This window comes from Cetorhinus maximus, chromosome 8, assembly GCF_964194155.1.
Source record: "Cetorhinus maximus chromosome 8, sCetMax3.hap1.1, whole genome shotgun sequence".
In the NCBI taxonomy this organism is placed as follows: domain Eukaryota; kingdom Metazoa; phylum Chordata; class Chondrichthyes; order Lamniformes; family Cetorhinidae; genus Cetorhinus; species Cetorhinus maximus.
In genome coordinates, this window is record NC_135886.1 from 126,867,209 (window position 1) to 127,389,217 (window position 522,009).

Consider the following 522,009-nt stretch of genomic DNA (forward strand, 5'->3'; position numbering starts at 1 on the left):
TTATCTGTACATAACCAAGGAATATTGTGCAAGAAGGCTTTGCTTCCCAAGGGAAGCCATCCATAACCTGTGCTGCATGGTGCAAGGACATTTGCAGAATGCTTTAGTACATTACTGCACTTCCACTGGCTGCCAATGCTATCAACACTCTGAAATTATTTTTGTTCTGGGATTCTTCCAGGCTGCTTTGGGGTTATATTTCTCTCAGTCAGCAAACAATTGCTGCATAAGGCTGACAGCTAATACTTTATTTTCTCACACAGACAAACTCATCACCTTCTGAAATGATGATAGGTATTAACATGAGAGGGTGGAGGAACGCTTCTGAGTAGCAAGATTTCCTAAAATTCAAGGGGCCATTGATCAAACCCATATGGTCGTGCAAGCATTCTTCATTGACTCAATAGTCATCATCAATAGGAAAGGATATTCCTCCCTCAATGTCCAGTTAACGTTTGATCATAGGTGAAAAAAACCATAATGGGAGTTATGTACAGGCCTCTGAACAGTAGTCAGGATGTGGGGCACAGGATACACCAGGAGATAGAAAAGGCGTGTAAGAAAGGCAAGGTTACAGTGATCATGGGGGATTTCAATATGCAGGTAGACTGGGAAAATCAGGTTGGTAGTGGATCCCAAGAAAAGGAATTTGTGGAATGTCTACGAGATGGCTTTTTGGAGCAGCTTGTGGTGGAGCCCACTAGGGAACAGGCAATTCTAGATTTAGTGATGTGTAATGAGGCAGATTTGATAAGGGAGCTTAAGGTGAAGGAACCCTTAAGAGGAAGTGACCATAATATGATAGAATTTACCCTGCAATCTGAGAGGAAAAAGCTGGAATCAGATGTAACAGTATTACAGTTGAATAAAGGCAACTACAGAGGCATGAGGGAGGAGCTGGCCAGAATTGACTGGGAGATGAGCCTAGCAGGAAAGACAGTGGAACAGCAATGGCAGGAGTTTCTGGGAGTAATTTGGGAAACACAGCAAAAATTCATCCCTAGGAAGAAGAAGCATACTAAAGGGAGGACGAGGCAACCATGGCTGACAAGAGAAGTCAGGGACAGCATAAAAGCTAAAGAGAAAGCATACAATGCGGCGAAGAGCAATGGGAAACCAGGGGATTGGGAAGCCTACAAAGACCAACAGAGGACAACTAAAAAAGAAATAAGGAGGGAGAAGATTAAATATGAGGGTAAACTAACCAGTAATATAAAACAAGATTGCAAGAGTTTTTTTAGATATATAAAGGGTAAGAGAGAGGCAAAAGTGGACATTGGACTGCTGGAAAATGACGCTGGAGAAGTAGTAGTGGGGAACAAAGAAATGGCGGAGGAACTGAATAGGTACTTTGCGTCAGTCTTCACGGTGGAAGACACGAGTAATATCCCCAGTTCAAGTTCAAGAGAGTCGGGGGGCAGAGGTGAGTATGGTGGCCATTACCAAGGAGAAGGTGCTAGGAAAACTGAAAGGTCTGAAGGTGGATAAATCACCTGCACCAGATGGATTACACCCCAGAGTTCTGAAGGAGATAGCTGAAGAGGTAGTGGAGGTGTTAGTGGTGATCTTTCAGGAATCACTCAAGTCAGGGAGGGTCCCAGAGGACTGGAAAATCGCTAATGTAACCCCCTGTTTAAGAAGGGAGTGAGGCAAAAGACGGGAAATTACAGGCCGATTAGCCTGACCTCAGTCGTTGGTAAGATTTTAGAGTCCATTATTAAGGATGAGATTTCAGAATATTTGGAAATGCATGGTAAAATAGGGCAAAGTCAGCATGGTTTCATCAAGGGGAGGTCATGCCTGACAAATCTGCTAGAATTCTTTGAGGAGGTAACAAGTAGGTTAGACAAAGGAGAGCCAATGGATGTTATCTACTTGGACTTCCAGAAGGCCTTTGACAAGGTGCCGCACAGGAGGCTGCTCAGAAAGATAAGAGCCCATGGTGTTAGAGGAAAGGTACTAGCATGGATAGAAGATTGGCTGTCTGGCAGGAGGCAGAGAGTGGGGATAAGGGGGTCCTTCTCAGGACGGCGGCCGGTGACTAGTGGAGTACCGCAGGGGTCAGTGTTGGGACCACAACTTTTCACTTTATACATCAATGATCTAGGTGAAGGAACTGAGGGCATCCTGGCGAAGTTTGCAGATGATACAAAGATAGGTGGAGGGGCAGGTAGTATTGAGGAGGTGGGGAGGCTGCAGAAGGATTTGGACAGGTTAGGAGAATGGGCAAAGAAGTGGCAGATGGAATACAATGTGGGGAAGTGTGAGGTCATGCACTTTGGTAGGAAGAATAGAGGCATAGACTATTTTCTAAATGGGGAGAGAATTCAGAAATCTGGAGTACAAAGGGTCTTGGGAGTCCTAGTTCAGGATTCTCTTAAGGTTAACTTGCAGGTTGAGTCGGTAGTTAGGAGGGCAAATGCAATGTTGGCATTTATTTCGAGAGCACTAGAATATAAAAGCAGGGATGTGCTGCTGAGGCTTTATAAGGCTCTAGTCAGACCACATTTAGAATATTGTGAGCAATTTTGGGCCCCGTATCTTAGGAAGGATGTTCTGGCCCTGGAGAGGGTCCAGAGGAGGTTCACGAGAACGATCCCAGGAATGAAGGGTTGAACATATGAGGAACGTTTGAGGACTCTGGGTCTATACTCGATGGAGTTTTGAAGGATGAGGGGGCATCTGATTGAAACTTACAGAATACTGAAAGGCCTGGATAGAATGGACGTGGGAAAGATGTTTCCATTAGTAGGAGAGACTAGGACCCGAGGGCACAGCCTCAGAGTAAAGGGAAGACCTTTTAGAATAGAGATGAGGAGAAACTTCTTTAGCCAGAGAGTGGTGAATCTATGGAATTCATTGCCACAGAAGGCTGTGGAGGCCAGGTCATTGAGTGTATTTAAGATCGAGATAGATAGGTTCTTGATTGGTAAGGGGATCAAAGGTTACGGGGAGAAGGCGGGAAAATGGGGTTGAGAAACTTATCAGCCATGATTGAATGGTGGAGCGGACTCGATGGGCCGAATGGCCTAATTTCTGCTCCTATGTCTTATGGTCTTATCATTAACACCTATATGTATGTGCTTGCTTACCAGGGGGGTCATGGCATAATATATTGCAGCATTGCAAACTGCCTGGACACTTCCAAAATCAAGGGGAAAAATTCAGCTGGCTTATGTTATGTCTGTAAGACTTATGTGAATCCCTCCTGAGGTAAGAAGCAAAGAGATTCTTTCTGTTGTACAATCCAACATTAGTGCCTAGGATTGAGGTGCTGTGCTGCATGCTCCACAACTTGGCTCTAGAAACGGGCTTCCCCCGCAGGAGATAAACACACAGGAAATTTACTACACAGATGGAGAGCACTCGGTCCATCATCTATGCCGACTGATCGCTATCCAGCCTAATGCCACTTTCTAGCTCTTGGTCCATTGACCCTCTTGGTTATGGCGCTTCAGTGCATATCCAAGTATTTTTAAATGTTTTGCAGGTTTCTGCCACTGCCATCCTATCAGGCAGTGAGATACAGACTCCCACTACCCTCTGGGTGAAAGACATTCTCCTCAACTCCCCTCTAATCCTTCTCCCAATTACTTTAAAAGTGGAAAGTAACCAAATATAGGTAAGAAGCTGAACAGCAGTAGCAATAGCAAGAGCGAGAGGTTTCTGAAGCGAGCTCTGTAGCAGCAGCAGTCAGATCCATTTGCGACAGTCTCATTGTGGGCATATCCTGAAAACAAGCCCTATCACTACTGAAGAGCACAATTCTATACTGTCCCTCTGTTTTCCAATGCCAATCCATTCCCATTGTCTTTTGACACCCAACAATCACTCAAAAAGAAAAGAACTTGTAATTATATAGTGCCTTTAACATAGCGAAATGTTCCCAGGCACATCACAGGAGCATTATCAAACAAAATTTGACACCGAGCCACATAAAGGGGGTATTAAGGCCAGTGACTCAAACTTCATCAAAGAGGTAGGTTTCAAGGGGCCTCTTAAAGAAGAAAAGAGAAGAAGATAGGCAGAGAGCTTTTTGGAGGGAATTCCAGAGCTGAAGGCATGGCTACCAATGATGCAGCAAGTAAAATCGGGACTCTCAAGAGACCCGAATTGGAGCAGCACAGATATAGAAACATAGAAACTAGGAGCAGGAGTAGGCCATTTGGCCTCTTGAGCCTGCTCCACCAGTCATTATGATCATGGCTGATCATCCAACTCAATAGCCTGCTCCTGCTTTCTCCCCATATCCTTTGATTCCTTTCGCCCCAAGAGCGATATCTAACTCCTTCTTGAAAACATACAATGTTTTGGCCTCAACTACTTTCTGTGGTAGCAAATTCCACAGGCTCACCACTCTCTGGGTAAAGACATTTCTCCTCATCTCAGTCCTAAATGGTCTACCCCATGATAGAGTTCATGAGAGTTCATGGTCTGAAGTTGTTGAACTCAATATTCAGTCCAGAAGGCTGTAAAGTGCCTAATCGGAAGATGAGGTGCTGTTCCTCCGGTTTACGTTGAGCTTCACTGGAACATTGCAGCAGGCCAAGGACGGACATGTGGGCATGAGAGCAGGGTGGTGTGTTGAAATGGCAAGCGACAGGAAGGTTTGGGTCATGCTTGTGGACAAAGCGGTTACCCAGTCTGCGTTTGGTCTCTCCAATGTAGTAGAGACTGCATTGAGAGCAGCGTATGCAGTAAACCAAATTGAGGGGAGTGCAAGTGAAATGCTGCTTCACTTGAAAAGATTGTTTGGGCCCTTGGATGGTGAGGAGAGGGGAAGTAAAGGGGCAGGTGTTGCACCTTCTGCGATTGCATGGGAAGGTACCATGGGAGAGGGTTGAGGTGTTGGGGGTGATCTGGGAGTGGATCCGGGTGTCCCGGAGGGAGCAGTACCTACGGAATGCCAGAAGTGGGGATGAAGGGAAGATATGTTTTGTGGTGGCATCATGCTGGAGTTGGCAGAAATGGCGGAGGATGATTCTTTGAATGCGGAGGCTGGTGGAGTGAAAAGAGAGGACAAGGGGAACCCTATCATAGTTTTGGGACAGAGAAGAAGGTGTGGGGGCAGAGGTGCGGGAGACGGGTCGGACACAGCAAGCATGACCCAGACCTTCCTGTCACTTGCCATTTCAACACCCCATCCTGGTCTCATGCCCACATGTCCATCCTTGGCCTGCTACAATGTTCCAGTGAAGCTCAACGCAAACTGGAGGAACAGCACCTCATCTTCCGATTAGGCACTTTACAGCCTTCTGGACTTAACATTGAGTTCAACAACTTCAGACCATGAACTCTCTCCTCCATCCTCACCCTTTTTGATCCCCTTTTCTCAATATTCATTTTTATTTTTTATTTTTTCCACTTATTATTAAAATTTATTTCCATTTTTATTCATTGTTTTAACCCCAGCTTTTAGCCTATTTTCGATCTTTTTTCCCACCACGGTCTCCTCACCCCCCCGGCCTCCACCCCACCCCCACTCTCCCCCCCACCCCCTCCACCCACTAAGGCCATCTGTCACTTGTTCATGTTGTTCTTTCCAGAGTGCTTACTCTGGCCTGGCTGTTATCACATTCTGCTTTCTACTCTTAATGTCACATTAGCACCTCCTTTAGCCAGTACCACCACCATTAACACCCCTTTGACCTTTTGTTTATGACATCTTTTGCAATCTCTCCTTTGCCTCCACCTATCACTGGCCCTCTATCCAGCTTCACCTGTTCCACCCCACCTTAAACAGTATATATTTCACCACATTTTTACTTCCCTTTGGCTTTGAAGGAGAATCATACGGACTCGAAACGTTAACTGTCTTTCTCTCCACAGATGCTGTCAGACCTGCTGAGCTTTTCCAGCATTTTTTGTTTTTGTTTCAGATTTCCAGCATTCGCAGCATTTTGCCTTTATCTTACTGGAAAAGAGCATCTCTGATTGGCTGCCCCAAATATCCACCCAACCCAACCCCACCCATCTTGCTGGAGGTTGGATGAGAACGACAAAGGCTACCTGCTGCCATCATTGTGCCAATTTGGGAGGAGATGGCATTGGGATTTTCCAGACAGCAGACAGGCACCCCCACCATATTTTTTTTTAGATTATTCAATTCATGGGATGTGGGTGGCTCGGCTATCATTTATTAACCATCCCTAATTGCTCTTGTTCATTCCTGTGGGTCTAGAGTCACAGGTAGGCCAGACCAGGTAAGGGCAGCAGATTTCCTTCCATAAAGGGACATTAGTGAACCAGATGGGTTTTTACAACAATCAACAATGGTTTCATAGGGCTGAATTTTTCCATCGGCGAGAAGGGGGCCCGCTTGCTGATGTGAAAATGACGCGAGATGATGTCGGGGGGATCTCCCAGCATCATCCCACCCCATTTAAATCTTCAGGAAGGCGGGGGCACAGTGCGATCAGCTGTCCGCCCGCCGACCTGTCAATGGCCAATTGAGGCCATTGACAGGATAATTAGAACAATTAAAGGACCTACCTGTCCAACCTTAAGGCTGACGGGCAGGCCAGGAGCCCTGGCGGGAACTAGAGAAAACATGAAACCTCATCCACCGGCGGGATGAGGTTTCATGTTGGTTTTTAAAAAGTTTAATAAAGTTTTTGTGCAAGTTATTAACATGTCCCATCTCGTGTGACATTGTCACATGAGGGGGACATGTTAATGATTTTTTTATTTTTCTATTTTTAAACTTGGAAAACCTTTCAGCGATCTCCCTGAGGCACCACTTAGCCTCAGGGAGATGTGCGCTCTTTCGTGCGCATGCGCGAAAGAGCGCACTCTCGCATTTGGGGAATTCCACCCCCCACCCCGGCCTGCACAGGAAGTGCATAGCGTTTCCTGTCAGGCGTCACGCTGGGTGGGCCTTAATTGGCCCGCCCACTTAAAATGGTGGCAGGGCCCGTTTCAGCGGCGGCGATCGGCTGCCCGCCCACCGCCGGGTTGGTCGGGCCCGCCCGCCCGTCAAGGGCAAAATTCAGCCCATGGTTATCATTAATTCCAAATTTTTATTGAATTCAAAATCTAACATCTGCTGTAGCAGGATTCAAACCCATGTCCCCAAAGCATTATCCTGAGTCTCTGGATTATTAGCTTAGTGACAACACCACTATGCCATCACCCCCAATGAGGCTGGTGCCTATCATTTAACTGGAAGTAGCTTCCTGGTGCAGGCCAGGGGCCATTGACAACCTCCTCTCTATCACTCCAACGTGGGCCCGGTGGATGCACCGGCACAGCTGCTGCCACAGGCCATCCTGTGGAGGGGATTCCCCGCCCCCCCCCCGGCAACGATGACCTGACAGCTGTGGCCACGCTTTGATTTTTAATTTTTCACCATGTTGCTGAGAGCGCCTCCATTTTGTAGCACTCTCATGGTCTCCTGCCTGCCTCAGCAGCGCTTACCTCTCCAGGTAGGGCTGCTGAACAGAAATTGCTAAGGGCCCTCTTGTTGGGCTTCCTGCTTCCATGTCCACCCACTGGCTCTCAGAACTCTCAGAGCTTGCTTCAGTTCCCCGCCCGAAATTGAGCCCCATGTCTGGAGAGCGACTCAATCCACAAGATTCCGCTCAAGAATACAGAAACATGAAGGCTATTTTTGGGCAGGATATGCAATATAATTAGATGGCGGCGGACAGAGTATGCTAAGTCAAAGTTGAAAATCCCAGACATGACTCAAAGGTGAGGAGCAGGTCAGGTTTTTGTCTGTCTATTTGCCCCTTTAACTGACGGCATCCCTTTAAATTGGACATGAAAGCACTTTTTCTTTCCCATCACTACTCCACTCTTCAGATTTAAACTTGAAGTAATCTTTCCACATAGCTCACCCCTTTTAAAATTGGCACTAATTTTGTTCTGGGTTTCTGGAACTCTTTCTAATCTGTCACCAAGAAGTCATTCTTTACTTAGGCTGATAAACTGTGCATCATATGTGCAATATTTTACATTTATCAGTATTAAATTTACATTGAATTTACACCCCAGAAACAGCCAAACATGCAGCCTAACTGGTTTGTGATCATGTTTACATTCAACATGAGCCTATTCCTATCTAACCCTATCAGCATTACCATCTACTCCTTTCCTTCTCACATATTTAATTTGCTACTTATCTGTCAAATTCCACAGTTGAAATGAATTCTTTAGCAGATCTTAAACTGCATTCTCTGTCTCCACTGCTCTCCCTACTTCAGTATAATCAGCATATTTCACAATGCTACAGCTATCTTTGAGATCTAGGTCATTTATGCAGATTGGAAACAACAGAAGTCCAAGGGCTAACCCCTGCAGGGCTCCACTCAACACTGTCCCCAGTCTAACAGTGCATCTTGCAATTATATCTTCCTATCCCTGCTCCATCCTGTATCCCCGTGGATTTTAGTTTAATTGGAGGCCTATCTTGTGTAACCTTAACCAAAGATTTCTGACAGTTATGTGCAGTGTCACTCAAATTTATATGTAATGTTTTCAAAGAAGAAAGGTTTATCATGCTGAATCATTCTGCTCTAAATCTATGCTTTTAAAAAAAAATACATGAGGTGTGAGCATTGTTGACAAGGCCGGCATTCATTGCCCATCCCTACTTGCCCTTGAGAAGGCGGTAGTGAGCTGCCTTCTTGATTACAACTTAGTGGTTTGTTTTTGGTCATTTCAAAGGGCAGTTCAGAGTCAACTGTATTTCTGTGGGTCTGGATTCACATTTCAGCCAGACTGGGTAAGGGGCAGCAGATTTCCCTCCCTAGAGGATATTAGTGAACCCAATGGGTTTTTATAACAAACCAGTAATTTCATGGTTATCATTATAGATATTAGTTTTTTTTTTAAATTCAAGATTCTTATGTGATGAGCTGAATTTAAATTCCTGAGTTGCTGTAGTGAGATTTCAAGACTCAGATCATTAGCCCAGGCCCCTGGATTATTATGCTACCACACCCCGAATTGATTACTGATTTTATTAAAGCATGGACACTACTTCAGCCCACCCTTTAGAAAAGATTGCAAACATTTACCTGTATTTGATATCAGGCCAATAAACCTTTGTTGATAGTGGGACTCCTTCAAATGGTAAGGTAGGAATGAAAATGAGAAAACATTAAAATGCAAAATGATACTATCAAACGATTAAAAGCCCAACAATGCACTGAGCTAAATGCAGGAAATGTGAACAGAAGAGGTAAGATAATAGTAGCTCACTCTCTCATGAGATGCTCACCTTTAAGAAAATCACTGAAGACGAAGGAGCAAGTGTTAAGTGTCCAAAGTGATTTTATATTAGTATTCAGTGAATTCACTGCAATACTGGAGTAAACCGTTGAAAATACAGGGGAGAGAAACCTTGGCATATTTGCATTAGATTTTCACATCTTGAATGAAGGTTTAAGCCTCCACTGAGGTCAATGTAACTTAACAGGAAAACAAGAACTGATTTCAGTACCCTGATTTCTCTCCAAATTTTCCAGGCTTCCTGTGCTGGGGGAGATGGTGGCATGGTGGCATTGAAACTGGACTGGTTAACCTAAAGACCCAGGGTAATCCGCTGGGGGACCTGAGTTCAAATCCCACCATAGCAGAGGACATAAAAAAAACCTGGATGATGATCTGATGACCATGGAACCATTGCTGATTGTTGCAAGATGGTGCATGAATGTCCTTTAGGGAAGGAAATCTGCTGTCCTTACCTGTCTTAGCCTATATGTAACTCCAGGCCACAGTGGTTGCCTCTCAAATGCCCTCTGAAAAAGGGCAATTAGGGATGGGCAATAAATGCTGGCCCAGTCAGCAATACCCACATACCATGAACCAATAAAACAAAATGAACCATAGAATAGTATAGTACAGAAGGAAGCCATTCAGCCCATTGAGCTTGTGCCAATTCTTTCAAAGAACAATCCAGTTAGCCCAACTCTTTTCCCATACCTCTACAAATTGTTTCACTTCAGGTACTTATTCAATTCCCTTTTGAAGGTTACTATTGAATCTGTATCCACCACTGTCTTGCCTATGTCACGGTGCTTAAGCCAAGCGGGTAGCAGTAGAAAGTTGAGTAGGCTCTCCTGTGTGCTCCCACCCATCTACTGGCTCATATTACCAATCTGGGTGTCACTTCTACTGAACATAACCCCAGTTGGAGTTGGTGTAATGAAGTAAAATAATCACACAGAAGAGATGACATATGCTGCATTTCCCATCATGACTGTTAAAGCAATGCTCAGTGTAAGAAGCATTTATATGCGCAAGAGAATGGAAACTCCACAGGGCTTTTTGAGAAGTAGAAATGTGGCAGGACAGGACCTCTGCCCATTGCTTTGTGCTGCTATTGACCAAATCATAGGGACAGGGTCACATAAATACTTAGGACAAGTGCCTGCAACATAGATGCTCACCCCACTGAGGAGGGGGAGCACGGAATGGTAACCTGTAGTTCAGAAAGGAAACTGAGGCCTAGGTCAGGCCAAAGCTGCCCCGAAAATGTTCCTTCATGGAACGGAGGGACAATTTGATTAAGATAATTGACTACTTAGGCTTTGTTTTGTTCTTGGGGTCTTCACAATGCAATCTAAGCCTGCTTTCAGCAGATGCAAGTCCTACCGGGCCTATCAAGGGACAACTCAATGGACATGATCCAAAAGTGCTGAATAACACTAATGGCAATGTGCAGAATGTCTGCATGTCCCAGGGCAATTGTGGGGCATTTCCAGTGGGTTGGAAAGATGTTCAATGCAGGTTCTACACCAAATTGTAACCCCTCCCTGGCTCAGTTCCACCCACCCTCCCTCCCAAGGTAGTAGAATTTGCAGGTATTTACAATTGGTTGGGCAAACAGAGAGACTTTTTAAAACATGAACTGCTGGGACAGCATTTTACTGTGGGGCAATCAATTTACACTCCTTGAATAGTACCTTGTGCATGACATGTCAGAGATCAGGTGCTTTCCATACCTCCAAGAAGGATGGCCCTTTTCAGCTGCTGTAGGCACCAGGTGTGACAGGAAATTTTCCAGCTGGCCTCCTTGACACAGGTGAAAACTCCGTCAGAAATCCCATCTGTATTTATTAAGATCAGACTGTGCCTGGAAAAATTGGTGGCAGAGCTGTTACAGGGAAATGTTTAGGTGACTATATCTAGAACTTCTAACATTCTTCATCAATAGGTAGTTCTGGAGTTTCAGCAGCCTGAATTGCTCTGATTACCAATGACTGCCTATCACCCCTGTGCTCACTGACCTACATTGGCTCCTGGTCAAGCAATATCTTGACTTTAAAATGTTCATTCTTGTTTTCAAATTCCTCTATGGCCTCCCTATCTCTGTAACCTCCAGCAGCACCCCAACTGGGGAGGTGGTGGTGTAGTGGTGTTGTCAGTGGGCTAGTATTCCAGAGACCCAGGGTAATGCTCTGGGGCCCTGGGTTTGAATTCTACCACAGCAAATGGTGAAATTTGAATCCAATAAAAATGTGGAGTTAAAAGCCTGATGATGATGACCATGAAACCATTGCTGATTATTGTAAAAACCCATCTGGTTCACTAATGCCCTTTTAGGGAAGGAAATCTGCTGTGTTTACCTGGCCTACATGTGACTCTAGACCCAAAGTAGCGTGGCAAGGTAGGTGAACAAACCTTGAAGCCCTGAGCAAAGTGCAGCTCGTGTACACGTCAGTTATGTGCTGTTGTGAAAAATGTCAACATGTCTTCCTGCTGACGTGGGTGGACAATCCAGCGGGTGGCGGGGGGGATGAGTCCATTGGGCTGGCCTTATAATGATATGCTGATGTATTACAATGAGGTTCCCAATGCAGGTGGCGGGAAATGCAGCCCACCATCGACAGGCTGAGCGGACGATCGGAAACTGGCTTCATGCCATCATGAAACCAATCGCGCCATATTGTCTTCTCACACGATGTCGGAGGGTACGGAAAATCCCGGCCATTGTTTTTTGAGTGCATTGCTGTTTTCATCCTGACTGTAACTTGCCTCACTGAACAGAGGTTCCTCAGTTAGGAGGTGTGGAGCTGCAGCAGCAACTTCCCAGTTTCTGCAAACTAGTCAAGACAGGCACCAAGCCCAAAACATCTGAACCCATGATTGCATAACCACCTTCTAGTCAATCACTTCCAGCAAATGTCAGGTCAGGTCAGGTCAAGGCAAATGTATGGGGATAGTAGCATAGCGGTAATGTTACCTAGCAGGTTAGAGGTCTGGATAAATGTTCCAGCGACATGAGTTTAAAACCCACAATGGATGCTGCCGGGTGGAAGTGGAATTTAAATGTAATTAATGAATAAATGTGGAATAGAATGTTAGTCTTATTAATAATGATCATGAAACTACTGAATTGTCATTAAAGATCCATCTGCTGTCCTTACTTGGTCTGTCCTCCATATGATTCCAGACCCACAGCAACGTGTTTGACACTTAACTGCCCTGTGAAATTGTGTAGCAAGCCACTCGATTGTAGGTGGTTCACCACCACCTGCTCCAGGGCAATGAAGGACAAGCAATGAATGGTGCCCTTACCAATGATGCTCACATCCCAAGAATGATTTTTAAAAAGCTATAATGGACATCTGGCTTCAACAGAGTGGCAGGAGCTATGCAGAACAACTCACATGACTGCATGCCCAGGCCAATGGCCCAGAACAATCTCATGCATCATGAACTGCTTAATCCAAATTCAAATAAAGGGGCTCTGGCAGAAAGAGATGTACAAGCCAACAGGTGCTGTGCAAAGGATTAGACTGGACGTTTCCTCTTTTAACCTCAAATCCATAGAACTACCTGAGACTAGATTTTATATAAGCTGAAGGAAGCACTTTTGTTACTTTACCAGAACTCAAACTATGAAGGAGCATTTATTGGACATAAAACCCTGTCTGCCACAAGCTTAATCTGCTTTGAAGCTTTATTATCATCGAGAAAGCCAAGCCTAAAGTATTTGTTGATCCTCAGCACAGTCTCAAAAAGTGTTATCCAAGCTTAAATGAGCACCTGCCAGAAAATACAGCGTACTGTTGTAATGTTGGACACGTCTCAACCCTTCACTGTCTTGAAATCATTAGACCGCTGGTCTGACATCTAGCACTGGATGAGCAGAAATTTCCTTCAATTAAATACTGGGAAGACCAAAGCCATTATCTGCTGTCTCCGCCACATACTTCATTCAATCGCCATTGACTCCATCCCTCTTCCTGGCAACTGTTTCTTTATTTATTCTTTCATGGGGTGTGGGCATCACTGGCAAAGCCAGCATTTGTTGCCAATCCCTAATCACCCTTGAACTGAGGGACTTGCTAGGTCATTTCAGAGGGCAGATAAGAGTCAACCACATTGCTGTGGTTCTGGAGTCACATCTGGAGACCAGGCCAGGTAAGTTTAGCAGATTTTCTTCCCTAAAGGGCATTAGTGAACCACATGGATTTTTATGATAATTAATGATAGTTGTCATGGTCAAGACTAGCTTTAAATTCCAGACTTTTAAATTGAATTTAAATTCCACCAACTGCCATGGTGGGATTTGAACACCTGTCCTTGGATTCTGGATTACTAGTCCAGCGACATTATCATCACCACCTACTTGAATCAGGTGGTTCATGACCTTGGTGTCATGCTTAACTCCAAGATAAGTTTCCAACTATCTACCTGCGACATCACTAAGGCCGCCTATTTCCACCTCTGTAACATCATCTGACTCATCCCCTACCTCAGTTCATCTGCTGCTGAAACCTTCACCCTTACCCTTTTTACCTCTAGATTTGATTATTCCAACAAACTCCTGGTGGGTCTTTCACTTCCTACCCTCTGTAAAAATGAAGCCATCCAAATTCTGCCCATGTCCTTACTCTCACCAGATTGTGTTCATCCATCAGCCCTATGCACACTCACCTAGATTGGCTCCTGGTCAAGCAACACCTTGTTTTCAAAGTTCTCATCATTGTTTTCAGATCCCCCCATGATCTTGCTCGCTCCTATTCCTCCATCCCTACATCCCTCCAAGATATCCTCCAATTCTAGGCTCTTGACAAATTTGAGTTTAAGCTTCACTATTGGTGACCATGCCTTCAACTGCCAAGACCCTAAGCCTCTCCACCTCTCTCTTCTTTTCAGATACTTCTTAAAACGTTCCTCTTTGACCAAGATTTTGGTCATCTGTGCAAAGATCTTCTTTGTGTAGTTTGGTGTCAAACTTTGATCGATAATGCTCCTGTGAAGCACCTTGGGATGTTTTACTACGTTAAAGATGTTACATAATTACAGGTTGTTCTCGTTCTCTGTCAGATTCTTCCATTTGCAACATGCCCGCTATGCTCTTTCCACAACTGGTGCCAAGGTTTAGGAGTCTTTCCTACTGAGCTTTGATAATATAATTTTCAATTTCTTCAGCAGCTTAAGAGGTATGTTTTAAGCAGAGTCTTAAAGGAGGAGTGTGAGGTGGGGAAGGGAAAAAGTTCGAAGGGCTTCCAGAGCAGGTGCCCCCAAGTCCGAAAAGCAACCTTTCACTACTACTCTATTCTTCTTGTTCTTTAGACAAATTTGTATCCACCCTGCTACTGTCCTCTTAATTCCGTGGGCTTTAATTTTGCTTACCAGTCTTTGATGTACTACTATGTTAAGCGCCACTTGATAATTCATATATATAAAACCAACCCTGCTACTCTTACAAACCTTCTCAGATACTTCATCAAAGAGCTCAATCAAGGTAAAGATGATTTAAATTTCATTTATTAGCCCATACTTTTCCAAATGCCAATTCGTTTTATCCCGAGTTATTCATTTTAAATGTTTCCCCACCTCCGTCTTTATGCAGACTGGCTTATAATTTCCAGATTTATCCATCCCACCTTTTTGAACAGGGGCACAGAAATGGGCAATGCACAGGAGACCAGATTTTGAAAGTGAGAATTTTAAAATCATGGTTTTGGTGGACTGGGAGTCAATCCAGGGCAGTGAGGGCATGGTTGAAGTGTGAATGGGACTTGGCACAAGTTGGGATATGGACAGCAGAGTTTTAAATAAGCTCAATAATGGAGGGTGATAGATGGGAGAGCAGCCAGGAGACCATGCAGTAGTTGAATCTGGAGGTACCAAAAGTACAAATGAGGGCTTCAGCAGCAGGTGAGTTAAGGTATTGTTGAAGACAGGGGATTTTATGTAGGCAAAGGAAGATAGTCTTTGTAATGGAGAGGATCCCCACACAGAAGCTCAATTTGGGGTCAAATGGGATGCCAGGGTTGAAAATAGTTCAGCCTAAGACAGTGGCCAGAGAAGGTGATGATTAGGGAACAGAGCTTGTAGCTGGGGTTGAACACAATGGCGTCAGTCTTTTCAATGTTTAAATGGAGAATATTCTGGTTCATCCAGGACTGGATATCAGACAAACAGTTTGACAGGACAGAGGCACTGGATGGGGTTTAAGAGAGGTGGTGGTGAGATAGAGCTGGGTATCATCAGTGTGTGTGTGGAATCTGACACTGTGCCTTTGGATAATGTCACCAAGGGATAGCATGTAGATGAAAAAGAAGAAGGGACCTAGAATAAACGCTTGGGGGAACTCCAAAGGTAATGCTGTGGGAGCAAGAAGCCATTGCAGGAGATTCTCTTAAAATCTGTTTTGTCATCTCCTCTGCTCCTTGAATGGAAAGCAAGACTCACAACCATCTTATCTGAGTTGCCTAACTTTAAATGATTATAGCCTTATTCACAATGCACACAACCTATTTTCCTGATCTAAAACCACCTCTCAGTTTCTTTTATATGATGTTTTTTATTAACCTTAACTATGTTTTAAGTTATTGAGCAAAAAGAATCCAGCAGTTTGAAGTTGCAACACATAAAAAGACTCACCTTTTCTGAACTCCGTGTGCCACTTGTGATGACTTATTTCTCCCAGTTCCAAACATTGCTGCTGTCTTATATGAGTGAACTATTGGGAAAAATGACAGCATTGAGTTCACTTCAGGTAAATGGCTGACTCCTTCTGTTGCCAAACCCACCAGTCACTTGCACTTTGATAGAGCGGGAGGGGTGGGGGTGGGGGAGGGTGGGGGCGGTGGAGGGGAGTTGAAAGAGGAAAGAATGGATTCTTTTCTTCCCCCGCTTTCTCTTCCTCAACCTTTCTACTTTCCTGAGGGCATCAACTGATGTGAAACATGGTCCCAATGGCAGCCCTCCAAGTCTCTCAGGCAAATACCCATTCATCACTGTAAGTGTTGGCAGGCTAGTCACAGAGTGGAGGCAGGATCATACACAATTTTGCTATCCTCAGCTAACACACATGGTTTCCAGCAACAGTCACTACATAGCAATCAGGAACAAATTTCCTGATTGATCTTTCTTTTCTTAGCCTGGGGACTCTGGGCAAAAAGTATTGTACCTCTATCTCTGCCCTGCCTGAGAACGATTAACTGGTTAGACAGCAGGAATTGTCAGTGGGTTCTTTCTGCTTTCCATCATTCAATTCCACACTGCAGAGATTATTTGTCCTATTAACTTATCAGAGAAACTTGAGTTGCGATTAACCATTTGAGGACCAAAGGGCTTTACTGCTTTCCAAATAACAAATGTCATCACCACTGGCTTTTGCGTTGAAGCAATATCCTGCAGCAACAGAAACCTGAACATGACAAAAGAAAAGGAGAGCAACACTTAGCCCATGTTGAACATGCCTTTATTTATGGTACACTCCGAAGAAAATAGAAATTCTTATTGTGTATATCTGGACATGGTGCAGAACTGCGAACGCACTCCTTAAAGGACCATTCTATCTCAATCCCAGAAACAATTGTTTACAGTAATGAAATCACAAAACCATGATTTGAAATCACACACTGTGGAATAAATCACATTGGTAAGCTCCCTGGGTCGATACGTCCACTGCTCCCAGCAGGATAGGGATCGCACCTGGGATCTTCCTGGTCCCTTTGGCTCAGTTCCACACAGGGTAGGGCATGTGCCTGCAGTACCACGATAGGTGCACTTTCCCCCTCTCCTCCCGCCCATTCCTCCACTCCCCACTCTCACCAGCCCACAACAATCTTCCAGCTGTCTAGGACAGAACAGAAAAAACAAAGTGCTACATTTAGAAAATATCCTTATCAATTTTTTTTGAAATGATGAATTCACTGACTACACTTATGATGGGATGAAGCTTTAAATGGGGAGGTAGAAAAGAACCTAAGAAGAAATTATCTGTGTGGACAGAAGTGAGAATCACTGGCTTCTCACCCCCACCTTCCAAAAAGGACTAGGATCTAAAATGTAGAAGCATAAGTAAAATGTAGAAGCAGACACTTCCCTTTACCTACACACATCTGTATACTGTTGTCAAGGTAGTAATAGGACACCACTACAAGTTGATGTGTGCATGGAATTTTCCCAAGGTTTGCTTGGGGGTGATGGTGGTGGTGGTTGGTGGTGGGGAGGGGGGTGCGGTAGGAAGGGTGGAGGGCAGTGGTGGGGGAACAAAGCCTCTATTTTTGGAAGTGTTATTTATGGTTAGTTACTCACTCAGGGGATTAAATAAGTTGGGGAGATCTGTAACAGTGAAAATTGTACATTGTACATTGTCCATTGGAACAGGTTTGATGGGTAGTATGGCGAAATCATTTCTCATTCATTCCTTCAATATATTTGGCAATTTCTGCACGAGTGTGCCCTTTTTTGTTCCTAGTTTTGTACACATTGGTTGATCTTTGGGTGAATTTTTGTGCTCATCAGTGCGAGGGATGTTAGTGCCTGACAAAGGAATACTTTGTTTTTGATACCAATGCCACCATCAAGCATTCGGAGCAAGGTCTAGCATGACCAGATGCAAGGGAGAATTCCCATCACCCCTGTCCCAACAATGCACCTTAACCCCAATATTAGCACAGCACCAATACAAGCTTTTCATTTCCCACACCAGTTATCTTTTTGGTCTCTGCAAGCGCGGTGGACAATTTAGAGTCAAATTATGGCAGTTTTCCTTCGCCAGTCTCTAGAAAAGAATTAGTGAAGAAATAACAGTGGCCTTGCAACACTAGGAGCTGCATTAAGACTATTCAAACTGAATTCACTGAGGGCCCTTGAAGCCAGCAAACAGAGATAATGAATGTGCCATCAAACTGAGCTGGATTCAAACCCAGGTTCCAGAGATGAAAAAGTGCTGATCAATCCATTGCTTCATTGAATCTCTTTATCTGGGCTAAAATTTTATCATTAACACTGGTCAATGGATATTTGACCGTGTTTTCCCACAAATTCTGCAAAGTGAGACATTTGTTTAAAGACCAGGAATAACATTGACATAACAATGCTTGGCTACTTTAAATTGCTCCCTCCCCACTGGTAGAACTGAGAACTGGCAGAACTGAATGGAGCTGATTCAGGTAACAAACAGGCAATCGTGGAACTTGAAGCTGAAACCTTAGTGTCATGAACTAAGTGATTATATTATGTTACTTTCCAGTGAAGCACCCTTCATAATAACTTGCGATAATTCTTTCATATACAACAACAACTTGCATATAAGTAGTGCCTTTAACACAGCAAAACAGTTCATAGAGGCGTAATCAAAAAAAAAAGGATGCTGAGTAATGAAGGAAATATTAGGAACGGTGATCAGAAGCTTAGCCTAAGAAATGGGTTTTAAGGAAGGTGTTAGAGATCCAGGAGGAAGCGGAACAACAGATGCATCTAGTAGAGAATTCCGAGTGTGGGCCTTATGCTGTGGTGGGACCGAGGTGCATAAAAGGCCAGAGAGAGGCCTGGGTGAGATGTTGTGGTGGAGGGAGGGGGTGATGGGGAAGCTGAGGCTGCAGTGAAATACAAAAGTGAGGGGCGAAGCCATGAATGGATTTAGGCATGACTATGCGAATTTTAATTTTGAGGTGTTGGAGGATCAAAAGCTAAAGTAGAACAATGATTTGAAGGATAATAGGTGAGCAGGGCTTGGTGCAGGATGATGCGGGCAGGAGTTTAGATGTGATCAAATTTACAGAGGGAGGATGGCATCAGAGGCCCACATTCGGAATATTCATGTTTGCAGGTCACAAAGACATGGCTATGGATTTAAGCAACAGGTGGGCTCAGGTTGAAATGGAGATTGATGTTGTTCAGTTTGCAGGAATAGATTGCAAGATCATAGGAAATAGCAGCAGGAGATCATTCAGCCCATCAAGCCTCTTCGCCATTCAATAAATGAATACAATGGTTTCAGTCTTGCTAATATTTAACCAGAGAAAACTGACACCTATCTAAGACTGGGTGTTGTTCAAGCTGCTGACAACACAGAGGTTGTGGAAGGGATCAAGTGAGCAGGTGGACAGGCAGAGCTGGGTGTTGTCAGTCTATGTGTGAAAGGAGATCCCATGCTTGTGGATGGGATTGCTAAGAGGCAACCTGTAACCAGGAAGGATGAGGGAGGGATAATTAGACTTTTGTGGGAGTTTAGAGGTGTTGGAGGGACAGGACAAGTAGCAATTTCTGAAGATGATCTGGCTACTATTGGATAGGCAAGTGTGGAATTAAACAAGATAACGTTAGAGATTTTGACTGAGAAATGGTAAAAGAAACCATTTTTGACAAAATAACTATCAACTTGTCTTCTTATGTTATATTCCATTTTTAAATTACCCCTGTAGTTACAAAATCCTAAAATTGAAAGACTGCAAAAAGGCTGAAAATATGTCTGTACAAAGGTTGTGTGCAGCCTGCTTCTGGGTCAGGGCACACATTGTTTACATTTAAATATACTTTATTACACCCAACTGGAAACCCAGTTCTCTTTTTGTGCCTCACTAACCCAAACACTAATGCTTTATGTGTAACTTTGAGATTATAATATCTTGCAGGCCGAGAAATACTTTAATACTAGCACCGAAAGGGGGTAAAGGGCTATGGATGCAAAGGCTATCGATTAGCACAGTTTAGAAACATTGGGCTGGTTACTTTGGATAAAGGGTGAAAACAAGTGCTACGTGAGTGCTATGCCTGTTTAATTATCTGGTTTTAGCCTGCAAATTGGGGTTTAATTACTGATTATCATGATTTAAGTGTGTGTGGAGACACTAAAACAGACACCTTAAACACTGACTAGGAGCAATTTTCTTGGGATGGTACATATAGCCTTTTTCCTCCTCACACTTCCAGTGAAGGTGTGGAGTGTACTGCCTGACACACATCAGGGAATCTCAGGATGGCTCAAGGGCTGAGGGAGAGGGTTCACAGATTCTCAGAGGAGGCATTGGAGGTCCTGGTGGAGTAGGTACAGTGGAGGAAAGATGTACCATGAAGGAAGCAGCTAATGCGACATGTGTGGGAGGAGAGCGTAGAGGAGCTCACCGCTGTAAGCCCTGCCCCCATGCCGGACCAAGTGCTGCAAAAACTTGAACCATTTGACACAAGTGGTCAAGGTAAGATCCCCTCTCACAATTACGCTTCTCAATAACTGCAACGCCACCATTTCAACCATAACACACTCCATCCATCATCTAACTATACACTGACATTCACATAACCCACACAACTGCATCCTTCACTGACACTACGCACACCTCTGACAGCTTTTATATATTTATTTGAATATTGCTGAAAAGAGAGACATGTTGCCAAAGTTTTTCGTCTTGTACTCATCAGGACAAATGCAAGAATGCCAAATTTCAAATAATCACTACAATTTATACTACAGAGAAAAGGGTGCTGGTCGGTTGGCAAGTTAACTTTGATTGACTGAGGCATTGCCATAGAGAAAGCAATGGTGAATTATAGGTTCCCCAAACTCCCGGGTAATTAAAAAAATGTGCAAGGCTTAAACATATTCCTTTTTTTGCAGAGAATGGGTCCCTGCCTATGAATGCATGTTGCTTCTAGTAAGCATAAATGAGTCACGTTACGATTTCGACTGCCTGTGACACAATTGAGTAATGCTGTGTATGGATTTCTGCACTGGTGTGATGTCAGATGTGTAGGTCGTATGTCCCAGTGATTGGCTGATTGAATCAATCCTTTGGGTGTTCGTAATAGACAGCGTGTACACTATATTCAACCAGTCCACGCTTGCAAGACCCAAAACAAAATGCCCACTATTAGATGTAAATCTGTGATTGGGGAGCACTTGCTGAACAATCCTGAGTGCACTAATAGCTACACCAACAACCAATTTAAGACAATCAGTCAAGGTCATAACGTGGCTCATTTATGCTTGCTAGAGGTGACACACATTCATGAGACGTGGGCTTCGTTGATAAGGCCAGGATTTATTGCCACCCCTAACTGTCCTTGGGTAGGTGGTGGTAAGCTGCCTGCTACAGTTCATCTGATCTAGCTACACCCTACAGCTCTGTTAAGGAGGGAGTTCCGGGTTTTTGACCCAGTAACAGTGAAGGAATAGTGATAAAGTTTCAAGCCAGGATGGTGTCTGACTTAAAGGCCAACTTGCAGGTGGCTGTGCTCCCATGTGTCTGCTGCCTTTGTCTTTGTAGGTGGTAGAGGTTGCGGGTTTGAAAGGTGTTCTCAAAGGAGCCTTGGTGAGTTTCTGCAGTGCATGTTTTATATGGTACACACTGCTGCCATTGTGCAATGGTTATGGAGGGAATGAATGGCGAATAGGGTGCCGAGCAAATGGGCTGCTTTGTCTTGGATGGTGTCAAGCTTCTTTAGTGTTCTTGGAGCTGCACTCATCCAGACAAATGGAGAGTATTCCATCACACTCCGGATTTTTGCCTTGTAGATGGTGGACAGGCTTTGAGGAATCAGGAGGTGAGTTACTCTCTGCAGAATTCCCAGCCTCTGACCTGCTGTTGTAGCCGCAGTATTTATATGGCTGGCCCAGCTCAGTTTCTGGTCAATGGTAACCCCCAGAATGTTGACGGTGTGGTATTCAGTAATGGTGATGCTGTTGAATGTCAAAGAGAGATGGTTAGATTCTCTCTTGTTGGATAAGATCATTGCCTGGTGCAAATATTACTTACAATTTATCAGCCCAAGCCTGGGAGTTGTCCAGGTCTTGTTGCAGGTGGGCACAGACTGCTTCAGTACCCGAGGAGTTGCTATTGATGGCAACAGCCAGTCTCTTTTGATCGTCAGATTATGCAGCACGTAGCCTGTCACCATGAATCTGGAGCCCTTCTCAATCTCCTGTCCCACTTTCCTTCAGCAGTTGATGACACTCTGCTAGGTCTCATCTCTTCCTCCCATTCCTACTCCAGATCAAAGGGCACCCCTAGAATTATCCCCATGCCCAACCACTCCCTTTTCCCAGTGGCTCCTATAAGATCTCCAAAAAGGTACAGTAACACAGCACTCACTCTCTCCAGCTGAAGAGCTCAGACAGTGTCACAAAGTGCATCAGAAAGTCTCCTGATATGTGTCAAAAGTCCTCTGCAGTGTAGTCAGTCAATCTCAATCAACAAAGAAACAGTGAAAACTGAGCATAGCTTTAAGTAGCACTAAAAATCCTTAGCAATGATATATATACTCCTGCTCAGCAGGCCACTGTTAGCAGAGGGTGCTAATTGCAGTGCAAGCCAGAAAAATTGTGTGCACCCTCTTTTATGAGTGTTAGGACTCAGTTTAGTTGGTAATTGAAGGCTGAATTAACCTTGAGGCAGCCATTCCTAATGTGTGCTTAAACTCCTTTACCATGATGGCATCTTGCTCTAAATGTGGACCAACCAGGCATTGTGGCTCAAGACCCCACCATGGAAAGACTTTTGTGCCTAAACAATGGATGCTACAGTGGGGACAATAGTTCCCTTGCAGTGAAATTAGATTGGAAAAGGGCAGGGTAGGGAGGGGTGGGGTGTGTGGAGATGAAAGTGGGGGAAGGAGTAAGTTGAATCCAGATGGCTTCAGTGGACAAATCTTCTACCATGGCATCCTATGGAACTTTGGTATTGGCTGTGAATTTATGTAACATCTAATTTTTAATAAATCAACAAGTGTTTTTGACTTTGTGTTTGACTCATTTTATTCAGGCAGAGGATTGCAACCTTCGTCCATATACTGAAACAAAAACTCATTCCTAACATCTGTCCCACTCAACTGGACAATGGAAATAGACCTTGGGAAAGGATGGGGTAGTTGACTGTATTAAAGATTGCAGAGAGATGAAGGATGAATAGCGGACCATGGTCACATTCTCAGATGATGCTATTTGCCATGATGGTTATGGCCATTTCAGTGCTATGGCAGGAGTGGAAATGATATATCCTCAATCACTATCATGGCCAACTATGACCATCTCCTTGTATCCCTCATTACCCAAATCTACCCTCTGAAGTCACTTCCTTCAGAACCTGTGTTTAGGAAAAAAACTCTCTGCTGAGTCACCTGCAGTGGCACTTTCAAACTCCCAGCTGCCTGGTCTATGATCCTCCATTCACCACAATACTCCCACAGTTGCTAACTTGCTTAACCACCTGTTCACCTTCATTGTCAGTGCGTCAAAATCCTGGAGCTCCCTACCTAACAGCATTGTGGGTATAACTTAACCACATGGACTACAGTGGTTCAAGAAGGTCGCTCACCACCATCATCTCAGGGGCAACAATGGATATGCAATAATTGCTGGCCTTGCTAGTGATGTCCCTATTCAGAGAACTAACAAAATAATTCATTTTAAAGAATGCCATTGTCCCCAGCAAAGCCTTTACTCTCTCTTGTCATAGTCATTCTCCCAGTGTGACTTCCATCTTCAAGCCTCCAAGCCTAAGGGGTCCAGACTTGTGCATATCTAGTACACAACTGATTTAGGTTTTCAGCCCTCATCTGACCTGGCTGGATAACATGAAGTGCTATAGGAATAGAGAAATCATGGATGATAGCAATGACAAACATCGGCTGTGAATATAGGCTGGAGAGTTTATCTGAAGGGAAATATTTAGGGAAGCTAGTACTGTAGTTAATTTAGAGGACAGAGGTCAAGTGGTGCTGAAATGGATGTTAAAATCACCCAAAGATGTGGAATTGCTCAGTGGAAAGGCTTTGGCAGCTAAGGAGGATGGATATATCAGTGAGGAACTTGGTGTTAAAGGACGAATGATAATTTTGAGGATGTTAAAGGAGAAGGGAAAGATAACATAGCATGAAGGGTTTGAAGCAGGAGAAAGTACTGGAGGAGTAGGGAAGATACCAAGGCAGGAATTGATGATGTGAGTTAAACCACCACTGTTGTGGTTTGGGTAGGGCAGGTGATGGAATGTATAGGGTGATGGCGCAGGGGAGTGTTTGGTAAGCGTAAAGTGTTGTTTCCCATTAGTTAAGTTTCAGTTAAAGCTGAGATGTCAATGCAGTCATCCAAAATAAGGTTGTTAACTGACATAACGTTTATTGAACCACTGCCAGAGTCTAAGGGGGTAGTGGTGGTCAGGTTGCGAGGGATAGAGAGAATGATGGAGATGTTAACTCCCATGGGGCATGCTGGATGCAAGGTTGATGAGAGAGGAGGATGGAAGTTGGAGGTGCTGCCCATAAAGAGTCAACAATACATGAGAGGCATGGAGAGGGGACGTGGGCTGATTCAGGAGTGACGCACGACTGGGATAACAGCAAGAAAGGAAGAAGGCAGGTAAGGATGGGGTGGAAGTACCAAGGAGGGGAGAGATAAAAAAAGTGGCACAGCTGGATGACAAGAAGAGCGGGAGTCAGGAAACAAGGGTCTGAGAAGGGCCCAAGATGAACAAAGGGAGATAGAACAAATCTTCATCTTTGAAAGAAGGCATTCCTCATATTATGCACCATGTATCTGAAACCCATTTTCTCCACCCTTGTGCTGCTCTACTAAAATTGAGTGTACAATGGTGCCTGACTTGAGTGCATATATTGTTACTCACCTAATCCAGTTGGGTTTAGGCACCAGTTTAATGGCATGAAAGGTCTCTCCTAAAACAAGGCACATGAGTTTATTCCATGCTATGGAAACAGTAACAACATTTCTCATAGCTACAGAACACTGAGCCCATACCCCAGGAGATCATTACTAAGAATCTGGTCCCGGTCTCCGCTTCCATTTGTAGTGCTAATGGCACAAAAAAAAATCAAGTGGTTTACATCCTAAACACAATTATATAAATTGATCTGCTTTGACATATCTTACTGTTTTTATTGCAGAAAAGCAAAAATTGAACCTGCACCTCCCAAATAATATAACAACATTATTCTGGCATTGCAAGACTTTTAATTCTAGATTTCACTTGGAATCTATTCTTGATGGTGACTGGTCTACATTTGGCTGTGGTCACTATTGTAAACTCCTTCAATGTGAATGATATCAAATTTAAGTTAAGTGGGGAGAAAAATCTATTTCTTTTGGATGACATTCTCTGGTTTCCAAGGTGAGGAAGGAGACAATTTCCTATTTTGGCACCCGGAGTGAGCATCTGGTACCCCCACACCAGGTACTTCTGTGACAACTCTTAACCTCGTAGAATTTTCAGTGTAGCATTTCATTTTCCGCACCAAACATCCTTGAGGCTTTGTTGAGTGAGATTGACAATTTATGAGCAATTTTTTGCTGTAGGCCCACACATTCTAAAAAACTGGGCTGAGGTTGTTATAACGGTTGCCAATGAACAGGAGTCAACTGACAGCATTATGTTGGACTGAAGATGCTAACTCTAGCCCACTAACATCATTGACTGTTATGTGATATTTCTAACCCCTTCTACTCTTTTTAACTTTGGTGGTGTCCTGCACAAAGGGCCTTGGCCCTTCATCTTATACTCTTAATAATTAAAATAACTATTTAAATTCCTTGAATCTTGGCACTCAAATTTCAGAGATTGGTGAAAGTAGGGGGGTGAGGGCAGAGTGGATTCTCAGGTTCTCAAGAATCGAATACACGGCTATAAAGGACAGTTTAACTGAAAGTGTTATTATAAAATCTTCTTAAGTTTTTGCCCTTATTATCTATGATTATTTTTGTTTACAAAAGTGAATATCTGTCTTTGAACGTTTTACTAGGCTGCTGCCAAGTTGCTTTTTGCTATGCAGTGCATCTGGCGATGCATGCTGTAAGACATACTCATGGGAATCTTAGATCTCCATATGTAATGGTTAGGCATCTAACCTGTACTGATACAAGAATTCCATGTGTCAGCATTAGGTTCTTACTAGCATCGATAGAATACACATATCTACCACTTGGCCACCATAAAAGGGACCCAAAACATCTGATGATTTTGTTTTAAATTCTCCCATAGTCTCCCCACCTTCTCTCTCTACCAACCCCATTTCTTTCTCATAATACTCATATCATTAGCAACAAGGTTACAAGCTACCTCCAAGGCTACCATCACCTGTTTAATTCCTACACCATCAAGCAGATGGTTCATATATTTGAGTTAGGTAGCCCTGATATCCATGCCAAGTAGCCTGCTGAGAATTGAGGAAGCACATTGCATATACATTGGTAAGCAGGAGGGTGCATTAACTGTTTGCTCTACCGAACTTCCAACCATATCATTTTAGAGTAAGTGCCTACCTATCCTGCAACTGAGATGTTCACAGTCACTTTGCTGGTGTTCCTCACAACAATGGGTAACAAATCTCAACTAGTTGTTTAACATTAAGATGGCAGACCAGTGTTGGTTTGATGTGAGGAGAAACATTACCAGGGTTGCTTGGGCAAGTAAACTATTCAGGGATTTAGACACCTATCCAACTCTCTGATACAAGCAAAACATACTTGGTTCAAGCACAGGATTATTGCTATCTGTCCCTGGGACAACTAAGTCATGTTCATAGGAATAGACACCACAAAGAACTCGATGAAGACTACTATGTTAGAGATTAGCTTGATTAACCGAGAAGGCAAAAGAAAACATCCTGTGATGAAATTGTTCAGTGCGTTTATACATCTGAAACCTTCCTAGTTACATGTGGAACAGATTGAATTTACAGGATCCGTCTGTTTTTAGTATCTGTCCCAGAGACAGCTATGCTTTTCCCAAATTATTTTTAGCCTTTTTTTGTATCAGTAGCCTGACTCTGTAGAGTAACATTTTAAACCATCTATCCTTATCAGAGCAGATAAGCATTTCTGGACCTGCCACGGCCAGATTTTATTTTTTCTCAGCCTTGCTGCACACTGTTATGCATGGCTGCCTGCAGCCCAGCTCTTCTTTTGGTTGGTCTTCTGAAAACCCTTTGAGCTTCTTTGCTGCTCGGTACCATGGCCCTGTACGAACTGTTGAAAAGAAAAGAAAGTAAGAAGACATCTTTTTCTACTCTTCACTTGCGGAACTGTCGTCCAATGCGCTCACTGTCTCCATGCCGACTCTGCTATTGTTCTGAAAACCAGTAAATGTCACCACAGTGTGTAGAAGAATTAATACCAAAACACACAGCTTAAGTCTGCTGTTGCACAGTCGAGATGCTGCTGAGACGGGCAGTGAAGATTTATGATGCAACATGGAGTCCATGGATTTGGTAGATACATTATAACCTTTGTCCCAGGATAGATCACAGGTGTTCCATCTGACGTCACAGCATTCTGGCTCTGCATTGGTTAAATGGTTTTCTAGTAGCCCTGTTGCACAAAAAGGAAAGGACTAGATCAGAAATAATACGGAACCATCCCTTATCCAAAAACCCCTTGCACACAGCACCCTTCAGACCCTGAGAGGGACAGAGCCAAGAAGGCTCTACTAGGACCTGTTGGGTTCTCAAGCCAGCTGCTGCTGTAGGAATGTTCACCAGGCACCTTTTGGCCATCAGAAAGCATTTTTAAAAATGTATTCATGGGATGGGACGTCACTGGTTAGGCCAGCATTTGTTGCCCATCCCTAATTGTTCAGGGTTAACCACATTGTGGGGCTGGAGTCACATGTAGGCCAGACCAGGTGAGAACATCAGATTTCCTTCCCTAAAGGATGTTAATGAACCAGATGGGGTTTTTTTTTATGACAATCAACAATGATTTCATGGTCATCATTAGGCATATAACTCCAGATATTTATTGAATTCAAATTCCACCCTGGGTCTGGGTTACCAGCCCAGTGTCAATACCACTATGCCACCACCTGCCCATGGGAACAGCCAAGGCTAGTGGCCATTATTGCAGCAGCAGCTGGCTTTTTGTCCCTAAGGCTAGGTGAGGTGGCTAATGGCAGATGCCTGTAATAGGTGGAAGATTCTGGTGTAGTGGTAATGTCCCTGAACTAGTAGGCCAGGGCCCAACTAATACTCTGGGGACACCAGTTCAAATCCCACCATAGCAGCTTGTGGAGTTTAAATTAAATTGAATTTAAACTAATTCTGGTAATAGTGACCATGACGACTATCATTAATTATCATAAAAACTCATCTGATTCACTAATGCCCTTCAGGGAAGGGAATCTGCCATCCTGATCTGGCTTGGCCTGCATGTGACAGCAGATTGACCCACAGCAATGCAGTTGATTCTTAACTGCTCTCTGAAATGCCCTAGGAAACCACTCAGTTCAAGGGCAACTAGGGATGGGGAACAGATAGCAAATATGATTCCCATCTTGAAAATAGGAATGAAGGATGAACCATCAAATATAGACCTGTGAAGCTTACTTATATTGTTGGGTAAGTGTCAGCAAATATTTTGAGGGTTAATGTAAGGAAGCACCCTGAGAAGTGTGAACGAATATGAGGCAGTCAGCATGGTTATAGGACTGGGAGGTGACCTTTGAGGAAATAACAAGCCAAGTAGAAATGGGAGAAACAGAATGTAATCTATCTGAATTGCAGGAGCCATTGGACACCATTGCTTATCAAAGGCTTTTACTTAAAGCTAAATTGCATGGGGGCAGACGAGAATGTATTAAAATGGATTAACAAATGTTTGGTTGGTGAGATGCAATGCATGGGTGGGTCTCCAGTTGGCAGCCAGTTACCAGTGGAGTGCCACAAGTTTCAACGTTGGTTCTGCTTATGTTTATAATTTTTACAAATGATGTACAGGAAGGATTCATGCCCAAAGCCTCAGTTGTACACAAGAGTAAAAATGTTATCTCCTTTTTGGGTTTAAGATGCTTTCCTTTAAAGTAGGCCAACAAATATTGGACTGGTGCACCATGGAGCAGTAGGACTCTAGGTTGAAAGGTGTATGGCATGTTCTTAATGCTACTGAAGACTGGGGAAAGTTTTGAGATGAAAATGGGCCAGGCAGTGATTTGAAGGGAAAGCAATTTGAGAGAATCTTGTGCATTATTTGGTAGCTTGATTCAGATTTTGTTCCTTGGCTTCTATGCATGGGAATGCCATACAACCTAAGGAAAAAGTAAATAATGGGAGGAAAACTAAAAAAAGTAGCAAAAATAAATTAAGAAAATTGCTTTATGCTGCTGTGGTTGATAGAAAAGAGACTCACCAACTGTTTTGTTCAGCTGTTCTAAAAGAATATTCCGTTCATAGGATATCGTGCTACTGACTCAAATGCGTCATTCAATAATTAAATGCACTCGAGTATCACAGCAATGATATGACTCTTTGGTGATAGTTGTGGTCAATGTCTTACAGAATGATGAGTTAATATCATGCAGATGGTATCATGGCTCGTTCAGATCTAATCTAAAATAAATATTGTATGTATATTTTAGTTGAAGCATATGCAAGTTAATTCCTCAGTGAATGACATATCTGTGTGCCGAAACTGCAGTTTGCACCCACAGACTGATACAATCATAACAGATGAATTATTACTAACATCTGTTGATTACACAATAGATATATCAGAAGCTATTACAGGACAGTAATCTAATCAGAAACAGAATTACCTGGAAAAACTCAGCAGGTCTGGCAGCATCGGCGGAGAAGAAATCAGTTAACGTTTCGAGCCTTCATGGCCCTTCGCCAGTTCTGCCGAAGGGCCATGAAGGCTCGAAACGTTAACTGATTTCTTCTCCGCCGATGCTGCCAGACCTGCTGAGTTTTTCCAGGTAATTCTGTTTTTGTTTTGGATTTCCAGCATCCGCGGTAGCTTTTAGCTTTTTGTTTTTACCTATAGTAATCTAATCAGGTTTGTAGACCACTCAAAATTGAACAGAGCTCATGTGGTTTAAAGAAATAACTTAGATTTATAAAGTGCTTTGTATAGTGCCAAAGTGTGTTGCACACCTAAAGATTACCTCCATTGAAGTTCAGTATCTATTAGCAAATGCAGCAATCAGTTTTAACACAAACAGCAAATAAGCACCTGCTCTGTTGTTGGTTTTGGTTGAATGTCAACATGCTGGAAGAATTCCCTACCCATCTTCAAGTGGTGCCATTGGATCCTATGCATCGATATGAGGAGGCTGAAGGAGTTTCATTTTAACATCTTGTCTGACAGATAACACCTCCAACGATGGATTATCAACCAACTAGGTCAAATGCGCTTGCCTGCAGTGGTAACTCACAATGTTATCACTCAGAAGCCAGAGTGCTACCGGCTGAGCGAGGTTGACAACTGATAGCTAATAATCATCATTTAAACATTGTGACAAGTTAAAAGCCTTTAACTCACATTGCAGTAATGGGAAAAACTTTGCCGTTCACCCTCAAAAGTTGGAGTTGTATAGAACCTTGGTGAGCCGGAGTACTGTGTGCAATTACGGTCACCACATTATAGGAAGGATGTGAATGCACTGGAGGGGATGCAGAGGAGATTCACCAGGATATTGCCTGGGATGAAACATTTAAGTTATGAAGAGAGGTTGGATAGACTTGGGTTGTTTTCATTGGAGCAGAGAAGACTGAGGGGCGACCTGATCGAGGTATACAAGATTATGAGGGGCATGGACAGGGTGGATAAGGAGCAGCTGTTTCCCTTCGTTGAAGGGTCAGTCATGAGGGGACATAAGTTCAAGGTGAGGGGCAGGAGGTTTAGGGGGGAGGTGAGGAAAAACTTTTTTACCCAGAGGGTGGTGACGGTCTGGAATGCACTGCCTGGGAGGGTGGCGGAGGCGGGTTGCCTCACATCCTTTAAAAAGTACCTGGATGAGCACTTGGCACGTCATAACATTCAAGGCTATGGGCCAAGTGCTGGTAAATGGGATTAGATAGGTAGGTCAGGTGTTTCTCACATGTCGGTGCGGACTCGATGGGCCGAAGGACCTCTTCTGCACTGTGTGATTCTGTGATCTGTGACTGAGTGCACCTCATAGAGGAATATAAAATGTAAATGGTATAGAATAAGGGAATCTAGAAGGATTATGGTATTGGAGTGCAGGTTTAGCCAAAGGAAAATTTAAGATTGATGCCAGGACTGAACAGAAAGAGTGATCGATGGATGGAACAGATTTCCTGGGTAGGAGACAAACCTTTGTGCAACCATTTAAGAAACATTAGCTGCAGTGCTGGAGGAGCTGTAGGCTCCTTCCATGCAGATAAGCAAAAATGGGCTGTTTCTTCTTCCCCCATATCTAGCCTGTGATTTCTTATCACAGATAATGCAAAGTTCCAAAGGGACTACTGGGTCAAAAGTGAACACAGTCTCACTATTTTATACTTCCTGCGAACATAGTGTGGCCTAATTTCTGGACCTTGCCTTTTGACTGTTTCACCCAAAAGAAACACAAATGCCAAGGATTGGGGAATTAGGGTGAGTGGAAAGCTGAGGATATTGCAATCAACTCTTTGGACTAATCTGGGAATTTGAAGCAAATTCAGGAAAAACGTCTTGCACAAAGAGATGAGAATGTTAAGCACACAGCCCTGGAAGGCAACAGATGCAAAATCAATTAACGTGTTTAAAAAGGGAATAAAGGTATTAAATGGACATTGGGCAAAGGCAGGAAAATGGGATGTCCAACAAAAATGGTAGGGCAGGTTCATTGGGCCAAATGTAAACGAGAGGAAGGAGTTGGATCTACTGGGTGTTCACTGTTTTCTCTTGCTGAAGGGAGAAAAACATGACCAGGAACATCTGCAAGTAACGTGAGGAGGAAGGGAAACACCGGATTGAATCCAACTTCAAAATAAAACCAAACAGAATTTAAATATGCCCCTTTTCCCGGTAAGGGTGTTGTTACATTCTATCCATGCACAGCATCTTCAACTCATTAGAAAAAATCCAGTGTACCCTGGGTATAAACACAGCTGTTAACAGTTTAAAGACTAGGGTGAGATTTGTTACATGAAAACTAGAAAAGCAAGTTTAAATCTGTTTACTTAAAACAAATTATGAAAGAGTACTGAAAATGATTGTTCGAGTGTATAGTGTTTCCTTCAACTTGGTGCCAGAATAAATACATGGGGCTAATTGTTGTTTTTTTTACAAAATGGGCTGTGGGTTTGTGCCTGTAACACATGGAGGGAGAGAGTGGAAAATAATCAGATGGAGATTCATCCCCAGGATGCAGCTGCTCACCTAATGTTTGGTGGTTTAGAATGGTAGCAGATCACTGCTACTTCAGGTGAGTGGGCCAAGAAAATGATGTGGAAACGAGAGGGAAATTTAACATTGTGAATAACTATACTGCTGTGAAAAATACGTCTATTCTTCTCCCTCCATTTTCTTTCTGTTTTCTCACCATTCTCACAGCTCTTTGTGTGAAGAGTTTCCCCCCCTGAATTTGCTTCTTCTAATTAAACTCAAATGTGAGTAAAGAGCCAGATTTAGTTAGCAGCTCAATGGCCTGTCAGCATTTAACTAATAGTGATCATAACATGATGGAGTTCAACATAGTATTTGAAAGGAAGAGACCCGAAACAGCCACTAAATTCTAGATTTAGGTAAGGATGACTTCAATGGGATGAGACAGAGGAAGTTCATAATAAACTGGGCAAATCTGTTCATGGGTAAAATGACAGATGATCAGTGGGAGGTGTTCAAAAAAGAATTTGATGTGATACAGAGCATGTTTATACCCCTAAAGGGCAAGAGCTCCACTTGTCAAAAAAACAGCCATAGATGACGAAAGAGGTGAGATAACATAAAACTAAAAGAGAAAGCATACAAAAATTGCAAAAAATATAGCACCGATCCAGACGAATGGGAAAAATACAAAGAAGAGCAAAGGTACCAAAAGAGCTACAAAAAGAGAGTATGAAAGGAAACTTGCAAGGGATAACAAAATCAACTCAAAAATTGTTTAGAATTTTGTTAGGAAAAAGAGGGTGGTCAGGAGCAAAGTGAACCCCTTGATAACTGATCATGGCAATATTGTCAATGAAAATAAGGAAATAGCTGACACATAGAACAGACATTTGCTATCGGTATTTACAATTGGAGAAGAGAATAGCATGCCGGACATCCCAAGGAAACTAATATTGAATCAGAGGCAGTGACTCACCAAAATTAATATAGATAAATAATGGCATGAAAGAGTGAAACATCCCAGGATCAGATGCTTTCCATCCCAGAATTTTGAAAGGAAGTAGGTGAGAACATTGCAGATGCCCTAACTATAATCTTCCAAAGTTTTCTCGATTTGGGAACTGTTCCTTTATACTGGGAAATTGTACATGTCACTCCGCTATTTGAGAAAGATGAAAGGGGGGTACCAGGGTATTATAGGCCAGTAAGCCGAACATCTGTTGTGAGAGTCCATAATTGAGAATAGAGGGTCTGAGCACCTTGAAATTTTCAACTGAAATAAGACAGGAGGTATGTATTTGTAAATGGTAGGTCATTGCTGACTTCCAATTCATTGAAGATTTGTTAATTTTGCATTATTGCGTGAATGTATGTGAGATGTCTGTCTCATCACTTAGTGAATTGTGCACATCAAAATTTCCTGGAATGTTTTGCCGTAACTGCAGTGTAAGAGCAGAGATGCACAAGTTTCCTTCCAAAGAAATTCACGCACATGGTTTTATTCCAAAACATCACTATATAAGAGTTTCCTTGATTGCTTCATAGCTCCTAAGTTATGTCTGCCAACACCCCACCTGGCCGATTAATGTAGGTCTCTTTGAAACAAAGGATTTCTTTGTTTCTACATTTTGTTTCTACATTCTACACAAGATTCCTACATTTATGCCCATTCAGAACGGCTGTAAATTTGCACCTAAAATTGTAGGCACAACAAAATATGAAGTGATTGGGTGGAATTGTACCAGATTCGCATTAAGTGTGGTAGTGGGTAAGTAAAACGACTTTGAGTGGAACCTAGATCTAGAGTAGGCTGAGGTTCACAATCTGGTGGTCACAACACGGACACATGTCCACATCAGCAGGTTCGTGTGAGCTCCCCAGCACCCAGAGGACTGCTGGGGAGGAGGCATCTGTGAGGTCTGAGTCAGATGACAAGCCTCTGGATTCGGCCTTCCAACTCATCATGGGGAGTCAGCAGAAGGCGGGGAACATCACACAGAGCTGTTGGAAGCCCTCACAGAGTGGCAAGCGATTCAGAGGAGTGCGTCTGCCTGCTCTCTGATGAAGTGCTGCCCACATGTGTGTGTATGGAGGTCTCCATGGGGAGGATGGTTGACGCCATGGAGACCCTAGTCCAGCAGAATGTGGAGATATCTGCAGACCTGCACTCCATCGCGGAAACCATGGGTGAGTTCCTGTAGTGGCAACGCGAGAGGGAAACGGGGCACCTCGGTGTTGCTCCAGGTGCCCCTACCCCTCAAGGAGTCAGGCTGGGGCCTCCAGGCACCCGAAGGGAGGTTGAGTGGCAGCTGGACACCTCTGGGTCATCCACTAAGGAATCTCAGAGGCTGTCCTCTCCCAACAAGTCCCCTTTGCCTGTGGGCCCCTCAACCTCGTCCACTGTGACCACAGAGGGAGAAGCTGGCCAATGTGTGATTCTAGAGGAAGAGGTGTGTGTGTGGCAGGGCCTTTCGAAGCCTTGTGCAGGTACTCGCCCATGCATGTGGATCCTTCATGTATCACACTCATCTCAAAGTCCTGAGCATTTTGAACGCTGCCTGTTGGGGTTTGCTTTCAGTTGTCCATCTGAGCTGACCTGACCTGCATCTCCGCCCACCCAATGGTCACACTCCCATGCAGCACCTGATCTCACCACCATGACTCTTGTTTCACTTTCTATTTGGACAGCATGGTGGTGATTCGGTATTTTGTGCGCTCCCCCGTCTTTTCCCCTCCCCTAGTCACCCATTTCCTTTCCCCCATCACAGTTGACCCCCTCCCACCTCCCCTCCATGACCTACCAGCCACAATCCTTTTCCTTCGGGGATGTCCAGGTGAACGTGCACATTCCCTTCCTTCATAAAATCCCACCCCCATCCACCTCCCCGACCTCCTCCTTTCCTTTCCCAGGGTCCGTGTCTACCTCTGAGTCCCCACCAGCCACCCTTGCCGTCCCTTCTAATGCCAACATCGAACCCTCACCCTCCCACCCTACTGTCCCACTCTGCCCTCGGTCATTCTCACCATTCCCTCATACCCACCCTCAGTTCGCTCTCCAGGAGGTACTCATGGACCCATCAGACCCCGCCCTTGCACATTCCCCTGGACATCCCCCCCTCCGGACCCCTTCCCCTTGAAATCCCTTCCCCCTTCCAGGCCCCTTCCCCCCTCTGGACCCCTTCCCTCTCAGAACCCCTTCTCCTCTCCGCACAGCTACGCCCACCCCCAGTGAACACCTTCACCCCGGAAGCCCTCCCCCAGACTCCCCCCCACTTAGTCCTTCCCCCTACCTGACTCCCTCAAACACCCTTACTTCTTCTACCACCCTCCCAACTCCTTCCTCCAGCCTTACCTCTTCTTGCAGCTTCACATCTTCCTCCAGCCTTACTCCTTCCCACTTCCTGACTCCCTCAGACACCCTCACTTTTTCCTCCAGCTTCACTCACCCTTCCTGACTCCTTCCTCCACCCTTACTTCTTCCTCCAACTTTACTCCTTCCCCACACTCCTTCCTCCCCCCCGGACTCCCTCCCCTCTCCATACTCCTTCCTCCCCCTGGACTCTCTCCCCTCTCCGCACTCCTTCTTCTCCCGTACTCCTTCATCTCTCCTCACTTGTCCCCCCTCTCCGAACTCCTTTCCTTGCACCTTCCACCCCCTTTGCACCTACCTCCCAGTTCCCATCTACTCCCCCATTACCCCCTCCTCCCCTTCTACTCCCTCCCCCCTCCCAACCTGACCTCCCTGACCCCTTCAATCCCCACCCCCTCAACCTTACTCCCCCAACACCTTCAATCCCCGCTTCCCAACCTCACCCCTCTGACACATTCATTCCCCCCTCCCAAACTCACCCCCGCCCCCCCCGACACCTCTTCCTCTCTGAGTCAATCCTAGACCTTCCTCTCCCACCCCTGCTTCACAGCAAAGCCATGTCCATGAGAATCCACCCAGCATGCCATGGATGTTCCTCCAGGATCCCGTTGCTGTCGGGTTCCAGCATCTTCTGCTCCTCGGATGTGCGCGATGAGAGCCAGGCCCTGGCGGTAAGTCCCGACTTTTGCGCATCACAGTTGTCAAGACGTGTCTACACCGGTGTGTTTTCTCGCCAATGTGGGCGGACGATCCAGCTGGTGTTGGGGGGGCGCGGATGAGTCCGGTAGGCTGACCTTATAATGAAATGCTAATCTATTACAATGAGGTTCCTGACGTCCGATGGCCAGGATTGCAGCCCGCCATTGATGGGCTGAGCGGACGATCGCAAGCTGGTTTCACGGCGACGTGGAACCGATTTTTGGCCTTCTCACCATATTGTCGCCCGACGCCAGCGAGCACGGAAAATCCCGGCCATCGTTTCTGATGCCTGATGGCGATTTTAAAAAATTTTGTTTTTTAATTTCTCCTCCCTCAGACTTGCACTGTAATTTCATACCTTTGAGTACTTATTGATGACATAAAAATAATTCTACATCAAAGGAAGAAAGCTTCTACAATTGCATTTTTTGTAAACATGTGTGCTTAATGTGCACAAATGATGGACTGGTGCCCTGAAACTTTACTTTTCATAATGTCAAGGAAAAGGATCAGTGACCTAAGGACAAGGATTAAGATGATTGGCAAAAGAACTGGAGCAGGAAATGATGAGAACGTTTTATACTCAAACTGTTATGATCTGAAGTTCACCGCCTGAAAGGTTGGTGGAAGCAGATTCCACAGCGACTTTCCAAAGGGAACTGGATAAACATTTGAACAGGGAACAAAAACGGGCAGAAATATTTGAAAAAAGCAGGGGAGTGGCCCTAATTGGATAACTCCTTCAAAGAGCCAACAGAGGCACAATGGGTTGAGTGGTCTCCTTCTGTGCTTCTTGACTCTATGACTTTCCAATCTATAAGATAAAGAGGGCTATACGGAAGGACATTGGTGTATGTTCTGCACTTTTCTCAGGCCTAGATAATTTAGGCTGATTTCCACTTATATATGCTGTTTTTTTTTCCAAAAAGTTATATAAGATTTAAGACATTTTGGTACAGATTGCCATTGGCAGGATTGGAGTACAAATGGGTTTAAATTTCAGGATAATTTTTTGCATAAAGTGCAATCCAGGGAACTATTAGCAGAATCATCAAGGTTAGCAATGCCAGTGAGGCTTGGCGTACCTTCAGCACAATACGATACGCAACCAGGAAAAATCAGGGTGAGGCTTGTTCCTTTTCAGTCAGAATTTAAGTGATCTGCCATTACTGCGTTAGTGAGACTACACCCTTTACACATTGGCCACAACTCTATTGCTCGAGAAAGTGCAGCATGGAATACGGTGATGAGACCATCAGAACCCAATTTTCCTAATTTCAATAGGAGGAAGGAAAGGAATGTCTTCCTGTTGGCTCAGGAGATGAACGCAGTGAACCACCTAAGTTTGGGCCGGAATTTTCAGGCCCCGTTGGTGCCAGGCTTCCTCGCGGGCGGTGGGGGAGGGAGGACAATATGCCGAGAAGGCCGAAAACCGGTTTCACGCCATCTTGAAACCAGTTTGCGGTCGGCTGTTCCACCTGTCAATGGCAGGCTGTGTTTTCTGCTGCCGCACCTCGGGGGACATCATTTTAATAAAATTGCATCTTGTTATAAGCTCTGTTCGCCGGAATCATCCCCTTCAAATTTGCCGTCCACATCAGGGTGACTTCAGAACGGCATGTTTCATGAACGCCTTTAAAAGGTGTGCACCTGGTGACCTGAACTTTGAGGGGGACTCGGAGGTGAATGTTCTTAACCTTGCACAGTGCTCGCGAGCTCTCTCAAGATGAAGGGGCAGCTGAAGATCCACAGTGAGCCGTCGCTGGTCAGCTAGACCCAGGATCTATAACCTGTCATTCCTGCAGATGACCGAGAACCAGTGATGCTGAGGACTGCGCGTGCCTAGGGAGCTGGTCAGTCACACATTCCACCTACCGCAGCATTTGGTGCCACGGGGACATGGAGGACATGTGTTGCCAATGGCACTGAAAGTGACCGCAGCGCTCAATTTTTACACCAATGGCTCCTTCCAGGGCTGCACAGGTAACCTGTGCGGGATCTCACAAGCCTCCATGCACAAGTGCATCCAGGAGGTCACGGACACCATCTTCTTGAAGGCACAGGACTTTGTGCATTTCGGCCGGGACCAGGAAAGCCAGGATGCAAGAGTGCTGGGATTTGAACAGATCTCAGGTTTTCCACAGGTTCAGTGTGCCATTGACTGCACTCACATGGCACTTAGATCTCCATGGCAACAAGCAGTCAACTATGTCAACCTGAAGGGCTTCTACTTGCTGAATGTTCAGCTGGTGTGCGACCACCACAAACCCATTCTGCAGGTCTGCACATAATTTCCAGGGAGTGTCCACGACTCCTACATCCTTAGCAGGACTAAGGCCCCTGACATCTTCCAGGGTCCAGAGAGGCTGCAGGGTTGGCTCCTTGGGGACAAGGGAGATTTGTAGAGGATGTGGCTGATGATGCTTGTGCGGCGGCCTCAAACTGCAGCAGAGCGACGGTATAATGAGGCTCATACTGTGGCCCGGACTTTGCTGGAGCAAATGATAGACATTTTGAAAATAAGGTTCTGGTGCTTCGACAGGTCTGGTGGAGCACAGCAATACAGTCCCCAGAGGGTGTCACGCATCATCATCACTTGCTGCGTGCTCCAAAATGCGGTGCTGCAAGAGGGGGGGGAGGAAAAGGCTGAGGAGGAGATGGAGGAGTTGCATGTATCCTCTGATGAGGAGGATGTCGAAGGGATGAAGATGATGAGGTCCTTGAAGGCGAGGATGTCAGCGATGAGGCCATCGCACTGGCCAGATGAGTAAGGTGTGTTCGGGAGGCCCTCATAGCCACAAGATTCATGGAGAATGATGACAAGGTACAGTGAGGACAATCCTGACATCTTCACCTTGCATCTGTGAACATTTGACTCCTGTGTGGCTGATGGCAGTGTACATACCCTCAGTGTTCAGGCTCATGTTACGGAGATGCAGCAGAGGCCCTAATTGTCACTAGATTCCAGGAGAATGATGACAACATGCAGGGAAGACACTCCATAGACCTTCACATAGCCTCTGTGAATGTCTGACTCCTGTCTGACTGAGGGCAGCTCTTTTGCACTCTGTGATTAGGGTCATATCATGGAGAGGCAGGCTCCTCTGACTTGGACTGAGCAGATTCCTGGCCTCCAGCAGTCCTCCGAGTGCCAGAAACCTGCTGCCACCTGCTGTGGATCAGATAGTGTGATGTGCTCACCAGATTGTGGCCCAAGGCTACCCTAGAATGAGGTCCCTTCAAGGTATGTGTCTCTGCGCTGGTGAAGAATGTGGGTGAGCGCTGTGATGGGTCTTCAATTAGGGTGTCATCAGATTCTTCTTCTGAGGTGTCTTTGGGGCTTGAGTTGAGAACCTAGCTTGTGGGCCTCCTTGGCTGCTTCCCAGATTTCACTGCGAAAGCCAGGAGAGATAATTAGTGCATGACAGGGGACTGTGGAACAGGGGATCTTTCTCACAGCATGGTTGTTGTACTGCTGGATCCTCACTTGGCTGAGCACTGCCAACCTCACTGTCAGCACAGGAACGGTCCAGATCATCGCCGGCCAGCTGGATGGCTCTGTTTTCAAAGTCTGTGACGACCTTGATGTCGGGCATTCCTCCACCAGTCTGCAACCTCTCCCTTTTGTTGTGCGCCAGCTTGTCCTGAGTGAAGACAGATGGAGAGAGTGTAAGCAGGAGGCCTGCCAGGCCAGATGAGAAGGATATCTGGGCATATGTGGGTGGTGAGTAGTGCAATGGACGAGATGAGGACATGATCCACAGGGCCTTCATCCACAGATGAAGCTGTGCGTGAGAGAGTGGATGGTGATGTCCCTTGAACTGGCAGCGAGTGAGATCCTTGTGGATGTGTGATGGGTTTGTGAGTGCGTGAGTTGAGAGTGATGAGAAAAGTGACTTACTCTGGTGGAATGGAGGAGATCTTTCACCCTCTTTCAGCACTGCGTGGCTGCCATCTTTTGCAGGGCTGACCAACGCTGGCACCACCTCCCACGCTGGAATTGTCACCTTGCTTGCTGGCCCTTCACCCACAGTGGGGATAAAGCAGTTCACGGTGGGCCTCCCCTATGTCCAATAGGCACCTGAGGGAGGCATTGCCAAATTTGGGGGCAGCATGTCTCCTCCCTTTGGCAGCCATGACCTTGCAGCAGCTTCCGATCCCTTCGAGAGTGCTAACTGTGTGCAGGGGCGCCCTTTAAATATGGCACCTGGATTACTGAAGGCCTGAGGTGACAGTGGGGCGGGCGAATCAGGAGCTGTCCGCCAGCGATCTGGCGTGTTTCCTGGGAATGCATTATTAATGAGGTGGGACCCACTGGGAATGGAATGATGCGGCGCGAAAACCAGCCATTGCGGCCAGCAGGTAAAACGTCCTTTTCCCCGCCCGCTACCGCACTTTGTGCAAACCTTGGATGATTCCGCCCTCAGAACTTAGTAGTTTCAGTCAATTAAATGAAGCTGGAATAGTATGAGCAACGGTAACCATAAACTACTGATTGTCAAACCACCCCAACTAATGGAAGCTGGTCTGGCCTCTATGTAACTCCATATATATCACTGTGATCAACTCTTATCTGCCCTCTGAATTGACCCAGCAGCCCACTCAGCTGCATCCAAAAAAAAACTGCTCGTACGGTGGGAGTACCTTCAGCAAGTGGACTGCTCGGTTCAAGTAGACAGCTTACCCCAACCTTCTCACAGGCGGTGGGGAATGGGAAATAGCTGGCCTTGTTAGTGATGCCAACAACCCGTGAATGAATTAAAAAAAAGGAATGGCCCAATGTTAGCCTTTGGTATGTGCTGCGCTAGCTGAATGGAAGGGTTGGGGACTTTAAAGTTCCTTGGTCAGGGAAGGAAAATGAGTTAATATTATCGCTTCAGGTCACTCTGAGCTAACCAGCACTGACTGTCCAGGTTCACATGTGATAAGTTACAGAAAGGCGGCCAGTGCTCTTGTAACTTTGCCCTATGAGTCATCTGTCAAAAAGTGGAGAAAAAAGCTGTAGAGAAAAAAATTTCTTGCAAATAGATATTAACACATCAAAAACAGTGAGAAAAGCTGCTGAATCAAGGGTATGTATATTTTCAAATTACCTTCTCGAGTTTCCTGATCTTAAAACAGTACATTGCAGGATCATGGGATTTTTGTTTCCCTTTATTCATTCATTCGCTGTGGCATCACTGGCAAAGCCAGCATTTGTCCCTCAGCCCTCGGGCGGAATCGTCCGTGCCCGCTGGTGTCGGGCGTGTTTGGTGGCATGAGCGGACCATATGGCGAGACGACCAAAAATCGGTTTTACAATCGCCCGCTCAGCCCGTTGATGGTGGGCCGCGTTTCCCACCATCGGACGTCGGGAACCTCATTGTAATACATCAGAATATCATTATAAGGCCAGCCCACCAGACTCATCGTTCCCCCCCCCTCCACCCCCGACTGGATCATCCGCACACTTTGGTGTAATTTCATGCCGATGTGTTTCACAACAGCATATAAAAGGCGTGCACTTGATGGGCTGCACTTTGAGGGGAACCAGGAGGTGAGTGCACAGTAACGTTGTAGAATGTTTACGATGGACGCCTGTTGGACTTCAAGGTTGGGGCGCGTTGGGGGCAAAGGCTGCCTTGCGATTGAGGGGACGTGCGGGGTGTACAAAGCTGTCCTGTGGTTGAAGGTAGCACACAAGCACACGCAGGATGGAGGGGATGGGCTTGGGAAGTGGCCACGCATTATGGACACCCTGTATGAGGTGACCATTCCTCTGCAGCTGAGACAGTTCAGGTGCAGCCACATTGATATGATTGGAGTCGAGCTTCTAGCTTATCTGCCCACTCAAGCAACGCTGAGGCAACAAAGTGCCACCAAGTGCTCCAAAGCTTTTCATCCCTTGGGCACAGACTGCAAACCAATGAGCATTTTAGTAGACTTCAGAACAGTTGGGCGACTGCACACATTGTACAATCTCCTTGCTAAAGCTTAACATGGAGCAGTCACTATTGAGGTGCTCACAGCCCCTTGCAATGTCATCATCCCGGTTTGTACCAGTCTCCCCCATGGTTGAAGCTAACAGTGCAGCCTTGCAGTGTGGGTTAGGAGAATGCCTGCGCCTGAGCTGAGAGCACAGTATGCAGTCCAATGGGCAAAGCTGCCGCCAATCGGTCAGGTGGACTGGGTGGGGTTTTGGGCAGCCATGCAGTGCACTAATCTCTGGCCATCCAAGTGGTGGCCAGCACTCTCAGCATGCATTAAGGGGCATTCAGACTTAACCAAGAGAGGTTCTTAGTATACCCAGGCTAACCCACACGTCTCTCTCTTTCATCCTGCAGGAGGAGTACATCAGCAGCATGGAGACTGGTGAACTAGCTGTGTGCCTCGTGACTCACAGAAAGTGAAGACAACAGAGGAGAGAGTGACTGAGGTGCCTGGCTGTGCAGAGGGAGGAGCAGCAACCTCAGGAAGAAGGGGTGGCTGGGGCTCCTGCACATGCTGCCAAAGAGCCACAGAAAGCTGTCTCAGGTCAGTGTCCAGGTAGACCCAGGGTCTAGAGATGCCACCTTTCATTCCTGCAGATGACTGAGAACCAGTGCCACCAAACACTGTGCATGTCTAGGGAACTGGTCAGTCACATCTACCACCTACTGCAGGATTTGGTGCCATGGGAACATGAAGGGCCTCCGCTGCCAGTGGCCATGAATGTGACTGCGGTGCTCAATCTGTATGCCATGGCTCCTTTCAGGGCTCCACAGGTGACCACTGTGGGATATCACAAGCCTCCACCCACAACTGCATCCATGAGGTCATGGATGCTATCTTCGCAAAGGCACACAACTTTGTGTATTTCGCCCAGGACCAGGAGATCCAGGGTGCAAGAGCGATGGGATTTGCTAACAGGTGTAGGGTGCCATCGACTGCACTCACATGGCGCTCAGATCTCTGTCACATCACATGGTTAACTTTGTCAATCACATTCGCTGAATGTGCAGCTGATATGCGACCACCACAAATGCATCCTGTAGGCCTGAGCACAATTTCCAGGGTGTGTGCAAGGCTCCTACATTCTTAATTGGTCGCAGATCCCTTATGTCTTCCAGGGTTCACAGAGGCTGCAGGGGTGGCTCCTCGGGGACAAGGGCTACCGGCAGAGGATGTGGCTGATGACACCCGTGCAGCGGCCTCAGACTGCAGTAGAGCGAAGGTCTAGACGATGCTCACACTGCAACTTGCAACTTGGTGGAGCAGACCATCACGATGCTGAAAATGAGTTTCCGGTGCATGGACCGGTCTTGTGGGGCCCTGCAATACAGTCCACAGAGGGTGTCACGCATCATCATTGCCAGCTGTGCCCTTTACAACCTGGTGCTGCGAAAGGGAGAGAAGCTGGCTGAGGACGAGATGCAGAAGCTGGAGGTCTCCTCTGATGAGGAGGACGCCAATGTGGATGAGCGTGAGGAGGTCCTTGAAGGCAACGATGATGGCAATGAGGCCCTCGGACTGCCCAGACGAGGCAGGCATGCTCCAGAGGCCCTCATAGCTGCTAGATTTGTGGAGGATGATGACAACATGCAGTGAGGAGACACCATAAGATCCTCACATTGCATCTGTGAATGTTTGACACAAGTCTGGCTTATGGTAACGCACATACCCTCTGTGATAATGCTCCTGTGACACCTGCCTTTATCTTGTGCTGAAAGGTTTCACATCTGAGTGACAAGAACACTGCTCATCAGAACAAGGAGCCATAGGCAGGGGGACATTCTTGGGAGTTTATTGACAATAGTAAACAATATGTACAAGTGATTAACACTCGTGCCGAGGCTGTGCAATTACATCTTCCTAACTTCCCTAACCCTGCCGCTACATCTTGGTGCTTCCCGGACATCCACAGCGAAGATAAAAGCAGCTTGCTGACTGTGACGCCCTGTCTGTGATGACCCTGACGAGTGTCCTCTGAAGGGCCAAGATCTGGAGTGCCCGGCCTGCTTTCGGGGACCTTCTGTGTGGCGGTGGCACCTTCCTCGAGCTGTGGAGGTCGAGCTGCTGGGGTCACAGAGTGAGTGGATTTGGATGGGCCGGACACTTCCGGAATCACCTGGGTGAATGGCCCCAGGGTATGCACCCGTTGACTCCCCTCCCTATGGGTGCCCAATGGCCCCTGGCTAACTCCTTGAGGAGCAGGGGTAGCTGGAGTGAGATCGGGCTGCCCCACACCCCTCTTAAGTACACACTGCTGGAGACCAGCGTCAGCGATGGAGCTCAGCCTGTGCAGCAGTGTAGGAGCGACGTCCTGGACCAAGGTCTCCATGGTGATTGCCATCCTATCAGTGTTGGCCTTGGTGCATTGGCATGGCGGCGCTATCACCTCAGCCTGAAGGCGGATGGACTCAGATGGGTCTTTACAAAAATCAATGGTAGTTTCATGGCTACTATTACTAGCTTTCCATTCCAGATTTATTATTAGCCTGGGCCTCTGGGTTACTAGTTCTGTGACATTACCACTACACCACTATTTCCCCCTTTCTGCCCTCCCCCATCTCTGGCAAGCAGGAATCGGGGCAACTCCCATTCAGTATTGTGATTAGAAGGAATGGTATGTATATGTCATTTTGTAGAAATCAACTGACTCCCAAGTGAGCAGTTCTTTACCCCAGTGAATCGCACATTTTATCCATCTGGCTTTCCAAATAGGTGGAATGCACGGAGGCAAATTATACCTTCCCATCAAGCGTGATTGATCCAAGTGGCCAGATTTAATTCAGTGGCCAATCTCTATGTGAAGCTACGTCACATCAGCAGGCAGACTGACTTATTTTCCTGCTGATGTACCTTTTGCAATTTCTATCGGAGTTACGAGGTAGCAGACAAGAATAGGAACCCTGGCTGATTTGTCCAACTCCAAGTCCAGGATCAGCTGAAGCCAAATCTGGCTTCTAATCTGTCATTCTGAGGTCAGTGAACATAACGTAACCTGGAACCTTGTTGTAGGCTTCAGTCCCAGAACAGGTTGTGCAGGTGTCTACTGGATAATCAGGAAGTTCATCAGACATGAATTGCACAGTTTTGGAGAGAACCTCATCCTCTGATGATCTGTTTCTGCTTAGGAAGACCTAAACTGGTGGAAGTTAAATTCAATAGAGAGCAGAATTTAGTTAAAGTGAATTCTGACTTGGGTCCATTTGGTTTTACACCCAGAGAACCTACTGATATTTGCTTGACTTACAGCATGGTGTCTGTTATTTATTAGTGACAACGACAAGCTATGTGTTGGATCATTTTCTCCCCTTTCCTCCTCCCCTGTACACATAGAGTCCTGCTGGGGTACACCGCCACATAATCCCTTTGTGACTTTGCCCAGGTGGCCATTCTCCAGGCGATGGACAGCGCAGAATTTTACTGGCCCCCCCCCACGTGGCAGGCTGGGAGGTGGAGGGGCCATTAAAGTAGTGGGGAGCCGTGCTGGGATGGTTCCCAACGCTGATCCAATTTCCAAGTGGTTGGGGAGGGGGAGGGGGCGGTGGGGGGTGAAATGCGCATCAGCTGCCTGCTCCAAGGAGGCTGACAGCCAACTGGGGCCTCAGACATTTTGCCACCACCTGGGGAAACTACCAGATTAATGGAGGCAGCCACCCTGCAACAGCCTGGTGGGGGTGGGGGCGGGGGATGGGAGGGGCGGGGTGCCATCTGAGCCAGATGCTCGAATGCCCAGAGAGTGAGCCGCGGGCAGGGAAGGCAGCCCCCATGGCCCCAGCAATCTCCTTGGAGTACTTTCCCCTCCGATTCTTGATCCCCTGAATTTTTAAAAACCATTTTTTTTTTTTGGATTTGCCTGTTGGAGGCTCGTGGTGTCCTGCTGCCCTCAGCAGTGACGATCTCTCTCGGTGGCACTGCTGAGCCTTCAGGGCTGCTGGCCCTGTGACAGAGCTGGCTGAATCAGGAGTCCGCCTGTTGCCCTAAAGTGGATATTGGGTCACCAGCTAGCAGACCGTCTGGGTTAAATCACCAAACCCAGTCCCGCTGCCAGCCAGTGCGGGCTCGAGACTCACCTTTCACCCCAACATCGGGCCCCCAAAACCCGGTGTAAAATTCAGGCCTTAGTCTTCGTACATACTGGCATCAGAGCTGCATGCATAAATTATCCTTAACCAATATCCACACCCATTCACTTTCCTGGAGGGACCATTGAATAGCAATCAAAAGAAGGATTAATGACTGAGGTCAATGGAGCAACCCTACAGACCATAGGTCAGATCTACTATGTCAACAGCGAAGGAACTGGTCTCGTGGTGTTTTTGTTTGACATATGGAATGCTGAGTTTCCTACCAAGGCTTTAATAAAGGAATATAATGGGATAGTAAATTCAGTTAATTGGTGAACTAGGGATCCTCATACCACCGGTCTGCAGGAGGGCAGAGTTTTAAAAAATGAGCCACTTCGAGAATGATCCTGTCTACTTGCTCCATCCATTTGGGCAAGGTGAACATCTGCCTTTCCAAAAGGAACATAAGAACATGAGAAATAGGAGCAGGAGCCGGCTATTTAGCCCATCAAGCCTGTTCCACCATTCAACTAAATCTGATTGTTACCTGAACTCCACATTCTCGCCTTCCCTGCATAACATTTTACTCACTTGTAGATCAATAATCTGTCTAACTCAGCTTTCAAAATATTCAATGACCCAGCCTCAAGTGCTCTCTGGGGCAGTGAATTCCAAAGATTAACCACCCTCTGAGAGAAGAAATTCCTCCTCGTCTGGAACTGTGCCCACTAGCTCTAGATATCCCCCATGTGGGGAAATATCCTTTCTGCATCTGCGCTGTCAAGCCCCCTCCGAATCTTATATCTTTCAATGAGGTCATCTCTCATTCTTCTAAACTCCAATGAGTACAAGCCCAACCTGCTCAATCTTTCCTCATAAGACAACCCCTTCATCCCAAGGTTCAATGTAGTGGCTTCTTTGAACTGCCTCCAATTCAAGTGTATCCTCCTTAAATAAGGAGATCAAAACTGTTCGCCGTACTCAGGTGTGGTCTCACCAATGGCCTGTACACTTGTAACAAGACTTCCCTCCTTTTATATTCGATTCCCCTTGCAATAAAGGCCAACGTTCTATTTGCCTTCCTAATTAATTACTGTACCTGCATGTGAACATTGTGTGATTCATGTAGGAGGACATAAAGATCCCTCTGTACCGTACATTCTGCAGTCTCTCTCGATTTAAATAATATTCTGTTTTTTTACTCTTCCCATCAAAGTGGCAACCTCACATTTTCCCACATTATACTCCATCTGCCAAAATTTTGCCCACTCACTTTACCCATCTATATCCCTTTGCAGACACCTGGGCCAGAATTTTTCCCTCGTTGGGCAGGCTCAGCAGGAGCGGGCAGGGGCGGTCGGGAAGCCAATCGCTGCCCGCGATTGGCTCCACTCCGTGATTTCAGGCGGGTGGGCCAATTAAGGCCCGCCCTGCGTGGATTGTGAGTGGCAGCGCTGAGCGCTACCTGTGTGGGTGGGTTGAAGAGGGAGAGCAGGCCTGGGGCGCAGTTCGCGCATGCGCACGAAAGAGCGCTTCAATCTCCCTGAGGCACGGAGCTGCCTCAGGGAGATCAAAGCGCTTTTTACAAAAATTAATACAATAAAAATTTAATGAAACACGTCCCCTCATGTGACACAGTCATATGAGATGGGACACGTTTTTAAATTCAAAATAAAGTTTTTATTTAATTTGTATTAGCTTTAAGAAACCTCATCCTACTCTTGGATGAGGTTTCTTAAAAAATGTAAAGTCCGCTTGGCCTTTTCGCCTGCCCGCCAACCGTAAGGTTGGATGGGCAATGTAAAGTTCACGTTAATTTTCTTGTTAATGGCCTTAATAAGCCTTTTAATTATCGGCAGGTGCGCAGCTGACTCCGGTGCGCGCCCCCCCCCCGAATGAGAAATCGTGCGAGTGCGCGATGACGTTGGGACGCACGCCCTACATCATCGTGCGTCATATTATGCTCGGGCGTGTTGGGCATGCACCGGCATGCCGAAGGTAAAATTCCCGCCTTAGTGTTTTCTGCACAACTTGCTTTTCTACCTATCTTTGTATAGTGGACGCCTTTCTGTTAAAGACAGAGCATGGGTGTGAGCCGAGAGACTGCATGACAGCCTTTCTTTGTTTCCACTGAAGTTACAAATATGGATTTTGGCTACAGCATCCCTAGACTTGGTCACACTCTCCAAAATAGACTGCACAGTGCTAGTGCCATGTGATAGAACATTACACTGGCCAGATGCGGACTCCTCCATACTTGCAGCCATGCTGGTGAAACTCCTTGGCCAGTCTTCAAGTACCTCATACAACTGTCTGTGTGAGGGAAGCAGCTTTCTTCTCATTACTGGGTCCCCAAACTTTGCAGATCTGGGAGAGGACCTTGAAGTCTAGTGAGGTGTCTTCTGGGCTGTTGCAGCCATCACTGCTCTGATGGACTAATGCCAAGAACATTGCCAGGTGCAGACCTCTCTACCTCACTCCCTAATGCAGTTGCAGTGCTAATGTCTGTGCCTGGAAGTGATTGGGCATATGTGATGGTTTCTATGCAGCAGTACATTGGATTGACAGAGGATTGACAAGTTGGGTCTCATTTCTCTTGAAAAAAGAAGGCTGAGGAGGGACCTAAGAGAGGTATTTAGAATGATGAAATAATTTGATAGGGTGGATACATGGAGAATGTTTCATCTTGTGGGGAACAGCATAACTAGAGATCATTTATATAAGAAGGTCACCAAGAAATCCAACAGGGAATTTAGAAGAAACTTCTTCATCCAAAGAGTGGTAAGAATGTGGAACTCGCTGCCATAGGGAGCGGTCGAAGCAAATAGTATGGATGTATTTAAATGGAAACTAGACAAGCATGTGAGGGACAATGGAATAGATGGCTACAATGATAGATTTAGATGAGAAAAGATGGAGGAGACTTGAGTGGAGCATAAATGTTGGTTGGCCTGGAGTGGTTGGAGTGAATAGCCTGTCTCTGTGCCATATATCCTATGTAAAACTATGTAGAGGACCCTCTTCCTTGGATGTGTGTTTTGCATCACAAAAAAGTTTAATGCAACCGAGGTGGCTGAATCTGTGTTTTCCCAATGATTAATGAAAGGGTACAAGTAATTGTCAGAGACACCCTTTTCAGAGAAATCTCCAGCCTCAAAGTTATGGCAGGCTCCCAGATTTCTATGGTTTCCTGCTCCAGTCCAGTGAAGGTCTTGAGACCTTGGGTGGTCATCCCCTTGACTTACTGCTCTGGGCCACTTTGTCCTGCAGAAATCGGGGGCAGGGGATAGCAAACAGCTGCTGAGAGTGCAGATGTGTGGACTTTGTGCTGGTAGTGCACATGCTGAGGTGGAGCAGATGGAATCGGGCTGAGGAGTAGTTAAATGGGATGCAAGTGTATGGAGTGTGAAGTGAGGGATGAGGCCTGAGAGAAGTTAGTGATTGTACATTGGCTGGCGAGTCATATGAATACTAGTGGCTACAGTATTTTCAAGTGAGCAAAGAAAAGATTATTGTCTGTTTGCAATGAACTGAGAGATGGTGTGCTGGGTGATGAGTGAAGTGATGCAGAAAGGGAACTGTTGAGAGTGTTGGGAGATGGGTTGAAGAAATTCTGCCATGTGTTGTAGGTAGAGGGATATAGGAAGCGCAGGATTCACCCTTGCTTCTCTCGTAAGGCCATTAAGAAAGAAAGAATTGCATTTATTTTACATCTTCCATGACCTCAGGACATCGCAAAGCTCTTTACAGCCAATGAAGTAATCTTTGAAGTCTAGTCACTGTTGTAATGTTGGAACCAAGGCAGACAATTTATACACAGCAAGTTCCCAGAAACAGGAATGTGATAATGAGCAGGTAATCTGTTTTGTCATGTTGTTTGAGGGATAAATATAAGCCAGGAAAAACTCACTTGTTCTGCTTCAAAATAATGCCATGGGATCTTTTACATCCACCTGAGGTGGCAGCTGAGGCTTCAGTTTAACAACTCATCCGAAAGATGGCACTGCCGATAGTGCAGCACTCCTTCAGTACTGCACTGGAGTGTCAACCTAGATCTTTGTGCTCAAGCCCTAGAGTAGGGCTTAAAGCCACAACCTTCTGGTTCAGAGGCAAGAGTGAGCCATGACTGGCACCAATTGGGGAATACCCTCTATTATATCTAGTTCTGGGGGGAGTGGGGGTAGCACTTCTGGAGCTGACAACCTTTGAAATCTCTCTCCATGCCTGGCAGACAGAGTGTTTGGTAGCCCTCCTGGGAGTGCTTTGGAAAGGAGTTTGCTCTTCGGTCTCAACTCTTTGCTAAGCACCTCTAGGGAGATTTCTGAAAATTTGATGATTTGTCTACAACTCATTTCCAAGCACTTTAGAAAGAAAAGATGCCCAAAGGGAATGCAATTTCTTTTGTAAGAGTACATATTCCATGAACGGATGGGGCAGATATAGAGGAACAAATCTGCACAGCAATGACAGAAAGGTGCAATAACCATACAGTAGAGTTAATGGGGGACTTTAATTATCCTAATATTGGCTGGGATCGTAACAGTGTAAAGGCAGAAGGGGAAAGAGTTTCTAAAGTTGTTCAGCAGAATTTTCTAGAGCAGTATGTTTCCCGCTCAACATGAAAGGAGGCATTGCTGGATCTGGCTCTGGAGAATTAAGTGAGTCAAGTGGATCAAGTGTCAATGGGGAAACTTTTAGGGAACAGTGATCATAGTATCATAAGGTTAAGGTTAGCTATGGAAAAGGGCAAGGAACAAACTAAAGTAAAACGATTAATTGAGGAGGGCCATTTTCAGTGGGGTGAGAACGGATCTGGTAAATTGGAATTAAAGATTGGCAGGCAAAACTGTAGAAGAATGGGCTGCCTTTAAAGAGGAGATGGCTTGGGTACAGTCAAGGTGTATTCCCAAGAAGGAAAAAAAGTAGGGCAAGCAAAATCAAAGCTTCTTGGATGGGGAAAGACATGGAGAGCAAAGTGAAGCAGAGAAAGAATGCATATGACAGATGTTAGGTTGATAATAAAGTGAGAGCCAGGCTGAATGTAGAAAGCTTAAAGAGGAAGTGAAAAAAGAAATGAGAGGTATAGTGACAGAATGAGAAGAAGCTGGCAGCTAACAGAAAAGGGAATCTAAAAGTCTTCTACAGGCATATAAAAATTAAAAGGGTGGTAAGAGGAGGGGTGGGGCAAATTAGGGGCCAAAAAATTGGATCTTTGCATGGAAGCAGAGATACTAAATGAGTACTCTACATCTACCTTTTCCAAGGAAGTAGATGCTGCCAAGTGGAGGTAGTTGAGAAATTGGATGGCTAAAAATTGATAAAGAGGTGTTAAAAAGGCGGGCTGTATTTAGAGTTGATAAGTCACCAGGACCAGAGGGGGACATCCAAGGATACTAAGGGAAATAAGGGTGGAAATAGCTGAGGCACTGGCCATAATCTTCCAATCCTCCCTAGATACAGGTGTGTTTTCAGACAACTAGAGGATTGCAACTACATCCTTGTTCAGAAAAGGGTGTAAGGATAGACCCAGCAATGACAAGCCAGTCAGTTTAACTTTAGTGGTGGCAATGTTTTGAGAAACTTTAATCTAGAACAAAATTAACAATCACTTGGACAAGTGTGGATTAATTAAGAAAAACCAGCATGGATTTGCTAACAGAAAATCATATTTAACCAACTTGATTGAGTTTATTTGATGAGGCAACAGAGATGGTTGATGAGGATAGATTGGAGAAGTAGGGGCGGTTCTCCTAAGAGAAGAGAACATTGAGAGGAGATTTGCTAAATGTATTCGAAATCATGATGGATTTGGGCAGAGCAGTTGGGGAGAAACTGGTTCCATTGGCAGAACTGTTGAGAACCTGAGATCATTGATTTAAGGTGAAAGGCAAAAGAACCAACAGAGACATGAGGAAAAACCTTTTTATGCAACAAGTGGTTTCACTGCCTGAGAGTGGTGGAGGCAGATTCAGTCATGGCTTTCAAAAGGGAACTGGGTAAGCACCTGAAGAGGAAAAAAATTGCAGAGCTACGAGGGAAAGGGTTGGGTACTGGAACTAACTAACATGCTCTTGCAGAGAGTTGGGTCAAGAACGGGCCGAATAGCCTACTTCTGTGTTGTAATCATTCTATGGTTCAATTCCTGTTTTGAATAGGACTCTAGTTGACCCAGTCCTGGAGGTTGGTGGAGTTTCTTGTCAGGTCAGTTCATTCAATGGGAAACTCACTAGTGAATCCTCAAAGCTGAAATCCTCCTAGTCAGTTCATAACTGAAGCCAGCGAGTTTTAAGCGGAAATGAAAACTCGCCCACCAAAACTGACTCTAAGTCGAAATCGGAGTAAGACAGACAGTAGCAAGAGGAACAGAAATAGAGACAAAGAGAGAACATGATGTTGCAAACATTAAGTAGTAACATCGGACCAACAAAATTCCCCATAAGCACACAAGATTGAACTCTGTTTTTGGCATGTTCCATCGGCGCCCTTGGATACTGGAAAATATATAAGTGCGCAAACAAAAAAACCCACAAAAAATAGCGGAGGAAAAACTGAATGAGATATGGCGGCACAGAGGAATGATTAAATGTGTTGCTATTCTACACAAACTGGTTTGAAACCTGAGTGACTCACAGCTGACAGACCCAAGTTATGCTGGCAAATCTATATTGTTTCCTGGCTTGTTTCTCCCTTTGCTTTCCTTTCCAAAGTCCTTGAATGTATTGGCATCCAAAAGTAGCTGGGAAGTGACAAAACCAACAGTACTTTCTAGCTTCATATTAAGGCACTAAAACAGTGTTTGTTTAAAATACACAGGCCTTCTAAAGGGGGAAAACATATGCCGAGATCTTGGTCTCACTTATTGTCAGAAGTTGGTTCCAGGGTTTGTTTTTAATGATAGCAGCTACCGCCTGAGGTGTCTTATAACAAACAATTTAAATCGGCATGCTCTCAATCCACTTAGCTGGGGAAAAGCCGGGGACTGGGACTAATTAATAGCTCTTCCAAAGTTATGGCACAGGCATGAAGGGTCAAATGGCCTCCGTTGATGCTGATTCACTCTATGATTCTGTATTTCTGGGCTGCCATGGGATCCAGGGCAGAGACAAGTGTAATCATGCACCAGTTTTATCTGTGAATACCAGAATATACTTGAGATTATTGTAGGTTGTGTGTTGTAAACTATCTCAGCTCACAAACTGAAATGATGGTCCTGGGCTTGGATCTCTGATTAAAGGAACCGATTTCTGTAAAGTTGTATGGAAAACCTTTTGAAACATTTCAACCTTCAAAGTATCTTTAATCCTTCCAACAGGTCTGAAAGGAAAAATTATAGAATGAACTGAAGATAAAGTATAATTTTCTTTTACCCACCATCGGTAATTTCTAAATTTGTCACATATGTTAAATATGCCTTGTTGTACTTTAGGAGCATCTGTCCCAAAATTAAAGTGATGGAACATTGGGTATACCTGCAGCTTAAGTTATGATGAGCACTTTTTATTATCTTCACAGTGACTGTATTTATTTGAATCCCTGCCAGGTTTTCCTTTGTTGCGGGGAGTTGGGGGGCTATGCCTGTTTATTTGAAGCTGCTGGTCAGTTTTCTCTACATTTCTAGTTTGGCACTGTGCTAATGTACACCACAAAACCAAATATTTTAATAGTAAGATTGGGCTTTTAAAATTTGCCGAGAACAAATTAGAGGAATCAAAACTTAATTTGTTTTCTCTTTCAATTTAGAAACTAAAGAAAATTCTGACCTTGCTTGGATTTTTAAAAGCAATCCAAATCCTGATTTGCTCCACTTGCCTACTGTGGCAATAATTCAGTAATGAGCGTTGTTAGAATTGAATCAGCTATTTCTTTCCGTCGGAATGCTATGTACTGTTAAGCTACACCATTGAAGTGGAGTGAGAACACATGCACACGATTAACCCAGTTTTGGAAGCGAAGACTGCCAATAAAAAGCCTTGAACCAGCGTAATTGTCATTATTTTTGTTCCATGTGGGAATAGGATTTGAAAAAGATGTTTTCAGTGCCATCCCATTAACACAGTCTGGTGTAATATTGTGTTATGCACAAAGCTTCTAGGCTTGATCCCTTTTCATCTGGAGCTTTTTTTAAACTCTTTCATGCGATGAGTGCACCGCTGGCAAGGCCAGCATTTGTGGCCCATCCCCACTTGCCCTTGAACTGTGTGGCTCGCTAGGCCATTTCAAAGAGCAATTAAGAGTCAACCACATTGCAGTGGGTTTGGAGTCACATGTAGCCCAGACCGGGCAAGAGTGGCAGATTTCCTTCCCTAAAGGGGACGAATGAACCAGATGGGTTCTTACAACAATCGATGGTAGTTGTCAAAGTCGCCATCACTAAGACCAGCTTTATATTCCAGAATTATTGAATCCAAATTCCACCAGCTGCTATAGTGAGATATGACCCCATATCCCCACAGCATTAGTCTGGGCCTCTGGATTATTAGTCCCGTGACATTACCACCATGCCTCCCTTAAGTGAGTGAGCAGATCCCAACCAGGATAGTAGCTGGAGTGCTATAATTGGCTGTAGCACCTCATGTTGGACAGCGGAAATATCAACCAGGTTCTGCTGACCAGTTGAAAAGTGTGCTGTGTGTGAAAATCAGAGGGCGATAAGGTCAGAGCCGCAATGCACTGTCTCCCAACTCAAATTGCCCGCTGACACTCAATGCTCAACCTCACCCATGAAGGGTGGCCATTTGGCTGAGGTAGTATATTACTGGCAACTAAGGGAACCAGAACTCAACATAAATCACCAGCCTTAGGAAAGAAAATTAGGAAAAACAAAGTTTTGTTAAGAAGAAAATTCAACCGCTGAGAAGAGATTCCTCAGTGACCATTTGCCATCAGCATGCAATGTCACACTGGTTGTCAAGGACTGAAATTACACAGGAAATCTACAAGCTTGCTGAGTTCTAAATCAATGGGTTTCACACATCAAAGTGGCAGTTGTGTAGAAGAGTGGTCAATCCTCTCCCAATTAAGAACAATGATGTAAAATATCTATCGTTGCTTTTGAGATTTGCAATTGAGATAGGACCAAATCTCGCAGAAAACCTCCTCTTTTTCACCACATGAAGCGGTTTTCCAGTGTTAGCACAGTGGGGATATTGCAAAACACTGCAACAATGCAAAGCCAAAACACAGCGGATGCTGGAAATCGGAAATAAAAACAGAAAATGCTAGAAATACTCAGCAAGTCAGGCAACATTTGTGGAGACAGAATGACACTTCATCAGCACTGAAGAAGGATAGAATTGTAATAAGTTTTGAGCAAGTGAAAAGTGGGGGGACGGTAGGGGGAATGGGGAGTGGTGAGGGGAAGGAGGAGAGAGAACAAAAGGGAAGGTCTGTGATAGGGCGGAGGGTAGGAGAGGAATGTAAGAAACAGGAGTAGGCTATTCAGCTCTTCGAGGCTGCTGCGCCATTCAATTAGATCTTGGCTGATCGCCTACTTGAATGCCACTTTCCCACACTATCACCATATCCCTTGATGTCATTAATCTCAGAAATTCATCGATTTTTTTTCCTTGAACATGCTTAATGATTGAGCTTCCACAGTCCTCTGGGGTAGAGAATTCCAAAGGTTCACCACCCTCTGAGTGAAGAAATTCCTCCTCATCTCAGTCTTAAATGGCCCACCCCTTATTCAGAGTCTAAATAGCAAAAGGTTTTGTGACAATAGGTAAAATAAAGAAACAAAAGATGGTGTCCAGATAGGGCGTGAGTCTGAAGGCTGAAGAGCAGCCAGCTGAATGCAAAGTGAACAAATAAAGAAACTAGACAAAATGAAGGCAGAGGTTTTGACTAAAATTGTTGAACTTGATGTTGAGTTCGAAACTGTTAAGTGCCCAGTTGGAAGATGAGGTCGACCACTTTGCAGAACACCTCTGTTCAGCACTGTGGGTGAACCTACACCACATGGACTGCAGCAGTTCAAGAAGGCAGCTCACCACCACCTTCTCAAGGGCAATTAGGAATGGGCAATAAATGCTGGCCTAGCCAGCGACATGCACATCCTGTGAAAGGGTTAAAAAAAAGTACTTTGGGGAGGGAATCCTCAGTTGCGGTAAAAGGAAGACGTATCAGAAGCGCTTGTACCCTCAAGCTTTTGTGTTGGGCTTCATTGGAACACTGTCGCAGGTCTGCTACACCCAGTCTGCATTGGATCTCCCCAGTTTAGAGGAGACCATGTTCTGAACAGTGAATACAGCGTGCTAAATTGAAAGAAGCGTAAGTAAATCGCTGTTTCACCAGGGAAGAGTGCTTGGGGCCTTGGATGGTGAGAAGAGAGGAGGTAAAAGGGCAGGTGTTGCATCTCCTGCACTTGCATGGAATGATGCCATAGGAAAGGGAGCATATGCTGGGGTTGCTGAGGAGTGGATCACAGAGCCATGAGAGAAATGTCCGCTTGGAATGCTGAACGGGAAGGGAAGGGAAACATATGTTTGGTGGTGGCATCATGCTGGAGATGGCGGAAATGGCAGAGGGTGATTCTTTTAAAGCAGAGGCTGGTGGGGTGGAGGTTGAGGACAAGGGGAACCCTGTCATGGTTGGGGGAGGAAAAGGGAGGAGTGAATGCAGAAGTTTGTGAAATATAACGGACATGGTGGAGGGCCCTGTTTATGGGCTGATAAGTGGCATGTAACATTTGTGCTACACAAATGCCAGGCAATGACCATTGTCAACAAGAGAGAATCTGAGCATATCCCCTTGACAGACAACGCCATTGTCATCAATTAATTCCCCAGTATCAACATCCTGGGGTTATTAATGACCAGAAAGGCGCAAGTCAGGAATGTGTTGGAATATTTCCACTTGCCTGAATGATTGCAGCTCCAACAATACTCAAGACCAGGGCAAAACAGATCGCTCGATTGGTACTGCATCCACCCCTTAAAAATTCACTCCCTCCAATGCTGACACACAGTGGCAGCAGTGTGTACCATCTACAAGGTTCTTTCGACAGTACCTTCGAAACCTGTGACCTCTACCACCTAGAAAGACAAGGACAGCAGACACATGGGAACATCACTAGCTGCAAGTCCCCCTCCAAACCGCACACCATCCTGATTTGGAACTATATCGCCGTTCCTTCACTGTCGCTGGGTCAAAATCCTGGACCTCCCTTCCTAACAACACTGTGGGTGTTCCTACACCACATGGACTACAGCGGTTCAAGAAGGCAGCTCACCAACACCTTCTCAAGGGCAATTAATGATGGGCAACAAATGCTGGCCTAGCCAGTGACATGCACATCCTGTGAAACGGTTAAAAAAAAGCACTTTGGGGAGGGAATCCTCGGTTGAGGTAAAAGGAAGCGCTTGCATCGAAGGGTGCATCATCTGAACAGACGTAACAGAGATGGAGGAAGTGGGAGAATGGAATAGAGTCCTTACTGGAAGCGGCTGAGAGGAGGTGTAGTCAAGGTAGCAGTTGGAATCCGTGGGCTTGTAGTGAATATTGGTTGATAGCCTGTCCCCAGAAATGGAGACGGAGAAGTCAAGGAAGGGAAGAGTCAGAGATGGACCATGTGAAGGTGACAGAAGGGTTGAAATTGGAAACAAAGTCAATGAAATTTCCCCGTTCATGGTGTGAGCAGGAAGTGGCACCCATAGTCATCAATGTATAGGAAAAAGAGATGATGGAGGGGGCATGTGTAATGCAGAAATGTTCCATATTTTTCATTAAAAAACCAAGCATAGCTAGGACCTGCAGGTGTCCATAGCAATACCTTTTACGTGCAGCAAGTGAGTAGAGTTGAGAGAGAAGCTGTTCAATGTGAGAACAAGTTCAGCAAGCAGAGCAGAGTGCTAGTGGGATCACAGAGTTGTAGTACCTCATTCTTTAAGTGTCAAGATTCTGGCAGAACTTCATACTGAACACACGGGAGTAGTTAGCATGAAATACATAACCAGAAGTTTTGTGTACTGGCCTGGCCTAGATGATGATCTAGAATCATTGGTTAGCAAATATGCCTTTTGTCAAAATTGCAGAGTAAACCGCCAAAAACTCCTTCACAACGATGGTCATGGGTGAATCAAACATTTCAAAGAGTGTGGAAGGACTTTGTGAAAAGGAAAACAAAAGACTGCAACTGGAATTGTACCAAGCGAGGGAGGAAGACTTAAACAACGTGGTAGCTAATTAGGAAAAGGTAACTCATCAGGAATGTAAAGAGGCTGTTTATAAACTCGCTGAGATAATAAACCACAAAGACATAAATGCGGATCAAAAGAAAGCAAATTAAACAGAGGTCTGAAAAAAAGAAACAAGATCTTCTGAACTGAACTGAACCCAGGCAGATCAAACCTGACCCTACACCAACATTTGTGAGATTAGGAAGAATTTGCAAGTTGTTAGACTCGATTCTTAGATATAGTGTAAAGAAGAAAAATATTCAGTTGTTATTTTGCCAAGTGTGCATTTTTTTTCATTCATGAGGTGTGGGCATCGCTGGCTGGGCCAGCAATCATTGCCCATCCCTAGTTGCCCTTGAGGAGGTGGTGGTGAGCTGCCTTCTTGAACTGCTGCAGCGCATGTGGGGTAAGTACACCCACAGTGCTGTTAGGGAGGGAGTTCCAGAATTTTGACAGAGCATATTCTCAAATATTTGATTGCTTTTAAAGCTGTATAGTTAATGTAAGATTAAATCGTTTTATTTTTAAAAAAACTTTTTTTTAAAAGGGGGCAGCAGTATAGTATATTCATATGTTATGAGCATGCTCAGTGTGTGATGATGTAATTAAACATGTGATCTGACCATCTTGGTGTCTGTCTCTCTTACAGGTTCCTCCTAACATATAGCATACATCTACACCATTATAGCTTCGATTTTGTATCCTATGCTTGTCTCTATCAGTATTCTATAATAAAGTACAGCCTTACAAATTCTGCCCTAAGTGTAATATTTAGCTCTTTGTGGGTGTAGCATTCAATGCACTGATAGGTCTGGGTCTCTGTTCAGTTTTCAATCTTAAGCTGCAATGAGCAGGGGAGGGAGCAGTTCCATCTGTGTGTGTTCTCCTGCTTTCTCTCGGAGGAGAGATGGAGAAAGTAAGAGAAATAAAACAACTGCAGTAGATGCAAACCCCACAGAGAGGTGGGTTGCAAAGTAATAGTGAGAAGATAAAACAGAGAAAGGAATAGGATAGTGAAAAATATATATTCATGCTGCTTTCATGTTTCGCTAAAGGGAATGGTATTGGCTTATTTTCATAGCCCTGCTAATGACAGCCATGTTTTCAGTGCCTCTTCACATCACTATGAGATTGGGAAATGTTGGACTCCACACACACTGTTCAAACTGTGTATGGCACAGCTCACCAGCATCCCACTGTGATTTTTAATGATTGAAAACAGCTGACAAGATACTAAGTACTGCAAAAGCCAAAAGTAGCTGAAAGTGTTGAAACTTTGCAGCAACAGTGCCACTTTTTCAATACTAAACATCGCCTAATAAATTTTTTACAAGCCTATACTCCATGATACATCAGCAACCCAGATCAAAAATGCGGTACAAATAAAATATAAAAAATTCTCAACACATTTCCACTCCCCACTTGTGCGACTAAGTGTGACCCTAGAGATCACGGGTTCCGTTGCCATAACTACAATTTGGTGGGAGTTCCATCTGCTGACCAGTATCGGCCTTGATTGCATTTGAATTTCTGGGGTCAGAGCATAAAGTTTTCTGGACACCTGTGCCATTTGTGATGGAGCTGGGGTGTCCCATGGCAGCAGCCGGGGTGAACTTCAGCAGCACTATGTCACTATGTTGGGGTCAAACGACCATCTTAAAAGATATCTGTCTTCTTCAACGCAATCAGTCACTCTGCAGTCAGTGAAGCTACAGACCTCAGCCATTCATTCTTCTTAATTGCAAACAACGACCGGTTAGGAGACATTTAGAGAGCTTGCATTTATATAGTGCCTTGTCAATTCTCCCCAAACATATCAAAATACTCCAATGTAATTAATTGGTTTTTCAGGTCCAGTCAACAGTCGTCCAACAACTGGGAAACAGTCGCTGACGGCCATGACCTCTGCAGGCTGACTATTGGGAAGGGCAATGGAAGAGGTGAGCAGAAACAAGAAGCTCAGCTGGCCGAGAAGAGGGCCCAGGGAAAACAGAGGCCAGTGAACCATGCACCTTCTCAGCCCCACCGTCTTCCTCTGCAGCAAATGCAACAGAGACCGCGCCAGGGTGGGGCTCCTGAGCGTGCACAGCAGGTGCTGCTTAACATGGAGGTGATCACCAATCCATTTACCAGCTAAGCCATTTGGGAAGCTTTTTTTAAAAAATAAAATATTGCACAAGTTACCAGAGCGGAGAACAGAGACAAACTGGTGTGGGTCAGTCCTCTGTGGAGGGATACTAGGATAATATCTTACTGCCAAGCCCCTTTTCATGAATGCAGGATTCCTCTGTGGATGAATCTCAAGTGCCTGAGATCTTCCGGCTTTAAAGATTCGATTCTGTGATCCTGGGGAAAATGGTTTCATGAGCACTGAAGACACTTGCACAACTGCAATGGAGGGTTGACTGCTGGATTTACTACAGCAAGCTAAAGCTAATAACTTACGCGTGCTTGATGTGCACACTTGAACCTTACACAGGGAGTGAAATGAGGGATGATCCGCTGAAACCAGAGCTCTTAAAGAGTTGCTCGTCAAAACTAAAGCAGTAAAGGCACTAAAGTGGTCAAAGCAGTTTTCAAAGGTCTTATGAGGCAGGTATAGATCAAAGAGGGCAAAGGTTGCAATATGAAGGCATGAATGCCAATTGTGGGCATACAGCAGAGTGGACCTGCCTTTAGAATTAGATGCCCAGCGAAGGTGGTGAAGCATCCACACAAGAATCAGCAAAACAGCATCAGTTTCCAGTGGCTCCACACGGTTTGGAAATCCAATACCATTAACATGGCCATGAATCTGCAACTCTACCTGTCCATACTAGTACCAACCACAGTCTATGCCAACAACACATGGAAGAGAACAACAAAGGTACGTATGTTGAATGTCTTTCACCCCCATAAGACCCTGGGCATCACATGGAGAGACAGCATCACCAATGACGAGTGTGACAGAGGACTGGTCAGAGGCACCTGCAGGACAATGTGACGGATAGATGACTAATGGCAGGACACGTCCTTTGCCTTCCGGACACATGCTCCACCAGAGTGACAGTGGAGTGGGCCCCACCAGGTGGAAGGAGAAGATGGGGCTAGCTAAAGAAGACCTGGCAAAATACATTTAAGGAGGATCTTCAAGAGTGGGGGACACCATCTTGGCTGGAATGAAAGAGATTGTGATGGAGCAGGGCTGGTGGTGAAGTCTTACTGCCTATTGTCCCATATGGGACTGAAGGCACTAAGCCTTAATTAAGTCTAAGAAGGGGGCATTGCGTTGCTTGAGGTGTGGGCAAGGAGGCTTGACTGTTTGGCGCAACAGTGCACTCTGTCCAGCGAGTACTTGACAGAAGGTAACAGACAGACCGAGTACCTGGAAATAGATGCGGAAAACAGCACACATGCTCCCATTACAAATGGACCTACAGAGGAAAAAACAAACCAGGATAAATAAATGCTGAATAACACTAGGGGCAGCATTTTACCCCCATTGGTGGGGAAGTGCAGGAGCAGGTGACGGCAGGCGACCTTCCGATCGGCGCCCTCGGTCGAAGTGGGGGGGAGCGCAGCCATTTTACGTGTGGAGGCCAATTAAGGCCTGCCCAGTGTGATGTCCGCCAGGAAGCGCTATGTACTCCCTGTGTGGGCGGGGGAAGGGAGAGGGGGGGGTGGATTTCCTCAGCCAGGAATGTGCTCTTTTGCACGTGCAGGTGAAAGAGTGCACAGGTCTCCCTGAGGCAAAGTGCTGCCTCAGGGAGATCGGCTCTGATTTAAAACTTATAATAAACATGTTTGAATTTTTTCCCCGCCATGTCCCCTCATGTGACACTGTCACATGAGTTGGGACATGGCCATAACTTTTATTTAAACATTTAATGAAAATTTAAATACCCTCATGGAACCTCATCCCGCCCGTGGATGAGGTCTCATGCTTTTTCTGAAGCCCGCCTGGGCTCCCGGCCTGCCCGCCAACCCTAAGGCTAGACGGGCAGGTCCATCAATGAGGTTAATTCGTTTTTATTGGCTTTAACAGGCCGTTGACAGTTCGGCGGACGTGCAGCCGATTCAGCTGCACGCCCGCCGAACTGAAAATGCGTCGGCGAGCGGGCCCCACCCCTGTCCGCCGACTGGAAAAACCTGCCCTAGGTACTTTTGCATTACTGAAACTCATGTGGAAAACGGGCACGATTGTACCAGCTCAGAAAAACACAGAAGAATTGCAGTGGAGAAGACCCGCTCTTTCAGCCCAGGGACCTGCAGAACCCTTGCTGTTGTTGGGGTCATTTGAATTTTTTTAAAAAATGCTTTTTTTTCCTGCATGCAATGTGTTTAGAGAAATTTTAATCGGTTATGCATGGCTCCATAATACAAAGCTGCCCATTAATCACCATTAATTCCACACAAGGGCAACATCTACAATGCTTCCTGTCAGTCTGTCTGAGAGTGACATTTACGGACACATTTGGCCATCCCTCTGCAACTTAGCTAAGACTGCCTCAGATGTTTTTTTTTGGAGGAGTGGTGTGGAATGATTAATTCTTTCAACGTGTATTAATGGTAGCAGTTAGGTGCAGAAAGCAGCAAAGTCTTCAACCTACCTCACCTAAACCTCTGTGCATGTACGAAACTGATTGTGTTCTGTGTATTTGTGGCTTAGTTGGGTGCATGTGCTGGCGCCATGAAATGCGCACGTGCGGTCACTGTGTCCTGTGTGTGTGTGTGTGTGTGTGGGGACTCTCTTCCCAGGAGTGACAATGGGGTGATTGTTGTCCATAGTCAGTGAGCCTGAGGCCAGCTGCAGCCCATGTCTACAGCAGCCCCAGGGGCCCCAGCTAGTTCATGAGTCCACAGTCATAGCCTGCAGCTCAGAGTCCTTGCTGCAATTAAAACCCAAGATTAACAAAGATGGAAAATTTTAATAGTAATATAAATAAGGTGACCAGCAGATTTTCAAAAGTCAAAACTGGAACACGTTGAAAAGCCTTGGGAAGGTGGGATTCAGTGATGATTGACATGCTGGATGACCAATGGCAGGTGTCTGGGGGAGGGGCAGTTGTCATGTGATGACATCTCCCAGAATATGTCCAGCCAGAGTTGGCAAACCCATTAAGATAACCAATTATTGAAGACAGTAGTTACGAATCAAAGGGCTTTTGTTTCAATGACATTTCTACCAGATTTTCTTAGAAAAAGGCTTTGTTGGCCAGAAGATCCCAGAATCCTCTATTCTGCTCCGTCTCAACTGTGCAATGCACAATGGTAAGATCAATCTCTATTTAAAAGTCTTGCTTATTTTCATTTGCACACTGGGTTCTAACAATAGATGTTTTCAGGCAGAAACTGGAATTTTAAGCTAGCAAATGTACCTCAAGTTTGGAGATTTTGTTAGCACCCAGAGCACACAAGCAGGAAAGCAGGCAATCTTTCAATGAGAAGTTTGGTTGAACTTGCCTGCCAACTTCCTCAGCACTGATTGGTGATTTACCGCTGAGCGTCGTCCGACTACCTTATCAAGTGCAGCCTGTGGTTGGCAGACATTGCTGTCAATCTTCTGTCATCATCCAGAGGCTGATACCCTCCCAGCTTCGGATGCCAGTGAGAAGGACTTCAGTGCAAATGGGAGCCTCCCAGTTCAGGTGCTTAACAGTGGGTGGCATTCCGATTCCCAGGGTGCAGCGCAGTGCTAGAGGGGGATTCCTATGGGTTTGTTGACAGTAAGTGGAACACGAGGGGGTGGGGGTGGGGGGGGGTTTAAAGAGGAGGGGACTCAGGGGAGCTGAAAACCGGGACATTTGAGCAATTTGGAGAAAATTGTTGGGACGTGGGACGTTTAGTGAAAAAAAGAGACTGTCCCAGCAAAACCGGGACACCTGGTCACCCCAAATATTTATCCCGCTTCATTTTAAATTGTTTGATGGCCCCACTCAATCTAGGTTTATTTCACCAGATCCTAAGGGCCAGGCATAATGAAATGATTCTGAACCAAAGCAGATCAGGAGGTCCCTGTTTAAATCCTTGACCCTATCTAATTTTAACGGGGGGGGGTGGGCAGGAACTGAATATAGGGAACAGAATCAATGCACTGATGCCTGCTAGAAAGCACATGTGAGCTAGCACAGAAAATGCTGGAAAATACTCAGCAGGTCAAGGCAGCAGAGAGAGGAACTTTATGTTAATCATGTTTTCTTCAAAGCCATAGCTCAGTCGGTAGCACTCTTGCTGCTAAGTTATAAGGTTAAGGGTTCAAGTCCCGCTCTGGGGCTTGAGTGCAAAAATCAATGCTGGTGCAGTACTGAGGGACTGCTGTGCTGTTGGAGGTGTCTTTCAGATGAAACGTTTAACTGGGGCCCATCTGCATACTTGGGTGGATACAGAAGATCCCATGGCACTATTTTGAAGAAGTGCAGTTAGTTATCCCCAGTGTCCTGGCCAATGTTTATCCCTCAATCAACATCACAAAAACAGATTATCAGGTAATTTTCACATTGCTGTTTGTGGGAGTTTGCTGTGAGTTATTGGCTGCTGTGTTTCTACATCACAACAGTGAATACACTTCGCTGGCTGTGAAGTGCTTTGAAGTGGTTGCGAAAGGCACTACATAAATGCAAGTCTTTCTTCATCCTCCTCACAGTTGCTGCCTGACCTGCTGAGTATTTCCATTAAAAAATATAAAAACAAAAAGCTACTGCGGATGCTGGAAATCCAAAACAAAAACAGAATTACCTGGAAAAACTCAGCAGGTCTGGCAGCATCGGTGGAGAAGAAAAGTATTTCCATTGTTGCCTGTGTTTATTTCACATTTCCAGCATCCACAGTATAATGCTCTTTTTAGTGCCTTTGAGTGTTGTGTGAGGAACAGGATCAGGTTCAACTATGACTGAATCACATTCTGTCATTCACTGTCTAGGCGCAGAAAGAGATTGAAGATGGTGGGAGAAGAAACTTGGAAGATGTTTTTGAGAATTTCGCAAACATAGAGCTTGAGTCACAATTGTCTTAACCACATAGAACAGTATTGGATCTGTACCTGTGCAGATGAAGCTTGGCAACCCGCCATAGATTAGGTCTTCGTTGTCTGGTAGAATAAACGGACATCGAGCCTGGACTTCCAGGCAGTATTGCTTACAAGGAATCCTGCGAGGACACAGAAGCTGTGTGGCTTTGAAATACTCCGAGCACAGCCATGCTTTGTAGGCTGCCTAAAAAAACAAGGGAGGGGAGATTTGGGTTGGGGGTTAGAGGTTAGAGAAAAAAAAAACACATTTAACAGGAGTCTACAAATATCCTGGCATCTGGACAGTTTAATGCAATTCATTTAAAAGTATTTACGTTGAACTATTAAGCTATCAGTAAGTCAAGCATGGCGTTCCACTATGCCCTCTATTTCCCCTTATTTTCCAAAACCGGATCCAATTTCCCCACCTGGCATTACATCCAAGACCAGTAAAGTATGCCAGTTCCTCAAACACAGTTATGACTTGACAGAATCACTTGATCTATGCTTACATTTCAGTGGTTTCCAAAAATAAATTTCCAAGTGTTTTTGATAATCATAACCAGCAAGAGAAATTGATTGACTTTGGATCTCAAACCTGAAACTCAGTGTGATAAATGAAGTTTCTTTTTTTTGTGTTGATAGAGAACATTCCTCTTTTGGAAGCATTTTATTCCCCTGTCTTAGATTATCTGAGCTCTGGAGTAGAGGCAGAAGAATGCCCTTCTCCCAGAACTCCACCAATGCGGCTCTGAAATTGGGGAGAGGGAAAGTGACCCATGCTTGCTCTTACTTTGCAGTTTCCTTCCCTTTCTCTCTCCTTCCCTGTGGAGATGTGTATCACTTTACAGCCTCATTGTTTCACCACAGTTCCCAGTGACTGGACCTTATCCACCGCAATCCAGATATTATGGAAGACAATTTTCAACTCCAATGTAAATCTGGTGGGCAGCAGGCAGGAAGCCCACTAGCCCCACCAGTCGACACCGATGGGAGGTCTGAACCATTTTCATGCTCCTCTTGGCCCTATGTGCATCCTATAGAAAACTTACCTTTGCTGTTTCTAGAGCAGCTTCTGTGATCCCTTTAAGAACTGCTGGTTAGATTGCTCTACATCCAGCGCCAATGTGTAGGGCGGGCATGGTCTGCCCATGGTGTGTGATAATTGTGTTGAAGTCCCGCAGCCAGATTAGGACCCGATTTAAATATACGAACAAGGCTGTTTTAGGCAGAAGTGCTAATCATCCAGTTTGAGACCACTTAAAATTCAAATTAGGCAATTGGCGGTCGGAGGATTTTTATTGTCTGCCTATCGCCTCATCTTTCAGTGTGATTGGGCAGCCGGCAAATAAAATTACCCCCTGTATATTTGATGAGACTATCTTTTGCAGGGATTATGGGTGGAATCAGATTGGCCATGATCTCTGGTCAGATTGAACGGCAGAGCAGAATCGATGGGCCAAAGGGCCTACTTCTGCTCCTATATCTTATGGTCCCACATTTGCATGAACTGCTGTCGTGGGTGGGAGAAAAGACTTTTTACTCGCAATGGTGGCTTTTCACGCTTTTTGCGTCCCAATCCCACCGCATTAATCACGCATTCCCGGGAAACACGCCGTGTCACTGGTGGGGCAGTTCTCATTCGCCCGCCCCACTGTTACATCAGGCCTTCAGGAAACTGGGTGCCATGTTTCAAGGCTGCCCCTGCACAGAGCTAGTGCTCTTCAAAGGATAGGAAGCTGCTGAGAACTGATGGCTGCCAAAGGGAGGAAGCATACTGCCCCCTGATATAGCGATCCCTCCCTCGAGCGCCTACTGGATGCAGCGGAGTTCCGCCGCGATGTCCTCTAGCCCCACTCTGGGCAAAGGCCATCAAGCAAGGTCACCAATCCAGCATGGGAGGCGGTGGCAGTGGTGGTCAGCGTCAATGCCCTGCAGAAGAGGACAGCCACCTAGTGCAGGAAGAGGATGAATGATCGCCTTCAATCTGTCAGGGTAAGTCATCCTTCCCATTACTCTCAACTCACACACTCACAAACCCATCACACATCCACAGGGATCTCACACCTCAAGGGGCAGCGCCATTAACTTTCACATACACCGTCGCATCTCCATCAGGCTCATATCCTCTCGAGCTTAAGCCCTCATCCTGTCCATGGCTCCGCTCACCACACAAACATTCCATGCAGTACCATGTGTCCTGCTCACACTCTCTCCATCTATTTTCATGCAGGAGAAGCTGGTTCACAGCTGCAGGGAGAGGTCCCAGATGGGGGGTGGAGTGGCCCACATTAGGCTCCTCACTCGCTTTGAGGTGCATGCCATTGTGCTGAATGGTGAAAATGTGGACCATGCCTGCAGTGATGGTGAGGTTGACAGTGAACACCTATCTGAGGACCCTGCACCACATCATCCCTCTTTCAACATCATCCCTCTCTCATAGCAACTGTGAATGCTCTCTCTCCTCTTTTGACTCTGCTGCCTGCACTAATTATCTCTACTTTGGTTCACAGGGAGCTCTGCCAAGTGACTGACACCCTCAGCCAGCCAGTCCCTCAGCTCCCTCCAGGTCCTCACCTCCATCCAAGAGGACATCTCCTCCATTGAAGAGCTGGAAATAAGCAGCCTGGAAGACCCATCACAGTGCTTACCCACACCCTCCATCAGTGCAGAGACACACACCTCGGTGGGACCTAGATCTAGAGCAGGCTCGGGTTCACAATCTGGTGGTCACTGCATGGGCATGTGTCTGCAGCAGGAGGAGGCAGGTTCAGCTGAGCTCCCCAGCGCTCAGAGGGCTGCTGAGGAAGAGGCATCTGTGAGGTCCAAGTCAGATGAAGAGCCTCTGGATTCGGCCTTCCAACTCACTCTGGAGAGTCAGCAGAAAGCGGGGGAACATCACGCAGAGCTATTGAAAGCCCTCAACAGAGTGGCATGCAAGTCGGAGGAGTGCATCTGCCTGCTCTCTGATGAAGTGTGCCCATATGTGCGCATATGAAGGTCTCCATGGGAAGGACGGTGGACACCATGGAAACCCAGGTCTAGCAGAACCCGGGGATGTGTGTAGACCTGTACTCCATCGAGGTAGCCATGGGTGAGTTCCTGCAATGGCAACGCGAGAGGGAAACATGTCACCTCGACATCCCTCCAGGTGCTTCCCTCCCCTCAAGGAGTCAAGCCAGGGCCCTTGGGCACCCAAAGGGAGGAGAAGTGGCAGCTGGACACTCCTGGGTAATCCATTTAGAGATCCCAGAGGCTGCCTGCTCTCTCTGACCCCCTCAACCTCTGTCACCACAGAGGAAACAGCTGGCCCACAAAAGGACAGCCAAAGCAAGCTGGGGCCCCTAAGGACTCGGCTCTCTAGAGGACCCATGGCAAAGTCATCAGGGTCAACAGGGTCAACCATTGTACAGGCTGTCTCCTCCCCTGTGCAGATGTCAGGGCAGCACCTAGAAGAAGTGGTAGACCCAGAAAAGTTAAGAATTTCTGATCACAACTGGTTGCACGGGTGAACACAATTTGTCACTTTATAATCTGAAAATATATTCACTTTCACTGAATAATGTGTAATGGCGTCTTTCAGCTTCACTGACAGGCTTTGTGAGTCCTCCCACTGCATCCTCCCACCCCCACACCGCCACCACTAGCAGTTCAGCTGCACGCAGCCAGCCCATGAGTGATCCTGGAAGGAGAAGTGTGTGTGGGCAGGGCCTTTCAGAGCCTCGTGTAAGCATTCTCCCACACACGCGGATCCTTTCTCTATCACACTCATCTCACTGTCCCGAGCATTTTCAATGCTTGCCTGCTGGGGTTCGCTTTCAGTTGTCCATCTGAGCTGACCTGCATCTCTGTCTACCCAATGATCACACTCCCATGCAGCACCTGTTCCCTCCCAACACGAGGCTCCTTTCACTTTCGATTTTGCAAGATAGTACTGATGAAGTTTGTCTTTAGCTCCCCCGTCTTTCCCCCACCCGATCACCCATGTTCTTTCCCCATCACTGTTAACCCCCCAGCATCACCTTCCACCTCCCCTCTGTCACCTGCGAGCCAGAACTCTATCCTTTCCAGCATGTCCAGGTGAACGTGTCCCTTCCCTACTTTCCTAAGAATCCCGCCCCCAACCACATTGACCTCCTCGACCTCCTCCTCCCCACCTCCAGGGTCCGTGTCTGCCTCCGAGTCCCCATCAACCATCCTCGCTGACCCTTCTATCACTACCATTGCACCCTCACCCTTCCAAGCTACGGGCTCATTCTGCCCTCTCTCATTCTCACCATTCCCTCCTACCATGCTCACCCTCATTTCGGTCCCGATGAGGCAGTCACCGACCCCATAGGCTCCACCCTTGCATATTCACCTAGACATTCCCCCGCTATTCCTCCTCCACACTTACTCCTTCCTCACCCTGGACTCCTTCCTCCCCTGGACTTCTTCCTCCCCCCTGGACTCCTTCCTCCCCCTGGACTCCTACCTCCCCCTGGACTCCTGCCCTCCTCCGAACTCCTCCCTCCACATGAGGTCCTTCCCCCTCCAAACCTCTTCCCCAAACTGAACCCCTTCCCCTCCTGAACCCCTTCCCTCCTCCCTTACGCCTTCCTGCCCCCTTATACCTACCTCCCCAGTGGCCACATTCTCCTCTGTTACACCCTCTTCCCCTGTACTTCCACCCCCCTCCCAAACTCACCACCCCAACAACATCGATTCCCTCCTCCCAACCCCATTCCCCCCACCAACATCCCCCTCCAAACCGGTACACCTTCCTCTCCCAGTCAAACCTAGACCTTCCTCTCCACCCCCTCGACAATCAACAATAGAAGATCATGGCCAAGACACTGATGTCCCGAAGCAGACCCTCAATGCTGACCTTCCACCTTCTGTAAGCTGCTTCGCGGCAGAGCCACGTCCATCAGAACCCACCCAGCATGTGATGCGTGTGTTCCTCCAGGTTCCAGTTGCTGTAGGGGCTCTACCACCTTCTGCTACCCGGATGTCAGCCATGTGAGCAAGGCCCTGACGGTAAGACCTGACTTCTGCACGTCACACGTGTCAAGATGCGTTCTGCACCGGAGTGTTTTCCCGCCGATGTGGGTGGTAAATTTGATGTCGGGGGATGATTCCAGTGAGCATGGTTTATGATCTGATGCAGATGTATTAAAATGAAGCTCCCGGTATCCGGCGGCCCACCATTTACGGCTGGAGCGGACCATCGCAAACTGGTTTCACAATGTCCGCCCCATGTGACTTTGAATGAGTATTCCCATTATAGTAGAAAGTACACTGTACACATCCTGCTTTGGCTATTGCTTTGCCAGATGGAATTTGAAGATACAGATCTAAACTTTTACAGCATTTATGTAAGAGCATGGAAAAGTATAAAACCAAAATTAAGAACAGATAAATATCGCATGCAAATCAGAACTTTCCTTCACAGAAATTATAAGGTATCTATTTGTTCCCTCCAAAACCTTTACCAGGAGAGTCTTGAGAATTTTGTAAGTTCAACTCACAACAGTTCGCTAAACACTCAATCATCAGTTCCGACATCCTTCCATATATGAAAGATGATGGACATGCAGCAACCAAATCCACTTCAGATGGGGTGTCTTCAAGTGGTGCACCTTTGCTGATGGCTGAAGAGGCCAATCCTTGAGATAGGTTCTGCCTCGAGGGCCGCACATGAACCTACCGAGTGTCGTTGTGGGTTCTAATTTTCGGTGTTACCGTCTGTTGCGAAGCCGCTGTAACCACTGGTCATCGTGGTAGCGCATGCCGGCCCACAGGAGGTGTCGCTATTTTGCTATGTTGCCAGCTAGTGACACCCAGGTTCCTTAATCAATGTCTAGGGCCTTCATGTTACATTTTCAAGCATCCTTGAAGCAGAGCCTTGGGCGCCCCTCTGGTCATCTGGTTCTGGCTGCCTCTTCCATCCTGTCCACGTACCCAAGCCAACGAAGCCGCCTACTGGATAAATGTTAACCAACTTGGGAGCTCTGCCTTTGAAAGGACTGTCGCATTTATGGTTTTGATCCTGCCAGGATATACCTATAATGTGCCACAGACAGCAAAGATGGACATTGTGGAGATTCTTTTCTTGATAGCTATGTGTCCATGGGCAGAATGTTACGACAGCGGGATTTTACGTTCCCGCTGTCGTCAATGGCATTTATAACGGCCCACCGCATTTTACAGCCCTGTCCCCGCTAAACCGGGGCCGCAAAATTCTGCCCCATGTTTCACAGCCACTCAGCAAGAAGCTGAGAACAGAGGAGGTCTTGTAAACCTGTAAGGCTCAGCTTGATGTTATTCATGTGTCAAGGTGGTAGATCCTTTCCCAATGCACAGATCAAGTCCTACATCAAGGGACACCCGCTTCCAGCAGGTGTTATTTAGTGTGATCAGGGGCAGAGATGCAACATCTTATGCTTATAGTCAATCATCAGTTGCTTCCTGACTTCATGGAAGCTGACTCACCCCTGGATTCAGCCCAGTTTCCTAGCAGATTTTTCCATAAACAGTAAATGGTCTCCACTTTCATAGAATCACAGAATGTTTGCAACCCAGAAGGAGGCCATGCAGCCCATCGTGTTGTGTCTGTGCTGACTCTCTGCAAGAGCAACTCACATGGCCTTGCTCCCCTGCCTTCTCCCTGTAGCCATGAAACTTGTTTCTCTTCAGATAATTATCCAATTCCCTTTTGAAAGCCTTGATTGAGTCTGCCTCCACCACACTCTTGGACAGTGCATTCCAGGTCCTCACCACTCGCAATGAGAAAAGGCTTTTCCTCATGTCACCGTTCCTTCTTTTGCCAATCACCTCAAATCGGTGTCCTCTGGTCCTTGACCTTTCTGCAAAGGGAACAATCTCTCTCCATCTGTTTTGTCCCGATCCCTCATGATTTTGAACACCTCTATCAAATCTCCTCTTAATTCTCCCTTCTCTAAGGAGAACACCCCTCACTGCTCCACGTAACTGAAATTCCTCATCCCTGGGACTATTCTCATGAATCTTTTCTATACCCTCTCTACTGCCTTCACATCCTTCTAAAATCGCATTTCTTAAGATGCCTGCAGTTATCAAATTATATGCAATATACCACAAAAACAGTAATGTATATCAATGAATTGTTTGTCAGGAAGCAACTAGGTAAAAGAGCTGGCATATAGTTGTGATTGCAACTGGTCTAAATGTTTACATAGCTCTAGCCAACAACTAAACATGTGCAGATGCATTTTCCATGCTAATCATAATTTTGCACTTTAAATCATTAATCTGTTTCAATTCGAAGGACAAAGTACAGTCCTCTGGTTCTCTAGGCTGAGGTGGATGCTGTTAATCATTTTGGAGTTTACAAAGGTAGGCACCACTTCATCTTTATTGTTAAAATTTATGAACAGTGGAAAATATTCCCCACACAGTTTAGAAAATTATGCCACACTTATCAATACCCATTTAATCGGTTAGCATTGTTATGGCCTAACTACCGTGTATCTTAAAGATTCTGGGGTGGCTAGATTCACCAGAGATGGAGTGGTTCATTGCTCTCTGCAGCCACAACTAAGTTCCACAAAAAGAGGCCACAATTATTATCTTAGAGTCCAAGATAAATGGTTGATTCTGAAAGAAGGAGAGGAGAAAGATGACCTAAGGCTCGGTAATGTTCATTTGAAAATTTTCTTTGACATGAGCAGCAGAAATGCTGGTAAGATAATCCGTTCTGATAAGTGCATTCAACATGACCCCTTCCATCTGTCCATCTGACATTTGCTGAAGGGCCTTTGATAAGATTCTTCTATCCTTGGTAGAAAAAAGTATTTAATGCAATATTAGTGGATTTACCAAATCTGTTATAAAAAGCCTGTAGATGATAGGCAACCAGCTTAAGTGATATCCCATTGAATAGACCGTGATTTTGAGGTTTGGATGTAAGAGATTATTCTGGAGATAACTTGCAGGCTTCACAAATCTGGAGAGAAACTGAAGGTTAAAGGAAACTCGGAAAGCTAGTGCATTAACTTGTTTCTTTCACTATCCCTATTCATGGAAAAGAGGAAGCTCAGATGGTTGCCACATTCTAGTTTGTGTTCCAGAGTTTTGAACATTTAGCCTTGATGACATTTTATTTTAATGTAGGTGCTTTATTTTGTGGCGAGAGTCGTCCTTGCTAAACAGGTTGAAAACAGGTCAAGGCCCCTGTGCAGTCAACCTTCTCTGCTGCGGACTCAGTACAAACCCCTAATGCACTTGTGCAGAGATACAAACAGTGCTGCACTTTACCGGTGAGTGTCCCCTCTGCAGACTAAGTGGCGGACTAATCAACTTAAGCTCAGCAAATGAGGAGGCTAATGCTTGGCTTCGTGGATTTGCATTCACTCAATAAATATATATTAAGGCCCAGTGAGATTTGTCTGATGGAATGGAATCAATTCTGGGGGCTGAGGTGCAGAGCCAACGGCTTATGCTGGGGAATATTTTGCACAGCTGGAAAGAAAAAAAAAAGGACTTGCATTTATATAGCACCTTCCATGACCTAAGGATATCCTAAAGTGCTTAACAACCAATTGAGTACTTTTGGCATGTAGTCACCTTTGTAATATAGGAAGGAGGTGTCAGCTGTGGCTCAGTTCATAGCACCCTCGCCTTTGAATCAGAGGGTTGTGGGTTCATGTCCCACTCCCGGAAAACCAAGAACTGTGATTGTACTCGAAAGAGTTGCAATCTGTGACTGTTGATAACTCGAAAGAGTTTGTAATATAGGAAACATAGCAGATAATTGTGCATATTAAAGTCCCACAAACAGCAATGAGATAATGATCAGAAAACGTGTTTAGCGAGTTTGGAAATTAAAAGGTAGTTTATTAGAGAGAGTTTTCAAACTAGGGAGAGGCTGGGAGGGTCCTTGGAAAATATTAGGCTAGTTTAATGACTCTGTATGCAAAGGGAAGCGGACATATCTAGTCCTCTGAAATTAGTCCGCTCCACTAAATTAAAAAAACATTTCATTTGAGTTATGTTGATTTGTATCATTTTCAACCGTTAAATGTCTTCAATGCTGTTTCATTTACATTGCTCAGGAAATGCATCAATGCTTACTGCAAAACTAATCTATAGTAATAAATGCTGGCCTAGCCAGTGACGCCCACATCCCATCAGTGAATGTTAAAAAAAATTCTCTTGAAATTTGAGTTCTCCAGTATTTCCTGTATTTCATCTCTCTTGTACTGTCACAGCCACTGTATGTAAGATCATGAACCCCCATAATATCGTTCACCCATCATGAGAACTGTCAAAATGACAAGTAGGCACTCTCATTAGCAAACTAAAGCACAAATGTGAGAAATGTATTGGTGAAAATAGTTGCTTCCTGTGGGGCCTGCCCTTTCTTTCCACAGTGCCTCTTCTTGGTGACAATATGTTGATCATTTTCCCAGGTGCTACCCTAGTGGGAGAAGGAAGTGGGGTGCTAGCTGTTGGCTTTCCCTTAGGATTTTCTGGGATGCGTAGGGCTAGTTACATTCTTAAACAGGATTGGGAAGATGTCTCGAAAACTGTGGCACTTGTGCTGTGTTGATGGCTGCTTAATCCGGCTTTTCTTCTGGCTCTGCATTTGTCCTTCGGATTGGTAGCTGCAAGACATGGATGGTAACTCATCCTGAGAGACACCTCCTTTTATCCATGCCTCATGTTGCCAAGCATTCCTCCTGCATTTGTAGGTATCTGTGAGCTAGGTGACAGACCACAGAGTTGCTGCGAGTTATGGAAGCCCTGTGTCAGTGTCCCATGCAGAATATCCCTCAAAATTAATTAAGGACCTATTCACTGAGATCTTAGCATCAGTTAAGTTGCCCTTAAAGCTCAACAGTTGTGCTTAGAAAATGTGTTAGGTGAACACCTGCTCCAGGATGATCTGCTGCTCTGACATGCAGTCAAGTATATGTGTACGTATACAGGCAATGGTACGTATACATGCTAGCCGTCATGCCATCTCAAAGGGCTCAATAAGTTAATATTCAGCAGGCAACCTCTTTTTGTAGCCAGGTCCTGGATGGTATCAGCAGCTGAAGGCAGATTGGAGCTGGTGACCAGTTCTAGTCTCTGCTCCTTTTCATCCAGCATTCCTATTTTAACTCTTCCACTGCAGTGGCTACTCCTGGTTACAGGTGGAGTGAATGATCCAACACGGTGTGAAGTGGATGAACCCTCTACTCCTGCCCCTGTGACTTCTCAGACAGCCCTATGGAAGCACAAAGAGGAAAAGCACATCTTGGAACCTGCAAATCCCACCTTGGAACACATTAGCCCTCGGGTTGACGTTGTGGCGGTGGTTACGTTGTCTATTGGCAGGGACTACGGAAGAATGGGTTTTAGCCTCCAGATTCAGGTCTGTCACCTGCATGAATTTCTCCAATGGACTCCATTGGAGTGGTTGGCGCAATATAGCCATGGTGGGATTTTCTAGACTTATCAAGGGCTTGCGATCTGATGTTTTCAGCATCTTCCTTTCTTCCTGTGGCCGTTCTTTGCCAAAAATTTTAAATCAATTGATAAAATTCTGTAGGCTTCCTGAAGTCTGCCAGAGCTATGGGAATTGGCAATTAAAAGTTTCAAAACAAGAGTGCAAAAACATGCAGCATGTAGGTGGATATTAGGGGAATTTTAAAAAAATTCATTCACGGGATGTGGGCTTCGCTGGCTGGGCCAGCATTTATTGCCCACCCCTAATTGCCCTTGAGAAGGTGGTGGTGAGCTGCCTTCTTGAACCGCTGCAGTCCATGTGGTGTAGGTACACCCACGGTGCTGTTCGGAAGGGTGTTCCAGGATTTTGACCCAGCGACAGTGAAGGAACGGCGATATACTTACGAGTCAGGATGGTGAGTGACTTGGAGGGGAGCTTCATTGTATCATGGTGTAGTAATCTGATGTGTAATATACCTTTAAGAGAAATGTTGTAATGGGAGATCACGTGATCTTAATACCCAATAGCAGAGTAGTGCGGGTTACCTCTCTGTGTCTGTAGTCTTGAGCTAGTCACTGATGAGTAAAGACAGAGTTTTATACTGAGAGCTGGTGTGTAGCTGCTGAGTTTAGTTTGTAAATAAACAGCGTGTGTTATACTAACAACGATCTCCTGGGGGAGAATTTTCCCCATGTCGGGCGGGTCAAGTGGGAGCGGGAGCGGGCGTGGACCTGATTGTTGCCTGCGATTGGGTCCGTGCCATCATTTAACATGGGCGGGCCAATTAGGTCCCGCCCAGCGTAATGTGCAACTCCCAAGGATAGCGGGAGTGACCAGGTGGCGGCAGGAGTGCACTGACCACCGGGTCCAGTGGTGACCCAGCGGCCTGTTTAAATGATGTGCTGGCAGCCTTTGCAAGGCTGCTCACAATGGCAGGTAGAAGGGCTCACCAGAGGGCTTCTGGTGAGCAGGCCAGGCCGGAGGGTAGGGCAGCCGGGCAGGCCAGGCCGGAGGGTAGGGCAGTGGAGCAGGCCAGGCCGGAGGGTAGGGCAGTGGAGCAGGCCAGGCCGGAGGGTAGGGCAGTGGAGCAGGCCAGGCCGGAGGGTAGGGCAGTGGGGCAGGCCAGGCCGGAGGGTAGGGCAGTGGAGCAGGCCAGGCCGGAGGGTAGGGCAGTGGAGCAGGCCAGGCCGGAGGGTAGGGCAGTGGAGCAGGCCAGGCCGGAGGGTAGGGCAGCGGAGCAGGCCAGGCCGGAGGGTAGGGCAGTGGAGCAGGCCAGGCCGGAGGGTAGGCCATCGGGGCGGGCCAGGCCGGAGGGTTGGGCAGTGGGGCAGGCCAGGCCAGAGGGTAGGGCAGTGGGGCAGGCCAGGCTGGAGGGTAGGGCAGTGGGGCAGGCCAGGCCGGAGGGTAGGGCAGTGGGACAGGCCAGGCCGGAGGGTAGGGCAGTGGAGCAGGCCAGGCCGGAGGGTAGGGCAGTGGGGCAGTGTGCCCCTCATTTTTTGGATGAGTGCCTAGCTGCCCTCCTGGAGGAGGTGGCAGTGCGACGGGAGGTCCTGCTTTTGAGGGACGGGAGGCAGAGGCTCATCCACCTGACCAAACGCGTGAGGGAGGAGGTGGCAGAGACAGTGAGCTCCCATGATGTGGTGCGACGCATGTGGGTCCAGCGCCTCAAGAGATTGAACGACCTCCTGTGCTTGGGAAGGGTGAGTACCATGTTGGCAGAGGTCACTTATTGCAGCCGGCAGCCTTTCCCCCCAAGGCACCTCCCCGCCATCACCCCCCTCAACAACTCTGAGTGCGGTTCAGCATTGAATCCTTCATGGCATGTTTCCCTCACTAGGTGGGCCAGGAGAGATTGCCCATGCCTAGTTCAGCCTGAAAGGGTAGTGCTGAGATGGCTTCTGCACCCGCAGCATGTGTGACACTGACACCCAGGGTATAGATTTGGAGGCAAACTCAAGGATCTGCACCTAGGCATAGTGCTGGAACTGCAGAGCATGTCAAAGTCAGGGTGCTACCATGCTGGGAGGTGGTGGGGCACCAATCCATCTGCTGGCCTTTGTGTTCACATGCTTGTGCCTCCTTGCTTAGCAAGGTTAGACTGTGTGGTGCCAAATGCGATGGAGGCAGCACTTGGGCAAGGGGGGGATCAGCCCTGGCTTCTTTGTGTGAGTATGCGGTAGTTGTGGGGGGATGAAGCACTGGAGCCCTGCAATGTCCCACTCTGGTTGGGTTGGCAGGGATGCGATGGGACTCCAGGTACAGGCTGGACTAATCAATGCTCTTCTCTCCTTTTCAGGAGAAGACTGCGCACAATTCCGCTGAGTGGATGAGGACTGGTGGAGGCCAGGCCCAGTTGATAATCTTGACATCTTTTGAGCAGCAGGCCATGGATCTGGAGAAGCGCCATATGCCCAGGTCCACCGGTGGCGGTGAGGGTGGGGTGCCACGAGGTATGTTTGCCGAGCACAGAGGTCACCATGTGTGTCCCAGCAGCCATGGCTCTGCCAAATGTTCACTGATTGAAGTTTGCAACATGGGTTGGCCATTGATTATGGAAGGATGAGTGCATAATGATCTGGGGGACAGGGATGCACATTGACATTGTCTCCACTTTAACTAATCAAATGTCCTTTTTTTTTCTTTCAGCATCACCGGAGCAGGGCCGGGAGGAACAGGCAGAGGGACCATCTCTCACACTGAGGGTCCTGAACATTTCGACTCACCAGCGCTACACCATCTCTGCCAGGCAGGCACCAGCGCAGATACTAACACCTCGGTGGGAATTAGATCATCGGCTGGGGCACAGCGGTAAGGGCACTTCACTCTCGCTTGAGGTGTGTGCAGAGACGGAGAGTGCCCATGGCGCCGGCAGTCGGAGGACTGCAGGGGATCAGGCACATGCTCAGTCGGTAGCTGATGATGTGCCTCTGGAGTCGTCCATGAGGCAGCAAAAGCTGGAAGGGCAGCAGGGTATCCGGGAGGATCTGGCGGAGATACATGAGGCAATGCGTGGCATGGTGCCCGTGCTGGAGGAGTCCACGCGGAGCATCACCGATGCAATGAACCTCATGGCCAAGCGCCATGCTTCCTCTATGCATAGAGTGGCGACTCTAATGGAGAGGCTCCTCCAGGAGACCAATCAGGGCCTCCTGGGGTTACGCTCGGACCTGCAAGCCCTCACAATGGCATTGACCTCAGCTGGTCAGTGCCAGTGTGAGAGATGGTTTGGGCACCAAGTATCCCAGCTCAGTGCCCATCCATCTACGGTGAGCAGTGAGGTCCGAAACGACCTCACATCGGCGCAGCAGCTGCCTGTCGTCTCTGCGGGCACCTCTCAGGGCATTCCAGATGAGGGCAGCAGCTCCTCTGCCCCTCTGCCAGTGACCGTGGCATCCGATAAGGCTGGGGCGACGGGGGAGATGCCAGCTGTGGAACTGGCCGCTCCCTCCCAGGCAGAGCCATCAAATGCTCCATGGGCCAGAGGACGGCCGCCAAGGTCATCAAGGCCAACAGGACAGCACAGTGAGTAGGCTGCCTCAGATGCCAGTGCCAGCGATGGGGCAGCACCTAGACGTAGCACACATAAGCGTAAATTTAAGGCACCTTAGGTACACCATGGGTTTCTCACTGGTGATTTATGTTGCCCCACTATTAGTTCATGACCACTTGATGTGTTGTGCAACACCTTCGTATTTTTTTTTCTGAACTTCATTTTGTTACATCATTAAATTTTGATATGTGAGCATGGCCCAGGGTGATTCCTTACTTCTGCAGGTGGACGGGAGCCAATGATGAACGATTTGTTTGACATTGAGCTCTATTGACAAGGCCCTTAGTTAATGTTGCTATCCAGGCAGATTATGCACTCAGGTATCGAGTATGGAGCCTGCAGCCCTGGCGTGTGTTGGAGGTCCATCTGTGGTGGGCTAGCTGAAGCTTTGTTGGATTAAAGCCTCCCAGGTGTCCCTGCCTCCCTGGTGTATGCTCGGGTCAGCATCTATCTCCTCAGTGTTCTCCTGATTGTGCTCGTCCTCGGACTCACTGCTGGACTCACCGTGTGCAGTCGGAGCAACTGCATCTACATCTTCTTTGTCCACTGCGTCCCTGCTTTCCAGCACAAGATTGTGGAGAGCGCAGCATGCAACCACTATCAGCAACACATGATCTGGGGCTACTGGAGTGCGCCCCCTGAGCGGTCCAGGTATCGGAAGTGCATCTTGAGAGGACTGATGGTTCTCTCCACCACAGCCCTTGTGGAGGTGTGGCAACTATTGTACCGCTGCTCAGTTTCTGTTCTTGGATGATGGAGAGGTGTCATGAGCCACTTTTTGAGGGGATAACCCTTGTCACCCAGCAGCCATCCATCCAGCCGGGCTGGAGCACTGAAGAGCCTCGGCACCTGGGAGTGTCTGAGGATGTAGGTGTTGTGGGAGCTGCCTGGGTACCTTGCACAGACTTGTAGAATCTGCATCCTGTGATCACACACTATCTGCACGTTCATGGAGTGGAAGCCCTTCCTGTTGACGAAGGCACCGGGCTCACCTGCTGGTGCCTTGATAGCCACATGTGTGCAGTCTATTGCACCCTGGACACGGGGGAAGCCAGCAATGGCTGCAAAGCCTTTGGCTCACTGTGTCTGGCTGGCCTCATCCTGGTATTGGGTGAAGGTCAATGCACGCCTGAACAGAGCGTCTGTCACCTGCTTGACACAAGTGTGGACAGCTGATTGGGAGACTCGGCTAAGATCACCCACTGACCCCTGGAAAGAGCTGGAGGCATAGAAGTTGAGGGCAGCTGTGACCTTCAGCGCCACTGGCATGGGGTGCCCACTCACACAGTTAGTGCAGATCTCAGGGCCAATCATCTGACAGATGGAGGTGACTGTCTCCCTTGAGAGACGGAGCCTCCTTCGGCACCGCACCTCAGATATATTGAGGTACCTGCTTCACCGCCTGTAAACTCTGGCAGCAGGATAGTGGCGTCTTCTGCGGCCCCGTCCACCTTGGACTTCCTGTTGGCCCTGTGCCCCTTGTGCCTGCGCCTGTCCTCCCAAAGGTGGCTCCCTGGAGGTCGAATGTGGACTCCTGGCCACCTCCACTTCTGGCCCTACCTTCCTCATCAGAGGAGGTGCCTCCAGTGGAGAGCACAACTCCCATTCCCAGGCTAAGGGAAGGCTTCGTGAAACCTGCAGGCCCCAAAAATGATTTTTACTGTAGAGTCCTGACCTGAAGGCTGTTACTCCTGTCCAAGCAGCTGTGAAGAGCTCACACAGGCAAGTGTCAGTAACTTTCACAATTAAATATCTAACAGATGCCACTCACAACCCCACTCACCCCTCTTATCCCGCCCGTTAATGAGGTTTGTACAAATGTGTCCTACCCACCTGCCCATTGCACCCATGTGACCTCCTGTAGATCGCACGGGCCCCGAAAAATAGCAGACAATTGCTGCCTCAGGGGCCTTAACTACATGATTAATTAATGGCGGGCGCACATCGGAGAACATTGCGTGGCCACCCACCTAAATATCGCGATGGCGCGCAGTGACATCGGGACCCTCGCCTGATGTCACCGCGCGTCATTTTACGCGTCGGTGTGCGGGGCCCGCTCCTGCACGCTAACAGGAAAATTCTGGCCCTGATGTTCTCAGCCTCCTACCAACTTGGACATCCCGAAACAAGGGTGCAACCCGGATCCTTTAGCCCGAACAAACCTAAGGACATGGGATCGAACACATTGTGGCACGACCCAGCAGTAGGAGGTATACACAGAAGATGACAAAATGCAGGCGTTTAGGTTATATTCTGCTCACACTTGAAACAGCAAATGTAAGGAAGCAGCATACTATTTAAAAGCAAAAAACTGCGGATGCTGGAAATCCAAAACAAAAACAAAAATATCTGGAAAAACTCAGCAGGTCTGGCAGCATCTGCGGAGAGGAGCACAGTTAACATTTCGAGTCCGTATGACTCTTCACCAGAACTAAGTAAAGAATGTGCTAATTAAGGGTAGAAAGCAGGACAAGCAAGGTACAGATAGCCCTAGTGGGGGTGGGGTGGGGTGAAGGAATCGAAAAAGGCTAAAAGGTAGAGATAAAACAATGGATGGAAATACATTTAAAAATAATGGAAATAGGTGGGAAAAGAAAAATCTATATAAATTATTGGAAAAAAAGCGGGGGGGGGATTGGAAAGGGGGCGGGGATGGAGGAGAGAGTGCATAATCTAAAATTGTTGAACTCAATATTCAGTCCGGAAGGCTGTAAAGTGCCTAGTCGGAAGATGAGGTGCTGTTCCTCCAGTTTACGTTGAGCTTCACTGGAACATTGCAGGAAGCCAAGGACGGACATGTGGGCATGAGAGCAGGGTGGAGTGTTGAAATGGCCAGCGACAGGCACATTCTTTAGATAATATCACCACCTTCAACACCTCTTTGTTCTTTTGTCTGTGACATCTTTTGGTTATCTCCACCTATCACTGACCCTCTATCCAGCTCCATTTGTCCCACCCTCCCCTTAAACCAGCTTATATTTCACCTCTCTTCTATTTTTACTTAGTTCTGTTGAAGGGGTCATTCGGACTCGAAACGTTAACTGTGCTCCTCTCTGCAGATGCTGCCAGACCTGCTGAGTTTTTCCAGCATACTATTTAGTTGAGCGAAGGAAGGTTTGTGTTGCAGGCATGCCATTTCAGACACTGTAAAGTACAGCAATCAGTTACCGTGGCAAACCTCTCAAGGTGTTCAAGTCGTTTTTCACCTGCAGGGGTGGTCTCTTTATTGTGGAGTCTGCATTGACCTGCTTCGTGACCTTTGCTCTGACTCCAGCTTGTTGGGGAGAACGGCCCCACACCGAAACATAGCCTGCCTCCTTGCTGGCTTCTTCCTCAGCACGGCTTTAATGGTGTTAGGAGCACATTTACTCTGGCGCATTTCGCATCTCTGAAGCAAAGAGGGGATCTTCCCAGAAAAAGACCTTCGCAATGGGAGGATAGGGAGGGAAAGCTTGAAGCAGGAAGCAATGTTCCCTTTAAAATTTAGTTTTTCTGCATGGCCTGTTGTTTTTGCCCGTGGGCGATCCCTTTAATTTTTGTTTGTGCGGTTGGATGCCGGCATTATTTATCAAAGAAAAAAACCTAGGCCGTTTTCGGCTGCTGCACAGCCGTGTACCCATGCAGCTTAGCAGGAACATTGGCAGGGAGGCCCAAGGTTTCCTTCTAATATCTGGAGGCGTGCCTCCAGCTCTGTCTTCCACACAAGGAACTCTTCACCACCTTTTCTGGGCCTCCTCCAGCCATGCTCCTGCTTACTGCCAATTTTCAATGGCTTGGTTCGGCGTGATGCATGATTGCCTGGATTGGCAGTTAAAATTTCATTGGGTCTTAATTGTGTCATAGGACCCTGGCATTAAGCATTAATAAGGCCCTGTCTGCCTGCAGTGGGTAAAACTGAAAAGCTGGCAGTTAAAATAGTGGGAGGCAGAAGCCCGGCAGGAGCAGAGAACAAAGTACACGACCGCCATTTTAACCACTTGCCTGCTATATTCTCACGGGGTGGTTAAAATTAGACCTGAAGTGTAGAATTCTGTAGCATTAAAGACTGAAGGAAGGGTTAATGGAGGGGTTTGGAGGGGTTAAAATGTATAAAGTTTAAGACATCCAGGTTGGCAAAACCCCCCCCCCGTCTTCTTGGATTTCATCATAACAGGGAAGGGATAGAACTATCGATACAGAAATATATTCTCAGTGCAGCTAATGTGAAGCACTGTATAGTTTGATGGCTCTATTCCCAACGGAGTGAAGAATGGAGTGAGATAGAGCTGTGGCCCAGCCCCCACTACCATGCCCACTGGCACCTTCTCCATGCTCCTGACCTTTGCCTTCCCTGCAGATACGGAAGGAGTTTACCTGCATACTAGGTCAGATGGCAAGCTGCACAATCTATTAAGACGCAAAGCGAAGAGAAAAACACATTGGCCAGAATTTCCCGCTCCCATTGGGGGCGGGCGTGAGTGGACAATATAGCGAGAAGGCCAAAGATTGATTTTACGCCACCGTGAAACCAGTTTGTGATTACCCGCTCCACTCATCAATGGCAGACAACGTTTCCTGCTGCCGCGTGTCGGGAACCTAGGCTCGAATTTTTCCCGCGTAGGGCGGGCTCGGCGGGAGCGGGCGGAGGTGGTTGCGGAGTCGACCACCGCACGCGATCAGCTCTGCACCGCCATTTTACACGGGTGGGCCAATCAAGCTGAGCGCTACCTGTGCGGGTGGAGGGGGAGGAGGGAGAGCTGGGTCCAACCCCCGTTCGCACATACGTGTGAAAGACCGCTTCAATCTCCCTGAGGCTCGGAGCTGCCTCAGGGAGATTGAAGCGCTTTTGAAAAAAATAAATGAATGTAATAAAAATGAATGAAATATGTCCCCTCATGTGACTTGAGATGGGACATGATTTTATTTTTCAAGAAAACTTTTTATTTAATTCGTAAAAGCTTCAGGAAGCCTCATCCCGCTCGTGGACGGGGTTTCCTAAAAAACGTAAAGGCCGCTTGGCCTTTACGCCCTCCCGCCAACCTCAAGCGTAAACTTGAAATTAATTGCTCTGTTAATGGCCTTAATAGGCCTATCAGTTATTGGCAGACGCGCACCAGGATTGGCGCCGAAACATCGCGAGATAGTGCGGTGACGTTGGGACACGTGCCCGGCGTCATCGCGCGTCGTTTTACATGCTGGCATGTCGGGCTGACTCCGCACGCCGACTGTAAAATCCTGGCCCTAATTTCAATACTTCAGCATCTCATTTTAAGCCCTGCTCGCCGGAGTCATCCAGGGAACTTGGCGTGATTGTCACAACTGGCGAGCTGCACTTCACTCGGGACTTTGAGGTTTGTTTGCCTACCTTGCTTCGGGCAGCACTCGCGGGCATCAGCGCCAGACTTCGCTGGCAGCACCACGTCATTTTTAGTCAGGCTCACAGGCAGGTCTCTACCTACCAGACCAGCCATAAGGTGTGGATGGCTTTACAACGGCTGCAGGGCCATGACTTTCTTGGGGAAGGGGAAGAAGTGGCCTCAGGCAAGGGAAGAGGCTGCAGGGCGTGAGCTGTACCGGGGAAAGAGGGTATCCTAGGGTGTGTGTGAGGGCACATGTAGATCTGTGCAAGTGGCCTCAAGATGGTGAGGGCTGAGGAGGCAGTCTGCAGAGGAGATGAGACCAGATGGAGATGTGAGGGTGTGTGTAAGAGGTTGAGTGGTGATGCCCCTTGAGCTGGCAATGAGTGAGATGCCAGTGAATATGAACATACGAATTAAGAGCAGGAGTAGGCCACTTGGCCTCTCAAGCCTGCTCCGCTATTCAATAAGGTCATGGCTGATCTGTTTTTAACCTCATATTCCTGCCTATCCCCAATAAGCTTTCATCCCCTTACTTATCAAGAATATATGTACCTCTGCCTTAAAGATATTCAAGGACTCTGCATCAACTACCTTTTGAGGAGGAGAATTCCAAAGTCAAGAATGTGTGATGGTCTTGTGAGTGTGTGAGTTTAGAGCGATGAGATGGCTGCCTTACCCTGGCGGCATGGATGAGATCATTCATCCTCTATCTGCATTGGATGACCAACCTCTTCTGTGCAGCATTGGCACTGATCACCAATGCCATCGCCTATCAAGCCAGACTGGTGAGATTGTTGGACCTCCTGCGGCCAAAGCAGGGGTGGAGGACATCCCGGCAGGCCTCCAAAAAGCATTCCAGTGACGGGTCACTGATGTTCTTGGCTTTCAGGGCCATGTCTTCAGTGTAGCAGTCTTGGACTGTAAGCATCGAGAACTGTGTGCGATGCTGCAGTTTAGACATTGCACCTGGAGTGAGGAAACGATGAGGTAACGGCGTGCTGGGATTTTCAGAGGCTTCCCGCCAATGATATGGCATGTTTCCTCTGGCTGCATGATCATAGAGGCAGGAAGGGGACAATACGGCGCGAAAACCCGCTGTTGCTACCGCACTTAGTGCAACTCTGGGATGATTCCGCCCATTGTATCCTGATCAGAGAATTCCTCTACACTAGTAGTCCACATGGAAACCCGGCTGCAAAGATTCAAGGACAGTCTGCCCCATGCCTATAACCTGTTCTCCCTGAATGTAAGCATCAATAAAATGATAGTCATGAGATAAGGTCCATCTCCGCCCTGATCACACTAAATACCACCTTGCTGGATGTGGTTACCAAATTTTGCTACTTTGAGTCCATGGTGGCAGATAGTCTGTCGTTTATTGCAGAACTTGATACATACAGAGGGAAGGCAGCTACCACCAGCTCATGAAGCACACGTGCACTAACATCAAGCTGACCCTTAGGGCCAAGCTGGTGGTTTATAAGACCTGTGTTCTCAGCACCTTGTTGTGAAACATGGACGACTTACAGCTACCAAGAAAAGAAGTTCAACAATTCCCATCCTCGCTGTCTGTGATGCATTATTTTATTTATCCCCTTCTATCTCTTTCCTCATCCCTCTCTCTACAGGCAACTCCCATCGCCATCTGAGCAGCCAACACTCACAATCAATCTCAGCCTATTGCTCAAGCCTCAGAGTCATCCTCCACAAGTGGTGTCCTTCCTTTCCACACAAGCCATTACAAACATTCATACCTCTCTGCTTCCTCTTCTTGCAGAAGAGAGCGCACAACTTGACTAGAGGCAGGGAACCGGAGCAGAGTGTGATCCTCCAGTGACAGGCTTCTTATCGGCCTCCAGTAATGTGTGCCCGCCTGCCCCATTGGGAATGAGGTCTTGTTCCAGGAGGCTGCAGATGTCAACAATGACCTGCTCTGAAAGCCTGGTTCTCCCTATGCACTGGTGCTCAGGAGAGCTGACCCTCTGCCTGGAGAACCTGTTTCAGGAGTCTTGCCTCCTTCCAGTTGGACCTTGATGCCCATGCCATCTGCCCTGTAGAGGGGCAGGTAGCTGAGGAGAAAGCACCTGTTGCTGCTGCTGGTGTTGCTCCTGTTTTTGTTGGAGCAGTTGGCGGTGGTATGGTCACTGTTCTTGTCCCCAGTAGCGGTGGAAGGTGGAGCTGCATATGCTGCTCCCACGATGTGCTGAAGGCTGGCAGCAGGAAAGTGCGGCTAAAGGTGAGTGAACTGCTAGCCTGGTGAAGTAAGTGCCTTTCAAAAATTTGGCAATCACCTGTCAAGCAGTGATAGCACTCTCTGACCATGGCTGGAGCTCTTCAGTTTCACTGATCAAAGCCTTCCCAGCCTGTCAGTTTCACTAAAGAAGCTCTTCTCACTGTGCACTCACCTCAGTGTGGCAGCCGGGTGCTGTTGGGAAAGAAGGAATTTTGTAGTTAAAAGGCTCCCAATTTTCCTTTTCAACCTCCCAGTTGCTTTCTATCAGACACATGGACGTTCCATGCAGAACTTGGAACCCATTCCCAGAAAAGCTGGAAGAGGGCAGGATGACGCCAGGACATCATTTTTCAGGACTCTCCCACGCTGCACCCACCTGAACCTGGCTCTACCTGGCTGGGAAAACCCTGTCCAATGTGACGCATAAGCCACAATTTCACTTCCGGGCGGCAGAAGCTACAAATATATTAAGCAAATCCATCGCTGAACCGGACTGATCAGCATGTAGCTCCACATTTTCTTTCAGCTCCATAATATCATCCATTTCCACCTATGCTTGTGCTCATTGACCAACATTGGTGCCAGTCCACCATTGCCTCAATTTTAAAATTCTCATCTTCATGTTTTAAATCCCTGCATGAACTTGCTCCTCTCTATCTCTGTAACCTCCTCCAGCCTTATAATCTTCCAAAAATCTCTGTATTCCTCTAATTAATGTTTCTTATGTATCAAGCCACTTTCTTTGTCCCAACCTACTGGCAGCTCTGCCTTCTGCTATCCATGCCCTTCCCAAACCTTTCAGCCTCTCTAGCGCTCTCTCCTGCTTTAAGATGCTGTTTAAAACCTAAAATGAAAGCAAAATACTGCAAATGTTGGAAATCTGAAATAGGAACAGAATGTGCTGGAAATACTCAGCAGATCTGGCAGCATCTTTGGAGTTTCCATTGCATGTGTTCTGATGATACAACTTTGCACAACAGTGCTTCTGATAGGTCTTCCATTTTCCTTAACTGAGAATTCCCCCCCACTGTGGTTGATAGGTCCCTCAACTGTGTCAGACCCCCATTTCCTGCCCTTATCTTCCCACCCGGAACCGTGATAAGGCTTTCCTTGTCCTATAACTTCCCAGTCCACCACTTCCACATTCAAAGGATCATCCTCTACCAATCATGCCACCTTCAGCATGATGCCACCACTAAACACATCTCCCCCTTCCCTCCCCTGTCAACATTCCGAAGGAACCATTCCCTCTGCGACAACTGGTCCATCCCTCAATCGCCCCCAGCACCTCATCCCCTTCCCATGGCACCTATCCATGCAATCGCAGGAGGTGTAATGCCTGCACCTTTTACCTCCTCCTTCCTCACTGACCCAGGCCCCAAATACTCCCTCCAGATGAAGCAGCAATTTACTTACAATTCTTTCAATTTAGGGGGAGACGGTGGCGTAGTAGTAATGTCACTGGACTAGTAATCCAGAGGCCCAGGCTAATATTCTGGGGTCAAGGGTTCAAATTCCACCATGGCAGCTGGTGCCATTTGAATTCAATCGATAATCTGGAATTGAAAAGCTAGTCTCAGTAATGGTGACCATGAAACCATTGTCGCAAAAACTTATCTGGTTCACTAATGTCCTTTAGGGAAGGAAACCTGCTGACCTTACCTGGTCTGGCCTACATGTGACTCCAGGTCCACAGCAATGTGGTTGAATCTTAACTGCCCTCTGCAATGGTGTGGCAAGCCACTCAGTTGAAGGACAATTAGGGATGAGTAAGAAATGCTGGCCTTGCCATCAAGGCCCACATCCGATAAAACAATAAAGGAAAAATAAGTCTACTGTATTTGCTACTCCCAGTGCAGTCTCCTCTACATTGGGGAGAGACCAAACACAGATTGGATGACTGTTTTGTGGAATACCTCCTATCAGTCCACAAGCATGACCCCGAGCTTCCGGTTGCTTTCCATCTTAATTGTCTTGCTCTCATGCTCACATTTCTGTCCTCGGCCTGCTGCAGTGTTCCTGTGGAACCCAACGCAAGCGTGAGGAACAACCCCTCATCTTCGATTAGGTACTTTGCACTCTTCTGGACTCAACCTTAAGTTCAACAATTTCAGACCACGAACTCTGCCCTCCATTCTGATTCTTTTTCTTGCCATGTGATGGTCTGAATCTTGTTTTGCATCTTTTTGCTTGTGGACAGAGTTGTTCATTCTTCTGCATTCGCACTCACTTTGGACAATTGCTTTGTTTCTTTACTACAACCATTACCACTGCCTTTGTTTGCCTTTTGTTCCATGACATCTTGATCACTTAAGCTCTTCTGCCCTCTACCCTATCCCAGATCTTCTGCTTTTTCTTCACCTCCCTCCTGTCAACAGCACAAAACTCGTAACATTTCTACTTCCCTTCAGTTCTGAAGAGTCATGTTTGACTCAAAATGTTAACTCTGTTTCTCTCTGCACAGATGCTACCAGATCTGCTTGAGTATTTCCAGCACTTTCTGTTTTTATTTCTGTTTAAAACTTACTTCTTTGACCAAGCTTTTCATCACCTGTCCTAATGTTTCTTTCTTTGTCACAATGTAATTTTTTTGTCTGTTAATGCTTCTTTTTATTGTGATGGGATGGTTTACTAGATTAATTGTGTAATATAAATGCAGTTTGTTGTAATTTAAAATAAAACAAGTGAAAAAACTAAAGATAACATGCTATGCTGTAAACTGTTCTTATATTGCTGCTTTCACATTGAATTTAATCCCCCCAAAAATGGTGGGTTGAGGTTGACTGTAATGTTGACCTTCAAATATTTCAAATCCAACCCCAAGCTGCCTCCAAACCACTCACTTCTGGGTCTAAGAGTGGTAGGACAAAGGGCTGGCAGTCAACATACTCCCAGGAGGCAGGTTGGCCACTTAACTGTTTTAATGGCGCTGTCGGCCTCAGACTTAACCTGCTTTGCAGGATTAATCTTGATTTGTTGGGTTTCCCACTCCTTTGTAAAAACGTCAGCTGAATGGAGAAGACGAGTCTTTACAGCACTGCTTGTAGTCCAAGAGGAACAGGTGTGCTTTCCCCATGCACCCTCCGCAAGCCGACTTTCGTGCCCCCCCCCACCCCCCCCATCAGACCTACCCCTCTCCCACCATGTGTACTATGGTCTCCTGGAGTCAGGGATTGGACATCAGAGTTGGCCCCATCCCCGCTGTCAGGGATTGGATGACACCTCCATGCTGGAATCAGAACCCCCATCTTTGCTCTGGGTGTCCTGGCCACCCCAAGCCCTCACTAGCAGCAGCTCCCCACCTAGGGTTGTGGACTGCTTTGGGGTGTTCCCCTCATCCTGTCAATCAAGCTGATGTCCAAGCGGGGCTCCTGGCAAATAAAAAATACACGTTCAGGACAAATTCTGTCCTGGAACTCTGCATCCCCGCTCACCGCCCCCTAAGTACACAGCCTGTTGAGATTGAAGCCAGTGTACCTAGTATAAAATCTGCAGTCGTTCTGTTGCTGCTTTTGATAATGCTCTCTCTGACAGTCATTCTTCCAACCAGTAACATTGTTAAAGGCTTCAGCAAGGCTTCAGATATATATATCTATCTCCATATTAAACGTCCTGCCTCTCGTGCGCACTTCCTTTTTCTTTGTTTTTTTTACTTATTTTTCTCACACTTCAGTTTTTTCACACTTCAGTTGTCACACTTCAGGCATCAAACTTTCGGATGTCATGTGACTCAATAGAAGCAATGTCCCAGGAGCATGCTGGTAAATAAATCATTAGAAATCATGTCATTTATTGCACTCCTGCCACAGTATGTTTTGCACACCAACTACTTGAATTTATATAGCGCCTTTAAGATAATAAAACATCCCAGGTTACTTCACAGAAGTGTTCAAGGCCAAAGCCTGACCTGCGGAAATATTAGGGCCGATGACCAAAAGGTTGGTCAAAAAGTAGGTTTTACGGAGCATCTTAAAGGAGGAGTGAGCGATAGAGAGGTGGAGAGGTTTGGGGAGGGAATTCCCAGAACTTAGGCCCCAGGCACCTGAAATCCCTGCAAATTTCTGACAGCTGAGCAAATTCAATTAAACTAGCACTTCCAGGCTTAGCATGGCCTGCTCGAGTCTTTCTTTGGAGATCCTCTAGGTCCTAGAGACGAGAGAACAGACACCTGAAAATAACCGCTGTGTGACTCAGCAGTGGAACCAACTCCTGCATCTGCAAGGAATTATAAACAGGCCAAACTCCAAGAAAATGTTGAATCTTTGAACTGAGGCGAATTGGCATCTTCAGGATGATTTGCAGTTCAGAGAAGCAGACAGAATCCAGAGTGTCGCAGTCAAAGAATGGGTTGGGGGGCGAGATGGGGGTAACCTCAATCAAGTTCGCTCAGGGTGAAAATCATGGGATCAGATCAACTGCCCGCTTTACATCCTGCCTGATTTTGCTTCTTACTGACTTCTGCAGGAAGTTTATAAAAGCAAACAATAGCACTTTAAAAATAATCTGCTAAATGTGGCAATCACATGGTTTCCCATTTGGAAGAATCCTCCAGAGAAGCACTGAAGTCAAAACATAATCTTAACTGTCTACCAGGCAAAATTTCTGCTGTTTTGAGCCAGGTAACAGTTCCTTAAATAGGGAGCTGAAGTGAGAAAATGAATAGCTTGACAGCTGAAATAGATTGCAGCGGCTGAGGCAATCCCAGAATTAGGATCCAGGTAGTTAGTGCAGCTACAAACCAGCTCCATTAAAATTAAATAGGAACTTGTAAATGTTCTGCAACAGCTTTCCCATGAGGAATCCCTGGAAGAGAATCCGATACCTGAAAGTGGTGGGATATGAATTATTATTGCACTCCCGCAGTTGCTGTGGCTTCTACAATCCTGGCCTGATTTAGCTGGTTGACACTTTTAATGCACATGTTGGGATTCTATGAGGTATGTGGGACTCCATGTGCCATTTTAAGAGAGTGCTAAGGGAGAGTGCACACTGTGCGCACTCTGCAGTATCACATGGAGCTCCAGCCAGAAAGGAGCCCAAAAGTAGGTTTACCTGTGCTTTTAGAAGGCCAGGGTGAGCGGGAGATTGGACCATCACTGCACCCAGCCCTGCCCTGCGCCCTTCCCCCATGGACCAACCTTGTGCCAGCCTACAGATCGGACAAGTCTCCCAGTATTAGGGTGTCAGCTGTGGCTCACTGGGTAGCCCTCCTATCTCTTAGTCAGAAGGTTATGTGGGTTTGGGTCCCACTCCAGAGACTGGAGCACCTAAACTGAGCTTACACTTCAGCGCAGCACTGAGGGAGTGCTGCACTGATGGTGCCATCCTTTGGATGAGACATTAGTTCGAGGTCACGTCTGCCCTCTCAGGTGGATGTAAAAGATCTAATGGCATTATTTCAGAAGAAGAGCTAGGGAGTTATCTCTGATGTCCTGGCCAATATTTATTCCTCAACCAACATTGCTAAAAATAGACTATCTGGTCATTGTTATTTTGCTGGCTATGGGACCTTGGTGTGCACAAATTGGCTCTCACCTTTCCTACATTACAACAGTGACTACACTTCAAATGTACTTTATTGGCTGTGAAGTGCTTTGGAGGGCCATGAGATAGATATCTTTATGGGTTGGATTGCAAGTCTTGAGGAGTGCGAATTCCTTACAGACATCCCTGAATTTTATTAAAGTGATTTGGGGGACTGTGAGTTTCAGATAGCTCAATAAACTTTTCATATTATTAAGTAAGATCACAGCTGATGATGTGTATATGTCACCACACCGACTGAGCACTAGACTAGGGAAAATGAGTGCTAGGCTGATGCTTGACAAGGTCACTGTGTCTGATTATCAACGCTTCAATTTTTCAGGGAATAGTCACTGGGAAATCGAGAGCGCATGAACCAGTATTTTATTCTCTGACACACTCCTGCTGGCAAATTGTAAAATTTCCCTTATTAGCTGAAAACCTTATTTACTCATCATTCTTAGCACGAAGAAATAAACACGACATCCCAGGTAACCTTAATGAAGTAACCAGGAGACCAGGGAAGAACCCTCCTGCACCTCTTTGAAATGGTGCTGTGGGATCTTTTACGCCAGGGCCTTGGTTTAATGTCTCATTCAAGAGACAGCACCGCCAGCCAACAGTGCAGCACTTCCTCAGTCCTGTACTAAAGTGGCAGCCTAGATTTTATGTTCAAATCTCTGGAGTGGAACTACAAGATTAACTGTATGGGATTTAGAACAAACTGCAGGAGAAACTCTACATGACGAACTGTGATGCCGTGGAATTCATTTCTAGGGTTAGTGGTTCAGGCAGAATTTGTGACAATATTCAAGATTAGAATGGATGGGTAGGTGAAAGTAAGTGGGGATAATGGGATGAATGGGAACGGGATGAGTCATAGTGAAGAGGTCTTTTCACTTGCATTGGAGGGTAAGCACTGACATGGACTTTATGGGCTCTTTCCCTGTAGTAATTTCAATGGGAACAACTGAAAACTGTGGGCAGAATGTTGTCCTTGATGGGCGGGCGGGCCCCACCAGCTTGGCAGCAAGTGGGCAGCTGATCACTGCCGCCGAAATGGGCCCTGCCGCCATTTTGAGTGGGAGGGCCACCTGACAGGAAGCACTATGCGCTTCCTGTGCGGGGTGGGGGGGGAAGGGATTTTTAAAAAACATACACAAAACCTCATCCCGCCAGTGGATGAGGTTTCATGTATTATCAGAAGCCCGCTGGGTCTCCTGGCCTGTCCGCCAGCCTTAAGGTTGGACGGGCAGGGCCTTTAATTGGCTTAATTATCCTGTCAATGGCCTCAATTGGCCATTGACAGGTCGGGGGCGGACAGCTGATATGGTTGTGCCCCCGCCTTCCTGAAAATTTAAATGGGGCGGGATGACATCATCCCGCATCATTTTGGTGTCGGCGAGCAGGCCCCGCCCCCACCTCACCGACTGAAAAATTCTGGCCTATCAGTGGGATAAAATAGAGAAAGCATGTGCAACTTGGTGATCTAACCATGGAAAGATTTTTATTTTCCTTCAGGGAGTATAACTGTGAGGAACCAAGATAATTTCTGTTATCAGGACTCTTAAGTTACCAAGGAAGAATAAGGGAGTTTTCTTTTGCAAAAGGAATTTGAAGATGACCGGACAAAGCTCTTGAGATCATGAACTGAATTGGTGAAGTTGATCCAGGCAAATTTATCACCGTGACAAGGGGTTCAAATATCAAAGATCACGAATTCAAAATTAGACAGTTTGAAGAAAGATGGTAAAACTGGATCCATCATTTTTTTTAAACAAGGGGTAGTAAACTTGTGGAATAAGTTAGCAGGGAAGCTGTTAGAGGCAATTAGACACATTTCTGAATGAGAATGGATGGAGGAGTATGGGGAGAAGGTGGGTAACTTTTTTTTAATGGGATGTGGGTGTCACTGGCTGGGCCAGCATTTATTGCCCATCCCTAGTTGCCCTTGAGAAGGTGGTGGTGAGCTGCCTTCTTAAACCGCTGCAGTCCATGTGGTGTAGGCACACCCACAGTGCTGTTAGGAAGGGAGTTCCAGGTTTTTGACCCAGCGACAGTGAAGGACCGGTGATATATTTCCAAGTCAGGATGGTGAGTGACTTGGAGGGGAACTTCCAGGTGGTGGTGTTCCCATCTATCTGCTGCCCTTGTTCTTCTAGGTGGTAGTGGTCATGGGTTTGGAAGGTGCAGTTGAAGGAGCCTTGGTAAATTCCTGCAGTGCATCTTGTAGATGGTACACACTGCTGCTACTGTGCATCGGTGGTGGAGGGTGTGAATGTTTGTGGATGTGGTGCCAATCAACCGACCGCTTTGTTCTGGATGGTGTCCAGCTTTTTCAGTGTTGTAGGAGCTGCATTCATCCAGGCAAGTGGGGAGTATTCCATCACACTCCTGACTTGTGCCTTGTAGATGGTGGACAGGCTTTGGGGAGTCAGGAGGTAAGTTACTCATTGCACGATTCCTAGCCTCTGACCTGCCCTTGTAGCCACAGTATTTATATGGCTAGTCCAGTTCAGTTTCTGGTTAATGGTAACCCCCAGGATGTTGATAGTGGGGGATTCAGTGATAGTAATGCCATTGAACTTCAAGAGGCAATGGTTGGATTCTCTCTTGTTGGAGATGATCATTGCCTGACACTTGTGTGGCGCGAATGTTACTTGCCACTTGTCAGCCCAAGCTTGGATATTGTTCAGGTCTTGCCGCATTTGTACATGGACTGCTTCAGTATCTGAGGAGTTGCAAATGGTGCTGAACACTGTGCAATCATCAGTTGTCGTTTCCAGTGCCTAGGTCGATGTCGGGTGGTCTATCCAGTTTCACCCAACAAGAAGGATTAGGGACTTCAAATTGAATAGTTCCCATGTTCTTCTTGAGTTTAAAATGGATCTGACACCAAAGTGGAGTTAGAAAGATTCTCGAAGAATTGCATCAGGAAGATATTGTACTTCAGAAATGCAATGCATGCAATTTTTATCTCTAGATATAAGTCAAAAAGTATAAACAACATGCGTTTACAAAGTGCTTCACAGAGCTGTAATCAAATAGTGAACACAAAACTGGAGGAAATCTTAAGAGGGGTGGCAGATAAGGGAATTTAAAGTCAGTTAATTAAACAAATCTGGAATGAAAAGCCAATATCCATAATGGTGGCCCATGAAACTACCAAATTGTTTTAAAACCCAGCTCATTCACTTTATGTAGGAAATCTGCTAAATTACCCAAATTGACCTACATGTTACCCGAAAACCACAAAAATGTAGTTGACTCTTAAATGCCCTCAGAAATGGCCTAGCAACTCAGTCAAATATATTTAACTTCTATGAAAATGTCTAATAAGAATAAAACTGGAGGGACTATCAGGCATTGCCGAGGCACCGGACACAACATAGGCACACCATGCTCAGTTGATCTGGCAAAGTCCTCTTCATGAACATCTGGGGACTTGTGCCAACATTGGGACAGACATCCCACAGGCTACATATGAACAAGGAGCAGGAGTAGGCCATTCAGCCCCTCGAGCTTGCTTTGCCATTTAATAAGATCATGGCTGATCTGATAGTAACCTGAAATCTGCATCCCGCCTACCCCCGATAACCTATTGCCCCCTTGCTTACCAAGAATCTATCCACCTCTGCCTTAAAAATATTCAAAAACTCCGCTTCCGCCGCCTTTTCAGGAAGAGTTCCAAAGACTCATGATCCTCTGAGTGATAAAATTCCTCTTAATTAAATGGGCGACCCCTTATTTTTAAATAGTGACCCCTAGTTTCTAGATTTTTCCACAAGAGGAAACATCCTTTCCACATCCACACTCTCAAGACCCCTCAGGATCCTATATCTTTCAGTCAAGTCGCCTCTTACTCTTCTAAACTCCAGCAGATACAAGCCTAGCCTGTCCAACCGTTCCTCGTAAGACAACCCACCCATTCCAGATATTAGTCTGGTAAACCTTCTCTGAACTACTCTGCACAGTCTGTTAACAAAACAGAGGCATGGTAGGGACCCTCAGCTCCATGGAATGCTTGTTTTTGTGAGGACTTCATGCACTTCTTGTATCTTGGACAATCACATTGCAAGAAATGTTGTCAACTGCAGCAGCTCGAGCTCCAGGTTTCGGAGCTTGAGTAGCATCTGGTGTCTCTAAGGTGCATCCATGAGGTTGAAAGCTCTGCGAATAGCATGTTTATGGATGTTGTCACCCCACAGCTTGAGGGAGGAAATGGCTGACCACACAACAGTCAAAAAGGACCTGGCCCATAGTGCAGGAGCTCCCTGAGCGCACCTCAGTCTCCAACCAGTATTCAGTTCAACAGGGGTGGTGGTTGGGGTGGGGGGGTGGCGGGGGGATGGTTGGGGGGCAGGGTTGGTGGGGGGATGCAGGAGGAAAATTGGAAAAGCAATAGTAATAGGGGATTTGATAGTTAGGGGAACAGAAAAGTGTTTCTGCGGCTACAGACCATGAATCTAGGACGGTATGTTGTCTCCATGGTGCTGTGGTCAAAGGTATACTGAGCGGCTACAGAATGCTCTGTGGGAGGTGGAAGTACATGGGAGGGGATGTTGCCAGTGGATGGTGAGTGGCTGTGGTTGTGGTTCATATTGCTAACTTGGAAATAAACTAGTAAGCAAGGCCTCAAACGTAGTAATCCAAATAGGAGGCTAAAGCAGATGTACGTGTGGCTGAACCGATGGTGCAGGATGGAGGGCTTTAGATTCCTGGGACACTGGGACTAGTTCTGGGAGAGTGGAGCTGTACAAGCCAGTGGGGTTGCACCTGAACAGAGCTGGGACCAATGTCCCTGTGGGCAGTTTGCTAGTGTTATTGAGAAGGGTTTGGGCTAATTTGGCAGGGAAATGGGAACTAGCATTAGAGAGGAAAAACTACATACACAAATAATTGGGGGAGACAGATAGTATGAGAATGAAAAATAGTAAAGCATCGGGTGGGGTCAGAGTAAGAAGAAATGCAATAAGACCTAAGTTGGGTTGACTGTGCATGCATGGAGTGTGGTAAATAAGGTAGGGGAGCTGCAGTTGCTGGTAGCCATGTAGGAATATGATATGGTAATAACGGAGATCTGGTTCAAAAAGGGGAAGCACTGGGTACTAAATATTCCTGGATATAAGGTGTTTAGGAAAGATAGGGAAGGAAAGAAAGTAAGAGGGGTGGCAGTATTGACTAAGGATAATATTATTGTGTTGGAGAGAGCGATATCCTAAAGGGGTCAAGGACAGAATCTATTTGGTTACAGCTAACAAACTGTAGAGGTATCATTGCATTGCAGTTGAATTCTATAAGCCAACAATTAGTGGGAATGATATAGAGGGACAGACCTGCAAGGAAATTACAGAGAGGTGCAAGAATTATAGGATAGTTATAATGGGGGTCTTTAATTATCCTATTGCAGATCACTATAGTAATACTTTAAAGAGAAGAGAGGAGAGGACTTTCTAAATTGTGTTCAGAAGAATTTTCTACATCGGTGTGTTTCCAATCCAAAGAGGAAGGAGGCAATACTGGATCTGGTTCTGGGGAATGAGGTGGGGACAAATGGATCACCTGCCAGTAGGGGAGCATTAAGTGGACAGCGATCATAGTATCATAAGGTTTAGGTTGGCTATGGAAAATGAAAAGGGGCAATCCAGAGTAAAAATAATTAATTGGGAGAGAGCCATTTTTTAATGGGGTGAGAACAGGATGTGGCCCAAGTACAATGGAATGAAAGATTGACATGAAAAACTATAATTGAATAACGGGCTGCCTTTAAATAGGGGATCGTTCATGTACAGTCATTCCCAAGAAGGGGAAAGGTAAAATAAACAAAGCCAGAGGTCCCTGGATGATGAAAGAGGTAGAGAGTGAGATGAAGCAGAAAATGGGTGCAAGTAGCAGATCTCAGATTGATAACACAAGTGAGAACCAGGCTAAATATAGAACATTGAGAGGGAGAGGGAAAAAATGAAATAAGAGTAGCAAAGAGAGGGTATGAGAAGAGACTGGAAGCCAACATAAAAGGGAACCAAAAGTGTTCTATAGGCGTATAAAGAGTAATAAGGCGTTAAAAGGAGCATCTCAGACTACGGACCATAAAGGAGATTTATGCATGGTGGCAGAGGGCATAGCTAAGATACTGAATGACTATTTTGGATCTGTCATTAGGCAGAAGATGCTGCCCAGGTCATGGTGAAAGGGTTGAGACACTGGATGGGCTAAAAATTGATGAAGAGGAGGTATTAGATAGACTGACTGTGCTTAAAGTTGATAAGTCGCCAGGATCGGATACTGAAGGAAGTAAGGGTAGAAATTAAAGCAGCACTGACTATAATCTTCCAATCCTCCTTGGATAGAGGGCTATTGCTAAATGGCTGGAGAATTGCAAATTTTACAGACTTGTTCAAAAAAGGGTGGGAAAGCTTTTAGATACGATAACCTGGGCCAAAATTAACAGCCAGTTGGACAAATGTGGATTAATAAAGGAGAACCAGCATGGATTTGTTAGGGGCAAATTGTGTTTTTTGATGAAGTAACAGGGAGGGTTGATGAGGCTAATATATTTAGCGTGGTGTACATGGACTTCCAAAAGGCGTTTGATTAAGTGCCATACATCAGACTTGTCAGCAAAGTTGAAGCCCATAGAATAGAAGGGACAGTGGCAGCATAGATACAAAATTGGCTGAATGATAGGAAACAAAGAGTATTGGTGAACGGTCGTTTTTCAGATTGGAGGCTTGAGAGTGTGGTGGAGGCAGATTCAATCATGGCTTTCAAAAAGGAATTGGATAATTATTTAAAGAAAAAAAGTTTGTAGGGCCACAGGGAAAAGGAAGGGAAGTGGGACTAGCTGAGTTGTTCTCGCGGAGAGCTGGCACAGACATGGAAGGCCGAATGGCCTCCTTCTGTGCAGAAACTATCCATTGTATAATTCCATGTAACCGTATGGCTGTTCCTTCTCTGTCACTGGGTCAAAATCCTGGAACTCTCTCCTGACACCACAAGGACTGCAGCAGTTCTAGAAGGTGCCTCACAGCCTTCTGCAAGACATTATATACCAGATAGGAAGGGACAAGGTTACAGGTGCATTTGAACATGAGGAGGAGAATTTTAGATTTGAGTGCTTGGGGCACAGGGAGCAAATGTAAGTCAGTGTGGGTGTCGGCTGATGGAGAATGGGGCTTGTTGAGAGATAGGACAGAGGCAACATGGATGAGCTAAATTTCTCAAGGCAACTAGGGATGTTGGTCTTGCCAGTGACACATAATCACACGAATGAATAAAAAAGAGGTGGGTTTGAAGGAGGGCTGTAAAGGAGGAGAGGGAAATGGAGGGGTTTATGGCGGGAATTTCATAGCATGAAAAGTCTAGACGGCAGGAAGTCCAGCCAACAATGGCATTACCATGAAAGGGGATGATATACAAGATGCTGGAGCCAGAGAACGAAAAGTTCAGCGTGGGTGGGGGGGAGTGCGGGTGATGTTTGAGTGGGAGGGCTAGGGCACTAGGTGGTGGGAGCATTGCAGGATATTATATACCAGATAGGAAGGGACAAGGTTACGGATGCATTTGAACATGAGGAGGAGAATTTTAGATTTGAGTGCTTGGGGGCACAGGGAGCAAATGTAAGTCAGTGAGGATGGAGAATGGGGCTTGTTGAGAGATAGGACATAGGCAACATGGGTGAGCTAAATTTCTCAAGGCAACTAGGGATGTTGGTCTTGCCAGTGACACATAATCACACGAATGAATAAAAAAGAGGTGGGTTTGAAGGAGGGCTGTAAAGGAGGAGAGGGAAATGGAGGGGTTTATGGCGGGAATTTCATAGCATGAAAAGTCTAGACGGCAGGAAGTCCAGCCAACAATGGCATTACCATGAAAGGGGATGATATACAAGATGCTGGAGCCAGAGAACGAAAAGTTCAGCGTGGGTGGGGGGGAGTGCGGGTGATGTTTGAGTGGGAGGGCTAGGGCACTAGGTGGTGGGAGCATTGCAGGATATTATATACCAGATAGGAAGGGACAAGGTTACGGATGCATTTGAACATGAGGAGGAGAATTTTAGATTTGAGTGCTTGGGGGCACAGGGAGCAAATGTAAGTCAGTGAGGATGGAGAATGGGGCTTGTTGAGAGATAGGACATAGGCAACATGGGTGAGCTAAAATTTGTGGAACTTTATGGAGGTTAATCAGGGTAGAATTGAAATACTTGGGTCTGAAGGTGACAAAGGATCGGATGAGCAGTAGCTGGCACAGAGGTGAACAATGTTACCATGGTTTTTGTGAAGTAAAGCGCGTGGGGTCCGAAGATCAGCTTGCCATTGAAGAGGACACTACAGCTGTGAGTAGCCTATACAGCCTAAGACAATAGCCGAGGAAGAGGGTTGAGTTTAGGTTCACCACTTCAGCTTTAACTCTCCACTAAAGCCATGTCAATAAGCCCCTTTCTCAACATTACAAACAAATTTGACTCAACTAAAGTGATCATTATAGGACATAGCTGTGTGAAGAAATAAGTTGGACTCGCTCAGTTACACACGCTGAGCTAATATAAGGTGGTTGCTGTATTAAATACAGGGTAATCTCCCAGCACAGGCCTTTGTGTTACAAAGTGAAAGAATAGAATCTGCAGTGTTTTTGATGAAGTGAGTGTCAGATTAAAACCTTTCAGGTTATGCTGACTCACAGTGTGGTTCAAACGGTTGCATGATTCCATCATAATTCACTCAAGAAGAACTGCTATGTTAATCGTTAAACTGCTGAACAAATAGGGATAGGTTTGTTGTGACTAACATCTTCATCTGTAATCTATTGAATAGCATACAATATTCCAGTTAGTTTGTATTTTACTCTAGAAGAGAAAAGAACTGAATACAGATAAATTAGATGTGGGAGGGGGATAAAGTGAACAATGAATGGAAAGGCACAGTCACAGGTGGCTGGCTTTATACATTTCACTGCCCACTGGCCCTGTACATTTCTCTCACAGTGACTTACCTCTTAAACAATATCCACCCTCTCTAGCTCTCCAGTCTCTCTAGCTGCTTTCCATGAGAGTTCTAGACCTCAGCCGAGGTTCATATCAACAGAGGAAATAGGAGCAGGAGTAGGTCATAAAGCCCTTTGAACCTTTCAATAAGATTGTAGCTGATCTATCACAGCCCTATTTTCCTGTCTATTTCAATGACCCTCAACGACCAATTTCCTTTGGCCCAAAGTTTCACAGAGCCAGAAGGGCTCTGTAGCAATGCCAAAATGGTGTCAGTGCCCTGTCTCTGGAAGCCCCACCTCTGAACCCGGCACCTGTCATTTTCGCCGGGGCTTGCGTGGGGGTTGGGGCTGTGTAGCTCACAGAGGCCGCTGCACATGTAAAAGTGCAGCTACCTTCAAAAAAGGGCAAATTGAAAGTTAGTGAGATGTCAAAGCACGACTCATGGGCTTTAGACATTTGAGTAAAAGGTCTAAAAGTGCTGGAGTTATTTGGAGAGGTAGGGTAGCCTTTTGAAGAGGTAAGGTACCCTTTTGGAGAGGTCCAGATGTCACTTTGGGAGAGGTAAAGTGCCCCTTTGGGAGAAGTCAAGTGCCCCTTTGGAGAGGTAAAGTGTCCTTCGGGAGTAGTCAAGTGCCCCTTTAGGAGGGGTAAATTGCTTTTGGGAGTGGTCAGGTGTCTTTTGGGATTGTTAAAAATAGATGTGAATGTGCGTAATAAGTGGGTAAACTCAGTGGAACTGTCAAGCTGTCAAGACATTTAAATCCCCAAGCTCTTTAAATTTTGGAAAAAAGAACCTGCCATGGCCACCTACAGTTTCACTAGCTATCTGGTGACATAAAACTGAGGTCTATCATTACAGGATTAGTGCTGCATGACTGATTCCACAACCTATCATTATCACAAAGAGGGACTTATAAGTTCACAGTTGGATTGACAGCTCCAATTGGTTAATAAAGTCTTAAATGTGGGGCTATGAATACAAATTGTTGTTTACATTAGGATTAAGTAATTGAATGAAATTTTGTTTTCATAAGGTATTAAGTACTTGAAATAACTTAATGTACTGAATAGTTTTTTTATATGAATAAGAGTATTATTTTTAAATACTGAGGTATTGGCACTTAGAACTTTTATTTAATCTCAATATGTCCCCTGGTGTCTGCCCATGGTAGCTACTGGGTGAGTTGGCACAGATGGTGTAAAGGCATAGGGTTGTGGGTGCAGGGGGCAATGGGTTGGCATGAGTTGGCACTAAATTGGCATAGGGCTATAAAGGGCCATGGGATGGGTAGAGGGGCATAGCTTGACATGGAGGGTATGAGGGGCCATGGGGGTGGGTGGGGGGCATAGGTTGGCATGGAGGGTATGAGGGGCCATGTGGCTGGGTGGGGGGCATAGGGCGGCATGGATGAGTCATGAGGAATATGTGATGGGTAGAGGGTGTGAGGGGTGAGGGCTAGAGGGCTGTTTTTGGTTTAATTGTTTTTTTTAATGCTGGGTCGAACTGCTGGAGGGCTGAGGCGGGCCTTTTAAGCAGCCTGCCTCAGCACCCAGCAGTCCATGTGGCTGCCTCTAAACTCTTCCCGGGATCAGTGGGTTCGACTCCAGTTAGCACCTGCCCTCCCCTCCCCCCGGAACAAAAATCTGAAGATCCAGGGCACTATCTCCCAAGTCGGGTTTGTGGAGTCGGGTATTTAGTGTGCAAACCCCATCGATCTCTGTCTTGAATATATTTAAAAATTAAACACCCACAAGTCTCTAGGGTAGACAATTCCGAGATTCACAAACCTCTAAGTGAAGATATTTTCCTCATCTCGGTCTTAAATGGCCAATCCCCTATTCTGATCCTATGCCCCTTGTTTGAGATTCTCTAACCAGGGAAATCAGTCACTCAATATCTAAAACAAAAACAGAGTTACCTGGAAAAACTCAGCAGGTCTGGCAGCATCGGTGGAGAAGAAAACAGTTGACGTTTCGAGTCCTCATGACCCTTTGGCAGAACTGAAGTATAGTTAGGAGAGAGGTGAAATATAAGCTGGTCTAAGGTGGGGGACGGGGGGAGAGAGAAGTTGAGGGTGGGGTGGTTGTAGGGATAAGCAAGCAGTGATAGGAGCAGATAATCAAAAGATGTCACAGACAAAAGGATCAAAGAGGTGTTGAAGGTGGTGATATTATCTAAGAAAAGTGCTAATTAAGAATGGATGGCAGGATACTCAAGGTACAGCTCTAGTGGGGGTGGGGTGGAAAGACTAACAAAGTTTTAGTTTTAGATTTAAAAATAATGGAAATAGGTGGGAAAAGAAGAATCTATATAAATTATTGAAAATAAAGGGGAGGGGGAAGAAACGGGGTGGGGATGGGGGGAGGGGGAGTTTAAGATCTAAAGTTGTTGAATTCAATATTCAGCCTGGAAGGCTGTAAAGTGCTTAGTAGGAAGATGAGGTGCTGTTCCTCCAGTTTGCGTTGGGCTTCACTGGAACAATGCAGCAAGCCAAGGACAGACATGTGGGCAAGAGAACAGGGTGGAGTGTTAAAATGGCAAGCGACAGGGAGGTTTGGGTCTTTCTTGCAGACAGACCGCAGGTGTTCTGCAAAGCGGTCGCCCAGTTTGCGTTTGGTCTCTCCAATGTAGAGGAGACCGCATTGGGAGCAACGAATGCAGTAGACTAAGTTAGGGGAAATGCAAGTGAAATGCTGCTTCACTTGAAAGGAGTGTTTGGGCCCTTGGACGGTGAGGAGAGAGGAAGTGAAGGAACTCAATATCTACCCTGTCAAACCTTCTAAGAACTTTAGACACATCAATAAGATCGCCTCCCATTCTTCTAAACACCAGATGGCATAGTTCCACTCTACTTGATCTCTCTTTATAGGACAATCCTCTCATTCCAGAAATCTACCTTGTGAACATTTGTTGCACCCCTTCTAAGATAAGTATATCCTACGTTAGGAAAGGAGACCAAAACTGTACGCAGTGTTCCGGGTGTGGTCTCACCTAGGCTCTACATATTTGTAGCAAGACTTCCTTATTGTCATATCCACACCCACTTGCACAAAGGCTAACATACTATTTGCCTTCCTAATTGCTTGCTGTACCTGCTATTTGTGTACAAGGACTCCCAAATCCCTCTCAATACCAACATTTACTAATTTTCACCTTGTAAAAAAACTTTTTTTTTTCTGTTCTTCCTACCAAAGTGGACAAGTTTGCACAAGTCAGGAGTGTGATGGAATACTCTCCCTTTGCCTGGATGAGTGCAGCTCCCACAACACTCAAGAAGCTTGACACCGTCCAGGACAAAGCAAAACGCTTGATTGGCACCACATCCTCAAACATTCACTCCCTCCACCACCGACGCACAGTAGCAACAGTGTGCACCATCTACAAGATGCACTGCAGGAATTCACCAAGGCTCCTTAGACAGCACCTTCCAAACCCACAACCACTACCATTTAGAAGGACAAGTGCAGCAATAGATGGGAACACCACCACCTGCAAGTTCCCCTCCAAGTCACTCACCATCCTGACTTGGAAATCTATCGCCGTTCCTTCACTGTCGCTGGGTCAAAATCCTGGAACTCCCTTCCTAACAGCACTGTGGGTGTACCCACGCCACATGGACTGCAGCGGCTCAAGCCAATCTTCTCAAGGGCAGCTAGGGATGGGCAATAAATGCTGGCCCAGCCAGCGAAGGCCACATCCCGTGAATGAATAAAAGAAAGCATTATTCTCCCTCTGCTACTTTCTTGCTCAAATACCTAACCTGTCTATATGCCTTTGAAACCTCTCTTCCATGCTCATCACAGCTTACTTTCCTGCCTAACTTTGTATGGTCAGCAATGTTGGAAACATTACACTTGTCTAAGCCATTGATAGAGATTGTGAATACCTGAGAACTGAACAGTGATTTTGTGTGGCACTTTATTGAAGGCCTTTTGAAAATTAAAGTATGCCACTGTACATCCACTGGTTCTGTGTTCCCTCCCGAATTCCCTGCTCCTGGTGGGTGAGTCTGGAGCTAGATTTCTTCTTCCAGTGCAAAAATTGTAAAAATAATTCCTTTTTTTCTCAAACTTGTATTAATGACTAGGGATCGGGATAGACCACTAAAACCGTGGCTTCAATGTTTTTGCTGCAATTTAAAATGAGGATAAAAATATACAGAGTATATGCATGATTTAAAATGGATCTTTTTGCTTATTGTTGAGGAAAACAAGTTTCGAAATAAAAAAAAAAGCAAACCCTCAAGCAAGACTTTGTCCAGTATCTGATCCACCACAGTAAGATTTAAACAAAATGTTATTTACATTTTTGTGTTGTTGCGGCTCAGTTGGTTGCATTCTTCCCTCTGAGTCACAAGGTTCCTGGTTCAAATCCCACTCCAGGGCCAGGATTTTAGGGCTCCTCCTGCCCTGTGGGATATTATGGTCCTGCTGAATTGAACGGAGATTCAAATGGCTCACCGCCTCTATCGAGGGAGACACGCTGCAACGGGGCCCTAAAATCCTGACCCAGGACTTGAGCACAAATATCAAGGCTGGGTACAGTACTGGGGGTGTGCTGCACTGTCGGAGGTGCTGTCTTTCAGATGAGACATTAAAAGGAGTGTTTGGGCTCTGCTCTGGTGGATGTAAAAGATCCCATTATATTATTTCGAAGAAAAGTTAGCCCTGGTGTCCTGGCTAATATTTACCCCTCAATCAACATCACAAAAAACAGATTATCTGATCATTATCACATTGCTGTTGGTGGGAGTTTGCTGTGTGCAAAATTGGCTGCTACATTTCCTACCTTACAACAGTGCCTACACTTCAAAAAAAGTTGTTTTACAAGTACACTAAGAGTAAGAGGATAACTAGGGGAAGAGTAGAGGCCATTAAGGACCATATTGGTAATTTGTGTGTGGAGCCAGAAGACATAGGTAGGGTTCTAAATGAATACTTTGTGTCAGTGTTCACAAGTGATAGGGGCGACATGGGTATGGAAATCAGGCAGAAGGACTGCGAAATAATTAAAGAAATTAGCATAGAAAGGGAGGAGATTCTAAGTGGTCTGGCAGGCTTAAAAGTAGATAAATCTCCAGGCCTGGATGAAATGTATCCCAGGCTGTTGAGTGAGGCAAGGGAGGAGATAGCACAGGGGTGCTGGCAATAATTTTCAATACCTCTCTGGCCACAGGAGAGGTGCCAGAGGACTGGAGGACAGCCAATGTGGTACCGTTATTTAAGAAGGGGGGAAGGAATAACCAGGGAACTACAGGCCAGTCAGTCTAACCTCTGTGCTGGGGAAACTATTGGAAGCAATTCTGAGGGACAGAATTAACCTACACTTGGAGAGGCAAAGATTAATCAAGGGCAATCAGCATGGTGCTGTTAAGGGGAGGTCATGTCTAACCAATTTGATTGAATTTTTCAAAGAGGTGACCAGGTGTGTAGATGAGGGCAATGCATTTGACATAGTCTACTTGAGCTTCAGCAAGGCTTTTGATAAGGCCCCGCATGAGAGACTGATAATGAAGGTAAGTGCCCATGATTATCCAAGGCAATTTGGCAAATTGGATCCAGAATTGGCTGAGTGGCAGGAAGCAGAGGGTGATGGTTGAGGGGTGTTTTAGTGAATGGATGCCTGTGTCCAGTGGGGTTCCACAGGGATCAGTGTTGGGTCCCTTGCTGTTTGTGGTATATATAAACGATTTAGACTTGAATGTAGGAGGGTTGATCAGTAAGTTCGCGGATGATACGAAAATTGGTGGGGTGGTAAATAGTGAGGAGGATAGCCTTAGATTACAGGAGGATATAGACGGGCTGGTCAGATGGAATGATCAGTGGCAAATGGAACTTAATTTGGATAAGTGTGAGGTGATGCACTTGGGCAGGACAAACAAGGCATGGGAATACATGATGAATGGTAGGACCCTAGGAAGTACCGAGGATCAGAGGGACCTTAGTGTGCATGTCCACCAGTCCCTTAAGGTAGCGGGACAGGTAGATAAAGTGGTTAAGAAGGCATATGGGATACTTGCCTTTCTTAGCTGAGGCATAGAATATAAGAGCAGGGAGGTTATGCTGGAACTGTTTAAAATGCTGGTTAGGCCACAGCTAGAGTATTGCGTGCAGTTCTGGAATCTGCATTATAGGAAGGATGTGATTGCACTAGAGAGAGTGCAGAGGAGATTTACCAGGATGTTGCCTGGGCTGGAGAGTTTTAGTTATAAGGAGAGATTGGATAGACTGGGGTAATTTTCCCTGGAGCAGAGGAGATTGAGGGGGGACATGATTGAGGTGTATAAAATTATGAGAGGCATAGATAGGGTCGACAGGAAGGAACTTTCCCCCTTGGTGGAGGGATCAATAACTGGGGGCATAGATTTAAGGTAAGGGGCAGGAGGTTTAGAGGGGGATATGAGGAAGAACTTTTTTCACCCAGAGGTTGGTGGGAATCTGGAACTCACTGCCTGAAAGGGTGGTAGAGGCAGAAACCCTCATAACGTTTAAGAAGTATTTGGATGTGCACTTGCGGTGCCATGGCATACAAGGCTATGGGCCTAGTGCTGGAAAATGGGATTAGAATAGTTAGGTACTTGTTTGACTGGTGCAGACTCGATGGGCTGAAGGGCCTTTTTCTGTGTTGTAGACCTCTATGATTCTAAGTACTTCATTGGCTGTAAAGCGCCTTGAGACATTTGGTGTGAATAAATGTGAGTCTTCATTTTTTGGAGTCTAATGGGCAGCAGGAAAGACTAGGATGAAAAATTAGAAATAATTTTTCAAGAATTATACTGCTGGAACCCTCTGTAGGAGGGTACTCATGCTCTAGTGAATAAATGTTTTGCATGGTGTGACACTAAAGTAGATTCATGTGCAAACAAACATACCGTTACATTTTCAGTTTTTTTATATATCTCTTATTCTGTATTTTAGCTTCTATACTTTAGCCTACAATCAAGGGGCAGAATTTCATGGCGGGTGGTGGCATATTGCTCACCCCCAACCACCCCCCCCACACCCCATTGCAAGAATCGGCCGGCAACCAAGGGACTGAAGAAAAGCTCGCCTCACAGTGATAGCGCACTGCCGGTGGGTTAAACAGGCTGAGCGGGACTTCTGCCCCTCAGAGGAAGGAAGTCCTGCCCTCAAGAGCTGCTGGGAAGAAGTGGTCTCGGGCAAGGGAAGATGCTGCAGGATGAGAGCTGCACTGGAGAAGGAGGGTATCCCAGGGTGTGTGTGTGTGTGTGGGGGCACATGTTGATCTGTGCGAGTGGCCTCAAGATGGTGAGGGCTGAGGAGGCAGTCTCCAGAGGAGATGAGGCCAGATGGACATGTGAGGGTGTGTGTGTGAGAATGGGTGGTGATGTCCCTTGAGCTGGCAGTGAGTGAAATGCCAGTGAATGTGTGATGGGCTTGAGTGTCTGAGTTTAGAGTGATGAGATAGTTGCCATACCCTGGCAGCACAGATGAGATCATTCATCCTCTATCAGCATTGGATGGCCAATCTCTTCTGTGCAGCACTGTCACTGATCACCACTGCCATCGCCTATCAAGCCAGAGTGGTAATGTAGCTGCCCCTCCTGCGGCCAGAACGGGGGTAGAGCACATCACAGCGGGGCCTCCACGTCATCCAGAGGGTGCTCAAGGGCTGCAGTCTTCTTTCCTTTCAGGGCCCTGTCTTCTTTGCTGCAGTCCTGGGCTGGAAGTATTGAGCGCGGCTGTACTTTAAATGTGGTGCCTGGCATGATGAAGCGGCGAGGTGATGGTGTGGCAGGTGAATCGGAGCCCGCCTGCCATGGAAATGGCACGTTTCCCGGGTTGCATAAATAACGTGGCGGGTTTAGGTGTGAAAACCTGCCTTGCGGTCGGCCCCGGCTACCGCACTTAGTGCAAATCTGTGACGATTCCACCCAAGGAGCTGACCATTTAAGACAGAGGTGAGGAGAAATTTTTTTCTCTCATAGGGTAGTGAGTCTTTGGAACTCTCTTCCTCAAAAGGCAGTGGAAGCAGAATCTTTGAATATTTTCAAGACAGAGGTAGATAGATTCTTGATAAACAAGGGGATGAAAGGTTACTAGGGATAGGCGGGAGGGTATGATCAGATCAGCAGTGATCTTATTGAATGGCAGAGCAAGCTTGAGGGTCCAAGTGGCCTACTCCTGTTCCTAATTGTAGGTCCCTTCACAACAATGTGAATTCACCGATAAGAAATACACATAACTAAAAAATGGTATTCTATGGTTCTTGCCATTACATTAGCATGTACGCACACAATATTAATCCTGATAATTAAAGAATGCTAAGTCTCAAGTCTTAGGGCAGAATTTTACATTTGGCATGTCGGGGTAGGCCCAACATGCCGGAACGTAAAATGACGCACGATGACATCGGGCGTGCGTCCCAACATCATCGTACTGTCCCGACATCATCGCGCTGTCCCAACGTCATCGCACTGTCTCGCGATATTTCATTCGGCGGGTGCACTCTGGAGTCTGCTGCACGCCCGCCGATAATTACAAGGCCTATTAAGGCCAATAACGTACTAATTAGCTCCAAATTCACACTGCCAATCCAACCTAACGGCTGGCGGGCAGGCGAAAAGGCCAAGTGGCTTTTACGTTTTTTTTAGGAAACCTCATCCACGAGCGGAATGAGGTTTCCTGAAGCTAATACTGATTATATGTGAACTTTATTTTGAAAATAAAAAAAACATCCCATCTTATGTGACACAGTCATGGGGCATGTTTCATTAAATTTTTAATGCTCTTAATAATTTCTTTAAAAAATGCTTCATTCTCCCTGAGGCTGCTCTGTGCCTCAGGGGTAGACACAGGTAGCGCTCAGCTACCGCTCGCAACCCTCGCTGGGTGGGCCTTAATTGGCTCACCCGTGTGAAATCGCCGTGCCAAGCCGATTGCGGGCGGTGGTCAGCTCCACAATTGCCCCTACCCCTGCCCGCCCCTGCCCCCATCGAGCCCGCCCGACCAATGTAAAACCCTGGCCTTATTATCTTGCCAGACACTTTACCTTGACTAAGCAACATTGACCAACATGGCTGTTACTTAAAGTCCAGTTTTCAGGAATAAATTCAAAATAATATTTCTTAGAAACTGAACAGGAACCCTCATTATAATAGGTAGTCCTTTTCACCAAATACTAATTAAGGGTGGTCTATTATTGACCAAATGAACATCTTCTGCCTAACCATTAACTAGACAATCCCAAAATTCATTATAAGTATCTCATTTCAAACTCAAATTTTCAGATTCATTAGATTCTTGTAGATTGACTTCAGGCTTGTTCTGAATCTAGCGACTCTCACCTACTTGGGGATTAAGGTAATACTACTTTAATATTTGATGGATGTTCTTAATTTCTTTTGAAATGCTTTGTCTGTAACAAGTAAAGTCTAAACCTAGGATTTTCTTATAGAAATAAGAACTAGCTATCTTTTTGGAATTTATCTAGCTTGCAATTTATACCTTTTGTACAACCATGACAATTGCATGCTTTCTCATTATAATAAATGTGTGTGTGCTGAGCACTTTAATTGTCCCATTTAGGCTTTGGTAGCAAAACCTCACGAACCCCAGTTCCAGTTCTGTTGTGGTGAGGGAGCATTTACTGAGGAGTTTCACCCAGACCCTTATAATAACTGGGAAAATACAATCTATTTAAGAAACAGTTGTAAAAAATCTATCAAGGAGAAGGTAATAACTCTGGTTGGTTTCAATCCTGCACTCGGAGATCGAGCAGGGCTCCTAACCCAGTTATGCGTCCTTGGGTCTAGCTCCCTCTGGGTGAAGTTGGGGGGAATTAAATAGAAGGTAAATAATTAAACAGTAAGTAATTAAACAGAAGGTGAATGAACTTCAAATATTAATAAAGGCCTGAACTTTTCAGTCGGTGGGCGGCTCGGGGAGAGCGTTCGTGGAGCTGACCGCGATCGGCTCCATGCCGCCATTTTACGCGGGCGGGCCAATTAAGGCCCGCCCAGCCTAAGGTGCGAGCTGGTGTGCTCAGTGCTACCTGTGTGGGCAGGGGGAGGAAGGAAAGTCGGGGCCAGCGCTCTTTCGCGTATGCGTGCGAAAGAGTCGCTCAATCTCCCTGAGACACGGGGCTACCTCAGGGAGATTGAAGTGATTGTTAAAAAAATAAATAAATGGATTAAAAATTTAATTAACATGAGATTGGGCATGTTTTTATATTTAGGAAATTAAAAAAAATTTAATTAATAAAAGCTTTAGGAAACCTCATCCCGCTCGTGGATGTGGTTTCCTAAAAAAAATGTGAAGGCCACTTCGCCTTTTTGCCTGCCCGCCAACCTTAAGGTTGGGCGAGCAGCGTTAACGATTACATTAATTAATTTGTTAATGACCTCAATAGGCCTAACAGTTATTGGGGGACGTGCAGCCGACTCCAGCGCGCCTGCCGAAGGAAACATCGCGAGACAGCGCGATGATGTCGGGGCGCACATGTGACGTCATTGCGCGTCATTTGACGCGCTGGCGTGTCGGGCCCACCTCCGCACGCCGAGGGAAAAATTCAGGCCAAAGTTTGTAATACACCCCACCCCAGCCCAAATAATGAGAAGTAAAATCAACTGGGGTTTTCACTCCTAATTGCTGGGTGAAGCCAGTTTATGGCTTGGCTTTAATACCCTCTCTAGTCAAACAGCCTGCTGACACTCCCTGCTTGTAACTGTATCAAGAATGGCTATGTGTAAGAGGTAAGAGAGGGCTCTTGGAGCATATAGGATTGCGTAACATAGCAAAGATAGGAAGAGAAGGAATTAAGAATTTTTTTTTAATACAAAAGAGAAAAACATACCTTTCACATGTAAATTTCAGGAGAGCTTCAAACTCGAAATGAGTCTAACATGTGTTCTCTTTGAAACTGAGATGCTGCAATTCTATTCAACACAGTCCACACATCAATCAAATGAGATAATGAAAAATGAACCGATGTGCCGGGCTCACAGCTGGATGCTTCTCTCTGCATTCACACTTTAGTGCTGCACAACCATGCACGCTTTGATATGGTTTGGCATCCTCTTTTCTACTGCAGCTGTGCAAGCAGCTCAATAGGGATAAAAAAGAGGTAAGACCTGCTTAATTTGATTCGATTTATTATTTCACTCCCTATGATTTATTGGTGCTTTCACATAATAATTTTTGGCAGCAACCTACTGACCAGTTGGATCAAGATGAATCCATCTACTTTTGCAGTCTGAAGACAAGATATGAAATACAGATGGATAGTGTAATGTCAGCAATGGTAAACACACCTGCCATCATAACATTACACAATGGCTTCTAGAAGTCAAAAGTTGAAGTTTGGTCTATTATTTTCAGATCTGCACAAAGTGGTCTCACACTCCGATCACTCATCACTTCAACTTCCTCTAGAATCCCATATTCCATTGAATTGACTTTCGGATCCCCATCCTGATTTTCAATCCCCCTTTGCACTGTCCCATATAGCTTTGATCTCCCCACTCTGCCTACTGGGTTAGTCTTTATTTATCATTCCCTCCGACCTATCTGTTGTAATCTGTGCTCTTGCCTTCTGGCACTGCTTTGTGGCAACATTTTTGCCATGCCACCTTTGTCCTTCATTTCAAAGATTTTTTGCCTGAATCTTTGCCTGGCCAGCTTTTGTTTTTTACCCCTGTATTTCTGCTGGCTGGTGTCTATTCATTTTCCTCCTCAATGTAAAGTGCTTTGCGGCAACTTCTTGTGGCGGGGAGCTGTAGAGAATCATAAGTTGTCCGAATATGATATTCCATGCCAGCTTTCTCTCAGAAGATTTTAGCTCGTAATTTTTGTTTCCTACCAATTCCAAAGGCACTGACTCATACTGGAGGACAATTTATGGACACTGGCTACCATATCATCCAAATGGCTAATCTCAGCATTGTCAACACCGGACAAGTATTAGGGTCTGAAATTCAATTCATGTTGAATTCAATAAAAATCTGGAATTAAAAGTCTGATGATGCCGATTGTTGTAAAAACCCATCTGGTTCACTAATGTCCTTCAGGGAAGGAAATCTGCCGTCCTTACTTGGTCTGGCCTACATGTGACTCCAGACCCGCAGAAATGTAGTTGACTCTTAAAAATGCCCTTTAGGGGTGGGCAATAAATGCAGGCTTAGCCAGCGACGCCTATATCCCATGAACGAATAAAAAAACAATTCCTGCGGGCAGCACCACATCACTTTTAGGGGGACTTGTGGGCAGGTCTCTTCCTACCAGACCAGCTGTAAGGCAGGGGTGGCTTTTCAACGGCTGCTGGGCTAGGGCTTGCTCGGGGAAGGGGGAGAAGTGGCCTCAGGCAAGGGAAGAGGCTGCAGGGCAAGGGCTGTACTGGGGAAGGGGGCTATCCCAGGACACATGGTGAGGGCTGAGGAGGCAGTCTCCAGAGGAGATGAAGCCAAATGGAGGTGTGTGGGTGTGTGAGAGTGAGTGGTGATGTCTCTTGAGCTGGCAGTGAGTGAGATGCCAGTGAGTGTGTGAGTTTAGAGTGGTAAGATGGTTGCCTTACCCTGGTGGCACAGATGAGATCATTCATCCGTTTTCTGCACTGGATGGCCAACCTCTTGTGTGCAGTATTGGCGCTGACCATCTCCGCCATCACCTCCCGAGCTGGACTGGTGAGACTGATGGGCATCCTGCAGCCAGAGTGGGGGTAGAGGACATCGTGGCTGCCCTCCACATCATCCAGCAGGCGTCTAGGGATGTGCCACTGAATCGCGGGGCAAGGGGGGTGGGGGGGGGCGGTGGGGGCGGAATGGGGGCGCGGGTGGCTGCACTCTTCTTGACTTTTGGAGTCCACGTCTTCATTGGAGCAGTCCTGGGCTTCAAGCATTGAGAAGTGTACGCGCGGCTGCAGTATAAATATGGTGCCCACCGTGAGAAAGCAGCGAGGTAATGGTGTGGCGGGCAAATCGGAGGCCGCCTGCCAGCGAGGCGGCGTGTTTCCTGTGGCTACACAATTCATGAGACAGGAATACAGTGTGGAAACCTACCATTGCGGCCAGCGGGTAAAACAACTTTTTTCACCGCACGCCACTGCACTTTGTGCCAATCTGGGGCGATTCTGCCCTTAGCTTCATTTTAGTTCTATTCATTTTATTGAATATCTTTCTTTAAGGCAAATGCTGGTGATAATTTTGAAAGAATTGCCTGAGGGAAATTAATTAGCCTGATAGTACAGTAGGGCTAGATTAACATCAGTACAGACAGTCCTAACTCCAAGTTTGTGCAATTGTACCACTTTGCTTGTCTCACAGCCACACATTCCTCACACTGTTGCACACAGTATCTTGCTCCAATCTAATCCCATCAGAATTGGTGGCCCTTTTGCAATATAACACTGCTTCTAGCCACTTACAAACATGCACATGAGCACCACTTTAGGCTTGTGCTGTCGTACTTGCATTACCACAAGTGCTGTGCAATCGGCAATGCAAATGCCAACAATTCACAATGTTAACAGCCTCAGCAAAGCGTAGCAGAGCTGACGAGTTCCTCTATTATATACATTATAATAGGCTGTCCTGTTCAGCCTAAATTATCATCATCTATTGACAGGGCTATTTTTGAAGAAGGGTATAATCTTAAAACAAGAACTAGGCTATTTGAGAATGAAATCAGGAAGCAATTTTTCAGACAAAAGGCAATGCAGATCTAGAGCTCACCCCTCCAGAAGACTGTGGATACGAAGTCAAATAAAATTTTCAAGACGGAGTTTGATAGATTTTTATTCGATAAGGCTCTTATGTAGTTTATGTAAACTTTAATCATGATCTAAGTGAAGGCTCAAGGGGCCGGAAGATTTCCTCCAGTTCCTATGTTCCAACTGGAAGTGCTGAGATTATTGAGGTTCACTTGGCCAACAGGAATTGGGATGATCTGGACCAACTGAATGCTTGATTTTTTTTTGCCAAAACAAAATTGTGGATGTTTACATAGTATTGAATTCACATACTTAGTGCATAAGCTAGAATGTTTTGTCGGAATTGTACATTGTGCATTTTAAATAATGAATGTAGTGTTTTTAAAATTTTAAACTTTTAATAGCTTTTCTCCCTTTCCACACAAGCTAGGAAACAATTCCACACCATACAACAAATGTTCCCCTAGTAACCAGTGTTCCATCAATGAATAAGTGACCAAAAGTAGCAATTAAAAAGGTTCCATGCATAGCCTTAACAACAGCAGAACACACAAGTGCATTTTTTAATTGCTGTGTGTGAAGCAATCCAGCTATAAATATTGAGTTATAAGAAAATCCAGCTATAAATACAGAGTTATAAGTGATTCTCCTAAGAAGTAGGGATTAAAATTAAAAGCAGAGTGCATCTGCTGGACATTTAAAAGGTTATAAACATGCCTGGGCATAACTGTGCGCTCAGGGACAACAACATCCTGTGGCATAGAATATGGTATATCCTCTAACATAAGGCAGTACTGAAAAAACAGGAACTGGTTTCTACATCACAAGGCATTGACAAGTTGTAAGATAATACAATCTAACAATGGATAGCCTTAAGGATGACCCTAAATAACTTGTCAACTGAATCCTGGAAACTGAGTGCAGTGACCACTATCTGCACCTCTCAGTATCCTGTTTGCTTGAAGGATATTGACTGAAATGAAGGATGTTGATGAAAACAAAGGATGTTGTCCAGCATGAGTGCTCAACATGCTTCCTGCTGGTTCAGTTCTTTTATGGTATAAATATTTTAACTGCACAGTAGGAATTTTAGATTTGTTGGATTCACTTCAGCATTTCTTAAGGTAAAGGCATTGCTGCTGTTGTCTAGTGATGATAGTTCTCCTCTTAATTGGGATAGATATATCTTGCTGGACTCAGTAGCTTTCTATTCAGGGATTTAAGATAAATTCTACTTTAAATATTGATGGATATCTTAAATATCCTCTGTAATATTAATAAGACTTGGATTCTCTAATAGAAATAAGAGTACACTTCCTTTTCCTAGAACAATCAATATTACAATTACCATCAAAAGTGAATTGCATATTTGGTTCTTTAATAAACTTTGATATAATTTAATATATTGTCTCATATTGTCTTCTGTATCCAAATTCGAGAACCCATCTCCGTACACTCTTCAGTGGAGAGGTACGTTGTAGAGGAGAGATGCCTGGACTCTTATAATATCCTGGTTGTTATAATCTAGCTAAAATGTGATTAAAAGTCTATTTGGAAGATGGTAGTATTCTCTGGTGGTTTCTTTTCTTCGGGAAGAGTTGGATCAGTTCTTCATACCCATTTAAGCATCTGTGGTGCCTGTCTATTTCAACCTTAAGTCTGAGTGATCATCTGAGGAGTACACCTGATCTGGAATAGTCCCAAAAAGGGGCTAGGATTATAATCCACTTCATGTGCATATTCCACATGTTCAACATAACATAAGTTCTGCTTTATTCACTAGTTTTGAACATGAAGTGCAGCCTTTGTGTTTGCCTCTTTACATATTGCCTCTATGCCCTTTGGTCATGAATACATTGTTAGATAAATATCATATCCAGCAGGTCCCCAAGATGTTTCCTCTATTTTTCTCAAGGCCATGGAGCACTTGTGGGTGAAGGAAGAGCAAAAAGGACCCTGCTCTTGGGCTTCGCTAATATTGCCCAGAACTGGCTGCTACATGTCACAGCTGTCCATATATGACTCCTCCTGATAACATGGACATCTGAGATTGACTACTCAACAAAGCTGTCTCAACCTCGAAGGTTACACAAGTATAACATTTCGAGAAAAATTACCTTTGGAAAGTTATCAATACAGCCATGTTCCAAGATCTAATAATTAAAAGCTATTTCTTTGATACCATTCTTGAGAAGTGGCCCCTATTCAGTGTATGTGAGACCCACTGAACTGGGAACATAAGCCTTCGTGTCTTTGGTGTTGAACATCCAGCTCTGCAAAAGTTCTTCAAGTTTTTAAAATTTTGCTATAAGTTGCATCACAGACAATGAATTATATAATTTATTGCAAACCGGCCCCATGTAAAGTCAGAATGGCTTGTTAAACTATGGCTCTCATTCACTAAGCACCCATGGCATATATGAATGGCAAAGGATTCAGTTCGATCAAAGTTGTGGCAGTTTCAGAGTATCACAGAAGAACATTGAGCCGATTGCAAGATTGCTCAGTCACAGCCACCATGCTTTCACCTAGTGACAGACCACCCACCACGTCGCAACTACTTGAAGGATCAGGTAAATAGGACTAAGGCTGCTTCATAATGCTCTGGCTATTAATACCAGTCAGGAAGCTCCATGTCAAGGCAGAATAAACAAGATTCATACAAGCACCAGAAACATACTCCACATTTGCATCCATTCATCAGTGTTCACCATTGGTAATAATGTAGTTTGCATGTTGTCTACTTCAACATCTGCATATCTGGGTGTTCCAATCTCCTACCTATGGTTCTGCTGGCCTCAGAGGCCATTCGGTGGAGGAAGTGGGGAGTTGGGGAGGCAGACTTTGATCAGCACTTTGAAGAATCAAGTCCTCAACCTTCTCTCCTCCTCCCATACTGCAGCTACTGGTTAGCCCTTGTAGTTACCCAGGGATTTGTGTGGAGACGGACACTTGTCTGCCACTGAAGTCCATGCAGCCTACCGTCAAGATTCTTATAAACCCGTGTCCCTGCAGACCAAAAGCAAAAGCACCTCCTGCAAACTGGAGTCCAAGGTCACAAAGCTTTATCCTGAGTGCAAGTGTCGAGCCAATAAAATTGAATGTGTTTGTAAACTTGGCACAAAAATGTACTTTGGATCACAAAAATATTATGATGCTGCTTGTGTTTGATAAAAGACTTTTCTATCCCTAGAACAGCAACAGTAAACATTGCACTGATTCTCGGGCTGCCTGATTTTAAAGCAGAGAATGCAGTTTATTTTGTGCAAAGCATCTGATGTAGCTCCTTGAACATGGAATGTGCGTGAGTCAATTTAATCATTTCACTCGAACAGTGAAACATAGAAGAAACTGACAAATCCAAGTTCAGTGTAGCAAGATGAAAAGAGTGGCTTGAGTAGAGATTTTCTTCCTTTAACACTTGTTTCTGGTGGGATTGGAAAACGGTATGGAGATACATGCTGTTGGATTAATGCCCATTCTCTGGAGTCACTACCTGGAATGTAAGGTGGGCATATGTCACATTTTCACCTCAGTAACACTGGGTGTCAGGCTATTACTGATGCCAGGAATGTCTATATGCAACAGGTGTCCGGTATTGCCCAGCAATGTGGAATGCAATAATAAAAAACATAAAAGGCCAAAGCAGCAAGGCACTTAAATGCATCAAGGAATGATTGATGGACATTTCTGGAGTGCCTGATTTATGATTTTTTAGCAAAGGCACCAGGTGGGTGCAAGTCCTAGCCCACCACACGTCCACCAACAACCAGGCCAAGGAGGAAATTCCAAAGGAGATGCAGCTTTCTCTCCTGTGCAATGCCACAGTTTATAAACTTATAAGCCAATATATGTTTCTTGACCAGTTATCTGCATGCCTAATAGTTAGTTGGAATTTGTCTCCTGCTTGAACTTTTTGCTAGCAGCCGATTGCTCGACATGAATAATCCTTTTATTCCCTTTGGGAATGAATATTAGGCATGGAAAAAAACACTGGTTATAACTTGAGAGGGAATGTGCTGAAATTTGACAGTAGTATTGGATGAGTCCTTAGAAGTGCGCACAATAGAACTTTTCGCAAGAACACCACGTCATATATTGGGTGGTGAGACATTGCATCCCCCATTCCACAGGAGAAGATCAAAGACTGTTTTCAAGCACACAGAAGTTACAACAAGAAACAGGCCATTCTGCCGATCATCCATGTTGCTGTTGTATCAACTACGTGAGCGAAAAAGCTCCAATCACATTTACTCACACTGTTCCCATATCACTCCTATCCCTGTATTGCAGGTATGCACAGGCCACATTCGATCCTGGAAAATTCCATGCAGCTCTGCTCTTTGAAGGTTAGCTGACTTGCTGAAAGTGGGTTCTGTTCGAGCTTCCAAGCTGCTTGCTGCAGAATCCCAATCACAAGAGCTGGACTGACTATTTTTTTTTTTGCTGCTTTGAAGCTGCCACATTTCTTTTTATCAGACGACCGCAATAATTCTCCTGTGCTGATCTTGTTTTGTAATACAGCTATTGCAATGCCTGCAACATACCAGCTACCCACCTCAGCTGCTCAGTATTCAATTGGGTTATCCTGGATTAGGAGCAGGAAGAGGATTTCAGTCAGATGAAGGAAAGGCAGGCATCCAGTGCCCCTTCACCTGCTTGATCGTATCTGAAGGGACCCCTGCATTTGCCATCTCCACTGTCACTGTGCAGTCTACTAGAGCCTGTCCTCCAGGCAACATCCAGCACAGGGGCAGCCTCATCTGTTGCAGTGAAAGTTACCGCCATGTAGAATCTTTCTGTCACTAGAACTTTTGAAGCCAAATCTGGCACATCAAACGGGCCGAAACTGGTAAATCAAACTTGCCCCACACCACGATGGCTGGAGCATCATGACTAAATACTTCCTTTCACCCACTGCTGCAACACCCCCGCCCACAGTAATCTCCTGGTGATAGGATAATAGGGTGCAGCATTTATCATAGGTGGTAGGAAGAGGTGAAGTGATTTCAATGGTCCCTTCTAAGAATAAATCTACACTGTACGCTTCTAAAAGGTGCAGCAAATTTAATTCTGTGACAAAGTTCTGTTTTCATTAATGGTTAGCTCCTTGCTATTTTCCCTAGTTGACAGCATAGGCTTTATGTCATCAACTTCCTTGTCCTGTGCTCCTTCCTCTAGAGAATAATGTCAAGGGATCTTTTCTATCCACCTGAGTGGGCAAATGAGACCTCTGTGGAAGGGACAAGTGTGGTGGCAGGCTATTGATCCTCATTTTGGATTTTGTGACTCTGCCATTTAATTCCCTTTCTGTTTGGACTTGAGATAACCTTACTATGTCTAATTGCTATCAAAGGCTTGGGGCTGAATCTTCTGGCTGGTGGGGGCGGGACTGGAGCGGGCACGGACCCGATTGCCGCTCGCAATTGGGTCCACGCTGCCATTTTACGCGGGCGGGCCAATTAAGGCCAACCCAGCGTACCTCACGATTCCCGTGCATAGTGGGAGTGGGTGGGTGGCAGCGGGTGCACTCAGCCCGCCGGGTCCAATGGCGACTGGGTGGCCTGTATAAAGGAAGACCCTGGCAGCCTTGGAAAGGCTGGTCGCAATCGCTGGGTGAGGGGCTCTGCAGAGGGGCAATGGAGGTGACACAAGTCCAGAGGGTAGGCCATCAGGGGCAGGCCAGGCCAGAGGGTAGACCATTGGGGCAGGCCAGGCCAGAGGGTAGGCCATCAGGGGCAGGCCAGGCCAGAGGGTAGGCCATCGGGGCAGGCCAGGCCGGAGGGTAGGCCATCGGGGCAGGCCAGGCCGGAGAGTAGGCCATCGGGGCAGGCCAGGCCGGAGGGTAGGGCATCAGGGCAGGCCAGGCCGGAGGGTAGGGCAGTGGAGCAGGCCAGGCCGGAGGGTAGGCCATCGGGGCAGGCCAGGCCTGAGGGTAGGGCAGTGGAGCAGGCCAGGCCGGAGGGTAGGCCATCGGGGCAGGCCAGGCCGGAGGGTAAGCTATCGGGGCAGGCCTGGCCGGAGGGTAGGCTATTGGGGCAGGCCAGGCCGGAGTGTGGGGAGGGGGGGGCCAGTGTGCCCCCCTTTCTACAATGAGTGCCTCGCTGCCCTCCTCAAGGAGGTGGCAGCACGGCGGGAGGTTCTGGTTCCCCAGGACAGAAGGAGGAGGCCCCCCCCACATGACGAAACGTGCCTGGGAGGAGGTGGCGGAGGTGGTGAGCTCCCGCGACGTGGTGTGGTGCACCTGGATCCAGTGTCACAAGCGCTTCAACGACTTGTTGTGCTCAGGAAGGGTGAGGACAATGTTGGCATTGCTCACGTAACCCAGCCGGTCGGCTTTCTCCCCTGCTACCCACACCCCCCGCCCCCGCGCACCAAGTCTGAGTGTAGTGACTGCATTGAATCATTGACGACATGTGTCCTTTGCTGGGTGGGCCAGCAGATATTGCCCATGCCGAGGTCACCCTGAAAGGGTGGTGAAGAGATGTGTTTTGCCCCCGCAGCATGTGTTACACTGAGTCTCATATGACTGGTGTGGGAACAATCTGGAGGAGCTGCACCTAGACGCTGTGCTTGAACTGCAGGTCATGTCCAAGTCAGGTAGATGACATGCTGGGAGGGGAGTTTCAAGATGGAGTGGCAATGACCCATCTGCTGCCATCAGTGCTCCACATGCTTTTGCCTCATAGAAACAAAGAAGCACGGAAACTAGGAGCAGGAGTAGGCCATTCGGCCCTTTGAGCCTGCTCCGCCATTCATTATGATCATGGCTGATCATCCAACTCAACAGCCTGCTCCCGCTTCCTTATCTCCTTGCTATGGAAGGATATTCCGCATGGTGCCTAATGTGATGTAGGCAGCATGTGGCCAAGAGGGGAGTGGGGGGGTGGGGAATAGGCCGAGCACCTTTGTGTGAGTGTTCGGCAGCAGCGGGGTGAGGAGGCACTGGAGCTCTGATATGTCCCACTCTGATCGGGGTGGGCCACGCACGAAGAGAGTCCATGTACAATTTGCATTAATCAATGCTCTTCTCTCATTTTCAGGAGAAGAATGCTCATAATGCGGCAGAGTGTGTGAGGACTGGCGGTGGCCAGATGTATTCTCAGCCGGTTTGAGCAAGAGGCCCTGGATTTGGAGCGGGGTCATGCGCCCAGGTCCACTGGTGTCGGTGAGGCCGGGGTGCCACGGGCAGGTATATTTGCCCAGCAGTGAGGTCAGCATTGTTCTCCCAACAGCCATAGCAGTGCTGAATGTTAAGTGATTTAATTTTGCAACATGGCTCGACCATTGGTTATGGAAGGATGAGCGTATAATGATCCGGGGGTCAGGGATGCACTTTGTCTCCACGGTAACTGATCCAATGTCCTTGTTCTACCTTTCAGCATCAGTGGAGCCGGGCCAGGAGGAGGAGCAGCAGAGGTCCCCTCTCACACCTGAGGGCCCTGAAGTCTCACCAGCGTCACACCATCTCTGCCAGGCAGGCACCAGCGCAGATACTAGCACCTTGGTGGGAATTAGAACATTGGCTAGTGTCCTGGCTGAGGGCACTTCACAGTCGCTGGAGGAGCTGGCGGAGACATAGAATGCCCATGGCGCCAGCTGTCGGAGGACTACAGGGGACCAGGCACATGCTCAGTCCGTGCCTGATGATGTGGCTCTGGAGTCGTCCGCAACGCAGCAAACGCAGGAAATGCAGCCGGGTGTGCGGGAGCATCTGGGCGAGATACATGAGGCTATACTTGTCTTGGTGTCCGTGGTGGAAGAGTCTACACGGACGATTGCTGAAGCAATGAGCCTCATGGCCGAGCACCATGCTTCCTCCATGGAGAGAGTGGCGACTCTCGTGGAGAGGCTCCTCTAGGAGACCCATCAGGACTTCCTGGGGATGCGCTCTGACCAGCAAGCCCTCACATAGGCATTGACCTCAGCTGGCCAGTGCCAGTGTGGGAGATAGTCTGGGCACCATGTTTCCCAGCTCGACGCCCATTCATCCATGGTGAGCAGGGAGGTCCGAAGTGACCTCGCATCAACACAGCAGCTGCCTGTCATCTCTGTGGGCACATCCTCAGGGCGCTGCGGATGAGGGCAGCAGCTCCTCTGCCCCTCTCCCAGTGACTGTAGCATCCTGTGAGGCTGCAATGACTGGGGAGATGCCAGCTGTGGAACTGGCAGCTCCCTCCCAGGTGGGGCCAGCACAGGCTCCACAGGCCAGAGGACAACCGCCAAGGTCATCGAGGCCAACAGTACAGCAGAGTCAGCAGGCTGGCTCAGATGCCACTCCCAGCGATGGGGCAGCACCAAGACATAGCACCCGGCTAATGTAAACATAAGGCACCTTAGGCACACCACAGGTTTATCACTGGTGCTTTTGTGTTGGCTTGAGATGAGGTTTTTATGATTTGCTTTGAATTGGAACGCCCTTGTCATTTTTTTTGCTTTCTTTGCCTGTGATATTAAATTCAGACATGTGACGATGGCTGAGGGTGCCTCTTATCTTCTGCATGTGTATGGTTTCCAAAAATGTTATGAGTGCTTTGTGGGACATTCAGCTTTATTAGCGAGGCCCTTAGTTACTGTTCCTAACCTGGCAGATTTTGCACTTAGGTATTGAGTATGGAGCATACAGCCTAGGCTTGTCCTGATGGTCCATCTGTGGTGAGCTAGCTGAAGGTTCATTGGATTAAGGCCTCCCGGGTGTCCCTGTCTCCCTGGAGTATGCCTGGGTCAGCGTCTACCCCCTCAGCATTTCCCTGTGCATACTCATCCTCGGACTCACTGCTGGACTCATCGTGTGCAGCCGCAGCCACTGCGTTGACGTCTTCATCGTCCACTGCGTCCCCCCTTCCCAGCGCAAAATTGTGGAGAGCGCAGCATGCAACCACTATCACCAAGACACGATCTGGGGGGGTACTGGAGTGCGCCCCCTGAGCAGTCCAGGCATTGGAAGCGCATCTTGGGAAGACCGATGGTTCTCTCCACCACAGCCCTTGTGGAGCCGTGGCTCCTATTGTAGTGCTCCTCAGCTTCTGTTCTTGGATGGCGGAGAGGGTTAATGAGCCACCTTCTGAGGGGATAGCCCTTGTCACCCACCAGCCATCCATCCAGCCGGGCTGGAGTACTGAAGAGCCCCGGCACCTGGGAGTGTGTGAGGATGTAGGCGTCGTGGGAGCTGCCTGGGTACCTTGCACAGACTTGTAGAATCTGCATCCTGTGATCACACACTATCTGCACGTTCATGGAGTGGAATCCCTTCCTGTTGACGAAGGCACCGGGCTCACCTGCTGGCGCCTTGATAGCCACATGTGTGCAGTTTATTGCACCCTGGACACGGGGGAAGCCAGCAATGGCCGCAAAGCCCCTGGTTCGCTGTGTCTGGCTTGCCTGGTCCCAATGGAAGTGGATGAAGGTCAATGCCCGTCTGAACAGAGCGTCTGTAACCTGCTTGACACAAGTGTGGTCAGCTGATTGGGAGACTCCGCAAAGATCACTCACTGACCCCTGGAAGGAGTCAGAGGCATAGAAGTTGAGGGCAGCTGTGTCCTTCAGCGCCGCTGGCATGGGATGTTCACCCACACAGTTAGCAGAGATCTCAGGCCCAATCATCTGACAGATATAGTTGACTGTCTCCCTTGAGAAACGGAGCTTCCTTCAGCACCGCACCTCAGGCATATTGAGGTAGCTGCTTCACCGCCTGTAAACCCTGGCAGCAGGATAGTGGCGTCTTCTGCAGCCCCTTCCGCCTTGGTCTACCTCTTGGCCCTGTGCCCCTTGTGCCTGTGCCTGTCCTCCCAAAGGTGGCTCCCCTGGAGGCTGAATGTGCACTCCTGGCCTCCTCCCCCTTCTAGCCCTCCCTTCCTCCTCAGAGGAGGTGCCTCCAGTGGAGAGCTCAGCTCCCATTCCCAGGCTAAGGGAAGGCTTCCTGAAACCTAGAAGCCCCAAAAAGATTCCTCACTGCAGAGTGCTGACCTGAGGGTTACGAGTGCAGACCAGGCAGCTGGTATGTGTTTTGAAGTATTGCAGATCACACAGGCAAGCTTCAATAATTGTGAAAAATCAATTCTTGAGAGAGCACACTCGCAACCCCAGTGAGCCCTCATGTCCCGCCAATTCATGAGGTTTATACAAATGTGTCCTACCCGCCTGCCCGTTGCGCACATGTGCCGACCAGATGATTGCATGGGCACCGTAAAATTGCAGTCGATTGGAGCGTCAAGGACCTTAAGTGACCCGTTAATTAATGGCAGGCGTGCATCGGAGACTATCGCGCGCCGGCCCAACGAAATATGGTGATGGTGTGCGGTGACGTTGGGACACTCACCTGACGTCACCGCGCGTCATTTTATGCGTGTGCGTGCGAGGCCTGCATGCGAAAATTTAGAAATTCAATGCAAATGAATCGGTGGGGTCGGGGGTAAGGTGATGGTGTGGTAGTATTGTTGCTGGACTAGTAATTCAGACACCCAGGGCAGAATTATCCCCCTGTCGGTGGGGGGGAGTTCAAGAGTGGGTGCGTGGAGGTGCGCCTCCGATTGGCGTCCCCGATTGGGGGCGCGCCGCCATTTTACGTGGGTGGGCCAATTAAGGCCCGCCCAGCGTGACGTCCGCGAGGAAGCGCTATGCACTCCCTGTGCCTGAGGGGGGGAGGATTCCCTGAGCCGGGAATGCTCAGAAAAATAAAAATTCCCTGACATGTCCCCTCAAGTGACACTGTCACATGAGTTGGGACATGTCCATCACTTTCAATTTCACTTTTATTAAAAATTTATAAATATGCATGGAGGTTTCATGCTTTTTCCAATCCCCGCCAGGTCTCCCAGCCTGCCCGCCAACCTTAAGGTTGGACCGGCAGGTCCAGTAATTACATGAATTACTTTGTCAATGGCCTCAATAGGCCATCGATAGGTTGGCGGGCGCGCAGCTGATTTGGCTGAGACCCCGCCGGCCTGAAAATTGAAATTGGGCAGGATGACGTCGGGAGTTCTGGCCGACATCATTCTGCGTCATATCATAAGACCATAAGACATAGGAGCAGAAATTAGGCCATTCGGCCCATCGAGTCTACCTCACCATTCAATCATGGTTGATAAGTTTCTCAACCCCATTCTCCCGCCTTCTCCCCGTAACCTTTGATCCCCTTACCAATCAGGAACCTATCTATCTCGGTCTTAAATACACTCAATGACCTGGCCTCCACAGCCTTCTGTGGCAATGAATTCCATAGATTCACCACTCTCTGGCTAAAGAAGTTTCTCCTCATCTCTGTTCTAAAAGGTCCACATCCCATGAATGAATAAAAAAGAATTGATTGTGATGCTGAACTAGAGGCAGCAACAGAATCGGTGAAGGTAAATTCAGAAATTACAGAATGAGTTGGACAAGATATATATCTGGGCAGGAAAATGACAGATAAAATTTAATGCAGACAAATGTAAAATACTGTATTTCGGTGGGAGGGATAAATGGTCATTGCCTATTCACTATGAATGGTTGAATATTGACGGCTGAAGTTGACAGATTGATCTTACAAAGACTATGTCCAACTGGGGTAAAGCAGCAATCAACAAAGCCAATAGAATTTTGAACTAGGTCACTAGAACTCTAGGGGATTGATTAGCTCCATCGAGTCGATGGCTAGTATGAAATTCTGAATAATATCAACAGTTGCAGGTTCAGTTCTTGTTCTGGCTGAGGTAGATGCCACCTTACCCTGCCCCTGAGACTGGAAGGCAATAGCAAGCCACCACTGACAAAAGCTGCCAACAAAAATGGCTTAGGATGATCAACAGATAATGAGCCAAGGGCCTATCTTCAAGCAGAGCACACACAATGATGAGCTACAATACAAATCTGAAGTCCCACAAGTAAATATTCAATTTATTTTCAGTGATGTTACTTAAGGGAGGAATGTTAGCTGCAACACCAGGAGAATTTCCCTTTTCTTTGAACAATGCCACAGCATCTTTCATTTGTACCTGAAAAGGCAGATAAGACCTCATAAATATCTATCCAAAATATCAGTGCATCTGACAATGCAACACTCCCTCTATACTACATTGAAATTTTTAGTCTCATTTATGTGCTCAAGTTCCTGGTGCCATGAATTCATGACCTTCAGACTCAGAAGTTACCAATAAACCAAGCTGACACTTATAGCCTGTAAATACATTCCAAATTATCCATACTTCCATAAACAAAACTATAAGAACAATGCAGTTGTAAAGTTCTAGGTTTGATTCTTGTTTGTATTGAGTTATCTGATCTCAGCTGAGACTGTAGAATGGGTTTTGCAATTATTGTGAGTGTCCTTGGCCAGGGAAAGGACAAAGTCAACATGGCCTGCTACTCCGGATTAGTATCCAACTCACTCTTGGCTGAAAATGCGCTCATTTAGATGTGGGTGAGGTTAGGGTTAATCTTGGCTGCTACGACGATTAGGTTGGTGACACTCTTCAGTTTTGCTTCTGGACAGTGGCCTCTTGAAAGAGGTAAGGAAAATGCCCAAGGCTTGTTCAACCAACATGTTGAATACTTCCAAAGGAAAAGAGGAGAAAATTGGAGCAGGAACTATCCTTCCATGATCATTTAGCAATCACATTTGTTATAATTTTACCATATTCTAAAGTTTGTTTTGTAATAGTATTAACATTTCACAGAATCTAAAATTTACAGATGTTGCAAAGGTAGGAAACAGTAGTATTCTGGAACATCACCATTGATTGCTATGTCTCAAGAATATCCACCAAAATCATGAGGGGTTTCAACTAAGGCTCAAAAGACCACCTGCGACTTGGAAAAGTTTCCCTTGGACTGTGTATCATTATATTCAGCACGCTAATTTTTGGGAATGCATTTCAGGCTTGTTCACAGATAGAAGCAGAGTTCAACACTGTGATTTAGTGTTTATGATGCATGGCTACAAGTACAGATACAAGCCAGGACTAGAAAACATCTCTTAATAATGAGCCTGGGGATTGGTTTTCAGTTGGCATCTATTAAAAGCCAAGAAAAAGTCACCAGATGAAGATTTATTGTTTGCTATTGGCAATGAGTTTGTAAGTCTGTGTTAACCTGCATTTGAAACTATACAGATGAGAAAGTGGCAAAGAATTGGATACAAACAGCACCTCTCGCTTTGAGTCTGCCTAAAACCAATGTACTTCCACTTGGATCTAAACCACACACATAGGGCAGAATTTAATCCAGTCCTTGGGAGTGGGTTGGTCTCCGGTTGCGGGGAGTGGGTGGGGATGGTATTGTGGGTGGAGGATTGAGAGGAAAGGAAAGGGGTGGAGCTCCTGTCACCTTCCCGACTCCCTGCAATTCACTCAGGGAGGGCAAAGTCAAGGGAGGCCTTCCCACCCAAGGCCAATTAAGGGCCTCATCCTGCTGCTGCTGGTATTCTACTAGAGGCAGGGAAGCCCTATGCCATGTGTGGAGGCCCCCACTAAAAACAGCTGGGCTTCAAGGTAGGCAGGGATAGGACTCTCCTCATCGGGCACTCTGTGGCCCATGGAGATCCCACCATAGCGGCGAGGGCAACCCTGCTGATATAACACCCCCCTGCCCTCAACAACAACCCCCACCTGCTCCTCAGTGGGGCATGCCTGACTGCCCCTGGCAAGCCTGACTCACAGCCTGGGTCCTGGGGCCTCCTCTATGGTTTCCGGACCTGGCCGGCTGCCAGTACCAGCATTGGCCACCTCTAGCGGTGGTGCTGCTGGGACCAAAGAGCTGCTGGCCCCCTGATTGGCTGGCATAGGGCTGAATTTTCCCAATCCCATGGAGATGGGTTTGGAGGCTGGATCCGGAGTAAAATTAGTCGGTCTAGCATTGTCCAAGGGAGACTTTTCCAAGTTAGATGTGGTCTTTTGAATACTCTGGCTGAAATTTCACATGGTTTTGATGGACCTGGAAATTCTTGAAACACAGCATTTAATGATGATGTTCCAGTGTGCAGCTGTTTCCTATCATTACAACATCTGTAAAAGTTAGATTCTGTAAACTTTTATTCCAGCTTACTTACAAGAATGTAGAATAATTTATTAAGATAACAGATGTGAGATTGTTAGATTCTCCAAAATTTTAATACTGCTACTAAAATAAAATAGAATAAAAATGGTAACAAAAATGCAAACAATCGTGGAGGAACAGTTTCTTCTTCAATGTTCCCCCCACTTCTTTTGAAAGCACTCAATGAGTGATCTTGCCAGAGGCAGGGTCTGACCAGCAACGGCAGGTAGCTCATTCGACTCAACCAAGTCCCCACCTAGGGACAAGTTGATGCCATGTGAATTCCCTGATGTACAGACGCCTTGCTGAGGCTGAAGCCTGGCCATTTCCTGGAGGCAGACGTCCCAGTGGCACGCCAGGGGATAGGGTGGGTTGGCGGGTGGGGGTGCCATTGATGCTTCCTTTAAATCTCCTCACCTCCTGGAGCTGCAGGTGCCAGAGGGTCACAGCTACAGGCCAGTCTGTGGAGGGGCTTCCCCCTTCACAATGTTGGCCCGGCAGCTGCGGTCACAATTACTTTAGACACGTTTATAATTCTTCAGAGGGCGTCGTGAACCTTAAGGCAGCTTTGGCTTTCTCCTACCTACATGACAGTGTCCGCCTCTCCCAGCAGACATTCACTGTGCATCCTCTGACAGGACCTGCATGTTCCCTGCTCTGCCCGCCATCCTCAGCTGAACAGTCTTCCCGGAGGCAGCTTCTTAATGGGCCACCTCCGGGGAGGGCGTGACTAATGTCCTGCCACAGCCAATTCCAGGTTTCCGACCCGCAAATGAGCCTGACGTTGGGGTCCCCACGATCTCGACAAAATCCCGCCGATCAAAATCTCGTTGGGTTGACTGGTGATTCCATCATAAAGAATTCACACCAACCAACACCCTGTTACCATTGACTGATATTGCCTCATTTACAAGCTTCAAGTGCAGGGATTCCACACACCTGATTTTCTGCTTTGTATCTGCATACGGAATTTCACTGGGCAAAATTTTTCCACTGGCGTGCAGGGGCGGGCCCCACACGTCCGCGCGTAAAATGATGCGCGGTGACGTTGGGCGAGTATCCCGACATCACCGCGCGCCGTCGCGATATTTAGTTGGGCGGGCACGATGATATCTGCTGTGCGCCCGCCATTAATTAACAGGCCATTTAAGGCCCTTGACTCACCAATTGACCGTGATTTTACGGCACCCATGTAATCTTTGGGTCGGTGCATGGGCGCAATGGGTAAACGGGTAGGGCACATTTGTATAAATCTCATCCATAGGCGGGATAAGAGGACTCACTGAGGTTGCGAGTGTGCTCTCTCAAGTATTGATTTTTCAAAGTTATTGAAACTTGCCCGTGTGATCTGCAATACTTCAAAACACATACCAGCTGCTTTGTCTGCACTCGTAACCCTCAGGTCAGCACTCTGTTGTGAGGCATCTTTTTTGGGCCTGCATGTTTCAGGAAGCCTTCCCTTAGCCTGGGAATGGGAGCTGAACTCTCCACTGGAGGCACCTCCTCTGAGGAGGAAGGGAGGGGCAGAAGGGGGAGGAGGCCAGGAGTGCACATTCAGCCTCCAGAGGAGCCACCTTTGGGAGGACAGGTGCAGGCACAAGGGCACAGGACCAAGAGGTAGGCCAAGGCGGAAGGGACCACAGAAGACGCCACTATCCTGCTGCCAGGGTTTACAGGCGGTGAAGCAGCTACCTCAATATGTCTGAGGTGCGGTGCCGAAGGAGGCTCCGTCTGTCAAGGGAGACAGTCAACTATATCTGTCAGATGATTGGGCCTGAGATCTCCGCGAACTGTGTGGGTGGACACCCCATGACAGTGGCTCTAAAGGTCACAGATGCCCTCAACTTCTATGCCTCTGGCTCCTTCCAGGGCTCGGTGGGTGATCTTTGCGGTGTCTCCCAATCAGCTGTCCACACTTGTGTCAAGCAGGTTACAGATGCTCTGTTCAAGCGTGCACTGACCTTCATCCACTTCCGTTGGGACCAGGCAAGCCAGACACACAGAGCCAGAGGCTTTGCGGCCATTGCTGGCTTCCCCCGTGTCCAGGGTGCTATAGACTGTACACGTGATCATCAAGGTGCCAGCAGGTGAGCCCGGTGCCTTCGTCAACAGGAAGGGCTTCCACTCCATGAACGTGCACATAGTGTGTGATCACAGGATGCTGATTCTACAAGTCTGTGCAAGGTACCCAGGCAGCTCCCACGACGCCTACATCCTCACACACTCCCAGGTGCCGGGGCTCTTCAGTGCTCCAGCCTGGCTTGATGGATGGCTGCTGGGTGACAAGGGCTATCCCCTCAGAAGGTGGCTCATGACGCCTCTCCACCATCCAAGATCAGAAGCTGAGCACTGGTACAATAGGAGCCACGGCACCACAAGGGCTGTGGTGGAGAGAACCATAGGTCTTCTCAAGATGCGCTTCCGATGCCTGGACCGCTCAGGGGGCGCACTCCAGTACCCCCCCAGATCGTGTCTCGGTGATAGTGTTTGCATACTGCGCTCTCCACAATCTTGCGCTGGAAAGGGGGGACGCAGTGGCCAATGAAGATGTCGACACAGTGGCTGCGGCTGCACACGATGAGTCTAGCAGTGAGTCCGAGGATCAGCATGCACAGGGAAATGCTGAGGGGGTAGACGCCGACCCGGGCATACTCCAGGGAGGCAGGGACACCCGGGAGGCTTTAATCCAATGAACTTTCAGCCAGCTCACCACAGATGGACCTCCAGGACAAGCCTGGGCTGTAGGCTCCATACTCAATACCTAAGTGCAAAATCTGCCAGGTTAGGAGCAGTAACTAAGGGCCTTGCTAATAAAGCTGAATGTCCCACAAAAAACTCATAACATTTTTGGAAACCATACACATGCAGAAAATAAGAGGCACCCTCAGCCATTGTCACATGTCCTGAATTTAATGTCACAGGCAAAGAAACTTAATGAAACAAAATGACAAGGGTGTTCAAAATCAAAGGAAATGATAAAGACCTCATCTCGAGCCAACACAAAAGCACCAGTGATAAACCCATGGTGTGCCTCAGGAGACTTATGTTTACGTTTTCGGGTGCTATGTCTTGGTGCTGCCCCCTCGCTGGGACTGGCGTGTGAGACAGCCTGCTGACTCTGCTGTCCTATTAGCCTTGATGCCCTTGGCGGTCGTCCTTTGGCCCGTGGAGCCTGTGCTGGCCCCGCCTGGGAGAGAGCTACCAGTTCCACAACCGGCATCTCCCCAGTCGTCGCAGCCTTAGCAGATGCTACAATCGCTGGGAGAGGAGAGGAGGAGCTGCCGCGCTTGTCCGGAGTGCCCTGAGGGTGTGCCCACAGAGATGACAGGCAGCTGCCACGCCGAGATGAGGTCGCTTTGGACCTCCCTGCTCACCGTGGATGGATGGGCACTGAGCTGGGAAATTTGGTCCCCAGACCATCTCCCACACTGGCACTGACCAGCTGAAGTCAATGCCTATGTGAGGGCTTGCTGGTCCGAGCACATTCCCAGGAAGCCCTGATGGGCCTTCTGGAGTAGCCTCTCCATGAGAGTTGCCACTCTCTCCATCGAGGATGCACGGTGCTCGGACATGTGGCTCATTGCACTGGCGATAGTCCGCGTAGACTCCTCCACCACGGGGACTTGGCTAAGCATAGCCGTATGTATCTTCCCCAGATGCTCCCGCGCACTCTGCCACATTTCCTGCCCCTGCTGCATTGCGGACGACTCCAGAGGCACATCATCAGGCACCGACTGAGCCTGTGCCTGGTCCCCTGCAGTCCTCCAACTGCTGGCGCTATGGGCACTCTCTGTCTCTGCCAGCTCCTCCAGCAACTGTGAAGTGCCCTCACCGCTGTGCCCCGGGACACGAGCCGATGTTCGCATTCCCACTGAGGTGCTAGTATCTGCGCTGGTGCCTGCCTGGCAGAAATGGTGTGACACTGTTGAGACTTCAGGCCCCTCAGGTGTAAGAGGGGACCTCTGCTGCTTCTCCTCCTGGCCTTGCTTCGATGATGCTGAAAGGGAGAACAAGGACAGTGGATCAGTTAACGTTGAGACAATGACAAAGTGCATCCCTGTCCCTCGGGTCATTATGTGGTCATCCTTCCATAAGCAATGGTCAAGCCATGTTGCGAAATTACATCACTGAACATTCAGCACTGCTATGGCTGTTGGGAGAACAATGCTGACCTCACTGTTGGGCGTAAATACCTGGCCGTGGCACCCCAGCCTCATCGACGTCAGTGGACCTTGATGCATGGCGCCTCTCCAGATCCAGGGCCTCCTGCTCGAAGCGGCTAAGAATGGCAATCTGCGCCTGACCGCCTCCAGTCCTCACACACTCTGCCGCATTATGAGCATTCTTCTCCTGAAAATGAGAGAAGAGCATTGATTAATGCAAATTGTACATGGACTCTCTTCGCGCATGGCCCACCCCGACCAGAGTGGGACATATCAGGGCTCCAGTGCCTCCTCACCCCACTGCTGCTGAACACTCACACAAAGTTGCTAGGCCTGTTCCCCACCCCATCCCCACCCCCACCCCGGACACATGCTGCCTACATCACATTAGGCACCACACGGTATTTCCTTCCATAGCAAGGAGGCGCAAGCACATGGGTGCAGAGTGCAGCAGATGGTTCATTGCCACGCCACCTTGAAGCTCCCCTCCCAGTCTATCATCTACCTGACTTGGACATGTCTTGCAGTTCAAGCACAGCGTCTAGGTGCAGCTCCTCCAGGTTGCCCCCACACCAGTCATATGAGACTCAGTGTAACACATGCTGCGGGGGCAAAACACATCTCTTCACCACCCTCTCAGGGTGACCTCAGCATGGGCAATACCTGCTGGCCCACCCAGCAAAGGACACATGTCGTCAATGATTCAATGCAGTCACTACACTCAGACTTGGGGGGCGGGGGGGTGCAGCAGGGTGGGGTAAGCCGACCTGTTGGGTTAAATGACCAATGCCAATATGGTACACCCCCTGCCAGAGAGCAACAAGTCATTGCAGCGCTTGCAACACTGGATCCAGGTGTGCCATACCACGTTGCGGGAGCTCACCACCTCCTCCCAGGCACGTTTCGTCATGTTGGTGGGGGGGTGGGGGGGGGGGGCATCCTCCTCCCATCCTGCAGAACCAGCACCTCCTCGAGGAGGGCAGCAAGGCAGTCATCCAAAAATCGAGGGGCACAGTGCCCCCCCTGCCCTACCCTCCAGCCTGGCCTGCCCCGGTGGTCCTCCCTCTGGCCTGGCCTGTCCCAAAGGGCTATCCTCCGGCCTGGCCTGCCCTGATGGCCTACCCTCCGGACTTGTGTCACCTCCATTGCCCCTCTTCAGAGCCCTTCGCCCAGCCATTGTGAGCAGCCTTTCCGAGGCTGCCAGGGCCTTCCTTTATACAGGCCACCCGGTCGCCACTGAACGCGCCCGCCCACTCCCACTATGCATGGGAAGTACGCTGGGTTGGCCTTAATTTGCCTGCCCACGTAAAATGGTAGTGCCGACCCGATTGCGAACGGCGATCAGGCTCGCATCCGCTCCCGTTCCGCCCCTCACCACCAACCAGAAAATTCAGCCCATTGAGTAAGTTGCTTAGACGTGTGGGTTGGATTAAGGAGTTTATTTGAATTGAGCAAAACAAAAATCAAAACTCAAGGGACAATTTTCTTTGGCTTCCTACTACTCCCCCAGGTAAAAAGTTGAGGAAAAGGAGTTAAAATTATAATTCCAAGCCTCTCCTCCCTTTGCACTTTGTTACAATCCAGAAAGCTAGGTGGCAAAGCATAGAACACAATTAAGTACTAATTTACAGTTATGCTTAGCCAGAATACACCTCCTAGCTCATCAGCCAGAGTTTTATTCTATGTCTATTTATAAGGACACAAGTGAATCCCCATTTATTGCCCACCACCTGCATACATTTAAAAGCAATTAATATACAAATAATGCACTTCACTTGCACTTTAATGATATCCCCAGTCTAAAGGTAGTGTGCTGTCACTGCTGCAGGTATGCAAGTAGGGGATGTGAGGGACTAAGACCTCACCGTGTATATTTTTTTATATAAAATATATATAGAAATATGCTCATTGCTATCTCTAAAAGTTTCAAACTGGACAAAGATCTAAAATGGCTGAATCTATGTTTGTCTGTGACCCCGAACAAAATAAGCTATCTGGCAGTATTAGGGAAACCCACACATCATTATCCCTGAAGAGCCTTTGTGGGCTGCACAGACCAAATTCAAGGCCATCTGCATTTCCCAGGCTGGTCAATAGGAGTCTGCTCGTCTGCTAAGACAAAGGGCCCTGAAACCTTCCTTTCAATTCTTATTGGTTGAGGCATTTAGCAATCTTGGGGATCCAGGTGAGGGATACACGCCCTTTGGCAAAGGCAGTGCAGAGAGGTGGGAGTCATGTGACATGGGCCCTCTGGCTTGTGGAGCCAGTAATATATCCTTGCTGAACTGCAGAGTCTTAGTCTGCTTTTTTACCATCTGACTAGCAGCTTCACAGACAAAGAACTCTGGCCCAGCCTGGCCCCCGTCTACACTGCTTCTGCTGGCAATTCTGTTCCATTGCCAACAAGACTGATTCATCTCTGCATGCCTATCTCATCATGTGATGTCAACACCATCGGAAAAGTGAATTATCCAGCATCAGCTTTCAGCTCACCAACCTCCGTGAAGGAATACCTCATTGGACTTTGATTCTGGACTCTGGAAATAACATGAAACAATATTTCTTTTCTCTGTGGTCTCTGCAATGTCAATCTTTCTTTCACTATCCTTCTTTTACTGGATGAATACAAAGGTGGCAACGTTGTGACCCTCCTCTCGTGTTTTCAGTGTGTGCAAATAAACCAACCCTTCAGGCCGTAACTTCCTCGGAGTGGCATTCAGCGTCGAATTGCCACTCTGTGCCCACTTACCTACGCCAGATTTCTTCCTTGCCTGTCTCCTCCGACCTTCCAACTCAGGCCAGGTGAGATCCAGGCAGCACAGCTGTCTCCAAAGTCCAGTGTCGAAGTCCAGCGCTGTTTAATTAAAGGAGGACATGCCCCATTTTTAGGGCACTAGCTGCCGTAAAGCAGGTAAGTTTAAAGGTCCCATTGAAATTGACAGGTAGGGACTTGGTAAGTGCCTAAGGTGAATAAAAAGGATTTGGGGGTTGGGGATCTTTGGAGGTCAGGTAGGGATGGGAGGGCGGGGGGAGGGGGTTGGACATCGGAGGTGCTGTGGGTGGGGTCGGACATCAGGAGGGGATGAGGGGGTTGGACATCGGTAGGGGGTAGGGGTGTTGGACATCGGGAGGGCTGGGGGAGGTCGGACATTGGGGGGCTGGGGGTCGAACATTGGGAGGAGGCTGGGAGGGTTGGACATCCGGAGGGGGTGGGCGGGGGGGGGGGGAGGGGATCAGAAATCGGGAGTGGGGTGGTGTGTTAGACATCCAGAAGGTGTTGGCGGGTTGTAAATCAGGAGGGCTAGGGGAAGTTGGACATCAGCGGTGGGGGGGAGGGGCGGGGGGAGGGGGGGTTCGGACATCTGGAGGGTGTTGGGGGGTCAGACATCGGGGGGGTTGGGGGGGTCGGACATCAGGAGATGGTGGGGGGTCGGACATTCGGGGGGCTGGGGGGTTGGAATTTTGTGGGATGTGAGTCGGACATGGGGGCGTGGTGGGTCAGGTTGGGGGATAAGAGTTGGGCCTGCGAGGGGGGGGTGATGTGTTGTGTGAGGAGTCCTGTGCGGGTGGGGGGATTCTGTTTGGGGACTGTTGGATTCTGCTGGGGTCACTGTTTAAAAATAAGGGCTTGCCCATTTAAAACAGAGATGAGGTGAAATTTTTTTCTCTCAGAGGGTCATGAGTCTGGAACTCTCTTCCTGATGGAAGCAGAGTCTTTGAATATCTTTAAGGCAGAGGTGGATAGATTCTTGGTAAGCAAGGGGGGTGATCGGTTATCAGGGCTGGATGGGATGCAGATTTCAGGTTACTATTAGCACCTTTCTGTTTACAGTTGGGTGGTGACAGGAGAATTTAGTGCTGTTTAAATTAACCCCCCCTCCTACCCATAACAGGGGAGACAATGGCATAGTGGTAATGTCACTGGACTAATAAACCAGAGGCATAGTTTAATGCTTTAGTGACCTGGGTTCAATTCCAACCAATTTTAAATTCAATTAATAAATCTGGGATATAAAGCTAGACTCAGTAATGGTGACCATGACAGCCATCATTGATTATTGTTAAAAACCCATCTGGTTCACTAATGTTCTTCAGGGAAGGAGATCTGCTGTCCTTACCTGGTCTGGCCTACATGTGACTCCAGACCCACAGCAATGTGGTTAGCACTTAACTGCCCTCTGAAATGGCCTAGCAAGCCACTCAGTTCAAGGGCAACTAAGGCTGGTCAACGAATGCTGGTCTTGTCACCAACACCCACATCCAATGGAACAATAAATTCAAACAACACTTATTCCTCATCTGGCTTTTTCCAAATTTGGAGAGTAGGCGGGTGGGAAGAGTTGGGTACTATCTTTGAAGGGGGTGCCCTGATGCGCAAAGGGAACCCCACCCCCGAAGATAGTACCCCCTTTCTTTCTGCCCTTTTAAAAGCACTTAAAAAAAAATGGCCTGCCGACTCCTGCCCTCCTGCCCACGCCAACCGTGTTGTGGTATGGGAAGCATATTATTGGGTCAATTGGCTTGTTAACAAGCTCAACTGACCCTTAATTATTTATTAAACATGGCGGGCGGGGGCTGCTGATCTCGGTGCCTATCCACCTACTATGTTATGGGGGTGAGCTCGGGGGCTGGGTGGGAAGGTGATGGCTGGACACCTACCCTATTTTACGTGCCTACCATCCCCCACACCCACCAAAAACAGCCTCGGCAGGGGCATGTAAAATCCAGCTCTATGTGTTGACTTTGGGAAGACTTAATTGAACTAATTAAAATTGGGATGGGACTAGTTTGGGTATATGTGAACAGATTATTTGAATTGTGTAAATTAGAGAGAATGAGTGGATGTGTGTATCATAAATCACAAAAGGTTAGCGTGTAGGTACAGCAAGTAATAAGGAAGGCAAATGGAACGTTGGCCTTTATTGCAAGGGGGATGGAGTATAAAAGCAGGAAAGTCTTGTGCTAGTGCTGTAAAAAGCAATGGTGAGACCACACCTAGAGTAGTATGTACAGTTTTGGTCTCCTTATTTAAGGAAGGATATGCTTTCATTGGAAGCAATGCAGAGGAAGTTCATTTGGTTAATTCCTCGGATGAAGAGGGCAATCTTATGAGGGAAGGTTGAGCAGGTTGGGCCTATACTCATTGGAGTTTAGAAGAATGAGAGGTGGTCTTATGAAACATATAATATTTTGAGGGAGCTCGACAGGGTAGGTGCTGAGAGAGTGTTTCCTCTTGTGGGGGAAACTAGAACTAGGGGTCAGAGTTTCAGAACAAGGAGTCTCCCATTTAAGACAGAGATGAGGAGGAATTTCTTCTTTCTGAGCATCGTTAATCTTTGGAATTCTATATCCCAGGGAGCAGTGAAAGGTGGTTCATTGAATATATTATATATATAACACAAAAACAGAATTACCTGGAAAAACTCAGCAGGTCTGGCAGTATCGGCGGAGAAGAAAAGAGTTGACGTTTCGAGTCCTCATGACCCTTCGGCAGAACTGAGTAAAGTTAGGAGAGGGGTGAAATATAAGCTGGTTTAAGGTTGTGGGGGGGTGGGGGTGGGGTGGGGGGAGAGAAGTTGGGGGGGGTGGGGGTGGTTGTAGGGACAAGCAAGCAGTGATAGGAGCAGATAATCAAAAGATGTCACAGACAAAAGGAACAAAGGGGTGTTAAAGGTGGTGATATTATCTAAGAAAATGTGCTAATTAATATATTATATATATATATACACATACGGCTGGGTTAGGCAGATTTTTGATCTACAAGGGAGTCAAGGCTTATGGGGTGTAGACAGGGAAGGAGTTGATGTCACGGCCATAGCCAAGACCTTATTGAAAGATGGAACAGACTCAAGGGGTCAAATGGCCTACTTGTGCTCATATTTTCTCACGTATTAATTACAGATGAATAGAATGAGGTCAGATGTCAGGAAGCTTTTCTTTTCACAAAGCACCATTGCTCTTTAGAATAAGGTGCCAGCTACTGCAGTGGGCACAGATTCAACATGAATTCGAAAAAGATTTGGAAGAATTCTGGAGCAAACTTAAAGCTGTGCATGAATATTACATGGGATGTTGGAGGATGTACCTTGTGGTCACTTTATCTCCTGGAGCATGTTTTTGAGTACCTTTGCCAAACAAGCTACTTCTATAATTTATTTTTCCTTGAATTGGGACATAACCTTGCTGCTGGTGTGGAGGGAGCACTGTGAGGCTATGTTGCCTAGATGGAACGTGACAGAATGGAGCAGGCTTGATGAACAGACTGCTCTTTTTCAGTTCATATTTTTCCTATGTTCACATGAATCCAAAATCTTTTCAGCATTTATTATTTAAGCAATCCCGCGTATTCAGGATTAATTTTATGAAGAAACATAACATTTCACAGCACAAAAGGAAACCATTCCTTCCATTGTGCCTGTTCCAAATCTCTGAACGTGCTATTCATATAGCGCCAATGCTCTGCCCTCCCTTCAGGCTCTTTTAATTTCTTTGAGAGATGTTTACCTACTACCCTTTGAAAAGCCAGGATGAATTTCAGCACTGTTACTAATAGGGCATTCCAGTTCCTAACAATTCTATTAGAAAAGGATCTCCTAACTTTGTCCTTTGTCCATGAGCATAAAGTTATCAATACCGACTTAATTAGCAGTGGAGGTAGTTTTTCCAGATTTATGTTAGTAAACATAATGGGCAGAATTCTCTGCCTGTTGGGCGGGCGGGCCCGACCCAATCTCTGGCGGGTGGGGAGCCGATCCCCGCCGGAGAATCGGGCCCTGCTGCCATTTTACGTGGGCGGGCCAATTAAGGCCTGCCCAGCGTGATGTCTGGCGGGAAGCGCTATACGCTCCCTGTGCGGGCGATTCCCCAAAAGCGAGAGTGCGCTCTTTCGCGCATGCGCACAAAAGAGCGCACATCTCCCTGAGGCTAAGTGCTGCCTCTGGGAGATCATTTACACTCTGAAAAATGTTAAAAATAGAGAAAAAAAAATTCCCAAACATGTCCCCCTCACAGGAGATGGGACATGTTCATAATTTACATACTAACTTTATTAAAATGTTTAAAACCTGGGGTGCCGCTGGATGAGGTTTCATGTTTTTTCTAGTTGCTGCCGGGGCTCCTGGCCGACCCGCCAATCTTAAGGTTGGACGGGCAGGTCCTTTAATTGTTTTAATGATCCTGTCAATGGCCTCAATTGGCCATTGACAGGTCGGTGGGCCCGCAGCTGATTTTGCTGCTCCCCCGTCTTCCTGAAAATTTAAATGGACTGGGATGATGTCGAGGGTTCCGCCTGACATCATCCCGCGTCATTTTATGCGTCGGCGAGTGGGCCCCGCCCCCTGCTCGTCGACGGCAAAATTCTGCCCAATGATTATGTTGCATACATCGATCAAATCTCCATCTGACCTATTTGTCCTGATGATAGCAGCTCTGTTTTCTCCCACCTCTCCCCATAATAAAAAAAACTTTAATCTTTAGTATCATCATAATCTCTTGTGCACCATCGCCAAAGCCTTTTAAAGTAAGGTACCTGATACTTGATACAATGGGGATGATTTTCCCCAAGTACTTTAGGTTCCCTGATGGAGTCTGGAGTTGAAAAACCAGCTTAGCCCGTGTTTAGTGCTAGATGCCAACTTGGTAACGGTATTGAAGCATAGGCTAGGAATGGCCGCCCAGAGGATTGGTAAGAGGCTGATTGCCAATTCAGTTGTCTGTTATTGCTCATTAAAGAGACTGAATAGCATTTTGATAGTTGGTGCTTGATCTAATGCCCTCTCCTAACAGCGAACAACTGAACCAGAGTAAACCAGTTGTTGCTGAGTATTTTGTGCGTTGCTTAAAGACATACTCAGCTTTCGCTGTTCACTTGCCACTGGAGCTTGAGAGGCCTTTTAAAACACATGGGGAGATTATCTTGGACAGTTTTTTCAGATTTCACTCACACTTTATCAACATTTATTCTGGAAATTCTCTGAGGACTTCAGCTAAAATGAATGAGTGCTGTGCTTCTCGATTTTATTGGACACCCTATAGGAGTCACCTGGAGAAAGGGTGGTCATAGGCATCTTGCTGAGGGTTCTTGGTTTGCAGGAGGAATGGGAGGAGGACATGAGGCCAGGCAGAGCTACACCAGCTTCTACAGGAGAGAGGGACAGGAGGGCAAGGTGAATGCCTTCCACTCTGTGGCTACAGGACATCCCTCCTACTCTGGACCTCTACCACCAGGACCTCCAGTGCCATGGCTGAGAAGCTGTACATCTTCTCCCTCAGTTCCTGAGCCATCCTGAGCCTGTCAGTGTATGTCAGCCAGAACTCTGCACACTTTCAGTGGAAGTGGATGTGAGAAGTTTACATATACTGCTCATGAAGGTTGCTTCTAATCAATACTGGAGTGCTAAATCTGCATCAACAACAGCTTATTTATATAGCGTCTTTACTGTAATGAAATATCCCAAAGCACTTCACAGGGCCATTACAAAACAAAGTATGACACTGAGCTGCATAAGCTTAGTCAAAGACGTAGGTTTTCAGAAGTATCTTAAATGAGGAAAGCAGGATAGAGAGATGAAGAGGTGTAGGAAGGGTATTCCAGAATTTGGGGTCCAGGCAACTGAAGGCATGGCCACCAATGGTAGAGCACTTTTGATTGGGAATGCACAAGAGACCAGAATTGGAGGGGCACAGATATCTCGGAGGGTCGCGGGGTTGGAGGAACAGAGATGGGTGGGGCAGGGGGGTGAGGGAAAACAATTGAAAACAAGGATGAGAATTGTAATATCAAGTTGTTGCTTGACCGGGAGGCAATGTAGGTCAGCGAGCAAAGAGGTGATGGGGAACAGGACTTGCTGCGAGTTAAGGCAAAGGTAACAGAGTTTTGGGTGGGCTCCAGCTTATGGGGACGCAGCCAGGAGTATGTTGGAATAGTGGAGTCTAGAGGTAACGAAGGTATGGATGGGGGTTTCAGCAGAAGATGAGTTGAGACAGGGACGAAGTTGAGTGATGTTATGGAGGCGGAAAGAGGCGGTCTTAATGATGGCACAAATATGAGTTTGGAAACTTAACTCAGTATCAAATGTAACACCAAGGTTGTGAAGAGACTGGCTTAACCTCAGACTATTGCCATGGAGAGGGATGGAATCAGTAGTTAGGGAATCGAGGTGTCTGATTTAGCACCTTCAGACAAGTTCAAAATATGCTAATCAGAAATTGGGACCAAAATCGCATGTAAAGCAAGATTTTCCAATAAGGTCTACCTTACCAGCGCAGCACCAGTTTTCATCCTTTCACCCACATAACGCCCAAAATTCTAACTACAACCTAACCACAAAAATTCCTCTGTTTCTTGACACCTTTTAAAATATTATCATTTAAGAAATAAACAAAGAGCTTGTATTTTTAGAGCACCTTGCCCAATCCTATGATGTCTCAAAATGCTTCACAGCTAATTAAGTATTTTTAAAAAGTATAGCCATTGCTGTAAAGCAGGAAAATGCAGCAATTTACTGCACAAGATCTCACAGATCTTTGATGACTGGCACGGACACGATGGGCCGAATGGCCTCCTTCTGTGCTGTAAACATCTAAACGTCTACATAAATGTCAGTCAGGATACTGAGAGACTTTCAAGTCATGCCATGATCTCTTTCTTCTATGTAAGAGGTTCTATGTTAGGTCTTCAGTCTAATGTATCATCAACAGGACACGACAGCACTCAAGCATCAGTGTAGACGATGTGCTCAAGTTTCGGGAGTGCAACTTCAACCCATGACCTTCTGATTCAGAGGCAACATTGTGCCAAGGCAGATACTAGAGATATTTAGCAAATTTAGTTCCGATATTTGGTGTGCATGTCAATTCATTCTTCCTCCCAAAATGAATCACCTCATATTCCTTGGCACTAACTTTCATCTGCTATCCAGCTGCCCGATCTACAGCATGTAGAATTCAGAAACACAGATGAACAGCTTCCAGCAAGGCTGCAGAGTGGAGAGAACTCAAGAAACAGCTGCATGACGTAAAACATGTTAAAAACAGGTCACAAAAGGGAACTGGTGGAGAAAATCATTCGTCCGTTATAGAACCCGCTCAACTATTCGTTCCATTAAAACCAATGGGAATGAAAATTTTGTGGGTTCCATGAAGGTGGAAACTATTCTGAGTGAGAACATGGGGAGAATTTTCTCTCCGTTGGGCAGGCCAGTCGGGAGCGGGCACGGAGCCAATCGCCACCCATGATCAGCTGTGCGCTGCCATTTTACGTGGGCAGGCCAATTAAGGCCCGCCCAGAATGACGCACACCTGGTAGTGCTCAGCTCTACCTGTGCGGGCGGGGGGAGGAGGGAGAGCATGTGCGCGAAAGAGCGCAGAAATCTCCTTAAGGCACGGAGCTGCCTCAGGGAGATCATGTTCAATGTGAAACTTTGAAAGAAAGAAAAAATAAAATTATTCATACATGAAAATTTTTATTTAATTAATAAACCCTTCATGAAACCTCACCCCATCCGTGGATGAGGTTTCATGAAAAATGTGAAGGCCGACTGGGCTCTTCGCCTGCCCCCCCGCCAACCTTAAGGTTGGACGGACAGCCCTAACAATTTGTTTAATTGGTTGATTAATGGCCTTAACAAGCCTTTGACAGTTCAGCGGGCGCGTAGCCGACTCTGGTGTGCACCCGCCAAACGAAAGATCGGAATCATGCGCGGTGACGTCGGGACGCACGCCCCCGCACGCCGAAGAGAAAATCCTGGCCCAAGTGTTATTTGCATGCATGTCGTCCAGGATGCATTGATATGCATTGGACTTGCATTGGTAATTGAATATCAGAGGTCCATCTGACAGAGACCATAATGCAGCAATTACACTCCAGAGTCTCCCCTTATACTGGAAGTTATATCCAGCGAGAATGTTCTGGAGAGTCTGAAATAGAAGGAGCCATTAGGTTACATCAAGAATGTTTATTGGGCATCTCATGCATACAAAAAGTAGAGCAAATACCATCAGACCCGGTGCTAACCCTAAATGTAAGCTAGTGCAATCTTATGCACAACCCTTTTCAAGAGCTGGTAATGCTTCCTCTTGGGGAGACACCAGCCTCATCTTCAAAGAAAACTGCTGTAATTTCAGAAAATCTCATGAGAAAATCCTCAACTGCCTAAGGCAATTAAACAAACTCCAGAAGACCTTGGTTCCCCATTATGGAACACGAGATGTACTCAACTCATTACCCCCACACACCATCCCGATATGTACCATTATCCTGAGGAAAGTTTTGGGACTGTAAAGGATTGGAAAGCACGTGTTTAGCATATTGCTACTGATGCAATGTTGGGAAAAAAATCGCGCTTAAGGTAACCCACTTCAATGGGCAGAATTTGACACCGGCGGGATTTTCCGGTCCCGCCGATGTCAATGGGTGTTTGAACGGCTCACCGCATTTCACAGCCCCACCCCCGCCGCGATGGAGCCGTAAAATTCTGCCCAGTGTTCTGTGGCAGACAGCATTGCTGCAACTCAGAGTGCTTTTGCATCAAATTGCATAATTTGTATGAGTAATTTCATGCTGCCACAGTACAGATGTTCATAGTATAAATGTATCCTCGATTTAGAGTCCATAAGACCATAAAACCATAAGACAAAGGAGCAGAAATTAGGCCATTCGGCCCATCGAGTCTGCTCCGCCATTCAATCATGGCTGATAAGTTTCTCAACCCCATTCTCCCGCCTTCGCCCCATAACCTTTGATCCCCTTACCAATCAAGAACCTATCTATCTCGGTCTTAAATACATTCAATGACCTGGCCTCCACAGCCTTCTGTGTCAATGAATTCCATAGATTCACCACTCTCTGGCTAAAGAAGTTTCTCCTCATCTCTGTTCTAAAAGGTCTTCCCTTTACTCTGAGGCTGTGCCCTCGGGTCCTAGTCTCTCCTACTAATGGAAACATCTTCCCCACGTCCACTCTATCCAGGCCTTTCCGTATTCTGTAAGTTTCAATCAGATCCCCCCCTCATCCTTCTAAACTCCATCAAGTATAGACCCAGAGTCCTCAAACGTTCCTCATGTGTTAAGCCTTTCATTCCTGGGATCGTTCTCGTGGACCTCCTCTGGACCCTCTCCAGGGCCAGAACATCCTTCCTGAGGTATGGGGCCCAAAATTGCTCACAATATTCTAAATGTGGTCTGACCAGAGCCTTATAAAGCCTCAGCAGCACATCCCTGCTTTTATATTCTAGTCCTCTCGAAATAAATGCCAACATTGCATTTGCCTTCCTAACTACCGACTCAACCTGCAAGTTAACCTTAAGAGAATCCTGGACTAGGACTCCCAAGTCCCTTTGCACTCCAGATTTCTGACTTCTCTCCCCATTTAGAAAATAGTCTATGCCTCTATTCTTCCTACCAAAGTGCATGACCTCACATTTCCCCACGTTGTATTCCATCTGCCACTTCTTTGCCCATTCTCCTAACCTGTCCAAATCCTTCTGCAGCCTCCCGCCTCCTCAATACTACCTGTCCCTCCACCTATCTTTGTATCATCTGCAAACTTAGCCAGAATGCCCTCAGTTCCTTCATCTAGATCATTAATGTATAAAGCGAAAAGTTGTGGTCCCAACACTGACCCCTGCAGAACTCCACTAGTCACCGGCCGCCATCCTGAGAAGGACCCCCTTATCCCCATTCTCTGCCTCCTTCCAGACAGCCAATCTTCTATCCATGCTAGTACCTTGCCTCTAACACCATGGGCTCTTATCTTACTGAGCAGCCTCCTGTGCGGCACCTTGTCAAAGGCCTTCTGGAAGTCCAAGTAGATAACATTCATTGGCTCTCCTTTGTCTAATCTACTCGTTACCTCCTCAAAGAATTCTAACAGATTTGTCAGGCATGACCTCCCCTTGATGAAACCATGCTGACTTTGCCCTATTTTACCATGCACTTCCAAGTATTCTGAAATCTCATCCTTAATAATGGACTCTAAAATCTTACCAACGACCGAGGTCAGGCTAATCAGCCTGTAATTTCCCGTCTTTTGCCTCACTCCCTTCTTAAACAGGGGGGTTACATTAGTGATTTTCCAGTCCTCTGGGACCCTCCTTGACTCCAACGATTCCTGAAAGATCGTCACTAACGCCTCCATTATCTCTTCAGCTATCTCCTTCAGAACTCTGGGGTGTAATCCATCTGGTCCAGGTGATTTATCCACCTTCAGACCTTTCAGTTTTCCTAGCACCTTCTCCTTGGTAATGGCCACCATACTCACCTCTGCCCCCCGACTCTCTTGAACTTTGGGGATGTTACTCGTGTCTTCCACCGTGAAGACTGACGCAAAGTACCTATTCAGTTCCTCCGCCATTTCTTTGTTCTCCACTACTACTTCTCCAGCGTCATTTTCCAGCGGCCCAATGTCCAGTTTTGCCTCTCTCTTCCCCTTTATGGGTAAGAGTCAGTGCCTGAGCTGACACTGGAATCAGACAGGATGCAATTTCAATCAGCTTTGCTTGGGAGTCAGTTTCTACCAGACTTCATGCTAAGTGTTGCTGCAAAGCAGTCTCAGCTTTGCACAAACACTAAAGTTGTAAAGTGTGAACATATCATCAGTATCATCACCTCAAAGCACTTCCAACACCACAATTAGCACTGACATACCTCTAACTACCAGATCTTCACTTCTAATGTTACATAGGAGAAAAAACTGTCTCCAGATGTGACCTAAGTTTGGAAGAACACCAAAATATATTACTGCACTGCTGGGTACTTTTCACAATTCAATTGGATGCTGTATAAACATTTCATAGGTTGCATTTTAAACGGGATGGGGGTCGTGGTCTCCACTCCCAACTCCCTGCTCCCTCCAACCCTGCATGAAGATCAGGAGTGAGCCCTTGGCTGGCTTGTCCCGCAGCCATTTAACAGCTTGAGGCGGGACACCTGCCCCCCTCGGAGAGGAAGTCCCGCCTTCGAGAGCTGCCACCCAATCAAATGGCCGATAGCTCTCTTGTCCCAGAGGTGCCACTGGGATTGGTGGCGACTGCAGGGGCTAGAGGGAGTCCTCTGAAGGAGAGGAGCCAGGATCACAGAACAAGGTGAGCCTGGGATCTCGCTGGGGCCAGGTTTGCAGGCCCCAGCGACGGTTTTGGGGAGCTGGGGTAGACAGGGGTAGGTGCAGAGGGGAAACACGTGGGGGAGGAAACCCTGGGGGCGGGCTTCCGATAGGCACAGGGTACCCAAACACGAGGCACTCCCCGCTGGCCCAGCCACCAGACTGCCAGCATTTACTGGCTGGCCTGGATACTTGGCATGGGCCTCCCCTGCCACGGGGAAAAGATCAGCGGCAGCAGGAGGAGGCCCTCAAGTGGCCATTAATTGGCTGCTTAAGGGCTTCAAAAATGGCCCACTGGCAAGGGGTCTGCATAATGCCTCCCCCACTGTGGTACAAATATCTACGAGGGTGAGGGTGGATAAGCGGTGGGCACTGTGCCACTGTCAAGGTGCCCAGTTTTACCCCATTCCACCTGTCATCCTGCTCCTCCCCCACACAACCTTGCCAGGGCTAGAAAATTGAGTCCCAGCTTTCTAACTACTCCCCCTAACCATATTCTGCTTTACTTAAACCCGAATGTAAAAACATAGGTGACCCTGCGATGGCTATCATATAATAATATAATTTTAATTGCTTGGAAGGGACTCCATTCCCTTTTCATGCTGACAGCATCTGCTAGTGTTGATGCCATTGCAAATAGACCTTCAAGGTGGGACAATGTTGGTGCTGAAGAAATAATGACGGTGTAAAGATATTGTTTGTATAAGCTTATATGAAAGAAAATAATTAATGGTCGATTGCCGGGAGATTGCAAGGCTTTGATCTATTTTATAATAGATTTATACAATGAATAAGCTTCAGTTAAACCCCGATAAAGATGAATTGAATTAAACAAAAACCCATGAAACTAGTACAAATGTGCTTTTTGATGGTACTTAAAATATTTAAGAGAACAGTATTCCACACTCCTTTCTTTTGAAGCAAATTTAATTTAATGAGTAGTCGCTACTCATTTAAGTGAGTACCTTACTTCACAGACTAATTCAAGTGAACTTTAAATAGAGGTTTATGTCTTAGAAGTCAATAGGAATTATTCAACTCCACTTTGCTTATGCTTGCTCCATCTTTGCTTTCCAATTCACAAGGACATAAATCTGACAACATTTTTCTATCAATAAACTGCTTTATACATATAGTTAACAGCTACTGTTTCCTTCCCCTGTTTTCTGCTCTCACTTTACAGTAATATTCAGGACTTACCTTTGTACTCTCCTTTCAGCTGCGAACTTCTCTAGGACTCTTGGCAGTTTCCTTAGACTCTGTGAAAAAAGTCTTCATACAAGTTGCCTCCTAAGCACATTTGTGCTATTTTTGGGTTTTTGTTTAATTCAATTCATCTTTATTGAGGTTTAACTGTAGCTTATTCATTGCGTAAATATATTATAAAATAGATCCAAGCCTTGCAAACTCCTGGCAATCGATCATTAATTATTTTCTTTCATATAGGCTTATACAAACAATATCTTTACACCGTCATTATTTCTTCAGCACCAACATTGTCCCACCCGGAAGATCTATTCGCAATGGCATCAACACTAGCAGATGATGTCAGTATGAAAGGGGAATAGGAGCTGAGTTACAATACCATGATTTCAGAATTGCCTTCCAGTGGGTCCCAGGATTTCAATTGTGCTTATTTTTTCAATTAAGGGATTGGAGCCATATTTTCCACACTTTATTAACTTTGGTGAAAAATTAGACACAAGCAAAAAGAGACGTGGTGTTGGCAAAAAAATACCAAGGGTGCACTATGTTTCTGTATTTAATGTTAATTTGGGGATCAATTAGAGAAGGTTAATAAATGCTGGCCTAGCCATGTGCCCGCTCCCCATGAATGAACAGAAGAAAAACTCCTTCTCTTTCAAAAATGGATTCACAAACGCTCATGACAAGTGAGTAAAAAAATCTGCTTCTTGCTTCCTAAAATTTTGCCAGTGACTTAATCACTTCAATGCTGTCCTGGTTAATGTCCCACCCTCCACCCTTCATCAGCTGTCACTCATTAGGCTGCACCATTGCTAATGCTTCATCATCTGTGGCTCAGTTCATAGCACCCTCGCCTTTGAATCAGAGGGTTGTGGGTTCATGTCCCACTCCCAGAAACCAAGAACTGTGATTGTACTCAAAAGAGTTGCAATCTGTGACTGTTGATAACTTGAAAGAGTATCATCTGTGGCTCAGTTCATAGCACCCTCGCCTTTGAATCAGAGGGTTGTGGGTTCATGTCCCACTCCCGGAAAAACCAAGAACTGTGATTGTACTCGACAGAGTTGCAATCTGTGACTGTTGATAACTCGAAAGAGGATCATCAGAACTAGGTGGTTTGCTTCTGAAATCCTCAACTATCTTGTGCTGGTACCTGCTTCAAATGTGGGTAGTGTTGGCACACAGGCAAGTGGGCTACAATATTAACCACTGGGTTTCCCTTGATCTGTGAAGTCAGTAGAGAGAAATTTATCCTTCTGAGAGCAGTATTGCAATTACCTGTATTATTGTGCACTTGTTAGGTTGTATTGGCACACTACATACCATATAAATCACAGCAGCGATTAATATTTAACTACTATTAATTATGCCCACCCCTACAATCTATGCAGTGCTAATGCCATCTACACTGTTAAAGGGACATGATCAGTCATTCAGCCCTTCGAGCCTGTTCCGGCATTTAATGAGATCATAGCTGATGGGGTGGAAATTTGTGAACGTTTATTCTTTTTGTATTTTTTTGTATTTTATATAAAACTATTTGATGCATGCAGTAAAGGATTTCAATATGTAAAGAAGGTTTAATGTAAAATTGATGTTTCCATTTTAGTTTAAAAAAATTAAAAACTCCTTGTCAATAAGCCAGTAAATTTGTAACATTTGCGAACAAAGATGGTTCTTTACTTTTTGGCTGGGCTTTTATTATTAGTTTCCATAATCACCAAGCTACTCACTTTTGAGGGTAAACAGCCAGCAGTTTGACCAACATAGTGCCCACCATCTTTGCATTTCTGGTACTTTTCAAAAGAGAGAAACAGGTATCTTCCATGGTGTAACATGAACAGATTTTTGGTCGGGGAGGATGCTTTGCAGGCAGCTTGTATGAAGGTTTCTTTTCACAGAGTCTAAGGAAGCTGCCAGGAGAAGTTCCCAGATTAAAGGAGAGTACAAAGGTAAGTCATAAATATTACTGTAAAGTCAGAGATGAAAACAGGGGGAGGAAGTAGCTGTTGAATATATGTATAAAGCAGTTTATTGTCACATTTACTGCAAGTAAGGGAGAAATGAAAATAGGGTTACATAAGTTGTAAGAAACAGAGTACCCTGCATGAAGAAATTCCATGCACTAAATCAGTCTGTGCGAATTCCCATTTCTTTTATGTTTAATGGTAAGATTGTCTAGTCACTTGGGGTGGGAGGGAATGGAGGTGTATAGCATGAAACAAATGGTGAAATATATAACACGGGCCTGAAATATCGCCTTCGGCGTGTGGGGGCGGGCCCAGTTAGCCGACGTGCAAAATGACACGCAATGACGTCGGGTGTGTGTCCTGACGTTATTGCGCATCATTTAGATCTTTCATTCGGCATTAAAATTCGCCAATTAAAGTCGTTACCAACTCTGCCCATCCAACCTTAAGGTTGGCGGGCAGGTGAAGAGCCCAAGCCTTCCTTGGCGGGATGAGGTTTCTTGAAGGTTTAATTAAATAATTAAATAAATGGTGCTAACTGTACAAACATGTCCCAGCTCATGTAACACTGTCACATGAGGGGACATGTTTAAATAATTTTTCAGACCCTTTATTGAAGATTTCCATGACCAACCTAATCTCCCTGAGGCAGTCCCGTGCGCGTGAGCGCAAAAGAGCGCAGGCCCCGACTCTCCCTCCTCCCCCTGCCCGTACAGGTACCGGCCGTGCATCACGCTGGCCGGGCCTTAATTGGCCCGCCCACGTAACATGGCACTGTGCAGCCGATTGTGGGCAGCGCCCGCCCCCTCCCACTCCTGCCCAGCCCGCCTGACACAGGTAAGTTTCTGGCCACAAAATAATTCACCACACAGACACTGAAAGGCTAAAGAAATGTTAACATTTGTATGTAGAGGGCTAGAGCATAAAGGGAAGGAGGTTTTGCCATAACTATACAAAGCCCTGGTTAGATCACATCTGGAGTGCTGTGTATACAGTTTATTTTAGAAAGGTTATATTGGCCCTGGAAAGTGTGCAGCTGCAGATTCACCCGACTGGTAACAAGGCTCCTAAGATTAAATTATGAGGAGTGCTTTCATCATCTAGACTTGTATTCCTGGAATATAAAAGGTTAAGTGGTGATTTGATTGAGTTTTTTTCGAATATTGAAAGATTGCAAAACTTTTTCAACTGGCAGGAGGTCAAGCACAAGGGGACCCAATCTTAAAATCAGAGCCAGGCCATTTAAGAGAGAAGTTAGGAAAGATTTCTTCATGCAAAGGGTGACAGAACTATGGAACTCTTTCCCACAAATAGTCATATACGGTAACTCAATTAATGAATTCAACTCTGAGATGGATAGAATTTCCTATGACCAGTTTCACACAATTGTGAACAGCCCTACAACTTATGAAGATCTCTACACAGGGCTAGCATAACCATTAGGCAAACTAGGCGGTCACCTAGAGCAGCAAAATAAGTGGTGTCGGGGAGGGCGCGAGTAGCAAAAACCTGAACGAGCTATTCATGAAACTACATAAGTAAATAAACAGGCTTCAGCAGTGGAAATGAAAAGTCTAGATCTACTGACATACATCCGCATATACTGACATACACATAGATTTCTATGTATTTATATTGCAGTCCTTCCCAAAGTTTCATATTATATTTCTCATTCTGCTTATGCAACAGCTTTACAATCTTGTACACCTACATGACTATTCTAAAACTGTGAACCAGTAAATATTACCAAAGACGTAACCTAGCCCACCCTCCCTATCATAATGATTATTGATTGTGTAAATTGTGCATGACTTTATCTGGTAATTTTTGCAGGAAACATAGTATTACATCAAGAGTCATATTACACATTATAATGTGCATTTCTTCTGCTACAAATTGCTATGTGTTCTTGTTGCCTTTTGGATCCCTGATGTTGGTAATAATCACACTTTAAGCTTGGAAAGATGAGAACTCTTTATGTTTAACATTTGCCATGCTGCCACATGCAAGAAAAGCGCCGGTTTGAACTGGTTGTGTTATACATCACATGACTCCCAAGTGCCGCTGTGAAAAATGGCCCTGGGAACACTTACACATAAAAATTAGTCCCTAGCTAATTAGCTCCTACCTCTTTACAGATATTTACAGATAATACAATATATAACTCATATCCTGTGAAAAGTTTAGAATAGCGAGAATGCACAATCAATACCATAATATTCTCCTTTCTCATGTACAATAAATCTGTACTTATAAATGCCGAATTTTTATTCATACCAATGCACAATATTCATTTTTAAAAGCTAATTGTCGGGGTGGAGGGGGTAGATGTGTGCAAGAATCACAGAATCACAGTGCAGAAGACGCCCTTCGGCCCATCGAGTCTGCACCGACACGTGAGAAACACCTGACCTACCTACCTAATCCCATTTACCAGCACTTGGCCCATAGCCTTGAATGTTATGACGTGCCAAGAGCTCATCCAGGTACTTTTTAAAGGATGTGAGGCAACCCGCCTCCACCACCCTCCCAGGCAGTGCATTCCAGACCGTCACCACCCTCTGGGTGAAAAAGCTTTTCCTCACATCCCCCCTAAACCTCCTGCCCCTTACCTTGAACTTATGTCCCCTCGTGACTAACCCTTCAACTAAGTGGAACAGTTGCTTCCTGTCCACCCTGTCCATGCCCCTCATAACCTTGTACACCTCGATCAGGTCACCCTCAGTCTTCTCTGCTCCAACAAAAATAACCCAAGTCTATCCAACCTCTCTTCATAACTTAAATGTTTCATCCCAGGCAACACCCTGGTGAATCTCCTCTCCACCTCCTCCAGTGCAATCACATCCTTACTATAATGTGGTGACCAGAACTGCACACAGTACTCCAGCTGTGGCCTCACCAAGGTTCTATACAACTCCAACATGACCTCCTTACTTTTGTAATCTATGCCTTGACTAATAAAGGCAAGTGTCCCATATGCCTTTTTTCACCACCCACTAACATGCCCCCCCCGCCTTCAGAGACCTATGGACACACACGCCAAGGTCCCTTTGTTCCTCAGAACTTCCTAGTGTCATGCCGTTCATTGAATACTTCCTTGTCAAATTACACCTTCCAAAGTGTATCACCTCACACTTTTCAGGGTTAAATTCCATCTGCCACTTATCTGCAAGGCTGAAGATTCTCCTAGCATGCCTAATACTCTTACACTGGCACTGTCTCCACACCCCTCCATTTCTGTGCTCTTGCTTATTCCCAATTTTAACCATTAGTGTGCGGTCACACTTTCAGCTGCTTAGGTCCTAAGCTCTAGAATTTTTTTGTTAAACCTCTGTACTTCTCTATGTCTCTCCCCCCACCCCCACCTCTAAGCCAATTCTTCAAACCTACTACTTTGACCAGGAGTTTGGTATTCTGCCCTGATATCTCTTTCTGTGGCTTGCTGTCCAATTTTGTCTGATAATGTTCCTGTGAAGCAACTGCTTTTATTATGTTAAAGGTGCTATATAAATGCAAGTTGTGGTTATTGCATTTATTTTAGTTGAGCGGCCTATTATCAGCAAGGGGGAGGTGAATAAAATATTTCAATCTTCAAGTTTAGTAGAAAATGAAGATTTTAGTGAGGTGAATTATAATATAATTTATAAATCAAAGTAAAAGTGCGGAAGAGTAGAAGGATTTAAGGGTGCGTAACATTGAAGCAAAAACTACTCCTGTGATGTTTTAACAGTATTGACTGCAAAGAGAAACACCAAGTAAACTCCATTGATTCTACAAAAACACCATTAATGTGAGTTACAGGTACAGTGTCTCGAATCCGCCTGCCAAAAAACCAGGGTTATATGAAAACGGGATATTTTTAGAATGTGCCATACATCAATTCTAATTGAGCAAAATAAACAGAAATAACTTACCTGGACAATTCGGCTAGGCACTGCATTGGCATGGTGTGGGGTCGGACTAGTTACCCCTTCACCATTTTCACGCTGCTCTATTCCCATGCTCCAAGCGTCCGTTGACGCCACCCAAACTGGCTTGCCCTGAACCGTCCTGGCATGGCCTGAACTGCCTAAATCCGGCACGATCCGAAATCTGGCAGGGCCTCCCTCCCGAGGTTGCCGGTTTTAAGACACTGTACCTGTATTCCAACCAAAGCTTTTATGCAATTTTTTTGATTTTTTTTTTCAATGCATAAGAAGTTATAAAATTAAAAATAAAACTGAAACTAAACCTAGTTCATTCACTGACTCCCACATTCTATAGCAGAGGTGAGGCTAAAGGTCGGCTAAGGGGCGGATATCGGGAATTGGGAATTTTCTGACCCCACGATACTCTCTCTGTCCTGGAGGAGACAGTCCACCCTATTTTTGTGTCGGGGAGGCTGACATAGGCTGGAGGTGGCAACCCAGGCGGCTAGATGGCAAGGCTGGCAGGTTAGAAGGCCTACCTCCTTTTACTGGGACACCGGTCCAGTTGTATTCATAATTGTTAGGCCTGCTAGCCCTCACCACTCACCTTCCTCATCCACCCATTGAGCCCCCTGCTCCTTCCATGCTTGGTGACATGAAGGGCATTGTCATACCACTGGTACTGAGGGCCTAAAATCAACCTCAGTGCACGCTTCTTTATGCTTTTGATCTGAGCAGTTTGTACGACATCTGGAAAACAAATATCTGCCCATCTGTTTAGACTGTTTCTGATGTTACAATTGCCAGAAGGCCTCATTATGAATGCCTGGCTAGGCTCCAAGAATAGCTAATGGACTCAGCTCAGCAGGGATCTATTTACACAGCTTATAGGGGAGTGCAAACCTTCTGTGATTGACATCTATGTTACCTTGTAATAACCTGATCTTTCTTTGAAGAGTTTTTTTTTATTGGCTGTGTGTTTATTTGGATAAGAGTAAGAGGTGTGAAGTGGACTGACGGTTTCCTCAGTGGGCTTTCACTGCCTGTGATTTATTGACAGCTTTATGAGGAGGTAAGCGGCCAATGTTTTTCAAAGGGAACATTGAATGCCTGTTTTTTTTTTGGCTCCTGACTGAGACTAGGATTCCCCAGTGGTTCATAACTCCTCTCAGGCGTGTGAGCCACTTCTCCTAACAAAACGAGCCCAAGCTCCATCAAAATTGCAGGAGGGGTTTGAACCTCCTGCCCCCTCAATGTAGCTGGCAGAGGTGGGAGTGTTGCATTTGGGCTTGCTACCCACGCTCTTAGCCCCCACCAGCAAAGACTTATGGGAATGGGAATGGTGGCAGGAATCCTGGAATTGCCATTTCACCCACCCACCCTTTTTAAAGGCCTCCTGACTCGGGCTGACTCCACAAAAATCCGGGCCTAGACCTCCAGGGAAAAGCATCAACATTGTAATAATATCACATTATACAACAGCTCAAAGCAAAGAAAAAAAGTAAAGACTTGCATTTATATAGCCCTTTTTATGACTATCGGATATCTCAGAGATCTTTACAGCCAATGATGTACCTTTGAAGCATAATCGTTGTTGTAATGTAGGAAACACAGCAGCCAACAGCACACAGCAAACTCCCATAAACAGCAATGTGATAATGACCAGATAATCTGTTTTTGTGATGTCGATTGGGGGGTTAAATATTAGCCAGGATAACTCTCCTGTTCTTCTTAAAAGTAGGGTCATGGAATCTTTTACATCTATCCAACCAGGCAGCTTAACATCTCATCCGAAAGACAACATAATAATGCACTGGACTGTAAGCCTTGATTTTTGTGCTCAAGTCTTGGACAGACACTTGAACCCAGCACCTCGTGATTTAGAGGCAAGAATGTGAACAACCCCCCCACTGCCAACTGGCTGCAGCCAGTGGTTCCTCTCCCTCCTTCAGTCATGGGAGACTAGGTCATACATCATGGGCACATCATCTGTTTTGCCTCACCCAATCAAACCATCTCTTAAATTAGTTCCAGACCTTCATGCTGCAGGTTGCTGTTAAAGTGCTGTGCTGATGGTTAATTATACACAGAAGCTGAAAACCACTGGTTTTCAGTAATTTCCAGTTAGGATCAATCCCCTGTTGTTATTTAGTGGATTTTTACATCAATAATTAACATTGAACAGATAGTGGGGGAGTGGCAGAGGGGATGAGGCTATGAAGTGCAAATGTAAGATCTGGGTCCATGAAGCACACAGCGCCAACAGCTGGCAGCTAGGCAGAGTTGAAATGAATAGGCAAGATTACTGCCTCCCCAAGCTGCCCTCGAGGTGGCTATGGTGGGGAAGAGATAAACGCCTACCTCCTTCAGGTATTTGCCTTTGCAAAACAGATGGAAAGAGATGCAGTGATTTTTGTTGAGGCTTGTCCTGAGCAGCTCTATAACACAGGACTCGATGCTCTATGGACTGTTCCCAGGAACGCACACTGAGATAAACATCAATTGTTGCTAGGGGACCATTAACTTGGTGAAAGACATCCTTTGGTTTGCCCGAAACCTGCTGGCCTTCCAGTGCAAGGAGTTGTCCATGACCGAGTGTTGCAGACTGGAACATTCCAAGGTCCAGAATTTCTGCTGAGGGATGCACTTAAGCTTGGGGCTGTCATCACCAAGGGTCAAGGGGGAAAGGACACTGTCTAAGGTCCTCCTGTCATTGTACACCAAGGGGCTAGAAACCGCATAGAACTGCTTGGACTAAATGCACCACTGAATGTTTGATATGAAATGAAAATGTACGTTGTAAATAAAGCCTGGCAAGTGTAGTCCAGCACCTCAGCATTGTAAGAAACTAACTTTTTGTATTGTTAAGTTTGAGCTGTTATATAATGAGCTTTTACAAATGTTTTGAATGCAGTATATTTTTGGAAAAAAAAGGCAAACTTTCCTCTGATTCTACAAAAATGCAGCAGTGTCTAGGAGAGTAAACCTCAATACCAGGAGACAGCTAGACAGTTGGCAACTCCAGATTTGATCTTAGTTCTGTGTTGATCTTGATGGTGTCTTCGGTTATCATAAGCACCTCTGGACCATGGAAGAAGGATAATTACCCAAGATATCCCTACTTATCACGATCCATTGACTTTTTAGTGGAAAATGCATGTAAACACATCCTTGGTGACAGCTCGACTCACCAACTGGTGAAGAATGGCTACCATTTCTGCCGGATTTTTAAAAAAGGAATGATATATTTGTACATCTTTTGGGAAATTTTCAAATACAGTCTGTAGTATATTGCAAGATCTGAGCATTTTGTTACATTTCCCTCTCTGCTGCCCTCTCTGTTGGGGAGGTGCAAATAAAATTAGTTCAATAATGGCTGCCTGCAGTTGAGCTTGTGTTAGTCTTACTCAATGCAATACACCACACTGCCCAAAATTTCACTGAACGCAGCTCCTGAAAAAAATCCACTGGTCAAAAAGCAAAAAAAAAAGCAAGGGGGAGAAAATAGCAGGGAAGTAAAAATGAAAAGCCTATTTGAAAATTAGCACAATGGTCATTATCTTCTCGCCCACCCTGAGAACATGCACCATAAGGGACTGAACAAACAGGAAATTTCTGCCCAAGGTACTTTATTGAAGAATCAAAAACTAAAACCGAAGCCGGGATTTTCCATGCCCACTGGCGTCGGGCGTGTTTGGTGGCGTGAGTGGACAATATGGCGAGTGGCTCAAAAATCGGTCTCACGTCGGTGTGAAACCAGTTTCCAATCGTCCGTTCAGCCCGTCAATGGTGGGCTGTGTTCCCCATGTCAGGAACCTCATTGTAATACATCAGAATATCATTATAAGGCCAGCTCACAGGAGACATCCCCCCCCCGCCGCTGGATGGTCTGCCCATGTCGGCAGGAAAACACACTGATGTGTTTCCCAACAGTGGGCAGAATCGTCCCAAATTTGCACTAAGTACAGTATTGGGTGGGTAAAACTACGTCCACAATGGCAGCTTTCCATGCCAAACCCGCCACATTAATTATGCATTCTCGGAAAACACACCGTTTCCATGGCGGGCAGGCTGTCATATGCTTTCCGTGCCATCGCCTCGCTGCTTCATCACGTGAGGAGTGTGCCATCGCGCTGACTGGTGAGGACATGGATCTTGCCTGCAGTGATGGTGAGGCTGGCAACGAACACCCACCTGAGGACCCTGCACCACATCATCCCTCTCTCAACACAGCTGAGAGTGCTCTCTCTCCTGCTTCTGACTCTGCTGCCTGCACTAATTATCTCTACTTTGGTTCACAGGGAGCTCTGCCAAGCGACCAACACCCTCAGCCAGCCAGTCCCTCAGCTCCCTCCATGTCCTCACCTCCATCCAAGAGGACATCTCCTCCATTGAATAGCTGGAAATAAGCAGCCTGGAAGATCCATCACAGCGTTTACCCGCACCCTCCACCGGAGCAGAGACACACACCTCGGTGGGACCTAGATCTAGAGCAGGTTTGGGTTCTCAATCTGGTGGTCACCGCACGGACATGTGTCCGCATCAGGAGGAGGCAGGTTTAGCCGAGCTCCCCAGCACTCGGAGGGCTGCTGGGGAAGAGGCATCTGTGAGGTCCGAGTCAGATGATGAGCCTCTGGATTCGGCCCTCCAACTCACCCTGGAGAGTCAGCAGAAAGCGGGGGAACATCAGGCAGAGCTATTGGAAGCCCTCAACAGAGTGGCATGTGAGCCGGAGGAGTGCCTCTGCTTGCTCTCTTATGCAGTGGTGCCCACATGTGCGCCTATGGAGGCCTCCATGGGGAGGATGGCCGACACCATGGAGACCCTGGTTCAGCAGAACATGGAGATGGGTGCAGACCTGCACTCCATTGTGGGAGGCATGGGTGAGATGGAAACAGGGCACCTCGACGTCCCTCCAGGTTCACCTTCCCCTCAACAAGTCAGCCGGGGTCCTCAGGCACCGGAAGGGGGGAGCAGCGGCAGCTGGACACCTCTGGGTCAGTCACTGAGGAATCTCTCTCTCTGAGTCCCCTTTGCCCATGAGCCCCTCAACCTCATCCTCTGCAGGAGGCAGGGAGCAGGAGGCCCACGAGTGATGCTGGAGGGAAAAGTGTGTGTATGGCAGGGCCTTTCGGAGCTTCATGGAAGCACTCTCACACGCACAAAGAGCCTTCACCCATCACACTCAACTCAATGTCCTGAGCATTTTCAATGCTGCCTGCTGGGGTTCGCTTTCAGTTGTCCATCTGAGCTGACCTGCATCTCCGTCTATCCAATGATCACACTCCCATGCAGCACCTGATCTCACCCACCATGACTGTCGTTTCAGTTTAGATTTGGACAGCATGCTTTGGATTCAGCTCTATGCCAGCTTCCCAGTCTTTTCCCTTCCCCAGTGGCTCATTCCCTTTCCCCCATCACAGTTGAACCCCCTCCGTGACCTACCAGCCACAATCCTTTTCCTTCGGGGATGTCCACATGAACGTGCACGTTCCCTTCCTTTTCGAAAATGCCACCCCGATTAATATTCACTCCCCGACCTCCTCCCTCCCACTCCCAGGGCCCATGTCTGCCTCCGAGTCCCCACTAACAACCCTCCCCATTCCTTCTACCACTACCATAGAACCCTCACCCTCCCATCCTACCATCCCACTCTGCCCTCAGTCATTCTCACCATTTCTTCATACCACGTCCAGTCTCAGTTCACTCCCCAGGAGGCAGACATGGACCTATCAGTCACCTCCCATGCATGTTCACCTGCACATCCCCACCTTTGTACCCTTCCCCCCTGAAACCCCTTCCCCCCCCCACAGAACCCACTCCCCCTCCCCCTGCTTAGTCCCTCCCCCTTCCCCCACCCTTACTTCTTCCACCACCCTTGGTCCTTCCCCTCTCCTGACTCCTTCCTCCAACCTTACCTCTTATCCAGCCTCAATTCTTCCTCCAGCTTTACTCCTTCCTCCTTCCTGACTCCTTCCTCCACTCTTCTTCCTCCACCCCTACTCCCTCCACCCCAACTCCCTCCCCTCTCTGCACTCCTTCCCCTCTCTCCATTCCTTTCATTACACCTTCCGCCCCTCTTACACCTACCTCCCCAGTTGCCATCTTTTCCCCACTACCCCCTCCTCCCCGTATTCCCTTCCCCACTCTGAACCTCCCCCTGATGCCTTCATTCCTCCCTCCAAACATCAACCCCTGACACCTTTATTCCCTCCTCCCAACCTCACCCACCTGACACCTCTTCCTCTCCTACCCGCTCGATCATCACCCGTTGTGAGCATCAACGGTGACTTTCCAACTTCAGTGCACTGATTCACAGCAGAGCCACGTCCATGAGAATCCACCCAGCCATGGACATTCCTCCAGGATCCCGTTGCTGTCGGGCAGGCCTAATAACGATATGCTGATGTATGACAACGAGGTTACCGCCATCCGATGGTGGAGAATGCGGCCTGCCATCAGGGGGCTGAGCGGACGATGGCAAACTGGTTTCACACTGTCGTAAAACCGATCGCGCCATATTGTCCGTTCGCGCCACCAAACACGCCTGACGCCAGCAGGCATGAAAAATCCCAGCCAGCATATATAAGGGGTGCACCTGGTGGGCTGCACTTCACTCGGGGCTTCAAGGTTTGTTTGCCTACCTTGCTTCGGGCAGCGCTCGTAGTCATCAGCGCCAGGCTTCACAGACAGCCCCACATCACTTTTAGGGGGGGCTCACGGTTGGTCTCTACCTACCAGATCAGCCATATGTGGGTGACTTTTCAACTGCTGCAGGGCAAGGTCTTGCTTGGAGAAGCGGGGGAAGTGGCCTCAGGCAAGGGAAGAGGCTGCAGGGCGAGAGCTGTACTGCAGAAGGAGGGTATCCCAGGGGGTGTGTGAGGGCACATGTTGACCTGTGCAAGTGGCCTCAAGACGGTGAGGGCTGAGGAGGCAGTCTTCAGAGGAGGAGGCCAAATGGACACGCGAAGGTATTTGTGTGAGAATGGGTGGTGATGTCCCTTGAGCTGGCAGTGAGTGAGATGCCAGTGAATGTGTGATGGGCTTGAGTGTGTGAGGGTTTAGAATGATGAGATGGTTGCCACGGCTGGGTGCACGGATGAGATTATTCATCCTCTATCTGCACTGGATGGCCAATCTCTTCTGTGCAGCATTGGCATTGACCACCACTGTCATCACCTGCCAAGCTGGAGTGGTAACGTAGATGCCCCTCCTGCAGCCAGAGTGGGGGTAGAGGACATCACAGCGGGGCCTTCATGGCGTCCAAAGGGCGCTCGAGCGCTGCAGACTTCTTTCCTTTCAGGGCCCTGTCTTCTTTGCTACAGTCCTGGGCTGGAAGCACTGAGCGCGGCTGTACTTTAAATGTGGTGCCTGGCATGATGAAGCGACGAAGTGATGGTGTGGCAGGCGAATTGGAGCCCGCCCACCATGGAAATGGCGCGTGTCCCGGGAATGCATAATTAATGCCGCGGGTTTGAGCCTATACGGCGTGAAAACCCGCAACTGCGCCCGGCGGGTAGAACGTCGTTTTTCCTGCCCACTGCCATGCTTAGTGCAAATCTGAGACGATTCCGCCCCGAGTGTGTTTCTCTGATCTTTTCACCAGCTCCACTGCTCTCCAGCAGAGGGCAACATGCCAACATTTCAAAGCCCATTAACTCTGCCGTACCTCAGAGAGATTGAAAATGGTCATTTGCTCCTGCAGCTGCCACTGGATGAGTGGGCACACATGATGGCCAGGAGTTCCCTGCAACGGCTAACCGGAAAACCGTGCCAACATTTACGTTGGTTTCTACACTGATCTTGCCAAATGGCATTTACACCGAATTTCGTGCCAATTTCATTAGCGTAGGTCAGAATGTAAAACCCGGTGTGGGCGAAGGGGAAATCGGAGTAAGCAATCGGGAACCTGAGCAAAACTGGAAAATGCGCTATATTCCTTCTTTAGATCCCTCATTACGCATGAAAATTAAAATGCCCGAAGCTATAAGACGGGATATAACGCACAGACACACTTGCAAAGCGGCAGGGCGGTGTGGGGAGAAAAAGGGGCTGCGAATGCACAGGAGACCCAAAAATGTGTGAAACTCATTTACCAGGGGCTTTTTTAACACAGTCACTTCATTCACCCCTTGGTTTCTTGGTTTTTCACCCAATTAGCGCCAGCAGGCATGATGACGACCCACATGACACGACCTGAACAGCAGTATTTAAAAAGACACTCCAATCGTGCAAGTTGAAGCATTTGGAGGTGGAAAGGAAAGAGAATGAAGCATTGCTATGGAAGGTAGATAGTCAAAGGCTTCATGCTACTTGGGCAAGGTCTCCTTGCATGTTCCGCTGGGGGGCTATGAGGAGTCGGAGGGAGATTTTTTTCCCTAGCAGTGGGAGGAGGAAGCGTGTTTGGAGGTGGCACGAGAGGTCAGCAGAAAGAGCATGGTGCCATGATCCTGGAATGCAGCAAGGGATTCAATGACCCAAGCAGGGCAGGAAAGGTAAGAGCAATGGCATATTCACCTACATCCTGATGTGTCTATCACCCCAACCCCACTCACTCTGTCTTCTCATGCCTGTACTCCAGTGCTCTCCACACACCCACTAATCTTTCAGGTACACCCATCTCTCTCTTTCTGTACCCTTCCTCACATCCCCATCTATCCACCTACCACTAACAATCACACTCACTCTTAGTCAGTGCTATGCCTCTCCTTCATAGTCACCATCAATAAATGTTCTTCAACCTGTCCATTCAATGCATGCCATTCCTCGTACTCATTTGTCCCTTCTTTCTTTTATTTGCAGAAGAGAGCACAGAACACCAGGGAGAGGGAGAGGCAGAATCAGAGGTGGCCCTCCAGCTATCTTGCAATGAACAGCTGCAGAGGAGGAGGCACTGGAAATCAGCAGAATCTCAGTGTGCCTGGCCATCGGAAATGGAATCCTCCCAGCTACCCGCTGACAGAATTAAATATCAGACAGCCACATGGCATACAAGACTCAATCATGGTGACTTGATGCCAGCAGCGAGTGAAATATGACAATGTGCATCATGATGATTTAAACATTCTTACCCTGGCAGTATTCATTCACATCTTTTATCCCCCGTAGAGTTTCATGCATTCCTGCAGAGGGTGGTCCAGCTGGCCACTGACGTCAACTTGTCAGGGAAGCTCACTCTCTTTGAGGGCACACGGTTCCAGGACCCATTCAGGCCACGCATCAGCTCAGATGCTCGCATTTCAGTGGGACCAGTAATGCAGATAGTTGGGTTTTCGCATGGTGACTCACGATTCACAAGTGAGCAAGAGCAGATGGTGGAGACAGGGACAGCAGCGTCGCATTTGCATCAAAAGGCACAGGGCTCTCAAGCTCTGCTCAGCTGGGCACGGACGCTGTAGCTCGGGGGATGTCAATAAACAGGGTGCTTCTTGAGCAGCAGGAGAGAGTATGCAATGTAGTGGCAGGTGTTCCAGCTGCTCTGAGCACCATTGTAGAGAGTTTGGAGTAATCTATCTCAAACATGAGTGGCACGATGTCACAGGTCTTTGTGATGATGTTTTCTTCCATGAAAAGAGTGGCCCATAGGATGCAACACCAAACACAAAAATCACATGAGAACATGCAGACCTTCTCCAATGGCTTGCACACTATAAATGCCACCTTAAAAAGGATGAATGATATTCTAAGACTTGGCCTTTCATCATCCCACTGATCTGCAGTAAAATGTTCTCTGGCACCTTATGAGCAGGGGAGCACAGCTGGGCCATGAGAGGGGCATGAAAGTGGGAACTTGGCTCAAGGTGCTTCTGCATCTCACCCATTACCTCTGGCCACAATCACCCACCCACCCCAGTTAGGAATCACATGCAATCTCGTACCCTGATGGGTGAGCCAGCCCCTGCATAGGTGCAGGTGGAGCACCCATTGGCTCCAAATCCCAGAGAATATCAACCAAGAGCAACTCAGCAGTCAGAGCAGGGATCTCAGCATCCTGCCTCTACTCCGCTGAAGCCACAGGGATTGCACCATGTCGCTGTGATAAGAAAAGGAATAGTAAAGATTTGTAATTGTACGAGGATATGCACATGGGTGTGTAGCCCATTGTTAGAATGCTAAGTTTCTGTTTTCTATCTGAATCACATAAGTATGATTGTTTTACACCACTTTCCCATTTAGCCCATTCTGGGTTGCTGGCCGGCAAGTGGCCTTTTTGAATGTGTGATGATGAAAGGGAAGAAATGAATTGACACTGGATAATGGGGTGCTGTGAAAGGGAAGCTTGGTTCTTTGCAAGTCTGCTTTTTGTATATGGCACTGGGACGGGGAGATGGGTAAGGTCTGATAAAAGTGGCTTTGGTCGATGGTTGTCAGATGGATCAATTGATGGAACCAAAGTGACCCTCACAACAATGGGGGCACCCTGGGCAGCAATGTGCGTTACTGGTAGTGCATTGCCCGCATCATCTTCCATCCGCTCCTCCTCCCCTTCATCATTCCTCTTTCTCTCCCCTTTTCTGTAATTGGCTAAAGAGGCTCTGTGTCCTCCTACAGGTCACAGCTCGCTACTGCGCAACGTTATGCAGAGTGCAGCACAGCATGACCGTTCTGGGGACCCTGGCTGGTGTGTATTGGTGGTCACCTCCAGATCTGTCTAGGCACCTGAAGCACATCTTCATCATGCTGATGGCTTGTTCCGCGACACATCTGTTGGACATCTGGACATTTTAGAGCTCCTCAGCCTCATTCCTTGGGTTGCTGAGAGTTGTCGCCAGCCGCATTTAAAGTGGGCACCCCTTGTCTCCGAGCAGCAGCCGATAATTCTGCTTCAAGGTGCAAAGAGATTCGGGAAGTTGAACTGCCAGAGGCCATAAAAATCATGGCGGCCGCCTGGGAGCCTTGCACACAGCCTGCACCAACACCTTCCTGTGGTTTCACACCAGCCACACATTGATGGAATGGGAGCCCTTGTGGTTGATGAATGTTTCTGGGAGGTCTAGGGGTGCCTTAATTGCCATGTTTGTGCAGTTGGTGACGTCCTGCACCAGTGGGAAGCAAATAAAAGCTGCAAACATAGGCGTCTGCTCATTCTGACTGGCAGCAAGGGTGGCAAAAGTTGACATAATTAGCGACACTGGTAAAGAAGCTGTCAGCTATTGTGCATTTGTGTGCCACCGACTCCGATCCCACTAAAGTTTCCAGCAGAGCCCTACAATAATCCAGAGGTAAAAAGGTTGAAGGTGATAGTGTCTTTGACAGACACCAATAAAACATGGCCGCTGGGTCCATTGAGCCACAAGACTTATTTCAGCAGCATGTTACTGGCCCTGACATCATCCTGGGAGTAATACTAAAGACTTGTGATCCTGAACTAGCTGTACCCCTGGCCAAGTTGTTCCTGTACAGCTACAGCACAGCCATCTACCTGACAAAGTGGAAAATTGGCCTCATATCCCTAGTCCACAGAAAGCAGGACATCTCCAATCTGCCCAATTGGGTTCATCAGCCAATCCTCAGTCATTAGCAAAGAGATGGAAGTTGTTGACTATGCCGTCAAGCAGCACTTACACAGCAACAACCTGCTGACTGATGCTCATTTCTCTTTCACCAGGAGCACCCTCTTCCACCTCATTACAGTCTTGGTCCAAACATGGACAAAGGAGCTGAATTCAAGAGGTGACATCAAAGCAACATTTGACCAAGGGTGGCATTAAGGAGCCCTGGCAAAATTGAAGTCAATGGGAGTCAGGGGGAAAACTCACCAGTGGCTGGAGTCTTCCTAGCACAAAAAAGATGGTTTTGGTTATTGGAGTCCAATCATCTCAACTCCAGGACATCACTCCAGGAGTACCTCAGGGTAGTGTTCTAGGCCTAAACATCTTCAGCTGCTTCATCAATCACCTTCCCTCCATCATGAGGTCAGAAGTAGGGTTTTCGCTGATGGCTGTAGTGTTCCATTTCATTCACAACTCCTCATGCAGCAGGACTGGGCAACGCTCAGGCTTGGGCTGATAAGTGGCAAGTAACATTCACGCAAGACAATAACCGTCTTCAATAAGACAGTATCTAACAATCTTCCCTGATGCGGCATCTTGAACCTCCCGAGACACTGATGTTTGGACATGTCGAGGGAGTTTATTCTCTACCTGTACATCCTGTGTGCTGGGTAAGGCCTCCTGCCAGCTGCATCTCTCTGCTGCTCCCCTCTCGCCTGTCGAGCTGCAGGCCCGTGAACAGTGGGCTGCTGTTGCTCCTGGTCATCTTGGTCCTCATCTGAATTCCAATGTAACACAGCCTAAGCAGCAGGGCCTGCTGGCCTGAAAAGTCAGAGCTCCTTAGATATACAAACCTCAGATGATTCCTCCAAAAATGTGTAAAGTAAACCCCTCAGCCATGTACTGTGAATAATGCCTCTCACACAAGCAGATAAGAAAACTGTGAGTACTCGGCACTTATTGGCATATTCCCCTATCCTGGCTTCAGCCCCCTTCATTGTCACTGTATTAATTCTCAACCTGCTTTCACCGGCAGATTCCAGGAAGCTTAGGAAACCAGTGGAGCCACAGTTAAATTGCAAAATCCATGTTAATATCACTGTGATTGACCGGTTAACATTCTGAACTCGATGGCCTGCCTCTCCCGAGAGAGTTCTGCGTGTGCAGCTGACTGCACTGGGAGTGAGATGCGGGAGTTGGCAGGTTGGGGCAGGCTTCCCGACACACTCACATTTTACAGGATTTAAACCACCCCACCCTCCACCCCCGACCCACACCCAAACCCATGCACTCACCCATGTTAAAACTCCCCCTTTCATTTTTGCACGTTCAGCATTTCATTAAGAAGAATTTAATACACCTCGTACCGATACACAAAATTGCATTCGAAGATACAGGAAATTCAGATCTCAGTGATGAGAAATAATTTTAAAAATCGTTTAATAAAGAATCACCATTAAGCAGCCTATCGACACATTGAGCGCAGCTGCACAGCCAGAAGACAGGGTTGATAATATTAGTCTCAGCAACGAGAAGAAAACAAAAAGTCAGCATTGGACATTTCAGACAGCGGTGAATTTTTTTTCCCCATGGGAAAAATGAGCAAAATGGCTACAGAATATTTGGCTCTCCAAATAAGTAACAGAGGCCAGAATTTTGAGGCTGGCGGGCGGGGTTGGCGGGTCTGGGAGCGGCCAGGTAATTTCACGCTTGCGGGCCAGTTAAAGCCCACTGAGCATGACCGGCAGGCTCCCCAATGGTCAGGAAGGGTCGGGCGGGGGCCTGTTAGCTGCTGGTCCAATGGCAACCCAGTGTCTGGTTTAAAGCCGGCACAGTCAGGCCCCGGGAGGCTGCCGGCGATGAAGACAGCTTCGGTGTTGTCAGCAGGAGAGTAAATATTATGGATGCAAATGCGGCTGCAGACACCAGGCAGGAGTATGGGTCGGGTGGGCACGCGGACCTCACCCGCCACCCCCCCCCCAACCCGGTTTTCTGGTGAGTCCCTCGTGGTCCTCCTGGAGGGGGTGGTTGCCAGGAGGGGCACCCTTGCCCCCAGGGATGGAAGGAGGAGGCCACTGCACCTTACCAAGAGCTTGGGAGGAGGTGGCAGTGCTGGTCAGCAGCCATGATGCAGTACGGCACACCTGGGTCCAGTGCCGCAAGAGGTTTAACAACCTGGAGAGCCGGCACACACCTCGGTCAACCGGCCGTGGAGAGGCTGGGGTGTCGGGTGAAGGTAAGAGTGCAGGGCACAAATGTGAGAGTATTGGATGGTGCAAACATTCTTGTGTAGCCTCATCATTGATGGGAGCCTCAAACCTCGAGTCCCCATTGATCATTGAAAGATGATGGCACCATGATTCAGATCTCCATGGTCTCACCAGGGTGCCCGGCATGCACAGTGACAGTGTGATGACTTAGACTAATGACATGTCACTGTTGTCCCTTAGGTTTGCCACCACGCACCCAATCGCAGGACTTCTAAGACCCACCCCGGCGCCACAGGACTGCCAGGCTCCAGATGCACCTGCATCATGCCCGCTTTCTGAACCAGGCACCAACGCAAATACCAGCACCTCAGTGGGCATTAGATTTTCAGTAGAATGTCTTCAGCCTCACTTGAGGTGCAGGCGGAGGCAGGGAGTGCCCAGGGTGCCGACAGTTGGAGGACTGCTGGAGACCAGGACGATGCTCAGTTGAAGACAGATGATGAGCCTCTGGAGTTGTCCACACCCTGCATTGACCCTCATTGCCCAGCGCACTGCCAGAGAGAGTGGCGACTCTCATGGAGAGGCAGCAAGGGGGTTGCACCAAGACGTAACACTCGCAAACCTAAGTTTAAGGCACCATGAGCACAACAGGGACTGGTCACAGGTGATCCTGTGCAATGTTTTGTTTAATTTAACTGGTCTGGTGTTGAAGACGAGGGAAGGTTCTGTTAATTTGTTTTGACTGTCAACGAGATAAATTTTCTTTTGTTGTAATGGCCTGAGTTTGATTCACCTTTTTTATTTAATATGGTGCAGGGTACGCCAGTATGTAATGCTGGACGTGGGTGGCTAGAAACGTTATTGCACAGGCACTGAGTGGACTTTGGGGTCAAAGGAAAGAGTCATTGCAGACATCTGGGATGAAGGTGGCAGCCCTGGCATGAGGTGGTAGCACTCATTTGGCAGCCTAGCTGAAGATGAGTTGGATCAAGGCATCCCTGGTGTCCCGGTCTCCTTGGAGGTTACAGAGGTCTGTCTCCATGCCCTCAGTGATCTCCTCACTGTGCTTCTCTTCTGACTCACTACTGGATTCATCATCTGTGGCCTGTGCAGCTGTGTCAACATCCTCGTCCTCCAGTGGGTCTCCCTTGCCAGTGCCACATTGTGGAGACCGCAGCATGCAACCACGAGGGACACCATGTTTTTTGCATTGTTGAGTAGGTGAATTCGGAAGCCAGCATATGGCAGACCAGGGTGGAATTGTGGAAATAGGAACGCAAACACTTTTAGTGATTGAAAATGTGTAACAATCTCGCATTTTTTTATACATAAAAATTCCTACTACATGACCTATCACTTATCTCGCAATCCTTTCTTTCCCCCGAAGCACATCTAATTGCCTCATGAGACGCATCTAATTCTGTCTTTCCTGCTTTGATGACCTTCTCTGGGAAAGGGTCCTACCATTGTATTACCCATGTGCTTTGGGGCTAGATGTATATTGCTCGATTACCTTTGGAAATCAGAGAGCATTGGATTTTGGCATAACTTCCCCCCAAGAGATTAAATGGGTCAAGATACAATCAGTAACATGGTAGATTGTCCATAAAATGGTAGCCTAATGGGCTGAATGGTATTTCTAGTTCTACATTTTCTTATGTACTTATAAGCCATGTTTGGCATAAATCTGGCACATTTGTGCTACTGAATCTGACAGTTTCCCTCAGGGCTTGCACACAAATCCCAGCATTGTCAAACATTTCATACGTCTATTCAGAGAACTGTTGGCAAACCAGATGTGGCAATAAGGATGTTTTATTTAAACACACCAGCCCAAATGTTATAAATTCCTGTCACAAGAAACTTATCCCCCTGTCTTAGTCCTAATCATCATCCGATAAAACTGTGCCAAATGCATTGGGCAGAATCGCCCCAATGCATTAAATGTGGTAGTGAAACAACGTTTTACCCGTGGCTGCAATGGCGGCTTTTCAGGCCATTTCGTCTGAAAGCTGCCACATTAATTATGCATTCCCAGGAAACACGCCGTTTCCATGGCGAATGAGCTGTCATTCACCTCACCGCTTCATCACCCTGGGCGCCATGTTTAAAGCCCAGCCGTGCGCAGGCCTCTCGGTGTTTCCAGCCCACGGCTGCTGCAAAGGAGACATGGCCCTGAAAGGAAAAAGTCTGCAGCCCCCAGGTTCAATGACGCGTCCCTCAAGCGCCTTTTGGACGCAGTGGAGGCTCACCGTGATGTCCTCTATCCCTGCTTTGGCCGCAGGTTGGGCAGCAACATCATTAATCTGGCTTGGGAGGCAGTGCCAGCAGTGGTGGTCAGAGCCAACGCCCTTCAAAAGAGGACAGTCATCTAGTGCTGCAAGAGGATGAATGATCTACTCCTTTCCGCTAGGGTAAGTCACTCTTCTCATCGCTCTCAACTCACACACTCACAAACCCATCACACATCCACAGGGCCCGCACTCACTGGCAGTTCAAGGGACATCACCATTCACTCTCTCACACACACCTTCATTGTCCTCATCCTGTCCATGGGACCAATCACCACACACACAGGCCAGGCATACTTATCATCTGGCCTGGCAGGTGTCCTGCTTATGCTCTCTCCATCTCTATTCATGCAGGACAAGCTGGCACACAACAAGAGGGAGAGGTTGCAGACAGATGGAGGAATGTCAGAAATCAAGGTCCTCACGGACTTTGAAAACAAAGCCATCCAGCTGGCTGGCGAGGATCTGGACCATTCCTGTCCTGACCGTGAGGTCGGCAATGCTCTACCAAGTGAGGATCCAGCAGTGCAACATCCATCAGACAACCAGGCTGTGAGTGATATGTCCATTTGCACAGGCCACTGTCTTGCACTAATTATCTCTCCTTGCCTTCGCAGGCACATCTGCCAAACAGCCGACGGAGTCCACAACCCAGGGCCTCCAATCAAGCCCCAAGGGAAGCTCAGAAGAGGAATTCACTGACACCCTCCCTGAAGACCTGTCACAGCGCTCACCCACACCCTCCACCAGCACAGAGACATACACCTCAGTGGGACCTAGCTTTAGATTAGCCTCGGGTTCACAACCTGGTGAGCACATCGCACTGTCTGATCCACAGCAGGCAGCGGCAGGGACTTCCCAGGCCCCCGGCACTCGGAGGACTGCAGGAGGCCAGAATGTTGCTGAATCCAAGTCAGGCGATGAGCCTTTGGACTCAGTCATGTCACAGTTGCTGGATCTGCAAAGGCAAGCTCGGGAACATCAGGAAGGGATGTCCGCTGCAGTCCTCAGATTGCAAGGTACGATGGAGGAGTCCATGCGTCTTCAGGCTGAGGTGATAGCGCCGGCATGCCAACGCACTGAGATCAGCACTGGTAGGACATGGAGACCTTGGTCCAGGATGTCGCTCCTGCACTGGGTGGGCTGAACTCCATTGCTGACGCCATTGTTGGCCTCCAACGGTGTGTACGCGAGAGGGGTGCGGGGAAGCCCGATCTCACTCCAGCTATCCCTTCTCCTCAAGGAGTCAGCCAGTGGCCATTGGGCACCCATAGAGAGGAGGATTAGTAAGTGTACCCCACCGGGGCCATCCATCTAGGGCCATCCGGGAGAGTCTGGCCCATCCAAATCCCCTCTTCTGTGACTTCAGCAGCTCCAGCTCCACAGGCCGAGGAAGGTGCCACTGCCACACAGCCCGAATGCAGGCCAGGGCCCTCCAGGTCTCAGCCCCCCAGAGGATCCCCGCCATGGTCATCACTGACAGGGTGTAGCAGTCAGCAGGCTGCCTCCCCCTCCACTGTGGGTGTCTGGGGAGCTCCAAGACATAGTGGCAGGGTTAGGAAGGTTAAGAAGTTGTAGTTGCAAAGCCTGGGCATGGGTGTTAATCACTTGTACATAATGTTCACTTTTGTCAATAAACTCCCAGGAATGTCTCCTTGCCTACGGCTCCTTCTTCTGATGAGCAGTGTTCATGTCACTCAGATGTCAAGCATTTCTGCACAAGATAAAGGCAGGTGTCTCAGTCCAGGGCCTCTTCCTGCAGTCTTTGTGCAGTCTTCTGGCCAAAGTGATGTTCCGGCCTCACACTCCCTGGATACATTACTGATGCCTGCACTTTGACAGTGCTTGGCATTGCTGCCAGAATGTTGTGGGCAGGAGCCACAGAGTTCCATCATTCTCTCTGTGTGATCTCAGCACCTTTAAGTTGGGGCTGCCGCTTTCAGCATCTGTGACCAGTGATGCTGTGCTCCTGAAGGGGTCAGGTGCTGAAGGCGGACAAAGGATCAGATACTTTTAAAGTTTCATGGCTGCGTCTGTATGATATGACCCTGATCACAGAGCGCAGGGCTCCACCAGACTGGTCCAGGCACCAGAACTTCATTTTCACCATCCCGATGGTTTGCTCCACCAAGCTGTGAGCTGCAGCATGAGCCTTGTTATCCCCTCACTCTGCTGCAGTCTGAGGCCGCCGCACGGGTGTCATCAGCCACGTCCTTAGTGGGTAGCCCTTGTCCCCAAGGAGCCATCGCTGCAACTCTATGGACTCTGGAAGACGTCAGGGATCTGTGACCAACTAATAGTGTAGGAGTTGTGCATGGTCCCTGGAAACTGTGCGCAGACCTGCAGGATGTGTTTCTGGTGGTTGCACACCAGCTGCACATTCAGTGAATGGAATCCCTTGTGGTTGATATAGTTGACTGCTTGTTGCCACGGAGATCTGAGCGCCACATGAGTGCCATCGATCGCACCCTGCACCTTTGGGAAACCTGAGATCTGGGCAAATCCATTAGCTCTTGCATCCTGGCTCTCCTGGTCCTGGGCGAATTGCACAAAGTTGCGTGCCCTCACAAAAGTGGCATCCGTGACCTCATGGAGGCATTTATGGGTAGAGGCTTGTGATATCTCACAGAGGTGACGTGAGGAGCCCATAGAAATTGAGCGCCGTGATCACTTTCATGGCCACTGGCAGTGGATGCCCTCCATGTCCCCGTGGCACCAAATCCTGCAGCAGCTGGCAGATGTGACTGACCGGTTTCCTAGACATGCGCAGTCTTTGGTGACACTGGTTCTCGGTCATCTGCAGGAATGAAAGGCGGTGTCTATAGACCCTGGGTCTAGTTGGCTGCCGACCAGCGATGTCTCGCTGTGGCTCTTCGACAGCGTGTGTAGGAGCCCCAGTCGCCCCTTCTTCCAGAGGGTGCTGCTCCTCCCTCTGTGCACACAGGCACCTCAGTCGCTCTCTTCTCCATTGTCTTCACAGTCTGTGCGCCATGAGGCATACAGCGAGGTCACCAGGCTCCATGATCCTGATGTACTCCTGCAGAATGAGAGAGATGCGTGGGTTAGCCTGGGTGTGTTAAGAACCTCTCTTGGTTAAGTCTGAAGGCCCCGGAGAGTGCTAGCCACCACTTGGATGGCCAGAGATTAGTGCACTGCATGGTTGCTTGAAACCCCACCTTCCTCCATCTCAGTCCGCTGGTTGGCAGCAGCTTTGCCCACTGGACTGCATGCTGTGCTCTCAGCTCAGGCACAGGCATTCCCCTAACCCACACTGCAAAGCTGCACTGTTAGCTTGAACTGTGGGGGAGACTGGTCCAAACCGGGATGATGACATTGCAAGGGGCTGTGAGCACCTCCCCTGTGACTGCTCCATGACCAGCTTTAGCGAGGAGATTGTACAATGTGCCCAGTCGTCCAACTGTTCTGCACTCCACAAAAATGCTCATTATATTGCAGTCTTTGCCCGAGAGGTGAAAAGCTCTAGACTACTTGGTGGCACTTTGATGCCTCTGCGTTGCTTGATTGGGCAGATAAGCTATCAATGTGGCTGCGCCTGAACTGTCTCAGCTGCAAAGGAATGGTCACTTTCTACAAGGTTTCCCTAATGCGTGGCCGTTTCCCTCGGCCACTCCACAACCCACCCTGCATGTCTATGTGTGCTACCTTCAACTGCAGGGCAGCCTTTGCCCTCCTCCTCAATGCACCTTAACCTCGAAGTCTAACAGGCGTCGCAAGCACTCCTCAATGTTACTGTGCAATCACCTCTGAGTTCCCCTCAAAGTGCAGCCCGCCAAATGCACGCCTCATATATGCTGTTGTGAAACACGTCGGTGGTGGACAATCCAGGGGGGGGGGAGAGGGCCGGAGGGGGGGGGGGGGTGTGTGGTTGGGGGGGGGCAATGATTCCGGCAGGCTAGCCTTATAATGATATGCTGATGTATTACAATGAGGTTCCCAACGTCTGATAGTGGGGAACACGGCCCGCCATCAGCAAGCGGAGCGGACGATCGCAAATTGGTTTCATGACGTCGTGAAACCAATTTTTGGCCTTCTCGCTATATTGTCCACTCACGCCACTGAACACGCCCGACGCCAGCGGGCACAGATGATTCCGCCCAATGTCGTATTCTTACCTCCTTTGAAATTTTCCTGCCAGGCTGGTGTTATCTGGCTGCATGGCGTCACGATCTTCCAAGAGGCAGCCAATTAAGAGGCTACCTGTGCATTCGCTGTCCAACTAAGGACGGTGGGAAGTTTCCAGTGTGCGAGGCACAATTGGAGGACCCTGAGTTCTGAACAGCTGGCAGCTTCACCAGGAAAGATAGACGCTGCTGAGGCAGGTAGAGATCAACATGGAGGCGCTCTCTGAAGCCTTATGAAAACTTCAAAATAAAGACCGGCCACGGCTATCATGCCATCACTGGGAGAGGGAATCCCTCTACAGGATTTCTTGTGGCTTCCCATCCTCATGCCAGTGACTTATTGATAAGGGGGATTGAGCCTGACACCCGGAGGTCACCTACAGATACCAGCCAGGCTCCAGCCTTTTACTGGGGCTCCCATCCGACATCAGGAAGGTCCTGGTATGATTCAGTTCAAATTAATTCTATTTCACTTTACTATCCATACGGAAATTTGTTTTGGGTAACATTGCTCGTTCACTAAAAAAAAGACATATAAATGAATAAAAACAATAAAAGAAACAAAATACCCTCTCACAGAGATCTAACTTTAATTAAATATGTGTTTAAAAAAAGTATTTGAATGCATTAAAATAATAAATGAGCCCCAATGTGAGTTCAAATCCCCATCCATACATCAAACTCCTGTTACAAGTTCTAATAGAGAAGAGCACAAACAAGTTCAGTAACTGATTTGTCCTGCATCTAAGGGATGGTAGCCTTTTTCATAAACACACCCAGAAGTGATACCGAGACAAGGGGCCATTCTCGTCGTTCATGGCCCTCCTTACTTTTTAAAAAATTCTCCGAGAGCGGATTTCATCAAGAATGATCTGCTAATCAGAGAACCTTCCTGCTTGGTTGTACCCTTAAAAAATTTGCTTTCCTAAGAGACCAGTGTCAGGCAAGACATCCAAAAAGGAAAGCGCTCTCAACTAGTTGAGTTTCATGATTGTAGGATTTACTTGAAAAGATTTTAACTTACTGAGGCAATTTAAAAGTGCATATCCCTTGGTCACCATACATTTACACCGTTCCCTCCAATTCAACTTATCATCTACTTTGATACCCAGATACTAGTAGTTTGTAACTATTTCAATGTCCACATCATGAATCTTCATTAGAGCAATATAATTACCTGGCTTTTTCTATAACTAGTTCTTCTGTCCTGTTTTCATTCAATTTGTGAGAATTGTTATCGCACCATTTTACGAACTTCTCCACTGAGTCTCTTTAGTTTCCTTCCTTATTCCTGATGAGACACACAAGTACTGTATCATCAGCATACTTCAGGATCATTGTGTTGTTGTACTCTGATTGACAATCATTCGTATTGAGGATGAAAAGTAAAGGCAACAGTACACAGCCCCAAGGAGATCCAGTATTCATTAACACAGACTCCGAGTAAATCCCAGAAACTAGCACTCACTGGATCTTGTTGTGAAGGAAATCACTGATCCAAAACAGGAGAGTAGGATTGACATCAAGTTTTTTCAATTTCTCAATAAGCTTGAATGGGGACATAGTATCAAAAGCTAAAGAGAAATCAACAAAGGTAGTGCAAGAGTAGTTGCCTAATCTATCCTTGCGTTGTTGGGTCAAATGGACCCAGGTCAGAACAGCATCGTGCACTGGCTTATGAGGTTGATAGGCAAATTGAACTGATCAATATGTGGAACAAGAGGATCTAAAAGATGCTTTGACACAATGCAGTTGAAACACTTCATAACTATCGATGTAAGGGCGACTGGTCGGTAATCATTCAGCTCAGCAGGCCGCACCTTATTAGCAACCGGAATGATGATGGCTGATCTCCAGCAGCAATGGGACAGTATGCCTGTCAAACGATTTCTGAAAGAGCAGAGAGAAAGGAACTGCCAATTGATGAGCACATTCCTTAAGAAATTTTCTGCTGAATTTCCGTGGATTTATCTGCTTGAATTGCTTCTCTACCTCCCATTTGTTGATAGTAACACGAGATCCTTCTGATTCATGAAATGAAGCCTGCGCAGAATCATATGTTCCTCAAATTCATCATTTCCAAACCGGCTAAAAAAACCCTGTTCAGTTCATTTGTGACATCACAAGGATTATCTGCGGATAAAAAAGGGTCATTTTTCTCGTTCGATGTGAAGCCTGGTATCTTACGTGTACACTTCCATGCATCTCTGGTACTATTTGTCTGAAAACAGTTAAGCAGTTTATCTTTATGCGCATCTTTCACATTCTTAATTTCCTTTCTCACTTTGATATTTAGTTTGTCAAGTTTGTCTTGATCCCCTGAACTAAATGAAATTTGTCTTTCTTTCATTATGGCTTTTTAGTCCTTTTAACCTAGGGTTTCTCATTTGGACACGAAGCTGTTCACAGAAGATGTCCTAACCATTCATGATATCTTGCTCTTCAGTATCCATCCTCCATAAAATTATCCCAATTAATGTTATCTAAGCAAATTTGCAGGGTAGCTACACTATCCCAAACTTTAGCCACTTTCCTACCAGGTTTTACTGTTTTTAGTTTTTAATGATATTTTAGGGAGGAGATGGATAACATTGTGACCTGAATCACCAATCCCTGGTCAAATAAATGACTTGTAGGAGTCAAGGATGGAGCAAATACATTGATCCAGTGTCTTCTCTCCATGAGTTGGTTTGGCTACACACCTAGTGTAGTTACAGAGCGTGTCCCTCATAGCAAATCACAGTGATTGATATCACCAAGGATGATCTTTAGTGAATCCAGAGAAGGAGCAGCCATTTCTTGGTATGTTTCATAAACAACTCCTGCTGCCTCATCCGCATTGACATCCAATGGAATATACACCAAAATAACGTGTAATTTATTAAATTCACAGGGCAAATAGAAGGGTCTAAAAGTCAGGCACAGTAATTCAATGTTAGCAAAGCAAATATGTTTCTTAGCCTAAAAATTTCAGCACCAATGTTTATTTACATACATACATACATACACCCCTTCCTCAGGATTTATTTGTAGCAGTAGGGTAGTAAATCAAATCCATCAATTTCAATTGCATCGTCTGGTGTGTCCATAGTTAACCAGGTTTCGGTAAAACAGAGCACTCTTGACTCCCTGAATCCTGACAGAAATTTCGTGCAGATCTGAAGCTCATCCATCTTATTTCTTGCTGACCTTGCATTATGAAGAGTAATGACTGGAAGTGGTGGATGTTGCCCTCACCATTTCACTTGTTGTCTCGCGCCTCCTCGTTTCCCCCTCCACTTGAACTGAGGCCGCCTTGACTCCAAAATCGAGTTGTTCCTTGTAGAAAAATGTTGCCTTCTCCTTTTCACACACTGTCTCATGCCTTCTTGTTTCCCTATCAACATGAATTGAGGCTGTCTCAGCCCTGATTCAGGTCATTCTTGTTGGTACCCACATGGACTATGGGCGTATTTTGATTTATTATGATATTATTAAGATTATGTGCGTAACTTGCAATGTTGCAGTTCCTGCGAATTCAAGCTGAGTCTGGCAATTTTACATGCTATAATGGTAGACAGCTTCACTCATATCCATCCACAGCAGCCTCGCACCCCTCAGGTCCCGCTAGGCCTTGGCAGCTATGCTTCCCCAAGGCCCTGCCTGGCATGGTAGCTTCACAGCCTCACTGACCCCAGGCAAAGCCCCACTTAATCCTGGCCCCAGGAAAACCTTGCTCCCCACCCCCTGATCCCAGTGTCACCTCACTCCCCTGGTCCCGGTAAAGCCCTGCTCTCCCCGGCCCTGATATCACCTCACTCCCCTGGTCCCGGTAAAGCCCTGCTCCCTCTGGGCCCTGATGTCACCTCACTCCCCCGGTCCCGGTAAAGCCCCACTCTCTCCCAGCCTTGATGTCACCTCACTCCTGGTAAAGCCCGGTAAAGCCCGACTCCCTCCAGTCCCGGTAAATCCTGACTCCCGCTGGCCTGGTAAAGCCCTGCTCCATCCCCCCGGCCCTGGTGTCACCTTGCTTCTCTGGACCTGGTAAAGCCTCATTTCCAACCCCCCCACCCCGGTCAACATCAACTTACCCCCAATTTAGCCCTTAATGGGCTTAGTTTGCTAACCGTCGCTGCCCCATTGACCCCGTCTCTGGCAAGATCACTCGGAGGTCGGAATATGTCGGGGAACCAACCAGATGTGTCGTTTTTAAATTTTGCTGCCAGTCCCACATGTTGAGATATGTGTTGGAGGAAAAACAGCAAACTACAAAGCTTTCTCTCTTGTCCGTACAGTGTGATGGGTGCGATCACTGGAGGTTATTTTAACTTCCATTGTTTGGTGAAAAATAGATCAATGGAAAAGAATATTGGGCAGAGTATAAAATAAATAGCTGATTCGTCATCACTCATTTTTTTTTGCCTGGAGATAATAATGTGTGTTACTCCATTGTCTGTGTGTCTCATAATATTTACATTAACCCACGTGTGTCTTAGTTTGCCAGTGCACTACCCAGTGTACAGCCAAGACTGACAAATCCAAAAAGGTTGCAGGTTCAATAAATTCCCTCTCTGTGCTGTCTTAGCTGCAGCAGCAGTCAGGACCTCAGTGACCCTAACTAGAGAGGGTGTAAACTGTTCAAAGAACTTGTTCTTAAGCATTACCCAGCGATTCCAGCTGGTAGTATGCGTTTTAGGAGCCTGGAATCAGGTTGGATGCTGCTACTGCTCTGAATTTTTCTGTGTTTACTGTGTCCAAGCAATCCAATAGTCCCAGCTGTACAAACAGGAAAATCTGTCCCATATGTTGTTATCAAAAATCTAGAAATAAAAATGAATTTACCCATGAAAGAAACATGTGCAGCATTTGAAAGAAAGTAGGTGTTATAAATACAAAGTTTATAAGATGGTTATGTTTTGGGATTGTCTCTTTAATTTGAGGTAAAATGGAGGAATGAAAAGGGTCATCTGACCTGCTTTGAATTTTGCCCAACAACAAGCTTGGTTCCTATGGGGAAAGAGGGACCCAAGTCAAGAGACTTGCTGAGAAGGTGCAAGATGTTCCTACATGTGGACAATGGCAAGAGCATCTGTGCTCACAGTGGGTAGACTGTTAGTCTCCAAGTCTCACAGGGAGGTGTTAGGAATGTTCAGTTTTATAAATAGTTACATTTTAAACTGTCTATTTAATTCCAAGCTGGAATGGAGTCGGGGGTCTAGAGGATAGCTAATCAACAATTCTACATGAATGCAAGGTCAGTGTGATTCAGATTGCCATGGGGATGGGCTTTGGGAAGGGAAGAGTCCATGACAATCCATTGTAGTATTGGCTTACAGGGTTTCCTAAGATTCATTGAACCTCACAGATGCAAGTCAGTTGGCAAGAATCTGAGAGAGAGAGAGAGCAGGAAATAGAGGCAGCTGGTCCTGCACTTGAAGCAGAGAAAATGCTGACCCTATTGTTCACCATGCAGAACGTGGTTGGGAGCTTGTGCTCAGATTGAAGAGACCAAGTTCGTGAGGAGTTAAAGGCGGCTGGAAATTTTCATAGCTTTGGCTAGAGAGGAGGAATCTCCAGTGCAACCCTCACAGTGAAAGTCAGTTCTGTGATTAGAAGTTGCCTGGCTGCGAAAGAAAAAAGGAATCAGGCCATTGGGAGTGGAGAAAGGTTTTGGACTGGTTCTGGGAGAATAAAGTGCCCACTTAAGAGCTAGTGTAAAGCCACATGGAGGTCTTTTCTGTAGTTTAAAGGATATGTTGCCTACTAAATAGTACTTAGTCAATGCTGCCTTTAATTTGTTACAGTAAAAGCCTTAGAACTTTAAATCTTGTTGTGTGATCCTTTCAATCACTGGAAATTCAAATATCTTTTTAAACGTTATTGGTCTCTTTGAGGATCAGAACAGTAGGTTCTAAGAGGTTAAATGCATTTAGCACCATGGCCTTGAAATTATGCTGCATGATAGCAATATAGAGTTGCCTAAAGTGATTGAATGAAGATCCTTTGTCTGGGCTGACGCCTCCACTAAAAATGGACAAAAGGATTTAATACAAACGCTTTAACCGTTCATGGCCTATTATCAGGCTGCACATTTTCAAGGCTGTGCACATGTAATGATACTGCCAAAACTTGTCATGTAATCTTAATGCCAGATGATCAATGTTACAGGACACCAGGTAGTGGTATGTGATAGATAACTCTTATATTATCCCAACACAGCTAGCATACCTCCTAGCCAAGTCACCTTGGTTGTCTTTCTACAAAAACAGGGAGCATTCCCTCAAGTCATCAGGTGCACTGTCAGTCCAAAAGATTGTGTTGGGACCTCGTTTCAAGAAATGATCGGCAAGAATTAAGTTCAAAGCCATTGGTTTTGTGGAAAAGTAGACAGAACTGCAAAATACAACCCATCAAAGCATGATAAAAAATCCCAGATAATTCCCTAATTTGAAATAAAAGTGAAATTTCACTTATACAGACATCATAAAGCAGCAGGTAGTGTTATAAAAGACAGAATCATGGCTCATGGCTTGCAGAACACTGGTGAAAATCCTGGAATCCCATACAATAAAAATGACATCTGTGTCATTCAGTCACCATAAAACAGTGATCATTATTATGCTTAACTTTGAGGAAGAAAGACTGTTAATCTGAAGCATTCCTCCCTCCCTTCTGCAGTCTCCTGACCTTCATTTATGCCTTAATTAACATTGCTAAAACAGTTTATCTGGCCATTTACCTCAATGCTGTTTTTAAGACCTCACTCTGTACAAATCGGCTGTACAATAATGTGTACACTTCAAATGTACTTCATTGGCTGTGAAGTGCTTTGGGACACCCTGAGGACGCCAAAGGTGCTGTATAAATGCAAGCTCTTCCTATCTCTCCAAAAAGGTTCTTTGGAGAGAAAAGACTTTGGAATCTCCCATTCAAATAAATGTCTGGCATGGAATCGCCATGTATTAACTAGATAAGAACTGCAGGGCTGGACGCAGCAACTGCACACTCCAGTTTTCTCCTTTCATCTGCTCCGCAGCTTTTGACACGTTTAATACTCCGCCCATCACTGCTACCTCTTGTCTGCTTGCTTCACTCCTACCTGTCCCAAGAGTTAGCGCAAACCTTGCAAAGGTCACCTCCTCCCACCATTGATTTGTTACCTCAGCAGTTTCCCTATTTACATACCCTTCCTCTGTGCTTGCCCTGGCTGACATTGCTCTTTGAAATGGGGCCCCATGAATATATATAGGCTAACAATAGATACATCTCTCTGCCACCAACCTCAATTACACAGCTACCACTCTGCTCCTGGACTGCTCGTTTAACAATATGTTGTAGATGAGCCAACATTTTCTCTAACCTAATATAAGTAGAACTGAAAGACATCCTACTTAGCTTCTAACCAAAAAATCTATACTATAGACCTTATTATGTCCCTATCCCTGGCTGTTCACAAATGTTGAAGCCAGCAGCGTATAACCTCTGTGTTTTGTTCGATTCTGAGCTCACATTTAAGTCCCAGATCCTATTTATCACCGTTTATCCTTTGCTGAATCTTGCTCTCTATTATTCCTGACTCCTTGTCCCCCAAACACATTGAATTCAAATTTTTGATCCAAGCTTACAAAGTTCTCCACGATCTTGCTCCACCCTACGCCTGAAACCACATCTAGCATTGGTGTATCAGCCTAGCCTCTACTGTTGTGACCTCCTTTGCATCCAACTCATGCCTATTCTACCCTTAGTGTCAAAACCTTCAGCCACCTTGGCCCCAAACTGTCTCCCTAAATCCCCATCTCTTTCCCCACCAGAAAAAAGAACTTCAATACCTACCTCTGCCCCTATTTCTTGAGTTAAATCCACCAAACCTTCTACTAATGCTCGGTGCCCATTCACCTTTATGAAGAACCTAGGGTTGTGCACCGAATTCAAGGTGCTATAGAAATGCAAGTAGTTGTTGCTGTTACACATAATAATAATTTCCGGGGTATGGTTCGAAAGGTGTCATCGTATCTCTGGCATCTTGCTCAAGTTGCCATTCTTCTTGTATGAATCTAGGCAGAGTGTCAGCAGCAATTTGAAATGAGGGGCATCCTAACTGAATCCAGTCATGTCCTCGTCTAACATCTGCACATAGGCTACATGATCTGGATTGGGAGTCCAGGTGGAATGTTTTTGATTGATGATAAAAGGCTTTGTTTTTCATCATAAACCTTTGATGTTCCAAGCTTCTGACATTCTTTAGGTAATGTTGAAAAACCTCCCACGCATCTAGTGCATCTTGGGTGATGCAGCCAGAAAAAAAGTTCCCATGGCAATTGTTGAGACTTAAGTTTGATTCACATCCAGAAGGACAGAATTAAAAGTCTGACACTACTGTGTGCATTGCTGATTTCAGGGGAAATACGGTGAGGGGAGAAAACAGAAAATATATCTTTTTTAATTAGTGCTGATCAATGCTTGGGAATTGAATGTTTACCCAAGAACACCCAAGATCAGAATATAACCATAAATTGTTGCAGGTTAAGTTTCCTTTACTTACCCTCAAAAACATGCATCAATCTCAAGTGAAAATTCTTCCAATCCGCCATTGGCTGCCCTTGTGAACTATCAGGGAATTTAGCCAATTTGGCTGTGACCACAAATAAATTTTGTGCTGTAGGTTTATGTCCATAGGGAACTGGACTGAGACAACGCCAAACCTATTTCAGATATTAACCTTCCAATTGACATCTAGAGGGATCTTTCATCATCATCTTTACCATCATCATCATTATTGTCAGGCTGGTTAGATTCAAAGCCATGGGCCAGGAATGTAACAGTGGCATGGTAATCCACGGAGGCACCTAGCTTCTTCAAAAGCACAGGGGGTGGGATTTTTGGGCCCCACCCACCGCCAGGATCATCCGCTCCCGCTGAAAGTCAATGGACGTTCGGATAGCCCGCCACATCGCCCGCAGTGGGTTCCACCACAGCGGGAGCGGAAAATCCCGGACAGAGTTTTCTCAAAGATTGTGGAACAGGAAAAATTTCTGGTGGTCACACTTTTTTAATGGTTCTCTTGTCTCTTGCATTCTATACAACTAGCGCATGGAACTTAACAAAAATGTAGCTCGTTGGATATATCTATGCTTTAGACAAATTACAACAGGAGCTTAGAACAAAGACCCTTTCAAAGTATTCAGAAATAATTGAATTTTAAGCAAAGCTTCCCCAGAAATCTTGAACTGGTAAATAAAGAGGTAACAGATATTACACTTGCACAGTGTTTGGCAAAACAGGTCACAATTCACTGTGGATGTCCCCTTTCCTTAGACATGGTATACCTTCTAAAGCAATCATGAGGAGCTTTCTTCCCCTCCCTTATATTCAGCCCATACAATCTCCAGGCATGTTTAACACCCCATCCTTTTTTATACATATGAGTCAATTTCCTGTGACGATATAGACAGGAAGTCAAGAGCAAGCATAGTCTTCAGGTAAAGGATAGTTAAAGAGTGATGAATAATTGGACCTGTATGTACACAAAAGATGTAGTCCTCATTTTAAATTTATACATTCCGTCCTTACTTATATATAATATTACAATTTATAGCGAAATAGCAAAACTTTTTGCAATTTGGGACCAGCGAGATAGTAAGGATTGAAGCAAAGGAGTTTCTCTGAAGTACCGGCTGGGAAAATTGAGGTGTTACATTGGCACCACTGGTGGGCGTGTGAAATTGCAACACAAGAAGTTCAAGAAGGAAATTTCCATTGTAAATGCATACACCGGTATTTATGATAGGAAAATTGCAAACTTTCATTGAATGGCCTCTTCTGCTGCAGATCTTCATCTCTCGATTTTGCCCATTGGGAAAATAGCAACAGCTTCTCTGCTCAGGTCACAAGAACACAAGGGGTAGTAGCTGGAGTAGATCATATAGACGGTCGAGCCTGCTCTGCCATGCAATACAATCATGGCTCATCTTGGGCTTCAACTCCATATTCCCGTTCACTGTGGCACATTGAAAAACATAATTTGCCGGCAACAATTCATCCCTGATCCCAATCTGTGACGGGATCGCAATGTCAATAAGGCTTGATGTGAGTGCTGCTTCCATAGGCTAGACCCAGTGTGTTAAGGCTTTGTGCAGGGAGTTTCTAAACAGCCTGGGTAGCCCCAATGGTAGATAATGGGACTTTTAATCCCAAGGTCATCACTTTGAGTCAAAATACCTTTTAAAATTTTTTTTTTACCAAAAATTGTCCTTAAATTACATATTACAATCAATTCGCCCCATTGGAAGTTGGAAATCTTGTTAAGTGAAATTTCCTAATGATATGTCCTCATCATTTACTGAATCATCAGAAGCATGTTTCCCAGAGGGAACAGTTGTTAAAACATAGATGAACTAAATATAAGAACTTGCAATCAATTAAGGACAACACATACCTAAAAATGGGTGATATGAATCTTATTGTTAGTCTGTGTCAAGCCAACTTGTTTATTTTAATGCTGCCAGCTGACACTTTGGCCTACATTTTCAGAGTTGGGATGACTTAGGAGTCCTTTAAAAATGGTAGCTGGGATCCAATTCTCGGATTCCCACCCCCATTCCTGGGGTTTTCGTTCTGTGAGTGTCTTTTAAGGGTGCAGGCTGATTCAAGTTAAAAGCCTACACCTTGCACTCCTGACCTGGTTGGCTCCATTATGAGGAAAGGCATGTCCCAGTCCTCTGCAATTTTCGTGGAGTCGGGCCAGGTTTTCAATGAATCATAGTTCAAGTCCCCCCTCAGAGGTGCGGTGAACCATGGTCTGCAGGAGGGGAACTTTTAAAAGCTAACTTCAAAAGGTCCTCCTCATGGCCCCTCCATGCCAAGGTATGCACTCCCATGCACCCGCTATGGCTCTCATGCCCCCCATACCAAGGTATGCCCCAAACAGCCCCATGGCCCCCCCCACCATGCCATGCCCATTCAACTGCTATACACTGTATAGGAGCAATGGACCCTGTATTGACAGTAGGATGTATAAAAAAAAAGCTTTAAAAAAAGCAAGTTTCATTATGTATTCTTGCCTGAGGGCCCAGACATCTATTAGGATAATAAAACACCTGAGCCCCAGAGAAAAAAATTGCATAATTGACAATTCTGGCTCTCTGATCGATGCTATCAATTAAAGAGGTTTCATGTGATTGCAATTTCTGCTATTGAAACTGTTAAGGGTCTGGATGATTGACACTTTTATTGAACTGTAGTAAAAGCTTTTTTCATGAATGAGTGACTTTTTTTTAAAGCTTTTTGTTGCAAATCCTACTGTCCCTATAGAGTTCATTGCTTCTATACAGTGCATAGGAGGTGAAAGGGCATGGATATGCCATAGCTTGGCATGGGCAGCATGGGGTTTTTTGGGGTGGCATACCATGGCATGGGTCATAGGGGACCATCGGGATTGTTCAGGGGAATGGCTTGGCATGGGGGCATAGGGGGTGGGTGGGCAGCATGAGATGGCATGGATGGGCATGGGAGTGTGTGGGGTGTGGTTGGGAGGGGTTTGAGGGGTGAGAGCTGGAGAACATTTCTGTTTTTATTTTAACCAAGACAGCCACCTCCGCACACACCAGCCCCTTTGGTTGCCTCCAACTTTCCTCCCAGGTCGGCTGCCCCGACTGCAACCCGCACCCGCACCCGCCTCTCCCCCCACCCCAGCTTCCCCCACCCCCACCCCTCACCCCACAATGAAAATCTTGGCTTTGTGGGCACTTATTTCCGAGGTGGGTGGGCTAAGCTGGGAATTTTCCTGACTCCTGCTACCTGCCTCCAGGATGAAATCCAGGCCTCTGACACCGAAACTGCAACTGAGCATGTGCAGGAAGCCTTCCCCCCTAGTGTTGCCACACAAATAAACAGAGCCACAGAAAGTTTCCTGAAGGCTATTGGAATGCTGGCTCTTATGTCTAGAAGTCTAGAATACAAAGGGGTAAAAGTCATGCTTTAGTCGTACAAAGCCTTGGTTAGACTACACCTTAGCAGTTCTGGCCATGGAGAAGTATATACTGGCCTTGGAGTTGTAAGTTTACGAGAATGACACCTGGCCTCCAAGGGTTAAATTTTGAGGAGAGATCACACAAACTACGGTTCCCTAGGATTTGGAAGATCGAAGTGAGTTGAATAAAGTTTTCAAGATATTCAGTAGATCTGATAGCATAGATCAAAAAACACCGTTTCTATTGGTTGGGGCATCTAGAACTAGGAGACACAGCCTAAACATTAGGGCCAGGCCTTCAGGAATGAATTTAAGAATGGTACATATTTGGAACTCTTTTTCTGCAATTGACCGTTCCTGTTGGGACAATTGTTAATTTTAACTCTGTGATAGATTGGTTTCTGTTATGGTGTTAAGCGATATGGGGCAAAGGCAGGTACCTGGAGTTAGATCAGCCATGATCGCGAATGGTGGAACAGGCCCAAGAGGCTAAGTGGCCTCCTCCAACTCCTATGGCAACTCTTAAAAGTGCATTGGGATGTTTTACTGAGTTAATGGCACTGGATATAAGCAAGTTGTTATTGTTTCCAAGTGTGTGCTAAAGTGTGCAGCTGCAATTGAGGTGCATGTCTCCAGTGAAATAATGTGGATAATAATTAATGATTCCCTAAGCCACTGCAGCTGTTTTGATATATAAACTAAACAGAGAACAGGTGTTCGCATCAAGTGGCTTTGTCTGTCAGCTCCATTCTCTTTCAGAAAGAGAATATATTATAATAGCTTTCATGTGTACCTTAAAGTAAAAGCTCCTTTATGTCATCTTGTTTTCGCATAATTTGTTCCTCTCTTAGCAAAGAGAATGCAACATTTGCACTGAGAAATATAAATTTCGCCAAACAATAATTATTCCTGATGTTTAAACATAAACAATTTTTAAAAATCTGACATGGCAAAATCAGTCCTTTACTCACTTTCTCTTCCTTGTTCTCCTGGAACTAATAGATTGTTCATTGTTATCAGGCTTTTATGCAAAATAAGTAATTACCTTATACTGTGCTGAAAAGAGGTCGAGTTTATAAACAGCAAGTTTTGGCACATAGGCTCTCTCTTAAATAAAAATAAATGTCTGATCATAGGTTGGATGTGAAACCCCACCTGACAAAAGCTGTTAAAATTCATCCTCTACTTAGCTTTCAATCATTTGGGGAGAACATAATTCAGGTATCTTGTTATAGTGGGGATAAGTAACATAATGGTTATCTTACTGGATTAGTAATCTGGAGACCTGGGTTAATGGTGCAGAGGTATGAATTCAAATTCCATCATGGTAGCTGGTGAATTTATATTCAATTAATTAAATAATATAGTGCATAATCTGGCTACTACGTAATGGATCGTTATAAAAATCCATCTGGTTCATTAATGTTCTTAGTCCAACTGGCCCATTGCAATGTGGTTGACTCAAAACCAGCTCTGCTGGGCGTTACATGTCGTCTGTGTGCTTGACAACAGACTCCTGAAGCAACTCTTCTACTTGGAACTCAGTAGCAGCAGGAGATTCCCAAGAGGATGGTGGAAACATTTCAAGGATATCCTTTATAGCATCCCTGAAGAGATCAAGCATCCCTGCTGACTCATGGGAGTCCCTGGCATGTGACCAACCAAAATGGATAAGGTTTATTTGAGAAGACACCTCACACATTGATAAACCTCATTGAGAACACACAGGGGTGAAGTTGAGGCATCAAAGAGAGCGCACAAACCTTCAAACCTCCAATCGTCAGCCCAACCCTTCAGGCACTACCTTCCCCATATGTGACAGACTCTGGAGATCGCATATTGGACTTATCAGCCACCTTCAGAACCCATTGAACCGGAGTGGAAGCAAGTCATCCTCGATCCCGAGGGCCTGCCTAAGAAGAAAGTTGACTCTTAACCATCCTCTGAAATGGCCTAGCAAGCCACTCAATTATAGGGATAGGTAATAAATGTTGGCCCTTCTGTCAACACCCACATTTCGTGAATGCATTAAAAAAAAGCACAACAAAAGAGTGGCAACATCCAAACGCACTATCAATCATTCTGCATATGCTCAAACTGTTACATTCAGTAAAGTGCAGACAGAGCCATGATGGTGGGGCAATTATGAATGACAAACCCAGGATTATACTCAGGCTAAGGCTTTCAGGTAAAAATCTGAACAAAAGTACTCAACATGCAATATCATTTATATAAATTCCATCACATTATTGTCAAATATGTACTGTTTTATATATAATTATTATTTGCAAACCTTATTTTAAGCCTTCATGACTTAAGGTGATGACGGAGGCATTTATTTTAAAAGTTTTTTTGCAAAGTGATGGGATGGCTTAGTTTACCTTCTATCTAATAAATTTACATTGGAATGACTTGTATAATTAATTAACTTGAACCACAATGAATAACTTTGCTTTTCAAGCTGTCAAATGCAGGAAATTGAAATTGTCTGTTAATCATAATAATTTGCAAATTAGCTAATCAGCCCAAGCAAAGTTGTGCATTGTTTGCTTATAAGAAAATGTGATGCCTCATGCATGCCAATGACAGTGTGGCGGGCATAAAGTCCCTGTTGACATAAGGCTGTTACTATTTATTTTATGTATAACGTAAGTGTGCTACCATGAACCTCAATATTTCTGTGCTGGGGAGGTGCAAAAAGTACATCATGGCTCTTGTTCCTGATGATTATCTAGTGACTCCTTCAGGAAAATGTGTAGGTCTAAGCATTGCATAAGGACGGGTTCAGTCTTATCTGCGATGACCCTGATATTTAAGCAGCTGCTCTTATAAATCCTGCCTAGTTGGAAGCGAACAGCCTCCAATGCAGAAGTCGCCACAATGAAGCAGCAACATTGGGAGAGGAGGGTGAAACAGGAGGAAGACATGGTTTTGAAGAATTTGGTTTAAATCTCGCTTGTACTGATGGTTGGAGCATTTCCTCTGCTGCCCTTGAGAATTCTAAGTGAATTGAATGAGCGCAGTTAGAACTCGGTCCCTAGCGGGTGCAGGAGAGCGCAGAAAGCATATTATCAGGTACAAAAAAGGGCTGGAAAAAGCTGTGATTACAGACTTTCTATAGCTACCAATTTAAACATTTTACCACTCTGTGGAGCTGCAACTGTGTCATTTCTTAACATTCAAACTGAATGATTTATTTGTAATTCACATAATGAAAGGTTATCATTTAAACAATACAAGGCAGGCAGAAATACAGGTTATTGTCTTCTGAAGTCCAGGCTCTTCACATGTAAATATCTATCTGTGCCAGATAAAAGATTAATGTCCCAGATTTTTCTGATAATGGCGAGTTTAATAGCGCTCACCGTATTAGCATGTAGATTGTCCACCAACCTCGGGTAAGGAAGTGGTGCACCATGAATTCTGGATCGTCAAAAATTGCTGGGCGATTTACACTATTCAGCATTGTGAAAGTGGTAACTTGTCCTTAACCTCCTTGTGAGTTTCATGAAATTGCTGCATTTGCTAATAAAATTGTTAATAAGATTCACCAGAGGGCTGGAACTTAACAGCGGAAGTTTTTCTTCAATGATGAGCTCTATGTTCCTGCAATGCCACTCAACCTCTATAGCCCAGAAAGGGAATAACTGGAACTATGGAGTCTCACTCCTACAAGATACAAAATTGTTGGGAAGAGATTTTAAAAACTTTTCCTTTCTGTCCTTTTTCTCTCTCTCTCAATCTGTTTTTTCCTTCCCTCTCTTTATTTTTCTTTCTATACCTGATTTGGCTATAATTCTTGCTGCAAGGATTTCATAGGATATGCAGCGCAGAAACAGACCATTTGGCCAACTAGTCCATGCCAGTGTTTATGTTCCACTGTCTCCTTTCATCTTTGCTTATCTAAATCTACCATGGTAACCTTCTATTGCCTTCTCCCTCATGTGTGTGTCTGGCTTCCCCTTAAAGGGATGGTTAGTATCTGTCCAGAGCATTTAATGCTGTGCTATTTCATTTAAAACTTTAGTTCATCACCACCTTCTGAAGACACCAGCTTGATTTTTGTGCCTGAAAGCATTCACAATGAGTTATTTAGAAAATTACATAGAGCACACAGCATGAGGGGATATATCACATAGAAGTAAGTAGGATAAAGAGGCAGTAGCAAAGAAGGAAAAACAAGAAATCGCTTGTCTGAGAGGCAGCTCACATTTCTTTCTGCTGGAGGATAGGGATCTGAACTAAGGGGCCTGTCCCTAGTTAAAAAATAGAATGTATTCTGAGCATGGTAAATTGCTTGAGGCACTGGACAATGTGCTTAAGAGCTTTCACTATATGATTGCTATGTAGAGGATTATGCAACCCACATATAAGAACATGAGAAATAAAAGCAGCAGCTGGGCATACAAGTTCCTCAAGTATCTTGATTCTTGAGAAAAGAGACATGCTATCAAAGCTTTTCATCTTGTACCCACCAGGCTAGCTCGCAAGAAGTTACTAACAGTAACAGGGGGGAACAATAATTTATGTTGTATGAGAAGAGAGTGCTGATTGGTCGGTAAGCGGATTCTGATTGGTGGAGGTGTTGCCATGGAGAATGCAGCATAGAACAATTAACTGCCCAGCTTTGTGCAAATTCAAACCGGGCGCTTGAATTTGCCGTTGTCGTTTCCGGTGCCTAAGTCGATGCCTGTAGTCCGTGCAGTTTCATTCCTGTTTGTAGGCTTTGTAGTGGTTTGATACAACTGAGTGGCTTGCTAGGCCATTTCAGAGGGCATTTGAGAATCAAACACATTGCTGTGGGTCTGGAGTAGCATGTAGGCCAGTCCAGGTAAGGACGACAGGTTTCCTTCCCTAAAGGGCATTAGTGAACCAGATGGCTTTTTATGACAATCGACGATGGTTTTATGGTCACCGTTAGACCAGCTTTTAATTCCGGATTAATTAATTGAATTTAAATTTCGGCAGCTGCCATGGAATGGCAGAGTATTAGGCTGGGCTTCTGGATCACTAATCCAGTGACATTACCACTGAGCCACTGTCTCCCCTGCGTATTGAGGGAGTGGAATGCTTTGCAGTTCCAGTACATCTTCCCATTGACATATGATGCCCACAGAGCCATATGTGTGCAGTTGATAATTTGAACCATTGGGAATACCGCTATCCTGTCAAAGCCATGCATCTGCTCCTCCTGCTTCATTCTAGTAGTTTGTGAGTAGTTTTACTCAGCAGTTCAATATTTCAGCTGCAGTACAGAAAGGTTAGGGAGAATCTGATGCTACTGAGATGCATCCAAGGCAGACTTGAACTCATAACAATCAGACACAGCACAATAAGAATTTATCATTTCTTTAACCCTCTAGTTTAGTCCAGGTGATAGATGGATTTCTAAGATTTATCACTGTCAAGGACAAGAAATCATTTTTTCCGGAGATACCATAAGTCTTAACTAAGGCTATACAAGAAATGTAGGCCTTACATGGTTAAAAAACGTCATCTGGAATAAAGATATGATCACTGCTTTCTGGTGAGCTCTCTGCCAAACTCTGAACCATTTGATTTCTCTGCATTTCGACAAGACTCAGAAAGGGTTGGTTTGGTATAAACTGGAATCACAATTTGTTTGGCTCAAACAACTGTACCTCATGAGAGTTTGAATTTCTTGCCTAAAGTGTAATCTCATTGCAGTCTATATGCGCAGAAGATGAACTGAAAATCTAAAAAAATGTGCAAGTGGGACATTTCCTCTGTGCGCTGCTGGTATTGAGATTGCAACATGTTCTCTGTACCCATGTTTACAATGCAGAGGAGCATCCACAGAAAAGTATGTGTGGATGACAATCTCCTATACCTTAAAGAGGGTCTTTGATAAAAAATAAATGATGTGGGAAACCAGCAAATTGGTGAAGGCTAGGAGGGGAAACAAGCAAATCAAAGTTTTATATGTCAAACTGGAAAACTAGTGCAAAGTGACTAAAGGGTTCAAAAAAAAAGAGCCCTCCCAAAAGACTGGCAAATTAGAAATGGCATTGAGCATAGGCATATTACCTGTGAAAACTGCGGCTATACTGTAAGTGCAGTGGGACGCAGGCTGCAGGAATTCCATTCCCAAAATTGGATTGCCCATTTAGCAAATGAAATAGAGAAAAGTGGAATTAGCAGCAGCAGCTGAACAGGAATTTCTGAATGGAGGTGCAACTGATCTGGGTGAAACATTTTTCGGGGGAATATCGGGGGAATGTGAGCTCCCCCCCAGAATGTTGCTTTTTGATCATTTGTTCAGTGCATTTTCAGAGCATAGATTATGGGTTTAAAAGCTTTGGAGTTCAGTTGAATTCATGAACTCCTGATTTAGAGATGAGAGTGCCACCATTAAGCCAAAGCAACACTGTTAACACTAAGAAAATATTCAGGGTGTCAGCCTTTGTTCAGTGATAGGGCTCTCTTTTCTGAGTCAGGAGATCATTTATTCAAAACTCACTCCAGAGACTTGAGCACATCAGCCAAGCTGACACCCCAATACAGTATTGAAGGAGTGCTGTACCATCTGTGAAGTCATCTTTTGGATAAGGTATCAAACTGAGGTCAGGTGGACATAAAAGATCTCATGCCATGCAGGAGGTCTCCCAATGTCCTGGCCAACATTTATCTGTGAACTGATACCACTAAAATAATCCAGATTATTTTAATCTATCTCATTCATTTTTGGAACCTTTTGTGCACAATTTGGCTGCTATTCTTCCTACATTACAACAGTGACTACATTTCAAAAGTGCATCATTGGCTGTGAAACATTTTGGGACATGAAAGGCACTATAGAAATGCAAGTCTTGCTCTTCTGTTTAAAATTAAAGAATTGCCCATGGCTCTGCAGTGAGAGCCTGAGCAATGGTGAGGTTGACATGTCTGCAACGCATACCAGTGATGCATTTATACACCTCATTACTCTGTGAAAATGCTTCAGCCAATTGCCGTTGGCAAATTGGAGGGTGGGAGGGTCAATCAGTTCTTAAGCCAGCAGCTACTGTAACTGCTTTCTCAGTTTCATTTAAAGACTCATCTGAGGTTTGCCTGTCAGAGACACAGAGGCCCGAACATCTCGTCAGTTCAATAAGTGGGCTTATCCATTCAGGTGCAGAGGTTGTTCTCTGCGTTCCCTATGTGCCCTTTTTTTGGGTGTGAGTGAATTTTTTTCCCCAGTGAAACAAGAGAAAAGGAAGCAAAATACTTTATGATAAAGAGTAGCAGCAGCGGAATAAGCAGAGATAAAACTGCACTGAAGATGTACGTTGGTTTTCTTGCGACAAGGAAGGGGAAAGAAGGAAAGACAGGAGGGAAACTACAAGGAACGAGGGTAAGCTAGGCCCAGATGGGGCAGAAGGAGAGAACAACGCAGGGAAACAGCACAACACGGGCAGAGAATGAGATCAGTGCAGTGGATGAGAACAGGCAAGAAACAGTTGAGTGACGACAGAAAGCACAGTTTTGAAACAAGAACAGGAATTGACTGCTCAACTCCTCAAGCCTCTTCTGCTATTCTATTGGCTCATGGCTGATCTATACCTCAAACTCTTTAACCTGCCTTTGCTCCATGTCCCTTGCTCCTCTAACCTAACAAAAATCTATCAACCTTGATCCTGAAAATTTCATTTGACCTTACCTCCACAGTCTTTTGAGGGAGATAATTCCAGATTTCCACTGCCCATTATGTGAAAAGGTGCTCCCCGATTTTCACCCCTAAATCATCTTGGACTAAATTTATGATTTTTTAAAAATTTGTTCATGGGATGTGGGCATTGCTGGCTAGGCCATTATTTATTGCTCATCCCTAACTGCCCTGTTCAGAGGGCATTTAAGAGTCAACCACGTTGCTGTAGGCCAGACCAGGTAAGGGCAGCAGATCTCCTTCCCTTTAGGGCATTAGTGAACCAGATGGGTTTTTACGACAACCGTTTCATGGTCATTATCAGACATTTAATTCCAGATTTTTATCACATTCAAATTTCACCATCTACCATGGTGGGATTCAAGTCCGTGTCCCCAGAGAATTACGCTGGGTCGGCAGGAATACAGGTCCAGTGACAATACCACTATACCAGCGCCTCTCTCATTATTCCTCCTGTTCCAGATTCCATCAGCAGATCGAGGAACTTGTTTCTTGGTATCTATCCTATTGAAACCTTTTATCATGTTAAAAACATCCATTAGATCTCCCCTCAACATTCTAAACCCGAGGGGGGCAAAAAAGTCATGTTTATGCAACCTATCTTCTTAAGCCAGCCCTTCAAGTTCTTTCATTAATCTGGTATATTTGTGCCATACCCTCCCCCCAAAGGCCAATGTATTCTTCTTGAAGTGCAGAACCTAGAACTGAATACCCTGGCCTCGGTCATGCTCCCAAGCTGGCAGGATTGTAGGTGGGAGGGGGAAGAGTAAAATTGAAGGGATGGGATTCCCTCCAGGTTCCCTACCACCCCGATCTTGCAGAGGTTTTATGCTGTGAGGGGGGGCAAGGCCTAAGATGGAATGTTCGCCCTTGCCCCAGTTGAGGCCCTTAAGTGGCTAATTATTGGCCACTCAAGGGCCGCTTCCCTTCCAGCCTCAATTTTTAGGCTGGCAGGAGGATTTATCTGGCATGGGGGAAGCCTGAAAATGAACAGGTTTAGATCTCGGGCGGGGGGGGTTGGGGGCCTGCGCATGGTGGTGGCTGGGGGACGCCTCCATCAGAAGCTCCCACCTAACTTCGGGTGCCCCCCCCTTAAGGTCCAGTGGCCACTGGATCTCCCTCCTCCCATTGGCCTCTCCCCTGACACCCTGATGCCCCCTTTGCGCTCCCCCCACCCCACCCTCTGCAGGCCTTCCCTACCCTCCCCTCTACCTTGCCCTCCGGTCCCAGGACTTAGGCTCAGGCATCTTCCTGAAGTTTCTCTTGCTGCAGGGGCTGAAGCACTGCCGGCCAATCAGATTGGCCAGCAGCTCTCTAAGATGGGGCTTCCTCCTGAATGAGGGGTTGAAGTCCCGCCTACAGCCAATTAATGTTCATTTGAGAGTGAAATGGCTACCCTGAGGCACTCGGAGTCATCATGGAAGTGTTCCCTGCCTGCAGATGGTAGGAAGAGAAACCCCACCATCCAAAAAATTCAGGCCACTGTTCCAGATGGGTTAAATCTGACCTCGGCTCTGTATAACTTCCTCCATTTGCATTTCAGCTTTCTTGGGAAAATACCTCCTCTGGAGCTCCCCAGCATCACAGATGCCAGTCTTCAGCCAATTTGATTCACTCCATGTGTTATTAAGAAACGTCTGAAGGCACTGGATACTGCAAAGTCTATGGGTCCTGACAATATTCCGGCAATAGTACTGAAGACTTGTGCTCCAGAACTTGCCATGCCCCTAGCCAAGCTGTTCCAGTACAGCTACAACACTGGCATCTACCCAGCAATATGGAAAATTGCGCAGGTATGTCCTGTACACAAAATGCAGGACAAATCCAACCCGGCCAAATACCGCCCCATCAGTCTACTCTCCATCATCAGTAAAGTGATGGAAAGGGTCATCAACAGTGCTTTTAAGTGGCACTTGCTTAACAATAACCTGCTCACCGATGCTCAGTTTGGGTTCTGCCAGGGTCACTCAGATCCTGACCTCATTACAGCCTTGGTTCAAACACGGACAAAAGAACTGAACTCCAAACATGAGGTAAGAATGACTGCCCTTGACATCAAGGCAGCATTTGACTGAGAGTGGCATTAAAGAGCCCGAGCAAAACTCTCCACTGGTTGGAGTCGTACCTAGCACAAAGGAAGATGGCTGTGGTTACTGGAGGTCAATCATCTCAGTTCCAGGGCACCACTGCCGGGTAGTGTCCTCGGCCCAACCAACTTCAACTGCTTCATCAATGACCTTCCTTCCATCATAAGGTCAGAAATAGGGATGTCCGCTGATGATTGCACAATGTTCAGCACCATTTGCGACTCCTCAGATACTGAAGCAATCCCTGTCCAAATGCAGCAAGACCTGGGCAAGATCCAGGTTTGGGCTGACAAGTGGCAAGTAACATTTGCACTAGACAAGTGTCAGGCAATGACCATCTCCAAAAAAACAGAATCTACCCATCGCCCCATGAATTCAATGGCATTACCATCGCTGAGTCCCCCACTATCAACATCCTGGGGGTTACCATTGACCAGAAACTGAACTGGACTAGCCATATAAATACTGTAGCTTCAAGGGCAGGTCAAAGGCTAGGAATCCTGCAGAGAGTAACTCAGCTCCTGATTCCCCAAAGCCTGTAAACAATCTACAAGGCACAAATCAGGAGTGTAATGAGATACGCCCCACTTTCCTGGGTGAGTGCAGCTCCAACAACACTCAAGAAGCTTGATACCATCCAGGACAAAGCAGCTGCTTGATTGGCACCATATCCACAAACATTCATTCCCTCCACCAGTGACGCACAGTGGCAGCAGTGTGTACCATCTACACGATGCACTGCAGGAACTCACCAAGCCTCCTTAGACAGCACCTTCCAAACCCACAACCATTCCCTTCTAGAAGGACAAGGGCAGCAGACACATGGGAACACCACCACCTGGAAGCTCCCCTCCAAGCCACTCACCATCCTGACTTGGAAATATATCGCCATTCCTTTACTGTCACTTGGTCAAAATCCTGGAACTCCCTCCCTAACAGCACTGTGGGTGTACCTACACCACATGGACTGCAGCGGTTGCTCAAGGACAATAACGGATGGGCAATAAATGCCAGCTCATGTCTCATGACGAATTAAAAAAAAACTTCATTGGCCTTTTTGAATACTTTTTGTGTTGGTACACTAGCTTTTAGTGATTTGCTTTTCCACGCCTTCTAGTTTCTCACAATTAAGAAATATTCCGATTTGCCTTATCAGCTCCAAAACAGATGACCTCACATTTCCCTACATTCAACTCTTTCTGTCACAGTTTTTTTCCACTCAATTAATCCATTGTTCCTTTGTAAATTCCTGCTCCGTCTTATTATTCTTCCTAACTTAGTGTCATCTGCAAACTTGCATTCACAATGGCCCAACCCTTGGCAAGTTCATGAGGCAGAATTTTTAGGTCGGCGGGCGGGCGCAATCGGCGGGTCTGGAGTCGCCCGGGGACCAGCCCGCTGACCGCGATCGGCCGCCGACCATGATTCACACTGGCTGGCCAATCGCCTGAGCGCTGAAGAGCTCAGGGTCGGGGTAGGAGGAGGGCAGGCACTGACAGAAAGCTCCCTGAAGGCTGAGAGCTGCCTCCGGGAGCTGGAGACCTGAAAACCATTAAATAAAGTTTTTAAAATCAGGGAAAAAAAAAGCCCAAGCGCCAGAATCAGTCACCTGAATATACCTGATAAACATGCTGTCCGCAGAGTTTTACTTTTCTTTCATTTAATAACGGAAACCTCATCCTGCCCTTGGATGAGGTTTCATGAAAAATACAACCTGGGTGATTACCAGCGGCGATGGGGCGAGGCCCTTAAGTGAGCAATTGTCCTCAATTAGCAGCGGGGTGGGAAGGCCACACATAAGCTGCACATAAGGGTGGGTACAACCTGGTTGATTCGCCCGTCCGCCAACCATAATATTGGATGGACCACGAAAAATTGGGGACAATTACACCTTTAACAACTTTAATTGGCCCCTTAATTGTCAGCGGGCGTGCTTCTGACTTTTGCACGTGCCCGCCGACCAAAATATCGCACGAGCGTGGGATGACGTTGGGACACTTGTCTGACGTCATTTCGCATGATTTCACATCCGATTGGGTCAGGATGTTGGTGGGTGGGGTCCCCACTGCCTTCCTGCCATTGCGCTGATTAAGTCAGTGGCTGAAAGGCTTATGCGTGGCCTTCCCACCCCGCTGCTAATTGAGGACAATTGCTCACTTAAGGGCCTCACCCCATCACTGCTGGTAATCACCCAGCAGTGGATGGGGGGCTCACCCTGCAGGAAACCCGAGGCTTTTGCAGGGAGTGGGGGCGAAGGGGGTGACCCTTGTTCAGAAACTCTCAGTGCTTGACCGAGGGACCCGGCATAAAGAAAGGGGGCCCGCTGGAAGCCAAGCCCCTGCCCTTTCCACCTCTCTCACTCCTCCACAGCTGCCAGCCGCTGATTGGCCAACAGTTCTCGATGGGCAGGAGTTCCGCCCATGGGGTCCTTGATTCCAAGGAAGGCCTGCCACTGTCCCGGTAAATACCTGATTGGTACTTAATGCAGCAGGCTTTCCTGAAAAGAGACCACGCAGAGCTCTCACGAGTTCTGCAGCCAGCAGGCAAGACACCCGTCATCTACATTAAATTAGGGCTATTGATTCTTCTTGTTTCCTTTCAGTTCTAACACAGTTAAATAAATAGAAGTGGTGAGAGCAATATTACTTATTGTGTCCCCACTTCAACATCTCTTTGAAGTTGATTGAAAATAATTAGATCACATGGTAGGAGGATAGTTAGAGAGGAGTGGGACCCACAGGGCTAAGTCTTACAATAGCCAATGTTAGAAAATGGAGATGATGCCACCATCATTCTGCCCAAGGTGTGGCAGAGCCGTACAAACCAAGAAGCTCTGAGGGTCAATATCTATTCTATGCTCAGTTTGCAGCAGAACAGATACTACAATTAACCTCAGCACCCTAAATCTAAGGAGAGGAAATCACCTAGGAATTCCACTCGTTGTTTATTCAGAGGCCTTGTATGAGAAAAAAAGACTTGCATTTATATAGCACCTTTCACAGTCCAAGGATGTCCCAAAGCACTTTGCAGCCTAGCAAGCGCTTTTGAAGTGTAGTCACTGTTGTAATGTAGTAAACACAGCAGCAAGGTGTCCCAAACAGTAATGTGATAATGACCACATTATCTGCTTTTAGGTATTAGTTGGAAGATAAATATTGGACAGGACTCAACGGAGAAACTCCTGCTCTTCTTTGAAATGATACCATGTGATCTTTTACTTCCATCTAAGAGGGCAGAAAGTGCCTCAGTGAACTGCAGCATTCGTTTAGTATTGCACTGGAGTATCAGCCTCGATTATGTGCTCAGGTCTCTGAAGTGTGATGTGACCCCACAACCTTCTCACTCAGAGGTGAGAATGCTACTACTTGAACCATGGCTGACACTTAATTCAAACTTGGCACTACTGCCTTTGGCCTGCTTACATTCCATTCCTGCCTGGTGGAGGCTCAGGCCCATTTTCTATAGGCCACAGAAGAAGAAAAGGATATAGAGTTCCCATGTGCAATAGCTATCTAGTGACCCATGCTATAAAGATGCTAAGCACATGCATATCAGATGAGGGCAGGATCAAGCTTTAATGTGAGCTCACACGATCAAATAGGAAGCAAAATTACATTTTCAGAATCTGCTCCTCTGACCAGCGGATTCCTGCTTAGGGAGAATAACAAAATTCTTTTGTTTTCTTTTAAAATAGGAACTTTAATCCCACATGATGTTCAGGCAATGTTTATGGATTAACATTTCGCTGGCACCAAGATATTGCCAAAATGTTTGTCAAAATGATTTGCTTAGTTTCTCGCTATCGTATTCTTTATAGCTTCACATTGCACCAACAACTAGTTAGCTTAAAAATAAGTCAAAGCGGTGGAACTTATTGGATTTAATACACGCAAGAAAAAAGGCAAGAAAGAAAATAATGGGATTTAAAATAAACAAATGTACAGGACCTCATATTTTCCATCTCAAGCTGTCAAACTAAATAGGTGAGGAAATTGTAGATGTAGGCAGAATTTCCTAAAGCTCTCTAGGTTTGGGAATTGTGTATATACATTGCAAAATTATGAATGCCACTCAATCCTTTATTTAAGAAGGGAGGGATGGAGAAACAGTTTAATACCAATTGCGGGGACATTACTGGAAGCTATCATCTGACAGAGAGGCTGGAGTTTGTTTGGCACAGAGGAGGGGGCCCTGATGACAGCTGTGAAAGCCAGGGGCAAACCTGCTTGTAGGTTCCCCAGCTGCATTTTTCAGCCTTTCAGGAACTAATTAGTTGCCCACTAATTACGGAATCCTGTCCCTTTAAATGGAGGGCATTCAGCCCCAGAAGATGTTGGCCAATTGTTGGGCTGGCAGCTCAGCAGTCTCAGCTGGGAGCAATGGCCACTGCTGGGAGTGTGCCTGGAAGACCAGGATGCCATGGAAGCAAGTCGCCCTCCCAACCAGCCAAGTAGCCACTCAGGGTGCGAGGGTCAATCTGGCAGGCCCCGGTGAGGATGGGTACAGGATTGGCGAGGGTGGACGATGCTGCACGGACAGCCATTGCTGCCAAGGGGCATCTCCGTGTACCACAAGAATGCCCGAATAGGCAGGCCACCTAACCTCCCTGCCTCACCTCCAAAGCAAGCCCGCAGAGAGGCCACCATGGTTCATCAGATGGTCTATCCATGTGCTGGAGGGCCCACGCACTGCTTGTAAAATGCCAATGGCAGTAGGATATGGCCCTTAATTGGCAATTTAAGTGGCTCAATTGGCCTCTGGGAAAGAGGGCCATTCCCTACCTCCCCCACCACTAGTCAAATAGCATGTCGAGGGGAAGATGACAGCAACAGTACCTTCCCCTACCTTCCTTCCCCATTTTACGGGCTCCCCTGCTTCTCAGCCTGTCCCCAGAAAGCTGCCAAAATCCAGCCCATGGATTTCCTCCAAGCAGCTAGATTTGCCACATTGCCATATTGACATCTACTTTATGGTGTCCTTCCTTCAGCCTCACATGTTCTCCTTTCTTGTCCTGAAGGTATGGACTCAGAGTATGGCATTGATCTACATCCGCTGGCTGTTCTCCATGAACTTGACCGAGTGCCAATGCTTCAAGTGTGAGGTGAAACTGAGTATTCAGTGGTATCACAGCTGAGCCTTATCCTGTCTTCATCCAATATTCACAAACACCAAGTTTGAATTAAGTGTCAGCCATGGTTCAAGTAGTAGCATTCTCACCTCTGAGTGAGAAGGTTGTGGGGTCACATCACACTTCAGAGACCTGAGCACATAATCGAGGCTGATACTCCAGTGCAATACTAAACGAATGCTGCAGTTCACTGAGGCACTTTCTGCCCTCTTAGATGGAAGTAAAAGATCACATGGTATCATTTCAAAGAAGAGCAGGAGATTCTCCGTGGTGTCCTGTCCAATATTTATCTCTCAACTAATACCTAAAAGCAGATAATGTGGTCATTATCACATTACTGTTTGGGACACCTTGCTGCTGTGTTTACTACATTACAACAGTGACTACACTTCAAAAGTGCTTGCTAGGCTGCAAAGTGCTTTGGGACATCCTTGGACTGTGAAAGGTCTTTTTTTCTCATACAAAGCCTCTGAATAAACAACGAGTGGAATTCCTAGGTGATTTCCTCTCCTTAGATTTAGGGTGCTGAGGTTAATTGTAGTACCCGTTCTGCTGCTCATTGAGGCAAATGAACTGAGCATAGAATAGATATTGACCCTCAGAGTTTCTTGGTTTGTACGGCTCTGCCATACCTTGGGCAGAATGATGGGGGCACCATCTCCATTTTCTGACATTGGCTATTGTAAGACTTAGCCCTGTGGGTCCCACTCCCCTCTAACTATCCTCCTACCATGTGATCTAATTATTTTCAATCAACTTCAAAGAGATGTTGAAGTGGGGACATAATAAGTAATATTGCTCTCACCACTTCTATTTATTTAACTGTGTTAGAACTGAAAGGAAACAAGAAGAATCAATAGCCCTAATTTAATGTAGATGACAGGTGTCTTGCCTGCTGGCTGCAGAACTGGTGAGAGTTCTGCGTGGTCTCTTTTCAGGAAAGCCTGCTGCATTAAGTACCAATCAGATATTTACCGGGACAGTGGCAGGCCTTCCTTGGAATCAAGGACCCCATGGGCGGAACTCCTGCCCATCGAGAGCTGTTGGCCAATCAGCGGCCGGCAGCTCTTCATTGCTCGGCAGCGCCACTGGGAACGTAGAGTATAGTTGACGTTTCGAGTCCTCAATGCAAACTGGAGGAACAGCACCTCATCTTCCGACTAGGCACTTTACAACCTTCCGGACTGAATATTGAGTTCAACAATTTTAGATCTTGAACTCTCTCCTCCATCCCCACCCCCTTTCTGTTTCTTCCCCCTTCTTTTTGCTTTTTCCAATAATTTATATAGATTTTTTCTTTTCCCATCTATTTCCACTAATTTTAAATGTATTTCCACCATTGTTTATTTCTACCTTTTAGTATTCCCCCACCCCCACTAGAGCTATCTGTACCTTATCTGTCCTGACTTATACTCTTAATTAGCACATTCCTTTGGATAATATCACCACCTTGAACACCTCTTTGGTCTTTTGTCTGTGACAGCTTTTGGTTATCTCCTCCTATTACTGGCTGCTTGTCCCAACAAACCCACCCCCCTGCACCCCCCTCCTTAAACCAGCTTATATTTCACCCCTTTCCTAATTTTACTTAGTTCTGTTGAAGGGTCATGAGGACTCGAAACGTCAACTGTGCTCTTCTCCGCCGACGCTGCCAGACCTGCTGAGTTTTTCCAGGTATTTCTGTTTCTGTTTTTGTTTTGGATTTCCAGCATCCGCAGTTTTATGTTTTTACCACTGGGAATGTGATGGCTACTGCTGCTAATGCACCCACCCAAGGCCCAGGATCACCAGGGGAACCCAGGCTAGAGATACGTGCTGGCGGAAGGGTGATCGTGGGGTGGGGGTTGCGGTGCAGGAGTGAGGGAGGCGGAAAGGGCAGGGGCTTGGCTTTCAGCGGGCCCCCTTTCTTTATGCCGGGTCCCTCGGTCAAGCACTGAGAGTTTTTGAACGAGGGTCACCGCCTTCGCCTCCACTCCCCGCAAAAGCTTTGGGTTTCCTGCAGGGTGAGTCCCCCATCCACTGCTGGGTGATTACCAGCGGCGATGGGGTGAGGCCCTTAAGTGAGCAATTGTCCTCAATTAGCAGTGGGGTGGGAAGGCCACGCATAAGCTTTTCAGCCACTGACTTAATCAGCTCAATGGCAGGAAGGCAGTGGGGACCCCACCCACCAACATCCCGACCCAATTAAATGCCTCCGCGCCACCAAACTCAACATGGGGGAGGGCATTAAATCCCACCCAATATCAGTGTTTTGTTTTCAATTACTTGCACCCAGATAGTTCCAAATCAATTGATTTGATTCTCATTTTCCCACTGGGACATCTTGGGAAAGAAACCTTCTGTCGTTTACTAAATAAAGATTAATCTTCAAGATATTTGTGTACTATTGTGAGTGCTCATCCATGCTGTTGAGGCCAATAGAAACCAGTATGGTTGATAAGGCAAAAGCAAAATACTGCAGATGCTGGAAATCTGAAATAAAAACAGGAAATGCTGGAAAATCCAGCAGGTCTGACAGCGTCTGTGGAGAGAGAAACAGTTAACGTTTCTCGTCCATATGACCCTTCTTCATGGCTAAAGAGAAGTGGAAATGTGACTAAATTTATACTGTTTAAGAGGGGTGGAGCAAGTGAAGCTGGATAGAAGGCCAACGATAGGTGGGGGCTAAGGAGAAACACCAGGAGGGAAAGGGAAAGCAATGAAGGTGAGCAGGGCAAAAGAGACAAACAGAAATCCTGTCGGAGAGAAGAGCAGTACTTTTTCAAGGTAGGCATTCCTGGAAGAGGAGTGGCAGTGAATTAAACACTAAGATAAAGGCAAAATACTGCGGATGCTGGACATCTGAAACAAAAACAAAAAATGCTGGAAAAGCTCAGCAGATATAAATTTCATCACATTTCTACTTTTCTTTAGCTCTGAAGAAGGGTCATACAGACTCGAAGTGTTAATTCTGTTTCTCCCTTCACAGATGCTATCAAACCCGTTGAGTTTGTCCAGAATTTTCTGTTTTTTTATTGTGGTTGATAAGGCCATGGCCAAATTATTATTGCCTCTACTGATCTGCCCCACCTCTTGCACTCTGCACTATGGAAAATTCCAGTCCATTTGCCTTACATGTGCCCATTGGTGTGCAGCCAATACTGTAGTCGACAGGTAGTGAAATCAGTTCCAGTGGAAATGTGCCAGGTTTGTGTCCAAAGCAAACCCATTTTTCAGTGGGTTGGACCGGCAGTGTAGAAGTGCTCCTTGGAACTCCCTCCCTAACAGCACTGTGGGTGTACCTACACCACATGGACTGCAGCGGTTAAAGAAGGCAGCTCACCACCACCTTCTCAAGGGCAATTAGGGATGGGCAATAAATGCTGGCCTAGCCAGCGAAGCTCAAATCCCGTGAATGAATAAGAAAAAAATATGCGGCCACTTGGTTACAATTTTCACTCAGAAGCAGGTTGGTCTATATGTCATCTCCCACAGGTTAACTGTTGTGAAGAACAACTACCAGAATTCAGCTTCCTGGCATAGAGGGCCAGAAAAGGACACAGCAATACAAGGGTACTTGGATTTTAGTCAATCCTGAGGTGTTTATCTTTTTCCTTGTCTGATAGTGCTTAGGTTCTCAGCAAGTTCTTGGGTTAGTTGATGTAATTTGATTCTATTTCACCATCCCCACCCCACCCCCAGCAGCGCCACTGGCACTTACTGTTTACCTGGTGACATCACCCCTATCTGACAACCCTATGCAGAAGAAAACTTAGAGAAATGCCAGGCAGATCAGGCTATTTGCCACCTGTCTGAAAGCTCAACAGCAGCATTTACAGACAGACGTGAACAAATCTTGTTTTGGCAAATAACCTGTGCAAAGACTCAAAAGGTAAACTGGTGGCAAACCTGACAACATTATTAATATATTGAATGCCTGAGCTGTTATGCTGTATGTTTCTTTGGGATCATCCCAGTCAAAGATGTCCTGCTTTCAGTGGTGCTGCACACCAGTGCAATCAACAGCTAGTATTGCCACACTGCCAAGATGCCACTAACATTTTCTGTGGGACCTAGCATGCTGACCTAGCAATCACCATGGGGAACTGTCTTCCCAAGGTCTGGGTCCAGCATAGGGTGGATGAAAAGCTGTTCCATCTGTTGCTAAGACATTTGCAGCTGTCATGCAGCATTGGGTCAGTACATACAGTGACAGTACAGGCATGCTACAATGCTAATTGAAAGATTGGCCAGGTGGTTAACAGTGAGGTTGAGTGTCTTGGGCTACAGGAAGATATAGACAGGATGGTCAAATGGGCAGATAAGTGGCAGATGGAATTTAACCCTGAAAAGTGTGAGGTGATACACTTTGGAAGGAGTAATTTGACAAGGAAGTATTCAACGAACGGCACGACACTAGGAAGTTCTGAGGAACAAAGGGACCTTGGTGTGTGTGTCCATAGATCTCTGAAGACAAAGGGGCATGTTAGTGGGGTGGTGAAAAAGGCATACAGGACACTTGCCTTTATCAATCGAGGCATAGATTACAAAAGTAGGGAGGTCATGTTGGAGTTATATAGAACCTTAGTGAGGCCACAGCTGGAGTAGTGTGCGCAGTTCTGGTCGCCACATTATAGTAAGGATGTGATTGCACTGGAGGGGGTGCAGAGGAGATTCACCAGGATGTTGCCTGGGATGAAACAAGTTATGAAGAGAGGTTGGATAGACTTGGGTTGTTTTTGTTGGAGCAGAGAAGACTGAGGGGCGACATGTTTGAGGTGTACAAGATTATGAGGGGCATGGACAGGGTGTATAGGGAGCAGCTGTTCCCCTTAGTTGAAGGGTCAGTCACAAGGGGGCATAAGTTCAAGGTGAGGGGCAGGAGGTTTAGGGGGGATGTGAGGAAAAACTTTTTTACCCAGAGGGTGGTGACGGTCTGGAATGCACTGCCTGGGAGTGTGGTGGAGGCGGGTTGCCTCACATCCTTTAAAAAGTACCTGGATGAGCACTTGGCACGTCATAACATTCAAGGCTATGGGCCAAGTGCTGGTAAATGGGATTCGGTAGGTAGGTCAGGGGTTTCTCACATGTCAGTGCAGACTCGATGGGCCGAAGGGCCTCTTCTGCACTGTGTGATTCTGTGATTCTGTGATAGGGATGGTGATTTGGGAGTGGGACAGAGGGTTAGATACCAAGAAGCCACTTTAAGCAGCAATGCCAGCATAATCAAGCCAAGGTTTAGTGCTGGGTTTTTCCATACTTACCTGCAGACTCATGCCAGGACCTTGGATTCTCTTTCCCAATAGTTTTGGCCAGCTCTTTTTGTCCCTTGCTCCTTCAGTCCTGTCAATGGTTGTTAATGGGTTGAAACGGCTTGTAAGGCACTGCAAAGGTTTTCAGAGCTCTTGTCCCTTAACATGGCGCTTCCTTTAATTGTGGTCTTCCCTTTAAATTTGATTCACCGCATGGGCGGAGTGGGGGGGGTGAATTTTACATTTTTGATCCTCCAGAAGTAGAGGGAGCAGGGGATTGGGAGGAGGAGCCTGGTAGTGCATGGGCAACCTGGAAGTGAGGAAGTGACATCACGGATAGGTTCTCCTTGCGGAAATCAGCCCGATTGATTGGCTTGGCTCCCGGGTGGGTAGGGAACACTGCAGGATCAGGTAGGTCTAAGCCCTGACTGGGGTAGGGCGGGATGGGGGCAGTGGAAGGGGGAATTATGGTTTCCAATCCTGGGAAGGAGGAGAAGGAATTGATCCCGTGGTGGGGTGAGACGATCGGGAGGCCTGCAGGAAACGTGTGTGTGGTGGGGAAGGGGGAAACCGAGGCTTCAGGGAGGGGAATCAGATGCCTTGTGGGGAGGTTGGGCACAGATCGGAAAGGTCGGGATGGGGGATTGTCCAATTGCAGCAGGGTTAGTGAGGCAGGTACTGAGAAAAGCACCCAGCAGTCTTTGTCCTCCTGTGGCCAATGGGTTTCCCAATGCCCAAGAAACACTGTCATCTGGAGTTAAATTCCAAATGGCGAATAAAAATGAGACATATTGCCTCATTATGATGCCCCGATGTACCCACCTCTCCCCACCCTGTCCCTCCTCATTAAAGCTGGCAGTGGGCAGGTTGGAGGCAGGTTGGGGATCAAGATTCAGATTTTTAACGTTTTAATCTCCCACCTGATCCAAGCTCGCCTATTTTTTGGGGTTAAAACTCTCCCCATCGTTTTCCACCCCCACAACTAATTTAAACTTTTGAGTGAGTCCATCAGGCTCTAGCTGTGGAAAATACAAATCTTTCCAAAACCTCCTCCCAACTCTCTCTCTACTGTGACACACTTTCTGCACCCAACACTCTCAAAAACGTTTCTCTGTACAATTCAAGGGATGTGTATGCACTTTCGGTTTTAAATAAGGCCCTTTCGTGCTAAGCAGATTATTAATGGTTCTAATTTTCCGCTGTGTGCAGCTGTATGAGAGGGGGCTTTGCAGTTTTTTGTGCCATTTGTGTTCTTTTCCAATCCGTTCATCCTCCTCTTAAACTGTCACCTCAGAATGTGGAACATCAGTGAAATGATTCTCGTTCCCCCGATCATCAGCCACACAGGCTCCAGTGAACTGGTAACCGGCAGTATTGTTGAATCAGCTACAAATGACAAGGGCAATAAAGGCTCAACTACATCACACAACCAGGGTCATTGCTAAGTGACATAATGCCTGATGGGCTGTCCAATTAGCACAGTCTCTTAAATCGTGCACAGCATCTACTTCATTTGCTTCTTTCGGCTAAGCTTGTACTTCAGGCATATGGGAAATTCATAGATGTTTAAAGGAAAGCGTGGGGCGGGGGGTGGGGGTGGTGGGGTGAGGAAGCAAGTTAGTTTTTATTGGTGTTTTATTGGGTGAATACATTTGAAAATTTGTTACTCTGTAATGGAGCATGTGTGAGGATTTAGATGAAAGTAAAATTTGGCAGGTTAAATAACGGCTAGTCAATCTGTTCCGCCAGATTACTACCCCGATAGGGAAGAGGAATATTTACTTCCTTATCTTCAGGAGATAAGGAGGTAAAGTTGGAACAGGAGCATAGGAACATAAGACTTAGGAGCAGGGGCAGGCTATTCTGCCCTTCGATCCCACTCTGCCATTCAGTAAGATCATGGCTGATCCTGTTGTGGTCTCAACTCCACTTTGCAGTCTGCCCCCCCACATAACCCTTGACTCTCTTGTCTATTAAAAATCTGTCTAACTCTACCTTCAATAAATTTAATGACCCGGACTCCACTGCTCTCTGGGGAAGAGAATTCCACATACTAATGATCCTCTGGGAGAAAAGAAATTCTCTTCATCTCCATCTTAGATGGTAGGCCTCTTATTCTTAAACTGTGTCCCCTGGTTCTAGTACAGCCAAGGGTGCTCCTTGGGTCTGATCATCGGATCTCTGTTATTCCCTGCATTATTGCTGAAATCTTATCCTGTAGGACAGTGCATCAAGTATTCCTTCCAGTAGTATTATTTCTCTTCCTTCTTTAGGTTCCCCCCTGCTCCTGTGTCACACCCTTTCTTGATTAAGAGAGTGCAGCATGAATCTATTCCCTCGTTTCTGTCAGTATTTTTCTGAGCTGCCTGACAGGAGATACAAAAAACAACAGCCTTCTCCTGAGGCAGCAGTGTTTTATGTACATACAACAACAACTTGTACTTACGTAGCACCCTTAGCTTAGTAAAGTATCCCCAGCCGCTTCACAGGAGCAATTATGAAACAAAATACGATACTGAGCCCCATAAGTAGGTATTAGGACAGGTGGGGAGTAGCTTTTAATGAACATCTTAAAGAAGGAGAGAGAGGTGAAGAATTTACGGAGGGAATAACAGAAGTTAGGGAATAGGCAGCTGAAGGGATGGCTGCCAATGATGGAGCAATTAAAATAGGGGTTGGGCAAGAGGCCAGAATTGGAGGAATGCAGAGAACTCAGTTGGTGGTTGGGGCTCCAGGAGGTCACAAAGGAAGAGACGCCAAGATCACATAGGGATTTGTAAAGAAGGAGGAGATTTTTAAAATCAAGGCTTTGTTGGACCAGGAGCCAATGTAGGTCAGCGAGCACAGGGGTAATGAATGGGGAAGACTTGGTGGGAGTATGACCAGCAAAGGTTTGGATGAAGTCAGGTTTACACAGACCATCCAGGAGATGTTTGGAGTGGCATTACTACTGAGACTGAGGCAGCGTCCATCTGTACATGACAGGCTTGTCCAACAGGAGGCCCGCAGGCCTAATTGTGGCCCGTGACCCTCCTGGACTCGGTCCGCCGAACATCGTTGGACAGAGAATAGACTATTGAATAGACTCAGATTTGAAAAATGCTGCTTGCTGCTCGTCCAATCACAGGCTGGTTTCTCCCCGCATTTATGCCAGCCTGTGATTGGAAGAGCAGCAAGCAATGGAAAGGTTTTTTTCAAGTTCAGTTCTCTGCTTCCAGAGCTCAAAGCATGGCAGTAAGGAAAGGGGTGAGATAGGGGTGGGGCGGGAGACTGGGGTCAGTTAGACTGGGGTCAGGTTCTGGGGGGGTGAGACTGGGGGTGCTGGGGGGGGGGTGGTGAGACTGGGGGTGGGGGGGTGAGATTGAGGGTGCTGGCGGGGGTGAAACTTGGGGTGCTGGGGGGGGAGAGACCGGGGGGGTGAGACTGAGGGGTCTGGGGGGAGTGTTGAGACTGGGGGGCTGTGGGGGTGTGGGACTGGGGGTGCTGGGGGGGGGGTGAGACTGGAGGGGGTGAGACTGGGGGGAGGTGAGACTGCGGGGTCTGCGGGGGGGGGTTGAGACTGGGGAGACTGTGGGGGTGTGGGACTAGGGGTGCTGGGGAGGGTGTGAGACTGGGGTTCCTTGGTGGGGGTGAGGCTGGGGGGAGAGGATGAGACCAGGGCGTTGCTGGGGGGAGGGGGTGAGACTGAGGGTGGTGCTGGGGGGAGGGGGTGAGACTGGGGAGAGCTGGGGGGAGGGGGTGAGACTGGGGAACTGGGGTGGAGTGGGTTGGGGGTGCGACTGGGGGGCTGAGGTGAATGGGTTTGGCATAGGGTCGTGTGGAAGAATGTGAGTGTGTGGAGGGGAGGGGAGAGTGTGAATGTGTGTGTGAGGGTGGAGAGTGTGAGTGTATGTGAGAGAGGGGAGAGTGTGAGAGTGTGTATGAGAGAGGGGAGAGTGTGAGTGTGTGTGTGAGGGGGGAGAGTGTGAGTGTGTGTGAGAGAGGGGAGAGTGTGAGTGTGTGCGTGAGAGAGGGGAGAGTGTGTGTGAGGGGGGAGAGTGTGAGTGTGTGTGTGAGGGGGAGAGTGTGAGTGTATGTGAGAGAGGAGAGAGTGTGAGAGTGTGTGTGAGAGAGGGGAGAGTGTGAGAGTGTGTGTGAGAGAGGGGAGAGTGTGAGTGTGTGTGTGAGGGGGGGAGAGTGTGAGTGTATGTGAGAGAGGGGAGAGTGTGAATGTGTGTGTGAGGGGGAGAGTGTGAGTGTATGTGAGAGAGGGGAGAGTGTGTATTAGGGGGGAGAGTGTGAGAGTGTGTGTGAGGGGAGTGTGTGTGTGAGGGGGGAGAGTGTGAGTGTGTGTGTGAGAGAGGGGAGAGTGTGTGTGAGGGGGGAGAGTGTGAGTGTGTGTGTGAGGGGGAGAGTGTGAGTGTATGTGAGAGAGGAGAGAGTGTGAGAGTGTGTGTGAGAGAGGGGAGAGTGTGAGAGTGTGTGTGAGAGAGGGGAGAGTGTGAGTGTGTGTGTGAGGGGGGAGAGTGTGAGTGTATGTGAGAGAGGGGAGAGTGTGAATGTGTGTGTGAGGGGAGTGTGTGTGTGAGGGGGGAGAGTGTGAGTGTGTCTGAGAGAGGGGAGAGTGTGTGAGTGTATGTGAGAGAGGGGAGAGTGTGTGTTAGGGGGGGAGAGTGCGAATGTGTGTGTGAGGGGAGAGTGTGTGAGTGTATGTGAGAGGAGAGAGTGTGAGAGTGTGTGTGAGAGAGGGGAGAGTGTGTCTATTTTTGTATGTGTGTGTGGCTCACTTCCAGTCTCAGGGTTCATCCTCACCGCCCCCGCACCATCCCCACACACACCAACACACACTCTTACACTGGGTGAGAGTGAGTGAATAAGCACCCTGAGTCTGGGAGTGAGGTGGACGCACAAACTCTCACACTCTAATGGTCATCTTTATTTATTACTCATTTTTTAAAATTATCAATTTATTGCTTTGACATTTTTTTTTGTTCAACAAGTTGCTTCTTTTCATACCCCAGCATATTTTTGAAATTCATGTTTAAAGTTGTGCCAAACCTGGTCTTTCTGAAATTTGCTCATCAGCCCCTTGAGTGAGGAAAAGATTGACATGTGGCCCCCCCCCATGCGATAAGGCTGGACAAGCCCGATATAAATAGGATGTTGGAGATTTCAATGTGATTTATTTGCTGGGTAAGGAATAAGCACAACTGTATGGGAGAGAGTTGTGCAGTGCTATATTATCCAATCACCGGCTAATGTTATGATCAACATAGTTCTCATAAAACATTAATTACTGAGACACTCTCTAATCCTGGAGCAGAGGAATGGCCAGTTCTCAGGAATAGCTGAGATCCGGCATAACTGGAAATCTGGAAGAGTTGGAGTTCAGCACGGGAATAACTAGCACTCCAGAATAACTGGTGTTCCTGAATAACTGGTGGTTTGGTACAGCTGAGGCTGTGCAAGAGCTGCAGCACAGGGATAATTGCAGCACAGAAATAACTGGGGCTTAGGAATAACTGGAGCGCAGGTGAACACAAAAGCAGCCGTCCATTTGTTAGCTTCCCTGTTGATCCTCTGACTCTCAAGTCAATACACGGGTGTGGGAGGTCAGGGAGGTCAATGAGAATTCAAATGATGCTAATATTACCAGACAGCTCCTTCTGTGGCCTGAAGGCTTCTTGTGTCAGTGAAAGTCATTAATCAAAGTCTAACGCACAAGGTGATGTGAGGCCTTCCAGGGGTCGGTTTGTTAACCTATAACAGGGTGAAAAATTAAATGTGACAATTGGGAAATATGACTGGACCTCAGCTAATGCCCAGGAAGGGAGGCTTGTATTAGAGGGGGCTATGGTGGGGTGTTGGCACTGGGAGTGCCAGGAGGGAGCAGATGGTTTCAATTGAGGCTCCTGTGGAGTTGGGGAGATCTTTCTTTTTAACTTATCTGAGTGAGCTGAAGAATTATAAGCGACGAAGGGAGTCAGCAAAATCTCCTTTCCTGAACTCCTTTGCCTCTCCACTTCACAAAAGCTGAGCAAAGCAGAATTCAAGCAGAATTTTGTTCTCATCTCCTAATCTTTCGTTCCATGTTGCATTTCACATGCAAAATACTTTGGGATTTTATTAATTTTAACATTGCTGTATAAATTCAAGTAGTTGTTTTATTGGTCTGATGCTTTATCAAGATTGATTTTTCATTACCCAGCATATTTACATTCACCTGTCTCGACACAGAAATACTCCAAACCACTCAGCCTTGATCCATGACTTTGTTCATCTTCCATCACCTACATCTTGGGGCTTACCATTGACCAGAGACTTAACTGGCCTATCCATTTAAATATTGTGGTTACAAGACCAAGTCAGAGGCTGGGAATTCTGAGGTGAATAGCTCACCTCCTGACTCCCCCAAAGCCTTTCCTCTATTTATGGCAGAAGTCATAAATATGGATTGCTTTCCACTTGCCTGCATGAGTTCAAATCCAAGAGTACCAGCCAGGACTAAGCAACCTGCTTAATTGGCACCTCATCCACCATCTTAAACATTCACTCCCTCCACCACTGACGCACAGTACGTACCATCTACAAGATGCACTGCAGGAACTCACCAAGGCTCCTTAGACAGCACCTTCCAAACCAGTGACTGCTACCACCTGGAAGGACAAGGGCAGCAGATAGATGGGAACACCGCCACCTGGAAGTTCCCCTCCAAGCCACTCAGCATCCTGACTTGGTAATAAATCGCCATTCCTTCACTGTCACTGGGACCAAATCTTGAAACTCCCTCCCTCACAGCACTATGGGTGGAACAACACCACATTGACTTCAGCAGTTCAAGGAGGCAGCTCACCCATACCTCCTCAAGGGCAATTAGGGATGCGCAATAAATACTGGGCTTGCCAGTGAAACCCGCACCCCATGATTGAATAAAAAAAAAGATTGTCCATCATTGACCTCTCCTGTACTCTGTGCCCTGTCACTGTCGAAGACCAAACTGAAGTACTGATGAACTCAATTTCCCAGAGACATTTGCATACACCCCATATACATGAAAACTATAATTTCTTATGAAATAACGGTTAAATATAGTGTGGAAACAAAAATGTGTTTGATTTTCAATTGACCCAGCTGCGACTTTTCTTACAAACATGCACCATTATCACAGAAGGCATTACTGTTTTGTGTATGTTTATAGCAGATTTTAATAAGAATAGAAGAACTTTTAAGAGTAGAGAAAAAAGACTTTTGGCCAAACAATCACATTTCTTTCTGGCAGATCACAGACTCACCCACTCATCTAAAATACTTCACTCCACATATCTAGTTGCCTCTAAAATCTATTTATACGAATAACTTCAACAACCTTCCCTGAAATACCACTGTCTCATAGAGAATCAAAAGACTTGCAGAGATTGTGTTGCAGTTCCAATGGACAAATGATTTCCCATAGCCTATTGTCAACAGGGTCTGTTAAGTCGAGTTCAGCAAACTGTTTTTAATCTTACATTTACTTCAACATACCAGGGACAGAATTCCAGGTGACTAAATTGTCTTGGAGACAGCTCCACAGAGAAGAGTAGCAGAGTGTGAAGCTTTGCTGCTGGTGTTTTGTGTGGAGTGTTTGGATCGATGCTTGCTGGAAAGCATAATGAATAAATCAGACCACATGAGAGCAAATTACTGTGAAGATTCAGCTTTGGTGCTATCAGGAATGCAATAAGCGTTCAGTTTTTCAATGAGTGCTGAACAATTTCACCCCCCACCCATCATCTAAATCCAGAGGTCAGCACTTGCAGACCCGGCTATTAGTTTGGATGCCTGGTCCGATTGGGTTAGTTGAGGCCAGTTGGGTTACTAACTGAACTGCAATGCACCTCAGGACTGGATTTTAACTTCTCTGAGACATGGGTATTTTAGGGGAACCCAGAAACCAGGGATGCCCTGCACCCTGTGATCAACCCACAGTGTATGTGTTCTGTCACTGACAGCTTCCCCGCCCTGAAAGCAGGCCGATTGATAGGCTTGACTTCCGGTTGTGTGGAGAGCAGGCCAGGGGAGGCTGCAGGACCAGGTGGGTCTGCACTCCCTGGGAAACGGGTCAATCTGGAGTGGGAGGGATCCTGGGTGGGGGAGGGGATGGGCGATTGATTAGGAAGGGAAGTTAATCCCAGGAAGGAGGTTTGCTTTGGTGGGTGGGTGGGCATGGGTGGTGTCCTGTCTACTGATCTTCTCAGCCCATCCATTGATAATTTTTCTCTTGAGAAATGCATCAATTGTCTCTCAAACCCGCTTACACTGTCTGCTGACTTTAATGGATGAGCTTCATGTGCATCACATCGGCCTGCTGGAAACAGGTGTTAAAAGGCAGCCGGCAGACTTTGAGAAAGGTCAACATTTTGAGACCACCAGAGGCTGTCCATCAGCACCAAGTAAGTTCAGTGGGGGAATCAGGGCTGTTTCACAGTGAGAAGGGTTGGGGGCAATAGACCATCAGGCAGCAGAGGCCCAAATTTTCCTTTCGGTGCCCTGGGGAAGTCTTCCCTAGGAAGGGCTTCTCTTCTTTCCTTCCAGGTTTTACTGAGTGGGGCTCCTGCAGTAGGCTCCCTACTCAACATGCTGTTAAAATGTCAATGATGTCCTAATGACAGCAAAGGATCCCCATTTGGATGTATTCATGAGGCACCTGCCTCAGCTGCTCGAAATAAGTGCCCAGTTAAAATGGCAGCTGATGGGGTAGGAACAGGCTGGTAAGTATTCCACCCTCCTGATGTGATAGGCTAAAACATCCTCTTCACTGTCTAAGTTCATTGATGAGGAATGGCCACAAGGATAAGACGTGGGAGAGCTGATAATGTTTGAGGAACTACGCCTTCAGTAGACAAATTGGACGCAATGGAGGTGCAATCTGGTGTACAGTCTGCTGTGTAGGTGAAATCATATATGGTACATAAAACACATTGGCCTGGATTTTGCAGTCAGCAATGAGGACTCAAAGAAAACCTTGCTGAAAGAACTAGCGAGCTCTGTGGCCTGAACTTCAACCCTCTCAACGTCCAATTGCAATGCTGTTGAATGGGAATCTGCAGTTTGAGCTGCAGTGATGCCTTCAGGCTGTCGAAACAGCCCAATCACAGTAAAGAATTCTCACAGACAGCTAACCAACAAGAACAGCTTATATTTATATAGCACCTTTTAAAGCAATGAAACGTCCCAAGATGCTTCACATTAGCATTGTGAAACAAGGTATGACACAGAGCCAGGAGATGGAAAGCACTAATAATTAATCTCTTCTTACACAAAAAATTAAAATAAATATTAGGACATAGACACAGGGTTAAGGTAGAAGCTGAAATATCATGAACAAACTCTAAAATGATTTTTTTCTTAATTAAAAAAATTCTAATAATTAATCATAACAGAGACATTTAATAACATTTCATAAACAAAACATAATGGCTGGGATTTTGCGGCCCACTGTGGCAGGGGATGTGGCGGCCCACCGAAAGGCTATTGACTTCCGGCGGGACCAGGCCATCCCGGGGGCAGGCAGGGCTGGAAAATCCCACCCAATGTTTCTCAAGGCCAGGTCGCTTGCTCAGCAGTAGCTATTGTCAGGTCATTGTTAGTTACACCTCAAAAAAAAAGGCTTAATTTTTTAATGGGGTTTCTAACCGCAATATGAGAGTGGAAAATGCCCGATCAATTGATTTTGCTGATGGCCGACTGGGAGGGAAGGGGGTCCACTGCACAATTTGCGGTGGAGCAGTGGAAGTTGGACCACAATTTAAGGATTTCCACATTAATCTGTGCTTGCGCTAAACCCTGAAGTTGTGGTTGGATTCAGAGGGATAATGTTGGCAAATGTTGACAGTTCATCACCAAGGTGTCTGCAAGTTCTGTGTCATAGTGATGTCATGTACTATGCACACTGAAAGACAGAAATGAAAAGATGCATACTTGAGACAACATGATTGCAAACACTAAAAAAGGAATTTGAATCATTGGGAACATCCAAAGAAACACCTCCCACACTCACTGGAAGGAAGAGAAATTGGTTTTCAGCTAGAGACAGTGCTGGATGGATCATTGAAGTACAAACTGTGCTGATACAGAATGTTCTTCATGCTTCTTTTAAAGAGACAGTCACTATCTGGAGGAGTGTTGTCTCAATTGCTAGAACAGGTGACTTTCAATCCGAGCTGTATAATACCCATATTTGTAGGGCTGAAGGAAAAGATTTTTCGCTAACAGCTGATGGGTTTTTTGGAAATGAAAAATACCCACCCTAGATGCCAAAATGAATAAAGAATGGACATTGTTGTGTTCGATTGTTGGGTGTTTGATTACATGTGTCTGTTGAATGTTCTCTGTGCCACGTGCTGGTTACAGAGAAAGAAAAACTGAAACCAAGTTGAAAACTTGTGGAGCAGACATTTTAAAAGCTTTTGTAATAAAGTCCTGTTCACACATAGAACCTGGTGTGTGTCATCTCTGCACAACTCCAAGACACAAAACTCAATAGACATCACTGTATAATTTTTACTGTTTAATTGTTAAACTCCAGGGATCTGAATGTAGGTTACCGTTAACAGCACTACCTATACTGTGTAGTGATTATATTGTGAAGTGCCAAAAAAACTTAGGCAGTGTTTCAAACCTGTGATTTGAATTAATTCAGTAAATTAATAAGCTATAGTACTGATTCACTGGGGGCCAGTTATCTCAGTTGGCTAGACAGCTAGCATGTGGTGCTAACACAGGGTTTGATCCCCATTCTGGCTGAGGGAGATTCAGGGCTTGTGTCCTCACTCTACCTGTCGTAAAAATCATGGCAATTTGCTGTATTTTGGTGAATAATTGCCAAGGACCTGCCTTTGGGCAAAAAGAACTCAAGAAGAAGATCGATTCATTAATATTTTTTCTTTCTCATCTGATCCCTCATTGAAAGCCCCTGGAGCCTCTCCAGCAGCTAGGAAATATCATATGTATTTAAAAATATGCAATCATTTTCCACATTTGCTGAGCTTTTGGATTTAATTATTTATAAAATACAAGCAGAGCTCCTATGGCTTTGTTTTTAGTGAGTCTGTGGTTACATTGTGGCAAGGGGTTGGTGCTGGATGTGAAAATTCAACAGGGTGTGTATCTTAAAGAGGAAACATTGGGAAAGTTGTTAAGAGATTTCCCAGAGACACTGAAATAAGTACTTCGTAATCATTTCCTGGGAGATAATACATTCTTTAGCCACTGCAGGATAAATAAATACCTTAATTTATTGCCTCAAGCACCACAAATATATTCGCTGTAATTGGGATCCAAACATTCTGTAGAATTTGGTGCAGATCCAGACTCATATTGATTCTTGTTGGATGTTGTATAACTTCAACCTTTTGCAATTCCTCCAGTTTTTCAATGGAAGTACATCAGATTTAGAATACTGCTTGAGTTGATAGTTTTTTTCTTATCTCAGGAGCGCCTGACTTACACTATGGAAATTGCTCTCAAAGCACCAAAACTGGAATTTCTAATACTATTGGCTCATGTCCTGCTGCTCCAAATAGTTTGGGATTGTGAACACTGTTACGGTGTTTAGCTGCAAACCTGGCTTGCACCGTATGGTCAAAGCTCAAGTGCTTCATGTCAAGGGAGTCTAAATCAGCCCTGAGGATAATTGCTCTTTGATTGACGAGGTTTACAGATTGACTAATTGCTGCAAGGTTCAGAATTGGTCAAGAAAATAAAACAGCTAACTCTTTCTCAGTCTTCATAAATATATTTTTTGGCACTTTGAAGTGTGTGGTGTCAGCTACACTGTGACATCTAGGGCGGAATTCAGATTTGGTGATATGGGACTTGCCTGTTGGTCAGTGGGAGTTTTGCATTGTCTCCGCTGGGGAAGGCCTGACAGAGCTAACTGGCCAGCGTCGGGCCTTCCCCAGGATTCAGGGCCCCAGGGGCGGAAATGCCGCCAGCTGAGAGCTGCCGGTCAATCTAAGAGGCCGACAGCTCTCCAGTGCCGTCAGCATCACCAGGGGAGGTGGCTGCTGCTGCCAAAGCATCCCGGTAGAAGCTGGGGATTACCGGGGTACCCAGGCCGCTGGTGAGTGAGGGCGGGATGGAGGTCGCAGGGAAAGGGTCACCAGCTAAGCAGGTGGGGGGTGGGTCAGAAGAAAGAGAAGTGGGGGGGGAATGGTTTTAGTAGCCTCACTTCCTCCCCCACCTTTCCAATGTCGGGTCCCTTGATCAGGGATTCATTTGAACAAGGGACTCACACTCACAAGGGACTCAAGCCTGATAGCACTTGCTTGTCGGTCTCCCCACATAGGCGAGTTCCCCTATCCACTGCTGGTTGAATGCCAGTGGCAGCAGGATGAGGCCCTTAAGTGGGCCTTCTAGCACTGAACTTAATGGGGAGGAGGTGGCAGAGTACCCACCCAGCATCCTCCCACCCGATCAAATACCCGTCCCCCGCCTCCAAACTTGGCTCCAGGGGGAGCATTAAATTCCACCCCTAAGAGTGTGACGGGTGCTTGTTTGACTCAAAGACATTTATTTATGACCAACAAGCCCCATGTGGCATTACTAACATTGTGCCAAATCTTACAGCATTGCCAGGAGGTGGTGGTATGGAAGTCAGAAAGGATACAAATTGCCATTGAAAGATTAGAAAGAAACCTGTAAATCGCAGGGCCGGTGAAGGAAGCGTATTTCGAATCGGTCTGTATAATAATAACATTTTCTTCAAGTACAGGGGGAACAAATTAAATGAATGCAGCTCCTGTAACCATTTACAACACATTACAAAAGAAAGATCTGGTTAAAGTTTTTTGCCCATTAGCCAGTTTTCTCCCTAGCTGTGCCTGTATCCAGCTCTCTTACTGTGCTTGCCAACTATAATTGCATGAGATTAGCTAATTAATTATATTCATGTTTTTGATTTTCTCAGAAGAAGTTGAAGAGCTCATGGTTTGCCTTGTTCTGTGTTTTATACAAAAAAAAATCCAATTATTTCAATTGTTTGCTGGGGCACAGTGGTGGGTGGGGGCGGCGATGGGGGGCGGTGTGGGCAAAGTGGGGGGGGTAGTGGGGGCGGCAATGGGAGGCGGTGTGAGCGAGGTGGGGGTCTGTGTGGGTGAGGTGGGGGGTGCTGTAGAGGTGCAATGGGGGGGCTGTGGGGGGGGCTGTGGGGGTGCGGTGCGGGGCAGTGCGGGCATGGTGGGGGTGCAGTGGGGGTGTTGTGGGGGGGCGGTGTGGGCTTGGTGGGGAGACTGTGGGGGTGCGGTGGGGGGGCGGTGCGGGCTTGGTGGGGAGACTGTGGGGGTGCGGTGGGGGGGCTGTGGGGGTGCGGTGGGGGGGCCATGGGGGTGCGGTGGGGGCGTTGTGGGGGTGCGGTGGGGGGGCTGTGGGGGTGCGGTGCGGGGCAGTGCGGGCATGGTGGGGGGGCAGTGGGGGTGCGGTGGGGGCGTTGTGGGGGGGCGGTGCGGGCTTGGTGGGGAGACTGTGGGGGTGCGGTGGGGGGGCTGTGGGGGTGCGGTGGGGGGGCCATGGGGGTGCGGTGGGGGCGTTGTGGGGGTGCGGTGGGGGGGCTGTGGGGGTGCGGTGCGGGGCAGTGCGGGCATGGTGGGGGGGCAGTGGGGGTGCGGTGGGGGCGTTGTGGGGGGGCGGTGCGGGCTTGGTGGGGAGACTGTGGGGGTGCGGTGGGGGGGCCATGGGGGTGCGGTGGGGGGGCTGTGGGGGCGTGGTGGGGGTGCAGTGGGGGCGTGGTGTGGGGCAGTGTGGGCATGGTGGGGGCGTTGCGGGGGGGCAGTGGGGGGGCTGTGGGGGGGGCGGTGGGGAGACTGTGGGGGTGCAGTGGGGGGGCTGTGGGGGAGCTGTGGGGGCATGGTGGGTTGTTGTCACTAATTGTCCATTGATGGGGGCAAACATTTTAAATAGAAAGTTTTGGTGGTTTCTGTTAATGCTGCCAATCATAAAAATATCTAGAAGCTGTGGGCATTGGTGTATGCTGTGGGTGGCAGTTACCTTGTTGAGTCTATTCAGCAGGCAACGACACATTTGACAGCTTTCATTAAATTTAGGTTCAGGCTACTCACAAATGTACAGACCTCTGACAGAAAGGTTTTGCCTGGATTTGCACTGAGTCAGGGATGACTCGGGAGCCCTTTATAAATGCTGGGCGGGTCCCGATTCTGGGATTCCCAACCCCATTCATGGCCTGTCCTATTTTTGGGAGTGCCTTTAAAGGGTGCAGACTGATTCCTGTCAAAAGCCTGCATCCAGCACTCCCAACCTGGCTGGCTCCATTGGTCTAGATAGGTCTAGAACCCTAGAGCTCCACAATTTCCATGGTATCATGCCAAGTTTTCAAAGAATCGTGGTTCACGGCCCCTTAGAGGAGTCATGAACCCTAATCTGCATAAAAAGTAAGTTCAAAAGGACCTTCTCATGCCTCCTATACAAAGTTATGATCTCACCCCTATGGTCCCTCATGTCTGCAATGTCAAGCACTGCCCTTCCACCCAACTTCATGGCCCCTCATGCCCCCAATGCCAAGCTCTGCCATTTCACCCAATGCCCATGTGCCCCCATATCCCAAATGCCAAGCTTTGCCCTTCCACCAACCTCCTGTGGCCCTGCACGCCCCCAATGCCAAGCCCTAGGACGAGAGCCCAGACAACTATTACTCTTATTGACACACCCGGACCCCAGAGAAAACATTGTTCGATTGACAGCTCAGGCTTTCTGATCTCTGCGGTTAATTTCACTATGTTTATTTACATAAGGTTAAGTGGTTTCAAGGGATTGTGGGCTTTGTTATTGATACTTTAAAGGGTCTAGATGATTGATACTTTTATTGCAATCTAAATGAAATGACTTTACCATGGTAGAAAAGTATGAATGAATTACTTTTCTCAAAAGCTTTTTTTTACACATCCTAATAGGGTTCATTGGTTCTTTACAGTGAATGGTGGGTCAATGGGCATGCAAGTGCCATAGCTTGGCATTGGAGGCATGAGGGACCATCTGGAGTGGGTGGGTCAAAGGGCTGAGCTTGGCACGGGAACATGAGGGGCCATCTAGAGTGGGTAGGGGTCATGAGGCGGCATGGATAGGACATGGGAAATATGTGAGGGGTGAGGGGGTGTGAGGGGTGAGGGCTGGAGGGCCTTTGTGTTTTTATTATAATTGGGATGAAGCTCCACAGCACAGAGGCAGGCCCATGGCTGCTTCCGAACCTTCTCCTGGGTTGGCTGACCTGACTCCAGCCCACCCACCAGCAATGAAGTTCCCGCTTTTGATGGCACTTTCTCCAGAGGCGGACGATCTGAGCCAGGAATTTTCCTGACTCCCACTACCCACTTGGAGGATGAAAATTCAGGCCTTTGATACAAAGACAGAAAAAAGTACTTTTTTTTCAAAATTTGTTCCTCAGGTGTGGGGGATGCCCAGTTTCATCTTCCATTAACTTCAACGGGATGTAAACTGGACTGCCAATCCTTTCTCCTCAGTCTCCTATCAGGTGGGTTACATTAGAATTACCCTCTCAGGAGGGAATTTTCCCATGTCCATTGAGGCAGGTTTGGAGGTGGGAGCGTGTTGGGAAAATTAGAAAATGCCATCAGACAGGAATGCTGATGTGATCCTGCCTCTCCCATTTTTCCCTGGAGACAGCTTGAATGTGTTGTTGGCAACCATAGTACTTGCTACTTGGTAAGCTCCATAGTCTTCCACCAGGGAATTTTCACAGGAAGTGCACAATGAGTGCATTAAGTGGTGCAATGAGTGCATGGTCACATTCATTAAAAAAGTTCAACAGATTTTTCTTAAATGAATCTTAATTGGGCATGGTAATTATGGTTTGTGGGAGATTGTTCCAGTCCTTAATTGTTCTTGTGAGAAAGGAATTAGCGGAGGAAGCATGTTTGTGCGTGTGCAGTTGGAGCTGTTGGTTATGAACTCTTCAAGCTCAGTCACTTTCAAGCTTAATGTACTGTTTAGAAATATTTAATTTGTTCATTCAAAAATTTATAGAGGCATGTCAGCCTTTTCTTCAGTTCTGGAGGCTTCTAGCGACGTGACCAACTGGGAGATATTAGAATCTTATGAATAATTGTAACAAAACGAGTTGCCCAGGATTAAACTTTCTCAAGGAGGGCAATGTTTTTAGCAGTATATGGGTCCCAAGTGTCTATGCTCTACTCTAAGTGTGGCTTAACCAATGTCTGGTACAGTATTTCCTTTACTGTAGTTGAAAAATGATGGAAGTTCTGTTTCATGAACCCAAGCATTCTGTATGCCTTGGAGACTTGGTACATCTCACTTAAAATTATTTTGGTTGTTGATCCCTAAGTAATGGCATTCTTTGGTAACTTCAAGAGGGGAGTCATGCATTGTGTAGATTGGTACTGATGGACATCGAGTATTGCTGATTCGCATGATGTTGCATTTCCTTTGTTGAATTTCATTGCCCATATATTGGCTCATTTGTCGAGATTATTTAGATCTTTCTGAAGGCTAACATCATCTGCTGCTTCAGCAATGGCTCTACGCACTAGGCAGTCACCTGCAAAGAGTCTAATCTGGCCTGGTATTCCATCCTGGATGTCATTTATAATGAGGGAAAACAAATGTGGGCCCAGGACGGTACCTTGGTGCATGCTGCTTGAGACTGATTTTCAGTTTGAGGCTTTCCCATTCACTGTGACTCTTTGTTGCTGGTTGATAAGCAGCGGGAAGTCAATTGAGCTTGTCAATGATTCAGTTATCAGCCATTTTGCCAGCATCGAATGGTGCCCATGCAGTCTCTGCATTTCATCAGCCCACAGAAAGCGAGTGTATAGTGGGAGGTTGGGGGCGGCATGAAAGCGACAGCCGATCTGAATGTTAAATGTGTGAACCAGCAAGCCTGAGGTCATCTGCAGGCAGAGGCTTGCCATTGCCTGAGATGCTCCTGGAGGCTGCTGTCATGGACAGTTCGCAAGGGGCAGGGATAGCTGCCAGCTCCTTCGCCTTATCTCATGTGCTCCTTATTTTGCCCTCTTTTGTTCCATTCACCTCAGTAGCAGTCTCATTGTAGCCACAGTGAAGGCTGCTGAGCACCCTTTCAATAGTGCACGCTGAATTGACCTCCCACCCCCTCAACCCACTTACCGTCCCTAAAAGGGCAGTGATCCAGAAGGCAGGTACTTAATTGGGCGCCACCTGGAAGATTGAATTGGAAAGTGTGCCACTGTCACCTCTGGATTACAGATCCATAAATAAAGCCACTTCATGTTTCAAAACTAATGTGAGAAAACTCAGTGCTCTGACTCTCAATTTGTCAATTTGTAAAAATGAATTTAGCACCTTTTTTAGTTAGATTTGTTCTAGTCAACAATACCAAGTTCAAATTCAGGCATTGGTTGAGGCTGAGGCCTTCAAATGAAAACATTTTAAAGCTACACAAAGATACTGAAGAGTTCTTTATGGTTATGTTTTATGTTTATGGTGTTGCTTTTTTTAGGTCTTAAATCTAATTTTAGACATTAGAAATGTCAGTTACTGAGAAAAGTGTTTTGGTTGTTTGGATTGGATCATTTCTATTATATTTTATCGTAGGTACCTTTAGCTCAAGATTAGTTCACTCCATAAATTCCAAGTAGCCTATTATTCTGGGCATTTTCCTTACCTTTGATTTGTACATTCCCTCCCTCCTCAATTCTGATTTTACTTTTAGTCAATCAACAAAGTACAGGCAAAGATGGCAGTATAACTGTGAGAGGAAAAGTGTTGAAATGGGAAGTAAGCATGGAACTTGGAGGAAATGTGTGAATGTGCAAAATGTTTAAAATGTGATTTATACAAGGAGTTTACATGGTTCTGGGTGGGTAGAGAGTGTCACAATCATGATGGATGAGACAAGATGACTGTATAGATGTATGGAACAGGCTAGATGGGCCAACTGGTCGTTCCCATCCAACAATATGATATATAAATAGATAAAGAGTGAGTGTTGAAAGTGCCCTGCTGGCATATTAATTTATTCATTCTATGGCTCATTGATTTAGAGCTTTATTTATTCTTTTTCAATTTGAGTAAATAAGCAAAGAAGGTTAGAAGAATAGGCTAGCCCCTTCTGTTTCTGTCCACATAGGTGGGACTGATGAATAGCGATTAGCTAATAGCGTTTAGTTTGTACATCTCAAAGCTGTGATTTTTAGGTGATTGTCAGCCTTCAGTTAAAAAAAAAATACAGCTATAGGAGGGAAAGAGCATAGTGACAGTATTTAAGGAAGGAGAGAGGTAGTACAAGTAAACACTTTGTGGGATTCTGCTCAGGATTCAGTCTTTGTCCTAACAGCAGACGATTATAAGGTGGCATTTCACACAGTTCTATGACCAGGGTCAACCACCCATCCTCACAGCCAAAGAGCAATACGTGGCACGGAAATGAAGAAAATAGCAACATAAAAAAATCCCTAGGATATATATTTATCATTTTATAAGGCATCAGGATATAATCCACCAATGTTTATCATTTCCCATAAAATCCCAGTGAAATACTGTCACAGCTTTATGAAGGAATGAGTATTAAAGTTTCACAATGTTAAGTATGTCTTATTTAGCTTAATATATATTTACACAAAACTGAAAGTAAAGCAGAGATATCACCCATTTCGAGCATGTGCTAATAACGCGTTTTCATTTTACAGCAGTTTTAAAATGAGCAAACTTTCACAAATAGCGCTGCTGGCCAAAACTTCGATTTTCAATTTAGCGGTTACTACATGTGCATCAGGAAGTACGTTTGGTCAGTCATTACTGTGCATGCTTCTGACCTCACTACTGTATCCTGAGTCATGGCAAGGTCACCTTGAAAGAGTGGGTATTATGGCACAGGTAAGATGCTTTTTAGTCCGCCTCTACAATTTTAGTTTGCTACTTAAGTAAGCTCCCTTGATGCTGGTGTTCTGATGAGAGGTCCAAACTTGGACCCTTAGGTGGGCACCAGTTCTGCCACTCCACCCTTTCTGCGATAAGGGGCTGTTTACACCCACCCAGGCCCCTATGCAACATAGGATACTAGGTTAGGATTTTGAGCATTCCCTGGCCCTGTCAGAAATCCTACTTCAACTTCCATCCCAGAGCTTCATTATAACCAAAACATTTTAGTCCCTGTGACTAGACAAGTGATTTGATGTGTCACAACATTCTGTAACTAATCATCAGGTTTCTGCATTTAGTGCACGTTTGGCAAGTCATTACTTGTTACTTAGTCATGTGTTTCGGTGTTAATTAATACATTAGATTAAGTATATTAAATTAATACATAAAAATAGGTTTGTCATCTAAAAATTATAGGTCGGGAATGTAACCCACCCTTATTATATGCGTTTTCATAGGAAAGTTATTTTTGTTTAGCACATTTTCATTTTACACCTCAATTTTTGGGAACACAATACAACAACAAAGAACAAAGAAAAGTACAGCACAGGAACAGGCCCTTTGGCCCTCCAAGCCTGCGCCGATCGTATTGCCCGTCAACTAAAACATTTTGCACTTCCGGGGTCCGTATCCCTCTATTCCCATCCTATTCATGTATTTGTCAAGCTGCCTCTTAAACACCACTATCGTACCTGCTTCCACCACCTCCTCTGGCAGCGAATTCCAGACACTCACTACCCTCTGCGTAAAAACTTGCCCCGCACATCTCCTCTATAGTTTTCTCCTCTCACCTTAAATCTATGTCCCCTAGTAATTGACTCTTCCACCCTGGGAAAAAGCTTCTGACTATCTACTCTGTCCATGCCACTCATAATTTTGTAAACTTCTATCAAGTCGCCCCTCAATCTCCGTCGCTCTAGTGAGAACAATCCGAGTTTCTCCAATCTCTCCTCATAGCTAATAACCTCCAGACCAAGCAGCATCCTGGTAAACCTCCTCTGCACCCTCTCCAACACCTCCATATCCTTCTGGTAATGTGGCGACCAGAAGTGCACGCATTATTCCAAGTGTGGCCTAACCAAGATTCTATACAGCTGCAGCATGACTTCCCAGCTTTTATACTCAATACCCTTGCCAATGAAGGCAAGCATGCCATATGCCTTCTTGACTACCTTATCCATCTGCGTTGCCACTTTCAGTGACCTGTGGACCTGTACACCCAGATCCCTCTGCCCGTCAATGCACTTAAGGGTTCTGCCATTTACTTTATAATTCCTGCCTGTATTAGACCTTCCAAAATGCATTATCTCGCATTTGTCTGGATTAAACTCCATCTGCCATTTCTCCACCCAAGTCTCCAACCGATCTATATCCCGTTGTATCCTTTGACAATCCTCTTCACTATCTGCAACTCCTCCAACCTTAGTGTCGTCTGCAAACTTACTAATTAGCCCAGTTACATTTTCCTTCAAATCATTTATGTATACTACAAACAGCAAAGGTCCCAGCACTGATCCCTGCGGAACTCCACTAGTCACAGCTCTCCATTCAGAAAAGTACCCTTCCACTGCTACCCTCTGTCTTCTATGACCAAGCCAATTCTGTATCCATCCTGCCAGCTCACCTCTGATCCCGTGCGACTTTACCTTCTGTACCAGTCTGCCATGAGGGACCTTGTCAAAGGCTTTACTGAAATCCGTGTATATGAAATCCACTGCCCTTCCATCATCGATCATCTTTGTCACTTCCTCGAAAAACTCGATCAAGTTAGTGAGACACGACCTCCCCTTCACAAAACCATGCTGCCTCTCGCTAATATCCCCATTTGCTTCCAAATGGCAGTAAATCCTGTCACGAAGAATCTTCTCCAATAATTTCCCTACCACTGACGTAAGGCTCACCGGCCTGTAATTTCCTGGATTATCCCTGCTACCCTTCTTAAACAATGGAACAACATTGGCCATTCTCCAGTCCTCTGGAACCTCACCCGTAGCCAGTGAGGATACAAAGATTTCTGTCAAGGCCCCAGCAATCTCCTCCCTTGCCTCCCTCAGTACTCTGGGTAGATCCCATCTGCCCTGGGGACTTATCCACATTAATATTCTTCAAGATGCCTAACACCTCCTCTTTTTTGATCTCAACATGATCCAGGCTATCTACACACTCTTCCCAAGACAAATCGACTGCTAAGTCCTTCTCTTTGGTGAATACTGATGAGAAGTATTCATTTAGTATCTCTCCCATTTCTTCTGTACTTGATGTCTAGTGGATGTCTAGTGGATAAATGAACCATGTGGTGGGGTATTATCTATGAAAATTACTTCAATTAGCCCTGAGTAAATATTAAATGCAGGTAAATGTAAAGTTATATGTACGCACTCTCTGAATGGTGCTGAAATAATTACGATTGAGGTGGAAAAACACATAATGGTCCTAGCGTACTCAATGTTGAACATGTCCAACTGATGCAGTTAGCAGCAAAGCCAATAGAGTGCTCAACTATATTGTCAAAACTATAGCAGAAGAAATTATGATTAAACTGTTGAGTGTCCTGGTCAGACCATACCTTGAGAACCATGTCCAGGACTGGTTGCTGAGAAACATAGGAGACACTCTAGTATAGGAGGAAGTGTAGAAAAGCATCATAGAACTTATCTCTAGTGTCAAAGGTCTCATTAATCAAGAAACTGTAGAAGCTTGGGATTGTTTGAAAAAAGTGGGTGAAAGGTGGTCTTTTAGAGATGTATAAGACAATTAAGGGAACAAAAACAATAATTCTGTGATATTACTTTAAATTAAATTGTGCTAGTAGGGCAAGGGGACACAGGTTCTAATGAGTATAAGATAAATTTAGGACTAATATCAGGACATAATTCTTCACACAAGAAGTAATCAATACGTGGAATAGAATTCCAGGTTCTGCCTTGAGATTGAGGGCATCTGTTCTGAAATCTTCTCTAACATTCAGCTCCTGTGTCCACATCCAGATCAAGACTGTGATGAGGTGTGGAGCTGAGTGATTTTGGCAGAATCCAAACTGATCATCAGTGAGCAAGTTATGGGTGGGTAGGTTTAGTTGATGGCCCCATTGATGACTCTTTGACTTCTGCCACTCTCCTTTACTTGCCCGCAGCTCTTCATCATTCACAGAATCCTCTATTCCCATCACTAGTGTACTCCCTGAGCATGTTCACACTGCACTTGGAGCTGTGAATAATTATACAAATTGCCACATGAAAATAGAGTGCAATTATCACATTATTATTTTGGCAAGATGTGCACAAGTCCTTAACCATTTAAAACCGACATACTGCAGGACAGGCAATTTGTCTCCCTTGTTCCTTGTAAAGTTTGCAGGTAAATTTCTAAAACGACCACTATAACAGAAACATAGAAAATCGGAGCAGGAGTAGGCCATTCGGCCCTTCGAGCCTGCTCCGCCATTCATTATGATCATGGCTGATCATCCAACTCAATAGCCTGCTCCCGCTTTCTCCCCATATCCTTTGATCCCTTTCACCCCAAGAGCTGTATCTAACTCCTTCCTGAAAACATACAATGTTTTGGCCTCAACTACTTTCTGTGGTAGCGAATTCCACAGGCTCACCACTCTCTGGGTAAAGAAATTTCTCCTCATCTCAGTCCTAAATGGTCTACCCCATATCCTCAGACTATAGAGGCTCCCCCAATGGTTTAGCTCTTGCTGAGAAGTGTGGATACATGAAAGTCATGTAAAATAATATAGGTTCTGCAGGGAAGTCATCCATGTTTGAATAACCATGAGACTGAGTCCATCCCAGGGTGCTGAAGAACAAGCTAACAACATTCCTCCCTGCAACTATTTGTTTTGTTTTGCTACCAGTCCACCTCACAGCTTGCTCTTGGAACTTGAATATGTATTTACTGACAACCAAGGCATGGTTTCTTCCGAGTATCCTTCCTGGAGATCTTGCCGTTGCTTAAAATTACCAGACTTGTGTGCATCAACCCTGCCCTCTTCTGTCACAAATGAATGTAATCACATAGGTGTGAGTCATGCACCTTACTCTCAATTGATGTGGGAGAATAAACAAACCTGCCCAATTCCCATGAATGAATGTAACCAAAACACAAACTGGAGCAGAGTGCCATATAATTAAACGCACTGAATCCTCTGTAGCTGAGCAAATCAACAGATGGGAGATCTATAGGCCTAGGCTCTAATGAAACACTTCATGTTAATTAACAACACGATTCTGCCACTTATCTCCACGGCAACAAGACCCTGTCTCAAAATTGAGGAAATGGATGGTATTTGTAATTGAAATGGAAAACATGATGAAGCAAATCAAGAGATATTAAAGGGATAGAAGAAAACTATTTTTATTCAGACAATGTGCATTTTGAAGTAAATTTAACATAAACAATCATTGCAACAAAAAAATGCTGGGACCCCACATAAGATTATTTCAAGTCAGATCTGAGTGCTCTATTCAAGAAAGGTAGTTGATGAAATATATTATTAAAAGGGTAAGCTGGCTAGTGGAAAGCTATTGTCCATTAAGCAACATGACCACCTCAATGATGAGAGTATGATCAGACAATCCAACTGCCTCAATGGATTGTTCTTCCTCCCCAAATCATCCTATCATCTCTTCCATCTACTCTTCTACTAAAACAGAGGCAAACAAGTGCTTGCCACCCACTAAAATGTAGTCATCCAGTGTCTCCTGCATGTTAGAAATGCAGAGCACACTGATTTTAATATCTGTTGATATTTTAAGATGAGAAACAAAGAATGGGAGTTGTCTATTGTTCATTCAAGGAATGTCAGCATTGCTGGCAAGGCCAGTATTTATTACCCATCCCTAATTGCCCTTGAGAGGTTGATGGTGAGCCTCCTTCTTGAACTGCTACAGCCCATGTGGTGTAGTTACATCCGCAGTGCTGCTAGGGAGGGAATTCCAAGTTTTTTATCCAATACACTCAATAAAAAGATGATGAAGGGTGTGGATGAACAGGGAGACCCGGAGGTCAAACAAGTAATTTAACAAGAATCGCAACAATTTGTATTTATAGAGCTCCTTTAATGTAATAAAAATGTCCCAAAGCACCTCATAGCAGCATTAATAAAGCAAAAATTGACACTAAGGCTTAGAAGGAGATATTAGGCCAGATGATCAAAAGCTTGGTCAAAGAGGTAGTTTTTAAGGAGCATCTCAAAGCAGCAAAGGGAAACAGCGAGGTTTAGGGAGTGAATTCTAGAATGTAAGACCTCGGCAGGTAAAGGCAGAACTTCCATCGATGGAGCAATTAAAATGGGGGATGCTCAAGAGGCCAGAATTAAAGGAGTGCAGATATCTTGGAGGGTTGTGAGGCTGGAGGAGATTATGGAAATAGGGAGGGAGAAGGCCATAAAAGAATCTGAAAACAAGGATGAGAATTTTGAAATCAAGGCATTGCTTGATCGGGAGCCAATGAAGATCAGGGGGCACAGGAACAGCGGATGAACAAAGCTTGATGCTAGTTAGGACATGCCAGCGGAGTTTTGGATGACAACTTTATTAAGGGTAGGACATGGGAGGTTGGTCAATGCGTTGGAATAAATCAAGTCTCGGCTGATGGTTTATGATCTCCATAGATCCTTCAAAATGATTTTGTGGACGTGGGGTAGGAAGATTTTTGAGGTGAAGCTCACAGGGTCAGCCATCAGTGAAACTGGATTGCCTGAGTTAGGCAGGATTCGACAGTTCTCTGCCAAGCCACTATGAGGTACCCTTGAACTGCTTAGCATAAGGGAGTGATGGAACTGAACTGTTTCACTCCGCAGGAATGAACCTATTAGGATACCAGATGTTGGCAAGTGTTCGTGTGTAAATGTTGGATGAAGAAGGGATTGACCTCAGGTGTAATCCAACTGCTTATTCCTCATAACCATATTATGCCAGCAGTCGTGTCAAGGTTTGTATCTGTAAGATGGACACCGCAGATGGAAATCTCCTGGCACCCACTGAGCCCAGGACTAATCAGCATCTTCAAAGGAGGTGGGAGGAAAAAAAAAGACATTTTGAAGGAAGAAGAACCCCACAAAGCTAGGATCATCCATTGCAAACATTTAACAGCCAGTGAGAAAAGAGTAGCACGGCCATCTCTCGAGAATTCCTGTTGTCTTGCTAAATTAGGGGATGAACAGAACCGTTTGCCAAATATAAATGTTTTTATTTGTTAAATAGGCTCATTTGAAAGAGCATCACCTTGCAAGGCAGTCTGCCTGGCTTGTAAATAGAGGAAAGTACAATGGTGTGATGATTGATGCCAATTAGGCCAGTCTGCTGTGGCAGACATGACCTAAATTTATCGTTTTAATAAAAAGGATGATAAAGAAACAGAAACTGTGATACAGTGCTCTATAACTCATCAGGGACAGATCTCAAAATGAAACAGTGCATTGTGATATTTAATTAATCTGAATGCTATAAGGCTCAGCACCTGCCAGAGGATGTGTTGTGTGGGAATACACCTGCCCAAAGTCAGTCAAGTGTGAAAGTATTGGAATATAGTATTTAACTTCCAATGTTAATAGGGTTTTTTAATACAGCAAATTCACTTATTTCGTTTTACACAATGCTAGTATCTAGCATTCCCAGGTCAGGTAAAATACAGGTCAGATGTGAAGAAATATAATGCACAACAATGTTACTTAATCCCATCCCCGATGTCCTGCTGTACCAGTGTGACATTTCTCTTTCCCTTACCAGTTATCTTGTGGGATCTCTGAGTGAGACAGCTACACAGACTAGGGGACACTTATTTGCCAGGGCAGCAATAGTGAATAGGGACCAGTTGCATTTCCTCAAACTCATTTCACTTGGGACATTGACTTTTATCCCATGATTCTGGCTGCATTCAATCCAACACACAAAGGGAAGGAATGGGTGACACATTGGCAATGAGGGTTACAGCTACTAATGCTCAGGGAATTGTGTAACAGTGAAAAAACTTTTGTTTTCTGTTCCATTCAGTTCTATACCTGAGCATCACTAAGCGCAAAGAACTAACTGGAGACTACGCGGTTGGGGCAAATGGGAAGAGTGAAGCGAGCCGAAACATTGGCTGGGATTTTCCATGCCCACTGGCGCGGGCGTGTTCATTGGCGTGAGCAGACAATATTGTGAGAAAACCAAAAACTAGCTTCACAACGTCGTGAAATCAGCTTGCGATTGTCCAGTCAGCCCGTCAACGGTGGGCTGCCTTTCCTGTCATCGCACGTCAGGAACCTCGTTGTAATAAATCAGCATATCATTATAGGGCCAGCCTGCCGGAATCGTTCACCCACGTTGGTGTGATTGCACGCTGATGTGTTTCACAACAGCATATAAAAGGCGTGCACTTGGCAGGCTGCGTTTTGAGGGGAACTCGGAAGTGAGTACACGGTAATGTCGCAGAGCACTCACCTGTTGGACTTCAAGGTTGAAGTACGTTGGGGAGAGGGCAAGGGCTGCCCTGCGGTTGAAGGTAGTGTACAAGCACGTGCAGGTTTGGGTGGGGTGGTGGGTGAGGGAAGCAGCCATGCAATAGTGACACCTTGTATAAAGTGACCATTCTTCTGCAGCTGAGACAGTTCAGGCGCAGCCACGTTGATATGATTGGATTCGGGCCTCTAGCTTCTTTGGCCACTCAAGCAATGAAGAGGCATGAAAGTACCACCAAGCGCTCCAGGGCTTTTCACCCCTCGGACACAAACTACAAACTAATGAGTGTTTAGTAGACTGCAGAACGGTTGGATGACTGGGCACGTTGTACAATGTCCTTGCTAAAGCTGGCCATGGAGCAGTCACTGGCGGAGGCTCACAGCCCCTTGCAATGGCATTATCCCGGTTTGGACCAGTCTCCCTCATGGTTCAAGCTAACAGCACAGCCTTGCAGTGTGGGTTAGGAGAATGCCTGTGCCTGAGCTGAGAGCATAGCATGCAGTCCAGTGGGCAAAGCTGCCCCCAGTCAGTCAGGTGGAGTGGGGTGGAAGTGAGTGGGGTTTCAGGCAGCCATGCAGCACACTAAACTCTGGCCATCCAAGTGGTGGCCAGCACTCTCCGGGATGCGTTAAGGGGCTTTCAGGCTCAACCAAGACTGGTTCTTAGAACACCCAAGCTAACCCACGCATCTCCCTCTTTCAACCTGCAGGAGGAATACATCAGGATCACGGAGCCTGGTGACCTCGCTGTATACCTCATGGCTTACAGAGAGTGAAGACGACTGAGAAGAGAGCGACTGAGGTGCCTGGCTGCACAGAGGGAGGAGCAGCACCCTCTGGAAGAAGGGCGACTGGGGCTCCCGCACACGCCGCTGAAGAGCCACAGCGAGACATCGCTGGTCGGCACCTAGTCTGTAGACGCCGCCTTTCATTCCTGCAGATGATCGAGAACCAGTGTCGCTGAAGACTGCTCATGCCTAGGGAACTGGTCGGTTACATCTGCCAGCTACTGCAGGATTGGCGCCGCAGGGACATGGAGGGCATCTGCTGCCAGTGGCTGTGAAAGTGACCGTGGCGCTCAATTTCTACATCAGTGGCTCCTTTCAGGGCTCCACAGGTGACCTCTGTGGGATATCACAAGCCTCCATCCACAAATACATCCACGAGGTCATGGGTGCCATCTTTGCGAGGGCACACAACTTTGTGCATTTCTCCTGAGACCAGGACAGCCAGGATGTAACAGCGATTGAATTTGCCCAGATCTCGGGTTTCCCACAGGTGCAGGGTGCCATCGACTGCACTCACATGGTGCTCAGATCTCCGTCGTAACATGCGGTCAACTATGTCAAGTGCAAGTGATTCCATTTGCTGAATGTGCAGTTGGTGTGCGACTAACACAAACACATCCGGCAGGTCTGCACACGGTTTCCAGGGACTGTGCATGACTCCCACATTCTCAGTCGGTCAGAAATCCTTTAAGTCTTCCAGGGTCCACAGAGGCCGCAGGGATGGCTCCTCGGGGACAAGGGCTACCTGCAGAGGATGTGACTGATGACACCCGTGCGATGGACTCAGACTGTAGCAGAGCGAGGGTATAATGAGGCTCATGCAGCAACTCGCAACTTGGGGGAGCAAACCATCGGGATGCCGAAAATGAGGTTCCGGTGCCTGGACCGGTCTGGTGGAGCCCTGCAATACAATCCACAAAGGGTGTCACGCATCATCGTCACCTGCTCTGCCCTTTACAACCTGGCACTGCAACGGGGAGAGCAGCTGGCTGAGGAGGAGATGGCAGAGCTAGGGGTCTCCTCTGATGAGGAGGATGCCAATGGGGATGAGGGTGAGGAGGTCCTCAAAGGCAACAATGACGGCAATGAGGCCATCGCACTGGTCAGATGAGGCAGGCGCGCTAACTTTGTGGAGGATGATGATGACATGCAGTGAGGAGACACCATAAGATCCTCACATTGCATCTGTGAATGTTTGACACCAGTCTGGCTTATGGCAGCGCACATACCCTCTGTGATAATGCTCCTGTCATGAAGACGCAGTGGATAGTCACTTGATTGCAGGAGGATAATGATGACATGCAGTGAGGACACTTCACACAGCCCCTGAGAATGTCTGACTCCTGTCTGGCCGAGGGCAGCTCTCTGCGCTCTGGCATCAGGTTCATATCATAGAGACGCAGCCGTGAAACTTTAAAAGCATCTGATCCTTTGTCCGCCTTCAGCACCTGACCCCTTCAGGAGCACAGCGTCACTGGTCACAGATGCTGAGGAGATGGGGACCAGCCCCACCTTTAAGGTGCTGAGAGCAGATAGAGAGAATGAGAGAACTCAGTGACGCCTGCCCACGACATTCTGGCAGCAATGACAAGCACTGTCAGGGTGCAGGCGTCAGTAATGTGTTCAGTAAGTGTAAGGTCGGACCATCACTTTGCTCTGAAGGTTACACACTGCACAGGGAAGAGGCCCTGGGCTGAGATACCTGCCTTTATATTGTGCAGAAAGGTTTCACATCTGAGTAATACGAACATCGGTCATTAGAACAAGGAGCCATAGGCAGAGAGACATTCTTGGGAGTTTATTGACAGAAGTGAACGTTATGTAGAAGTGATTAACACCCATGCCCAGGCTGTGCAACTGCATCTTCTTAGTCTTCCTAACCCTGCCGCTACATCTTGATGCTCCCCGGACATCCACAGTGGAGGTGGAGGCAGCCTGCTGACTGCAAAACCCTGTCTATGATGACCTTGACGGGCGTCCTCTGGAGGGCCAAGGCCTGGAGGGACCCGGCCTACTTCTGGGGACCTAATGTGTGGCAGTTGCGCCTTCCTCAAGCTGTGGAGCTGGAGCTGCTGGGGTCACAGGAAGAGGGGATTCAGATGGGCTGGACAGTCCCAGAGTTACCTGAGTAGATGGCCCCGGAGTGTGCATCTGCTGATCCTCCTCCTTATGGGTGCCAAGGGCACCTGGCTGACTCCTCGGGGAGAAGGGGTATATGGAGTGAGATCAAGTTGCCTTGCATGTCAAGGCCAACTATGGTGTCAGTGATGGAGGTCAGCCCGCGCAGTAGTGCAGGAGCAACGTCCTGGACCAAGGTCTCCACGGCGGCTGCAATCCTACCAGTGTAGGTCTCGGTGCATTGGCATGCTAGCCCTATCACCTCAGCCTGAAGGCGGACGGACTCCTCCATCGTGCCTTGCAATCTGAGGAGTGCAGCAGCCATCCCTTCCTGATGTTCCCGAGCTTGCCTTTGCAGCTCCAGCAACTGTGACATGCCTGATTCCAGAGGCTCGTCACCTGACTCGGACTCTGCAATTTTCTGGCCTCCAGCAGTCCTCCGAGTGCTGGAAACCTGGGAAGTCCCTGCTGCTGCCCGCTGTGGATCAGAGAAAGCGATCTGCTCACCAGGTTGTGATCCTGAGGCTACTCTAAAGCTAGGTCCCACTGAGGTGAGTGTCTCTGTGCTGGTGGAGGGTGTGGGTGAGTGCTGTGCCGGGTTATCAAGGAGGGTCCCTCTAGATTACTCTTCAGAGGTTTCTTCGGGGCTTGATTGGAGGTCCTGGCTCGTGGACTCTCTTGGCAGTTTCCCAGATGCGCCTGTGAAAGCAAGGGGAGATTAGTGCATAACAGTGGCCTGTGAAACAGGACACATCACTCACAGCATGGCTGACTGATGGGTGTTGCACTGTTGGATCCTCACTTGGTAGAGCAGCACCGACCTCACCGTCAGCACAGGAATGGCCCAGATCCTCACTGGCCAGCTGGATGGCTCTGCTTACAACGTCCGTGAGGACCTTGATTTCAGGCATTCCTCCACTGATCTGCGACCTCTCCCTCCTGTTGTGTGTCCGCTTGAACTGCATAAATAGAGATGGAGAGAGCGTAAGCAGAACACCAGCCAGACCAGATGATAAGTGTGCCTGGCCTGTGTGCGTGGTCCCATGGACGGGATGAGGACAATGGCGGTTTGTGTGAGAGAGTGAATGGTGATGTCCCTTGAGCTGGCAGTGAGTGAGGGCCCTGTGGATGTGTGATGGGTTTGTGAGTGTGTGAGTTGAGAGTGATAAGAAGAGTGACTTACCCTGGCGGAAAGGAGATCATTCATCCCCTTGTGGCACTGGGTGGTTGTCCTCTCTTGTAGGGCATTGACCACCACTGCCACCACCTCCCAAGCTGGATTAGTGATGTTGATGCCCATTCTGCAGCCAAAATGGGGGTAGGGGACATCACGGTGAGCCTCCACTGTGTCCAAAAGGCGCTTGAGGGACGCGTCATTGAACCCGGGGGGCTGCCGTCTTTTTGCCTTTCAGGGCCATGTCTTCTTTGCAGCAGCCGTGGGCTGGAAGCAGTGAGAGGTCTGCGCACGGCTGGGCTTTAAATATGGTGCCCGGGGTGATGAAGCGGCAAGGTGATGGCGTGATGGGCGAATGAAAACCCACTTGCCACAGAAAAGGCATGTTTCCCGGGAATGCATAACTAATGTGGCGGGTTTGGGACGATACCGCATGAACAGCAACCTGTTTTACCCTGTTCGCTTATGCACTTAATGCAAATCTGGGATGATTCCGCCCATCGAGTAAGACCAGGAAGGGGCCAGGGCAATTACTAATCGGGACACTGGTGGCCACTGGAAACAGCTGAATACACCCTGGGAAATGGGGGCTTCTAAACTGGATCAGGTAAGGATAAAAATCAGTGTACAAAAAGTAAAAAAAAATACACTGAAGGAGAATAAAAACAAGAGAAAAAGGTGAAAGCTAATGTAGTGCCCTGTAGTACAGTGATACCCAACTAGCACGAGCGTTCCCCTCCCACCCACCAAGTATCCTTTCGTTAAATGGATTCATCTTTGACCAGGTCACATAATTCACATGACACACACTTGCCATTTGCCTGACGTGTTATTTTGATAAACAGAAAAAAATTGTCAGCTATGAATAATAACTGTCTGAAACATTTCAAGAATATTTCATCATGCTTGTAAACGCACAGGGATTATGCAAAAGAGAATCATATAATAAATACTTTACTATGAACTCTGGGGAAGGGGGATAATTGCCTCAGAAAGAGATTACTTGTTCCACGCCAATGGACCGGACTGAAAGAGTATGGCGCGATCTGCTTTTGAGATGCCTCGACATTTAATCTGTGGACCAGCTGAAAATGATCTTTTATTTTGATTTTCCTAAGGCCGGGATTTTACAGCCCCCTTCCGCCCGGCGGGGTATTTACAGCCCTACCGAACTAAATGGTAATTTATATAGCTCACCGCATCCACCGGTGGGATGGGGGCGGGGAAGAGACACCACAGCGGGCCGAAATGTTTCTGTGAAACCCGCACATTTACGTTTCGGAATAGATTTCAGAGGACGGACAGCAACACAGCCCACGTTCACTGCACCTTTGTTTTTCTGGCCACAGGCCTATTCCCTGGGGGTGGGGATGTGTCCGTACAACCAGCTGGTCCAAGGTCAAAACCTGCAGCTTGCCTCTGCCACTGTTTACCTTTACCGTCAGCAACCTGCAATAGGGGCACTGGGAGAAACCCCTCTATCCAGAGAGTGGTTAGAGTATTGAACGCACGACCACATTGGGTAGATGAGACAAATAACATAGGTACATTTAAGATGATGCTAGGTAAGCACGTGGCTGAGAAAGGAATAGGAAGGCATGCTGACAAGGTGAGGTGAGGAGGGGTGGCAGGAGGCTTGTGTGCTGCATTAACACCAGCATGGGTCTGTTGGCCCAAATGCTCTGTTTCAGTGCTGTAAATTCTATGTATAAAAGTCAGCACGAATTGGAGATGAGGTCACACAGTGAAAGGCTCGGGTGTTGGAATAGATGCAGTTCGTCTGACCTCATCCTGAAGTGCGTGGAAAGCTCTGGTGAACTGGGGTTAGATGATGTGGGAAAGTGACATTTAAGATAACAGGAAAGAAAGTGGAGTTTAGGGCCAGCTAAGGTCTCCCTATATAGCGGAGCAAGCTTGAGGGCCATTATGGTCTACTCCTGCTCCTATTTCTTAAATTCCTATGTTCTTATCAGCTTCCTCCCATCCCGCTTCATCTAACCATATCAATGTACCCTTCTATTCCTTTCTACCTCTTGTGGGTGGTGGGCATAAGTTAGCAATAAGTTGGCATAGGTGCTATAAAGGGCCATGGGGATGTGGGGGGAGTGGAGCGGGTATAAGTGGCCATGGGGCGGGTGGCTGGAAAGGCATGCATTGGCACTGGGGGTATGAGGGATCATCAGGGGGGTAGCATGAGGTGGCATAGGTTGGCATGGATGGGGCAAGGGGAGTGTGTGGTGAGGTGGTGAGTGCTGGAGCCCTCACCACCCCACTGCCAGCCCATCTCTGCACCCAGCAGCCTCCGCACTCATTCCGGGGTCGGCCCGCCCAACCTCCAGTCTAGTCTACCCCCCTGGAACGAGAATCTGACTTGCGGGCCTCATTTCTAAAGGTCGGGCTTGAAGAGCCGGAAATTCTCCCCTCTCGGTGCACCTGACCCGGGAGTGAAAATCTGGGCCAGAGTTAATGTTTCAAGTCTAGACTCAAAACTGTAACTGGAATTCTCTCTCCACAGATGCTGCCAGACCTGTTGAGTTTTTCCAGCGCTCTGTTTTTATTTCAGATCGCCAGTATCCGCAGTGCTTTGCTTTTATTTCCTTTTGTAAATTTACATGTTGGGCCCTGACTGAAAATCCATCTCAGGCCCGAGTGGGCAAGTCACTGCAGCTTCCCTGCCAGGCCGAACCAGGTCGAATGCGAGTCACAGAAAATGCTGGAAAGATATATATTTTTGTGGGGCCAGGAGGTACAGGATTTCCTTGCCTTCCTGAATGCGAGACACCAGCAAAATTGCACCTTGTCACCTGATGCCGCCACCCTCCTTGTGTTATTGGGTAACCTTGAAGCTACACAATTTTCCGCCACTTCCCGCTGACTTCCAGCCTATTTCAGGCATGAAGTTGACCAGCTTCGGCCCAAGTGTGAAAATAACCCAGGCCTGATATCTGCGGACATGGGTAAGTTTCTGAGTTCACCCCCCCCATCCACTCAGAGTTAAAATGGGGATCTAGGACACCAAGGAAGGAACTTTGGAAGCAAAATGAAAAGGTCTGGACCCGTCTGTGGAGAGAGAAACAGAGTTAACATTTTGAGTCCATATGACTCTTCTTCACAGCCCCTCACCCACTCCCCTGGCTCAAGTCCAACTGAAATCCACAAGCTCCTGACTTGGGAAAAGCCTCCTCAGTCTTTGTCCCTTTTATGTTGCTCATCTTACTTTGGGTGGTAAAGGCTCCATCATTAACAAGTCCCCATGGAACCTGATGGTGAAGGTCAAAACTTAACATATCCTAGTTCCGGCCTAATTTGCAACCCTTTCATCAGATTACGAACATGCAAATTAGGAGCAGGAGTAGGCCACTCGGCCCCTCGACCCTGCTCCACCGTTCAATAAGATCATGGCTGATCTGATTGTAACCTCAACCCCACATTCCTGCCTATCCCCGATAACCTTTCACCCCCTTGTTAATCAAGAATCTACCTAGCTCTGCCTTAAAAATATTCAAAGACTCTGCTTCCACCGCCTTTTCAAGAAGACAGTTCTAAAGACTCACAACCCTCTGAGAGAAAAATATTTCTCCTCATCTCTGTCTTAAGTGAGTGACCCCTTATTTTTAAACAGTGACCCCTAGTTCTAGATTCTCCCACAAGAGGAAACATCCTCTCCACATCCATCCTGTCAAGGCCCCTCAGGATCTTAAAGGTTTCAATTAAGTCGCCTCTTAATCTTCTAAATTCCAGTGGATACAAGCCTAACTTGTCCAGCCTTTCCTCATAAGACAACCCACCCATTCCTGGTATTAGTCTAGTAAACCTTCTCTGAACTGCTTCTAATGCATTTAAATTTTTCCTTAAATAAGACCAGTACTGTACACAGTACTCCAGATGTGATCTCACCAGCGCCCTGTACAACTGAAGCATAACCTCCCTACTTTTGTAATCAATTCCCAGCACAATAAATGATAACATTCTATTAGCTTTCCTAATCACCTGCTGTACCTGCATACTAACTTTTTGTGATTCATGCACTAGGACACCCAGATCCCTCTGAATCTCAGAGCTCAGCAATCTCTCACCATTTAGATAGTAAGCTTCTTTTTCATTCTTCCTGCCAAAATGAACAATTTCACATCTGTCCACATTATACTCCATTTGCCAGATCTTTGCCCACTCACTTAACCTATCTATGTCACTTTGTAGCCTCCTTAAGTCCTCTTCACAATTTACTTTCCTACTTAGCTTTGTGTCGTCATCAAATTTAGCAAACACTCCTTCACTCCAAGTCATTTATATAAATTGTAAAAAGTTGAGGCCCCAGCACTGATCCCTGGGGCACACCACTTGTCACATCCTGCCAACCAGAAAAAGACCCATTTTCTCAGCTTCCTGTCAGCTGGCCAACCTTCTATCCATGCCAATATGTTACCCCCTACACCATAGGTTTTTATTTTCTGCAAAAATTTTTGATGTGGCACTTTATCAAATGCCTTCTGGAAATCTAAGTTCAGTACATCCACTGGTTCCCCTTTATCCACAGCTTTGGCACAGATTAACATGGAAAATGTATAGGTGGATTGCAGATTTTCAGAAGGGTTGTAGATTTTCAGCCGCTAAGGCCGAAATCTTGTGCTTTCACTGGTGGCAAGCTTGGAGGTGATAAGGGCATCTCCTTATGTGGGATGGTGGCATACCAGAACCCTGCTGCCTCCTCGCCTCTGCCAGAATTAAGCTCTGGGCCCATGGTCGACCTTCCCGCCCTACCGTCAATTGAGGCCCTTAAATGGCCCATTAATGACGACCTAAGGGCCTCATCCCTCCACTGGTATTAGCCTAGGTGCAGGCGGACCTGTCGCCATGCGGCATGCACGACAGGTAAAACTGTGCCTCCAACGTCATCTCTGTGGGCCGGGTTGTCGGGGTGGGTGGCTTTTGATGAAAGGCACTCAGTGCCTGATCGAGGGACTGGACATTGAGAAAGGAACCACCCCCGTTCTTGCTGCTGCTGCCTTCCAGCCCTCTCCCTTCACCCTGGGACCAACCCCCCCAACCCATCGCCCCACCACCACCATCCCCACATTACTACATTACCTACCCGTGTGCCCCGGGTTCGCTCTGCATTCCTACCAGTCCGGAACCTGTTGTGTGGCAGCAGCCACAGCCTCCCCAGTGGCACAGCTGAACACAATCAGTGGCCGGCAGCTCTCAGTAGGCGAGATGCCTGTCCCTGGAGCCTTAATTCCAGGGGAAGGCCCGCCGCTGGTCTCACCACTGCCTGACTGGCGTGTGATTCAGTGGGCCTTCCCAAAAAGAGCAGCGTGGGTCTCTCGTCGGCTCTCCAGCAGGAAAGCGAGACCCCCAACGCCTCAACAAGATTCTTAGTTCCTAAGTTCCTGTTTTGCACCCCACCCCCCAGACCGGCACTAATCCCCTCCCTGTCAGCCTATCCTAATGACAGCTGGACCTTGGACCTTGCATTAGATACCTGCTTAGCTGTGGGAGGTATTTCAATTGAACTGGATTGTTTCTTCACTTGACGATCACTCACAAAATTTCCAGTGTTGGTGATTGGATAGAGATGAGGAGAGGTTACCCGCGTTAATTCTGCACCCAGCCTGAGCACAGCAAGGCTAATGGTAATATTCTCACTGTCCCATCGGCAGAGATCAGCTAACTTAGCAGGAGTAGGGAATAAATTGGACTTGTGCCTAGTCTATATATGGTTCAGCATCATGCTTTAATCACTGAGGAAATTCAGAATAACTGTTCTCTCCCTCTAGAAATGAACCCAATGCTTTGTTTGCAATTTTTGATTGCTTTATACCTTTGAGTGCTTTGTGTATCTGTACCTCCAGATCCCTCTATCCCATTCGGACAGGCATTTCTAGAGAGCATGCAGCCTCTTCATTCTTCCTATTAAATATATCAGCTCACACCTATCTATGCTGAGGTTCATTTACATGCCCATTTCTGTAAGTTTATTAACACCTACCTGCATTTTATCACAATCCTCTCCCTATTAACTGCACCTTCCTGATTTGGTGTCATCCCAAATTTTGAAATTGTGCTTCCGATTCCTGTTTGCGTGAATTGTGAACAACAGTGGTCTCCCCAATGATTCCATTCAAACGCCTTTTTGTAACTATCTTTAGCCTCTACTCTCTGTTTTCCATTTTGTAGCCAGCGGGCTTAACTATTCAGCTGCTTGTCCCCCGACTCCACATGTTCTGACCAAAGTCATGAGTCTACAACATGGGACCTTAACAAAGGAATCCAAATATATTATGTCTACTGCATTACCCTTATCTAGCCAGCCTTGATCTAACTGAATGGTGGCATAGGCTTGGCCTGCCCTTGTTCCTAATGTTTTCTATCTGTACAAGTGTGGGTGACTTGCTTGCGGATGTGCAGATTTGCAGCACCTAGTTCTGGCAGCTGTGAACCATTCAGACTGGCAGTTCAGTATAACCATGGGCTCAAGCACTTTCTTTCATGTGGCTTCTTGTCTGCTTCAGGCACAAAGAATTGTCAATTTCAGGCAGATAAAATTGCTAATTCGCGTTAGATGTAAATTACAGGCCAGCTGCTCCAGATGAATTTGAAACTTACAAGAAACCCTTTCCATCCTCCCTCCCGCACCGCATTCTTCCTCCCTCCAAGTTGCATCCGATCTTTACTCATATGCTCACAGATAGGAGGATTGGAAAGGAAATGTTAATAATTAGCTCACAGTTGGAGCATTCTTGGGAAGTGTGTGTAAGTATGTAATACATACCCAAATATTACAAGCCTGAAAATTGACAGCTTTCATAATTAACAGTAAACATTATGTTCAGCACTAACTAGAGTGAGTTGTGTGTGGTTTGGATTGGCAGTAATGATTAGTGGAAATGCAGATAGGCCTGTCATTTACACGTTTAATATTAGCTGCTGTACTGACGCAGCACTTCAAGGGCAGACCTACTGCAGAGGAGTCAACAGTACTCATTTTGTCCACAAAGCCCCATTGCCTCAACAACTCAAGAAGACAAAAAAAAGAACTTGAGCTTAAGTGGCACTTTATCATAACTCTTAGGAACAATTTAAGGTGCTCTACACACACCTTGAAATTGAAATGACAGCTATATAGATAAATCCAGCATTGAGTACAACAATTAGAGTAAAGACCTGCATTTTTCAGTGTTGGACAAGAGAGGAGTGTTGGCCAAGACACACCTGATTAGGTGGACAGGGTGTTGGAATAACATCCAAACCAAAGGATGGCATCAGCCCCTCCCCCACGCAGTACATCACTCCCTCAGTGCTGGTCTAGATTATCACACAGAATCACAGAATAAGAGAATCACAGAATCACACAGTGCAGAAGAGGCCCTTTAGCTCATCGAGTCTGCACCGACACGTGTGAAACACCTGACCTGCCTGCCTAATCCCATTTACCAGCACTTGGATCATAGCCTTGAATGTTATGACGTGCCAAGAGCTCATCCAGGTACTTTTTAAAGGATGTGAGGCAACCCGCCTCCACCACCCTCCCAGGCAGTGCATTCCAGACTGTCACCACCCTCTGGGTAAAAAGGTTTTTTCTCAGATCCCCCCTAAACCTCCTGCCCCTCACCTTGAACTTAAGCCCCCTTGAGACTGATCCTTCAACTAAGGGGAACAGCTGCTCCCTATACACCCTGTCCATGCCCCTCATAATCTTGTACACCTTGATCAGGTCGCCCCTCAGTCTTCTCTGCTCCAACAAAAACAACCCAAGTCTATCCAACCTCTCTTCATAACTTAAATGTTTCATCCCAGGCAACATCCTGGTGAATCTGCTCTGCACCCCCTCCAGTGCAATCACATCCTTCCTATAATGTGGCGATCAGAACTGCACACAGTACTCCAGCTGTGGCCTCACCAAGGTTCTATACAACTCCAACATGACCTCCCTACTTTTGTAATCTATGCCTCGATTGATAAAGGCAAGTGTCCCATATGCCTTTTTCACCACCCCACTAACATGCCCCTCTGCCTTCAGAGATCTATGGACATACACGCCAAGGTCCCTTTGTTCCTCAGAACTTCCTAGTGTCATGCCGTTCATTGAATACTCCCTTGTCAAATTACTCCTTCCAAAGTGTATCACCTCACACTTTTCAGGGTTAAATTCCATCTGCCACTTATCTGCCCATTTGACCATCCCGTCTATATCTTCCTGTAGCCCAAGACACTCAACCTCACTGTTAACCACCCGGCCATTTGTGTCATCTGCAAACTTACTAATCCTACCCCCCCACATAGTCATCTATGTCGTTTATATAAATGACAAATAATAGGGGACCCAGCACAGATCCCTGTGGTACGCCACTGGACACTGGCTTCCAGTCACTAAAGCATCCTTCTGTCATCACCCTCTGCCTCCTACAACTAAGCCAATTTTGAATCCACCTTATCAAATTACCCTGTATCCCATGTGCATTTGCCTTCTTTACAAGTCTCCCATGTGGGACCTTGTCAAAGGCTTTGCTGAAATCCATATAAACTACATCAACTGCACTCCCCTTATCTATACACCTGGTCACCTCCTCAAAAAATTCAATCAAATTTGTTAGGCATGACCTCTCTCTGACAAAGCCATGCTGACTATCCCTGATCAAACCTTGCCTCTCCAAGTGGAGATAGATACTCTCCTTCAGAATTTTCTCCAGTAGTTTCCCTACCACTGACGCGAGACTCACTGGCCTGTACTTCCCTGGCTTATCTCTACAACCCTTCTTAAATAGTGGAACCACATTAGCTGTTCTCCAGTCCTCTGGCACCTCCCCCGTGTCAGTCTAGACCAGGTTTGTCCAATCTTTTTGCGTTGGGGAATCACATTTCAACAGTTCTCTCACTCAAAGGGCTGATGAGCAAATTTCAGAAAGATGAAGTTTAGCACAACGGTAAACCTGAATTTCAAAAGATAAGTGCTGAGATATGAAAAGAAACAACTTGCTGAGCAAAAAAACAATGGGTAATAAATAAAGATGAGTATTAGAGTGTAATAAGGTGGGAGTATGTCTCCAGCTCACTTCCAGTCTCAAGGTGCTCACTCACCCCCACCCTCACCCACCCTGAGAGTGAACGATCCTTTGTCCCCTTCACTGTCAGGGCTGACGGCCTGAAGGTGCTGGGGATATGGTTCGGAGGGACCGGGGCATGCGTTAGAAACTGGAAGGAGCGAGTGGCTATGGTGAAAAGGAAACTGGGCATGTGGGAGCGACGCTCCCTCTCCATTGCGGGTAAGAACCTGGTCATCAGGTGTGAGGTACTCTCGCTGTTGCTGTACGTGGCGCAGGTCTGGCCCATTCCAGACTCCTGCGCGACGGCGATCACTCGAGCCATCTTCCGCTTTATCTGGAGGTCGAAAATGGATCGTGTCTGCAGGGACGCGATGTACAAGCCTCTAGATAAAGGGGGAAAAAACGTGCCCAACATCGCCCTCATACTGATGGCCACCTTTGTGTGCGGCTGCATCAAGCGGTGCGTAGACCCTCAGTACGCAAACACCAAGTGTCACTACGTGCTGAGGTTCTACCTGTCCCCGGTGTTGCGAAGGATGGGTCTGGCCACGCTGCCGCGGAACGCTCCAAGTAGTTGGACCGTGCCGTACCACCTGTCCCTGGTGGAAAAATTTATGCAGAAAAACACCTTTGACCACAAGTCCATCAGGCAGTGGTCAGCACGTAACGTCCTAGAGGCCCTGAGGGAAAAGGAGAGGGTGGACCCTGTGGGATGGTTCCCCGAGCAGACTGTCAAAGTCATTTGGCAGAATGCCTCATCGCCAGAACTTTCCAACAAGCACCAAGACGTAGCTTGGCTGGTGGTGAGAAAGGCACTCCCCGTCAGATCCTTCCTACACGCCAGGAGGCTCACCCCCTCTGCACGTTGCCCTCGAGGTGGCTGTGGTGGGGAAGAGACCGTTGTTCACCTCCTTGTGGATTGTGCCTTTGCAAAGAAAGTCTGGAGAGAGATGCAGTGGTTGCTGTCGAGGTTCATCCGGAGCAGTTCTGTGACACAGGACTCTGTGCTCTACGGGCTGTTCCCAGGGACACACACCGAGACAAACATCAACTGCAGCTGGAGGATCATCAACTCGGTGAAAGAGGCGCTTTGGTCCGCCCGAAACTTGTTGGTCTTCCAGCACAAAGAGTTGTCCCCGACCGATTGTTGCGGACTGGCACAATCCAAAGTCCAGGACTACGTGCTGAGGGACGCACTAAAGCTTGGGGCAGCTGCCGCAAAGGCGCAATGGGGAAGGGTCGCTGTCTAAGACCTTTCTACCACAGCGCACCGAGAGACTGGGAACTGTTTAGAGCCCCTCGGGCTGTACAGATCAAAATGAAAGGCTGTAAATGACTGTAATATTGTTTGTACTGATGCACCTGGTGATACATTTTGTAAAAGTTTAACCTGGATTGTACCCTTGTAATGTTGTTTTTGAAATGGTTTTGAATGTGATTGAAGATAATTTATGAATAAAGTATATTTTTACAAAAAAAAAAACCCTGAGAGTGAATGGGAGAGCATGATGGTGTGTGGGGGTGAGGGTGAATGTGAACCCTGACACTGGGAGTGTGCTAGAGTTATGGACACACTCTGCTCCCGCACGTACACTCCCCTCACATTCTCTCCCGCCCCCTCACACACTCCCCCTCGATCCTCACACACTCTCCCTCCCTCCTCACACACTCTCCCTTCCTCCTCACACGCTCTCCCTCTCCCCTCACACACTCCCCCTCGATCCTCACACACTCTCCCTCCCTCCTCACACGCTCTCCCTCCCTCCTCACACTCTCTCCCTCCCCCACATTCTCTCCCTCCCCCTCACACTCTCTCTCCCTCCCTCTCACTCTCTCTCCTCCCTCACACTCTCTCTCCCTCCCTCTCACTCTCTCTCTCCTCCCTCACACTCTCTCTTTCCACTCTAACATTCTCGCTCTTACACCTCTCACAAGCTCTCTCTCTCTCTCACCCTCGCACTCTCTCTCTCCCCCTCAGACTCTCTCTATCCTCCCTCACACTCTCACTTTCCCCTCTCTCTCTCTCGCGCCCCTCACACATTCTCACCCTCTCACAGTCTCCAGTCACTCACTCACTCAGATGCCAGTGGGCCGCGCTCTTGCTGCCTCAGGCCCGCTCTGGTTCGCCCAGGGCCCACTCCGAGGAACCTCCGCTCCATGATCCTCCCTCCCTGGGTCCCACTCCTCAGTCCCCCTGGCTCTCGGCCCCTACCGGCCCTCGGCTCCCTGCTCCTCAGATCCCTGGGCCCCACTCTGCTGCCCGTCCACCGCTGTCCAGCTCCTCGGCTGCCCGGTCCTCACTGTCCAGCTCCTCGCTGCCCAGTCCACCGTTGTCCAGCTCCTCGCTGCCCGTCCACCGCTGTCCAGCTCCTCGGCTGCCCGGTCCTCGCTGTCCAGCTCCTCGGCCGCCCGGTCCTCGCTGTCCAGCTCCTCTGCTGCCCAGTCCTCGCTGTCCAGCTCCTCGGCCGCCCGGTCCTCGCTGTCCAGCTCCTCGTCCGCCCGGTCCTCACCTTCCCCTTCCTTGGCCGCCCAGTCCTCACCTTCCCCTTCCTCGGCCGCCCGGTCCTCGCTGTCCAGCTCCTCGGCCGCCCGGTCCTCGCTGTCCAGCTCCTCGTCCGCCCGGTCCTCACCTTCCCCTTCCTTGGCCGCCCAGTCCTCACCTTCCCCTTCCTCGGCCGCCCGGTCCTTGCTGTCCAGCTCCTCGGCCGCCCGGTCCTCACCTTCCCCCTCCTCGGCCGCCCGGTCCTCACCTTCCCCCTCCTCGGCCGCCCGGTCCTCTCTTCCCCTTCCTCGGCCGCCCGGTCCTCACCTTCCCCCTCCTCGGCTGCCCGGTCCTCACCTTCCCCCTTCCTCGGCCGCCCGGTCCTCACCTTCCCCTTCCTCGGCCGCCCGGTCCTCACCTTCCCCTTCCTCGGCCGCCCGGTCCTCACCTTCCCCTTCCTCGGCCGCCCGGTCCTCGCTGTCCAGCTCCTCGGCCGCCCGGTCCTCACCTTCCCCTTCCTCGGCCGCCCGGTCCTCGCTGTCCAGCTCCTCGGCTGCCTGGTCCTCACCTTCCCCCTCCTCGGCCGCCCGGTCCTCACCTTCCCCTTCCTCGGCTGCCCGGTCCTCACCTTCCCCTTCCTCGGCCGCTCGGTCCTCACCTTCCCCCTCCTCGGCCACCCGGTCCTCACCTTCCCCTTCCTCCGCTGTCCAGCCCTTGCCTTCCCCAGGCTCTGAACTTACCGACGCTGGTCAGTAGTAGTCTACCAGCAGCAAAGGCGGGTGAAAACCTGCCTATGATTGGAGAAGCAGCTCTCTGCAGAAACGTCTGTTCAAACTTACCTGTTTGACCGGCATTTTGAAAGCTGGCTCCAGGGGCCGGATAAAGGGGTCTCATGGGCTGGATCCGGCCTGTGTGCTGGAGGTTGAACAAGGTTAGACTAACTCCTGAGTGACGCTGACATAAGCTTCTTAAAACTCTGTCATTTCCATTGTGTCTTTGGTCTATCACCAAATCCCTTCACTTCCTGGTCATTAGTGACCAATCACTTCCACATCCCCTCCCCCCACTTCCTTCATCCTCACTGTAAAGTGTGCCAAGCAATTCTTCTAGTTGAGGAGCATTTTGTAAACAATCTGTTCATGGGATGTGGGCATCGCTGGCTAGGCCAGCATTTATTGCTGATCCCTAATTGCCCTTGTTCAGAGGGCATTTAAGAGTCAACCACATTGCTGTGGGTCTGGAGTCACATGTAGGCCAGACCAGGTAAGGACGGCAGATTCCCTTCCATAAAGGACATTAGTGAACCAGATGGGTTTTTATGACAACCAGCAATGGTTTCGTGGTCATCACTGGACCTTTAATTTCCGATTTTTATTGAATTCAAATTTCACCATCTGCCGTGGTGGGATATAAACCCAGGTCCCCAGAGCATTACTCTGGGTCTCTGGAATATTAGTCAGCTCTGTATAAATGTAAGTTGCTATAGAAACAGAGATAAAAGCCTGGGTACAGCTGTGGCTTATTGGGAGCATTCTTGATTCTGAGTCAGAAGGTTGTGGGTGTAAGTACTCCTCCAGGACTTGAGCATAAAAATCTAGGATAACACTCCAGTGCAGTCCTGAGGAAGTGCTACACTGTCAGAGTGCCACTTGTTTTTGATGAGACGTTAAACTAAGGTCCTGTCTCAAGTAGACGTGAAAGATCCCTTGGCACTATTTCGAAGACAAGCAGGGGCGTTATCCCTGGTGCCCTGGTCAATATTGATCCCTCAATCAACATCACAAAATACAGTTATCTGTTATTGCATTGCTGCTTTTGGAAGCTTGCTGTGTGTAAATTGGCTGCTGTATTTCCTACATTACGAAAGGGACAACACTTCAAAAGGACTGTAAAACATGTTGGGATGCTGTGAGGTTGTGATAGGAACTAAATCTCTCTTTCTTTCTATAGGTTTCCTACCTCGTTATCTTTTCCTGAGTTGGAGGATGGGAATACTCCAAACAAGAGGAAACAAAATGAGTGTGAGAGAGGGAGAAAAACAATTCTCAGTATGGGACAGTACAATTGACCTCAGTGTACCAGGGTTAGAGCTGGGGTGAGAAAAGCTTATGTCATGTTGCTACTGTAACTATCCAGCAATTGTAGGTGCCTGTGGAATTGTGTCCTCGGTATAAGGGAGCCCCTTCTAAAAAAGATGGGGGAAAGGGTAATTGGAAAGAAAAAAAGAGTCTATATTTGAAATTTCTCTTTTCATTTGCATCAAATGCCTTTCACCAATTTGTAGATTGTTTCACAATGATCCTGAAAATTTTAGGAACACCTGTTCTATTGCTTTGCAATTTCTCAACCAACTTGAACCAATTGCTTTCTCAGATACTTAATTTGTGGCTCATTCTACAGTGAATCACATCCTGTCATTTTCAAGGACAAATTGATTGTGTCAGGCTGCAATGTAACTCAGCACCAGAAAACCTTTAGCTCCTCATTATCAGTACAAAAATCAGCCATCTGAAATGGTGAGGCAAAGGGAGTATGACAATGTGTGTGAGAGAGAGAGAGGGGGGAAACAGAGAGAGAGGGAGAGGGAAAGGGAGAGAGACAGAATATCTAAGGCTGAATGAGACAGGCCTGAAACATACATAAGGGATGCCATACGAGTGATGGGCAACAAGACAATACATACAAGGCAGAGTCAAAAAGGGAAAGAGTGAGACAGGATGAGAGCATATGCACAGCAGTAGAGGGCGAATGAGAGAATAGGAGCACCCGAATAAATCAAGAAAGAATGAAAGCTGCTCAGACTGTAGGACAGCACTGAGCATTTTCATAGCCTTGGAGAAACCCATGAGCCAGAAGATCTGGAGGGAGGAGTAAAGACCTTTAAAACAGCAATAAGCCACTTACAGTACCCTTCCACCCAAAATGAAATGAAGCCTAACCAATATATTTTTCCCTCTTAAAAAAGCTACAGACATAATCCTGTGAAAAACACGGGTGTAAATGATGTCTGGAACTGCCAGTCGAATGGTGGGGCAGGGCTTCCCCTCGCTAGTCTGCACCAGCGGTGACTGCCCCATCCGAAATCCATGCCATTATTGGCACGGCCTTGGCATCTGCCCAGTGAAGGCCACTGGAATTTCAGAGTGGCACTTTGCCACTTTACCAGAGGGTGGGGCAGGCTCCATTGCTGTTTTGACACTTTCCATTGCCCTGATTTACGAGACTTGGAAGGAAATTCTGCATGCGTCATGCAGGGAAATTTCAGTTTGTCATCGCTGGGTAGGACAAGGTGAGATTTCTTCAGAGACTGCCATCCTGCCAGTTTGTCTCCCACTGTGACATCCCGATAGATGGGGGAATAGGAGGAAGAAACATCTAAACTCTACATTCAAATTTTATAACACGCCCAGAAATTGGGCAGAAGCCCAGCTGAACTGGGTTCCTCCTCAGGTTCTTCCCTGCCCAACCACTGTCCCCACGCCCACCAGAGTGCAACCATTTCCAGATCCAAAATGAGTTGGAATTTCTTGGCTGAAATGTCCACTATTAATTTTAAGACAGTATTTCAACGTAGGGGTTATGGTGGTGTTTGGCAACATGTACAGCTTAGTGCCTATGACATTGTCAAAGCTGCTTATTTGCATTCGCGTCTTGTTACACAGTGCCAACCATCTGTTATCCTGTGCTGAGATCACTCTGCTCACAATCACAGCTTTGTAGACCACTGATGTACTCATCGAGAAAGAACACCGTGTTTAGATTACTTACTGAAAACACTTTCACCCTTCCGTTCCCAAAGGCACTGGTTTAGGCCAGGCTACACTTCTATCGGCCCTACAGCGAGTGCATAGGACAAAGTAAGTGAGCATCAGGCTTTGCACAAGAGAGTGAAACAGCAAGCAAGGTTTGAGAACGAATGAAAACATAGAGACAGCTAACAGCTCTTTATAGAAATTGTTTTACATCATGTGAATTAACCCCATAAACACGTGAACCTTTCAGAACAAGAATTTGGCATTAGCCAATATATGATTGGATACATGGATTTCACTAAACATTTAGGCTCTTGTATTCTGTGTATAACACTCCTGGTGGATAGTCAGTGAGCCTCCAATTTACCTAAAAGACCTACATCAATTGTTGCAACCTATTTACCGAGGGTAAATCCTAAAAAACTATTGGTCTACTTCAGCTAAGGATAGTCTGACTCTGGAAACGGCTAGACTATAACACCGAACAAATTGCTTCCAGATATATTCTACAATTATTATACTGTATGGTATTTTACAACAACTTGCATTTATACAGTGCCTTTAACATAGTAAATCATCCCAAGGCGCTTCTCAGAAGTGTGAATCAGACAAGAAAATCTAACACTGAACCAGAGGAGCAATTTGTGGATGATTCTGCTGTCCCAGCAAGACGCAACACTCTCAGCGAGTGAGTGCATCTAGCGAAATCATGTAAATACAATATTGCATTGCAGGATTGTGTCTTCTCTCTATGTTTTTGCTTTAAATAAATTCCTTCAAGTAGCTTTAGCTGGACTATAGTGAAGCTAACATTTGATATTTTCCAGATTGACAGGTTTGCAATGGGGATCCTACATAAATTTCTGGGTGTGGTAACACTGCCAAATAGGGTTGTTGTCGACCCTGGGCTACTTATACTGTGACACAGAATACCAGCTGAAGAGACATGTGGCTCACCTACTGATTTCTGGTTTTAATGCACAGAATCTGCAGTGTTAACTGATTTTAGCGTGTGCATCAGTTTGAATGTCACAAATGTCTTCAGCACCTTTGGGCTTGAGAACGTTAAAATCAGTAATAGCTCCCATTCTTAACTGTTATCAGAGGCCTCTGTTGAACAGTAAATGCACAGCTGGACATTGGCCAAGGGCTGGATTCAATTGAATTATCATCCCCTTTCCTATACAGCTGTAAATCCTGCGACTACTCACTGTATTGCATTGAAGGCAATTCAGACAAGGCTCACTAGTTTGATTCCTGGGATGAAGGGATTGTCCTGAGAGGAAAAGTTGTGCAGGTTGGGCCTATCCTTGTTGAAATTTAGAAGAATGAGAGGTGATCTTATTGAAACATATAAGATTCCGAGGGCCTTGACAAGGTAGTTGCTGAGAGATGTTTCCTCTCATGAGGGAATCTAAAACTAAGGGGCACTGTTTCAAAATAAGGGATTGCCCATTTAAGACAGCAATGAAGAGGAGTTTCTTCTCCAAGGGTGTTGTTAATATTTGGAATTCTCTATCCCAGATAACAGTAGAGACTGGGTCATTGAATATATTCAAGACTGATTTAGACAGATTTTTGATCTAGAAGGGAGTCAAGAATGATGGGGGGGCAGGCTGGAAGGCGGAGTTAAGGTCCCAGTCAGATCAGCCATCATCTTGTTAAATGGTGGATAAGCTGGAAGGGCCAAATGGCCTACTCCTGTTCCTATTTCTTATGTTCTGTCTGCACTCAACACATGATGAATGGCCATTTGGATTGAATTTTCAGAAAGCGGTCAATGCCCGAGGAACCTGCCTCAGCATCGATTTAAAGTATTCAAGGGAGGAAGAGAGAAAACTACCAAAAACAAAACTTTTTTCAATGATCATCAGTTAAACGATCATTGGTTGAATGAAGGAATTTCATAGAGAAGTACAGATGACACGGAGATTCTAATGCATGATTCTTGATGACTGTTACAGTTTCAGAGTTTTGTAGATTTGCAAGGTTCCATAAGGGCATAGAAGCAGGAATAGAACATAGCAGCATTCAATTGGCTGACCTGTGGCCTATCCTTATAAACCCACTTCTGCCCAATTCCCTTGCTAACTTTGGCTAACAGAAGTATTTCAATCTCAGTTTTAAAATTAGCAATTGGCCCAGGATCAATTTCCATTTGCAGAAGGGAGCTCCAAACTTATATCACCCTTTGTGTGTAGAAGTGTTTCCTAGGGAAAGATTTTCCCTCCCGTTGGGGAGGTTGTGCAGGGTGGGCGTGAACCCGATCGGTGCCCCCGATCGGGGCCACGCCGCCATTTTACGCGGGCAGACCAATTAAGGCCCACCCAGCGTGACGCGCGCCTGGAAGTGCTGTGCAGGCGGAGGGGAGGGGATTCCCTGAATCGGGGCCGGCGCTCTTTGATGCATGCACACGAAAGAGCTCAGAAATCAGTTTGATATTTAAAAAGTGAAATAAAGTAATTCAAAACTTTTAAAATGTGTCCCCTCATGTGACACTGCCACACGAGCTGGGGAATGTCAAAGAATTATTTTAAAAATTTTTATTAAATTTTAAAACACTTCATGAAACCTCATCCCGCCCGTGGATGAGGTTTCATGAAAAATGAGAAGGCCGCTTGGGCTCTTCGCCAATAGGCCTTTCTAGGCCTTTGACTGTTCGGTGGGCAAACTGGAAATCTAAATGACGCGTGGTGACGTCGGGACGCCCGCCCGATGTCACAGCACCATTTTATGCGTTGGCAAGTGGGCCACGCCCTCCGCTCACCGACTGGAGAATTCAGCCCCTAGTTTCACTCTGAAAAGGCCTGACTCTAATTTTTTGACTATACCCCTTAGTTCTAGACGTCCCAACTAGTGGAAATAGTCTCTGTAACTTATCTAACTTATTTATTCAACTTAAGAGCTTGAAAACTTTGATCAAATCACCGCTTAACCTACTAAATTCCAGGGAATGTACAGAAGCTTCCTGAGTAGCTCTTGTCCCTTATGATCTACAACTGGAATGTTATATTTAACCTGTCCCCACTGAGTTGCATAATATGAGAGTTGAAATTATATTTCCTTTCAGTGATCGACATGCTGGATTAAGTGTCTCGTAATGCACTATGATACTCATTTTACATATAATATAGAATTAGAGTCTAGAGCACAGAAAAAGGCCATTCAGCCCAATTGACTGTACTGCCCTCACCCTCTCCCATCCCCCATTATGAAATGGAATGGCAGATATTAGATTCTGAGAGACGCTACCATAACTAACATTTTTTTCTCTTTCATGGGATGTGAGCATCACTGACTAGGCCAGCATTTGTTACCCATCCCAAAATGCCCCTTAAGGAGGCGGTGATGAGCAGCCTTCTTGAATCTCTGCAGTCCATATGATTGTAGGTACACCCACAATGCTGCTAGGAAGAGAATGCCAGGATTTTGACCCAGCGACACTGAAAGAACATCAATTTGATTCCAAGTCAGGATGGTGTGTGGCTTGGAGGAGAACTTGCTGGTGGTGGTGTTCCCATGCATCTGCTGCCCTTGTCCTTTTAGATGATAGGGTTTGCTGATTTGAAAGGTGCTGTCGAAGGAGACTTGACCAGTTGCTGCAGTGCATCTTATGCATGGTACACACTGCTACCACTGTGCATTGGTGGTGGAGGGAGTGAATGTTTAACGTGGTGGAAGGGTGGGTCAATCAAGCAGACTGCTTTGTCATGGGTGGTGTAGAGCATCTTGAGTGTTGTTGGAGCTGCATTCATCCAGGCAAGTAGAGATTGCCTATCTATGCCACTAGGCTTATACATTAAGAAAAATAATATTCAAGGCATGCACTTTAAGCCCATAAACATAATTTCTCATTAGCGTGATTTTTGGTCATGCTTTTCTGTCAACATTTACCATTTTGCCAACATTTCCAAGTCAATTTTGCCATTCCAATGGTCACAATGTAATTGCAGCCTCTGGCCAGTAGGTGGCTCAGTGGGCTGAGTTTCTAACATAAAAACAGACTTACCTGGAAAAACTCAGCAGGTCTGGCAGCATCGGCGGAGAAGAAATCAGTTAACGTTTCGAGCCTTCATGGCCCTTCGGCAGAACTGAAGCATAGTTAGAAGAAGGGAGAAATATAAATTGGTTTAAGGTGGGTGGGGGGGTGGGGGGAGGGGGGTGGTGGTGGGGGGAGAGAGAGACATTGAGGGTGTGGTGATTGTGGAGATGAGCAGATAATCAAAAGATGTCACAGACAAAAGGGTCAAAGAGGTGTTTTGTCTGAGAAAACTGCTAATTAAGAATGGAAGACAGGATATTCAAAGTACAGCTCTAGTGGGGGTGGGGTGGAAAGGCTAACAAGGTTTTAGTTTTAGATTTAAAAGTAATGGAAATAGGTGGGGAAAGAAGAATCTACAAAAATTATTGAAAAAAAAGCGGGGGGGCGGGGGGAGGGGAAGAAACGGGGTGGGGATGGGGGGAGGGAGTTTAAGATCTAAAGTTGTTGAATTCAGCCCGGAAGGCTGTAAAGTGCCTAGTCGGAAGATGAGGTGCTGTTCCTCCAGTTTGCGTTGAGCTTCACTGGAACAATGCAGCAAGCCAAGGACAGACATGTGGGCAAGAGAACAGGGTGGAGTGTTAAAATGGCAAGCGACAGGGAGGTTTGGGTCTTTCTTGCAGACAGACCGCAGGTGTTCCGCAAAACGGTTGCCCAGTTTGCGTTTGGTCTCTCCAATGTAGAGGAGACCGCATTGGGAGCAACGAATGCAGTAGACTAAGTTAGGGGAAATGCAAGTGAAATGCTGCTTCACTTGAAAGGAGTGTTTGGGCCCTTGGACGGTGAGGAGAGAGGAAGTGAAGGGGCAGGTGTTGCATCTTCTGCGTGGGCATGGGGAGGTGCCATAAGTGGGGGTTGAGGAGTAGGGGGTGATGGAGGAGTGGACCAGGGTGTCCCGGAGGGAACGATCCCTACGGAATGCCGTCAGGGGGGGTGAAGGGAAGATGTGTTTGGTGGTGGCATCATGCTGGAGTTGGCGGAAATGGCGGAGGATGATCCTTTGAATGCGGAGGCTGGTGGGGTGATAAATGAGGACAAGGGGGACCCTATCATGTTTCTGGGAAGGAGGAGAAGGCGTGAGGGAGGATGCGCGGGATATGGGCCGAACACGGTTGAGGGCCCTGTCAACGACCGTGGATGGAAAACCTCGGTTAAGGAAGAAGGAGGACATGTTAGAGGAGCTGTTTTTGAAGGTAGCGTCATCAGAACAAATGCGACGGAGGCGAAGGAACTGAGAGAATGGGATGGAGTCTTTACAAGAAGCGGGGTGTGAGGAGATGTAGTCGAGGTAGCTGTGGGAGTCGGTAGGCTTGTAATGGATATTGGTGGACAGTCTATCATCAGAAATTGAGACAGAGAGGTCAAGGAAGGGAAGAGAAGTGTCAGAGATTTAGCTTTTTGTTTTTATCTTTGAGTTTCTAACATCTTTTTCCACAGCTCCAATACCATCTTGTATACAGAAAAGCTTATATTCCTCAACTGATTGCAAGTAATACCATGGGAAAAATATTCGATTATTTATAATTAAAAAGAGATTGGCCTGTAAAACGCCGACACAATATTGGATAAGTTTTGTGGGGCATTGCTAGCAGGTTACCAGCCATTTGCTCATTGCGTGTTTGTGATAATGATGCTGGGTCTTGCAAAACTTAGTTATAAGTATAAATATGTGCAGTAGTTGTGTGAAATCACACTCAGGTCTCATGCAACATTGCAGCCTGATCCACTTCCCCATGCTTGTTGTGCGTGCATTTCCCCGCAGGAGCACAGGGCCATAGAGTCACTCTTACTTTGGGTAGATGTAAAAGCGCCCAGAGCACTTTTACGAAGAACAGGGGAATTCTCCTTAGTCTCCTGGCCGACTTGTATCCCTCGACCAACATCACTAAACAAAATCAGATTACCCGCTCATCGCCGTTTCTGGGGGCTTCCTGTCCACTCATTGGCTGCTGTGTTTCCTACATTGCAGCAACCTTTCAATCAGCTGGTAAAGTGCTTTTCGATGTCCTGAGGTTAGGAAAGGTGCTTTATAAATGCAAGACTTCCGTTTTTATCTTGTTCCAATGAATAAACTCTTGTAACTGATTCATTTCGTCAGCTTTAACCAGAAAGGGGTTGAGATTTAAAACAAATGGGTTGACAGTGGGCAGAAGGATTCTATGTAAACTTGTTAGCAGAGCTATGACAAGTATCGCAAAGCAGAACTTAAACCGCAAAGGGCGGAATGTTTAGTTCGGTGGGCGGGCGTGATCGGAGGCCCGGGATCGGCCAGGGAATGGGTTGCCCACCGCGATCGGCCCCCAACTGCGATTTCATGCCAATTAATGGCCAGGCAGCTTGAAGCACGCGCTGAAATACTCAGCGCTGCCGGGGTGGGGGCGGGAAGAGGGCGGCCATTGACGTTAGGTGCAGGCCAGCGCTGAATGAGAGGTCCCTGAAGGCAGAGAGCCAGCTCAAGGAGCTGAAGACTTGAAAACAATTAAGTAAAGTTTTTAAAACCAGGAGAAAAATGTCCAAGGGTCACAATCAGTCACCTGAACATATACATGATAAAAGTGCTGTCCATGGATTTTTAAAAAAAAATTTAATAACGGAAGCCTCATCCCACCCTTGGATGAAGTTTCATGGAAAATGTAAAGTCCACCTGGCCGATTGGCCCATCTGCCAACCGTAAGGTTGGATGGACCATTAAAAAATCAGAGGCAATTGCAACTTTAATTACACTAATTGGCCTCTTATTTGTCGGCGGGTGCGCTTCCGGCTTTTGCGCGCGCCCGCCGACCGAAATATAGTGTGATTTCGCGTCCAATCGGGTTAGGCGTGCACCTGCCCGGTGAACTAAAAACTCTGCCCAAAGTCTTTTCTGTTTTTGAAGATTGTTTACCGGTAAGGCAAAGTCATTTGATTCAATCCTCAGACTTCTCTTACCACTTCTGGCATCTTCAAGCCGGAACTTAGGTGTGAGTCTTCCGTCTGGTCTTAGACCGGAATTTGCAGGAACTTCAGTACAGTTTCAATGTTGTGGCTCTTTCCATTCAATTCTTTTGAAGGTGAACCCCCAATAATATTAATGAGGATATAACTCATAAATACAAAAGCCACAATTAACAGGCCAAACACATGAACATGTATTTTATACAATTCAGTCAGCAAGAAAACACCTTTTTGTCTGTGAGAATTCAATACATTAGTTTCCATACATTCACAATTGATGAACTATCAGCTCATTCAGCTGACAGGAACTCCCTGTGAGCGAGATCAATGCTGTCACTAAAATTTCAAATCAGAAAATCATTCTGGCCCAGAATCAAAGACCTGCTCCACTCTCTGATTAGCAATCATCATTTGAAATTTAACATCTGAAACTAGGAGATTGCACAGGCTTATTCCAGTGAAAATAGAGGATTTTCACAGGAAGCGGGATCGATCTCGCCTGATCCAAACAAAAATCGGATACTGGAACCTTTGACTGAGTATGGCACATGAAGAGACCCAGCAAAACCCAGGTCAATGGGGATCAAAGGGAAAGCCCTCCTGTTGCAGCAGTCATATCTGACACAAATGAAGATGGTTGCGGCAGCCCATGTTCAATCTCCATAGCCCCAGGGCATTCCTGCAGGAGCTCCTCAAGCAGTGTTGTTGACTCTTTGTCTTCAACTAATTCATCATTGACTTTCTTGCCATCACAACTGGGACTGTTTGCTGATGATTCCACAGTGTTCAGCCTCGGTCACAATTCCTCCATTAAAGATTCATGCAATGCCAGCCTTCAGCATAACTTAGGTAACACCCAAGCTTGAGCCGATAAGTGGCAGATAAATTTCGTATCACTTTAGTGTCAGGTAATACCATCTCAGACCAGAAAAAGCCCAACCATCTCTCCTTAACATTCACAGGCATGACCCTCAACATCAACACCTTGGGGGCCATCAATCCCCAGAAGCTCAACCAGACCAGCCACATCTATAAGAGGAGGGTGGAGGTTGGGTATTCTGCAATGATTTGCTCACCTCTTGACCCCTATTTCCATTATTGGCAAGTCTCAAATCACGATTGCAATGGTGTACTCACTACTTGCCTGGATGGGTACAGCTGCTCAAGAAGCTGAACACCATCCGGAAAGGAGCATTTTGCTTGATTGAAATCCTTGCCACAGGGCTCACTAACTACCCCCTCTAATATGGCCATCTATGAGATCTACCAGATACACTGCTGCAATTTACTTCCTTACTTACAAACGTTACTTTGACAGCACCTCCCTCCCCGGAGGTTTTTAATACCAAGAAAGCTGAGTACAGCAATGTTGCAGGTACATGAGGATCTTCTCCAGGCCACATGCTTGACTTGGACGTCACTGTTCCTCTACTGCAGTTGAACCAAAATCCTGGAATTCCCTATGACCATAAGACCATAAGATATAGGAGCAGAAATTAGGCCATTCAGCCCATCGAGTCTGCTCCGCCATTCAATCATGGCTGTTAAGTTTCTCAACCCCATGTACATACCATGTATGTACCATTGAAACATATAAGATACGGAAAGGGCTTGGTAGGGTACATTACTGAGCAGATGTTTCCACTTTTGGGGGAGACTAAAACTAGGGGGTACAGTGTAAGAATAAGAGGTGTCCCTTTAAAGACTGACATGAGGAGAATGTTTTTCTCTCAAAGGGTCGTTATGTGGAACTCTCTTCCTCAGAAAGCAGCAGAGGCTGGGTCATTAAATTTATTCAAGGCAGAGTTAGACAGGTTTTTGATAGATGAGGGAGTCAAGTGTTATGGGGAGGGGGAGACAGGAAGGTGGCTTTGAGACCACAGCTAGATCGGCCACAATCTTACTGAATGGCCCAGCAGGCTCAAAGGGCCGAATGGCCTACCCCTGCTCCTGTGTTCCTATCTTCATTGTTGTAGCACCATAAATCCAAGGACAGAAGCAGAAGTTTGAGAAGGCAGCTCACAGGCACCTTCAGAGAGCCACTAATGATAGGCAATAAACGCCACCTTTCCTGTGCTGATCATATCTCAAAAACACATGAAGGAGGCAAGGAGTGCTCTTATCAGTTTTATTAGTGCTTATTCACACAATTGCAGCAGCTGCCAACATAAGCAGAGCAGCTGGAAATCACCCAACTTTCCAAATAATGGATCCTCTTCCAGGCTCTTTTGGCAGAAATGGGGCAGCTTAGTGCAGTCTTTTTTTTTTGCCCCTTCGGTAATTACACTGTGTTGATTTTCTCTGATGGTTTTCTGGCAACAATAACCAGCTTCTCCCGACACAGAATCCAGAGCTGCTGCTGCCTCTCTCCATTCAAGACCCAATGATAAGCTCAGACCGAACAAACTAATTATGCTTTGACTGCAGGCAGTTTATACAAGATGGGCAGGTGCTGTGCTGGAAAAACCAAGGCTGGAACTTCTCTTCAGTTTGAAAAAAAGCCCTCTGGTAACTGGTAGAGATTTTCCTCCTGCGAGATCAGATAGTGGATCTGGGTAAAAGTGCTTGATGGCAGTGAGCACTCTAGTTGGGTCCTGCTCAATCTGTCCCTCACCCAACATGCGCACACTTCCCACCAGTGAGGAGATGTGGCTAATTCTCCCCCCGTAACACAAATACTTGTAAAACAACGCTCTTGTTGGGATAGCCTTAAATGTTAATTGAAATATTTGTTGATTGTGTATTTTTTAAATATGTTCTCCAGACTGCAGTTCGAGGAGAGTGGCAGGCCTAGCCTTGAGATTATTTTCAGTGTCCCCTTCCTGACTCTCTTCCAGCTGCTCTATGGCGAACCCCTTTTACTGAGAGCATAATTGTACAGCACTATCAGTTTGGATGCTTTTTAATGACTACACAATAGGACACTACCAGGCCTGTTTTAGTAGTGGAATCAATGAGCTCACGTTGCTTGTACCTTAACCTGCACCAAGACCCATTCACCTAGCACCTTTATACTCATTGACCTATGTTGGCTCCCGGCTGAGCAACACTTTGAAATTTAAAAATTTCGCCCTTGTTTTCAAATCCCTCCATGGCCTCATCCCACTCTACCTCTGTCACCTCCTCCAGCCCAACAACCAATGTTCACTTTATGCCACATGGCCATGCAACAACCTAGAGGTTCCCATGGAAGCCAGGCACATGTCGGCCCCCTCAAGTTGCCATGCATCCACAGCCACACAAAAAAAAACAATAAAAGGCCTACATATTTTAATGAATAAGCTGTTGTAATATGCCTTTAAGAAATTGCAGTATGACATCATTAGAAAGGAAGTGTGTCATGCGATCCAGTTTTAGCTTCGCTTTCGCTTTCAACAGAGCACACACAGAGGCAGCTCCGTAACTTTGATGTCTTCAAGCTTTATGCCTCAGTATAAATCCTCCCACATGCCTAGTCTCATTGAGTGAACCCAAAACGTGTTTGCACAATTCCTTATGAGCGATTTGTGCCTTTATATTGTTATAACACAACACACACAACAAAATAAATTAGAGTGAATGTTGCCTACAGCCCTCTAGCTCTCTGCACTCCTTCAATTCTGGCCTCATGTGTATACCAGGCCAGGCAATGACCAACTCCAATATGAGAGAATCTAACCATTTCTCCCTGATGTTCACTGGTATTACCATCTCTGCATTCTCCACTATCAACATTCTGGGGCTCGTTATTAGCCAGAAACTGAACTTGACGGCTACAAGAGCAGGTCAGGGGCTGGGGAATCTGTGGCGGATAACTCACCTCCTCAAAGCCTGTCCACCATCTACAAGGCACAAGTCAGGAACGTGATGGAGTACTCTCCATTTGCCTGGATGAGTGCAGCTCCAACAATGCTAGAGCAACTTGACACCATCCAAGACAAAGCAGCCCGCTTGATTGGCACCCCAACCACCACCTTAAACATCCACTCCCTCCACCGCTGATGCACAGTGGCAGCAGTGTGTACGATCGACAAGTTGCACTGCAGCGACTCACCGGGCATCCTTCCACAGCACCTTCCAAACTCTCTGATCTGTCACCTAGAAGGACAAATGCAGCAGACACATGGGAACATCACCAACTGCAAGCTCCCCTCCAAGTCAGCATCATCCTTACTTGGAATGATATCGTTCCTTCACTATCACTGTGTCAAGGACCCGGGGTGGAATTTTATAGCCCTGTCACGGTATGGGCGGGGCCATAAAATGCGGCAAGCCGTTCAAAAATCCATTGACTTCAGCGGGACCGGAAAATTCTGCCGGCGAGAGGGGCTGTAAAATTCCTCCCTGAAGTTCCTCCCTAACAACATTGTTGGCATGCATACCCCACATGGGATGCAGGCATTCAAGAAGGCAGCTCACCACCGCATTCCCAAGGGCAGCTAGGGATGGGCAACAAATGCTGGTCTTGCCACTGACGCTAACATCCCACGAAAGAATAAAAACAAGTTGCTCCACCGTTGGTTCAGCTGCCTATCTGAGCTCTGGAATTTCCTTTGCAAGCCTCTCTCCCACCTCTATCTTCCTTTTCTCCTATAAGGTAATCCTTAAAGCTTACCTGTTCGAACAAGCTTTTGGTCATCAGCCCTAATATTTCCTCGTGTGGCTCAGTGACAAATGTTGTTTGGTAACACTCCTGTGAACCACTTTGTGATGTTTTGCTCCATTTAAAGGTGCTATATAAATGCAAGTTGTTGTTCAGCATGCCTTTGGGGGTGCTCTCTTGTATGTTTGTGAGAACATGCACCTCTTGTTTTCTTGAACCGTGAATCCCTAACTAAAATTATGGGACACAGGTCTAGATCACTCCCCCATGATCTATTCATTTAGTACTAAAATTCCACTACGTCACACTGCTGCTGCTGTTGACTGAAGCAGAGTAAATACATCCACCTGCGATGGTCACAAACAACCTGTAAGTTAAATACAAGGAGATCCTCCTTATTCATAAATGCCAAAAGCATTCTGGAAACGAGTCTGTGAGACCAAACAGGTTTCATATTGGGACTCTGCAACTTTGGGAACCCAGACATGTTGAACAGAGGGAACGTATATTTCAATTGTAGAGCTAGGGAGGCGGCAAAGTCAGGAAAGGATTTAAACATGACGATGAGAATTTAAATTTGATGCACTGGAGGACATTTAGCCAATGTAGGTGATAGGTGAAGTGAATGCTTTGGAATAGTCACACCTAGAGGAGACACAGGCATCAATGAGTTTATCAGTGGCAGGTAGACTGAGGCTGGTGTGGAGCAGCCACATTGTGGAGGTGTAAGTAGGTAGCCTGTATGATAGTGACTATATGAAGTTGGAAGTTCACTTTGAGTTGAAGGGTAAGTAAAGATTGTAAACAGTCTGTTTCATTTGAGACAATGGTTGGGAAAGGGGTTGGAATCAGTGATGAGGATACAGAGCTTGTGGCAGATGCTAAAGATAATGGCTTCAATCTTCGAAATATTTAACTGGAGGACATTGTGGCTTATCAGTCATATGGCAATCTGCAAGCACAGAGGCAGTGGATGAATCTAGAGAGGTAATGCAAGGGCAGAGCTGGGTTGCCTCAGCATAAATATCAAAGCTGATCCAACATCTGTGGGTGATGTCGTCGAGGGACAACACATCAGTAAAGATTAGGAGACCAAGAGCAGATGCTAGGTGAACTCCTGAGGTAAAGGTACGGGGGGTAGGAATAGAAGCTGTGCACACTCTGGTTATGATAAGATAGGTAAGAGTGCAACCAAGTGAGGGCAATTTAACTGAGCTGGATAATGGAGGCAAAGTGAGGGCGGTGATGGTGTTGACTGTTTCAAAGGCTGCAAGAAGTTAAGGATTATGAAGGTGAATAATATGGCATTATGACCCTCTTAGTAAATAGTAATTGTGACTTCCTTTGGTGCCATTTGGCAGGTGGATGAAGGTGGATGGTACATGAGGATGAGGAGAGGTGAAGGGTGAAGGTACAAGAGGTCTTGCAGAGAGACCAGCATGTGATTTGTTCATCAGGTCCAATATGGTAGCTTGGCTAGAACAGGTGGCTGGGAATACAGGCAGGCAGGAGTATTCAGCAAAGTGTTCGCACCTATGGGTCAAGTTTCAGCCAACACCAGGATGGCAATGCAAATATCCATAGTACGTTTGCAGATGGCGAGGCCTGTGTACATAACTGAATGGACTTTCTGGAGAGGAGCAATGACCTATTTTCCACTGAAAGAGTCCAAGGTGGGTGGTTGAGTTGGACATGAAGGAGGTTGGTGAGGTTAGCCACCAGTGAACACGCTGGGTGAGAAGCCTGGCAAGAGGGTGTGGATGGGCCAGTTGCTGCTAGTAAGCAGAATGCCTTCATCAGTCCTTTGGAGAATGCCGAGAGGCTCATTCAAATTCCAATCCAGGACAAAGTCTAAAGTTGACACGTCAGTGCAGTACTAAGGAATGCTGTATTGTTGGAGGTGCCATTGTTTTGGGATGACACATTAAATCAAGACCCTGTCTCTTTGTTTAGGTAGATGCAGAAGATCAATGGCACTTTTTCAAAGCAGAGCGAGGGTGTGTTCCTTGATATCCTGGCCAACATTCATTCTTCAACCAATACCACTAAAATAGATCGATTGGTCACATTTCATTTGCTGTTTGTGGGCTTTGCTGGACCAAAAACTTGGAACCCCCTTCCTAACAACACTGTGGGTGTACCTGCACCACATGGACTGCAGCAGTTCAAGAAGGGATGGGTAACAAATGCTGGCTTAGTCAGCGCCACCCATGTTTCATGAACAAATAAATAAAAATGACTGCTTACATAACAACAGTGGCTACACTTCAAAATGAGCCTTTAATTGGCTGTGAGATGTTTTGAGATGTATTAAAGATCTAAGTGAATGCGACTTCTTTATGTCGGTTTTAAATAAAAGATTGACAATCCTATTGCAATCTGAAATCTATCAATGCATTCCTGGAACATAGAATAATAAATTACAGGATGCCATTCAGCCTATCTTTGAAAGCGCTGGCCAATCAATCCCACTCCTTTATTCTTTCTCTCCCAGCCCTGCAAAATTTCCCTTTCCAATTATTTTTCAATGGACTTCGGTTTATCTAGCTCTGTGGCACTTTTAGTCCAATCATGAAAATATATTTGGTAAATTTCTAGATCTTGAAAAAGCAATGTGACAGACATGTAGAATTTCATCAGCGTAGGAAACAAACAGATTGTATGGCATAAACAGGGTTGTACATGCTCATTTTCTGCCCAAGGATGTCTCCCATTGAACACACTTTGATTCAAACCATCTGTCTGTTGCACTGTTATGAAGAGATACGAAAGGTGTGAAACCTGTCACTCATGCTGCTGAAGTGAGATGACAATCACAACCCCACAATAGAGACCGTTAATGTTCCCAATACCGCATTCAGCTGGACTCCAGGGTGTCGGCATAGTGGGGATGATTTTGCAATACTGGCTTACAGCCTAACTCATCGGCTTTGCCTCTTGGGAATTTCATGGGCCCACCGCCAGTTCATTTTAAAGATGGGAAATTGTGGGCTGTGTGCCCGTGATTTCCCAATATGTGCCAGTAAACGAGCTGATATTGCAAGCTTGGAAAATCACCTCCAGATTGGAGAGATGGGAAAATGAGGATAATTTACGAGTTATGCAACTCATTTGCAGCAAGTGGAAAGTGAATGGAAAATGAGCCTCTCCAATGCGTCACGCTGGAACTTACTATATGATTGGTGATGCTGCTCTCATGTCCAAGTCCCACTTTCGCATAGCGTAACATTTCTTGCTTTTCTCTATTTTATCTGTAGTAATTGCTATGCACATTGCAATGTAGAGCACTAACCAAAGGTAACTACTTGGCCTTATACACCCTAGAGTTTAGAAGAATGAAAGGTGATCTCATTGAAACACGTAGCGGGAGGTTTTATGTTCGCCGGGTGGGGGCGCCCCCGACCTGATCGGGCATAAAATCATGCGCAATGATGTCGGGCGAGCGTCCCGATGTTATCGCGCACTCTCGTGACCTTTCGGTCGGTGGGCGTGCAAGAGTCGGAAGCACGCCTGCCGACAATTATGAGGCCTATTAAGGCCCATAAACGATCAATTAAGTTGTATTTTTTGCTGCCCGCTCAACCGTTTGGTTGGCGGGTGGGCGAATTGGCCAGGCAGCCTTTATATTTTTTACGAAACCTCATCCACGGGCAGGTTGAGGTTACCAACGGTAAGTATAAAACACAAAATAAGGTGTCCACTTCATTTTAAACATGTCCCTCTTCATATGGCTGAGTCACATGTGGGGACATGTTTATATCATTTGTTAAAACTTTATTTTCCTCTGCCCAAATCTACAGCTCCCTGAGGCAGCTCTGTGCCCTTGGGGTGCTGTCAGCGCGTGCACAGGCTTCTCTGCTCGCCCTCAACCCGCATCCCCACCTCGACAGCACTGAGCCTTTCAGCGCGCCTTTCATGCCATTAATTGGCCAGCCAGCGGGAAATCGCAGTCAGCGCTCAATAGCAGGCAGCGGCCTGTTTCATGGCCGCTCCCGGGCCTGCCTCCCGCGCCCACCCGACGAAGGGAAAGTCCTGCTAAGGGCTTGACAGGGTAGATACTGGGACAATGTTTTCCCTGCCTGGAGTGTCTAGAGCCAGGAGCCATAGCCTTGGACCAAGAGGGCCATTTAGGGCTGAAATGAAGTGGGATTTCTTTACTCAAGGGTTGTGAATCACCTAGATTCCCTACATCACAGCCTTGTGGATGCTTAGTTTGAGTATACTCAAGATAGAGATCAATAAGTATTTTTGGGCACTCAGGGAATTTGAAGGATATGGGAAGAGTGTAGATGTCAAATTCGATAATCGTACATGGAGGAGAGGATGAATCTGAGGCCAGTCTTTGCCTTAAGACAGGGTTATTTCCAAGACTACAGAGCCAAGACACATTCATCTGGTTTCCCCCCAACTCCCAGTGTGTACTGTTTTTGCAAAGATTCCCTGGTCCTTCCCCAACTGGGAGCTGCTGTTCTTAATTCCCAACTTAAGTCATGCACTCTACTTCAGCACAATTTTGACATTAACAGATTCTCTTCTTTTTTTTTTACAAGTACATTTTCTTTTCAGACAAAATAATAAACAAAATAAACTGAAGACAGAGAAATAAATCATACATGTTCACGACTCACATCCTGAGTCATCCCTCTTCTAATACCCCAATAATTTTTCACTCCAACGCTCCTTTTGGTGAAACAGTCTGATAAATGGTGGCTTGTACCAACCTATTGGAGCTTAGCGATTTCCTTTTTCTCCACAATTTCTTTTAGGCTTGCGATATCAATTCGGAATCTTTTTTCACTCACACTCTTTGTGGAGTGCAGTTTATCCTGGAGGGATTGATTGTCAATAAAACATTCTGTTGGGACATTTTCTTCATCATTCCCCTGTGTAGCATTTCCCCTAACGTTTTAGATAAGGAGAATCCCACGTCAACCGTCTCTATGAGAATCTCTGCAGCCAGGGTGCTCTTTACTACCGTTTAAAAATAAGGGGGTCGCCCGTTTAAGACAGAGATGAGGTGAAATTTTTTCACTCAGAGGGTCGTGAGTCTTTGGAACTGTTGCTGAAAAGGGGATGGGAGCAGAGTCTGAATATTTTTAAGGCAGAGGTGGATAGATTCTTGGTAAGCAAGGGGGTGATAGGGTATCGGGGGTAGGTGGGATGCAGATTTCAGGTCACTATCCGATCAGCCATGATCTTATTAAATGGCAGAGCAGGCTCGAGGGACTGAATGGGCTACTCCTGCTCCTTTCTCGTATGTCCGTACTCGCCTTATTTTCTTGGCTTCCCAAGCCAAGAGAAAACGCTTCCCATTTTCACCCACAAGAAATATTATAATACTCGCTGCACTTTAAAACCCGTCAACAAGGTCTGCGTGAGAGGCGTTGCTGAACACAATCAATTTTATATTCTTAGGGTCACCCAAAGATGGAAATTTTATTACACATTTCTCCATCTTTAATTTTTTGAATGTCTTGCTCGCCCTTAAGATGCCCTGGACCTTGGGATACTTCATTATAGCACTCAGTTCAAGAGCATCAAAGCTTGCATCCTGCCTTGTCTGTGTGCCCAGACAGTTTAATTGTCTGATTAGATTTTGCAGCCGCTCCATCTCATCTTTGGAAGCATCTGTATCTTTTTGTGAGGACCTAGCCTGATTGACTGTGATAGGGCTAACACATTCTAAATATGGTTGTTAGTGTAAAGTAACCTCAGGTCCATCCTGTTTTATTTCTGATCAGTATATATAACCAATATATTTAAAGGCTCCATAAACCTCACTCCCAACCTTAAAGTCTGTTCTAATCCTGTCAATAACTTTGTTTTGAAACTCACTAGTGCCACCCCATAGGAAGTTGTCAACATGCATCATGAAGGTGCCCACAAATTTCCCACCTTGGTACTAATAGAACATGACTGGGTCTGCCTTCAGTTGGAGACAACCCAACTTTAACAACATCGATCGAACTGAGAAGTACCACACTCCGGAAGCATTGTTGAAACCATGGATGCACTCATTCAGCTTCCAAAGTTTTCCCTCTATCCCTGGAGCTTCCTTCGGAGATTTGAGAAACACTTCCCTCTAGAGGTGATCCCCCTACAAGAAACGCAGCTTTTATATCTATAGACTTACATTCTTACGAAAATGTCGCTAAAAGGGCCAAATAAATTTTCAAAATTACCTTCCCTGCTGTGGACGGGTCCCTGCTGTGGGCGAGTCCACTTGGACTTCTTTATCTGCTAAGTGTTCTTCAAAACCCCGGGCCACTAATCTAGCCTTGGCTTTATAAGTTCCACCCGGTAGGACCTTTTCCATGCAGATCCACCTACGTGATAACTCTGGTTGACCCCTATTTGGGACCTCTGAATACACCCCCCTCCCCCCATGACCTCATGCTAATGATGTCCTATTAAATTTGACAGGACCTCCACCTTCCCAGTATTTCTGGGTTTCCCAGCTGCAAACGCCTATCCTGTTTCCTCTCTATAAATGTCAGGGATCACAGCTCTAGGCTGCCTCCACTACCTATGCACTGTCAGAATGTTTGAATAACTCTTAACTTCTTTCAGCTCAACCGTGGTTAGATGGCAATTATCATCCAGCACAAATTCCACTCCCTGATTTTGGCCACATTCTCAAGTTGAACCAGCATATTGACAACCTCAGCATGGTGTTTGACTCTGATCTGAGTTCAGACCCTTCAGGACGAAGACCATTTGCTTCCCCTTTTTCAGAATTGCTTAACGCAGTAATTCTCAAGCTTTCTTGGTTGAATGATCACTTTTTAGGAATCACGAGTCCCCGTCTAAATTAGATTACTATATAAAGCCCAAAACATGAAAGTGCTGCATGTAAACAGTTTTGTTAATAATGATTGTTGGAGAAGAAGTAGTTATTTACAGATATGAGTGACAGGAGGACAGGAAGAGCAAAGAACGCAAAACCACTAGGGAAGCAGGGGTAGTGGAAGAGCACAAAAAGAGGAGGAAAATCCGAGAGAGGAGGAGAACAGAGAGTGCAGGAGTAAGGGGAGAGCAGGATCAGGACAGAACAGGTGCATGGGGAATGTAGGAGCACGAGAGGGCAGAAGGGCGAAGAGAGCAGGAATATCAAGAGAGAGCAGGAACATGGAAAGAGCAGGAGCAGAAGAGAGCAGGAGGATGGAGATAGCAGGATCAGGGAGAGAGCAGGAGCCCAGAGAGAGGAGGAGCTGGGAGAGGGCAAGAGCATTAGGAGTACAGGAGCATGGGGAGAGCAGGAGCATAAGTAGAACAGGAGCATGGGGAGAGCAGGAGCACGGAGACAGCAGGAGCAGGAAGAGAGCAGGAGCATGGGGAGAGAGCAGGAGCACGGAGAGAGCAGGAGCAGGAAGAGAGCAGGAGCACGGGGAGAGAGCAGGAGCACGGAGAGAGCAGGAGCAGGAAGAGAGCAGGAGCATGGGGAGAGCAGGAGCACGGGGAGAGGAGGAGCACAGAGAATAGGAGCACAGGGAGAGCAGGAGCATGGGGAGAGAGCAAGAGCACGGAGAGAGCAGGAGCATGGGGAGAGCAGGAGTGCAGGGAGAGAGCAGGAGCACAGGGAGAGAGCAGGAGCATGGGGAGAGCAGGAGCACAGAGAGAGAGCATCAGGGAGCAAGAGCAGGAGCATAGAGAGGGCAGGAGCATGGAGAGAGAGCAGAAGCACAGAGAAAGAACAGCAGCAGGGAGAGAGAGCAGGAGCACAGAGAGAACAGGAGCATGGGGAGTGCAGGAGCATGGGGACAGCAGGAGCACGGAGAGAGCTGGAGTACAGGGAGAACAGGAGCAAGAGGACAGCAGGAGCAGAGGGAGAGCAGGAGCACGGGGAGACCAGGAACCCAGTGAGAGCAGGAGCACGGGGAGAGCAGAAGCACGGAGAGAGCAGGAGCACGGGGAGAGAGCAGGAGCGTGGAGAGAGAGCAGCAGCACAGGGACAGAGGAGGAACAAGGGAGGAGCAGCAGCATGGGGAGAGAGCAGGAACATGGAGAGAGCAGGAGCACAGGGAGAGCAGGAGAATGGGGAGAGAGCAGGAACACAGAGGGAGCAGGAGCACAGGGAGAGCAGGAGCGTGGGAGAAACAGGAACTCAGGGTGATCAGGAGCACAGGGAGAGCAGGAGCATGGGGAGAGCAGGAGCATGGGGAGAACAGGAGCATGGGGAGAGCAGGAGCATGGGGAGAGCAGGAGCATGGGGAGAGCAGGAGCATGGGGAGAGCAGGAGCATGGGGAGAGCAGGAGCATGGAGAGCAGGAGCATGGAGAGAGAGCAAGAACACGGAGAGAGCAGGAGCAAAGGGAGAGCATGAGAACGGAGAGAGCAGGAGCATGGGGAGAGCAGGAGCACAGGGGGAGCAGGGGCATGGGGAGAGAGCAGGAGCATGGGGAGAGCAGGAGCATGGGGAGAGCAGGGGCATGGGGAGAGTGCAGGAGCATGGGGAGAGCAGGGGCATGGGGAGAGAGCAGGAGCATGGGGAGAGCAGGGGCATGGGGAGAGAGCAGGAGCATGGGGAGAGCAGGAGCACGGGGAGAGCAGGAGCATGGGGAGAGCAGAAGCATGGGGAGAGCAGGAGCATGGGGAGAGCAGGAGCATGGGGAGAGCAGGAGCATGGGGAGAGCAGGAGCACGGGGAGAGCAGGAGCATGGGGAGAGCAGGAGCATGGGGAGAGCAGGAGCATGGGGAGAGAGCAGGAACACGGGGAGAGCAGGAGCATGGGGACAGCAGGAGCACAGGGAGAGCAGGAGCAAAGAGAGCAGGAGCATGGGGAGAGCAGGAGCATGGGGAGAGAGCAGGAACATGGGGAGAGCAGGCGCATGAGTAGTAGAGGGGTGGGGGGTGAGCAGAGCATGCCTCCGGCCACTGCTCAGTTGCTGGCTCTTGACGACACTTTCACATTACGTCACGTGAGGTGGAGGTGGTAGTGTATCTGTAATGTCACTGGACTAGTAATCCAGAGGCATTTGGGGACACAGCTTCAAATATCACCACAGCAGCTGGCGGAATTTAAACTCAATCAATTATTAAATTCAGAACTGAAAACTCACCTCAGTAATGATGCTGTGAATCTATCATTGATTCCCTTTAGGGAAGGAAATCTGCCGTCCTTACCTGATTTGGCCTATATATGACTCTGGACCCACATTAATGTGGTTGACTCTTAACTGCCCCCTGAAATGGTGTCGCAAGCCTCTCATTTGTACCAAACTACTGCAGATACCAGGTAGACTGCAGTGGTTCAAGAAGGTGGCTCACTACTACCTTGGCAAGGACAATGAGGGTTAGGCAAGAAATGCTGGCCTACCAGTAATGCCCACATTCTGTGAAGGGATAAAAAAAATATTTTGCAGAGCCCCGGAATGTCTCTAAGTCTTCCAGTTTGAGAACTATTGACCAAACTCCATCTCCACCTTATCCCCCCAACTGCTGAAAGCTTGATCCAGCAGCCTTGTTTTAATTTTAGAATCAGTTTTTATTGATGGAACGGTACCACAAACATCTTGAGGCTGAAGGGCTTTTTGTTTACGCTCCTTTTACTATTTAATTGGACTCCCCTTGCTATTTTTTTAGTTTGATTAAGAAGACACTACACAATGAATAGTCCTCATTTTCCTTTGATTTGCATTTAGATTTCTTCCTAATAAGGCATTCGTCCAAAAATGGCCACGTCTCTTATATCTTATTACAGGAAAACATGTGGGCTTAGTACAATATTAATTACATGACTGTCATTCTGGCCCCCAAGTAGATTTATATGTTTTCTGTACATATAATTCAAAGGGGGAGGAGTTATACACATTGAAAAGAGTTTTTTTTTTGTATTCTTTCATGGGATGTGGGCATTGCTGTCAAGGCCAGCATTTGTTACCCATCCCTAATTGCCCTTGAACTGAGTGGCTGGCTGGGCCATTTTATAGGCCAGTTAAGAGTCAACTGCATTGCTGTGGACCTGTAGTCACATTTAGGCCAGGTAAGGGTAGCAAATTTTCTTTCCTGAAGGTGGTTTTTTTTACAACAATCATGGTTATTATTAGCTTTCAATTCCAGATTTATTTATTGAATTTAAATTCCACCAAATACTCTAGCTGGATTTGAACCTATGTCTCCAGGGTATTAGCCTGGGCTTTTAGATTACCACTACGCCACGATACCTCTTGCATGAGACTGACTGAGTTGATGAGTTGACTCTTATTACACTTGGACTACAATTGCTTAACCCTAAATGTGCTGTAGGTCTCTGGAAAAGCTCTTTCTCTGGGGGTCAGCAATATTTTCCCTGATTTTCCCATCAGCAATATTTTGGCAAGGATGCTGGACAAATGTGGTCACTAATCTGTGCGGAGTTAGCTTACTCAACTGGTCAGGCTGCTACAAGTATCTTCAGTGCTTAAGGGCTCCCTACTCCAGGCCACTGTCCAGTGCACTCCTCTGCCTAAGCCAAGTGATGACAAAATCAGGCATTGACTGCACTGACCTCCTTGGCCAAATAGGCTGGCCAACACTCATATCCAGGTGTAGTACAAAGAAGAACCGTTTGGTAGGCATGCTGGAGGTGATGGATACCTTGGTAACTATACCTCTTGCAAAGGCAGCATCTCTAGGACAAGTAGGTGGAAAATTGGAATGAACAAATAGAAAAATGTGGTTGGTCTCTGCCCAGGAAAGAATAATTATGGAGCTTTCCCAATTGCTGCATGGATGTGCTAGAGATGACCAACCTTTCCATGGGCATTCTCTTGATGAATTGTACAAAGAAGTTGCAATGTTTTGCATTAAACGTTTCTTTTACATAAATATAATTAGATTTAGCAGAAGCAGCAGTGGCCTTATCATCAATTGTCGGCGGTGCTTCCTCTGTTGAGTTTATTTTCCTCTACCTGTGGTAGTTGAATTGGTTCAGTTTCTTCCCACAATCTGTGAAATCGATTCACCCTTCTGCTTCCGGCTCATACCTCAAAAGTGCTTTAACATCTGAAAGTAGGAGGTCTTGTGGTAGAGGCCTTATCTCTGGGCCAGAAGCTCCCACGCCAGGACTCCATAACCAAGGAAGGAGCATTCATGAGGCTGATAATCAGCCCAGGAAACCTTCCAGCACCCCCTCACTATTCCTCAAATGGGAAAAAAGGGGGTGAAAATACACTAAAAAAAAAATCCAGGGTGGTGCCAAACTTACATTTCTCCAATTGTGAGCTACATATAGAAATGCAAGCTGTGCAATTCACCTGTTTCTGGAGTGTTACTTTCTGGCCGGCATCAGATGGAGACTAGCACTGGGTGAAGGGGCTGCCTGCCATGTTGTAACATACCTTGGAATTATTTACTGCACAAGACACAAGGCACCATTCACCCACAAGGGTTGGGTAAACACGTTGTGGGTTCACTTATTAAGACTAGGCACATGAGAACAGTTATACATAGATATAAAACTTGAAGACATCAGAGCTGTGCGTGTGTGCTCTGCTCAAAGCAGAAGTGAAACTAAGACTCGATCACATGACACATTTCCCTTCTAGTAATGTCATGATGATATCCCCTAAGGGACAAAATACAATGCCGACTCCAGCATGATGCCACCACCAAACACATCTTCCCTTCACCCGCCCGACGGCATTCCGTAGGGATCGTTCCCTCCGGGACACCCTGGTCCACTCCTCCATCACCCCCTACTCCTCAACCCCCACTTATGGCACCTCCCCATGCCCACGCAGAAGATGCAACACCTGTCCCTTCACTTCCTCTCTCCTCACCGTCCAAGGGCCCAAACACTCCTTTCAAGTGAAGCAGCATTTCACTTGCATTTCCCCTAACTTAGTCTACTGCATTCGTTGCTCCCAATGCGGTCTCCTCTACATTGGAGAGACCAAACGCAAACTGGACGACCGCTTTGCAGAACACCTGCGGTCTGTCCGCAAGAAAGACCCAAACCTCCCTGTCGCTTGCCATTTTAACACTCCACCCTGTTTTCTTGCCCACATGTCTGTCCTTGGCTTGCTGCATTGTTCCAGTGAAGCCCAACGCAAACTGGAGGAACAGCACCTCATCTTCCGACTAGGCACTTTACAGCCTTCCGGGCTGAATATTGAATTCAACAACTTTAGATCTTAAACTCCCCCTCCCCCCATCCCCACTCCGTTTCTCCCCCCTCCCTTTTTTTTCAATAATTTATATAGATTCTTCTTTTCCCACCTATTTCCATTATTTTTAAATCTAAAACTAAAACTTTGTTAGTCTTTCCACCCCACCCTTACTAGAGCTGTACCTTGAGTGTCCTGTCTTCCATTCTTAATTAGCACTTTTCTTAGACAATATCACCACCTTCAACACCTCTTTGATCCTTTTGTCTGTGACATCTTTTGATTATCTGCTCCTATCACTGCTTGCTTATCTCCACAATCACCACACCCTCAACTTCTCTCTCCCCCCGCCCCCCCACCTTAAACCAGCTTTTATTTCACCTTTCTCCTAACTATGCTTCAGTTCTGCCGAAGGGTCATGAAGACTCGAAACGTTAACTGATTTCTTCTCCACCGATGCTGCCAGACCTGCTGAGTTTTTCCAGGTAATTCTGTTTTTGTTTTGGATTTCCAGCATCCGCAGTAGCTTTTAGCTTTTTGTTTTTATTACCCCTAACTCCATTACCACATACATTGTGCCTCAATAAGCCACCATCAATTCATAAAGAACCAATATTTCCCATTTTCTAATAGCATTGTGCTCAGAAGACATGAAAGAAAACATATATATATATACATATATATGTATATGTGTCTATATCATTCTGGCCACTTAATTTTTTTTAAATGGACAAAGGCTTTACACTGACTGAAGCTTGACAAGCTACAGCTCACACAAAAGGAATTTTAGCCTTCAGGACACAGCAAAAATCTCGTTATCTCTAAAAAGGCTCAAGTGCCCCCTTTGACTACAGAAATCAAGTTCCAAGGAAATGTACAAAGAGCTCTGGCCAACGGAGACGATACGTCTGTGAGGGCAAAGGGGCCCTGAAACCACTGAAACTTCTTAATTGATGCAACATTAACCATCTCAAGGATCCAGACTAGGAATGTATATCCTTTGTCCAAACCAAGGGAAAGAAATGAGAATTATGTCAAGTGACCTACCCCAGCTGATAGAACCTGTAATATTGCCCTGTGGGGCTGAATCCAGGCAGTCTGCCATCTTCCATCAACAAAGCTGCAGCAGAAACAGAGCTCGGTCCAGGATTAAATTGCCTGGCCCTCATCTACACTGTATTCTACAGGAACATCTGATTTCAGTACCAGTGCCTGCTGCAAAACTGATTGGTTTCCATGTGCTTCTCCCATTGTGGAAGTCAGCACTACTGGAAAATTGGATCACCCACATCAGCTTCAGCTGGCTAACCTCTCTGAAGGAATATACCATTAGACTTTTGATTCTGGACTCTGTAATCACGTGAAACAATAATTCTTATTTTGCCTGTGGTCTTTGCCCTGTACCTCTTTCTTTCCCTTATCCCTCTTTTGTTGTGTGAATATACTGGGGGCGATGTTGCAAACCCCTTTCTTGCATCTTTGAGTGTGTGTAAAATAAACTAACCCCCTGATTTTACCCTATCTCGAGTTTGCTGCGGGGTCTTTAATAGATGATTGGATCGCTGCCAAAAGGGCTGGGGAAAATGCACCACCACTTATAAAGGGGGAAATCAAAAATCAAAAACACCCTTCTGTATATGGATGGGTAGTGAGAGGAGAAGTCAGGGCTGTTTTAAATTAAATCTCCTCCTGTCCGTAACAATCACCTTGGAGAATTTGCTTCCTGTGAGTTCTGTTACAATGCGTTGTTGGAGGAAAATTTGGCATCACTTTTCCATAAAACCTTTAACATGACAAATCTTTTGTGTCACCCATCAATTTTTATATTCAATGTAAGGTACACATGCTCTTACATCCTCTACTTTGCACAACTGTTCCTACTTGAAATGGTTCTCTAATACATTTGAACTTCCTGTGCTGTTACCTGCTCCATTTATATGGTGGGGACCAAGAGTAATGCACAGCAGTCTGCACATGTGCAAGCTTGCATGGGTGCAGATATTTCAAAGTCACAAATCATGTGCTTGTCAATAAGCAAAAAAAAAAAAAAAAAAATGTTTCTTTGAAATATTCTCTGTGAAGACTCTACTCCTTTGACAAAAGTGACCAGGATTCAGGTCACAAATATAGGTCTTCAGTCCACAACTTTGGGGTTGTGCCTTAGTCCCTTTCATCACCCAACTCAGTTCCTCATTAACATTTGCTGATCTTGCCATCAGTCCATTAAAAAGAAAAGCTTGCAATTATATAGCACCTTTCACGGTCACAGGATGTTTCAAAGCACTTCACAGTCAGTGAATTTGTGTCACTGTTGCAAGGTAGGAAATATGGCAGTCAATTTTGTGACACTTCTGCAGTTATATTCTTGGGTAACATATCAGCCAAGGGAGGGGTTAACTCCCTGTTCTTCATCAAAATAGTGCCATATTTACATCCAGCCAAGAGAGCAGATGAGGCATCCTTTTTAACATCTCACCTGAAGGACAATATCTCCAATAGTGCAGCACTCCCATCAGTATTGCACTGGAACATCCACCTAAATTTTGTGTTCAAGCCTCCGGAGTGGGACTTGAGCCCAAGTTTCTGACTTAGAGATGAGACCAATTAGTCAATGGCATCTAAGCTTTTTGTCCATGAGCTGCTTTGGTATGTACTATGGAGCCTTGGGGTAGAGAGTACGTATAATATATAAATCAATATTCCATTTAATTTGCGTGTATCTCATGTTGCTAATGGTTCTGCTATTCTGAGTAAGCAATTATCCAGCATTGAGAACAGCTCTTTCCTCTAGGCCCATGAAGTTTAAACTTGACATATTAGCAAGTAAAACTGAGTTGTCTAGGCTTCATGGGTTGGATTTCATTGCTTGGAAACCATGTGAGCCACAAATCAGAGCTTGAATTTCTGTACTGCACCACATTTGAGAATGCATAATATGAGCCATACTAGGGGCTGAAATATGTACTGCCCACAGATCTGAACACTTTTTATCCCCTCATATGGCAAGTGATCAAATGTCTGATCTAACAGTTGATTTGCAATCTCGAGGGATCTGGGCCAAAAATTCCTGCGGTGCCACTCTTTGATGATGTTCTCACTGCTGGTCCTGGCTGCTGCTCTTATCCATACGGCTGCTCCAGCCCAGGAGCAACCTCAAGGCTACAGGCTGCAGATGGGAACTCCTGTATCTTGTGCTAGTTCAGGAACACCCAAGAGCATATAGTATGAGCTGCTGCCTAGACCAGCAGAGAGGGAGCGAACTGTGTGAACTAACACTGACGGGTAAGGGGGGTCTCAATAAGTTGGTGCAGAAGAATATTTCTGTGAAGTGAGCTGTTTCTTTGAATAAGGGGGATTTGGGGGTAGAGTGCTTTTGACAATTGGAAGGACTGGAAGCCTTAGTAAAGAAAAAGGGAATTTGTATTTATATAGCGTCTTTCATGACCTGAGCACCTCTCAAAGAACTTTATGGTTAGTGTAGTGACTGTTATAATGTAGAAAATGCGGCAGCCAATTTACACATTGGATGGTCCCCCAAACAATAATGTAATATTGACCTGGTAATATGGATTACATTAATTTTGGTTGAGGGATAAATATTGGCCAGGAGTGTGGGGAGATCTCCTCTGCTCTTCTTCCAAAAATGATGCCATGGGATTTTATACTTCTACTTCAGAGGGCAGGCGGTGCCTTATTTAATATCTCAATGGAAAGGTGGCACCTTCAACGGTGCAGCACTCCCTCAATACCACACGGGATTATGCAGTTGTGTCTACATCTGTGAACTGAGAGATCAGAGGGGTAGAATGCTTCTTTAAAATGGACAAATCGAGGGGGTACAGTATCATTGTGAACTGGACAGGGGAAGAAGGGAAAGTGATTCCCTATGAGCTTGGCAATGGGGTTAGAGGTGATGGGGGCGGGGTGGGGGGGTCTTACAGAACAGAGGAGATTACAGGGACACTGTTGTATAAAATATTTGGCCTCATTAATATTAGTTGGACAAACTTCCAGTGTTTGTGAAGTCACTGCAGGCAGCTAGTCCATTGAAAGAATCGGATCGTGGTTATCTGGTCTCACTGACAGAGGGCAAAGAAGGTGGAAGAGTGGCAGGGGGGTGTTAGATCAGCAACTGTGATGGTCAGGTGTGGGTGAGGCTCTTCTGCATCTTCTGGCTCCACACAGCGTTGATTATTTTAAATAAAATTTACTTTTTTGTGGCAGTCACCCATCTATCACTCAGAATAGTCCAGGAATGGCTCTTACTCAGCTCTGCAATATCAATTTTAGCAGGGGGGAAGCCTAAAACAGACATTTGACCACATATTTACACGTGTAAGGGGGGCCTACTCCTGTTTTGGTGACCATCAGTGATGCCTGAAAAGGCAATGAATAACGGGTTGGACACCTTTCTGGTGTCCTTTATGCAATAGACTTTGGTTCACGAATTTGGCGCTCGCTATGCCAATTTTGCACCCATAAAACAGCTGCAATAAAGTCCAATTTCTGTCTCTGTGAAAGATAAAAGCATCTTTGTGTAAAAAGAGGAATATCCTAATGCTGCTCACTTTCCTACAATATTTCAGATTCCTGAAGTAAAACCTTGGTTAAAATTAACTAGAATATGCAATTATTAACATGAAAATTGTAAATTCTCAAGAGGAGCCGTCCCCTGGAATTCTGCCCCAGAAACCCATATGCCAGTGGCTGCAAGCAGATGAGGCACGATTTGAATGCAGGTGTTGAATCTGAAATGTTCTGACAAAAACTCTAATCTAAACACCAACCACAAAAGCCCAAAGGCTTTGGTTGCTACTCAAAGCAGCTAATTTCAGTGAGACGGCATCTCTATCATTTCTTCCTGCTGTTCTATCTTTTCACTCATATGCACATCATCTGGCTACAACCCGTGTCCACTCACCAATCAGTGGCTAACCAGAGACGCCATCTCTGACCAACTCCATAACTGCCCCTTCCACACCTGCTCAATGTAAATAGTGGTAGGGGTAGGGCCTAGGTCCCTGGTGGCATTTTCTTGCGTCTGCCTCAGCGAGGCCCTCAGTGCTAGCTTTGCCAGCCTTCAGGGCGCACCTGCCCCTTTAAGGTCCCTTGCAGCGTCTTCTGCTACAGTAGTTGCATCCACAACGTTGCATCATTGGGTTTCTTCTCTGCATTGGTGGTAGCAAGAATACCTCCAGGAGATCGCTGTACATAGAAAACAAGCTCTGAGCCAGGGAAAGGGCCAGTGTTGGGTGTATTCAGAGCGATGGACAGGACTCCATTCCTGGAGAGGGGAATCCAGCTCATAGGAACATAAGAAATAGGAGCAGGAGTGGGCCAAAAGGCCCCTCGAGCCTGCTCCGCCATTCAATGCCATCATGGCTAATCCTCAGCCTTAACTCCACTTCCCCACCCTATCCCCATAATCCCTTATTCCTCTGGAGTCTAGAAACCTGTCAATCTCAGCCTTGAATATAGTCATTGACTAAGCATCCGCAGCCATCTCATGTAAAGAATTCCAAAGGTCCCTAACTGCCTGAATGAAGAAATGTCGCCTCTTCTCAGTCCAAAATGGCAGACCCCTTATCCTGAGATAATCCCCTAGTTCTAGACTTTCCAACCAGGGGAAACATCTTCTCAGAGCCCACCCTGTCATCCCCCTCAGAATCCTATAAGTTTTAATAAGATCGCCTCTCATTCTTCTAAACTCCAGGCAGCATGGCACAAAGCAAAATGCTGCAGTTGCTGGAAATAATAACAGAAAATGCTGGAACTACACAGAAGGTCAGGCAGCAACTGTGGAGAGAGAAAAACAGATTTAATATTTCAGGTCTGTTCTGATGACAGGTCATAGACCTGAAATGTTAACTCTGTTTCTCTGCCCATAGATGCTGCCTGACCTTCTGAATATTTCCAGCATTTTCTGTTTTTATTCCAGATGGTATAGGCTCAATTCTACTCAAGCTCTACTCGTAGGACAACCCTCGTCACCCAGGAATCAATCTAGTGATTCCTTAGCTAGCAAAGCACAGAGCAGATGGGCAATTGTTGAAGTGAATTGGCAACTGACTATGTTAAAGAAATCAGAGGAGCTACATTAAAAGGTGGGAAGTAATTAGTAGGATGACCTTTGTTATTCATGTCGTACATCAATGACTTCTTTTTAATCCATTGCTGTGATATGGGCATCACAATTGTCTTTGAGAAGATGGTAGTGAGCCAACTTCTTGTACCACTGCAGTCTACGTGGTGCAGGTACCCACAATGCTTCAGCAATGGAGTTCCAGATTTTTGACCCAGCAACACTCAGAATATATTGCGTGCTTCTGATAAAGAGGCGGCAATAATTATGGGTGATTTTAATCTACACATAAACTGGAAAAATCAGATTAGCAGTAGTAGCCTGGATGAGGAATTCTTAGAATGCTTTTGAGATAGCTTCTTAGAGGACCATGTTCTGGACCCAACCAGAGAGCAGGTTATATTAGACTTGGTATTGTGTAACGTGACAGGATTAATGACCTCAGAGTAAAGGGACCGTTTGGTAGCAATGACCACAATATGATTGAATTTTACATCCAGGTTGAAAGGGAGAAGAGCAGGTCTAAGATGTATCTTAAACTTAAATAAGGGCAACTGTGTGGGGATGAAAGCTGAGCTGGCTGAAGTGAACTGGGATACTAGGCTAGAGAACAGATCAATAGGGAAGCAGTGGCAGACATTTAAGGGGATATTTCAGAGTATTCAGAATAAGTACATTCCTACTATAAAGAAAAATTATAAGGGGAGGACCCACAATCCGTGGTTAAATGAAGATGTTAAGGAAAGCATCAAACTTAAGGGCAAAGCATACAACTCCCAAGTTGAGTGGCAGGACAGATGATTGGACAGCATATAAAGGATGGCAGAGAATGACTAAGAGGTTAATCAAAAGAAAGAAATTAGAGTATGAGAGGAAGCTAGCTAGAAATGTAAAAACGGATAGCAAGAGTTTCTACAGGTAGTTAAAAAGGAAAAGAGTAAGTAAAGTGGGTGTTGGCCCTCTAGAGAGTGACAGTGGGGAGTAGTAAATAAAAAGGAAATGGCAGAAGAAATGAACAAATATTTTGCTTCTGTGTTCACTATAGAGGATATAAAAAATATTCCAGGAATAGCTGCAAGTCAGAAGGTGAACGGGAGAAAGGAACTTGTTGAAATCAAAATCACTAGGGAAACGGTACTGTGCAAACTGATGGAGCCACAGGCTGGCAAGTCTCCGGGTGCTGATGGACTACATCCTAGGGTCTAAAAAAGATGGCTAATGAGGTAGTTGATTTGCTGGTGTTAATTTTCCAAAATTCACTGGATTCTGGAAAGGTTCCATCAGATTGGAAGGTAGCAAATATAACCCCTCTAATCAAGAATGGAGGGAGGCTGGAAACAGGAAACTATAGGCCAGTTAGCTTGACATCTGTCATGGGGAAGGAAACCTCCTGCTGATTACCACGTACCACCCTCCCTCAGCTGATGAATCAGTGCTCCTCCATGTTGAACACCACTTGGAGGAAGCACTGAGGGTGGCAAGGGCACAGAATGTACACTGGGTAGGGACTTCAATGTCCATCACCAAGAGTGGCTCGGTAGCACCACTACTGACTGAGCTGGCCAAGTCCGAAATGACATAGCTGCTAGACTGGGTCTGTGGCAGGTGGTGAGGGAACCAACAAGAGGGAAAAACATACTTGACCTCATCCTCACCAACCTGCCTGCCACAGATGCATCTGTTCATGATAATACCAGTAGGACTGAGTGCAGGAGTCATTGTGGAGACGAAGTCCCGCCTTCACATTAAGGATACCCTCCATCGTGTTGTGTGGCGCTACCACCATGCTGAATGGGATAGATTTCAAACAGATCTAGCAACTCAAGACTGGGCATCCATGAGGCGTTGTGGGCCATCAGCAGCAGAATTGTACTCAAACACAATCTGTAACCTCATGGCCCGATATGTCCCCCGCTCTACCATTACCATCAAGCCAGGGGATCAGCCCTGGTTGAATGAAGAGTGCAGGAGGGCATGCCAGGGACAGCACCAGGCATACCTAAAAATGAGGTGTCAACCTGGTGAAGCTATAACACAGGATCATTTGCGTGCCAAACAGCATAAGCAGCAAGCGATAGACAGGGCTAAGCGATCCAACAACCAATGGATCAGATCTAAGCTCTGCTGTCCTGCCACATCCAGTCATGAATGGCGGTGGAAAATTAAATAGCTCATTGGAGGAGGAGGCTCCACAAATATCCTCATCCTCAATGATGGAGGAGCCCAGCACATCAGTACAAAAGATAAGGCTGAAGCATTTGCTACAATCTTCAGCCAGAAGTGCCAAGTGGATGATCCATCTCAGCCTCCTCTGGAGGTCCCCAGCATCACAGATGCTAGTCTTCAGCCAATTCGATGCACTCCACATGATATCAAGAAATGGCTGAAGGCACTGGATACTGCAAAGGCTATGGGCCCTGACAATATTCCGGCAGTAGTACTGAAGACTCATGCTCCAGAACTTGCCGCGCCCCTAGCCAAGCTGTTCCAGTACAGCTACAACATTGGCATCTACCCGGCTATGTCGAAAATTGTCCAGGTATGTCCTGTACATAAAATGCAGGACAAATCTAACCCGACCAATTACTGCCCCATCAGTCGACTCTCCATCATCAGTAAAGTACTGGAAGAGGTCATCAACAGTGCTATCAAGGGGCATTTGCTTAGCAATAGCCTGCTCACTGGCGCTCAGTTTGGGTTCTACTATGGCCACTCAGCTCCTGACCTCATTACAGCCTTGGTTCAAACATGGACAAAAGAGCTGAACTCCCGAGGTGAGGTGAGAGTGACTGCCCGTGACATCAAGAAGCCCTAGCAAAACTAGAGTCAACAGGAATCAGGGGAAAACTCTCTGCTGTTTTGAGTCATACCTAACACAAAGGAAGGTGGTTGTAGTTGTTGGGGGTCAGTCACCTCAACTCCAGGAGAATGAATACAGGAGTTTCTCAGGGTAGTGTCCTCGGTCCAACCATCTTCAGTTGCTTCATCAATGACCTTCTTTCCATCATAAGATCAGAAGTTGGGGTGTTCGCTGATGATTGTACAAAGTTCAGCACCATTCACGATTCCTCAGATACTGAAGCAGTCTATGTCCAAATGCAGCAAGACCTGGGCAATATCCAGACTTGGGCTGACAAGCGGCAAGTAATATTCGCGTCACACAAGTGTCAGGCAATGACCATCTCCAACACAAGAGAATCTAACCATCGCCCCTTGATGTTCAATGGCATTACCATCACTGAATCCCCCACTATCAACATCCTGGGGGTTACCATTGACCAGAAACTGAACTGGACTAGCCATATAAATACTGTGGCTACAAGTGCAGGTCAGAGGCCAGGAATCGTGCAACAAGGAACTCACCTCCTGACTCCCCAAAGCCTGTCCACCATCTACAAGGCACAAGCCAGGAGTGTGATGGAATGCTCCCACTTGCCTGGATGAGTGCAGCCCCCACAGCACTCAAGAAGCTAGATACCATCCAGGACGAAGCAGTCCGTTTGATTGGCACCACATCCACAAACAGTCACTCCCTCCACCACCAATGAACAGTAGCAGCAGTGTGTACCATCTACAAATTGCACTGCGGAATTCACCAAGGCTCCTTCAACAGCATCTTCCAAACACATGACCACTACCATCTAGAAGGACAATGGCAGCCGATAGATGGGAACACCAACACCTAGAAGTTCTCCTCCAAGTCACTCACCATCCTGACTTGGAAATATATTGCCGTTCCTTCACTGTCGCTGGGTCAAAATCCTGGAACTCCCTTCCTAATAGCACTGTGGGTGTACCTACACCACATGGAGTTAGCGGTTCAAGAAGGCAGCTCACCACCACCTTCTCAAGGGCAATTAGAGTTGGGCAATAAATGCTGGCCCAGCCAGCGAAGTCCCATTCCTACGAATGAATAAAAAACAAAACAAATTGTGCAATTTACATGGTGTGAAGCAGCAATAAGCAGACCTGATATCAGGCATGGGACATCTGAGCTACAAGAAACTATCGGAGCTGAGTCTGTTTGTTGTATGGATGAGCAGATTGAGAGAAGCTCTTATTGAGATCATCAAGTGTATCAATAAGTTAAACCGTTTGAAACTCAGAAGTGAGAAGATGAATGGACAGAATTCATATAGCTTTTCACACAGAAGGTGGTGAATGTTTGAACTGGACTGCCTCGTGAGGTAATCACAGCTGAGCACTTCATATCTTTAGGGAACTGGACAGGTACTTCAATTCTCAGATATAAACACTGAGCTGTACATTCTGGTTCTGAGCTGTGGTGCTGGTCAAATGTGGAACAAAAAAGATCTTTTCTGATGCTTATGGGCCGAATTTTACATCCTGTGGGCGGGCGCACGCCCGACCTGATTGGGCTTAAAATCGCGCGAGAAGATGTGGGGCGGGCATCCTGACATCATTGCGCACTCATGCAATATTTCGCTCGGTGGGTGCGCACACAAGTCAGAAGCGGGCCCGCCAACAATTAAGAGAGCAATTAAGCCCATTAACGGCGCAATTGTCTCTGATTTTTTGTGGCAGGCAGGCGAATCAGACCCGCTCCCCGACCGCTCCCGGGCCCGCCGATCACGCGTGTCCACCAAAGCTAAAATTCAGGCCCACGTTCCTAAACCAGTGTGTGTATGCACTTTAGATACATTAACAGGGAGTTCATCTGCTGCCCGAAAAAGGGGCAAAGTCGGGGGAGGGAGCGGCCACTCCTGGTGTCTGTTTGTGTTGGCGTGATGCTCGACCCAGATTCCGTTTCAGGCTTCATTGGGGGCACTAAGTTGGAACTTCGCTGTAGCTCAGCTGGTGTGGGAGTGAGAGACATTGCCTAGTTCCTATGATGAGCTGACGAGCAGCTCAGGTCTTGGAAGAAACAGGGAAAGTGTCAGAAGGCAATCCCAGTGGGTGTCTTTAATGGACTGGCATCTGTTCAGAGGATTTTTTTATAGATCCAGGCAAGGCACTCTTGTTTCTCTTGGGCCCACAAATATTACAGAAGCTCAAAATCATTTTTGTAAGCAGGTTAGGTCACTGTACAGTTGGGTGGAGTGCGCGTGGTGCATGTGGGCAATTTAAACTAAATTTTGTTCTTGGGATCCAATAACTGCCGTAGGGCCAGGGTTTTAAATATTTAACAGTATTATGCCTGTGAGGTGGGTCGGTTGCTCTCCCACTTACAGGCCTCGCTGACTACTATCTCAGATGGGCCTCTGCCAGTAAAAGGGTGTCTAAGATCCTGTCCCGATTTTCAACTGCTGGCTGTCTGCATTTCAAAGGCACAGGCCATTCTGTTGGATCAGTGTTCCTGTAATAAACTTGGAGTGCGGGGCGGGTTTCTTGTAAGAAACAGTAAACTTTATTTAGTGAGCTCCTGATGAGGCTATATGCTTGTACCGAGACCTAAAGTAGCAAGCTCCACCCCTAAGATTACCTGCTCTTAGGGCTGATTCGTCTGTAGCCTCTTGACCCCCATAACAGCATGAAAGGTTTTACTTACAATTACTACAGTTTCTCAAACTTTTTTTTTTGCCATGACCCCATTTTAATGCTTCACACTTGGTGCAAACTGCGGGGTGCAGTGGGGAGGCTTGTTGAGCTGGGTGGGTGTTCAAACAGCAGGGATATAGGCATAAAAATCAAAATAGCATTTTGCAGGAATAAAAACAGAAAATGCTGGAAAAAAAACTCAGCAGGTCTGACAGCATCCGTGGAGAGAGAAACAGAGTTAAAGTTTCGAGTCCACATGACTCTTCCTCAGAGCTCACCACTCAATCTTCCTTACACAGGGAATACAAGGCAAAGATTTGCAACCTGTCCACATAATGTAACTCTCTAAGTCTTAACACAAAATGAGCAATTATGAGTTGAATTTACCCTTCCCTTAAAAAACAGGACATGACAACATATCAATTAGACAATCGGTTTCATACAGATTACTACTACAGCAAGGGCACTTAAAATGGAGTTGTGTTAGCAGAGGCTCTATTGCTGCTGTGCGCAATGTCTTGATACCTTTTTATTCCGTCCTGAGTTACAGATGACTCTGAAAGCAATTCAAAATAAAAACACTACAGGTAGGAGTTTGGAATAAAATATGTCAGGGAAACACAATGAATAATGTTTCTGCAGATGCTTAATCCAAATGGTAGGGGGTTGGCTACAGTACCAGTAAAGCTGTGCTATTCTGTGTGGCATGAGGAACACTTGTGAAATGCACAATTATATAAAGTTAATAAAGTACAAAATCCTGAAAAAAGGTATTAAAAAAACTAATATTCCACAACATAAAACACTGAGAAAAGTAGAATAAATGGATTTTGATGTTTATATTTTAGAAATACACCATACTGATCCATGTGACCTGGTCAGAACCAGGTGGCTTGCACCCCTACCCTATAAAGTATCAGCTGTGTCTCAGTTGGTGGCCCTCTTATCTCACAATCAGAAAGTTGTGAGTTCAAGTCCCACTCCAGTGCTTGATCACAAAACTCTATGCTGACACTCCAGTTCAGTAGCCCGAAGGAATGCTGCTCTGTCAGAAGTGCTGTCTTTTGGATGAGACATTAAACTGAGGCCCCATCTTTCCTCTCAGGTGGACATAAAAGATCCTATGGCTCTATAGCAGGGCAGTTATTCCTGGTGTCCTGGCCAATTGTTACCCCTTAGTCAACATCATTAAAGCAGATTATGTGGCCTTGTCACATTGCGGTTTGTTGAAGTTTGCTATGCACAAATTGGCTGTGGAGTTGTCCACATTATAACAGTGACAACCTTCCAAAAGTAATCCACTGGTTGTAATGAGCTTTGGGGCATCTTGTGGTCATGAAAGGCATTATATAAATTCAAGTGTTCCTTTAAAACCCTACAGTCTTTCCTGGAAACATGCAGTGAATCGTAATCACAGGACATGGACTGTAAGTGCTCTTTATAGGAAATAGAAACTTAGCCCAAACAATCTAGAACAGAATTTAATGATCACTTAAAAAAAAAATCTATCGAGCCCTTTGCTCCATTACAGCTTATTCCTTTTGAAATAGTCCAGATATGACACTCCAAATATCGTTCTTTGTATAAATTACAAACACGTCTAAAAGAAACCAATAATTTTCTGCTGTTCTTCCAACCTTGAGATGATCCGGAGATGTTGCTGTGGTAATAAAGGGAGCAGTCTGACAGCTGCCAACAACAGAAATTTACCTCTAATTGACCCCAAGGCCACTTACCATGCTGAGAGGTGTGAGAGACTAGAATAGGGGACACAGGTTAAAAATAAGGGGTCTCTCATTCAAGACGGAGATGAGGGGAATTTTTTTCCCTTAGAGGGTTGTTGGTCTGTATAATTCTCTTCCCAGAGAGCCGTGGAGACAGGGGGTGGAATTTTCGTGGCAGACAAGGCTGGAAAATTTGGAAGCCAAAAATCGGAAACCAGCGGGCGGGAAAACAAGCCTGGAACTTTCCCCTCACCACGGCGGGCTGGGAGCTGGTCGGTTTCCCGCTGATCCCTGGCAGCAACCCCATTTGAATGCATTACCGTGTCAAGAATGCTCATTAAAACGCTATTCACCGGAATCACATAGCCCCCCACCCCTCCCAATCTAGTACCGCATCAGCGGGGAATTAGACTGGTCTGAAACATGTTTGCAAGTAAGTGGCGTGCAGCTGTTGGCTCTCATTGCGCTCCTGACTTCGAGGTGAGTGAAGCCTACCCGCAGCAGCTGGGGCGTAGGCTTGCGCTCCTCACTGTCTTCCTCCATTCTGGGGGTTCAGGCAGGGTAGCAGCCCAGACCGAGACCAGCATCGCAACCAGTGTGGGGGTGGGGGAGTTCGAGGGGGGTGGGTGGAAGAAGCGAAGGAGACATGGGGGATAATGGGCAAAGGTGGCGTTGGGGGAGTGGGAGGTGGGGAAATGATGACAGGCAGAGGGGAGACCCAAGGTGGAGAAGCTGGAGCCCAGTATGAAAGACAGGAACACAGACACAGCAGGGTGGAATGAGAACAGAACTACATGAAATGCAGGAGAAGCACACAGGCTCAGGGTTAGGAGTGGGGGAGCTATTGCATTAGTTTGGCACAAGAGGGTAAGGCAAAGACTCATGGAGGTTGTAGAAGGAAAAGATTGTACATGAGGGAGGGGTTGCACAGAGACTCATGGGGGCACTGGGGGGTGGAGAGGAGGGATACTGTTTTGTCAGCAGTCATGAGGAAATGGGAGAGCAAAGAGAAAGACAGCCATAGTACCTGGTCTGGGGCCAAATAGTCATGGTGCGAGAGTGAAGTCAGTCCTGGGCTTAAGGCACCTAATAGTTCGGGGGCCAGAGTGAAGTCAGTCCTGGGACTTTGCAGGCCATGTTACAGGGCAATGCATGGCTCACACGTTGTAGTCTGGTTCCAGGGAGGGGAAATGTCTGTGTGCTCAGCTGGGATAAGGCACAGCTTGGTGTGCAGGGCGTGGTCTTGGTCTTACAGTTGCTGGCCATGGTCTTGTGTGTCTTGGTACTGGGCTGCAAGATGGGATGGTCAGGGTTAGGGGAAGCATCAGCAGCCTGTAAAGGGGGAAACCATAATACAGAGGGAGGTATTCGAAACTTTCCTGGGGGTGGAATCCTCTGTACATGACCGGACACACAGCGTCTATATGGGGAGGGGTGAGGTCCACAGTGGGTACTGGGATATCAACAGTTATGGGTTTAGGTGGGAGAGTTGGAAGATCGATGTCAATAACTATGGGATCCAGGATTATTGGGGAAGACTGGAAAATAATGGGAGGCATCTCCATCTGCACACCTCGGGGTTCGAGGAAGATTGGAGGGACATTAATGATCATGGGCAGAGGGTTGAAGCATCACCATCTTGTCAAGTCGAAGTTATGTGCAGTCAGGAATCGAAACATGAAAAGAATTTGGACAGGTCGGGTCGGAGTCAGTGTGGGAGGAGCTCACTAGGGGCCCCATTTCATGAGGCAGCTTCAGCCTGTTTGCACACAAAACATTGAAATGAAGTCGGATTGAGGTAAAAGTTGAAGACCTCCTTGAGAAGGTTCCATTGGAGCCATTGCCATTTTTAGCGCCTTAAATAGAAGCTGCAGGAATCATTGGCTTCACAACATTGTCACTCAATTTCAGCCTTAACACAGAGGAATGTGAAAATTGGGAATGCAGACACCCGTCAAGGAGACACAGCTGCTGCATGTGTGCCAGATCATCAATGAAAGCATCTAATGTGCTTTCTCCAAATGGCATGGATAACGGGCCAAAGGGCATCCAATCATTACTCATGTGCAAGTTAACTTTAATCAGTAGGCCAGATCTGAGGTTAGAGGAGTGAGCTTGGTAAGGTGGCACATGTTATTAATGTATCCAAACCTTTTCCAACCTCTGTGGGATTGAGATGTTAAGTATCAGACTTGGCATCTTGGTCATTTGAGTTTGCGCCTCAGGTACAAGGCTGTATCAGTGACAAGGCTAGTAGGGCAGATGCAGCTTGAGGCCATTAAGTGGCTTTTTGTGAGCGGGGGCTATACTATTTTTCCCTGTTAATCATGAATCTGTTACATCTATCAGTTCAGAGAGAGAAAGAGGAAACAAAATGAACATACGTACATACAAAATAGGAGAAGAAGGAGGCCATTTGACCCCTCAAGCCTACTCCGCCATTCAATAAGATCATGGCTGATCTCTTTATGTTTCGAGTGCCGCATTCCCATTTACCCCCTTAAAAATAAATTCAATGACCCCACCTCCACTGCCTCTGAGGCAGAGAGTTCCGAAGTCGCACAACCCTCTGAGAGAAAAAAATTCTCCTCGTCTCTGTCCTATAAGAGCGACCCCTAAATTTAAAACAGTGCCCCCTCGTTCTGGCTCACCCACAAGAGGAAATCCCCTTTCCATGTCCACCTTGTCAATACCTTTCAAGATCTATAAACTTCAATCAAGTCACCCCTCACTCTTCTAAACTCTAGTGGAAACAGACCCAGCCTGTGCAACCTATCCTTATAAGACAACCCGCTCATTCTAGGCATCAATCTAGTAAACCTCCTCTGAGCTGCCTCCAATGCATTTACATCCTTCCTTAAATAAGGAGACCAAAACTGCACACAATATTTGAGATATAGCCTCAACAATGCCCTGTATAACTGAAGCATAACATCCTTACTTTTATGTTCAATTCCTCTCTTAATAAAGGGCAGCATTCCATTAGTCTTCTTGATTACATGCTACACTGCACACGAGCTTTTTGTGACTCATGCACGAGAACACCTAGATCCCTCTGCACCTCAGAATTCTGCAGCCGTTCTCTGTTTAAGTAATACTCTGCTTTTTTATTCTTAATAATGCAGCCTGGGCTCGATGCTGTCTTCTTGAGGGCACTCATTGAATGGAGGAGGAGGAAAATGGACCAGCACCATCAGCGCAGCTTTTGGAGGAGGTCCTGTCTGAGGTCCATGCTCCAGGGGAGCCCTAGCAAGAACCAGAGGTTGAGGAAGTTAGACCCATACCTCGGAGGTGACTCGCTTGACCAAGGGTCTACTGAAGAAGACTCTTCTATCTGCAGAGTGAGAGACAATGCTGCGCATGTCTGCGTTTGTCCAGAGATCTGGTGGTTCACATCTGCTACAGTCTGTGGGAGGACATCCTCTGGCAGTGCCCCTGAAGGTCACCACTGTCTCAATTTCTTTTCCCGCAGATAGATCCAGTGATCCACAGGGGACCTGTGCGGCATCTCACAGTCCGCCACACTTAAATGCGACAAGGGGGTGACAAATGCCCTCCACAGTAGGGCTCATCATTATGCAAGGTTCACACTTGAAGATAGCCAGACTGCTAGATTTAATGGGTTTGCAGCTATCTCAGGCTTCCCTAGAGTGCAGGGTGCAATTGACAGCACACATGTGGCTTTGACAGCTCCATGGCATCATCCCCTGATGTTCATCAACAGGAAAGGGTTCCATTTCATCAACGTTCAACTGTTCTGTGATCATCGGAAGCACATCATTCATGTTTGTGCCAGGTACCCTGGGAGTTCCCATGACTTATACATCCTGAGTTACCCCCAGGTGCCTCACATATTCAAAAGGCCTCAGTGAGTGCAGAGCTGGCTGCTTGGGGATAAGGGGTGCCCACTCAAATGGTGGCTCATGACTCCCATGCGTTGTCCTCAGAGAGGTACAATGCAGCACATAGCTCCACACAATGCATCATCGAGCAGGCCATTGACATCCTGAAGATGCGCTTCCGATGTTTGTAGCACTCAGGTGGGGCACTGCAGTACTCTCCTGAGAGGGTCTCCCGCATGGTTTTGGTCTGTTAAGCCCTTTGCAACCTGGCACTTCAAAGATGGGATCCCTTGCCAGAGGGAAACATGGAGGAGGCTGAGAGCTCCTCAGATAAAAGTAGGAGGGCCAGGAACCTTAAAGGGGGAGATAAGCTTCCATGTGGCGATGCCACTGAAGTAGCACAATGTGGAATATGTGACCGTGCCACATTGTTAGCCACAAACTTCCAGGAGGAGTAAGATGCAGGCAAGATGCAGGGAGATGGCCACATTGCTCCTGCTTGTAAATGCCATGCCAGTGCACTGAAAGAGATTTACAACCAGTCGCATCGACAGCAAGTTCTGCAGTTGGACTGGCACTTTCAGTCCTCGTGATTCACCAGGCCATGATCTCTGAAAAGGTCAGCAGTGAACCCTGTGTGCATAGCTCTGGGAAGTGAAAGTTGACACAACAGTGCAAACGCTGCGTCAAAGGACTTGATGCAGTCGTTGCCACCTTAATGAGAAAGTACAGCGGACACTGAGATGAGAGCATGGTTGGAGATATCATCATGGTGTCAGGTCTTGTGCTTTGGCATTTCCACTGAGGAGCCGCAACTGCAGCTATCCCCTCAAGCAGCTCTCACACAATGTTGCCTCGCCAGCAATAAAAAGGTTACAAATGCATTTAGCACACACTTGCAATAAAGGTTTTGACACACCTCCCTGACATCACACAAGGTTCCGGTAACTATCTTCAGTGAGGTTGACAACAGATGAATGTGAGGCTCATAAAGGGTGGCGATGACTGAGTGGGAGGATGACTCACCCTCACAATAAGAGAGTGTATATATGAATAAGTAAGACACCTTCAAATGACCAAACCATTCTCATTAACGTTGAATGTATTTACGAAAGTGCAAGATATACACAGTCATTGAACACCTGTGACTCAGACGTGATGATAACATTTCTTCATTTTACTAACCCCCTGGGTTCAGCCCCGTCATCCGTAGCAGAGTTGGAGAAAGCCTGCTGACTGCTGCCCCCTGTTTCTGTAATGACCTTGGCGGACACCCTCTGGTGGCCCGACGCCTAGAGGGCCCCAACCTGATGAGGATCTCATGCTCAGGGGCAGGTGCACCCTCCTCAGCCTGAGCAGCTGGAGTGGATGGGGTCTCAGGCAGCGGGGATTCTGAGCGGCTAGACACCCTAGGAGAGTCCTGTGTGGAGGCCCCCCCGGGTGTCTGGCTGACGCTCCTCCTCCCTGTGGGTGCCTGAGGGCCCCTCCCTGTCTCCTTGAGGAGGAGGGGCGCTTGGAGGGAGGTCAAGGTGCCCCCCCCGTCCCCATCTCACCTAACCACTGACGGATCCCACCAATGCCTATAGCCATGGTGTACAGATCCGAGCACACATCTGGCAAAACCTGCTGCTTCAAGGTTTCCATGGCAGACACCACCCTCCCCATGGTGACCTCAAGGTGCTCGCATGTAGGAGCCACAACATCAGACAGAATGCAGATGGACTCTTTCATCCTTCGCTCTAGTCTTCTGAGTGACTCCCGAATCTCTGCCTGGTGTCCTGCCACCTGTCGTTGCTTCACCAGCATTGGCTCGGCGGCTGCTCGCCAAGGCTCATCATCTGACAAGGATTCAGTGGGAGCCTGATCTCCAGCAGTCCTCCAGGTTCCAGAGACCTGGGCTGTCACTGCCTCCGAGTGGTGCGGAGACATGTCAGTGAGGTGTTCTCCAGAAGGTGACCCTGAGCCGAATCTAGAGCTATGTCGCACCGAGATTTGTGTCTCTGCGCTGGTGGAGGGTGCGGGAGAACGCAGTGACAGGTCATCTTGGCTTTGCTTCTCAGCATCCTCCTCTGAGGTGGCTGGGGGCCCTCCTTGTGTGCCTGGGCCTGCTGGTGCCTCTATGAGAGAGAAGTCAGGTTTAGTTCACGAGCAGGCAGAATACAATATGGCATGTCATCACTGTGAATGTCCGGATGTGGTGAACTCATGGGGATCTCATCCATACCAGGTTGCAGGGAGAAGCCGATCTCACCTTCCCCACAGGACCGATCCCTCCCCTCCCCAGCCAGCTCAGCGGCCTCCCCCTCGAATCTGGTGAGCTCCGTGATGTTGGCCGTCCCTCCACTCATCTGGATTCTCTCCCTCTTGTTGTGGGCAAGCTTGGGTTGCATGAAGACAAAGATATGGAATGTGACGAGAAGAGATGGAGCAGAGATTGGGAAGCAAGCATGCCTCCTGTGTGTGCTGAGCCCTCCCCTGTAGCCCATTGTGTGCACGATGCCAAGATGAGGGTTTGGTATTGGAGGGAGCTGAAGATTAACTTACCCTAACCGAGTGGATGAGATCATTCATCCTCTTCCTGCACTGGATGGCATTGTGGGGGCAGTTGTCAGCCGCGCTGACCTGCTTTGCTCTCGCCTCTCAGGCGGGAAAGGTGAGGCTGGTGTGCTTCCTGGATCCATCCCTTGGGTGCAGCACATTCCAATGTCCACGCACACCTCTGATTAAAGCTGCGAGGAAGTCGTGGCTAAGCTTGGGTGCTTCTTCTTGTGTGCAGCTATCTCGACACATCTCCTCAAGGCAGCTGGGCTGGAGAGGGTGAAATGCATGTACTCAGATGGCATTTTAATATGGTGCCCAGACCTTCAAGTACATTAGGTAACGGAGGGGCGGACGAATCAGTTCCCGACCCGCCATGGGATTCAGGGAGATACTCACCTATACATAATAAATTAGCTTCTGAGCGTGAAATTGGGCGAGATTTCCCGCCACTCTGACCAGCAGGAAAGGTGCCACGGAACCTGGCACTTAATTTCGAAAACGGAAAATTCCACCCAGGGGTCACTGAATATTTTTAAAGCTGAGTTAGATAGATTCTTGGTTGACAAGGGAGTCAAAGGTTATAAGGAGTAGACAGGAAAGTTGAGTTGAGGCCACAATCAGATCAGCCAGGATCTTAACAAATGGTGGAGCAGGCTTGAGGGGCCGAATGGCCTACCGCTGCTCCTAATTCTTGGGTTCTTGCTTTACCAAAAGGTCAACGAGATAGAGGCAGTCAGGTTAGTAACTGAACCATGTTCCTGACACCAGATAACACACCAAAGGAAGTCAGCACGTATAAATGCATAGGCCCATAATTTGCTATCAAAATAACGGTGAGGCTCATGGCACTTTACATTTATTATGCGCAACTGCTGCAGTAACTACAGGCATTGACTGAGGAATAGTCAATGGGCTGAAAAATATATAGTAGGAAGAAAATGGTCATTTTCAGGTACCAGGGTGTAACTATTGGGGTACTGCAAGGATCAGCACGGATCTATTCACAATCTAAATCAATGACCTAGATGAAGTGACTGAATGTAATATATCCAAGTTTACAGATGATGCAAAGCTAGGAAGGAAAGTAAGCTGTGGGAAGGACACGAGGAGGCTGAAAAGGGATATAGGCAGGTTAAGTGATTGGGAAAGAAGATGGGAGATGGAATGTAACGTGAGCAAATGGGTGATTATCCACTTTAGTAGGAATAATGGAAAATCAGTTTATTTTATATATGAAGGTGAGAGACTAGTAAATGATAGTCTCTTTGAGATGTAGGCTTCTTTGTACATAAATCACAGAAAGATAGAATGCAGGTATAGCAAGCAATTAGCAGGGAAAATTGTATGTTCACCTTCATTGCAAGGAGGTTGGAGTGCAAAAGTAAAGGAGGCTTGCTGCAGTGGCTTTGGTGAGACCACACTAGGGTACATGTATGGTTTGGTCTCTTTACTAAGGAAGGAAGCACTTGTTTAAGAGAGAGTGCATCAAAGGTTCACTGGATCAATAACTGGGATGACAGGGCTGTCCTATGAGGAGAGATCCAGTAGGATGAGCCTATATTTTCTTGAGTTTAGAAGGCTGATTAAAACACAAAAAATTCTCACAGGCTTTCCAGGGTAAATGTTTAAAAGCTGTTTATCCTGGTTGGAGAATCTTAGTCAAAGGGTCAAAATCTCAGGATAAGGAGCGGCCATTTGGGACTGAGATGCAAAGAAATTCCTTCATCCAGATGGTTGTGAATCTCTGGAATTCTCTACTCTAGAGGGTTGTGGATGCTCAGTTGATGAGTACATTCAAGGTTGAGATCAGCAGATTTTTGGACATTAAGGGAGTCAAAGGGTGTGGAATAAGGTGGGAAAATGGAGCTGGTATAGGAGTTCGGTCTTGAACGATGGTGCAAGCTCAAGAGGCCTTGACCACCTTGGGGGCTCTTTAACACCTGAAGGAATCACAGAAAACCACTCCCCCCCTCCCACCCCCAGGAGTTACACAAAGCAGCTGTGCCTTGCTAAAATTGGGCCCCAAAGAAATTACAACATCACTTAACGTTTACACTGATAATCAAAACAAAACTCTAATGGCATGCTAGTTGAAGGCAGCCAATAACACACAGCAAGACAGCCACACGTAATTTTGACAAAAATTACTTGCAGCAATTTTCCATCTTGTATTATTTCCTACTGTGTGTTGTGGCAGCCTCAAATCTATGTTTAAATTAAGGGCAATTTGCACTTATGCACAATCTCTGTCTGGAAAATCGTGTCTAGTGCCGAGACATCTCAAACAACCTGCAATTATACAGCACGTCAGCGAGAAGAAGGGCTATGCTTGAAGCAGGGAGCTTAAATGGCTGCCACTGCTCTTGCTTTCTGAGCTGTACTTTGGAGGGAAATTGCAAAGCTGTCAAAAGACAATGGGAAGTTGTGTATAAATTCTTGCGCTTTTGAATGGTGTCACAGAATGGCTTGCACCTTCTTGGATCGATAAGAACATAAGAAATAGGAGCAGGGGTGGGCCATTTGGCCCGTTGAGAGAGAGGGAAGGTTGACAGTGATGGGGAGGGTTCTGCGAGAGGGTGGCTCGGTGAGAGGGAAGGTCGGCAATGAGTGGGAGGGTCGGCGAGAAGGAGATTCAGCAAGCGTGATCAGTGGCAACAGGGAGGGTCCGGGAGTGGGACAGGTAGCGACCGGAGGGTCGTGGAGCAGCAGGAACGATGAACCAGAGAGTAGCAAGCCGGCGAGTCAGTGACAGGAGAAGTGCCGAGCCTGAGGTAAGTAGAAGGAGTCAGCATCTTTCTTTTATATTTTTCAATTTATTTTATTTTAAAAGTTATTTCATTTACAAATATAGGAAGTTAGCAATGTCAAGTGTTTCAACTTACAGGGTATAATGATTTAATGCTCTTTTCTAATGTGAAAAGTCTTTCTGAACTTAACTGCAGTTTTTACATTGGCTAATACGGGAAAATCTGATTCGCTTAATGTTGCTTCATTTAAAGTTGCGCTTTTCAGGAACACAACTCCATTGTAAGCAATAAGATCAATAAGCAATAAGTTTTAATAAGATCTGCTCTCATTCCTCTAAACTCCAATGAGCCCAACCTGCTTAGCCTTTCTTCATAAGACAATCCCTTTATCCCAGGAATTAACTTAGTAAACTTTCTCTGAATTGTTTCCAATGTAAGTATATGCCTCTTTAGATAAGGAGACCAAAACTGTACACAGTACTCTAGGTATGATCTCACCAATGCCCTGTACAGTTGTAGCAAGACTTCCCTACTTTTATACTCCGTCGCCCTAACATTCCATTTGCCTTCCTAATTGCTTACTGTAACTGCATACTAAGTTTTTGTGATTCACTTGCGCCGACACTCAGATCTCTCTGTACCACAGCATTCTGGAGTCTCTCTCCAATTAAATAATCTGCTTTTCTACTCTTCCTACCTAAGTGGATAACCTCACATTTTCCTACATTATAATCCATCTGCCAAATTTTTGCCTGTTAACCTAACCTATATGTATCTCTCTGTGGGCTCTTTGTGTCCTTTTTACAATTTGCTTTCTCACCTACCTTTGTAATCATCTGCAAGTGTGGCTACAATACAGTCAGTCCCACCATCCAAGTCACTAATATAGATCATAAATAGTTGAGGCCCCAGCAGTGATTCCTGTGGTAATCCACTAATTACCGTTTACCAACCTGAAAATGATGCAATTATCCCAACGCTCTGTTTCTTGTTAGTTAGCCAACCCTTATCCATGCTAATATATTACCCTCAACACTATAAGCTCTTATCTTGTGTAGTAACTTTTTATATGGGACCTTACCAAATACCTTTTGGAAGTCCAAGTATGCTGTATCAACTGGTTCTCCTTCACCCAACTGTTTGTTACATCCTCAAAGACTTACTAAATATCCTGCTACTATTGCATTAATAATGGATTCCTGTATTTTCCCAATTACATGTTAGGCTAACTGGCCTATAGTTTCCTGCTTTCTGTCTCCCTGCTTTCTTGAATAGGGATTTTTCATTTGTGGCTTTCCAATCTGTTGGGACCTTGCCAGAATCTAGGGAATTTTGGAAGATTAGAACCAATGCTTCTACTATCTCTGCAGCCACTACTTTTAAGAGCCTGGGATGGAGGCCATTAGGTGCAGGCGGCTTGTCAGATTTTAGTTCCATCAGTTTTCCTAGTACTTTTTCTCTAGTGATAGTGATTATTTCAAGCTCTTCCTCCCCCATTTCCCCTTTATTTTCTACTATTCTTGGGATGCTTTTAGTGTCTTCTGCCGTAAAAACAGATAACAAAATACTTGTTCAAAGCCTCTGCCATTTCCTTTGCAGAACCTTGTGGAGCTCCTGGGAGTGGGAAACAAGGTGGGCAGGGGCACTTCACTGAGTAGGAGGCAAAATGCCAGCTCCCTGACAGCGGAATGAAAGTTAGTTATTAAGCTGGCAATGGTTTGAAAGTGGATCGTGCTTCCCAATGGCGATCAGCGAGAACCTCTTTTTAATACATTAGCATGTTATGCATGCTCCTTAATACAAAACCTCACCAGATTAAACTCTACCTTTGGAGCTAAGTATGCAGCAAACAAAATACATGTGTCTTCAGATCCACAACTGGTTCAAGGTGGCATGCAGAAGATGAGGTAGTTTTCCTAGTGGATTTGGACTGGACTGGAGCTGTTTTTCTTGTATGGGGAGCTTGGTTGAACCAGGACAGAGCTGGCATTGATGCATTGAGATTGGGTGGAGACTCTGAAAGGAGAACGGGGCATGGCTGCCTGAGGGAGAGAGGGAGGTGGCAGCCTGACGAAGGTTTGTGGAGGAAAGAGGGAGGAAGCTGGATTACACAGGGGAAGCCAATGTCTACAGATGGTAGGTCAGGCATGGTTGCGGGGAAATAGAGAGAAGGTCAATGCTGAGAACCTGAGAGTCAAGGGTATTGGAGGCCTGGTCAAGGATGATAGAGGGAGGGTCGAGGGTGACGGTTGGCAAGGTCGAAGGTAAAGGGGTTGGGGGTAGCTCCAGTGTGCCAGTGAGATGGGAGAAGCTCTAGGGTGAATGATAGTTGGTCAAGGGTGATCAGTGGTGGGTTGAGGGTCACCAACGGCAGGGCAAGGGTGATGGAGTGAGGGTCGAGGGTGATGGAGAGGAAGTTAAAGATGGCTGAGCAAGAATGCAGGGTGATGACTTGCAGTTCCAGAGATCTAGTGGGGTAACATCCCAGGGTGGGGTGGGGGGAGCTCACAGAAGGGGATGCACAAGGTACAAAACACAGGGGGTCCATGCCCTAGTGGGGCCTGGGCTCAAGCAAATATTTTCCCACTCACTGCCAGAACAACAGCAATCATTGGCCGAGTAGAAAGCACCAGGTTCCCCAGTCCCTCCTTTCTTGCTTACCTCATGTGAGGAGAGCTCAGTTTGTTGGGCATTAGTGGTGAGTTTTGTTGTTATAGAGGCAGAGGATGCACCGGGTATTTTATTCAGACCAGAAGCACAAGGTAAACAAGGTAAAGCGCCTGTTCTGCATTAAGCCAATGGCCTTACCCCCACATCCTGAATCACAGTTTCCTGATGCTATGTTTCAGCTCCTCTGTCCCTGGTACCACATTACATCAAGTGTCCACAAAACTGTGCTCCTTGGCTAAGCTTCCCAACCTCTTTCAACTCCACAGCGGCCCTTCCCGACCTCCTTCCGCTTGACGGCAGTCTTTCCCAACCTCCTCCCTCTTGACAGCCAAGCTTTCCGATCCCCTCCCATTCCTTGGCCCTCTCATTCCCTCCCACTCAATGCCCCTCTCCTGAGGCCTTGCTGCAAGTGAGCGAATCAGGAGAGGGGTGTTGAGCAGGAGGAAGTCGGGAAGGGCCGCCATTGAATGTGAGGAGGTCGGGAAACTTGGCCGTTGAGCCTAGGAATGGCAAGGGCTTCAGTTCTGGAGTCCTCTGGGTGAACAATCCTGTCAGAGGGTTGTATGTTTATTTACAGGAGATTGTAATAGGACATAGATTATCTTTAACTGTCAGCTTGATATAAATTGCCCTGGATCATTGAGGGGAAAACCATGCTGTAAATATTCCAGAGTTTACATATGAATCCATATGCAAAAATATTTCCAGCTACGACAGAAAATTTGCATTTGAGGCAAATATCAGTGATTATATATTCTTCACAATATGCTCATTGCAAATTTAGGTCATAGATTGTTTTTGTGAGATTGCAAGATTCACAAACAGAAAGGACCAGATGCTAAAGGCAAAATTGGATTTTTGGGTTCTAGGAAGCCTCACTTGGCAAGAAATATTAATTTTTGATGATGTTATTAATTTATTTGCTGCCTTGAAAGCTAGAAAAGGCGTTTTCCTTTACTGACGCTTGATTCACTTTTATTTCAATGGTTAATTTTTATCCTGGTGTTATTCCTTGATTCTAAAATATTGAAAGCTAAATTTTGTTTCAAATAATAGTTTCCCAATTTCAATTAGTCTCTTATAATAAAAGAGACAAACTGAAATTGGGAAAATATTATTTGAAACAAATGAATTTTCAGTCCAATTAGTTTCTTAGATACACTTGTTTAAAGAAATCTCTTACAGCACATGCACCTCTTGTCATAAAAACTGAGCCACACGCACCTGGTATCAGTAATGAATGAATAAAAATTGCAAACGTTTGAAATACATGGAGGTTATGATTAAGCACGAAGAGCTTAAATTAAAGAAAATAGATTGGTGAATCTTGAAAGGGGAAAAAAATAACATGCTGATTGAGGGGAAGAGTTAAAGGGTCGGGGAGAGATAAGGGAATTCAGGAGCAGCACTAGGGCCCATGATTTCTCTCCCTGGCCCCGGGGGTTAACAGCAGTACCAGGGATTACAAACACCTCACAAACAGCCAGCCTAATGCTTCTGGATGGCAAGGAGCGGATGCCTGTCCGGACCATTCAAATATGGGGCCTGGAATTTCGGCCCCATGTGGTAATAATGGGACTGGTGACTTCCTGCCCATCCCTACCACATGATTGGCTGGGGCCCTTGTCTCTGCATAACGTGTTTATATGCCTCCAGCCGCTCCACCTCTGAGCAGAATTGCCAGCCACGCACTCCCGGTCCCGCTTGTGGGACCCTCGACGCGAGAATATTCTGCCCTTGTTTTCCATTATTAATTCCACAGTCTCACCTTCTAAGAGATCAATGCTTATTTTAGCTAGACTCTTCCTTTTCACATACTGTCAGTTTTCATATTTCCTGCTGGTTTACTCTCATATTCTAATTTCTCTCTCTTTATGTTTTTTCCATCATCCTCTGCTGTGTCCTGTTATAATGCCATCATGGTGTCTTGCTACAGGGCCATGATATGGAACTACAAATTTTACCAAGTCTTGGGCAGCTAGGAGCAGGATTTTCCTTCCAAGGAACCAAATGTTGAGGCTCTTTCCACGTCCAGACACCATTCCCGGAGATGTAGTCACAGGCCACAGAGGCTAACCGGCTGAAAGATGGGTTGGATCGGCCAATTAGCGGCGGCAGTTGTGGGATGGAGATGGGATTTCTAAAGTGCATACCCCATTTCAAGGTATCATGGCAGCCAGCACCGAGGCAGCCATTTGCGAGCAGGATGCAAGCACACAGGGTGGTAGGGGAAGCAGGAGGTTGAGACCCAGGGCACAGCTGCCTCCTGCTTCACTGCTGCTGATCTTGAGGTCCTCCTGGAGGCTGTGAGGGAGCGGAGGAAGGCCCACCTTCCAGAGGGCGGCATGAGGAAGCCACCCAGCCATGGCTACAGGGGGCTAAACCTATCAGCACTAGATATGTAATTCGGAGGAACTGGGTGCCATGCCACAAGAGGTTTAATGACTTTCTTTGGTCTGGCAAGGTGAGTGCAACTCAACGCCCTGATGACAGGCTTCTGGGTATTCAACCTCCAGCAACATACCAGCTGAGAAGCTTGTGGGTGCTGCTCCAGAACATGGGAGAAATGTCTAACCGGGATACTTACTGCCCCGTCGTCAAACCCCAGAGCCTTGTTGAAACTGGCAGGACTGATACTTTCAGCTTCTTATGCAAATTGGCCACTGGTATTGGTCAAGGAAGTCGGCAATCCTTATCCCTCTTTCCATTTTGTCCTTTCAGGGGAAAAGGTCACATAATACCAGGGAGAGGGGCCTCATGGAGGAGGAGCAGTGAGAGTAGTGGGGGTGGTAGTGATGGAAATCATCAGGGTGGCCCTGCAAGACCAGGTAGGGGCTGGTGAGATGGGCATTCTTGGTGGAGAAGGTGAAAAGATATTGCCACTGGTAGATGAAGGGGCTGGAGTGCACTCTTCCACCCTTCCCCCACCAGCACTCAACATCCACCACCCCCCCGCATCCCCCTTACACCCCCCCGCTAACTCCCCGTCTAAGAGTATGCCAAAGACTCAGCTGGACTGGGAAGCCTCAGCACTACAGAGGTTTCTGCTGTCAAAGTTCTCATGATCTCTTTCTTATGTTTCCCACAGGATCTGTCAGTGGAGAACAAATGCCTGAGTTCTATCACATCACCAGGACCATCTCCAGAATCTGCAAGAGAAGAGCCAGCACTGTCAGGTACATCTCACAAGCACACACTCCACCAGCACAGATGCATGCACAGGGCGGGTCCTTAAGTGACTTGGAAAGGGTGGCATGGGTGATGAGTACGGCACTAGTGAGCAGGAAGAGGCAAGAAAGGCAGAGGAAGATGTGGGCAGTCTCCCTTGGAGACCGAATGACAGGCATAGCCCCACTCGGCTGCATACAGATGCAAGGCCTTGAGAGTCACAAAAGAAAAGAAGCCCTACTTTGACCAGCAGCGAGAGATGTCTACCCATATGTCAGAGTTCCTTGTGGCAGTGCACAATCGTGGGCCAAGAATGGAGGAGTCCACCACAAGGATGATCACCATGTGCATCTCAGCTTCAAGTTGACACAAGTGAGCAGGATGCCTCCACTTCATCCATGGCCACAAAGAGAGCATCACATAGGCAGAAGCCATTGTATCAGTTAGAGCACAGAGTGGTTCCATCGGGATTATTTCACTTGTTAATGTGTACTATGTTGTTTTTTGACCATACTAAATGTTGACACATGACTCCGGACTTGTGAGCTTCTATTCTTAATGGCAAAACTCAAAAAGTGAGATGAAGTGGTAACTGGAAGCAAAGTTCTTTGAAAGGGGTCAGTGGGACTGCTGGGCAGATGTGCATCATTCATTGATGGTAAGATTGGATCCATTCAAGATTGCATCTCAAGATTGAAAGGGTCTTCAGAAGCAACTTAAAATGAATCCCAAACCAGCCATGCTCCTGTCTTCAAAGGGCTCAGATGAAACTTGCCTAGACCAGATGTTCTCTGGCATTGACAGCATCCTGCTGGGACCCTCGAGTCCTTCCACATCCTATACAGCTGGGGCACCTCTCTGCTCTGCAACTTCAAATTTATCTTCCTCCTCTCCCTGCTCCTCCTCTGGTGAGCTGAGTTGCTCCATTGCCTCAATGTCTCCCAGCTCCAGGCCTCTCTGGAGGGCCATCTCCTGGAGAGCACAGCAGAGCACTATGATGTGTGAGACCCTTGCAGGGAATCATGGAGCAGGAAATTGCTGGCCTCTATCCAGAGTATTCCCGCATCCCCCCACCCCACTCCACATTGCCCCTGCCTGTGACCCAGGCAGCCCAGACTGCTGAAGCCCATGCTGAGATAGAGCAGTCTGAGACAGGGCCATCACAGCCCACTGCCTCTCGAGGGTGTGGACTGCCCTCTTTGGAATCTCAGTAGCTAATCTCCTTGCCTGATGCTGCCACTTGTAGAAGCACTAAATTATGCAAGAGCACTTACAGGATAGCACCAGAGTGACTAGTTTAATATTTGTAAGTCCTGCTGGTTAGGTCATATTTCCATTGTTTGTATACAATGTAGATAAAGATTGATAATGGTAACTGATGAGTTGGAACTTGTGGTCTTTCTAATTGAGATCTTCATTGGGAAGTGGTTGAATGGATTGAGTAAAGATGGTGGTCTGCCTAAAAGATCCTCAGTCAAGGAAGGTGCATCATGTGGTAACAGTGCTGTAGAATCTGATGGGGGAGCAAGTCTCTGCCTGTCAATTAGATGCTGGTGAGTATCTCTCCTGGGTCTGAGTCATTTACCTGGAAACAACATTGAGGGAATGGAATCCCTTCTCCTCAAGGTTAAATAAAGAGCTCACACAGCCTCGTGTGTACTTTCAATGGCTCGCCAACACATGAGAAAATCCTTCAATCCTGTTGGATCTTAGAGCTCTCTGCTCTTCTCTGGCAATAAGGGAACAATATGAAGTAATTTCTCAGAGTCTCGTCTGTGTCAGTCAAGCTCACAGTAACACATAGGTCCAGATCATCCGATCTCTGAATCGTGGGAGACCAGACGTATCCCAGAAGATGTGCTACAGGACCCCTTGGAAGTCCCAAAGCAATGACTCTGTGGGAATTGCCCGGGAAGTTTGAACTTCCAATGGGCAATTCCCCTGTTCCCTGGAACCCTCTGAAGAAAGTCTCCAACTCTGAGTTAGAGTCAGAAACTTCAGACAGTCCCGACTAACTTACCCGGATAGTTACCCAGGAAATGTTAGACAAAAAATCCTAATCTAACTCCTGGGTAACTATACAACTGACAGCCCGATCACTCATATTAACCACCCTCCCCTTGACCCCCTGCCCCAACTAACACACCGACCCCTTAACTGCCCATTGACCCTCCGAATCCCCATGACCTAACCTGACCTGACCTAATGACCCCTTCACTACCCCACTGACGCCCTGACTACCCAGCCGACCACCAGTCTCCCTGCTGAACCCTGACTACCCCTTGACCTGATCTCACCCAGCCCCACCACCTGACTCATAGCACCCACCCCCCCACCTCCCGCCCCCCGGTAACCCCATGACTGCCCAACCCAACTAACCCCCACCACCCGAGTCCTTCCTTGACCCGACCTGACCCAACCCCAACATCCAAATTCCACCCCTCCGCCGACCTCCCCTCAAACCACTGAACAGACCTGACTAGCCCCTGACCCAACCTGACCAGCTCCCATGATCCAGTTCCCCCCTTAACCTGACCTGACTGGCCCCCAAACTGACCATCCCTCCCACCCAACCCGGCTGCCCCCGACCCGCCTACCCACTCACCAGCCTGATACCGTACACATCTGCCAAGCTACTCACCTACATCCCTACCCACCTGCCACATTGCCACCCTACCACCTACTTCCCTATCCACCTACCACACTACCCACCTGCCACCCTACACCTTTGCATACTCACCTTCTCTCTGTATCTTTGAAAAGAAGCTTTGAGACATTTAAACTCTTTACCTGCAAGAATACAGCAGCTAGTGTCATAAAAAAAATGGGTCGTGGCTTGTTTTCCCCCCGATGATCCAGAGCTACGAAGAAGCAGTTCCATTTCAGGTATGCTCCATATTTCTGGAGAAGCCGAGATCGGAAGTCCTGGCCAGGAATGCAGAGCCCTGGCATGGTGCAGAAAAGTAAGAGTGGAGCAGCAATCCAGTGGTGAGTGCCACTCCTCAGAAGATTCGGGCCATAATTTTTTATACTAATGTAACTTTCCAGGCACCCCCCCTAGATGATATCAGTCACATATCACAATTCTCCATATGTTTCTGTACAGGAGTTCTTTGTGCTGGCCTCTCTCCAGAGTATTTCTACTCCCCATCCCCACCGTCCCACTCCACATAGCCCCTGCCTGTCAGTCAGGCTGACCAGACTGCTAAAGCCCATGCTGAGATAGTGCAGTCTGAGGCAGGGCCATCACAGCCCACAGCCAATGCAGTCCTTGCTGGGCTGCAACATCTGGGTCTTCATCCCACAAGGTGAAAGATCTCTGTAATGGCCTCCTTGGAAAAGTGCAGCCTCCTCATGAACTGGTCCTGGGTCATGTGAACTTCAGATCAATGCTCTCTGAAGAGCCTGTGTGGATACAGCCTCTTGCTGAGAGCTCTCCTCAGCTTCTGTCCCTTTCTCCTGCAGTGGCTGGTGATGCTGCACCTGACCTTGTGTCCTCTTTGAACTCCTCGTGCACGGCAAGGGGAACGCCTAGCAAGATGTCCATGACCAATCACTCCCTTTCTCCTGTAAGGGTGTCCAATAAGGAGCAGCACAGCACCAACTCGTTTTAAGTGACGTCCTGAGAAATTTCTGGGAAAAATCCCGCCCTAAGTGTTAGTGAAGTCTTGACAAAGTGTCCCAAGTGTCTCCTGATGTGTCTCAAAACTCCCCTTCAAACACAATTTAGTCAGTCCATCTCCAGCAGCAAGTGAACATTGGAAACCGAGCAGGGCTTTAAGTAGCGCGAGAAATCCCCAGCAATGACTCGTTTGCTCCTGTTAAGTTAGCTTATTGTTAGCAGAGTGTGTTAAATGAAGGGTTACTCACCAAAGTGGCACGCAGCCATTTTACCGAGTGCTAGCAGGCAATCTAATTGTCAATCAGCCCCTTAAGTGTCCTCAGGGCAGCTGTTCCTAGTGTGTGCTTCAATGTTTTTACCAAGGTGGTGTCTAGCGCTAAATGCATACTACACCAGCATTGCAGCTTAAGACCCCATTTTGGTCAACTTAGTGCCTAAAGTATCCAAGGAAAATCACCCCATAAATTGTATCAAATTTGATACTAGGGTATAACTGGCTAGGCCTCAAGTTACACCAATTGCTGAATCTTATTGTAGTCCTCGTCTGCTTTGGAACATGGAAAATGATAGCAACGTGGAGCCCTTTCTGAGTCCCATTGTCAGGTGGTGGGGGGTGCTGTGGGGGCTGTTGGGATGTGGGGCTGAGCAGCTACTGGCTTTGGATGGCCAGAACTAATGGCTCAAGATCTCGTGACTTCTTTATTGGATGTAGCTGGCTGTGCTGAGTGATTCTATTAGCTTTCTGGTTAGTCTCACATTTTTCACAATTAAACAGCTGCTCCCTCAAAACCCAGGGTGAAATCCGGCCTACTCAAATGATTAAAGGCATATGTACAGAAATCACACACAAACTGAAACCAGCTGCATTTAAATGGTGACAAATACCCGCTACATCATCCAAACCTGGAGGCAAATACTACAGTTTATGACACTAGTCCAGTTATGTTTGCAGTAGCCTGATTTCAGATAATTGTACTGTAGACATATGCTAGAGAACCCATAGAAAGGATGAAAGCAATTGCCAAAGTTAATGTGAATTAACTGAGATAGGAATCAACACTGTGCAAAGAAAGCTGCTCTTGCCTTCTCTTCTGTCGAAAGCAGTGGACACGGCCTTCCTGGATTAAGTGTAACTAACCTATCATCCCTACATCCAGCTAAGTGAGACTTTGGGCTAGAGCTCTCTCTGTTATACTACTCGAAATTAAGCCACAGAGTGGTAGAAAATATAGGAAAACAATGCCATGAGGGGCCTACTGCGGCATCCCCACCTGAATTAGAGTTTCCTCCCCCCACCCCGTGCCCCCATCAGCTGTAAGAGAAGGCTGCCGATTGCTTCTTAACTGCCCTGTCAAAATGAGGAAGTTGAGGCCTTCCAACCTGCTTATTTTCCTTGCGTTCCACATGCCACAGGGAAGACCAGGAGCAGTAGGCCCTGCGGCGTTGACAGCAATCCAGTTCATCAGAAGATATAAGAGAAAGTGGCTCTAGAGTTTCCCTCTCGCTCTTAAAGCTTACCCTTTCCTCTTTTTAGAGAGCCATTTTTTTTTTTGTGGCAAAAATCTCTTCAGGGCTCCTGTGCTCCTTTAGCCATGCCTTCTTTCCCTTTCTATGCTACAGCAGGTGTCCTGCTCAGTGCTACCGACTTTTATCTCTATGGCAACGGCAGGCTTCCTCTTGGTGGCGGGGATCCCACTGGAAACCTGCCCGTCATTTCTAATTAGGCTGATGAAGGAAACTGGGCCGGAGTCATGACAAGGTTAGTGCACCTGACCTGCTTCTAGTGATGAAATTTCCCCGGAGAGAAACTCATGCCTTTTAAATGAAGTCTGAATTCAGTATATTCAAGTTAAAGATGAAAAGTTCCACAAATCCGAAAATTATTTATCACCAAGCATTCATACAAACCAGAGATGACCCTGTGTTAATCGCTGCACCCAATGTTCAGTTCATGAATGCACTGCCCAGAGTATAACTGACTCACAGGATTTTTAAGTGGCAGTGGATTTCCCATGGAAAGTTGCACCAGGCAAGTTAACTTGCTCCCTGTCTGTGATAATTGGCCCTCATTTAAATCCTGCTGCCTGGTTTCCTGTCCAGAACACATCCCTGGAGGCCATCAGGCAGGGGTGTCACATTCAGGATGGGGCAGGGGTGTGAGAGTTCATGGCAAGGGAGGCCTTGGGCTTCTGTATGCGGCCTACAGGAAGATTCCTGTTCCTCCTGGCCGCACGAGGGAGGTTTAAAAACTTAAAAGCCATTCAGTCCCTTCTGAATCCAGCAGCTTCCCCACTCAGGCCACTAGTTAAAACACCCATTGGTAAAGAAAGACCCTAGAGGCATTAGATGGATATTCTTGAGGCCTGATATTGAGAGTAGGTCAACATTTAGAATGCTGAATTCCTGGAGGGTAAGTAACAGGAGTGATTAACTGCCCATGTGCCCGGTGTCCGCCAGACTGATAGTACAAAAATAATGCCCACAGAGATTAGGGAGTTTCTTGGTTTGCTCTACAACTGGTAGTGAGTCAGCTGATCCCAGCTGAGGCAGTGGTAAGACACATGGCATTTGGCCCCGCTGTTCCAAATGTTGTCAAATTTTGCTTGAAGGGTCCGGGGTATGTTACTACATTTAAAGCACCATATAAAAGCAAGTTGTTCCCTGGTTACGGCGAAAAGAAAATGGAAATCAACCAAGGTTCACTCCTGAGACCCAAGTAGGATTTTTTACGTGTTGACATCAGATGAGGACATAAATGGGCTCTGGTATAATGGCCCCAATGTTGAATATCATATGGCCACTCATTGAGTGCACAATAGCACTTGGGCCAATTACTGGCATGTGTCTGTACTTAAGCATTAGTTAGTGCCTTCAGGAGAGAAGGGCAGAGCACTGGAGGAAAATAAAGATGGCCTGTTAGCACTTTATCTCCTTACAAGCATTCAATCAGATGATAAAACCTATTGAATAGTCCATGCTTTACAGAAGAATTATATCAGGCTTCCTATGAATACAGATATTTTTTCTACTGCAGTTACCTCCACAGTTGGTTTACCACAGCATCTACTGTTATTATCTTTACAAAGGAATGCCACAGGGAGGTGGTGTAATGGGTTGTCACTGTCCTTTCAATTCTCTTTTTCGTCCTGACTATAGGCAACATTTAAGTGAATTTATACTTAGAAGATTTTCCACGTCTGGATACACATGAGGCAGACAAAGCACATGCTTCTGTGGCTCGCTTTTCCTGGAACAGGTCACTACCCTGAAGCCAGTGGTCTATAGCTTCAGGGGTGCTGCTCCAGTTCAAGATGGCTGACCAGGAGACTGTCCTACTCTTACTGTATGCCGTAGGCATGTGGAAGGTTGGTAATCAATCTGTTTTTCCGCATTATGAATGCGCCTTCTGTGGCCATCAAGTTCTGGAATGCAACTTAAACCCGGAGATCTGTCTCAGGGGCAGGGACACTACCCACTGTGCCACAAGATCTCTTCCAAAGTGAGTTTGACCAATTGTAAACTGGTTCTTGACTGGGAGACTCGGGGATTTAAGGAAAGTTATATAAAGCAATTTGGGGAAGTGGAATTGGTGCATTAAGGTCAGATGCTGAGGGAACCACCTTTGAAGGTACCTGCAATAGGAAATTAATTGTGGAAAATTTAGTGTTATGTGTAAGAGACCTGATGTAATTCTTAAGTAAAACATAGCCTATTGAGCAGGGCAGGGTGCTTTAGAGACATGCAATCCCTCCCATCCCATTTCCCTTTTTGTGTTCCACCCACGTGGTGCCTTAGGCTGAAGCGCTAAAGATCAAAATCTACCCCATCTCCACCTCAATGACAAAAAATAAGGAGATTGTTTAAAAAGCTGGCAGAAAGTAAAGATTGATTTAAAGAATTATATACTTGTGAAGTTTATGGTATATTATTATGGCTTAGAGCAAGTCAATCACCTTATCAGTAATTACTGTGCTTTTAAAAATGGGCAGACTTGTAGCCAGGGAAACATACAAAGTAAGTTTCCAGATGGCAGCAGTACAGAATGTTAAAACACCGCTGGACCTCAAAATAGCAGGCAGTTTGTGTGTGCAGTCTCCAAATGCTGCTGATGTGAAGAAGAGTTTTACTCAGTATCTAACCTGCTCCATATCTGACCTGGAATTCCTTGATGGAACTGTGCAGAAGAAGCTTTACCCTCCATCTAACCTGAACCATACTTGACCATACTTGAAAGCACTTGATGGGCCAGTGCACGGCAACCATTACTCCGTATTGGATTTGGAGGACCTGGTAGTGCAAGTACAGATCAGTAACCCAGAGGCTTAGGAAGTTGGGAAGTTGAATCCAATAAAGCTGCTAATTTTAGCATCAGACAAATAACCATGAAACTCCCGGTTCAAGTAACTGCTAGAATGAAAGACAAATATATGATGGACCTATTGGTAACACCCCAGACATTGAATTGGGAGAAAACTGACAGTTCCAGACCGATTGATCCTGCAAAGCCCTTTCAAAGATGTTTAGAGATGGCTGCCAAGTTTCGAAGACCTGTCCCCACAGGCTAGTTAAACAACACCCTGATATATTGTTATTATAGAATCACATTTTGCCAATAGCATCCAGACTCTTCCAGGACAGACCCACTAGATATGAGGAGGTGAACTATAAGTTTATAGTTAGGTAGGTATGGTCCTGGGAGTCCTCAATATTGACTGCAAAACTCATGAAATATCATGGCTGCAGGTCATAATGCCTAGGAATCTCCTGCTGATTACCAACTGATGAATCAGTACTCTTATCATGTTGAACACCTCCTGAAGGAAGCAGTAAGAGAACTGTGAGATGCCCTGGTTATCACATTAGGAAAAATGCCAGCAGCCAGTGACTGGTCTGCTCCTCAAGGATCCATTAGTTAATCATGCATGTAAGTCAACAGTATCCTTGAATACTGAGGACTATTTTCACTCATTGAATGATCCAATCTACCTTTTATCTGCAAGGGCGATGGACAAGGGCCATTCACTGTTGGAGAAGTTGCTTGCTAAACGGGATAACACCAAGAGACAATATGTGCCAATGTCCCGGAGATGGATCGACATATGAGAGGGAGGTATAATGAGGAGAATCCCTAATCACATACCTGATATTTCAACCCAAAATAAACAACATTACCACCCCAGTCCATTTACAGTGTTAAATGGCCCACAGGATATTAATCAAAACGAGCCGTAGTTTATAAAATAGGATTGATTCAACGAGGCTCTTAATATGGCAAAGAGGACTGATACATGCTGAGTTGCCAATACAGTATTTCAGGGTGCTGTGCAAAGAAAATCTTCTATAAATCAGTCACAACTTTTCCGTTTGAATTTCTTGGGGTCCAAAGCTTGTTGTTAATTCAGTGGTGGATGAATCTAAATCTGAACACCCAGAATGTTACTATGAGCCACTTCAATTATATCCTAATTTTTGGGAACATGGATTTAAACTTTATATGCGGCCCTCAAACTTCATAATACCCAGATTGGCTCATACCGACAAAATGCTAAGCCACCCATGCTACAGAGAACATTGCATTGTTAGTTCCATAGTGTCATTAGTGAAGGTGAGGAAATGAGTTACCCTCACAGCAGGCAACAAATAATGCAAGAGACAAGGGAGGGATGAGAGTACCATAAAAGGCAAGAATCTCTGCAAATTACTAGTACAGGCTAGAACTTATTTAATAGTTATGCAAGTTTTTTTTATTCATTCATAAGATGCGGACATCACTGGCTAGGCCAGCATTTATTGCCGATCCCTAAGTGCCCTTGAGTAGGTGGTGGTGAGCTGCCTTCTTGAACCAATGCAGTCCACGAGATGTAGGTACACCCACAGTGCTGTTAGGGAGGGAGTTCAAGGATTTTGACCCAGTGACAGTGAAAGAACAGCGATATAGTTCCAAGTCAGGATGGTGAGTGGCTTTGAGGGGAATTTCCAGGTGGTGGCGTTCCCATGTGTCTGCTGCCCTTGTCCTTCTAGATGGTAGCAGTCATGACAGTTCCTGCAAGGTCCCCTCCAAGCCACCCACACAACACCCTGACTTAGAACTATATTGCTATTCCTTCACTGTTGCTGGATCAAAATTGAGGAACTCCCTTCCTAAAATTACTGTAGGTGTACTGCGTCAGATGGACTGCAACAGTTCAAGAAAGCAGCCATCTTCTCAAGGGCAATCAGGGATGGGAAACAAACGTTGGCCTTGCCAACAATGCCCACATCCCATGAAAGAACTTTTTAAAAAGGAATTTCAGGTTATTCAACGGCAAGAAATCTTTCCTTTGAAATTGGAGGCTTTCTTAATCAGGAAAGCACAGTTTAAAGTTGTTGAAAGATTGAACTGATTAAGGAAGTCCCATGAATTTCACATTCAGAATCTAATTAGCACCTTCATGTACAGCTGTAGCTTGTAACCCAGTTTCTCTGTGTGATAATGGAACAGGAACTGCAGCTATCAGCAGTCTCAGGATGGGATGGTGGGGGAGAGGGGTTAGGCTGCAGTCCAGTACCAGCCTGGTAAGGAGGTATTTTTCTCTACACTGGAGTAATTATCCAAGAGTCAAGTATTGTTCCAGCTCGAGCAAAAGCTAATCCACTGAAGCAATGACCAAAATTTAACGGCAACCCCCACCCTGGTCCTGGGAATAGGCTGGGAGGAGGGTGTGAAATCAGGTAGGTTTGCCGGGGGTTGGGGGGAGTTGCTGTGCACATTACCCTCCCACTGCCATGGGCAGCAGTGGGGTAGGTGGCTGGCAGACTGCCTATCCTTAAGCTATCTGAAATGGCCTGCTGGTGGCAGGTGGACACCTCGTCACTTGGGGAGGCCACCCAGTAAAACAGGGTGGCCTCGCTGCAGACATGGGAGGAGGAGGGGGGTCCCTGCTGAATGAGCATCCTGAGACCTTAAGAGGGGCTCCTGAGTGGCAATGACTGTCCCTGCTGTAAGAACCCTACCACCTCACAGTCAACACCCTTCCCCCTCGCCAGGGCCTGCTTGATTGCCTGAGCAAGTCCCTATCCCATTTACCTGGATTCAAGGCTTCCTCCATCAAGGCAGGTCCGGACACTGTTGCAGTCCCAGCATCGGCCACCACTCACGTGGGCGCTGCTGGGACAGAAGAGCTGCTGGGCCTGTGCCTGGGCTGGCAGCTCTTGGAGGTAGGAGATCCTGCCTCAGAGGGGCAGAAATCATGACTGCAGACAATTAATTTCCTGAGGACCGTAAAATCCAGTCATTCCAGAGCCAGTGGGGGCAGGATTGCCTGATTTCCGGTCAGTAGGCAGGGGCGCTGCCTCCACATAAAATCCCAGCCAATATTTCAGCGAGGGATTGGTCATCTACATGGAACAGACTCCCAGGGAGACAATGGAAGTAGTATTGATTTATTAAAATGCAAATTAGATAGATTTCTTTTCGAAAATTACATTTTGCAACACAATACACAAGTAAATTGAGACATTACAGGTTCTAAGTTTAGCATGCTTGGAAAGAAATGATGGCTTTGGGCTGATGTTTCCCAAAGCTCTCTACCACTGGAGGTTTCCTCACTTTGCATCTGGGTCTGTCATAGACTAATTGATAGAGATTGATTGCTATGATTAGTCAATGGCTCCATTAGTATTGTATCATTGTATTTAGCAGGATGGAGGAAAGTGGAATAGATGGATCACGCTGGATGACCTGACGATGGAAGGCAATGCAGGCAAGCCTGATCCGATACAAACACAGAAGATGCTGAAAACACTCAGCAGGTCTGACCAGCATTTGTGGAGAGAGAAGCAGAGTCAATGTTTCGAGTCGAGCCTGACCCTATCCTTGTCAGGCGACAACTCACCTGCAGCCCCTGCATTGGATAGCAATCGACAGTGTGGAACCTCGGTAAGTGTTTCCACTTTCTAGTCTAGAGTCAGCGAGAACAATTTTAGAATCCCATTGCTGTCCTAGTTCCCTGGCTACTGCAACGAACTCAGCACAAATTGAGAGCAAAGACTGGAGATCTCCCAAATGTATATGGCCCAGTACCCACCGTGGCTTAAGTACATATTCCACTGAGCCACCAATGACATCTCTAAAATTTCCCCTTTAAGTACATACTTTTCACTTTGAATATTTCTCAAATTTTATCTTAAATTCTGACCTTTCACTTTCCAATGACCCACTCTCTGGCCAAAAGATTAGGGAGTCAACCTGACTGCCCAAACCTTTGCTTGGGAGGTAAGCAGAAGCACCAAAGGCCAACACTCTGATTTAATCTCCCAGAAAGGAAACACTCAGAAAAATGAAGTTAGATGGCCTCTTCTGTGCCCTGCTCACTGATATAGCAGTGTAACTCTGCCAAGAGTACAGAGTCCAAATAACTTTCCTAAAATGACCTGCCTCATTGCGATTGCTGTTGGGACAGGTTCCATTTTGGTTCAGGAAAAAATAGTTAAGATTGGGAACTCACTCAGAGATACCACCTGGCTAGTTTAGTCACTGACAGAATCACAGAATCACAGTGCAGAAGAGGCCCTTCGGCCCATCGAGTCTGCACCGACACATGAGAAACACCTGACCTACCTACCTAATCCCATTTACCAGCTCTTGGCCCATAGCCTTGAATGTTATGATGTTCCAAGTGCTCATCCAGGTACTTTTTAAAGGATGTGAGACAATCCGCCTCCACCACCCTCCCAGGTAGTGCATTCCAGACCGGTACCATCCTCACATCCCCCCTAAATCTCCTGCCCCTCACCTTGAACTTATGTCCCCTCATGAATGACCCTTCAACTAAGGGGAACAGCTACTCCCTATCCACCCTGTCCATGCTCCTCATAATCTTGTACACCTCGATCAGGTCGCCCCTCAGTCTTCTCTGCTCCAACGAAAACAACCCAAGTCTATCCAACCTCTCTTCATAACTTAAATGTTTCATCACAGGCAACATCCTGGTGAATCTCCTCTGCACCCCCTCCAGTGCAATCACATAACAAAGCTGTTGAAATTTCTGCTGGTTGTTGATTAACGGTTTTAACCAACAATAGGTTTTCTTAAGATTGCAAGATGGGGCTTTTAAGAGCCTATCTGAACCACAGCAGCAGTGCGAGTTGGCAAACCTAACCACACAGGTAGGACTCTCTTTGGATTTTTTTTGCCACTTTTGTGGTGCTACTGGTCTGAGCACCAATGGTAAATGGAGCTGGCGCCTGTCAAGGTGGGTCCAAGCTCATTTCATGCTTATCATACTTTCCATCGAAAGTGTCAACAGATCCCAGAAGAACCAGTCCAGATATGGCTAGGCATCTTCTTATGTGGCATTTGTGACGGTATGATGTTATATGTCACATTTTCTATCATTATCACCTTGGCAACTCTAGGTGTTTGGAATATCCACATGCAACAGACCTCCAGCATTGCTGAGCATGGATGTCAGAAGGAGATGGCAGCGTAGTGATAACGTCACTGGGCTAGTAATCCAGAGGCCCAGGCTAATGGTTCAAATCCCACCACGGCTGGTGGAATTTAAATTCAATCAAAAAATCTATAAAGCTAGTCTCAGTAATGGTGACCATAGGGACCCATCTAGTTCATTAACGTCCTTTAGGAATGGAAATCTGCTGTTCTTATCCAGTCTCACCTACATGTGACTCCAGACCCACAGCAATGTGGTTGACTCCTAACTGCCCTCTGAGTGGCCCAGCAAACCACTCAGTTCAAGGTCAATTAGTGATAGGCAACAAACATCCTGCGAAAGAATAAAAAATAAGATTGTTAACAGGACTAACATTGCACAGTTCAATGTAGTTTCACTAATGGCCCTGCATTGAAGGCAGTAACCACTAACTTTTTCTGAAAGCTATCTGTCAGTTTAAGCTGATACAAACATTTATATCCTACCGCAGCCATTTCGCAAACCTCTCGATGGTGAGCTCCCGAGTATAAGTGGGTCAATTAATAAAAAACTGTTTCTACTGGCAGGAAGGTTGATAACCAGGGAACACAGATCTAAGGTCATTGGCAAAGGAACCAGGAGGGAGATGAGGAGAATTTTTTTTATGCAGCAAGTTGTTATGGTCTGCAATGCGCTGCCTGAAAGGGTGGTGGAAACAGATTCAATAATAACTTGCAAAAGGGAATTAGATTTATATTTGAATAGGAAATGTCTGTAGGGCCTTGAGAGTAAGTGCATAGCTCTTTCAAAGACTGCTTCAGTCGGCTGAATGGTCTCCTCCTGTGCTGTGAGGTTCAATGATTGAATGATAATTGGCTGGGGTGGAAATGCTGTCCCCCTTCACACCCACCATGAGGTGTCAGCTGTGGCTCAGTTCATAGCACCCTCGCCTTTGAATCAGAGGGTTGTGGGTTCATGTCCCACTCCCGGAAACCAAGAACTGTGATTGTACTCGAAAGAGTTGCAATCTATGACTGTTGATAACTCGAAAGAGTTTCACACCCACCGTGAGGTGTCAGCTGTGGCTCAGTTCATAGCACCCTCGCCTTTGAATCAGAGGGTTGTGGGTTCATGTCCCACTCCCGGAAACCAAGAACTGTGATTGTACTCGAAAAGAGTTGCAATCTGTGACTGTTGATAACTCGAAAGAGTTTCACACCCACCATGAGGTGTCAGCTGTGGCTCAGTCCATAGCACCCTCGCCTTTGAATCAGAGGGTTGTGGGTTCATGTCCCACTCCCGGAAACCAAGAACTGTGATTGTACTCGAAAAGAGTTGCAATCTGTGACTGTTGATAACTCGAAAGAGTTTCACACCCACCATGAGGTGTCAGCTGTGGCTCAGTCCATAGCACCCTCGCCTTTGAATCAGAGGGTTGTGGGTTCATGTCCTACTCCTGGAAACCAAGAACTGTGATTGTACTCGAAAGAGTTGCAATCTGTGACTGTTGATAACTCAAAAGAGTTTCACACCCACCATGAGGTGTCAGCTGTGGCTCAGTCCATAGCACCCTCGCCTTTGAATCAGAGGGTTGTGGGTTCATGTCCCACTCCCGGAAACCAAGAACTGTGATTGTACTCGAAAGAGTTGCAATCTGTGACTGTTGATAACTAGAAAGAGTTTCACACCCACCAACATTTGCACTTAAGTGGAAGCTTGGCCTATTTATTATTGCTATCTATTACTGCTCTGAAGAAGAGTCACACCGACTTGAAACGTTAATTCTGTTTCTCTCTCCACAGATACTGCCAGACCTGCTGAGTTTTTCCAGTATTTTCTGTTTTTATTTAAGCTTTGCCTATGATTTAGTTCTAATTGTTATCCAGTGATGATTGCTGGAAGTGTGCATTGGTGAACACATAATTAGCAGAGGATGTGGCCCGGCTGTGATACCCCCAAAGTCATTGTCAGTAGTTTTTTGACAATTGCGTTCACAACTCAGGCATGGCCAGTTGAGTGAGATACCAGAGGCTTGTCATTACTCACAGAACTATACCCAAAGACTCATTACTTTGTGAAGCTACAATACAGAACTACACGCAAGCTAAAAAGAGGAAGCAACATGTTGGCCCAGACCTTCCGAGCAGCAGCAACGATTGTCAGATCGCCGCTTTGCTCAAAGCTTCCCCGAGCTCGATACTGCTACACATTTCTTCCAGGACCTGCCAAGCACGGCTTTCCCAGAAATGCAAATCGCAGAATCCATCAGGGAGCTCCGTCGGAGCAGTGTAGGGACTGGGGATGACGGGACAGACGCGCTTTTTACGGCACTAGCTGCTGTACGTCAAGTTAAATGTTAGCTTGAATGTTAGTGAATGGATGAGTGGATGGTTGAGTGGATAAGTGAGTGAATGGGTAGGTGGGTAAGAAGGGTAAGCGGGTAGGTGGATGAGTTGGTAGGCGGGTTGAGGGGTAGTCAAGTGGTTGGGAGGGGGATATTTGGGTGTTTGGGAGTGGGGGGTCATCAAGTTAGGTTGGGTCGGTGGGATCGTTGGGTCTGGTCAAGGCGGATGGTCAAGAGGGGTAGTCGGGTCTGGTCAGGGGGTTAATCAGGTGGGGGTAGTCAAGTCTGGATGGGGGCGGGTAGTTGGGTCCGGTTGGGGGTAAAGTCGGGTCTGGTTGAGGGGGTAGTTGGGTCAGATCAGAGGGGGCAGTTGGGTGGTTGGAAGGGTAGTCGGGCGGCTGGGGGGGAAGTTGAGTCGGGGGAGGGTAGTTGGGTTGGGATGGGTGCATGGGTAGTCAAAGGGTCGAGGGGGTTAGCCAGGGAGTTGGGGGGGGTGATTGCGGGGTCAGTTCTGTAGTTACCCAGATGTTAGACTAGGACTTTTCAGTCTAACATTTCCTGGGTTACTATTCAGGTAAGTATTGTGGATCTTTCCCAAGTCTTCGACTCTAACTCAGAGTAGGAGACATTCATGGAGGGTCTTGGGTAGCATGTGAATTGCCCATCTGAAGATGAAACATCCTGGGTAATACCCACTTAGGTCCGCGTATCAGGATTTCCACAGCGTCCCGACACACATCTTCAGCTGTATGTCCAGTCTCCAATGATCTGGAGACCTGAGGATTTGGCCCGTTATAGACAGAGGCAAGTGATCCCACAATCAACAGGTCATATCAAAGCTCTCCAGTCTTACCGCGCCTAGTCATGAAAGTTTATGGACAGTTAAACAGCAAAAAAGTGGAGGACACTCCATATACGTCCCCATCCTCAAGGAAAGCGGAGTCCAGTACGTTTACAGAAGATAAGACTGAAACATTCACAATCATCTACAGCCAGAAGTGCCAAATGGATGATTCAACTTGTTCTCCCCCTGATATTGCTGCCATCACGGATGACAGTCTTCAGCCAATTTGATTCACTCCAAGTGATATCAAGAAATGGCTGAGAGCACTGGATACAACAAAGACTATGGGTCCTAACAACGCCCTGGCAGTAGTATTTGAGCTCACCCCTAGCCAAGCTGTTCGAGTACAGCTACAAAACTGGCACTTAACCAACAATGTGGGAATTTGCCCAGGTATATCATGTCCACGAAGAGTGGAGCGAATCCAATCTGGCCAATTACTATTGCAGCAGCAAAGTGATGGAAGATGTTGCCGACAGTGCTATCAAGCAGTACCTATTTACCAACAATGTGCTCACTGATGCTCAGTTTGGGTTCTGCCAGGACGACTCTGTTCCACACCTCAAGGCAGCCTTGGTCCAAACATGGACAAGTGAGCTGAATTCAAGAGGTAAGGTGAGAGTGACAGCCCTTGACGTCAAGGCAGCATTTGTCTGAAAGTGGCCCATAATAAAACTGAAGTGAATGGGAATCAGGGGAAAACTCTCTACTGGCTGGAGTCATGCCTAACACAAAGAAAAATGGCTGCGGTAGTTGTAGGCCAATCATCTAAGCCCCACGATATTGCTGCAGGATTTTTAGACCCAACCATCTTCAGCTACTTCATCAATGACCATCCCTCCAGCATAAGATTGGAAGTGGGATATTTACTGATGATTGCATAGCTTTCAGTTCCATTCACAATTCCTCAGATACTGAAGCACTCTGTGTCATGCAGCATGACTCAGATGAGATACGGACTTTGGCTGATAAATGGCAAGTAACATTTGTGCCACAACTGCCAGGCAATTCTCATCTCCAACAGGAGAAAAGCTAACCGCATTCCCTTGACATTCAGTGGCATTACCATCAAGTCATCCTCAATCCCGAGGGACTGCCTCGTGATATCTGGTTAAGGGACACAAAAACAAAAATACCTGGAAAAACTCAGCAGGTCTGACAGCATCTGCAGAGAGGAATACAGTTAACGTTTTGAGTCCGTATGACTCTCCGCAGTTCTGATGAAGAATCATAGGGTCTCGAAACGTTAACTGTGTTCCTCTCCACAGATGCTGTCAGACCTGCTGAGTTTTTCCGGCTATTTTTGTTTTTGTTTCAGATTTCCAGCATCCGCAGTATTTTGCTTTTATCGGGTTAAGGGAGTTGGTTTCACTGAAAAAGATTTTGGAAGCAGTTCCTTGCATCTACATTTTGCTAAGGGATTGGGCCTCCGCATTACACTGGGATCTAATGGAATTGACATTCAATGGAAAAGTAAAAGGATAACCATTGATGAGAAACCTAAGTAGACCAGTCACATAAGTACTGTGGCTACAAAAACAGGTCAGAAACTGCATATTCTGTGGTGAGTGACCTACATCCTGACTCCCCAAAGCATGTCCATCATCGAAAAAGCACAAGTCAGAGTGTGATGTAATACTCTCCACTTGCCTGAATTACTTATTTTTATTATTCGTTCATGGGATGTGGGCATCACTGGCTAGGCCAGCATTTATTGCCCATCCCTAATTGCCTTTGTTCAGAGGGCATTCAAGTGTCAACCAATTGCTGTGGGCCTGGAGTTACATGTAGGCCAGACCAGGTAAGGACAGCAGATTTCCTTCCCTAAAGGGCATTTGTGAACCAGATGGGTTTTTATGACAATCAGCAATAGTTTCATGGTCATCATCAGACTTTTTAATTTCAGATTTTTATTGAATTCAAATTTCACCATCTGCCATGGTGGGATATAAACCAAGGTCCCCAAAGCATTACCCTGGGTCTCTGGACTACTAGTCCAGTGACATACCTCCACCACCACCTCCCCTAAACTGCAACTCAAGAAGCTTGACACAATCCAGGACAAATCAGCCTGCCTGATTGGCTTAAAAATTAAAAATCCACCACCACCACAGTGGCAACAGTGTGTATCATCTACAAGATGCACTGCAGCAACTTGCCAAGTCTCCTTTGACAATGCCTCCCATTCCCATGACCTCAATCACCTTGAGGGACAAGGGCAACAGGTGCATGGATACACAACTAGCTCCAAGTTTCCCTCTAAGTCACACACCATCCTGATGTGGGCATATATCCTTACACAACAGAATTTTAAGACTCTCTTCATTACACCAACTGTAGTGGTTCAAGAAAGCAATTTGGGATGAGCAGTAAGCTTACCATTGATGCCAGCATCCTATGGACGAATGAAAAAAAGAAAAGTTGATGTTTTATTTTAAAATCTAAAATATTTTATTTAAACTTCCACATCTATCCTCTTTACTTTGTGCTTTCCCCTCTCCCACACTTATGTAAGGAAGAAGTTTCATCTTTGTGAAAGGATGAGCTAAAATCAGATGAAAACACCTCATACATAGAGCAGGTAGATGAAAGAATTAAAGTGTCAGCCTTTTTTTCAGTGGTAGCAAGCTCACTACTGTGTTCGGAGGTTGTGGTTTGAAGCCCAATTCCACAGAATTGAACGCATAATCTAGGCTGAGATCTTAATGTAATACTGAGGGAGTGTTGCACTGTCAGAGGTGCCAACTTTCAGAATAGATGTTAAATCGAGTACCTGTCTACTGCCTCAGGTGGATATGAAAGATCCCATAGGACTATTTCAAAGAAGGGCAAAGGAGATCTTCTCATGTCCTGGCCAACATTTATCCCTTGACCACCACCACTAAAAGAGATCAATTGGTCATTTATTTCATTGCTACATATGAGAACAGCTTAGTGTAGATTTGATTGCTGCATTTGCCTACATTACAACAATGACTACACTTCAAAAAGTAATTCGTTGGCTATGATGGTGTCTTAATGTTGTGAAAGGTGCTATATAAATGCAAGCTCTTTGTTTCTTATTTAATCTGCCACCAAAGTGCTACAAAATCATTAGCTGATAACTGCCAATGATCCCACAAAAATACTGCAATAAAAAGCTCCCACACACTGATTAAAATCCGTTTAAGCTTGGCTACAGTGCCAGTTGTATTATATATTATGTGGTACAAAAATCAAAGTATAAAATAGGAAAAAAAAACAGTTGGCAGACTTTCGTCTTGGCACCTGGTCAATCTTATTTTTTGTAATGGAAGCTGCCAACTACTAGTGAATAAGATGGGGAGATTACTCCCTCGTTGCAACATCTTGTTTGATTGGGCTGGCTAGATGGTCACCAGATGTAAGAGGCCCAATGCAAATTTTATGACTGATATCAATTGATTCATAATAAAAAACGTATTGCCAAACAGAGGCCAACTTGCTGATAAATGAAAATAAGCTGGAAAAACTCAGCAGCTCAGGCGGCATCTGCGGAGGGAAACGTGGCTAATGGGCAGAATCAGCTCAGATTTGCACTAAGTGTGGTAGTGGGCGGGAACATTGACGTTTTACCCGCCGGCCGCAATGGTGGCTTTTCGCACCGTATCGTCCCAATCCTGCCACATTAATTATGCATTCCCGGGAAACACGCCGATTCGATGGCGGGTGGGCTCTAATTCGCCCGCCACGCCATCACCTCGCCGCTTCATCACGCCAGGCGCCACATTTAAAGTACAGCCGCGCGCACACCTCTCAGTGCTTCCAGCCCAGGACTGCAGCAAAGGCAAGAAGTCTGCAGCCCCCCAGTTTAATGACGCATCCCTCAAGCACCTTTTGGATGCCGTGGAGGCCTGCTGTGGTGTTCTCTAATCCCGCTCTGGCTGCAGGAGGGGCAGCAACAATTCCACTCCGGCTTGGTAGGCGATGGCAGTGGTGATCAGCGCCAATGCTGCACAGAAGAGGTTGGCCATCCAATGCAGATAGGGGATGAATGATCTCATCCGTGCTGCCGGGATGAGGCAACCATCTCATCACTCTAAACTCACGCACTCACAAGACCATCGCACATTCACTGGCATCTCACTCGCTGCCAGCTCAAGGGACATCACCACTCACTCTCTCACACACAGCCTGGAACACCCCACTTCCCCAGTACACACCCTGCAGCCTCTTCCCTTGCCTGAGGCCACTTCTCCCCCTCCCCAAGCAAGCCCTAGCTCTGCAGCCGTTGAAAAGACACCCCTGCCTTATGGCTGATCTGGTAGGTAGAGACCTGCCCGTGAGCCCCCCTAAAAATGATGTGGTGCTGTCTGCGAAGCCTGGCGCTGATGGCTGCGAGTGCTGACTGAAGCAAGGTAGGCAAACAAGCCTCAAAGTCCTGAGTGAAGTGTAGCCCACCAAGTGCACGCCTTATTTCTGCTATTGTGAAACACGTCGGCATGCTTTCCTGCCGACGTGCTCAGACGATCCAGCGTGGTTGGGGGGGTGGTGGTGATTCCGGCGGGCTGGGCTTATAATGATACACAGATGTATTACAATGAGGTTCCCGATGTCCCACGGTAGGAAACACAGTCCGTCATTGACAGGCGGAGGGGACAATCGCAAACTGGTTTCACAACGCCGTGGAACCGATTTCTGGCCTTCTCGCCATATTGTCCGCTCACACCTGACGCCAGAAGGCATGGAAAATTCCGCCTAATGTTTCAGGTTGATGGCTTTTGAAGCTCAATGCAAACTCGAGGAACAGCACCATCTTTCGACTCAGTACGCTAACAGCCTTGGACTCAACATTGAGTTCAACAAGTTTAAATCATAACCTCTGCCTTCATCTTGTTCTATGTGTTTTTTTTCTCTTTGTTTTGTTTTGCTGGGTCAGTCTCCATCTTGTCCCTTTATCCCTCGAAAGGTTATCAACCTGAAGAATCTGTTTCTCTCCACAAATGCTGCATGGCCTGCTGAGTTTTCCAGCTTTTTTTGTTCTTATTTCGGATTTCCAGCGTCCGCAGTGTTTTGCCACCTTGCTGGTGTTGATTGAACAGGTTATTCATTTACTTTTGTTCTCTCTGCTCTGAATCATGGCAAAATGTAACTCTACAAATGCCAATCACCTTGGCACCTCATGTGACTATTTGTCAGGCGTGAGTCAGGATTTTGGGTTTGCAAGATGTTCAACTCAATGGGGCATAACTGCAAGCCCCACAACTCCATGTTATGTTGTACCAACAGCCCCCCCCCCACCAAAAACGCTTTCCAACAGGAATCACCGAATAAAAATCAGGAATAGAACCCATGAATGATTTGCTTCCGCTATAATCCAGAGTTATGGAAGAAAGCTAAGTGTCATACTCCAGATAATGTCGCCCAATTCAGCACTTACAAGGATTTCAACCTGGTGCAGTTGTACAGCAGACTTACCAACTTCTGACTTTGGGAGAGTTTCAAGCATGTCTCCTTAAATTATTTCTCAAAACTGACTGATCTCTGGCAGATGTGCATCTTTCTGTTGCGTGACTACATTCCGAGCTTTAACCTCTGTCAGCAAAACATGAATCCCACGTTTGGAAGAAAATAATAAGGATGATTTTGGAAAGTGTACATCTTCCCACCAGCTAGGTGAACAGTGGGAGTGATGACATTGTGCCTACATGATCTATTAGTCACACCTTGATAAAATAAAAACACCTACCAATCATTAATTTTAAACCTGGGTTTAAACTTCAACTTGGATTGCAAATTAATATTGGTTTCAGTGCCAAGGTTGGTAGGGGATGCAGATAATGTTGTTAATGTCAGTTTATTCTTTTCTTTTTCAGTCATCCTAATCCATCATTGTTTGTCAGTTGAGTGGCTCACCGCACACCTGGAGTCTTTAATGTGTGTGTTAGGAAGTGCACAAACAAGTGAACTGATTTTTTCTTCCCTCTCCATAGGGAACAGCCTTCTCTTTATTTCTTGCTGACACTGTAACCCTCCAATTGGAGAGAGAGAATATATTCCAGAAGAGTCGATTGTGCTGCCTACAAAAGAAGATTAATTTGCTTTCTTTTTTGTTCCGCTTCTTTATTTAATGATTTCTTCTCCCTGTACCATTCACCATGCCAAGAATGGATAGCTAACAATAACTCACACTTACATTGCATCTTTGACACAGAAGAGCATCACAGGGAGCTTTGACATAGGAGAAAAGGCAAGGGTATAGGAGGGCTAGGAGAGTGAATGAAACTTTGGTTGAAAAAATGTGTTTTGAGAAGCTACTTAAAGTGGGAACCAATAACAGGTAAATGGGTCTGGGTTGGAAGTCCATTCCACAAGCAGTTGAATGTCCTGCTGTTAAAGGCAAAGTGGAAGAGAGGGTGAATAGGTGGGAGACCAAAAGGTGGCAGGACAAAGGTGCAGACATAAAGTTGGTAAAGGCTGCAGAAGGGAGTAACCATGCAGCAATTTGCAGCACGGATAAGGAATTTAAATTTGATGCATTAGAAACACATTAGGTGGAATTTGGTGGAGCCGGCTGGAGTGGGCAGGATGGCGGGTGGGCCCAGAGAACCACACTGGAGGCTGCATGTCCAACTCCTGGCAGCGGGAAAACTATCCTGCATTAAGTGCGCGGTGGGAAGAGGCTGACATGGAAAACTCACCTGCCAGCAGTGGGAAGGCAATTAGGCTCATTGATGAGCCACTGAAATCCAATTGTCACTGAGCCCATTGGGATTTAATGGTGGCTCAGAGATTAAACAAGGCTTGCATGGCTCTCCCATGTTTCCAGAAAGCCATGCAGCAAACACTGTCGGGGTTGCCAATGGAGGAGGAAGTTCCCTCATTCACAGACACTCAATGCCCGATCGAGGGATCCGGCATTGGGAAAGGAGGGGCCACTGCAAGCCAACACCCTGCCCTTGCATCCAAACCCCCTCCCCCCCCACTCCGCCCTTGCCAGTGACGCTCTCCCAGCGACACCTATCCCGCCTCACTTACCTCTCTCCAGGGATTCAACAATGATTCCTGGTGAAAACCCCAGTGTGTTAATGGTGGTGGCCACCGCTCCCAATGGCTCTGCTGATACTGGAAAGCTGCCAACCTCTGATTGGCCGACACTCTCAGGGCTGGTTATTTCCACCCTTCTGGGGGCTTAATCTGACGTGAGGCCCAATGCTGTCCACGTAAGTGCCTGCTTACCTGGTAATTGTGTCAGGCCTCCCGCTGGAAGGCAACGTGGACTTCTCACCAGTTTGCTGATTGGTGGATGGGGCCCCCATCGCCACAACTAAATTCCACCCTGGGAATCACAATTAATTAGTGAGTTTGGATGAAATGGGTGAGTGGATAAAGTGTTGGATAGGAAATGAACGGTGGCTGTTCTGCAGTTCATAGAGGATGGACGCCAAGAGGCTGGTAAGGAGGGTATTGGGGAGCTGATTCTATAGCTGATGAAACCATGAATAATAATTTTGTTGCCACCTGAGATAATGAAGGGCTGGAGTTGAGCAATGGAGCAGTCGAAGAAAGTAGGCTGTCTTGCAGTGAATATGTTTTGGATCAAACAGAACAGTGGAATTCGATTCATCCTCAGCAACCAGTTACAGAGGATGATGGAGTCAATGGCAAGGGAATGGAACTGGAAGTAATGACTTTACTCATCCCAATGTTCAATTCGAAACTCATGCATGACTTGGCATCAAACAGTCACTCTGACAGCACAGAAATGATTGTGGGGTTGAAAGAGGTGGCGGAGAAGGGGAGCTGAGTGTCATCGGTGTATGTGTGGAAACTAACTCCATGTCCGCAAATCATGCCACTGAGAAGCAGCATGCAGAAGAGCAAAAAGAGTGGATCAAAGACCTTGGGGAAAGTCTGGAGGTGAACATGCAGGAGCGAGAGGAGAAGCCATCTCTGGAGATACATTGGCAATGTTGGGGCAGGTAGGAATGGAACCAGGAAATGCACTGAAATGGATCACAGAGGAGAGATGATGGAGAATAATGGCATTGTCAGGTGCAGTGAGGCTAAAGAGGACAAGCAAAGGTAAAGTACCATGGTTGCAGTCATAGAGGGTATTGTTGGGAACTTTGACTAGGACCCTCTTGGTGCTGTAAATAGGGCAGAAACCAGACCTAAAGGGTTCAAATAGGTAGTGAGGAAAAGCGAATATTTGGTTCAGGAGCAATCACATGATCAAAGACTTGGACAAGAAGATGAGGCAACATATTATATAATAGTTTTAGGGGATGAATAGTCCTTTTGAGGATGGATGTGAAGATGGCGATTTTTAAAGAAAGAATTTAAAGGATATTTAAAGAATGCCAAGGAGTACCTTCAAGAATTCCTGGCTACATGGAATTATTATTTTTAAAAATGAATTAAAAGACAAAAGTTTCCTCATGATTTACTTGTTAGAGGTTTTATCAGGTGTGGAATGGAATATATGCACACACAAACAAGGAGTAGGAGTAGGCCATTCAGCCCCTTGAGCCTGCTCCGCCATTTGAATAAATCATGGCTGATCTGATATAATCTCAAATTTGCATCACACCTACCCCCAATAACCTATCATCCCCCTTGCTTACCAAGAATCTATCCGCCTCTGCCTTAAAAATATTCAAAGACTCTGCTTCCACTATCTTTTCAGGAACAGAGTTCCAAAGACTCATGACCCTCTGAGAGAAAAATATTTCCCTCATCTCCATTTTAAATGGGCAACGTCTTATTTTAAACAGTGACCCCTAGTTCTAGATCCTCCCACAAGAGGAAGCATCCTCTCCACATCTACCCTGTCAAGACCCCTCAGGATCTCATATGTTTCAATCAAGTCGCCTCTTACTCTTCTAAACTCCAGTGGATACAAGCCTAGCCTGTCCAGCCTTTCCTCATAAGGCAACCCGCCCATTCCAGGTATTATCTGGTAAACCTTCTCGGCACTGCTTCCAACATATTTACATCCTTCCTTAAATAAAGTGATCAATACTGTACTCCAGATCCCTAGTGGTCACTAGTGGTCTGTATAACTGAAGCATAACCTCCTTATTTTTATATTCAATTCCCCTCGCAATAAAGATAACATTCTATTAGCTTTCCTAATTACTTGCTGTACCTGCATACTAGCCTTTCGCGATTCATGCATTAAGACACCCAGATCCCTCTGCATCTCAGAGCTCTGTAATCTCTCATCATTTAGATAATATGCCTCTCTTCTATGCTTCCTGCCAAATGCACAATTTCACATTTTCCCACATTATACTCCATTTGCCGGATCTTTGCCCACTCGCTTAACCTATCTATATCTTTTGGTAGCCTCCTTCTGTCCTCTTCACAAATTACTCTCCTACCTATCTTTGTGTCATCAGCAAATTTGGCAAATATACTATCCATCCCTTCATCCAAGACATTTATAGAAATTGTAAACAGTTGAGGTCCCAGCACTGATCCCTGTGGCACACTATTCGTTATATCTTGCTAGCCTGAAAAGGACCCATTTTTGCCTACTCTCTGCTTCCTGTTAGCCAGCCAATCCTCTATCCATGCCAATATGTTACCTCCTACACCATGAGCTTTTATTTTCTGCAATAATCTTTGATATGGCACTTTATCAAATGCCTTCTGGAAATCGAAGTACAGTACATCCACCAGTTCCCCATTATCCACAGTACATGTTACTTCATCAAAGAACTCCAATAAGTTGGTTAAACATGATTTCCATTTCACAAAACCATGTTGACTCTGCCTGATGACCTTGAACTTATCCAAGTGCCCTGCTATAGCTTATTTAATAATAGCTTCCTTATGACAGATGTTAGGCCAACTGGCCTAAGGTTTCCTGCTTTCTGTCTCCCTCCCTTTTTGAGTAATGGAGTTACATTTGCTATCTTCCAATCTAATGGAACCTTTCCCGAATCTAGGGAGTTTTGGAAAATTAAAACCACTGCATCAACTATCTCACCAGACACTTCTTTTAAAACCCTAGGATGAAGTCAATCAGGAACTGGGCATTTGTCAGCCCACAGCTCCAACAATTTACTCAGTACCACTTCTCTGGTGATTGTAATTTTCCTGATTTCCTCCCTTCCTTCCATTTCCTGATTTAAAGCTGCTTCTGGGATGTTACTTGTATGCTCTATAATGAAGACTGATGCAAAATACCTGTTCAATTCATCTGCAATTTCCTTTTTTTCCATTATCAATTCTCCAGACTCACTTTCGAGAGGACTAATGCTCACTTTGTTAACTCATTTCTTTTTAAAATATTGATAGAAACTCTTACTATCTGTTCCATATTTCTGGCTAGTTTCCTCTCGTACTCTAATTTTTCCCTCCTTATTAATCTTTTAGTCATCCTTTGCTATTCCTTATATTCTGTCCAATCATCTGGCCTTCCACCTATTTTTGCACAATTATATACTTTTTCTTTAAGGTTGATACTCTCTTTAACCTTTCTAGTTAACCACGGGTGGTGTGTACATCTCTTGGACTTTTTCTTACTCGTTGGAATGTATCTATTCTGTGTTTTCTGAAATATCCCCTTAAATGTTTGCCACTGCATCTCTATCGACCTATCCCTTAACCTAGTTTGCCAATTCACCTTAGCCAACTCTGCTTTCATGCCATCATAACTGCCCTTATTTAAGTTTAAAAACATCGTCTCGGACCCATTCCTCTCTCCCTCAAACTGAATGTAAAATTCATGCATATTATGGTTGCTGCTATCTAGGGGCACCTTTACTATGAGATCATTAGTTAATCCCATCATGTTGCACAACACCAGGCCTAGTATAGCCTGCCCTCTGGTTGGCTCCAAGAAACTATCCCAAAAACATTCTATGAATTCCTCATTTAGGCTACCCTTGCCCCTCTGACTTTTCCAGTCTAAATGTAGATTAAAATCTCTCATGATTATTGCCTTGCCTTTCTGACAAGCTCCCTTTATCTCTTCCTTTCTGCTTCATTCTGCTATGTGGTTACTATTAGGGGTCCTGTACATGACTTCCACAAGTGACTTCTTACCTTTACTATTTCTCATCTCTACCCAAACAGTTTTCACATCCTGGTTTCCTGAATTTAGGTCATCCCTCTCTATTGTGCTAATACCAATTAATTAACTAATAGGGCCATCCCACCACCTTTTCCTCACTTCCTGTCATTCCTAAATGTCCTGTACCCTTTAATATTCAGGTCCCAGTCCATGTCTTCCTGCAGCCATGTCTCTGTAATGGTTATCAAATTGCTTTGACTTCTTATCCATGTCTCAGTGATCCTGGGTTATAGAGCATTTCCATTCCTGGCTACTAAGTGAGTCATACTATAAAGAATTTGTATACACTTAGGGATGAGGGGAAGATCTAGTTCAACTGTGACGTGCCTGTATGGTCAAATAAACTGCTGACCCTCGGGTATCAAAAACAGCCACTTGGACAAGACACTGCAGGCCACTTATCACTCATGGAATCCTCCCAGGGGCAACTTTTGGACGATCAAGACTTGACAGATCACAGAATCATCCATCATAAAACAGTACCTTTGGTACAAGGGGGTGAGGAAACTTTGGGGGAGGAGCACAACTACCTGACCTCATGGAGACATTGATGCAACTGGAGGCCAGGCATAGGAAACTAGAAACAGGATTAGGCCATTCAGCCTCTTGAGCCTATTCCGCCATTCAATAGGTCATGGTTAGACTGTATCTTCACTCAATCTGCCCGTGTTGGCTCCAGAACCCTTAATGCCCTTACCTAACAAAAATTCATCAATCTCACAGCTTTAAAATTTTCAACTGACCTAGCTTCAACAGTGTTTGGGGGATGAGAGCTCCACACCGCACTTTGTGTGAAGAAGTGCTTTCTGACCCTCAAATAGCTTGGGTTTATTTTAACGTTATGTCCTCTTGTTCTGGATTCTCCCAACCAAAGCAAATAATTTCTTTCTGTCTGCCCAATTAGATTCTATAATCCTCTTAAACACTTGCATTAGAGCACCTTCCTATGGGGAGTCAAAAAGAAGAGGCATCGCCTCACAGGTTTACTCTGTGTCCCATACCAGTGGTCAACTCAAAAGCAGTACTGACTGAGTCCTGGTTTTGGATCACCTCCTTTCCACTCTAGGAGCTGGGTGTCCTGGAGAGATCAGAAAAAGCAGAAAGAAAAATCATGGGGCAGAAAACAGATGGCAACATCATTTGAAAAAAAAAAACTAGTCAACTGTTTCACTGAAAATTTCAAAATTGAGGTCGGTAGATTTTTGTTCGGTAAGTATATTAAAGGATAAGGGTTCAAAGCAGGTCGATGGAGTTGAGTCACAGATCAGCCACAGTCTACATGAATAGTGTAAAAGGCTTGAAGAACTGAACGACCTACTCCTGTTCCTATATTCAAAACAAAAAGGACATTCTGTAAGCCAAGCATTTCTCATTATGTGACTATTTAAAATAACAATAGTGTTAGCTCTTAGCTCTGAGAGCTGGTGTGGTTCGTTGCTCTGAAGCAGGCTGTCATTGACAAAAGAGGTGAAATAAGTTGATGTTGCCCTTGGTTAACCCTGGGCTACCCTGTGCTGCTGTGTGCAGCTGGTTTGCCAGATGCAGGTAGTGAGTGCCTCTAATCCAATTACAACAACATCAATCCTTATCCTGACTACATGAACACCATGGATGCAAACTCACGACGAGATCACTGGTGGAGCTATACAGCAGCTGTGATTAGCCTGCACTCACAGCCGCACTCAGAACGTCCATTTGGAATTTTTTTCCCCAGATTATTTTCCTTAACACAAGCTGAGGGGTTGTTCTACTTGTGTGGCTACACGGCAATGGTGCTCGCATCACAATTTTTCATGTGCAAGTCAGGCAATTCATCAATGCTGTGGAGGAGGACAGGATCAGGGGCAATCCCAATCCTGACTGCACATCCATGTCCACAAATGCACATGTTCCAGAAAGTGTCACTTGATAGGTATCAGCCCAAATTTAGAGGTGTTGAGGCCAACTCTAGCACCTTATTCCTATAGTGGCTGAGATCAGCTAATGCAGCATGGATAAGAGATTGAACCTGATACTTCGCTGTTTTGATTAACTCATACAGGACAGCAGCTTTAAGTATAGAAATAATTTCCATACTTTCAGCGCTGTATAAGTAAGTTTGAATTTTTTAAATAGGTTTTCCGGTCTGATTTAATCGAACTCACCAATGCAAGTAATAATACAGCCGGACAGACACAGGGCCAAGAAAGATTTTATTTTATGTGGATTCACACAAATGATACGCCAACGGGTCAACAGTCAGGTTTTGTCAGCAGTCAGACTGCACAAAGCTGCTCCCAATAGGATTCTAAATAGATAATCAGAATGCAGCACTGTGATTCCTCTTCATTTGTATTACAATAGCCTGGCAGCAATCAGAGATTCTACAGAGTTGCTATAGAAACCCACAGGAAGTGGAGGCAGAGGGGCCTGGAACTTCAACTACAAATTAATTAACAAAAAAAGAAAAAGGATAAAGCTTACCTTGACTATGATTGGCAAATGCTCTGAGAAACTAATCCTTTCAGAGTTATACAGAGATGGAACTTGACAGATGAAATGAGTGCTCAGAAAGAGGCCTATCTTTGATTTTCATGTTCAGTAAGGAAAGATGCTTATTCAAAGCAGAGGGAACATCTTACACAAGTGTTAAATGAAGAGTTAGAGGAGGATGATCAGCGTTTAATAGAAACTACAGAGACCAGCATTGGATAAAGTGGAGGGAGAGACAGTGTTGGATAAAGTGGAGGGAAGAGAGTATTGGATAAAGCGGCGGGAGAGGCCAGTATTGGATAAAGTGAAGGGCGAGACCAGAATTGGATAAAGTGGAGGGAGAGGCCAGTATTGGATAAATTGGATGGAGAGACCAGTATTGGAAAAAGTGGAGGGAGAGACAATCATTGGATAAGGTGGAGGGAGAATTGAAGAAAGTGGAAGGAGAGACCAGCATTGGTTGAGGTGGAGGGTGAGTTAGACAAAGCAGAGGGTCAGACAAGCATTGGATAAACTGGAGGGAGAGGCAGTATTTGGGATGAAGTGGAGGGAAAGACAGTATTGGGTAAAATGGAGGGCGAGGCCAACATTGGATAAATTGGAGGGAAAGGCCAGCATTGGATAAAGTGGAGGGAGAAAACAGTATTAGATAAAGTGGAGGGAGAGTTAGACAAAGCAGAGGATGAGACCAGCATTGAATAAAGTGGAGGGAGAGATCAGTATTGGATAAAGTGGAGGGTGAGATCAGTACCGGATAAAATGGAGGGGGAGATCAGCAATGGATACCGTGGAGGGAGAGACAGCATTGGATAAAGTGGAGGGAGAGACCAGTATTAGATAAAATGGAGGGCGAGACTAGTATTGGATGAGGTGGAGGGAGAGACAGCATTGGATAATGTGGTGAGAGATACCAGCATTGGATAAGTGGAGGGAGAGACCAGCATTGGATAAGTGGAGGGAGAGACCAGCATTGGATAAGTGGAGGGAGAGACCAGCATTGGATAAGTGGAGGGAGAGACCAGCATTGGATAAGTGGAGGGAGAGACCAGCATTGGATAAGTGGAGGGAGAGACAGTATTGGATAGAGTGGAGGGTGAGACCAGTATTGCATCAAGTGGAGGGAGAGACAGTATTGCATCAAGTGGAGGGAGAGACAGTACTGGATAAAGCGGAGGGCGAGACCAGCACTGGACAAAGTGTAGGGAGAATTGAACAGAGGGGAGGGAGAGACCAGCATTGGCTAAATTGGAGGGAGAGTTAGACACAGCAGAGTGTGAGACCAGCACTGGTTAATCTGGAGTGAGAGACCGTATCGGATAAAGTGGAGGGAGAGACAAGCATTGGACAAAGTGAAGGGACAGCCCAGTAATGGATAATTTGGGGGCGGAGACCAGCTTTGGATAAAGTGGAGGGAGAGACAAGCACTGGATAAAGTAGAAGGTGAGACCAGTATTGCATAAAGTGAAGTGAGAGACAGTATTGGATAAAGTGGAGGGAGAGACCAGTATTGGATAAAGCGAAGGGTGAGACTAGCATTGGATAAAATGGAGGGCGAGACCAGTATTGGATGAAGTGGAGGGAGAAACCATTATTGCACAAAGTGGGGGGAGAGATCAGTATTGGATAAAGTGGAGGGACAGTTGGACAAAGCAGAGGGAGAGACCAGCATTGGATAACCTGGAGTGAGAGATAGCATTGGATAAAGTGGAGGGAGAGACCGTATTGCATAAAGTGGAGGGAGAGATCAGTATTGGATAAAATGGAGGAACATTTAGACAAAGCGGAGGGTTAGAACAGCATTCAATAAAGTGGAGGGCGACAGGGTATTGCATAAAGTGGAGGGTGAGACAGTATTACATGAAGTGGAGGGAGAGACCAGCATTGGATAAAGTGGAAGGAAAGGCCTGTGTTGGATAAAGAGGAGGGAGAGACCAGCATTGGATAAACTGGAGGGCGAGACCAGCATTAGAGAAAATGGAAGAAGACACCAGTATTGGAAAAAGTGGAGGTAGAGACCAGCATTGGATAAAGTAGGAGCAGAAACCATCATTGGATAAAGTGGAGGGTGAGTCCAGCATTGGATACAGTGGAGGGAGAAGTGAGCATTGGATAAAATGGAGGAAGAAACGAGCATTGGATAAAATGGTGGAAGAAACCAGTATTGGATAAAGTGGAGAGAGAGAGTATTGGATTAATTGGAGGGCGAGGCCAGTATTGGATATAGCGGAGAGAGATACCAGTATTGGATGAAGTGGAGGGATAGACAGTATTGGACAGAGTGGAGTGTGAGGCCAGTATTAGATAAAGGGGATGGAGAGACTGTGTTGGATAAAGTGGAAGGTGAGACCAGTATTGGATAATGTGGAGGGAGAGACCAGTATTGGATAATGTGGAGGGAGGGACCAGTATTGGATATAGTGGAGCGAGAGACCAATATTGGAAAAGGTCGAGGGAGACACCAGTATTGGATAAAATGGAGGGAGAGGCCAGTATTGGTTGAAATGGAGGGAGAGACCTGTATTGGATAAAGTGGAGGGAGAGACCAGTATTGGATACAGTGGAGGAAGAGACGAGCATAGGAAAAAACGGAGGGAGTGACCAGTATTGAACACAGGGGAGGGCAAGACCAGCATTGGATAAAGTGGAGGCAGAGACCGTCCTTGGATAAAGTGGAGGGCGAGTCCAGCATTGGATACAGTGGAGAGAGAAATGAGGGCAGGATAAGATGGCGGGAGAGCCAGTATTGGATAAAATGGATTGAGAGACCAGTATTGGATAAAGTGGAGGGAGAGACCAGAATTGGATGAAGTGGAGAGAGAGACCAGAATTGGATGAAGTGGAGAGAGAGACCAGAATTGGATGAAGTGGAGAGAGAGACCAGAATTGGATGAAGTGGAGAGAGAGACAGTATTGGATAAAGTGAAGAGAGAGACCAGTATTGGAAAAAGCCGAGCGAGACACCATTATTGGATAAAGTGGAGAGAGAGACCAGTATTGGATAAAGTGAAGGGAGAGACCAGTATTGGATAAAGTGAAGAGAGAGACCAGTATTGGATAAAGTGGAGAGAGAGACAGTATTGGATAAAGTGAAGGGAGAGACCAGTATTGGATAAAGTGAAGGGAGAGACCAGCATTGGATAAAGTGAAGAGAGAGACCAGTATTGGATAAAGTGGAGAGAGAGACAGTATTGGATAAAGTGAAGGGAGAGACCAGTATTGGATAAAGTGAAGGGAGAGACCAGTATTGGATAAAGTGAAGGGAGAGACCAGTATTGGATAAAGTGAAGGGAGAGACCAGTATTGGATAAAGTGAAGGGAGAGACCAGCATTGGATGAAGTGGAGAGAGAGACAGTATTGGATAAAGTGGAGGGAAAGACAGTATTGGATAAAGTGAAGGGAGAGACCAGTATTGGATAATGCGAAGGGAGGGACCAGCATTGGATAAAGCGGAGGGAGGGATTAGCACTGGATAAAGTCGATGGAGAATTGAATAAAGAGAAGGGAGAGACCAGCATTGGATAAAGTGGAGGGAGAGACAGTGTTGGATGAAGTAGGGGGCGGGACCAGCACTGGATGAAGTGGAGGGCGAGACCAGTATTGGATAACGTAGAGTGAGTGACCAGAACTGGATAAAGCCAAGGAACGACCAACTTTGGATGAAGTGCAGAGAGGGAACAGCATTGGATAAAGTGCAATGAAAGACCAGCATTGGTTTAGGTGGAGGAAGAGATAGGCATGTGATAAAGTGGAGGGAGAGACAAGCACTGGGTAAAGTGGTGGGAGAGTGCGGTATTGGATAAAGTGGAGGGTGAGGCCAGCATTGGGTAAAGTGGGAGGAGAGGCAGTACTGGATAAAGCGGCAGGAGAGGCCAGCATTGGATAAAGCCGAGTAGACACCAGTATTGGAGGAGGAGACCAGAATTGGATAAAAAGGAGGGGTGAAACTTGCATTGGATAAAGTGGAGGAGAGAGCAGTATTGGATGAAGTGGAGAGAGAGACCAGCATTGGATAAAGCGGAGGGAGAGACCAGCATTGGATAAAGTGGAGGGAGAGACCAGCATTGGATAAAATGGAGGGAGAGACAGCATTGGATAAAGTGAAGAGAGAGACCAGTATTGGAAAAAGTCGCGGGAGAGACCAGTATTGGTTGAAGTGGAGGGAGAGACAGTGTTGGATAAAGTGGAGAGAGCGAGAGTATTAGATAAAGCGGAGGGAGATACCATCATTGGATGAAATGAAGGGAGAGTGGAGGGGGAGACCAGCATTGGATAAAGTGGAGGGAGGGACCAGTTTTGGATAAAGCGGAGGGGACAGACCAGCATTGGATAAAGTGGTGGGTGAAACCAGTATTGGATCAAGTGGAGGATGAGGTCAGTATTGGATAAAGCGGAGGAATAGACCAGTATTAGATAAAGTGGAGGGTGGGACCAGTATTGGATAAATTGGAGGGGGAGACCAGGAATGGAGAAAGTTGAATAAAGTGGTGAAAAAGGCATGTGGGACACTTGCCTTTATCAATCGAGGCATAGATTACAGAAGTAGGGAGGTCATGTTGGAGTTGTATAGAATCTTGGTGAGGCCACAGCTGGAGTACTGTGTGCAGTTCTGGTCGCCACATTACAGGAAGGAAGTGATTGCACTGGAGGGGGTGCAGAGGAGATTCACCAGGACGTTGCCTGGGATGAAACATTTAAGTTATGAAGAGAGGTTGGATAGACTTGGGTTGTTTTCGTTGGAGCAGAGAAAACTGAGGGGCGACCTGATCGAGGTGTACAAGATTATGAGGGGCATGGACAGGGTGGATAGGGATCAGCTGTTCCCCTTAGTTGAAGGGTCAGTCACGAGGGGACATAAGTTCAAGGTGAGAGGCAGGAGGTTTAGGGGGGATGTGAGGAAAAACTTTTTTACCCAGAGGGTGGTGACGGTCTGGAATGCACTGCCTGGGAAGGTGGTGGAGGCGGGTTGCCTCACATCCTTTAAAAAGTACCTGGATGAGCACTTGGCATGTCATAACATTCAAGGCTATGGGCCAAGTGCTGGTAAATGGGATTAGGTAGGTAGGTCAGATGTTTCTTACGTGTCGGTGCAGACTCGATGGGCTGAAGGGCCTCTTCTGCACTGTGTGATTCTGTGATTCTGGAGGGCGAGACCAGCATTTGTTAAAGTGGAGGGAGAGGCCAGATTGGATAAAGTGCAGTGTGAGACCAGCATTGGATAAAGTGGAGGGAGAGACGTGCATTGCATAAATTGGGGGGACAGACCAGTGTTGGATAAAGTGGAGGGTGGGACCAGCATTGGAGACAGCGAAGGGAGAAACTAGTATTGGATAAAGCAGAGGGAGAGACAGTATTGGATAGAGTGGAGAAAGAGACAGTGTTAGGTAAAGCGGAGGGAGATACCAGCATTGGATGAAATGAAGGGAGAGTGGAGGGGGAGACCAGCATTGGTTAAAGTGGAGGAGAGACCAGAACTGGATAAAGTGCAGTGAGAGACCAGTATTGGATAAAATGGAGGGAGAGACCTGCATTGGATAAAGTGGAGAGTGAAAACAGGATTGGAAAAAGTGGAGGTTGAGGCCAGTATTGGATAAAGTTCAGGGAGAGACCAGCATTGGATAAAGTGGACAGTGGGAGCAGCATTGCACAATGTGGAGGGAGAATTAAACAAAGTGGAGGGAGAGACAACATTTGGATAAAGTGGTGACAGAGAGACCAGTATTGGACAAATTGGTGGGAGAGACCAGAAATGGATGGAATGGAGGGCAAGGCCAGCATTTGATAAAGTGGAGGGAGAGACCGGTATTGGATAAAGTGGAGGGCAAGAGCAGCATTGGATAAAGAGGAGGGAGAGACCTGCACTGGATAAAGTGAGCGAGAGACAGTATTAGATAAAGCGGAGGGGGAGACCAGCATTGGATAATGCGGAGGGAGGGACCAGTATTGGATAATGTGGAGTGAGAGGCCAGGATTGGATAAAGTGAAGTGAGATATTGGCAGTGGATAAAGTGGAGGGGAGACCAGTATTGGATGAAGTAAAGGGAAAGACAGTATTGTATAAAGTGGAGGGAGAGACAGTATTAGATAAAGCAGAGGGAGAGACCAGGATTGGATAAAGTGGAGTGAGATATCGACAGTGGATAAAGTGGAGGGGGAGACCAGTATTGGATGAAGTAAAGAGAAAGACAGTATTGTATAAAGTGAAGGGAGACACAGTATTAGATAAAGCGGAGGGAGAGACCAGGATTGGATGAAGTGGTGCAAGAGGCCAGAACTGGATAAAGTGCAGTGAGAGATCAGGATTGGATAAAGTGGAGGGAGAGGCCAGTATTGGTTGAAGTGGAGGGAGAGACAGTATTAGGTAAAGTGGAGGGAGAGACAGTATTAGATAAAGCTGAGGGAGATACCAGCATTGTATGAAATGAAGGGAATGTGGAGGGGGAGACCAGCATTGGATAAAGCGAATGGAGGGACCAATGTTGGATAAAGCAGAGGGGAGAGACCAGTATTGGATAAAGTGGAGAGAGAATTGAACAAAGTGGAGGGGAGAGACAACACTTGGAAAAATTGGAGGGAGAGACCAGAAATGGATCAAGTGGAGGGCGAGACCAGAAATGGATCAAGTGGAGGGCGAGACCAGCATTTGGTAAAGTGGAGGGAGAGATCAGCACTGGATGAAATGAAGGGAGATTGCAGCGGGTGCCAGCATTGGATAAAATGAAGGGAAAAACCTGCATTGGATAAAGTAGAGGGAGAAACTTTATTGGATAAAGTGGAGGGTGGGACCAGTATTGGAGACAGCTAAGGAAGAGACCAGCATTGGATAAAGTGGAGGGAGAGACCAGTATTGGTTAAAGTGGAGAGAGAGACCAGTATTGGTTAAAGTGGAGGGAGAGACTAGCATTGGATAAAGTGGAGGGCCAGACAGGTTTGGATAAAGTGGACAGTGAGGCCAGAGTTGGTTAAAGTGGACAGCGAGGCTAGTATTGGATAAAACGGAGGGAGAGACCATTATTGGATAAAGCGATGGGACAGAGCAACATTGGATAAAGTGGAGAGAGAGACTAGCACTGGATAAAGTTGGGGGTGAGACCAGAATTAGATAAAATGGAGGGAGAGACCAGCATTATATCAAGTGGAGGGAAAGATCTGTATTGGATAAAGCGGAGGGTTAGACTAGTATTGGATAAAGCGGACGGAGAGACCAGCATTGGACAAAGTAGACAGTGAGGCCAGAACTGGATAAAGTGGACAGTGAGGCTAGTATTGGATAAAGTGAAGGGAGAGACCAGTATTGGATTAAGTGGAGGGAGGGACCCTCATTGCATAAAGTGGAGCGAGAGACAGTATTGGATAAAGTGGAGGGCGAGACCAATTTTGGATAAAGGGGAGGGAAGACCAGCATTGGATAAAGTGGAGGGCGAGACCAGAAATGGATAAAATAGAGGGAGAAACCAGCATTGGATACAGTGGAGGGAGAGATCAGTTTTGGATGAAGTGGAGGGAGGGACCAGCATTGGAAAACGTAGAGTGAGATACCAGCATTAGATAAAGTGAAGCGAGAGTGCCGAGGGAGACCAGCACTGGATAAAGTGAAGGGAGAGACCAGCATTGGATAAAGTGGAGAGAGAGACCAGAAATGGACAAAGCGGAGGGAGAAACCACCATTGGATAAAATGGAGGGAGAATTAGACAAAGCGGAGGTTTAGAACAGTATTGGATAAAGGAGAGCAAGACCAGTATTGGATAAAGGGAAGGGTGTGACCAGCTTTGGATAAAGTGGAGAGAGACACAAGCATTGGACAAAGTAGAGGGAGAGACCAGAAATGGATAAAGTGGAGGGTGAGACCAGTATTTAATAAAGTGGAGGGGGAGACCAGCATTGGATAAAGTGGAGGGTGAGACCAGCATTGGATAAAGTGGAGGGTGAGACCAGCATTGGATAAAGTGGAGGGTGAGACCAGCATTGGATAAAGTGGAGGGGGAGACCAGCATTGGATAAAGTGGAGGGTGAGACCAGCATTGGATAAAGTGGAGGGTGAGACCAGCATTGGATAAAGTGGAGGGTGAGACCAGCATTGGATAAAGTGGAGGGGGAGACCAGCATTGGATAAAGTGGAGGGTGAGACCAGCATTGGATAAAGTGGAGGGTGAGACCAGCATTGGATAAAGTGGAGGGTGAGACCAGTATTTAATAAAGTGGAGGGTGAGACCAGTATTGGATAAAGTGGAGGGTGAGACCAGCATTGGATAAAGTGGAGGGTGAGACCAGCATTGGATAAAGTGGAGGGTGAGACCAGCATTGGATAAAGTGGAGGGTGAGACCAGCATTGGATAAAGTGGAGGGTGAGACCAGCATTGGATAAAGTGGAGGGTGAGACCAGCATTGGATAAAGTGGAGGGTGAGACCAGCATTGGATAAAGTGGAGGGTGAGACCAGCATTGGATAAAGTGGAGGGGGAGACCAGCATTGGATAAAGTGGAGGGAGAGACCAGCATTGGCTAAAGCAGAGGGAGAGACCAGCATTGGGTAAAGTGGAGGGGGAGACCAGCATTTGAAAAAGTGGCGTGAGAGACCATCATTGGATAAAGTGGAGGGTGAGACCAGCATTGGCTAAAGCAGAGGGACAGACAGTATTGGACAATGTGGAGGGCCAGACCAGTATTCGAAAAAGTGGAGCGAGAGATCAGTATTGGATAAAGTGGAGGGAGAGTCCAGTGTTTGATAAAGTGGAGGGAGAGACCAGCATTTAATAAAGTGGAGCGAGAGATCAGTATTGGATAAAGTGGAGGGAGAGACCAGCTTTGGATAAAGTGGAGGGAGAGACCAGCTTTGGTTAAATTGCAGATGTAGACTTTGCAGGTCGAGTTTTACTCTTATTTTATTGTTTTACTGACCAAAATTATGTTCTTTGCTAGTCTTCTATGGGCTGAAATGATGCAGAAGACCAGCTACATCATCAATGGCATTGTTGGGTAGCACAGCATGGAATCTCATTCCCTGCCACACTGGTTCTCCATTTACTTTTTCTTATATGCTGGTTGATTTATTGAAGAATATATACCATAAACATTTATAAATACTGGGCAGCAGTAGGCACTAAATGTAATAGTATTTTCTTTTACCGTCAGCTCTTTGAATGCGCTGAGTCTGGCAGTTGTCAGCTGCTCTTTATTACTCCGACCAAGTGACTTCTTCATGTGTGAATATAAATTGTATATTTTTAGTCTATCAAACCCTGGGATGCCTCAGAGCTGAATCTGACTATGGCCTCATCCAACGTCTAGTGCTTGGGAAGTGAGAAACTTGGTTGATATTATTTCCCTTAGCCCAGGGATGTTAAGGGCAATTAAACCAGCCTATTGAGAACAGCTAACTCAGCACAGACCAAGGACTGAATTGAAGGCCTTCTGGTGCCTATTGCCAGCTGCCTGCTAGGCAGTGACTGGGGATTATTGGCTTTGTTCTTTCCCTATGGAAAAACGTTAAAACGTTTTATTTAAACAAAACAACTTTTAATTTTAATACTCTGCATATGGAACCTGGTTAAAACCCTACTGAGAGAGGTAAAGGATATCTGGATGCACTTAGAAATTCTGAAGTTTATTTTACAGCTTAAGGCCAGGCATGACTGCAAATGTGCAGCTAAAAACACAATGCATCTCACAACTGAAATAGCTTACACATTATATGTACCACCATGTTGAATGTGTGTTGTCTTCTCTCCTGCCCTTCCCCATATCCTTATCTCGTGACTGACCTAGTTTTCTATGCAACAATGTACATTTCAAACTTGGCAGACTGGGAACCCGCCTGATGCCAAACTTCACCTCGAATAATCTGTTTGATATTGAGCCAGGAGTGCACATAAAGCAATTATTGGTGGGCACAGTAGGCTTAAAATGATATGTCAAAGGGCACAATAATGAAAACAGCAGGGGCTGAATCAGCATTTTTTTTCTTTGAATGAAGCCAAGGAGACCATAAACGTTTTGCTCCCTCTACTCATTTTGTTCCCTCTACTCATTCTGTCACCAGCATTAAAAAGTAATGCAGTGCTTGCTCCCCAAATGGAAAGTCACAGGATTTTTTGTCTTCGGAATTCAATAATCACAATTGAGAACAAGTTTTGGTCAGGTCTTGGCAATGGCATCAGACAGCGAGTAAGGAAAAGAAACCTTCAATTAAACTGTTATCCTTTTATTTGATCCTTATTTGATCCATAATTTTATGTAATGTGACCAGAAGGACTATGTTATGTTATTTTGTGGCAGCTAAATTGGTCCACCGCATTCAGATGTTCATGATCTGATGCATTACACCCCTCTGGCTGAATAAAATCACACATCCATTTACAGTTCCTCTTCGGAGAAAATAACCTAAGGGTATCTGTGATAACCAAATAAAAAGCCTGATAAAATAAAAAATCTCAGGTTGACTCCTACCTTTTTTTCAAACTTGTAACAACATTCAAAACCATAGGCCAGCATTTACTGTAAAACTAACAGTGCTCACAGTTGTGTATGCATAGATCAGACAGTAACTTGGGGCGAGTGCTCATAAGCTCAAAAATCCGGAAGTTACTGTCCAAAATTGCTGCACTTCGGTAAATTTTGTGAAAATGGCATCTGTCCATCTGGCTCTCCAGTCACATATAGTGAATGCTGGCAGTTCCTGTACCGATCTTGTATAGACAGACTAAATCCACCACAGAAAGTTAGATCATGTCCATTTGAAACTAAGTATCCTTCCATCGATGTGGTTGCTCATTATTAATGCCAAACAACCTCACTAGCACTGAAAATGAACTAGTACAAGTGTGGATTGTCATTCCTTCAGATTTTATTTGTTGTTGAAGATTAAGAAATATTTCTTTTTTTTTCTGTCTCTTTTTTTCTCTCTTAACTCAATTTTTCTTTCCCTCTCTTTACATTTAGCATTCTGTATCTGATTTCACATTGAATTCATTTTTCTAATGATCACTTCCTGGATCAGACTGTGTGATGTTCATTAGAAGTTCTTCAATCTGCTTGATTAAGGAAATACACAGGTGTTTGCCCTGTTAACATAAATCCTGAATGCCATTTTGAAGGTGCTACACTACTTCCCACTTAACCATCCTTTCAGGTCTCAGGAAGCTGAACCCTTCTCTTCTAATTGAGGCAGTCTGCACCCAGCTTCCAGCAAATGTAAATACATAGCATAAAACATCTTATAAATTGGCACCAAAAGGAATCTAGCTGAGAGATCCAACAAGAAGGATGGGTACCTGAAACAGTAGCGATACACTGGTACATAGAAAGTGCCCTTCTGTCTTTAGAGTTTAAGGCAATTTATTAAGGCAGGATGCTAATTACTTACTGGGCATCTGATCAATGGTCTACTTGACTTTGGAGCTGAAATCCTTCCCCCATCTGACACCCAGGCCTGGATTTTTCCGAGGTGGCAGGGGTCCCACCACTGGGGCCGGAGGTGAGGGGCAACCCTGCTTCAGCAGGTGGCGGATACCTGGGGCTGCATTTTAACTGGCTGCCACTGGGGCTGCTGTCCGATTAAGGACAGTGACCCATCCCCAAGAGGTGCTGACCCAGCAGCTTAGCAGCCTCAGCAGTGCAACAGTGAGAACTGACCCTGGCTGATTTTCCCCCTGCCCTGCTTAGGGCTGTTGATGCATTCCTAATGCTGATTCATTGGAATCTGCAATAAATGAGCATCAAACCTGGTCTGGATGATTCAGTTCCATAATGGTCAGTGCTCCATTGAGCTGTTAGGAGATTTTAATAAGTATTGCTTGGTTTAATTTATTTTTCTGTCAAGCGATATTCCTTGGATAATACCTTTTAAAGAAACAAAAAGTATGTTTATTTTTTGTAATATATTCTTGCTGTTCCAACACTCCATTAACCCAGCTGTTTTTGCTTTCCTCCAGTTTGATAAGAGTGATGAATGTGCCAGTGAGCCTAATATATCTTCCATGTCAGCCTGGGTTCAGTGGCTAGTGCTCTGATCCCCAAGTCAGAGGGTTAGGAGTTCAAGTCCCACTCCAATGACTTGAACGTGTAATATAGGCATTGTGCATGGAGGATCTGTCTGCCCTCTCAGGTGAAGTTAAGAGGTTGACTGGCCCAATTCAAAGAAAAGCAAAGGTTTTCTGAGCAACATTTATCGCTCCACCAGTATCACTAAAAACAGGTTACGTGAACGTAATTTCATTGCTAATTTGTGGGTGCTTGCTGTGCACAAATTGACCGCTACATTTCCTATGTATGTGAACAGTGGCTACAGGTCAAAAATAGTTCACTGGCTGTCAGGATGTCCCGAGGTCATGAAAAACACTATTGAAGTACAACTTTATCTTTCTTTCTTTTGCTCGCTCTCTTTCTCTTTGTAAGTGCATGTAGTGAGGGTGTTACAATAAATACCATTGCACTGTGATTTAATCAAAGAAAACCAACTTTGATAACTGACCTCCGGTGGGGAGACAGTCTGCTCAAGTGGAATGGGCAGTATGGAAGGCTACATGTAGCAATATTGCAGCACTGATTAAGAATACATTTAAACTAAAATAAACATTTAAAGGATAGTAAGCCTTTAATTTGAAAAAAATACTACAAGTTGAGCGCTATATTTAACATGAGAACACTCTGCTCCCCCATTTACAGCAACATGTAGGGTGTTCAATAACCAATACTTGGCCCTATCTCAGACAACTGGGACCAAGCGAGGCTGTGTCATCACACAAACTCTCTTCTTTTTCCTCACTGCAGCACTGCACCTGACCTCCAGCAAATTACCCACTTGCGTGGAGATAAGTTACCGAACAGGCAGGAAACTGTTAAACCTGCACCACCTTCAATCTAAAACCAAAACCACTTGAACCTCAGTAATTGAGCTTCAGGATGTGGCTGACACTTGTGTGTGCACTCACTCAGAAAATCTGAGCTTCAGGTCATTTTCGACTCCTTCTCCGAAGCAGATGACAAAATGGACCTTTCATTAAAAACTAAGGTCCTCTTCCAACCAGCTCCCATGGCAAAATGCCTCTCCCCGTTGAGTAAGATCAACGGCGAGATCCTTGAAAATATGGGCCATTTTCCGCATCTTGGGAGCCTCCTCTCAATAAAGATAAACACAGACAACGAAATTTATCATCGCCTCCAATGTGTCAACTCAGCCTTCGGCCAACTGAGAAAAAGAGTTTTTGAGGACCAGAATCTCAAACCCAAGGCTAAAACCAAAGTTTACCAGCAGTGATCTCTTACTCCTATCTGTTTTGGAGACTTGGACAGCACCTCAAAGCACTGGAGAAATACCATCAGTGGTGCCTTCACAAGATCCTCCAAATCTTGTGGCAAGAAAGATAGTCCATCAGCAGGATCCTATCCCAGGCCAACATGCCCAGCATCAAACTGCTAATCACTCAAAAACAGCGCCGCTGGGTGGGATATGTCACTCATATGCCAGACACAAGACTCCTGAAGCAATTGCTGTACTCAGAACATGTTGGTGACAGGAGACTCCCAGGACAGCGGAAATACTTTAAGGATGTCCTCAAAGCATCCTTAAAGGTCAAACATACCTGCTGACCTGAGAAGGCTCATTCAGGAAAGCACCAAACACATCGAGAGACTTCATCGGGAAAGTGCAGAGGCAAAGAGGAAGTAGTGCACAAACCTCCAAACAACCCGTCTACCCAATCATTCAAGCACTACCTGTCCCACATGCAGCAGAGTCTGCAGGTCACACATTGTACTTATCAGTCATCTAAGAACCATCAAATCAGAGTGGAAGCATGTTATCCTTGTTCACAAGGGACTGCCTAAACAGAAGAAGAAGACTTTGCCCTCACTCTCGTCTCCAGTACATCTGCTCCACATTGATTGCCTGAGAGGACTGATCCAAGGATTCCTATAATGAAGATTAACAGAAAACCTACAAAAATAATGACAAAAGCCTAGGGAGGAATTAATTGGCTAAGTGCCTATCAGTGACACTGTCAACAAAAAGATACCTTCACAGTCACTGAGCACAGCACGGAAATAATCAATAAATAAATCGTAGCTCTTAAAGATAATGCGAAAGGTCACATTCTTGTGAGCAAGATCTAGGAACCCCTTATTTTAATGGTCCCAGAGGGAGATGCAAGGAAGCAGTATTCCACTGAAAGGAGATTGCAGATCAGGACAGGCTGCGCATTTTACCACAGAAGTGATAAAGTATGCAAATTTTGGAACTGCAAAACGAATATCTTCTTCTCCAGGTAGCATCCTCGATTATTCATGGGTCGCTAAGCCATGTCTTATGCCATGATTTTGGAGTACAAGGTAGGGAAGTGATAAGTTATTCACTTTGGTTATAAGAGTAGAAAAGCAGGATTTTTTTTAAAGGCGTGAAACTTGTAAATGTCAAAGAGGCTTGGGTGTGCAAAAAGTTAGCATGCAGGTACAGCAAGCAATTAGGAAGGTAAATGGCATGTTGGCCTTTATAGCAAGGGGATTGGGGAACAAGAATAAAAAAAGTCTTGCTACAGTTGTACAGGTCTTTGGTGAGGCCACATCTGGAATACCGTGTGCAATTTTAGCCTCCATATTTAAGGAAGGATATACTTGCAACGGAGTCAGTGCAGCAAAGATTCACTAAATTGGTCCTGGGAGATGAGAGGGTTGCCCTATGATGAGAGGCTGAGTGAATTGGGCCTATATTCTCTGGAGTTTAGAAGAATGAGAGCTGATTTAATTGAAACACACAAGGTTATGAAGGGGCTTGACAGGGTAGACGCTGAGAGGTTGTTTCCTCTGGCTGGGAAATCTAGAACACAGGGGCACAGTCTCAGGATAATGGGTCGATCATTTAGGACTGAGATGAGGAGAAATTTATCCAATCAAAGGGTTGTAAACCTTTGGAATTCTCTACCTCAAAGGGTTGTGGATGTGCCATTGTTGAATATATTCAAGGCTAGAATAGACAGATTTTTATCTCTCAGGGCAGCGGGCAGGAAAGTTAAGTTGAAGCTCAAGATGATATTGAATGGTGGAGCTGTTTTGATGGGCCATTTGGTCTCCTTCTGCTCCTATTTCTTCTGTTCTTAAATTCTATGGGATAGGGCAAGGAAGCAGTCTACCTCAGCTGGAATGGGGATTGAACGTTAACGTTATTCTGAACTACACACCAGCTGTCTAGCCAGCTGAACTAACCGGCCTCCCAATGTGAATATAAATTGCTGAAAATGCACAACAAATCAATCTGCAGCTGGAAAAATAAATAGCAGGTTAAGGTTTTGTGTAGATCTCTACCCAAAATGCTAACGTCTTATATTTTTTCAGATGCTGCCCATACCTGCTGTGTACAAGGTGGGGGGGGGGGGGGGGGAGTTGGTGGCATGGTGGTAATATCCAATGGCCCCAGTCTAATGCTCTGGGGATGCAGGTTCAAATCCCACCACGACAACTTGTGGAATGTAAATTCAATCAATAAAATCTGGAATTGAAAGCTAGTCTCAGTAAAAGTGACCAGAAAACTATCATTGGTTGTTGTAAAAACCCATCTAGTTCACTAATGTCCTTCAGGGAAGGAAATCTGCTGTCCTTGCCTGGTCTGGCCTACCTGTGACTCCAGATCCACAGTAATGTGGTTCACTCTTAACTGCTCTCTGAAATGGCTGAGGAAACCACTCAGTTTTAAGGGCAATTAGGGACAGGCAACAAATGCTGCCCTTATCAGCAATACCCACATCCCATAAAAGAATTTTTAAAATCCCAGAGTTTCTTGGTTTCATTTCACCTTGCATCAGAAATTGCTATAAGAGAGCATTACAAAAATCTCTTTATACTGATCCAGACCTATTTATTTTAAGTCACCAGAAGAATCAGATTTGAGAAAAATCAGGATCAATTATGCACTGGTAAGAAGAGTTTTGCTTGTGCTATGGGTTATGCAGGTATCTAACACTAATGTGTAATAAAGCCAGTGTTCCTGAGTTGTTCTGTATGTATAATATACCGCCAAATCTTTCAATTATTCCAGTAAATTCCTCATTAATTAGGGCAATCCCAGACTTCTCTCTGCAATCGTCAAACACACCCTCAAAGCCATCCCCAAATACCAATCTTCCAAGAGTGAAGTGATTATGAGCTCCACAGTCTCAAATTTATTGAATGTCTGAGTGACTGCCTCAGTCACCACTTTATTCTTCTCCACCCCTTACCACTACCCCCAGTCCTTAACAGGGTCATTTTATATACAAAACCCATCTTCTGTGTCCTCAATCTCCGCCTCAGCCTACTCCTGGCTACTCAATTACTCACCTCATTGCTCACTAACTTCGTAAATGGGTCCTGTTGCATGAGTGTTTTTACCCTTCCCTTCAAAATTGCTTACTCAAAAGAGTCTACTCTTAATCGCTTGGCCCTCTCCATCCACTGCACCGTTTTTAATCATCCATTCCTCTCCAGGCTTCTCAAATTAATTCTCACAACCCAGCTCCACGCTCCCCGCTATTAAATTCTGACTTTGCATACAAAAGCAGGACGTTATGCTAATCCCTTACTAATCACTGTCTAAGCCCCAGCTGGAGTACTGTAGTCAATTGCGGGCACCACACTTTAGGAAGGGATGTCAGGGGCCGAGGTGGGGGTGGGGAGGTGATGATCAGTTTTACTACAATGATGCCAGGGATGAAGGATTTCAGTTATGTAGAGCGGCTTCATAAAGTGGGATTGTTCTTCTGAGAGCAGAGAAGGTTAGGGGAGATTTAATAGAAGCGATAAGAATTGTGAAGGGTAAAATATGATCTGGACTGCACTGACTGAAATAGCCATGGAAGTAGATTCAATAGTAACGCTCACATGGTAATTGGATATACATTTGGATGAGAGATAATTTACATGGCTATGGGGAAAGGGCAGGGAAGTGGGATGAATTGGATAGCTCTTTCAAAGATCCGGTACAGGCAGAACAAGTCGAATGGCCTCCTCTTGCAATTAAAACAGAAAATGCTGGAAACACTCAGCCGGTCATCTGTGAAGAGGGAATGAGGAGTCATCAATTTGAAGGGTAATTATTTAACCCTGCTTTTCTCTCCACAGACGCTGCGTGATCCAGCACTTTCTGTTTTTATTTTAGATTTTCAGCATTTGCAGTATTTTTCTTTTGACCTCCTTCAGTGCTGCAAGGCTCTATGGCCGGCACATTCACCCTCGAGGCGGGTAGCGGGAATTGGGAAAATTCCTGGCTCAGCCTGTCCATCTCAGGAGAAAGTCCCAGGAAAGATGGGATTCTCATTCCAGGGTGGGGGCGGGCTGTAGTCAGGCCATCCGACCTGGGAAAAAGTTTGGAGGCAGCCACATCGGCTGCCCGGTGCAGAGGCGGAATGTTTAAAAGGCCCACCTCAATGCTGTGGGACTTCGTCCCAGTTATAGTGAAAAAAAGTAAGGACCTCTAGTCCTCACCCCTCACACCCTTCACCAACCTCAGACACTCCCCATGACCCATCCATGCCCCCTCATGTCCCCATGTCAAGCTATGCCAATGCCCATTCACCCACTAGACACTGTATAGAACTCTATAGTGACAGTAGGATGTATAAAAAAAGCTTTATAAATAACAGTCATTCATTGATAACTATCTACATTCCAAAAAAGTCCTCCTTTACACTACAGGCCAATAAAAGTGTCAATCATCCAGACCCTTTAAAGTATCAATAGCAGAAAGTGCAAGCACTTGAAATCTCTTTACCTTGTGTAAAAAAACATTCTGCAATTAATAGAATACATCAGAGAGACACAGCTGTCAATCAAGCAATGTTTTCCCTGAGGCTCAGCTATTTCAACAGTCTAATGGATTCCTGGGCTTTCAGCCAAGCCTCATTATACACCCTTAACAGGCATTGTTAAAAATTGGAAACTCCAGGAACGCAGACCGGATTCCTGGAATTGGGTCCCAGCTGCCATTTTCACCCCTCCACTGAATCTCCCAACTATGAAAATCCAGTCCTGCTTTTATCCATGAAAATCCAGTCCTATGATTCCAGGTTGGACTTGTTCCTGTCTGGAAACATGATGATCTAATTGAAATTATGAAGGGATTGACTAAATTGATCTGGATGAATTTTTCAGCTTATTTATTTCAGAAGTTAATAGACGTCTGGGATAAGTTACCAGTTATTACAGAAACGAAAACCATAAACGAGATGAAAGAATGACAATCTCTTGTTTCCTAAGGAAAAAAGGAATTGAGCGATATAGTGAGAAGGTGGGATTGAGATCAATCTGAAATAGGGCAGTCTTATTGGCCCGGTTGGTTGTTCACTGTGTCTGAAAGTTCCTGTGTTTCAGGCTACTATTGAATTTAATTTGGTGCCTTTCGGTGACCTGACAAACCTCTGAAAAGCAATCATACTACAAAAACTTCCCAACCAAATGTTTATGATGCTTAAAAGAAATGTGAATACAAAATAAAGATTCAGTCTTACAGTGCATGTATTGCTGAAAAATTTATTCCATCAATTATGAAAGCAGGAAGCTTACTGTAGGATTAGTTTTGTTATATTTCTACACTGCAGGATTTCTGCAATACACAGGAGACTCCAAAGCAGCTTAGCTTGTATTCTGTTCAACCCGGGCAATCGAGGTAGGATTGCCTATGAAACATTTCTAATCTAGCATTGCATTCATCCTGACATTTGAAATCATCCAGTTGTGAGTTGAGATACTTTGAAGTTGAAGCTGTTTACATCAACTGTGAATTGAGCAGAAGGGTACTGCACTGGTTACATGTTCTCAGGCTGGTTTCGCCAAAGCGTTTGCCTATATTAAGACAGGAAATACTATGTCCTACTGTTCCTAGTCAGATTACTTTGAAATGTATTTATCGGAAAGCTGTACTGGTTCAGATCCAGCGCAGATAAACTTAAAATCAGGTTACGTTAAATGGACTCCAGGTTGAGAGCCATGTGTCTGAAGAGAATGAAGCATCACTCTAGAAACTGAAAAGTCAATCATGTTATCTTCTTGCAAGAAGCTGGTCACAAAGTGCCTGCCTTTAGGCAGTAGGCTACCTTAAATATGCAAATCAGGGTCTTAGGCTTTTCACTCCTCAATGAAGAGGTTGTTGGGGGTTTGTCAGGCTGGAGGTGAAATAGGGAGGGGTGAGGCCATGAAAGCATCTAAACATTTCCAGAAGAATTTCCAGAACTACAGAGAGAGAGCAGGGGAATGGGATTAATTGGACAGCTCTCCTGAAGAACTGGCACAGGCACAATGGTCCAAGTGGCCTTCTCTATCATTCTATGATTCTAAGTGAATTTTAAACGGAGGCACTGGGGGAGTAGCTACAAGCAGTAGCAACTCAAGGGCAACCAGGGAGCGGGAAATAAAATGCTGGCCTAGCTAGTGATGCCCACATCCTATAAAGAAGAATAAAAAAAACTGGGGGTTTGGGAACCAATTTAGGTCAGTGAGGACAAGTTGATGGGTGAAAGAGACGTGACACAGGGCAGGATACAGGCTTCAGATGAGCTGAATTTATAAAAGCTGTAGGAAAACATTGGGAGTGGAGGTGACAAAGACATGGATGAGTGTTTCAGCTTAAGTGGGATAGAAAGGATGATGTTATGGAGGAGAAGTAGATAATCATTGTAATAAAGAGGACATGGGGGTCAGATATGGAGCTTTGGGTTAAATGGGAAACACCAAGGTTGTAAATAGTCAGGTTTAGCCTGAGACAGTAGCTGGGGAGGGAGATGCGATCCAGTGGCAAGGGTACAATGCTTGTGGTGAAGTCCAAAGATAATGATTTGGTCTCCCCAATGTTTATCTGGAGGAAATGATAGCCCATCAAAAACTGGACGTTGGACGTGCAGTCTGACAACACAAGAGTCGATGGACAGCTGAGGCAGGTGAGAGAGGTGGAGTTGGGTACTGTCAAGCACAGAAGGCCATCCATGTAAAAGCCTCCCTCTCAATCTGTACAGAGCCCTGTTCTTCTCTCTGTATATGTAAGCCTTTGTCTCTCTCACTCCATGTATGGACTTGTCTCTTTTTCTCTCAATCTCAGTGGACGGATCTGCTTTTCTCATTGTGTATATCTGCCTGTTTTACTCTCTCATCTCATGTGCAGATTTGTCACTTCCTTTCAATCTGTGCCTATGGGTATTTTTTTCTCTCCCTGTTTTACTGTGTGTCATTTTTATTTCACTATTATGCCTCCTTCGTTTAGTGTTACAGTTAAGAGAAGTGGCAGAATACACAGAAATGGCCTATTCTGCACAGGATAGTCTGAATAACTCTCTAGGACAGAATTAGAATAGATTGACCACTGCACCAAGAGGCAAGAAGGGCTGAGGCTGTGATTACATCTTGCTGGCAATAACCCAGATGGCAGGTATCTAATAGACCTTCTTAATACTCTGTCAGACAGAATGGATTGTGAGTTCAGGCTCATGCCACATCAGAAGTTGCCCAGGGATGATTAATAAGAAATGTTAACTTATACAATTGTACTTTATCTGAAATGACTATGATCAGTTATTGTGAATACCTGATTTGTTTCCTTTTCAATCTTAGCTTCCTGTCAGGTTGTGTAAAGTTTAAGCAGGATATTGCACCTATAGTAGTTAAGTTGCAGCCATCCTTTACGAGTGTGGAAGACTCATAACTCAACAGGGTAGCATTCAAGGATGAATTATGATGGACTTTTACAAAAGTGAGGGTTATTGTCATTGGTGAGCCAATCAGTTCATCTTACTCCTCACAACTCCTGATAAGACCTTAAAGGAAATGGTGACTTCAGGGTAAGTTAACGTAGGACACTTACCCCTGATGTGTTTCTTGTGGTTAGTTTAAAATGGCAAGTGAATTTAGTCAATAATCTGCATTTAATGGGAAGCTATAGAGAAAGAAAGAATTTGCATTTATAAAGCACCTTTCACAACCTCAGAGTGTCACAAAGCGCTTCCGGGCCAATGAAGTAATTTTGAAGTGTAGTTACTGCTGCCATGTAGGAAACACAGAGGTCAATTTTCACACAGCAAGTTTCCACAAACAGCATTGTGATAATAACCAGATCATTGCTCTTTTAGTGGTGTTGGTTGAGGGAAAAATATTGGTCAGCACACAGGGAGAACTCCCCTTCTCTTCAAATAGTGTAATGGAATCCTTTACATTAACCTGAGAGAGTGACAAGGGCCTTATTTTAAAGTCTCGTCTCTGATTAGAGTTGCCAATTTGTGGTTAAATGTACTCCTGGAGGCTTCATCACATGACATTCCCCCTTGTTCCAATCATTAGTCGGCCAATACATACCTCCTTGTGATGCACTGCCTTCCTACACCAATTGGAAAGCAAAAGACTCATTACCCAATTGGATGATGCTTGACTGTCAGCCAAACAGCGTTTCCCACCTACCTCACCCCCCCCGCCCATGCCATTTTCAATATCTTTATACCTGGTAAAGAGAAATGTTCAAAGGCAATGACAAAAAAAGACAATCATTTTTAATGTCCTGATGATTTTACTCTAGGGTTGTACAGAGCTGTGTCCTCGAGACAGCAATCCTACCTCTGATAGTACAGCACACCCTAATTACTGCATTGGATTGTTAGACTGGGCATTTTGCTCAAGTCTCTAAAATGGGGCTGGTACCTATGACTTCCTGACTCAGAGGCGAGAGTTTTACTCACTGAGCCACACCAGACACCATACTGGATGATGTGCAGGGACACAGAATGGGAGAGGTTTTGAAATCCGTGCTAACGATGTTGACGCAGTAATGGTGCCTGACCGTGGTCACGGACGGGAAGCCTGAACCATTGTCATGTTTCCTCAGGCATAAAATGAGCAGCCGGCCAACCCTAGTTTTCAAATTCTGCTTATGATATATGGAATTCCAAATTTGTATCCATGTTTTGGACATCACATTCTGCAAACCCAGCTAATATTCTGCGAAAACCGAAACCTGCAGGGTTCTTGGAAATGTGCAAAGGACTAATGGGTACATGACAATGAATACAGGATAGGATCTAATCAAATGCTTCGGTTGCATCAAGTGTAAAATAGTGGCTACCTGGCAGTAATGTGCAGGCAGGAATCTGATAAATGGACTCAGATGTTTTATAAGTAGAATATTGGATATTATTCAGGAATGGAAACTCTAGCTGGTTTTCCTCTTCCTAATCTAGAAGCACTGAGGCCAGCCGGAATACCTCAATCGGAACCCCATTTCACATCAATGTGCCTGGGACTGAACTTGACAGCTTAAAAAAAGCCTAGCATGGTAATCATAGAGGGCAATATGACAACAGTGCAGGTTTATTGGGCTTTGTCCCAGCCAACAGTTACCCCTCAGCCATCACCTCTAAAAGAGCGATGATCTGATCATTATTTCATTGTTGTTTGTTGGAGCTTACTGTGTGCAAATTGGCTGCTGCATTTCTTACATTACAATAGTAACTACACTCATTGGCTGTGAAGTGATTTGGGATGTTCTCAAGACATGGAGGATGTTATAAAAATTAAAGCTATTTCTTTCTTTCATATTTTCAGTGGAATAATCAATTTTTCAATGCAAAGAAATTAACATTTACTCAATCCAAAATTCCCTAGATTCTAGAAGGGTTCCCTTCAGTTGGAAGGTAGTAAACATAACCTGGATTTTCAAGAAAGGAAGGAGAGAGAAAACAGAACTATAGGCCAGTTAGCCTGACAGCAGTAGTAGGGAAAATGCTTGAATCTATTACTGGGGACATGATAGAAGGGCACGTGGAAAATCATAATATGATTTATGAAAGGGAAATTCTGCTTGTCAAATCTGTTATGAATTATTAAGCATGTAACTAGTAGGATAGATAAGGAGGAATCAGCCAATGTGGTGCATTTGAATTTTCAAAGAGCATTTGATAAAGTGCCACACAAAATTGGGATTCATGGGACTGGGGGTTATATATTAGCATGGGTTCAGGATTGGCTAATGGATAGAAAACACGGGGTGGGAATAAATGGGTCATTTTTGGGCTGGCAGGTTATTACTAGTGGGGTGCCTCAAGGATCAGTGTACAGGTCTCAGCTATCTACAATCTATAATCAATGACTTTGATGAGGGAACCAAGTGTGACTAGATTAGCTGGCGATACAAAGTTAGCAAGCAATAAGGAGGATGCAACGAGGTTGCAAAAGGCTTCAGACTGGTTAAGTGAGGGAGAAAAAATGTGGCAGATAGAATATAATGTGCAGAAATGTGAGTTATCCAATTTGGGTAGATTAAAATAGGAAAACAAGTATTTTTTAAAATAGTGAGGGACTGAGAAATGTTTGTATTCAGAGCAATCAGGGTGTCCTTGTACATGCATCACAAAAAATTAACATGCAGGTATAGCAGCCAATTAGGAAAGCAAATAGTATGTTAGCCTTTGTTACAAATGGTTTGCAATGTAAGAGCAGAGAATTCTTACTGCACTTGTATTGGGCCTTGGTGAGACCACACTTGGAATACTGTGTACAGTTTCGACCTCATTACCTGAGGATGTATTTGACTTACAGGGAATGCGATAATCATTCACTAGACTGAGAGAGGATTGTCCTATAAGGAAGGATTAAGTAGACTAGGCCTACATTTCCTAGAATTTAGGAGAATGAGAGGTGATCTCAGTGAAACATATGAAATTCTTATGTGTCTTGGCAGGGTAGGCAGTGGGAGGATGTTCCCACATGGCTCGGGGGGTCTAGAACTAGGGGCAGAATTTTCCACTCTGCGCGCGGGTGTGCGCCTGACACACTCGAGCGTGAAATAGCGCACGATGACGGCGGGCGAGTGTCCTGAAGTCATCGCGCACTCGTGCGATATTTCGGTCGGTGGGTGCGCACGAGAGTCGGCAGCGCGCCTGTCGATAATTAAGAGGCACATTAAGGCTACAGAAGTGTTAATTAACAGGGATTTTTCGCTGCCAGCCCAACATTACTGTTGGCGGGTGGGTGAATTGGCCAGGTGGTCTTTGCATTCTTTAGGAAACCTCATCCAAGGGTGGGGTGAGGTTTCCATAATTAAATTTAAAAAAATAAAAATCTATGCAGAGAGTTTTTATAACTTCCACGCGCAGGTGACTCATTCTGATGCGTGGACATTTTTTCCAGATTTTAAATTCCATCTTTATTGATTTTAACTTTGTCAGTTCCCTGAAGCAGCTCAGGGAGCTTTCCTTCCGCGCACCCCCGTGTCTGCGCTGACTTCAGCGCTCGCCCTCTCCCCACCCCCACCCTGACAGCTCTGAGCCTTTCAGCGTGTCTTTCACGCTGGTTGGCCGTTAATTGGCCAGCCAGCGTGAAATTGCGGTCAGGGGGCCGACCTCGGGTGGCAGCCTGTTTTCCCCGGCTGCTCCCGGGCCCACTGATCCCGGCCGGCCGCCCGTCAGCCCGAACATTCTACCCTCGGAGCCAGTCTCGGAATAAGAGGTCAGCCATTTAAGACTGAGATGAGAAGAATTTTCTTCACTCAGTGGGTTGTGAAGCTTTGGAATTCCCTGCCCCAGGGAGCTGTGAATGCCCCTACAGCCACTGAATTTATTCAATTCAAACATCAATAGGTTTTTGGATACTAAGAGAATCAAAGGCTATGGGGGTGGGACAGGGAGGTGTAACCGAGCTGGTTGATCAGCCATGATCTTGTTGAATGGCAGAGAAGTTCTCAATTGTTTTTCAAAAATGTAGGACAAGATGTTAACACAGCATTTTTACATCGTTACAGTCCTACAAATGTCCACTTAGTACATACCGTGTGGTTAAACATGAATGGCGCTGTGAGACAGGAGAGACTTCCATTGCAGGTTTTCCTGTTGGTGCATAAATAAACAAAGAGTACAGCCATTGTGTGCTCACAGAATCTTCTCTCTTTAAGTGCAGAGCACAGTACACAGCGTTGTAGCTGAGAGACTGAACGGGGGTAAGGCTAAAACCTGCAGCAAATTGGCCAAAGTATAATTTGTGCTCGGTACTTTAAAAGACTGGTATCAATGTAAATACAGGCATAATCACAGGAAAGAATGGAAAAGAGAGAATAAATCAAACAGGTCTGATAAAGCTTATTTGAAAGCTTCACATACAGGTGGTTCAATTCCCAGTCTGGGCTGAAGATGCAATAGGGTTGCTTCACTACCCTCCGGCTAATGAGGGGAAACATATCGTTAGTTCCTATACACTCTTTGCTTGAGCATCCTTTCCTCATAACTTATTATCCATTGAACTTGCCTTCACACCGGACTTAGGCTTGGACTTCCCTCTGCAGGTTCGCCATTGGAGAAGTGTCAGGGTTGAACTTCTACACACTGCCTTAACCTGACTGTGAGGCAGCTCAGTGTCCTCCATGGGGCCAAGTTCAAAATGCAAAGTGGGCCCTCACGCCACCAGAGAGCAGACTCCTGCTAGCAAGGAGGATAAAGTCAGCAGCTCTGCTGCAAGGCGCCAGTTATGGTACAAAAAGGGAGAAGGAAGTACTGCTTAGAGGACACACCAACCCCAAATACAGTATTTGCTAAAACTTTACATGACTCTGCAGGAACCATGGCAATCTCTGAAGCGTTTGAAGCGGCCCTTAAAAGAGAGGAATTAATTACTAGGTCCCCTCCCTTCAACACGCTGTTGAATGGAAGTGCTGCTGCTGCCTTAGGGCCAGCTGCCTCGGGCCTATCATCGTGCTCATCCCTGGTGGTGCCTGGAACCAGAGCTGGCATAGGTACGGAGGCAGTTAATTGTGTAGGTTGCTGAGCCCCACCTCCTCGTTAGTGTCATTCACATGTGGGGGCTGGCGATGTAGTTCCATGAAGTAGCGGGAAGGTAAAAATTTATGTCTGGAAGGGGAGGCCATGGTGGTCTCCCAGCACAATTTTTTCCCATTTCACCCCCACCCACCCTGCATTCTGATAGCCAATTCTGGGCCCCAATAACAGAGAAAAATCCAGGCCTTAATTTTTAACCTATGTTTTCCTATATTTGAATGGTTCAACACCTTTGAGCAATTTGCTCGAATCAAATTTGCCTAATTTTAGAAACTTTAATTAGGTCGCTTCAAAATTTATTTTCTAAGAGAAAGTGCCGAACTTCCTTAATATTTCTAAAAACTCTGAAACCTGGAATCATCCTTGGAGGTTGCTTCTGTGATGTCCAAGGGCCCAATAAATATCCTTCCGACACTATGGTATGTTCCCTACACAAAAAGCAGGACAAATCCAACCCGGCCAATAACCACCCCATCAGCTTACACTCCATCATCAGTGATGGAAGGAGTCATCAACTGTAATATCAAGCAGCACTTCTTTAGCAATAACCTGCTCACTGACGCCCGGTTTGGGTTCCACCAGGGCCACTCAGCTCCTGACCTCATTGCAGCTTTGGTTCAAGCATGGACAAAAGAGCTGAACTCCAGAGGTGAGGTGAGAGTGACTGACCTTGACATCAAGGCCACATTTGACCGAGTGTAGAATCATGTAGCCCTAGCAAAACTGGATTCAATGGGAGTCAGGGGGAAAGCTCTCCGCTGGTTGGAGTCATACCTAGCACAAAGGAAGACGGTTGTGGTTGTTGGAGGTCATCTCAGCTCCAGGACATCACTGCAGGAGTTCCTCAGGGTAGCGTCCTAGGCCCAACAATCTTCAACTGCTTCATCACTGACCTTCCCTCCATCATAAGGTTAGAAGTAGGGGAGTTCACTGATGATTGAACAATGTTCAGCACCATTCACGACTCCTCGTGATATTGAAGCAGCCCATGTCCAAATGCAGCAAGACCTGGACAACATCCAGGCTTGGGCTGACAAGTGGTAAGGAACATTTGCACCACACAAGCGCCAGGCAATGACCATCTCCAGCAAGAGAGAATCTAATCCATCGCCCCTTGACATTCAATGGCATTACCATTTCTGAATCCCCCACTATCAACATCCTGGGGGTTACAATTGACCAGAAGCTGAACTAGACTAACCATATAAACACTGTGGTTATGAGAGCAGATCAGAGTCTAGGAATCAAGCGGCGAGTAGTTCATCTACTGAATCCCCAAAGCCTGTCCACAATCTACAGGGCACAAGTCAGGAGTGTGATGGAATACTATCCTCTTGCCTGGATGAGTGCAGATCCAACAACACTGGAGAAGCTTAACACCACCCAGGACAAAGCAGCCTGCTTGATTGGCACCACATCCACAACCATTCGCTCCCTCCACCACCTACGCACAAAGGCAGCAGTGTGTACCATCTACAAGGTGCACTGCAGAAACTCACAAAGGCTCCATAGGCAGAACCTTCCAAACCCAGAACCACTATTATCTAGATGGACAAGGGCAGCAGATAGATGGGAACACCACCACCTGGAAGTTCCTCTCCAAGCCACTCAGCATCCTGGCTTGGAAATATATCGCTGTTCTTTTGCTGTCACTGGGTCAAAATCTTGGAACTCCATTCCTAACAGCACTTTTGGTGTACCTACACCACATGGACTGCAGCAGTTCAAGAAAGCAGCTCACCACCACCTTCTCAAGGGCTATTAGGGATGGGCAATAAATGCTGGCCTAGCAAAACCTACATCCCTTGAATGAATAAAAGAATCTATGGTGACCAGGACTGCAGAAAGATAATATCTGACCAATGCCTGTACAGATTGTACTTTTCAACCTAGGATAGGTTGAAAAAGCTGCAGATGGACCAAGTTTGGGGAAAAGACAGTAGCCTCACACTGTACAAAAAATGGAGAACATTGAATTTGCAGATAACAATATCAGCTAGTGAAAGAATCATAAAAGGAAGAACTTTCAAAGTCTGTTTAGTGAATGGAACAAGTTATAAAAGAACATTAGATCCTGGAAAATTCTCTTTCTGTGCATTACTTTTAATGCCTTTCTCCATATTGCATATAAAATGAAGCCTTGAAGTGTTCATTTCACCATAGGTCCATACAGAGTCAATCGCTGAATTTTATGGGAGGGCGTATTGTTTGCACCCCCCCCCCCACCCCCACAACCCCGCCGACCCATTAAAAATATCAGTTTCAAACCTTCAGCTTTAAAAAGGCTGCGTTGCAACAATAACATGCTGCAGGGGGGAGTAAGTGAGCAGAGAGTGGGGCTTCTAGCCCTCAGCAGGATGAAGTCCTGCCCTCAAGTGCTGTCTAGGGAAAGGGGTAAGGGAGGTGGGGGGGACAGGTTTTGGAAGACAGGGGTTGGGGGAGGCACAAAGGCGGGGTATCGTCTTGAGGGGGTGCCCCCGATGTGCACTGAGCACAGGCTACCTCCTGGAGGATGTACCCTTCCACTTCCATCCCGCCTTTTAACCAGTTAAGTTAAAAAAAATAGCCTGCCCACTCCTGCCTACTCACACCAACCATATTATGGCAAGGGCAGCATAATATTTGGGTCAATTGGCTTGTTAGGAAACTCAATTGTTTGTTAACTGTTTTTTAAAAAAAAATAGCGGGTGGGTTGCCAATCTTGGCGCCCACTCATCTACCGTTTTATGGGCACCAGGTTGGGGCTGGGCAGGAGGTCAGTGGGCTAGCCACCCATCTTCCCTGTGCAACCCCCCCACCCCCCCCCCCCCGCCCCCAGCACCGAAAACATGCCCAGCTGGCAAGAGGGGGGTGGGCATGTAAAATTGAATCCTATTTGTCACAGAGCTGGCACGTGGGAAGAAGGGGCGGCAGGAGAGGTCCAGGAAGAGAAATCATCCTGATTCCATTAACAGAGTCTTCCTTACTCAGAAGTATATGCAAACATTTGAACTAAAGGTTAAATACATTCTCCTGTGTGACTCCAGTTGAGAGAACATTTTATGCAGTGCTGCAGTCTATATCAGCACAAGTGGGATCAAAGTACACTTTCTCCGCTGTGCTTTGGAGTGTGCACTGTTAAAGGGAGACTCTTTTTGCTACTGGCCAGAACACCCTTATATCATTTGGCTATGGAGTTATTTTAAAAATCCGGATTCACATTTCATTGTGAATCACAACATTGCGCTAAATGTCTAGCAAACAGATTAAAAGGACTGGCCAACCTCAATTTAAGAAAATATATAAAAATACTGTGCTCCTTTAAGCCAGAATTTTAAAGGAGGTTGAGGTTCTTGCAAAGAGCTTTTTCATCCATTAAATTTTTCCATTATTGTGGCAGATGCTTTTTTTGTGCTTCTCCCCAATCAATTTCAATAAACTTCGATCTTAACAGTTTTAATACGGGTGACTGAGTCCTAAATGAAAGGGAACAACAGGTATTGTCACCTTTAATCCAGGTGTGCCATTTTACCATGGTAACACTAGTGATCCTTCCAAAATTAATAATAAGCAATAACACAGTTGTAATATAATAATCTGTCACAGACCTTATATCAACATTTGCTTTCACAAGTATAAATCAGCTTGATATGCTAATTATTGTTTTTAGGTACTTCTGATGAAGAGCCTCTTGCTGAATTAAAAAAAAACCTCCCTCCAAGTCACTGCCCTTCAAATAGCTGTTGAACCATGCTCAGTCAACTTGACGTAACACAGCAGCAGCAGTAGCAACAGCAGCATCTTAAACCTTTGTGACTGATAGCCTCTCAAACCAAACAAGAGCAGAGCATCAAGCAGACAGTTCCTGACTGGTTCATGAAAAGTGTCCCTTGGACCAATGATGGGATTGTGTGGTACTGTGGAGTTACTGAGTCCCCTGAAGGGCTGGATAGTGCAAATACGTATCTCATTGGTATTCTAGCAGCCTGATAGCAGCAGCCTTCAGCTGACAATCTTTAACAGCCACCTAAAGAAATCCGAAGCCAAACATTCATTTGTAGACTTTCCCTGCTAATGCCTACCATTGTCATTAATTCTTCCTGCCGGTGCAAATGTCCTTCAATTGTTAATAAAGCCAGGCTTCAAAGAGCAAAACAACAGATGGGCAAAGCCATCACCTTTTCCCAAGTTCAAAATCTGACAGAGGGCAGGATAGAAGTGCGACAGGATAGGAACTTGGCCCACGTTCTGATGCTTGCTAATTATAAAAATTCATTGCTAATCTTAATAATTGATGTCCTTACGTCAAAAATAAACAGTGGGGGCGGGGGGTGGAGGGGATAATGAACGATTTCAACAAAAAGACTTCCGAGACCAGAATTGATTGTTGATGATATTAGCGGAAGAGAGCTTAGAGGTAAAACATTCTGCATCTGAATGATTTGCTGCTGCTGGAAACCTGCTGATTTTACACAGTTCAAAATATGTCTTCAGGCAGCTTTTCCAAAGAGACCACTGTTGGGTTGCCTGTCTCACTGGCAGCAGCGCATATTTCAATTCCAGAAGTTGGGGATTGGATTGGAACCGGCTACAAGGGGAGAGAAATTGCGACTTCTTTGGAGTTGGAGGCGCGCTTGCCCTTCTCCTGTGCCCTCCTGTTACCTTGTGTTGGCCTGCTTTGCTCAGAGCCAACTAATTTCTGGATGGGGGTCATTAATATGTACCAGGACCATTACTAACACATTTAAGGGGCCTAACATCTGTTTTATGTGCACACCCAGGACACCTAAAAAATGTGCCTAGGAAATTAGCAGTGGGACCAACACCCAGTTAGATGTGACACAGCCATGCCCATGCTTTATGCCCATTTTTTGTCCAAAAAACAGCACATGCATACCAGTTTCTACCCCTACATTCTTCTACCTACCAAAATCAGGAAATAATTTGGTATACATGATGTATCCCAGCGAACAGGAGACTAGTGACAAGGATTCACTTGATTATTTCAAAGTTTCCTTCCTCCACCTTCAGTAAACTTTGTCTCTTTCAAAACTTTCTAACTGTAGCCAAAATTCTATGATAGAAGCAAAATACTGCAGATGCTGGAAATCCAAAACAAAACCAAAAACAAAAATACCAGGAAAAACTCAGCAGATCTGACAGCATCTGCGGAGAGGAGCACAGTTGATGCTTCAAGTCCGTATGACTCTATGTTGCTATTAATTCTATGTTGCTTTAAGTTCCACTTACTCACCAATCCATTCTTGCTGACCTATATTGGCAATTAGTTCCCCAACATATCAAATTTTAATTCTTTCATGACAATCCTGTCTCTATAGCCTCCTCCGACCCCACAATAAATTTCTCTCTCCTGGAACACTGAACGTGGCGTCTTTGACTCCCCACCGCACCACCACCACCACCCCCACCCCGCCCTGCTTCAACCACTTTAAGCAGCTGTGCCTTACAGCCGTCCAGAGGCCCCACTCTCTGGAGTTCCCCCATCTCCGCACTCCACCTCCTTTTAAGACCATCCTTAAAACCTACCTCTCTAACCAAGCTTTGGATTAGCCCACCCAATTTCCCTCCTTTGGCTCCTTGCTGTCATTATGCCTCTGTGAAGTGCCTTTGGATGTTATTATACACTTAAAGGTCCTCTATTAAAGGCAAGACCTTGTGGTAGAAATTCTGGGACACAGTATCTAAAACTCAATAAACTTTTCAGATGCCTTTTTAAAGGAGCAATGCTATTGCTGATGTGTCAGCATAACAAAGAGATGCCGGTAACAGCCAACATTAACCACAGACTTGTAGATAAAAAGAATGTGACATTTATATGAATTGTAGCAGCGATTTGGAAGGAGCTATAAGTGAAGACATGGTCTGTATCTGACAGTTGGGTTTGAGATCTATAACAATATGGCTGTTGGGTAGCTGATGCAAGCTACATTGCCATCTTATTCCAGACTAATGCAATCAATTTACATTACATCATGCAAAATGCAGTTGCACCAACTATTGACCTAGATTCTTTTATTCAGGAGATGACCAGCATAAATTTGGCGAAGTTGATTTTCCCACTGTATTCACACTGCCCTACTTATGCAGTTACCATGACTGACTGACATTCTCAAATCACTGGCAAAATTTCAAATCCAGTGAACGCTGGCAGCTATGAAACTATCAGCTAAGGTGTAGTGGTGCCAATTTGAGTTCCTCAGGCGCCACTTTAAGTCAACACTGTGAGATCAGATGTTACAGTGTGTTGAAACTCAGAGGGTACCACTGGGATGTGGGTTTTATACTTGTCAGGCTCTTATTCTGAGCTCCTAATTTGCTGGCGCTGCTGCAACACAAGGCAGTGGCCAAATGCTTCCCCACAGGACAGGAAGAAAAATATGTGTGGAATGAGCTTCTCTTGTGACCTGACTTGGAACAGTTTTGGTGATAGATTTATAGCAGGTCATGTATCAACTCTTTACCAAAGATAACAAATTGCACAAAACCTCAACAATGGGGATTTCATCTTTTTTTCAAAAGGTCCTACTTTTCTCCCTTCTTCTCCTGAAGGTGCTGACTCACACTGATTCAACAGATATCAGCAGTCCTCTAATACCTCACTCAAGTGGCTATTCTTCAGACGTGACACCACCACACAGTGATTTATGGAAAGTTATTGGACTGTGAAGGGCATCACAGCCAAGATGTATCTGTCTTCAATTTAGTTCCATGCATGTGTGCTTTCCTGGTGGGCCACTGATTAACCTGTATTAGTTGTGGGAACCACTTTCTTTCCAATCAATAGTGCAAGGCAAAAGGATTAATTGTGGCACCTGTCCTACCACACTAGCTGAAATCAGACAAGGGAACTTGGAACAAAGAAGATTCAGACTTGAATTCTTCATTGTCTGTGTAGCTCAGCTCTGTACTGGACAAGGCACCTACACAATCCACAATCAGACAGGGTAGGGGAAAGGGAAGGGAGTGTAGTCTTACATTTAAGAAGATGAATGATTGCATTTGTCTTAAGTCTTGTGTACAGACTGCAATATTTCTTATATCAAATTTATAACACAGAAACAGGCTATTCGGCTTAACTGGCCTACGCCAGTGTTTACGCTCCGCGCTTTAGCCATCTCCCACCCTGATTCATCTAACCCTATCAGCATAGCCTTATTTCCTTCCTCTGTCACATACATATCCAGCTACACTTTAATTGCATCTATACTATATGATACAACCTCCATATTCTAACCACTCTCCGGGAACCAAAGTTCTGTTCTCCCATTAGTAAAGGTTTTCCAATAATCTCTACACATTTATCTTTATTGTTCTCCAGTCTTAAGGTTTCACTTCATGTGGCATATATTCAGATAATAGGTACAGCAATGAGCACACAAATAAACTCGGATACAATGTCCCCATCACCGAATCTTCCAGTAGCTGCCTGGCATCTCTTTATGAATATTCACTGGCATTTGATATTCATGTCATCAGTACCCAGTCCATGATCAAACTAATCTCACACAAGAGTTACAGAAAGAGGTTTGGAGATAAAGATTCTTAATCTATCATTTTACTAGTCACTTGCATTTTAAAAAGACATTATCCCTATGTTGGTCTAATCGGCTCTAAGCTAAGATTTCCTTTTTCCAATGGCCTGCCTGCCAATTTCAGGTCAATTCCATAATTCTAAAACCAATTAACATGCCAATCTCTTTATAATTCTTTTTGATGGCCATTGATGAACTGCATATCTCACAGAGAGAAAAAAAAACAATTAAAATTCAATAGCCAAATATTCCAGCAGGTCCTTGGGGTGTTCCAGTGTGTGCTTGCATCATAGCACTGGGACTTTTAACACGACTGTGCGGGGTCTCAGGCGGCTCTGAATATTGCTACCCTAGAATTTCAGCTGCTCAAATTATTTAATGATGCTGATACAATGGCGTGGGGATAGACTTTGTCTGCTTCATATCAGCTGGAAAGCCTAATCCACTCTGACTTCAGATATAATTATGTAGAACTGCTTTGACCCAAAATGATCAACAATGTGCTGAGGCTGCCAGTACTCTGCAATTTGTCATGTTTCCATTGTTGGGTGGAAATCAGAGCTCATGTGGCAGCAATAAAACAACTGCAAGCGTGCAAGGTTGCATGTGTTGAAAAGCCACAACGTGGCTTTAACTTTCTGTTTGTGGAACTTTCCTGATGTCTGTTTCCAGAAGGTCCATACCGATCATTGTTGTAAGAACCAAATTTTGGCCTTATTTGGATGAGTACGAGATTGATTCTCAGGCTATGTTGCGACCAATTGTTTTGGGGAGGAAGGGAAATACATATTAAGGTGGTTGTCCACCACACCAACATCAGTGGTGCATCTTGTTTACCTTAAAGTGATACCACAACAAGTTTAATTAAGATTACTATTGAAACAAAGAAAGAAGTTGCCTTTAGATAGTGGCTTTCACAATTGCTGGGCACCCCAATGCACTTTACAGCTAACTGAGTATCTCTTAGGTCCAGTCTCTGTTGTAATGTAGGAAAATGTGACAGCCAGTTTCTGCACAACAAGATCCCACAAACAGCAATAATCTGATTCATGATGTCGGTTGTGAGCTAAATAATGGGGAAAACTCCACTGTTCTACTTCTTTACCTGAGAGGACAGCCTTGGTTTAACATCTCACCTGAAAGACAGTATTTCCAACAATGCAGCACTCCCTGAGGACTACACTGAAAAGTCAGTCTAGATTATCTGCTCTCGTGTCTAGGGTAGAAGTTGAGCCCACAACCTTCTGGCTCAGAAGTGAGCATGCTAACACTAAACCATGGTTGACACCTATGTAGTTATTCCTTTCTCCCCCAGTTGAATGCCATGTGCAACAAGTCAGCATAACTTGGAGCCGTACTGCTCTTGAATTCACACCTGTCGAGGCAGTGCAATTGCATCATTTGCAATCAGTTCAGCATGCCACTGTGCAGGTCTGAAGGCAGTGTGCCAACATGCTATAATCTTCTTCCAACTGTTGTGTGGTTAGAACAAACAAACAAACTGGGCTTTTTCTATGGCTTGGTTGGTGAATGCAGAACTGTGGCCACACCACCAGTAAGATCCCAACATAACCCATAGTAAGTGTTGCAGACCTAGATTATAGCTGGGGCTTTGTTCAGGAGCACTCCTACAGTTTACTTCAGTTACCCTGGACTAGGGTGGGAGAAGGGAAAAGACATTCTTTCTATTGATGATTCCTGTGTAGTGATAGTGGAAAGTGTGCCTGATAGCATTGAGGAAAGGATTAGGCTCAGCCACAATGGTCCTCATGATCAAATAGCCTGCCAAAAAAGTATTGTCTAGACTAAAAGGTTTTTTTTTTAATGGTCAAGTATGTGAGGTACTGAAGGGACAAGTTCTGTCATTTCGCCCTATCCCAGCATAAATCAGTGCCCTCAAGAGAGGAGAAGATTGGAATAGAGAAGATAAATAGAGGAGAGAGTGATCTAACTTCAAGACAACAGTTTTTTAACCTGTAAAATGAAACCATTTCTGCTGCATTTCTGGCGCTTAGAGAATTAGGATTTTGAATTGTCCTCAGCACTACTCTCTCAGTCCTGATAAACGGCAAAAAAAGGATGTAAACAAATGGACACCATAAGCTTTGTTTCATGGGTGCAGTGCAGATTCACTGGGATGTTGCCTGGACTGAGGAGATACAAATAGGAAGATAGATTTGAAAATAGGATCAGTTTTCTTTGGATTGGAGATGTGAGGATGATTTGATAGAGCTATTTATAATGATGAAGGAATGTGACAGAGAAGATAGAGAGAGACACAAAAACAGAAAGTGCTGGAAAACCTCAGCAGGTCTGGAGAGAGAAACGGAGTTAACGTTTCGAGTCCAATATGGCTCTTCTTTGGAACTAGTGTTTTAGTGCTTTGCTTTTACTTTAGATAGAAGGAGACACTGGGAATTTCCACTCGGCCATGCTAAATTCTCCAGGTCGGCAGAAATTCCGATGTATCTACGTTTTCCACCAATTTTCTGACAAAGTCACAGTGGCTGATTGGAAGAAACCCCATGGAGACTCCTTGCGAGACTAATTCCATTGTCTGAGGAGCCCAGAATTAGGACAGAGGTATAAAATTAAATTAAAGAGATTCAGGAAAAGCGGAGAAGAAACCTTTTTACTTGAAGGTTTATCAGTTTGCAGAATGCAATAGCAATTGAAAAAGTCAACTTATAAGAATAGTTTAGATAGGTGGTTGAAGAACAGGGAATTAAAAAGGTAAGAGAACACGATAGGTGCATAGGATAGGGCTACTGCTTGTGTGGAGGATAGACACCAACTGTTGGAGCTGAATGAACTGTTATAATTTCGATGCAATTCTATATAAAAATTCAACTTCCAGCAATCGATTTCTTTGCTTCAGTGTATTCTGCATTGTACAGCACACTAAACTAACACAAGGGGCGGAATTTTCCGCTCCCATCAGTGGTGGGACTCGTGACAGGCAGAGGCACTAAGTTCGGCATGATTGAAAAAGTTGGATTCCCGCCAGTGGAAAATTCGTTTGGGATTTTGTTCTCCTGACTTTGAAGGCGGGTTAAAAGCGGGTCGAGTTTCCCAACAATGTCGGGAACCCCATTTGCATTCATTAACATCTCATGAATGCTCATTAAAAGGCCACCTCGCCGGAATTAAGTACCCCCTCCGAATTAAGTTCCCCACCAGCGAGAATTTAGAATGTTTAGTTTTACGACTATATATATATATATATATGTATATATATAGGTGGCATGCACCTGGTAAGCTTCACCTCTCCCGTGACTTTGAGGTCAGTAGATGTTGCTTTCTCCTTCTTGGGGACCTCACATAACTTCACTCGAGAGGAGGATACGTGCCCAGGCTGGAAACGGGAGGCATGCGAAGACTGGAAAGGAGAGTGGGGGCACGGTTTGGGTGGAAGGGTGAAGCAAAGGCAGGACAGGGGAGGCAGGCTTACTGGGGAAGAAGTGGGGGAGTGGGTGTGAGTGACCAGGGAAGGCAGACGGGGCGTGTCTTAGAGGGTGGAGTTGGTGGTATCGACAGTGGGGTCCTCGGGGTGGGGGTGAACCTAGGGTACAGGTGATAAGAGGGATGTGTCACAGTCAGAGGGGGGAGTGGGATGTGGTAGGATGGCAGGTGCAGGCTGAGAGTCTGGCAGGTGAAGGTCTCATTGAGTGGGTCACGGACGAGGACTACTCAGGTGGCTCGGATAGCAGAATGGATCAGGGTCAGGATGGGCAAGGGGACCGGAACAGGTGTCAACTTTGAGGGAAGGGAAGGCATGCGGCGATGGATCGTGATAGGGTTCAGGGTAACAAGGGGCAGGTCCAAGGGTGACAGAGGGGAAAGGAAAGGTGATATTGTGTGGGTCAAGGGTGATGGGGGGAAGTTGGTGGATGGCAGGGTGAGGGTAGAAGGTGGTGAAGCGTGTTTGAAAGGTGATATGCGCCATTTTTCCAATCTGACCTTGCCCATGCAGTTAGTTAGTCAGTGAGATCCTTCAAGGTGGGAGGTGGGTCTTTCGGATGGGTGGAGTTCAAGATCAGCACAAGTGGCTGACTAAAGGGACACCCTAATAATTATGAGGCAACTCGATGTTAACCATGCTCAGCTGTGTTCTCCTCTCTATGGTGAAGCCAAAAGGCAGCAGGTTTGTTCCTGATTCATGGGTCTCATAACATTGAGATCCCAGCAAGGTGTGGAGCTGCCGTTCATTCTGTACGATTTGCCACTGGCTGCTGTTAGAGGCAGGGATGAAGGGAAGGAGGGAGGTGGAGGACGGCAGCTATCTTCTGACTCCAAATTCCATCCTCCTGTGTGAATGGTCATGGCTGACAAGGGATCATGTGGTTAGTCTTTCTATGCTGCCAAGGTAACAGTCTCTCTATAGAGTAGCATAGTGGAGATGAGCAGAATGGTGTCAGAGTGGGGGCTTCTTGCACATGGCTCTCATCACCCTGGTGACCAAGCAATGTCTCCATGTGCAAATATGCATGAATGGGAGGAACACCCATTTCTGGTCCTCCAGGGTGTCTTTACCTGAAAGGGGTGGGGTGGGGATGCCATTTCTAGACGGACACCGGGTGAAGGGCTTAGCATTTGCCTGCTGGCTTTGAGATGGAGGGAAGCCTGTGAAGGAGATGCTCATTTAATGTATCACCTCAATTCGTTCACACACCCATTGAGGTGTCGATGATGCAGGCTGCAGGCAACCCTGTCTTGGAATTGGCTCTCATCCAGATGAGAGGAAGGAGGACCCATCGCAGGTTGGCATTGGGCCAGGAGGAGCAAGGGCCTGAGCAGTAAGAGGCAGCAGGGTAAAGTAACCAATGACTGTTGTGATTTTAAGCTAAAGAGGTTATTATTTTATCCCTCAGATTGGCTAACTCTGAAGCTAGCACTATGATTATCACAGGTCCTGGTTACCAGCTTTGATTCTGGTGACCATGGATTAAGGGCGTCATGTAATTGCAGGAAGACATTCGGCAACTTTTTTCCATATGAGAAGGGAGAGGAACACAGATGGGCACGCATCCCTTTTGTCACAGTGAGGTTGCATGTAATTGTGTGTTTCAATGGGATTTATATTGTTTGTGTACAAGTTAGAAATGATACTCCTAACAATTTTTCTATGATGATGCTAGTCCTTTAACTGCACCATCAATCAGAAATGAAGTGCTTTGCAGCCAATAAAGTGTAGTCACTGTTGTAATGTACGAGTGAAAGAAACTTATGGATAGAATTCCCCTGAATTCTGTACATTTCCCAGTAGACGCAGGCATTTGCAGTGAGAACAATTAGATTGTGTTGTTTGCTGCTAAAGAGAAAGGGATACAATGGTTAGACTTGGTTGGGGTTGGTGGACCTCATTAACAAACAAGTGCACTTCCACAATGGATTTCATGCACTAATATTACTGGTTTGGTGTTGCCTGGTTACAGTGTTGTCCTCAAGGATTTACATATCCAGCCTGTTCTGTTGCATACACTCTGTAATGTTCCATTTTTAACATGGCTACAAACCTGTTAATAGGACACCATTTCTTTCACACACAAATACATTCCTCTGTAGATTATCAGCTGCCCTTATTTTTCGCCTCTCTGTAGCAGCTCTTTTTCTTTCAAGAATGCAAGAGGTGGATTACATTTAAAGCAATTAATTTCAGGTCCTTTTGGACCATACATCTACCCCCACCCTTACTCCCAACAGATAGAATCTTAGAATTTTGCAGCACAGAAGGAGGCCATTCAGCTTATCACTTTTGTGCCAGCTCTTTGGAAGAGTTATCCAATTATTCTCATTCGCCTGTTCTTCACCCATAACCCTGCAAATCTCTCCTTTTCAAATACACATATATCCAATCCCCTTTGAGAAGTTACAATTGAGTCTGCTTTCACCACCTTTTCAGGTAGTGCATTCCAGATCGTAACACCCACTTTGTAAAAAATCCTCATCTCTCCCTTAAAATTTCCTGGCAATTATCATCAATCTATACCCTCTGCTTGCTGCCTCAGTAAACATGTTTCTTTGTATTTACACTACCAAAACCCTTCATAGTTTTGAATGCCTCTATTAGATCTCCCCTTACGGTCCTCTGCTCTAAAGAGAAGAGGATAAATAAATGTGGAGAACAGGAGAATGGTATTGAAAACCCAGTTACAGAGACCTTGTAGGAACTTGCCTTTATATTCAACTCAAATTATTGTTGAGAAGGCCCATGTGAAAGAAATATTCTTTTACCCCGTGAATATTTTCGCTTCTTCACTCAGTTCCTCGAGTGTTTTACTTAAATAACCATTCTTCATATATGAACCTGAATGGTATGTATAGTAAGTACTATACCAGTGTGGCAAGCATCACAGCTCAGTCCAATCTTGTCCCTGCATCAATATTCACACCTGTGCAGTCTAAAAACTGGCATAGGATAGTGAAGAAGAGGCAATCCCTTACTAATTTCTCTGACCTCAGAGGAACCGAGGCTAATTAAAGTGCCCTGGGATCAACGAACTCAGCATAGGTGATATTCCAACGTAGTACTTAGGGAGTGCTATAACGTTGGAGGTGCTATCCTGCTAGCCTTCAGATAGACTTTAGGAATTTCATGGCACTATTTGAAGATGTACCAGGGAATTGTTCCAGCATCTTGACAATATGTCACTCTCAATCAATAAGAAGAAAAGCAGCTTAACTGGTCATTTCATTTCTTTTCATGCTTTTCACATTTGCCCACATAATAATGTCCACTCCCTTTCAAAACAATTCATTATGTGTGAAGTGCTTTGAGATGTTTTTAAGAGAAGCAATCGAGTGCTACACAGGAAAAGGGGTAGGCCTTCCGAGTCTGCTCCGCCATTCAATTAGATCACAGTTGTTAATTCATTCTGAAGCCAGGTGTTAAAGTGGGAAACCAGGTGCCAATATTTTACTTAATGCTAAATTTATTTAGAACATGCAACATCACATATGTCTGCCTCCTCCCTAACCAACACCCTGTATGCCAGAAGTCTTCCTTTATATCTTTTGCTCCTCAGTGTATCAGGAAATTTCAGCCATTTTGATGTCGCTGGATGCATTTTAAGACATGGTGAAGAGCAAGTTTAATATGGCTGTAAGATACCATATTCAGTTAATATTCAACAGACATTAATTGTGGAACTTCCCCCTCACACTTAGATCAGCAAGTTTTGCTACTGCTTCTGCCCGGTTTTAAACCAGGGACCTTTCGCCTGTGAAGCAAACGTGATAACCGTTACTCTAGAGCAACAATACACAAGTCTTTCTTTGTATATACTCAAGGTACTTCATCAATCAATGCCCTTCATCTGTGTATCCTTAACCTTAATAATACAATTAACACACCATTAACTAGGGTTAATCTGTACTTCAACTCCATTTACCTGTCTGCAGTCCCATATCCCTTGATACTTTACCTGATTAAAATCTATCCATCTCAGTCTTCAAAGCTCCAATTGTCCACTGCCTTTTGGGGCAGGGAATTCGAGATTTCCATTACCCTTGGTTTCCCAATTTCCTTCCTAAATGGCCTAGCCTTAATGGTAAGATCATTCTCCCTTGTTCCTAATTATGCTATCAGTGGAATTAGTTTCTCCTATTGAATCCCTTTAATATTTTAAACACCTCGCTCAGATCATGCCTCACTCTTTTATACTCGACGGAATACAAGACAAGTTTATACAACCTCTATTCATAATTTATGCCTCGAAGCCCCACTTTCCTTTTCATTTATAAACTGGGATTCAGACCGAAACTTATTGTCGAATACTCATTGGTTCAGCCAGCTGATCTGTAAGGACAGCTTGTGTGAAGTGTGGGAATGTAACTTTAATCCTGTTCCTGCTCCCCTTCAAATAAATAAAGCGCAACTCAAAATAGCTATCTAATCCTATTCTATATTACTCATCCTTGGCTTGACACGTCCCTTCTCCCAGCTGCTTATGAGCCATCATGTTGCGCAGAGTATTTGATCATCTCTGTCCATACTGTTATTACTGTCAACCTTGTTGATAACCACATATTAATCTAGTTTTTTTTAAAGGAGTTATTGGCTTTGATGTAAATCTATTCAATGTGCCCAGTAACCTGAGGAAACAAAATTCTTCAAAGGCTTGAGAACTTTTCAGAAGATGTCTAATGCAAAACGTATTTGAGATTTATTTTTACAAATAAAAAAAAAACGTATCCTTAATTCCCCCAATTTCAGGACATTCAGAATTCTCCCTACTGAAACTCAAACTATTTTAACAGGGCCTGTTCTGCCCAAACTTTACAATTTTGCATTTTCCATTCAGTTTCAATCCAATGTCCACAGAAATTCCATGAAATGCTGCCAATTATTTCTTCATTTTAAAACTGAATGTTGAAGGAACTAGTTCATAGAGACCAGCACATTATTATAATGTGGAGCATGGTTTCTACCTGAGCTGAGGCAAGACCTTGTTTATAGCATCTTTCCTGCCAGAAAACTCTTGCAAGTGTATGTGTGGCTGGTTATGGGATACAGGGAATGTACCACAATGATGACAGTGGGTGGAATTCCACTAGATTTTTCTTGCTCTCTGGTTGCCTCTCAGGTGTCTCTTATTTTTCCCAAAATTCTTCCTGATGTTGTTGCTAATATCTAGTTTGTGGTTCATGTTAATATTTTAGAGGAATATTTCAGTTTTGGGAAGAGTAAAGTTGTAAAGGTAAGGTAATTAAAATGCTGGGCTTCAGAGATTGCCAGAACATCCAAATAAATGGCAGTGCAAAAGGTGACCCATGTTTGTCCAATAAAGTCAGAATAGAAGAGATAGAGTGTAAAGCAGGAGGTAGGTTAAATTAGCTAAATAGCTGGAGACATGATGTGTGCAATGAAGGGCTTTCCAGAGAGATGTTTTTGTGTTGGGAGGTAGAACCAAATTAGTTTAAAAGCAATCACTGAACCCTGAAAGATTGTAAAACCCATTTACTTCATTAGATGGAAGAAGATATTGTAAATGAAGGATAATTAATCTAAAGATCGGTTTGAGGACATCCCGATACAGGCTATGTCATCGTGGAGATGAGTGAAGCTTAGAGGGGTTTCCTGGTTTCAATTTATCTGGGTTTTTGCTGAGAGAGTTAGTTGCAGTTTGGACCTCATATAGTTGGGAGCTCACGGAGAGAAAATAGCCAAAGTAAATGAAAGCTATATAGACTTGCGCTGTATGCGGAGTAAAAAACTAACTTCATCATTAACTGTGTGGAAGGCAGGTGAGGCTTAAACTCAGTTTGAATTTTGTGAGGGGACAGCTTGAAGCTTGCCAAGTTTGAAACTAGTGGCAGAATCAGTGGTGGTCCTCCACAGAGTCTTGTGTGGAAAAAAAAAAGCAACCTGCAGACTTAGCTTGGAATTTTCGCAAAAGTAACCAGAACAAGGGATTGGGGCATCCACAGTCAAGAGATGGTAAATGAAACTTTTACCTCTGAGAATAGCTGGAGCTGAGGAGACCTTCCAGTGCACTGTGGCATAGTTATGGGTGGCCCCTACGGAAGTAAATAACTTTAAGATTGATATCTCTCATAAGAGAATTCTTGGGGAAGTAAGAAGTAGACCTCAGTTGCATTGCACACATAGTTATAAGCTGTAGTGTTAACTTACTCACATTTGCTTTGTTTAATTTGTTCGATGTACAATAAAGTTTATGTTTTTATTAAAAATTGAAATCTTGTGGCATAGTTCTATTGGTTAAAATGAGATGTTCAAATTTTTCTTCCAATACCAACAGCCCCTAACTAGATCGTAAGAATGTGCAGGCATGTGCGGTCAGTAATTAAAGGGCTGTAAGAACTGAATTGTTTTGTAAACTAAGTTCTTTAATTGATCGTGCTCAGACCCTATATTTGCAGTTAGGCTACAGTAAATATTTTTCCCCCTCATCCTCTTCCCTCCGCTCCCCTTTCCTCCGAGATTCGAGCTAATGAGTAAGTACATCTGTTTCAGTCCGAAATAAGCAGAGCATGTAAGACACTGTAAACAGCAATTTTGAAGTTGATGTCAATGCAAATGGATAACGGTTACCACTTTCTGGCCAGTAGATTTTTGGGCCCTTAAGGAATCAAGGGGTACGAAGATAGGGTAGAAAAGTGGAGTTGAGGTAGAAGATCAGCATGCATTGAATGTTGGAGCAGGTTCGAGGGGCAGAATGGTTTATTTCTGCTCATATGAACATACGAAATAGGAGCAAAAGTAGGTCATTCTGCCCCTCAAGCATGCTCTGCCATTCAATAAGTTTATGGCTGATTTGTTTGTGTTTTGAGTTCTATATTCCCATCCACGCCTGACAACCTTTGATTCCCTGGCTTAGGAAGAATCTACCTACCTCTGCCTTAAAAATATCCAGTGACCCCACTTCCACTGCCTTCTGAGGCAGAGAGTTCCAAAGTTGCACAACCCTCTGAGAGAAAAGAATTTCTCCTCATCTCTGCCCTATTAGGGCGGCCCCTAAATTTAAAACAGTGTCCCCTCGTTCTGGCCTCAACCACAAGAGAAAACATCCTTTTCATGTCCACCTTGTCAAGGCAATTCAGGATCTTACGTACTTCAGTTAAGTCACCCCTCACTCTTATAAACTCCAGTGAAAACAAGCCCAGCCTGTTCAACCCATCCTCATAAGACAACCCACTCATTCCGGGTGCCAATCTAGTAAACCTCTGAACCACCTCCAATACAGTTACATTCTTCATTAAATAAGGAGACCAAAACTGCACACAGTATTTGAGTGGTGGTCTCACCAGTGCCCTGTATAACTGAAGCATAACATCCTTACTTTTATGTTCAATTCCTCTCGTAATAAAGGATAGCATTCCATTGGCCTTCTTGACTACATGCTGTACCTGAATACTGGCTTTTTGTGACCCATGCATGATAACACCTGGATCCCTCTGCACCTCAGAATTCTGCAGTCGTTTCCTTTTTAAGTAATATTTTGCTTTTTTATTCTTCCTGCCAAAGTGAACAACTTCATATTTTCCCACACCACGGGGCAGGGCCATAAAATCCTGGCCTATGTCTTCTTCACAACATATTTTCCTGCCTATCTTTGTGTCGTCTGCAAATTTAGCTACCGTGCCTTCGCTCCCCTCGTCTAAGTCAATGACATAAATTGTAAAAAGTTGAGGCCCCAGCACAGACACCTGCGGACTCCACTAGTCACATCCTGCCAATTAGAAAAAGACCCATTTATGCATACTCTCTCTTTTCTGCCAGCCAGCCAATCTTCTATCCAGGCTAATATGTTACCCCCCAACACCATGAGCTTTATTTTCTGCAATAAACTTTGATGTGGTAACTTATCAAATGCCTTCTGGAAATCCAAGTACAGCACGTCTACAGGCTCCCCTTTATCCATAGCACATGTTACTCCTTCAAAGAACACCAATAAATTGGTTAAACATTACAAAATCACAGAATTTTAACAGCACAGGAGGAGGCCATTTGGCCCAACGTGTCTGCACCGACTCTCCAACAGAGCATTATGACCTAGCGCCATTGCCCTGCCTTTTCCCCGTACCCCTGCACATTGTTTCTATTCAAATAATCATCTAATGTCCTCTTGAATGCTTCAATTGAACCTGCCTTGAACATGATTTCCCTTTCACAAAACCATGCTGACTCTTCCCAATCACTTTGTGTTTTTCTAAGTGCCCAGCTATAACCTCTTTAATGATCGACTCTAACACCTTCCCCATGATAGACATAAAGCTAACTGGCGTAGAGTTTCCTGCTTTCTGCCTCCCTCCCTTCCTGAATAGAGGGATTATATTTGCTACTTTCCAGTCTAATGGAATCTTTCCAGATTCTAGGGATTTTTGGAAAATTAACACCAATGCATCTACTACCTCATTAGCCACCTCTTTTAAGACCCTAGGAAGAAGTCCATTTGAACCCGGAGACTTGTCAGCCCGCAGCTCCATCAATTTGCTCAGTACCGCTTCCCTAGTGATTGTAATTTCACCAAGCTCCTCTCTCGCCTCCATCTCCTGATTTACAGCTATTACTGGAATATACTTTATATCCTCTATAGTGAAGACAGAAGCAAAATATTTGTTCATTTCATCTGCCATCTCCTTATTATCTACTATTAACTCCCCATTCACACTCTCTAGAGGACTATCACTCACTTTAACTACTCTTTTCCTGTTTAAATACCTGCAGAAACTCTTGCTATCCATTTTTATATTTCTAGCTAGCTTCTTCTCATACTCTAATTTCTTTCTCCTGATTAACCTCTTAGTCATTCTCTGCTTTACTTCATATTCTGACCAATCATCTGACCTGCCATTCATCTTTGCGCAACTATATGCTTTTTCCTTAAGCTTGATGCTTTCCCAACTTCTTTCGTTAACCACGGATGGTGGGTCCTCCCTTTAGAATTTTTCTTTATAGAAGGAATCCTATTTCTTCTGTTCTTATAAATGGCTGCCCATTTTAAACAGAGACACTTTAAATGGTAGGGTCTGTACCGAGACTATTCCCATACAATGGTACAAACTTCCTTCTATTACAAGCTGAATCTGACACAGCTCCTAAGGTGAGATGGCAAGCAGCGGAGATGTAAAATTGGTTGACGTGATAGCAGTGTCGTGCCCAGTCGTCTACCCATCCCACAGGTATTTTACCCATGGCAGGGAAGGTGTCGAGTGGTCCGCTCACTTGTTGGCCAACTGAGGTCCCTTAAGTGGCCAATCAGTGGCTACTTGAAAGGCACCTCCCGCTGTCACTGAGACTTTGCCTGTGGCAAAGGAGGTCCACGCCAAGTGTTGAGGCTGCCAGTAAAAGCTGTAAACATTGGAGGCTACCCCAAGGCCCCTTCCCCCATGCGTTTCCCATCACCACCCTACTGCCCTGTCCACCCCAGACCCCCGCTCCCCCCTCACCTGGGCCTGCAAGTCCTCAGGCTCACCTTGTTCTGAGCTCCAGGCTCCTCTTCTTCAGGGGAGTTGCTGTAGTTCCAGCAGTGGCACCACATTACTGGGACAAGATTAGTCAGCACCTCTCAGAGGCGCGTCGTCCTCTAAAATGGGAGAGTAAGTCCCGCCTCAAGCCAGTTAATGACCTGACTGCTGTTAAATAGCTGTGGGATGAGCCGAAGAAGTGGCAGTGGGATCGCTCCCAACTTTCCCGCTGAGGGAGGGGGTGTCAAGGAGAGCAGGGTTCATGTAAAATTCAGCTTGATGTTACACCCGTTACTATCTGCCTGGAAGAATAACTTGAACAAATGCTGCATGACAGCGAATAGTTGCTAATGACTGACTGTTCTGTTTTAGTCGTGACCCCAATAACTCCCACAAAGAATGTAAAAAAAAAGTTGATGATTTCAAACCAAAATGTCAGCTCAAAAATAATCTCGGGCCAGGACATGGTCTGTTTGAAACTGCTGAAGGAGAGAAAATAAGTTTGAATTTCCAAAAAAAAACTGTTTAATTGGACTCCCATGGTTGTGAGAAAATAAAGAGAAAGAAACAGTCTTTCGACAAAGTTATTTACAAAAGGTTAATTCTTAGAATTGTGGGCCCAGGGTGGTATTGCCCCCTTTTTAAAAGAAAAACATCAGCGACCTCTGGAGGCAGTCGCACATGGGTTTCCTGCTCATGTGAATTCCTATTGGTGCAGCCATTGGCATAAAACCTGTGCAAAATGGGCAGAAGAACTGAGGTACCTGGAAATGTCTGTGCAGCCTTTAAAAAGATAATTCAAACTGCACTGCTCAGCAGCAGACTGGTGGACAACCAGGTAGGAGAGAAGCTGCGCTTGTCTCTTTTGCTTCACTCTCTAATAAGTTCACTGAATGGCGTAGCAGTATTTTTTGATTATGCTTATACAGAATTACGGCCAAGCAGACACCATCTGTGCACAGAGGGCAGCAGTGCATGGCACCAAGCCAAAACCTCACTGATTTCGACCTCAAAACCATCCTCGAGAGAATCAAAGGCAGCCAGCACACAATCTTGGGTGTAGGTATCACCAAATCATCCAGGAACCGGGTGCGAAATCTCTCACCGTCTCCCCGCCCCCTACCCCTGGCAAGACTGCAGATTAGTGTCGCATCAAATTCAATGACATCAGGGGAGCTAGCAAGGTAACACACTGGGCACATTCTCCTTCTCTTCCTTGACAACCATGGGCATCAGCACACTCTACACTCACTTACGGCACCACCTCCATAACCATCTCTTCACACTGCCCACTGGTGTCTCTGCTCCATAGGCTTGTACTAGCTATCCAGCTCCCCTTACACCAATAACTGGCATTCAGACTCCAAACAGCCCTTCTTTTGTCTAACAGCTGTAAACATCCATGTCTCCTATTTCACCTCTTCCATGTCACTTACACACTCCTCAACTGCTAATCTTATCCTATATCACATCTTGCAAGTCGACACACAATCTTTCCAAGTGGGCAAGTGGGCACACATTTGCCTCTTGCATGGATGGTGGCGAGGTCAGCAGCAGCTTAGAGACTGAGTACCCACACTGTTGCCTTGGCATCCCTGAAAAGCACTGTACAAACAGAACCTTCCATCCCCTTTCTGCATCTTCTTAACCCCAAGAGAATAACAATCACCCTATCTCACTGTCATGCTCAGTACAAGCATGAGGATATTGGATATTATGGACTGTAAGATCACATTTTGTGAAAGAGGCCACAAACTCTGTTAAGGTGGCTGCAACTTAACATGTGACTATCGACATTAAAACTGTGGACAGCATTCGATTCTGTAGCCAATATTTTGTTACATATGGACCTGAATAAGGGCACTTTGCAGCTACCTGTGAAGTTTAAACATGAGTAAGGATGAATCAGTGCTTGAGGAATATAAAATCTCTACAATATAGGCCTTCAAGTGCCATATTGAACAAAGGAGAGTATTTGAGCTCAAGTTAGGACAGAGATGACAGTGAATGACCATTGTCAACTGCTATTGTATCATGGTGGTCTATACCCCAGAAGTGTTAACCCTGCAGCCATGTGGAGGAAACTGATACTGGGAGACTTTAAATACCCAAATATCGGTTGGGATAATGTGAGAGAGAATAAGGGGTAAGGAGTGGGAGGAACCTCTGAAATGTTTTCAGCTGATCTTCCTTGCCCAGAATATCCTTGGCCCAAGTAGGATGATGGCATTTCTGGAACTGCTGCTGGGGAATGAGGTGGGCCAAGTGGACCAAGTGTCGGTAAGGGGAACACTTGGGCAAGAGTGATCATTTGTAATTGAGAAAAGTAAGGAACAATGTAAATAGAGCTTCTAAATTGGAAGAGGGCCAATTTCATTGTAATGAGAAGGGATCTAGCCGGGATAAAATAAAATCAAAGACTAACAGGAGAAACTGCAATGGGGCAATGGGTAATGTTTAAGGAAGAGATGCTCCAGCTACAGGCTAGGTAGATTTCAATAAGGGCGGAAGATAGGGGAACCAAAATTACAGCTCCTTGGATGATGAAGGAGTCTGAGAAAATGATGAAACAAAAAAGGAGGGTGTTTGATGCATGTCAGGTGACTTGTTCAAGCGAAAATCAGGCCGAATACCATGGGAGAGGATCTTCCGGTCAGTGAGCAGGGGCGTAAAATAATGCTCGCTGATGCATAAAATGACGCTGGATGACGTCAGGTGGAACTCCCGACGTCACCCTGCGTCATTTCCATTTTCAGGTCAGCAGGGGCGTAGCCGAATCTGCTGTGCGCTCGCCAACTTGTCAACAGCCTATTGACGCCATTTAAAAAGTAAATGGACCTGCCCATCCAACCTTAGGGTTGGTGGGCAGGTGGGGAGCCCTGGCGAGCTTAAGAAAAAGCATGAAACCTCATCCCGGCTGAGGGAATCCCACCCGCCTGCACAGGGAGCGCATAGCGCTTCCTGGCGGACGTCACGCTGGGCGGGCCTTAACTGGCCCACCCACGTAAAATGGTGGAACGCCCACAATTGGGGGCACCGATCAGAGGCGTGCCTGCCCACGCCTGCTCCTGCAACTTCCCCTCCAACGGGCAGAAGATTTTTCCCCATAAGTTGAGAGGGGAAGTGAAGAGTAAAACAGTACTGGCAAAGAGGGAATATGAGGATAGAACGGCAGTCAACATAAAAGGGAACCCAAAAATCTTTTACCGGCGTGCAGATAACATGTAGGTAGTTATAGATTGGTTGGGGCCTATTAAGGAACAAAATAATGATATATGCCTGGAGGCACAGGGCAAGGTTAGAATACTTAATGAATACTCTGTATTGGTGTTTAGTGAGGAAGAGGATGCTGACAAAAATATCAGTCGAGGTATTGAATGGAATGAAAATTGATAGAAAAGATGTACTGAAAAAGCTGGCTATGCTTAGAGCAGATAAGTCATGGGTTCTAGATGGCTTGCTTTTCAGGTTGCTAAAGGAAGTGAGGGTGGAGACAGTGGGAATATAATCTCCCAATCTTCCCTAGATATGGGGGAGGTGCCAGAAGATTGGAAAATGGCAAATGTGACATCTTATTCAAGAAAGGATGTAAGGACATTCCTAGTAACTACAGGCCAATCAGTTCAATATCAGAGGTGGGTAAGGTTTTAGAAACATTGATTTGGGAAAATAATCAACAGGTGCTTGGAGAAGTTTGAGTTAATTAATGAGAACTAGCACAGGTTTGTAAAAGGAAGATTGTGCTTGGCTAATCTAATTGAATTTTTTATGAAGTAACGTTCATGAAGGGGAAGCAATGGATGTTGTCTATATAGTTTTTAAGAAGCTGTTTGACATAGTTTTTTTTTGCTCAAGGGATGTGGGTGTTGCTGGCTAGGCCAGCATTTATTGCCCATCCCCAACTGCCCTTGTTCAGTGGGCATTTTAAGAGTCAACCACATTGCTGTGGGTCTGCAATCACATGTAGGCCAGACCAGGTAAGGGTGTCAGATTTTCTTCCCTAAAGGACATCAGTGAACCAGATAGACCATCGGCAGTGGTTTCATAGCCAACATTAAACTTTCAATTCCAGATTTCTATTGAATTCAAATTTCACCATCTGCTGTGGTGGGATTTGAACCCGGGTCCCCAGAGCATTACCCTGGGTTTCTGGAATGCTAGCCCAGTGATAGTATCACTATACGCCTCCCCACATCAAAGGCTGGCTAACAAAATTGAGGCTCATGGAATAGGAGGGTCAGTATCAGTACAAAAGCAAGGAAGTTATATTAAACCTGTACAAAACATTGGTTCGGCTTCAACTGGAGCACTGTGTCCAGTTCTGGGCACCACACTTTAGCAAGAGTGTGAAGGCATTCGAGGGGGTGCAGAAAGAAAGCACAAAAATGGTTCCAGGGATGAGGAATTTCTGTAAAAGACTAGAGAAGTTGGGGCTGTTCTCGTTGGAGAAAAGCAGGTTGAGAGATTTTATGGAGATCTTCAAAATCCTGAGTCTGGACAGAGTAGATAGGGAGAAGCAGTTCCAATTGGTGGAGGGATCGAGAACCGGAGGGTACAAATTTAAGGTAATTGGCAAAAGAAGCAATGGTGGCTGCAAGTCAATTAAGGCATTCAAAAGGAAATCTGATCTTTATCTAAAAAGAAAAAAATTTGCAGAGTTATGGAGGAAAGACAGGGGGGTGCAACTAGGTGAGTTGCTCCTTCAGAGGGCTAGCACAGACATGAATGGCCAAATGACTTCCTTCTGTGCTGTAACCATTCTATGATTCTATGAGTGACAATGACCTGGAACTTGCTGCCAATGAGGGTGGTAGAAGCAGAGACGATAAATGATTTTGAAGGGAATTTGGATGGGCACTTGAGATAAATAAACTTTCAGGGCTATGGGATGGGGAATGGGACTGACTGGATTGCTCTTCAGAGAGCTGACATGGACTTGATGGGCCAAATGGCCTCCTTCTGTGCCGTAATGACCCTATAAACCTATGACATCATGAAAACAGGTTTTCTGGTGATTATCACAGTGCATCTTGTGGAACCTTGCTGTGTGCAAATTGGTTGGCATGTTTCCTACATTACAACGGTGACTACACTTTGAAAGTTCTCTTTCTTTCCCCACGCTGAGTACTTTACAGAGCCAGCGTCAGCACGAATGAGGTTCAATTAGTGAATAGATATAAAGCATGCTCTGTGATCTAAAAGGGGCAAAATCATATCCTGATTAGAAACAGACCCTTCAGATCGAGGGGAATATTGAAGATATTAACTCTCCTGTTAGACAGTGGAAAAATAAGATGTTCCAGAGGAAATCCTGTTGCAGATAATAAACTCTCATAATCTATACATTTGTTGCAAGGCGATGCTGTATTTATATAATGGCTATGCCTCCAGAGGGACCAAGCACCACCTCATGAGGTGAATTAAACAGGGATTTCCAGAGATAAATCACCGTTTTTGCAAATGTAAGTGGACTGCCTTTGCCAACACTGGCGCTGCTTGAAATGATTTCTTGGCCACACACAGATCTAGCAGCCAGTCCATCTGTACAGGTCAGCAGTGTGATTTCTACTTGGTGGTCTATATTTGCCTTCTCACCGCATTTTTGAAGGTCTGCAGTCAGAAATCTAATGATGCTGGATCAGGTGGTGCAGCCAGGAGTCTAAACCCATGGTGCTTATAAATGGAACAAATTCAGCCTCACTACATTATGGATTCTCTGTATCTTCCAGTGCCCCATAACTGGGATTTCAGGTCTGGAGCTTGGAATAAAACCTATGAAGGATAAACAACATTGTACAGCCCTTTTCTGGTGTGTATATTAGAAGTAAATGCTCTGTTTGAAACAGGCTGAAGCTCCACTGTAAGCTCAATGTGGTAGATTTTGCAGCTTTACTGGCTGAATGTTCAGCATCACCTGGGTGAAAGAAAATATAGAGAAAGGCTTACACACTCTCAGTAAGATGCTTCGGATTTTCCTTCCATTAAATATCGGCATGTTCTAGTAGGGACGAGCAAACCTTTCCTGCCACATTTTCCTTTCTGCACTCCAGCCATGTGATCAGGCGGTGAAGATTAAAACCTTCTAGCAGTCTCAACTCCGACTCTCAGGACACCTCTTAAGGCACCAGGGTGACATCTGTATTTCCCTGCTACATTTTAATGCCTCTGAGAGCGGTAGCTGATTTAAGGCCAGTTGGTGCTGAACTTTAGGCAATTTTCTGCTACTGGAATATGGCCACCAGGGTATAATGAGGAGATTTTCTTTTTCAATTATTACTGCGTAGAACAGAAGCTCCAGCATAGACCAGTCAGGGTGAATGGCCAGTTTCTGAGCTATAACATCTATGTAATGCTGTGTAATATTTGGCTGGATTAAAATCCAGCCTATAGAGGACAAAACAAGTATGGTTAGGTTTTCCTTCTTTTTTGGTATAATTATTGACAGAATGACAATCGTCGGGTTTAAGACAGGCCAAAATGGGAGTAAGCTGATGTTCCTCCATCAACTCATTAGCAAAGCTTCAGATGTAAATCTGAATGAATACTCGGGAAATAATTTCCATGGGGTTTCTCCCTATCGGCCACAATAACTTCAGTGGAAATCCAGAGGAAGCGCATAAAACGTTTGTGGTGTTTATCCACAGTTTCTGCTGATCCTCCACCAAAGTCATGCTGAGTATTTGGCATAACCTTCACAGAGATTACAAGCATAGGTTGGTGGTAGGGAAAACAGAAACTGTGTGTAAGTTAAATCTAAAGTGATGGGTACAATTAAAGGTGAGTATCTCAATAGGCGAACAAAAATTGGATAAGTGTTTGAGGGAGAATGGAATAGAAGGATATGTTAAATGGGTTTGCATCACTCAATAGAATCATAGAATGCTTTTTTTTGATTATTCTTTCATGTGATGTGGACATCACTGGAAAGGCCAGCATTTGTTACCCATCCCTGGTTGCCCTTGAACTGAGTGACTTCTTAGGCCATTCCAGAGGGCAAATAAGAGTCAACCACATTGCTGTGGGTCTGGAGTCACATGTAGGCCGGACTAGGTAAGGATGGCAGATTTCCTTCCCTAAAGGACATCAGTGAACCTGATGGGTCTTTACAACAATTGATGATAGTTTCATGATCACCATTACAGAGACTAGCTTTATATTCCAGATTTTTTATTAATTTAATTTAAATTCCTCCTGGGATTCAAACCCATGCCCCCAGACTATTAGCTGGGGCCTCTGGATTACTAGTGCAGTGACATTACCACCACATCATCGTCTTACCCTCTCCCAGCACACAATTCAGCCGATTGAGCTCAAGATAGCTCTCTGCAAGAGTAGCCAGCTAGTCCCATTCCTCCACCTTTTCCCCATAGGGTTAGATGAGGTAAGGTGGCGGGGGAAGGCTTATGTGAAGCATAAGGACCAGCATGGATCTGTAAGGCTGTATGGTCTACTTCTGAGCTAATGGTCTAATTCTGTGTAATTTTATGCAATTTACAAAACCTTGCTGACTTCTGGAAAGAACTTTTTTTTATTCTTTCACATGATTTGGCCGTCACTGGCTAGGCCAGTATTTTGTTGCCCAACCCTAATTATCTTGATAAGGTGGTGGTGAACTGCCTTCTTGAACCACTGCAGCCCATGTGGTGTAGGTACATTGACAGTGATGTTGGGGAGAGAGTTCCAGGTTGTTGATCCAGTGACAGTGAAGGAACGGCAATATAGCTCCAAATCAGGATGCTGTGTGGCTTGGAGGGGAACTAGTAGATGTTGTCGTTCCCACATGTCTACTGCCCTTGTCCTTCAAGGTGGTAGAGGTCGCAGGTTTGGAAGATGCTGTTGATGGAGCCTTGGTGAGTTGCTGCAGGGCATCTTGTAGATAGTACACACTGTTGCCACTGTGCATCAGTGGTTGAGAGAATGAATGAATGATTACAGTGGTGGATGGGGTGCCAATCAAGCAGACTGTAATCTATTAGCATTTGTTCTCCAACTGAAGATAATTAGGGAGAGGGACTAATAAGGGACAGGGAAGAAAAGGTGAAGATAACTCTTTGCACAGGTCAGAGTCTGCAGGTAAGTGATAGCACAGCTCCAACCTGGCTCCTTGTTTGACGGTTTCTGCTGTTGCCATGGTTTTGCGTGAAATACTTGTGAGGAGGCTTGCTTTCTGTGCCGCTCCACAGTTAACAACCCCATATTGCAGATTGCCTGTCAATAGGTGAGTCAACAGGTGTCATGCCATGGCTGCATATTAATCCTAGCCACTCTGCTGTAGCCTCTCTGTGACCCAGACCCTGAGAAGACAGATGCCTACCGCCATTGCCATGACAAATGTTAGGGCTGCAGAATTGGCTGGAGGTGTTTCGACAAATGCAGCCAATCAGACTATGCCAGCTGTTGATCATCCCGGCATTCCTTCTTTTTTGCAAAGCTACCCCAAGAAAGCTAACAGCAGCAAAAAAAAAAGTTACATTTATAAAGCAACTTTAGTGTAGAAAATTGCTCCAAGATGCTTCCTAGGGGATGCAAGGAAAAGAATGAATGCTGAGCCAAAAAAGGAGTTATTAGGAGGAGGAACTGAAAGGTTGGTTAAAGAGGTAGAGGGGGTCTTAAGAATTGCAAAAGACTTTGTGGGTGGAATTTCAAAGTGTTGGACCCAGACAGCTGAGAACACAACCTCCAGTAGTGGAAGGAAAGGAGGAGGGAGATACAGAGGAGACAGGAGTCATAGAAACAGGTTCTGGGGAGGGGAGAAAAGGTGCTGAGAAAGATTACAGAGATTGATAGGGTGAAGCTACCATACTATGATTGGATTGCTTTTGAGAAAACATTCAATGTTAGGGTTAATAGGCACTCATATACTTCCATAATCTATAAAGAGTCTGGGGGATATCTTCCTTTGAGAAGAGGAATCCCCACTAACACTACGTTTGTCAAAATGGCAACATGTTTGCATATAGGGATGAACAGGGCTATGTAATCAAAGAGCATTTGTCCTGCAGCATAATATAATTGGCATCCACCCATTGATGCTTCTCTTCTTCCAGATACATCAGATCAGGGATTTCCAATGGGAAAGCCATTGGTACCAATAATAGTGCTGGGAGATTTTTTGATATCTATCAAATGGCACAAGGGCTCGTAAGAACTTCAGCAACAAGAGGGAAAAACACACCAGAAATAATAAAAATGGTTAAGAAAAGCCAAGAGTACATTTGACTTTTCTGTGTCCTATTAATGATCTTCCGATTGCTTATTGCTGCCTGCAATGTTGGATGTCCATAAAATGGGCATTAAATGTGTCATGCATTTTTAGACACACATTTGATAGATTTCCAGGGTAGCTGCAAAAAATGATATGCTTGCCACATTGCCAAATTAATATTTGAGGCGGGCACTTCAAACATTGCTGATGCCACGCACTGAAAAACGTGTTGAGATGCAAACTCAGTGTACTTCCAATGGGACTTCTGAGGCCTAAGAACTGGGACAGTAAAGGGAAAAAACACCGCCTCCCGTTCATCAGGTCTGAGGAGACAGAAAATAATCTCAAGCACAAGCTCATCTGCTATCATTCTGACATGTGTTGATGCCAGTACTCTGCTTCAGAACGATGCTGATTTAAGAACACCTTTTAACATGGCAAATGAGATTGTAGCTGTCAGCAGCATCAGTTATGGACAAACACACACAGCCAATTGTAAGAAAGGTGCATTGTAGCAGCAAATCATTCCAGACCTCAGCACCAGTACTGGGGCATATTGATTGAGGGATGAGAAACAGCACTTAACAAGACAAAGGGTTAGAGAGGGCGAGACAGATGCACAAAGAGAACTAACTGCTTTCCAAAATTGGACTGAAGTAGAGGTCCAAAAATGACTCGCAACCTTTTTCTTAATTGATGTCAGACATACCACAATAGCTTACTCTCATGACAAAGCCCAACCAAATATGTGGGGAAAAGGAGGTTGGTGCTTTGCAAGGAAACCAGCATTGGGATTACCCATCCGAAAGTGGGTATGCACGTGAAGAACAAATGATAAAAAGCTCCACTCGCTCTTGAGGATGGAGTTCTGGGGTAGTAGAGACAGAGGCATTGGAATTTGAAGTGGATCCTGGATCAGCTGGGATTTTTCCCAACTAGCCAAGCAAAAACACATTCCATTTCAGATGGTAGCTGTGGGCACTTCTTCTGCACACGTACCCTCCTCCCCAACTCCCAGCAACAATTTGGAGATGTGGCTGGGACTATTCCCAGGCTACCCAGGGAATCCACCAGCAGCATCTCTGCCAACTGAGAATGGGGTTAGGCAATGGATGAATCCCCCCACCGCCAAATATATTGTTCAATGGCCACTGTTTCACTGCCAATTAAGCTAAGGAAGAATAAATAGTATTCGGTTCATAATGTTGACCTTGTATTCCCTTGATTTATAGACTTGTATTTTATTGGGTACTGAAGAACAATGGGTGACCTAATTGAAGTGTTTAAAATGACTAAAGGAATTGATAAGGTAGTGTTAAGAACTAGAGTTAGTTTTAAGTAAGTTATATTTGTATTGCTGGGTGTTAGGAATAAGCTATAGCTTTAAGTTTAAGTTTGATTTAAATGTTGTATACGTGTGTTAAGAAAGGAGAAACCTGGGTTTTCGTTTCACTTTAGAATGTTGCCTTCAAGTCTGTGGGTTTGTTTGTATACCTGCATTTTAATGAGGTTTTATGACCCTTGGAGTAGTGTAGGGATTTAAAACAAAGTGCAAAAAAAACTGTGCTGCTGCCTAGGGGGCCCACAGAGACAGAGAAAAACAGAAAAACATTATGATTTTGGAGGGCAGGACCATTCCGGAGGAACTGCAAGAACAGGCAGGAAGGGAGATGCAGGAAGTAGGCCCCAAAGAAAGAAGGAAGTCCCAAAAACCAGGGAGTTGGGCAGAAAATGGTCCCAGGAAAAGTCAAGGGAAGTCAAGGGAAAAGAGCAGGAATTTGAACTAGCCCTGTTCAGTGGAATTGAAAGTAAGGAGCAGAGGAAAAGGCTCCAAGTTAAAAGATAAAGCTGCGGAGAGCAGAATGAAGGCAAAGTGGGCTTGCGAGAAGCCAGGAGATCCGAGGAGACAGCCAATGGTGACTCGTTACTACGGGCCTGTGAAGCAGTGATGTTCTGTTGGCATGGCTGCGTATCTGAGAGAGTGCGTGGAAGGCAAAGCACGTGGCATTCCAGGGAAAAGGAACATCAGAAGGAGGGGTTGAAACCCTGAAGGTACCCAAGTGGAAGCGTCGTTTGGGAGAGGGTTCCAAAGCGAGTTCTCCGAGGGTGGAGATTGGAGACCTTCGTGTGAAAGACGGAGTTCAGTGAGACCAATTGGCTCACAACGTGACAAGTATCTGGGGGGAGTTGATGAAGAATCCATAGCATCTGGTTTGGGTGGCATCTGTCACTTGTTTTCAAAGTGTGGGCTGTCCAGCCACAGGTCACCTATTGGTTTACTTGGGCTGTATGCTTACTGTGAACATTAGAGTATAGGATTTTGTAACTTGTGTTATCTTTACGCACCTGTATAAATCTGTAAAGGTATTCTCGTGGGTGAAAGTATTGTGATATAGTTCATAATTTGCTTGCTTAATAAATGGTTTATTCTTTTGGTAAAAATTCATCAGCAGACTCTGTGACTCTGTTCAGTAGCCACTCCCCACATTTCTAAACAAATAATATAAGTTAGGATCTATCAAGCCGCGTTCCACACTGGGTTCTGACCCCAGTAGTAGCATCAGCTGGTATCATAACAGTAGATAGAGAGAAATATTTCCCCTGGTGAGGGAGTCCAGGACAAGGGGGCATGACCTTAAAATTAGAGCTAGGCCATTCAGGGGTGATGTCAGGAAGCACTTCATCACACAAAGGGCAGTGGAAATCTGGAACCCTGTCACCCAAAAGGTTGTTGAGGCTGAGGGGTCAATTGAAAATTGCAAATCTGAGATTGATAGGCTTTAATTACACATGGTTATTAAAGGTTATGGAAGCAAAACGGTTAGATGGAGTTCCAATTGAACTCCATCTAATTGAATGGTGGAACAGGCTGCAGAGGTTGAATGGCCTACTCCTCAACTTATGTGGCTTCCTATGACTTTTCATTATGGGCAATTAATTGATAGATTTGACAGCCCCTAAGGCCTTTGGCCACACTGATGCCCCTCTGAAGCAGTCTTGTGCTACTTGATATTCCTGTGCTCACAGTGAGTGGGTGCTGCATTGATTACTGTTGGTTGCGAGCATCTGCATGAATAATGTTAAAGGACCACTACCTAGGATTTGGGACAGGGTCTTAGAGAGGCCAAAATGATGGACAGAAATCCTTTAGCTGACTCTTTCTCTACAAAGTCATGTGGTATCAAAATAATCCAGAGCAGGTCTGGGAAGATTTTTATTTAGATTTATTTTTCTGCTTAATACTGTGTAATGCCAATAATGCAATGGATGGTGTCTGAGGTACCGTAGCTTTCTTGGCACAGGCCTTTCATTGTCAGACAGGGAGGCCTGATGGACTCAGGGCTCTTCAATGTGAGTAGAAAGAGCTTAATATTGGGAGCTGACACTGACTATAAGCGGAGGTTCAATTGTTCCATGAGTTGTTCTTAGCTTCAGCTTGGAGCACCAGGGCAGATATGCAGGCACTTACCACCCATTAACAATAGTGGCTAAAGAGAAGGCCAAGTGTTAAAAAAAAACAATTTGCAATTACATAGCACCTCGAATGCAGAAAAAGTCCCAAAGGGCTTCACAGTGGCATAATCATATAAAAATGGGCGCAGAGCCATAGAAGGTGATATTCGGAGAGGGCAATCAAAAGTTTGGTTAAAGAGTTAGGTTTTAATGAGGGCCTTATAGGAGGAGGGGGAGGTGGAGAGGAAGAGGAAATAAGGGCGGGGAATTTCAGAGCGTGGGACCTGCATGATCAGGGCTCAGCCACTTAAGGGAGATTATTGTTCCATACCCCGTCCACCCTGTTCATGCTGTCTCTTAGAAAACAGCTGTTTCTAAGTCCCATCAAACAGCATAAAGGTGGCGATGGGGGTTGGGGGAGGGCATTACATGGTTTAGGCGTAGGTATATCAACAGTACTAAAATCTGTTTTTCTGACGAAAGCTTTCAACCTAAAACATTGGAATTATTTCCCTGTCCTTTATCCTTCCTGGCTGGAAGTCATTCCTGATTGACCTTAATTGCTTTTTAAAAATTTTTAAGGTTACACCACCTTGTCTTGGTCATTCTAACATTTTGTATAAATTCTTAAAGCTACAGAGCTCTTAAAAGTCTATGGTTCACATATGGTCCATCTCTCACTCTGTTACACTGTAAAAGTTGCTAACTTCAAACTCTCATAAAGTATATTGAAATGCCAAACTCTGCAATCTCCTCTTTAAAACTGTTTGGATTTTTTTTTTACTTACCTTGAACCAGAGCTCAAGTAGATTCAGACTGATAGGATCTAGGAGCATGTCAGGCACAAAAGCAAATTCTGATTTGTTTTGCATCTGCCTGTGTGCCAGAGGGGGAGCCATAAACATTGAATGATTTAACAGGTGCTCAAACTTATGAGGGGTTTTAACAGAGTAAATAAGGAGAGACTTTCCATTGGCATGAGGGTCAGTAACCAGAGGACACAGATTATGGTTATTGGCAAAAGAACCAGGGGGGGTAATGAGGAGAATTTTTCTTATGCAGCGAGTTGATATGGTGTGGAATGCACTGCCTGAAAGGTTGTGTGGAAGCAGATTCAACAGTAACTTTCAAAAGAGAATTGGATAAACGCTTGAAAAGCAAACATTTATAGAGCTATGGGGAAAGAATGAGTAATCGGATAACTCTTTCAAAGAGCCAGCACAATGGGCCAAGTGGTCTCCATCTGTGCCGTATGATTCCACGTTAGATTCAGGTTACAGCAAGGGAGACTGGTGCTATTTGAATAGGGATTATTTGAGTTACTGTGAGAGTTGAGTTACAAAGAGGGTGTTTTAAATAGCGTCACCAGGAGGAAAGTCAAGCACTGTGACGTAGAATTCTTTCACCATGACTCATACCAATTTTACACCATTGAAAAAGGAGCTGTGCCCACGTGATGGTCTGAAGAGGTATTTACACCAAAATTTCCTTAGGTCAACTTACTTGCATCTTATTTGAGTAATGATTGGCATGTAAAGCAGGTGCAATCAGTGTGAGATGTAACCTTTAAAAGGCTAAACCTGGTGGAAGATTGGGGCAGCAGATAAGTGAGGAGCAGTGCTTGGCTCATTGGTCTGTCAGCTAGCTTGGCTACATGCTCTCGACTTCCCTCAAAGTGAGTTATGCTATTGTTGCACCTTTTAAAATAAAATGTGCTCGCAGAGGGAATTCCGCATGGCTTTCCCGGGCATGTTTGTTTGCATTCCCATTGATGCAAAACACGAATTAACAGCTGGACTAAATGGAAACTTTTTTGCAGCATTTAATAAGACAGGTCAGCCTCCACTCTTCAGAAGCAAATTGGAGGACAACCATGTAAGAGAGATACGTTTGGCTTTTTGCACTTCACCGAAAATCTTAATAATTTTTATTGTATTCTTAAAACTTTGAGACAGGTGTAGGCCATTCAGCCCCTCAGCCGTACTTCATCATTCAATCAGCTCATGGCTGATCTGCACCTCAACTCCATTTTTCTCCCTTGGTTCTAGATTTCTTGATGACCTTACCTAACAAACATTCAACAGGTTTTTTTAATGTCAACAGGTTTTTAGGGCAGACAGCTCCAAATTTCTACTACCCTTTGTGTCCAAAAGTGTCTCCTGATTTCATTCTTGAACAGTCTAGCTCTAATTATAAGTTTTTGTCCCCTTGTGCTTGATTTCCCCACCAAAGGAAATTGTCTCTTTATTTCTACCTTATCAAATCCTTTCAGCACTTTAAGGAACCTCCGCCAGATCATCCCTCAATCTCCTATACGCAAAGGAATAGAAGACAAATTTATGTAGCCTGTCCTCATAATCTAAACCTCTTAAGCCCAGCACATCTGGTGAATCTGCACTGAATCATGCAATGAATCATAGAATGATTACAAGACAGAAGGAGGCCATTCAGTTTGTAGGCCTGGATTTTCATGCTCGAGGGGGGTAGCGGGAGTCGGAAAAATTCCTGGCCTAGCACATGCGCCTCAAGAGAAAATGCCCACAAGGACGGGATTTTCATTGTCATGGCGGGGCAGGGGGGCATTGGGTGGCCTGGAGTCAGGTCAGCTGACCTGGAAAAAAGTTCAGAGAGGCAGCCACAGTGGCTGCTGGGTGTGGAGGTGGGTTGTTTAAAAGGCACATCTTGGTTCTGTGGGACTTCGTCCCTGTTGAAATAAAGCCCTTATCCTTCACACCCCCTCACCTCCCCACCCCCACACACTTCCCATGCCCCATCCATGCCAGTGTATGCCCCCACCCACCCACTATGCCCCATCATGGCCCCTATGCCATCCCCATTCCCCCATGGCTCCTCATACCTGCTATGACAAACTATGCCCTTCCACCCAACCCCCATGACCCTCATGCCTCCTCTGACAAGCTATGCCCTCTACCCAACCCCCCCATGACCCTTCATGCCCACGATGACAAGTTATACCCCTTCACCCAGCTCCATTACCCCTCATACCCGCCATGACAACCTGTGGTACTTCCATTCCCATTGACCCACTATGCACTGTATAAAACCAATGAACCCTATCATAATAGAATGTGTAAAAAAAGCTTTTAAAGAAACGGCCATTCATTCATAGCTTTCCACTATGTTAAAAAATATATAATTTTACTCAAGGGCAATAAAAGCGTCAATCACCCAGACCCCTTAAAGTTTCAGTAGCTGAAACTGCAAACACTTGAAACTTCTTAACCTTGTGCAAATAAACATTGTGCAATTGACACCAGAGATCAAGAAGCCAGAGCCATCAATCAAGCAATGTTTGCTTTGGGGCTCAGGTGTTTCAACAGACTAATGATTTTATGGGCTCTCAGCCAAGTGTCATTATGTATTCTTGGCTGAGAGCCCAAACATTCATTGGAGCACTAAAACACCTGAGTGTTTTAAAGAGTTTAAAACAGTCTATTTTGTGGCACTTTATCAAGCACTTTTTGTGAGTGCATATACACTATATCAACCGTATTACCATCATCACCCATGTCTGTTACCTCATCAAAAAATGGTCAAGTTAGTTAAACATGATGTCTTTAACAAATCCATGCTGACTTTCCTTAATTAATCCACCCTTCTCCAGGTGACTATTAATTTTGTCTAGGATTATCATTTCTAAAGGCGTTTCCACCTCTGAGATTAAACTGATTGGCCTGTGGTTGCTATGTTTATCCTTACATCGTTTTTTGAACGAGGGTGTAACATTTTCAATTCTCTAGTCCTCTGGCACCATTCCCATAACTAAGGAGGATTGGAAGATTATGGCAAGCACCTCCACAGTTTCCACCTTTAGTTCATTTCAGGTATAGCGGGTAGACAGCAAATTTGAGTTGAGGCCACAATCAGAGCAGCCATGAACTTATCAAATGGTGGAGAAGGCTCGAGGGGCTGAATGGCCTACTCCTGTTCCTAATTCCTATTTTGCATGTATAGAACCATAGAAATGCTATGACACAGGAAGGGGCCATTCAGCCCATTATGTCTGCGCTGACCAAAAAAGAGAAAAATAAAGAAACTAGCCGCTCATTTTAATCCCACTTTCCAGCACCTGGCCCATAGCCCTGCAGGTTACAGCGCTTCAAGTGCAGATCTAGTTGAGTTGAGCAGCATCAAACTACCAATTCGGGCAGTGAATTCCAAACACCTACCATCCTCTGGGTGGAAAAGTTTTTTCCTCATATCCCCTCTAATCATTCAGCCAATCACCTTAAATCTATGTTATCTCCGGATGCATTCCATCAAGACCTGGTGACTTGCATAGCATTACATAGGATATACAGCACAGAAACAGTCCATTCAGCCCAACCACTCCATCCTGGTGTTTATGCTCCACTTGAGCTTTCGCCCATCTTATCCCAACTAAGTCTACCACCATAACTATCTATTTCCTTCTCCCTCAAATGTTTCTCTCATTTCCCCTTAAATTCATCTATACTATTCACTTCAACCACTCCCTGTGGTAGTGAGTTCCACATTCTTACCACTCTTTGGATGAAGAAATTTCTTCTGAATTCCTTATTTGATTTCTTGGTCACTATCTTATATTGATGGCCTCTAGTCATGCTCTTCCCCAGGAGAAGAAACATTCAACTTTACGTACAGCCAGCCTTTCTACTACCTCTTCTTTATCAATCTTTAACTCATCAAGTACCTCAACTAGCTCCTGTGAGGAACACATTTTTTTTATTTCCATTGGACTGTTATAAATAACATATCTTTTTATTTTCTGTTGGACTGTGGATTAAAATTACAATGGCTGCAGTTTGAAAGACATGTCCAATGGAACAGGATGAGAGATAAATACAATCCTGCAGTCCAGGAACAGAGTGTGCCATGAAAGACAGGATGGTGCCAGAAAAGAGTTCTGGACCAAGGGAGCTGCTTGGCCACAACATTTTAATTAGCTCCTGACCAGGTGACCAAGGTTTTGTGTGAGGGCACTGCAGCTGAATAGCTCCTAGCCTGAAAGGAACAAGACCCAAAACCTCTTACTCCTATGTGTGGAAGATTCCAGTAATTCCACAATAATAGCTAGCTGACTTTTTCTCCTCCTATCTCTATAACCTACTCTCCCGCTCTGAAAACCCCTGTCAAGAGGCAAAGGGCAAAATCACTGTTAGAGACATTGAAAGGCAAGTGCTCAACCAGTGAACTAAATACTGAAAATGCTGGAAGACCACTTCGTGTCAGCAACAAGAACTGAAAGGAATTTGGAAGACATCGATCAAAATCAACCCATCGAATCCTGTACTCCGATTGGTGCCATTGAACCGTTTTATCCCAATCTTAAAATCCATGATTTATGTGTCTTATGTGTCTCGTGCGTGTGTGTGTGTGTGTATAAGGATTTAAGAAGGGGGTAGAGTTTAAGTTATAGTGTTAGAAGTTAGCAGTTCATATTTCTTTCTTTCACCACTAGTTAAAGACAATTTGTTCAATAAACAGTTCTTTACTTATTAAGTTTACAAACCTGGTGCTCATATTCTGTTAAGCTAAATTAAACAGTTCGGTAGAATTGGGGCGATCTGAGGGTTTGGTCAAACCTTTCACATTTGTCGCGGCTCGGGGAACAGTGGGGTTCGATATTACAGCGCACTATCCCAATGGGGTTATGACACTCCTCTTTCCCTATGAATTTGGCAACATCTTCTTCTTTGTTAAAGATAGGTGCAAAGTACTAATTTTTAATGCACCAAGGTCAATATATCTTTCTTTAGGTGCCGTGCCTTAAACCAAATGCAGTACTCCAGATGAGGTCAGGCCAAGGCTCTATCTAACTGAAGTGTAATCTTATTCGTGGGAAATATTTTTCAAAAGTAAATAAAAATAGAATAATGGAACTTCTGTGACATTGCTCATGGGGATAATAATTAAACATTAAATGATTACATAAATAAATAACATGCACCTCAGCTACTACAAGTAGAGATTTGTACCTCTAACATGCCACTCCTAACATAGTTACATAACTACTCAAAGAGCTATGGTAGGAATATAGCTGTCAGGGGCTAACATGCCTTCCTCTAAGATATGAACTCTGAGGGCCCGCTGTATGGCCATTCCCTAACTGTGCATGCAGAGGTAGTAATCTTGTTTGCCTTGACTCTGATACCATCAGCTACAATTCCCAGGAGAATTCCTTAACAAGATTGCTGTGATCCACTCCTCCTCCACCTGCACATTTTTTTTCCGTAGCCTGTGCCTAGTTCCTGGCTACAGTCTCTCCTTGTGGTCATGGTGAGGTGACAGGAAGTGGGGTGCAGGAGGGAAAAGTTTTGCGGAAGCAAGCAGGAATGAAGATGTAAAACTGAAGAGTAAGAAGGGCAATGTGAGAAGGCATGAGGGAGGAGAAGAGAAACAGTGAAAGAGGAGTGAGTCAAGAGCAGTGACACCCACATCGACTACTTATTTCAGGAATTCGGGAAATAGGGAGAGTGATTAAAGATAGAAGGAGACGGGCATTTATGGAGAGGGAGAGAGAAAGGCAGCTGTACGCATAAAGAGCCTGGCAAGGGTAGGCCTTAAAAGTCCACCTTTTTTTGCCAATCCTATAAAATCAGTGATCGTATTAATCAGTTTCATCTTGAAGGCAGCATCTGACCAAAAGACACAAACAAAAATCAGATGGTAATGGATTCAGTTCACAGTAATAATCAGCTTAAAGTGAAAAATGAGACATGCGTGCTGAAAAGACAAGGTGCTGGATTTTTCTCATCCTTCCTTCGACTGACATGAAAATAATTTATCAAAAAATTCTTAAAATCAACAGCAAATGTTGATATTCTATTTGTCAATGGTATGTGATTTGAGGGTTTCCTGGGCATCCTGCTGTATTACTGATTTACAAAGTGGGCTGCAAACATACAAAAGCATATTTACACCCAGTAAGGTCCGCTGTTGTATAAATGTCACATCGTGTGACACTCTATATTTACAGATACTAAGATATCATTAATGTTTTTGTGCACCAGACATCTTCAACTTGTATTTTTATTTATTCATTTTTTTTTATGATAGAGCATTGGACTTTTCTTCTTACGTTCATACCTGAGACATCACAGAAAGGCTGTGGTGCATGTGGCTACAATGCTTTGCTGCCCTGCAAAGCAGCATATATTAGGGCCACTTCTCATTACGTAATTTTATCACTGCAGCTCTTCAAACATTTTGCACAGAGCCACCAATCATTCACTTAAAGGGGTAGCGTTGTCTGATACAGAAATCACACCCAAAACTGATCCTTTCATGAGATAATTGACACGAGACAATTAATTCAAAGCTATTCGCCCTGATTTTGCACAACAGGCAAAACTGAGGTTATACTGGCCCAATGGGCTGGCACGCATCTGTACCCATAGCAACGTGGACAAGACGTGACAGATTTTGCCACACAAACCCATTGCTTCTTTTTAAATAGGTTACAGGCACAGGAAAGGCTTGTACGGAGAACATGGTTGAAGATTGCAAAACCCAGCAAAGGCAATTGTTCCTGAGAAGCTGCAGGAAAAAAGACTTGGGCCAGGATGTTAAGGTCGGTGAGCGGGGTGGGGGGTGGGAGGGCCGGTGAGTAAAATGATGTGGGATGATGTTGGGCGGAACTCCCGACGCTGCCTCATTCCCATTTTCAGGTCAGCGGGGGCGCAGCCGAATCAGCTGTGCGCCCGCCAACCTGTCAACGGCCAATTGAGGCCATTTAAAAACTAATTCAAGTAGTTAATGGACCTGCCCGTCCAACCTTAAAGTTGGCGGGCAGGCCGGGAGCCCTGGCAGGTTTCAGAAAAAGCATGAAACCTCATCCACGGGAGGGATGAGGTTTCATGAGGGTTTTTAAAAATGTAATAAAAGTTTAATTAAAAGTGATGGAAATGTCCCAACTCATGTGACAGAGGGGACATGTCAGGGAAATTTTATTTTTGTACATTGACCATTTTTAAATTTGGCGCCGATCTCCCTGAGGCAGCACTGAGCCTCAGGGAGGTGAATGCGCTCTATCTGGCGGACATCACGCTGGGCGGGCCATAATTGGCCAGCCCATGTAAAATGGCGGCGCACCCCCGATTGGGGGCGCTGATCAGAGGCGCACCTGCACGCGCCTGTTCCTGCACTTCCGCCCCTCAACGGGGGGGAAAATTCTTCCCTTCCATTTGTATAACACCTTTTGTGCCACAGGATGTCCCAAAATGCTTTTCAAGCAACGGAATACTTTTGAAGTGTGGTCACTGTAGCAATGTATGAAGTACGGCGGCCAGTTTATGCACAGCAAGCTCCCACAAACAGCAATCTGATAATGACCAGGTAATCTGTTTTTGTGTTGATTAAGGGATAAGCATTGACCAGGACATCAGGGATAACTCCTCTGGTCCTCTTCAAAATAGTGCATGGGATAAGAGGGCAGACAGGGCCTCGATTTAACATCTCATCCAAAAGACAACACCTCTAATAGCGCAGCGCTTCCTCAGTCCTGTTAGCTTTCTAATTTTTTCTATGCAAGTCTTGGGATGGGACTTGTATCTCAGAGGCAAGATCACTACCAACTCAGCCACTGCTGAAATCAGTGAAAAACTGTTGGTGGCAGAAAAATGGACTAATTGTTCACGTTGCTGCTTTTGATGCTCAGAGTTGGAGAACCTGCTACAGGAGTTGCATCAACGGAGGAGGACTTTCTTTGGGGTTCATGTCCACCCTCCAAGAAAAGCACAGATTCCAGCTGGATAGAAGGACATTGCCAACCAAGTTAATGCAGCCAACCAATTCCTCTCTGCCAGGGAAATAGAAGACAAATTTAGGTAGCCTGTCCTCATCATCTAAACCTCTAAGCCCAGTATATCTGGGGAATCTGCACTGAATCATGAAATGAATCATAGAATGATTACAAGACAGAAGGAGGCAGCTCAGTTTGTGGGCCTGGATTTTCATGCTCGAGGTGGGTAGCGGGAGTTGGACAAATTCCTGGCTCAGCGCACCCGCCTCAGGAGTGCCCGCGAGAACGGGATTTTCATTGTGGTTGGGGGTGGTGGGTTGGGCGGATGTGGGTTGGAGTCAGGCCAGCTGACCTGAAGAAAAGTTCGGAGAGGCAGCCACAGGGGCTGTTGGGTACAGAGGCCAGCTGTTTAAAAGGCCCGCCTCAGTTCTGTGGGACTTTGCTCCAGTTGAAATGAAGCCCTCATCCTTCACGCCCTCTCACCCCCCTCACAGTCCCCATGCCCCATTCATGCCAGTTTACACCCCCATCTACCCCTCTACCTTCTCAACCTGTCTGCAGTCTTTCACACGGCTGACCACACCATCTTCCTCCGATGCCTCTCACCATCGTCCAGATGGAAGGGCTGCTCTTACCTGTACTCATTCTTATCTGTCTAATCATAGCCAGGGAATAGACGGCAATGGCTTCTTTTCCTGTTCTTGCTCCATTCCCTCTGGTCACCCCCAACAATCTATTCTTGACCCCTCCTGTTTATCATCTATATGCAGCCTCTCGGCAACATCGTCCGAAAATACAGCATCAGTTTCAAAGAACAAAGAACAGTACAGCACAGGATCAGGCCCTTCGGCCCTCCAAACCTGCGTCGATCATATTGCCCGTCGACTAAAACATTTTGCACTTCCGGGGTTCGTATCCCTTTATTCCCATCCTATTCATGTATTTGTCAAGCTGCCTCTTAAACAACACTATCGTACCTGCTTCCACCACCTCCTCTGGCAGCGAATTCCAGGCACTCACTACCCTCTGCGTAAAAAACTTGCCCCGCACATCTCCTCTATAGTTTTCTCCTCTCACCTTAAATCTATGTCCCCTAGTAATTGACTCTTCCACCCTGGGAAAAAGCTTCTGACTATCTACTCTGTCCATGCTACTCATAATTTTGTAAACTTCTATCAAGTCGCCCCTCAATCTCCGTCGCTCTAGTGAGAACAATCCGAGTTTCTCCAACCTCTCCTCATAGCTAATAACCTCCAGACCAGGCAGCATCCTGGTAAACCTCCTCTGCACCCTCTCCAACACCTCCATATCCTTCTGGTAATGTGGCGACCAGAATTGCATGCAATATTCCAAGTGTGGCGTAACCAAGGTTCTATACAGCTGCAGCATGACTTCCCAGCTTTTATACTCAATACCCCTGCCAATGAAGGCAAGCATGCCATATGCCTTCCTGACTACCTTATCCACCTGCGTTGCCACTTTCAGTGACCTGTGGACCTGAACACCCAGATCCCTCTGCCCGTCGATGCACTTAAGGGTTCTGCCATTTACTGTATAATTCCTGCCTGTATTAGACCTTCAAAAATGCATTACCTCGCATTTGTCTGGATTAAACTCCATCTGCCATTTCTCTGCCCAAGTCTCCAACCGATCTATATCCCGTTGTATCCTTTGACAATCCTCTCCACTATCTGCAACTCCTCCAACCTTAGTGTCGTCTGCAAACTTACTAATTAGCCCAGTTACATTTTCCTCCAAATCATTTATATATGCTATAAACAGCAAAGGTCCCAGCACTGATCCCTGCGGAACTCCACTAGTCACAGCTCTCCATTCAGAAAAGCACCTTTCCACTGCTACCCTCTGTCTTCTATGAGCAAGCCAATTCTGTATCCATCTTGCCAGTTCACCTCTGATCCCGTGCGACTTTACCTTCTGTATTAGTCTGCCATGAGGGACCTTGTCAAAGGCCTTACTGAAATCCATGTATATAACATCCACTGCCCTTCCATCATCGATCATCTTTGTCACTTCCTCGAAAAACTCGATCAAGTTAGTGAGACACGACCTCCCATTCACAAAACCATGCTGCCTCTCACTAATATGCCATTTGCTTCCAAATGGTAGTAAATCCTGTCACGAAGAATCTTCTCCAATAATTTCCCTACCACTGACGTAAGGCTCACCGGCCTGTAATTTCCTGGATTATCCCTACTACCCTTCTTAAACAATGGAACAACATTGGCCATTCTCCAGTCCTCTGGGACCTCACCCGTAGCCAGTGAGGATACAGAGATTTCTGTCAAGGCCCCAGCAATCTCCTCCCTTGCCTCCCTCAGTACTCTGGGATAGATCCCATCTGGCCCTTGGGACTTATCCACCTTAATATTCTTCAAGACGCCTAACACCTCTTTTTTGATCTCAACATGATCCAGGCTATCTACACACTCTTCCCTAGACAAATCGACCGCTAAGTCCTTCTCTTTGGTGAATACTGATGAGAAGTATTCATTTAGTATCTCTCCCATTTCTTCTAGCTCCACACACAGATTCCCACCTCTGTCCCTGAGTGGGCCTACCCTTTCCCTGGCTACCCTCTGCTTTTTACGTATGTATAAAAGGCCTTGGGATTTTCCTTAATCCTGGTTGCTAGTGACTTTTCATGACCCCTTTTAGCCCTCCTGACTCCTTGATTAAGTTTCTTCCTACTTTCTTTATATTCTCCACGGGCTTCATCTGTTCCCAGCCTTCTAGCCCTTATGAATGCTTCCCTTTTCTTTTTGACCAATCTCACAATATCCTTCATTATCCAAAGTACCTGAAACTTGCCATGCTTATCCTTCATCCTAGCAGGAACATGCTGGTCCTGAATTGTTATCAACTGACGTTTGAAAGCCCCCCACATGTCAGTTGTTGATTTGCCCTCAAACATCCGCCTCCAGTCTAGATTCCTCAGTTCCTGCCTAATATTGTTACAATTAGCCTTCCCCCAATTAAGCACCTTAACCCGAGGACTCCTGTTATCCTTATCCACCAGTAACTTGAAACTTACTGAATTATGGTCACTTTTCCCGAAACGCTCCCCTACTGAAACTTCGACCACCTGGCTGGGTTCATTCCCTAATACCAGGTCCAGTATTACCCCTTCCCTAGTTGGTCTATCTACATATTGTCTCACGAAGCCCTCCTGGATGCACCTTACAAATTCTGCACCATCCAAACCCCTAGCACTAAGTGATTTCCAGTCAATATAGGGAAAGTTAAAATCACCCACCACAACAACCCTATTGCTTTTACATCTTTCCAAAATCTTCCTACATAAGTGTTCCTCAATCTCCCGCCGGCAATTGGGAGGCCTATGGTAAACCCCCAACATTGTGACTGCATCCTTCCTATTCCGGAGCTCTACCCATATTACCTCGCTGCATGAGCCCACCAAGGTGTCCTCCTGTCGTACAGCTGTGATATTCTCCTTAACCAGCAGTGCAACTCCCCCACCTCTTCTACATCCCTCCCTATCCTGCCTGAAACATCTAAATCCTGGAACGTTTATCTGCTAATCCTGTCCATCCTTCAACCAAGTCTCTGTAATAGCAATAACATCATAGTCCCAAGTACTAATCCAAGTTCTAAGCTCATCTGCCTTGCCTGTTATACTTCTCGCATTGAAACAAATGCATTTCAGACCCCCAGTCCCACTGTGTTCAGCAATTTCTCCCTGCCTGCCCTTCCTCTTAGTCCTACTGGCCATATTCACTGGTTCCCAGTCATTTATTTCACCTGCTGACCTATTGCTCTGGTTCCCACCCCCCTGCCATACTAGTTTAAACCCTCCCGAGTGACACTAGCAAACCTCGCAGCCAGGATATTGGTGCCCCTCCAGTTTAGATGCAACCCGTCCTTCTTGTACCACCTGTCCCGGAAGAGATCCCACTGATCCAGATATCGGAAACCCTCCCTCCTACACCATCTGTTCAGCCGTGTGTTCAGCTGCACTATCTTCCTATTTCTAGCCTCACTGGCATGTGGCACAGGGAGTAATCCTGAGATTACAGCCCTAGAGGTCCTGTTTTTTAACTTTCTGCCTAACTCCCTGAACTCCCGCTGCAGGACCTCATCACTCTTTCCACAAGTACGTTGACGACACCTCACCTGCTCACAATAATCACCTCTCTCAACCTTTCCAAATTGTCAGACTTCTTGTCCAACATCCAATAGAATATGTGCAGAGATTTCCTCCCATTAATATTGAGATTAAACAATGCCTCAATTTTAAAATCCTTGTTTCAAATTTCTCCATGGCATCTCCCATCCCTATCTCCCTAATCTCTCCTAGGCTTACATCCTTCCAAGACATCTGTGCTGCTCCAACTCTGGCTCCAACTCTTGAGTATCCCCAATTTAAATTTTTCCACTATTAGTGCCCGTGCCTTCAGCTGCTTAGACCTTAAGCTCTGGAATTCCCTCACTAAACCTTTCTGCCTCTCTACCATGCTTTCTTCCTGAAGACACCCCTTAAAATCTACCCCTTTGACCAAGCTTTTAGTCATCTACCCTAACACCTCCTTATGTAGCTTGCTGTCCATTTTTTTTATAATGTGACATTTTATTGTGCTAAAGGTGCTATATAAACACAGGTTGTTGTCAGAAAAATATGTGCTGCTATCGAAAGCAAAGCAAAGTGTGTGTGTTTCTTATGGATCTAATCAGCCATGGCACATGCCTGCCTCACCCTCTGAGACCTGTTGTGTACAATGAACTTTTTCCCACTTTTTCATTGTGCTTCAACTGCATGCATACCTTCTTGAAGTGAAGGTAGCAGCCAAGGAGAACCCAACAGCTGTGGAGTTATCCAGGATGAAGTGCTGCTCGGCTGTGAGGTGCTGTACCCATGCGGCCTATAGCCGTGCACACAGAGAATAGCCCCCTTTCTCCTCAGAACTTTATGCCCTTCAAATAATGTTGGCACTATGGACTGCTACGCGATGAAGCATCATGGCTCTCTCCCAGATTGTGGTCATTGAGACACAAGGTGAAGTTTCTGTGGTCAGATGCCACCTGAACATAACTGAGGACGAATCCTTTCTCTTCCTGAAAGCCAAGGGGTTGACACGAAATAGACGTGATGCCACTTGGGCACCACATGCGACTCTTTGTATTTGATGAAATCCTGCCATCTGGTGAAAGCGGCTCATCCTGCCCACTTGATGTTTCCTTTCTACCAGAAAAGCAATGTGCATGTTTTGCCACTTACAAACATAGCAGCTGTCAATTCCCTGATACGTGTGCACACTGCAGAATACCTGATGAGGCAGATGTCCCCAGGGGTGTCTTATAAGGATGTATTTCTATGAAAGGTTCATGCTATGAGAACTCCTTGTTCTATGGAATATATAGCAGGCATGTATATGGACCTGCCAACATCACGGCATCTTTGAAATGGCCCAGACCACTGATTCAAAAATTGGACATTCAGGCGCACGCCTGATTTTTCAAACCAAAGGTTGCAGGGTTTGAGACGTCAGTGTTGGCACAGATCCTCACAAGACATACCCCATCATTTAAATGTAAACTTCACTCTTATGGTTAATAACCTTCTGCAAACATTTGCGATAACTTTATTATTTTATTAACACACAGACAGCCGATAAATCCTAAGAATGACGGGTACAAGAGGAACACAGCAGTGCAGGTGGTGTGCTCTTCTTGAGGTTAGCACATTGTCACAATGTTAGTTCGGATTTTTTATGTTTGATAGATACATATATAAATATAAATTAATCATCGTTTGGTTGTACAGAACTTTAGTATTGCTGAAAAAATACATTTTGTCGAAGCTTTTCATCTTGCACTCATCAGGACAATTGCAAGAATACCAATGTCAGGGGAAGCAATGACTTTATACTGTATGAGAAGAGAGTGCTGACTGGTTGGTAAGTGGACTCTTCTTGCTAGAGACGTTGCCATGGAGACTGCAATAGTTAATGGTGACTGACAGTTAATTGCCAAGCATTGTTTGAAATTTTAAACAAGGCAGTTTGACTCTGTTTGGTCAAGGCATTGCCCTGAGGAATGAAACAGTGAATGGCTGTCACTTACTTTGTTTAGCTAAAACAGACACAACGGGCGGGATTTTCCGCACCCGCCCACCGCCGCGATCTTCCGCTCCCGCCGTAAGACTCCTGGCTGGGGCGCCGTTTCACCCGCAGCGGTTCCCACCCATGACAGGGGTGGAAAACCCCGGCCAATGTGTACGCATAGGGCTGAATTTTGCCGTCGGCGAGCAGGGGGCGGGGCCCACTCGCCGGCGCGCAAAATGACGCGGGTTGACATCGCCCCCCCCACCCCCAACCCGACGTCACCCCGCCTCAGTTAAATTTTCAGGAAGGCGGGGGCGCAGCCAAATCATGTGCACTCACCAACCTGTCAATGGCCAATTGAGGCCATTGACAGGATCATTAAAACAATTAAAGGACCTGCCCGTTCAACCTTAAGGCTGGCGGGTTGGCCAGGAGCCCCAGCGGGGAATAGAGAAAGCATGAAACCTCATCCACCAGCGGGAAGAGGTTTCATGTAGGGTTTAAAAAACTTTAATAAATTTATTAACATGTCCCATCTCGTGTGACATTGTCACATGGGGGGGGACATGTTAAGGATTTTTAAATTTTTCTATTTTTAATGTTTGAACAAGTTTCAGCGATCTCCCTGAGGCAGCACCTAGCCTCAGGGAGATGTGCGTTCTTTCGGGCACATGCGCGAAAGAGCGCACTCTCGCATTTGGGGAATTCCCCCTCCACCCACCCGCACAGGAAGTGCATAGCGCTTCCCGCTGGGCTTCACGCTGGGCGGGCCTTAATTGGCGGGGCCCGCTTCTCTGGCGGGGATCGGCTCCCCGCCCGCCGGAGATTGGGTCGGGCCCGCACGCCCGGTAGGCAGAAAATTCTGCCCATAGTCTTTCTGTCTGTAAAGAACAGGGCCCTGTGTATTAATATATGTAGCATTCAGTACATGCAAATGCGCCACACTGCAAGCCTGGCCGACGATCTTAAATTGGTTGTCAGCGTAATTTTTAGCACACTGAGGATTATTTAGCAAATGTTGCCTAATTGCAGAATCACGTCTAATGTTGGACACTGTGTCTTGAGTTTTGCAAGCACGAGCTGGTTGGGTGTGGTCTGTATCTTTCTGCTGTGAACAGCAAAAGGGACATGCTGTTTGATACAATCCGCCAGTCTTTGGGATGTATGGCCTATGTACCTAGCATCACAATGGCACTGAAATTCATATACCACATTACTCATTTGTGTGATAGAAAGAACGTCTTTTTGGCTTGATGGCAGCATCCTGTTAGTGGCGAATACCACTTGTGTTGCTACTGCAGAGTAGCAGCGTGAAACAGCTAGCTTCACCTGTCGCTCAAATATTTGAGATACCTTGCCCTTCCAGGAAATCTGAAGTCAGCTGGGCATTTTTCAGGGCTGCGGGTGATGGCCTTAGGCCCATTCATAAGTTTGCACAATATACAGCGCAAAATGATCAGATCAGGGTAGCTATGACCCCGCAAGATGTCTTTGATGTGCCCTATTTCAGCATCAAGCTTGCATGGCGAGCAAATGGATTGGGCCCAATTTACGAGGTTGCCGATAAGGCCAACCTCATAGCATGTGGAACTGTAAAAATCCCAACACATGTTTGACTAGTGAAAGTAGGCTTGCAGTATTGGTCATTAAATGTGTGTAAGAAAGCAAGGGATTGTGAAAAGTGATTTGCTCCATCAGTCTCACTCGTTCAATACCCCACGGAAAATAAATAAAGAAAAATAACTTTCATTTAGGTAGCACTTTTCACAACCATAGGCCATTCCAAAGTGCTTCACAGCCAATGACGTGCTTTTGAATTGTAGTCACCGTTATAATATTGGAAAAGCTGTCGCCAATTTACACACAACAATGGGATAGTGACAAAATTAGCTGCTTTTTTATGAGATGTTTGGTCGTCCTGAGGTTGTGAAAGGTGCTATACAAATGCAAGCCTTTTTAAATTTTATTTGGTACGTTGAATAAGTGAAATTTGTGGGACAAGCCTCTTTATCCAATCTCAAGCTTTTGAACACACACTCTTCTCCAAAATAGCATCTTGGAGACTCTTATGTTCACCTGACAGAAAACAGGTGGGGCCTTGGTGAAGTGCCTCATCCCAAAGGTACCCTCAAGTAATGTTATTGACTTCCTGTGCAAAAGCTCTGCAAATCTTTCTCCTGTCTCCTAAAAGACAGTGAAGCAAAATTTCACTGTATCTATTTACACTTCTAATACTTCAACCTGGCCTGTTGCTTTCCACAGATGGCACTTGCACAGCCGCAGCAGGGCAGCAACCATTGTGTTTCATGCAGTAATCTTGGTCTGTACTTATCTCTATAAATTACAGTCCCATTCCAAATACTTATCCCAGCATGAACTGCTTTTGATGGGAATCAATTCCACATAGTTACTATTCTTTTGGGAAAAGGATATGCTTCTCTGTATTTCTGAGTAAAGCGTGCTAATATATTTATGTGTTCCCTACTTATGTATCACAGTGCAAATTAAATTAAATTAAATTAAATTAGAGGTGTCAGCTGTGGCTCAGTTGGTGGCAGTCTTCCCTCTGTGTCAGAAGGTCATACGTTTAAGTCCCATTCCAGAGAGGTGAGAATGCAAATCTAGGCTGACACTCCACTACAGTAGTGCTGGAGTGCTGCACTGGGTGTTATGTCACCTCTCGGATGAGATGTTAAACTGAGGTCCTGCCTTCTCTCTAAGATGGACCCAAAAGATCCTTTGGCACTATTTTGAAGAATAGTGAAGTGTTATCCCTGGAGTCCTGACTGATATTTGTCCCACAATCAACACTAGAAAAACAAATTATCTCAAACTTTTCTGTTGTGTGCAAATTGACTGCTGCCTTCCTTATATTACAACAGTGACTACACTTCGAATTACTTCAATGGCTCTGAAGCACTTTGAAACATCCTGCGGTTCTGAAAGGCATTAGATAAATGCAAGTCTTTCTTTTATATAAACTGCTCATATCTGTATCATCTACTTGCATACTGCTGACAAGGCGGAGATGCAGAGTTTGGGTAAGTGTTATACAGATACAGAAACATATTGTGAACATTTACATGCTGAGTGGATGTGAATAGTGTTAGTCTTGGCTCAATGATAGTATTGAATCAGAAAGTTGTGGGTTCCTGCCCCACTCCAGGGACCAAAGCACACGACCTGAGCTGGCACTTCAGTGCACTGTTGTGTGAATGCTGCACTATCTTTCCAATGAGATATTAAATCAAAGCACATTCTGCCTTCTCAAGTGGACATAAAAGATCCTATGGCATTATATTTAAGAGCAGGAGAGTTATCCTGGTATCCTGACCAATATTTACCCCTCAACCAACATCAATTAAAACAGATGAACTGTTCACTATCATGTTGAAGCTTGTGGGACCTTGCTGTGTGCAAACCAGCTGCTGCGTTTTCTAAATTAAGACAGTTACCATGCTTCAAAAATACTGAATTGATTGCAATGCACTTTGACGCTTTCTGTCGTTTTGTCAATGGATGAGGCTTCTTGTTAGCAGTACATACTGGGAAAATCGGTCGCATACAGTGAGATAGTTGGTAGGAGACAGACCTGGCCAGAATGAGGGTGACAATAAGCGAAAGTGAAGGGGAGAAATTCAACGTTTCAAACAGGTAATACTGAAGGCGGGTGGTCGATCAGTGATTTGACAGATGGTGATGGGTGAGCATGGATGAAGTGCATGTGGCAAAAATAAAGGTTGACATGCAAAACATATTTTTAATCTTAAATCTTATTCTAAGATGAAAATTGACACAGAAACACTGGAGGTAATTTAGACTTCTAAACAAAGTGCAGTTTCGGGGAGAAAGACTCATTAGAACATCTGCCAGTCAAAAAGAGATACTCCAGTCAATACCTAAATGCACAACTAATTGAAAATCGTCATGCACTGTCCTGTACCCCTGCCCCCACCAGATAATCAATAAATCAATTTAAAAGCTCTGCACGCTATACAAAGAGTACACCAAGGGAAATGCAGACCTTCTCTGCTTTATCATGGCAGGTAAGCAGTGTATTTTTTTAAAAAAGGTTTTTGTATTAATGTTCAAACTCTATCTCTCTACAAGTTTAGAAGTATTTGCACCTCTTGCCCAAGCAGATCCTTCGAGGAAAAGCTGGCACCCTCGTGCAACGCTTGACTCAGCCAGTATTTCACGGTGCATAATTATCCCAGCTCACCTGCTTTCTTCCCCCAAGGGAACACAAAGCAGTGCTGCTGCAATGTTAAAAGGAGTCGGCACTCTGAGCGTCAGCGCTATCGACTCTTCAGGCGACCACCTCCTCCCAAAACGGGCACATGAGACAGTTCCAGTAGACAGGTTCATGCAAAGACTTGTTCCGGGTCCAGAGAGGCAAGTTGAGGAATGGTGTGAGCCCAGGCTATTAACAACAGCAATTAGAATTTAGCAAGATAACTACAGAAGTTTACAGCACAGGTGGAGGCCAAATGAAGGATCTTGTCTGTGCTGGAAGACACTGACAAGACATGATAAGATAGATACAATTAAATATGGGCTGCGCGTTCTAGGGGAGACATACAAATCTGTACTTTTCTCCCCTGTCAATGAAAAAACAAAAGTAATGTTACTAATGTTAGTTTTTCTTTGCATAGTCTCCACAGGTACTATTGTTTCAATAAAGGGCTTTCTTTGCTCCTATGATTATTGCGCTGGCTTTGCATTCAGCGTGATCTCTTGACCTCCAAGAGGAAATACGTGCAAAATCATAGCCAATTGAGCCATGGGAAGGGAAAAAATAATACAAAAAAAAGGATGCGGAAGAATGGATGTTGAAGAAGGAGAAAAGGAAAAATTCTTGATACAAGCCAGTCACCTCCTGTGGCCCACCTTTTGCTGGTTTATATTTATGCTTTTGGCACTTTAAATATATGGCTTGTGACCGAAAATTTGACATCTAGGATTTGTCCAGCGTTGACAGCTTTGCTAATGTGTCCATGTTAGACTGTGTTTTCAGACTGACTTGTAGAGTCAGCCAAATGTCTGCAAAAGCCGTGTTTATGCCCTTTTAGAAGAGAATGTAAATATCATAGCTTATGGAGCTATAGGGTTATAATGACACAGAAGGAGGCCGTTCAGCCCATCAAGTCCATCCTGGCTCTCTGTAGAGCAATCCAATCAATCCCATTCCCCTGCTCTTTTCCTGAAACCCTTAGTTTATTCCTCTCATGTGCCCCTCCAGTTTCCTTTTGAAATCATTCATCTTCTCTGCTTCCACCACCCTCGTAGGCAACAAGTTCCAGATCACTACCACTCACTGCATAAAACAGTGCTTCCTCACATTGCCCCTGCATCTTTTGCCTAAAGCTTTAAATCTGTGTCCCTTAGCATCAGTAACATCAGCTAATGGTAATAGCTTTTCTTCTTCTACCTTATCTAAACTTGTCATAATTTTATACACCGCAATCAAATCTCCCTTCAATCTCCTTTGCTCCAAGGAGAATAGCCCCAGTTTCTCCAACCTAATCTTACAGCTAACTTCCTTACCCTTGGAACCTTTTTGGTAAACCTCCTCTACACCATCTCAAGGACCCTTACATCCTTCCTAAAGTTTGGTGACCAGAACTGGACACAATACTCTAGTTGTGGCCTAACCAGAGCTTTATAAAAGTTCACCATAAGCTCTCTGCTTTTCTGCTGAACACTTCTATTTACAAACCCAAAGATCTCATTTGCTTTGCTAATTACTCTCTCAATATATCATGCCACTTTCAAAAAATCTATGCACATGAACCCCAGGTCCCTCTGTGCTTATACAATTTTTAGAACTGTGCCATTAAGTCTACATTGCCTTTCCCTATCCCTGCCAAAATGCATCACCTCACACTTATCCATATTAAACTTCATCTGCCACCCGCCTGCCCATGCCAGCCTATCTATACTTGCAAAATGTTTCCTCAGTCCTTAGTGTTTTTTTTACCTAGCAACACAAAAACTGGTATTCTCCTCTATTACTGCTTCACATTGCCCCCTTAAGTCTAATTATCTTAAGCTTGAAAATAAACCAGCCTTTAGTAGATGAGAGCTCCATTCTGTTCTACACCATGTTGACATGGCACGAAGTGACTTTACAATTCCCCGCGTGAGTTTCCGCCATTCTTGGGAAGCACACAGTAGAGGCTACATACTCCTTCACAGTAAGAGATGGAGAAAACACACCTAATGGGCCCCCTAGTTCACTTCTTAGGGGGAGGAGAGAGAATACTGTCAGAAACCCATCAGCAAGTCACCTACCTGCCCCTCCTCTTTAGCCGAAGAAAGTTTGTGATATTGACGCTAGCAAATTGGAGGAATGGGTGAATGGGAGTAAAGCTGCCTTAATTAAAATTGGAGCCCTTAAGACTTCACATCATACTGATAGACCCTTTGAAGAAATAAAGTAATTCTATCAAACCCCTGGTAGAAGATAATGCTGCTTCTCAATTGTACAAGAATCAAACAGTATGCTAGGGTTGGATATGAGGACAAACTGTCGCACAAATGCACAAGAATGTTATTCATGATCTGATATGGCCCATTTTAAATCACAATAATATAGCACACCACCAATTAATTAGAATGCAATTGATTTTGCATTTTAATTGGCAGGGCATCAAATAATTGACAATTTGTCTTTTCATAATGCCACACAATACAAACATATTACAGTGTGGCACACAGACATTATTTTTCATAGTACATTGTTGCACACTGTAGTTATTGGGCACTGCTAGTTTTGGGCACATACTATCCTGAATATGGGTACTATTGGATACAGTATAAGAGCACAGATAGACAAAAGAACTAACTTGCAATTATATAGCACCTTTCACATTCTCAGAATGACCCAATTACTGACTAGAGGGATAAATTTGGCCAGGACAAATGGGCAATATGAATACAGACCGTGTTATGCACATAACCATTTAAGTTATTTATATCTTATTCACAGTTAACTGTTTAGAATAAGATAAACAAAACCTTAATGTATAATACCTGCAATATATATTCAGGACTACAACAATTTTCATTTATATAGTGCCTATAACATGTTGCAAAGCACTTCACAGGTAGAGAGGCAGAGGTTTGCATTGGATATTCCAGCACTTAGCGCATGAGGTGAAGTGGGGAGGTGGGTGGGGCTGGGGGGGGGCGGGGTGGTCACAGAGGGATCTGAACACGAGGATGCAAATTTTTACCTGGAGGCGCTGCCCAACAGGGAACCAATATATGTCAGTGAGCACAGAAGAGATGGATGAACAGGACATGGGTGCTAATTAGGATTCAGGCAGTGGAATTTTGTTACAAATAATATGTACTTGAAATCAGGGCATTGGAAGGATACTGACATGCACATTTATCCAGGAATTGAGAGTGAGGGGACCATGTTTACTCAACAGTGAAAGATTAATATCCATTTTTGTTCTCAATGGAATTTTATTGGATAACTGTGCTCAAGATAAAATATAAACTAAATTATTTTCACTTCAAGAGTGCATCTGAAAAAAAAATAGATACTTTATTCTTTCACTATATAAATGGGTATAAAACCCTTATTCCAGGGATGCAGAAATGTGCAAATATGGCATTGAACCAACTAAGTGATGTCATGTATTAATATTATTTATTATTTCTAATAATCAATACCAATCTGATTATAAATATAACTTTCCAGCACAGCTCTGAAATTACATCAGCCAGTGAAACCCATGATGACCCTTAATTGCAATATATTTGAATAATGATGCAATAATTGGCAATGTAATTTCCTGTCAATTCACAGAAAACTACTTCTCACTAAACTCATAATAGCTGTTCTTGTGGCCCACATGTACTAGTTGGAACCCACCCCAACAGTGAAGTGAGGACCTGAAGCTGAATGACAACACTTAAGAAATTATTGACAATTACTGCAAAAAGTACACAAAATTAAATCTGTCAGGTGATATCAAGACAGTGTCAACAATCAGGCAGTTATCAACCAATCAGCCTTAGGCATCATCTGAACCTCTTAATTAAATCGGTGTCTCCAGTTATTCCCAATATCCATTTGCCTCCTTATAAACTATCTAAATCCCTTCATTACGTCCCAGCCTATAACTCATTTCCGGGATCTATGGATCTATCCACTCGCTGGCCATCTATATGATTATAGTTGTATATCTGCAATCATTACGTATTTTCAGTCTTCCTTCAATCAAAGCCATTCCAGTTCCCATAGGCCATTGTCCTTTCAACCTATCCCTACAGCCATTCATACCCCAGAGCCAGTAGTCAATCTGATCCCAGGAACATATATATTGTGGCATTTCTGATTTCTGTGACTGAACCAATGACAGTCCATCAAAAATAATGTTTTATGGTATTTATTTTATGCAGACAATCACCATGATAGTCCCCCAATCCTATCTGATCCACGGTTCTGCTAATTGATTGCAGGTCCCATTTCTGCTGCCTTTCGTTCCAAATTTGCTTCCTGTCGCTCTCCATGGTTCCAAGTCCCACAGCAGGTCCTGGCTCCTACTGCTGCTTAACCAACCTGGATTTCACCATGGGTACCACTGCCTGCTCAGACTTTCTACTTTCCAGCTCCAAACTTTGTTCTGACCACTTCCTTGTCATCGCCTTGACTTGGAAGCAGCTGGAGTAGATTCAGTCGGAAAGCTGTGGCAAAGTCTGGGATGCAGTGAGTGACTAAAGCTGACAGCTACATGCAAATGCACAGAATGCAACACACCTAGACCCTTCCAAACCATTCTCAATGAGATATGAGATTATTTCTACAGCAACTTAAAAAGGTGCACTGATTTAAGCTTTCAATACTATGCTGGAAGTGTGGAAAGATGATCCCGACAAATCCTTCATGTTGCCAGAAGGTACAGATTATTGGGGTCATAAGTTCAGTTAACAATGAAACAATGTCAGGCAGAGCATTTTTCATCAAAAAGACAATTGATCTGGAGGATAAACTGCCAGCAAAGGTGGCGTCAAGACACAGTTATCTGGGGGTGTGGTGGAGGGGAGAATGGTTCTGACATCTTCTTTAAAAGTCCCAACTAGCTTATTTCTCAGTATATTCATCAATGCTTTCTCTTTAAAAACTATCTTACTGACTTTTGAGCCCATTTACACTGTTCGCCTTCTTTGTCTCCCCTAACTTCTTACTTTTAACTTCTTTCCCCTGAAATGTGAATTCAGCCATGCCGAAATACGTACCTAGATCAATGTTGTCAATCCCCTTCATAAAACCAAAAACTATGAAGTCCCCTCATACCTTTTCTTTTCCGAAGAGAACAAACCCAACATGTTTAAACTTTGTTTTACAACAAAGTTTTTTTTGGAATAGTGTTGGTAGTCTTGGCGCATCCCTTTTTGTTATCCTGTCTCCCAAGGCTACACACAAGATGGGTGCTGGCATCCTAGCCCATGCCTCTGTCAGTGTCATTCTGAATTCACTGCTGGGAGGTGTGAGCAAGTGACCCAAGTATGAGTCTCATCTGAATTTTCCTTGAGGAAATAAGGAACCCTTCATGCCCCCATGAAGCAATACGGCTGAGATTGGGGATTCAGTACTGTGGAGGAAACCAGGCATGTGTTCAAGCATACACTGGCTAGTGAAATACTTTGGTGCTCCAACATTTTCAAAGTATTTTTTTCATCTTAATAAATCACTCTTTTCCACATATGACATTTTCTAAGTCCAGGGCTAGTTACTAGAGAGTATCACCAATATGGCCTGCAGCTAACTGCTTGGAAATGCAAATAAATACAGTGGGCTCACTTATCTTCTCATTTTGTTATTTTGTCTGTGGAAAAGGCTCCGCTCAAAGCCTATTACTGGAGGCACAATGGCCATCAGCAACCTAGTGTGCACATATGTGCAAATTATAATGTTTTATTCCAGTTTTGAATGTAATTTTTATAGCATTTATTTAGTACCTTTGCCTCTTTAAATCTGTTTGGTCTAAAGGCAACCTATTTACAGTTATACACTAATATCTCCTTTGGGAAGCAAGAGGCAACGCTAAGGCAGCACATCCCAGCCCAATTTTCTCTCCCCATGGGAGAATTTGCGAACTTCCTTTTCACAACTGCTCGTTGGTGCAGCTTAGATGGAAAAATGAGCAAAGCCGGAGGATTGAACCTCATGAGACTGTGTTAGTACTTCAATATGCCACAATTTATACGACCCTCCAACCCCCCACATTGATCAATGCAGTGATATTATTTAAAGCTTTCCATAGTTCCCTCTTAATTTTTGGTCAACTTTTTGTTCCACAAAGCGTGCTGGGCGTCAACATGTGAATCTTCAAACAGAGCTTAGGAAAAGGTATACACCAGTAAACAACTCTGCCACCTAATCACAGGACATGATTCAAACTCAATATGCTTAAAATACTGATCCTCCTGATATCAGGCCACGTTATTAAATAGTGTTATTGGCAGAATCAGGATATTTGTACGAGATTTTTCTCATCAAGGTCAATTCCCAACTGTTCATTTACATAACATAATGCCTTTTGGCCTACAAATCTGATTTCCCACTGTGTAATCCTGCATTTTACAGGATATAGAATCAACACCTGCTTACCCTGTAGGATGTCAAAAAAATTCAGGATCATGTCTTTCATGCCATCTTATTTCCATAGTCAAGAAGTCCAAAAACACAACTTGATGACTTGGGAAGGTAAGAGAGATATGTTAAAAGTGAGCGAGTCCAAAATCCTTTCAATGAAGGTTTGTTTAATTTTATAACCCATCTTAATGCACAATAATATGATAGCACAGCAATAAACAAACACATGGGAAGCGCTATAATACAAATTGAGTACTGTTTTGCACACTTCACCTTCAGAATGGCAGATGGCTGAGAGTGCATTGCATGGCTGTTGCACAAAGGACTCAATGGTGTTTCTAGCCTGCAAGAGCGATGCTCCAGCTGTTTGTCAATCTCGTACAAATCCTGAAAGTGTAATGGGCCATCAGCATGTCTGAGGGATTTTTAAAAACCCTACTTTGTATAATCTTGTCTGTTCAGGGTTTGTGGAAGCATTGATTTCTTGAGTTGCCAGGAGCAACATTTCCCTTTACAGGTGAAATTATGGCTGCTTAGTCTTGCTCCATGCCTTCACATCTTGTGACATAAGTGTCTTTTGACACATAATATATGAGGTAGGGCTTAATTAATAAAGAAATCTTTATCAGATAAAAATATATCTGGAAATCACGCATTTCCAGTATTCTCAGCTTTTAACGAAAACATTCCTTGGTCTCAAGTTGGAAGGGTATTTTAATGAAAACCAATATATTCTCTTTTACTGAATTCTAGAACCCATCTCTATCATAACATCTCCATGGAACACTTTTCATATTTCACACAGATAAGATCACAAGTCAGAAGAGGTGGCACTGTGAAAAAAAAGTTTCATAGCATCATGATCAGAATCAACTCCCAATCTGTGCACTTATTTAAATCAAAATGTACACTTTTCATTGTTTAATTACCAGCTTTAATTGGAACCCCACTCATGAGGTTGACAACTGTGTGCCTTGGGAATGATCAGGCGAGCATATTCATGGCATCTAAATCATATCGCTTGGCTTCTCATCATGCCTCCTTTTTAGAGCATATTACCAAATCACTGTGTTAAAACTTGACAAAAATATTAGCCAAACTGTTAAATACCCTGTTACTGAGCAGCACATGAGGGATGAATATCACAAAACTTACACCAAAATGAACCTTTAATAAAGGGCTTCCATTTTGATTGCTTGTCACCTGATAAATGACCCCCTGGTTCCCCCCCTCCCCACTACCCCCCCCTCACTTTTTTGATGTATCTTCACATCCTTCCCTACTGCTTCAGACCATGGCCATTGATCTCTTGAACTTGCCTCTGTCCTAAGGTTCAAATATGGCATTCTATACACTCACCCCTTCCCTACATCCCCACTGCGATTGAGATAATGACCTGTCACATAGCCTCCTTGCTCTCACTCTTTCCCAGGGCCTCAAATTGATGGAATTTATTACCTTTGCTTCCAGGTATAACTCTCAAACTTTTTTATTCTTCACAATATACACGCATGTTGCCACCTAACCTCCACCTGGTCTTCTCATTGACTGTTTTCCCACCTTGGGGATGTCTGGCACTGGCTAATTCTTCAACCAGAGAGGGCTTCCTTCATTTGCTTCCTTTTGTTTACGTACACACAAACCAACATTGCAAGTAGGAAAAGCCCGGTCTTTAGTACCTTTTACTACATGCTGCACACAGACTGTACCATTTTACCTCAAAGGTTTGATCATGGATTTAGAATGGACAACTCGGAAATATATTAACCTTACCATACAGTCGCTTGGACAAGATTTGACCGAATATGCCGATTCCAAGTGCTTTTGTAGCATTGCTTCGAACTCCTCATATTTTTCCTGAGCATGTTGGTCTTCCATCTGGTAAGCCTCCATGCATTTGCTGCATATAGCCTCTCCATCATCACGGATCCGCATATCCAAACTGCAGTTTAACCCGTTCGGGTTGACATACTCCCGCAAAAGATCAGCAATGGTGTAAGAATGACAGAAGGACAGCCTAAGATGACTGAAATAAGACCACAGGCAGGCGGAATCCAGACCTTTGGGGAACTGACAGGCTGTCTTCAAGTCTTTGACAGGTTCCGTCAAATTGGTTAGAGAAAGATCACATTGAACCCTCCTCTGGCTTTGATCCCCCGCGTGTGATGTGACCAAGTTGCGACTACCAGTGGGGTCACTCCAGATCCAGCCCGCTGTTTCCCCGTTCCTCAATTTCGTTCCAGCGCAAGAGCAAAAATAATCAGACAAGAGGAGAGCGAAAAGGAGCAGAGACGCTAAAGACATTTGCCATTTCTCTGCCCTCTGTGAATCGACGCAGGGTTTCTCGTTTGCTATGGGTGCAAAACAGATTTTCAAGACGGCATTACACATCCAAGCACCCCTGATCATATTTTGGAGGGGGAAAAAGGTGGGGGAGAAAGGGCAGCTTTCCAATTTCTCCTAGTTCCCAATGTCACTTTTGCAGCATGGCTGTGTGGAGAGTTCCAAAAGAGGGCTGCAAATGCCCCCCTACCGCCTGGTCAAAAATAATCCATTGCATTTTGCAGGAGATTGCATCCTCCATCTGGACAAAACAGAAAGGGAGATTTGTTTTTTTTTTAATTTTTTTTTGGTAATTCAAAATAAATAAATAAATAAGCCACATAGCATCCCTCCCCACCTCCACCTACTTCCCCCCAACCCCCCTCCCTCCCTCCCTCCCTCCCCACCACCACCTTTCCGGCGTTGGAGGCTACCTGATAAAAACCAGCGCGCACCCACTATTGGTGCGAGAGGTGCACGGATCCTTAGGAATAAATCGCGGTCATCGGTGTTTTTTTCCTGCTCTCCTCCGCCGGTGTCCTTGTCCGTTTCCTGGATCTCATCTTTGTGCCTTGACCCCTGTTGCTTTTTTCCTCCCCCCCACCCCCCCCTCCCACTCCTCCCTTCTCTCTCTCTCTCTCTCTCTCTTTCCCTCCCTCGCCACCGCCACCACCACTCCCCCCTCAACCTTCCAACCTCAAATTGTCGCCATCTTCAGCGCGATGAGTACACCTTGAGATGTTTGGGGCAGGTCCTGGCGCCTGCGCTCTGCTCCGGCTTCGGGGAAATTGACAGAGCCATTCAGAGAGACTGAAATTGACTGAGCCATTCACTCCCAGTGATCACACACACACACATACACACATACAGACAGACAGACAAACACCAGACAGACAGGGACTCAACACCACAAGCCGCATCCATCCACACTTGCAATCTACCATTCCCCCTCTTGCTCTCCTTTCTCTCTCTCTCTCTCTCTTAAGATTCACGCCTTTTGGAGTGAAATACCGCTTGGCAACAGATGCAGGAGAGGAGGGGCGGTTTTGGGGGGGGGGGGTGGGGTGGAGGTGGTGGTGAGGGGAGACAGAAATGCGGCTAAGCTTCCAGCACCTGCTAGTTATATGCCAGAAAGTCACTGAGATCGTCCTCTTCCATTCATACATGATAGAGGGGATGTTTATTCTTTGCGAGCGTATGTGATCAATATGCAGTGCTCAAATGATTTGTATAAGATCTGGAATAATTACGGAAATGAGCGAAAGGATGACAAATATGTTTTTTTTTTAAAGCCACAGATGTATACAAATGCATGCTTCATACATTTGAACATAGAATGTGTACGCAATTATAGAATGGCTGTCAGCAGAGGACAAGATGGATTTGGGATGTTGGATGTTCACTGAAAGTATTCAAAGTAAAGTGGTAATGAATGGAGCTGCTCATGTACTGAGATTCATCTCGAGAGCATTTCTTAATAGGTCGAGACAAGTTATTTAACTTCTATACAATATTGGAAAATTCTCTTTTGGAATCCTGCACCCCGTTTTTGGCTATCCTGCTTTCAAAAGGATATTGAGGCTTGGTCTTCATCCTGTTGTTGCCTCCCAAGTCCGTGCCTGTATTTCTGCACCTATCCATCAGGTTTCCTGTGACACTTGTCACAGCACTGAAATTGCACTAGCCAAAGTTACAACTGGAATCCTCGGTGAATGTATACATGGCACATTTTCCCTCCTCATTCTCCTTGACCTCTCTACAGTCTTGGACAGAGTCAGCCACTTCCGTTGAATCCTCCTATATTTTGTCAAGTTTAGTGCGGCTGCCCCAGCTTTGTTCCCCTCACACCTATCGAATCACAGTGAGAGCATTTCCGGGGAAGACTTCCCTTCTGACCCCCTACCCCATCCCCAAGGAATTACCCTTGGGCCCCCTCCTCATCTGCATGTTGCCCCTTGGCAACATCATCAAAAGACTTGGAATCATTTGTACGTGCATGTTAAAGCGACCCAGTCCTACTCCTTCTGGTTCCACAAGAGAGGTTTAAAAAATGTTTTCCCCATTTGAGCCTCTTCTGGTGGGAAAGCCACTGAGACTTTCCACTCTGGCAATTGAGTTAAAACTGCAGTCAAACCCCAGAGATGTCAACAGGATGCAATAGGCACCATCTGCCTTTGGGCTGATGTCCTCGCTGTCTGCTCGTTGGAGAAGAATAAAATGGGAAACAGTCAGCCCCCAGTGGTTCCAGAGCAGAGAGGTTAGCTGTGTGATTTTAAGTGCCCACCCGCCTAGAATCAGTGGGGTGAGTAGAATTGAAATGTGTCCTAAATTTTAATGCTATTCCTAGCATGTCATTTTCAACTATGGAATTTCCAAGTTTATAATGTAGTTAATTGCCAATACAGATGCGTTAGAAAACTATGATATTTCTGGCAAACCAAAGGAGGTGTTTTACCTTCTGCAGCCAGCATTTGTGTCAATGTGTGTCCCCAGGAACAGGCCATAAACTATACGCTCCTGAATTTTGGAGTTTCAGGGACAAACCTCAGTAGAAATCAATTGAATTGAAACCCACTTTTCAGAAGAAGGTTATGAACACACCAGTGAAATGGAAGGACACATGGTGGATGATATTGAATGCAAAGAAGTGTGAAGTGATGTATTTTGGTAGGAAGAATGAGGTGAGGAAATATAAACTAAATGGTACAATGTTAAAGTGGGTGCAGGGATGGAGAGAACTGGAGGCGTTTGCGCTTAGATGCTCGAAGGTGGCAGCACAAGTTGATAGGACTATTAAAAAAGACCCTTTGCTTTATAAACAGTAGTGGAGAATATAAAACCAGTAAGCTATGCTAAACTTTATAAATCAATGCTTTATGCCTCAGCTGGAGTATCGTGCCTCAATGTGCACACTTTAGGAAGGATTTCAAGGCCTCAGAAACACATTGAGGGGATTTACTAGAATGGTATCAGACCTGAGGAGCTTCAGTTATGTGCGGAGCCTCGGAAAGCTGGGGCTGTTCTCCATAGAGCAAAGCAGGCTAAGGCAGGATTCAATAGAGCTGTTCAAAATCTTTAAGTGTTTTGACTGAGAAAATGAGAAATTGTCTCCACTGACACAAGGATCCATAACCAAAGGACATAGATTTAAGGCACAGCAATTGGCGAGCGGTCCAGGGTAGAGGGTGGGGGCAATTTCTCAGCATGGTGAGTTGTTGTGATTTGGAAGTACACGCTGACATGGTTACAGAAGCAGATTCAATCATGAATTTCAAAAGGGAATTGGATAAATACTTGAAGGTGAAAATTTTGCAGGGCTATGGGGAAGGGGCAGGGTGTAGAACTAATGGAATATTTCTATCAAAGAGCATGCACAGGCACAATGGGCCAAATGGCCTCCTCCTGTGCAGTTATCAATCCATGATCCTAAGTTTGGATCAATCTTTTCATCATTGCAGTCAATTTGAGAGCCAAAAGTGATTTTGGTAAGTTTTTGGTTATGCATGAATAATGCACTGCAGAAACTCACCAAGGCTCATTAGACAGCACCTTCCAAACCCACTACCATCTAGAAGGCAGCAGATACATGGGAACACCACCACCTGGAAGTTCCCCTCCAAGCCACATACCATCCTGACTTGAAAATATATCACTGTTACTAAGACCATAAGACTATAAGACATCGGAGCAGAAGTGGGCCATCCGGCCCATCAAGTCTGCTCTGTCATTCAATGAGATCATGGCTGATGTGATAACCCTCAACTCCACTTTCCTGCCTTTTCCCCATAACCCTTTATTCCCTTACTGATTAAAAATCTGTCTATCTCAGCCTTGAATATACTTAACGACACAGCTTCTACAGTCCTCTGAAGTAAAGAATTCTACAGATTCACTACCCACTGAGTGAAGAAATTCCTCCTCATCTCTGTCTTAAGAGGGCGATCCCTAACTCTAAGATTATGCCCTCTGGTCCTACACTCTCCCACAAGGGGAAACAACCTCTCAGCATCTACCCTGTCAAGCCCCTTAAGTATCTTTTATGTTTCAATAAGCTTGCCTCTCATTCTTCTAAACTTCAATGAGTACAGGCTCAATCTACTCAACCTCTCTTCATAAGAAAATCCCTCTATCCCCAGGATCAACCTAGTGAACCTTCTCTGGACTGCCTCCAATTTCAGTACATCTTTCCTTAGATAAGGGAACCAAAACTGTTCACAGTATTTTAGATGTGATCTAACAAGTGCCTTGTATACTTTTAGCAAGGCTTCCCTATTTTTATACTCCATTCCCTTTGAAATAAAGGCCAACATTCCACTTGCCTTCCCCATTACCTGTTGAACTTGTATGTTAGCATGCATGAGGACTACCAAATCCCTCTGTGCTCATGTTTTCTGCAGTCTTTCTCCATTTGAATAACATTCAGCTCCTCTATTCTTCCTGCCAAAGTGCATAACCTCACATTTTCCCACATGATATTCCATCTGCCAAGTTTTTGCTCACTCACTTAACCTGCCTATGTCCCTCTGTAGACACTTTGTGTCATCCTCACCACTTGCCTTCCCACCTATTTTTGTGTCATCCGCAAACTTGGTGATACTACATTCACTTCCCTCATCTAAGTCATTAATATATATTGTAAATAATTGTGGCCCCAGAACTGATCCCTGCGGCACTCCACCATTTACAGGTTGCCATCTTGAAAATGCTCCACTTATCCCAACTCTCTGATTTCTATTAGCTAGCCAATCCTCTATCCATACTAATATACCACCCCCAACGCCATGGGCTCTTATCTGATTGGCCTGAAATTTTCACTCGGCCTGCGGGGGTGGGCCTGACACGCCAGCGCTAAAAATGATGCGCAATGACGTCGGGCATGCATCCCAATGTCATCGCGGTGTCTCGCGATATTTCGTTCGGCAGGCGTGTGCTGGAGTTGGCTGCACGCCCGCTGATATTTAAATGGCCTATAAAGGTCATTAAGGAAGTAATTAAGGTCATTATTGATGCTGCCCATCCAACCTTAAGGCTGATGGGCAGGCGAAAAGGCCAAGCAGCCTTCAGGTTTTTTTAGGAAACCTCAACCACAAGCAGGAAAAAGTTTCCTAAAACTTTTATTAAATACATTTAAAAAAATTTATGAAATATAAAAATATGCCCCATCTCAAGTGACACAGTCACATGAGGGGACATGTTTAAATACATTTTTGATCCATTTATTTATTTATTTGAAAACCACTTCAATCTCCCTGAGGCAGCGAAAGAGTGCTGGCCCCGACTCTCTCTCCTCCCCCTGCCCACACAGGTAGTGCTGAGCGCTACGGCTCGCGTCTTACACTGGATGGGCCTTAACTGGCCTGCCCGCATAAAATGGCGGTGCGGAGCCGATCGTGGGTGGTGATTGGTTCCGCAACTGCCCCCGTCTGCACCCGCCAACTGAAAAATTCAGGCCATTAAGTAGCCTTATGTGCGGTACCTTATCAAACGCCTTTTGGAAATCTAAATATATCACATCTACTGGTTCCCCTTTATCCCGCTTGTTACCTCCTCAAAGAATTCTAATAAATTTGTCAGGTATGATTTCCCCTTCATGAAGCCATGCTGACTCTGCTTGATTATGTTATGCATTTCTAAATGCTTTGCTATTACATCCTTTATAATAGACTCCAACATTTTCCCAATGACAGATGTTACGATAACTGGCCTATAGTTACCTATTTTTTGTCTCCCTTACCTTTTGAATAAGGGTGTTACATTGGCAGTTTTCCAATCTTATGCGGCTTTTCCAGAATTGAAGGATTCTTGGAGGGTTACTACCAGTGCATCCACTATCTCTGTAGTTACTTCCTTTAATATTCTAGGATGCAACCCATCAGGTCCAGGGGACTTATCAGCCTTTAGCCCCATTAGTTTCCCTAGTACTTTTTCTCTAATGATAGTTATTGTACTTATTTCCTCCACTCCTTTAGGCCCTTGATAATTTAGTATTTTTGGAATGCTATTAGTGTCTTCCACCGGGAAGACTGATGCAAAATATTTATTAAATTCTTCTGCCATTTCCTGGTTCCCCATTATTATTTCCCCAGCCTCATTCTCTAAGGGGCCTATGTTCACTTTGGCCTCTCTCTTCCTTTTTATATATTTAAAGAAGCTCTTACTGTCCATTTTTATATTACTTGGTAGTTTACCCTCAAAGTTTATTTTCTCCCTCTTTATTTTTTTTTGGTCACCTTTTGTCAGTTTTTAATTTGATACTATCTTTAACTTCCTTGGTTAACCATGGTTAGTTTACCCCTTTCCTATTATCCTTCTTCCTCACTGGGATGTATCTTTGTTGTGAGTCATGAACTATTTTCTTAAACGGCTGATATTGTTCATCAACTGTCTTTTCTACTAAACTCCATTCCCAGTCCACTCCAGCCAACTGTGCCCTCATTCCTTTGTAATTACCCTTATTTAAGTTTAGCACGGTTGTTTCTGACCCAAGTTTCTCACTCTCAAACTGAATGCTAAATTCCGCCATGTTATGGTCACTGTTTTCTAGGGGATCCTTTACTCTGAGATCATTTATTAAACCTGCCTCATTACACATTACCAGGTCCAAAATAGCCTGATCCCTGGTTGGAACCACAATATATTGTTCCAGGAAATTGTCCTGAACACACTGTATGCATTCTTGCTCATGGCTACCTCTGCCAATTTGATTTTCCCAATCTACATGAAGATTAAAGTCACCCATGGTTAATGTACTGCCTTTTTTACATGCCCTTATTGTCTCCTGATTTATTCTCTGTTCTATTGTATTGCTACTGTTATGGGGCCTATAGACTACTCCCACCAATGTCTTCTTCCCCTTGTATTTTCTTACCTCCACTCATATGGATTCTACATCTTCCGATCCAAAATCATTTCTTGCTATCGTACTTATTCCATCTCGTACTAATAAAGCTACCCCACCACCCTTTCCTTACTGCCACTCCTTTAGAAAAGCCTCATACCCCTGATTATTTAGTTCCCAGCTTTGATCTCCTTGTAACCATGCCTTTGTAAAGGCTATAAGATCATACCCATTAACATCTATTTGTGCCATTAATTCATTTATTTTGTTCCGAATACTATGTGCATTTAAATTAATTTTGCCTTTTTACCATTTGTTCCCCCTTTGACCCTATTTGCTGCTTTTTTTATGTTTGTACACTCTGCCCCTTCCTGTTGCACTCTGGGTATCGTTACCCAAATAGCTGCCCTGTGAGGCTACTGTACCCTTTTGCTTTGTAAGCCTACGTATCCCCTCTCCAGAACCCTCCCCCCTCTATTTAGTTTAAAGCCCTCTCTACAGCCCTAGTTATTTGATTCGTCAGGACACTGGTCCCAGCACGGTCTAAGTAGAGCCCGTCCTACAGGAACAGCTCCCTTCTACCTCAGTGCTGGTGCCAGTGCCCATGAGCTGAAACCAATTCCTCCCACACCAATCTTTGAGCCACACATTTAACTCCTTGACTTTATTTACCCTATGCCAGTTTGCCCGTGGCTCAGGTAGTAATCCCAAGATTATTACATTGGGGGTTCTGCTTTTTAATTTAGCTCCTAACTGTTCAAATTCTTTCAGCAGAACCTCCTTTCCAGTCCTATCAATGTCATTGGTACGAACGTGGACGACGACAACTGGATCCCTCCCCTCCCACTCCAAGTTCCTCCCCAGCCCTGAGGAGATGTCCTTAACCCTGGCAATGGGATTGTCCTTCACTGTTATTGGGTCAAAATCCTGGAACTCCCTCCCTAACAGCACTGTGGGTATACCTACACCACATGGACTGCAGCAGTTCAAGAAGGCAGATCACCATCACCTTCTCAAGGGCAGTTAGGGATGGGCAATAAATGCTGGTCTAGCCAGCGAAGCCCACATCCCTTGAATGAACAAAAATAGATCTGGCAAGACCACCATTTAAGCAACACAAAGTGTTCATTTAATAGAACTTTTGATGTCCAATTACTTCAGTGATCTGCTAAGGGAACCTTTTAGAGGGCACCAAAGGCATCTCATGTCAGCCATTTATAGTTGAGTAGAAAATCTCTTTATGCGCAAACTATGGCCTTTTTCTGCTCTAGCTGAAAGAGTTGCAACCTGTAACGTGGCCAAATTCATCCTTCTTAATAACAAAGTAGATCAAAGTAGATCAAAGCTCAGAATGCTCGGCGCTTTGATTCACATCTGTACGTAAAAGCTACCATGAGGGCCAAGCTGATAATTCATACATGACTTCTTAATCCAGTGATTTAAGCTTGCAGTGCCTTCACTGATAACTTATCTTAGGTTTCCAGATAAAACCGAAGATAATTCACTGGAGCACAAGGCAGAAAATGGACCTGCGGTACGTAAAACTACAGTTCATGCAATGTAAACTGTAAACAGATATCAAAGGCACAAATTTCAACATAATGCAAAATTTACATGATAGCTTATATCTGCGCATTGACCTAAACCTGAGCGATACAACTTCTCAGAATTTTGATTCCCCCGAACCTCCTCATTTTTGATCATGGTGTCCGAAATACAAAGGTAAATTTTTATTATGGTTGCTGTTTCCCATGCGCTGGGCTGAAAACCACTGCACATTATTGATGCAGACCTTATATAGAGACAGAATCAACACAGCCTTTTCAGCGACCCTTAACCTTTCCCACTGTCATTTTATACGCAGTGGTCACAACTGAAATATTGCTTCTTTTTAGGAAAAATGATAATGTTACCTTAAAACAACAAGTATTTGGACAGGTAGGTTTGCACACCAAACAGGTATCATTCCTAAACTGTGAAATAAATTGCGAGAGAATATTATCAGTCTTGGGTTAATGCAACAGTTCAACTGATTTCAGAGCCAGGTCTATTGATTTCCCATAATATCGCAGTTTCTCATTAATAACCTGATCTTTCATATTCCATATATTTTATATCCAGATAAAATATTTATTTAAATCACTTTTGCAATCTCCACCTACATTTTTTGATACTTTCCCATTTCATGTTTTTAGATATTCTTGACTAAATTTTCTCATCACCCAGTCTTCATCACTTTGCAACACTCTAAAGGCACGCTATCTACATGGAAAGGTGCTTCACAAACGTTATTTTTGAGGTGGTAGGGTGGGGAATAAGCAAAAAGAGGCAGAAAAACGGTCACTTTTTCACAACAAAAACCCAATCAAGTAAAACAATGATGCATTTTTGTGCTATCTTGTTGTTTCTCTGAAAACAAATGAAAAAGCAGCTTGTCAAACATTATTTCAGTGGTCCTTTAAGAATTAATCAATATTTGGTAACAATTGACCTTTAGATTGTGCTTTTGTTAGGAAAGGGTTTTTGTGCTTGGGACCTAGGTTTAAAGGAAGATATTAACCTCACTTTCCCAGTAAGTAGCTTAAAAGTAGGGAGAAAAGGCAAGGAAGCTGTCATGATCAATAGAAATGATGGAAGGGCTCAGTGGGCCTTATTTTTATTCTGTGGTCTCTGTACAGTATAATAATAGAAATTAACAACATGCTGGGATTTGCTGTTAATGGACCAAGCAGTGTAACCCCCATCCTTCCACGCTCTCCCCATACCTTTCAACATTCCACTATTTGTGTTGGGACTTACTACATTAAAACACAATAGAGAAGCAAGTTGTTGTTCTATTTCAAGCAGTTGTCTAATTCTCTTTTGAAAGTACTTACTAACTCTACCACTGAACCCTTAAATTCTTTTGAAATGCTCATAGGGATAGAAATTTGGATCAGCAGTGCTGTTGGAAAAACCTTGCCGCAACATCTTAATCCAAAAACACATCCATTACACAAACAAAAACAAAGTATTCATCCTTGCACCGTTCCTTAGTGCCTGTTTTATGGATGTCTTTGCCTGTCCTAGTGGTCCTAGGCAGTGTTACCCCAGTGACTGCAGCATGGCTGGTGAAATGCTGCTGACTTTCATTGGGAGAGGCTTCCAATGGCCTTTCAGGATGACCTTGAGCGGAGCTTGGCCTTGAGGGCCCTTCTGGCTTCTGACTGCACCATCTCAACATGTGTGGCAGCCGTCTGGCCTGGCTGGATGAGAAACAAAAGTAAGGGCACTGTTGGGTACAGTGGTAGGAGCACAACCGCTGCCATCGTGAGAGAGGACAACGGGGTTTGTGCTCCATTGTGCCAATGCCATTCTCCGGGGGTGACGCCTCAGCAAACCCTGTAACCTGTTGGAGGGCAGAGTGCTGTAGACCCTGCATGTCCCTTTAAACACTGAGACCTGGAGTTATGATGACAGCAGTATGAACCTGGACGGCAGCAAGCATAGATCTCATGACCTCAATCTGCTCCAGTACTGAGATGTATGGTGGCTTCCAGCAATGCTACAAGGGAACCTGAGACTCCTGAGCTGGTGACTGCACGTATCTGGTCAAGTGATGACACTTCTTCATCAAGATGTGGTGCTGTTCTCTCTCTCTTCCTCCCGGGTGTGCTGTAGCTGGTCAGACAGCAGTTCTTGTGTACCTGCAAGCCGAAAATCAGAAAGGGAGGTTTAAACTGAGGAAGGAGGTGGTTGTGGGGCGTCGATGGTCACACCACCTGCAGCTTGTACATTATGCCAGATTGCAAAATGTGAGTGAGGTGGGAGTTGAGAGAGGTTTTAAGGCAGTAACTTTTCATCGTCCTGGATGCCAGATGCGGTGGGCTCTGTTGCAGGCAGGCCCTTGATGTACTGCACAAGTTCCTCCTTCAGACCCAGGGGATGAAGGTGTGTTTGCCCCATGCTGGCTGAGATTTGCTTCCGCTTTTTGTGGGCAACCTTGTCCTTACTTCAACAACATCTCAAATCTACATCTTATCATCAGGAAAGACAAATGCAGCAATCTGTTGGGAATGCTATCACTTCCAATTTACTCTTCAAGCCACACACCTTTCTGACTTGGATATATATCACCATTTCATCCTCTTTACTGCGTCAGAGTACCATCATCATAAAGGATAACTTCTTCAAGCTTCTGGGCATGGTTGGGGGACAGAATGTGGCATTGCCAGCCTGACCCCCCCCACCCACCCCCCACCCGACAACTCCTCCACTCGAGAACAATTAAAGGTCAAAAAATCACAGGCTTTTTAAGGTCTTGTGCAGCTTCAGCATTACCTCCTTGCTTTATATTTTGGGTAGGGCAGGGGAGTGGGCAGCTACAATGGTTCTCCTGCTTATCTGCTTTTAGTTTAGTGTTAGAGCCACAGAAAAATGCCGCATGAGTGAGAGAACCCCTGTGAAAATCCACCCCACACCCTGCCCCACCTCACCCCATGCTCCCCCAGATGGATACAAAACCTGCTAAATTCATACTGCCCTGAGAAACTGAAAGCATAAATTACTCTCTCTCACTCTCTCCGCTGCAAGGGTTTCAAATGAAATTCTTTTGTGAAATTTTGACAGTTCCTAAGGGCTTTAGCACATGACACAAAACTGCCCATAATTCAGCACTTAAATGACAGCCTGATTTCAAGAAGTTACAATATTGCTTGGTGTGTGGGGAATGGAAACATTATATTGACAGAGCAGGAGATCCTGCGAGGTTTAACCGAAGGAATATTGTTAAAGCAGAGCGCAGGGAGCTTTATCTGTGCTCTACCTGACTTAGATTGGTTTGATGCTGGGTGAAAAAATAGCAAAAATTCCATTCCTGCAGTAGCATCCTACACTTCGATGAGTGGAAGAACTTAATCTTTTTTAAAAGAGTGTTTTGATACTTCCAATGGTGAGATTATAAAAAGAAAAACTTGCATTTAGACGACACTTTTCGTGACCACCGGACATCTCAAAGCAGTTTTCCTCCTCGGAAGTGCTTTTTGAAGTGTAGTCATTATTGTGATACCGGAAACACAACAACCAATTTATGCTCAGCTAACTGCCACAAATAGCCATGTGGTAATGACCAGATAATCAGTATTTTTTTGTGATGTTGATTAAGAGATAAATATTGGCCAGGACACCAGGGATTACCTCCCCCCACCCTGCTCTTCTTTGAAATAATGTCACGGGATCTTTTACATCCACCCTAGCATGCAGATGGAGCTCAGGTTTAACATCTCATTCAAACGACAGCACCTCTGACAGTGCCGTGCTGCCTCAGTACTGCACTGGAGTGTTAGCCTTGATTTTTGTATTCAAGCCCTGGAGTGCGACTTGAATCTAGAATCTTGCGATGCAGAGGCAACATAGTCATAGCTAACACTTAGTTATCATTATTAAATTTGTCATTCTATGATAATGGGACTAAAAGTAAGTGTGGCTGAATTGTGATATGATACGGTCCTTTCTTATAATATAAACTCTCTCCAGTGAAAGGATTTTGTATGGTGATTTTTCTGGACTGGAAATAACGATGTTATATAAGTTTAGCTGACTAAGGATCATAAGTATTGCAGGTTTCATTCATTTATTTTTGTCCTCCCATGTTCATTTTACTTTACTATCTCCTTTATATGGGGAAAGAAGATGCCTCCTCACAAAACACTTCAATATTTCGTTGAGAAGGCTAAATAAATAAACAAGCTTCTCCCAGATCTCTGTCAATGCCAATCTTGATGAAACACCAAAGAGATATGTGGTTATAATTTCAGAAAAATGCCTATGGGAATACCTGTGGCATCAAATCATACATGGCTTCTCTCATGGCACAGATGACCTTGGGAACTTAAGGGGTTGGGCAATATGGCATAGATGCCTTAGATCCTTCTTTATTGTATTACAGGTAAGAAATGTAGAAGATACTAATGTCTGAGGAATTAAGCTACAATTTGTCTGCTATCCATCAATTTGAAAGTTTGGCTTTCCCAAAGGCTCAATGGGAATTACACTTTCCAGCTCGGTGTGAAACAGGCACATGGACTTAGAGGCTCAAAGTATTAACCCCTAATCATTGCCAAGTTATTTGACCTCTTTCAGAGTGGCAACAAGAACTTAGATTAGTCTCCTCAAAAATAAAACCCTCGTCTTTGCAAACTACCATCCCATCTCCAACCTCCCTTTCCTCTCCAAAGACCTTGAATGTGTTGTTGCCTCCCAAATTTATTCCCATCTTTCCCAGACTTCCATGTTTGAATTCTTCCAATCAAAGTGTCCCGCCATTATTGCGCACTCGCACGATATTTCAGTTGGTGGGCATATGCAGGAGTCTGCAGCGCGCCTGTCGACAATTAAGAAGGCTGTTAAGCCCATTTATCAATTAATTAAATAGATTTTTTTCCCTGCCCATCCAACATTATGGTTGGCGGGCAGGTGAATATGCCAAGCAGCCTTTTGATTTTTGAGGAAACCTCATTTGTGGGTGGGATGAGGTTTCCGATGTTAATTAAAAATACAATAAAAGTTTTAAGAACTCAATTGCAACATGCCCCTGCTCATGTGACAGAGTCAAATGAGGGAACATGTTTTCCTTATTTTTTAAAACTTTTGTTTAATGTGGAAAATCTTCAGCTCCCTGAGGCAGCCCTGTGCCTTCAGGGAGCTTTCCGTGAGTGCACCCACACACATACGCTGACTTCTGCGCTTGCCCTCCTCCCTCCCCACCCAGGCAGCACTGAGCATTTCAGCGCGCGATTCACGCCGGCTGACCGTTAATTGGCCAACCAGCGTGAAATTGTGGTCAGGGCCTGATCGCGGGCCCGCCCAACGAGGGGAAAATCCTCCCCTTAGTATCATATTTGACCCCAAGATGAGCTTTCAACTCCATATTCGCGTCATCACTAAGACCATCTACTTCCACCTCCATAACATCACCTGACTCTACCCTACCTCAGCTCACCTGCAGCTGAAACCTTCATCCATGCCTTTGTTATCTCCAGACTTAACTTGTCTAATTGCACTCCTGGCCAGTCTCTCATGTTCTGTCCTCTGTAAACTGGAGGTCATCAAAAACTCTGCTACCTCTATCCTAACTTGCACCAAATGTGGTGAAATAATGTGGTGAATTGGATCAGCAAGTTTGCTGAAGACACTAAGATTGGAGGCGTTGTGGACAGCGAGGAAGGCTTTCAAAGCTTGCAGAGAGATCTGGACCAACTGGAAAAATGGGCCGCAAAATGGCAGATGGAATTTAATGCAGAAAAGTGTGAGGTGTTACATTTTGGAAAGTCAAACCAAGGTAGGACATACACAGTAAATGGTAGGGCACTGAGGAGTGCGGAGGAACAAAGGGATCTGGGAGTTCAGATACATAATTCCCTGAAAGTGGCGTCACAGGTAGACAAGGTTGTAAAGAAAGTTTTTGGCATACTGGCCTTCATAAATCAAAGTATTGAGTATAGGAGTTGGGATGTTATGGTGAGGTTGTATAAGACATTGGTGAGGCCAACTTTGGAGTATTGTGTGCAGTTCTGGTCGCCTAACTACAGGAAGGATATCAGTAAGATTGAGAGAGTGCAGAGAAGATTTACTAGGACGTTGTTGGGTCTTAAGGAGTTGAGTTACAGGGAAAGATTAAACAGGTTAGGACTTTATTCCTTGGAGCATAGAAGAATCAGGGGAGATATGATAGAAGTTTACAAAATTATGAGGGGTATAGACAGAGTAAATGCGAGGAGGCTCTTTCCACTTAGATTAGGAGAAATAAATACAAGAGGACATGGCTTTAGGGTGAAAGGGGAAAGGCTTAGGGGAAACATTAGGGGTAACTTCTTCACTCAGAGAGTGGTGAGAGTGTGGAACGAGCTACCATCTGACGTGGTAAATGTGGGCTCACTCTTAAGTTTTAAGAATAAATTAGATAGATACATGGATGGGAGAGGTCTGGAGAGTTATGGTCTAGGTGCAGGTCAATGGGACTAGCGGAATAATATTTCGGCACAGACTAGAAGGGCCGAATGGCCTGTTTTCTGTGCTGTAGTGTTCTATGGTTCTATGGTTCTAAATCCCATTCATCCATCACCAATGACCTACATTGACTCTCAGTTAATCAATGCTCTGATTTTAAAAGTCTCATCCCAAATCCTTCCATGGCCTAACACCTCCCTATCTCTGTAATCTCCGCCTGACCTACAACACTCTGGGATATCTGTGGTCCTCTGATTCTGGTCTCTTGAGCATCCCTGATTTTAGTCAATCCACCATTGGAGGCCAGGCTTTCAGTTGCGTAGGCCCTAAGGTCGTGGAATTCCCTCCCTAAACCTCACCACCTCTCTACCTCACTGTACTCCTTTAACACGCTCCCTAAAACCTATCTCTTTGACCAAACTTTCGATTATCATCCCTAATATTTCCTTAAGTGGCTCAGTGTCATGTTTTGTTCCATAATGCCGCTGTGAAGCACCTTGAGACATTTTATTATGCCAAAGCACTATGTAAATACAAGTTATTGCTGCTGGTATATTCTTGGCTCCCTTGAGGTTCCTGATTCTGAATGGGATCATTGTGGAAAGTGCAGGCGCACAGGTGTGGGGCAGAGACTGGACTGTCCAGTTGTTTGAATCCATTCTTTCCAACTGACCATGTGCAGTGGGTACTGCCTTAACAGAAATAAAGGTTTTGTGTTAGGGTGGTCAAGAAGAAAATCTGTTTTGCTTGAAGTATTTCATTTGCTCAGTCCTTCCTCTTGAAAAAATGTAGGTTTTAAATCTATACTTTTGATTTTTTTTTTAAAAAGCTATTCAATTTTACTTGTGTGAAGGCCTATGATATAGGGCCCCCTTGACCTCTGGACTGTTCCAGTAAAATCACAGCAGGAACTTTGCACATTTCCTACTAGCTCCATTGGTTGCAATGATTTTGGGCTGGCTAATTTGGAGTCATCAATCTGCAATGTTTGTACAGTGGAGCCATTCCAAAAGGAACTGGGCTTCTCTGCATTCATACTGGCTTTTGGGCTCCAGAAGATGCATTCTATAATTGAAGTTATCTAAAAACTGCATAGAGGGAAGATATATCCCTATGTTATCTTCACAGCACAGTGCAATACCTGCTTTACACCTATTGAAAATAGTATTAACTATTCTAGTTAAAGTGTAAAAATATAGTTGGACAAACCAAAAATGGTGTTGTGTAGTTTACATTAAGCATTGTCTGGAGTCTCTATGAACTCCTTTCTGATAACCATTTTATTCTTTTTAAAATATGCAGTGGGTTTCTGTTTCACTCTATGACTACCTGATCTAAAGCGCTTTCGTCTATTGAACACCATCCATTCCTCCAAGGGGAACATTGTTCAATCAGTGATATTTATGTGGCGCATGGTTGAGACTACAGTACATTGTTTATTTTTCTATACGTAGTAAAGTTACTTAAAGGCACATTGGCAGCTAAATTTCTGCCAGCTAACAGAATGTACTGGAATTGTCAGTATGGTAACAGTAGGTAATCAATCATTCTCACATGTATATTTCTAGATTTTCCTTTTTAGTTTGTCATAATACTGCTGTGCAATCTCCAATAATTTCCTTTACTGCTGCAACTTTGGGAGGTTAGTGTTCCAATTTGAGCTAATTATGTATTACGATCCCTGTTGAGAGCAAAAATGTTTAAAAAGCAATTCAAACTTCCAGTTAATAGCTGAAAACGATGATTTGACAATTTAGTGTGTTAAAATTTTAACTGCAACAAATGACTAAAACATTACAACTAATCACTATTTTTGCAGGCAACCTACACTTCAAACCAAAGAAAGGAACATGCCTTTTCTATACTTTTCACACATCTAACTCTTCACAGAATTACAATCCTTATAGGAACCAGTCTGCAGTTGCTTCCAGCTTCCAATGGGTTCACATTTTCTGATTTCACCGAGTAGCTACTTCAAGAGGCCTCCTGCATACACTTCCCTCAGTTTTTAGAGAGCTTCCCAAATCCAATACCAGCAGTAAAGCCTGCTCTGATGATTCTTCATCCCCATCCCGCCATGCTAGGACGAATCTCCTGGATCCCTTTGGCTAGAGACCAACCCCTTCTTGCAGCCAGCCTCGGTAGCTCGCAAAGAAGCTGCAGCCTCTTCTCTCTGCTGACCACACCAACTTCTACTCTTTTCCTCTCTCTCTTTTCCTTCTGCCTTAGTTCTTCCCCAAAAGCCAAAAAACAGAAAGTCATATTTACTGTTATCACAGTTGCCCTAGCCCTTTGTTCCCAGATGTGAGAACTCCGCACCTTGCTCCCTTGACTCAGGCAGGCTTGTTGTCAGGCAGAATTCAGGATAGTCACATGACCCACTTCATTTCAACCTACATTTAAAAACATAGCCCAAAACACAATAATCTTATAAACTTCATGATTGTAACATATGTCATTAATAAAAGTACTCAAGCAAACATAACTCACACCTTCGAAAATACATATATGGCAACTTCAGGTTATTCACATTTACCCTTATTTATCATTTTTGATGATTTCTTCTGTTCGGCAGTTTATTCTGGATATCCTTTGTCCACCACATTATTCATTTAATCATCCCCCACATTTGTTATACCCTTATACCCTTTGATTGTTGGTCCTCTCCATTGAAAAGAACATGCTACCTGACTTATTTTTATGAAACAGGCTCACTCAATTCCAACACAAACAGCACACTCACTTTAGGATTTACTCACTGTATGCCATTTATATTGGTTAAGTGGTTATTCATCTAGTTATCCTGTGCCCCAGAACCATTAAGCATTCTGACTGGCTCTTCAGTTGAGCATTAGTTGCAATGAGCTCTTTGATGCATTAAAAAAAAACTCTGAATTAATTGATTCCCTGAGTGCTGAAAGCAATGCCAGCCCTTTAAGGATTATAAGATCCAAATTCATCCATGCGATTCTTCCTTGAATCTTCCCCAATGCATCAGTCATACTTCTGGAGGTATAGTGGGAAAAATTACAGTCAACATTACAAATGTATGCTTTCTAATGAGTTACACTTAGTTAAAGCAACCTTTTTTTAAATCACGTATCTCAGTGGTAAGTTATTCTCTTTGATAAAAGTCTTGCATTAAGTAAACATGTTTCACAAATGGTCAGTAGCTGTAATTATCTTCAGATCATTTTCTTTTTTGACACCCACCACTATGAATACATTTATTGTATCAATGTGCACCTCCATACATTTCTTCTGTTCTGTGCCTAGCAGCACATGAATTACATAGAACTACATACAATGCACAGCACTAAAACAGGTCATTTGGCTCAACTGGTTTATGCAGGGGTTTATACCCCCCACGAACCTTGTCTCATACCATCTACTTCATCAGTATGTCTTTCCAAACCCTTTTCACAAGCACATTCGCCTAGTTTTCTTTAGAAAGCATCTATGCTATTTTCCTCAACCACTTCCTATAGTAATGAGTTCCACATACTAACCACGCTGAGTGAAGAAATACACCCTGATTACCCTATTGGATTTATTAGTAATTTTCTTGGATTTATTGGCTCCCTAGTTTTGGATTCTTCCATATATAGGCTAAAACTTTACAGCTCCTTGGTTCGGGATTTTCCTGCCCCATCGCGGGTGGGACCCGCCGTGGGTGAGGCGACGCCCCAGCCGGAAGTCCATTGACTTGCTGCGGGACTGGAAGATCGCGGGGCAGGCGGGTATGGAAAACCCCACCGTTGGTGTGGGATGGCAGGCGAGGGGTGGCCATAAAATTGGGTGCCATGCTAGCATCACCATTCCTAGCACCTACCCATCCCCCTTCCACACCCACTGTGATTTATCGGTGGTGGGGAGGCGTCAGGTGGCCCACTTGCCTGTGGACGAATTTGTGGCCACTTAAGGGCCTCCTGTCGCTGCTGCTGGAATCTTATACATGGCGGGGAAGACCAGCACCAAGTGTCCAGCCAGCCAGGTGAAACCTAGCGGACTGGTGGTCAGACAAGGAGGGTGTGGCTCCTTTTCAGGCCCCCCATGCCCATTAGAGGTATCCCCCAACATATTCCACCCCAAACAAACCCATCCCACATGTGTTGTCCACCCCTGCCTCCGAACTCCCTCGCTAGGGTCTGTCAACCGGGCCACGGACTTATCATTGTCCGGGTTCATGGCATCTCTTCTTCTGGTCATTACTTGGCCAATCCAACAAAAATCGCATTAGACATTTCACGCCCAAGCCTTTGTGAGTCGGGTGCCAGCAATGATCCCGACAAAACCCTGCTCATTGTCTTCTGGATCATTAGTCCAAGCCTCAGGATTATTACTCCAGTAACTTTAATCACTATGCTGCCATATCCTGAACAAATGATCGACACATTCACATGGGACTAAGATAGAAGTTGAAATATTATAAACGGGCTTTTATTTTAAAAGTATGTTTTTTTTATCAAGAAGTAAGTTGACATTCCACAAATATTAAAATTAGTTTTTAAGGGCCAAAGAGATCATTTAGCAGTAATTATGAACTTAGTACACTGTTAAACATTCAGTAATACCTCATTCAATGAGGCGTAACTTTATCAAGGGTTTTCACAGTGAGACTAAAAGTGTAAAAGGGCAAGTTCCCATGAGTTCAGTGATTCCTAATTTATTGCAGTCTTGGAGGGACTACAATGTTCGACTTCTCAAACCAAATGAACAACAGTCACGAATCATATAGTTTAGACTAATTGCTGGACAGAATCAAATAATTTCTTAAACTGTTAAAAAACACTCTGAGATCTATCCTAATCCCTTCCCACACTGAAGGCAGGTAGTTTGATCATAATACAGTTCCTCCATCATCTTGATTAAATAGCTACAATACATGAACCTTGTTCAAATCTGGGACGTCCATGGCATGCATGCTTTAGAGCAAGACTTCACCGTGGGGCCAACTGATACGACTGAATTTCAAAATTTAACTCCATAATGCCTTGAATAGGTAAGGTGCATTGTTCACAAACCAGCATAACATCCTGCTTCATGTGGTGTACAGCACTCTTTGAAGAAACAGGGAGTAACTGGCAACAGCTTTTGGGTTTCCACATTTAACTGGACCTGGGTGGACTCCAGAAGCTGCTGTCAGTTTCAGAGGAGCAATGTCATTGCTACTGCAGTATCCCGATCTTACTTCTGGTTTTGCTGTGTCTGCCTGCTTTTCCAGCCCATCTTGATTGTGAGATTTCTGTTAATGGGAGCCGGCGCTGAAAACGGCTCAAGCATCAGGCTGAGGCGACTGGACGCGTGACACCTGCGGATGGAATCACCCCTATGTGTTGAATCTGTCACTATCATAAACAAATACCAATGATCCCTCTCTTCCAGGGAAAGGGACCTCATTCTGGGGTCATGATTGGTTCTGTCCGGTCATGCAGTGTGCAGCAGCTGTAGATTCCAAGCATACGACTGGAAGCTCTTGAACTGCACAGAAGTGATGTGAACACATTATGCCTATCAATGGCTTGCCCGCTCAGCCATTCGTGAAGAGCTGCCCAGATTATTGATTAGATGTCCTACAGATCTACCTAGTTTAGCACAATCATTCACTGAGAACCCCTACATTGACAACATCAAGGGATTATATACCACCAATCCATGCAATGCAACTTAACTCAACCTTTCACTAATCAGCCTTTCCTCTGGCTTCCCATTTAATGTATACACATCACCATTCTCTGGCATCAAAATAGGAATACATGCACAATTTGACTTATCTTCAGGACAGTGAGTTTGGCTCTCTATTCGTGGCTGATGTTATATACATCCATCAGCAACATGCTAACACCCATTCAGCATCCAAAAGGCTATTGTCCGTGTAGGCTTTTTATTTAAATAGAGGCAATTTTGTAGCTGTTGTAAAGCATGGATTGCAAATCGTAAAGGGGGTAAGTAACTTCATTAGAAGGTTATGGATAGAGAGGGTAGTGAGTTGCTAGTGAGTTGATTGTAATATAATTCAGGAATCACAGTAGTCACTTAAGTAAAGCAACATACCCTACTCCAACATTTTGCAACAAACACATCCAGGACCTGAATTATCTGGGAACTTCTTCCATTACATCTATCACATTCCTGAACAGTATCCGAAAAAGCCTCTTTGGCTACTTGCTTTCACTTTCAGCCTTCAATTCTCCCTAGTGTATTTTTCTTTTCCTTATTTTCTTCCCTTAACCCTTTGACTGTCTTAAACTTGAAAACTTTTTCTCTTACTTGCGTTCCTATTGTATTAAAAGCAAGGCTCACTGACTACTCTAACCCATTCCATCTGCACCTCAGAACTGCGAATCTTCCATCTTTAATAAACAAACTTTTAAGACAACGGGTTAGCAACATACAACTATTGATTCTTGAATCACTTATTTTCCTCCAATGTTTGATTTTTTTTCACTTTGGTACCTTTTTGCATTATGGGCCATTCACCGAATGTTTTCCAATTCAAAAAGAAAGACTTTTATAATCATACAAAGATTCCAGTGGCTGCACAAGTCTTACAAGTCAAATTTAAGGGAAATAGGAAATTGTAGGTGGGGTGCCAGTGTGAAAGAGAAGGCACAGGCTTCCCACTGGGTTCCTGCTCTCCCGATCTCGCAGTGATTTTAAACTGGGTTGGGCAAGGCCTCAGATGGGCTGCCCGGCCTTGACCCAGTTGAGGACCTTAAGTGGTCAATTATTGGCCGCTTAACCTGCCCAGCTTCAATTTTTAGGCTAGTGGGAGGATTTCCCAGGCGTGGTGAAGCCTAAAGATGATCGGGTTTAGGCCTCGGGTGGAGGGATGCCTCCATCAGAAGCCCCCTTCTAACTTCAGGCACCCCCTTAAGGTCTGGTAGCTACTGGATCTCCCTCCCCCGAAGCCACTCCCCTTATAACCCAGTTGCCCACTTTCCACCTCCCGCCCCCCACTCCCGACCAAGGCCTTCCCCACCCTCCCTGCCACAGGACCCCGAAAACTTGCCTTGCCATCCAGTCCGGGGACTTAGGCTCAGTCGTCTTCATGCATTTCCTCTTCTGTCCACTGCAGCTCCTGTCGCTGCAGGGACTGGAGATCTGTTGGCCAATCAGATTGGCTGGCAGCTCTCTAAGGTGGTACTTCCTCCCGAGTGAGGGGCGGAACCCCCCATCTGTAGCCAAGCGATGCTCATTCGAGTGTGAAATGGCTGTGGGGCACTCGGAGTCGTCGGGGGATGTGTTCCCCGCCGGCCCTTTGGATGGAGGGAAGGGAAAGCCTGTCATCTGAAATACCCTGGCCTATATGTTTTCAGGAGCATTACGCTTGTGGGCTCTTTTCAGTTGACTTGGCCATCCTTAAAGCTCTCCACCTCTCCCTTTTCCTTTAAGATGCACCTTAAAATCTTCCTGATGCACTGCTGAGGACTGTGAGGAGCTGGAGCGCTCTTCCCCAGCAATGGGGAATGTCTTCTTGCATGGTTGGAGTTGTCGTCCCTACGGAATATTAATAGCTGCAATTAAATGAGTCCACGACTTGACCACAGCTGTACATACTCTGTCTGCCAACATCTCTGGCATATTAAATAGGACAGCGAATATATTATCTTTGGACTCACGTTGTCTCACTGATTTGTACCAAAATGCTCTCCGGCAGAGTGATAGCAGTGAACTGTGGCTGGCCTTTGAAAGCGATGAAGGTAAAAGAGGACATGGGAGTGAGGACTCACTCAAGATGCTTTCACTTCCTCCTCATTGTCCTCTCCCACTCGGTTGGTACCCTACGAGTTACCACAACCTCCAGCCTGGCTCCGCGCCGCCATTTTACACGGGCGGGACAATTAAGGCCCGCCCCGTGTGAATCGCGGCTCCCGAGAACAGCGGGAAGGGGCGGGCAGTGGTGGGAGTCCAATGCCGGTTCCAAAGGCCTGTTTAAAAATGGCACAGGCAGCCTTCCAAAGGCTGCCAACAATGGTGCACAGGAAGATGTCTAAAGGCGCTCTTGAAGAGCAGGCCAGGCAGGAGGGCAGGTCAGCAGGGCATTGTGCCCCAAGATTCCCAGATGAGTGCCTCACTGCCCTCCTCGAGGAGGTGGCAGCATGGCGTGACATCATAGTGCCAAGGGACAGGAGGAGGAGGCCCACCCACATGATGAAATATGTCTGGGAGGAGGTGGCAGAAGGGGTCAGCTCCCATTATCTGGTATGATGCTCCTGGGTGCAGTGCCACAAGCGGTTCAATGACCTCTTGCGATCAGGAAGGGTGAGTACCATGTTGGCATGGGTCACTTAGCACAGCAGTTAGGCTGGCCCCCCCTGCACCACCCCTGCACTCCCCCCGCACTCCCCCAACTCAGAATTTAGTTATTGCATTCATTCATTCACGGCATGTGGCCTTCGCTGGGTGAGCCAGCATTTATTGCCCATGCCTAGTTGCCCCTGAGAGGGTGGTGCTGAGCTGCCTTCTGTATCCGCTGCATGTGGTGCATGTACACCCACAGAACTGTTTTGGGGGCGACCTCAGGATCTGTACCTAGGTGCAGTGCTGGAACACCGAAACATTTCAAAGTCACGGTGCTGACTGACTGGGAGGGGAGCTTCCAGGTGGTGGGGTGGCCATCCATCTGCTGCCCTTGTCCTTCTAGGTGGTGGTGCTCCTTGCTTTGGAAGGTCATACAGAGTGGCAAATGTGGTGGAGGCAGCATCTGGGCAAAGGGGTCAGCCCTGGCTGCTGGGAGTGAGTGTATGGTGGCTCCAGGTTCACAAATCGGATGAGCCCTGCAATGTTTCACTTTGATGGGGTTGGCCAGGCTGCAATGGCATTGCAGGTACAGGGTGGACTAATCAATGCTCCTCTCTCCTTTCAGGAGAAGGCCGCACACAATAACGCTGAATGGATGTGGACCTACTCATACTCACCAGATACGAGCAGGAGGCTCTCGAGCTGCAGAGACGCCATGCGCCCGGGTTTACCAGCAGCGGTGAGGTTGGGATGCCAGTGGGAGGTAAGAGTGCCATGCACTGAGGTCACAATGTCTGTCATTGCAAACATTCCACTGTTGACTGTATATTGAATTCAGCATCCAACATGGGTTGCCCATTGATTATAAAGGAGGAGCGCATCCTGATCTGGGGGCCAAGCATGCACATTAGCAGTGTTATGACTTCAACTAATCAAATGCCCTTGTTCTTCCTTTCAGCCTCACTGAAGCACGCCCGGACTCAGGAGGCAGAGGGACCGCCACTAATACCTTAAGGCCCTGAAGATGGACACGCACCAGCGTCATGCTATCTCAGCCAGGCAAGAACCAGCGCAGATACCAGCATCTTGGTGGGGATAAGATCGTCGGCTAGTGACCCAGGGCACAGTGGTGGGGGCACTTCACACTGGCTTGAGGTGCAGGTGAAGACATTGTTTTCCCATGGCGCCAGCAGTAGGAGGACTGCTGGGGCCCAGGAACATGCTCAGTCGGTGGCTGACGATGAGCCTCTGGAGCTGTCCATGAGGTAACAGATGCTGGAAGTCCAGCAGGGTGTGCGGGAGGATCTGGAGATACATGAGGGAATGCATGCCATAGTCTCTGTGATGGAGCAGTCCATGCGGAGCATTAGCAATGCAATGACCCTCTTGGCAATGTCTCTTCCATAGAGAGAGTGGCGACTCTCGTGGAGAGGCTCCTCCAGGAAAACAATCAGGGCTTCCTAGGGATGTGCTCGGACCTGCAAGTCCTCACAGCGGCAATGACCTCAGCTGGTCAGTGTCCATGTGCGAGATGGATTGGGCACCCAGTATCCCAGCTAGATGCCCATCCATCAATGTTGAGCAGGGAAGTCCGAAGCGACCTCACGTTGGCGCACGAGCTGCTTGTCGTTTCTGCAAGCTCCTCTCAGGGTGCTCTGGGTGAGGGCAGCAGCTCTTCCACCCCTCTGCCAGTGACTGTGGCATCCGATGAGGCTGCGGTGACTGGGGGGATGCCAGCTGTGCCACTGGCCGCTCCCTCCCAAGCCAGAGGACACCCACCAACGCCAACAGGACAGCAGAGTGAGCAGGCTGTCTCAAATGCCAGTGCCAGCGAGGGGAGAGCATCTAGACGTAACACCCGTAGACATAAACATAAATCACCTTAGGCACAACACGGGCTTATCGCTGGTGGTTTTCTTTTGCCCCTGTATTAGTTGCTTCTCATTCGGTGTGCAGCTCAACACCTTTTAATACACTTTCATTTCTGTTTTGTAGTATGCAATCATTAAATGTTTTAGTTCTCAACAAGCCTCTTGGTGCTTCATTACTTCTAGGAACCCTAGATGTTATCAGTGACTTGTTTGTCATTGAGCTTTATTGACAAGGTATGTAGTTAATATTCCTAACCAGGCAGATGTTGCTCTCAGGTATCGAGTATGGATCCTGCAGCCCTGGCATGTATTGGAGGTCCATATGTGGTGAGCTAGCTGAAGGTTCATTGGATCAAAGTCTTCTGGGTGTCCCTGCCTCCCTGGAGGTTGCCCTGGTCAGTGTCTCTCCCTTCAACGTTCTCCTGACTGTGCTCGTCCTCGGACTCACTACTAGACTCATCGTGTGCAGCCAGAGCACCTGCGTCTACATCTTCTTCCTCCACTGCGTCCCCTCTTTCCAGCGCCAGGTTGTGGAGAGTGCAGCATGCAAACACTATCAGTGACACACAATCCGGGGGGTATTGCAAACATCGGAAGTGCATCTTGAGAAGACCGATGGTTCTCTCTACCACTGCCCTTGTGGAGGCGTGGCTCCTATTGAACCGCTGCCCAGCCTCTGTTTTTGGATGGCGAATGGGGGCATCACGAGCCACCTATTGAGTGGATAGCCCTGGTCACCCAGCAGCCATCCTTCCAGCCGGGCTGGAGCACTGAAGAGCCTCGGCACCTGGGAGCGTCTGAGGATGTAGGCGTCATGGGAGCTGCCTGGGTAACTTGCACAGACTTGTAGAATCTGCATCCTATGGTCACACACTATCTACACGTTCATGAAGTAGAATCCCTACCTGTAGACGAAGGCACCGGGCTCACCTCCTGGCACCTTGTTGGCCACATGTGTGCAGTCTTTAGCACCCTGGATGCGGGGGAAGCCAGCAATGGCCACGAAGCCCCTGGCTCAGTGTGTCACTGGCCTCGTCCGTAGAGTAGTGAATGAAAGTGAACAGAGTGTTTGTCACCAGCTTGACACAACTGTGGACAGCTGACTGGGAGACTCCTCAAAGATCACCCACTGACCCCTGGAGGGAGCTTGACGCATAGTCGAGGGCAGCCGTGACCTTCAACGCCATTGGCATGGGGTGTCCACCCACACAGTTGGAGCTGATCTCAGGGCCTATCATCTGAGAGATGGAGGTGACTGTCTCCCTTGAGAGACGGAGACTCCTTCAGCACTGCACCTCAGACATATTGAGGTAGCTGCATTGCCGCCTGTAAACCCTGGCAGCAGGATAGTGGTGTCTTCTGCTGCCTCATCTTCCTTGGACCACCTCTTGGCCCTGATCTCCTTGTGCCTGCGCCTGTCCTCCCAAAGGTGGCTCCCCTGGAGGCTGAATATGGACTTCTGGCCTCCTCTCCCTTCTGGCCCTCTCTTCCTCCTCAGAGGACAGCACAATCCCCATTCCCCCCAGGGTAAGGGAAGGCTGTCTGAAACCTGCAAGGCTCCAATAATTATGTTTCCTCCAGAGTCCTGACCTGAAGCCTGTTATTCCTCTCAAAGCAGCTCTGAAGAGATTTGAAGTTCTCCTGTTCACACAAGCAAGTAGCAGTAAGCTTCTAAAGTAAATGACTAACTTGCATTCGTGAGCCCACTCACCCCTCTTATCCCGCCCGTGGATGAGGTTTTTAAAAATGTGGCCTATGAGCCTGCCCATTGTGCCCGTGTGCGCTCTGAAAATCACACGTGCTCTGAAAAATAGCACCGTATTAATGCCTCAAGGGCCTTAAGTGGCCCGTTAATTAATGGTGGTTCGCCTCGGAACTCATAGTGCGCTCGCCCACCGAAATGTCGCAATGGCACACGGTGACATCGGGATGCCCGATGTCATCGCGCGTTATTTTATGCTTTGGCGTGTCGGGCCTGCCCCCACACGCCAATGTCAAAATTCTGCCCATAGCACTGGCATCAGCCTACTGGTGCAACTTAAATGAACCTTGCATTAATAAGGGCATCACTGGTAACCTGAGCAATATATGATCAGCTGGTACTGCATTGCCCTCATCACCATCCTCCTCATCATCTTCCTCATCTTCCCCTTCTCCTCGGAATCCTCTGCAGATACTCTGTGCTCCTCACCTTGTTCTTCCCGCAGGTCCGAACCTTGCAACTGCACAAAGCACACCACATCTGCTCTGGAGACCCTGGTTGGTGAGTGCTGAAGGACACCTCCAGGTCTGTCCAGGCATCTGAAATGCATCTCCAGCATGCCAATGGTTTGTTCGACGACACATCCGGTGGTCATGTGGCATTCATTATAACACTGTTGATCTTCATTGGTCGGGTCTCTGATGGGTGTCATCAGACAAGTTTGAAGTTGCTTTCTCTTGCCTCCTACCTTTAAGTATTTTTGCTGGCCTGTAGAATTCAGGGAGCTTGGTCTGCAGCAGAATGCAATCAAGACAGCGGCTCCCTGGGATCCAGCTGTACATTGATGGAGTGAGAGTCCTTGCTATTGATGATTACACCTAGTTGATCTGGGGTGTGCAGCCGATGGAATTTCCTGGCTGGGTTACAATCCCAAAGTTGGTCTCAATTCCAGGACAGAAACCTGGCAGTGGCAATGGTGGGATGTCAGTGGCAATCTTTCTGGAGGAGGCCGATGAAGAAAGTGCCTCTGGATACCTGTTCAATTAAGGATGTTGGGCCAGCCAGAGAATCGGGAGGCCGCATCTGAGGACCAGCCAGCTGCCCACCTAGAGACAACATGGACGTGCTCTCTGGTGCCTTCAGCAAATGCTAGATTGAAGAGGCCCACAGCAGGTAGAACCATCAGTATAGAGAGGGAAATTCCTCCACAGGACTGGTTTTGGCCGTTGAGGTGACCTTCAATCTTGGCCACACCATTGTTGAGGCATGGTGCCTCTGAGTCCTACTGTCATGAGGCTGCCTCAAGAGGCACTGGGCTCCACACACCGCAGGGGGCAACACCAATGGTGGACAGTTTGTGTCTTCATCAGAAATGGCCCCTAAGTGGCGTAATTGGCAGCCCACTTTGTTGGAAAGGGCTGCCAATGAGCTGCCAATTTTCTCTCCCACCTGCCTTGGGAAGTTCCCAGGAGGGAGGACTGCCTCAGTGAGCTATCCGACCTCATTCCACCCACAATTTTCCTGGCACCATGCCGAGGCAGGGAAAAGTCAGCCAAATGACTCCCTGCACCTGTGGAGAGACAGCCTGAGATGCAAACCCCTGAACGTCCGCTAATTGTGATTGGTATCATCACAGGCGATGTTCAAATAATTGCTGGACCTGGCAAACAACCCTTCAGTTACCTGTCGTACATTTGTGGGTCACAGACTGGGGAATCCTGGGAATGTCACCATCAGGGCACTGAAGGATCCAAAGGTACAAAAGTTGAAGGAGATTGTCACTTTAGCAGACACTGTTAATACATGGCTACCAGGTCCAGTAGGGAGCACGACTTCTTCTAGGAGGTTTGAGATGTCTGCCACCACTTGACGTGCCAACCGGAAACTCTTGAAGTACTAATGTTCCAACATATCAAGGAAACTCAGCCTCTGCCTGTATATCCTACGTTGAGTATAGTGCCTCGTGTTGGTGCATTATTCTGTTGCGCACCCCCACCCTTCTCCCCCATTTACTGCTTCCTTCTCTGCTGCTCCTCTCTGCTGTCCATGTAGGTCTCTCAACAGCATGCCACTGCTGCTTGTGCTGCTGCTGCTGCTTATGCTGCTGCTTGTGTTGCTGTTTCTGCCGCTGTTGCATGCGCTGTTGCTTGTGCTACTGCTGCTGCTTATGCTGTTGATTCTGCCGCTGCAGCTTCTGCTACTTCTATTGCTGCTGGTACCGCTGCTGCGGCTTCTGCTGCTGCTTCTTCTGCTGCTGCTGCTGCTTGTGCTGCTGTTGCTGCTTCTTCTGCTGCTGCTGCTTCTGCTGCTGCTGCTGCTTGTGCTGCTGCTGCTGCTTCTGCTGCTGCTGCTGCTGCTGCTGCTTCTTCTGCCACTGCAGCTTCTGCTACTGCTGCATCTGCTGCTGGTTCTGCTGTTTCTGCTGCTTGTGCTGCTGGTGCTGCTGCTTCTTCTGCTGCTGCAGCTTCTGCTACTGCTGCATCTACTGCTGCTTGTGCTGCTTGTGCTACTGCTGCTTCTTCTGCTGGTGCTGCTGCTGCTTCTTCTGCTGCTGCTGCTCCTTCTGCTGCTGGTGCTGCTACTGCTTCTGCTGCTTGCGCTGCTGCTGCTTCTGCTGCTGCTGCTGCTTGTGCTTCTGCTGCTTGTGCTGCTGCTGCTTGTGCTGCTGCTGCTTGTGCTGTTGCTGCTTGTGCTGCTGCTACATCTGCTGCTGCTGCTTCTGCTGCATCTGCTGCTGCTGTTTGTGCTGCTGTTGCTGCTTGTGCTGCTGCTGCTACATCTGCTGTTGCTGCTTGTGCTGTTGCTGCTACATCTGCTGCTGGTGCTTCTGCTACTTGTGCTGCTGTTGCTGCTTGTGCTGCTGCTGCTATTTGTGCTGCTGCTGCTTCAGCCACTACGCCTTGTGCTGCTGCTGACAATTCTGCCTCTGCTTCTTGTGCTGCTGCTTCTGCCGCTGCTGCTGTTGTTTCTGCTGCTTGTGCTGTTGTTGCTGTTTCTGCTGCTTGTGCTGCTTCTGCTTGTGCTGCTGCTGCTTCTGCCCCTCCTGCTGCTGCTGCTTCTGCCGCTGCTGCTGCTTCTGCCGCTGCTGCTGCTTCTGCTGCTCTGCTACTGCTGCTGCTGCTTCTGCTACTTGTGCTGCTGTTGCTGCTTGTGCTGCTGCTGCAATTTGTGCTGCTGCTGCTTCTGCCTCTGCTTCTTGTGCTGCTGCTTCTGCCGCTGCTGCTGTTTCTGCTGCTTGTGCTGTTGCTGCTGTTTCTGCTGCTTGTGCTGCTTCAGCTTGTGCTGCTGCTGCTTGTGCTGCTTCTGCTTCTGCCCCTCCTGCTGCTGCTTCTGCTGCTGCTGCTGCTTCTGCTACTTGTGCTGCTGTTGCTGCTTGTGCTGCTGCTGCAATTTGTGCTGCTGCTGCTGCGTCTTGTGCTGCTGCTTACAATTCTGCCTCTGCTTCTTGTGCTGCTGCTTCTGCTGCTGCTGCTGTTTCTGCTGCTTGTGCTGTTGCTGCTGTTTCTGCTGCTTGTGCTGCTGCTGCTTGTGCTGCTTCTGCTTCTGCCACTCCTGCTGCTGCCGCTTCTGCCGCTGCTGCTGCTTCTGCTGCTGCTGCTTGTGCTGTTGTTGCTTCTGACATTGTTGCTGTTCACCTGCCGCTACTGCTATTGTTTTGCTGCTGCTGCTGATTGTGCTGCTGCTTGTGCTCCTGCTGCTTATGCTGCTGCTGCAAGTGCTGCCATTTGTACACCTGCTGATTCTACCACTGCTGCTTCTGCTGCTGTTTGTGCTGCTGCTTCTGTCACTGCTGCTTCTGCTGCTGCCGCTTGTGCTGCAACTGCTGCTTCTGCCAATGTGTCTTGTGTTGCTGCTTGTGCGGCTGCTGCTGCTTGTTCTGCACCTTATGCTGCTTCTGGTGCTGCTGCTGCTGCTGCTTGAGTTGCTGCTCACATTGCCCATCGCCCAAAGTCCAAACCAAGACGTCACCCAGTCTGACTTGATTCAGAAAATCTCTAAAGTGTAGAAAGTGAATTCTCAACAGGAGTCCTATGAACGACCTCTTCCCCACAGGAAGTGAGAAAGCAGCTGTGAATACTGAATATTTATTTCAGTATTTCCATGAGTTTGAATCAGCCCTCTCAATTGCCGCTGTGTTCTCACCTTGTTTTCAATGGGCAGTTTCACAAAGCCCTGGTAACCCATGGTTGCAACTTAAAAGCATGTTGAAATATTGCTCCAATTGAACGAGAAGCATATGTTAGTAAGCACCCTGCCTCTCTCAAAGGGGTTGCATGCAACCAATCTCACGCACCTGAGTTAAATACAATAGTTGGTAAGTTAAAATTCCCCCTTAATCTTTCCTGAGATGTCATGAGTTATGTGAGTCAAAACTATCATCTTTTATTAGTTGCTGCATTGAGTTAGTGTTACCCAGATCTAACACTTAACCTGATTGTGATAAATTGCTCACTTGGGAACATACATGATGCCCATTACATCTTTCGTTAATTTACAAGGTGGAATTCATTAAAACCTCAGACCATATTGCACAGCATAAAGCTACTGTTGAAAAGGTTCATAGAAGCCAAATGAAATGAACAGAAATATTTAGACAGCTCAGTATTTGTATAAGAGAACTGGAAAATATACCCTTTTCAAAATGCTGTTTCCAGTTGTTTCTATTGGATTGAAGCAGTTTCCTTGTAGAAATCATTCATAGTCTCCTGTTTTACTCTTTCAGTCACAGTGTGTATCTTTTGAGAGGAGATATTGCATTAGGGATTCGTCAGCCTTAAGTACCCGTAGAGTACAGCACGCCCACACCAGGAACCTTGCCTATTTGAAGTTTGAGCAATTCCTTTGAAGAAGTCAAGTAAACATAATGTTAACAATCTTTGTAGATTAGTAACTGAAGGAATAATGGCCAGTAATGATGTTGTTTCTTCCTCTGCACTTCAACCTGACTATATTATCAAGAAACAATCAGAAATGACAGCTCTGACTTTGCACAGCTTCAGGCCATTGATAGTCATGAACCGCACCTGTGCACATTATAAAAATAATTCACAGCCAAAATCAAGTGACTGTCGTACGGCTCAGAATAAATAGATGAAATGTGCTGGCTTGTGGCACTATAAATCGAGTAGATAAGACTTAAGATGCAAATCAGCCTTGATCTGATTGAATGGTGGAACAAGCTCGAGGGGTGGAATGGCTCGCTCCTCTTCCTGTGTCTCTGTCCCAAAGCTTCGTGACAATAATTCCTTCTATCGTTTGCATGCGGATAAAGCTGAGACTATCTCTTTCTGTGTTGCCTGCTGCTTTATCGTGAACAATCACTCATTTGCCCTTGTCCTCTCCCTGTCATTGTGCATGGAATTGGGCTACAAGCACATCACATAAAGAGGATGATAGATTATTATATCCCTTATTAATGAGAAAAGATCCCTTATCACTCCAAGCAGGATGCCTGTTCCCATGCTACCTCCCTGCTGGGTCCAATGCTTGCCTCCATTGCTGGCACAGTGTTTCTCCTGCCAATGCTGCATGTAACTGGAATGAGGAATTACAAAGTGCAGGGATATTACTATATACATAGTATGACATAGAATTTGCAGCACCAAAACAGGCCATTTGATCCAACTGGTCTATGTTGGTATTAAAGTTCCACATGAGCCTCCTCCTACACTACTTCGTCTGACTTGATCTCGATAAACTTCTATTCCTTTCTCCCTCATGTATATAGATTCCCATGAAATGCATTAGCGCTGTTAACCTTATATGTCCCCCTGTTATATGTAAGCTGTGAAAGGAGCTCAGGATACTCTCCTTCTGAGGGTGCAGGGAAAAAAAAAAACAAAAAAAAGACATGGACAAAGAACATATGTACAATGGAGGATGGTCTTGGCTTGGCTCATCCCCAGATACCCGAAAAGCTCCTCTTCATTTGCACCCACATATATCAGGACTGCATTCACTCTCACAAACACCTCATGCACCTTACTCCCCTCTTGTCACGGGAGGAAGGTCTTCTGCCCCACAAGCACCACCTTCCATCCCTGAACCTCCTGCAAGGGGGACACAAAGCTGCCATCAACGAAGGTAGCAGTTTTGTCCAGAATCTTTATTGTAGCCTTATCCTCATGCAGCAAACAAGTGTTAGCGCAACAAAAGATAACTCCCCTTAAGGGCCAGCAGCTGCTTTGGACATCTGTTGGCTGGTCAGCTACTTGGACTGGTGGTTAATAGAGCTCCTGGCTTGACTGCTTGTGTTCATTTTCCATTTTCATCTATCAAAATGGAGACCTTCTACACAAAATTTAATGAAATATCCCCCCTGCTGTAATAATACAAAGCTAAGTGGGAAAATTTAAGCTGTACTGAGGTTGCAAAGAGGCTGCAAAGGGATATAGACAGGTTAAGTGAGTCAATAAGGAGGTGGCCGATGGGGTATAATGTGGGGAAATGTGAGATCATCCACATTGATAGGAGGAATAGAAAAGTGGAATACATTTTAAAAGTTTAGAGACGGGTAAGTGTTGGTATTCAGAGAGATCTGGGAGTCCTTGTACATGAATCACAGAAACTTAACATGCTGGTGGCATGTTCACATCTGGGGAAGTGGTGGCATAATGGCATTGTCACTGAATTAGTACTCCAGAAACCCAGGGTAATGCTCTGGGGACCAGGGTTCAAATCCCACCATTGAATTCAATAAAAATCTGGAATTAATGAAACCATTGCTGATTGTCATAAAAACCCAACTGGTTCACTAATGTCCTATAGGGAAGGAAATCTATTGTCCTTACCTCATCTGGCCTACATGTGATTCCAGACCCCACAGTAATGCAGTTCTTAAATGCCCTGTGAACAAGGGTAATTAGGGATAGCTAATAAATGCTGGCCTAGCCTGAGATGCCCACATCCCATAAACAAATTTAAAAAAAGGTATAGCAAGGAAAATGGTATGTTAGCTTTTGTTGCAAAGAGATTGAAGTATAAAGGTAAGGAAGTCTTGCTGCATTTATACAGGGCTTTGGTTTGATCATATCTGGAGTACTGTGTGCAGTTTTGGTCTCTTTACCTAAGCAGTGTGAATGATCAGTGGTTGAGTATATTCAAAACAAAATTAATGGGGCAGAATTTTCTGCCAGTCAGGCATGCGGGCCCGACCCAATCTCCGGCGGGCAGGGAGCCGATCCCCGCCGGAGAAGTGGGCCCCACTGCCATTTTACGTGGGCGGGCCAATTAAGGCCCACCCAACGTGACATCCGGCGGGAAGCGTTATGTGCTTCCTGTGCGGGTGGGGGGGGTATTCCCCAAAAGCGAGAGTGTGCTCTTTCGCGCATGCACATGAAAGAGCGCACATCTCCCTGAGGCTAAGTGTTGCCTCAGGGAGATCGCTGACACTTTTAAAAATATTAAAAATAAAAATAAGAATTGCCTAACATGTCCCCCTCATGTGACAATGTCACATGAGATGGGACATGTTCATAATTAACATGATAACTTTATTAAAAATTTTAAAACCCTGCATGAAACCTCATCCCGCCGGTGGATGAGGTTTCATGTTTTCTCTAGTTCCCGCCGGGGCTCCTGGCTGACTCAACAACCTTAAGGTTGGACAGGCAGGTCCTTTAATTGTATTTTAATTGTAATTTAATGGTCCTGTCAATGGCCTCAATTAGCCATTGGCAGGTCGGCGGGCCTACAGCTGATTTTACTGCAACCTCGCCTTCCTGAAAATTTAATTGGGGCGGGATGATGTCTGGGGTTCCGCCCGACGTCATCCCGTGTCATTTTACCACAGTTGCAATGATGGGTCACGTCTGCTGATTTCAACTGCACCATCGTGGTGGCACCCAGACACTTCTTTGCAGAGGAAGACTGACAGACCAGACACATTCTTTTCAGATATAAACCGTGAAAAAGCAAGTTTGCCCTACAAGGAAATTTCAGAATAACAATGAGGGAGGGATTTCACACCTAGGGAATGTAAAATTAAAGATGGTTTGTTTTTTTCATTTTAAATTTACGTATCTGTAGTAGGTGTCATAAATTTCAGATCTCTAGTTATTTTGGATTTCGATGTCTCTGCTGGAGCTCATCTTGTTTACAATCAAGAGTCCAAGTATCCAGTTGTGCTTGTATAATGTTCCTTAAACTGGGTCCTGCAGATATCTGGGGATCTGTAGAGATTTTTCTGGGGCCCAGAATAATCTCTCTAACAGGCAAGTGAGAAAAGCACAGTTGGGAGAGGAAGAAAGAATAAAAGGGCAAGCTGCCTGTTTTGTATAAATGAATGGTAATTATTGTTAGTCCCACAAAAGTAGCTGACAAGATGTCCACCCTGAAGCTCCCATAAACTTTCCCTGTGTCACGGCGATGGGAGGCCACCTGCTATTGTGATACTTGGGGTGCATTGAATTTGGACTATGCAATGAGCACGTGTCATTATAATGCTGCTAGGTTACAAAAGAGGCATAATGCTACTAAGTATTTTCAGCATTTTCTGTTTATATTAATTTCTTGGTGGTTTGATCCTGGAAAAGCTGTTAACTGGACTTACGTTATTGCAATATGGTGGGAAATTTAATTAAGTTCCTTGAATGACTGAAAAACACTGAGAAACTGGACTAGGTTTGCACAGGTCTGCAAAATATCTTGAGAATGTCACGTTCAAATGAGTACTGTATAATAGAATTGGGAAGAAAAACCCATCTGTTTACGGGAAGTTTTTTTAAAAACCTGCTTTGAATCTGTTAACAGCAGTTGCACCATATTTAATGTTTAATACTGATTTGGCCAATAGCTATCTTTTTTATATATTGGATGTGATCTCTGCTCGCCGACAGCAAAATCCTGCCCATGGAGTTCTGGACACTAGGGGAATCAAGGAATTTGGCAATAGGGCAGGAGTTGAGGTAGTAGATCAGCCATAATCATATTGAATGGCAGAGCAAGCTCAAAGAGGCAGGTGGCTCCCATTTCTTATGTTCTTACAACAGGGTGCGATGCAGGAATTCATCAGTCTGATGAATGCTAGACCAATGAAAATTTTACTTAAATTGGCACATCCCCTCCCCGACAATTCACCCTGCACCCGTCAAAGGGAATCTTTCATCAATAGCTAACTTATAAAGCAACTCTGCCAGCTCTCGCGGTCAGAATGTCTCCAATTCGCCATTTCGTCCTCCACTTTAGGCCCTAGTTATTTAAGTTATACAAAATCAAATGATGGAAATTCCAGTTTTCCCTTGAAATGACCAAATCACACAAGCTGGACTTTTACACATATTTAATAATTAATTAGAAAAGGTGTATTGCCTGTAGGGGCACTGATGTAGTGCCTATTTTAAAAAGGAGCATAGATTATGTCCAGGGAACAATTACATTTTGGTAAGAAAAATAAGGAGGTCATATATTAAAGGGAAATTAAGAATCTATATGGGGTAGAGGAGCAAAGGTATCTGGGAGAACAAATACATAAATCGCTAAAAGTAGTGACAGAGGTTAATAATGTCATAAATAAAAACAAGCACTGGGCCCTTGTGAATAGGATTTCTTTCTAGGGGGTTGGATTGAGAAGAGAAGTTATACTAAACTTGTATTGAATCATGGTTGGATCACACTGTGCATAATTCTGTTCATCATATAATGAAAAGGATATAGAGGCAGTGGAGGGGGTGCAAAAGGATTTGCAAGGATGGTAGCAGAAATATGAGACTATAACTATTAGGTAACGATGAAGAGGTTGGGTCTCTTTTTTTCTTGTAGAAAAGAAGGCTGGGAGATGACCAATTAGAGATCTTTAAAATTCTGAAACATTTAATAGAGCAGGCACAGGGAAAATGTTTCCAATTATGGGGAAGTGCAAAACTTGAGGCTATTGATATAAGACAGCCGCCAAAAAATCAAGTAGGGAATTCAGAAGAAGTTTTTTTTAACCCAGAGACTGGTGAGAATGTGGAAATTGTTACCACAGGGAGTGGATGAGGTGAATAATATTGATGCTGAAGAAAGACACATGCTGTTGAAGCTTTGCATCTTGCACTCATCAGGACAGATGCAAGAATTCCAAATTTCAAAGAGAGCAACAATTTATATTGCATGAGGAAAGGTTGCTGATTGGTTGGCAAGTCAATTCTGATTGGTCGAGGCATTTCCTGGTACATTCTCCATGGCAATTCCCCGACCAAACAGAGTCAACTTGCCAACCAATCATCACCCTTTTCTCATGCAGAATAAATTGTTGCTCCTTTTGAAATTTGGCGTTCTTGCATCTGTCCTGATGAGTGCAAGATGAAAAGTTTCGACAGCATGTCTCTGTTTGCAGCAATATTGATGCATTTAAGGAGTGGTTAGTTAAACACATGAGGTAAGGGAAACTAGAGGGTTATACTGATACAGGGGAAGACGCAAGGAGTCTTGAGCGGAGTATGGACCGGGTGGGCCGGGGGGTGGGTGCCGAAAAGCCTGTTTCTGTTGTGTATATTCTATGTAACTTGAAACCTGTCTTCATTTCCTGCACTGTAGAGTGTCGAGATCTAGGGATTGGTAAATATGCCAAATGCAGTACTGTAACTGGTGTTTGCATTGCCTTGCACTATGCTCCTGCGCCCAGTTCCAATAGATGGAAAATATTTACACAGAGACCAGAAATTCAACAGGTTAAAAAGAAAATATAATCACAGGGTTATGAAGCACAGCCAAATAGTTTAATAGTTGAGCACAAGGAGACTCTATGTAATACAAAGTTGACTAAACCTTTTGCCAGCAGTTAGAACAGGCTATAAGAATTAATACAGAGGCACGAGAGTCAGCATAGTGAATATTAACAGTCGAGTCCTTTCATATCTCTTGGTAATAGAATGTTATCTCAAGCCATAAGCCATCGGGATATGCTTTGTCTGAAATGCAAAAGCCTCATGCTCACAGGCCCACAATTTTTCATGAGCAGCTTTTAGAGTCAAGCAAAATCTATAGAAGACTCTGCTTTTATCTGCTTAGTTCTTTTTCAAAAAGAAAACAGATAAAATTTATAGATAAAGCCAAATGCAAGTATAATGGAATAACATTACAGAGTCTTAGAGCGACCCATAGCCACTGCCATCCAATCTACAACTAGTCAGCTCCCTGTCTTTTTTTTGTTTTTCTCTCTCTCTCTCTCTCTCTCTTACAAGCACGATTTAAGTTGGTATCTACAAATTATGACATGACTTCTTTTGTACTAGCTATTGTTTTGTCACTTCAAAGACAAAATGCAACTTGTTGTTTGAGGTACTTGGCTTGGTACATGACAGTACAAGGGACATGTGTGTAAGTGAGCGAAGGAGAGGAGGTGAATTGAGGCATAGGGAAGGCAGCCAGGTACTCTTTAAAATGAAAGAAAATACTAAGTTATACTTTAAAACTTTCCTCAGCAAAATAATCATGTTTTTTTTTTAAGTGCAAATTTCCTAATATTGGTCTGTTTTGCCTCAGTAATGCAGACGCTGATGGAGACTTGCTATGAATAAACTTGCAGTGAATGGCTTGGAGACAGTGGGAGAAGTTGAATCGGGGAAGACTAAACTGGAATTGAAGGCTTTATAGATTTAAATGCTTTTCTATTAAATTGTAACTGCCAGGAGTGGAAAGGCTGTATCTGAGTTTGGCTATAGCAGCTGAGCATATCTACTCTTTGGCTAATTCGGAAGAACCAAACACTTGACGGACACGACAAGAGCCTGAGGGCTGAATTTTATCATTCTGACCTATCCACAGCGTGGGCCCGGCATTATGCTGGGAACCCAGTTTCAGCAGCACGCTTGTCAGTGGCTTTTTAATTCAGCCAAGGCGCTTACATCAGATTTTCGTGTTTCTCGACCAAGCAACAACTATGCTGACGACCTGCATCAACCTGTTTCAGCTCTGCGATTTAATGGAGCCCCGTGAAAGCCAGAATACAAGCAACTCAAAATTGGCAGAGCTGAGCTAGCAGCTGGTCAAATGGACGGTCCAATTGATGCAAAATCTGCATCATTGTACTCAGATGTATCCCTGGACCGCATGCCGTGGGCTACCAGGGCCTAAGGGAGGTTCTGTTCCCCCTGGACAGCGGGAAGAGGGAGTCCCAGGGAACAGGCAGGCATGGCTGGGAGTAGCCGAGGAGGTCAGCAGCAGGAGTGTGGCGCCTTACTCCTGGATACAGTGTCGCATAAGAGCTGATCAGGGCTGGAAAAGTGAGTGGCATGACACGTTCAAGTGTAAACCCCTTCACACCGCCTTCCAATGTGTTCCCCTGCACGTCACTCCTCAGGCCAGGTGAACCCATCCCTCTCACTTGAAGCACCTTCTCGCATCACCATCTTACCATGCAGCACTGACCCTCACCCTCATCTTATTGCAATGTCACACCCATCCCACACATATGAATTAGGAGCAGGAGTAGGACCTTCGGCCCCTGGAGCCTGCTCCATCGTTTGATAAGATCATGGCCTATGGGATCCAGGCCCTTGCCAGTGACGCACACATCCCACGAAAGAATGGAAGTTTTCACGCTGATGTCTGCATCCATGGAAAGAGGGGCACCTGCACGGAGAATCAAACATGGCAGGGAACCGAGTGCATTCTGGCCCTGACCAATGGCCTGCACATTCTGCCACTTTAAACAGGATTGAGGAAAGTCTTGCCTTAGCCGTTAGTGCAGCAAAGTGTTCTCCAGCTGACAGGGCCGTGCAAGTCAGCCATGAGGGAGAAGATGGAGGAAGTGGGGGCTCTGCTCAAAGTACTTATACTCCTGACTCCTTGCCCACAACCCCCTCAAAACCCTGCATTCTGCCCCCTGTCCCAATTCCTGAGTTTGCTCCTGCACAGATGCAGGTAGGGCATCTTAGGCAGGTCCCACAGGCTCCCAAACCCACAGGACCTGAAGCGACAGTGCAGGGAATGAGCGGCCTGCCTTCACCTCTGCTGAAGTTGCACAGGAGTTGCACTAGGTCGGAATATTAGGAAACGGATGAAAAGTGATTTATTGTTGCATTTGGGGGTTTTTAGACTGTGTTAAATTGTTACATATCAAGATTTATTAACTAGAAATTTTATTTTATTTCAAAGTTCCATTGCTCCGTTCTTGCTTGCTGCCTGCCAAGTTACCTTCTGCATTGAAGAAAGTGGAATGGCAAGAGTTAAAGACATGTGCCATGAGGCTATTCCCCTTTAATTGTGAAAATCTGACATCTCAACTTTCAACTGACTGGAAATTTTGCAATTTGAAATGAGAAAGAGCAAACTACATAAAAATGCAATTCCACTTTCCAAGGTGAAGGTGAAAAAGGAACCAAGACACCCTCAGGTAAGTGTGAAGAGAGGGGCATTACCCATAATTCAAAGGTCCACGGAAAGCTGTCACAGCCTAGGAAAGAGACATTAAAATGCAAGGTGCTGGTTGTTGAAACAATGGCTGCCACAGACAGACCCACCCATAACCTCTTGGTAATACACAATGGGTGAAGTATAACAGGCCAGGCTGCAGTCACTGAGGAGTGATTGCAAGTGGCACAGTTAGTGTCAAGAAGGTTTTCAGCAGAGGGGACAGGCTGAAAAGCTGTGCTCTCTCTCTCTCTTTTGGAAAAAGCGTATTAACCAGCTCGGAAGTTAGCTTTACTAGAAATCTACCAGTGAACCAAGAGCTCGTAATAATTGAACCATCTTCTACAATTGACCACATCCAAGAAAGCAGCTAATCTAAATCAGCCGCAACATTTAAAAATCTACATCTCAAGGGCAAACAAAGGACAGTTAACCGTTTTTTAAAAACGTTTTTTATTGGACTCTAACTGCCCTTATTTCTGATACCTGTGTGTGTGATGTTACGTTTTATTATTTTTTTTCTTGGTGTTTTAGTGGTTAATAAAGTTTACTCTTTCTTTAACTCAAGAAAACCTTGGCTGGATTGCCTCCTTTTTGCTCATTTAGATAAATAGTTAAAAACATTCTGATGTGAAAAAGGCATATCCTCGTGAAGGAGAAACTTAACCCTTTGTGGTGACCAATCGAGGAGTTTGAATAGACGGGAGCCAGTTCACCCCTTCTCCTCTGGCCATAACACATGCAATGGGTGTCTTTGAGAGAGATAGACTGTTGTTTGTGGTCTTTGTGCTGGGCGCTGTCGGGAATTGGGTGAATGGGCACAATGGGTTCAGAATTGGTGTTGGTTGATTAGCAGAAGCATGTCTAAATGAGTCCACCCTGAATATCCTGACAGTTAAGTGAATGGCTATGGGCTCCCCTCCTCCTCTACTTATTGCTCCTGCTCTTCTGAAGACACAGAGCTCTCATCACCTTTCTCCCACTGGAGCTTCCGTTCTCTCTGCTTCACCTTTGGGAGACTTGACTGATGCAGAATGAAGACACCATGGCAGCTTTCTGTTGGTGTTGCTACTGCTGCTGTTGGTGTTGCTGCTGCTGCTGGTGGTGTTACTGTTTCTGCCGCTGGTGTTGCTGCTGCTGGTGCTGGAGTTGCTGCTGTTGGTGTTGCAGCTGCTGCTGGTGTTGCCGCTGCTGGTGCTGCTGCTGCTGCTGGGGTTGCTGCTGCTGATGCTGCTGCTGGTGGTGGTGTTACTGTTTCTGCTGCTGGTGTTGCTACTGCTGGGGTTGCTGCTGCTGTTGTTGCTGCTGCTATTGGTGCTGCTGCTGGTGCTGCTGCTGGTGCTGCTGCTGGGGTTGCTGCTGCTGATGCTGCTACTGCTGGTGGTGTTACTGTTTCTGCTGCTGGTGTTGCTGCTGCTAGAGTTGCTGCTGCTGGGGTTGTTGCTGCTGGGGTTGCTGCTGCTGGTGGTGTTGCTGGCACTGCTGCTGGTGGTCCTGGTGCTACTGCTGGTGTTGCTACTGCTGCTGTTGGTGTTGCTGCTGCTACTGGTGCTGCTGCTGGTGTTGCTGCTGCTGGTGCTGCTGCTGCTGCTGCTGGTGGTGTTACTGTTTCTACTGCTGGGGATGCTGCTGCTGGGGTTGCTGCTGCTGGTGGCATTGCTGGCACTCCTGCTGGTGTTCCTGGTGCTGCTGCTGGTGTTGCTGTTGCTGCTGGTAGTGGTGTTTCTGGTGCTGCTGCTGGAGCTGTTGCTGCCGGTGCTGTTTCTGCTGGTGCTGTTGCTGCTGGTGCTGTTGTTCCTAGGGGAATTCTGCCCTGCGTCTCTAAATCTACAGGCTGATCCTTATTTTATTGAGACAGTGCACAAAAAGGCCATTGTTACTATCCAATCACATCAGGAAATACTTTTTATATTTTTTATTTCACATTTTCGGAAGAATGATTTTCTCCCTAATTTCCTCCCTTTCTCACTCAAAGATACTAAAATGCAATGGTAAAGGTGCCAGCAGTTCTTGGGAACTTTACTGATGTAGCCATACAGTTTGAAAACCCACTTCCTTTGTCACATCTATGGCCGCTCTTTCAGACTTATGTGCTTAAAATCATGTGACATCTCTGCCCTATATTCAAGTACTGATCTTAAAGGTAAAAAGAAATAACTGAGTTTAGTCTTCTAGTCAGCTGCACCACCTAGCCCTCGATATGGCTATTATTGTTGAAAACAGGAATTACTGAATTATTGGTTGGTTCCAAGCAATTGAAAGAAATCTATCTGATAATAAAAACTGGAGCTTTAGCCAAATTGCTGGTGTGTGCTAGCTGTCACAGTAGTAGGGTTTAGATTTGTATGCATGTATCCTTACACAACGGCTTCTAGGTGATATTTCATAGATATTTGATTTGTTACAGGATAGCATAACAAGGGGATAGAAGTGTAGATGGCATGAGCATTAATCGATAAAGGGTAAGCTTCATCCTCTAGCCCTACAATCCTCCAAGATCTCTTATACTCCTCCAGTTCTGGTCTCTGGTGCTTCCCTGATTTTCAATGCTCCCCCAGTGGGTCTGTATGTTTAGCTGCCTAGGCTCTAAGCTCTGGAATTCCCTTCCTAAACTTCATCAGATCACTGCCTCTCTCTCCTCCTTTAAGGTGCTCATTGAGATCTACCCCTTGGACCAAACCTTTGGTGACCCGTTTTCACATCTCCCTACGTAGCTCGGTGTCAAATTTCATTCGATAATGTTCCTGTTTAGTGCCTTGAGTCATTTGACAGCATTAAAGGCACTATATAAATGCAAGTTGTTGTCAAAAGAAATCATTGCCTTACAGAGAGTGGATATGTTTTGGGAACAATGTATCAAGGCAGGGGTTGTAGAGGCAAGCAGCTTAGGTTTCTTCAGGGTCAAATTGAACACGTAGGGGTGAAATTGAACTTCACTTATATCCAGAAAGGCCTCATAGTGAGTTGGAAGCCCATTTCATCCCATAGATAAGAAAATCAGGCATAGTGCAAACTCACAATGAATGACAATCAATTTCACCTCTGTACTCTGAAAGGAAGCATCGCCTGTTATATCTGCTAAGATGGACAAGGTGAACCTATTAGGTGGTGACTTTTAATTGCTCACTGTTCAGCAGAGAAACAGGTGGACAGCAGTTCGAAAACAAGACTGGAGCTAAGCAGCATGGGCACGCCATTGACACACAAAGCCTGTTTGATGCAATTTTCAAGTTGGCTTGCCCATGAAACAGGCAGAAGACTGCTTATATATATATAAACCACGGCGACCAATGCTGGACCTAAGACCCCAACTGCAATTTCCTGGCACAAAACAGGTCGAGAGTAAACTTCATTTGTGCCAGGTATCGGTTGGCCTGCCCTGAGAATATTAAAGGGATTGCTGGAGGTCGTTTGTAAAATATTAAAGGCAAATTTTACGATTTTATAAAGCCCCACATACCTTGAAGGCATTACAAACTCAGGGCATCACATCTCCAAAGTCACACATCAAGAGGGCCAAAATCTGTGTGTGATCAAATAAGAACCAATCTAGGTTAGAAATCAATTATTCATGTGACGAGACCGGAACAAATTAAAAGTAGCAAAAAGCACTGGTGAGGAACTGATAACCAGTAGAAAGCCAAGTAATTAAATCCCTCAATTTCTTTACAAAACTACTGCTGAACAAACTAGCAAGAACTACAAACCCCAGAACAAAATTGGATAAATATTGTATTTATATTATTCTTTGCCTGTAATTTTCTTTATTCACGTCAGTGGGTCCACCTAAGCATATTTATACTCTAAGAAACACAGAAAGTGCACAATTCTGGAAAAAGAATCACTAATCATAGCTGTTAAATCACTTTTTAATGTCACAAATGTCTGAAAGAACTTTTCCAACTATGGTTTGCCCTTCTATCTGGCCTTTGAGTTGGAAAAAATAGCAGCATAGAAACAAGGAGCTACCCAAAACCTAAAGAACATTCACAATGATTGATGTCACCCAATGTTCAAGTAAGACACTTTGGACTGAGAACTTCAAGGCTTTTCGTGTATTGGGGTTTTAGAGAAATTACTGGGCTTTTTGCCTTATGAAGTTGCAAACTGTATTGGGTCAAGACCTTGGGATTGATTCACCAGAAGACCTCCATAACTAAGGAGGCAGGATCTCCAAACACATGTGAAACACCCTAATAAAAAATCTTATTGAGACCTTAACTATAGGCGTACCATCACATCCTAACTTAACCACTGAATTTTTCTTTTTCTTAAAACACAGCGAATGGCTGAGGTAATGAATCAAAGATGTGTGACCATGGTGGGACAATTAAATGGAATTCTTTTATATTTTTTCCAAAGCGCTGGATGTTCCTGGTGGATTGTCTCATAATTGTTAGTATGTGAAAACAAACTTGAAGATGTGCTGGGAAGCTATGGCTTCTGCTACATCATTGACATGTTTTTATTAATAATAAGGTGTAAGTAGGCTGTAGGTTTGGCCAAATCTTGCATATCTTTTTTGTAATCAGAACATAAGAAGACAGGAAGAAAAGAAAAATAATGACTACAAGATTGTTCCTGGCCACTTAGTTATCTAGGCACTGAGTGCATGCCACACCCCTTGAATGTAAATTCTTTAGTATTCAGTTTCCGGGAAGAGATGTGACTCACCACTAAATGCACCATTTGAAGTTAATTGTAAATTAAAATGCGTGTTTTAGTTTTAAAATTCAATTTTTGCTTGCACAGCAGTGTTGAGTCGTACAGGCTATTGAGTTTTATACCTCGGAGATATGTAGAGATGACTCTCACCAGGTTCCATGTGTGAACAGAAGTTTTATTTCAATGCTTTTAAAATGTCTGCTTTCTCATGCTTATTACTTGTTCCAGTTTCTCTGTAACCACACCCAGAGGCTTGACTCACAGCACACAGTACACTGAACAGTCACCAGAAACATACAATCAAACACCAAACAATTGAGCAATTGAACATAATTTTTTTTCCCTTTCGTAAACTAAAGGACCTTGGTTTAAACTAAACCACCCTAAACAACAAACATATGTACATCGAATTATATCTTCAGAGTTCTAAGTGTTCATTTTCTCTAAGTACAGAAATAGTCTTTGAGCTTTGAACGTCACTGATGACAGTGCTGAGATCTACAAACTTGAGATTGTGATTTTTATGAATCATCTTGTTGAGGCAAATGATCAACATTGTGGTCATTCATCAGGAAAGAAAACGTATCCTCATAATTACTGTCCTCGAAATATGCTGGTCTGCTTGCTATCAAATGTCTCATGTTCTACTTTATGTTGTCATCCAACCGATAAGTGTTGGTGCTGAGCAACTGATGTGGTTCTGATAATGAAGTGATGCAAGTTTGTTGCAATTTAGCCGTCTGATGCGAACGCAATCTTCAACTTCAAACTGTGGTTTCCTTCCACATGTTCACTTGTCGAAGCTTTACCTTTGGCTTTACCTCGTGGCTTTGAGGTTTCCTCTGCTTTTTTGACATTCTCGTTGGACAGTGGTGGTGGTTTGAGAATGGTCAGTGGCATGCAAAGGTTACAACCAGTCAAAAGTTTGGCGGATGTCTTTCCGGTCAGAGTGTGGGATGGAACAATATGTGTGAAGTATGATATGAATGGATTGTTCAAATGTTTTCCTGTCTGCCATGCTAGCTCTCATTTTTTTATCATCCTGTTTAATCGTTCAACACCACCATTTGATCATGGCTTGCATCACAGTGTCAGGTGGTGGTGAACTCTGTAGCTTGTCAGTAAACTGACTGGAAACAAACTGTGGTCCATGGTCTGTAGTGATGGCCTCCAGAAAACCCCATTTTGTAAACAACTGGTCTAAAATATCGTAAGCCAACATATTATTTCGCTTCTTTTTATCACTTTTTAACCATGTAATTGTTTCTTTATTTCTTTTATATTAATTAATATAGACCAGTTGTGGTATAGCCCTGTGTATGCAGTGTCTGTCATGGTGGTAATATGGGCCACTGAGGTGAACGGAGAACCCAGACTGAAGATATCTAAAGAAATGCATTGAGCTGTACAGTGGGCGTGAAGAAGCAAAGTAGGTTAATATAACCAAGACAAAGCCTTGCTAGAATTAGCAAGCTCTGCCAAATGAATTAAAGCATGGGAGTGCTCGTACTGGGGAAGATAAGCAGGCTGTGCTGCATTAAGGGACAATAAATGAGCCCGGTCTCAGCTTTGGAGATTGATAATGATGTTAGAGATAACAAAGCGCAGCCAAGCTGACTATGAAACCTCAAGCATGACCTTCAGAGGGGGCCTTACCTGGGGACATCTGGAGAAAGCATGGGGAGCCAATTTTTTTATTTGTTCATGGGATACGGGCATTGCTGGCAAGACTAACATTTGCTGCCCAACCTTAATCGCCCCTGAGAAGGTGGTGGTGAGCTACCTTCTTGAACTGCTACAGTCCATGTGTCATAGGTACACCCACAATGCTGTTAGGAAGGAAGTTCCAGGATTTTGACCCAGCGACTGTAAAGGAAGTTGATATATTTCCAAGTCAGGATGGTGAGTGGTTTGGAATGGAACTTGCAGATCTATGCATGTGCTTAAAATCATTTTTTTCTATTAATAAAAGTTTAATTTAGTTTTGTAAGAAACCTGGTGTTCCCATCTATCTGCTGTCATCTTTCTTTTATGTAGTAGAGGTTGTGGGTTTGGAAAGTGCCGTCGAAAGAGCCTTGGTGAGTTGCTGCAGTGCATCTTGTAGATGATACACACTGCTGCCATTGTGCATCAGTGGTGGAGGGAGTGAATGTTGAAGGTGGTGGATGGAGTGCTAATCAATTGGGCTGCTTTGTCCTGGATGGTGTTGAGCTTCTTAAGTATTGTTGCTGCTACGTTCATCTGGGAAAGTGGAGAGTATTCCATCATACTTCTGACTTATGCCTTGTAGATGGTGGACAGGTTTTGGGGAGTCAGGAGTCAGTATGGCTACAAGAGCAGGTTAGTGGCTAGGAATCCTGCAGCAGGTAACTCACCTCTGGTACCCCAAAGCCTGTCCAAAGTCTACAAGGCACAACTCAGGAGTGTGATGGATTTGCCACTTGCCTGGATGAGTGCAGCTCCCATAACACTCAAGAAGCTCGACACCATCAAGGACAAAGCAGCTTGTTTGATTATCACCCCATCCACAAACATTCACTCCCTCCACTACCAACGAGCAGTGGCAGCCTTGTGTACCACCTACAAGGTGCACTGGAGGAGCTCACCAAGGCTCCTTAGACAGTACTTTCCAAACCCATGACCACTACCATTTAGAAGGATGAGGGCAGCAGATAATGGGAACATCACCAGCTGGAAGTTCCTCTGCAAGTGTTATGGCACAGCCGATGCTAAATGCTGAGCTGCTGAAATCCCAAAGGGAAACTTGAAACAACTGCCACAACTGTTTTGCAATGTTTATAATTTCGAGATACGTGCCTTGAATCCAGTAGTAATAAGATCACTGAGGCTTATAGGTTTCTTACAAAACTAAATTAAACCTTTATTAATAGAAAAAAATGATTTTAAGCACATGCATAGATCTACAAATTACTATTATGATAACTTCTAAATCCCTTAATTAATCTAACTCCCATTTACGCTTTTGTTAAGGCAACAGTAAGACACATGTAGATTTTAAAAGACCCAGGCAAAGTACCACACAATGCCCTGAAATAGTCGAATTCAAAGTGAGTCTTCTTAGTTTCAGTCCTTTGCAGACAGCAGCTTGAGGCTTAGATGCCAGTGACTTTTCACATGTGTTAAATCTTGGAATGCCTTCCCTTGCACATAGCCTTCACTCCCTTATCCATATTTTCCCCTTTGAATGCAAATTCCCATTGTTTCACTATGTCTTTAGACGTTATCTCTCTAATAATAAAAATATCTCATAGTACCAATTTTACCAGCAATCTTCGGGAAAAGTAAACACACTGTTTCATAACTTCTCCTGGCTAGGTGAAACATTTCACCCTTCCTTTGAATTCTAGCTAGTTTGGTTTATTTAAAAATGCAAATGTTCCCTTTACCCATATGTTTACCTATTGGACATTTCAAACCTAGTTTATCTTCTGATACATCAAAGCCTTCAGACCAGCTGTCTTTAATTCAATTAAGTCACACACACACACACACACACACACATAGAGACATACTCCACTATTACTCTATACCACAAACTCCAATAACATTATGAAAGTTATTATATCTTCCTGACACAAGCCTCTCACCATCCTGACCTGGAAATATATCGCCATTCCTTCATTGTCGCTGGGTCAAAATCCTGGAATTCCCTTCCTAACAGCACTATGGGTGCACCTGCACCACATGGGCTGCAGCAGGTCAAGAAGGCAGCTCACCATAACCTTCTCAACGGAAGTTAGGGTTGGGCAATAAATGCTGGCCCAGCCAGCAAAGCTCACATCCAGTGAATGAAGAAAGAAATGAAGAAAAAAACACGGAGATTGTATGAGAGCTTTTTGCTTTGCGAATTCTCACTTTCTGGTGAAGGCCCCACATTAGCCAGTCTGGCCCAGAGGGTTCTCAATACAACAAGATCCCAGCAAGGTGTAGAGCTGCCATTCACTCTGAGCCATTGGATGTTGGCTCCATTCAGAAGCTGGAACTTTCTGCTCCTTTTCGTGGCGGGCGTGTTTGGATGCGTGAGCGAAAAATATCGCGAGATGGCCCTCGTCATGTTTCCCGGCAACGTAAATACAGGACGCGATTGTCCACTCCGCCTGTCAATGGTGGGCCACGTTTCCCACCGTCCAATGTCAGGAACTTAATTTTAATGTATTTAGACCTCACTATATAATTATCTATTACTGGCCACTAGATCATGGGATCATTGTTTCATCTTAACAACACATGGATGTCCTTCATGAGCATGATGCAATACACATTGCAGCAACGCTTTCCAGATAGCTGCTTGAGCCCTACATGTTATACAGGTGTCATCAAGCAAAGCAAGCTCATTGCATACTCTGAAGTATGGGACCAGTTCTATCTCTACTTTGTGAGGCCACTCGGGTTTTAGGTACTGGCTTACTTTCTGCAGTATGCCGTCTGTTGCCAACTCTGCTTTAAACTCCTCTCGTGTAACAGGACTCAAGGTCACGTGTGAAATCACCGTCATCATGTCGTCTTGAATATTGCATTTCACTTCACTATCGCTAACGCTGTCAGTGACAGCCATATGGCTAAACATGTCAGCTACTCGGTTGCGTGAACCTGTGAGATACTCGACCTCAAAGTTGTACTGATGAAGATGATCTGACCATCTGCTGATGTAGCAATCAATGACCAGAGCCTGATGTAGTTAACAATGTAGTTTGCACTTGATGACCAGTGTAGAGAGTCAACTTTCTACCATAGACATATTTGTACCAATATTCTCAAACCTAGATTTGGGCTAATGCTTCCCAGTAGAGTGTTTGCATTCAGTTTCTGACAATGCATAAGCAATTGGTCATTCACTACCTTCAACGTACTGCGAGAGTGCAGCTCCAGTTGTATTTCCTGATGCATCTGCGGTCACCTAAGTTTCCGTTTGCAGGTTGAAATGTGTGAGGAGTGGTGGAGATGCTATCTTCATCTTTACCGTGTCAAGCGATGTTTGCTATGCGATTGCCTAATCCCATTGAGCATTTTTTGTACAGTTGCTTTCAAAGAAGCTCCATAATCTCTGCATACTGAGGAACAAACTTGTTCTAAAATTTGGTAGTATGGGGGAACGATGCCAACTCTTTCACATTAGACAGGGTCAGAAGCACATGAATGGCTTTGAAATTGTGACGTGTAGGCTTTACTTCAGCTGTTGTCATTCTGTATCATAGAAAGTCAATCTCAAATGCCGCGAATGTGCATTTGTCCTTGTTGAGCATCAAATTGTGTTGTGAGAGTTGAGTGAGTACCGTTGATAACTGCTGACTGTGTTCTGCTCTGTCCCTTCCATGGGTAACAACATTGTCAGGTAAGTTGACTCAATGTCTGACAAGACTGAAGAAATGATCTTGTGAAATGTGCCAGGTGCTGAACTTAGCCCATTAGTGTATTCTGTGGTACTGAAACACACATATATGAGTAACGAAAGCTCTAAAATATCAGTTTTGCTTCGCTAGTGATATCTGAAGAAAGCTCTGTCTCATGTCGAGCTTCATGAACACTGCAGAGTCATGAAATAGTGCAGATAATTCTTGGATTATATGAAGTGGCTACTTGACTGGAATGATTGCTCTGTTGATTGCCTTAAGGCCATGCATTGTCTAAGTTCACCATTTTTGTGTCAAACAATGGCAAGGTTTTGATATCCATGGGGATGAGTTGATTCGCTCAAAGATACCGCCTGCTTCAAGATGTTTCAACTCTTGTGACGCTTTGGCATGGATCGCAAACAGCAAACGCCTCAAATTTTGCAAAATGGTGGAATTAACGCATCCTCACGAGGAACATGATAGTACCCTTTAATCGCACCAAATCCGGTAAATAAGGAAGGATACTGATGTGCGTAGTGATTGTCATCGATTGTATTAACTGTGCTCTGGTGGGCTTTTCAAGTTTGAAGCCAAGTTTATCCAACAACCACTCCAGGTGATCCCCCCAGCCTAACTGTCTCCCACTACCACACCCAGGCTTCCCATCCCACTCAGATGACCCCCACCACCCGCCCTCCATAAGACCATAAGACCATAAGACATAGGAGCAGAAATTAGGCCGTTTGGCCCATCGAGTCTGCTCCGCCACTCAATCATGGCTGATAAGTTTCTCAACCCCATTCTCTCGCCTTCTCCCCATAACCTTTGATCCCCTTACCAATCAAGAACCTATCTGTCTCGGTCTTAAATACACTCAATGACCTGGCCTCCACAGCCTTCTGTGGCAATGAATTCCATAGATTCACCACTCTCTGGCTAAAGAAGTTTCTCCTCATCTCTGTCCTAAAAGGTCTTCTCTTTACTCTGAGGCTGTGCCCTCAGGTCCTAGTCTCTCCTACTAATGGAAGCATCTTCCCCACGTCCACTCTATCCAGGCCTTTCAGTAATCTGTAAGTTTCAATCAAATCCCCCCTCATCCTTCTAAACTCCATCGAGTATAGACTCAGAGTCCTCAAACGTTCCTCATATGTTAAGTCTTTCATTCCTGGGATCATTCTCGTGAACCTCCTCTGAACCCTCTTCAGGGCCAGAACATCCTTCCTGAGATACGGGGCCCAAAATTGTTCACAATATTCTAAACGTGGTCTGACCAGAGCCTTATAAAGACTCAGCAGCACATACCTGTTTTTATATTCTAGTCCTCTCGAAATAAATGCCAACATTGCATTTGCCTTCCTAACTACTGACTCAACCTGCAAGTTAACCTTAAGAGAATCCTGGACTAGGACTCCCAAGTCCCTTTGCACTCCAGATTTCTGAATTCTCTCCCCATTTAGAAAATAGTCTATGCCTCCATTCTTCCTACCAAAGTGCATGACCTCACACTTCCCCACGTTGTATTCCATCTGCCACTTCTTTGCCCATTCTCCTAACCTGTCCAAATCCTTCTGCAGCCTCCCCGCCTCCTCAATACTACCTGTCCCTCCACCTATCTTTGTATCATCTGCAAACTTAGCCAGGGTGCCCTCAGTTCCTTCATCTCCCTCCAATGCTAGCCTCACCTGTCAACTCTGTGCCAGTTTTGGGTGATACATTTAATTACCTACTCTGACCCTTGAGTAAACAAGTCACTTTCTGTTGCCAGGATAATTTCTTTATAACGTGTTTGCGTTAAAGTACATATTTGGATGGGTATATAATAAAACTGATTACAAGGCTAAAATCTCACATGGGGTTTGAATGGCAGCTATTTACCTTCTGAACTATTTGATCAGATTATTCCCTTGTGATAAATCCTGGGTGTTTATTATTCTCTGTAGATACACCTCTGTGCAATGGAGACATGTGAGAAAAGAAACAGAGAGATTTCATAGTACTAAAGAAGGTGTAATATCGCCAGTTCATTAAGAGTATTTTTTCACCATTATAGAATTAAACTACTCTGTTGTAAAACATGTTCTTTTTTTCCTGTATTGTGCTGGAAAAATTGTCACAGCTCTCTTTTGAAATCATTGCTAGTAAGTCGGCATATAAATGGCCAAAGTCATTATCTCTTAAAAACAGAAAAGATGATAATGATTAATTGACAGGTTGCCAGGAAACTTCACAGTAGGGCATATGTTATTTCAGTCGCTAGGCCTTATGTCTTGCAGGGTTAAAGCAAGGTCAGCCAATTCAGTAATACCCTTTCAATCTTGCCTGTTCATTAATAAAACATCATATGTCACCATTATTTTAAAAAAATACAGCTCTGTGCTTGCCTGCTACTGAGCCTGGACAATGGTTGCAGGCCTTAGTCTAAGTGGCTGATTGGCAAATTGCATGTTGCACTGAGGGAACTGATTCTACTGGATGAATGATAAATGTTTGCCATTTGGCACATGTATCTAAAAGCTGCTGCCCAGCTGATACTGCTGCTGGTAAATGCAATAACCAATATTCTGCATGTTCACCTATAGAACAAAATTCATACATTGACAGCTCAACAACAGTACAGAATGGCCACCTAACAAATATCCTCCACTTTTCTAATTGCATGGGATTCTAGAGTTTTCACCAATGTTTCAACAACAACTTGGATTTATATAGCGCCTTTAACATAATAAAATCTCCCAAATTGCTTCACAGGGCCATTATTAGACAATATATGGCACTGAGCCACATAAGGAGACATTAGGGCAGATGACCAAAAGTTTGCTCAAAAAGGTAAGTTTTAAGGGGAGCCTTAAAGGAGGAAAGCAAGATAGAGAGGCAAAGAGGTGTAGGGAGGGAATTCCAGAGCTTGGGGGGGTCTAGGCAACTGAAGGCACAGCCACCAATGATGGAACAATTATCATTGGGAATGCTCAAAGGCCAGAATTGGAGGAGTGAAGATATCTTGGAGAGTTGTAGGACTGGAAGAGATTGCAGAGATAGGATGCATATTTTTTTACTGAAAACAAAAACCTAAATGCCTTGTCTATGATGTGACAAGTGATTGTACTGAACGTGAGTGTCACTTGAGTTGCAGCTATGTCCAATATATCCATGGCATATATTACAGTGAATAAGTGAGGTAAAGAAGGTTTATGTCATAGGTGAGCAGGAGGTAAGCTCCACAAGGCAATTTTTTATTTTTGGCACATTTTTGGTGTATTTTTCAGCATTTTGAAGTGTATTGTGATTCAGCTTTCGAGGCCAAAAATGATGTCTTTGCTCAAAAGGATTACAGATAGCAAAAGCAGTAACAAGTACCAACTGAGTCTTGATTTTTATATCTTTAGAAGGCAACAGGAAGCTCTTGAAGTGCACTGGTTGGCGTCTCTGTCTCTGAGCCAGAATCTCCGGGTTTAAGTCCCACCCCAGGAGCTGATGGCCAAGGAAGGTGTGCTCATAATGCAGCCCAAACCGACTGAGTATCGACCTGCAGATCTTTCCACCTCTGCCAAGGGCAGATGCTAAGAGTGGGAGAGATTCCTGGTCAGCCGTGTAATGGAAAGAGCATTGGAGCCTCCACCATCCATAGCTCCAGGCTACAACATGCATGTAAAAGCGCATGTTGCCACAGCAACTTGGGCTTCCTGGGGTGAATTGTAACACAGCCACCAGAAGGGAACATACTGTGAGTACAATGTAGCACAACGTTGTTAATTTAGGAATAATTTATATCGCAATAACAGCTAATAGCAATAACAGAGACATTGGATTGGTGGAAATGATAAACTCTTCAGTCTTGCAATACTGTGTTTACTGATTTAAACAATGGATAACTGTTAATCCTCTTTCCTTTGCCAACAAATACACATTCTCTGCCCGCTGGCTGTCCGCTTGTGCACAAATATTCATAACTTTTGCACATGGCAAACTTCCTGCCTTTGATCGCATTCTTTGCTGTGTTTGCATGCCACTTTTTTGCAATTAACAAAGTATTCCTGGCATTCTGGGGTGATTTTAACAAGTGAGTAAGAAACAGCGATTCCAATCAACAAACGTTGCCATGTGGACTGAGCTGGGGGAATACTGACTGTCAGCAAGCCTGCAGTGTACAGCTCAGTCATATCAACATGGAAAGTTCAATCCATTCCATGCTGAGCTGACTGCTCGCTGTCGGAGAGGCAGTAATGGATGCTACAGTTGGCTCAATATCCGTGTGCTAAGGGGGAAGAAATTTGACTGGCATCCCCTCTCCGATCAAAATCGAGCAACAGCTGCTGGAAGATGCTTGGAAATGGCTCATAGAACCATAGAATGGTTAGCGCACAGGAGGAGGCCACGCGGCACATCATGTCTACCACACCCCCATCTTTTCCCCGTAGCCCTGCAAACTTTGACTTTTCAGATCGTGATCCAATTCCCTTTTGAATGCCTCAATTGAATCTTGCCTCCCAGGCAGTACATTCCAGATCCCAACCACTTGCTGCTTAAGAAAAATTTTCCTCATGTCGCCATTGCTTCTTTTGCCAATCTGTGCCCTCTGGATCTCGATCCTCCTTAGCTAAAGAAAAGATCACGCTTGTCCACAGACACCCCAGTCAGTTGAACGATTGGCCAAACTCATCACCCAAGGTGATGATCACATGAAGAAATGCTGCTTGGGTCATATGCAGGTGGGCAGGAAAGAAAATTGCAGATGGGGCATAGCTTGCTTTCCACAATCATTAAGCCTACAGAGTGCTAGAAGATGGGTCTGTGTCCACTATTGTCCCAGAACATGTATTTCCAGAACCCTTGGCCGTACCATTAGGAGGGGAAAAGGGGAGAGTAGAAGTTCAGCAGTTTGACGCAGGAATTAAAGAAAAATACAGATGATCGCTCACAAATCTATTTGGCTCAAGAATGTGTTACGGACAAGAGGGAGTTTAATTTAGAGCAGCCCTGATTTCTCCACTCACCACCAGTCCGTAAACAGAAAGGTGTTTTTGATTTTTGATTTCCCCCTTCACAAGTGGTGGCGTATTTGCCCCTACTTTCTGTCAGGTGGTAAATGGCAGATAGAGCCTGGGGTCCTGGTTCACTTCTGAGGTTAAACTGTGAATAAAGATGGAATCTGAAAGCTGTATAACTAAAGCAATTCAAACAGCTCAAGTCTCAGTCATGTGACAGGGTGGTATCATGGCGAGCTATTCAGCTAGCGAGGCCCCTTGTTAAAACTCATTGGGAAGAATTTTCCCCCCATTGGAGGGGGGAAGTGCAGGAGTGGGCGTGTGCAGGCGCGCCTCCGATCAGCTCCCCCGATCAGGGGCACGCTGCCATTTTATGTGGGTGGGCCAATTAAGGCCCGCCCAGCCTGACATCAGGGGGGGGTGCTAAGTGCTGCCTCAGGGAGATCAGCGCCAAATTTAAAAATGGTACATTTACAATAAAAAGATTTCCCTGACATGTCCCCTCATGTGACACTGTCACATGAGTTGGGACATGTCCACCACTTTCAATCAAACTTTAGTTAAATTTTTTAAAACCCTCATGAAACCTCATCCCGCCTGTGTCTGAAGCCTGCCGGGGCTCCCGGCCTGCCCGCCAACCTTAAGGTTGAACGGGCAGGCCCATTACTTGAATTAGTTTTTAAATGGCCCCAATAGACCGTTGACAGGTCAGTGGGTGCACAGCTGATTCGGCTGCTCCCCCGCCGACCTGAAAATTGAAATGACGCGGGATGACATCAGGAGTTCCACCCAACGACATCCTGCATCATTTTATGTTTTGGCGAGCGGGCCCTGACCCCACTCGCCAACCTAAGTATCCTAGCCATTGTGTTTTGAGCAGGTAGCTGTAGAAGCCATTAGCACTACTTTGGAGATGAGGAGTCATAAATAGCCTTTGTCTATAGTTGGCTGGTGCAGACGTCCTTTGTGTTGGCTTGGCTGGAGTGTTTATACAATGCAAGGAGTGTTACATTCCAGGGCTTTGCCGTGTTAGCCTTTATCCATTTTTAAACTGCTCAGAAACTTCCAGAACTACCATCATGTGGTCAGCGGTGGCCATCTTACCACACTAACCATTTGTCCATTTAAAAAAATTAGAATTTAAACGGCAGAGTCATAGAATCACAGAACCTTAATGGCACAGAAGGAGGCCATTTGGCCCATCACATCTGCACTGGCTCTCCAAATGAGCATTATGACCTAGTGTCATTGCCCTGCCTTTTCCCTGTACCCTTGCACATTGTTTTTATTCAAATAATCATCTAATGCCCTCTTGAAAGCCTCGATTGAACCTGCCTCCACCATGCATCCAGACAGTGATTTCCCGATCTGAACCACTCGCTGCATGAATAAGTATTTTCTCGCGTCACACTTGCTTCTTTTTTAAATCACTTTAAATCTGTGCCCTCTCATTTTTGACCTTTTTACAAGGGGAAACAGCTTCTCTCTATCTACTCTGTCCAGCCCCCTCATGATTTTGAACATCTCCATCAAATCTCCTCTCAGCTTTCTTCACTCCAAGGAGGACAGTCCAACCTTTCCAATCTAACCTCATAGCTAAAGTTTCTCATCCCTGGAACCATTCTTATAAACCTCTTCTGCACTCTCTCCAATGTGTTCACATCCTTCCTATAATATGGTGCCAAGAACAGTACACAATATTCCAGCTGAGGTCTAATGAGAGTCTTATATAAATTCAGCATAACCTCCTTGCTCTTGTAATCTATGCCCCTATTAATAAAGCGCAGGATACTATATGCTTTATTAACTGCTCTCTCCACCAGTCCTGCCACCTCCAATGATCTATGCACATGTACACACAAGTCTTTCTGGTACTGCACCCCCTTCAAAATTTCACCCCTTATTTAATATTGTCTGTCCATGTTCTTCCTACCAAAATGTATTACCTCACACTTCTCCGCATTGAACTTCATCCACCACCTATCTGCCCACTCCACCAACTTGTTTATGTCCTCTTAAGTTCCACACCATCCTCCTTGCAGTTCACAAGACTCCCAAGCTTCGTATCATCTGCAAACTTTGAAATTGTCCCCTGCACACCAAGATCTAGATCATTAATATATATCAGGAAAAGCAAGGGTCCCAATACTGACCCCTGGGGAACTCCACTGCAAACTTTCCCCTAGCCCAAAAAATATCCATTGACTATCACTCTCTGCCTCTATTTTTCAGCCAATTTTGTATCCATGTTGCTACTGCCCCTTTTATTCCATGAGCAATAACTTATCTCACAAGAAGGTTGTGTGGTGTTGTGTCAAATGCCTTTTCAAAGTCCATGTACGCCACATGAACGGCATTACCCTCATCGACCTTTTCTGTTACCTCTTCAAAAAATTCCAGCAAGTTAGTTGAACACGATTTCCCCTTTAGAAATCCATGCTGGCTCTTCCTAATCAACCCACATTTTTCCATGTGACTACTAATTCTATTCCAAATAATTGTTTCTCGAATCTTGCCCACCACTGAAGTTAAACTGACTGGTCTGTAATTGCTAGGCTTATCCTTACCTTCTTTGAACAAGGGTGTAATGTTTGCAATTCACCAGTCCCCTGGCACCATCCCTGAGCCTAGGGAAGACTGAAAGATTATGGCCAGTGGCCCTGCAATTTCTACTTGCACTTCCTTCAATATCCTTGAATGCATCTCATCCGGTCCTGGTGCCTTGTCAACTTTAAGCACCGACAGCCTATTCAACACTTCCTCCTTATCAATTTTGAGCCCTTCTAGTGACAGAGTTTCCTTGCCTGTTACTATGGCCTGGGTAGCATCTACCTCCTTAGTAAAGACGGATGCAAAGTATTCATTTAATACCTCAGCCATGGCCCGTTCGTCTATGTGTAAATTCCCTTTTAGGTCCCTAATCGGCCCTACTCCTTCTTTTACTACCCTTTTACTATTTATAAGCCGAGAGAAGACTTTGCGATTCCCCTTTATGTTGGCTGCCAGAGTTCTCTCATAATCCCTCTTAGCTTTTCTAGTATGCTTCTTCACCTCCCCTCTGGACCTTCTGTATTCCTCTTGGTTCTCAATTGTATTTTTTACCTGGCACCTGTAATAAGCACACTTTTCCTTTTTTATCTTAATTTCAATCTCCTTTTTCATCCAGGGAGCTCTGGATTTGTTTGCCCTACCTTTCCCTTTTGATGGAATATACCTTGACTGTGCCCAAACCAATTCTTTTTTGAAGGTAGCCCATTGTTCAGCTACAGTTTTTCCCGCAAATCTTTTGTTCCAATCTATTTGGCCGAGCTCCACTCTTGCCCTATCAAAGTTGGCTCTTGTCCAGTTAATTATTTTTACTCAGGATTGCCTATCGACCTTTTCTATCATCACCCCTAAAACATACAATACAATGATCACTGTCTCCTAAATGCTCCCCCACTGACACTTGATCTACTTGGCCTGCCTCATTTCCAAGAACCAGGTCCACAAGTGTGTCTTTTCTTGTTGAATTGGACACATATGGAAGAGAAACAAATTTCTTTTAGGTTTTTTTTTCTTCCTTGTGCCGCCTCGATGGGAGAAATGGCATTTTGGGAGTCATGACTTGGGGCGGGGGGGAGAGGAAATAAAGTGTGTAATATTATTGGATTGGTCACCTGATATACACCTCTCCCCATTTCTGTTCAATTATATTGCCTATTTTATACCATTGTTGAAAGCAAAAATATCACCCATTCCCTGGCACTGTCTGCTTGCCTACACTAGGCAAGGAGTTGCTTTGATGATGTGAGTCAACATGCAGAATAGGGCTTTTAAAAATAGGGCAAAACCTTAATTAGTCAGTTATGATTCTTAATTTATTGTGAAAAATTTGATTGGGTCTTTCAGTCATCTCATCAATGTAAAGTTATTTACAAGGCTAACCAAGTGTTAGGATATGTTACAAGGGCATTTGAGTATAAGTCAAAGCAGGTTACTTTAGACCTGTGTGAATCATCACTGAGGCCACATTTGGAATATTGAATACAAGTTGTTGACCTTAACTTCAAAAGGACATTGATACATTTGAAATAATTCAAACATTGTGATAAGGATAAGTCTGGGAAACAAACCTCTAAATTTATGAGGATACAATAGCATAATGGCTATGCTACTGGGCTGGTAATCCAGACACTTGGAATAATCCATTGACATGTGTTCAAATTCCACAATGGCAGCTGGGGAATTTAAAATCAATAATTAACTATAGGGTGTGCCCCTAGGAATAAGCAACATTGACTCCAGACCCCATGAAGTCCCATGGCCTCTGATCAAACATTGTCAAGGAAACCTCCTGCTGGTTATCATCAAACACCCTTCCTCATGAATCAGTATTCTTCCATGTTGGACACCACTTGGATGAAGTGCCGTGTTTAGCAAGGATACATAATGTATCCTGGGTGGTTCATTTCAAAGCCCATCACCAAGAGTGGCTCGGTAGCATCCCTACTGACCAAGCTGTTGGGGTCTTGGAGGATATATCTGCCAGACTGAGCCTGCAGTAAGCGGTGTGAGAGCCAGAACAAGGCAAAAACTTACTAGACTTGTCCTCACCAATTTATCTGTTGTTGATGCATCTGTCCAAGACAGTAGTAGTAGGAATGACCACTGTACAATATTTATGGAGACAGTATCTTCACACTGAGGTCACACTCCATCATATTTTGTACTACTGCCACCGTGCTATAAATTCAGACAGATCTAGCAGCTCAAAACTGGGCATCAATGAGGCACTGTTGGCCATCATCACCTTCTAACCACACAACCTCTACCGCCTAGAAGGTCAAGGCTAGAGGTTGCATGGGAACATCACCTGAAAGTTCTCCTCCAAGTCACACATCATCCTGACTTGGAACTATATTACTGTCACTGGGTCAAAATCATAGAACTCCCTTCCTAACAGCACTGTGGGTGTACCTATATTACATGGACTGCAGCCGTTCAAGAAGGTGACACACCACCACCTTCTCATGGGCAATTAGGGACCTTGCCAGCGATGCCCATATCTCGTGAACCTATCCATCACTCTACCATTGCCATCAAGCCAGAGGATCAAACCTGATTCAATGGGGAGTATAGAAGAGAATGCCAAGAGCAACCCCAGACATACCTGAAAATGGTGAAGCAACAAACAGGCAAATAGCATGCCAGAGAGATAAGCAACCCCACAACCAACAGATCAGATCAATGCCCCACAGTCCTGCTACATTCAATCGTGAATAGTTGTGGGCAACTAAATAATTAATGGGAGGAGGAGGATCCACGAATATCCCCATTCTCAATGGTGGCAGAGCCCCGTTTGTGAGTGCATAAGACAAGAGTAAAGTGTTTGCAACCTCTTCAGTCAAAAGTGCTGAGTGGATGATCCACCTCAGCTCCTCCAGATGTCCCTACCATCATAGATTCAGTCTTCAGCTAATTCAATTTAGTCCACATAACATCAGAATGTATTGGATACAGCAAAGGCTATGGGCCCTGACACCATTCCAACTGCTGTGCTGAAAACTTGTACTCCAGAACTAGCTGCGCTGCTAGCCAAGCTGTTCCAGCTTTCATCTGGCACCAACCCAACAAGGTGGAAAATTTTCCAATTATGTCCTGTCCACAAAAAGCAGGACAAATCCGATCCAGCAAACTACTGCTACATTAGCCTACTCTCAATCAACGGCAAAATGATGGAAGGCATCGTCAACAGTGCTACTGCAGGACTTGCATTTCAACAGCCTCCACACCGATGCTCAGTTTGGGTTCTGCCAGCAGGGCCACATGACTCTTGATCTCATTACAACCTTGGTCTAAACATGGAAAAGGGTGCTTAATTCTAGACCTGAGGTGAAAGTGACTGCCCTTGATGTCAAGGCTGCATTTGACCAAATAATCAAGGAACTCTTTTAAAATTAAAGTCAATGGCAACCAGGAGGAACCTTTGCCAATGGCTGCTGTCATACCTAGCACAAAGGAAGATGGTTGTGATTGTTGGAGGCCAATCATCTCGGGCCCAGGACATTGCTACAGTTGTTCCTCAGGGCAGTGTCTTATGTCCAACAAACTTCAACCGCTTCATTAATGACTTTCACTCCATCATAAGGTCAAAGGCGGGGTTGTTCACTGATGAATGCACAATTTCAGTTCAATTCTTAACCCCTCAGATAATGAAACAGTCCATGCCACATTCAGCAAGGCCTGGACAACATCCAGGTTTGTGCTGAGAAGTGGAAAATAACCTTTGTGCCATACAAGTGCCAGGTAGTGGTCTTCTCTAACAAAAGAAAATCTAACCATCCCCCCTTGACATTCAATGGCATTAACTTCACTGAATCCTTCATCATGGGTGTCACAATTGACCAGAACTTTAACTGGACCAGCCACAGAAATGCTATAGCTATAAGAGCAGGTCAGAGGTTGGGTTCCCTGTGGTAAATGATTCACCTCCCTACTGCATAGGCTTTTTCACCATCTGCAAAGCACAAGCCAGGAGTGTGATGGAATACTCCCCACTTGTCTGGGGAAGTGAAGCCCCTACAGTATGCAAGAAGCTGATCAACATCGAGGACAAAGAAAATTTTTGGATTGCACCTCTCAAACATTTACTCCCTTCACCAAAGGTGCACTGTGGTAGCAGTGTGTACCATCTACAAGATGCACTACAGCAACTTGTCATGGCTTTTTCAACAATATCTGCCAAACTTGAGACTGCTGCCACCTAAACAGACAAGAGCAGCATGGGAACACAACTGCCTGAAGGCTTTCCTGAAAGCCACATACTGTCCTGCCTTGGAAATACATCTCTGTTCCTTCACTGTCACTGGGTCAAAATTCTAGAGCTCGCTAACTAACAGCACTGTGAGAGTACCACACCACCAAAATTGCAGCGGTTCAAGAAGGTGGATCATCACCATCTTCTCAAGGGCAATTAGGAATTGGCAAAAACTGCTGCTCTTGCCAGCACCTCCCACATCTTGTGATGGATGAAAAGTAAAGAATGGTGTAACTAAATTTATTTTTGTTGAAGTAAAGATGTTCAGGAGAGTTAGCATGATCCAAATCTTTCTAAGGGTGAGATAAGGGATCATATGTCTCTTGTTCTTAAAGTGTGGCCACATGTAAAGTGCAAAATTAGCAAACCATGCGGAAATCAGAACAATTCCCATCTGCTACCCAACTCTCCCCCTCACAAATGGACCCTCTCAAAAAAAAAAGATGGATGCACATCTGGTTATCAATGAGATTGAAATTTATATGAATATGCTGAGACCTGGATGATTCAACAATGTGAACTAGTATGATAGTGTCAATCATGTCATGTGTGCTCTGCCAAAAAGCAGGTCCTTGGCTCATTGTCTGCTGATCCTGAGCTGTTTTCTTGGCAGTTTTTGTCAGTGGTGGTTTGCCATTGCCTTCCACTCTCAGGGGCAGAGTGAGGAGGCCGGTTCCAAGTCTACCCCAGCTGGAAGGAGAATCAAACCTGTGCTGTTGACATTATTCAAACAGTTTGCATATAAGCAGTGGTCTGTTTAAGATATCGTTCAGCTTAAGCTCTCTACAATGAGCTGCTGCTGAAGTGCTGTGGCTGTAGGCGACTGTTGGGTCCCTTCAGGGGTGTAGTGCCAAATTTTGAGGCACAGGGTCTCTAAGAAAATGTATTGGCCATATCATTTCTAAATCTACTATTACATTGCTTTCCTATATAATGTCAGTAAAACTATGCTTTTTAAGTGAAAAATATTAGTGCAGGTAGGCATTTTATTTTGAACAATGTGATATTTTGAATTATTAGTCTTGGGCATAGCTAGAATTTCATTATGCAACAGTTTAATTATTTAATTCAAGCATATTAAAAACATGAATTACAGAAAACTTTATATATCAGTCCCCAATCAGACATAAGTGGAGGGGCTGCTGCTTTCCTTGATTTATATTAATAACCGAGACCTGGGTGTACAGGGCAAGATTTCAAAATGTGAAGATGATGCAAGACTTGGAAGCATTGTGAACTGTGAGGAGGGTAGTGATAGACCTCAAGAGGGTATAGACAGGCTGGTGGAATGGGCAGACACGTGGCGGATGAAGTTTAATGTAGAGAGGTGTGAAGTGAAACATTTTGGTCAGAAAAACGAGGCGAGGTGGCAAAAAAATAAAGGGTGCAATGCTGAAGGAAATGCAGGAGCAGAGAGTCCTGGGTGTATATGTGCATAAATCACTGAAGTGGCAGGACAGGTTGAGAGAGCAGTTAATAAATTATACAGAGTCCTGGGTTTTATAAATAGGGGCACAGAGTACAAAGGCAAGTAAGTTATTAACCTTCATAAACACTGGTTAAGCCTCAACGGGAAGAATTTGAAGGTTTTAGAAAAGGTTTAGAAGAATAGTTCTGAGGGTGAGAGACTTCAGCTACGTGGATAGATTGGCAAAGCTGGGGCTGTTCTCCTTGGAGAAGAGAAGACTGAGAGGGGATTTGCTAGACGTGTTCAAAATCATGAGGGACCTGGATAGAGTAAATGGGGAGAAACTGTTCTCATCGGCAGAAGGTCGCGAATCCTAAGATGATTAACAAATGAACTAGAGGCGACATGAGGAAAAACTTTTTTAAAGTAACAAGTGGTTTGGATCTGGAATGCACTGCCTGAGCATGTGGTGGAGACAGATTCAATTGTGGTTTTCAAAAGGGAACTGGATAATTATCTGAACAGAAAAGATTTTACAGGGCTACAGGGAAAAGGTGGAGGAGCGGGACTAGCTGAGTTGCTGGTGCAGAGAACCGACACAGAGACAATGTGCTGAGTGGTCTCCTTCTGTGCTGTAATCATTCTATGATTCTATTATAGATACATTCAAGGAAGTTGGTAAACACATGAGGAAGAAAGAAACTGAAGGTTACCCTGACAGTGTGATCAACGTGGGTAGGCTTGTGTGGAACATTAACACCAACATAGATGGGGTGGGTCAAATGGCCTATTTCTGTGTTGTAAACTCCATATAAAGCTGCCAGCAGGGAATACAAACACTGCACTGCGTTTCCATCCTCAGGCCATCACAGCCAAGGGATTAATGTTCAGTAGGCAAACACAGCAGGGAACCTTGAGCTTCAAAGGCCTTGAAATGCCTGTTTATGAGAAAGCTGTGTGCAGGGAGTTGTAAGGTCTGTATTTTTTTACAGTCAGGGAGCTGTACAGGAGGGTTACTGATGTTGCTGCTGCTGCATATTGATTCAGAGACATTCGGCAGCAGCATGAGGCTCGGGAACCTGGGCCTGGCCTTCCCTCTGCCACCTCTTAACCCCCTCAGGCTCTGGATTCACAGCCATACTGCAAGCTCCGGGCATTCCAGACAACTCTTACCGTCTGGCCTGAACTCAAACTCCAGCAACTCGTGGCCCGCATAATAACGCAGGTAGAAGTCACTTGACATGGTCCCTGAACCAGCCACCTCTGCGTCACAAATCACGCAGCCCCATGTGGTTGCGAGAGGATTTCCCTCCAGTTCTGATCGTTGGCATCAATGAGTCAAATCCCCCCCTGCATGTGTTACTCCTGGAAACAAGTAGCTTCAATATTGGAGGCATTAAAATCAATACCAATCTTACCGATTGAAAATCCAGCCAGACAATTAATGGAGTGGATTCCACTCACATCAGTGGAAAGAAAAATCAAGTGGGTCATATAGGGTCATAAGAAATAGGAGCAGGAGTAAGCTATTCAGCCCATCGAGCCTGCTCTGCCATTCAATAAGAACATGGTTGATCTGATTGTGGCCTGAAGTCCATTTCTTGCCTGCCCAACACCCCCCAACCCCACCCCCCGCATAACCCTTGACTCCCTTGTCGCTCAAAAATCTGTCTAATTCAGCCTTGAGTATACTCAATGACCCAGCCTCCACTGCTCTCTGTGAAAGAGAATTCCAAACGCTAGTGACCCTCAGAGAAGAAATTCCTCCTCTCTCCATCTTAAATGGGAGACCCCTACCTTTAAACCATGCCCCCTAGCTCTGCACTACCCCACGAAAGGAACCATCCTCCCAGCCATCTACCCTTGGAAATAGGCAAGCGAGACATTAACCCTAATACTCAGATGCCAAGAGGGCTGTTTGCCACCACCTTGTCAAGGGCAGTTAGGGCAATAAATGCTGGAATAAAAACAAAAAGTGCTGGGAAAACTCAGCAGGTCTGGCAGCACCTGTGGAGAGAGAAACAGAGCTAATGTTTCGAGTTCAATGTGGCTCTTTTTCGGAATAAATGCTGGAACTGCCAGTGAAACCCACATCCCAATGAAAGAATGAAGAACTCTAACAAAGCACTGTGAGGCCACATTGAGAGCACTGGGTTTCAGTTGCCACATTATAGAAAAGTTATTAAATATCATATATGATTATATACAATTATCATTTATAGAACTATATAAAGGCTATAAAAGTTATTAAACTCTAAGAAAGCACTGTGAGCCACATTGAGAGGATAGGTCAGTTTTGGCTGCCATATGATATAAAAATTATTACCTATTATATATAATTATATAAGGATAATCGCTATAGAAAGGTGATTAAAGGCTGTGTAAATTGAGCTGACACCTACCTTCAGGGCTGTGAGGTGACTAAATCCAGGCAGTAGCTCCTTGATCAGGTTATTGCCGGCGATGTAGGAGTTCAGGAGGGAGAGACCAGGCTGGAAGATGTGCCCAGGCAGAGCTTACAGCTGGTTCTCAGGCACGTTGAGGCGGCTGAGGCAGAGGCAGCAGCTGAGGCCGGGGTACGGGGAGCTGGCTCAGGCTGTGATGGAGCCCAGGCCGTCGGGTTAGCGCTCACGTTCAGGCTGCTGATGGAGCCCAGGCCGTCGGGCCGGGAGCCGAGCTCATTCCCCGATCCATCGAGGACCCATCGGGCCTGCGGGCGCCTCGGCTCAGCAGGGAGGCCAGCCAGCTGGCTTAACCCGAGCACCAGGCTCCAGAGCTGGTTCAGGCTGCACAGTTCGGATAGCAGCTGCCACAAACTGGATCCCAGCGCCACGCGATTGAGCAGTGGCAGCCAGCACAGCCCGGGGTCCAGGCCGCCCTCCCTAACCCAGTTCCGGACGCTGCAGCACCAGCTCCCACTGCCGCTCGGACAGAGCCAGCTGAACCCCCGGCCACATCGCCCCAACCTCTGCCGGCATTCCAACCAGATATGGAGCAGCAGAACGGATGGCGAATCAGCAAAGGAAAGTTTACCATCTAGTGGTGTTCAGGAAGCGCCAGGGCAGCACTCCAGTGCACTATGGCAGCACTACGCCCCTGGATCCCTCCCACCCATGCCATCCTACATGTTATCAGTATTCTCTTCCTCATCATGCTCACGGACCTTGTCCAATGGTATGTCCGTATGTTGCTGCAATGAAGAGGAAATATGGTTTGCAATATGTAACAACCACTGTCATATGCGACACAATTTGGGCCATATTGTAAATTGTCACCAGACCTGTTCAAGCATCAGAATCATTGATTGAGAACCCCAGTGGTCTGCTTGATGTACCTGGCACATGAATCTGATTGTAGTGCAGCTTGACTGCCAAGCATGGGCTCCTGAGAGGCATCATGAGCCAATTGCGAAGAGGATAGCCCTTGTCCACAGGCAGCCAGCTTCTCACTTGTTGAGCAGGGGTAGAAAGTGGATTGATGGAGAGTTTCTGCAAGACAAAAAGCATCATGACAGCTGCCAGGAAAGTGGGCACAGCTCTTCATGATGTACTACTGGTGATCACACGCCAGTGAAAGCATTTGCAATTCATGCAGGCAGTGGGATCAAGTGAAGAAGTTCATTGGGTTACATGTGGGGAGCCAACAGTGTCCTTGATTTGGGGGAATCGATCTGTATGAGCCCTATCCTGCTGCTTCTGGCTATCTATAGGGAAAACGATCAATGCGTTTTTGTATTACCAAATACCTGCTTAACATGAACGTAGACTGCAGGCTGCCTGATTCCACTGATGACTGATACCCCTGCGACAGCCCAGAAGAAACCAGAGGCAAAAAAGTTCAGGGGTGCAGTCACTTTGACTGCAACAGTCAATGTTTGTCAGCTGATTGCAGGTCTCCTTGTAGGAGGTGAACCAATTATGTCACAGCCTCCTTAGAAAAATAAAACTTTCTTATGCATTGCTTGTCAGATACAGGCAGGCATGTTGTCATGGTCTAGAAACTCTGCTGGGAGGATAAGTATACCTGAAATTGCATCTCTTTCTATCTGCTGTCCCTCCAGCTGCAGCTATTTGTCACGTCCCTCTGCAGCCAGGTAGGAGAGTAGAGCAGTGCTCATCTCTTTCACTTCACTCTCTAATAACTACGCTGAATGCCTTAGCAATGCTTTATAAGCCTGTATAGAATGATGACTGTGCAGGCACCATCTGTGGCCAGAGGGCAGCGGGACATGGCTCCAAGCCAAGAAGAATGCGAAAGCTATCTGCTGGTGGTCTGACCCTGCGAGAAGTTGTCAGAAACAAGTGCAGGTATCTGTGGTCAGAATGACAGAAGAAAAAGCTTCAAAAACCACTTCCTAAACTCAGAGATCACTTCTTGAATCAGCTGACCTTGGCAGCTGCTGTGTCTCACAGAACTCTGTGGAACTTACCCTCACTACATCTGCAGCCCGAACACAGGAAACATAGAGGTGTTTTAACACTGGCTGTCACTGTGACATATACACATGAGACTAGTGGCATCTCAGAATGCAAACGACGGGAGAGATTCACAAGCATAGGAAACGTAGTGAAAAGCCTTTGAAAAGCAGAAACCAGGCAGAAATGGCTTCCAACCCAGAATGAATAAACAGTAAAAACCAGGAAATAAGAACACTGGCCCGAACTGGTCTTGTATGCCTTAAAATGGAACACCAGTAAAAACTGGGATGTAAGGGTACTGGTTCGAAGTCTGAACTGTTTTTTCCTATTGGGAACCCCAAATTTCCTTGTTTGAAAAACACCGACACTGTCCTTGCACAGTTCATACCTTTTAAATTGCAAGGGCATTTACTCCCTATTGTCATTGATGCTGGTCCAGATTTAGCATTAGTAATAGGGAAAACCGAACAATTTTTTTGTTGTTAAGGTGCAAGCAAGTAGTTTGAATGTCTTTTAGGAGAGCCCTAAAGTAGGAGTGAAAGATAAAGAGGCGGTGAGGTTGGGAAAGGGAATTCCAGGTTTTGGTGGCCACGCAGTTGAAAACACAACTACCGATGGCATTGGAAGCGCATAGTGGTCTCGGGGGTTGTTGGGCTGGAGGAGGTTACAGAGATAGGGATGGGCAAAGCCGTTGAAGAAAGGATTTGAAAACAAGGATGGGAATATCAAAATCAAGACAACTGCTGGACCGGAAGCCAATGTAGGTCAGCAAGTTCTGGCTGATGGGTGAATGGGACTTGGTGTGAGTTGGGATATGGGCAGCAGAGTTTCGGATGATGTACCAGCCTCATGTAAATGAGGCTCCATTTCTGTTATTCTGCACATTCCAGTGGTGTCAGTGTAAGTGTGACCCTGATATAAGTGCCAGGATTACGGTTCACCAATTTTCACGGTCAACTGCTCTTGCCTATCCAACCTAATTCCCATTCATTAGGCACGAGTGTCCCCGCTCAAGCTGGGAGAAAAAAACCTTGATAGTACTTTTGCTGTCAACATTTAGCAGCAGTATAGAACGGTAAATGGTACTTTCCTGCTGGTTTTCTACTTCTTATGCAGAATAGAGAAATTTGAGCTGAAACCAGCAAAGCAGACATCAATCCACATTATAATAAAGGGCTGTCTGGGAAAAAAAAAATTGAACTACAAGCCTGTTTAAGAGATTTGTAATTCAGATGTGTAGCTTTCTGCCCTGGGTGTTCTTTTCAGATTTGGTATACGAATATACGTACGAACATACGAATTAGGCCACTCAGCCCCTCAAGCCTGCTCCACCATTCAATAGGATCATAGTGGATCTGATTGTAACCTCAACTCCATGTTCCTGCCCTTCCCCCAATAACCTTTCACCTCCTTGCTTATCAAGAGTCTATCAACCTCTGCCTTAAAAATATTCAAAGACTCTGCTTCAACACCTTTTGACGAAAAGAGTTCTCCCCATCTCAGTCTTAAATAGGCAATCCCTTATTTTTAAACAGTGACCCCTAGTTCTAGATCCTCCAGCAAGAGGAAACATCCTCTCCACATCCATTCTGTCCAGAGTCCTCAGGATCTTATATGTTTCAATCAAGTCTTACTCTTCTAAACCCCAGTCCAGTCTTTTCTCATAAGGCAATCCACCCATTCCAGGTATTAGTCTAGTAGACCTTCCCTTAACTGCTTCCAATACATTAACATACTTTCCAGATGCAGTCTCACCAATGCCCTGTACAACTGAAGCATAACCTCTCTACTTTTGTATTCAATTCCCCTCACATTAAACAATAACATTCTATTAGCTTTTCTAATTAATTGCTGTACCTGCATACTAACCTTTTGTGATTCATGCACTAAGATACCCAGATCCCTCTGCACCTCAGAGGTCTGCAATCTGTCACCATTTAGATGAAATGCTATTCTTTTATTCTTCCAGCCAAAATGGACAATTTCACATTTTCCCACATTATACTCCATTTGTCAGATTTTTGCCCTACCTATATCCCTATGTAGCCTCCTGATGCCCTCTTCATTTATCTTTTAAAATTATTTTTGTTGTTGATGCTTTCTCTCTCCTGCACTTTGAAGGGACTGGAAGGATTCTCAGCATTACCCTAGGGTTACTAACCCTCCAGGATTGGCCTGGAGCCTTCAGGAGTTTAAGATCAATCTCCAGGAAACCTTTTGCAATCCTGGAGCAAAATCAACGGGACATTAAAAAGGATTGTTTTCATTTGTCATTCTCCTTGAGCATTTCTGTATACCAGCTACAAAAATATTGAAAATGGGGAAAAAAATGGCTGTTTGGCCGACAGTCAAGCATCACCCAATTGAGTAATGAGTCTTTTTGCTTTCCAATTGGCGTGGGAAGGCAGTACGTCACAAGGATAGATGTGTTGGCCGGCCAATGGCTGGAGCGTGGGTGCAAGTCATGTGATGAAACCTCCAGGAATATATTGAATCAGAGTTGGCAACCCTACATCACCCAATTCTTCACATGGCTACCTAAATGAACACTGGGAGGCTAATCAATTCGAGGGTCGTCACAGGTAAACCCAGTCAAGCCCTTGCTTAACGCACGCATGTTTTAGCATGAGGTACTGGAGAGTAATATGGAAGTAGAATAATGGCTGTTTTCTTTTTCATTTCTCCAGTCGAGGGACACTGAGGCAAGCTGCGCCCTTTCTACTGCCAGCATTGCTAAGTGTGATGGATTGGATATTGATCCTGTGTTCTTCTTAATTCAGTTCTGCACTGGGCAGTTGTTTTAAGTGCTGAGCAGTGTTTGTGTTTTTAATACAGTTGGTACACCAATTATTTCTATAAGTTGGGCAGGATTTTAACTTAACTGACTCATCAGGAGCAGGATGCTGTTGGGATGGCAGGAGGGTGCAGTTGTTGGTAGGCCGCGGGGGAGCCAGGATGTCGGGGCTTCCCCTAACACTGTGGAGTTTTAATGCTGACAGGTTCCCCACCTGGAGGCCAGCCTGCTTGACAGTGAATGCTGGAGTAAAGGCCTCAAGCCCAGGTAGGTCATTGAGCCCACTCCGGGGGAATTGCCCAGGCAGACAGTTTTTATTTCAAAAATATACTTTGTTCAAAAAGAAATATCTAAAAGCACGTTACAAAATACATTTCAGATTGTTACAACAGAAAGGGAAATAAACAATCAACTTTTTCCACAGAGCATGTTGCAATCTGAGGTGCCTCAAAACAATTGTATTAACTATATACATTCAAGAACAAGCTTCCATCCCGAGGGGCCCACTGTTGCCAGCCCCTTGATGTACTATGGCTGAAATGTCTTACACACTGGTCTTTCCCCATTGTGCCTTTGTGGTGACTGCACCAAGCTTGAATGCGGATCCAGTAGATAACTGGAAAGGCGCTTACTTCCTGGGTCCAATAGCCCTGGTCTGGAACAAAAACAGAAAATGCTGGGAAAATCTTCAGGTCTGACAGCATCTGTGGAGAGAGAAACAGAGTTAACACTTTGAGTCCATATGATACCTTCTTCAGAGCTTCTTCAGTCCTGGCCTGGGTTTAGCAATTGTGTTACCTGAATCTTGTCCACGCTTAAAGTCAAATGTTGAAAAGCAATAGAGCTAGCTGCCTCATTAGAATATTTAAAGTGCCAGCCTGCCTCCTTGGAGTGGGTTTGCCCCCTGGCCCCCACCTCACCCACTGTCTCACCTCCGTTAAAACTGGAACTTGGCGGGTTGAGGTTTGGAGGCAAGTTGGTGTTGAGATTCAGATTTTTAGCACTTTAATCCCTCCACATGACCCCACATGTTCCTTTCTGGTTAAAAATCCCTTGATTCCTGAAGTGTGAAAACCTGTGTTGGGTGCAGCTTATCCAAGACAGTTCTTGCATCTCATTCCTCTCTGCTTCTATCAGCTTTATACAAGTCTTTAAGGGAAACCTGACAAACACATTGATGATCTCCTGTGGATGGAATCTTCATACCTGTATACATCCCCAATGTAGCTGCTGCTGATTCCCCTTGTTTCAATTGATATGTGAACAGTTTCCCTGCTCCATATCACACTTGATAAAAATGTTGACTCATTCCGTAAAGGGCAATCTCTGCTTGATCCATCATTAAAGCATTTAGAGTGTATACATTCTCCTCCCTTGTCATCATATGCTCCTTCTCAACAGTAATTATCTCAGCAGTTAGTCTTTTTCCTTTCCTCTTGCATTACTAATTATGGACCCCCTTGGTACTGCTTTAAGTGCTTCTCACTTTGTTTCCTTGGAGCACAATGTACTGCTGTTAGCAGTTATGAAATATCCATGCATCTCACTATCACTGCAAGTACTGGTCTGACTCCAGTTGCTGTTGTAAAGTGACACCAGCCAGCAGCATGTCATTAGACTGCCGACTGTACGCCACATCTTTCTCCATTCAGGGGAAGAGGAGATTCGCACATGTGCTCTCACTTGTATTTGGAGGTGTCCAAAATGTTGGTGACACTTATAATACTAACCAAGAACAAGCAGGACAGTCAGGCTCTTAACTTGCAGTCAGATGCACTTTATAACAGTGTGCTCGGTCTCCAGGAAAACTCTTAAACTTTAAATTCCACTGTTGAAAAAGTTTGTTTTGCACCAATCGCAGTCATGCGACAGCTGGTGCAAAGCTGAAGTTATGCATGAGATTATCACCTCAAAGTTGGCTCATGCCACTTCTGTTAAACTATAGTGATTGAGACCTATGTTGTTATAATGTTGATCCTTTGTCAGTTTGGCATTGCTTTTGCATTGAATCAATACTAAACCCGCAGTATAACTCGCTGAGTTGGTTCCTTTTGGTGTTGTTTGTGAATGCTCTGCCAGAGCTAATGCGCTCTTCATTACACCACAGGTTGGCAGGGATGTAGTTAATGAAAGGAAAAGACTTGCAAACGATTGCTCCAGACAGCTTGTTCATCTCAGCGTGTTCCCTCTAGGCCTCTGTGCATGCACAAGGTGATTATATGGGTACAGGCCTAGCTCATAACTCAGCCTTGCACTGGCTGCTCATTTAAGAAAACTGCATGCATTCAACAATTATAGCAGGAGGTTTAGTGGTGATTTTAGAGGTGCTGCCCCTACTGAGATAATTAGTACTTCTACTGAGAGGAGTGTGTCTTAAATTACCACCAGTAAGCGTATGTACGAATACCATTTGCAGCAAGAGAAATAAAAGATACTGTAGTATAAGAACATAAGAAATAGGAGCAGGAGTAGGCCATTTGGCCCCTCAAGCCTGCCCCACCATTCAGTAAGATCATGGCTGATCTTCCCCAGGCCTCAACTTCTCTTTCGTGCCAGCTCCTCATAGCCCTCAACTCCCCGATATTTCAAAAATCCATCTATCTCCTCTTTAAAAACTTTCAGTGATCTAGCCCCCACAACTCTCTGGGGTAGAAAATTCCTACCCTCTGAGAGAAGAAATTCCTTCACGTCTCAGTTTTAAATGGGTGTCCCCTTATTCTGTAACGATATCCCCTAGTTCGAGATTCCCCTATTAGTAGAAACATCTTCTTAGCATCTACCCTATCAAGCCACCTCAGAATCGTATGCGTTTCAATAAGATCATCACTCATTCTTCTAAATTCTAATGAATAAAGGCCTAACCTGTTTAGCTGCTCTTGATAAGCCAACCCCTTCATCCCAGGAAACAATCTAGTGAGTCTTTTTTGAACTGCCTCCAGTGCCAATGTATCCTTTCTTAAATACGGGGACCAAAACTGTACACAGTACTCCAGATGTGGCCTCACCAACACCCTGTACAGTTGTAACAAGACTTCCCTATATTTAAACTCCAACCCTCTGACAATACAGGCCAAAATTCCATTTGTCTTCTTAATTACTTGCTGCACCTGCATGCTAACTTTTTGTGTTTCATGCACAAGAACACCCAGATCCCTCTCTGCTGCAATTTTTTGGAGTCTCCCTCCATTTAAATAATAGTCTGACTTTGATTTTTCCTGCCAAAGTGCATGATCTCACACTTTCCTAAATTAAACTTCATCTGCCAAATTTTTGCCCACTCACCCAACCTATTTATATCCCCTTGCAGATTCCTAATGTCCTCATCACAACATGCCCTCCCACCTATTTCTGTATCGTCGACAAATTTGGATACATTACACTCTTCCCTCTCCTCCAAGTCATTAATATAGATAGTAAATAATTGCGGCCTTAGGACTGATCCTTGTGGCACTCCGCTGGTTATGTCTTTCCAACCTGAAAAAGATCCATTAACCCCGACTCTATGTCTTCTGTATATTAACCAATCCTCAATCCATGAGAATATCTTATCCCCAATACTGTGAGATCCTATCTTGTGCAATAACCTTTTATGTGGCACTTTATCGAATGCCTTTTGGAAATCCAAATACACTGCATCTACTGGCTCCCCTTTATCAACTCTGCTTGTTATACCCTCAAAGAACTCGAGCAAATTTGTCAAACATGATTCCTCTTTCACAAAACCATGTTGACTCTGTTTGGTTGCATTAAGCTTTTCTAAATGTCCTGCTATTTCTTCCTCAGTAATGGACTCTAGCATTTTTCCAACAACAGATGCTAGGCTGACTGGCCTATAGTTCCCTGCTTTTTGTCTCTCTCCCTTCTTGAACAGGGGCGTCCCATTAGCGGTTTTCCAATCCTTTGGGACCCTCCCAGAATCCAGTGAATTCTGGGATATTTTGACCAGTGCCTCCACTATCTCTGCAGCCACTTCCTTTAAAACCCTTGGATGCAGGTCATCAGGTCCCGGGGACTTGTCTGCCTTTAGTCCCATTAGTTTATCAAATACTTTGTCCCTCATGATAGAGACTGTTAAAAGATCTTTCCTCCCATTAGTTCCTGGCTTATCTGATATCTTTGGGATGTTTATAGTGTCCTCCACCATGAAGACTGAAGCAAAATATTGGTTTAAATTATCTGCCATTTCCCTGTTCCCCATTATCAATTCTCCAGTCATATCCTCCAAGGGTCCCATGCTCACTTAGCCACTCTCTTTCTTTTTATATACCTGTATAAGCTGTTTGCTTTTATATTTCTTGCCAATTTACTTTCATAATCAATTTTCTCCATCTTTATTAGCTTTTTAGTCATCCGCTGCTGGCTCCTAAAAAATTCCCAATCCTCTGGCCTACCACTAGTTTTCGCCACTTTGTATGCCTTAGTTTTTGACTGGATACTCTCCTTGACCACTTTTGTTAACCACAGGTGGTTCATCCTTCTCATTGAGTTCTTCTTTTTGTCGACTCTGACAGGTAGAAACAGGTCCTGCTCTCGCACTCTCCTCTCGGTGCTGCTGACTGCCTGTCCCAGGGTCCTCCTTTTGCACTCTCTTTGCATTATCCTTATGGTGGTGTAACTGTCAAAGTCTCTAACCTTTCCCCCATAAACATGGTTGTATGCAAAGAGTGGTGCAGAATTCAATAAAGGAGATTTTCCTCTGTCTTCAGCCTTGAAATGCACAGTTGCAAGGCGCATTGAAGGGGAAATGCAGGTGCAAGCCTATTGGGTCTGGTCTTCATCCACAGAAGGTTGCCTTGTGATTTCCTGGTTTACCCCAAAATGATATTACAGACTCTTCATTACCTAGCCAAATGACTTAACTGTCGGTCAAAGGGCCATTTTCCTCCTGATCCCCAATATTTTTTGAGCTAAAATAATGTTTACTAGTATTGGAGATGGAAATTGGGTAATGAAGGCTCTGTTCACTTTCCAATGTTCAAAAGAAGGCAGTTGTCCATTCAGAAGGATATATCAGGTGGCCAATAGCATGAGTATGAGCCAGGTGGTTGGAGTTAAGAGGTCATGTGATAAAGTGTCCTGGAATATGACCAATCAGGGTTGGAAATTATAGCTGGGCACTTAAGCTGGGGCTTGCCGCAGAGCAAAGGTTCCATGGCAAACCTGATGTTAGGCTGCAAAAAAGCACCCAAGACATTTTTAATATTTTCCCCCATACTTCAGATGAACTAAAGGCCTCAGTAACTCTAGCCTGCTGCTCTCAAAGAGCAGGCAAAAGGCCCAATTGTCAGTGATCAGCAGTATAGCTAGAGTCCTCTTAACCCTGAAGTGGCCTTCCTGTTTCTGTCCCCCTCCTCACCCTTCCCTCAAATGATCCCAGCACAAAGTCCTGCCATCAGCATACAAATGACCCGAATCCAGAAATTTGTAGACATCTATCTCTTTACAAGCGTAGCGCACTTGCAATAGCCTATTGGGTGTCCAATGGGGACCCAGAGAGGAAAATGAGCCCTTATGTAACATTCATTTATAATTCTGCCTCCCAACAACTTGGAAAGTTTCCAGCAGCAGCAGCAGCAATAGTTTTAATTATATGTCATAAACTGTCACTAATGAGTTGTCACTATATATTATTAACCCTCATGAGATGAGCATTCAATCAAAAGTTTGCACCATCACTAAAACCACCCATTTCCCCCTTTGTAATATCACCTGTCTCTGATCCCTGATTCAAATCTTCTGCTGTTGAAACCTTCATATGTGCCATTGTTACAACTGTACAACCCTCCAAACCATCTATGGTCCTCTAACTCTGGCCTCTTGAGCATTTCCGATTTTAATCTCATGTCATTTTTACTTTTATAATGCCTCTGTGATGTGCCTTGGGATATTTTATTGCATTAAAGCTGCTGCATAAATATAAGTTGTTATTGATGTTGTTGTAACTGTATCTAACCCAAACCAGTGGAGACCACTGTCAAGATGCATTTATCCTCAGTGTTGCTCTCTCTCAGCTTCTCTTTTTTCTACTCATTCCCAGGATATGGGCATTTTCTGGCAAGGCTAGAAAAGGCTGACCAAGGTCAGAAAAAGACAAATGGAATTTCTTGGGCACGTAATAAGAAATCATGATTTAGGAAACCTGATGCTGATGATAGAAGTGATCAAGATAGACAAAGAAGAATCCTTTTAAAGAGCCTCGCAAGCTGGATAAATGTGCCACCAACAAAGATGATCTACGCCTCCAGAGCAGATTAACATGGAGGTCTATGGTCGCCAACACCCTTTCAGGGCAGGTGCCTGAAGAGAGAGAGAGAGAGAGAGAGAGATCACTAGTTGTCCTGAGAAGGTGGTGGTCAGTCACCTTCTGGTACCACTGGTAGCAGAATAATAAGCAGCTTCAGAGGGTACCTAAGAATTGGTGCGAGGCTGGAGTCACATAGAGACCAGACCAGGACATTAGTGAGCCAGTGGGGGTTTTACGACAATCTGAGAGCTTCTCCGCCACTTTTACACATTCTCAGAATTAGCATGGTGGGATTTCAACTCCCATTCTGTGGATTACTAATCCAGACCTCTGGACTAATACTCCAGTAATATGGTCAAACCCATTTACTGAGAAAGGAGGTCTGTTTTAATATTAACATCAGTTCTGTGTGAAAGGTTTTTTTTAGCATGACAGTGGATAGAATCGCCACCTGTCGACACCAGTGACAGGTGTAAAATCACGCGTTGAGTTTAACCAGTTTCCGCTCTATTGCTAATCATTATGAATCCTTTTCTTGACATGCCCTTTATTTTTATTTGAATTTGAGATCTCTTTTTTTAAGCACATGGGGGATTTTAATCACAGCAGACAAGCTTGAGTGGTTTCTAATGTTGCATAAAAGCAGGTAAATCAAGCGTGTTAATGCAAGGTTTGGTTTCAGCTAACTCACTCTCTGTATAACCAGAGGGGAAGGGAGTGGGAACCCATGTGGCAGACTATAGTTCAAATGTGTGAAGGGAAGTAGATCAAGCTGAAAAACATTACGACTAATGGCCATTGGCTCTCATCCATTAGATTGCATATTATATTGAGCAAAGTCTGTAAGGTACTCTAATTCTTTTATCTCCTGTATTAGGGGTCAGGATTTCTCTCTTCTCCATTTTACTAATTGTGGGCTCCATATCATAACTGCTAATAGCACTGCCAATGACTCAGTTGTTTGGTAAAAGATTTTTATTGCATTAAATACAGGGTCACAATTGTTTAGCGTTAGTGGAGCGTTGATAAGCTGTGCCACATTCACACTCAAATTATCCATATCATAACAGTCCTGACGCACTTACCACCGGGTGCCAAAGCCACCATTTCCAGGTTGTTAGCCCTGAGGAAATATGATGCTCGTGGCTAGGGGGGAACAAAACAATTGCAAAACCATTTAAAGACATGCTGAACTCTGTTTTTTAGAGCGACATGGATCAAAACTGGCATGGCAATTTCAGCAGGACACTCAAGGTACAGCTCTAGTGGGGGTGGGGTGGAAAGACTGACAGGGCATTACAGGTATAGATTTAAAAATAATGGAAATAGGTGGGAAAAGAAAAATCTATATAAATTATTGGAAAAAACAAAAGGGAGGGGGAAGAAACGGAAAGGGGGTGGGGGATGGACGAGGGAGTTCAAGATCTAAAGTTGTTGAATTCAATATTCAGTCCGGAAGGCTGTAAAGTGCCTAGTCGGAAGATGAGGTGCTGTTCCTCCAGTTTGCGTTGGGCTTCACTGGAACAATGCAGCAAGCCAAGGACAGACATGTGGGCAAGAGAGCAGGGTGGAGTGTTAAAATGGCAAGTGACAGGGATGTTTGGGTCTTTTTTGCAGACAGACCGCAGGTGTTCTGCAAAGCGGTCACCCAGTTTACGTTTGGTCTCTCCAATGTAGAGGAGACCGCATTGGGAGCAACGAATGCAGTAGACTAAGTTAGGGGAAATGTAAGTGAAATGCTGCTTCACTTGAAAGGAGTGTTTGGGCCCTTGGACGGTGAGGAGAGAGGAAGTGAAGGGGCAGGTGTTGCATCTTCTGCGTGGGCATGGGGAGGTGCCATAGGTGGGGATTCAGGAGTAGGAGGTGATGGAGGAGTGGACCAGGGTGTCCCAGAGGGAACGATCCCTACGGAATGCCGCCAGGGGGGGGGGTGAAGGGAAGATGTGTTTAGTCGTGGCATCATGCTGGAGTTGGCGGAAATGGCGGAGGATGATCCTTTGAATGCGGAGGCTGGTAGGGTTTTAAGGAGTGTTTTAAAGAAGGAAATTGAGGTAGAGAGAGACAGAGAGGTGTAGGGAGGAAATTCCAGAGCTTGGGGCCTAGACAACTGAAGATGGGGCAACCAAAGGCGGAGTAATTAAAATCAATTTGGTTTAAATGTTGCAATAAAAGGCAAGATTTTTGCAAGATAATGCTCAAGAGGTAGAGTTAGAGGGGCCCAGGTATCTCAGAGCATTTTAAAAAACTTCTTTCATGGGATATGGGCATCGCTGGCAAGGCTGGTATTTGTTGCTCATCCCTTGAGAAGGTGGCGGTGAACAGCCTTCATGAACCACTGCATTTGCTATAGGTACACCCACAGTGCTGTTAGGGAGGAAATTACAGATGTTTGACCCAGCAGCAGCGGAGGAATGGCGATTTGGTTCCAAGTCAGGGTGGTAAGTGGCTTGGAGGGGAGGTGGTGATGTTCCCATGTGTCTGCTGCCTTTGTCCTTCCAGGTGGCAGAGGTCATGGGTTTGGAAGATGTTGCCGAAGGAGGCTTGGCAGTGCATTTTGTGTATGGTAGACACAGCTGCCACTATGTGCTAGTGGTAGAGGCGGTGAATGTTCAAGGTGGTAGATGGGGTGCTGATCAAGCAGCATGCTTTGTCCAGGATCATGCTGAACTTCTTAAGTGTTGTTGGAGCTGCACTAAAGAGTATTCCATCACACCTGACTTGTGTCTTGTATATTGTGAACAAGATTTGGGGAGTCAGGAGATGAGTTACTTACCATAGGATTTCCAGCCTCTGACATGGTCTTGTAGCCATAGTATTTTTGGGTCTGGTCCAGTTAATTCTCTGGTCAATGGTAATGCCCAGGATGTTGATGTTTGGGATTCAATGTTCGTAATGCCATTGAATGTCAAGGAGAGATGGCTGGGCTCTCTCATGTTGGAGATGGTCATTGCCTGGCATGAATGTTACTTGCCACTTATCTGTCCAAGCCTGAATGTTGCCTAGGTCTTGCCGCATATGAACATGGACCTCCTCAGCATCTGAGGAATCTCAAATGGTACTGAACACTGTGCAATCATCAGCAAACATCCCTATTTATGACCTTATGATGAAGGGAAGGTCATTGATGAAGCAGCTGAAGATGGTTGGGCCTATACCGAGGAACTCCTGCACTGATGTCCTGGGACTGAGATAATTGGCCTCCAACAACCACAGTCATTTTCCTTTCTGCTAGGTATGACTCCAATCAGTGGAGAGTTTCCCCTTATTTCCATTGACTTCAATTTTGCTAGGGTTCCTTGATACCATACTTGGTCAAGTGCTGCCTTGATGTCAAGGGCAGTCACTCACACCTCTTGAATTCAGCTCTTTTTGTTCATGTTTAGATCAAAGCTGTAATGAGGCCAGGAGCTGAATGGCCCAAACAAAGCATCAATAAGCAGGTTATTGCTATGTAGGTGCTGCTTGATAGCACTGTTGATGACTCCTTCCACTACTTTGCTGATAATCGAGACTAGACTGATGGGGTGATAATTGGCTAGATTGGATTTGTCCTGCTTTCTGTGAACAGGACATACCTAGGCAATTTTCCACACGGTAATGTAGATGCCAGTGTTGTAGCTGTAATGAAACAGCTTGGCTAGGGGCACGGCAATTTCTTGAGTGTGGGTCTTCAGTACTAATGCCGGGATATTGTCAGGACCCACAGACTTTGCTTGGTATCATATGATGTGGAGCTGGAGGAGATTACAGAGATAATGGGACAAAAGGGGCAGGAGTATTTCTCCAGGTTCCTTTGAACCCCACAAAGATAGCTCAGTTCTCCGTGGCACAGCGATTCCCCCACCCCACTCCCCAGCTGTGAGCCCCTCAGGAAAACTGCCTCCACCCCTCTCACCATCTCCTGAACTTACCGTGCTGCCCAGTAGTCTTTTCCCAATAATGATGGGCGGTGCCTGGGCTGCCTGATCCTTGTTTCTGTGACCACCCATGGCTAACCCCCATACCCCCACCAATCCTTATCTGACCAACTGCCACCTTCTGCCAGAACTAGTGAGCAACCTGATTTGTGCTGATTAAAATCAGCTAAACTCTGACCATTTGTGCATGGCATTCCAGTCCACTCTTCCTGGCCATGGCCAAGAGTCCAAATCGTACTGGTAAGATTACCCTTAATTGCTAGCCATGGGAGGAAGGGAGGGTGGGGCGAAGGGTGGAATGGCATGGGATGGGGATTCAAGGAAATACTATTTCAATAAAGACATCCATTTCACTGTAAATGTTTTGTGGGTCTCTGTTAGTTTATTGCAAAAAGATCTCTTATGAGAATTTAAAATGTTATTCCCAAAAGAACAGTAATTGCACTAATAAATTAGTAAAAAGTAATCTTTATTTGACATATAATTGATTGAGTTGGAGTTGCCCTATGTTTGACAGCAGCATTGCAGTGACTAAATACTCTTGTGAATGGCCAAAAATTACACTCAAAATCTTTGTATTTTTCCATTATGTATATATGCAGGAGGAATTAATCAAAATTTAGGCTTATGTCTGGCATGGTATTGTGATGATTAATTAGCTCTTGAGTCTTCCTACGACTCTATCAAAAAAACCCATCCACAATTCAGCCACTTGTAGCAGGCACAATTACCTTTAACTCATTGTTCGACTCAAAGATATCAGATAGGGATTGCTTTGTTGATGCTCTTAGTCTGCCTCCGTAACTGCTGGACGTGCAGTGGGAGCCACTTTGCGCAAGTTCCTGGCCATTGATAACCAGAAAGGATACTTTAATATCCTGCTAATAGCTCTTGTTTCTCATTACTTGCAAAATAACAGGTGTGAACCAAATCGACCACCAAAATATTGCCTTTGTCCACACCTGCCCCATCCCCCACTGCCACCGAATCCCTCATTAATGCCTTTGCCACAGCCAGACTTAGATATTCCAATATCTTCCTTGCTGGCTTCCCGTGTCCTTCTCCTATAAACTCCAACGCATCCCATCTGCCTCCTATCCCACGGAGCTCATCTTGTGCTTGCTGTTAGAAAGCAAGATTTGAATTTATACGGAACCATTCGTAAATGCGGAACATTGCAAATCACTCTACATCTAATTCAGTACTTTTGAGGTGCTATTGTAACATAGGAAACATGGCAGCTTGATTTCACACAAGATCCCATCATCAGCAATGTAATAATGCCAGATGTCCACTGCATAAACTCTGTTGCGGAGAAGCGATGGAAGCAGAAGCAGGGCAGAACACTGGCCGGAGAAAGCCCTTCCTCAGGGCAATCTCTGTCCTCTCTGCCCAAAGACTTGTGGCTCCAGGATTGACCTGCTGAGTTACCTGAGGACACACAAATCATGAAGACTGGCAGAGATCATCCTCAATTCGAGGGACTGACGATGACGCATGCCAGATAACCTGTCTTTAGGTGTTGATTGGGAGATGGATATTGGCTAAGGCACCAAGGAGAGATCCCCTGTCTTTCGATAGAAACTTTCCACAAAATAGTGCTAATAGTGAGAGGACACACAGGGCCTTGCTTTAATGTCTCATTCAAAAGACCGTACCTCCATCAGAACCGGCCTCAATGTTGTGTTCAAGTGTTCGGAGCTGGATTGAACCCATCACCTGCTGACTCAAGAGGAAAGAGTGCAGCCACTGAACTATTAGCTGCCCATCCCTCAGTGCAGCTTCATTATCATTGTTCTCAGCTTCAAATCCTCTCAGGTCTCACTCCGCCATACCATTCTCACCTCTGCTAGACCTGCTTCATTCTCCCCATCCCCCAGGCTCTACTGTGCTGAGTGTTCGCCATTTCTTCCGGCACGCACGGAGCCTAAAAATCAAGTTTCCCAAATTCAGATGGAAACCTTTGTTTCAGACAGCAGCTGTTGGTAATGAATCTGTGTTCCCCATTTACAGCTCCTCCGGAACCAGTTTTATTTCTTTACTTGTATCTTTACCAACTCCCTTTGCCTTGCACCATCATCCTATTGGCCATTTAAATCATTCCTTCCTTCCAAGCTACTGCAGAACATCCCTTTTCTGCCCCTGGACCCCACCCCACCATTCCCCTTTCACTGCCTCTGTACTTGTGTAAAAACTGTTACATCGCTAACATTTTCCTGTTCTGATGTAAGGCCATCAACCTGAAATGTTAACTCTGTTTCGCCATCCACAGATGTATTTCCAGCATTTTTTGTTTTAATTCCAGGTTTCCGTGGTATTTTGCATTTGTCTTCATTTGAGCTGTTGACCACCTCCCTAATTTCCTCACCTCTTCCTGCCTGAGTCAAACATTGAATGGCAAAGTGTCTTCGGAACATGTTGCCGCATTCAAGGCACTATATGAATTTCAGTGGTTGCATGTCATTGAATGTCATCATTGCAAATGCATCCATAGCTTGAATTTTGGAAGTACAAGGGGAGAGTAATAACTGGTTTCTCTGTAAAACAGAATAACTTGAATTTCAAGATACAGAATTTCAAGGTGCTGCCTTAGCTGCTTTAATTTAATATGATTTAACAGAAACATTCAATTTCCAGGATTAAAGTAAATCCTTATAAAACATAACCTTTAGAGCAGGTATAAATTGTATACTTCTGCTGTCAAGCCTGTAATTTGGTGACTTTAGTATAAAGCATACAGGTCCTGAACTCCAGTATGCCACAATTGAATACATGAACTCAAACAGAATCTGAAAGTGGTTCTTCAGCAAATGGCAGGTATCAAAGTTTCCTCCCCATTAAACTCTCCACCGTCTAACAGCAGGTCCTAAGGGTCTAAAATTCTGGCCATGCCCTTACTGCTTCTTTAACAAAACTGTTTGATGGAGTTTGGAAAATTGACTGAGATTGTGTCCTTGTAAGGGGCAAGTGATATTTCAGTGGCATTGTACAGGCATCTTTACAAGGTACAAGAAGGATGAGGTTGGACTTCAGAATTACGATCCCTACTTAACATCATCCCTGCCAACTGGGCGTATAATAACAACAACTTGGGATTTATATAGCACTTTCAACTTGGCAAAACATCCCCTGGTGCTTCAGAAGAGAGCAATAGGGAGGGAAATCCAGAACTTAGCACTGAGGCAGATGAAGGCATGGCCGCCAACAGGTGGTGGAGCAAAATTGGGGATGCTCAAGAGGCCAGAATTAGAGCAGCGCAGATATCTTGCAGATCTGTAAGAGGTTACAGAGATTATGAAGGGATTTGGGGGGAATAAAAAGGATAGGAATTGGTGGATTGGGAGCCAATGTAAGCTGGTGAGCACAGGGAGTACTGGGTGAAAGGGACCTGGTGCAAGTTGGGGTATGAGCAGAAGAGTTTTGGGTGTGCTCTAGTTTATGTTGGGTACAGGGCGAGGCCGGCCAGGAGAATAGTCACATCTAGAAGCAACAAAGGCTTGGATGAGGGTTTCAGCAGCAGTTGGGCTGAGGAAAGTTGAAGTTGGACAATGTCACAGAGGTGAAAACAGGCAATCTTGGTGATGTATACTTGGAAAGGAAAAAATTTACAGGGTGGGGACAGGATTGGAACTAGTTGGATAGCTCCTTCAAAAGATGGGCATGATGGGCTGACTAGCCTTCTGTTCTGCACCAGTCTATAAAAATTGAGAGTTGTTGAGAGGAGAAATCTTCCATCTCCACTGCAAACCCCCCACCATTATTTCAGTCTATAAAAACTTTTAAAGTCCTTTTAAAGACTCAAAGGAAGTCTTGTTAGCTAGCACATGATCATGAGTCCTCCTCGGTGTAGTATAAGGATGTTTGGCAGAGCAAGGATTAATATTGGGCTGGGGAAACAGTACTGCCCACATAGTGATGTAGAGAGCCACATGATGGTAGACAGTGTGCAGTAGAATCCAGAAGCCAGCATGGAGACAGCTCCCAAGCACAGCGGTACCATGGAGATGTATATAGCTCTGGGTTACCAATAAACAGTTTATGTTCATCCATACAAGCCCCCAGACCTCTTAGTGAGACGCCAAACAACACTACAACATGGTGGCAGTGAAGGGTGGACCCCGAAATCCCTGAGAAGCTAGAGAAGGAAGCCACAATCTCAAAGCATGAAGTAAAGAAACTGTAGTCTGACCTGTGAGAAGTGCACCTAAATTGAAGACACAATTGGAGATCATCTAAAAAAAAAGCTCCATGGCAGATGTGGAGGCTGAAGTGTGGAGGTCCACTGCCAGACCTGACCAAACACAGAATCAAGAACCTAGCTAGATCACAAAAGGCTGCGCAAAATTTAAAAAAAGGCAACAAAGGCTGAAAGGCAGCAGAAGAATCCACCACACAGGTGGAAAGCCAGACCTGATCGAATGCAGAGGCAGAGTCATCGGACCTAGCCAGGCCACAAAAGGTTGACCAAAACTCTTAAAAGAAAAAAAGGCTGAAAGGCAGAAGAATAATCCATCTGTACAGATGAAAAGGAGAACCTGAGCAAACGCAGAGTCATGAGACCTAGCCAAATCCAAAGAAGGGTGAGCAAAACACAGTAAAGTAGCTGAGATTACCTTTTAAAATAGGCAAGTTTCACGATCAGCGATAACATTCCAGAGTGCAGCTGCAAGAAAGCTGCAGCAACGGGTCCATGGCCGGCACCATAATACACGATGGCGAGCTTGACTGAATGAAAAAAAGTTTTTTAAATGGCAGACAGAGCGAAAAAACCACCTTCCGTTATCTTCCCAGCCTTAAAAAAGCAAGTGGATGGCCTAAACCTTTTCTTTTAAAGGTTTCCTATGGGGAGAATAAGCTTAAAAAATGGCACAGCCAGCGCAACTGAGACCCGACCAGCGCGGGAAGAACAAAGAGAGAGAAAAAAAGGCAGGTGTGGAGCCATTTTGAAGAGGAAAAAATATTTAAAGAGGCACTTGCCTGTTATTCAAAACAGCCACGGGCAGTAAATTAAAACTGCCAGACCAATTTAGACTAAGGCAAGGACCAAACCAAAATTGGGCACCTTGGAGAAGAACATTTTTAGATTACAGAGTACATAACGATTAAGTAAGAAATCAGAAGAAGTCCAAGTTAATATGTTTTTATATCTGTTTGCTGTATTTGCAGATGAGGTAATTCTAAACCAAGGTATGGTCAAATCCTCAACCACACTTAGTGAGGTATTAAAAGCCTTTAGCAAAGGAGACATGAGACTCCAGAGCAAGGGCAACAGGAGACTCCAAAGTGGGGGAGTCAGGAGACTCCAGAGTGATGGGGACCAGAGACCCCAGAGCGAGGGAGACCAGAGACCCCAGAGTGAGGGAGACAGAAAACCCCAGGGTGAAGGAAACAGGAGACAGGAAACCCCAAACTGAGGGCAAAAGGAGGTGCCAGGCCAAGGGAGACAGGAGACCCCAGAGTGGAGATAGGAGACTCCAGGCCAAGGGAGACAGGAGACCCCAGGCCAAGGGGAACAATACCAAAGCTAATCACAAGATAGTCGCAGACCATGTCAGTGCAATGAAGTGCATGAGCCGAAGAGTTTAGTGCAGAAGAAAGAAGAGGCTGAGAAGCAACCAAAAGGCTTAAAGATAGAACTTTTTGAAAATGCTGACACGTTACACAACTGGAACAGCAGGTGGCAATGCGGAGTGAGCAGATGGCTATGAATGAAGGAAAGCTGCCTGAGGTAACTCAAAAGAAACATAGCCTACAAAAAGAAAATGAAGCTGTTCCACAGGAAAATGTTCATATCAAAGCTGAGTTGGAAGAACGTAATGAGAAGTACAGCCAGGCACAATAGGGGACAGAAAAGGTACTCAAAAAAGTCACTGCCCTGAAAGACCCTGAAGAATAGCCCTGGAAAAACATGAGGAGCAAAAAAAGTTGCTGAATACCACTTCAGCAAAAGCTGCATTGGAACTAACAGTAGCGACAAAGCCATGTACAAAGAAGCACAGCATGAGTTGACAAGAGGTCAACAAGAAAATAAACAGTTGAAAGATCGTCCTTCAAGGTCAAATGAAAAAGGAGTACGTAACCCTTCAGCAGCATGAAGAAATGAAGACTGTCTTGAACAGCAGAATGGAAGAACAGCAGAACAAAGTTGAGTAGGCCCTGCTGAATTACGATAAAATTCAAGCTGAAGCAATTGAGCTTCACAAATAAAAGGGAAGCCTGATGAGGGACCTCCACATACTACAGGGATCCCTCAGGTCAAACTTTGTTCCTCTGGAAAATTATGAAGAGAAGCAAAATGAGTTTCATGTCATTCTGAACGAACTGAAGAACCATTGGCAGAGAAGACTCAGCAATGTTCAATATCCCAGGAGGAAGCCAAGACGTACATGAAAGAGACTGAAGAGCTGAAGAACCAGCGGAAGGGAAAAGAGGAGGCATTCAAAGGAAAAGCCTTAGAGCTTTTCAAGCTGCGAGTGGATAATGAAGCCATCAGTAGCCCAATTAGGGAACTGATCAAAGTTAATACTTGGCCTGAGACAGACCTGATCGACAGTGAAACCGAAATGAAGGGCAAGGGCAAAGCTCTGCTACAGACAGAGAACGAAAAGACAGAAATAAGTTCGTAAAATGTAAATCCAATGCTGAAGATCAAGGATCTCAAAGGTAAAACAGTGGATGCCTCAAACTTACAGAGAACCATTGAGTTGTTGAAGAATGACATGGCTGAAATGAAAATCAAGAACCTAGGGCAGAATATTGAGCTCAGCAGGCGGGCACGCGCCCGACCCGGCCAAGCCTAAAATGATGCGCGATGATGTCAGGCAAGCGTCCCAATGTCCCGCAATATTTCTGGCGCGTGCCAGAGTCAGCAGCATGCCTGCCGACAATTAAAAGGCCTAGTAAGGCCATTAAAAAGGTAATTAATTTCAAATTTACGCTGCCTATCCAACCTTAGGGTTGGCGGGCAGGTGAAAACGCCAAGCGGCCTTCGCACTTTTTAGGAAGCCCCATCTACGGGGGGGGATGAGGTTTCCCAAGGCAAATAAAAATAAAATAAAAATTTTCCACTTGAATTAAAAATATGTCCCTGCTCATGTGACAGAGTCACATGAGGGGACGTGTTTGGTGACATTTTATTCTCTTCATTTTTTTTTAAGGAGCGCTTCATCTCCCTGAGGCAGCTCCATGCCTCAGGGAGATTGAAGTGTTCTTTTGCATGCATGCACCAAGTTCGTGCTGGACCCGCTCGCCCTTCTCCACCCGCCCGCATGGGCAGCGCTGAACGTTGCCACTCGCATTTCACGCTGGACGGGCCTTAATTGGCCCGCCCGCGTAAAATCGCGGTGCAGTGCCGATTGTGGGCAGCGGTCAGCTTCCCGACCGCCCCCGCTCGCCCGCCCCCACCGAGCACCCCCGCCAAGGGCAAAATTCTGCCCCTAGAATGGCCAGAAAAAGTTGAACAGTTGCAAGAGAAAGTAGAAGCTCTCACAAAGGAGCATGAAGAGCCTCAGAAATAAAATTGAAGAATTTGGGCTCGTAGGATAGCACACAGGAATTATGCTCTGCTAAGGAAAAACTGTTCAGTGTAGAGGATCAACTTTCATGTATGGAAGATGAGTTTGCTAATGAAAAACTAGAACTTGATGATCTTCAGGTATCAGAAGCCTCTATTAAGTATCGTGAAAAATGCCTGGAGCAGGAAAAGGAATTACTGATGAATTAGAACAGAATGCAGTATTAACGACCAACACTTTTGAAATGTTGGAACTTCATCAGGAAAAAAGCAATGAAATTCTTGACCTTCAATCCAATCTGAAGAACTTGAAAGATGTGATGCGCAGTACGGAAGAGCAAATTCAGACTTTAAAAGCAGAACAGGAAAATTCTAAGAAACAGATTGAGGATCTTACGAATGAATTGAACGAGTCTAAGTAGCAGTCAGCGATCATGGAAGAAAGACTCCGAAAGGAATCGGATACCCAGGTGAAGTGTTAAACATGTATAAGGATCTCGCAAATAGCTCTGAAACAAAGACAACTGAACTCACCAGAATAGTTGCTGAGCTGAATGAAAAGATTCATAAGCTTGAAAAAGAATTAGAAAATAAGAGAGTAAGCAAGTATTTGGCTAAAATTGTGAAATAAGTGGAAATGAAGGTCCTATTTTTGAAATGTCAACTTCCAGGAGAAAACATTGCGGAATCCACAGAAAAGGAAACCAGAGTCCAACCTATGAATGAACGGCATGAGCATTCCCTTTGGAAGGAATGGGACAAACCTATTGTGTCCTGACAAAGCAGGTGGGTTGTCGACAAAGAGAAATGCAATGAGAAGGAGCGCAGAAGGTAAATCAAATGGAGACAACCAAGTACTGGAAACACAGGCCAGGATTTTCCGGTTGTCGGCAGGGGCGAACAGGAATGGCTGTGAATCGGTCCGCCACCCGCAATTGGACCGTGACCGCCATTTCATGCTGGCTGGCCGCGTGAATTGGGCGCTGTAGCGCTCAGCGCTGCTTGTGTTGAGGGGGGGAGGAAGGCGAGCGTGGAACTCGGGCATGCGCGCAGGTGCATGCAATAAAAGCTCTCCGAGGTGCAGGGTCGCCTCAGGAAGCTGAAGCATTTTGAACATTAAAAATAGAGAATTTAAAAATAATAACATGTCCCCTCATTTGACTCTGTCATATGAGCAGGGACATGTTACAAATTAGTTTGAAATTTAAAATTTTTTTTTTAAATCACGGATCGAAACCTCATCCCACCCATGGATGAAGTTTTGCAAAATACCCAAAGGCCGCTTGGCCTTTTCGCCTGCTCGCCAACCGTAAGGTTGGACAGGCAGCGAAAAATTTAATTTAATTACGACTTTAATGGCCTTAATAGACCTGTTAATTGTCGGCGGGTGCACTGCTGACTCACTCACGCCAACAAACCGAAACATCACCCTCACCCTATGCCATCGCGCATCACTTTACACTCGTTTGAGTGCAATATTCTGCCCACAGACTACTACAATTTCAACACCAAACTGACAAAGTCAACGCACAACAACTGACACTACAATTCCTCCAAACGTGAGAAGAACAAAATCTCGGGACAGAATTGTTTGTCCCAGATTTGCATAAGTGCAGTAGCAGGCGGGAAAAAGGACATTTTACATTTTACTCACCGAGCGCAATGGCGGCTTTTCATGCTGTATCGTCCCATTCCTGCCTCATTAATTATGCAGCCACCAGAAACAGGCCATCTCACGGGCGGGCGGCCTCTGATTTGCCCACTACGCCGTTACCTCGCCACTTCCTCACACAAGGCGCCATATTTGAACTGCAGCTGCTTGCACAGCAGCCCAGGGGGGAACTGGTGAAGACATGGCCCCAAAATCCAAGAAGAATGCAGCCCCCTGTTTTAGTGACACATCCCTGGGATGCTTTCTGGACAATGTGGAGGCCTGCCACGATGTCATTTACGCCCACTCTGGCCGTAAGAGGCCCATCAGTCTCACCACTCTGCCTTGGGAGGCGGTGGCAGAGGTGATCAGTGCCAATGCTGCACACAAGAGGTTGGCCATCCTGTGCAGAAAACTGATGAATGATCTCATCCACATCGCCAGGCAACCATTTCATTACTCTAAACTCACACACTCGCAAGGCCATCACACATTCACTGACATCTCACTCACTGCCAGCTCAAGGGACATTGCCACCCTCTCTCTCACACACACCCTCACAGCTCCATCTGGCCCCATCTCCTCTGGAGACTGCTTCCTCAGCCCTCCCCACCTTGAGGCTACTTGCACAGATGTGCCCTCACACACACCCTGGAATACCTCCCTTCCTAAAGTCCTGCAGTCTCTTCCCTTGCCTAGGGCCACTTCTCCCCCCTTCTCCAAGCAAGCCCTAGCCCTGCAGGCCTTGAAAAGCCACCCCCAGCTTACGGCTGCTCTGGTAGGTAGAGGGCTGCCCATAAGCCCCCCCTAAAATTGATGTGGTGCTGCCTGTGAAGCCTGACGCTAATGACCAGGATTGTCACAAATGTCACCACCTTCGACACCTCTTTGACCCTTTTGTCTGTGACATCTTTTGATTATCTGCTCATCTCCACAATCACCACACCCAATGTGTCTCTCCCTCCCCCCCCCCCCCCCCCACCCACCTTAAACCAATTTATATTTCTCCCTTCTTCTAACTATGCTTCAGTTCTGCCGAAGGGCCACGAAACGTTGACTGATTTCTTCTCTGCCGATGCTGCCAGACCTGCTGAGTTTTTCCAGGTAATTCTGTTTTTGACCAGGATTGTTGCCTGACACAAGGTAGGCGAACAAACCTCAAGGTCCCGAGTGAAGTGCAGTTTGCCAGGTGCACGTCGCTTATGTACAGTTGTGAAACATGTCGGCGTGCAATCACACCGATGTGCCCGGATGATCCAGTGTTGGGGGATGATTCGGGGCGAGCAGGACCCACCATTGACGGGCGGAGCAGATGATCGTAAACTGGTTTCTTGATGGCGTAAAACTGATTTTTGGCCTTCTCGCCATACTGTCCACTCACACCCGCCAGGATGCCTGATGCCAATGGGGCACAAAATTCCGGCCTGGAAGTGTAGTCAAGCCCCCAGACTGTCTGAATTTATAAAGTTAGACTTGAGATGGGGAGAAGTGGTAGCACATAAATAAAGATTGTACTGTTAATATATTGTGTGGAGACTTGGGGGTGATATAGTATAAGGTTGTTCAGCACATGAATATGGGACTGGGTAAACAGTACCGCCCACATAATGATGTAGAGAGTCACATGATGGTACACTGTGTGAGGTAGAGTCTGGAAGAAGCCAGCATGGAGACAGCTTCTAGGCAGGGCAGCACCTTAGAGATGTGCATAGTTATGAGTTACCAATAAATGGTTTATTTCCAACCATGCAAGCCTCCAGATCACTTAGTGAGACACCAAACAACCTTCCAATACTTCAGCCCTTTACAAAGTCTCAAGACACTTTCAGGGGAAGTAATTAGACTCAGAAAGGATCGACTGCCTTCAATTTGAGGTCTGTTTGTTCCAGGAGGAGTAGAAGGAAAAAAATTACCTTTTTTGTTCTGCCTTCTGCCCTAGCTGGAGCAGTGCTCTGAATTTCTCCTGCATTGCAGCCCAGGTCAAACAGCTTGCATATCTCTTTATTTAAATTAGCTGATACTGCCACTTAGAGTTGGGTCAACACCAAAACCTCATGATGGGCCAAAGACCTGCACTGCTTCACTGCTGATGGTGGAATTTCAGAGCCAGAGTACTTTTATGTTGCACGTCTATCCAAACTACTTCAGCACTCACTTAAGGATAGATCCTTTTTATCCTCCACATCAGCAACATTGGACACTTCTACACTCTAATCCTGTGAGAAAGAATTTTTTTTTTCAGGAATAGCGGATCTCTCAATCCATTGCTCATAATGAGTCAGAGAATATGTTCTCTCTTATCTCTCTCAGTGCTTTGGATTCTCTCCCTTTCGTTCTTCCTCGAGTGTCAGCATTGGCTCAGTGGTAGCCCTCTGGCCTCTTTGTTGAAGGTCGTGGGTTCAAATCCTACTCCAGATATTGGAGCACAAAATCTAGACTGGCCCTTCAGTTTAATATTGATGGAGTATCTTAGTACTGATGATGCGCTGCTGGAGCTCTTGCCTTTAGGGTGAGATGTTACCCTGTCTGCCTCTTGGGTGGATGCAAAAGATCCCGTTAGCCATCAGCACTGATTCAATGAAGAATTTGGGAGTTATCCTCAGTGTTCTGGCCAGTATTTATCCCTCAATCAACAAGAACAGATTATTTAGTCATTTCCATTTGAGAGAGTTTTCTGCAAACTGGCTGCTGTGTTTCCTACATTACAACAGCAACTACAATTCAAAAGTACTTCATTGGGTATAAAGTGCTTTGACACATCACAAGGCAGGGGAGAATTCCAGGCCTGCATTGGCGAATGAGTCAGGTAGATGCTCAGGAAGAGACCTGACAGGGACAAGAGATAGTGGCTGGGAGACAGAAAGGCAACAGAGCGGCAGCTGACAGAAGGATCTAGAAATTGCCAAAAGTCTACGTAGCCTAGGTGCCTCTTTGCCCAGTTTGTGGTGAGGAATTCTAGCCCAACATTTTTGTTTACTGATGGTGAATATAAGGCATTGGTTATAAAAGCAGTCATGATCTAACTGATTGGTGAAATGGACTGAAGGGGCTTAATGGCCTGCTCCTGTTCCTATGCTGCAGTCAGAGTGAGTGCGATAGGGGGGAGGGAAACAGGGTGCGCGTTGCGATGGCACAAGTGTGTGTGCTTTATTTGGGCATCAGATGATAGGCAGGACAGAGAAAGAGTAAGAACTGGGCTTTGAACAGGACATGTTGAAGGGTAACATGTGATGTTAATTTATTTATCATCAATGTATTTTAGAAAATATCTTCAATTTCATGAGAGCAAAACTGAAAAAAATAATGTCGTATAGATTTTTTAAAAATAAAAAAACAGCCTGTACTATTCAACACAAGGTAAACAACTTTATTAAAATCGTTCCTAAAATACTAGCACAGATCCCTGCTTTCAACAGGTTTGACATTTCATGTAAACTAGAACCCGGGCTAATTCTAAACCATATTCACTAAAATGTCATGTCTGCAGACAGCTGTAACCTATTGCTTATATCAGAGTGAGCAACAGGCCTTTTTGTCAAAGCAGGTTTCAGCAAAAAGGCAGCCTTTGATCTGTGTGCCAAACTACAACGACAAGGCCTGAGTTAGTTTGGATTGTACATCCATGCAAAGATCTTGAGGAGTTACATTTATAGCAAAAGGCGGGCTTAGCTTTTTGCTTTGATGATGTTCCCCGCCTAATAGGAAATCCCTTTGTGACCCCTAACCTCGAATCTTTCTTGTGGTTCTGCTTCCTTTCTATTTTATCAATAATTTAAGCTCACCGCTGCCCTGGACTTTCCACTCATCTTCTTCCTTCCAAACTCCTACACGCTCTTCATTGACACTCGGGGCAGGATTTTCCAGTTGGTGTGCAGGGGCGGGCCTGACATGCCGACGCGTAAAATGACGTGTGATGACATCGGGTGCGCGTCCCGATGTCATCGCGCAGTCCCGCGATATTTCGTTAGGCGCGCGTGTGCCGGAGTCGGCTGCGCACCCGCTGATATGTAAACAGCCTATTACGGCCATTAATGATCTCATTAAGGTTATCGTAAATGCTGCCCGTCCAGCCTTAAGGTTGGCGGGTAGGCGAAAAGGCCAAGCGGCCTTCGCATTTTTTAGGAAGCCACATCCACGAGCAGGATGAGGTTTCCTAAAGCTTTTAGTAATTAAATGAAAAATTTTTCATAAATATAAAAACATGTCCCATCTCGTGTGACACAGTCACATGAGGGAACATGTTTAAATACATTTTTAAACCTTTTATTCACTATTTACAACAGCGGTTCAATCTCCCTGAGGCAGCACTGTACCTCAGGGAGATTGAAGCTCTCTTTGAAGCTCCTCCCTCCTCCCCCCCACCCCACCCCTCCCCGCCTGCACAGGTAGCGCTGAGCGCCACAGCTCGCGTCTTACACTGGGTGGGCCTTAATTGGCCCGCCCACGTAGAATAGCGGCGCAGAGCCGATTGCGGGTGGCAATCGGCTCCGCGACTGCCCCCACCTGCTCCCGCTGGGCCCGCCTGCCACCTGAAAAATTCAAGCCTTGAAATCATCAATTAGGACAACCGTTACTAGCTCTAAGTCATCTTTTCCCAGCACCTCGAACTTCTTCCTTTCCCTCTTCCAATCTTCCCCTTTGCCTTCAACCTAGAGGCTTTCAAAACTCAACCAGTTGTCTCCTTTTGGATGAGATAGTTATAGCAAGGCCTATCTGCCCTCTCAGGTAAATCTAAAAGACCCCGTGGTACTATTTTGAAGAAGCAAAGGCGAGGTATTTCCCCGCCCATATTTATCCCTCAATCAACATCACAAATCTAGAAAAGTTATGTGCGTGACGCTTTTTTATCAGCCCAAATAATGTATATGTATTTACTGCTAAACTGAAGAGAACTTTACACCAGTTTATTTTAAAGGCAATGTTAAGCTTCTTCCGGTTCTCAGCCATGAAAGATAAATGGAAAAATGGAACAACAAGTTTACATTCATCATTTCCATTTAGATAAATGGACATTAATGGCCAGACAGCATGAAAGGCTCAGCGTTGCCGGGTGAGGGTGGTAGGAGGGCAAGCGCTGAGGTCAGCGTGGGTGCAGGGGGAGTGTGGAATGAAAGCTCCCTGGAGGCAGAGAGCTGCCTCAGGCAGCTGAAGGGTTTAAATACCAAAAATAAAGATTTTAAAAACCGGGAAAAAATGCCCACGCATCAGAATCAGTCACCGGAACATAATCTAGATGAAATTCTGTCCAAACATTTCTATTTTTTAAAAATTAATATCGAAAAACTCAAGCCGCCCTTGGGTGAGGTCTCCTGAAAAATGGAAGGCCACCTGGGCAATTCGCCCGCCCGCCAAACGTGACATTAAATGGGCAGCGAAAGATCACGGTTGCTTAATATGTTAATGGCCTTAATAGGTCTCTTAATAGTTGGCGGGTGCGCTGCCGACTCTCGTGTGCACCCACTGACCAAAATATCACGCGCTATTTCACGCTTCAGCGTATTGGGCGTGCGCCCGCACACTGAGTGAAAAATTCTGCCCCGGGTCTGATCCTGGTCTGACCTGAGTTACCTGAAATGAGCCAGTGTGATGGGAGGCTTGTGCTGCTCGCATTGGTGTTCCCCAAGGTGAAGTGGGGAAAATCAGCCAGGGTCCCTACCCCTGACAGCTATCCGCTGACCCCCACTTGGATGTTTCTGAAGGCAGAATGAGGCTCAGTGATGTCGTCACCGTTAAGGCTCAGACTTAAGGATACGGCTCGAGGCTAGTCAGCATATGCAGAAACATGCTACAGCAAGAAAGTTTGCAAGACAGGCAGTTAAGAACATAAATAAATAGAAGCAGGAGTAGACCATATGGCCCCTTGAGCTGACTCCGCCATTCAATGTGATCATGGCTGATCTTCTGCTTCAACTCCACTTTCCCTGAGAAACCAGAGATCTGTCTCCTTAAATATATTGAATGATGGACAATCCACAACCCTCTGGATTAAAGAATGCCAAGGATTCATGACCCTTTGAATGAAGAATGTTCTCCTCCTCTCAGTCCTAATGTAAGGCCTCTTATCATATACAGAAACAGAAAAGGAAAAGGATGTTCACCATCAACTTACATATTTCCTTTGTAATAAAGTATGTTTAACACTCTTTATTCAATCTGTCCCAATCTCCATACATAATAAAGTAGGAAGATAGAAAAAACATTCATCAAGGGCACCAGATGAATCCTTAACTCCGCCACCTTGACTTTTTGTCAAGGATTTACCACCCAGTTTACCCCTAGAGATTAAACACAGCTACATTTTACTTGTTGAACTATCCGACATTGACGATAATTATATTAATATTTACATTACTAAACTTCCACCAGGATCTCATATACCGCTGAGTGAATGAATTTACCCTTCTTCATAATTATCGAAAGAAGAAGTCAGATGAGGTCACGAATCAGCAATTGTTTATTAACCTTATAATCCTAGTTCACAGCACTGAAATTAAACATTGAGTGTATGGGCAATTAATAGAAAATGTTAATTGATAAAATGAATAACAAAGGTCATGAAGGAAGTTCAGTTATGTCCACAGTAATTCACATTGACTGTGGGTGGACTATAAATTTATTGTTGGGATTAGTTTTGAAAATTGATATAAATTGATGAGATTAATTTAGGATTAGAGTTAGACAGCTGGCAAGTTAATTAGATAATCAAATCACTGAATCGATTAAGGTCCATTTGCTTGTAGGTTGTCTCTGTTGTAAGGCTGCTTGACTGACATCCATTCCTGGATGGGTTGAAATTCCCTCCAATTAAACACTGGCAATATCAAAGCTATTGTCTTCGGACGTGTCACAAATCTCGTTTTCTAGCTATTGATTCAATTCTCTTCCACTTTCTGATGCTGAATAAGACTGTTAGCAATAATGATGTCCTATTAGACCCTGAGCTGAGCTTTCAACCCCATATCTTGTCAGCACCAAGAGTGCCTAATTGTATCTCTGTAACTCTTCCCAGCCCTGCCCACCTGCTACTGAAAGTCTCCTCCATACATTTGCTGTCTTCCGACTCGACTATTCCAATGCTCTCCTGGCCGGCCTTCCAGTTTCCACTCTCCATAAGTTTGAGCTCAACATCTCTGCCGCATGTATCCTAACCCACATCAAGCTTTCATAGTTTAATTATCATTAACCATTTCCAGTCCGAGCATTCAGTTTGGCTACAGGCTCCATTTTTAAAATTCATTCACGTGATGTGGGCTTCGCTGGCTAGGCCAGCATTTATTGCCCATCCCTAATTGCCCTTGAGAAGGTGGTAGTGAGCTGCCTTCTTGAACTGCTGCAGTCCATGTGGTGTAGGTACACCCACAGTGCTGTTAGGGAGGCAGTTCCAGGATTTTGACCCATCAACAATGAAGGAACGGCGATATATTTCCAAGTCAAGATGGTGTGTGGCCTGGAGGGGAACTTCCAGGTGGTGATGTTCCCATGTGTCAGCTGTCCTTGTCCTTCCAGATGGTAGTGGTTGTGGGTTTGGAAGGTGCTGCCTAAGGAGCCTTGGTGAGTTCTTGCAGTGCATCTTGTAGATGGTACACACTGCTGCCACTGTTAGGCAGTGGTGGAGGGAGTGAATGTTTGTGGATGTGGTGCCAAGCAAGCGGGCTGCTTTGTCCTGGATGGTATCAAGCTTCTTGAGTGTTGTTGGAGCTGCACTCACCCAGGCAAGTGGAGAATATTTCTCTACACTCTGACTTGTGCTTTGTAGATGTGGACAAGCTTTGGGGACTCAGGACCCATAGACCCACAGCAATGTGGTTGACTCTTACATGCCCTCTGAAATGCCCTAGCAAGCCACTCATTTGTAACAAACCGCTACAAAGTCACAAAAAAGGAATAAAACCGGATGGACCACCTGGCATCGACCTGGGCACCGAAAACGACAACAGCAATCTCAGCCCTGTCGACCCTGCAAAGTCCTCCTTACTAAAGTCTGGAGGCTAGTGCCAAAATTGGGAGAGCTGCCTCTCAGACTAGTCGAGCAACAGCCTGACATAGTCACCCTCATGGAATCATACCTTACAGATAATGTCCCAGACACCACCATCACCATCCCTGGGTATGTCCTGTCCCACGGGCAGGACAGGCCCAGTAGAGGTGGTGGCACAATGGTAAACAGTCGGGAGTGAGTTGCCCTCAACATTGACTCTGGATCCCATGAAGTCTCAAGGCACCAGGTTAAACATGGGTAAGGGAAACTCCTGCTGATTACCAATACTGCCCTCCCTCAGCTGGGAGTCGTGAATGGTGCTGAACACCGTGCAATCATCAGTAAACAAATCCACTTCTGTCCTTATGATGGAAGGAAAGTCATTGATGAAGCAGCTGAAGGTGGTTGGGCCGAGGACACTACTCAGAGGAACTCCTGCAGTGATGTCCTGGAGCTGAGATAACTGACATCCAACAACCATAACCATCTTCCTTCATGACTCCAACCAGTGGAGAGTTTCCCCCCGATTCCCGTTGACTCCAGTTTTGCTAGGACTCCTTGATGCCACACTCTGTCAAATGCTGCCTTGATGTCAAGGGCAGTCACTCTCACCTCACCTCGGGTGTTCAGCTCTTTTGTCTATGCTTGAACCAAGGCTGTAATGAGGTCAGGAGCTGAGTGGCCCTGGCAGAACCCAAACTGGGCGTCAGTGAGCAGGTTATTGCTAAGCAAATGCTGCTTTATAGCACTGTTGATGACCCTTTCCATTACTTTACTGATGATGGAATGTAGACTGATGGGGTGGTAATTGGCTGAGTTGGATTTGTCCTGTTTTTTGTGTACAGGACATACCTGGGCAATTTTCCAGATAGCCGGGTAGATGCCAGTGTTGTAGCAGCTTGGAACAGCTTGGCTAGGGGCGCGGAAAGTTCTGTAGCACAAGTGTTCAGTACTATTGCCGGAATATTGTCAATGCCCATACCCTTTGCAGCATCCAGGGCCTTCAACTGTTTCTTGATGTCACGTGAAATGAATCAAATTGGCTGAAGACCGGCATCTATGATGCTGGGGACCTCCAGAGGAGGCCGAGATGGATCATCCACTTGGCATGCCTGGCTGAAGATTGTTGCAAATGCCTCAGCCTTATCTTTTGCACTGATGTGCTGGGCTCCTCCATCATTGAGGATGGGGATATTTGTGGAGCCTCCTCCTCCAGTGAGTTGTTTAATTGTCCACCACCATTCATGACTGGATGTGGTAGGACTATAGAGCTTAGATCTGATCTGTTGGTTGTGGGATTGCTTAGCTCTGTCTATCACTTGATGCTTAAGCTGTCTGGCACGCAGGTAGCCCTGTGTTATAGCTTCACTAGGTTGACAACTCATTGTTAAATGTGCCTGGTGCTGCTCCTGGCATAGCTGCCCTGCACTCTTCATTGAACCAGGGTTGATCCCTGGCTTGATGGTAATGGTAGAGTGGGTGATATGCCGGGCCATGAGGTTACAGATTGTGTTCGAGTACAATTCTGTTACTGCTGATGGCCCACAGCGCTTCATGGATGCCCAGTCTTGAGTTGCTAGATCTGTCTGAAATCTATCCCATTTAGCATGGTGGTAGTGCCACACAACATGATGGAGGGTATCCCCAATGTGAAGGTGGGACTTCATCTCCACAATGACTGGACGGTGGTCACTCTTACCAATACTGTCATGGACAGATGCATCTGTGGCAGGCAGGTTGGTGAGGATGTCCTAGGCCCAACCATCTTCAGCTGTTTCATCAATGGCCTTCCTTCCATCATAAGGTCAGAGTGGGGATGTTCGCTGATGATTGCACAATGTTCAGCACCATTCGCAACTCCTCAAATACTGAAGCAGTCCATGTCCAAATGCAGCAAGACTTGGACAACATCCAGGCTTGGGTTGACAAGTGGCAAGTAACATTCGCACCACACAAGTGTTAAGCAATGGCCGTCTCCGACGTGAGAGAATCCAACCATCGGCCCTTGATGTTCAATGGCATTACCACCACTGAATCCCCCACCATCAACATCCTTGGGGTTGCCATTGACCAAAAACTGAACTGGACTAGCCATATAAATACTGTGGCTACAAGAGCAGGTCAGAGGCTAGGAATCGTGCGATGAATAACTCACTTCCTGACTCCCCAAAGCCTGTCCACCATCTACAAGGCACAAGTCAGAGTGTGATGGAATATTCCCCACTTGCCTGGATGAGTGCAGCTCCAACAACACTCAAGCGGCTTGACACTGTCCAGGACAAAGCAGTCGCTTGAGTAACACCACATCCACAAACATTCACTCCCTCCACCACTGACACACAGCATAGCAGAAGGTCAAGGGCAGCAGATAGATGGGAACACCACCACCTGGAAGTTTCCCTCCAAATTACTCACTATCCTGACTTGGAAATATATCACCGTTCCTTCACTGTTGCTGGGTCAACACCCTGGAACTCCCTTCCTAACAGCACTGTGGGTGTACCTGCAGCACATGGACTGCAGCGGTTCCAGAAGGCAGCTCACCGCCACCTTCTCAAGGGCAACTATGGATGGGCAATAAATGCTGGCCAAGCCAGCGAAGCCCACATCCTATGAATGAGTGAAGAAAGGGGAGGTGGTGAGTTACTCGCCACTGGATTCCTAGTCTCTGACCTGCTCTTGTAGCCACAGTATTTATGTGGCTAGTCCAGTTCAGTTTCTGGTCAATGGTAACCCTCAGGACGTTGATAGTGGGGGATTCAGCAATGGTGCTGCCACTAAATGCCAAGGGGTGATGGTTTGATTCTCTCTTGTTGGAGATGGTCATTGCCTGGCACTTGCGTGGGGCAAATGTTACTTTCCACTTGTGAGCCCAAGCCTGGCTGTTGTCCAAGTCTTGCTGCATTTGGACATGGACTGGTTTAGTATCTGCGGAGTCACGAATGGCGCTGAACATTGTGCAATCATCAGCGAACATCCCCATTTCTGACCTTATGATGGAAGGAAGGTCATTGATGAAGCAGCTGAAGGTGGTTGGGCTGAGGACGCTGCCCTGAGAAACTCCTGCAGTGATGTCCTGGAACTGAGATGATTGGCCTCCAACAATCACAACCATCTTCCTTTGTGCTAGTACTGACTCCAACCAGCAAGAGCTTTGCCCCTGAATAAGGGAGCCTATTTAAAGGATTTATGTTATTTCTGCTACAAGGTCAGGAGCTGCCCTCACTCAATGAAACTCATTGTTCCAGTTCCACATTTCTTTTAGTTTAAAACCTGGCTACATTTTCAATGCCCTAACTTTTTGAATCAAGATTTCCATGCCTGGAAGATTACCCCAAATATTTATAAATATTTATCATTCTTTGAGTAAAGAAGTTGCATCTGATATTTTGTTTAATTTTCTTTCATTAACTTCCATTTTGTCCTCCAGCCCACAATGGATGTGGAATCTTTCCAATCTCTCAGCACCAGTTTTGTTCCATGGTGTAAGTGGG

The 522,009-nt window shown here is 45.7% G+C and overlaps 1 protein-coding gene across 1 annotated transcript; it reads right to left on the bottom strand.

Moving 5' to 3' along the window:
* Nucleotides 1–26,856: 26,856 nt before the first annotated feature.
* On the bottom strand, nucleotides 26,857–420,866 carry nalf2 (NALCN channel auxiliary factor 2). The gene is made up of 3 exons (XM_078546275.1): nucleotides 420,268–420,866; nucleotides 65,546–65,717; nucleotides 26,857–27,511 (listed from the first exon to the last, which is right to left on the bottom strand). The coding sequence occupies exons 1-3, from the start codon at nucleotides 420,796–420,798 to the stop codon at nucleotides 27,207–27,209; spliced, it is 1,008 nt and encodes a 335-aa protein (XP_078402401.1). The 5' UTR covers nucleotides 420,799–420,866; the 3' UTR covers nucleotides 26,857–27,206.
* Nucleotides 420,867–522,009: the final 101,143 nt, after the last annotated feature.

Coding starts and splice junctions, on each gene's coding strand:
- nalf2 (XM_078546275.1), bottom strand. CDS start 420,798: ATGTCTTTAGCGTCTCTGCTCCTTTTCGCTCTCCTCTTGTCTGATTAT. Junction 65,718..420,267: donor CTTGTCCAAGCGACTGTATG/GTAAGGTTAATA, acceptor TTGTTTTTTTAG/GCAGCCTACAAAGCATGGCT. Junction 27,512..65,545: donor GCCAAGCTTCATCTGCACAG/GTACAGATCCAA, acceptor TTTGTGCAACAG/GGCTACTAGAAAACCATTTA.